General features: G+C 39.5%; 37 protein-coding genes and 5 long non-coding RNA genes across 75 annotated transcripts; 23 read left to right on the forward strand and 19 right to left on the reverse strand.

Moving 5' to 3' along the window:
- Positions 1 to 13,704: 13,704 nt before the first annotated feature.
- LOC115634493 (probable low affinity copper uptake protein 2) lies at positions 13,705 to 14,348 on the forward strand. The gene is made up of 2 exons (XM_030532249.1): positions 13,705 to 13,800; positions 13,918 to 14,348. Exons 1-2 carry the CDS (start codon positions 13,735 to 13,737, stop codon positions 14,338 to 14,340), a joined length of 489 nt encoding a protein of 162 aa, XP_030388109.1. The 5' UTR covers positions 13,705 to 13,734; the 3' UTR covers positions 14,341 to 14,348.
- A 10,906-nt stretch (positions 14,349 to 25,254) lies between these two features.
- LOC115634681 lies at positions 25,255 to 26,356 on the reverse strand. The gene is made up of 3 exons (XM_030532540.1): positions 26,302 to 26,356; positions 25,680 to 26,225; positions 25,255 to 25,529 (listed from the first exon to the last, which is right to left on the reverse strand). Exons 1-3 carry the CDS (start codon positions 26,354 to 26,356, stop codon positions 25,255 to 25,257), a joined length of 876 nt encoding a protein of 291 aa, XP_030388400.1.
- Positions 26,357 to 27,154: 798 nt separating this feature from the next.
- Positions 27,155 to 28,462, reverse strand: LOC115634682. Its single transcript, XM_030532541.1, has 2 exons — positions 28,384 to 28,462; positions 27,155 to 28,323 (listed from the first exon to the last, which is right to left on the reverse strand). The coding sequence occupies exons 1-2, from the start codon at positions 28,460 to 28,462 to the stop codon at positions 27,155 to 27,157; spliced, it is 1,248 nt and encodes a 415-aa protein (XP_030388401.1).
- Positions 28,463 to 28,783: 321 nt separating this feature from the next.
- On the reverse strand, positions 28,784 to 106,710 carry LOC115620013 (zwei Ig domain protein zig-8). Its single transcript, XM_030513114.1, has 8 exons — positions 105,954 to 106,710; positions 64,004 to 64,170; positions 49,580 to 49,657; positions 49,381 to 49,513; positions 34,389 to 34,508; positions 34,123 to 34,219; positions 33,064 to 33,161; positions 28,784 to 31,266 (listed from the first exon to the last, which is right to left on the reverse strand). The coding sequence occupies exons 1-8, from the start codon at positions 106,075 to 106,077 to the stop codon at positions 30,917 to 30,919; spliced, it is 1,167 nt and encodes a 388-aa protein (XP_030368974.1). The 5' UTR covers positions 106,078 to 106,710; the 3' UTR covers positions 28,784 to 30,916.
- LOC115620011 (uncharacterized protein K02A2.6-like) lies at positions 39,611 to 44,200 on the forward strand. Its single transcript, XM_030513112.1, has 2 exons — positions 39,611 to 40,863; positions 40,945 to 44,200. Exons 1-2 carry the CDS (start codon positions 39,852 to 39,854, stop codon positions 43,413 to 43,415), a joined length of 3,483 nt encoding a protein of 1,160 aa, XP_030368972.1. The 5' UTR covers positions 39,611 to 39,851; the 3' UTR covers positions 43,416 to 44,200.
- Positions 59,077 to 62,677, forward strand: LOC115620012. Its single transcript, XM_030513113.1, has 6 exons — positions 59,077 to 59,216; positions 59,279 to 59,837; positions 60,472 to 60,606; positions 61,170 to 61,389; positions 61,461 to 61,522; positions 61,921 to 62,677. Exons 1-6 carry the CDS (start codon positions 59,198 to 59,200, stop codon positions 62,474 to 62,476), a joined length of 1,551 nt encoding a protein of 516 aa, XP_030368973.1. The 5' UTR covers positions 59,077 to 59,197; the 3' UTR covers positions 62,477 to 62,677.
- Positions 106,711 to 126,683: 19,973 nt separating the features above from the next.
- On the forward strand, positions 126,684 to 128,081 carry LOC115634685 (putative gustatory receptor 57a). The gene is made up of 2 exons (XM_030532548.1): positions 126,684 to 127,799; positions 127,965 to 128,081. Exons 1-2 carry the CDS (start codon positions 126,684 to 126,686, stop codon positions 128,079 to 128,081), a joined length of 1,233 nt encoding a protein of 410 aa, XP_030388408.1.
- Positions 128,082 to 147,555: 19,474 nt separating this feature from the next.
- LOC115633950 (MIP18 family protein galla-1) lies at positions 147,556 to 148,695 on the reverse strand. Its single transcript, XM_030531468.1, has 4 exons — positions 148,217 to 148,695; positions 148,033 to 148,145; positions 147,808 to 147,958; positions 147,556 to 147,750 (listed from the first exon to the last, which is right to left on the reverse strand). Exons 1-4 carry the CDS (start codon positions 148,473 to 148,475, stop codon positions 147,653 to 147,655), a joined length of 621 nt encoding a protein of 206 aa, XP_030387328.1. The 5' UTR covers positions 148,476 to 148,695; the 3' UTR covers positions 147,556 to 147,652.
- A 739-nt stretch (positions 148,696 to 149,434) lies between these two features.
- Positions 149,435 to 153,166, forward strand: LOC115633819 (maternal protein exuperantia). Of its 2 annotated transcripts, none has more exons than XM_030531305.1 (5): positions 149,435 to 149,582; positions 150,037 to 150,187; positions 150,355 to 150,507; positions 150,569 to 151,793; positions 152,163 to 153,166. In XM_030531305.1, exons 2-4 carry the CDS (start codon positions 150,050 to 150,052, stop codon positions 151,760 to 151,762), a joined length of 1,485 nt encoding a protein of 494 aa, XP_030387165.1. In that variant the 5' UTR covers positions 149,435 to 149,582; positions 150,037 to 150,049; the 3' UTR covers positions 151,763 to 151,793; positions 152,163 to 153,166. The 2 variants fall into 2 exon arrangements, with proteins under 2 accessions (XP_030387165.1, XP_030387166.1); XM_030531306.1 differs by lacking the exon at positions 149,435 to 149,582 and adding an exon at positions 149,771 to 149,912.
- Positions 153,167 to 153,328: 162 nt separating this feature from the next.
- LOC115623750 (protein fem-1 homolog B) lies at positions 153,329 to 159,415 on the forward strand. Of its 2 annotated transcripts, XM_030518296.1 has the most exons (8): positions 155,481 to 155,500; positions 155,569 to 155,668; positions 156,477 to 156,759; positions 156,817 to 157,559; positions 157,818 to 158,000; positions 158,063 to 158,295; positions 158,380 to 158,606; positions 158,666 to 159,415. In XM_030518296.1, exons 1-8 carry the CDS (start codon positions 155,481 to 155,483, stop codon positions 158,830 to 158,832), a joined length of 1,956 nt encoding a protein of 651 aa, XP_030374156.1. In that variant the 3' UTR covers positions 158,833 to 159,415. The 2 variants fall into 2 exon arrangements, with proteins under 2 accessions (XP_030374148.1, XP_030374156.1); XM_030518288.1 differs by lacking the exons at positions 155,481 to 155,500; positions 155,569 to 155,668 and adding an exon at positions 153,329 to 153,759.
- Positions 159,416 to 159,659: 244 nt separating this feature from the next.
- LOC115634188 lies at positions 159,660 to 160,705 on the reverse strand. Its single transcript, XM_030531775.1, has 3 exons — positions 160,094 to 160,705; positions 159,819 to 160,037; positions 159,660 to 159,754 (listed from the first exon to the last, which is right to left on the reverse strand). The coding sequence occupies exons 1-3, from the start codon at positions 160,227 to 160,229 to the stop codon at positions 159,660 to 159,662; spliced, it is 450 nt and encodes a 149-aa protein (XP_030387635.1). The 5' UTR covers positions 160,230 to 160,705.
- A 1,198-nt stretch (positions 160,706 to 161,903) lies between these two features.
- Positions 161,904 to 181,373, reverse strand: LOC115620000 (slit homolog 3 protein). Its single transcript, XM_030513089.1, has 7 exons — positions 181,268 to 181,373; positions 164,974 to 165,403; positions 164,010 to 164,491; positions 163,238 to 163,949; positions 163,029 to 163,175; positions 162,882 to 162,967; positions 161,904 to 162,817 (listed from the first exon to the last, which is right to left on the reverse strand). Exons 1-7 carry the CDS (start codon positions 181,282 to 181,284, stop codon positions 162,241 to 162,243), a joined length of 2,451 nt encoding a protein of 816 aa, XP_030368949.1. The 5' UTR covers positions 181,285 to 181,373; the 3' UTR covers positions 161,904 to 162,240.
- Positions 166,840 to 167,894, forward strand: LOC115620005 (lysozyme). Its single transcript, XM_030513094.1, has 4 exons — positions 166,840 to 167,124; positions 167,199 to 167,287; positions 167,341 to 167,404; positions 167,499 to 167,894. Exons 1-4 carry the CDS (start codon positions 166,968 to 166,970, stop codon positions 167,630 to 167,632), a joined length of 444 nt encoding a protein of 147 aa, XP_030368954.1. The 5' UTR covers positions 166,840 to 166,967; the 3' UTR covers positions 167,633 to 167,894.
- LOC115620004 (lysozyme) lies at positions 168,536 to 170,342 on the forward strand. Of its 2 annotated transcripts, none has more exons than XM_030513093.1 (4): positions 168,536 to 168,848; positions 169,592 to 169,789; positions 169,850 to 169,999; positions 170,056 to 170,342. In XM_030513093.1, the coding sequence occupies exons 2-4, from the start codon at positions 169,636 to 169,638 to the stop codon at positions 170,250 to 170,252; spliced, it is 501 nt and encodes a 166-aa protein (XP_030368953.1). In that variant the 5' UTR covers positions 168,536 to 168,848; positions 169,592 to 169,635; the 3' UTR covers positions 170,253 to 170,342. The 2 variants fall into 2 exon arrangements, with proteins under 2 accessions (XP_030368953.1, XP_030368952.1); XM_030513092.1 differs by lacking the exon at positions 168,536 to 168,848 and adding an exon at positions 169,108 to 169,126.
- A 2,327-nt stretch (positions 181,374 to 183,700) lies between the features above and the next one.
- On the reverse strand, positions 183,701 to 185,540 carry LOC115620003 (DNA methyltransferase 1-associated protein 1). Its single transcript, XM_030513091.1, has 5 exons — positions 185,344 to 185,540; positions 184,899 to 185,288; positions 184,254 to 184,843; positions 184,042 to 184,196; positions 183,701 to 183,981 (listed from the first exon to the last, which is right to left on the reverse strand). The coding sequence occupies exons 1-5, from the start codon at positions 185,442 to 185,444 to the stop codon at positions 183,919 to 183,921; spliced, it is 1,299 nt and encodes a 432-aa protein (XP_030368951.1). The 5' UTR covers positions 185,445 to 185,540; the 3' UTR covers positions 183,701 to 183,918.
- Positions 185,541 to 185,785: 245 nt separating this feature from the next.
- LOC115619999 (midasin) lies at positions 185,786 to 209,483 on the forward strand. The gene is made up of 13 exons (XM_030513088.1): positions 185,786 to 186,008; positions 186,064 to 186,281; positions 186,335 to 187,310; positions 187,371 to 187,534; positions 187,626 to 192,852; positions 192,911 to 193,070; positions 193,125 to 194,944; positions 195,015 to 201,416; positions 201,476 to 201,602; positions 207,667 to 208,138; positions 208,210 to 208,312; positions 208,372 to 209,055; positions 209,112 to 209,483. The coding sequence occupies exons 1-13, from the start codon at positions 185,883 to 185,885 to the stop codon at positions 209,289 to 209,291; spliced, it is 16,659 nt and encodes a 5,552-aa protein (XP_030368948.1). The 5' UTR covers positions 185,786 to 185,882; the 3' UTR covers positions 209,292 to 209,483.
- On the reverse strand, positions 209,372 to 212,176 carry LOC115620001 (peptide-N(4)-(N-acetyl-beta-glucosaminyl)asparagine amidase). Of its 2 annotated transcripts, XM_030513090.1 has the most exons (7): positions 211,438 to 212,154; positions 211,275 to 211,381; positions 210,367 to 211,208; positions 210,208 to 210,292; positions 210,048 to 210,144; positions 209,859 to 209,978; positions 209,372 to 209,792 (listed from the first exon to the last, which is right to left on the reverse strand). In XM_030513090.1, the coding sequence occupies exons 1-7, from the start codon at positions 211,814 to 211,816 to the stop codon at positions 209,503 to 209,505; spliced, it is 1,920 nt and encodes a 639-aa protein (XP_030368950.1). In that variant the 5' UTR covers positions 211,817 to 212,154; the 3' UTR covers positions 209,372 to 209,502. The 2 variants fall into 2 exon arrangements, 1 of the variants encoding a protein (XP_030368950.1); XR_003995181.1 differs by lacking the exons at positions 209,372 to 209,792; positions 209,859 to 209,978 and having other exon boundaries at positions 210,123 to 210,144; positions 210,208 to 210,317; positions 211,438 to 212,176.
- A 460-nt stretch (positions 212,177 to 212,636) lies between these two features.
- LOC115634608 (actin-42A) lies at positions 212,637 to 214,521 on the forward strand. The gene is made up of 2 exons (XM_030532458.1): positions 212,637 to 212,761; positions 212,851 to 214,521. The coding sequence occupies exon 2, from the start codon at positions 212,876 to 212,878 to the stop codon at positions 214,004 to 214,006; it is 1,131 nt and encodes a 376-aa protein (XP_030388318.1). The 5' UTR covers positions 212,637 to 212,761; positions 212,851 to 212,875; the 3' UTR covers positions 214,007 to 214,521.
- Positions 214,522 to 218,473: 3,952 nt separating this feature from the next.
- Positions 218,474 to 219,733, forward strand: LOC115632134 (peroxiredoxin-6-like). Its single transcript, XM_030529150.1, has 4 exons — positions 218,474 to 218,636; positions 218,951 to 219,325; positions 219,393 to 219,468; positions 219,537 to 219,733. Exons 1-4 carry the CDS (start codon positions 218,554 to 218,556, stop codon positions 219,663 to 219,665), a joined length of 663 nt encoding a protein of 220 aa, XP_030385010.1. The 5' UTR covers positions 218,474 to 218,553; the 3' UTR covers positions 219,666 to 219,733.
- Positions 219,734 to 226,596: 6,863 nt separating this feature from the next.
- LOC115634121 (potassium channel subfamily T member 2) lies at positions 226,597 to 349,653 on the forward strand. Of its 9 annotated transcripts, none has more exons than XM_030531687.1 (28): positions 294,115 to 294,685; positions 303,588 to 303,781; positions 326,781 to 326,860; positions 327,561 to 327,660; positions 327,782 to 327,980; positions 328,038 to 328,112; positions 328,174 to 328,257; positions 328,323 to 328,417; positions 328,486 to 328,669; positions 329,687 to 329,950; positions 330,087 to 330,265; positions 330,464 to 330,604; positions 332,165 to 332,314; positions 332,575 to 332,834; positions 336,064 to 336,387; positions 336,642 to 336,792; positions 339,380 to 339,485; positions 339,566 to 339,781; positions 339,837 to 340,000; positions 340,058 to 340,169; positions 340,576 to 340,761; positions 340,837 to 340,968; positions 344,126 to 344,356; positions 344,816 to 345,021; positions 345,116 to 345,340; positions 345,410 to 345,455; positions 346,598 to 346,786; positions 346,884 to 349,653. In XM_030531687.1, the coding sequence occupies exons 1-28, from the start codon at positions 294,548 to 294,550 to the stop codon at positions 347,145 to 347,147; spliced, it is 4,695 nt and encodes a 1,564-aa protein (XP_030387547.1). In that variant the 5' UTR covers positions 294,115 to 294,547; the 3' UTR covers positions 347,148 to 349,653. The 9 variants fall into 9 exon arrangements, 7 of the variants coding, with proteins under 7 accessions (XP_030387544.1, XP_030387545.1, XP_030387549.1 ...); XM_030531691.1 differs by having other exon boundaries at positions 294,297 to 294,334; XM_030531684.1 differs by lacking the exons at positions 294,115 to 294,685; positions 303,588 to 303,781 and adding an exon at positions 226,597 to 226,996.
- Positions 299,328 to 299,815, reverse strand: LOC115634129. Its single transcript, XR_003996412.1, has 2 exons — positions 299,763 to 299,815; positions 299,328 to 299,700 (listed from the first exon to the last, which is right to left on the reverse strand). It is a non-coding gene; the product is annotated as an uncharacterized LOC115634129 (long non-coding RNA).
- LOC115634127 lies at positions 300,876 to 301,356 on the reverse strand. Its single transcript, XR_003996410.1, has 2 exons — positions 301,261 to 301,356; positions 300,876 to 301,200 (listed from the first exon to the last, which is right to left on the reverse strand). It is a non-coding gene; the product is annotated as an uncharacterized LOC115634127 (long non-coding RNA).
- On the forward strand, positions 307,119 to 307,539 carry LOC115634126. Its single transcript, XR_003996409.1, has 2 exons — positions 307,119 to 307,162; positions 307,229 to 307,539. It is a non-coding gene; the product is annotated as an uncharacterized LOC115634126 (long non-coding RNA).
- Positions 307,741 to 308,339, forward strand: LOC115634128. Its single transcript, XR_003996411.1, has 2 exons — positions 307,741 to 307,787; positions 307,963 to 308,339. It is a non-coding gene; the product is annotated as an uncharacterized LOC115634128 (long non-coding RNA).
- A 50-nt stretch (positions 349,654 to 349,703) lies between the features above and the next one.
- LOC115634122 (nidogen-1) lies at positions 349,704 to 358,016 on the reverse strand. The gene is made up of 11 exons (XM_030531692.1): positions 357,480 to 358,016; positions 354,480 to 354,959; positions 353,112 to 354,422; positions 352,588 to 352,858; positions 352,384 to 352,526; positions 351,916 to 352,325; positions 351,698 to 351,855; positions 350,850 to 351,104; positions 350,617 to 350,791; positions 350,268 to 350,552; positions 349,704 to 350,211 (listed from the first exon to the last, which is right to left on the reverse strand). Exons 1-11 carry the CDS (start codon positions 357,711 to 357,713, stop codon positions 349,932 to 349,934), a joined length of 4,002 nt encoding a protein of 1,333 aa, XP_030387552.1. The 5' UTR covers positions 357,714 to 358,016; the 3' UTR covers positions 349,704 to 349,931.
- On the forward strand, positions 351,207 to 351,734 carry LOC115634123. The gene has a single exon (XM_030531693.1). It carries the CDS (start codon positions 351,270 to 351,272, stop codon positions 351,600 to 351,602), a length of 333 nt encoding a protein of 110 aa, XP_030387553.1. The 5' UTR covers positions 351,207 to 351,269; the 3' UTR covers positions 351,603 to 351,734.
- Positions 352,179 to 352,959, forward strand: LOC115634124. 2 transcript variants are annotated; one of them, XR_003996407.1, is made up of 3 exons: positions 352,179 to 352,337; positions 352,389 to 352,649; positions 352,709 to 352,959. It is a non-coding gene; the product is annotated as an uncharacterized LOC115634124 (long non-coding RNA). The 2 variants fall into 2 exon arrangements; XR_003996408.1 differs by lacking the exon at positions 352,179 to 352,337 and having other exon boundaries at positions 352,514 to 352,649; positions 352,698 to 352,959.
- A 2,670-nt stretch (positions 358,017 to 360,686) lies between the features above and the next one.
- On the forward strand, positions 360,687 to 361,775 carry LOC115634686. Its single transcript, XM_030532549.1, has 4 exons — positions 360,687 to 360,806; positions 361,159 to 361,272; positions 361,346 to 361,502; positions 361,564 to 361,775. Exons 1-4 carry the CDS (start codon positions 360,687 to 360,689, stop codon positions 361,773 to 361,775), a joined length of 603 nt encoding a protein of 200 aa, XP_030388409.1.
- Positions 361,776 to 361,784: 9 nt separating this feature from the next.
- On the reverse strand, positions 361,785 to 363,235 carry LOC115633090 (uncharacterized protein C16C10.8). Its single transcript, XM_030530473.1, has one exon. The coding sequence runs from the start codon at positions 363,151 to 363,153 to the stop codon at positions 362,287 to 362,289; it is 867 nt and encodes a 288-aa protein (XP_030386333.1). The 5' UTR covers positions 363,154 to 363,235; the 3' UTR covers positions 361,785 to 362,286.
- Positions 363,236 to 363,799: 564 nt separating this feature from the next.
- On the forward strand, positions 363,800 to 366,486 carry LOC115620080 (ribonuclease Z, mitochondrial). The gene is made up of 2 exons (XM_030513262.1): positions 363,800 to 365,029; positions 365,094 to 366,486. Exons 1-2 carry the CDS (start codon positions 363,814 to 363,816, stop codon positions 366,167 to 366,169), a joined length of 2,292 nt encoding a protein of 763 aa, XP_030369122.1. The 5' UTR covers positions 363,800 to 363,813; the 3' UTR covers positions 366,170 to 366,486.
- Positions 366,487 to 366,580: 94 nt separating this feature from the next.
- LOC115620079 (sorbin and SH3 domain-containing protein 1) lies at positions 366,581 to 398,632 on the reverse strand. 15 transcript variants are annotated; one of them, XM_030513261.1, is made up of 18 exons: positions 388,443 to 388,594; positions 388,052 to 388,114; positions 381,846 to 382,289; positions 381,573 to 381,680; positions 381,225 to 381,364; positions 381,048 to 381,120; positions 380,793 to 380,825; positions 380,170 to 380,323; positions 379,987 to 380,107; positions 379,631 to 379,663; positions 379,108 to 379,160; positions 378,866 to 379,044; positions 373,774 to 373,857; positions 368,290 to 368,596; positions 368,106 to 368,220; positions 367,780 to 367,986; positions 367,483 to 367,715; positions 366,581 to 367,414 (listed from the first exon to the last, which is right to left on the reverse strand). In XM_030513261.1, the coding sequence occupies exons 1-18, from the start codon at positions 388,450 to 388,452 to the stop codon at positions 367,246 to 367,248; spliced, it is 2,526 nt and encodes an 841-aa protein (XP_030369121.1). In that variant the 5' UTR covers positions 388,453 to 388,594; the 3' UTR covers positions 366,581 to 367,245. The 15 variants fall into 15 exon arrangements, with proteins under 15 accessions (XP_030369121.1, XP_030369119.1, XP_030369107.1 ...); XM_030513259.1 differs by lacking the exons at positions 373,774 to 373,857; positions 379,631 to 379,663; positions 381,573 to 381,680; ... (1 more) ...; positions 388,052 to 388,114; positions 388,443 to 388,594 and adding exons at positions 374,160 to 375,248; positions 375,303 to 378,497; positions 389,541 to 389,867; positions 392,034 to 398,632 and having other exon boundaries at positions 368,290 to 368,623; XM_030513247.1 differs by lacking the exons at positions 381,573 to 381,680; positions 381,846 to 382,289; positions 388,052 to 388,114; positions 388,443 to 388,594 and adding exons at positions 389,541 to 389,867; positions 392,034 to 398,607.
- Positions 398,633 to 413,738: 15,106 nt separating this feature from the next.
- Positions 413,739 to 416,331, reverse strand: LOC115620081. Its single transcript, XM_030513263.1, has 4 exons — positions 416,147 to 416,331; positions 415,850 to 416,012; positions 414,703 to 415,009; positions 413,739 to 414,607 (listed from the first exon to the last, which is right to left on the reverse strand). Exons 1-4 carry the CDS (start codon positions 416,252 to 416,254, stop codon positions 413,782 to 413,784), a joined length of 1,404 nt encoding a protein of 467 aa, XP_030369123.1. The 5' UTR covers positions 416,255 to 416,331; the 3' UTR covers positions 413,739 to 413,781.
- Positions 416,332 to 422,460: 6,129 nt separating this feature from the next.
- On the reverse strand, positions 422,461 to 427,635 carry LOC115634688 (keratin, type I cytoskeletal 9). Its single transcript, XM_030532554.1, has 5 exons — positions 427,618 to 427,635; positions 423,829 to 424,333; positions 423,666 to 423,759; positions 422,865 to 423,290; positions 422,461 to 422,677 (listed from the first exon to the last, which is right to left on the reverse strand). The coding sequence occupies exons 1-5, from the start codon at positions 427,633 to 427,635 to the stop codon at positions 422,461 to 422,463; spliced, it is 1,260 nt and encodes a 419-aa protein (XP_030388414.1).
- A 1,183-nt stretch (positions 427,636 to 428,818) lies between these two features.
- On the reverse strand, positions 428,819 to 434,352 carry LOC115620060 (chondroitin sulfate N-acetylgalactosaminyltransferase 1). The gene is made up of 5 exons (XM_030513200.1): positions 434,234 to 434,352; positions 429,996 to 431,096; positions 429,772 to 429,941; positions 429,414 to 429,713; positions 428,819 to 429,354 (listed from the first exon to the last, which is right to left on the reverse strand). The coding sequence occupies exons 2-5, from the start codon at positions 431,047 to 431,049 to the stop codon at positions 429,142 to 429,144; spliced, it is 1,737 nt and encodes a 578-aa protein (XP_030369060.1). The 5' UTR covers positions 431,050 to 431,096; positions 434,234 to 434,352; the 3' UTR covers positions 428,819 to 429,141.
- LOC115620062 (synaptobrevin) lies at positions 431,664 to 433,924 on the forward strand. 5 transcript variants are annotated; one of them, XR_003995184.1, is made up of 5 exons: positions 431,664 to 431,795; positions 432,251 to 432,352; positions 432,601 to 432,950; positions 433,262 to 433,404; positions 433,645 to 433,924. XR_003995184.1 is itself a non-coding variant. In XM_030513202.1 (4 exons), the coding sequence occupies exons 2-4, from the start codon at positions 432,312 to 432,314 to the stop codon at positions 433,719 to 433,721; spliced, it is 468 nt and encodes a 155-aa protein (XP_030369062.1). In that variant the 5' UTR covers positions 431,664 to 431,795; positions 432,251 to 432,311; the 3' UTR covers positions 433,722 to 433,924. The 5 variants fall into 5 exon arrangements, 4 of the variants coding, with proteins under 4 accessions (XP_030369062.1, XP_030369064.1, XP_030369065.1 ...); XM_030513202.1 differs by lacking the exon at positions 433,262 to 433,404; XM_030513204.1 differs by lacking the exon at positions 433,262 to 433,404 and having other exon boundaries at positions 432,673 to 432,950.
- A 384-nt stretch (positions 434,353 to 434,736) lies between the features above and the next one.
- On the reverse strand, positions 434,737 to 436,395 carry LOC115620061. Its single transcript, XM_030513201.1, has 5 exons — positions 436,242 to 436,395; positions 436,012 to 436,162; positions 435,808 to 435,954; positions 435,014 to 435,151; positions 434,737 to 434,952 (listed from the first exon to the last, which is right to left on the reverse strand). The coding sequence occupies exons 1-5, from the start codon at positions 436,358 to 436,360 to the stop codon at positions 434,749 to 434,751; spliced, it is 759 nt and encodes a 252-aa protein (XP_030369061.1). The 5' UTR covers positions 436,361 to 436,395; the 3' UTR covers positions 434,737 to 434,748.
- A 425-nt stretch (positions 436,396 to 436,820) lies between these two features.
- On the forward strand, positions 436,821 to 438,465 carry LOC115634170. Its single transcript, XM_030531753.1, has 5 exons — positions 436,821 to 437,107; positions 437,181 to 437,325; positions 437,472 to 437,597; positions 437,737 to 437,886; positions 437,947 to 438,465. The coding sequence occupies exons 1-5, from the start codon at positions 436,980 to 436,982 to the stop codon at positions 438,400 to 438,402; spliced, it is 1,005 nt and encodes a 334-aa protein (XP_030387613.1). The 5' UTR covers positions 436,821 to 436,979; the 3' UTR covers positions 438,403 to 438,465.
- A 906-nt stretch (positions 438,466 to 439,371) lies between these two features.
- Positions 439,372 to 440,585, reverse strand: LOC115634733 (histidine decarboxylase-like). The gene is made up of 2 exons (XM_030532623.1): positions 440,580 to 440,585; positions 439,372 to 440,447 (listed from the first exon to the last, which is right to left on the reverse strand). The coding sequence occupies exon 2, from the start codon at positions 440,406 to 440,408 to the stop codon at positions 439,743 to 439,745; it is 666 nt and encodes a 221-aa protein (XP_030388483.1). The 5' UTR covers positions 440,409 to 440,447; positions 440,580 to 440,585; the 3' UTR covers positions 439,372 to 439,742.
- Positions 440,563 to 444,526, reverse strand: LOC115634724 (histidine decarboxylase). The gene is made up of 8 exons (XM_030532610.1): positions 444,289 to 444,526; positions 443,789 to 443,977; positions 442,763 to 443,152; positions 442,553 to 442,662; positions 442,286 to 442,339; positions 441,168 to 441,861; positions 440,878 to 441,023; positions 440,563 to 440,814 (listed from the first exon to the last, which is right to left on the reverse strand). Exons 1-8 carry the CDS (start codon positions 444,314 to 444,316, stop codon positions 440,563 to 440,565), a joined length of 1,863 nt encoding a protein of 620 aa, XP_030388470.1. The 5' UTR covers positions 444,317 to 444,526.
- An 11,718-nt stretch (positions 444,527 to 456,244) lies between these two features.
- LOC115627840 (probable nuclear hormone receptor HR3) lies at positions 456,245 to 495,518 on the forward strand. 3 transcript variants are annotated; one of them, XM_030523695.1, is made up of 9 exons: positions 456,245 to 457,968; positions 491,114 to 491,341; positions 491,783 to 491,951; positions 492,049 to 492,215; positions 492,282 to 492,385; positions 492,452 to 492,598; positions 492,663 to 492,906; positions 493,232 to 493,382; positions 493,445 to 495,517. In XM_030523695.1, exons 1-9 carry the CDS (start codon positions 457,038 to 457,040, stop codon positions 493,563 to 493,565), a joined length of 2,262 nt encoding a protein of 753 aa, XP_030379555.1. In that variant the 5' UTR covers positions 456,245 to 457,037; the 3' UTR covers positions 493,566 to 495,517. The 3 variants fall into 3 exon arrangements, with proteins under 3 accessions (XP_030379555.1, XP_030379564.1, XP_030379572.1); XM_030523712.1 differs by lacking the exon at positions 456,245 to 457,968 and adding an exon at positions 471,978 to 472,107 and having other exon boundaries at positions 493,445 to 495,516; XM_030523704.1 differs by lacking the exon at positions 456,245 to 457,968 and adding an exon at positions 471,826 to 472,107 and having other exon boundaries at positions 492,055 to 492,385; positions 493,445 to 495,518.
- On the forward strand, positions 470,376 to 470,837 carry LOC115627858 (probable basic-leucine zipper transcription factor R). Its single transcript, XM_030523724.1, has one exon. The coding sequence runs from the start codon at positions 470,376 to 470,378 to the stop codon at positions 470,799 to 470,801; it is 426 nt and encodes a 141-aa protein (XP_030379584.1). The 3' UTR covers positions 470,802 to 470,837.
- An 11,630-nt stretch (positions 495,519 to 507,148) lies between the features above and the next one.
- LOC115634607 (uncharacterized histidine-rich protein DDB_G0274557) lies at positions 507,149 to 509,939 on the forward strand. The gene is made up of 3 exons (XM_030532456.1): positions 507,149 to 507,166; positions 509,459 to 509,532; positions 509,705 to 509,939. The coding sequence occupies exons 1-3, from the start codon at positions 507,149 to 507,151 to the stop codon at positions 509,937 to 509,939; spliced, it is 327 nt and encodes a 108-aa protein (XP_030388316.1).
- Positions 509,940 to 550,969: the final 41,030 nt, after the last annotated feature.

Below are 550,969 nucleotides of genomic sequence, written 5' to 3' on the forward strand. Positions count from 1 at the left end.
AAGCGTGCTGTGGGGAAGCCAAAAAAAAACCGGTAAAGATATACATGAATATGACTAACAAAAGGATCGCGGGTTGGCAGACCACGTAACACAAGTGAACACACCTCTGGTATTCCCCTGATGGTGTTGAGGAAGTATTGGCCCACCCATCCTTGGTCATTTATATCCAAAAACAATTAGGCAAATGACCCCTTTGAACCTCTACATGCTGTGGCTAGCGGAAATCAATGTTAGGCGGAATTTAAGCGAACATTATAAACTTTTTATTAAAAACTAAAATCATAATTTTCAAGGAATTCCAAAAAAAAGTGACCGTACATTAACCGATAATAGAAATCTAAAGCTAATTATCACTGGATTCGTAGCCAGTAGCAGAATAGGTAAACATATGACTGCCTTAAAATACTAGTGTAAATATAAATTGAGCAAGGTGAGTAAAGCAACGGCTTGGCTGTAAGAGATGGTTAATAATTGAAATGGATCGTAATATAATAGGAAAAAAATTTGATGTAAGAGAAAGTGTTGATATTTAAAGTGTTATAAATTCTTGCATCGCTTTTTTTTTTTTTTGTAAAGATTGGCCATAAATTTAAGTAAGTAATGACCGCAATCAAGTATAACGTTATTACGGTGATTTAAAAAAAAATAATAATAATGCGGAAATTAGACTTTACATGGCCAGCAGGCAGACATATGACGCATATGAACAGGTGTTTTATTTATTTTTTTTTTTTGTTTTTGTACGCGTGCTCTTCTGCATGAAAGTAAATAAAATTCAAACGGTTCTACTTACAGTTGTCGTCCAACGTCGAAAGATCTTTCCGTTGAGGCGCTCTGCATAGGCTCGTTGCTGCTTACATGCACATTAATTATGATTTTTAATTTGTTTGTAAAATTTTATGTTGAAATTTTGGTTTTAAAAACATGCACTTTTCATACCTTCACTTGTCGCCATGCTTAATAAAATTTTATTTCGAAACGTATAGTCAAAGGGGTTTTTATTTGTTGTTTTGCCTTTTTTTTTTTGTTGCCTTCTCTTTTCTTTTTTTTCTCTTTGGTTTTCACTTATTTCTTTTTTTTCCCTCTCTACACACCCGGCCGTGCTGCTTTGCTCACATCGGATATAGATCAATTTAAGTATAAGGCCGTATACGACCCAAAAAAAAGAATATAAGACGAAAGAATAGAAAAAAAATAAATGCCTAGTTCTCTCGGTTGCACTTTTTTTGTTGTTTTTGCAGGGCCCACATTTGTGTATAGTTTTACATATATATAGTTTTTATAAATTTTTTTTTTTTTTTTTTTTTTACGCAGGCCCTCTTCACTAAAGCCACCTGGGGCTTCGCCACCTTTTCGGTGCACGGAAACGCAACAAAAAAAAACAGGTGCCCTAGCTTAAGCCGACGACCGTCATATCGGATATGATCCACGCAACTGAGGCGGTGATTCTTTTCGCCGTTCCAGTGGCCTGAGCGAAGCGCCGATCTCGTTTCTAGCACGCCTCCTTCTCCCGTGCACTTCCCTTTTCCTAGTCGTCGCTCTAGCAAGTGCCCATCAAAGCGATAAGCAAAGGTTAATGCCCTTTATGGGGATTGGACTTTTTATTAAGTGCCAATTCTGCACGAAAACAATGTACAATGAAGAAATAGCATTAGCTTTTGCATTTTATATGCGAATAAACGGAAAAAGTAAAATTTACCCGATATCCGGAAGTGGCACCAGGCAGAATTCCTTTTGCTAACACAATTGAAGTGAAAGATTACTGCAAATTCTCCAAATTTGTTGCAGCAGGCTTAACGCTTTGGCCCAGCCGAATTTGAAACGGACTATAGGTTATACTATATGTATGACCATATATTTGCCAGCCAGAGTATATTGGGCACAACCTGCTCCCATGCGATCTTCAAGCGAAAAGAAAGTATCCGGATGCCGAGGCTACGCAAGAAAACTTTTCTTTGCGGAAATTGCTTCACCCCCTCTTCTGACAATCTCCCTTTGACAGGTCAAGGTTGAAGAAAGGGCCACTGACAACTAGCAAATATTGCCACTGAGCAATACTGAAAATAACCCATAGGTGGCCGATAGCCGTGCGGCTGCAGAAAATAATTTTTTTTTTGTACATATATAAAAACAATTATGGAAAATTTGTTTGTTTCGTCTGCTAAGGCAAGAATAATAAAAAATGCGATCATAGGCAGTTGGCGCTAAGACGAATCGCCAATTCAAACCGTAACTAAACAAGCAGTGCGTAAACATAAATAGCCAATGAACTGCTTGACTAAGGGAATGCAATTTAATTTACGATATTCGCCGCCAGCGTCGTTACAAATTCCCCCCTGCTAAATTCAATCTTGGGTTTCAAAGCAAACGCAAGATTGAAAACACCAGACGCTGCAAGAAAACAAATTCTTACTGACGCAAGTCTTTCGCATGATAACGACCCAGTATTTTCCCTTGCAAATTTTCGACCTCGTAATAAGAATTTCCAAGTTTACGTCGAACTCTCGCTTTCACAAAAGCTGGTCCTAACTTTGCATTGTATCCGGCTGGAAAATTACTCTGTTTAAAATTTCTAAGGAAGATTTCTTGTCCAACTGAATAAGAAACCTCACGCGACCGCAAATTATAGATTTTTTCGTTCTTCTGCTGCTGTTTCTTCATTGTCTCAAGCGCCTTACTGCGCACAATATCGAGCGAATCCTCTCTTGAGAAAACAACCGCTCTATCCTCAATAAGGCGCAACGTTTTAAGCAACTTGTACGTTGAACCTGAAGTAATCATATGCTGACCAAAGACCATGTAATAAGGTGTTGTGCCGAGGCCAGAGTGGACAGCAGACCGTAAAGCGCAGCAGATACTGCTCAAACTTTCATCCCAGTCTTTTTGATCTGGACGAATATACGAACGGATGGCTGCTATAACTGAGCGATTCACGCGCTCAGAAGCATTTGCCTGAGGCGAATGCACCGCTGTAAGTGAATGGAAAATTTTGTTTTCCCGCAAGAATTTTTGAAATGCTTCAGATTTAAACTGGGAACCATTATCCGATACTATAGTTTCGGGCACCCCAAATGTATGAAACAATTCTTGCTGCATGTACTTAACAACCGTTTCTGCATTCAATTTCCTTACTGCCTTCAGAAAAACAAATTTAGAGTAATGATCTAAAACAATGAAGATGGCAATATTTCCGCTGCGTGACCGAGGATATGGACCTAAAAAGTCAACGTATAAACGTTGGAAAAATCTCTCAGACTCCGCAGGTTTGCCCAAAGGTGGTCGCATCGGAAAATTCGGTGCTTTTGTCATCTTGCAAGTTTCGCAAGCATTTACGTACGTCTTGACATCATCAACAAGACCAGGCCAAAAATAGTAACGCCGGACTCGTTCCAACGTTTTATGGATCCCGCCATGTGATGCTAACGGATTGTCATGGGCATTGCGGAGTACTTCCTCGACCAAGTTCTTAGGTATCCACAATTTCCAAGCATAATTGTCGTGTAGCTGATCACCCGTTGTATGCACGGTGCGCCTATACAGCATATTGTCAACCACCTTCAAGTCCGGAAACTGGTCATTGTTGGCTTTAACTGACTCGACCATATCCAGATAATCAGCTGACTTAAAATGTTCTGAGTCCAAATTTACAATTAGGCCCTTATTATAGTCAATTGCTGCTAATTCGTCCTCGTTTACGCGTGACAGCGCATCTGGCACAATATTTAATTTGCCTTTTCGATGCTCAATATTAAATCGAAAACCCTGCAGTTTTAACGACCAACGCGCTAAACGGGAATGTAAATCGGTTTGCGACATAAGCCATTTTAAAGAGGCATGATCGGTAATGACTGTAAATTCATGCCCTTCAACATACGGACGAAATCGTTTGATACATACGATGGCTGCCAAACATTCCTGCTCGGTGACAGAATAATTTCTTTGGGCCTTGTTTAATTTCTTAGATACGAATGCAATCGGCATTTCGTCTCCTGCTTCTGACTTTTGTACAAGAACCCCACCTACTCCTGTCTTGCTTGCATCGCAATGTAAGTAAAAAGGTTTGGAAAAATCGGGACTGATCAAAAGTGGAGCAGAACTAAGCATTGATTTTAAAGTTTCAAACGCTTTTTCTCCTTCGACAGACATAGTAAATTTACGCTTTTGCTTCAGCAAATCTGTTAGTGGAGCAGTGACTCCAGCAAAGTTGTTTATAAACTTTCTATACCATCCGGCCATACCAAGGAAACGCCTTAACGCCCTTAAATTCTGAGGTAAAGGAAAATCTACAATCGCTGACACTTTGCTAGGGTCTGTGCGTATTACTCCCTCTCCGATTATGTGGCCTAAGTATTTTACGCTACGCATACAGAAATTGCTTTTTTCGCAATTTATTGTCAAGCCGGCTGCCTGTATGCAAGAAGCTACTTTGCGCAAAACATGCATATGCGCCTGAAAACTATCTGAAACCACTAATAAATCATCCAGATATATAAACACCTCATTCCTCAGAGCCGCTGGTATTACCTTGTCCATCAAGCGGGACATGGTTTGAGGAGCATTGCAGAGCCCGAATGGCATGACCTTAAAATGATATAAAGGTCTACCTGGTATGGTAAAAGCGGTTTTGTCGCGAGATGCGGTATCGAGTGGGATTTGCCAAAAAGCATCTTTTAAATCCAAACTCGTTATGAACATTGCCTTTGGTAGCCTGCTTAGTATGCCATCAATTTGTGGTAAAGGATATGCATCCTTTTGCGTAACTGCATTCACCTTTCTACTGTCTAAGCAGAGCCGCACTTTGCCAGGCTTTTGGACCAACACCACAGGCGAGGACCAGGCACTGTCTGACTCCTCAATGACATTTAGCTTCAACAATCGATCGACCTCAGCATATAAAAGTTTTTCAACCGCTGGCGATACTGGAAAATGTCTTTGCTTTATTGCCTTGGCGTTGCCCACATCTATAGAGTGAGATACTAAATGTGTTTTACCTAAACCAGCTACGGCAAACGATGGAAACTGCGCTATAACATTCTGCAATTCCGATTGCTGAGCCAAAGTCAAATTGTGTGTACCCCTATCTACTTCTGCCAATTGCAAATTAGATGGAAGTAACCCAAAACTGTTCCAAAAGTCTATGCCCAAGTATAAGTCTTGACTAAGAGAAGGTATTATATGGAATACAATGTTCTTTTTCTTATCATTGTATTCAATTGGTAATGTCACTCGTCCCAAAATTGTTTGACTACTGCCGTCCGCAGTGCAAGCGTTGCCAAGAATCTTTTTGAGTCCTATCTTGCTACGTATAACTTCCTGGGCCAATTGTCCACTAATACAGCTCATTGATGCTCCTGTATCTAATAAGCCTGAAACAACTCGACCTAATATTTTAATATCTGCATACGGACGTTGGTCCTTAGCATTTTTGCCAATAGCCGAGATAACTTTCGCTGCATGCCAAAAAGATTTAAGTCTAGCTGTGTTGCGCGAACGTTTACCAGGATGAAGATACGTTGGAAAGTTGGCGGATTCTTTTAAAATCTGAATTCGGTGAGGCCAGCATGACGTAATGTCAGGCATAGTCTCAAAATGTGGTACGTCCGGTATATTTTCAACAATAGTTGAGTTTATTTTATTATGATACTGGTCTACAACTCCGTGTTTGTCGACCGAGAATGGTGAGCGATCTGAGGCGGTCGACTGCCTTGGGTGCTCGCTTTCGCGTTTTTTGAGCATCGCTGACATGATGGCTTGTAGGTATTTGCCACTCCACAACCATAACAAAACACTTTTCTTTTGGCAATACAGTCCTGATAGCGGTGACCCTCCTTCCTACAGTTCCAACAGACTAATGCTAACGCTTCTATATCTAAAGGAACTTCGTCTTCCCCAAACTCAGAAGCCTCTTCCCAATTACCTCCATTGACTACTTCAGCTACGTTAGTTCTGAACGGAAGTGCTTTACGATAAGTCTGCGTGCGATTAATGCTTTCCAAAAAGCATTCGCGCCTGCGACAAATTTCCCGCAACTGCTCAACAGAGTTGATCTGCAGATTCAAAATTTCATGCTGAATTTCTGGTTTCAAGTTGCGCCTCAAAACCTCAACTAACGTTTGCTCCGACAGTGGAGTTTGCAAACGGTCAGTCAGCAGCACAATCGCATCATAAAATGCATCAAAGCTTTCTTTCTCGCGCTGCTTCCTATCGCGTATTAATTCGCGGATATCCACGTCGGTGCGAGTGTCCCTAAATTGTTTGCGTAAGGCCGCGCATAACTCTGGCCAACGTATATGTCCACTGGACTTGTGAAAACGCCAGAAGAAATCGCTAGCTTTTCCCTCAAACAGCGTACTAGCATTTCCGCATAATAAATCGAAATTTCCTTCCAAAGTTTGATGAGTCAAAGCCTCAACCCGGTATAAGAAATTATCAATAGACAAACTACTGCGTTCACCAGAAAATCTAAGTTTCCAGCTAGTAATGATTTGGCCAACTTTATCGGGTCTACTCAACAAGCTAGAATTGATCGAACGAGGCGATGCATTAGGAGGTGCCGTTGATGGTATGTTAATGGCATTGTTAGAGCCAATGCCCAATAGTTGTTGCAAAGAAGCGGTCTGATCTGGTATTTCTAACGATATGTTTCTTGATTCTGCCGTTGCTGCAGGGGCCGCTGGTGTGGCTGCCGCTGGTGCAGCTGACAATTGAGCTGCAAGATTTTCTTGTAGTAATCTCCCTATCTGACCAGTTAACTCCAGCATTAATCCAGTCTGCATTGCTTTAACAGCTTCTGCAATCGCTGCTCCGACCTCAGGAGAAAGGCTTGAATTACCAACAGTACTGAGGTTGACGGTATTAGGTGGGCTTGGACTAACACTAGTTCGCCTTGCCTCACTGGACGTGCTAGCCGAACCTTGTTGTCGAGATTGTGCCCTTGTGTTGTAAGCCGAAGTTGTTGGCTTTGCCAAAGGCTTACTTATGCAAACCTCTCTGCAAACGGGACATAAATTTGAGGCATGGAAATGCGTTGTAATGCATGCCTTATGGAATATGTGTCCACAAGTCACCCTATGTGTTTCCAAATCCTGTAAGTTGCCCTTGCATAAAAAGCAAAGGTCAGTTGCCGATTCGGCACTGGTTTCTGTAGACCGATTTAGTGGCATCTCGAAGCTACTATTAATACTTCAATGCATATGCAAGCAAAACACTTGCAAGAATAAATGCAAAACAAAATCCCAAATCAAAACAGCGAAACTAAAATGTCAACAAAACCAAAAAAGAAATGTTGTTGTTGTCTGCACGTCAACAAAACTATTGCTGCAGCTTAAGATATAGGTACAACAAACCCAAAAGCGAAAAACTAAAAATTAAACCTAAAAAAATAAATATAGCGAAACGGTAACGATCAAAAACCAAAAGTCTATGATTTCACGCTTAACCAACAGCATATGTAGAGATTCTTATCAGTGTTTATCAGCCTGTGTACGTATGTGTCTGCTTCCCAAAGCGGGGTAAGAGGAAAGAACACTGGTGTTTGTCGTAAGAACAACAACGCCAAACTCAACGCAAGCCAACGCTTGGCCGGTATGACGGTGTTATTCTGATGCCAAACCTACGTGACCTTGTCTTCATTATGAGCCGTGGCCAGGCGGCAATTACAGAAAATTAACCCAGCCTGTATTCCTAAGCACCCCATAACGCAAACAAAAAGTCTTTAGAAACCAATGATATTGAACTTTTTTACTATTTGAATGCCTACATTATCCGTGGTCAGTAGTCAGCTCTTAAAGCCGATCGTACTGAATTCCTATGCGTCTAATTGCAGAAACTCATATAATAAAAATAGAAAAAGGAATTGGTATCGCTTTAATTCCTATCAGCCGTGGCCTGCTGACATTTCAAAGAAACTATTCACCAGTATTCCTATGCGTCTGACAGTCACCAAAGCGGTACACAAGAAAGGACAGAAGAAATGGTTATAGATATACAGTGTCATTGCAATTTAAACAGTAGCCGTGGTCAGGCGTACCCTCTGTAGAGAACCAATCCCCTGCAGTCCAATGCGTCTAACTGCTAAATATACCTAAATGACGTTAAAAGAGATTTATTTTTCCTTACGATAGTTGCAATTAAAAGAAAACATAGCGATAACGATAAACAAAAATGTAGCTAAACTACAAAAGGGAAAAAGAAATTTAATTGCGACTAACGTACGAGAAGCTATTGTTGGAAAAGACTAAAGATTTTACTGCAGAAAAGAATAAAAAGTGTATCAGTCATATTTATGTTCTTGTGAAGCCTAACATTTGAAAGCCAAAAATACGAAATAAAATTGACAACTAAAAGTTGGGCTCCACACGTTGGGCGCCAAAATAATAAATGAAATTATAACTGTAACGGGTATAGGACATATCCCAGTAGAGTAGGCGAGATGGTGTGTGTATGTTGGAGAGCGCACGCTATATGTTCCGGCTCGGGCTCGTCGGCTAGTGGGTGGTGTTCGAGGTCTCTCCAATCATACGGCCTTTCATTAAGCTTATTATTTAAAGTTAAAGCGTGCTGTGGGGAAGCCAAAAAAAAACCGGTAAAGATATACATGAATATGACTAACAAAAGGATCGCGGGTTGGCAGACCACGTAACACAAGTGAACACACCTCTGGTATTCCCCTGATGGTGTTGAGGAAGTATTGGCCCACCCATCCTTGGTCATTTATATCCAAAAACAATTAGGCAAATGACCCCTTTGAACCTCTACATGCTGTGGCTAGCGGAAATCAATGTTAGGCGGAATTTAAGCGAACATTATAAACTTTTTATTAAAAACTAAAATCATAATTTTCAAGGAATTCCAAAAAAAAGTGACCGTACATTAACCGATAATAGAAATCTAAAGCTAATTATCACTGGATTCGTAGCCAGTAGCAGAATAGGTAAACATATGACTGCCTTAAAATACTAGTGTAAATATAAATTGAGCAAGGTGAGTAAAGCAACGGCTTGGCTGTAAGAGATGGTTAATAATTGAAATGGATCGTAATATAATAGGAAAAAAATTTGATGTAAGAGAAAGTGTTGATATTTAAAGTGTTATAAATTCTTGCATCGCTTTTTTTTTTTTTTGTAAAGATTGGCCATAAATTTAAGTAAGTAATGACCGCAATCAAGTATAACGTTATTACGGTGATTTAAAAAAAAATAATAATAATGCGGAAATTAGACTTTACATGGCCAGCAGGCAGACATATGACGCATATGAACAGGTGTTTTATTTATTTTTTTTTTTTGTTTTTGTACGCGTGCTCTTCTGCATGAAAGTAAATAAAATTCAAACGGTTCTACTTACAGTTGTCGTCCAACGTCGAAAGATCTTTCCGTTGAGGCGCTCTGCATAGGCTCGTTGCTGCTTACATGCACATTAATTATGATTTTTAATTTGTTTGTAAAATTTTATGTTGAAATTTTGGTTTTAAAAACATGCACTTTTCATACCTTCACTTGTCGCCATGCTTAATAAAATTTTATTTCGAAACGTATAGTCAAAGGGGTTTTTATTTGTTGTTTTGCCTTTTTTTTTTTGTTGCCTTCTCTTTTCTTTTTTTTCTCTTTGGTTTTCACTTATTTCTTTTTTTTCCCTCTCTACACACCCGGCCGTGCTGCTTTGCTCACATCGGATATAGATCAATTTAAGTATAAGGCCGTATACGACCCAAAAAAAAAGAATATAAGACGAAAGAATAGAAAAAAAATAAATGCCTAGTTCTCTCGGTTGCACTTTTTTTGTTGTTTTTGCAGGGCCCACATTTGTGTATAGTTTTACATATATATAGTTTTTATAAATTTTTTTTTTTTTTTTTTTTTTTACGCAGGCCCTCTTCACTAAAGCCACCTGGGGCTTCGCCACCTTTTCGGTGCACGGAAACGCAACAAAAAAAAACAGGTGCCCTAGCTTAAGCCGACGACCGTCATATCGGATATGATCCACGCAACTGAGGCGGTGATTCTTTTCGCCGTTCCAGTGGCCTGAGCGAAGCGCCGATCTCGTTTCTAGCACGCCTCCTTCTCCCGTGCACTTCCCTTTTCCTAGTCGTCGCTCTAGCAAGTGCCCATCAAAGCGATAAGCAAAGGTTAATGCCCTTTATGGGGATTGGACTTTTTATTAAGTGCCAATTCTGCACGAAAACAATGTACAATGAAGAAATAGCATTAGCTTTTGCATTTTATATGCGAATAAACGGAAAAAGTAAAATTTACCCGATATCCGGAAGTGGCACCAGGCAGAATTCCTTTTGCTAACACAATTGAAGTGAAAGATTACTGCAAATTCTCCAAATTTGTTGCAGCAGGCTTAACGCTTTGGCCCAGCCGAATTTGAAACGGACTATAGGTTATACTATATGTATGACCATATATTTGCCAGCCAGAGTATATTGGGCACAACCTGCTCCCATGCGATCTTCAAGCGAAAAGAAAGTATCCGGATGCCGAGGCTACGCAAGAAAACTTTTCTTTGCGGAAATTGCTTCACCCCCTCTTCTGACAATCTCCCTTTGACAGGTCAAGGTTGAAGAAAGGGCCACTGACAACTAGCAAATATTGCCACTGAGCAATACTGAAAATAACCCATAGGTGGCCGATAGCCGTGCGGCTGCAGAAAATAATTTTTTTTTTGTACATATATAAAAACAATTATGGAAAATTTGTTTGTTTCGTCTGCTAAGGCAAGAATAATAAAAAATGCGATCATAGGCAGTTGGCGCTAAGACGAATCGCCAATTCAAACCGTAACTAAACAAGCAGTGCGTAAACATAAATAGCCAATGAACTGCTTGACTAAGGGAATGCAATTTAATTTACGATATTCGCCGCCAGCGTCGTTACACTATCTCTGACTTCAATGGAATGTAAATGCAAGGCATGGCTTGTATGTGTTATTTAATATTATTGCAAGTTTTCTTCTACACAGGGACACTGATTTTCTGATCAAATTTGGATTTGTTTCAATAATTTAACATCTTAAATAGCTCAGATTAATTCTGGGTAGCTCTGCAGTTTATGAACTATTCGTGCTCGTGCCAATAAGTGGCAAGCAATGGCTGCAAAGAAATAGTTTAATAGAGAAGTTTCACTGTACGTGGATACACATGGCCCACATGGCGGGCTATATTTTAAATGCTCATAATTGGATGCAGTCTGCAGTTGGCTAGGCAACGCCAGGGATAATACAATCTGGCTTAGCATGTGCGCCAACTTTCTGCGGCTTAGGTAATTTATTATGTAGCATGTTTTAATTAAACGGTAGGGTACTTACCTACTCCACCATTTTCCACTTTATTTGACTAAAGTTGCTTATCGATTATACTACTTATATTCACTTTAAGATGAGAGTGCATGAATAAATGTTAAATCATAGACCAACAACACTTACCTGGCCAAATGGATTGGGGGTAAAAAAAGGGCTTATGAACGTTGTAACTTATAATTTATTATCACATGCCGTGTCATAGAAAAAAAAAACACACACACACATGCGCACATATCAGAATAAATATTATTTATAATGCTTGTCCAACTATGGGCACAAAGGCAAAGGGCAAAGAGCCATTTCTGGCCCCAAATTCAGTCCCGCTTATCACCACAACCAACAACAAGAACAACAGCAACAACAGCAACAACAAATCTGCATATATTCCGGACCCTTTCACAAGCGGCTTGATTTGCACAAAGGCATATCATTAAAAAGCTAGGGCAAATAAAAAACAATTTTAAGTTTTTCGTTGGCATAGCACGCATTTATTTATTTAGGCATCAAGGTTAGCTCCAAGAAGGGGTAAGTACGGATGGGGTCTTAATATATGGCCATATAAAGCACCGGTAAACGATTAGAGCGCCAGGCTGTTGCTCCCGCAGCTTGCTGTCAAACTTGATGATGTGTTTTTGCAACTGTGCGCTATGTTTTCTCTTCTTTTTTTTTTTGTACTTTGGGGTCATTTACATAAACTCCCACGCACACACACGCACACACACGTAACCTAGACGAACTGAAATACATACACTGAGGATTATCCCTTTTTAATAGACTCATAAAACGGTTATTAACTTTGTTGCTTTGTGAGTGAAGAAAAAAGCAAACGGCACATAAAAAGTCTCTATGTATATTGCAGTCCTTTATTTCATTACCAGCTCAATTTATTACAGCTAGCATAGTTTTTGTTTGCGCCATGGACAAACAAGACGAGCAAAATATGCAAAGAAATTACATTTGACATTAATAAATGAGAAAGCTTGCACACGCCACCACTCTAGTCAAAGTCCTTGCCACATAATGCCGTCGCGTCGCGTCGAGTCGAGTAGTCCTTTCGCCCGCTTTCAAATTCATCCCACTGGTCCATCCCTGTCCCCGTTCACACAACAAAACAAGATAAATGAAATTCTGATGCAAATTTGATTTGTTTGTAAATGTTCGACGTTGCACTTGATGTGGGCGAACACTCAATCCCTAACTATGGCTGGGAAGCGGCAACTGGTAACTGGCAACCAGCAACTTGCAGCCGACAACCGACAACTGGCAACTGTTGCAGCTGCTGCCTTCATCAAATGCAAATGTGCGAGGTGGGCGGATGGACTTAGGGGGGCGTGGCGCAACATGTTGCCAAGAGCGCATCTCAGCGCATTCGAGCTGACGTTTTTATGCGTTTATGATTAATTATGCAATTTGGGGTTCGGGCTGGGATTGCATGTTCGACTGTCCCCCACAAGGGTATTATGCTGTGTTAAGGTCTCTAACGTATCAATCAGCTTGGCAGTTGCCGAAGCTGTGGCAGCAAGGAGACATTTTTATTAATTGCCTGCCAGTTCTTAGCTCTTTAATTTTACAATACAAAACATATTAGTACTTATAGTATTAACAAAATTTAAGTAATCCACATCTCAATAATTTTACACTAAGGTTCCAACAAAATTGTTCTGCAATGGTAGAGCTTTCATCCAATAACCCAACCACCCCTATTTTTTGCGCCCGTCACCAATCATCGAATTTTACTGTCGGCAAGTTTTTTCGAACCTCTGCACACGGCCGCAAGTTTTTGCACACGGCACGGATTGTGGCCGTATTTTCTGGCCAGGTAGACCTGGTAGCTCTATCAGGCATACACATACGTAAGTCGCCGGCCAACGTGCGATCAGTAAAAACGAAAGGCAGTTGCTACGGCCCCATCCACCCATATCAACATCGTACCATAAACCTAAACAAAAGCATTATGTTGATCCGAACGTACGTTTAACTATCAGTTAACAATATGTAATAAATAATAGCAGGGATAAGTGCAAGATTAACATTCGACCACTCACCAATTCGTAACGACATTATTAAATGATCGATATTAAAGTCTCAGACTATATTTTATCCATTTTAGCTTTAAGAAGAACAGCATCACTCTAGGCATGATTTTTATTGGATAATATGCGAGTATATAAGAGTTTTGACACTCTCTCACTCAGTCTCATTCTATATTTATTATCATTATTGTCACTATCGCTACAAATCGGACCCACTGATAACATAAGTCAAAGCAAATACGCTGGACTTTTCTTTAAAAACGAGTTGCAAAGGTGCGGTTCAAGCAGTCGTTGCTGCGCACTCACTAGCTGAGGAGTTCATATTAATTTCTCGCCTTATTCAAGTTATTGACTGGCTGGAGTGTTAGAAAAGTGTCACAAAGCTACGAAAATAGCTATGGAATCCGAAAATGACACTTCCTTAGTCATGGGTACCACCCGAGCCCATGGTATGCTCATGTATGTAAGTATCGAATAATTTCCATTTCTATGTTTCGTAGGTCGATAAAAGGAAAAGTTCCATTCTATATACACTCTGCACTTGATTGCAACAACTACACAATATTTCATGCCTTCTTAGTTTCACACAGGCATTGATGAAGTACTGCTGTGGAAGAATTGGGCGCCCACCAATGTTTGTCAGTTTGTGTTCTCCACCTTAGCCTTCTTCGTATTATCCGTTTTCTATGAATGGCTGAAGATGCTGCGTGTAAAGCTGGTGCTTCGGGATGAACGCAAAAAATCCGAGTACTTGGCCCAGGTCGGATCCGAAACGGCCTTGGTTGAGCTAAGAGAACAAACCTACTGGCAGCGTATTTGGAATTCGGCCCATTTTGTGCAAGCGCTTCTTAACATCCTGCAGATAGCCATCTCCTATGCAATAATGTTAGTTGTTATGCTCTACAACTATTGGCTGTGCTTAGGCACATGCTTGGGTGCTGCCACTGGATACTTCTTTTTCGGGATGACAAAGCTAAGCAAGTCTTTTGATGCTTTGCCGTAATCCAGTACATTGACAAATATCTAATAGATAAGCACAAATTGCAATTTAACGTGAAGATAATCATAGTCTTTTATTAGCTGATTAATTTGTTTAGTCTGTTTGTTTAGAAATAAGCTAATTAAAGGGAAGAAGCTCCGATAAGTCTCTAGTCAGCAGGCGTTGGGCATTATGCCATTCAGTATTATATTTTCATCACAAATGTGAGTATGTGGATGAGCTGGTTCACCGAAAAGTACAAAATATAACGTCTCATTTACTTATCTTATGACATATCTATTCACCAAGTGAACTAATTTTACCTTTATATTCCTGCTTATAGTATATAAACTATTAACAATCGCTATTGAATCGATTGTCATCAGAATGTAAATGTACATTTTTATCTATTTACCAATACTTCTATATACATCTGTCTTGGTATATACATTACTATCGATCTATCTGTCTATCTATCTATCTATCTATCTATCTATCTATCTATCTATCTATCTATCTATCTATCTATCTATCTATCTATCTATCTATCTATCTTCTATCTATCTATCTATCTATCTATCTATCTATCGATCTATCTATCTATCTATACTAGCTATCTATCTATCTATATATCTATCGATTATCTATCTAGCTATCTATCTATCTATCTATCTATCTATCTATCTATCTATCTATCTATCTATCTATCTATCTACTATCTAGCGATCTATCTACCTATTATCTATCTATCTATCTATCTATCTATCTATCTATCTATCTATCTATCTATCTATCGATCTAGCTACTATCATCTATCTCCTATCTCTTATCTATCTATCTATCTATCTATCTATCTATCTATCTATCTATCTATCTATCTATCTATCTATCTATCTATCTATCTATCAATCTATCTATATCATCTATCTACCTATCTCTTCATCTATCTATCTATCTATCTATCTATCTATCTATCTATCTATCTATCTATCTATCTATCTATCTATCTATCTATCTATCTATCTATCTATCTATCTATCTATCTATCTATCTATCTATCTATCTATCTATCTATCTATCTATCTATCTATCTATCTATCTATCTATCTATCTATCTATCTATCTATCTATCTATCTATGCATCCATCTATTTATCCATCCATCTATTTATCCATCCATCTATTTATCCATCCATCTATCTATCAATCTATCAATCCATCAATTTATCCACCTATCTATCCATCTATCCACCCGCCTATCTATGCATCTATCTATTTTTCTATCTATCTATCTATCTATTAATCATTATTTTTATACTGCATCTAACAAAATCTAAATGTATATATCTATTTGTGTAACTACCTGAAAGAAAAGTCCTGCTCGTCATTAGTTTTACAATGTATGGAAATCCATTAGAACGTGTAATTATGTGCCATCAAATTTGTGTTTAATAAAGATTGTTGTACTCACGCAAGCATATGCAATGCATTTAAATGCTTCGCTTTGGCATATTCATGACAATGTTAAGCATTTCATTTCAAAGCACTGCCAATTCATGATGGAACTGAAAAAACGACTTAATCACTGGGACTCATGCGAATCGGAAACTAAGCAGAATACGTGAGCATAACTCTAGACTTTGGACTAAGTATATACTTGTATGTGCAAGCGGTTCGTATACATATAGGAGTGTGTACATAAATTAATGTACACAAAAGTTGAATGGAATGGTTTCCAGCATGAAATCATGGTGCCCAGCAAGTGGCGGGCTTAATAGTGGACTTTTATTTGCATGCAATACGCCACAGAAATTTGTCCATACAGACACAATCGTGCCCGCATCCGGTTTCGTACCCAGACCATTGCAAATAGCAGTGCTGTGCAAATAGAGCGAGATCCAGCTTGTTAATGCCGAACGGCCCATTTGTGGCACGTTTCAGTTATTAATGGTGGGCCAAGCGTTCGTGAGTAAGATGAGATATAGACGGAGCAGGAGATGGAGCTGGAGCTGGAGATGGCCAATGAGCGTGGGTCAGCGGTAAATGTAAAGTGCACGCAAGTAGTCAACAGTGTGAGAGTTCATGTTGACGTGACCAATACGCTTGTCAGCTTTGTGTGCACCGCGAAGTGGCCATCGGTTGTCTGCCGTTGGATTCTTGCATGTGTAATAGTCTATGGGCCTTTCTGATGCAACCGCCAACCCTCTTCGTTTGCACGGCAGTCCGGCTTTGTGTTCATTTTACACAACCGGCTGGCAGAATAAACGGCCCTTTATTTGGTCATTTCCTACAAGCTAATAATGAAATTGAATAACTATATAGAACAAGCGATTTACAGACAATTTAGTGCTCCAATTAAAATACTATATTGATATTTACAGTCATTTACACTTAATTTAAAACGATTGAGAATTGATTGAATTGATTTTTCGACATTTTTTATTGACTCGTCGGAATCCACCAGTGATTCATGCAAAATATAATAATACTTGTTTTTATCAAGCATTGCGTCTTTATGGAAACCCATAATATTAATTTATTTTAAAAACAAAGTATATATGAATAGCTTTTAAATCACAAACGGCCTTTCATAAAAAACCCCAGTTGTATTACCACAGAGAATGGTTATTATAAATAAAATGTTGCGTATACGCAATGTGCTGCTTCATAACTCTTTCTACTATTTTAATTGTAGTTTTACCTAACTAGACCTTTTTCTAAAGATTAATTTTATTAAAATTATAATAAGTTGTAGTAATATTTGACTATGCTGGCTCGTTATGACATTTTAATATTAAGTCAATGGGGTGTGAAACTCAGAATCTTCCGTCAAATTAGAAATTTATTTTCAACATATACGTATCTCTATATGTATATTAATAACTTTTTCTTTGGTCTTTCATTACGGTTATATATTAATATTGTATATTGAATAACTCTTTTTTATTGCAATTTTAAAAGCCCTTTTGGTCTCTGTTATTGTCTATGTTAATTGTGCTGGCTGCTTTTGTTTTAGCTTATTACGCGGTATTTGTGTAAAATTAAATTAAATTAATACCCGTAGATAATGTCTAATTAAGTACATACAATAGGAATCTACCTTTAATGCCCTCTTTGGCCTGTTCTGCATTGCAGCTTTGTGTTTTGAATACACTTTTTGGCACCATAATTAGATTTCGTGATTTACGGCGTTTGATTTCCAGATGTGATTGCTTTAATTCCCGGCAACTTCCGCTGTTGTGGAGGCGGTGCTGCGAATTCTTGCTGTTGTTGCTGTCATCATTGTTGATGTTGTTACTTGTATTGTTGTTGTTGCTGCTGTTGTTGTTATTACTGCCGCCGCCAACACTTCTGCTACTTCTGCTGCTGCTGTTCTAATGAAGTTGTCTGTTGTAATTAGAAGTAATAATAATTTCCTAGCCGAGTCATTATGAATTTGGATTGCGGCCAAGGAAATGCCATTAATCAAATTAGCAAGCGCATAACTTTTTATGATTATGCGTAAGATAAGCGAACTGCGCCTTTCCTTCTCTCTCTCTGTGGCTGTCCTCGAAGTGGGGAAAGGGACAAGGGGGACATATGCAAAAACAAACTTCCGCCACTGGCGCAGAGCAAACTGACAAGTTCGCAGTTGTCAGCCAGTTGCCGGCCATTTGCTTGCGCTCCGTCATGTTTTTATTTTATTCTATTTATTTTTTAATCAACAATTTTCTTAATGAAAAGCCCAGCAGATCCCAGACAGCGAGAAATATGGGCGGAGTGGGGTTACAAAATTAATTATGATAAACCGCGCAAACAAGTAAAGCTCTTGCCATGTCCTCCGTTACCAACATGCTGGTATTCTAATCGCCGTAACGAGTATAACAAGTTAATAGTAATTGAAAAATTCCATAATAATGAAATGCAGCTGTGGCGTGTCCTTGCTATTAGCTTTCGCCGCCTATTGGCTGACAGGGTTTTGAGCACCCCTCCTGCCTCCTTTTTGGACGCATGCCTCTATGCATATGTGAGAGACAGTCGTCGTATGGCAGAGGCACCAATTCAAACGTATCGGGTCATTGATGCCTCGGCCTAATTAAGCTGAATTATCGCAATACTGTTAAGGCTGGCACGCATGCGTGGTGTGCGTGTGTTGGAGCGGCATTTGAATCATTGCCATTTACAAGTGCCAATTAATTTTCATGCCCATTGACACGGGCACAAGCCGCCCCACAGTGCAACCTTCTGTTTGGCTCATTGACATCTCTACCAGGCATTTTAGCGCTTCGCCTTTCTGGTCTTTGCTGTTGTTTTTGTTAATTGTGCTGGCTGCTGCTGCTGCTGCTGTCGCTTGTTAACTTGTTTATTTTGAAATTGCGTGCGGAATTTAACGCATTTTGACCTAATTTGCCAGATGGCAAAGGCAATGCAAAGTTCTCCCTGACTTTGCCCGTTCGCCAACCATGGCTCACTGCACATGGTACTGATTATGGCCAAACAACTATTGTCCATTTATGTGTCACATGTCTGTATACAACTTACGTGGCATGTCTCCTCCCACCTCCAGTTGCTGCCATACCCTGTAACCAATTTACTACAGAAGAGTCTATTCATTCAATGTTTTGGACCAGAATCACACTAGCATTACATTGATTTCCAAATCCGATTTTAAAAAATAGTTTAAGGAAATCTTGAAGATAGACTTTTTTATTTCTACTTTAATTTACGCCAGAGTGTTCATATCTTATCACGTTTGAATAAATAATCAAATCCGTTTAATTACATATGTAGTCCAGAATAACCAACTTAGCGGATACAATCTCTGTCACTCTCATAGTTTTCTACTCTATCTGATCTTATATTGATTTCCAGATCATAGATAATGCTCATTTCAATAACTGAATATAAGTAAAAAAAAATATTTTGAAAACGATTTTTGTAAGCTCCAATGTTCTCAAGTGAGACTGATTTAAAAGTAATTAACAAAATTGTGAACTTTTTTAAAAAAGGACATACTGTGTAATCGGCCATTATGATATCAGTGTATTGTAGTTTAATGTAATCCTTATTTAAACGTCGATGGACCCATACAGACGTTTCCTAAAGTAAGCTACAGGATATTTCAAAGTCTACCAAATGAATTAATTTTTGCTATTTATGCGTGTGCATATGTATGTGCTCATATACGAGTATGTGTGTGTATTTAATGATTTCATACAAACGAAGTTAACTGGATAGCTGGTGTTCAGCTTTCACAATTTGGCAATGCACTACGAGTATACCTTTCAGAAATCTTGTCTAGATAACTGCCCGAAATGTCTTTAAGTCAAAAACAAAAATGAATGTGTGTGTTGGACAGAGATTAACAGATGGCTGCCTGACTGGCAGCCAACATGAAGACATTTGCTGGTATAAGCAAATGTATAAACTAAGCTTAAGATATGCAAATGTGGTGCCCGCCCTCAGAGCATGCAGGCTGCTGCTATTGCTTTCGCTATTGATGTTGTTGTTGTTGTTTTTGTTGTCCTCCTTGTTAGGGGTGCCGTTACTGCGGCTCTGCACCTTTTGCTACCATTTCTGCTTGATGGTTTCTGCTTGCATCTGCCGCTTGTAAGTTTCAATCAAAATGCAAATATTGATGCAGTTGACATATGATGTTGTGCAGGAGAATTTGCGCACTGCTTGGCCAAGTGCTAGGAAAATCAAAATCAGTGCCTGCCAGAGTTGCCAGCAGATTTATGATAACAATAACAACAATGGCAACAAGGCAAGGAAACAGGAAGCGACAGCAACTTTCTGGCTACACACAAGCATACACACACACACACACACACATGTATGGAAAAACAAAGGCTAAACTAATAAGATTTACTCCACTCTCGTGCCCAAGATGAGCGTATATATGCATACATATCCGTATATACAAACATGTATATATATGTATGTGTGTGTCAGCGCGTTGTTGGCACGGTTTTATTAAAATTTAAATACAAACAATAACAGCACTGGCAGCGATAAGAACAATAACAGCTACTGATTGAACAATGTTGACAACAAAAATTACAAAAACAAGTGCCTGCCTGCAGGCAGTATGTTGATACATTACAAAAAACGCTTCTCGTATTAAATTAGAGCTCAGGCAGAGCGGCAACAACAACAACAACAGTATGTAGGAAAACCAATAATAACAGCAACAGCTGCCAAGGTAACTTTGGTTATTATTTTTCAATTTGTGACAAAGTTTCATATCATACTTCAAGTGTGTGGAAGTCCATGCATGTGCAACGCCTGGCTGTGTTCTTTGATTAAGTAAGTTTCTCAGGCAAGAAGTTTTGGATAAAGTCTTTCGTGAAATTACCCCCACTCCGAGTTGCTGATAAACTATGTTGATCCCAGGTGATCTACGGAAGTTACAAGTGGTTTATTAGGAATTTAATTTGTTTTTTTATACGCTGTATCCTAAGAGTAACATGGGTATATGAGGCTTACCCGGAGGTATTGCTAACAAAAAAGCATTATCTCCTTCTAAAAGTGTGTGTCTCTCTTCTTGAAATGAAGAAGCGAAGGGATGAGACGTTAGTGAAGCCTCTCAAAGTATGCAATTAATATTTAAAGCTATATGGGTCTACTTCAATGCAACTGTATACATATATGCGCATTTCTAGGTGCTTTCACATATTCGTACATACATATGTGCGTGTATATGTTTGTGTGCCTTTTGATTGGCGCATGTAGATTGGCACTTACGAGTAGAAACACAAAGTTATCTACAAATTTTAATTGAATGTATTCCATGCGAATTTATTGAAAAACTTTCATCAGCAATCAAATTGATTGAACACGCACTCTCGTTTGCGCACAAGTTACAACTTTTGCGAAAGCAACACAACAGAAAGCAACTAATACACACACAAACACACACACACACTACATTGATTGAGAAATTATTGAACCAAAACGCCAGACCGCCAGACCGCCACAACCGTGTCAAATGCATGCGTGAAGCCAGAGGCAATGGCATGAGGAAAATGGCATTGCAAGTGCCTGTCGCTTTCCCAACATGTTGCAATTTATTCTAATCGCATGTCAAACACAACAGCAACAACAGTTGCAACAATAACAGCAGCAACAACAACCACTCAGGCAACAGCAACTGCAAAGGCAACAAGAAAGCAGCACCGCCAACAGCAGTGAGGCCATTGGTGCGTATAACGATGCTGCCGATGAAGTCAATGGTGAGCCAACCCGAAAGGTTGCCAGCGTGCAAGGCAATTGAGTGGCGGCAATCAATCTGCCATCGCCATCATACATACCTGCCTGCCTGCCTGCCTTACAGCCTAGTACACTGGAAACATGATGAAGGATTAATTCTTGCTAACGACATTATAGTCCTATTCAACAAAACTGAACACTAGACTAGATACTAGACAACATAGGAAGTCAGTTGAACAGGAATTTCCCTTTTTTGCAAATTATTATTTAATATACCTCTACACCGTTTTTGTACTTGAAAACCTGTGCCACATTAAAAGTCTAATATTCCATGTATCATGTAAAACGAACGCAGAATATAAAGGTTTCACATATTTTTTGGAGAAGAAATGTATAAAGATTTTGCCATTTACGTCTTAACAAAGAAAAATATCGGGTTTTTTGATATTTTAATGCCAGATCGCATATTAATTGAAAAGAATAGTAGGAATTTTATGCAAAGAACAAATGCTTAAAGGAATTTAAATCTCACTAGTATATATTTGATAATGCATATCTTTCGTTATTCGCTTCTTTTTTTGAGTGTGGTATGGAAGAATGTGTGTCAAAAGTCTGCCTATGCGCTATAACACCTGCCAAATTGCAGTCAACCAAATAACTCACTTGCGCCATGGCTGACTACTTGACCGACTGACTGACTGACTGGCTGACTGCTTGTTGTGTCGCTTATGCCACTTAATTGACGCCAAACGCATATACACCGGCTTAGGCCCGGTGGTGCCAATACAGCCTAAGGGCGAGAAAAATCACAGCTCGTTAGTGAACTCAGCCTGATTTGTGGGCGAAATGCAAAAGATTGACTGCATTGACTGCAGTTCCGCTTGAGGTCTGGCTATTGAGTACGACACATTGCATTTTGCGTTGTACAGTCAAAATATACAATTGAAATAGTCTGTGCCCCAACAAAATGCATTTGCAAATTATTTAATGCCAGCATGCAGATGCTTAAAGGGGAACCTCCTAAATCAACAAACTAAAGGCACAAATACACAATCGTATAAACCTACATACTTGTACATACATACTACATATATCCAGCTGACTTTGCAAAAAGCAAAACCGCAAATCAGTTTTACCACCAAATCAACAGGAATGACAACTACATGACAGCTACAGCCATACGATGGGCCCTGCCCGGCCTCTTCTGCTTCTACACATTTGGTTTAAAATACGAAGCATGGCTCGGCCTGAGAAACAGTTAATGTGAGTGTGTGTGTGTGTGTGTGTGTTTGTGCGAGTGTGCGTACTCTTAATGATTATTTGACGCCATATTTGATTGACGTGCGTGATGGGCTCATTATTTTTTCCCCACACTCGCAAGCACCGCAGATGCATATACTATATAGTGTAGCACGTACATATACAAGTATGTATTTCCTATTGTGTGCGTATATTTCAATGGGCGCCTGCTTGGCTTGCGGGCTTATGCGTGGGCGTGTTAATGGCCGCCTGTCGACACACACATACACAGCCGCACATACATATGTACTATACAAATGTACCAGTATGGGGCAGATATCAATTTTATGTCTTACGCAAATGTCACTTAGGCTTGTTCGATTCAAATGATAGCACCTTCACATTTATGTTTACAAATACAAATAAATACGCTCGAGCACAATAATTTGTGCGTGTGCGTGTGCGTGTAAGCAAGCGACATTCAAAAACGCTTAAGATACTCGTATAATTTATCAAAATGAACTTAAGAATTGCATTGGGAGTGCAAATTACCCATGAATGTTGTGTGGGTTTCTTTTAAACAAAAATTCTGCTAAAGCAATTCATTACGACCATTTTCCATCCGAGTAAAACCGTAATAACAAATATCAAAGGTGCACTCTTCTTCGCCGGGAATGTTTCTTAGTATGTTAGTCGTAACTCTTTAATTTGATACTAAAACGCATTTTTTTTATCGAAAAATGCATTTCTTGAAAAACGGGATAATGTGCTTTTTCTGGTTTTTTTTCCAATAATTTAAATATCCTAGAGAGTTTTAAAACCATGCTCACCTATTATAAACTCTGCTGTAAACAAAGTCCGAAAGTTATGATTGGTAGTCAAAGAATCGATCCGACCACTAGTGCTGTCTCTGCCCACTTATATCAGCAATTTGGCTTCAATTTAAAATGGTAGCCATCTGCCAGTAGAGGAGCCTTTCGCCAAAGTGCTGCTCATGTGCAATTGGCGTGCGTTTTGTGTGGGAAAAACTATGTGGAGAGTCCTTGAAACACATGGAACACATGTAGCTATGCTAGCGGAAAGCCTACGGCTATAAAAAACCAGCAGTTGACATAGTTTAGAGTTGTTCGGACTGAGGAGGATGTGTGTGGAGGGATGCGTTGCGGAGGGGGGGAAGGTGAGGGTGAGGATGTAGGATGGATGCGGCCAGCAGCGGTAAGTTCAACAACACAAGCCGTTGAATGCGAAATGAATGAATGTCTTAATAGAAGCTTGCAACGTCAAGCAAGTTGCAGCTTGTTGTCATCGTCAGAGCCATCGTCGTCGTCGTCGTCGTCGTCGTCGTCGTCGTCGTCGTCGTCATTGTAGTTGTTGGAAGAAAATTGGTGCCAAACTAAATGAATTTAATTGCCGCTGGATATGAAAGTAATTATTTTGCTGAGCATAGACACATACGAGCATACATCGGAGGCGGCGACGAGGCCAAAGACAGTTGTTGCTCATGTGTGTCTGTGTGGGTTAGCATCGATGCACTTGCACTTAACTGCAAACAGACACACACAAACACACACACAAACACACACACACACATACAGACACACCCTCAAATGTATGTCGCACACTTTCACTGCGCGGCGAAATCGCCCGCGGATATTTTGAGTTGTTTTTTAATTTATGCTCTTTTACGCGTCGAGCACTCTGCTTGTTGTCGTTTCATTGCTGCAAATGCAACCAGTAACAAAGAGCAATTGGGTGGGTGGGTGTTTATATGTTAGTTGCTTGTTTACACGCCGTCGCTTTGTTGCCTATTTCAACATTTTTTTGTTCACCCCATGCTAGAGAGAACCTTGTAACACTTTCAATAACACCACCGCTTGTATAGTACACATTCCGACACATTCTCATACATTGGCGAACACGAGCCCACTGAAAATTAATGATGATAGCGCACTCAATTTAAAGACACGACAAAACACACACTGGCAGAGTAATTTTCGTCAGAATTGAGGGAATCAAAGACCAATTAGCTGGAAGTCTGAGCCGCAAGCAAAGCATTCTTCGAACTACGCGCACTCGTGGCATCGGCATTAGAATTCAGTTATTACCAAGCTTATTTTGGCCACAAGGGTATTGCAATAATTGAGCAACTAATTTGAATCTTTTGCATTTTAGAGCTTAACTGAAGCATTTGTAACCGTATCATAAAGTGTTTGGTTTGAGAAATTACATGGCACCCACCAGCTTACGTTTCAAATATAAATATATGTATATTTTCTTCTTTCTACTATGGGCTGTATGCAGTGCCACGTTGCATGTAAAAAAGCCTCTATACAAGTACCTGATTCATGTTTTCAACAAAATCCATTAAATGTTGTTGCCGAATTTGATTGTTAAGTCTAGTGAGAGGGATAGAAGCTAAGCTTTGATAGAGAGTGTATTCGAGAAACGTTGAGCCCAAATTGTTTGTAGGTACGAAAATTATTTATTTTCAATAACTTAAAAGTATAACTTAATTATCTTGGTCGTATAGCGGTGTCTTCACATATATCGGAGCTGGGTAGACCGAACCATAGTTGCGCGAAACTTTCGGATAATTTGAGGCATAATCCTCTTTTGGATATTTGACTGGCTGGTAGGTTGTTCCTTGATTAGCGCGTGAACGCTTTTGACTATTCCTGGTGCGGTGTCTTCTGGAGGGAGACAACCGACTGGTATAACTATTGTAAGCATCAATGATGCGGCTAAAAGGTTTCGGATTATCTGCGGTGCGTTGGCTGGGGGGCTCTTGGGGTCCGTACCATGGAAAATAGGGTGGGGCAAATGGTGGGGGAGGAGGAAGATAAAATGGATAGCCTGGGTATCCTGGATAGCCTGGATATCCTGGAAAGCCTGGATAGCCTGGAAAAACTGGAATATTAGGTAGACTGTCGTCACCTTGCGTCACTGTTGCTGTTGCTGTTGCTGGAGCCGGGTCCGCTCCAGTACTTTCGTCGTCCTTTCTTTTCACAACCAAAATGCAATTAACAACATTTGATTCAGTGCTAGTGCTAGAGTTGGTTCCGCTGCTAGATCCAGGCCAACCGCCGTATCCAGGCCAACCGCCGTATCCAGGCCATCCTCCCCATCCACTTGCAGGCTTATTGTCAGACCCACTGCTCGAATCACTACCAGAGGTATCAGAAGAGCTCCAGCTAATGACGCGTCCCGTTATCTGGCCAGTGGATTCATCCAAATCATTTGTGGAAATCACACACAAGGGAGCCCCCTTGTTGCCCACCTTAGAGGTCGAATTGGAGTCGAAATGTAAGAGCCCTGGCAACAACGTGCCTGCGGTTAGACCAGTGGCTAATCCCGCAATTCCAGATATAAGCCGTCCCTCAGACAAGTCTTGTTTGTCTTCGGCCTCGGTCAGGCGCAGCAGATCATCGTACTCTTGTCGTGACACCTGATGGATGCGCACAAGTTGCCCGCGATTGGTTGCTAAAAATACAGAATATACATACAATCTCCTTTAACCATGTCGCTACACATCCTGGATCGAAGAAGGTGGACTTACCAGCATTGGCTGCGACGCACAGAGCGACCACTGCCAGAAGTTGAGAAATTTTCATTATCATGTTGTCACCCGATGGCCGCGAGCGAATAACCACAGTATGCTATGCGATCTCATTTTTATAGATTTGCTTGATTAACTTTCTGTAGATAGAACGCATAAAAAGCATAAATAGAAGTGGCCACATAATAAGTTCATATATGGCGTTGTAATCGTATTGTAATGGTAATGAGCCCCAGCCTCTCCCAGCTGGCTGACTCAGTTATGCTCGTATTTGTATGCACATAAATTAATCGTTGGCCTCATTCTGTCTAATTTTATTCTTTGCTAATCATCTGGGTGCCACAAATAAAGCAAAGCTAAACCTACGCGTGTGATTCATTCATACGAGTTTTATTAAGTTTGGCCAACTTAATAACACACCAATTAAATAGCATACTGCAGACTGCTTAGACAATTTAATTAGCAGAATCATAATATATTTACACATTTTTTAGGTGCAACATTTTTTAAAGACCCCAATTACAAGATGTCATACACATATCTTCAAGTTTTTGTAAACTATTTGTTTTTTTTTTAAATTTTATTCTGATATTACTCCTTTTTTCAACACGCACAGTTGAAATAAAAAGGTATTGAAATAAGTAAGTAAGTATAAGAATAGCAGAAGAAACTCGGAGTAGGTATGAAAAATGTTTTTGATTAAAACTAACTTTGACTGAAACTAAGTCAAGCTAAAGCTAAGTCAGTATAAATAAACGATCGAGTTTTTTTCTTATTTTATTTGATTTTTTTTAGAAATATTATCTCTATAATAGATATATATATATATATATATATATATTTATATATATTATTAATAATCATAACCCCATCCATTTTGCACATGCACACTGTATGGGTCGTTACTGCGATTATAATTGTCGAGCTCCGAACTATCTTCATCCACATCTTCAGGAACTTCTTCGACTAAACCATAAATTTCTTCTTCCCCATTCCCGGGGATTGTCGGCTCCTCTGTCTGCTCGTAGAAAGAATTATAGCCATATGGATAGGGAGAGGTATTGGATGGACCATAACTTGGCTGACCGTAAAACGGCGCAGGGCCAAACTGTTGGCCATAGTAGGGGTCAGGAGTAAGTGCCGGGCTGAAGGACGCATATGGATATGGGTAGGAGTTTTGTTCAGGATATGAATAACTATTTTCGCTACCATATTGACTGTAAGGATTTTCATACTGGCGCGATGTGAACTTGTGGCCATTTATATTGGAAGTCTTATAGCTTGGCCTTCTGCGTACTGTCTGTTTCCTGCTTTTGGGTGCATTCGTGGCTCTTACTTTTGGCTTTGGTTTTGATTTTGGCCTCACTGCTTGATTTGGGTTTTCTGTGGTACTTATTGTGGTCTTAGACTCTACAATTGGAGTTAGTGTTGTACTTTCTGGCTCATCTTCAACAATAAAAGTGACCATTGGTTCCGCAACAACCATTTCTTCTGTGTCCTGAGTCTCCTTTCCTGGAGCTGGTGGCGCGGCAAGCGGAGAGGATATGTCATGTAATCGCACCAAGTTCGAAATATCTTCACTCGTGCTAGGTACGGGGTACTGTGCAGGGCTGCCATCATACGTTACTGTACCACCTAATACTTTATTTTCCAAGGTATTCTTATTCTCCAACACTACGATACAATTGATCACAGAATCATCTTCGAAATCTGCGTATATTTGATCGGCTACCACTCCTTCCCTTGTTTTCACCACGCACAGAGGCTGGCCATCGACCTTGACTTCATTCTGCTTACTCGTGGGCGTGAACCCCACAATGCGTAACAACGAATTCCATCCCGAGCTCAGGTCTTTGGTGAGCGAGTTGAAGCCATTGCTAACCGATGAAAAGCCGCCGCTTATCAGGCGAGCCTCTGATATGAAATTTTTGGCGTTCGTCAGATTAAGAACCTTCTCATATTGCTGTTGATCGATTCTGTAGACACGCACCAAATGGTCGGGCTCGCCCTCCGAAGCGGGCGCTGTAAGAAAACAAATGTACATAAAGAGGTACAGAGATCAACTATTTCTCAATTACACACCAGCCTCGTGGCCAGGCATAGTGCCCAGTAAGAGCAGTAGACCCAACACAAGCATAATATAATAACCTCCGCTGGCCATCGGTACAAACTTTTGCCAAAATACTAAGAGCGCGGCAGCTGTCGTTGGTGTTATTTATACGTTCGTGTGGCAAATAACAAGAAGGGGCGGCTACAAAAGGCAACGGTCATATCTACAAATTGTGCAATTAAGCATTTGTTTAAACACGCTGGTGAATCCATTTGAATAAATTTATCCATATTGGAACAGCAAGACAAGTCAACGAACGCATTAAAGAGCTCCGATCCAAGAACCGGTTCTGCAATCAACACTCCCAGCCAACTGAGCAAAAGATGATACTAATTCTGTTCATTGCTTGTAAATGTAAAACAAAATAAGGTCTGGCTGATGACATTTTTCTAAATCATAATCTTTATTTTTTCATCTTTATGATTAAACTCTTTTAGTGAGTGTGTTTGTGTGTGTGTGTGTGTGTCGGTGTGTGAGTATAAAGTTGTTTTCGTGGATTTTGCATTATGGTGACATATGTGTTTCTTACAGTTACTCGTACATATAGTTCATTTGGTTTGCTTAACTGCTCATTTACTCATATGCTCGATATATTTATGTATGTGGTAGTTAGTACTGACACCTATACGCTTATACGTATGCATATGTGTGTGTTAATATCGATGCTGTTACTGTTGTTTTCGCTTACATTATTACTTCTGCTTTATAATCGGGCATGTTTGTGTTTAATACTCGTACGTAGTAGATGCCGCCAGCCGCTTATGCAAAATGCATTAATTTATTTACAAATCCCTAATACATTATTAAGCCCATCTCCAGGCGCATTCGATGAATATGTGGCCTGTCTGTTGCTGTTTCCCGTCAAAGTGCTGGTCAGAGTGTGTGGCTGTTTACATTAAATTTATCTAATTTCGACTATTTTTTCATACGTGTATGCTTTTTGTTAAATACTGCGTTCTGTAATAAATGTTTACCTGTATTTTTTTATGATTACAACTGCTTCCAATTAGTGTTATAGTTGTTTTTTCTCTTGGTTTTATTGTGCCACATTACTAGTATATACTACGAGTATATGTTCGCGGCGAATGTACGGATGTATGATAACCCCAACGGCTTTGACATTTAAATTTTATTTATCTGTTGTTTCATAAAAGGGCTTATTAAAATTACAGTTGCTACTAATGAATGTATTTACAATGTTTTGCTCGTTTATAGTCATTTAACTGAGCACAATTACAAATTGAATCTACATATTTTTTTGGACATATTTCTGTCCTCTTGCCACATATTAATTATATACAAATAAAAACAACTATTGATATTGCAGACACAAGCACAAAATAAACATCAGGATCAAATACGTATACGTACCTGACATCCTTCGTTAACTCTTGCTGCCCACCATAACAAATATTGTTTTACATATTAAGCTACGGTTTCTCATTTGCAAATTGTGTTAATGAATAGAAGGACCCAAATGAAGGACAATTATTTGTGTATTTGATTTTTATACCATTAGACATTGTTGTCTGTTCGGCTTTGTCGTTTTGTCGTTTTGTCGTTGCTTACCTGCTACACATTTTACATGTTTAGGCTGCATATTGGGTTCTGACCCAATTGCAGTGTTTTTCTACTTCATGAACATAAACTTCGGCACACTTATTCTATACAAAAACCCAATATGTATGTACTTATTTGTTTATAATTCTGTGAATGTGAGCTAAGCAAACCAATTGCAACATCGGCTCTCTGCCATTTATTTACACCACTTTCAATTACCTACGCATACTTAAATATTTCCGAAAATTGATGCTACTCTAACGCTAAGGGATTAGCATAAACAAACTAAAACATGTACAGTTGACTCTTTTTAATTTATGTGTTTGAAGTTGAGATTGCATAAAGATTTCACATAGCTGCCGGAAATTTGTGTGGAGTGGATAGAAGGACAGAGCGTTATAAGCAAATTTATAGCTAGTAAGTCTTATTTGTAATGAAAAGGTTTTATTCTATGTGGTTTTTGCTTGCATAACTATATGCTTGAATTGCAAATCATAGCAGAACCTTTGAATATTCATCCCCACTGCAGTGTTCTAATATGAGTATGTCTTATGTGTTTTGCTTTCAGCTTAGCATAACGCTCAAATTATCTGCTCTAATATTGATACGCTTCTTTTTTGGCCTTCACTATGCTTTTTTCGGAATTTCCTTATTTATTTTATATTTTGCTGTTCTGTTACACAAACGTATATATTTTCTACACTTATACAAACGCTTAGAGCTAGTTAAATACTCGTAGTTATCCACTAAGTGCAGCAGCAGCTTAAAATTAAACACATACTCGTACGAATATTCGAATACGTTAAGGAGCCACGCCCACTGCGGCCACTCTCTGTGAGTCGTACAAAATAGAGAAAATACATAACACATTTAACTAAGCTGACATCACTTTCAGTGCCCAAGCCTCATTGCCAGACCCAATCAATCTCAATGCGGGCAATTCCTTCATCTCGCAATTTTTCCGTTGCCGTTGCAAGCTCTGAGTGCCGCTGCCGCTGCCATTGATGTTGTGGCTCTAGCTGTGGCTGTGAGTGTGGCTGTTGTTGCGAACAACGCGGCCATCATCAGGCTGGCCTTGTCATCAACAGTTGGCGTCGTCGTTGGCATCGCACACAATTGCCTGCGGCGCATCTGTGGCAACGGCATGGCGGCCATTGTCTTGGCCGTCGTCGCACTCACATACAAGTGTTGCAAGCAGCAGCTGAATATGCTCAAAAGCATGCAACAAATGCCGCAATAGAAACTGTTACTATTCATGCTGCTCGAATTATGCTGCATTGCCGCTGGGTGTTCGCCTAAATAGATGCAAAAGAAGCAAAACAACAATAGTACAGGGTTAATAGTGTATAATTAGCATCACTGTTGGTAAGATAACTCAAAGTTTACAATAATTATGCAATTTTCTTAGCCGGACGGAGTAACTCAACACGCATATTTAAAGCATTTTTTCACACTTGGAACACTTTTTGACAGATTTATTGCATATCCACCCTCAACTTCCAAATAAAAAGCAAGAATATATATATTGTTTGATCAGCTACCATGCTATCCTGCCATTCCAATACTTCACATTATATTAATAAATGTTATCACCAAATCAATTTTACAAATGTGTTCCACTGAAACAGTTTCTTGAAATAAAAAATTCTGCTTAGAAATAATATTGTTCTTTATCACAAAGTAAAAAAGCCCGGCACTTACGAAGTGTAAACCAAATGGCGATATATTTTCTCGCATGGGTCGATCATTGGGATATATTTTGTGCTTATAGAAATGGAGGTTGAGAACAAGACAGCGTAATCAAGGCTTATGAAAATTAATTGTTTATAAATTATTCTTCATCCAATTTCAATTCTTTTCCTTTCAACTTCTCTGATAATTACGTAAATTCAGTTAGATTTTTCGTTATCAGGCTTCTACAGCTTAAGCGCATTGCCATAGCTGGATACCCTATATTTATTGATCTAACAAAGAATAAGGATGTGTAGATAGGTAGGTTGTGTACCTTGCAAATATGAATAAACAAGGCAACATTGCGTATGCATAACTAACTAATCGGATGCAATCGCAGCTGCATCCTGTCGCTCATGCGCGAACCTTCGTCTGACATATTTTATTAGCATCAACTCTGATAGAAAGTTCAATCGCCTGGGGCGAATACCTTGCAAATCACTGGCTCACACACATGTATTTGCACTCCCGTGCGCCGTTGCATGATGTTGCGCTTGTTTGTACTACATGCTACATTTAGATAATATCGCGCAACAGCCATCCACAACCCCTCCCCTTTCCAGCCATCAGCCTGCTCTACTTTGGATGTGTGCATTTCCTGTTTGGCAAACAAGCGGCGTAGGCAGTGCCGAAGAAAAGAAAACCAACTTGTTATGTTGCAAGGATACTCGAGCGCTCAAGCTACCGACCTCTTTCCTCCCCGCCATGCCATAACCCGCCAACTACATGCCAGCATTCAATTTTAATGCGAACGTTCGCTTGCACTCCATAAAATCAGACTCGGTTTGAAATGTTCTTAAATATGCAAAATTTAAGCTGCTCAATCGGCCCCCTCCTACCCTCATCGGCGTATTTCCTTGTTGTTTATGGGCTTTCTACAAGTATTGAGAGCTTGCAAATTTGACTAGTTTATATGTGTACAGCTTCTTCTAGGCTCGCTGCACCAAATTGCCACTCGTACCCGTACCAGTCATAAACAAAGTAACTATTTTGCAAATGCTCTGAGCAAATTGTATTCCTGTTTTCACACAAGCCCCGCAGACCCAGCAATGCAATTACCGCCCTACCACGCCCAGCGCACAGCGCCCTGCCGTGCACTTGGCATTACTGAAATGCTAAAATGCTGAGCAGCTGAAATGTTGAAATGCTAAAATGCTAAAAATTAGACTGTGACCGTGCTAAGCGTAGCAGGCTTTTCGCGTAGCGCTAGCAGGCAACTCCCGTCATAAACATTCAAAACTGTCAGACACGGCAACTGGCTAAAGTATACATAAATGCGAGCGCGCACACACACACACACATGCTCGTACACTCACACTCAATAGTACACTCATATATAGTATAGGTGGACTCGTACTTACCAATAATTACGTGCACATAGACGCTCGAGGTTTTTGCTACAGTTGGCACACAGGTGTAGTTTCCGGTGTCGCTGGGCATGGCGCGCTTGATTTTTAATCTGTGGAAAGACGGCAAACAAGTACACATTACGTCCACATACATACACTGCCGAAAATGAGTGACAACATTTAAATCTTGAAACTGGAAACATTTTTTAAAATTTACTGAACCCTTTCAATAGAAACTTCGCTTGTATCTAATTAAATTTGTTTACTAAACAAAAGAGATATACCATATACATATAAGTATTCATTGCCACTTCAGTTTTCAAGAAAAATGCATGCCATTGAGTTGACATTTTCTGTCAGTGTATGCGGCAACACATGCAGTCAGGTGCAGCGCATGAAAGTGAATGGGAACAGCTCCACATGCCAAATGCTCTCTGCCCTTCCTGCACTTGCTCCCTGCCCTCAAAGAAAAACCTGGCAAACGAACATAAAATGTGTGTGCAGAAAAGAAAAAGCACATGGCAAAGGAAAACTGCTACTGTAATGCAGCGAAACATTAAAAACTTTGCTACTTTATGTGACAGCATAATGTGCGATTCTGCCTTTCCCCGATTCCCCGATTCCCCTTTCCCCCTGTTCCATTGTGGAGAAAGCAGCTCAGCCGTCTAGTCGTCAGGCTGGTGCCTCAGCTGTAGCACCTGCATTTTATGTTCACCTGTGTCGTTAGTTAACAACATAAACCGGCAATAATCACATGTACATGGCTAACTGGCTGGTTGGCTAACTACTGTGACTGCGACTGTGACTATAACTATGACTAGGGATGCTGCTGTTGTTGCTGCAAGACGCAAATTAAAAGTCACATACGGATAAACGCATTGCAGGATTTCGCATAAAGCTGTCAGCACAGCGCCCGAAGGTTGGTTTTAAATTTTGTACACTGTTTGCAAACGACAAGCTCTGGCTATGCTGAATACGGACAGATGCTGCTGCTGCTGACTGACGCATTAATTAAGTGCGCGACATTGTAATGCAAATAACTGAAATGCCCACAGCTGCCGTTCCACATACCTCGAAGTCAGACCATCCGACCAGTCGTCCTCGACGCTTATGCGTGCCATGGAGCTGTCGATTTCGTTCTCACTTTTTCCATCTAGCATTTCGCTGCCTAAAATGTAGAATGAAACCAAGTTATATTCATTGAATTATGGTTTATTTTGAATTATCTTTGATAGACTAATCTTTGATTAGACTTGAAACAAACTGAAGCATTGTCAGTTTCAAACAAAATTCAAAATATAAAAAAAATAAAAAATAAAATTGGTATCTAAACTCACCTTTATACCAGAATATGTTGCCCAGTTCATGGGGTCCCTGCATAATTTTGCAAGTCAAGTTAATATCACTGCCGGTCTTTACCATCAAATCGCTCGGGCCGTATATTTCCGCTTTGAGCTCTGTCCAAAAATGGATATAAAACGAAAGGAAAACAAAAAGGGGCAGAACAATGCCTCGCTTAAGTTACTGCGGTTAACTGCTGTATTCTGTGATAGACAAAAGTGCCAGAACACTTTTATAATGATAATAATACATAATAATGTTAATGATAACGCACAAGAGCGCGCTGCTTGCTGGCTTTTACTTTATTACACAGACGCGTGTCTCTATTATGTGGGTGATAAGCTTTTGTTATGCCTTATAAAAGCCTGCAGCAGAAGAAGCAAGAAGTACTTAAAGTACTCAAACGCACACTCACATGGTCTGCAATACAATGCTCACACATACACGTTAAGCAGCCAACGACCACCCCACCTCGCATACCTGCACTTCGAAAGCTTAGCGGTTTTGTTTTCTTTTTTCTGCTGACCAGCCTATTGTTTGTACATTTGTCTTAAATCCGACGCTTTTCATTTGCACAAAAGAGAGTGAACAAAAATTGGGGAAGAAATATAAAATGTCAATATACAGTATTTTGTTGCTTAGCCTGCAACTGGCATTAAATTCAATTGAAAATTGCTCTAGACAGCGCGCCAAATAAGATTTTTGTGTCAGCAGCCTTGATTGTATGTGACTCTTGACAGCTTGGTAATGGAAAAAATGCTTAAGCTGTCTGTGGTTTGATGAAATCTTTCAAACATCGATACTCGCAGTGTAGTGTAGTGTAGTTACCATAAATCTCTTCGCTGCTGCTAATGGCACTAATGCAAACTAAATACATGCGCTCGAAAGTAGCACACCTAGCAGCCATCTACAACATGCGCTCTACAATCCACAATATCGACAAAAACAACAAACTGTGCTCCACTTTCGCTAAACGCCAGCCCAACCCAAGCTATAGCTGCAGCTGTTGTTGTGCTAGTCCGCAACTTGGTTTTGCTTTACAACTTCCACCTCTGCACTAAATAACCGCAAAGCCATGGAAAATAAATTGCAGCAGCGACTACCGCGAATACGACCATGGGCCTGAGTCTCAACGCCTGCAAGCTGCATGCAAGACATATGATACTTTGGAAGTTTTTTCCCACGTCATGCACGCCTGGCACACTCGTCTGTCGATGTGGCTAAGCGTTCTATTCAATCGTGTGCGCACTAAAAGGAAAAAATCCGATGCACAAAAGGTATAGCATATTTTCGGGCGCTGATTCGCATGCGTTTAATACTTTTTCAGCCCCTCGCATCTATTTGCGAGCTTTTCTGTGTGTCTACGAGCTTTGTGTGTGTGTGTTGTGTGCGAGTATGAGTGGATTAGTCAGCGTTCGCATTTACCGTTCATAAATTGCATTATTTCGGGCGTCGACGCTGTCAAAGGAAAAAGCTTTTTACATACATCGATCCATGCTACAGCATGTGCTTTGATACGATTTAGTAAATTTTGCTATTGTGAAAGAAAAGTTAAAACTATTTTCATTGACATCATTAACATTTTCCCATTTTTGTAATTTTTAGAGCCAGCCATCACCATGACGTCCCGTCAAAATGTAGACGAAAAGCTGCGCTTGTTAAAAACTGATGTCTGAAATAATTTTGTGGTAGCCATCAATATGTATGAAAGGAATTAAGCTTAATACTTCATTGTATTATACCTTGATGGTGTATATATCACACAGAACAAAGGATTGCACCACTAATTATATATATGTATATTCTTGATTACTACGATAATATAAAAATATAGAATAAAAACGCTTTAAAGTATATTTTCCATATAAACTAGTGCATTTTAAAATAACAAAAATGGAGAATGTGACAGCCATTGATTACGGCGCCGAGTCGTTAAAGTAATTCCCGAATATATTTATACACTGCTGCGGCTTAAAATCACATGAAGAGCTAAACAATCCCCAAATAGAATTCGAGCTCGATGGCGATTATCTAGCTGTTGTATATTAGCTCCCAGCACACTCACGCGCTCACAAACACATGCGCAAAAGGCAAGCGAGAGGGAGAGGGAATAGGAGGGGAAGAGGGAGAGTTTGTTGTACCTGGGAAAACAATTGTGGCACCAAAAGCTAACCGTCTATGACTTTTGGCGCCTGCCGTTGGGTCGACTACTCGTACAAACAAAACGGCTGCGCTGTGCAAACAAAAAGAAAAATGGCTAAAATTATTGCCACACTTGCATTTGTGCGACTGACATTGTGAGCACCCGCTTACTATGTATACGTATAGTATATGAGCGTGTGTGTGTGTATTTTAGTCGCGTGTGTGTGTGTATATGGTGTTCGTGTTCGTGGTTGTGGTAAATTCATGTGGCACGTGGAGGTGTGTGGCTGTATGGGAGGTGCCCGCATTTGGCTTTTGTGCTTTGCTTTACAGTTTTTCTCCTATTTCCGCAACGCCTGCTGACAGCAAGAAAATATATATTTCACATGGCAATAACAGAAAATTTCCTTGGGGTGCTACAGCCTGCACGCACGGGACTCAGCGGGAAATTTCTTATTTAACAGTAATTAGATTAAGTGTTGGCGGCAATTGGCATGTGTTTTATGCCCCCTGCATTATAAATGAAAACGTTTACAGGTAAAAGAATGGGGATGCAAGTTTGGACGTACGTCCGAGTGTCGGCTTGACTGGGTATAAGCAAAGATCACAAACAATCTTTTCTTATTGCTCACACTGCTCGGCGACCGAACAGCCCATGGCTATTTGAGTTTTCATTTTGCCTGGCCAAGTTGACCCATCAAAAAGTTGCAAAGTCTACAGCCAACTTGCTTTGTTGGCCAATCGTTGGCCATGTGCCAAAGACCACTGACAGCTGCCAACAGCGGTACAAACACGTCACACACTCACACACACAAACATAGCTGCGGCTGTGGGCAAACAGAAGCAGCAGCCGCAATTTTACTAGCCGCTGAGCCGCCTTGTTTACAAAGTCCACATCCGTAGTCCCCATCTTTGCACTCACACTGAGAAAATTATGGTTCACATAAGAGAACAAAGGTGAGGAATTTTCAATTTTGAACTACGTAGTACGTACTATATGTTCGTTATTCTGCAGATAGTTTATGTTACGGATTATTGTTCCGTTAATTGCAATTGATGGCTAATCTTTAGTGAACAACATTTATTAGTGGACTCTTTTTATTTTTATTTATTTTTGTTTTTGTTCCATTCGAATCGGCCTACATAAAAGCACTGTTACAGAATTTTAAAACTGTTAGTAATTTTTTAAAGCATGCTTTATGCGATGATGGTAGCGCCGTGACTCGAACCGAGTCAAACTCAGGAACAAACTCAAATTGTGGACATTTTTGTTTATGTGTTCAAATTTGTAATTTATCAGGACAGTGAAATAGTTCAAATTGTAATCCAATTTCGGTTCAAAATATATTAATCATTTTTAACATTGTATAATCGACTGTTTCGATCATTTTAAATGTTATCAAATTTTAAATGAACTGGTAGCACCATATTTGTCATTAGTTTTAATAGTTTTAAGTAATTCCCTTTGTGAACAATTTTGTTACACATTTTTGAATTGGAATACTAATAACGTGGTTTTTTTAAGTGCATGTGCTCAGCTGCTTGGATAGCTTGCAAAATTTTGTGCAGCCACAGCAAACGTATACAGAGGAAAACATGAAAATGCATTTTCATTTTTCTTGATTTCGCGTACATAAAACGCGCATAAGCCTATGCCATAAAAATTTAGAGCAATGAACTTTGTGCATGGCATACTTTTGGGCGCACTCCCTTTCTCTCACACACAGACACACAAGCAGCCACAAACACACGCGGCATATACATATGTATTAACATTTTTTACTTTTGTAAGTAAAAGACTATATACGTATTTATACATATATACACTTATATACATACATATATACATACATATAAAGTTTTGTAACTTGTTTGCCGCTTTTTGCCAGCATAGCTGTAAAAATTTATTGCTCTGCATATGCTGATGTATGTGTATCTGTCTGCTTGTGTTTGTGTTTGTGTTTCTGTTTGCCCAAGCAGCATATTTATAGCCTCGTTTTCCCCTAAGTGCCGCATGATTTTACATTGCATCTCAAAAATATATAAATAAGTAAAAATTTAAGTGGCCGAAGAGCTCTTTAAAGTTCAATGGCTATTCCTTTTGACAAGTCTACGCCTCACATCCCAAGTTGAAGCGTAAATTGCGCGGAATTAATCGAGAAATCAAATTAATAAATTCAATTTGTAAAAGTCAGCAGCAAGCTACTCACAATTGATGAAGTATTTTGGGCTCGGGTCGCACTTGTCAAAAACTTGCGCCGCATTTTCCAATTGACAATGCAAAAATGAAATGCCAAAACATCATCATAAACATAAACCGCATTTGCTTCGTGAGCCAGTCCCACCATTCATTTATTTCGTTGTGATTATTATTATTATTATTAATAATTCCCCAGCGCTGTCTTGCCAAATTGAAAAACATTAATCATGGCAGGACCTAGGCCAACGCATTCATGATATTGGCATAATTTATTACGCACACGGACGAATTTCCACCGACATTCTAGTGAGAATATTTGCGAGCAAGAAATGGAAGGCTCTCTCTACCTTTTACTCGCCCTAGCTATCACAATATAAATGCCGCAAAATTATTGTAGTAGAGGACAAAAACTTTCCAAGTGCGCAAATAACCGTGCTCGAGTGTGTGTGAGAGATTTGTGGCATTGTTGCTACAGCAAAATTGTGTTACTAATGCGTGTACTTTCAATTTCATTTGGACTAAGTACCGCCATAGATTGTGTTTGCCCCATGCTGTAACATACCATATTTTTTCCATCTTCGTCTCTGCTGCTTCGGGCCATCTGAAAATTCATTTTCATTTTATTTTGTTTAGGTTTTTCACTCTCCGCATCGACGCCATTTGCCCAACATTGCATTCGTGCCCAAGCTCGCATAAATAAAACTTAATGCACTTTTTAATGCTACTCAATTTGTTGTATATCCTCATATACATAAAATAGCTTTTAACCATTCGCACTTGTTAACGTTGCTCCAGTACTCATTGTCAATGTACTCATTCACATATGCCACTAACAAAATACTCATACACAGTCAGTCTAGAATAAACGCTGATTCTTGCAAGTAGACTCAAACATCTCTCGCATCATTTATTGCTCGGCCACCCCAAACACAACAATTGGCGACGGGGATAAACTAATCATATCAATTCGTAGACTTATTAATAGTGACGAAGTTGATTAAAACAAAACATTGCCCAATTCATCAATTGGTAACGCGTATACATATTTCGCCGCAATTCTAGGAATTGTGTATTTCATCAGTCGTGTTGGTATACATACACACAAACGTATATCAAAATGCCAAACGAAGTGAATGAAAACAGTAATTTACAACAATTACTTCTGCAGCAGCAACAATTTGCAAAAACTATGTTAGAACAGCAACAACAATGGATGCAAGAGATTCTAAAAACCAATGCTAGTGTTTCAAGCCGCTCCGCGGGTGATTCGACTATTTGTCCGCCTTTCCACAATTTCAATAGGGATCAGCAAAACTGGGAGTCCTACCTCCAACAATTAAGCCAGCATTTTCAAGCATACTCAGTAAATGACGTTGAAAAACAAAAGGCATATTTTCTATCCTGGATTGGTGCCGACGTGTTCGAGTTATTAAAAAACTTATTTGGCAGCGAAGACCTGCTTACGTATACTTATACACAATTGATCGGTAAGTTAACGGAACATTTCCAGTTCAAGCGACATGTGGTTGCCGCACGCTATGAATTTTTCAAACGGGAGATGAAGCCCTCACAAACACACAAAGAATGGGTTGCCGATTTACGTGGAATAGCACGCCAGTGTAAATTTGTCTGTCTAGCACCAGGATGCTCAGCTAATTTTGTAGACGAAATGATTCGTGACCAAATTATAGTGCATACGCCATTCGATCCAATACGTTCAGCAGCTTTGCAAAAGTTACAACCGACATTGGAAGATGTGCTCATAATTGCCGAAAGTTATGAGACAACAACTAAAACCGTTGCTACACTTAAGAACGAGAGCGAAAAGCATATTCCAGTGAACGCAGTGCACACACGCACATACGCAAACAAGAAGAAAACAGTTAGAACTGGAAACACACAAAACGCATTACAATCGTGCTCTGGCTGTGGACACTCTCACGCAAGAGAGAACTGCAAATTTCGTCATGCCCAATGCAATCATTGCGGTAGAAAGGGACACATAGCTGTCGTTTGCAAGTCCAAGCAACAGAACAAAAATGATCATAAGATACGAAGGGATGATCAAAGTAAAACCGTCAACGACGCACAACGTTTTCGTCAGCCAGAAATTATACACAGTGTTACAGGTATAGTGAAATTTGATTCAAATAAACACACTATTGAAGTCGAAGTTTTGCATAAATTTATAACATTTCAAATGGATTCAGGTGCAACCGTTTCAGTTATAAATTTACAAACATATCAGCAAATCAACAGCCCGAAGCTGCAAAAGAGCAACAAAATATTGCACGCCTTCGGTAAGCAACCAATTCCAATATTAGGTGAGCTACACACTGTCGCAAGATGTGGTAATAAAGAAGACAAAATAACATTAATAGTCGCAAATGTCGAGAGCGCAAACAATCTTTTTGGCTTAGATTTATTTCAAACATTCGGTTTCGAAATTCAACAAGTGGCAAACTTGGTTGAACAATACGCGCCTCAAATATCTGTTCTGTGTACTAAATACAAGGAAGTATTTGAACCGGCTCTTGGAGTAATCAAAAACTTTAAGGCAACCGTCACATTGAAACAAAATGCAACACCAAAATTCTTCAAATCAAGACAAATACCTTTCGCTCAACTAGCAGATTTCAAAGCAGAATCTGAACGCCTTACAAACGCAGGTATTTGGAAACCAATCAAATTTAGCAACTGGGCATCACCTATTGTTTTAGCTCCGAAACCGGATGGAACAATACGAATTTGCGGTGATTTTAAACTAGCTGTCAACGCGCAAATTGACATCGAACAATACCCGTTGCCTACACGAGAGTCGTTGTTACACACCGTTCGTCGTGGTACACATTTTTCAAAAATTGATCTCAAAGACGCCTATCTACAAATGGAACTAGACGACTCATCTAAGCAATTTATGGTCGTGAGTACACCTTTGGGTCTTTTTCAATATCAACGATTACCTTACGGTATAGCTAGCGCTCCTGCTATTTTCCAACGTTACTTAGAACAACTTCTAAATGGCATAGAAGGTTGTGGTAACTATCTCGACGATATAATTATAACGGCCCCAACAGTAAAAGAACACATTAGTCGTGTGGAACAAGTCCTAAAAGTTCTACAAGATAATGGTGTTAGATGCAAAAAGCAAAAATGCTTTTTCCTAAAGCATGAAATTGAGTATTTAGGCCGACGTATTAGCGCACAGGGAATTCTTCCTGACCTATCGGGATTGCGTGCTGTAAAGGAATTAAAACCGTCGACTAATTTAAAGCAACTAGAAGCCTTCATGGGTAAGGTAAACTACTACTGCAATTTCATACCAAACTTCTCCGAGCTGTCCGCACCACTCAACCAGCTGCGTAGAAAAAATGTAGAGTTCACTTGGGGTCCAAAACAACAAAACGCCTTCGACGCACTTAAGTCTCACATCATCAACGCAACACAATTAGCTCATTTTCATGAGGAATTGCCGGTTATCTTAGCAACAGATGCATCAGAACATGGTATCGGTGCAGTCTTATCAAACATCCAGCCTGACGGAATGGAACGCCCCATCGCTTTCGCATCTAAAACACTTGATCAGCATCAGGTCAACTACAGTCAAATCGATAAAGAAGGTCTTGCTATAATCTTCGGCGTAAAATACTTCCATCAGTATCTTTATGGGAGAAAGTTTATTCTAATAACAGACCATAAACCGCTTGTAAATATTTTCAGCCCCAGTAAGCATTTACCTACGATTGCTTCACGTCGACTGCAACGCTGGGCGATCACATTGATGGCTTATTCCTTTGACATCAAGTATCGTGCTACATCCGCACATGGCAATGCTGACGCATTATCACGCCTTCCTGTTGGAAATGATGAACAATTTGATAGGGAAGAGGCATGCTACAATATCACCGATATTACACCTCCTATCAACGCCGATGTCATACGGAAACACTGCGAAAACGATCCAACGATTAAAAAAGTCCGCAACTATGTCATTAACGGTTGGCCGGAAAAGTTCTCTAAAAAAGACGACGATCTTAAGCCATATTTTAACAAGAAAATCAGTTTAGTCTTACTACAAGATAATCTGTATCTACAATCGGAAGCAAACCGCATCATAATTCCGAGTTCTTTAAGACCTGTCATCTTAAAGCTACTTCATGATGGTCATTGGGGAATCATAAGAATGAAGCAAGCAAGCAGACAACATGTTTGGTGGCCTGGTCTTGACGACGACATTTCAAAATTGGCTTCAACTTGCGATATTTGTAAACGCAACAATTCATCGCCAGTGAAACAGTACCAAAGTTGGCCAAAGGCTACTACGCCTTGGGAACGAATACACATTGATTTTGCGGGTCCAATTTTTAATTCAATGTGGCTGATTTGTGTCGATGCTTATTCACAGTTTCCTTTTGTTACAGAGCTATCTTCAACCACATCGCAAAGTACAATAGCAGCTCTTACAGATATTTTCGCCATTGAAGGATATCCAAAAACGTTAGTCAGTGATAACGGTCCTCAGCTTACATCCGAGACATTCAAGGATTTTTGTAACAAACATGGAATAACGCACATCACAACAGCTCCATTTCATCCAGCATCGAATGGGTTGGCCGAACGGTTCGTCCAAACATTTAAAACATCTGTAGCAAAAAAATCTCCAAGAGGGACATACAACTAAAATGGCAGTAATTAAGTATCTAGCTTCATATCGATTCACACCGAATGCAGACAACAAAACCCCAGCTGAGTTACTTCACGGAAGACCAGTTCGCACCTTGTTGAGTCAACTTTTTGAGCAATCACACGACAATCATCGTAGCCATCACTCCGAAAAGTACGCAATTGATCAACAAGTCTTTGCACGAAATTACGCCAAGGGAGAAAAATGGGTAGAAGGTACCATAGTCCGTTCCCTGGGTAAAATGCTGTACATCGTAAATACACACGTATTTGGTCATATCAGACGCCACATCAACCAACTCAAGCCGAGATTTGGTCCAGAAACCACTAAAACAGATACTTCTGAATTCTGGTGGCATCATCACTTGGAAAAGTCATCGACACCAACAGAGCAACGATCTACATCGCCATCGCTAGGTGCTTCCCAACCACTAGAAGCCCTACAGCCATCTTCAGCATCACGGTCAGCAGTCTTGCCTTCGCAACCGGAAGTCCGACAAGGTTCCAGCCACCGCCGCTCTGGCATTCCTGTTCGAAGAAGCACTCGGATTCGCCAGCTTCCCGACCGCTACAGCCCTACTAACATTAGAAATAATTAACAGCGAATGTGTTGTAATTTAAGGGAGGAGATGTTGTATATCCTCATATACATAAAATAGCTTTTAACCATTCGCACTTGTTAACGTTGCTCCAGTACTCATTGTCAATGTACTCATTCACATATGCCACTAACAAAATACTCATACACAGTCAGTCTAGAATAAACGCTGATTCTTGCAAGTAGACTCAAACATCTCTCGCATCATTTATTGCTCGGCCACCCCAAACACAACACAATTCATTTTGCCATTGTAGTTTTAAGTGTCCTCTTGCTTCTTCGTTCCTTCGCCTTCAAGTGTACGAGTACTGCGTATAATAAGTAAAATAAACTTTCGCGCACGAACAATTTGCATACGAATTGGGTCACTGGGCATCAAAACAGCGGCTAGGGGCACCAAAGTAAATAAACAACAAGTCGCGGAAAGTCGAAGGTTGAGAAAGTGTTTCTTAAGACAATGAATGCCCTTAACTTTTTAAGCAGGAGCAACGATGCAATTTAGCTTTTAATATGCACAACAATTGGTAGATGAGTTTATTGATTGCAATATTCCTGCATCAATTAATAGTTGCACTTGAATCAGTTGTAAACGATAAGAAAACAACGGTAGCGACCATGAATTCAAGTGGGTGGATTTATTATTTGGATTTCGAACACAACAAGATAACTTAAGAAGTCTTGACTTTTCTTTCTTTGCGTGCCATTCATAATCAGAAAGATGTAGATATTAGAAAAATATCTCTAAAGTGCATCGTAAATAAGGTGTAACTGCTAATTGCAGTTGAAATAATTTTGTTGAATACACAAGCACAAGCGCACAAATTGAATGTCTAACTTGGAGGCACAACGACCGTGGCTGCTCTGCTTATGCTCTGAAATTATTTGCGCTTGATTGCATTCAATTTGTAGCTGCTAATGTCAACAACAACAGCAACAATGACGCGAAGGACAAGGGCGGCAGGCGAAACAACAAAAGTGTTGGCTGGTTTATGGCGCCCGAAATGAGAAATCCACTTGCCAGCCAGTCTCTCAGTAAGATGCAGAGATAGACAGTCAGACTGTCAGACGCTTTCAAATTACCGTCGTAGCCATCAAGTCACTGTTCCTGCCGCTTTCCCTTTACCAACACATTACACCTGCTTTTTAGACCATCGTTCCCCAGCCACTTGTTCATTGCGTCAGCAATTTATTTTTAACCTTCTTTAGACATAGTCAGCTCGTCGTACTACACAGCCACGCTTGATTACATTCGTTCTTGTAAACAAATTTTTCAACAGCATCAGCAACACCTTGCCCGTGAGCCCATTAACCTTGTGCGTTGCAAATGTTCTCTCATTGCGTTGACAGACACATACTCCCGCACTCACACATACACATACAAACACACACAAATACACACTCAAAAAAACAAACCTACACAAACACGCACAAAATATAAAATTTCATTTTCAATTTGTTCACTTTATCAGCAGCACGTTGGCAATTTGCTAGACATTTTAAATTAAACCTGGCCGAGTTGCCAGAGAGTCGAGTTCAGTACAGTTATCTAGTTTGACACCTAGTCGCCACATAAACATTGCAATTTAAGAATCTATTTAAGTGCTTGCCACGTGCATTAACATTTCTAAAATATTATACAACTGGCGCCGACGGGCGTTGGCGACTCTTATGTTTATGCCTTTATCAGAGTCCTTTGGTCAATCTGCCGCTAAGTAGAGTTGTGCGCGTGACAAGAAATATTGTCAGGATCACGCACGTTCACGAAATCAAATATCAAATTTCAAACTTAATTTTTATTTGAAATTAAATATTAGTTGTTTTGAACTCTTGAGATAGCAGAGTACAATTTTTATGTAACGCATTATTCATAAAACATCCAACACGTAAATTGGAAAAGACCAAAATGATATTGGCGAGACAAAATACACAAACATAGTTTATATCAGTTTTCTGATATTTTAAAATAAAATACAATTTTCAGGATCACGCACATTCACGAAACCAATTGTCGTTCGGATACTTAATAATTATTTAAAATAAAATAAAACTTCTTTTAAACTTACAACAACAATTCAATTGTTATGCAATGCGAAATCTTTATAAATTTTCCACAATAGTTTCCTGCAATAAAATATGGATCATAACATTCTCTAAATTTATTGTAGTTGGGTTTCAAATATACTTTGTCTTGTTGCTTTTAATTAAGCAGCTTAATCGTTTTGTAAATGTTCGTACAGTACGGAATTTTTCGGTAAGAAATTCGAAACGTTTATAGCTCTGACAGCTCTATTTATACCTTTACCCAAGAACGAAGAAGGCGTGTTTAATAGAATTTTTGCAGAGCGAAAGCGTAAAAATTCTAAATTTATGGGGTTTTTAGTGCAGAATTTATTTGCATAAGCGCATAAAAATTCAAGCACAAACAACAGAGCAAGTTGCTTATGACTGAGAGTATAAGAGAATAAAAGCAGCACATTGAGGCAAACCAAAATTCAAATATTTTATATATTCATTGTATTTGAGATATTAAAATGATTCAAAGGTGATGAATTATCAACAACATTGTGTCCGACCAAACCGCACATTTTAAATACCGGATATTAAGGAAATTACTTCACATTCTATGTTGTACATACATATTTCACAGCAAATTGTTTTCGCACCACAATGCATACGACTATTTAAACGTTTACTTCAGCTTCTGTTGCCATGCCATGAGAATAGTAGTATGTCGAATATTTTTTATATGCACGTTTCTTTTTGGGCATTCACATGAGTACACATCTGCCTTTGTAAGTGTGTGTGTGTGTATGTGCGTGTGTGTGTGATGAAGGAGCGAGCTGGAACAGGACCAGTGCACCATGCAGTCGTTACGGCAGTCATTTGCATTTTCAGAAATGTAAAATTTATAGCCATGTGTCTACGCTGCTGTCTGACCTGACTAGTCCAAGTATATGCTCCCTCTGACTTTCTCTGTTACTTTTCCTAATATTGACTGTTTGTTGAACTGTGGTTGTTGTTGTTGCTGTTGTTGTGGTATTATTTCGTTGGCGTTAGTCTCATTTCATATTTTCAGTGCACTAAAATATTTATCATCAAATTCGTATGCATCGTGCAATCGTATATGTGTATATTTTGCGTTTAAATGTGAGGAGGACAAGGTGTCGGTGTGGGTCCCTGGCTTAGTTGTCCATCATAACCGAATAACAAACACACACATTAATATAAATTTAAAACAAATAGTTTCATTGAATTCACTGTTCCGCACCAAAGAGCTTAAATGAAATGCATCTCTAATTTGTGCAGATAAAAACTGCACCGAACATTCATAAATATGTATGAAACTCGGACCAATCCACAGACATATCTGAATAGTGGGTTAGCTCCTTCACATATACACATAATGCTTTTTCAACTCAACCAGTCGGACCCTGCTTTTGACTCAAATTGCTGACTGTTGTTGTCGAATTATGGATGTGTGGGAGTGCAAGTTATGGTTAATGAGTGGCTCACGGAAACATAGAAGGCGTTTAGTGCAAATTTGCTTCTAAACAACAACCTGAGGATGACACCCGATATGCAGTGAACGGCTAACAACTGGCAGCTAAACAGACACGAGTAAGTAATACTTGCTCCCAAAGGTACTGACATTTAACCGGCAATCTTCCGCCTAAGCTCCCCTTGACAAGCAAAGCAGACACATAAACACATATCCGCACATACGAGTACATGGTACAATAGGAGCTACTTAAGCAACCCAATTTTCACATAATCGAATTTGAAATTTTATAATCGCTTGAAACAAGGAGCAGTAAGCTCAGTGAGCGGCTAACTAGAATTGCGCCGAAAGGGCAGCAGACAGCAGACTGGCAGGAGTTGATGCCAACGACTCTGCCCAAAGGAGCATGAACGCATATACATACATACATATATGTATACATGTATGTAGGTGTATATATACATATGTACATGCATGTGCAGAAAACCGTGTAGTGTGCGCTCCTGCTCGCATTAAACCAAATGCCATACATATTGAATGGCTTCCTTAAGCTTATAAAGTCCGTTGTACTACTACATAGTTTGTAGCTCTTAGGTTGTACAGCTTCCACACTTAGTTGCCTTAAACAAATTTGAAGAGCACTACATGAGTACATAAAAGTAATCACTCGAGTGGTTTGTGGGCAATTTTCGCAATGCTATATACATATAGTATATACACTTCTATGTACATAACCGGATGACTGTTGTGCCCAAATTTTTGCAAACTTTCAAATTTTGGATTTAAACTATTTTGTGTGCGGTTTGGCCGAAAAGCTGCCCACAGCACGAAAATTACAGTTATTGTTGAAAGGAGATGGACAAAGCTTTTAACGATTGAGTCCCTTTTGCCACATACAATATCCATTCTTTGTAATTAGATATTCATAAACAAAAAGAAGTATCAGTAGAATTTGAAGAGATTAATTTAAATATTAAATGTTAGCATCCTTTTCATATGACACTATTTAGAATTGACAATAAACTGAGGAAAAAAGCTACAAAATAAAATAATAGAAATACAAGGACCAAGGACCGGTAACGTTTTTAATAAGTATTAATAATAAATTAAAAAAGATCAAAATAGAGATAAATTACCCGAACATATTCTGATATTTTATAAGAAAATATTTCCTTTTTCCTTGTCTAACTCACAAAGAACTTACAGATCACCAAAAACATTTTTTAATTATTTTTCCAGAGCGACCATCCAATACAATAAATGTAGCAGGTAAAGGAATCAAATTCCAAAGCCATCAAAATTCCCAGCCGTTTTCAAATCAGCTTCCGCTCGAGTTCGCTAATCATTAATTATTTGAAGTTGGTGAAAACATGCTTCATAACAATTAATATATAAATATAAGAACATTCCACAAACTATAATAAAACATCTTACCGATAAAACTGCATCAAGGAATGACAACTTCCTATTACATAAAGCAAACGATATGGAAGGACTGCCCAGTTTTCACATTTGCAAGACTTGTTTAAATCGTCACAGGTATGTCAATTCGAATTCAAGTCGTTATTAAATGTTTGTCCTTTTTACAGTAATTTTCGTAAACTTTGCTAAGCCTTCCGAAAGCATTATGTGAGTATGTAATACATACTTCGCATAGCTTGCAAAAATAGCGCCCAAAATGTTGCCCTTTAATGCCTGGCAGTGAAAATATGCAACAACAAACAGTTTGCCACAAAAATGGAACAAATATGGCAATAATTTGAGGCTCTCAGCGTGCCAAGACATGGCATCGCCCTCGGTGGCTACTTCGCAGTAGAGTTTTCATGATGACCATAAAAATGTTCAAGTGGTGGGCATCTTACTTACCTACAACGTTGAAGTTATATGACAAGGACATCTTTGGCTCAGTATTGATTTGGCACTCGTAGACGCCAGAGTCGCGTGGCTGCGGATATTTGATTTGCAAAGTCCAATTGGCTGAACCTTCGGGCCGTAGAACCTGCACAAAATACAATGTTATATTAATAACTGGCAAACACGTTCTTTTGAAGGCCGTGTCTCGCACCTGAAAACGCTGATCGGAGGTGTATGTAGTGGATCCAGCCGTGAGAATATGCAGATCACGTTTCCGTATCCAGGAAACCTAAAGTAAACAGAGGGAAAGGAAACGGTGAGATTATTGTATCCATGAACATTGCCTACTCTGTCTGAAAAGTTAAAAAATTACAAATTCCGCACTTAAAAGTTTTCCAGAAGTGCGTTTGCTAGCGCCTTCCATCTTGTATTTTTCCATTCACACTTGCAGCGTGCAAAGTTTACATTACATTTGTCGGTCGGGCGCCATTTCTTGGGTACGTTTTTCTTCTGTTGGCTGCGTGCGTTAATCTTTACAGTTTGCTTTTGTTTTCGCATTTAATCAACGACAGGAAAATAAACAACAGCGGCAGCAAAGTTGCCAAAGTTGCCAAAGCACATAATCCATGTACATTTAAGCGTGAAAAGGGTTGTGTATACGCCGCGTTGACACGCACAAGTTCGAAGCGAAAGTCCAAACTGTGTCGCATGGGAAAGGCAACAGCAGCACATTGTCTTTATCAGTGCTCAGGCCTACGTTTTTATTCGACATTTGACATAAATTACCAGACAATTTCAGAGTCTTTAAGCAAGGCACATTTCTACGGCTTGTCAGATTTTAAGCCGCCAACGACAACGGTGTCAACGTTGGGCAAAGCAAATGTAAATAGTTCCTTGCTATACAGCTAGGAACTATTCACTATCAGAGGCTACACTTTATCCCGTGTAGAGCGTCTCTGAGAGAACAAAAAAGGAAACAAACCAATGCTTAAATTTCCAATTTCATTCTGATTTTATTTCTGAAATTCCTTCAGTATTTATACAATTTTTGTCTTATTTACTACGTTTTTTCTTATGTACTTATAATTCAATATTTGACTCTTTCTTATTTTCTAAACATTGTACTTACTCTAATTTTACATTTTTCGTCTTATTCTATCCTAACGGTGTCAAGTGGATTTCCCCTCCATATGTATATTTCAAGCCTTTCTTAAACGCAGTGTGCACCCACCCTTAAACGCTGTCGCGGTCCTATTTGCCTATGCATTTTCTGTTATCTACTATGCGTTGGTCTGTACCACTGCTGCATGCGGCTATTTTTAGACCGAGATTTGTTGTTTAGCCTATCTACTGCTTGTGCTCCCTATGCTAACTTCTGAGCTCTTGTTCACTTTTGTGAACATCTTGCGCAGGGCAAACCTAACTGTCGCTGGCGACTAAACTATGTTCACTTTTGTGAACATCTTGCGACGGGCCATAATGCTTATTGACTTATGCTTCTAATTGCATCCAAGAATCAAGTTGTATTTCTCTTTCCACTTTGTCCAAAAACGGATTTTCTTGCTTGGTACCAATTTCCATCGGTCCAATACTGAAATCCCTTTGTTATATTTCCGATCTATGCCTTCGAAAAGCGGTTCGTGAATTCGAAATTGTGCTGGCTTTAAACTGTTCTCTAATTCAATGCTACTGTCTAACCTGTACAGTGGCCCGGAGTTCAGTATTGCCTTGATTTGCACTAGTGACGTACTTATTTTCTCGTACGTTAGAGTGCGTTCTTTTATTATTTTGTTTTGGTAATTTTTTACTGAATCTACTGAATCTACCCCCGTTCTTTGGATTCCTCCGAAGTGAGGACTTGCCAGAGGGATAAGGTGAAATTGTGGTCTTTCTAATTTTAAACCAACAGTATTTGGCTTAACTGCAGTTGTCTTTTTTACAGACACACTTTGTGCTGCTTGTACAGTGGAATTGGACATTTTCTCGATCTTTAAATTTGCCTGTTTGTATTGTGATTTTGAAATTACTTTTTCATTCGTTAATTGGACGAAGTCTGCACCTACGAGGTCAGGGGTTTTTATACATTGGACTGAGGATAATTTATCGTGACATTCTTTGGTGTCTGTTTCCTCAGAAATTCCTAATTGTGGTTGTATAGTAATAGAAGAAGAAGTAAATGTCTCAGCACCGACAAAATCGTATTTTTCTTCGAACTTTAAATCTTCTGATTTTGGGACCAATCTTTCTTCCGTTGATTGAACAAAATCTGCTACTATGGGCTCAGAGGACTTTTCCAATTCGAATGAGGCTAATTTTATGCCTATTTCCTCACAATGATTGAAGTTGCCTTCTTTCTCAGTCTTTTCTTCTGAGACTTCCCAAAAACACCTAAATTTAGGAAACTCTATCGTTTCCTCAAACGCCTTTTCTGAGACTTCATTTATAACATCAAACTTAGGAACATCTATCTCTTCAGTAGCTTTCACTGAGACTTCCCAAAAATCCCTAAATTTGGGAAAATCTAATTTTTTCTCACAGGCTTTCTCTGAGACGTCTCCCATAAAACTAATTTTAGAAAAATCTAAGTTTTTCTCAGCAGCTTTATCTGAGACTTCGCAAAAATCCCTAAATCTAGGAAAATCTAATTTTTTCTCAGAGGCATTCTCTAATATTTCCCAAAACTTTTCTAAGTTTACGGTAATTGCATCTACTCTATCTGCCTGTGGGGTCTTAATTTGCATTGTTTGTATTGCCTGGAGGTGTTGTTCGAGAAACTCCAAAACCTCTTCTAAGGTTTGGATTTCTTTTGTTCTCCTAGTGTACTGTTCATACTGTTGTAGTCCTGCCCTATCGAATTTTCTTAAAACTATCCTAGCCCATACTATATCTGCTTCTTTTATTCCTGTATCCATGCCGTTTATGGCATGAATACATTGCCTAGTAGTATCTAGCAGGCCCTGGACACTTTTTTCCGACTCACTATTCATTGTGGGCTGATCCAATAATTTGTCCATGTGGTAGGAGAATATTTGTCTCCTATTTTCGTATCTATCTTTCAAAATATGTAATGCCGTTTTATAATTTTCCCTTGAGATTGGCAAATGCTGTATTAGGGAACTCGCCTCCCCCCTAACTAGCTCTTTCAACCTTATAAATTTCTCAACTTCGTGCAAGTTTTTGTTCTTGTGCACCAAGTTTCCAAACATATCTGAAAAGGCTGTCCACTGTGCTATATTTCCAAAAAAGGGATGAATTTCAATTTCTTTTAATTTTAATGTGCTATTCGTGCTTTTGTCTTCATTAATTTCTTTCATTTTACGCAAAAACAGTCCTTCTACCTCTTCCAACATTTGCCCTATTTCGTTTTCAGTGCTAAAGGGGTCTTTTTCCAAGGTTTTTATACTCTCCTTTATTTCCTCAAACTTTCCATCTAAGAATTTCTTCGCTTCCGGCGCCTCTAGTCCTACGTGAAAATCTCCACTAATCTGCCTGCCAAATCTTTCGGCCTTGGCTATTACCGTATTTCTTTTCTTTTCCCACCTATGCCTGGCTTCGTCTTGAAATGGGGATGTGGCTGACATGCTTGTCTCCATTGGAGCTGATGGTACGTGTTTTTTAGGTTTGTACCTAGCTAGGCAAGTCATTATATCCCCTCTAACCTTCATCACGTTCGCCCACACGTTCTTTTGGAAATAGTCTACCTCGCCAAGACTTTTCTTGTTGTCCTCTAGGATCTCATGCCTTTTTTCGAATTTTTCCCAGAGCTTCTCTAGCTCTGCTAAGTGCTGTGAATTTTCACACAACGTTTTCTCTCCTAAATTTGTTATATTTTCAATCTCCCTATAAATCGTCTGCTGCTCTACTAAGAGATCTTTTAATTGATCCCTTGTCAACACCATCTTGTCACCTTTGGTATTATTATTTTCGACAACAAAAAATATTTTATGTTATTATTTATTTATTTCTTCTTATTTCTATTTTTCTTAATATTAATTTTGAAATGTTCTTAATTTTTTTTAATATTAGTTCTTTTTTGCTCCTTTTTCTTTTTACTCCTCTTATCTTTTAATTTTTTTTGCTTCTAACAGGTACTTCTTTTGTTCCTGTCCTATTGAAATTTGAGCTAATTTGTATAGCTTTCGCAACTGATTCCTATATTCTTCTATCGTAAGCTTTTGCGGTCCTGCATTGGGTTCCGCTGCAGCTTCTATATATGGCCTCGCGACCTTAATAATTCTATTGAATACTCGGTCAAATTCTTCCATAGAAGCAATTTGACGTTCGTCTGTGGCTTCCTGGGGATCTTTGGGGCCGCTTTTCTTCGTCTCTCTTGCTTCTTCGTCCTTCGGCGGCCCAAACCTTGTAAGGGATCTTTGGGACCGCTTTTCTTTGACCCTCTTGGTCCAAACCTGGTAGCGGTTTGCAGGGGTCTTCCTTCTGGTTTATCGGCCCAAACTTATCAGAAGTTTGGCAACCGATTTTAGTTTCGTCTTTACTAGACTCTGTATTCTTTCCCTTCCTACTTTAAAGGCTATGGCCTTAATGGTTCGGCTTTTGTTTTCGCCTTAAATTTTAATTTTTTGATTCTGACACCTTTCGGTATCTAGTTCGGATGGGCCCGCTATTGCCGACCTCGCCGTTTCCTTGCTCGAAGGACCAAAATGTAAATAGTTCCTTGCTATACAGCTAGGAACTATTCACTATCAGAGGCTACACTTTATCCCGTGTAGAGCGTCTCTGAGAGAACAAAAAAGGAAACAAACCAATGCTTAAATTTCCAATTTCATTCTGATTTTATTTCTGAAATTCCTTCAGTATTTATACAATTTTTGTCTTATTTACTACGTTTTTTCTTATGTACTTATAATTCAATATTTGACTCTTTCTTATTTTCTAAACATTGTACTTACTCTAATTTTACATTTTTCGTCTTATTCTATCCTAACGGTGTCAAGTGGATTTCCCCTCCATATGTATATTTCAAGCCTTTCTTAAACGCAGTGTGCACCCACCCTTAAACGCTGTCGCGGTCCTATTTGCCTATGCATTTTCTGTTATCTACTATGCGTTGGTCTGTACCACTGCTGCATGCGGCTATTTTTAGACCGAGATTTGTTGTTTAGCCTATCTACTGCTTGTGCTCCCTATGCTAACTTCTGAGCTCTTGTTCACTTTTGTGAACAGCAAAAAACAATGAGTATGGTCAAAAGTCAGTCAAACGATTGCCTAACCCAGCCCGCTTCCTTGGCACAGCTGAATTGTTTCAAATAACTCTCAATCCGTTCGAGGACGATGACGCCGCCGGGTCCCTAGGCCAACAAGCCATCGACCCATTGAGCCAGTCAGCCAGCCAGTCAGCTTTGTCGCAATTTTTAGCCTTTTCAGCTCATTTTTATTTTGTCCGATTTTTATTATTGTTTGAATTACATTTTCATTTGATTGCTTTGCCATGCCTTGTGTCTTGTGCTCTTTCTTGCTGTGTCTCAGTGCTGTGGCCGTGAATAACCATTAACCATGATTTCAGTTGCGACTTTTGCCATCTTATGCCCCGGACTGACTTTAATTTTGGCTTAAATTAGGCTGCTTTAGCGCCTCTCTCCTCCACTTGGCATTTGCCGACTTTTTTGCCCTTTTGGCACATTGTTTCAGATTTATTTAATGACTTTAGTTTCCCTGTTGTTGCTGACATTGTTGTTTTTGTTGTTGTTATTGTTATTGCCGTTATTGTGACACTCAATTTTAATTACGCTCAGGCAAACTTTGCCCTGCGTCGGTAGAAGACTATTCGCCATATACAAAGTATACAGGGATACAATTAAAGCCTAAATATTCTACTGTTAACATTAAACCGAAAAAAAGCTTCAAAGTTTTGCACTTTCATGTTGGTAATTAAAAAATGCTCAATGCAAGTTTCTATTGATTTTGACATCGAGGACACACCTATTTTATCTTGTGCAGATCAGCTGCGGGATGAATAAATGAAACGCAAATGCTAATAAACAATCCTTTCGGCATTAGCTCCAAATGTATTTTCGTAAAACCGTATTTATTTGATGGGCCCAAAATCAACAAACACATAACAGGACACACACCATAAAAATCATGATGGGAATACACATAGGCAGGGCGAAAAGTAGAATCGGTCACGTAATGCGTAAAAATAAAGTAACATTCAGTTGTAAAACTTTTATGTGCCAGTTTTATGCTTTTCAGCTTGGTCAGAATAGCTTTGCAATATCAATGGCTTTGCAGCCACTAGTGATCATTGCCGTTTGTATTTGTGTCTGCGGCGCCAATCAGGCTGCATGTTATAGCGAATTTAAATCATGGCCTTGCTACCGATACTAAATCAAGGGGTTGCACAGCAAAGCACAGCGGCTCATAAAAGGTCAAATATAGTATATAGGCCGGCCATTCGCATTTCGAAACATTCTCTCACGTCTCCATTTTTTTAAGTCGCAATTAGGCGTCAGCAAACAACGAACAAATTAGTATACATATTTAGTATACATATTTATCCATTTAGCAGAATGAGCCAAAAATGTTACTAGTTGATTTCCAATACATATGTCATCTCAAAATATAATGAAACGAAATATTTATCGTCCCCAAGAACATACTCGTAACAGCCTAATTCCGGCAAATAGTTCCATACGAGCCCAGAGGTCTTCTTCGATTGGCTTTATTCTTAAATATATTTGTCTTTATAGTCTCTATATGCAATATTGATTGCAACTATCAAATGGTGTCCAAAGATGGAAAAGCTTGTTATTACTATCCATCCGCTGCCTTTCCGTAACAAGTACCTCACTTGGTTTGAGACTCTATGTCTGCATATACCAGTATTTTAAAGTTGGCCCAGCAACAGCGAGGAGGCTGAGACTTGGGAATATTCCAAGAGCAGCATTTTAATATTTAATTTCCAAATATAATGCCTGCAGCAAAAGTGAAAAGTTTTACAACTTTGCACCAAACAATGTGAAGCAACTGTAGCCTTTTCACCCCTTGCCAACATTATTCATGCCTTCGGAACGCTTTCCATTTTTTTTTTTGTTTTTGCTCTCGCTACTCGCAGAACTCGCACGGATTTGCCACATTGGCCACAGGTTGCCTCCACACTACCTAGGTCGCCAGGCAGCTCGGGAGCCATTCAGCCAGGCATCCAGTCAGCCAGCCAGGCAGCGAGTGAGTTGGCCAGATAGCCGTCCCCAGTGAGACAGAGCAAACTTTGTGCTCTGGGTATAATTTTCGTAATGTCTTTAGGTTTAAATAAATACCGAAAGCATAGTTTTATATTATTTAACACTTTGTTGGTTGCTCGTGTAAAACTTTCGCCGGTTGCTTTACTTTTTCATCCCTGTGCCTTTTTCTGTCATTCCACAACACTGCCAAATGAAGGAAGTTTCCATTCTGTGTGTATGTGCATGTGGCGGCCTTTGTATTTGTATGTGTGTTCAACTTGGCGAAAATACATTAAAAACTTTGCTGACGCATTTTCTGCGTCTCCAACCATGGCCAAGTAAGCACTCAGACGACTCAGACAACTTGGTCGAGTTGGGCGACTTGGCCAAGAAAGCACGCTGAGCACAAATTAAAGCTAGTCTCTCGAATCTGTTGCCACAGTTGCAGTTTAGAGAGGGCCCCCAGTCTTTACTTAGTTTGTTGAACGTGCAAACACTTAACTAGCATTGTTGTTTTGGCTGCTGCTGCTGCTTCTGCTGCTTCTGCTACCACCGCCGGAAATGGTGTGAAAATTTCATTAAAATTCTAAAAGCCATGAAATTGTGCACATTACTTGTTTTCTTATTTACAAATTGCCAGTGCCAAGCTAATGAAGTTTGTTCACACTTGCTTTTAGCTTCCTCCATTTGGGACAACATTCGCTGCCGAATCTCGAGTGCATTTTGGCATGGCTCGTAAAGAAAAAGGCCAAGTCAATTAAACTGTAATTTCATCGGACATAAAATGATGTCGAACAGGCGCCCTTTACCTACTACGAGTACATACAACTACGTACGGGTATACGGGTATGCAAGCCATATTATAATTTATACGCCACTCGAGCGTTAAGTGCAATTATCAAACAATAAAGCTCAACAACAATGAAACCATTTAAAGAAGAGCACTTAAAAAATGTGCCCCAAATGAAGACTTCAAATGAAACGCGACTTGAAGCATTTTGTAAACAAAGTTGTAAACAGATTTTGGGAACGCGTCAGAAACAGCAATAATAACAATAGCAACAACAACCGTGCCGGCCATGCCAGCAACCTTTAAAAAAAGGGTTCCAAACTTTGTTTCATGTACTTCTTTTAGCTGGCCATGTTGTTGTTTTCGTGTTCGTTGTTGTTGCTGTTGCTGTTTTAGGTACATGACTAAATTGCCCGTGCTCATGTCATGAACGCCGGCACGCTTATGGAAATGTTGTCCGTTGGCGCCGTGCCGCGCTTCGCCGCTGTAATAAATCAACAGTGAACGGACAAGCACTTTGGCAATCCGGTGAAGTCAACTTGAACAAGCGGATTCGAGCATCCGGCAAGGCAAAACAAAAAAAACAAAAATTTAACAAAAGGGCAACATCACTGAGGAAGAGGCAACACGAACAAACCTAACGAACTAGCAGCATGAGCATAAATTACGCAGTCAACTCAAAGTCCAGTGAAGGCCATGGCAGGAGCAAGAGCACGGAGTCGAGCCTAAACCGAAGCTGAACCGAGCCTCATTTTCTGATAGGTACGAGTATGATGCGATGGCAAAGTTATCCCCCATAACTGTTCACTTTCTATTTGAGTTTACGACGAGTGTGGGCGCGCAAAAAGCGCAGCATAAAAGGCGAAAACCTATCTGCGGGTGTGGCTTGTTGCTTTTTGTGGCGATATGGAAATCTGGCAAGTGGGTAGCTGGCTGACTGACTGACTGGCTGCCTGTCTGGGCATTGACAGCGCATGTGGTTACATTCTGTCAATTACAATTAATGTATTAACTTTCTACAACCAAAGTTGATGCTCTTTTTGTTTGTGCCTTTTGTACTTACATTTATCTACACAGTGTGACTGATTGACTGTAAGAAAGAATTGGGGTCAATGGTAAGTAAATAAATAAATAAAAACCTTGTAAAGCCCAAATTCTAAATTGCGAATAACAAAAAAGAAATCCCATTAACAAGCAACAACGTTTTGGGAAAAATATGTTTGTTACTCTACTAGGTATCCTGTTTTCTTGATATACTCGTATAGTCAATTTTATAGCGATGTTCAATTGCTTCAAATACTAATCTCAGTAAAGATGTCACGCCTAAGCCTCTTTATTTATTGGTTTGTTACTTTGTAGATGTTACTATATCTCTCAAAATAAATATCTTTTGCTTATATCTCAAGCTGCATAGCTTAAGGACCCAATATCTGTATTCCCTTCCAACGACGCGCCAGTTTCTCATTAGTCACAAAATTATTTAGATAGTTCGAGCAAAGACAACATAACGACTTCCCAAAACTGTCACATTTGTTATTTATAATTACACAAATGCAACATTTCTTTACAGAAAAAGTGGTAAAGTTTTAAACAATTCTAGTTTAAAGAATACATGTAGAAATTTTTGTATGACATTTGCATTACTCTATTGAACTAGAGAAAAAATATTATCAAGCAGTCCTTGACATTTACACTAGCAAACATATAAAGTATTAATATTTGCCTTCACATATTTGAATAAATCAATAAAGCACAAGCCTACATTAAACATGCATTAAAATTTTGGTGGTACTCAAACGACTGACTTAAAAGCAAACGCTTCGAAAATATTTAATCTAATCTCTCTCAACTACAGACCATGGATTGCGAGAAAGGCGGTGAGTAAGCTTTAAGTTTTCAGATTAGATTTTTAAGATATGTAAATTAACTTGTTTGGTAGACGCTGTAGTCGGCCCACCTGGGCCGCCCACTCACAAGCCAGACACCACACTGAACATGGACATCGATGAGCTGATGTCGTCCAGCAGTGCTGATGAGACTCCACCTGGCATGATTGTGGTCGAGACATGTGTGAATGACAAGGACAAGAGCGTTTTGCCGCTTAAACAAAGCCACGGCCTTCAGCAGGGGAAACTCTTACCAAAGCCTGCAAATGTCGAATTGCATCAATTGAGCGACTCCGGCAGTTTGTTGACAGTCACAGAACAGGCCAGTTGCTCGACCAATTTGCACATGAAACCGAATGTTAAATTTCAGCCTTTGCCGACTAGTCTACACTGTGCACACGGCCGGAGGTCAGACGCAGAGGCGATGCTGGCGGCAGCTACCAGCTCAGCAGCATCACCTGATTATGGGATAAGTCATGCGACTCGCATTGACGGTGCCACACAATGCAATACAATGGAATATGACATGGCAGCTCCGACCGCCAGCGAATCGATGCCCTCAATTGGCTCTCTCGTCTGTCGCATTTGCCACAATGCCGATAATCCCGAGCAGTGAGTATACTAATTATAATAAAGTAATGTTTATTGGTTCACACACACACGCACACACACACAGTTTGAACTAGATCATACACAAAGTTACGGTCACGCTAATGTAAAGAAAATAAATTTACTTCGAAGCACTTATGTTTCCAATCATTCAAATTCCCGTCCATAATTATTTTTAATTCCTCCTTACATCAATTTGTAGTATTGCTTTTTAGCCAAGCCCTCAAAGCTTGTAAACGCCCAGACCTTGAAGAATATAAGTTTTTTTAAGCAGAACTAGTTCAGAAATTGCGTATAAGGTCCAAGAACTCAGTTGACCGTACAGATGTGCATGTATGTGTGTATTATTTGCAGTTGCAATTTTTTCGTTGCATGCAATTAGGAAGAGTTTAATTTCATTCGCAATTAATATAAAACGAATTGAAATTGCGCTTTTGCAGCCACAAATTGAATAAATTAATTGCGTGTCACTTAATGACATTACGGCAGTATCGCGTTCATTTAAATGCACATTTACTTATTTACTTAAATTATTAAAAAGAATATGAAACGCGTAATGCCGCGACTGCCTCACATTATCTGGTTCTGTTTGTTGTTGCGCTCAGCTCCGATTTAACCTTTGTTTATATGTTTGCAGACTCGTGTCGCCATGTTTGTGCAAAGGCTCCCTGGCATATGTGCACATACACTGCCTGGAGCGCTGGATTAGCACCTCACGCTGTACGACCTGCGAGCTCTGCCAATTCCAATACAATACGGAGCAAACACTGCGGTAAGTGCCGCGTTCAAACGACTTAGCCGCTTTGAAGTGTGATTGTTGGCTCCTTCCTATTGTGTGGTGGCTAATCAAAGAGGAAACAGAAGTGACACCACAGAATATCTGTATCCCGGCTAAGTAAAGGAAACAAGAAACTTCCAATGCTTTCAATGCTTTGAATCCCAAACAATCGCTTTGAGAGTAAACTACTACCGAGAATTATTAACACTAATAATATACGAGTGTTCAAACAGTCCAAGCTCCAATTAGAAATTTATAGTCAACTTGATTTCGCTCGAATAACGAGAATAATTTACATGTGAAAGTTGTTTTAAAATGTGACATGTAAAACTTCTTGATCTTGGAATATTCACATTTTTAGTACTGACTAGACCAGTAAGGGCATCTCTTAGTCCAGCACTAACAAGTATAGCCATCCAAACAGTATACTCTGCTGTGTTTCTGTTCCGCATCACCAACATTGTTGACAAGCACGGCGACAACTCATTTCTGTTTCTGTTGTCTCGTGGTCCTTTGAGTTTCCACTTTAAGCCTTTCGAATTCACCATCCTTTTCAGCTACACCTGCCTACAATCCCTGCGCCTTTGGTACTCGCGTGCTATGAGCCGACGCGCCCTGCAGGAGGATTGTCAAATGTTCTCGCTTCTCACACTGGTGGCCTTTGGCATAATTGGCACATTGTTGGTGGGCATTCAGTATTATGCAATGCACACACAGTCGTGGGGCTTAAGCAAACTGTGGACCAAGTCCTGGATGTTGTTCTTTCTCTTTATGACGGTGCGTACTAAAAAATTTGAAAATAGGCCACTGCACATTTGCATTTGGTAAACAAGACCCATCTTTCTTAGATTACTGTTTACTTCGCCAACGTGTACATGCTAATCAAGTCCCAGCTGACGCCATGGTACCGGTAAGTGTTTGAATGAATGGCAGCACATTGATAGATGCCTTTAAAAATGTCTGTTTAATTAAAAAATTAAATGGCCACTAGTCCACACATTTCTTAAAAAATAGTAACTAAAAGCTCTTCCAAGCAATTTAAATTTAAATTTAATTCGGCTAAATTGACAAATTTTGTAGCACAATAGTAACCTCGTATCCAAAATAAAAGGTACTTCTAATAGTTGTCCACTATGAGAAGTAATTGTAATCGTCCATTTTCTGCTCAATTGACAAAAAATATCCTGTTATTGAATTCTAATTGTATATATCTAAAATTGTTATGCAATTGGATAGTGTATCAATATTTTTGCAATGTGTTTTGTACTACATATATGTAACTATTACTCATAAGTTTGATTTTTGCAGCTGGTGGCAGTCAGCGCGAGACATCAAGCTGATCCTGGAAAATCGACGACCTTTTCGGAATCCTAGTCGCATGCGGGAGTGCCCAGTGGACACAGCCTCAACAACAGCGTCCATGTTCACGCATCATGATCAGTTGGACATATTGTTGCAACAAACCCCGCATCAGCCGGACCGTGTATTTTTTACACCCACAGCCAGTCAAACGATTGTTACAGCGCCCCAGGGCGCTTCTGAAGCGCGGACGGTGCCAAATAGCGCCACAGCAGCCATCGCGTTGGCCTTGCAGGGACCCATGTCCAGCCCTATCTGTGGCGATTGCAAGTCGCAGCGCACTCCCACGCCGATAACAGTATCGGATGAAGTGGCTGGTGCGGGTGCGGGCTTGGGCTCGGGCCCGGGTGCAGTCCCTACGTCGACGGGGAGCGATGCCTTATCGCGGGCACTTCACGTCGCTTTGCATAGCACCTCGAATACACAAGCCGATTGCAAGGCTGTTGTGAAGGACGACCATGACAAAAAGGATCAGGGCAAGCCGAATGCGAAGAGCGACAAGTAGTCTGTGTAAAGTGGATGCTCAAGGACAAACGCTGTTTGCACAGCATTTTGCTCGTCTATATGTTATGTGCTACTTGTGCTCTGCTTCGATACACCGCTTTCCCCGCGTTTTCAGTCTATATATATTCCATTTGTTGTAGTTTCAATGCTTTTAATGAACTTCCAAAAACAGCTTGAATTAAATGCGCCAACTTGAGCTTAAGTTGTGCCTCCTCTTTGCGTGCCTGTCACTTGACGCTTGTCACAGCGTGTGTGTGTTAAACAACTTCCGCTTCCGGTGGCAGCGGGGTACACGATAAGCTCTAGCAAATTAAAGCTGATAGCGGGCGCCTATTCAGGCTCAAGCTGTCTGCCTGACTGGTACATGCGTCAAGTGACTGATGGCTAGGCAGGCAGTCACGTGATTGATGGCTCATAAATTAGTCATTTCGCCTCAGCCTTAGATTGAACGTTGCAGTACTCGTTAACTCACACACACACACACACACACATATATAAGGGCACACACGCAGAACCCTCCCATTCACTCAATCTCATATAGTTGTCACTTTGCTCGCTATTGTTTTTGTTATTGTTATCATGACTGTCGTAGTGCCCATTTCTTCTTTTTTTTTTTGCCCCCTACTCCGAGAGCAGCCAAATGCCTTGGTAATTTGGCATAAGCCTCCCCAGGCAGTTGACATTTTGCAACAGCTCTGTGATCCTTTGCCATTAATGTAAGTTGTACAAGTAAAGTTAAGGAAGCACAAAAAATAAACATGAATTTTAATTTATGCTCGACATTTTTTAATTTTGGATAAACTTAATTCCACTGTCAGACTGGCAAATTATTTGCAGGTCACAACTGCAGCTAAAGTAGATGCCAAATAGATTCTCCGAAAACAAACCAACCGAAATACATATTTCTAGGTTCCATCTTCAAATATTCGCATTTAAAGACAAACAAAACAAAAAATTATGATGAACTATAAATATTAGGCCAATAACTTTAAAACTGTATGAAAATTAATGCTGAGTCTGTAAATACAAGTACTTACTTGTATATACTCATTTTTTATAAACACATAAAGTGTAATTATTTTCGAGTCCGATCAAATATTTAAGTAAGCCTCCTTTGAGCCCACATCTAACTTTCCTCGATGGCGGCCTCTGTGGGCGTGCTTGCCATTGTGCCTGCCTGCGGCTCATGCCTCCCTAATATGTTGCTGATGTTGACATATTACATCGAGCAGTGGTCCTGAGGACCGTCTGGTGTGCGGGCGCACGTGGGTTCTGCATATTTTTGGACGGGTTAACAACAGAGCGACCTTCAATCATGTTTGCCAATGGCTGAGCAATCACCGTAGAGCACCGAAAATGGCACAAAATAGCTCACAACGGCACAGAATGATTGAACGTTGTCGTAGGCAACGTACAACAACGAATTCGTGTAGGTGTGTGCAAATCCCTTCTCGCACATATTTTGACTTATCTGTTCACTAGGAGAGCGAGCCTGTGTCTAGATGTCTGGGACTCGCTTTATACTTACATCCTTATCGCCCAAGCGCTCGACGCGGCAGTGCAGGAAACCCGTTTGTCCCACAGTGACGGTCAAGTTGCGTGGCACATCAAAGTCGAAGTAGGGCAGGAGATTTGAAGGCGATGTTGTCGTTGTTGTTGTCGTTGGTGGCGTTGGCGCAATAGCAGCGCTATGCCCTGGAAGCAAACAGAAAGACAGAGTAATCATGAGAGAAATGGCTAGAACGAGATGGCTAGAATACAAAAAGGCTGCGCAAAATGGAAATTGGTTTCCATTCATCATCATGTATTGTTGTTTATATGGCTTTAGTAGATTTTAAAGAGAATCCAATGCCGACACTTGCTGCAAAAAGTGTGTTAGGGACGGGCGAGGCGGTGCCCAAAGCCAACCAAACTGAAAAGTAATAAAAATCGTATTAAAAAGCCAAAAAAAAAAGCTCAGCAAACAATTATATTCTCTTCTTTCGTGGCCTTTTGTATGCTTTTTATTTTTACATATTGCTTTGTTTTATATGTTTCTTCATGAGCTTTGCCACACATTTGGATTTTAAATACCTTCAATGTGTTTGTACAAACATATATATATTTATTTACATAAAGTGAGTGTGAGTGTGTTTGCTTTTTCGAAATTATTTTATGCTCGCTGCCCTTGCCTTTTTGCCTTCATTTTGCCCAAGGCTCGTATGTATAAAAGGATTTATGCCGTTTTAGCACTAAGCACAATAAACAAAGGTCTAAAAATAAAAATTTGTACTCAACACACCATATAATTGAAAAAAAGTTATCTCAGATGCTTGCTCGAGCAAAAAAATAAAAGTCAAACAGACATGCCTTTAAAATTTAAATCACATTCCTTAATAAATAAATTAAAATATTGTTGGATAGTAACGAGCAGCTATTTCTTTTTGTTGAAGACAGATATTTTTCAGAAGGCTACAAAATTATTCTCATTGTTATGCTCTTTTTTGTAGTTTATACGCAATTAAATCGGCGAAAACTCTTGCCCCAAGTCTTAGTGTTTCGTAAAAGAATAGCTTTGAAGGGGGTGTGTACAAACTTTTCTTTTTACCGCTTAACTACGTTTTTGCAGCAAGCAAAGTTTGTAGTTTGAAAGAAAAGTCACATAAAAGAAGAGCACGTCAGCTAAATAGACCAAAATGGTTGTAACCGGAAACTACTAAAATAAGTTCATCAATACGCGGACAGACAGCAAGCCCGAGGAATGGACACAATCAAGTTTTGGCATATCAAAGCGTTCTCTAAATCTCTGCTTTCAATGTGCATGAGCGTGTATATCAACGCATGCAGTCAAGTAGAACAGGAATAATTGAATGAGACGAACAAGAACGTCTAAAACGACAAGAACGACGACAGCGAAGGTCCAAGTTTGCTGAACTTTGCGCCGAAAACCCAAAACTTTGACGAATAGCATGAAAAGTCAAATTTAATGCTCTCGACTAGCAGCAGACAAATGTGTTGCGTATTTGTACGCACGAAGCTTCTATTGCACTTTTTCATTTCCGTTTCCGCACGCGCACAAAAGCATGCTACAAAAAAGTTACGCAAGCCAACAACAACAAGATAGCATAATGACCAAAAAAAAAAATGGATCCAAACTTTTGCCACACATTTGGGAGTGCGGGTGTAGGGACAAATTTTACGATTTGCTTCGAACACAAAGTTAAATTTAATGCCCGCAACATCGTTTGGTACGTGTGGGGAAAATATAGAAATGGAAATCCCTGCTGAGCGCAAATCTGCTGAATTAGAGCTCGTCTATTACGCAAATAATTTCAAAAGCATGCATCGCCCGCTAAATTAGCTTAGACATTTTGCACGTATGCGCATGGAAAGCGCGTGGAAACTCATGGAAACTGCCGTAAGCCGCAATCCGAACCCCAACTCAAACCACGTGCCATTCTCAGCTGAACTTAATTTATTGTTTATCAGCGAACACGAAATTTATGACCAAGCGAAACTGTCTCTGTCGAAGTTTGTGCTAATTTTGACTTTATGCTTCGAAAATTTGCTGCGTGGGGCGCCCATGTTCAGAAAATTAACGATGCGGCCGCCGGAAAATGCCTGCGCGACTTGTCGCTGTTGAAGCTGTCGCTTTTGCTGTTGTTTTCCACTTTGCTATCGATCAGCTTATAACAACACCAGTAACATCTGCTCTCATAGCCTGCCATTTTGCATAGTGAATCAGTTTTTTTTTTTTTCAGTGGGAGCTGGTTTGCCAATTCAGCTTTCGGCTTTTTAGGGAGGCCACTGCGTGTGTGTTGTGGCCTACTTGGGTCTACATCCCACGCACATACGTGTTGTGGCTTTTAAAACGTTTAATCAGAAATCTCCACATTTGTTTTTGCTCATGAGCCTGATGCCTACAAATTATGATGCACAGACACACGCGTCTCTGCGCCACACACAACATTTGTTGTTGTTAGCTTTCCACCAAAAATTAGCAAATGTGCTGGAAAATATTCAAAGTTTTATACAAGTCACAGACAACGAACGGTTGGTTGACGCCTGCTTCAGGCCAAATCGAAAATGGCGTCGATGTGCCGAAAAAAAGCTGCAAAGGAAATTATTTTTTTCACAACACAAACAAGCGCAAATCATTGCTCGCGTGTGTGTGTGTAGTGTATTAATTGAGCGGAAAATGCGTTCAGTTGCGTTCAGTTTCTTTACGTTATGCAAATCGAGCACACACATACTACATATACGTATACGCACATACACAAGCGAGACAAACAATGGTAATGATTAGCGAAACATGTGTAAGCAAAGCGTTGAGACGTGCGGCAAACAGACGCAGAGTATACGCGCAGTGGCGTGGCGTGACGTGCCGTCACCAAAAAGGGGCTCGTCAATGAAAATTCAATACAAATATTTGCAATTTTGTTTTTCAAATAACAAATTTTTTCTTTCAAAATACATTTAGCAATAACTTTTTTTCGTATGTTTACCTGGTTTATTTTCACATTTTATTTGAATTTTCGAAATATACCTTTACACCTGCAACTAAGTTTTCTGTATTCACTTTTTTGTAAATGCCACGCTAGCAGGATTCAGAGCTGGCTGCATTGTTTACTTGCTTCTGAGCTCGTTGGCGTACGAAGACTTGCGCCTTCGATTCATATTGATCCCTGCACTTACGGTTAAGTTGAGCTGACAACTTACTGACGCTTTGTCGCATTGAGTGGCAACATTGCAGTCAATACGTTGTCTGCGCCTTCATTGTCGCAATAGCCGGTTGACTTTGCACAATTTGCTGAGATGTTTATGGCACAGTATTCTGTTTCACGTTCCATGTGGCTGCACTCTCTTTAATTCAAGTATGTTGAACTATCGATTCCATGAACTCATACACATAAATAATGCTTCGTCAATATACAATAGCAACTCAATGAACTTACATAGGCTACATATTGTTATAATTTCGAGACAAAAGCATAGCAAGTCATATATTTTACTGAATGAATGTGACTTAATGACGCTATTAGTGACACACGTATAATTAACCAAAAATGAAAATATTTTCTGAGAATTTTCAATTATTCATTGATGAATTAATTAATTACGTTTAAGGTCTACATGTGAGCTTCAATAATGTTGGCTGCATGACCACAGATAACAATTACAATCAAGCAATTTCAAAACATAATTATATTTCAAATGAATCATTTATTTATTCGTGAGACAAATTTACATCCATTTTCTTTTAAAGTACTCTAAATACAAGAATTTATAATTACCTGAAAATATATTTTAATTATAGTATGTGTCTTTTTTGTTGATAGCACAATTATTTTTGGATGTCTGAAACATCTATTATTATTCAAAAAGGAACTGGACTATAAATATAAAAGTGTCAAAAACATATTATTTGTTTCGTTTCGTTTATACACGCATTTCTGCCTATTTGAATTTACTTATGACAGCCATGTTTGTTTTCATTTTTTTTAAATAATTTAACTTTATTCAATGCCACGAAAATGGCTTTTGTAATTGCTTAAATAAAATTTATTATTTTCAGAAGAATATCAAAGGAGATCTTATGAGTCCTTGACTAAAAATATGCATACAAATAAGCTCGCATAAAACTAGACGTAATCTGTCACACTGTCACGGATACGAGTACTCGTACAAACATACGCAAACAGCCACTTAGATAACAAAAAGTAATTTAGAATGTGTGCATCATACCCACATACATACTTTTTGAGTGTGTCTTTATGTGTGTAAGAATGGAAACAAGCATCTACGCATACAAATAAATAAAAATCAGTGCCTTTTGTTGCCATCACTTTGACGTTGTCATTCCACTAACACATTGAAGATCAAAAGTTTTTCCCCGATGTCAAACGAAATTCGTTTAAGCTGCTGATGCTCGCATTTGAATTACACATAGTATAGGAGTGTGCTCGTACGTACAAACAGCATCAAAGGCAAATGATGAAGAAGCCACACAAAAATCGGAGCTGCCAAACGATGACGCGACCTCGTCGCATTTCAATGAACATAAAAAGCTTCAGAGGCGACATGCGTGCGCTCTCATTTAAATCTCTGCATGTCTGTCCCTCTGTCTATTCCATGTAGTATGTGTGCGCATGTGAGTACATGTGTGCTTGTAATGTATGTGCCGCTTAAGCCTCCACATTTGCATGCGCATCACATGTCAACGGCAATGCCGAAATAAAAAAAATATATTTAAAAAAACGGAAACAAAATCAGATAAACGTTTGCTGAATGGCGCTCATGGCGACAACTGACGGATACGGTCGTAAATTCTTGTTGAGCGTCAAGATCGTTTCGCAATGGCGACGACAACAGTGGAAACCCAAAATGTGACGAGCCTGTTTTCAAGCTATGAAGGGTTTATTCACTTTAAATGTTGCCCACCAAGCCGCATGCAATTTGAGCTTAAACAAACACGTAAAAATGGGAATTTTATTTTGGCCAGACACACCCAATTTGGCTATTGATGGAGCACAAACACACACAAAGTTGATTACATTTACTCTGGTTATTAAGTATTGGAAGAAAAAAAAACTTTTTATATATTTAAGCAGATTACACGTCCGCCTGCCTCGGTTTGTCTCTACATACATTTTCAATAATAAATACCCCAAGGTGATATTTAACGAAAGTCTACATACTCAGAGTGTCCCCCACATATCCTTGCAGCCCACAATCTCAAACTGCTGGCATGTGCAGCTTCGCTTCAAGTCTCACAAGACATTTTGCTGACAAGGCGACGCACAGTGATTCAAAGTGTTTCAGAATTTAAAAATCATTATCAGCTTTGGCCAAGCTCTCATCTGTATTAAAGAAACTTGAATACAAATTCTGCACCTTTCGCTTCAACTCTTCTTCGAGAAAACTGTCGCCACAAAAGATCAACGAAATATGGTAAGGATAAATAATTTGACAGAATATTATTTTTTGCTGTGTTAACTGCAAATAGTATAACTATTGTTGTGATAACATTATAATTTGCATCAAATATAAGCTAAATGTAAAAAATATAATTCTCGTCCACTAACAGTTTCATAAATCATAAAATAATACTTCCAATAACAGTTTCAGAAATCATAACCGAAAACATATGGGGTTTATTGGTTGAAAATACAATTGCTCTTTCTTTTACAAAAAAGTATCATAGTTGAATGCAATCAAAGCTCGAAAAAGAACCAATAGAACTCAGGATAGTCACATGTCAATCAATATTCTATATGGAGTATGAAAATGTACAATTGCTGAACAAATAAATTTGAAGTTGAATAGACTTTTTTATGTACAGGCCTGAAGTTGGCTATGATTGCCGATTAGTATATATTCAAATTTTTAAGAATTTCATATGAAGTTGAAGACCACTGTGCAGCTGTCGAACTGGTTGGGAATCTAGCCAAGCCCATGTGCTTGGACCACCTACATATACATATAAATACATGTCTGTATAGGTATGAGTTTGTGTGTGTTGTTCTGCAGTCCCGACCTGCTGTTTTGCTACAGCTCACAAGTGCTTTGGAGAATGAGCCCGATTCCGATTCTCTTAAATATAGACATTAATCGAAGCACAAAATCTCATTGCTACACACACTGCTACACAAACACACTCAGGCTCTGCCGAGATAGCTGGGCACAGTCCACTTAATGCACACTCAACTCAATTCATACTTAGTATGTATAAAATGTTGTATATACATTTTTAAATTTTCGATAAACTCTTCTTACATCATTTAACTGTACCGTAATTGCATAACACGAGCAATTTGTCTCTATATATGAGTTCAAAACTTCACAGTCTGCTTGAAGTGCATTCATCTTTAAAAGCAAATTACCAATTTGCATTATACAAAATGTTCAACGTCTTGTGTTACATTTATTTAACATTTATGTGTATAAAATAATGTGCTCACATTTAACATTTGTTTGCTGTTTATTTATATTTATTAAAATAATAACAGTTAAGACAACAATTTAGCTATTAGCATACGAAAAGTCCATGGTAACAGAACGATTTAAAACAATTTAAGAGGCTTCTTCGATGCCCAATAACAATCTATAAGCCTTCCTTGAAACAGCGAAAACATAATGGCAACGTTATGGCAAACACAAGTAAAGTCACTGCCTCTTCAATTCATCTTTTCTGTTATACATCTGCCTGTGTAGGCAATTTTCTATTAAGCTTGAGCTCGCCTAATTTCATTTTGCCTTTTTGTCGTTGCTCTTTGCCGTTTCCCGTTTCTCGTTGCCATGAAGCACTTCAACGCACTTGGGCGCGACAATTAATTTATGGGATAGACGTTGCCAAACCATAAATTATGTCCGGAAAGAGCAGAGCGGACAACGACAATAATTGAACCACTCGGCGTATGCGTAACGAGTGGATGTTGGTATATTTGTAAATGTATTGGCGCGTGTGCGTAAGCACGCACGCGTGCTTGTTTGCTTGTGACAGCAACATTATGTCGATTTGCAATTGTAGTGTTGATTAATTGTCCGCCAATGTGTGCAACATACTACACTTTGTACAAATGGGCCCGTTGTGGTCGGCAGCAAACAATCAAGACGTAGTGGTCCTCGACGAATTCGGCTAATTGTGCACAGATTGAATTGAAGGCCTCGCTGAAAGGCGTACCTGGATGACCAGCTCAATACGAGGCGAAGAAAATCTAATTTATGTATGACTATCAGAAGGTGGGAATGACTTAAATGCATAATAAAATTACAGTGTGAAGCAGCCTAGACATTGTGTCAAATTTTCGTTGCATGTTCCATGGCAGTTAATCCGGAAATTATTTTTTTATTCTTATTCAATTTCCACCTCGTCAGTATCTACAGTCTACAAAGAAACATAAGTCAATGCATCATTATTTGTGTATTTTACTACCTTTAGTCAATTCTCTACAACAACAACAAGGAATCTTAAACACTTACAATTTGAATGCAAATATCACTCAAAACTGTAAAACAAAATGAACTGCAAGCCGTTTACTGTCTGCAGGAATTTATCAAAGCAATTTTTCTTTCCTCTTTCAATCTTGTTATTTGATTTCTGCTTCTCTCAAATATTTGCACTTGTTTTTCCAACTGCCCAATAGAGCTACCTTCAAAGCTCTAGTTTGCTTATGCACAAGTAAATCATGCAACCATCCATGGCACCACCACCAACAACAACAAAAGCATCATACAACGATATTTTCAAAGTTACTATAGTGACATTGCTTATCGGGCGTGTGTATGTGTATGTGCCTGCAAAACAATAACAATTTATGCTCAGGCAAGCAGCCACAATAACAAAAAGCATTGATTTTGACTTGAGTTTTCAAAATTGACTTTAACTGCGCCGCATTAAAGCAAGATGAATATTCTGCATTGCTTTTTTGAAGGCTTCCTATATGTAAAATACAAAGATTTCCGTTTCCATACTTGCTTCTAGATTGCTGTTTTTTTTTATTCAACTGCATGCTGCTACGGCATACAAGTAGAGAGTAAAAGCTTTTAAAAAACCCCGGGGTTCGATTGCTTGCTTTATAAGCAAACTGAAGAAGAGGGAAATATACTGAAAAAGCTGTGTCAACCTTTATTGTTACTAATCTTAGTTGTATAAAAACTAACTTAATTATACTAAATTAATATTTTTTTACAGGACAAATACGTAATTATCTACAATCGCCAAGCAACATATGGATTTAAAAGCTTTCAACTTTTGATTCGAAGCAATTTAAAAAAAATATTTTGAGAAGAAAGAAATCAAAACAAATTTTCAATCTTTTATTAAATTCCGTTAACAAATAACAAGGAACAAGTTTATGACTTGTTAAGAGCATACAATTTATGTTTCTTATTGATTCAAGTTTAATAAACGAATGCTATTTTGTACAAATACTACTCAATTTTTCAAATCCACATTCTTTTCATTAAATTTTTCTTAAAACATGTATATTTGCAGTTGTGTGCATGTAACAAAAATCCTTGAATTTTAACTTCAAAGCTTAGCGAGATTATAGTACATCATATCCAAAAAGAATCGACGAGCCATATGTATGCACAAAGCACAAGGCTGACATGCTTGTAGATAAAGGCAACTTGTACAAAATGTCAAAGGAAAACGTGTAGGCTTGCGACACTATATTGTATATACTTTGTTTTTCTCTTATAACTGAAAAATGTGCAAAATGTAGAGGCGTTGGCGACCGAACTATGGCATTGTTTCTTTTGTTGGCATCAAGCAGGGCGTAAAAAATTGCCAAAAAGACATTGAACTTTGGAATGTGAGCACAAAAACGAGGAAACAAAACAACTAGTGGCTTACAAGTCTACACACTCACACACACACACACACACACACACACCCATGCACTCATCCATGCCAGAATATACGTACGCCAAGCCAAAAGTTAAGGCATTTGACAATAACAAAGCAAAAACAAATAAACAGGACAAAAACTATTGCAGACTTTTGGGCGTCGTTTTTATAGCCTGCCTGCTTGCCTTCCCAGATGTCTTCTTGCCTTCTGCTCGATCAGCCACAGTCAAAGCTACAGCTACAGTAACGTACTAAGAATATTATGGCGCGCTTCTTGTTTCAATGATTACGACCATGTATGCCTCATTTCAACTTTTTCGCTTCATTTTGTATTCCTCCTGTCTGCCTATCTGCGCACAACACAGAGCTCTGATTTAATTTCGCAAAATGTTGAGAAAGCAGGCGAACGCGTTCAGCCATGGCCATTGCCGTTTGGTCAATACCAACTATCCAACTGTCTGCCTGTCATAATTTAGCACATTTTATTAGCCTTGCTTGGTCGATAAGCGCACCAAATGCCATTCATTGTCATAGATTGTTGAGCATTGTGGGCTCCAAATTAGCAGCACACTATGGAATGAAACACCGAACAAAAAAAAACCGAATGATATATTAACAATAAATTTTGATTTTGATAAATCTCAAGCAGACGATAAAAAAGTGTTTTCATGAATTTTGCAATTATCAGAAGGGTTATTTTTAAAAAGATTACTACACACCTCCTTGATTTGTATGTAAATTGTTAACTTTCTTGCCCATTGTGCGACTGGCTAGTGCCAAAACTTACTGCTGCCTGCCTCACTGCCAGTCGACTTGTCTGTCGATTGGGCCCTGTCTTCCCTTTTGTGTCCTCCTCGTCGGTCCGCTCGACCGCTTGTAACAAAACCAAGACGCGACGTAAAGGCGCAGCACAAATAAAATTAGGTTAGCCATAACGCCAATGCGCTGCCACAATAACAGTAACAGCAATGGCAAACAACAGTGCGTATGAGTGATTTTTATGGTATTTTTATTTGTGCAGGGATTTAACTTGCTGTATGTGAGTGAGTGAGTGTGTGTGTGTGTTTGTGTGTGTGTGTGTGTGTGTGTGTGTGTGTGTGTGTGTGTGTGTGTGTGTGTGTGTGTGTGTGTATGATTGTTAGTGTAGAAAAGAGAGCTTGACTTTCTTGGGTAACAAGTGCACTGCTTTTTAAATCCACGTCTAGACGGTAAGTCTGCCCATTTGTTGATGCATATTTATGGGGCGTATATGCGCTTACTCTTCGCTAATTGTGTCCGCAATTGGGTCAGTGGCAGGCGCACTTGTCGCTATAGTTAACATTTTGAGCGCATTAGCACTGTACTGACTGAAAAAAGAAAAATAAGAAATTGAAAGCGAAAACTTTTGAACAATCTTCAAGGGGACCAACAACAAAAATCCTTGCGCTGGTGCATCCAAAGTAAACAAGTTGCTGCGAATTGCAAGGCAAGCTGCTGCAATAAATGCAAATGCAATGCGCGCAAGCCAAACTTTCATTTCGTTTGCTTTAATCAGTGCGTAAAATATTACGCTGCAACTTGCAACAGAATTTGCGTACTTCTTGTCGCACTTCTTCTTGTTCTTATGTTGTTCTTCTGTTGCGAGAAAAAGAAATGTATTCTTTTGCCTCTTGGCTTTTATTTTGTTGCTGCTGACTTAATGTCAAGTTGAAAATACCACTGCATGCACTTTAAGCGGATTTTGTGGGCAAAAGTTTTGCAGCTTTCCTTGTTCCCGACATTGTCTCATATGCCACCAACATATGTAGGGAGCCACATTCAAATCGAAAGCACAGACGACTGAGCAGTGAGCAATAGGAGTAAGAAATGTGAGCACGTTCTGGTGCAGACTTTCCGTTTATTGCTCAGAAATGGTAGAGGATGAATTTGCTCTAACATGTGCGTGACTGCTGCCAGAACGTACGTGTGCATTGAAGTTGCTCTGAAGCCTGAGTGGAAGTGGCTGTGGGAGGCTGCTCAAATTGTGTTGAGTATGTTGTGTATGGCTGTTGCAAATAGACTTGACTGCAATTGGCAGTCAAATAATAACAAAATAAATCCTAAGCAGCAAACTAACAATTTTCATTTTGTGGCGTAACATTTTGTTATTCAACCATTACACATGTTCTTAATGCACCTTAAAGTGTTGCTTACTCTTTTTGCTTTAATTTATGATGTTTAATTTCGGAAAGCCCGCACTTCGAAGCTCGTCTCAAGCAGAAATCAAATACTTCTAACATAAAACGTGACACACCCATTTGCAACAACCGTGCGCCGCTGCCACTTGCTCAACACATTTGAAATTATGATGAATGGCGGCGGCATTTATTGAAATTTTTTGCTGCCCCTCTTGTATATATACTATATATACATTTTTCTTGTCTTTTGCGTACACTATGTCTTATATCTTATACATATACATGGGTGTGTATGTATTTTGCAATGTTTTCTTGCACGACTGCCGTTAAATGAAATAAATTGCAAGGAAAATGAGATTAACAAATTTGCTGCCTTTTTATGATTATGATTTTGATTGCTTGTTTGGAATGACGCATAAGCAAATTTGTTATGCTGATGCTTTGCCCACATTTTTTTACACTTAATGACTCTGGATATTACACCAGGAACTTGTACAAATATTTCGTCCTATTAACTTGTGAAAATGATATGCAATCCCCGCCTTTGGCAACATCTTTCAAAATCAACATTTAATACACAGGGTAGCATTATGGGGAAGGCGATATAATGGGCAACAGTAAATATATCTACTTACAAAACTCTTAAATAAATAGCCAAGCAGGCTACAAGTAGGCTTAAAAGTCAAGGGTGCGAGCCGCACGACAGACGTCCTCCCTTAGTTCAACATGGGTCGCCTGCCATCTACATGACTTTCATTCAATTTGCATTGAATATAGCTGTAGCTGTTTTAGATTTGGTTGTTACTTTGCCGCCTCCTGTTCGGCATACAACACAATGAACGCATAACGACTCAATGAAAGTGTGCAAATAAATATGTCGGCCGGGCAACGGAAGCATAAAAAGCCAAGCAAAAAATGTCAGCTTATTCATAGTCCGGTCACAAATTCAACACCTACGCAACTATTGCGCCAATTTGCGTAGCCCGGCCCCCGACTCATCTGACCTTTTGTTGTGAAAGTTGGGTACCCAACACACTCAGACACATACACACACACACACATCCACACAAACAAACAATGCTTCGTAAGGGAGCGACCTGGGCTCAAGTCTAAGCGTAAAGAAATGCCTGACAATGCATGCAAATGACGACATTTCAGACGTCGGAGCCTTCATTTGCTTTGCCAGCCGGCCACTCAGCTCTGGGCTTACACTCAGCGAAACTTACATTTTCTTTGAAAAATACCTATATAAGCGAAAATGTATAATAGAAAAACTAAAATTCAAATATACACACAACGGCAAAGTCAATTTTTGAACAAATAAACTTGCTTTTTAATTAATTAATTAATTTCATTTATAAATTATATTTTATGGCCGCCACATTGCATTATTTCGCTGACTCTCTAGATAAACTTTTTGTTTACATTTTAACATCGGACCTCTTATTGTTTATATAGACAACAAAAAAGTACATTCTGTTCTCTCTCGCTTTCTCTCTCTCTTCCTGATCTTATTCTTATATAATAAATTTAAAAAGAAAGAAATTATAATACGAACGTTTAAAAACATTTTGCAATGTTCATACACACTTCTTAACTGTAAGATTAATCCGAAAATAGATTTAAGTTCCCTCGCAATCCTTCGTGCAGTGTATGTATGGGTATGTGAGTATATAGCACTTTTGCTTTCATGCTGCCCGGCCAGAAATGGCCACATTTTTTGCCACTTTACTGTATTTTGGGTTCCTTTGCTCCCGTTCTAATGTCTTCACTTTGGCCTTCGAACTTTTCGTGCTACTTAAATACCTACCAATTTTTGTGCTTTTTTCTGTACTTTTGACGGGATGCCTGGCTTGTTAGCATACCGTCAGCGTCACTCATAAAATCGACTGGAAGTATGCCATTTGGTATGCTTTGTAATTTTAGGCCAAGCAACTTTAGATGCCAAGGCAAACACCTAACAACTTTAAGTCTTCAATGTAGACGTGTAGACGTGCTGCAAATAGGAATATGTTAATTTTTCTTGCTGCTGCTCAAAAACAAAAGACACAATGGGGCATACCCGTGCCCGTGACTTAGTTTTGGAGCGCTCAATGGGCACTTTGGTAGCCGCTTCGTTTAGCTTTAATGCGTCATAATCAACACAATCATAATTTGCATGCGCGAGCTCTGCATAATTTTCCACATCATTACCGGGCGTCGTCACTAATATGCTTTAAGAAGGTGGTGGCCCAACCACAACGCATTAGCAACCTTTGCTGTCAATGGTAGTCGTCACTCGGTAGTAAGCAAATAAAAAGCCTTAAATATGCCTTGTTGCCCCACCAAAACCACACGTTCAACAACAACAAAAATACAGCACATTTCCTGGCTTTTGTCTTTCTACTAATTTAAGAACAAGCCACACCTGAGTACCAACTTCAAGGCCTACCGCGCTCCAGGCATGCCTCGTTTGCCCAAAGGGGCGTGCTCATTTGATATTCATGCGTGTTGACACGTGAAAAACTAGCCGACATACAGACTAGTATTTTGACACACACACACACCATACAGAAACGATTGGCAAACGACGTCGCTGCCTGTCTACACTGTATATACTCATAAGCTCTTGTACATATGTACCTAGATATATATACTCGTTTGTAGGATATCTTTGTTTGTCCGTTTTCGGGTACAAAACCTTCAAGTAGCTGTCAGACGCGGGCTGCGTGACTTTCAGACTTCATATATTCGTACTTATGCTTATTTTCAGGGGCGTAGGTGTACGCGCGTGTGTATGTGTGAAAAGCAGACGACATCCTTCGAGTCCTGGTTGAATTCAATTGCGTCTTTTGACCGTCTTTAGACTTAACATAAATCTGAACACAAGTGGCTTACAAAACAATTAGTGTGCATTTACATATTTCTTTCACCTGCAGAGCCGATGAACACAGCACTTCGTTAATGATAATTTCTATAACAGAAACCGAGAAAGGTGTCTTTGAAATACTGTTACTAGCTATAGCTTTCATGTGAAAACATAATTAGCATAGCTAGACAAACAAATGAGGGCGTAGACAGTTTCTTTTGTTATAGATACACGGCAATTAAAGTATATTAGCAGTGAATCAAACTTGAATTAACTATGTCACTGATGTTAAATTGTTTGAATCAGAGCAGGTCCATTAAATACTAATTATTAGATAAAGTAACTTAAGTAACATTATTCTCAAACTTCAGCTATAAACCTAAAAAAAAGGAGACGATATTTCGATCATTTGAAGAATTATTCCAGGCTTCTATTCTTGCGAAATATAAAGTTGCACCAAAAAAATATCACATTGACATCGTGCTCCCTATATTAATTTTCATTCCAATCTGAGCATAAAGGGTGTTATCAATGGACTACCTCCTGAAAACGAAACGAAATAATTAGTCTAAATATACGCAAAGGTAAAAAGAAAGCAAACATCCAACATAATTTAATATATAAATGTTCTTCACAATAAGCTTTATAAAACCTTCAGGTAGCCCACTAATATAAAACGTTTAAGTGAAAAGAAATATAAAAACGTCTCAAGATTAGAGGCCTGTCAAGCGCATAAAATAAGAGTGTCATTACAAATTGTATTAAATTACTTGTGGCCGCAACCCAAAAACCTCAAAACTGAAGGCGCACAACGACAACAAACACATCAAAATGGTTTCTTGTGTGCGTCTTTGCCGAGCAATTACATTTGGTAAATATATAGGTATACCTCCAACCAACCAGTTCGTCCAACGAACTACCAGATACATCGCGCTTTGCTAGTAATTAGCGGTTAAGTCAAATGTGTATTAGCCGGCGAAATTGGTCGACATGATGATCAAAAGACCGCGGGTCAAGCTAGTTAACTGTGTTGAGTGATTAAAACCGCGATAAGTTGCTTAAGTCGCTGCAAGGCTGCTACACTCTTAGCTGTACCGTTATCATGAGTAATTGTTGAACTATAAAGTCGTTACGCATCGCAAATAAGTCGTGCGTTGAAAGAGTTAAATAAATCAAGTGTATATATAATATTTTTTATTATGCATTACGAATAGTTGACAAACAACTTAAATCATATGTGAATACGTGCCGTATGCACGTTGACTGATTTATGTGGCAATTGTTTGCGCCGCGTGTGTGATAAATAAGTACATACGAGTGTAAGTGCAGTTTATAAATAAATATTTTATGCACACTATGTGCATGCAATTATGTATTGACGCATGTGTCGCAGACTGTGTGTGCGCTAATTGATGTGCAACCACACGGCGTATGATCAACATTTGAATAGAGCTTTTAATTGCGTCAAAAATTGTGGTTCAGCTCGAAATGTAAGAGCTGTGCGAGTACACCGACATTAAATTGTTATGGTTGTTAAATATTTATAGCTGCAAATGGAGCTGGCCAAATGCAAGACGCTTTGATTACAACTATACCACATAAATAAATAAATAAATTACCACAATGCTCCACACTTTTGTTTTGCCAAACACGACGTCATCACGTCAACCTTCTTGTCTTTGTTTTCATCACAAATATGTATTAGACAAGAAACAAATTACTTTTGCGTCTTTTGTTTTGCATTTTGATGAGTTGCCCACAAACAACCACTCATATATGTAGATAGGCACAATTTATAGCGGAAAGGCTTCTGTCTAGGAAATATGATTGCGTTTATGGTCGATTGTGTACCCTGAATTCCGAAGTGTGGAAGGGTATTATGGAATGATGCTGTTCAATGACGCACTTAAAACCAGTCTCTATCTAGACCAGCCAGGAAAACCAAACTTGTTACGTCTGTATTGTCAAAAAGCCAGAGGGTATCAAAGAGTCGGGTGTGCGCGAATGTAGCATTCGGCATATTTGGATAAATATATTTATTATATATGTCATGACATGCGTCCGTCTTGACTTAATAACATTGGGCTTTGCCAGTCAAAATCGATTTTACGCTTTGCTTAACTTTCCCAAACTTATGCCAGTTGCTTTAATATGCGCAGCTTTAAGAGAAGCTCATCACTCAGATAGTGGTCTGCGACGCTATAGTCCCGCATGCAGACACTCAAATCCCACGTGCGCCTCAAAGTATGCTTCAATAAATATGCAGCATGCAGCTGAGCTTAATGGCGAACGCTTTTTGGCTATTATGACCGCAAACAGCTTAAGCAGCCCTGGTGCCATTAGATGTACTTAGCATCAATGTTTCATGAATTTAATATTTCATTTACGCCTCGCTCGCCCGTTGCCTCGTTGACGTTCGTGGCCGTTTCTCCCTTCTTCTTTTGCGCGTTTGCTGAATGTGTGGGCAGTTTTTGTTGTGAATGGCACATTTACACTCAACAGAAAAGTAGTCCAATTGCATTATTTATTATTCCTGAGGCGAATCCATTTAGATATCACCTCCTGTGTATTAACGAGATTATGCAATCTGCCTACAACAGCAGTATTTAACGGTTATACATTTAGTTGTGGACTTCTACATCCATTACACAAAATTATTGCTTTTTATAATTTCGAGACTACCACATAACTCCAAACTGATTTAATGGGATTTTTAAAGGAGGCCTTTCAACACTTGGTCTTTGGACCTAGCTCTATTATGCCTCAAGTAATCATTTTGCCAATAGAACGAGGACTGCTGCTTTGGCTGGTTTTTAAAAGTGTACATGTCAGTACAGTTATGCTCCAAAAAGCTAACTAGCGGAGTTTTAGCTGCCGCACATAAATTCCAAATGATTTGCGCTGATTGCCTGCGATAATTAAACTTTTATGACCTAATTAAGACGCGTCTAATGCTTCGCATGCGTTTGCTAACGGTCAGGCCAATTGAATGCCAATGCCGAGTCGGTCAAATCTGTCCGAGCTCTTGGACTTTTGTGTCAACGCCCAGTTCTGCCCGTTGATTGCCCAGGCTGACAGACAGACAGATAGACAGGCTGGCAAATCAGCTCATAGCAACGCTCTCACTTGCATAAATTTTGGTCTGCTACTGCCTGCGGCTTGTCAGAGTTTTGTCTGGCGTATTTGATGTGCCTGTCAATTAGGACGTAGCGACCGGCAACGCAGTGGCAAGCACATAAACATTTTAATATTCTTTCTATGCGACAATCAATGGCGGGTACCGCAGCCAAAGGCTGCAAACAACATCGCCAACAACAGCAATGACAAGGACAACTTATGCGATGCCATACGCATTGCCTAATGCCGTCCATAAAAATGCCATTAAATGCGACAGCGATGCTTTCATCGCTCCCTACAAAAACAATCACTAACAGAGCAGGCGTAGGCGAGTTGTCGCGTTTGTTGTTGTCATTGGCCGTTAATGGCTGTGTAAAATGTGACAACGCCCGCAACTCTGACTTCCGTTTTATCCATGCATGCCCATGCATACACATCCACGCAAAGGCAAAACCGTCTCATGTTGTTTGTGTAATCGCATCTACACATCTCTCCAATATTTTTGCATCCCCCAATGCCACGTCTGTCTGTTTTATTACTTTCCAATCAAATAACCACACGGTCTACTTGCATCTCTCCCATTTTGTTGTTCGCATTAAGAATGTCACCTTATCAAATTGCTCATTACCAGCGCAATGTAATACTTCCAATATCAACATTCAAAATTTATTCGCGTAAGCCATTTCTCTGACCAATTAATTTACGATCAAATTGAATATGATTATCATTAGTCACTAATTAGTTTCAGTTCAATCAGTCATCAATTCACATTTTCTATCATATTTTATTAAACGAAAATACTGACAAATCCAATCAAAAGAGTTCGCCGAATGAAAGTATTTTTTTATGAATTTCTGTGATGGTATATACGAAATGAAATATATTCAATACATACATATATTTGACTTCCATCAAATCACATTTTATCTTTCTTTTCACCACTTTTGTTGCCATCACAAGCAAAAAAAAAATTATTTTTTGGATTCAATTTGTTTTTCTTGTACGACAGTCACGACCATAATCATGAAAATGCAGTATCTTCTCAAATCAAATTAACCGCTCGATTTTCTTTCTCACAATATCTCTATTTCAGAACTATGCTCTTTTTAAATTCCGCCGTCCAAGCGGCCCGCATTCTATTCAACACACAACAACACGCCATTTGAAGCCGCAACAAAATGGGTTAAATACTTTCCTTTTGCTTGCATTTTTTCCCACGCTGCTTTTGTGTTGTGCAAAAGTATCGCACTTTGCATGCAAATAAACATTTAGTACACAGCCCAAAGCGCCTGCCAAGCTGCTGGCAAAAGCAGGCGAAGAAAAAATCATTAAAAAACCTTTTTGGAAGCCCTAAAAAATACTTTGCCATGTAAAATGTTGCACGATAAAATGAAACACAGCAACTTGCGTACTTGTGTGGCTTTCACTCAACAAACTGGAGTTGCCTTTCAGTGGTAGTAGTAGAGTAAAGAATCAGGCGCTGTGGCAGGGGCGGCACATCAAAACTAATTACTTTGTTTTTGCATAAACTACTTCGCTGCCAGCGAGAATGCATTTAAGCATTTTATGCTGTCTGTTTTCAACATTTCGGGCAGTTTGCTTCCGCTTGCTTTTTGCAAAGGCTGATTTGCATTTAAATGCCCGAAAAATGTTGCCTAGTTTCTTGCGCAAGCCGAACGCTTAAATGCAAGAGCATTAAACGAAGTGCATGCATATTGCATATTGTATGAAGTGGCGAGGCAAACGTCATTAGGAATGCTATGCTGTGGCCACAAAAGGTGCCCATTAAGTCTCTTTCAGTTTGCTCGTTTGCGTTGCTTTGTTGCTCTTGTTCTTGAAACCCATTTGCTTGTATTATTTATTAATAGCAAATGTGTTTATAATAGTATAAAAGCTCAACGTGCTTGTGTTGGACTGCTGGGACTTTCTTCTATTGATAGTAGGCCAGCTCGGGCAATTATACAAGGGCCTTTGTCAAATAATCTATTTCTGATTTTCCATGATTTTCTCTACGCAATAGTGAAAGCTAGAAACAAATACCTCGAACTTTACTTTTTTTACCACACTTTCTCTAAATAGAAAAATAAATGACTATTAAACAAGCTTATTGACTACTGCACTTCAAATAGTTCAGTGGTGAAGCATTTCAATTTATTATAGGAGAGCTATACCAAAGAAATCATTATTAAATTTCATATAAAAATATTTATATAAATATCAAACCAAAAACAGCAAAGAAATATACTTGCGCGGTTTACTCGTTCATAGTAGAGTCTTACTATCAGCCTTCCTGTGAAAATGCATTATTTAGTTACCTGGAACGAAGAGAAATCAGCATTTTAATTTCTATTTATATAACGCTGTTAGCCATGAAATGTTTTGAAACAGCACCATTGCGCTTCTTTTGTTAGTGCCCTTGCCAACGGCGTAGGCTTACTCAGTCATTCCCACACTCATTAATTCACTCACTCATTAATTTACACTGTTGTTTCCCACTTCCATTATGAATATATCTTCTTTTTTGCATCTGTTTCTGCTTACACAGGCAGTTCTTAATGATGAAAGCACATCAAATGCGACCGCCACCTTATGAAACGTATACAAGCTGAAACGGAAACCGCTCTAGCAAGAAAACAGAAGTACAGAAACAGACAATGGCAGCCAGTAGGGAAAAAAGAGCAGGGTGAACTGTACAAGCCAAGACAAGCAAGCAAAAGAGAGTAACACTGCGAAATCGTTAAACGTAACCCAAAACAAGGAAAACCGAAAAGGCAGTACAACAAGACGCACTGCAAATTACATACATATATATAATCAAGTAAAGAAATACGAGGGGCCATTAATAAACCGGATTCATTAACGAAACGCAAAGTAAACAGAAAAACGGACGAAGGACAAACAAGTGAACAGACAGGCAGCACGTCAATAAGAAAGAAACAAAGGAATAGCAACAACAATTGCAATACTCACGGTGAAAAAAATACTCCTTGGCACTTTCAGTTTGATGTGCACTTTCTGTTTATTCAAAAACCCTTTCAGACTGTGCACTTTATAAATATTTTTTCAACTTACGCATACTAAATGAGCAACCCACATAAATTCCCCAATTAATGGCAGAAAATGGCGCTGAGTAGTTTTCGGGATTCATATTGATGAGAACACAGGTGTCCATAAAAAATATAAACACCCATCATCTACGACTTTAAAACATACCTACCTATTAATAAATGATCGAGAAAATAAATTAAAACTATTTAATATTCAACCGAGTGCAAAAAACAAAAAAAAAAATATAGAAAAAACATAGTTAAAAATTATAAATGAATAAATTTCTTGTCATGTCTTCTAACACAGAGCTCATATTGAAAACATGAAAGCAACATATTTGCGCATTTAATTAGACTCACTTGCGGCAATGAATAAACGAGTGCAAATAAAGCCGAAATTAAATTATTTCGAATTTGTCACTGTCGCGGTTTTCGCAGAAAATGGCTCTGAAACGCATCTTGCCGTTGCGATAGCGAGGCTCCTTTCTCCTTCTATAACGCTCGCACATACCTACGACGTGAACAACGATGCTGTTGATGACTGCGACAAGCACTCGAAATAAATTGCCTCAAGTGTGCTGTCATGCACCTTGGCAACCGCAGCAATAACCTCGAGTACTATAAATCTTCATCAGTCAAAGGAAGCGACAACAACAGCGACAGTAATCACAATACACGCATCCAGCCAACTACGCAAATTGGAATAGACGGGCCAATGAACTTTCTACAATTCCACCTTGCTTACAAAACGACTTTCTCAGATGTATAATTCCATTAATTTCCATTTTCCACATACTGTTTGAAAAACAAAAATACACGACACACTCATAATACCACAGGATTGACAAGCTCATGACGCGGAAAGAAAGAGCTCAATCTCAAATTGGCTAAAAAAATATGTTTGAATCCTAAAGATGACAAATCTCTTTTAATTCTGGCGGCAAAATGAAATCGGAGCATGCTGGATGAGCTTACTTTAATGCAGATAATATGCACAAAAGATCATAAAGTAATAAAAGGATATGTTTTCCAGCTATGACTTGTTTTTGTGAAGCTTACATTATCGATTCAGCTGATCGATACAAAACACAATTTGTGCGTTTTAGAGGCATTTTTGACTTAAACAAATAAAATATATAATGTACGCACAGAAGAATCCATAAAGTTTTTTTTTCCAATTATTGTTTATAATGTGCCTGATATTAATAAATATTTTCAGTAAAATTGCACACTAGGAGCTGACTTTGGTAATTTTTGTGAAGCTATTTTCATTCCCGTAATGTTTTCCCTATTTGCTGTACATGTTGTAAGCATGCAAGCTTTAATTAAAATTTATTTTTATTTATTTTATGGGCAATCGTTATGACTGTCATGTTTATATGCGGCGCGTGTGCCAACACGAGCGTGATTTATAACAAAAAGTTCGCAGTGGCCGCACGAGCTAACGGAATGCAAACATGCATACTAATTACGTTTTAAACCGACAGCTAAACCAAGTTAAGCGCAAAAATAAATCCTTTTTCTTTGGCGCTTTGCACATCTGAGTTTCTGTGTGCATGCGTATTTGTGTCTCTATGTGTGTGTATGTGTGTGTGTGGGTGTATGCGCGTTGAAAGTTATTATAAGTATTAAGTGCACATGCGTACTTAGCGCGTTCCCAGTTTTTTGGCACGCCCCGTCAGCCTTCATTATTTGTTGCTCTTGTAAAATGCTTCTACTAAGGCTTTTCTTTAGCAGTTGCTTTTCCGCTTTTTATACCCTGTACCCAAAGGGTAAAAGGGTATACTAGTTTTGTGCGAATGTATGTGACACACAGGACGAGTGGATGACAAGACGAGTCGATATAGCTATTTCTGCCTGTACATCGGTATGAAGGAAAGGATCTTAGAACAAGAACTAGAATTACCAAACTTGGTATCCAGGTTCCCCCAAGACCTAGGCAGTTTAAGTTTGTTTATTTGTTCTGACAAACTCCCCCGCTATTAGCAATTTTTCGTAACTGAAGCAATGCTTGGAATTTTTGCTTAAGTTCGGAAATTACATCGAGTTAGTTATTATGTGTCCGTATATTAAGTTTAATCATGATAGGTTAATTATGAAGAAAGTTAGCTGTTGCTGCTTTGACTTAATTTTGTAGAAACGATTGTGATGTAAATTGTGCTGTTGAAACTGTACATAAAATAGGTATCCATTTATATATGAATGTATTGAATATTTTTCATTTCATTTAAATAATTATTTTTTTAATTTTTAATACATTTTTGAATATTTCTTTTTTTTAAGTTTTTCTTTTCTTGTGTAAGCTGCTATAGGGTATTTAAGAGTCAAATTTGCATGTCGGTTTTTCCACGTTGCCTAAGTCGGAACTTAAGCTTATTATTTATATATTATAAAGGATCAAGAGATAGAAAAATATGAAAAATACAAAACAAAACAATAAAATTGTGTGAAGCAAGGCCAAGTTGTATACTTTTTGAGGCAAAACTAAAAAATCATTTATAAAAGCTGTACTGAACAGTAAGCACCAGATGTTTTAAGAAATAAATAAATTTGCACCTGTGGACATCCGTCCTTTTAAAAACAGCAACTGAAAAATTGCGTTTGCATAACCTTTGCATAATAGCCTACACCAGAAATCTTTTTGTTTGTTTAATATGGCAGCCAGTCTTTTTCTTTTCAAAGGTTAATACATTTATATTTAATATATTATAATCAGTCTATGTATAAATTTGAATCGTTTTTTGCTGACTTATGGTCCACATCATTGAACATTCCAAGAGATGCTATTGCTAAAAGTATTCTTCAATGTAAATTTTGTTTAATGCCTGAAGATAATAGATTTAATGAAGAAACAATTTCTGTAAATCAACGACAAACTGTTAAAGGCTTAACGATTAATTACTTTTATTAAATTCACATTACTTTCAACCTTGAAATGAGGCCACGTCGCAATGCTTAATAACGCATCTTCGTATTCGTATATGCTAAATCTCTCACATACAAAATCTATGATTCCCCATTATGCTCTCGTTTACAAAGCAAAAACTCCTACGCATTTTTTATGCTGCCTGGCTGCTTCAGTTAATACTGTTGACAGCCGCTGCCGATGTCCGCTTCCGTCGCTTTCAAAAGCACCTCTCAGCTGCTTTATTCCAGCAACTCAGAGTGCTAATGAAATTATGAGAGACTGTGTCTGTGTGTGCTGGAGTGTGTGTTTGGGTGTGTTTAGATGTGCGTAATTCGACTGAAAGCGTTACTTAAATTTGGCTTGCGGCTTTCGCCCACGACACCCATGTTGATATGGTTTTTTTATGATAATGTATTTAATGAAATGCCATATGTTTATTAGCATATTAAATATTTACGCTTCTTTTGGCACATCACGTATGCGCCATGTTGTATTTGAACAGCAGCCGCAGCAGCAGCATCAGCCTTCATAAGATAAAATGCGTTGACACGTACTTTACTCGTATGCGAAGAACTCACATAGAAACACGTAATATCTTCTATTTGTTTTCTTGCAAAAATATTAATTGGACAGCTTGCGCATGCTTAATTTTTTCCTTTTTTCGAGGCTACATTGTATTTTTCGAATACACAATTTGCTTTCCAATATTTCCACAGCGCCAGACTCAAGATTTCATGTGTTCTCTCTAATATCATGTCGATGCTTCAATTTTCTGACTCAATGGTTTAATTAATAAGATATTTCTGAGCTCAGAATGAGTGTGTGTATCTCGGCATACTCGTATTTGCGCTCGATTGCTTAATGGCAGCTGTGAGCCAAAGTGAATGTGTATCTGAATGGCACTCGGATTTCAATGTGCATTACACACACTTAACCTACATGCACACAAGCATTCACATACAAGAGATAATTACGACTCGCAAACAAGTTAAAATTAAGCTTTTGACGCTTAATCGCATTTTCAATTATATAGATATATCAATACACCCATCATCGAATTGAATTGATGCACTCGCACCATTATTTCAAATGCTTTGAAATTCATTTCTGTAATCAATAAGATTTGAGAATGATATGATACATCGATATCCGGCCAGTTAATAGCACAAAGTACTGCAGTATGAGCTATATATTTTTAAGAGTTCCGTTCTTGCAAAAGAAAGTATTTACATGGTGCTATTCACTGAGTGTTAAATACAATATTTTGTTGTTGTCTTCTGCTATAAAAGTGTGCCGCATTCATACAAAATTTAACACAAAACAATTAATTTTAACATGACACACTTGCTGTGGTGTAAGCTGCACAATTGCGGCGAACGTAGCGACAAACATATAAGTACACAAACAGTGAAATTTGCATGAAGCGAACGCTCCTAGTTTGGTAAATAAAGCAAGCAAAAGCAGCAGCATCAGCATCAGCTTCAGCAACAAAACAACAAAATGTTGACACATTAAAATACAACGGAGCGGAGAGTGCCAGAGATTTAGGAAAGTGAACCCAAGGAGGGGAACCTAGGGACGAAGACATCTGATGAGAAAAAGAGGGAGCGAGATGTGCGGGTAAAGAAATTGTTCAACAGAGGCCTGAGCCTAAAAACGGGTTAATGAAAATGAATGCGACACTCGCAGCTGTGTGTTTGTTGCTTTTAGAGAATGCCACATACAATATACGACTACGATATGCACATGTGATGCTAAGGGTATGTGAGTGTGCGAGTGTGTGTGTGCATTTTTACACATCGCCTACTGCTTTGTTGGGTCGGCTTGCCCGGGGGATTTTAACATAATGAATGAATATGAATTTACTGTGACATTTTAACTGTGCACAATATTTCGTGTGCGACAGTTGCATGCTTTTAGGCGCGGCACAGTACGCCCGCTGTGACTTTTTGTCGCTCGTCAACTGAGTGCACATAATGTGCGAGAGCAAGCGCATATCAATCATTGTGGATTATAAAATGTGGCAGCGCTGCAGACCCAAAAACATAGGCAGTGGCACTGGCACTCACCTACACATGCAAACACACTCGCTCCACACTTAAACGAGCAACCGAGACTGACAAAACCCAGGCAGCTACCACACAGTTGGCGAATGTATCATTAATAAATAATGCGCAAAAAAGTATGCAAAACTTTTTCCCTGGCGTTTATTCATTCGGATCTCTTTTGTTTTGCTTTTTTCCCACTATTGCCTCCATCCCGTCTCCTCCTTCACCACCGTCCTGTCAACATACTCAGCCATTTTAAGTGAGCTTGGGGCAGCTAAAAGCCAGCATGGGATTTGTCTGCGGTTTGATATTGCGTTTTATTAATAAAGTGACTATCTAACTTTCAGATAAAATATAAATTACATTATGTCAGCGTATGATAAATTGTTTAAAATATCACGGCAAACTTAATCAAATTTTAAATGAACCTTGTTTTTAACATATGGGCGAAGAGTGCATTTTTAATAGCTTTTAAAAGCTTTAGTTTTTTGTTGTCAAAAGGGAATAATTCCGTCTGCCAACGATAACGTGAAAATGGAATTAAATTCTGGATTTATTTATTCTGATGAAGCAAAATCTGTTCAATCACGCGAACACTAATTGCTCTAAATGTAATGCCCCACTTAACCCCCATTTCAATTAGAAATGCAACGAATATTAACAGTCGAAGATATTAAAAAACTTCTTATTTCCAAATTGAACTTGCATCTTCACTTTTGTACTTGCTTACCTTAGCTTTTTTTATCATTAGAAATCTGCACTCTATACCCTCAGCTCGTCTCAACATTTCCATAATCTTTTCAGAATTTGTCTTTAAAAGTATCATAATGATTGTTCTCACATAATATCAAAACTCTCTCTGCTGTTTAAGGACGGCTTTCTTAACCATCTCCGGGGAAGTCTCCGACCACATATGGCTGTTATTCGGCGCATAGCTCGCCGGCAAATATAAAAAGAATAAATCGCATTCATTTGTAACTTTGAAGATAATAAAAAAATAATTATCTTACATCAAGTAATCACACTAAAATATTTGTAGTGCCCTCAATATGTCCTTGGAATATACACACAACTGCCAAAATCTCTTTGCCACCAAAACAAAGGAAAGTGTAAGCCGTAACCAACATACAAGGAAAACAATGTACATTTTATCATACAACGTGCAGTTAAGCTAACAAACTGTAAATTGCTTTTTTATGCACAGCTGAAGAGATTGAGGGTGTATGGCGAAAAATGAGAGAGAACAAAGGATGCTTATAAACAGCTTAACATTTTGCTGCGTATATCAAATGGCACCTGCAACCAACTTGTGGTTGCCAACAGAAATAATTAAAAATAATTACAAACTGCAACAGCAGCCACAACTACAGCACAGGCAACAGCAATAACAGCCACAACAACACAATCTCAATTGCAGTTAGTCTTATAAGCCAAATAAACCCAGTTGGCAAGGAGCTGTATGAGCCACAAAGTAGAGTGCGAGATGTTTGCTGGCAGGACATTTGACATTGCCCACGCCACTGGAGAAATAAAATTAAGAACATCTTAACATCCGTCAAGGAACATGTATAATAAATTAAAATACTTAACCATTGAAAGGACAATGAAAGGCAATTCCCTGAAGTCCATATAACCAAATCTTTTCAACGACAACGAACATTTATCAGTAAGTTTAAAAATAAAATAGCGACTTTTTAGTTCGTAACACAAAATTTCATAAATATACTTGAAATAATATCTAAAATAACTGTGACGGCAATATTGGAAAATACAATCTGAAAAACTATTCAACACTGTACCTACCAGTGGCTTTACAATTACCAGAACTTTTGTGGACTTATGTCTAATTGGCCTTCACAAAATCGCCTCTCAACTGCAGCTGCCGACATCGAATGCTCCAACAAATTTCTAGCCCAACAGCTCCATGGGAGTTGCACGAAAGCCAACTGATTACTTTCCTCCTGGCAAAGCTGTTTATGAATGTTTGTGTGTTTGTGTGCGGGTGTGTGTATAGCATGCGTATGTGTAACAAATGTGCGCATATTTCTACCACCAACTCACACACTTACACGCATTGTGCACGCAGCCATGTAATTACAGCAATTGTAGTATTTTATAGTCGAATTTGCCACAACTAAACATTGCTGACGTTACGTATACGCACCGCTGACGTTTTAACACACATACATACGCTTAACATTTTACTCTGCTTCTGAGCTTGGAGCCGCACATGCCCTATTAAATAGTATAGAATAAACTCTGTGTGTATATGTGTGTAAAAGGATGCTCATGTTAACGGTGTTGCATCAAGTTAAAATGGCTTGTTACTCCGGCATGCAACCAAAATGGGTCAGCCGAATGTAAGGAGCTGCCTGCAGGACAGAAAACTGCATATGTTGCACAAAAAGTATTTACACCAGAATAGAAAATTTGACTAAGCCAAGTGTAATGCTTTCGGCTGGCGCTTTTGAGGGGTCAATGTAGGTAACAACCAAATCTCTTCTTGACAACTTTCACACACAATATTACTTTTGCCCTGTGTAATGGAATGCTTTGTATCTTACGATATAGCTCGTGATCAAAACAAATGTATATTATTATTAGTTACTCTTAAAATCGAGAATAAATTACATACATGATACACAAATTTTTATTTTCAATAATAGACTAAAACGTATTAATAACCAAAAAATTGAAAAATTTTAAATTTCCCTTTAAAACACAATATTGAAAATGTTTTTTTCAATATGGATTATCTATACACCTAATTTTGTCTTTACATGGTAAATTGGTTCCAAAAACAAACGTGTAAAAAAAGACAATGATCATATGCAAAAATATGTGATTGGTTCCTTATCTCTAAAACCTATTAAAATCAGGGAAAAATATTTCATATTTCTAGCTGTTTGTCAACTGTGTGTGTTGTATTATTTTGAATCGTTCTAAATGTAACAAGTTGTGAAAAATATAAAAAAGTTATAATTTTCAAATCATGTTAAATCTGATTTAAAATGTAAAAAAAGACCGTGTAGAAACAGAATTAGGTGTATTATATATATTTAAGATGTAAGAAGTCTGCGAATCTCACCATCCTTCGCTTACTGCATTGCTTGTTTCTTGCTGTCAAGAACTAGCTAACAAACTTGTAATTGCATTGCTAATTTGGCATTTAATCCGTTTAAATGGATTTCAGCTTTTGTGCTCTTCTCTATTGTCGTGCTTAAGCTGCATTCATTTTTGGCTTGTTTTTTCGACATCAATAAGCTTCAGCTTGATAATGTACATTCCGTGTTATAGCATATGGGTTGAAAACTACATAATCTACTTTTGGGGTACTTGCTACTTGCAAAGCAGGCAATTAGCAAATGTGTACAGTCCAATTAATTTTTAAAGCAATGAACACCTTTTATATGTATTTTGACCAGCAGCTAATGCTGGTGGTGGCTCTGCATTTTTAATGATTGCCATGTAAATTGAGCTGGGCGCTTGAAGCGAAACCACAGCCGGTTAAAATTACATCAGGAATTTTTAATTACGAATACCAAATCAAATAAAATAATAATTGCAGCATGTGCCAGGCACACACACACATACTAACGCAGAAATAGAGAGGGGAAGGAACAACTATAACGGCATACGTGAGCTCGTCTAAACACTTTTGTGTGTTATTACGAAACCAAAAGCTAAGGCAGCTTATGAGAATTATCTATACGTGTGTGCACTGGAAAAAATAAAAGAGAACACAATCTTAAAATATTAAGTTTTAAAAAATTAAATGATCAAATATAGACTATTTCAAGCATTGCAATGCAAAAAGTTTTCCATATATGTATTGTACATAAAGAATGTAGAGTTATTGCTAATTAAATACGCTTGAGTGTAGTCAAAAAATTTCAATTAAGTTAGTCTGAAAAGTTTCACTCTGAATAGATAAGTTCGATAAACTCAATTTTTACAAGGAACACTAAACATTCGAAAATCAGGGGCAGAGACCAACTATTTTTCAGCCATATGTGGGATATCCCTGACCACACACGGCCTGATGGAGATTTTTTTTTAACTTTTTTGAATCGGGCAACAATAATAACTCCAATTATTGTTTCAATGGTTTATTATTAGGACTTATACTTCACACTTTTTATTTAATTAACTTTTTTCCGTTCGATGATTGTATCGTTTTGTCGATCCTATAATAAAATTCCAATTATAGAGGCACAAATAGAGGTGTTACTACCAATTATAAACTCTTTTAATTGCAGTGCAAGGATGTATGCGTGCGCCAGCACCAAAAGCGACAATCGACCTGGCACTTTGCGACCTCGCCCAATTCCTTTAGCATTACCCGAGTGCCATCCATGGGTATGAGCTCAGTTTTTATACATAGAGCTCATGAGATATACCGAGAGACACACGGAGGCATTTCGGAAATTATTTTAGGTTGTTGATCAAAGTTGTCTGCTCTGTGCTGGCTGCGAGCATTTAGCTTAAAAGTATGTCATGTTATATGTCAAAGGCGTGGACCTCCCGCATGGAAGGCAAAACACACAGGACACGCAATCACACAGTTTTGGCTTAGCTTTTATTATGACTGCGGGCTCTGGCTCTTTCTGTGTATGTATCTTTTTCTGTTTTTGTTTCTGTTTCTGCAGCTGTAGTTGTCGTTGCTCGGACCACGCACATGACACTTGTGACAGGGTCCGGCGCAAGGACACTGGTCCCAACTTACGCACGCACACATATCCAGCAGATTCGCTGCGAAATTTAACATATGTGTACAATTTGTACGCGTTAGTGCGTATGTGTGTATGTGTAGTTCGAAAATTGTGCGATTTTTCAGACGCGCACACGCCCCCTAGCGACAACCTAACTAGTGACGCCCAAGGGATAACAAGGGACGACACACACATACTCGTACAGGACGTCTGGAGCATTTTTCTATTTTTCAATTTAAATGACAAACTTTATTTAATGCTGCAATTTATATGGCAGCAGGGGGCCTAAGACCCATGCGTAATTCTATTTGACGTTCATGCAATGGGCGGCAATTTAAATTGAATTTTTTTTCATCTTCGTTTTCTTGTGCTATGCCGTCAGCTATAAATAACTTGGCTGGCAGCCTACTTGTGAACGCTTAAGTCAGCGCCATTGTAGGTGATGTTGCCTCATTAAAAAGGGACAACATCATTCATCAAACGCATTGTGTGTCGCTTACATTTGTTGCGTGTAAAGCAATTTGTGTGCCAATAAAATAAAATCAAAAATGTGCGCCAGCGGCAAATTGCCCGACACAGCTGACAAGTTAAGAGACTGAATTGCTGCCACCCTTCATCTGTCGATGCAAGGACTATAAAATTAGTGGAAAAGAACGCTCGCTTTAATATCACTTTCTCAAACAGCAATTAACATCAAAAGGCTTGCAAAACGTTGCGTACATTACAAGAGCCAATAAAACTTAAAGGGGCTCTACACCTGCTGGCCGCGCGGCGCAACATAAAACTTTTGTGAAACTCAAGGCCACAGATGTTGCCTCAAGCCGTTAAAACAAACTCATGGCTATGTTGTCCAAGCCCACGCATAAATGAGCGTAGGAGGAGCGACCAACGAAGCAAGACCGCAGACGCTTTCAATAACTTGGCCAATGATGAGTCCGTATGCTCACACTGCAAAAAATAAACCTATCCAATAATTGTTTAATATCAGTATGTTAAGCAGAATGATTGCGATCGCGATAAAATCATCTTTAATGATTAATTTATTTGCACATGCCATCACAGATTAAATAATAAACTGTCTTGGCATTTTGTGATAAAGATCATTCCATCGTGTATCAAATTTCTTTTCGTTTTCACTTTTTTTTTTATTAAATCAAATTTCTTCAAAGTAAATTAAATTCATGTCACTTTAAATCAGGACAATGTTTTCACTTGTGTATTTTATTAGATGCAAGAAGAGCCATCTCTCCCATATTGTTTCCATAATGAAAATCATATTTACGTAGCTTGATAAGTGGTTGCTGAGGCTACAACTGTGCCTAAGTAGCAGGCGCCGATTTTAATTACACGCCAAATATAGTCATAAAAGGCGACGCAGACATTTTGCGTTAATTAGCAAAGGCATGTCTCTATTCTGCTTTGATAATTCAAAGAATATTTAGAACAAAACCACATGCAGCTAAATACAAATTTGCCTTCAGGCACATGGGCTTTTATGAGTGTTGAGTGGGTGTGAACCCAAAAAATAAGTTCACGCTTAATATTCATAGACAAACTCGGCAAAAGTTTTCGCCCACATTAACATTTTCCACACAAAAATTGACAACAAGCACAAACACCCCATCACATGCCCAATAACTGCCACATACCTATATACTATAGTACATATGCAGACACAAAGTGTGCAAAATGTTTTCCAGCAGCAATGACGCCATTTTTTATCCACCATTGAGGCGGCTTAATTACTCCGACGAGCACCGTTATAACCAAAAATGGGCAATGCACAAAAACCGCAGCAACGACAACAACAACAGAAAGAAATGACAGCAGCCCGCCACACATAAAAGTGAATTTGTGAACGCATAAAAAGTTCAATAGATGGTGTTGCCGTCGGTTATAAATGTCAATGGACCGACAGAACGAAGGCATTGAGTACGCTGACCTGAGAAGCGTGCAGGCACAAAAGTGTTGGCCAAACAAAATATCACAATATAGAAAAATGGAAGTAGGACAATGCAATTGCATGACAATGCGGCCAATATGGGAACATTTGCTTTTAGAGCATAGCTCTAAGAGTAACAAAAGCAGTCTTTATTTACATTGAAAAGGTTTCATTTCCTCAAATAAATTTGAAGCCGCTCACTCAATAGTGAAAGGGTATTTTGTTTTTATAGTATATGTAAATTAATTATAGGCACATCTAAGTTCAACATAGTGGGGCGAATATAGTAGGTACCGGTAGAATAGAGGCAAATAGCTTATAGCTTAATTCCGTCAGAAGCTCTCTCATACTCGTATGTGTATGAAACGACACTTAGAATGTAAGTATCGAAGATTTCTTTTATATTTTTAAGGTAGTGCTATTAATGGTTAATATATACATATGGAAAGATTTTAATAAATAAATTGTAAGAAAATGTTGGCTTAAGACTAAAATAGAAAACTAATACAAGTAGAGCATTGGATTGTACGGTACTAATTCTAATTTTATTTAGACCGTTTTACAGATGCACTCTACGGACATACAACATTTGTGACACAAAATTATTATTCGGGTCAAACAGCTTCAGGTCTAGCAGTTGCTTAGGAATGTAAGGAAGCCTTAAAAATCAGTGCCTTCTTTTGGGCAGCAAATTACGCATACGCCTAGCAATGCCATCAACAACAAAGTTCGTTCCATGAAAACAAATGGCAAAGTTTAATTGGGTTTTTGTGTAGAGGAGCCGAGTTATCTTGGACCGTTGCCAAAAACAAGGCGCGTTGGGGGCAACAGCAGCCGCATAAGCCGCAGCATCTGTTGTTGCACTCGTGTTTGTTTTCTGGCCTGCAACGCAGGCGTGTAGTATGTGAGTGTTTTTTTTCTTTCAATATGAATGCGAACTGAAATAAGGGGCGTATGGCGTCCTGTGTAAAGTTCAGTGATCCCAAACGTGGGCAACCATTTGTGAAGCAACAACTGCACATAATTGTTCAGCAGAACCATAAAAATGTAGCTCGACAAGCGCCATAAATGTAAGTCATGTCAATTCGCGTTCACAGTTTGAAATATAGGAACGTTTTTTTTTTCCCCATTTGTCCTGTTATTTATATGCACAGCAGTTGGCGCAGATCAAATGTAACGCTACCAATTTGCCAATTAATCAATGCGCTTGTTTTTTTTCCACACAAGCACATGAAATCAAGCACATGAAACCACACAAAAATAATTGGCACATTCTCGTACCCGTATATGACGAAAACAGTAGCAATATTAAATAGAAAAATTACTTATATACGTGTATATACATACGTATCAGTCCCCATAATCGTACATTAATGAATTCATTTTAAAATTAGACTTAAATTTTAATCTTAAAAGTTTGACTGCCGTTAACAGACACAAATAATATATGTTATGAAAGCTGTTGGCGATGGTTTGACATTTCAATGCAACAACAAAGGAATATTGGCCGTAACATAAAATTGATTAATATCAGTCCACACTTTGGACAGTGTCAAATATTTGAACACTTCTTTCAGACTTAACTCAAGCTTCCAATATTGCTTTAATGAAAAAATGTGAATCATTTACATTACGCACCGTCTGGCGTCCAATATACACGTATTTATATGTGAGCGCAACAGGTTTAACTCAAGAATCATATGCATGATTTGTAAATAAGCCAACTGATATGAGTATGTCAGCAGATGAAGAATTTGCAATCAATGAAGCATTAATGCACAGCATGCCTTAAGCTGATTTACTTATGAGAAGCGCATGGAACTTGACAGATTTAGCATATCAAAGGACATAAGCAGGACATGCGCCACAACAGAATAAAGGGGCGACATGTATTCATTTGATGTGCCTGCCTATTTGTATACGTGTATGAGTGTGTGTGAGTATTGTGACTGAGTGTCGTCATGTGGCGACAAACTTTTGACAAAAGTAAAGGAAATGAAAAGCTTTTGCCCGCAAATACATACAAACAAATATATGTACGTAACAGAAGCGACGCAATAGGAAATGACACATCAACACAATTGGAAATTGTGCGCACGCACGTATTGAAACACACACACATACAAACTTGCAAACATACTTACATACATACATACGAGTACATACATACGTTCAGGCACTCACGTATGCTCAAGACGAACTAAATAAATATGACACGCGCGAGAGCATGAGAAATATGCCAGCCCTTTGGGCGCCGAGCAAAGTTGCCGACAGCAGAACTAGGAGAAGCCGAGGAAGAAACAGCAACAACAACATTTACATTTGGTATGTGCAAAATAAATAAATAAAAAGCAACGTCGACGGAGTCGGCGACAACGACAAAGGCGTCAAAGGCGTCGAAAGGATGAAAAACCAATGCCGCAGTAACGTTTCTGGAAATGGAAAGGATGACGCGAGAGGCTGCTTATTCTTAGATGACGCTGATGTGTCGCTGTGTGAAATATGTTGGAATGACAAAGCAATAAAACTTCCACAGCAACAACACTAAAAACCGACGACAATTGCTCTTGTTTTCGTTGTTGTTATTTTGTAGTTGCCTGCCTTCTAGTTTGAGGCAATAGAAGTGTCCGCCCCTAAACCTGCTTAAGCACATCTTCATTTACAGTAAAAATCACCTATGTTGACAATTATTAAATGAAGGTCGAATCCATGAATTGGATTGTGAATCCATATTTGAACTTAGTTTAGAGGTATATATCAATACTATTCGCATTACTATCAGCTATAAATAAAATGGTTTTAATTCAAAATTATGTAAAGCTTCTCTTTTTTCTTAGTAGAATTACAAGTATATATCATTTATATTTTAGAATTCGATTTCATTAATATTATCACAGCAGCAACACTATATAAAAAAAACCTCTGCATTAAATTTTTCATAGATCCTCCATAAAATTGGTGGAACTTGTGAGCACATTTTATTAATTATACCTAGATCAGTGAACACATAAAAAGGACAATACCGTTAAAACAGAACAAATTTATTTTATTTTAAGGTTGCACGTACATAGGCTTCACCGTGGATTTTGTTATTGTTTAGGCTGGTGTATGTGTGTTTTTGTGTGGAATTTTTAATAAAACGGCAAAAGCAAACACAGCCGTCTTTGGCGCATGCAAAGCAATGTCGTTCCATGTAGGTTAGTAGCGCGCCCTAAGGTATGCAACAATTCTAACACATCGCAGGCAATGTTACAATTCAATGACGTGCCTCTAACTGAACCGTGTGTGAATGGGTGTGAGGGTGTATGTACATGTGAGTGTATAAGTGTATTGGTGCTAAGATGTGTGCTAATAAAACGAAATGAGCTTGTATTGCAACAAAATCGTTGAGGCCTACAAGATTTTTTTTAGAGCCGAGCAACTGGTTTATGCTCCCAGCGAGTTATTTGCCCATATCGACGGAACATAAACTTCCAAAATACGGGTAGATGTGTTGGTATGTGTTTCTCTTTTATGACAAGCGTACAATACATCTAGCCGTGCATATATGTACATACAAGTATATACATACATATGAATGTAGGTAACGTCTTAGTGAAGGGCTTAAAAATTGAGCTGGGACGCAGAGCAGCTGTTAAAGTTTGATTTTGAGAGCTCTTTGTAATGGCAATGCCCACGTTTTCAAGGTTGCACTCCCCATAAATATAATACTTTATCAAGGCCAAAAAATAGACAATGTGAGCTTTAAAAAATAATATAATAACTCTGCGTAAAAATGTATTTGGCTGAAAGGTCTGATAGCATCATGCTACCATTTCTCTCTTTCTATTTTCCAAGTATGCGACGTGCGTAAATTTAATTCTGTATATTTGTTGGCTCTCGAAAATTAGCTGAAACGGAACACATTCAGCCATACATACATTTATTTTGTTTTTCTTGCATGAAACGCAAGTTACGTGACTAAAATGCTGAAAACAGGGAAATATGTCAAGTTCTTGGGAAGGAATTGTGTCTTTACCCTCACACGCCCAACAACTTTTTTTTTTGAAATAGTACTAAAAAATAAGAAACAATTTCAGTTTTTAGTCGCTGGTGAAAAATATTATGGGCACGCACGAGCCAATGCTTAGCAAAATACAAAACAACCGATCTATCGCAACTGGACAAAATATACGAGCAGCTATAAATATATACATACACACATGTATGATAAGTTACAAACTTTACTTTTACTTATTAAGTTGGACATGTCACAACTATATGGGGAAATGATTGGCTTTTCAAACTAAAGTCTGAAAGTAAAGAAGCTTTACACAAATGTCAGGTAAAAGCAAATGGAAAAGTGCTTAAGAACGTTTACAGATGAATGCAAATAGAATACATTTGTATATATATACATAAATAAATAAAACAGAAATAAAAGCATGCTCTGAAATTCAAGATATTCTACTTGATTGGAAATACAAATTGAAGAGTTGGAAACGTTTTTGTTATATAGCTTTAAACCGTTTATGTAATATTTTTGTTATGCATAGGCTGTGCGAAATGAATGACAAAAGGAAAAATAATTACAAGATATTTTCATATGGATAAGGAATAGTCAGAATTATATAGCTTCAGCGCAGACGAAACACTTATGCAAACCGATTTTTGGATTAAAAGAAGCTGTGCCTTATTATTATTAGTGCTTGCCTCGAGCAGTACTGAAAACATTTTCAGATTTTTATGTTGTGCGAATTTGATGAACAAAAGTCTAAAGCCACTCGCACTCACACTCCCAGTCGCAAACCCATTTCCATTCACTCACTCACCCAGCCTGGCTGGAAGGCATGTGCGTGTAGGTTGCATACTTTTCGGGACGCTGTCAACACCACCGACGATTTGACTCGCAATTGTGCGTGCCACAGCAACGGCAACACCCACAGTCACAGCCACATACTTGCTTTTTCGTGTGTGGACAACCCGCGCCCCCCCCCCCTGCTTTGTGGGCCCCTCATGCATCAGTCTGACACATACGCCTGTCATGCGGTCTGTCAAGCAACGCTCTCAGGCTTTTCGTGATTGTCACTGCCGCAGCTCATTAGTTTTCTTCTGCTTCAGTCGAGCAGCACGCATTGCCTCCCATCAAGTTGCTGTTGATGCTTTGACGGCTGAGGCGATGGTTTGTCGGCTCAACAGAAAGGCACGAACATAAGATTGAAAGCAATATGCCAAAAAGCACAACTTATCGCAATTTTACTTACCCTTTTCCCTCCCGCTACTCTTCAGACCGGTTTCCTACTATTTTCCATCGAGTTATTAGTTGTTTATTTATTTACATTTGTAATTTGTTGACATTATAGCTACAAATAAAAATCTATATGGTGATATTTTATTATTTTACAAATCAAATGTGAATCTCGTATATTGCAAATGTTTTAAACTGCATTTGTGCAAAATCCCGGCGCTTTTTCAGCTTCTGATAAAAAATCCTATAAGCATATAGTATTCGAAAACTTATAAATATGCGGGCAGACAAAAAATTCGCCAGCCGCGTATTTGTTTGCATTGAATGACGAACAGCTGAGTAAATAACTACAATTTGCATTTGTTGCTTTACAAATACACACAAAAATTTAAAAAAAGCATACACATTTACGCAATGTCGCTTAAAAATACATATGCATACATATACATAATATATACATACGCATATGCGTGTTTGTGCACAGAAGTCTGTGTTTTAATATAAATGTAACTTTTTATTATTGGTTTTTATAATATTTACCACTTTTGGGGCATTTAATTAATGTTTATAGAAATGTTTTTCCTAACTGCGTGCAACACAATTCATGCAAAATATTTTAACAATATAATTGCAATTGCATTTATTTAAGCGCCAACTCTTATCTACTGAAATCAATTTCGCATATCTGTGCACATCTAAAGGAAATAAATATTAAATACAAGCTAAAACTATTTAGTTAGCTAACCGAACACATCAGACTCTTTTAAATAACGATTTTTTCAGTCACTATGGCCAGTTTGGATATTAAATCGGTGCAATTTTTTAGCTGAAATTTAGGAATAGTCGGCTAACTTTTCTAAAACTGCATAACTGTATTTTCCGGGACAGTCCTGGGTTGACAATTGTAGTGCCGCACTAAAAACTTATTATAATAGTTCAGGAAAACATCAACTGCTCGCAGCAAGTCCGGCATTCAAAAAGCAACAGTTTTGTTACCAGTACTCGTAGCTACCAAGATTAACTCATTCAAATCTTTAAGAATGTTTCGGAGTAGTAAAAGTACAGTACCAATATGGGGCTGCAGTCACGAGGATCGTAAAAATGTATTCACTACCAAAATCACGTATTTTATTGTAAGATATATATTCTGTTTCACCCCCCATGAATGCTTGTAGCACAGGTTAAAAATTTGCATGAACAGGTCTCATTAATTAGTAACTACAAGTATGAACGTGATGGAAGGAGCCAAGGCGCGAAGTATTTTCACTATCATTTTCATATTCATGTGATCTAACATTCCTCCTGCTGGGTGTTACAAGTACAAGCTTATTCACCAAAAAAAAAATCTACCCCATAACAAGAGGGAAGTGTAGAAACCCCTTTTTTTCTGATAAACCAGGAAAAATCACATTCGCACCTCCAAATTAAAATCCTATGTGGAATATATACGATAATTGGCCACAGCCATTCTCATAAATAATTTTAATTGTATTTACACACAGACTGCCGAAAAAGAGGTAAAATATTATTTTGAAGACGACTAGCTGTACTTACGGCTCTCTACTATACGTATTTGCAAACTTTGCTCCGACAGCCATTTGAAAGCCAACATTTTTCATGTGTTGCCACTGCAATGCTAACATCAACACTCGTCCTGTTTTTCGCCCCATGTTTGCAACCAGCAGGAGTCGGATGTGGTAAACACATCAGATACAGTCGTTTAGAGTATACTTGTACTATGTTGGAGTTTTGAAAACGCTTGCAACGCACAAAATTTTGGACATGAAACGTTGAGCTACGACGAATAACATATTTGTTTGTCTCGGGGAGTAAGCTTTTGGTTTGTTTTGCAGACAAGTTACATGGAGTTCTTAGTTATGACTTATTTGGCGATCAAAACTGGCTTTTATAGCATAGACATACATACTTTTCATCTATTTGGATTTATAAATTGAGTAAACTTGGTGTTTAGTCCCCCTTCAACATTATGTAAAACTGTTGAGTATTTTGGTGACCTTCCTCATAGTTATTTTTATTGTTTGGCCGGCTCGAGGTCAGAGTAAGAAAAACCAATTTATTTAATTTTCTTTTCTTTTTCCGATATATTTCGGTGGCGTAACCGAAATATATCGGAAAAAGAAAAGAAAATTAAATAAATTGGTTTTTCTTACTCTGACCTCGAGCCGGCCAAACAATAAAAATAAAAAAAAAAAATCATTATGTAAAACTTATTTATATATTTACATTTTCAAACTCACATGAATTACTTCAGTTATTTACCTTTGCAGTGCATTGCAGAACAAATGTTTCAATTAAATTCAAGCAACCAAGTCTTTTGAATTCCGACAGTGCGTTTTCAGCTGGAAAATAGCTTTTAGCAAAATGAAGTGCCGTTGCAAGTAAATGGCAAACAATGCAACAAATTGTAGAAAATTGCATTTCAAAGCATTTCATTTGCAAAATTACAAAGCGCGGGGATGGCAAACAATATGTATGTCGACGACAGGCACAAAGACAAAATGATGATTGTGATGAAATGTGCTTTGTATGATGATGGGGGAGCAAATTAAATGAGCAGCAAAATATGAAACTACTCGTACTTGAGTGCGAAAAACGTACGTTGAAAGAATTGCATGTACTTCACCGATAAAGGGACAGGGGACAACTGACAAATATATAGAGAGAGAAACACACTCACACACACACACAAATATGTGTTTGTTTGCGGTTGTTGCATAAACAACAAGTGTAACAACAACAACTTCATATGCCAGCTGCAATGACTGACGACCCTGACCAAAGGCAGCAACACTGGCCTGAAGCAACAACACCAACAACTACAGCATCAGCAAACAGCAACTACAAATACTCGCACTTGCTCAGGCAACGGCAATGACAACGTCATGCATTTACAAGTGTCTGGCTCTCGTTAGTTGGTCTGTTACGCTATGTTACATGTGTGTGTGTGTGTGTGTTTAGTTTAGTTGTATTTTTTGTTTCTTTTCAGCTCTCTCTAACTCTTGTGCACTTTTCATTTTCCGGCTGTCCATTTTTCTCAGGCACCCAAGCACATGCCTGAATTGAAAATGAAATTTTGTGTCAGTGTTACGATGCATTATATGTAGATACTTTCATATATGTATAGAAATATATATATATATATATATATATATATATATATATATATATATATATATATATATATATATATATATATATATACTTGTATATGTTTTTGCATAAACACATGAAAGTGTTTGTGAGATGGCCCTGCGCTCGACATTTGTTCAGCTGCCGCCTGCCAGCGTCGCCTGCAGTTAGAAAAATTCATTTTACAAATTCTCAACATAAATATCTCGTTTTAAAATAGCTTAAAGCCGAACATAATTGGAGAAAGTTTATTGTTTATTTATATGCACTCTTGAATGCACAGCAGTCCAGTTAGCGCAGACTGCATCTGCAAAAGGTTTAATCCAATTACTTTTTTATCCTTTTACTTGATTGAATTGGTCAGCTTGATAAAATGTATTAAAATGCATATTCTTAGTATATAAGTTGAGTTTCGTTGACAGTATAATTGTGTTCATTACATTTTTAAGACGAGGGCTGTCTTTTTAGTTGATAGAAAGGAGATATGTTCCAAAAACCAATTATAAAGACTAGATAAAAAGCTCTTTTATTTCTCTGCCTTTTTCCTTGAAATTGTTACATCTGGTATTTCTCATTCATCTGGCTAAAAAATAACGTTTTGAAGTTAAATATTCAAAATTAAAGCAAAGAAAATTTAAATGGAGAAAACGTGAACCAACGGTCAAGAAACTTTGATGCACTGCTTCCATCCCCAAATACTTCACGAACAATTATAGGATTTCAAATGAATATGGTTTCATGGAATTTTGTCATTGCTAAATCCAGTCACCTACAATTTTCTCAGTGTCATGGCCGGGCTATGTCTATCGCCGGCGTTAGCCAGACTACAAGTGTTAAGCTGATGGGCGCCATTCAGAGTCAGTTCAGGGGCCCACGCCCACATGCCCGGTCCAGCAGCACTCAACACTCAAACTGATTGCTGGCACGACCTTCAAACCTACGCACACTTACATGCATTCACTCATACATATGTTAAAACTAATATAGTATATGTGTGTGTGCGCGTGTATGAATGAAGCAGGACGACAGAACGACACATTTGCCGCAAACAGTTTGCAATTGCATTTGGTTTTTGGTTTTGGGTTCTTCAAAAAAAAAATAGAAGGACAAGAAGAAATGGCATGTGCGATGTGTGCGTTTTGCATAAAAATCATTTATTGCTCCGTACAAAAAGCCCATTTGTACATATTTCTGGTGTTTGCTTTCAGGAGCGCACGCATTTAATTGCATGCGCACGGCATACAACTCGTATATATGAAATAATTATGCAAAACGGCAGTTTACATAATTTCCGAGAGCATTTTATTATACGAGTATCTACAATAACAACAAGGCCAACAAAAATAATGCGGCTAGTAGCTTTTAATCCAAGCGGCACGCCACATCGTGAAAAAGTCAAGCACAATTAACTCGCGAATGGATTGCGACGCATGCCATAACCATACCGTCAAAAAATGTTGTTGTTGTGCCATTAATCGGGAAGGAACACGAGGAAAAACCTTTAACAAACATGTGGCCGTTACGAACGGGTCCGGAAGGAGTAAGCAAGCAGTACACACAAATACATTGGCTCTAACAACTTTCCTGGCTTTTTTGGTGAGCAAAACTTTTGTGCACTGCGGCGCCGGGCAAATTGAAATTCCTCGCACAAAAATTAAAGAATTTCAATTGTGAAACATTCCCTCGTTCTTTCTCCCTCCCTTTTTTATTTTTTCTTGTTTTGTGTCGCGCTTACGTTTGACGCCCTTTTTCATACAAACGCCAAAGCGCGGAAATTGAACGGGAAATGCAAAACGACAGAAAGGAAAAGAAAATATCAGCCAGGGGCAGGACTCAAGGGCAGCAGCAATTAGGACTCTCGAGCATACACACACACAAATTAAATTTAATTAGAAATTAAATGGAAATAAATTGGATTATTTAATTAAAAAGCCCGGCACAAGATACCAAATGCGAATTGTAGAATGCCCGACCTTGCGAACACACTCACCTTTAATCTCGGCGCACAAAATCAGCCAGCTGAGCCATTGGTAGAGTAATCCAAAAGTGGCTGACTGCGGCTGCTGGTGGTGGTGCTGTTTGGATCGGGCTCTGAAATGTGCGTGGGCGTACATTTTGAATTTGGCGTCTTGTAGACGTTGTTGTTATCCGTACTTTATTATTATTGCGGAGACGCTTTGTCGTTTATGGTGTTGCTTGTTACTGTTCTTGGCTCTTACACTTGTTGTTGTGTTGCAGAAATTCACGCTTATTGCGCAGAAAAGCGTCAGCAATTCGCAGCTTTCGATGAGAGTTTGTGGTCAGCCTTGTGAAAGGGCCCACTAATGATTGCGACAAATTATATATAGAGAACACTGACCCACATAAATATATAACAAACGTAGATGCCGTGTTTTGTAATTCGGTAACGCCAGTTTCCGCTTTTTATCGCTCTTGCTATTGGCCCTAGTTGCTGTTGTTGTTGTTGTTGTTGTTGTTGCTGTGTTAAACGCTCACACGGGACCAATTGCAAAATGAACTGCCGCCTTATACAGGCAATTCTATCTTCTGTATTTTTGCTTATCTTGTTCGTTGCCTATGGTACGCGTTCTATTGCGTGTTTTTAGTGCTTTCCAAAGTGCTTGCTCAGCGTTGCGTGTTCCTTGCTGTTATTCCCATTGTTTTTTCTTTACATATTTTTTCCTTCTTCTTTCAACCAGAAGCTGATCATTTCTTCGCACTTTCCGCACTTTACGCGGGCGCACGTGGTAAACTTTATTCTCTTTTTTTTGTATCCTGAAACTGATAAACAAATTTTATTTGCTTGTTTATGCGCTGATGCGTCAAAATCTTATTTTGTGTTGTAATGTTATTTTGTGATTTAAATTCTTCTTTCTTTTTCTTTCTTTTAAATCGTGTTTTTCACACTTTTGTTTCAAAAGTTCTTGCTACTCATTTGGTGCTACACAATTGTTTTCACGCGCTCGCCGCACTCACGTACACACGCACATTTCAATCACAACACCATAAATCACGCAATGTGCTTTTAACGCGGCGGCCAAAAAGTATGCAATGCTTTCCTGCACACACGCGCGCACTAATTTACAAACACACGACTAGTAATTTATAACCCAGACAGAGTAATTACATACCTTCCAAGGATTATCGCCCAGATGAGCGCCTACAACAACAACAAAACTAACGCAATTTTGTTGTCATTTGGGTTATCATACTTTGAGTAATTTATCTTGTCGCCTGTAGTGACAACACTTTCGCTTTTCACACGCTATATAGCAAGCACGGAAATGTTTTCATTTCAGTAGACCGATACTGTTATTGTTGCTGTCAATTGATGCAAAAACTTGTAGCACACGCTGGCTGTCTATTCCGAAAATTTACAAAATGGGTTTCTGATGTTCCTTTGACTATTTATCTGTCACGGTCCCAATCATCAACAGTGATTGAACGACGAATGCTTCGTTGTGATGTCGTTGAAGCAGCGTTCCTTTCGAATTGATTCAATTTCTCTAGCGGTTTTTGTTGACATGCGAAGCAAATCGGCTTGTAACTGATTACTCAACTAATTGCATTGTACTCTGATTGCACTTTCGAAGCACAACAATCTGTGACACACGCACACTTGACAATCCACTTGATGTTGTTGTTTTTATCGTTGTTGTTACTGTTGTTATGGTAGAGGTTCAAACTCATTAAGCCCTTGCGCTACACACATTATTCAGATACACCGACACCGCACTATAAATCAAAAACGCGTGCTTCGCACTCGACTTTCAGGATAGAACTGAACGCTCGTGGCCAAGGCAGAACAAGAATTCGGCTAATGCCAATGTCTGCCAACAGCCGCACGAAGCTGTCTTCGTCCCACGCTTCGGCAGGCACCTCAACACCACAAACGCCACAAAAAAGAGCACGCTATTGTAAAAGATACTCTTCGAGGTAAAGAGCGCTATACGTATGTAAGTTTCTGAAAGAATTACTGGTGCACGAAATTGTTGCAGCATGTGTCTTATGTTTGTTTATATTTTTTAAGTAAGAAGCTGCTTGATTCTTTTTAAATCTATCTATAGTTTATAGTTTTTTTTTTAATTTTTTAATTCTTATCTTTGTGAATTATGAAAACTGAACAATTTAAAAACTTACTTAGATTTTTAATACTAAGAATTCGTAAGGACACTATATATCTATATATTAAGAACTATTAATAAAAATATAATCTGAAGCTCTATACAATTCTTACTTACATTAAAAAAAAAGTCCTCATAACATGATGCAAAATTATTTGCCTAAAATATACATGAACTTTATAACTATTGTAGAAGGATTTCATTAAATTGGTCTACAATAATGTTAATTGTATTAAAGGTGTTAAGCTTTATTCCCGTGCCACTCCAGTTTACCGACTTGATATGCACTAATCCAACTATATATAGTAAGCTTTGTAATGACCTAGGTCAGTGCAACATTGCGTGTCATACGTGAGTTGATATAAGAGTCTTCCAACTCGACTCTTATACTAGCAAGTAAATTCGCAAAAACATGAAAGAGAAAATTTCCCCTAAAATCAAAAAACACTTTTATACTCTGTTCGTCCGTTCGTAGATCTCAGAAACTATTACAGCTAGAGGCACGAAATTTTACACACAGTTTATTGTCTTGATGAACCAAGTTTTATCAAGTAGGTCCATTTGAAAGGAAGCCCTAATAGTTATCTCTGTCCAATTCTGTACTGCACACATACTCATGCACAGAAACACATAGGCAACATTTACACAATTCCGATGTAAATGTGAAGAACTCGAACCCGAACCCGACCTCAGCACTTCAACATTTTTTTGTATAATTATGTTTTTATTGTTTGTTTTTTATTTATATTTTATGGACTTATAATTAATTAATTATTCTACATAGTTGTCGGGTTACCCGACTCTAGTGTTTTCACTTGTTTATTAACATAATAGTATGTTATAAGCCGTACTTGCTCCGCATCCTTCCTTTTTCACTATTGGCAGCTATTGTTTGGAAAAAACTTGCGCATCACCATACACACACACACACACACACATTGATGCACTCTAGGGTTTCTTTCAAGCAACTACAAAAACTTTTTAATTACAAGTCAATTTTATTTGAACAAACAAACAGATAATGCACTCAATGCACATGTGGTTAGCAAAGGCGAAAATGCTTAAATCAATTAAATTAATTAGCGCCTCCAAATTGTTCGCCTTTACGCCACATTGACGATACGCTGGCGATAATGACAAGGTCAGATGTGCGCCAACTTTCTGTGTGATTATATTTAATTAATTGACTGGTTGGGTTCTGTGCTCTGCTCAGCTCTGCTCTGCCAGCCCAATTTTCAATTAGCCCCAACTTGTTATGCAATCAAATTAACGGTTGACTTATAAAAATGCTCGGCGAAGGCCAGATAAAATTCATGAAATTTTTAAAAATGAAAAAAAAAAGTAGAGAAGATTTAAGACGAGCAAGCCCGACTAATTCATACTCTGCACCCGCCCAACTCTCAGTCACAGTCCTTCAACTAAAATACAGTTCATTGCAAGAGTCGTTTATTTGACAGCCTGATGATACAGAGTGCACCGATAAAGATGAAGCTTCAGATGAAGGCAAGACACTATAAAAAACGAAGTATGTACAGTAGTAATGTGGTGTGAAATAAATTAAAAACAGTTATTATTACTAAAAGTGGTTTATGCACCTAACAGTTTATGATTAACTTCATTAACTTCATCTGCTTATAGATCAGCAGTGTGTCTCTAGCTGTTGTGTTTCTCTGTGTTCGTGGTGGAGGGTCTGTAGTATATAGCTTCGTCTCATCTGTCTGATAATATACGTGTACATGCTATATACATATAATATCAGATCTGCCACGTCTGCCTCTGTCTGTCACATTCAATACCTTTCTAGTATACCCTTTTGCCCTACAGGGTACTCGTGTAAAAAAAAAACAGAGTAATGCTTCGTTGTGGTTACCCCTGCGGCAGATGATGTTGTGGTTGTTAGTGTAGCTGCTTTCGATCTGCCAACATATAAACTGTCTGGGGCAATTAGTGACCATTTGAGCGTGCACGTGTCAATCGCACGCTGGCTTCATTTTCGTTCTCGAAAGCCGATTAGAAAGAAGAGTCCCAATGGCAAAGAAGCCGCCATCGCCATCCTCATGCCCACGTGCGCCAAATCAGTAAACTTTTTAATTGAAACAATTTGTAAAATGTTACCCCGAAAAGAAAGCACCGAAAGCAGCAAGACACAAACTTTCATTTGCTTTTAATCTTCTACCTAGAACCCCCCCGGACCGGCATTGCAAAACAAAAACAAGACAACACACTGACTGACCCTCAACAAAAATGTTCGCTGGCTGACTGGTTGGTTGGCTCACTGCCTGGCTGGCTGGATGGCTGGATGGCTGGAGCTGAAGCACAAAATGAAGCCGCAATGGATACGGACACGCTTTGTTTTCAAGTTTTCTTGATTTCTTTATTGAATTATTCTGCTAGGTTTGCGCTGCGTATTGATTTTCAATGCGTATTTGTACACATATACGAGTATACGTATACAGTATATACGATTATATGTATTTGAGGATGTGGCCACGCAGCTGCAATTTCCGCTGAGAGCTGAAGGCCAGGCCAAAACATAAATTTGAAGCATTCTGGCAAATCATTATTCCAATCAGAGCGCCATCGTCGCCACGTCGCACAATTGGATTTACCAACGTCACACAAACAAATCAAAAATCTATTAAGCATGGCAGACTCAGATTCTAAGCATGGACGACACTTTTGCTGCCCGATTTATATATTTTTTTATTTTTTCGCCTTTTGCGGTCACGTGTCGCACGATTTGCAATGCGATATCGCGCACGCCGGGCAAACAAAACGTCTGGAGTGGAGTGGAGTGGAGGGGTGTAGAGCACGCAAAATACTGACACCCCCAAGTGGTAAGTGCGCGCATGGAAGACTCCCAAGTGGGCTCCGGATTGAGGCTGCCTGGTGATGGCTTCATTAGAGTGCCAAATTGCGAATGCAGCAAATATTAACAAAGGCAATTGGCGGCAAAATTATAAGCAGTGTGGTCGAATTATAACTTGAAGGGGGAGAATGCCAGTTGTACGATAAATGTTGTGATGTGCCCTTCTCTTTGCTTGATGGAGGGTTGTTGTTGCTTTCGTGTTTGCTTCCCAAAAGAGCCGCCAAAAGTGCTGTTAAGACGCAGCGTAATTGAAATGCCAACCTAGTCGGCCCCAGCGTGGTTAGCAACAAGCCCCGGCATCCAGATGGCTTAGAAATGTTTGTTATAAAAACTTCCTGAAGCCAGACCTCGCACGTCTAGGCAACAACTTATGAAGGATTAGATGCGCAGGAGGAAGCTAAAAAAAAAAGCGCAAGCATTTTTCAATAGCAATGAAAATACAACTTTTCGTTTTAAGAGGTTATTACCCTTAACATACATATTAAAATGAATGTGTGAGAGCTGTGTTTTGAGGCCGATTATCACACCTCTTTTTACAACACATGAGATTCTTCAGATTATTCTACTTTGTAAAAAAATCATCAGAATAATGAAATCCTCCTTTATTAGTACATACATACCCCTTTAAGATATTAAAATTAACCCCAAAACGATACAAATATTTTCGCAAGCTAAATAAGCTATTCATATTTCAAACCATGTAACCTATATATTTTGAGTTCAAGGTGTATGTATTTATTAATTTATTTGATATAAGAAACGATACGAATAAGAACTTTAAGAAAATAAAAAGTAAAAAATTGGGGATTTTTTTTTTTTTTTGCCCAACTAGACCCTATACCTCGATTCACAGCACAGAAGACGTTATTAGACCAATAGAAAAAGAAATAGAAACAAAGCAAAAATACAATTAAAAACAACAGTAAAAGTGCTTTTAGAACTAGTAAAGTAAACTTAAATTAAAACACTTAAATAACAACAAATACAATTTATTATTTACAAAAAAAAAATTGAAAATTTAGTCTCTGATCCAAACGGCAAGCAATGGCCAACTCACAGTCATGGTGGTCAGTCATTCTCCCGGAGTTAGCGTTTGAGTTATCTAAGCTATTCTTGTTGTAACTAGTGCCCTAAAATATAACTTCTTTGAGGAAATTTGGTACTCAGAGTTAGGAATTTGCAGGGGAGGTTAGGCAACGAGGTATCCGATACTTGAGGCTAAACAAACGGATTCGTCTTTATCCTTGCAGTATAGTTTTGCTCGATCAACATCATCCCACTGACTTGTGGAAGAACGAGTGATTCCATATCCATTCCTTCGGGTGAGCGAACCCGTAAGAGTTTTCAATAATGAATACTGGGGTATAGGGCTAAAAGCAAGCGAGGACAAACATGCAAGAGGAGACAAAAACAAAAACAAAAACAGAGCACAATAAATGAGCGGCCTTGCAATAAAAACCAAACCCGCATAATTTAACACAAGTGCGCGCACTTTCCGTATAGAATTGTGTGTTTCTGCCTCTGTGTCTGTTTCTGTGTCTTTGTATGTGTGGGCATAGGTAAGGGTGATGCTACAAATATACATGTCACACACACACAGACCAGAATACATATGTGTGGGTGAATGTGAATGTTACAGATTTCACAACTGCGAGGGTGCAAAAATGTCTCAATTATTTGTGAGCTCAGGGATTTCCTCATGCCCAGTGTTCGAGGCCAAAAAGTGCGTGTAATATTTGTTGGCTGCTTGTTCCGGTTGTGGCTTCTGTCTCCGAAGCGATTGCTCGAAACGATGGACAGTGGAAGGGGGGAACGTGTAGTGGGAAGTTGTTACTCGCCAAGCACAAGAACATTAACATTTAAAACAATTTTCAATGTTGTAAAAACAACTGTAAAAATTTGCTCCAAATAAAAACAGACAACGAGGCAAAGGCAAAAAAAAACAGGCTCATTTACTTTCAACATGCATTCAGAAAAAAATATATACTATCAAAACTGATTTTATGGCAATATTTCTGAAATGAAATGTTATATTCAACAATAATATAAAAATCGTCACCTTCCAGAAACAACGTAGAGGATAATCTGAAGAAGTTTTTTCTGTATCTGTTTTGCAAATGTTTTCCATCATTAAAGGATCCATATTTTACATTTTTCTAGGCCTTACATTCTTCAACACAAAAGTGAAATAGCTTTATTTGTCACTAAAATCGAAATATAGTATTATAATTTTGAGGAGCGAGCAGAAACTAACTATTAGATACAACAATCCTCAAGCTTATATTTATTAAATATAATAGAAAGGCGCCTCATTAAAGCAAATTTATAATAGTTTCGTTAATTATTAATAGTTTCGTTAATGGAATTAATTATAAATGGATATTGATTATAAAATAAAATTCAACAAACTAAATATAATATTTTTCCAGTGCATGTACGGGTATGTACCGCATTGCTTCTGTTTGTTTATTTTGTTCGTGTATTTGTTTGTTTATTTGTGAGCCCCTTCACACGCCTGCATACTTAATAATACAGTCCACAAAAGCAAAAACAACAACAACAATAACAACGTACCCTTGGTAAGTGGGTTTGTGACTTCTCCGGGAACGGGACCGGGACCAGGACCGCGACCCCCTTGTAAGCTACACAACAGTTTTTCTTCTTATCGCTCAAATGTCATCGACTGTCGGCAGTTGCCAGTTGGCAGTTGTAGGTTGCTTGTTAGTTGTTGTTGTTGTTTTCGTTGTTGGTAGTGGACTCGTAGTTGGCTATGGCAATCCCCTCATCACTAACCACATTCGGGCCGTCAACATTCGTTGGCAATCGCATGGCAAAAGGCGTTCATTTGTGAAATTCAAGCCATGTCCATGGGCGGCACTTGCGGCATTTAGTTAGTAATTTAGCGGCATTTATGGCGCAATTTATGCCGTCGGGATATTACTGGACGCCTTTCAGACTTCCACTGAGTGTGTGGGCTGAGAAATTGAGCTAACTGGCGGGGTGCACCACTTGTTAGACATTTAGTGAGTGAGTAAGTGAACAATAATTGCAGTTTGTAAAGCAAAGTCAAAGCCAAATCGTTCCTGCGACTTTTTCTGTGTTACAAATATAGGGTGGTTTTTTAAAGATTTATTTAATGTGCCAACACTCACAAAGTTGATCAATCTTCTTAGAACTTAGAACTCAATCAGAATTGCGTTCATTTTGAGTATACCAATTGAAAAATGATCAAGAATATTGGAGCCCCATAACATCGACCCATACATGATAAGCTTTTGTAGTGAAAAGACACCTTTAAGTGAAACCTAAGCACAAAAGAATCCAATGTCTTGTTGAAAGAGCTTCACAGTATATCTAGATCATCGCCGTTTACAATTGTTTTTAAATCGATTAGGTAATTAATAATTATTAATTATTTATGAATTCCAGCTCTTAAGTTATCTTTTCCCCGAAAGAAAGTATTGTTCCAATGTCTCCATGTGGTCAACACTTATTATTAAAGGACCCAAAAAACTGAAGCAGTACCACACAAAGCTCAAACATGACTCAAGATATATTTTTCCTGACTTTTTCTGTACATATTCTGATTTATTTTTCTAATATAAGCTTTTATATACATATAGTTCTCGTTTTATATCTCAGTAGCAAAGAAAGCTTGAAGTACAATCTAATTAAACTTAAGATGTACATGTTTTCTATAAATTGCAATCTCAACTCTTCATTAAAGCATCTTCCATCGTTGCTAGCCACACTTAAGTAGAATAGTTCAAAGCTCAAACTAGACCCAAAACACATTTTGACTGACGTTTGTTAGACCAGACCTTTTAGCGTATCAACATGAATAATAAATAGCAACTAATGCGATACGCCAAGCTCACAAATCAGGCCATTAGATCAATACCCAAACACTCTCTGCCACAAAAACTAACATCAGACAGAATTTCTATGAAAACAGAAAGCAGGTAAGGTTAGATATCGCTTAGTGGCTGTTATAATCCCGCTACGTGGTCGCAGTTTGGGGTCCTTGAACCACATAAATTCCCCATCAAAATCAATAACAAATCAAATGAGCTGCCCTTGTCGACATCAGTGGGCAGCGGGGATGAGCGATGACATTGGCTATAGTAGTGTTAAAGTTAATAAATTGCTGACGGAAAATTTATGTGCTGGCCGCTGCCCTCGGCGGCAATGACATTTCAATGTTTACATAAGCCGTGTGATTATTTATACGCACACACACATACCTACACACATACTTGTGTATACCACACGTATTGGTGGTCTATATGTCCTGCCTATATATGTGTATCAGCATATGTTTATGCTGCCTGTTCGTATGCTTATGTGAGTTGCCAAACGACAGGGGCGCGGCATATGGAATGCGCAAACCATTTAGCGAGGACACTCCTTCTCTGGGTGTGAGTGTATCAGAGAATGTTCGTGTAGATTATCAGTCATGTGAGAAATTCAATCAGGACTTATGGCTTAATGTATGTGTGTATATAGTGTGCATGTGTTTGCTGTGCTGTGCTTATGTTTGCAGATGTGAAACTTTCCTTTCGAATTTCGAACATTTACTACAAATTTTTTCCAAAATTAATACTTCAGTGATATAAAAATGACTCTCACTTGCAATATCAAAATGGTCAATTGAATGATGAATGCTGCTTTTTAACTCATCTGCCATTTCGTATCAATTCGACCACTGACTATACCACTGACTATATACAGAACTAGCAGGTCTTGTCCGTCTTCGATGGTCTCAGTATTTCTGCTTACAATTATAAGTTTGTTTACAATATGCTATTTATCTTCCCACACTATCTAAAGTTTATAGCAAATCGAAAATTATACTATGAAATTTCTAAAAATTAAAAAAAATAAATTTGTGGATTTGAATTGTAAAATTGTTGATAAATAAAAATATTGTGGGCGCCCTGATAAATAGACGTCATTGTACAGCTTTGTGTTAGGCTTTCTTATCTTTTAAGTTTAGTTTAAATTGTTATATTACGTTTTATAATATAATCGACGTATTATTGTTGAATTCTGAATAAAAATAAAAATTAAAAAAAATAAAATAAAAAAATGCAGTTCTATTATAAAAACTATTTTATATACATACATATATACTTGTACATACATAATCAACCACGCACGAAATCGGAATATGAAACACGGCACTCGTGTGAACGCAGTGCAGCTAACAGAAAGCGCCGACTATGCCCATCTCTAATACTTGTGACTGTGGGTGAAAGAGTGTGTGTATGTGATGTCCCCATGTTGAAAAAAATAAATAAATATTAATACTCCAATAATTCAAGCTCCAAGAAAACGTTCAAAAAACTGAGTATGCAGTTGTTTTGTATTCTTTCTCTGGTTTATAAAAACGAAGTTGAAATTGGTGGCAAAATGCAGATTTTTCAAACAAATTTTCGAGCTTGTTTTCCCCCTTTTGGCGTTTGAATTTTCCAAAACCTATTAGTGCTCATCTATACTATAAAAGACAACTTTTGTTCAAATTTCAGCTTCCTAGCTCTTACCGTTTGGGTTGTGCGTTGATTGCACATAGCTTTTCATGTCTCAATTTTCCCAAGAAAAAATCCCTTTAACTCACGCCCCAGGTGTTCTAACTGAGAGTTTTCAAACTAAGTTTGAAGTTAATCGGATGAGAATTGTACATTTTTTAAACATTGGAGCCCGTTTTCCCCATTTTGGAGTTCGAAGTTTCCAAAACCGCTCACTTTCACTGTGAAAGGAAACTTGTGTCCAAATTTAAGCTTCCTAGCTTTTACCGTCAGGACAACTGTTTTATACACATATATAGAGATTATTTAATGATGGCAGATTGTGCAAAACGACAACATTTGAGATAGTCTCCTAAAATGTGGACACATTCTTAATGATAAAGGTAATGATATTATTATTATAGAAATAGCAGCACTTAATTAAGCTAATAATAAATATTTTAAAAATATCTTAAAAATTAAGCAGGCGAATTTTGTTAGCCACATCATTGGCGTTTGTGTAATTTGTGTAATTTTCGTGTCCTACGTCTATGCTGCAGCTTCTGGCGACGATGCCTCGGCGTGTCCAGCGAACGATGGCTGTCAAGGGATCGTCCTTTTTGCACAACAATACACGTAATTCCATCGCTCGGAGTTGTTGGTGTAGTTGGACTAGTTGGACTAGTTGGACTCGAGGGAGTACTCGGACTACTCGGACTAGTCGCCCTGCCTTGCAGTTCATCTTCTTCATCATCTTCGCCGAAATCTCTTCCCTGAATCACATCTCCATCCACGCTGCGACTTTTGAAGCAAATCTCTTGTGCAGTGGCACCACTACCGCTACTAGAGCTGCTTGAGGAGCCACCCAATGAGCTCAGATACGCCAGCGTGGCATTCGAAGTTGCGACATCGTAGAGCAGCGAGCCACCAATGCCCTTGGTTATGCCTAATGCAAAGCCTCCAATGGCTGCCAAGCCGGATGCAACAGATCGACCCACAGGTATAACATCCTCAAGTCCAACCTCACGCAACGCTATACGAACCTCTCGCGCGGAAAGTGGACGCAATGCAATACGCCCCGCTGAGAATTCCCAAAACTGGACTTAGAACCAGTGGCCTGAATGAGGTCAAGCTTATGCACTTACCCGAAACAGTTGTGCCCATTAAGCAAATGGCAAAAAGACAACATTTCCATAATCCTAAAGAGAACTTCATTGCGGTTTTCTGTTTTCTGTTCTGCACGACGCGCACGCAATCTCGCCCTTTGATAACTGAAAAAACTTCGAGGTTCTGCGCAACTTTTATGCGCAAAAAAGTGAGAAAAAAGAAACTCGACAGAAAGAAAGTTCATTAAACAAAAGGCGCTGCCATTTAGCATATGCTAATCTCAGCCACAAAAGCTTCAAAAATATTACAACTAAGCAATAATATGTTTGAGTCAGAAGTCAGCGATCATCAGCAGACATGACACGACCTTTGACAGCGTTCCCAGCTGGCCGAGCAAAACATAAACCGGTTTACAATCAATTTTAGTTAACTCAATCGTCTACAAGAACTTTGTGTTCGTGCCGCTTATAACATTTTAATTGGAAATTAAAACAAAACATGGAATGATCAACAAAGAACGTTAATTCTTTTTAAGTCTTTTTGTATTAATATTTTTATTTTTTTTTTAATTCAATTTTGTGAGTATTTGCCTGAGTATAGGAAGGTGAATAACAGAGAAATGACTTTACTCTACTTTCCTCTTTTGGGAAGTTCTTAGAATCATATTTTTTATATTTAAATTATTTGATAATTGATTGGATGGTTTTTTTATTTACATTTATTTAGTTAATGCTAGCCTGAATATAAAACTTGCAACTAACATGTATTTTAAAGGCTATAATTTACAGGATCTTAATAACTTGAAGATAAAGATTTAAATTGTATTATAAATATACAAGTATGCATTGTTGGGGAATTTCATTAATAGTTGTATATTCTCAATCGAAAGTGATGAGATAAATGTGGCTGGATCAGTATTGCCTAATAGAAGTGTTCTTAAACTAGAGTCAACGAAGAATGTAATAAGTACATAAGGGGCATTGATAATGATGCTACTCTACTGAGGTGTCTTTGAATATATTTCTGAATCATATCATATAACAAAATTGCATTTGGACTGATATCTTCATACCAACATTGCTTTTTAAAATCCTGTACGCGAAGTATGTAAACGGCAGAAGGAAGGTTGGAGATCAACTCCATAAAGTATAAATATTCTTAATCGGCATTACGAGACAAATCGATTTAGACATGCCCGTCTGTCAGGGATTGCTGAGCCCAGACTAACCAAACATGGTATTCGAGTACACTTGTGTTTGCTTGAGTATGTTTTGATATAGTTTTAATAATAATAAACAAATAGTAATTATGATTTTATTATATCTAATATTTATATTCTAAAACATCTCACATTTATCACCTTTGAATCATACTGATCCATTTGAAATATGTTTTTAGTTACACAACAAAATCTATTATTATTTATTGGTTTTTAAGCAAAACTATACAAGTCAGTGAATTCGTTTCTGCGCCGGAGGCTGTTGTTGTTGTACCTAAGCCTGTCCCGGTGCCAGTTACTGTGGATGTACCACCGGTTTGTCGACCCTTCTCGATCTCCTCGGCTCCATCATATCGAGTGCCACCAAACACGGAACTCACAGGATCGTTATAGCGTTGTCTTTCTTTACGTTTATTGCGACCTTTACCGACGTGAATTCGTCTCCGAGCTGACCGATGTCTACTCTGGAACTTGCTATTCAATATTTTGTGGTCATCTAAATTGCGTGCACCGCGTGTATTGAAGCAAATCTCCTGAGCTGTGCCTTCGCTGTTTTCTGATACGCTACTTTCTGTAATATTGGCCGTAATTACGTCATAGATAAGTACCCCAGTCAAAGCTTTTGTGAGGCCCAACGTAAAGCCCGAGAGTGCCGCAAAGCCACTTGAAATCGATCGTCCTTCCATCATATCGTGCTCAATATCATGCTGACGCAGGATACTTTCAATTCGCCGTGCATTCAAAGGGCGCAGCAGCAATTGTTTAGCTAAGGTGGGAATATTGAGTGGTTAAGTACTTGTAGTTAAATCGGAAATATTGTGCCAAATACCTTCAATGGGCAGTGTGAGCAGTTGCAGGCAGAACAATAGCCCTAAAATCAGCATTTGAACTATCAAACGATCTCTCATCTTGACACTATAGTGGTGTGTGCGTAGCGTGCCGACTAACTCTGTAATTTATATAAGAAGCGGCCTGCTTAGAACCAATTCACATTACCATAAAACAAATGCCGCAATTAGTCAGGTATTTATGGCGCAGTAAAAGGTTTTCGCCAATTAGAAAAATGATCTAGTCGTGCACATTTCGTTTTTTAAGATTTTAATCAGCTGCTTTCACTTTCGCATATGAGTTTTTTCATTGGCACTAAAACAAACCACAAAAAAGAAAACCGAAAACGGTGGCCAACTTTCATTCATTGCTTGGCTAAAAATTAATATTCTTAATGCTGGCAGACAAGCAAAATAAAAAACCAAGAGGCATGCCAAACGGTGCGGTTGGTTCAAAAGTCAACTAAGCAATAACAACAAAAAGCTTATGTAACTCAGATACAACAGCAACACATTTCTCCTAGCTAGCATGTTGGCCATGCATGGATTAGCATTTTGCTTGTCTATCTGTATTGAGCCATTAGCCATTTTTATGGTCATAAATGTGAGCAGATTTAAGGTCTTCTTCACTCTGCAATGCTGGTTCCAATCTAGCTTCAATCCCCCCAGCAACTGGACATTTTTATTGGGCTAGCAAAACTTTGCAATTGCTTCGAGAAAGTTTTGCTTGGCTTTGTCAAGATTTGTCTGCTTCGAAAATAGCTCTAAATAAGCGGCTTACGACTGACTAACTGACTGACGCTTCAATACAGGAGCCCCACTTGCAGTCGCAGTTTAAAGTTTTGAGCTCCGTCGCCACAAAACGGGGGAAGTTCAAGCGTGCCCCTTTGATTGCCTTCAGCAGATGCAGACAGATTTGTTATTTATATTCATATTTATATCTTTGGCAAAGGTAGGTATGAATGGATGGAATGACTACTGTTTTGAGTTACACTTCATAATATAGCTGGGCCTTAAGTTCAAAAAGCATAAAGGTGTCACTTCATCTTCCTGTTTTCAATTTTTCTGTTTTTCTTCTTGGTTCTAAAGCTGTTTTGTATTCTCAAAAACAGCGTTTATAAAATAAATCAATATTTCAGTGCAAAAATTGGATAAAAATACAACGATTGATAAGGAAGAATACATCAAAGTTCGCCAATATCGACAACTTTGAAAACGCTGCGAACTCTTGAATTTGGAAAAACTTTTCACACAAACAGTTCAGACTTAAATTTCGTATAATAATAAGCGAGGTATTGCAACTGTATTTCTAGTCTAGTTGCAACGTTAACACCACTTTTTCTTGCTCTTATTCGCGACTGTTGTAGCTGCAGCTGTTGCCTTCAGGATGCAACAAGTGAATTGCAACGCCGAATGCAAAGTGCGCTGAGCATCAACAGCATCATTAGCAACAATATCAACAAGAGCAAGCAATGTCGCTGCGCCCTCCGCCTCTTTCAGGTTGCATGTGACGCTGCAGGCGTAAAGGCACCCCCTTTATAGAACCGCCCTGTGATGCCTGCCTCATCACGCTACGCCCAATTGTTTGTGATTTACGACATGCAACGTGCAACGCTTGCAGCGGAGAGCGCATAACATCATTTGCAGCTCATTAATCAGCGAGGCTGCAGCCGCTGCCTGACTAGGGGCATCACCACAGCTGACGCATGTTGAGCGCCAATCTGAATCCCATTCCTTTCCATAGACTCTGGTATGCCATGGCCATGGCCAGTGCCAGTGCCAGTGCACCGCCCTTGCACGGTTGCCTGCACTTTCTGCGCCATGCAACATAATCGGATTGTCTCGCGCCGTACAATGAAAGCGCAAATATTTGCACGCACACCAGGGGCAGCAAGACCTGATTATGACACTTTCCAGCCCATTTTATTTTATGCCTAGCATAGCTGTCTGCTGTCCACAATGAACAACGGCACACACCAGAGACGCGGGTGGAACTTCATTTTGGAGCCCATCAGCTAACGAATTGTGTTGTTACGGGTTTATTCCTTTTGAAATTAAATTGCAAGCTATACAGTCAACTGATGTTGAGAGAAACAAAAGGGGGGGAGGCAATTCAGCTACTTTAAATATATAGAAAATGTAAACCCTGATTACGAAATGTGCTCAACAAGGATCCAACTAAATCGCACATCAACTGTATTTTAAAGAACTCGCTTAATACAAGAGTATAACAGCAATTGGCTTGGCAGTAGTGTATAGTACTATATATTATATAAATTAATTGAATTTATTTATTGTAGTCTTCGGATGCCATCGAATTAGCTTTTAGCCAAATTTGGACTATTTCAACTTATTTCGATATTTTGCATGGTGACAAAATTTTCTAACTTCAGAAATTGAATAAAATTTCAGAATACAAATTTGGAAACATTTGCTTGATTCAACTAAATAGAAATGGATTTACTTATGATTTAAATCATAGTACCACACAGAAAGCACAATAATTGCCCTCAAAGAAATCACAAAAATCCACTTAATTCTACTATTTTCTTTTGAAGTAAACACCGGTTAGGTTATTAGTGTGATATGCACAACGTGACTCTGATAATAGAGAAAACTGAGGTCACGTTCCCACCTCTAGACGATAACATATTTTTCGGCATTATGGCGCACGGTTGGTCGCCTTTTATGCTGCAGTCAGCGAATTAACATGCAACATGCTCCTTGTTGTCGACAAAGTGCGCGGAACATTTCAGCACGCAAGATAAAACAGCAGCTGGCTTGCGAGGCAAACAAGACTGATAAAAAGCACCTCAACTGGCTTTGGTTAAAACATAAAAAGCGTGGCAAGTGCAGTGCAGGCGCGTAAAGGCCAATATAGTAGCCAGTCACTGTTGGGACACTCCAGCAACTGGTTAGCACTAAGAGTTTTATGCATCCATTTCTCGTATTACGTGTATTATGACTGATAACTTTTCTTTATACCCTCAGCACTTTCGACGGCAATCAAACACATTGATTGGCACATTTGGCCTCTGGGAAATGACGCCTCGTATACTTCCAATCATTGCGGCCATTTGCACATTGATTGCAAAATTGTTATAAGTTGCATTACGATTAATGGCTTATTGATTTGCATGTGTGTGTGTGTGTGTATCCTGCACGTCATTATGTTTTAATTTATGAGCTATGGCTCTGCATAAATGTACAGAAACATGTCGCAACATTTAAATGCATAAATATGTGAGATTTGCAAAACACTCCACGCAGATGTTAAGCAGAGCCATAGCTTATATAGTATATACAAGTATGCCACTCAAAAGGACTGGGTCATCTATTAAAGTTTTAATTATTTATCATGCTCTTAGTTTCTCGAGAGCTCATTAATTATTGCAATAATAGTTTGCAGCCTAAGAGGCACTTCCCTCCCACTTGAGTATCTCCATCGCTAATGAGTTTAATTTAAAAATAATTCAGGATTATATTTTACTTGGAAGGTTTTAAATTCGGATTTGCTTGCGGCACGTGGTAAAGGCTGATATAAATAAATGTCTTTGTGCTTTGAGTTAACTTTATTTCCAAATAATGTCAACATGTCCGAGTGTTGTTAGATTTCGTAGAATAGAGGATAATAAACTCGTAAGCAGTGCTCTTAACCTCAGTTTGTTGTACAGCTTTTAGAATAAAATAAAATTATACTTACTTCTATTAAATTTAGGAAATACATAGTTTATGCTCAAAGGCTTTTCATTACTTCGTCTGCCCTTTGATCCCACTCAATTGCGAATTCTAAGTAGCAATAGCAAGTTCAAATGCTTTAACCTTAATCGCATTGTTTGGCGTTTTGTGTAAAAATGGGCATAGTTGTAGAAAACCACAAGCAAATATTACATGACCCCCCACCCCCTCCCCTCACAACCCTAGGCAACCACTGATGGCCACTCAGCTTGCACAAAACTTTAATTGTGAGAACGAACATGCGTGTGCGGCTTCATCATAAATCATTCTTTATTTCAAGCATCAGTAAACACACGAACAACACGCACACACACACACACACACATAACCACACACAGCTGAGCACATGCATACTTTAATAAGGAATCGCAGGCGACTGCGAAGGCTCCGACAAACATTAACACCTCACAGTCAGGCTGCTAACAAATCAAACCACCAAAGCGATGGCAGGAAAGTTGTAAGTAAATGTGTACATATGTCCGTACACTGAAAGAATAAAATTCTACAAATTATGCTCTAAGATACTAAAATATACAATCACGCATAATCTAAACTGATGATGCCCAATAAATCAACACAATAAATGTATAAATTGCACTTAAAAGAAATTCCATTCCGAATCTACACTTTTGAACGAACTTAAATTTGTTTAATCCTCTGGCGTAAATAAAAACTTTACTTGAGTTATAAATGGTTAAAGAAAAGTTCAAATCAATCCACAAACATTTTCGATATTGAATGATCTTAACAGTCATGTTTATTGTTAGAAAGAAAGCTGGCCGCAATCTTTCACTGTTTGGTATTTGTTTGTTTATAAGTATTACAGACATCTTGATATTTATTTTGCTATCTGTATGGATCCGTTGGTAGCTCTGGTTGAACAAGTTCCATGTAGCACTTTCGGCTGTTTGGTTGTTCAGCAGTAGGTTCGTATGTAGTAATTAATTATGGTGTTATTTAATTTAATTGTGTGCGGCATTAATTTGCAACCAGCCAGGCAGCAAGTGCTCAGCAAATGAGAAACTTGTGAACCTATTAACTTGGCCAAGCGCTCCCTTTAAAATATAAGCATGTACACTTATGTATCGTGCATACAAACAAACGTACAAATGTATAAAAAAAAGAACAACACTTGCATTTTGGGCATGAATAGTACATATGCACATACAGATATACACATACAGATACTCTTGATGTGCCTGCTTAGAGCCGCTCTCATGTAGACAAATGTGTTTTCGTGTTCGCAAGCAACTTGAACATTTGTCAGTGTGCACACGAACATACCAACATTTGTATATGCACACATACACGTATGAGTAGGCGCTTGTGGGTATGCTTATGACTCTAATGTATGCTCTGATCATGATGATGATGATGATGATGATGATTATATGCGCAATAAAAACGTCAAATGTGCCGTTGCCGCTTGCTTTTACTTCTGCTCGCTTGATGTACCTACGGGGCGTATACATATTGTCTGTGCATTGGAATTCTTTGCCTTCACATTTTAAACTCAATCAATTGATGATAAACTTTCTTTTTTAGCACATGCCGTACATCCTCTCATCAATTCTATTTAAAGTGATTTCTGTTTTCGTCTTCGAAAAATGTTAGAAAATTTGCCAATTAATGGTTTGTCATAAAGGCACAAATACGGACACCAATCAATTTCTGCTTTTCTTGTCATCTTGTACACACACACATACCCATCCGGCTTCAACGAGTCACTTTATTTTGTTGCTTTCGGTCAGCGATGCGGGGCATTAGGTACAAAGTAGGGAAAACTTTTATTTATATCAACTTCAAAAGCAACATCAACCCCAACCCAACCGCACTTCCAATTCAACACTCTGTTGGATGTGACAAACAAAGCAACTTGATGGGGGTCATGTGGAAAATTGGGGTTGTATTCTTTTCGGTCGCTACATTTTGATTTGCCGTGGCAGACATGTTGGCACTTTAAATTAGCGCTAATTGAATAAAGTCGAGAAGTACTTTTTGGACATAAACATGTCAGGGAAGCAGACAGAAAGTCACTCAGTTGGCCAACTGTCAGGCATACAAATTGTTAAATTTCCATTTTTTTGCGCATTCGAAATAGTCCATTTATTTGCAGTTCGTGAAATGTTTCCATGGTACATACCTACATAATAAATATAAACGAATAACATAAATTCTTCTTAAAATATACATACAAGTATGTATATATGAGCGCATTTTATTTAAAAATAATTACTTTGTGATTTTTATGAAACTACAATTTTTCAATTGATCGGTTTCTCTAGGATGCCTGTATTGGCTAAAACGGGTTTTCTTCACCTCATAAATATTTAATGCGAAATAATGGAGAGGACTTATCCTATTGACATTCTGCAAATCTATTGGACATGATTGATTGCCACACGCGCACATTGGACTTTTCCAAAAGGAGCGTTAATCAAGTTTAATTAATTAAAAATGACAAAATGTTGTAGTGGAAGGCAAGTTTTGTTGTTTCCGTTCTGTTGCCATTACGCCCACTGTTTTTGTCCTCGTAATGACGCCGCCATGCTGACGTTTCCATGTCAATTTTTCCATCATCGGGCATCCGTAAATTATGCAATGCTGTTTTCCACAGGCTTAATTTCATCATTAACCAAGCAAATGAAATTGATATGATGGCAACGAAAATGATGCCAACATCATTGCTACTGTTGTACTTTGATGCTAGAGTCCTCAATTTTTTCAGCTTCTTTCAAGTACAGCACCATTGAATGTATGTTTTTGTTATGTTGACGAACGTAATAAGAAACAAAAAAAAAAAACTGTTTTTACTTTCCAACATAGATAAAATTTTCCTTAGAATTTGCTAATTACAGTTTCATTCCCAGAATTGCTAGGCTAAAAATTAAATATGTGGTATGTGGAAATATCACTAGTCACTGCTTTTAGATGACTGCTGCATATTCATACAAGTATTATGTGGAAGCTACTTGTAATTGTGAGAGAGAAGTTTAGTCTTAATATAATTATGAAGAATAATATAATAACACTATACATGTGTATTGTTGATTAATTTTTTAAAAAACGGTGTTACACGAGTCAAGAAATTCAAGTACAAACACGTATTTATATAAAATTATTTATTTCCATTTGCTGACATCGCAACCAGATAGATAAAATATAAGGTCATTTAAATGTATTAATTGTAACTAAAAAGTAAGCACAGACGGGCAACACCAGCACCGATTTAATTATCTTAATAGCACTATCCATAATTGCGGTTAACAAAAATCAATGGCAGCACATCCGAGCTGTAGCAGTGCGGCAAAGGCAGCGATACTAGCAACATGGCGCTCCTTTATTTCTTCCGTGAACCGGAAACCTTGTGGGAGTGTGTCAACTTCGTCTGTGGGCTTCAGTTTGGCATGTGCTGTAATGGTTTCTTTCAACAAGGCAAATACTTCGTCGTCAATAAGTGGACCCGACTTTATTCGCTCGGCCTTTCCTGCGCCGTGCTCACAGGGATGTGTGGTTCCATCTATGGCTTGCTACGGGACAATGACTTGCGCGCATTCCTCTACAAAACAGACAAGCTGGTGCTGAGTATTGTTTTTCTGGAGCTAGTAATGTCAATATTTGTGTATGTTGTCACAGTTGCCTCAATGCAGAGCACAGCGCACCAACATCTACGGATTTACAATCGCCTGGCAGCGCTGGACGATCAACTCATGCAAGAGTTTGGAGCCAATTTGAACTATCGGAAGCTGAAGCGTAAAAACATAATGGTACTGGCTACAGTCACAGTATTGTACGTTAGTGCTGTCAATTCAGTGGTGGGGCGTATCGCAGGTGACGGCAATAAGGCCCTCGTTGCGTGTGGAGGCATTTGTTACATAATCATTACCGGAGGGCCACACTTTACCGGGTACATTCACATGAATATAGCTGAGATGTTGGGCATACGTTTTCGCCTTCTGCAGAAGATCATTAATCCACAATTTTTTCGCTGGCGCTTTGTCAAAGTGCAGTTGCGTGAGCAGCGCCTGCGTAGTGCTATGGAAATGGTTAAGGAGCTACACTACCTCATAACGGAAGTCAACAAGGTTTATAAGCTGAGTCTGTGGACCGCCATTGCCCATGACTTTACACTCACCACCAGCGAACTGTACATTATCTTCGGTCGGGCCGATATGGATGGAGGCATGAACTCTTTGTTAATCGCCTATGTGGCAACGAGCATGCTGCCACCCTTCTATAAAATGCTTGTGGCACCCGTTTACTGTGATCGCACGATACGTGATGGCCGCAAGTGTCTGCGATTACTGGAAATGCTCGACATTTGGTTCCCGGGAAGTCCGGTGGTAAAGCAAATGGTTACCGCGATGCTCCACTGGCGCTTAGAGTTCCAGATTGAGTTCTCAAGCGGATTGGGAGTTTCGTTGAACAAAAAGACAATTACATTGGTAAGGCCAGGAGAATACGAAAAAGAGACATATGCTTAATTAAATCTACAGAGTTGCATTTAATCCTATGCATGTTAAAATTTTCAAATATTTCCATGCTATTTATTATTTTTTGGATAAATTCCATTTGTATAAAAACAAACGTACTCATATTTTATTTTGCAGTTCACAACAATGGTCTTCAACTATTTGCTTATTCTTATTCAGTTCTCGATGACTCAAAAGTTAAGTCATGGAGTTGTGCAGCAGAGAGTTACTCAGCAGGATTGGACAGGCATTTAGTATGGTGGAAAAAGTTGGATGGTGGACTTGGACCAGCGTCGTATTGCATTTATCATTAGCTAAATTAATTTACTACCAGGCCAGCTACTCGTTAACATAGAAAATCCATAAATATGTCAGCATTTGGACCCCCTTTGCAATCAGAATAGCCGCCAGTTGCTCACCCGCTCGGTGGTGCTGAGGCGAGGCAAATGGCACTTGTTTGGCGTGCCTGGGCCGCAGGAGGCCTTCGACTGCACCCAGGAGGCAGACGCAAGCTAATGATTATAATGTTTGGCGCTTATTTTATATGAAATTTATGCAAATTAACCAGAACTGCCCAAGCGAACTGCAGCTTTATCAGCGCGGTCGCAATGGGCAGCCATACGCCTACAACTTTATGTATACTTGTCTCTATGTATATAAGTATGTATTTATATATATATGTATGTTTATGGTTGTACTGCAATAAAAATTAACTTAGTTCACTTTTTATTACGCTCCTCTTTTTAACACCACCTCTTCCCTATTGTGCTACGCTGCAGGGCGTCTTGTCCACATTGTGAGTCCACATTGTGAGTTCAGCTCTTACTTGTATATGCAATAAAAGGCAAACAATGATGGACATAGAAAATTATACTTACGTATAAGGAAGCACACATCCACACACATAATTATAAACGTTATATAAAACAAAGGCCTATTTTAATCAAATATTTAGCGCTTATATTTAGGTTAGGTTAGGTTAGCCAAGGTGTCTTCGCATGTGTTACATCCACCCAGATGCCTGGATGAGTTCGAAATTGTCGCTCGGTTTCTTTTCCGATAGTGCCGATAAATCAGGGAGGATGCTTGCTTATAAGTAAATGATATTACATTTATTAATCACTTTAAAAGCTTCAAATTTTTTTTAAACCAATAGTTACAAGAATCTTTTTCAAATTACAAAATTATTCTACCTTATTGCCTTACAACCAATAACAGGTAAGTCATTATACTCAAATGTTAATGTATATTCAAAAGATGAAATTTATACCATAGCTATATAAACGTTGTAAACGAAAACTCGTCCGCGAAAGGGGAAAAAACAAAAAACTATGTTTGTATGAAAAAAAAATAATAATATTTTTAATACTCTAGAATGTTTACTTTAAGAAAGTAACAAACTAAACTACAATTACGTTTCTCGGCTCCACGGTTAGCTTATTCAAGTGTAAGAGCATTTCTGTTTAATTTCTTGAAAATCATTATGCGGGCAAGCACCTATTGGAATTCTTTGAAGCTGACAAATTACAAACATACACATATATTGTGAACAGTGCCCGCATTAAGTATTAATATAGCAGTATGTAATTTGCCTTTATTTACGTGCAACGGAAAAACAAATAAAATTACAATATTTGCGACAATAATGTTTTCCCATAAATATTCATTTCATTTAATTCGTAAAACGGCTAATTGTGCAGGCTGAATGGCACACTTGCATTAAAAAGCCACATATAGCAACGTTCATACTTATATACACAGCTTTCCACATCTACAAGTATGCACACATACTATATAGACGCTGTGTATCGCAGGTCTTTTCAATATCCATTCAGACTCGATATTGGCGACCCACAAATTGTTGCATACTTTTGTGGGCTTGCGTATAACTTGCAAAATGGTTGCAATTACGTTGATTTATCTTCTTTCAACGCTGCCGCCTTAACGTTAACAATTGCCCATGCAAGTAAAATTATGGCGTCTTTCAGCTCTCCAATAAGATGTGTATGTAACTTGTATTTATTTGATGGGAAATCATACCAAATATGCGGCACATACAAGTATTGAATAGGACTTTCATGATTATTTTCGTAATTGTGTAATATTTTTTTCCGTTCGCGTACATTGTTGCCTATTTCTCCTTTTTGAGTCAGCCCTATAAGTGGAACTAGGCCAAGTTGGACAAAAACCAATACCATTAGCTATTTGCGCAATATGTTCGCTGTAATTTGCGATAATTACTACAAACATTGAAGCATTTTTATGCTCAGTAAAACAAGCATAAAGTTGTCAGCAAAAACTAATTACAAATCAATTGCATGGTAGTTACAATAATAATCTAAAGCAATTTCGACAATTTATTGTTTGATTTTCAGTAATATTATACAAAATTATATAAGAATAACATATTCTCTGAACTTTAATATTAAATTAAAATACAGACACTAACATTATAATTGGCTAAAAGGTATAATTAAAATATAATGAATGTGCCCCTGTACATATATTCTGACAACCAAAGAGACTAAATTAATACTTATGCATCAATTAGGAGTTTTAAAACTTGATGTGTGCGTTTGCTAATGCACACCAATTATATACAAAACACAAGTACATGCAAGCTCCATAGAAATCTCTGAATGCGACTTAAACATACTATGTTAAAAGTTGTCACACATGGCGTATGCTTAACCCAATTAAAATGTGGTCACTGCTGACACTACTCTCGAGCTGGCTGCACTCTACTTGGCAACTTTTGTGACCACTACTGCTGTGCAGCCCGCATCAGCAGCAACATCAGCAGCATATGTTCTCGCTCCAAGCACAAAAGTTATTCGAAACACAATGGGTAAGGTCTTTTGCCTCTACACTTCCAACATGCAGTTTCCACTCTTCGCTTTTCATGTAATGAGCAACTTAATTAGCAGAAGGCGCATTTTTTATGAGTTCTTGCAGTTCTGTCCAAATTGCAAACACACCTGCATGAAAAAGAGCACAATGCAATGCTTCTGCACTGAGCACACATGTGCAACAATGCGAAAGTGCATTTTAGTTGGTGGCACAAGAAAAACACACAAGGATGCTATCAGAAGGCAAAAATTAAGGTTGAGCTTACAGACAATGCGCTTCATTATAATTATGCGGCTCAGTGAATCGTATTCTCTTGTGATACGCGAAATTCTAGTTGAGTCAACCGAATAAAAGTATATTATGGCTTCACGCCTCAATTCAATTCATTGCTTCAAATATAAGGGCCCCCAACTTCTTACTATAGTTAGGGATCGTTTAATCCATTTAATCTACAAGTAGGTTGTTGATAAACAAAGTATGAAGCTGCATACTTTTTGAATTTTAGCGAAAAGAGACATTGTTTAAATTTCTTGTTTAGAGTTTCTCTTCATTTATTAAATAAACCTATTCAATTATAGTAGTATGTAATTAAAGTTTCTATTCTAATGCGTGTAAAATAACTGGCAGACCAACAAACAAACATCGCCAAGTCAAACAAATAACATTCATTCATTATGTCAATTAACACAACTCCAACCCAAAACAAACACAAATAATCGACAAATGCAACAACTTGCTACAATAATAGACCGAATGTATTTAAAATCTGGCGTTTAAGCACGTCCACACACTCCACTATCAACACATTTCAATTAATTGAATGCATACACAGCTCATTGTCGAGTCAATCAGGGCAAGCCCATGAGCATCTAAATGGCTTCACTTATTTATTTGCATGTCCGCTTAAAGTGTCAAATCAGCCAAGAGGCAAATACAAATAAGCACACAAACAGACATACGAGTACATGCTCGTCTGTATAGTATACTACATACATACTATATTTCCTTTTTCCAACTCCCGACTGATTGTGAATGACACTTGTAAATCACAGAGACTCCTGACTGTTTGCCTAGAATTTATCACAAACACACAAGCTCGTAGTACACATCCTTGTCAGCTGACTGTTCTATGCAGTTAGCAATGCCTTTTTGATTTTCGTTTATACTTTTATCATAACTCGCAAAATTCATGCACAAATATGTCATCTTGTTGCTCCGTTTACTCATTTACAAATATTCAAACATTTTCCTATGCAAATGGGCCAATCAAAACTATTTATTTTGTAAATACAATTTTCAAATTTTTAGAGTAAATAATTCACGGATATCCTTATATCCGTAAAATAATTGATTTAAAAAAAAAGGTAAAGTGATTGTATTGTAAATGATTAAAAGCCTTTGTAATTTTTGTGGATTTTGTTTGTTATAGAAATAGAAATACAAGCACACAAGCTTGTAGCTTTCAGTTCTCGATTCACACTTTGATTTGCTTTAGTTCATGTTTATGAACATCATTAGCTACACTTCACCGATATTCAGCTCTTCACATATAATAACTATTTATTTTTTATTTTTTTTAGCTAAGAAAGTTCTCTATATTGTTTAACATTATAAGATATACGAGTATAAAAACCAAGTACATATATACTTGTACTTGTACATTCTATATGGAAATAATAATCTTTATATTGGATTAAGCAGACCTAATTTAAAATTGCAATCCATTTACATTACTTTAAAATGTATGTATTAGCATATGTAACTAAATACTAACAAAAATTTAGAGTTAGAGTAACCAAAGTGCCAACCTCTGCCAGCGTCTTGTTCTATAACATCTTTCCCTATTTATGCTTTACCATATTATAACCACACGGTTATTGAATAGTGATTGAATCAGCTGTCAAGCCTCACCTTCGCAGTGCAACTGCGGGAATCAGCTTCTTTAAATTTCAAATGCATTTTCTGCAGATAATCAGTTACAAAACACATGCTCGAAATCCACTTACCTTTATAAAATAAATAATTAAATAACTATCAATTAAAGTTCACACCACATTTGAACACTTTGAAAGCATAATCCCTATACACATATATGTGTGTGTATAGGTTTGATCTCAATGTGGTATACTGCAATGTAACGCATAGTTGTTGTGCTATTTGCACTTGCCCTCGTTGTACCGGCTTTTGTTGTTGTCTTCTGGGAAATTTTGTGTCAATTTCGAATGCAAATCCACTTAATTAAAGCAATTTGAATGCAATTTTACGTCTTCAGCATGTGTTTCGTCTATTAAAAATGCATTAACGCACACAGGCACAAAGCACCCAGGCATACTCGTACACATGCACAATTATACACCAGCATTCATTTAAAGAGGTGCACCGCTGTATAGGTCCACTCTATATGAAGGCCTTCACTTTATAAAATCGACTCACTTTTAAGTAACACTAACTTATATTGTGCGATTAACGCTAAGTACATAACTGTGAAAAAGTACAATTATGCTATAGTACGATCAGACTGGCAAATATAATATAAGCTTACTTACAAAAAATATTCTCCACTTCAAATACAACTGGTTTCGTTGACAAATAGGGCCTGCCCTATTTAAGTGACTGTGAGTGTTGAAGAAGCACTGGTATTGTAGTTGAAACATTTGGTGTTTCCCAGCTGCAGTTAAATATATTTCAACTAACTAGCTAACTAACTAGTATGTTGCCAAGAAGCTGATGGAGCTCTGGAGAAAAAGTTTCGCTTCAGCAACACTTTACGACGCATTTGACAAATGTATATTGCATAGACACCACCTGACATGGCAGATGTAATAAACACAGGCCGCGATAATTTAATGCCGCTCTTACGGCAAGCGGATTAAATTTGTAATGAGAGAGTATTCAAAAGCGTTTGTGTCACTTAAAGGCTTGTAAACGCACACACTATGTGCACGCAACTGTTATGAAATATTTAGGAAGAAAAAATGTGCGCCTGTGTGTGCCTGTTTGTGAGTGTGTATGTGCATCTGTGTATTCATAAAAACAAACACACTAAAGGGGCGCATATGCACGCGTCTTGCGCGGTATGCAATAAACGTTTTACGTGCTCATAAAAATCAACTTGCGTGTTAGAAATAAAAGAGGAAAATATGTGGAAACGTTTGCCCTTTTATCCATATACATGTATGGCTAAGCCAAAAACAGACCTGAGCCTAATACGTTTTAAATAGCATGAAATACCATAGGTAGCCATTAGTCAATGTGAGTACAAACACTGATGTCCCACTGTCTGCCGTTGTCCAAATAGGAAAATAAGTACACATGTGTCTATGTCGGTTTGGCTGCTTAATGACACTCAAAGGCAGACAAATATACACATGTACTATATATACACGTATGTAGACATATTTGCACAAGAACAGCTTAAGAAATGTCATACAAGAAATGCAACGTTCTTCAGGAGATCCATGATGCTTTGATATAAATGAAGAGTTGCTAAACAGCACGTAGGGGGGATTTAATCGCAAAGGAAATAAACGCCCTGAAATACACTACAATTTTAAGTTTGGAAGAATCTCTAAGTTTCTAAAACTATAATTTGTTTTAATACATTCTTGCAACCTCCAATGGAAATTTTCGTCAATCTAGACGATGGGTTTGTTAACTCTAGAAAAGCAATTATGTAGAACGGAATATCCTATATAAGCATTTTACTCTGCACATCGTCCTCAAAAAGCATAAGCACTAAGTTGGCTTGCCTTTCTAAGCCCAGACGATAGTTGCAGGGCATAAGAAGAGCTGCTTGAGGACGCAATCAAAGCAATAGCAGCAACACTTCAGGTGCCGAGCTGAGCATAAACATTCGAGCGTCACTTAAGCCAAGCGCAATGTCAAGCCTGTAATACGTTCATACCTGCTTCACATATGCATGTCTGCAAATTTGCGAGCGCTTTGGCCTGTGTATGTTGGCCATTAATGCATTTAGTTGGTGCCGTCGTTGGCTTCGTCATCGGCATCATCATCATCGTCATCGTCACAGCCCCACGCTCATTTTGTTTGCATAGGGTCCAAGCAAACGAGTTTCCAAGAGCTGCGAACAGCGACAGCTGTGCACCCAACAACTGAAATGCTAAGAGCTGCAAGGACACGAAAGAGCAGAGCTCCAAATGCTTGCATGTGGATGTGTGATGGTACATGAGGGAGGGTTGTGTGCGCTCGGCTAATTCGAGTGCAAAGAAACAAGCAAAGTACAAGAATTTGTGCAAGCCGCTTAGCGAATATAAACAAACGCTTAAAAAGAGTACAAAGGTTAAGGTTATTTAGTCAAGGGCTCTAGCCATCATTTGAAAAAAACAAAAAAGAAAAAGGGCTTTTAAAAAGCAAGGGATTTTAAAATTGTTATTCATATTATATAATAATATTATTTTCTTTTTAATAATTTTAATGTACCACTCTAACATTTGAAATACTTTATGAGGAGAGCAAACAACGACACATGGAACTTTATTCAACAGCACATTTTTCCACTCACTCCCCTTTTAAGGTTGGCTTAAATATTGGATTCGATCCGCTCCCGAAAATAGTCTTGCCTTGTGCTTTTGCGAATTACGATTAGGCTTATTATTAAATAACAACTAATCCAACAGCATGCAGTTGAATTTTAAACCATTATAACGAACTGCTAGAACAAAAAATCATTGAAATGACAAAACACAGAAGCAGCAATGCCACTGCCAAAAACAGTGGCTACGGGAAACGCAGCTGGTGCAACCGTTGCTGGTAGTGGCGAGCTTACATCAGTACACGGACATAAATCCTGACATTAAACCACATATGCCGACAAATTGTAATGACAGTTTGTCATGCGTGCGGCGCCAAATGTGATAAAAGTCAGTAAGGCGACAAGTTGCCGACGCTAATTTGATTGTTGTGCCACTGGATTTTCAGTATTTTTCCACTCAGCCAGTGCCGCTGTATACGGAATTTGGCCGGCAGCGTTTTTCCGGCGAAATGAAAACCAAAAATGTGGCATACTTGCGGGCTGAACTTCATTTATTATTCCAGACACAAGCCAAACCAACCAAAAATATACACACACAACCTAAACATACATATTGTTGCTGTTGCTTGCACAATATTTCATTTTCAATTTTATGACCCAAAAATTTGACGAATCTGAGACAATACATCCGGCGGATGTCTACGGTGAAAATCAATGCATCTCTAATGAACATCTTCCTGAGGAGCTGCTCTGGGTGAGTGAGTGTGTGTGTGAAACTGTCCAACGCATGTGGCAACATTGTTGGGCAACTGAGTGTTACTTTCCAACAGAAATTGCTTTGTAATTTGAATTTGATTCTGGCAGACAATTTCGAATACGGAAATTGGAAGCTCACGATGCAAAACTTCAGTGTAAGCAAACGACTCTGCAAATAATTACAAACAACACACACATATTTGGCAGTTGCCTTGGTAACAACAACAATAGAAACGACAACAACAACGCAAATACAAATAAAGTTTTATGCACTGCAGTCTATAAAATAGAGCAACAAGCTACGCAAATTCGCGCTGCTGTTAAGAAACTTTCGTGGTTTCAGCATTTGCCAAATTGACTGACAATACAATTGCAGACACACACACACCTATACGTGTATATACAACACTAACACATATATAGGCGCAGACGCAGACGCAGACCGCCTGTCCAATGCACCTTGTGCTCACTTAAATATCCACTTTCGCAAAATTCACAATTCGAAAATAGGAGTGCGGCAGCCGCAAGTGCATCCTGGCTTGCGGCATGCAGCTCCACTGTGCACAGTGGGTAAAATTACTAATACATATTATACTGTGAAATGTAGGGACATATCGTGGACATAATTGATCCAAAAATAACATGATTAATATAAACATTTTACAAATAGCTTATAATTGAGATTGTAATTTAAAATTTTTTTAATTTTCATCAACTGAAGGAGAATTATGCAAATGGAACCCGCTGTTCATGTATATCTCATATATATACTTGTACATATATATACTTGTACATATATATACTTGTACATATATTTTTTTATAACCTAACATCTGATACGTATTCGTTAGGCTCGCAGCTTTCTCGCATCCAGACTATTTAGGTTTCATACTATAGCGTATCATAGCTTGCAGGCATTTACCACTGCACGCGCTCCCATTTAATTGGAGTGAAATAGCGTTGTGTATCGGCATCCAATTGCAAATACGAATGCGTTTTTGTTTTTGTTACTCATTGTTGTATGTTGTGCTGTTCACATACAGATCAGTGTATAGAGGAAAGTAGAAATGTGTTTGGAGTATTTACAAAATCTGTTGCTATGCAGTTGAAAAACAAAGGAATGAGTTTTTGCGGTAGGTATTTTAATTTATTAATCTAAAGATTTCTTATTCTTCGAAGGCTCAACATACAGTTGGAGCTATTGGTATTTTGAAAGATAATTATAAATATTCATGAACACTTCATAATTATAGTCCGACCAAATATGTATATTCCGCGATTTTTGACTCACTGGATTCGTATAAACCTGACTTCTTGTAGTGTTATATTACTGTCCAACTTTTTTTATCGACTCCCCGCTTACCTCACCTTATAATTAAATATATATAAGCTTTAATTTGTAGTATAAAAGTTGCATCGGTCAGCATTTAGGATTCACAAACATTGAAATAAATAAAAATAATATTTCGGCCATACAATAAGGGAACGCAAATTTATGCATGTGAAAATAAGCAACAATATGCCAAAAATAAATTTGCATATTCGCACAGCGTTTACAGCTCGACAACAAATTCACGTTGGCAATCGTTGCAAATAAGCGAAATGCACGCTGTTTGTCACAAAGTCGTAATCAGTTTTCCACCCAACCATGCTTTCTGCAGTTGGGAAACTGTGCTTCGGAGTGCAGTTGCGTGTGTGAGCATATCGTATGTAGTCTTGTCAGCACACAGAATGTCCTTGGGCCATTTTTCACACATTCGGATGCGCTGAGCAGCGAGTGTCCGCACATTTGGTCAAACAATGCACATGACTTGTGTGTGTTTTTGCGCCTCAATTGTCGGTTGGTTTTTATTCTGCACTTTTAATTTGTTTAAACTTAAAGCCTAGTCCCCCAAAGAGGCGTAAGTGCTGCTCGAGGCTGTCCACCCATTACACTAAGTGCTGCACGGACATGCGTGCTCGGACATTTGCGGGATGTTATGTATTTGTCATCGCCATAGTGTAGAATCTTGGCCAAGGGTTTAAAATTACATGACAAAGATAACTGAGTGTGAGTGTGAGTGTGGGAAGGAAAGTGTGGCGGTGTAAATGCTTTTCGCTTTGCTTTGCGCAGCCGAAATTAATATTTGCACTTAAAATGCAATTTTGCAGGCATTTCCTTTTGTGGCAGCAACACTCACGTACTTGCCACAAAAATGTTGCTTTCATTTTGCATTTTCCGTTTAGCAACGTGACAAATGCAGCAACGATTCCACCAGCAGCTGCTAAATGAATTTGCCATTTCTCATGCCCAGTGCCGAGCTCTGTATGTTTGTATACATTTTTGGCTACTGCTGCAGCACTTATCGCCTATTAGCGATGGTAGCGTGACACGCAAATCTTTAACTTTCGTTATAACTATTGGCGAATACGCTAAACTTTTCCAAAACAACAATTTTGAGCCGGAGCAAAAAAAAAATTGCGAGAAATACTATTATCTATAAAATTGACATTGTGTGTAAAGCCAAGGTCTCAGCAAAATAAATCACCATTCCATACAAAATTAAATTGTTTTTGTAAAGTTGGACAAATCTGCAAAAGTTGATTAGCCTAGCTGATCGCATTTCAAGCATATTTCTAAACTCCGATATGATTGCTAACATATATTTAATGAATAATAAAAATGATTATTTTTGGTACATTTTTCTGGCTTCCAATACTTTTCTAGTGCCTTGTATACCCATCTCTAGGGGGGACACGTGCATGAGTATGTACAATGCCACAAGTTCATATGAATTTCCTGGTACATTCGTATAGTCGTTGCCAACTAACAACGTGGTTTGCACTTGGCCACATGCTGGCCAAAACGCTCGCGGATTTTACGCTCACGTCACTTGCAATTTGAAGTTAGCCAACATTTCATCTCATTGCGATTTATGCTTGCACATTTCCCCAGGAGCAGATTCTGCGCCCAAGCTTATGATATAACGTATTGAGCTTTTAGTGCTTCTTACATATGTACTTGTACTATATGTTTTGTTATAAGGACTATCAAATTTAAAACACAAATGTGTATCAAAAACTGAGAGAGATGCTTTGAAATGCTAACTAAAATATACTTTAAATCAGTTAAATTTAATCGAAATATAAATAATTACTGTAAGTAATGATCAATTTTCAATTTATTTCATTGAACAAAAAGCGTTCAGTTGGCTTTGTTATTGATATTGCTGAATTTACATTATTGAATTTAATTTGTACATAAAACGCAATACAATTATTAAAACCACTCAGGAAGCTCAGTAAACTCAATTGTGCTATTTTGTCTACATACATATATATTTACATTAAGGAAGCAATCTAAACATGGCAGTAAAAACCGCAGGAAAATAAGACAATGCCAATAGTTATTCCCTGAGGATTTCAGTTACCCTATGAGTATTTTACTCTGCCTACTTTTGCGTTTCTCTTCATACAATATTGAAACAACATTTACTGTTTCCTCTTACCCCTCCTGCGTGCCTTGGCATGATGTTAATGCAGTTTTGTTTATTCTGCGCCATTTTCACAACTGTGCCCTCTAAAGTATGCAACGGTTTCTTCTCTGCCTGCAACTTTTCTGGCTGCTGGCGCTGACAAACAAATATGCGAATGAAATACTAATGAGACTTTGTGTAATTAATTTCACATTGCACTCAAACACACACACAGCCAAACTAGACTAACAAGGCAGCAAACTCCATGAAAAAGATGCATCAGTTCAAAACTTGTTGCTGCAAAAAATAACTAATTAAAATCATATTACTTACAAATACCATAAGCCCAAAACTATTTAATTTCCATAAACTGCAGATTTCGCACAAATGTGCAAATTGAAATGGGAAAATGGTATGCGGCACAAAATTAATCTCAGCTCGTACGAGTATTGCATATGCGAATTTAAAGGCTGGAATGAATGAACGCAAAAAGGAAAACAACAAACACTAAACAAATATGGATGATAAGTAAATCGTTTTCAAGGCAAACGTCGTGCATAAACTAAAATACACAAACCTCATTTGCATATGTATATGCTTATACTATAGTATTACGTAAATAAAAACTTGTAAATCATTTGACAATAATCCAGACCGACGCCATCAGCCAAACATTACAAGTAGGGGCACATATTAAAAGTAAAGGCAATAGCGACAGCTGTAGTGCCCTTTCCTTTACTGTACATACAAAATTTTAGTAATGATCGTTATGGAAAATTATTTGTAAGAAAATTACCAAAAATTAAAAAAAAAAATTATATTGTTTTACGCAGCAATAAAGCCAAAGATATAGGATTTTATATTGGGCCCGAACGGTTCTCTAATTTGAATTATTTATTTAAATTGGTATTTATCAGAGCGCCAAATTATTTGAACGTAAATTTATAAGTTATCTCTTAAGAAGTATGCCTCTTCTATTGAATATACGCCACAAATATTCTCTCAATTGACACCCTTTATGATCTTTGCTACTTCAATTTGAAGCACTCTTCATATTCAATTCATTATAATTGCAGTCCGCTGTGTAGAGTATAGACACAATTTCAGAGTACCACCCAGAAATACAGTGAAAGTCATGGGAAAGCTGTGTACACTCACATTGTAATAAAGTTGTTACTCGGCCTCAAAGAGTAGATAGAAATGTCGGAACGATACAAAAAACATAAAAAATAAGTCATACAAATACAAAGCTAGGCCGTAAAAACCAAGAGCAGAAAAAACACAATTTTGGTATAAAAACTTTCTAATGAGTTGGTCGGCATTACAATTTCAAATTTGCAGCGCAAATTATTATAAAACTTTCTGCTGAACAACATACTCAAACTTATGTAACGGCATACAAATACCACAATCATTTTTGCCACAGCCATATACTCGTACACACAGACAGGCACGCTGTCCCATAACATGTTACTAGCAAGCGTCACGTCCTTTTTTTTTGCCGTCGGAACAACTTTGTAGTTTATATACGCCTTCTAATGCTCGTAGTTTATTTATTATGGTTTTGCACAGTTTTGACAATTAATTATTAATTTTGAATTATTTTGCGATGTACGCAAAAACGCTTAAAACAAAAGTTAAGCCATGAACTGAAATGAACAGCAAACAGCATCAAACCAACTTTAAAAGTATGGCAACCGCAGGGTGTTTGAAATTATTCACCTATGCTTATTAAAAAATTTAAAATGGGTGCCACAATTAATAGTTTTTGGCAGCTTAAATTTAATCATTTCGCAAACGGACTTGCAAATTGTTTGATGCGAAAATTAGGTTAACAATGTCCAAAAAACACTCGCAACTAAATGAAACAACGCACAACAATTCGCACGTAATTCAGTTTATTATTTCATGATTTAATTTATTTTGGCCTGCGGTAAATGTCGAAAAAAAAGAATATAACAGCCAACACTCAACTGCCAAAGTAGATTAGAGCGTGTAACGGTTACAGAAGGAATTTGGGACTAGGTGGTCGACATGAGTAGGAGCGGCACGCTTAGAGTTCCGGCTCTGGCTCGTCGGCAATTGGGTGGTGTTCTTTACCTCCTACGTCATGTATGTCCCATGCTTATTATTTATTTTAAATAAGCGTGCATAAGACGAGAAAACAAAACCGGAAGAGAAACACTTCAACTGACTTCGGACGGACTTGCACCTACACTAAACTGCACACACATGATCAGAACTCAGATGTTGGCGAGTCTGAATACGCCCTCCCTACCTTGGTCATTACTAAAAGCCACATACAGATCAAAAAAAAGAATATTAACAATGACCCCTTTGCTGGAAACAAAAACTTACGAAGGCATTGGGTTTGGCGTGAAATCAAAAAAATGATAAATTAGTAACACATTATAATTTATTTAAATGGGAATAAAAATGAGAGTGTTAAAGGAAAACATAAAACAAATTGCTGAACATACTATTACTAACAAATTCAATAAATCGAAAAATAATAAAAGAGAAAAAAAATTACAATATCTAAAAATTTAACCTTTTAAAATATAAATAAATATTGCTCGAAGAAAAAAAAAATTCATTAAACAGCCGTTCAGTGGCGTAGAGAATAAAAATAAATATAAACTTTCTTTAGTGAGTATTGCGCTTCCAATGACCCATTTTTTGAAATCAAATGCAAATAAAAGAATAAATAAACAGCTGTCTACTTACGGCTGGGCTGCTGATCCCACGCAGAAAGCGCTTTCCGTCTGGAACGAGCGTAGCTGTAAAAAAAGACACCGCGCTGGAATAAGAGCGCGCAAACAAAAAAAACCGCGGGAAGCAAAGTAAAGCGCACAAGCGCGAGAGAGAACCAATAATCGCTCTCACGTTCTCACTAAAAAAAATTGGTGCCTTCCGAATTACGGAATAAGGCAACAAGAAAAAAAATGCAAAAATAAAACAGTGGCTTAACAATTAAAACCATACATATCACGAGCACTTCAAATAAAATTTTGCCACTGATTTGGACAAATTAACATATATAAAAAAAAACTAGCCTAACCTTATAAATACTAATACGCCGGCATACGGCTTCTTCGGCGCTTGCGCGCCACTGCAATCTTACCCGAATTTACTCGGGATTTTTACTTTTTTTCGGGCACTAAACCGACACCAACAATAAAAAAATTAAGAAAAAAAAATGGGTAACACCTCCGGGCGAGTTCCGATACTTATTTTAACGTTTGGTCGCCGATTTAAAAAGGGTCGCGCCCCCGCCGACGTTTGGTCGCTATAGCCGCCTTTTCTACACTCCCAAATTAAAGTAGAAGCTGCCGGGTGTTGAGTGGACGGGAAAGCTAGCCTGGAAGTTGCTCTCTTCTTTTTTTTCTGCCGTTTATTCTCCCTCTAGGCACTGCGGCCGACCGAGTGGAAGTCCCAGGCAAGGTTTGTTGTTGCAGACAGCTGATCAAGGCCCGTGGTCTGATACTTCTTCCGCAAATATTTTAGCGGCTTTAATGGTTGTACCCAAAGCGGTTAAAGAGAACAATTACACACTTTTGAATTCAATTTGGGAACTTTACTTTTTTTCCCACAAAAGGCACAAGCATTTGCTTTCTTGCCAGCGGAAGAAAATTTGACTTTTTTTTTTTTTTTTTTTTATTTCGACAAGTTGAACTTAACACTTCATACACTTCTGGCTTGATTGACGTTCGGAATAAAAAAGACCGAACGTACTACCGCTGGCGCGAACGAAAGCTTTTAACATAGCGTCAGTGAAAGGCGCCAATTTCTTCCTTTTGTTGACATTTGCTGCTGCTATTTCACTTTCACCTTGTACCTGTTAAAGGCTACTGTTTAACTTGACCAACAGATGGCGAGTCGTTAAATTTTAAAAATAATTAAATTTAACGTACAGGCTACAAGTCACGCTACAAGCGCTGCAGCATTTCGTGTGCTAATTTTGTTGGCCAACAACAATAACAATAAAAAAAACGTTATGACCAGCATGTCTGCTGTGTTTGTGTGTGTATTTTAAATGCATATTATACAATTTTTACATGAGTTATTTCACGCCTGAAATGTTCGTGTTTGAGTGTTGTTTTAAATTTTCAAAGCATTTTATTTGTGCCTCGCTTAGACAAACAGATATATAGACGGGCATAGCTTTGGCCGCAGTTTTGTGGCTTTCGTGCTAAATCAATTATTTAACAGCAACATGTGCAGCATTCAAATCTGTGCAATGCTAGCTCTATTTACACATTAATGTACGAGTATGTTTCGTAGTTTTAATGTTTTTACTGTTTCGTGAATTTAGTCTAAACAGCTCCACCACAGGCAAAGCAACCCAATTAAATATTTACAAACAATTTTGCTCCTACAATATTTTGTAGCTGCCAGTGCCGAAGTGTATTTACAAAAATCTAACCGGATAAGAAAGACAAGAGTAAATAAAATATAAATGTACAGCCAGTTAGAACTGACTTTAAGTTCAAGAAGGTCGAATTCTAAGCACCTACAGTTGACTTTAAAAGCGTAAGTTGGTTCTTTAATAAAAACTTAGGGCCTTTTCCTAGCAGATAACTTTAAAACTAAAGATTTTTTAACGATCCTGGGCGTATTAGCCAGTTGTCGCTTTACTAGGGCTGACGGCCTGCAATAAACCAGTTACTGGCAGTCAGTAATGAAAGAAAGCGTATTGTCAGCGAATATAAGTCAGGTTAAGTCTGCATAAGTGCATACACGAGATATTTATGTATGTATACATGTAGGTAAAGCGGCAGGAAAGCCGGGCATGAATTATAAAATTCCCATGTAGAATGCATTCACACAAAGAGAGAAAGCACACACTAACATATGAGTATACTTGTATGTAGTATATTTGAAGCGGCGACAGTAACAAAAGAGCTGCAAATTAAAAAGAGACAAGCAATTAAAATGGCTTACAACGCTGTGCGTCCTGACGACTTACAACGATGGTAACAGCTGTAAGTGTAATTGTTGCTCCTGCTCGGGCATAATTGCCAACAGGATGCGACGCACGCGACCACTTCCGCATGCCCTGCGGCTGTTGCCGGCTGATGCTTTCATAACGTTGGCGCATTATACGTTCAAAATAAATGGCAACCCCTTTCTTTGCCCAGAAATTAAGTGTAGTGCAAACAACAAAAGCCTCTGACCTGACCTGTCATGCCTTCACCCGCCTCAGCTCCTTCCTTCGCATCAGTTGGTGAGGCTGTTGATGCGTAAGTTGTCAACCACTGCTGCTGGCCATCGTTGATCCTGCTTAAAATTATTCGCATTGTGCTCGCCTTGCCGTGCCTTGACTTGCATCGCCTCGCCTCGCCTCGTCTCGCCTCACCAATAGGGAAGGGTAGACTTTGCATAATGCGCATACGCCGCGTAAGCAAGTCAGCAACATCAAGTGTGACTTCCGGCTGAAGCGCTGATGAGCACTGTGACAACAAGAACGGTAACAACAGCAACAGCAATTGTAACAATTGGATCTCTGAAAAGGGAGGGGGGGACAGGGACCACTAAAGTGATGGTGGACATAAAGGTCGGCAGAAAAAGGCGCCAGCCATAATAAAATACATGCAATATGATGTTGCCAACATGGAGGTGCAGGCGTAAAATACAATGTAAATTCCACAGTGTTTTCCTGCTGTGAATGCTGCAGTTGCAGCTGCTGCCGCTGGCACTTCTGCTGCTGGTACAACAATTTCATATGCACACAGAATCACAATAATGGCATACAATTTAACAGAATTGCATATCGGAAGGAAATCTCAGTGCCCGCAATCTGTGCGCCTTCCACTGAGCCCCCACGTAGCAAGTGCGGTGCATTCCCTTACATATAGATGGATGGATATTTATGTACGTACGTATATGGAGGTGCTTAAAATGGGTCACTTGGACCGCAACTTGTGCAGAGATGCAGGAAAATTGCTAACTAATTGCTTCGACTATTAAACGGCTTATTGGTCATCCGGTGCTTGCGTTCTCCTGCATATATTAGAGAAGCTATCAGCAATGTTTTCGTCTTCACAATATACTATAAATGCGAATGAGTGAGAAGCAATTGCGAGCTAAAGAAAACAAATTTGAAAAATAATTAAGGATGAAATTCTGGATACATTTTTTCGTTCGTCTTCGCACTTCTTTTAAAATTGACCATACTTCTTTACTGCCAGAACCAATCATCTGGTTAGTCAAGAGAAAATAAATAAGAAGACATTATAATTTAAAAATTGCAAATTCATCAACTGATGTTATGAAATCTGCTTTATTCCATTCAGAATATCATCAGGGTAACAGCATCTGGGCCAGCTTTCCATACCTTTGTATGCTCATTCTACAATTATTTCCTTTCTGCTACATTTGCGACAGCGTGCAGAAGGTGTGCACCCAACTAGGCGATGATATATGGATAATACTGATACTAAAAACTATAAAAAGTTCTGATTTTCTTGTTGTTCAACATATTTCCTACACAAATGTTGTAAGTAAATCTTAGTTGAAGGAAAATGTAAAGTCTTACGGCAAAATCATGCCTTACTTCCCTTTATTATTAATGGGCATATGCTACTGACTCTCTATGTTATACACTTTGGATCGAGAAGGATTGGAATAACCATCAGTAGTTCTTTATTTTACTGCGTCAATAACTAACCTACTTGTGTCCGGCATCCTATGCGGCGGGAATTCAATAACAAGTATGAGCATGAGCTCAAAAATCGTCTTATTCCTCTAATCATTAGTTGTGTGTTAGCATTAATGGACTGAAGACAGAAATGAAATGTAAAATTGTGTCAAATGTAATGAAATGAACGTAAAACACTCTAACGATGGTACCCAGTGGCCTAGACAAGCCCAACTTTGGCAGGAACAGCAAAACTATCTTTATGTCGAGCTGCACACTTGTCGTTAATGTGAGCCCAGACATGACAGCCTGCCAGTCGAAGGTCAGCCTTCGAAGCGTCCTACCAGAGAGTTTTTCCAGGCCTTGTCACGCCTCGTCACTCGTTTACTTAAGCGCCATTGACAGCGATTTCCACTCGCCTTTTCCTTGCAGCCTCCACCTCATTCTATCTCTTTTAGAAAATGTGCACCGTTACGTGTTAGACACTAGCATCTCTAATGGTCGCCACTTTGATTGCAGCGCGCCAATTAGCGTAATATTCGCAATATGCTTTTTTGTCAAACATCTGCTGCTTTGCTCTCCTCTATTATTCTTTTTAAATTTCGTTTTCACAGTTTTCGCACGCCGTTCATGGGGCGCATTATTATATCTCCTTCTCCAACTGTGCCCTATCTCGAGGATGTTGCCTCATTGGTTGTGTCGAGCCAAAGTGCCAGTTCCTAGCAGCAGCCTGTTTTAATTGCTCTTCGCTCTGCGCTTTGTCCTTAGTTGAAAACTTCCCATTTTGCTGGACACTTTCCTTTTATGTGGCCCGTATTGTGTGCAATACAATTAACTTTAAAGCCTCCTCCTCTTCTTTTGCTTTAAGATAGCGTCTTTCTGTTGAAGCATCTTTCACTTATTTCAATGAAAGTTAAGCCTTGTTATTCATATAAGTGCATACATACATATGTATGTACATGCTTTATATTTATGTATATTTGTCAGGCAACAATTTAACAGATGAGAATGGCATACATACAAACATACAAATGGAAATGCAAACTGGAGCACAAAATCCACTGCACTTCCATTTTGCCTCTTGTTGTAAGCATTATATAGCGAACTTGTGGCATCAAATAAATTACGTACATACGTGCTACTAGTACTTATTTTAATAGTGCACACACAACTGAACTAATTCCAAATGCCTTTGAAGTGGATGGCCTACCCGTGATAATTTTACGCACGGCTGCCGCCATGATAGCTATAAAAAAAAAAATATGGCCGCTATTCATTCACAAAACTCAGTTCAAGTGCTGCACACGGTTTTCTATTGATTTCTAGATATGAAAATATAAACAAATGGTGATTAGAAATATCCCACACGTATAGGCATAGGGCATTAATGGAAGCATTTGGTATATCACTTATCAGCCACAAGGTAGTTGCAACACCAGATAGGAAAACGAGACATTCGTGTTCAAAGTGAAAACAATGATAAGCCGCAATGGGTAAAATATTGAAATATAAGGCCGTTTAGTGAAACACACAGTCTTGCAGGCATATAACAATTTACCAGAAGTTATCAATACAAAAAAGTCGCTTATTTTAAATTTAAAGTCTAGTCTACACAAATCACATTCCATGCGCTCTACTCTTCATCCTTTATGCAGTTCTCTACTAGCTCTCTTAAGTTGGGATTTTCCATGGCAGCTGCAATCCGTTCTTTGTCATTGATTTGTTTGTTAACTGCAAAGTTTAGAAATTGTTTAAATAGATAATTGCATTTTAAATGCGCCCACTTACTCTCCTCCTCTGTTTGATGTGCACCTTTTTTTATGTAAATATCTAACTTGATATTGTGGGGCAGTCCACGCTCGACTTTGATACGTATACAAAGGCCAATTAATGTTGCCAACGAGCAATGTGGAACTGTTGGATTGAATTCAATGCGAACCTGCAATTGCAAATATAGAGGGAAAACATCGTTACATATGCAAATTGGCAAAAAAAAAATATTTTGTATCTTACCACAGACACATTTGATCGAGTTGGGGGCATCACAAAGATACCTTCCTCCCAAACTACATTCAAATCCTCCAGCGTACATGGCTTCTCCGGATCGCGTATGCTGCGCAAGAGATCTGAACAACGATTGATAACAATTGGGACTTAGCTAATTATATAATTTACAATGTAAGAACTCTAAAATCACCATAAATCGTCTCCTGCAGGTCTGTTGCGTTCCGATATCCCAGCTCGTGAAGAAGCGCATCCTCACCAACGGGAACAACTTCGTTATTGAGCGACATTTGACTTGTCTTGCGCAAAATATCTTCGGTGTTTACTTTGCTACTATTTTGGCCGCTAATGCACGCGCTTGCTTTCACGCTCGTACTGCCGTTGGCGCTCGCGTTAGCGTTCGCGCCACTGGCGTCCGATTCAGAGAGTTTTCGTTTGATATAAGACAGCATATTGAATGCTATGTACAATGTACGTGTATTGTCTGATTTACACTCTTATCTGTGCAAGTTTTTTATCAATAGTTGTTGTTATTGTGGCTGCAGCAAGCATATCTTGCAGACGTTCTGAGTGCGCTTCTGTTGCTGCAAAATATTTCCAACAATATCCACAGTTTCCTGTAATATGCGCTTACTTTTAAATTTAAAACTATTTCCAAATTTTTTACCAACTCAGAGGAACGAAGACAGCTGACTTTGTTTTGTTTTTTGCCAAAAGTGCTACCAATTTACTGCCACATAGATAAAATCTTCTTTTTTCGTACATCTGGCAGCACTACTAAGCTGACCAGAAAACGGTGGATATATAAATTACATACAATTACTTTTTAATATTTTTTGAAGATAATCTACTAATGTACTTCACGATAATAAGAATGTTTGTCCTTCATCTGTGAACACCAGAAAGTACTGTACAATATCGCAATATCATTGCTGCGTAGCTGGTAACCCTGCTAAGCCTTATCAGTGCTGTCTCTTATGCGTGCTGTGCAAATTTAGAAAAAAATATTGCAATTTTAGACCAGTCTAAACATATAGTGCCGGTTTCCATATCTCACCAATTGTATATAATTTATATGTGAATTTAAAAAAATATCTTCTAGTACAATATTAAGGAAACAAGAGTGATAAAGTGGCCGAAGAACAAGTGCTAAATATAATTAACCTAAATTATCGTACGCAACAGCAACAAAGACTGCAGACCGCAAGTGACAAGTGCAGCTCCACAAATATTGTGCGGGCGCGAAGAAGAATCATAAATTGTAAACAGCTTAGCAGCACAATTTGCAAAATAAATTTAGTTGTTGAGTCAGCTATTTGGCCCATTGTACTTAACAGAATATTTTCAAATTCAGAGCCTACTACAAATGAAATTTGACCAAATTTGACATACCCTGGTTTCAAATAATATTTTAGTCATTTCGTTTTGGTTAGTCGTACGAATTGTTTCTTATTTGTGAAAGCTCGTCGAACGGAAAACCGCTTTACCCTTTTGAAAAATAAAGGAAAAAGTTCGTAAAAAGCGAGAGAGCCTATCGAGTTAAAACACGAAGTGCAAAGGTAAGAGTACATTAGCGGTGATCCCTTAAAGTGTGTGTTATGTGTTGGTGTGGTAAAAGAAAAAGTTGAGAGGCCAAGTGAAAAAAATATGGCTGCAAAGTCCTGGAAAAGTGCCGTTTCATGTAATTACAGCTCAAGCTACCGCGTCATCTTTGAAAATTCCGCATCCCACATTCGGTTGCCAGTGTTCGTTTAGCGCGGATTGTAAAAAATTTTGCGCTCTAAATTCTCGTCATCGAGAAAAAATTTGACAGTTAGTCACAAAGAAAAAAAATCACTGCCATTTTGCAGAACTCGATTTTAAAATTTTCTTTTTATTTGTGTTGCAAAGTAAGGAGTGAGCAGAATTGCATTTTCAATTTTTTATTTATCACAAATCTAGAGATGTACATACATACATACATACATACATACATACATTGTCCTAACCCATTTTTGTACTTTCATCGAACAGTTCGTATACTAAAATGGTTGCCGATAATATTGCCATTGCGGCTGCTGATCAGTCCTCATCTGCTGTGGGTGTAAAGGAGCAGCTGCCAAATGGCAATTACATTTTGGTTGGTGTTGATATAGATACCACTGGACGCCGTCTTATTGATGAGGTACGTATGCACGCGTGTGTGTGTGTGTTTGTGTGGAATAACGGTACATATTCCACTGAGGTCAGCGACCTGTAGCGCTTGTTCTTGAGCATAGAGATAGATACTTGGCTCAATCCTAACCTAACTTTCTTTTTCGATATATGTATGTATTTTTTATACACTGACAGATTGTCCAGTTGGCCGCTTATACTCCAACTGACCATTTTGAGCAATACATTATGCCGTATATGAATCTCAACCCTGCCGCACGCCAGCGTCATCAGGTTCGTGTTATTTCGATTGGTTTTTATCGTATGCTGAAGTCGATGCAGACCTACAAGGTAAGCCCCACCGTCACACCCACTGAATGGATAACAGAACCGAATTTATTGATTTTTGCAGATCATTAAATCAAAATCGGAAATCGCTGCACTCAAAGACTTCCTTGACTGGCTTGAGCAGCTTAAATCGAAGAATGCCAACTCGGATGGCATTGTCTTGGTCTACCACGAGGAGCGCAAATTCATACCCTATATGATTTTGGAGTCGCTCAAGAAATATAGCCTGCTGGACAGGTTTACTAAGACCGTCAAATCGTTTGCAAATGGCCTCAACTTGGCCAAATCGTCTATAAGCGATACCAAACGCTACACTCTACGCAAGTTGTCCAAGATCTTGTCGAAGACCAACGATGATGACAACAAATCGGAAAATATCGCCGACAGCAACAACAATGCCGCTGTTAATGTAACCAATGAGAAGCGTTTGAAGAATGGCATCCAGTTTGAACGCGAGGAGTTCGATGGCAATGCCAGTGTGCGTGCCAAACTGGCCTTTAATGTGGCTCTGCAGCTGAGCAATGGAATGGAGCGTAAGGCTCAGCCGGAGTCTTCAGAGGTATTGGAGAATCTCTTCAATGCCCTGAAGCCGTTTGCCAAGCCGATTGGCTGTGATATTCGCGAATTGGATACACAGAACGAGAATTTGGAGCGTCAGAACTCCTTCCGTCCAGTGTTCTTGAACTATTTCAAGACCACCCTATACCACCGTGTGCGTGCTGTGAAATTCCGCATTGTGCTGGCTGAGCAAGGCTTCGATTTGACCACCTTGAGTGCCATCTGGTCCGAGAAACATAAGGAAGGAATAACAGAGGCTCTCCAGGCCATATCTAATCTAAAGAGTGAGGATAAAACCGAACTAATTGAACTTTTGGATAGCTACTTTGATCCAAACAAAACAACCATCAAACCTGTTGTTAAAACTAACAACAACCGCCGTCGCAATAGGCGCGGAAATTTATCCTCTCAGAAAAATGGAGCCGGTGCTAGCAGCTCCCGTTCCGCTAGTGCCGGTGCTGGTGGTGATAAATCGCAAAGTGTGCTGTCCGTGCCAGACTCCACTATTAAGACGCCATCGCCGTCGTCAAAAAGTGTTAACGGAAACTCTAGTCGTCCACAGCGTAAGCGTAACTCGCGCAACAGCTTGAATACCAACGGACTGAAGCCCGAGACTCCGCTGAACAAGTCAGCTCCACCGACCCCGTCCGTAGCACCGGCTACCGTCGTCACTAATATACCCATTGCAGCCTCCAACTAAAGTGCCTGGACGAAGCTGCGACCATAAACAAGTAAATTCTTTTGCACTACAGTTTACCCTAGTAGAGCTTTAGAGTTATTTATTGGCTTCTTGAACACGCTATTTTAATTTAATTTGTATTATAAATTAAATTGTAGCTTTTAGTTAATGTACTAGCTAAACTAGCTAGTAAGGCACATGTATGTAGTTGTTGTAGTTTATATTTATAAGTTCCATGCGCTTACAAATCTGGTGATAATAGATATTGAAGCTGAAATGAATTTTAAGGTTCGGAGGCGCATGGGCAATTGTTAATTATTTTTTTAAAAAAAAGCTTACTGTATTGTATTTCTTTGGAATTTTTAAAAACACATACATATAATTAACATGTTTATAATCTTTTAAAACGCTGCGGTTTTAGATTTTCAAGAAAATGAACATACTTCAAATATACACAAGTTATAATACACAAATCAAGAAATGAAAAATATCAAGTGCACTGCTGCTTTTCAATCAAGAAACTAAATATACGAACTTTTTCTGAAGAACTGCACAGATTAGAAACAAGATCCCAAATTCAAGTATTTACAAAATTTCCCGTCGTAATTTGCAACATGTCGTCGGTACCTATCTATCATATGTATGTACGGGCATGAATATGAACAAGTTAGTGAATGGATTAAATTGACATTCGTGATCGGCAACAATGTTTCATGTACACAGGATTACATATTTAAGCTCCAATTCAGTTGAAAACGGGAAAAATAATCGAGATGATATAAAGATATGATGGTAAAACGAAAAAACGCGCTTAGACTCATGCGGTTGAGCTGATTTTTAAGAACGGCAACCTAACTAAACTTTCATGGATCTAAATTGCACACGAATTGAATGCAATAGGAAATAAAAATATTGCACTCTTTACCATTATGTGAAAACCGACTAACATAGAAGAAAGCATAAAAAGCTTGAAAACTAAAAAGAAGTTTGAAGACATCATTATGTCACTAGATAGGTGACGTATATAAATAGCATTCGATAAATTCGTTGCGTTTAGGCATAGTTTTCCAAAAGAATGATGCAGTGCACGGTCGTCGTTTAAAATACAAAAACGAGTGGAAAAATATGACCCATACAAACGCCTCGATGAACTAGTACATTGGGTAGACGTAAGCAACACACATTCATTTAAAAACGAATTAGATATTAGATTGCCCAATGTGAACAAATTCACATTGAAGCTTAAACAGAATTATTTAAATAAATATACAAGCTCAAAACGTAATTTCGCACAAAAACACGCGAAGAGAGGAGAAACTACAACATTTCAAGCGATATTTCACTAAACATTACAATTGTTTCATGTTTGCACATAAGTTTTTATCAATTTATTCGATATTGTAATAAAAAATCGTAATAAATAAATATATGTATGTGAACAATAAAAATTAGTATTTGAATTCAAATTTGCGCGCAATTGCGGTGCCCATACGTAAAAGCTAAAACAAACAAAAAAAAAAAACAACTACGTGGCCACTCTTGCCCATGCACTATCGATTTTTGTCTAAAAGCAAACGATAGCGATAGCACAGCTGGGTTCATTTTGTCAGCCCCTCCAGAAAAAATAAAAAATAACACCCGATCTGCCCATTGCAGGGAACAAAACAATTTGCAAACATTAAGTTATAGACAGTGTCGTTTGATTTTCATGAAACGCGTGAACGACACATCTCCTGCTCTACATACCAGCTATGGATATCGATATGGATGTGGACGGCGAGCCGAATGCGCACACGGAACTTTACGACGATGGCCTTGACTTGGGGTTTAACATGGCGCATGCGATCCTTTTTGAGCTGGCCGAGGAGCTGCGCGAGAAGTTCGCTAGTGATGGGAACTTAAAGTTCTCGCAGCTAAATACAATTTATTTGTCTGCTCGTAATAGTCAAATGAAGCGCTTCGTCGCCGCCTTAAATGGCGTAAAAAGAAAGGAGATTCAGAATTATTTGGTCAACACGGTATGTACCAGCATGGAAAATTGTTAACACATACACCCACACATTTGTATATATGTATGTATGTTGTGTTTATGTATTTCGCATAATGAGCATGCGAGTCGGCGTGCGCAGCTTTTTCGCTCTTATTTACTACTGCGTCATTAAAGAAAAGTTTTGCTTATTCATCGCACATACATACATATGTATATGTATGTACATATGTATATGTATGTGTGCATATGTATGTTGTTTGGAAATTGTGCTCCCATTATACGGAGCGTATTTCACCATGATTTTTTATTGATATTCAATTGCGTATTTTCCGAGTTCTTTCTAAGATTCAACCGCTTTTCTTTGTTTATCGCCTGCATCTTGTGAGTCTCAAGCGAGGTGTCCCCACCTCGTATCAACAGAACAACAAATTTTATGTACATACTTATGCATATACACATACATATATATACATACATATGTACATATGCACATATGCAAGGGCGTACGCAGCTTTTACAAAAGGGGCCCCAAAAATTAATTTTATTTTTTGATTAAGTAATGCACGATGCATTTAAAAAATAATTTATGCATATGATCAATGAAAGAACTTCAACAAATCCAACTCAGTTAAATTTTAAGGCGAAATAGTGCGTCATAATAATGAACGTGTGGTCGACTTTTATGGCAACATTAATTGTAGTTGGGGTAACGGCCCCGCCCCCCTCTGCGTACGCCCTTGTACATATGCATTTGATTTGTTTATAAAACATGTGTCTACACATACAAATTTGCGAATGCTTGCCAAGTAATTGCTTGGCGAAGTAATTGTTAATTTGCGAAAAATGCCGTCAATTAATGGGCAAGTGATAGTGATACATAAATATGGATACAAACCTACACATGTACATACATATATACTTTTTCGTCTATGTATGGGCATTTAATGTTAATATACATACATACATATATGCATTTACAAATCTTTATTTAAAGCATGCGCGTCACTTTCACATTTAATTTGAAAATGTTGCGCGCAAATTAATTTACCTACTACATACATACTACCATACATATATGGAATATTCGCGGCCCATCTTTATCTAATTACTCATAGCACAGCTCTGGACAAGTTGACAACCCATTGGCGCCGTGCCAAAGCATTTACAGTTCCTGAATTGAGTTTTTACTATAATGTTTGTTTTCGGTAAAATACTAAATGATGTGTGAACATTGAACTAAAGCGCGCAACCTAAAAAAATATCCATTTGACTAAATTTAATTGCCGATTAAAGAAAGTGTTTTGAGTTTCTTGTTAGTCTCTGAAGATGTATATATGAAATGCATATGCGCCTATAGAAAAACCTGGATATGCAGGCACATGAAACCTGCACGATTCTTCAATGGAATGTAATATAAAACAATTAAAATGAACAGCTGCCAATTGTAAACAAACCCCAATTATGCGTCACTCTCTCTCGCATTCTCTCCATTCCGGCATCAGCTGGCCATCGAGCTACGCGTGCATTTGCGCACTCTCCCTTGTCCTTTTTCAACCCCCATGACTGGCCACCCCTATCATATGCAAACTTAAGGGTGTTATGCAGACTGGGCGAAGGATACCATGTTAGTCATGTTCGTTGTTGCCCTCATGAGACGAAGTTTTATTGAGTTTTTGAGCTCTTGCTTGTAGTCAGGACCTTTTGACAGCTGCGCCTTTCAGTGTAGTTTCAATTTTCCACGAGGATAACATGAACGCGGAATTGTATCGGTAAAGCACAGCTTAACGTAACCTTAAATCGTTGCTTCTGATTGTTTACTGACAATCCTTTTTTGTAGCACACGCAAACGCTGGTACGAGTCCGCATGGCCAGGCGCTAATTTCTGGCGTGGTGCTAAAGACACGCTGCCTATTGCAAGCTATATAACTTATCCGGCGGTGAGTCTGTTGCCATATGTTATGAACAGTTTACTACTCAGACAGCAGTTGCTTGACCTAGAGTCTATTTTGGTCAGAATCGCATTTCCCTCGTGCAAAACGCAATAACAGCTCAGTTCAGCAAAATTGTTTCCCATTGCGAATTCTGAATATGAATGTGCGCCTCTCGCCCCGGCAATGGTGCCTGGATCTAAATGATGTATATGAATATTCTATATCTACATATTTTAATGAATGTTTGTGTGTGTAAGCGTGGACAATTTGTAATATTTACATGTGCCGTGCCAAAAACCAAATCGCACATGGGACAACGTAGCACGAACAAAGAAATTCGCCCCCGCTGTTTCGCTTTTTATTAGTACCCTGGTAAAAATAAATGTATGTACATATGTATATATTTATACGTACATATATAAGTGAATAGTGCAAATCGTGTGAATATTACTCGGATTTGATAAATTATATATTTCTAAACGCCTCCTGTCGTGAAAATTATTGAACCAACTAACCAAGAAGACAATTAATAAATATGAATTGTTTAGTCGACATTAAAACCAGTTTGAAAGAATAAGACCCTTAAATGCCTTAAATGACGTTTTAAACAATTTCAACTGTATTTTTTAATTTGCGATCCAGCGCATGAATTTGATGTTTCCGAAGATTTATGCTGCAAATTCATTTTTGACCGCCAACATCTCTGTACATGTGAAACTTTTATTTTCGGCTACACGCGCCTTGACTTTGGCCTCATTTTTAATATAAATACACTGCCTCTAAAAGTGCGTGAAAACCTGTCATATCTTTGCAGAGATTCGATGAGCCCGATGGCCAATCACTCACGCCTCTTACGATGGCCGCCATGTCCGGTAATGTTACGTTTGTGAAGACGCTTCTGTCTCACTACGACATAGATCTCGAACGGGAATGTAATGTCATATTCGATGGTCTGGTGGTTTACGGTGCCACGCCCCTGTGGGTCGCAGCTGGCATGGGTCATCTACAAATTGTGAAGCTGCTGGTACAAGCCAAAGCCAACGTCAATCACAATACCAAGGCGCAAAGTTCTCCGCTGCGTGCGGCCTGCTATGAAGGTATACTATTCTTTGTTGGACACTTTCCTACATAACTTATTTTATTTTGATTCGTAGGTCGTCTGGATATTGTGCGTTACCTAATTGAGCACGGAGCTGAAGTGAATGCCACCAATGCTTTCAACAACACCTGTATAATGATTGCTGCTTATAAGGGACACGAGTTGGTCGTGGACACGCTTCTCAAGAACGGGGCGCGCACCAACGGTCAGGCGTTGTGTGGTGCCACTGCATTGCACTATGCTGCCGAAAGTGGACATCTAGATGTAGTACGTCTACTTTTAGATCATGGTGCAACATTGCACAAGAATGAGCTGGGCATAACGCCAGCGCTGCAGGCAGCCGAGCGTTTGCATGAGGAGGTTCTGGAGGAATTCCTTCAGCGTCCTGGACTAATGAGTCTCGAGGAGCAAATCACGGCAATGGAGCTGCTAGGTGCCACATATGCCAATGACAAGCTCAAGTACGATGTTAATCGGGCATACAGCTATCTAATGCGGGCCATGCAGCTGCGTTATGAGAATCCGCAAAATATTGTGCGCAAGCGAGTTTTGCAGCCCATACCCGCCTACGATAGTTGGTTTGAGACTGAAAATTTGCCAGAACTGAATGCTATCAAGTTGAATCACCACTCTATACACATGGAGTCGTTGACTATACGCGAACGCATACTGGGCAGACAAAATCCGGAACTGCCACAAGCGATTATTTATCGTGGTGCCGTCATGGCTGATCAGGGACGTTACGAACAGTGTCAAGTGCTATGGAACTATGCTATCGATTTGCGCATGCGCAATAATGTGAGTCTTATTCCATTCTAAGCCTTATACTTTTTATTGTATAGGACTTCTTGATTTCCCAAACGAAGAAACAGTAACGGGATCAGATTTCAGATTTCTTTTTTTTTAACTCTAATAATTCTAACTTACAAACCATAACAATTTAACTCTATTGTTGCATATCCACCTATGAACCTGCGCTAAAAAATATGCATTTAGGCGTGGAGTTTCCCCAATAAGCAAAAAAAATGCCTTCTATATTTTTATTTATTCTTGCAGCTGTCCGTTGAACGTGATTTATTAAGATTTGCTCAGCTCTTTGCGCAAATATTGCGTGTAGCCAATCACCGCTTGACCCTGGATCATGTTGTTCCAGTTCTCGCCAAGTGCCAACATGAGATCGAACTGAATAAATGTAAAATGTTGAATGCCAAACCAAACTCCTGTGCCAGCATGCTGCAGGTGAGTTGACCAAATGAAAGGACCTCCACTAATATTAATCATATACCCTTTTTGTGTTTCAGGACCAAAATAATCAGAACTGCATTACAGCATTGTATTTAATCAAAATTGTCACACAATTAGCTCGCCGCAGGAAAGATCAGGACATCAACGAGGAGCAAATTCAGCAGCTGTTCCTTGTAGTAAGAAAGTTTATCCAAAACGATACACGGTTGCAGGATGGCCAAACTTTGCTGCATCTAGCTGTAAATGGCGTGACCCCTGTGGATGAGTTCTACACCAATGAGATGTGCAGGTGCGTCACCGCCCTACTGCTACTACACTCAGAAATGAGGCAATATATCTAAATGTCAAGCTAACAATTAACGACCTGTATTAGATTCCCTTGCTATGCCACTGCTCTGGTGCTTGTGCACTGCGGCGCCTCTGTCCTTGCCGTCGATGCTTCGCGCAACACACCGCTACACATTTTAGTTACTAGGGTGAATGGCACACAGGAGCGGCACACGGAAATGGCACGTATTGTGCAACTATTTGTTGAGGCGGGCGCACATTTGGATGCCGTAAATGCTGCAGGTCAAACAGCAGCGGCAGCATGCAAGCAAAGTAAGTGGATGATATTATAAGTAATGATTGGCTTACTTACGTTATTAAATATATTTAAGGCACACTGGCTAATGTACTGCATGGATACCAGAATGCTCACTCCACGCTGAAATGTCTCGCGGCCCGCATTATAGCCACCCACAGGCTGAACTTTAAGGGAACAATACCAACCGCATTGGAGGGGTTCATTCAAATGCACAGCGTAGATAATTTATCAAAAATGTAAAAAACCTCAGAGCTTCGGCATGCCGACGTCTGCATACCCTTGCAAACCTCATTTACCGAACGGTTTGGTATATCAAATAGGGGAAAGATCTACATAACCAATATCCTTTCCAAAGCTTAGCAGCTATTTGATCTAGTCAACTACCTTGAATCGTCAACCCTGTACCGAAGGTGAAAAGGGTAATGCCCCAGATAGGTGTAACAGTTTACACTTGGATCTGGCAAAATAATATTTTTAGAAACCAGCCTTTATTTCACGTTCTTTGAATTTCGCAACACTTTAACAGACGTTGCCAAGAAAATGAACAAATGAAAATTGTAGAAAAATAAATTAATAAAAATGTTCGTTTGTGGAGAACTCTTTGCAAGGGTATAACATGCCAGAAACACTAAAACATATTTTTATATCGAATTTAGTGACTTAATTAGCAAATTGCCAACATTTTATTTTTCTATTACTTATTTATGTATGTATGTATTGTGTTATCGTTTTCAGTAAGCATAATTTATTTATATATACATTTTAAACACTTCTGACTGATGTTTATTGTAATCATATATAAAATCATTTTGTACATTTTCTATATGCGAGTGTGTGTAATTAATCGATCTTCAAAAAGTGAATAGTGTTTGATTAGAAAAAGAAATTAATCAAGAAATCATCAATATCAACATTTTTTTTTTTTTTTGTGTTATATTGTACGAAGAATTGTTGAAGTTATTTCCTTCTACATTAATTGAAAAAGTACGCGTTGTAAGAATCACAGTTCACAAATGAAACTATTTACAATTTAGTATTACTAATCTTAGAAGATACTTCTTCTTAGCTCAAATGTTCATATCGCTTATCTTACGATTGTTGGACCGCACCTGCGGATACACCTGAGGCTGTCGCATTACTTCCTCGTAGGAAGGTGGCGGCGCTGTAACACCAATTTCATTTTATTATCAACCTTCCAGTGTAAGAATTGCCACATTTGATCTTACCGTTTATCACATAGTCCTCGTCGTTGGTATATGCAGGATTAACTACCGCATCTGTAGGGTAGGTTGTCTCAATGGTGCGCTGGTCCAGGGTCGAGCGTTGTGATCGATGCGAATGGCGCTGCAAATTGGCAGTGTTCCGATGAAAACCATTAATAAAGCGCTCCTCCTGTTCAAGATCCTCGCTTGGCAATTGTATTACATGTACCGAGGGTCGACGATCTGCCCCACAAAGGATGTTTACATGACTACTCCTTAAAGTCTTCTACACAACTCACCAGTTTCGGCAATGGCGTCGGTATAATTGTCGCCGAAGGCAAATGGCGCCGCTAGAGATTTCTTGCATTTCAAAAACAGTACGATCAGTATCCAGCCCAGTATAAGAACCAGATAGACAAAGCCCAGCATGCTCATGTATAGGCCGTCGATGTCTCTTATCGCCGGTCGAGGGGCCTACATGTACATATGCGCTGCAGCTGCTGGGAGCCACATAAAAGTTGCTTCAAATACTCGATAATCGTATCCACTCGACACTTTTAGCAAATTCCAGCAACCAAAGCACACCCACACATACACCTTTATGTTTGCGGATATCAAAAATCGATAAATGTTAGCACGTCGCGTGGAATGGCGGCGGAACTGTGGTCATTGTTGTCGCATGGCTTAGCACTACATACGAACTAAACTGAACGCCTCCGGCATTCGCCTGGCTAGACCCAGTAAGGCTCTCGAGCACACTGAAAACTATTCAGAAATCTAAATGGATTTATAATTTTTATACCCGTATAGGGTAAAAGAGTATAATATATATATATTTTTTTAATATTTTATTATGAAATGTCTTGCAGATTTAGGCTATAACATGTCAAACTGAGAGTAAAACTCCTGATCGATATTATTAGGTAAATGGTTAAATTGTAAGATCTGCTATAAATGGATAGTCGTTCGATGTGCAGAAATACGAAATGCATTAAGATTTTTATCAAAAGTACAAAAATTTTTGTGTATATTTAAATTCAAGATTACAATTTGTATATGGGTATCAATAATTCCCATAACTAAATCTTAAGCGAAATCTAAATCTAAATCGTAGTATTTGTAAATAAAGTTCAGCTCGTTAAAAAATGACACTATAATTCCATGATTTTTAATAAAAGTTTACAAATACCATCTATTAATGGCCCTTTTCTCTAAGTGCATACTCAACCCTGTGCGCGTTGGCGTTTGTTAAATGCGAGGACATCGCAGTTGTTGTCGCTGCTGCTATGGCTATGGCCACATATCATCGATGACCACAACAGAACATAGTCCGCGGGCAGTGGGCACTGGACGTAACTAAGGGGAGTACGTACGTCCAATAATGTGCTGGCTGTTACTTTGATTTCATGATGGGCTGCGTAGTTTAGTTCAGCATTAAAAATTAAATGCAAGTCAATACGTTTTTTTATTGAAATAGAATTTCATATAAACATCTTAGGGGCTTGAAGACATGAGTGTTGGTGCTAACGTGCCTGTTACGCTAATTTAATGTCATAGGGGTAGTTGTGTGTGTGTGGGTGCGGGAATCCTTTGTGGGCTTATGAGCTCATTTCTCGTATAATTGACTAATTTGGCAGTAAGTCAACGCAACTTGCGTGAATTACCTGTGCGAGTGTGGACGTAAAAGCCATTCTAATGGATGTCAGCAACTTTGTGACGTCACTTACAGAAGGTTAGCGCCCATAAGTGTCCACTTATCATTACGGGCCCAGCACCAGTTAATATTCCGCTGCACATCAGTGGAGGGCACATGGATTCGCTTAAACTTAACCCTTTAGGGGCTACCCTAATTTTTAAAAGAATAAACAACTGTTTCTTTTATATGCCTTTTTATTTTGTTTGCCTTATAGTGATACTTTTGTGCTACGGAATTGGTTAATAATTTATTAAAGTCTTAAGCTAATTTCATGACTTAAAGCATTTATTCCTAAAACCTAATGTTAAGAGAAGTGAAAGGTCAAGGCAAGGGCCAAGTAACGTTCACAATTGCTGTGTCCATCGTACATCATTGATCTGTTTCGATAATAATTAACGACAATATAGGCCCTCTTCAAAATGGAAACACATTCCTTAGCAATCGCTATATCCTTACAATTTTACATTCGAAATATTGTTGATGAATTTTTTGGATTCTCTGACATTTTATGGCACAATTTTGTTTTTAATTCCATTGTGTGCAACGAGTTTTAGGGAATCGGGCGCTATATTTGACTTGACAATCGAATAATGTGAGGGAAATTCTTTTGGATTAGCTTAAAGACTTAGCTCTATAGTTGGATACATATTCATTAGAACTTAATTAGAAAGCGGTACAAATTCTTGTACTATCACAAGTGTTGCTTGGTTTGTTCAGATAACTTGACTTGGCTTAGGACTTGCAGGACTTTCACAAGCTCGTCGTTGCCTGCAGCTTGAGATATCGTGTTCCGTTCTCTGCGTCCGCCAGACGCGCTATATGATCAGAGGCGGCATAGCAGGTCGTAGCTGTAGGAGTGACTGGCCGACTATTGTTGTTGTTATTGTGCATGCTGCCACTGTTGCTGCTGCTGACGCTGGCGACACTGCTGTTGACGTTCTGCCGAATGCGTGTGGCTCCCCAAATCAACACCACAACGGAAGTGACTAAGATTCCCAAGCCGAGTCCGGGCAGAAAACTCTTGTTGAGCGAATCAATAAAACCGTAGTTATGCAGCATAGATGCCGGATGTGACTGCGATTGTTGACTACCCACGATGCTGTTGAATTGGCGTTTATTCAGTTGGTAGTCCTCACCCAACATGTTGGTGCCCACAGGATCCCCATCGAGATCATGTGTGGGCGTATAGTAAGGCCGTCTCTGATACTGACGTACTTCCGGCACTGAGTCCGGACTGCTCAGCTGCAGTCTGGTTATGTTTGAGCAGCCAATGTTCAAGTCGGACTTTGGATTCTTCTCCTGTACCATGACCAGACAGAATCGATAACTTTGCGAAAAGGAATTATTTATTAGCGAAAATGTAGTATGGAAAGAAAACCTCTTTTTATTACCTTTCGCCTATAACCAGGGACGAGCTGTCGGGCACGATTACGCTCACTGTGTTTTGGCCATTAACCATCTTGCTTTCGCAGTGAATCTGTGGGTTAAACGACAAAAAGTAAGACTTGGATTTTAATAATGGATAAACTAATCATTACCGGTGAATTATCAATGAGTATTTCATTGATGTTCTCCTCCTTGTAGACGAATATGGCATCGCACATGTAATCCTTTTTGCTGAGATTCAGTATCCAGGTCAGTATAAGGCCATAATCCGCTGAATAGTGGAGCTCATGGAGTATTATCTACGAGAAATGTTAAGCAAAATAATCAGTCATGTTCGGTTGATACCATTACACAGACTTACCTCTTCGGATAGATCTTTGAAGTGCGACGTTTCGTTCGGCTTGGCCAGAGTCTCCAAGTGTTCCAATATATTAGCATTATCCTTCTCCACATTGTCCATATCGCAGCTTAGCGATTCCGTGGGCACCTGTAGTAGTGGAGCGCCCTCAAGGCGCGGTGGCGTCGCACAGGTTGCACCCATTAGGTCCTGCGAATTCAACTTGGATACTTGTAGCCATTTAGCAAAGGGTCGAATACTGCAATCGCAGGACAATGGATTCTCCTGCATTGACAGGTTCTTAAGCTCGTGTGCGCCATCCAAAGCATTATGAGCAACTATGGAGATGTCATTGCCGGCAAGCCGCAGCTCACGAAGGGATGGGAGCGGCACAATGAGATCGGAGGTGAGGGCGCGCAAGAAATTGTGCGTCAAGTCAAGGGTTGTAAGGCGTGTCAGGTGCTGCAGGGAGGCACTCGATATCGCCACAATACCATTGTAACTCAGATCCAGAATATCCAATGCGGCCAGACCGTAAAAGGCATGATCCTGGAGTACATCAATCTGATTGTGACGCAACGAAAGACTGGCCAGACGTGAGAAGTTTTGCAACGCTTTGTTTTGAATGCTTTTAATCATATTACGATTGAGGTTTAAAGACTCTAGGGTGCGCAGTCCAGGCAGTGTTTGGGCGCTAAGCGGGCCATTCAAATTATTGGCCGTCAAATCAAGTTGTCTGTGAACAAATAAAAACATATGGTCATTCTGCTAAACTGAACTTATCGGCCTTACTCACCTTAAACTAAGACACTGACTCAGAGCTTTCAAGCTTTGCGCATAGTCGCCCAGCCGATTGCCTCCCAACTTAAGGACCTCCAGCTTGCGCAAATTTGCGAACGTGCGCTGCGATATGCTTGAGATCTGATTGTTACTGAGCTCCAAATAAACCAAATTACTCAGACCCATAAAATCGGCTGGGCCCAATGCTTTTATCTTGTTATTCGACAAGTCCAAACGCTCCAACGACGTGAGCGTTGACAATGAGTTCCAAGGCACACTAAGCAGTGCATTTCCGGGCAGTCCCAAGGCTTGCAAAGGTCCCTTGATCCCCAGAAAGGCAGACTTGTGCACTCGTTTAATCTCCCCCGATGAGATGACCAAGCCATGTAGCGAAATTCCATCGAATATCTTGGCATCACTCAGAAAGGTGACGTTCCGCAACGAGCAGTCGAGCAGAGAAATGGAGTATGGAGATGTTCGCAGACTGTCAGCAAGCACCTATAAATGGCACAAGTGTTCAATATACCTATGTATGTTTGGGTATTGCCTACTTAAAGTACAGTACGTCCAACTAGCAACTACAAACATTGCAGGACTATATTATATATATATTCGACACTGCTTGTATTCACAACTATAAGTCTTTTAATACTTCCTATGCAGTTTCCGAATTATGTATATATCTGTAGAAGGGAATCAAGTTACATTCCCAGATGTATCTGTTTTTTAAAAAAATGGCAATCTAAATGCTGGCTCTTTTAAACTATCTTACTTTTAAAAATGCAACCACTTTAATCATCAAGAACTGTGAACCATATTGCACTTCTTATGTGCTCCAGGTAGCCCAAATGTTCGCTGCAACTACTGCTCTTAATTTCTTGAATTATGAAATCAGTTCAGAAACTATAACTCTGATTTCTGCTTTTTTATATGGTGATATAGTATATTACGAGCTTTGTTTTAAATGAAGAGCTTCTTACCTCCAGGCCATGTAGATCGCCGTTGCATCGAAGAGTGTGGGGCAAATCACATCCGCACTCCAGACTCCTTGCGCCTGTGATATTCGGACACTTCCACTCGAGAAGCTCGTCATCGATAGGCAATGGTAGCGAGGATACTTCTTCAGCTTTTCGTTTTTTGGGGGAACTCTTGTTATAGTACTTCATTGTGGCTTTAGACTTATTGCCACCGCTCCCTGGAGCCGGATTTGCATTACTAGTAGGCCTGTAAGCCGGCACTGCGGCAGCAGATACTACATAGGCGGCACTAAGAGTGCTGCGCATAGAAAGCGTGGGGGTGGGCGCAGAGGGTGTGGATGTGGCTGCAGTGGTGCTATCCACCAGAACATCCTTTAGTTCATTACACGTCGCCACCGAAAAGAGAAGAATCAGATGGGGGCATAGCAAGCCGCTGTAATGGAAAAATTTATGTATATTTAATGCATGGAATTTTTATTTTCTGACTTAGGCATACATAGATTGCAGTGTTGCATTTGCATTTTCAGTAAATAAATAAATAACTGAGACATCTTTTTAGGTCAAGCTACATTGACACTTTGACATACATACTAAGCGACAGTCGAGCTTGCATTTAAATATACATTTCCAGATACAGATGCATAGATACATACAAGTATGTACATATGTGAGTGCGCTTCTAGTCGTCCAGGGTGCTGAATTGTGCTACTGACATGTGCTAGACAATTTGCCAATTTAACGCTTAACCTAATCAAATGCGTGTGAGATTGATTTACTTATATGTATGTACATATATACGTTTGTGTCTTTACGAGAACTGCCTAACTGGCCGACGTGCGATCTTCACCGAGCTAGGCAGACAATCCAACACTAGCTGAGAGCAGTAATTTGACAAGCCTCGGCTTCAAGACTTCTATCATCTAAAAGTATTTTAGCATTACCAAGGCGGGCCGTATGTTACAAACTCATATCCTGAAGAGAATAATTATTCCTGCAATCTGAATACAAATTATTCCCAATAGTAGACACTTAAACAATTTTTAAAAATAACTTTTACTAATCGAGCAACATAATTGAATTGAACGCAAGAGCCTGAACATGACATTAATTCACTTGTAATTCCCAAACAGAGATTATCTAAAAACCTGATCAGAAAAATTTTTAAATCTTACTTACCCTAATTATTCGAATACTAATTATTAATGGTATTATCTCAACATTTTTTATTATTTTTCATTTGTTAACTGCTCCTTTATGCTCCTTTTTTAAAACGATATACCAAAACTTATATGAGCAAGTGTAGGCATTTTTATCCAATGATAAGGTAGGGGTAAAGCAATATAGACTGTAGCTAAGTCATTGCCATGCGTTTTGAATGCAGGGAGATGGCAGACGATGTCTACTTTCGCTTTCATTTCACCTAACTACCCAGCCAGACGCAAATTGATTTAAGTACTGCATTTCCTTTAAGCACATAGTGAGAGAAGCCCATAAATTTTGAAAATGAAAGTGTCTCATGACTTGTTTTATTTTTCCATAAAACTGAGACTTTATGGACCCCCCATACATGAAGAGGTCCAGTGTGGGGAGAGGCATTATTGTTTTTATATATGACGTTGCCCCACTATGTTAATTTAGTGATGAATGGGTGTAGGAATATTTGTGTGACGTGATCTTATTGCATTGTTTACTTATGTCTTGTCCGTGTCTATTGTGCGAGCAGAAAATAAAATTGCGTACGTTGTCAATTTTCCAAACGCGCCGAGGCTTTAAAAACCCAGAATTCGGGCAATACGCAGCCAGACACGTTGAAATTGTGCAGCATAGAACTTAGTTATTAGTTCGGCTGTTGCTGGAAGCGCTTCTGCTCGCCTCTTTTGCGCAACAGGATTAAAGTGGTCCCGCCAGTCAGCCTTAGATGTGCCCAGAGTGTGTAGTGTAGCAAATACTTTTGTTAGTGTACTAAGAAAGAGCATCAAACACTAAATAGTGGAAAAATGGCCGAGCAGTTGAGGAAAATAACAAAGTGCTGCGCCATTATTCTAGTGCTCAATACCTTACTCATGTCGCAGACTCAGGCCAAGTTGCTTACGCGCTGTCAACTGGCCAAGGAATTGTTGCGTCACGACTTTCCACGCAGCTATCTATCGAATTGTAAGTAAAATGTCACATATATGTAGATGTACATAAATGTATATATTTTTCCGATTTTGTGGCACAACCCACAGGGGTTTGTCTGGTGGAATCGGAGAGTGGACGCAGCACATCGAAATCCATGCAGCTGCCAAATCAAAGCGTCAGTTACGGCCTCTTTCAGGTGGGTTAGAATAATCATTCTCCTGACTTACTCAATGCACAGCCAATCAACAGATCAACAGCAAAAACTGGTGTCGCAAGGGCCGTCGCGGTGGCATATGCAACATCAAGTGTGAAGGTAGGTACCCCATTGAGCTCTCCATATACTTGTACATACGTGTATGTGGGCAGAGCTTCAAGTTTAGTTGCTTAACATGACATTGCAAATGCAGATTTTCTGAACGATGAAATCTCCGACGACTCGCGCTGTGCCATGCAGATCTTCAATCGTCATGGTTTCCAGGCTTGGCCCGGTTGGATGAGCAAATGTCGTGGGCGTACGCTCCCCGATGTCTCGCGTTGTTAGACCAAACAACATTCGAGGACATACGATGGGAGAACCTGTTTTTCGTATGATGGCTTGGCAGCAAATCCAAATAATATTTCGATATTAGTTGCCATGTTGAAAACAATAGAATGGGAAGAGATAAGACAACTTGTTGTTGTTCTGTTTTAGTTAAGCTGCTTTGATTTAGTTTTAGATGTAAAAACATACTGTATAACTCATAACAACATACATATTTTGTAAGACTCGTCCATTGGCTTTTATGTTCAAAATTAAAATTATCTACTAGCTACCTATTTTACATGAATGTATTTATTATTATTATTTTATTGTAAACAATTAATTTTCAATTAAAAGTTTCCTGGACATGGCTTACAATCTGACTTTAAAGTCAGCTCCCAGTTTTTCCATCAGACATTAATAAGATTAACAGTCTAATTAATTTGTATTGGCATTTATGAGCAACGGACTAAGTTTTATGCTATCCAAATACATAGCACTTCCGTTTAGAAAGTGAATTGCGCTTTAGTTTATTACTTAATATTTTTTGCACCGTGCAATCTCAAGTATAATCACAACTGTTGACTTTTGGCTCAAAATAATCATCTTATCACTAAATCAGCCATATCAACAACAGAGCAAAAACCGTTTGAAGAGCGTCACATTTTGTTTTTAAGCTCTTACCTTGTGTGTCTCTAGTTGCTTCTGTCTCTGCGGGTGCTCGCTCAAATCAGAACGGGAACATATACATATGAGTACACCTGAATGTATGTATATATGCAGCTGTGGGAGCAGCAGAGCAGTGAGAGTTTTTCCATGAATTGGCTGTAGAACAGCGTCTGGAGCGCACAATTGTTTCGCATACACAGATACTACTTGTATATAAGTATGTATATTTAAATATTTGAATTTTCAGTACTTGAGCTCAGGTCAACAGTGGCGTACATGAGGAGCCTCATCGTCGCTTTAGCTGCTGTCTATGGAGTGCGGGGCATGGGAATAAAGCGCGCTATCAAAACAAAACAAAACGCAGAAAAGCTTACATACAAATAAAAAATAAAAAAAAAACAAGTGAACAAGAAGATATAAACTAGTTTTGCTTTTGAAAGCAAAACATTGTTTGCGATAATTAACAAAAGTAATTATTGTTCTTTTTTGTTTTTGTAATCAAGTAAATGCGATGTTGTACTATACTCGTATGTGTCTGTGCAGCTGAAATTCTGAACCTAGCAAAAAGGTAGGCTCTTTTCGATATTTTTGAAATATTCTGTACAGCATGAAGTCGCTGCGAGCGTGTTTTGTTAAAAGTGATACGTGTACGTGCGCACACTCCTAATTGAAATAGAAGTTACTCGTATTGGGAGATCCGTTTGGGTTTTTTGTTTGCTCTTCCTATTGAATGGACTTATATGCATGGCTGAGACTAAACACTGCAAAGTTTGTGGAATGTATTAGAATAGCAATCACGAATCGCTGATTACGAAATTTTAATTTGAAAAACAGCTACAATTATGGGTAAATACTTATTAAAAGATATTAATTGTAAGGAACACTTCTCAAAGGCTTATGAAGTGACCAGCTATCATTGTAGCATTTATTAAAAATGGGCTTTATATGGTCGAGGCAATATTATGGGCAGTCATTTTACAATAATACATTAAATAGTTAAATAATAGCAATTCGAAAACTAGTTCAACAAAACGTCGCTATTAAAAATAACAAAATAAAACAGCCTTAAAAATTCGTATATCTTCAAAACAAATCTTCTGACAGTTGAGAGGAAATTCAATAGCCTCTCGAAATCAAGTCTGATTTAATTTAATCAAACAATTTCGAAAGATGCTGATAATGCTGCACTGGTAATCGGGCAGCTAGCGATTAAGCCGAACCTATCAGCTGGAAATTCCCGGAATCCATAAATTTAATCTATATGTACAGATGTATATTATATAGTATCGTTAATATGCGTTTATTTAAAAGCTTTTATTTTAGCGTGCATTTCAAATAGTGTTGGGAAGTCAATCATGCCGCTAAGACGCAAAAACTATTTTCTGGGATTTGTGCTCCTTCTACTGCTCCTTATAATACAACAAGGGGAGCCCAAGAAATTTCAGCGCTGTGAACTGACAAGAGAACTTGTGGAGAAGTATAACTTCGACAAAACATTTCTGTCAAACTGTAAGTATTCACAAATTTGAAAAGGTATTTTGAGCTAACTTCATTAAATATTTTAAATAGGGATTTGTCTGGTGGAGCACGAAAGTAATCTAAATACGAGTGCAATAACTTATAGAAGTAGAAGCACAAATTATGGACTTTTTCAAATAGGCAGTCGGGACTATTGCTCAGAGACCCGTAAAGGCGGATTATGTAATCAAAAATGTGAAGGTACCCTAGAATTTTCCGCATTTTCAAAAGCACTATTAATATTTCTAATCGCACAGCTTTCTCCAACGATGATATTGCCGATGATATTGCCTGTGCCCGAATGATACAGGAACGCGAGGGATTCAAGTACTGGAGTGGTTGGGACCGCTACTGTCGCGACCAGCGTAACTTACCCAACTTGCGAGTAGTTTGTAATCTCAGGAGCCTCTCTCCCATACGCTCGCCTAGAAACTTTAACAATTTCTTTGGCTGACAAAAGGCCAAGGGCAAAACTTACCTCTCGCAGAAGAACCGAATGAAATTGTTTTTTATTTTGTATGAGTATATATTGTGTCTAAACATTCGCCGTTCTTTTATATTTTTATACCCTGTACCCGTAGGGTAAAAAGGGTATATTAGGTTTGTGCAAAGTATGTAACATACAGAAGGAAGCATCTCCGACCCCATAAAGTATATATATTCTTGATCAGCTTGACGAGAGAAATCGATCTAGACATGTCCGTCCGTCTGTCCGTCTGTCCATCCGTCTGGATGAACGCAAGGATCTCGGAAACTATAAAAGCTAGAATAACCAAAGTTGGCATCCAGATTCTCCTAGGTCCGAGTAAGGACGAGTTTATTTTTTTTTTTTTAATTTTCCCCCCCTTCCCCCGCTACAGAATTTCGTCAATAGTGTCCACATTTCAAAAGCTACCTAAACCAAACTTTGCACACATAATTTTTATACAATTATCTACTGTTGTTTAAAATTTTATCAAATTCGGTCAATTCTAAGAAAAGTTATTTGCAAAACAAATTCTCACCAGTACAACCCCCCCCAAACTGCAGCAACAAGTTCGCTCTTCTTCTTCCTCTTTTTGCTGCTGCTATGGGCGCATATAACTCAGTGACGGAAGTTTACCTGGGTACAGGGTATTAGACTGTCGGGCTTGCTCGACTGTAGCGTTCTCTCTTGTTTTTTATCTGCACTTTTTATCCCATGTCTTGCGCCCCACAGACGCAACATGCGCCCACACCCGACCACCGCGACAGAGGTTGGGCGACTGGCAGCCATCACTAATAGCCAATCAAGTGGGCGTTTTGTCTGCAATAGGGCTGTGATTAACTGTGTCGTGTATATATGAGTTTTTTATTTCATTTCCTAAATTGAAATTTGGAAACAGGTCCTGTTCTTTTCAGATCTGTTCATTTTTTAACACACATATATGGATAAGTAGTCATATATTTAGACTGCTTAGTCAAATGGGCTTAGAGGACGAACTAGCTCAATACAAGTATATTTCGTCGTGGTAAGTCAGTGAAGTGAACTAAGCCGCACAGCTCTAGTTTACAGACTGCATTTCCTATACGCCCAAGCAGCTCGAGTTTTATTTGCAAGGGCGTTGAAAATGTGACTGGATTTATCTTTTGACTGAAATTAATATACTGGGCTATAGGAAAGATTGGGACCTCATTGGCAAGTTTGCTTGGCAAGTTTGCTTGACAAGTCCATGGGCGAGTCTCACTTCGCAAACTTCGCTAACGAGTTGGCGAACTGAACTGACCAGCGCCAGCTCCAGCTCATCACAACAGGCTGCATTTGGCTCTGGCGTTGACTCTGTGGTATGGGTAATGCAAAACCTCATACAGTTCCCGCACAATATCATTTGCATTTCCGTTCCAGCTAAAACAGCAGCATTTCCGTTTTTCTGTGTGCAACGAAAAGGTAAAACAAAACAATGAACACTTTCTGTGTGTTCTGCATGTGGAAACTGGCGCACCGCAAGGCACGGAAGCGTGCAGATAATAGCAATAACAATAAAAGCAACAACAACAAATGCAACTTAAACAACAAAACTCAAAAATCAGAGCGTAACTACCGATGTATAACTACAAATTACAATGCGCACTAAGCCCAGACAAAGGTAAACGTAGAACTTGGCCTGGTGTTGTGTTCCATTAGAATGCGTTTTTCATATGTACGTGGTCAAAATAAATCAGTGACTATACAACAACAACAACAACAATTACAGTTGTTACCTTCAATACAGGTGTTGCTGTCTATTGTCCACAACATCCTCAAAACAAAAAACAAAATATAAAGAAGCATGTAGGCCTGTAGGCAGCAACAATCGGCGCAACGTTGGCGTCCATCTTCATGTCCATGCCCCACAGTGGCGACCAACGACGACGCTACATGCTGCCACTCACAAAATTTAAATGCAACCCAAGCGCTTCTTTACCTTTTGTCACGCTATTTGGTTCCACACACAAGCAGACATCGAATAAAACTTAATGCTGGAAACGTTTGAGTGCGTTTAATTTCCGCTGCCGTTTTGTCTTACACTTCGTCCATGATCCCCCAACTTTTCCCAAAATAAAGTGACAATTATCGAAGCAAAAGAACAGTCTGGCCCAAAGATATTGTCTGGGATTAGTTTTGAAGAAAGGCTTGAGGGCAATACGATTCACCATTCAATATTTTTGTTCATATTTTCAAGATTTAGTTTAAATTATTATTATTATTATTTTTGGCTTCGTTATAATTCATTAACCAGTTTACGCATGTCTACATAACGTATTTATTGGTGTGTGCCGATAAATGGAAAACTTTGTTTTTATGATCCTAATATTAATTTATTACTGCGTTAAGTCATAGTGAATAAATCAATGAATGCACCCATCGCTACAAATCTTGTTTTCCTACATAAATCTCAACAAAAGCTCCCGTGAGCAATGTTTTTATTTGCTAAGCATAGTCATAAATAGAGTGCTTCTACTCTACAGTTTCGCATTAGCTTTTGGATTCCAAACGTCACCAACAACATATTGGATTCTGTAAAAAAAAATGGAATGTTTCAAACTAACAATCGGAAAACTTGCATATAAATTTACACTTTTTAGTACATCAATGTATGTTTCACTTTCACTTTTATTTAAACAGTCCCGTCACAGTTCCAAAAAATTGCATTTATGCGTTATGTTCGAGCATTTAGGGATTACAAAGTACTTATAAAGTTGCCCTTGAAGTCGAAAATTAAGCATTCGAGTGCATGTAATTGAAATGAATGCACGCCTCCACTAATGTATGTATGTATGTGCTCGTATGTAATTGGAATGAAGCCTATCCTGCTGACTCAGCAAGCAGAATGTGCTAATCAAGAGCAAAACTATTATCCCGCCAAGGCAAGAAGCCTACACATCATCTCCGAGGCTTAAAGCTGTTTAGCAAAGCGCTTAGCGCACACTCGCTAATCGACCCACAACATAATTCAGGCAAGAGAGCGCCCAAGACAAAGGCTGCGCCGCCGCACCGTAGACAAAGATGATAATGATGACGATAATGATGGTGATGATGATGACGACGACGACGCCAGTTCAGCATTCTTTCGTGGAGTGTCAACGAGCAACGCGCGTCTCCCACACACGAAATGCAAAAAAATGTCGCTGTGTAGGCGCAGCCAAAGCGCCATCAAGGCGGTCAGAGGAGGGGGACTTCGTGAGCGAGAGGGAGAGAGAGAGAGAGAGGGGGAACTGTGGCCAAAACGCAACTGGCTAAAATTAAGGCACGTCAGCGGAAATAAAGTTTGCGTTGTTGGTGGAGTCTGCTGTTAACGGCATTGCAGCATTTTATTGTTGTTGTTGTTGCTGATGATGCTGAGCGCAGATATAGATATACAAGTACATGATAATGATGCCGACGTTGAATGGCAACTGGGAGTGTGGTCTGAAACGATAAATAGCATCTAGTCCATGCCGTCAGAGTTCATGAATTCCGATTGCTAGAAAAGCGAAGTCTTTTTCGCATAATAATGACAAAGTCGGCCCAGTTGAGTCTACATAAATATTACTTTTTACGCGATTTGTAAGTATATGGTCTGTTGAGCTTAAATACGCGTTCATGAGTTTCTAGTTCCGCATAAACTCACTTTATGGCCACACACCACTGGAGGCTGAAAGACGGCCGCTTCTTTCATGTTGTCTTAAACTTATCATTAGTTTAAATTTATTTTTGGAAATTTGCCGAGCTTGGGATGCTTAATGATCATCAGGCAGCATATTGGCCACAACTTCAAGGCTAGAACTGCCACCTGATCTTAATCGGGAGCGGTAAGAGATTCACATTAAAAAGTTAAGAACTTGTCATTCTTTTATTTTAAGACTTAAACAATATATCGAAACAAAACTGGTAGCTATGTATGCAAATCGTAAGCCAGATAAATGAGAAATTTATTCATTTATTATAAAACGTACTGTTCTGCTTGTGTTTATTAAATGTTGTTGCATTGTTTTGGCATATATGTTCAACGTTAATATATATTTTATCCCCCTCTTTGAGCAGTTTAATTAAGGCATGATATCGCTTGCGAAAATGCAAAATCATTTTTTAGAATTACCTCATAGCGCTTGACTGCAGTTTATTATAAAAAGTCAAATATACAATACGTATACTGCATGTACGCCAAGCTCAGATCTTACTATATTTTCCCATAATTAAATGCTAAGTTAACCAACCACATACACATGTGCGCACACACACACACACACACACACCCCAAATATTTTTTGTTGAAATTTTTGCTGTCCCAAAATGGCCACAAACATGCAAGATAAGCCATTGAACAATTAAAAACGCGTTTTTGTTCGCTTGCCTTCTTTGGCAAATAAAATAGAAATCTTAAATTAACAAGCCAGCAAGATTGCAAAACATTCGAGTAGTCGAATAATTCTCCCAAACTAACTCCAAGATACTTGTAGTTTTTAATTTTTTGCAAGATTGCAGGCTAATTTTAGCAACAACTTCCACGCTTATTGTTCCGTTTTTGTTTGACAAATGCAACTGAAAACACTGTTTGCTGCCCATTCGGACAAGTTTGAACAGAGTGTTGCCAAAAAGCCCGTAATGACAGCAATACTTTGTTGCCGCCTCACATAAACTGCAAAGGCCAAAGGGTGAGTTGGTCATTTTTTGTTGTTATTTTCGCTTTTTGCTTTTGGAAAAATGCAATAACAAATTTTTTGCGCGCCTGCTGCGTCTGTCGTTGGCCAAGAGCTGAGCTGAGAGCTCAGTGGCGAAATCTGTTGCGCGAATGTGAAATATATTCGAAAGCGCAGCGAAATCGCCATTACTGCATGAGCCCACACATGTGTGTGTGTGTGCGTGTGTATGCGGCTCAGCGTGGCAAATGAAATTTGTGCCTAGCATGAAAATAGACGAAGTCGCTGCCAAAGGTCAAAATGTCATGCAAACGTGCCACTTGCTGTTTGTTGTGATTCGCATGAATCGAGCACACTGGCAGAAAATTATAGCTCCACATTTTAGTACAAGCTTTCACTATCTTATGTCTTAAAGCAGAAATCACTTGTTTTTAAATCGAATGTTAGTCAAATATCTTAGGTAACTACTATTTTGTTCATTTATTAATCTTGACAAAGTACAGTACCTTATATTTCAAAAAGTAATCTCAGTTAATTTGTAATGAACTTTATTTAAAAATCTTTAAAATATAGATAGTGTTTCACACGTAAACATTATGTAGTCGAAAAAGTATTAATTAACAAAACGTTGGTAGAAAATGTCATAATTTGTGTATGTGGGAAGGAGTTTCTGCTACAGGATTAGCTGGATGATTTTTTTCGATCGAATAAAAAAAAAAAAATATTTCAGTTTATTTGAATTTTTTCAAGTGTGAAACTTTACGTGCATATGGCACAGGTAGGTGTGTGTGCAAACGCAACAGCAAACGGCAGCTCTGCAGCCACAAAATGCAACTGCCACTCGTGCAGACGTGCAACAAACAAAGCTAAATTCGAAGCCGCCGCCACCACAGCCGCAGAAGCAGCTGGTGCTTTGCCTTGTCCGATGTCCGGTGGCTTTCGTGGCACGGCCTTTGTCAGCAATGCGTTTAGTTTTGAAATTGAAGTAGCCACAGCAGCAGGAACAGCAACAGCAACAATTATGTGGTAAATAAATGCCGTGTATTTAGCATGCAAAAGTGGCACGAAAAGGAAGACAACCAGGCAGCAGGAAACACACTGAGAGCTGTGATGGATTTAATTGTGAGGCATGTCGGCCCTTTGCCACAGTCATGCATCTATCCATTCATTCATTCATTTCTTTATTCCTTCATTCATGCGTTTTACTCAGTCCTTCCACTCATTCCAGCCTTTCCTGTGAATGACTGGGCAAAAATAGGCTCCTTAGCCTGTATTGTATGCATTGTGTGCTGCAGATTAATACGGAAACGGATGTTGTCGTCCTTTGGCTCAACTAAACAAATACATGTTTCTCACGCTGCAAATGTATTCGAATACTCAACAATAAGTAAACTTATATTGCAGATATACCCGTATATCTGTTTGTATTTACATAGGCCAGTGCTTGGGGCCCGGTGGCAAGTGTCAAAATAACAATTATGTGCCTACTGGTATATAGAATTAGGCATAAGCCACATGCCGTACAAAATGGCAGTAACAGCAGCGAAAATCGCCAGCCAGCTGTCAAAGATGTGTCAAAAGTTAAGCTTATTAAAACATGAGTGGCAACATGAAAGCGCGCACAAATAAAAGTTATAATAATAGCAATAATAAAAATCTCTTAAAGCGAAACGTCAAGTTCAAGTTGTGCAAAGTGTCTGTTTGCCGAAGGCGAGAAAACAAAAGACTTGGCACACGAACTTAAATGGGCAGAGAAATAATTGTAGCATAGGCTTAAAGTACGTGGGCGATTCATTCAAATTGAAATTGCGTACATTGTTGTATTCTTTGCTTAGGCAAATGCTCAAGTTTTTTAATTATTGTCTGGCCCAGTGATGCCCACAAGGCAATTTGAATGGGCGAGAGCGGCCCCAGAGCTGAAGAGCTTCGCATGCGGCTGCGACTCCTGAAAGGCACATAAATTAAGCATCAAATTGCTTTTGGTTGTTGTTGATACTGAACCGTCGTTCTTGTTGCTGCTCTAGAGAATTCATATGCAAATGCCGTATAAAATCCACAATGAAATGTCCAAAATGCGAGCAAGAACACACGATGTAGGTACGAGTGTAAATAAAGGTATACAAGTGCAAAAGGAGCAGTTGAGAAGAGCCAGACAAGACAGACAAGCCAGACATGCCAGACCGAAAACCAATTTCATTTAAATTAAATGCAGACTGGCAGTAACCTTGCCGATACCTTTTCAGCTTGTTCCGTCAATTCACTGCTCTTCGTGCTGTTACTGTTGTTGTTGTGGCTTTTACGACCTCTTGTTTTGATTCTTCCTCTTGCACGTTCAAAGGAAACGAGCTCAATCTTCAAACCCAGACCTGCTGCACAAATCGCGGCTTAAAGTCATTTCGAATGGTTTGTTTACTTAAGACCTGCATTGGATTAAAAATTGTTGTTGTCCACTTGTTGTTGCTATCGTTGTTTTGTTGTATTCGTTCAACATACGCACCTTTAGGCCTATTATTTGCTTTTGTTATTATTTTATGTATGAGATCAGTGCGTATAAACGGTATTTATGGGAATGCTTTCGGGTCACTTTTTAGTCTTGAGCTGCGGAAACAAAAGACTTGGCTGACAAACTTGCACACAACATGAGATGACATTTTCCTCTCTGTTTGTTCAATTAAAATGTAATTTGCGTTTCAGCAACAGCAACAGCAACAACAACACAAGGCAAGTAACAACATTTCAAGACGACACCCACACATTTCCGTTTGTAAGCCCACTCGCAGACACATAACTAATTTTTGTTATTGCCGCTCTTAGTGTTGTTGTAGCTGTTTAAATTTTTGTTTATTATGCACACACATACACACACACACACTCGTAAATATGTATGTACACACAAGTATACTAGAAAAACTAGTTTCTAAATTTATTTGCAGTTGCTTGACAATATTGCCACAAATTTAAAGAAAAAGCAATTTTTTCTTCTTGTGAATGAATAAGTTTTGTACGTACACAATGTGACAAGCATACACACACACGTGCATATATACAGGTATACATATGTAGGTATGTATGTGCAGTGAGTTCACTGCCCACGCAGCAGAGGCAAAAGCAACAACAAGGGCGCTGCTATGCCCAAAGCGCCTGTTAATTGCAACATTTCGAAAACGGAAAGTCGGCAGACAGTCGCCGTTAAATGCCCCATTGTGGATTGTCAAAATTAATAAAATTTGAAAGAAAAGACGCACTCAGATGAAAGCAACTTAATATACTCTGCCCACTGTCCACTTTTGTTTGTTCGATTTACCAACATTTATATGCATACATACATCTCTGTGTGTCTGCTTAAATGTCATTTAAAATGCGACGATGTTTTTGTGGGCGTTTTATGTGTCTGTGAGTCGAGTCGAGTTGCAGTCCAGCCAAAGAAAATAGTTACGATTAAGACTAAACTTAAATTCTCGTTAGTCATTTAAGCAGGCTGCTAACATGCCACACACACACACACAAACATGCTGACACACTCACAGCATGAACGCGCCCGCAAATAGCCGACAGTCATTGGCAACCGTCGCCAGCAGCCGATTTAAAGCTGCCTTTGCCCACTTGACAGCCAAAGAGTTGGCAGAGCGAACGGCGCTGGCGGTCGGTCGGCCAAGTGAAAAGCCCCAAAAACCCACACACAAATGCCAGCCGCTCAACTTGTATGGCAAGAAATTGTTGTTCGTTTATTGGATGCTGCGGAGGAGTATGCTAAGTGATTGTCTGTGTGAGCAGCACTGAGAGAAATGTTCGTAATATCAACTATCTAAATCAGCTTATTTCGAAATTCGTATCCGAGTACAAAGATTTGGACTTGGCTTTTACTCTGCATTTTTTTAAATGAAAATACTACTCATTCACACTAAACTAAGTGGTGCACCCTTTTACCCTTTGAGTGCAGCTATAATGATTATAAACATATCCGCATTATTAGTTAGAGTATGTTATTAATGCCTTGAATTAAATGCAATAAATAAACAGCATTAGAACTAATAGTTATTTGTATATAATTTTTTAATTAAATTTAGACACTGCGTGCGAAAAAAATCAATTTTTTTCTTAGCATGCATATAAGTATTATAATATATCTATATGTAATCATAATCATAATCATTATGGTTCGCCCACCTTTAATGAAAGAAAGAATTTTTTTCCTGTGCATTAGATTGGCGTTAATATGGTAATTTCATTGCCATCCATTCATTTGGGTTTTCTTTCTTGAGCAATTGGCTGTCGACTGGGCTGATGCGGACTTACAAACAAATATACAGACATAAACTCTGAACGCATGTGGGCAGCGTATTGTCGTTTGTCGTTTTGTGCGGTCTTATTACCAAAATTGGCAACTCGTTATGGAGCAACAAAAACGACAACAACAACAGCTACAACAAGTAGCACACATAGACCACAATGTGCTGCTTTCGCAGACTTTCATGCAAGCTTTGCGCTCGGTGGGGGCACAAGACGACAACGAGTAATAAATGACGCCCACCCCACAATTGCGAAAACAAAAGACTCAGGCAACAAACTCTCTGTGACAAACAATAGAACGCTCTGCCAAAAACTACTAAGGTAAACTAAATAAATGTTAGCAGCAGCCAAGCGGCTAATGAGCACGTGTAATGTAGTAAACAAAATTATATAAACATTAATTATGAACGCAAAAACATGAAATCTCCAACGAAAAAAGGTTAGACCAGAAAACTGTGTAGGCGTCACGCCGAAGAGTCGACCAGCCATTCAAAAACTGAATAAAATAAAACTTTAATTGTTATAGTAGTTATTGCTGTTGTTGTAGCTACGCACCAAGACGCATGCTGAGAAAATGATGAGGTAAATAAAATTAGGCACACACACACAGAGCCACACACACACCCGTGTAGAAAACACAAATGCTAGCAACTAAGTAAGAAAATAAATGAAATGAAATAAAAATAGAAAGCAACGAAAAGCGCTAATTGCGTGTATGAACAAATATATATAAAAATACGCGTAGGTTCAACACAGTTTTTGCCGTTAAATTAAGTCAAAATGTACCTCTTTCCTGGCAAATGAAAACGCATTTTAATTTCGAGTGACAGCGGGGTCTCACAATTACATGACACCAGCAACGGAAGTGGTTTTCATGCCCATCCGACCTGCTCGTTTAATGGACATCTTACATTTTTTACTCCCATACCCAAGTCTATTACGGGTATATAAAAAAAAACACATGTCACAGGAAAACAGTTGTAAATGAATAACTTACATAAACAGACGGAATACTTTAATAAAATTGTAGTTAGAATTTAATATGATTCCAGCAGTGTCTTAAATTTTTGTCCAGAGAAACACACTGCAACTGAAAAGACTTTGCCTATCGTACTTTCCAAAGAAGACTATTAATTTCTGATTTCGTAAATCTAGTAAATTTAATAAAAATGAAAAAAAAATTGCTTTCAATTGCGACTTATTTCAAAATAAATTCAGATAACTATTTTTTATAAATACTGTTGTATTTATAAATTAAATTAGACTTATAGTTAAATACAAATACAACTAAACTAAATGTTTAGTCTCAATTAATCTTCAGATAACGATGCAATTTAATTCCTCAATAAAGAAGTTAATTTTTAAATAACAGCTTACAAAATAATTTCCTTTATTCATTTGATCACAATATTAGTATTAATTATAATCACTTTTAATAACTCAATGCCAAAATACCACATGTCTTTGTGAAGTAATGTGTTGATATTAAGAGGATACTATACAATACTACAAAGGGGCTTTTAATAGTCACACAAGTCAATCAGTTTAACAATATAGTAAGAACCGAAAGTAGCTCATAATACTTTAATCTAATAAATAATTTTATTAAGATAATAAAGGTTCGTTTTTCAAAAATATATAATTTTTACCTAACAAAGCATTAATAAAATAATATAATAATATTGTTCGTTGTTTATATTTATTACCATCGCCCCTGAAAATTCACTTGGTAATTCTAACTAACGTTTGCATACATTTTAATGTTAACAAGCTAAAATCAAGTAGAAAATGGGATAAATTCAAGTCTAATTGGCTAGAACTGTTCGTCTAATTTTTTCCCGAGTGTAAGAATTATTGTATCTATAATTTAGAAAAGGGCCTTGAACGTATTGATCTGCATATCAGGTGGGAGTTTGTAGATTGTCTCCTCAGCTATTCATGGCCGCTCATTTCGCATATGTATGCCAACCTAAGCCCCCGAATGGCCATTAAGTGCTCATAAATAAATTATACTGTGTGTTTCTATAAAATTAGTTGAGCGGCGCTAAAAATCCCACTCACCTTAGTTTGGGCCACATTTTGACGATGCGAAAAAAATAGCACAGATCCGATGTCGATGAGTGTGTGGTGTTTATTTATAATATTTGGCTTGTCTCTCCTGACTGAAGCTTTATCAGCGTGCGAAACTTAAACAGGCAATAAATCGCGGAACACTTTATCAACTGTCGGCTTCGCGAGAACGTTTCAAATGTGAACTAGAACAATGAATGGGCATTAACTGTCCGTCTACCTGTCCCGAGAGCGGCAGAGCGTCGCCTTTGCTGCGGACGAGACGTGTGCGTTTATGGCTCAGAGGGTATTTAAAATGCGATAAGAATCTTCACAATGCATGCCGTGGGGTAACAATGCGACAGTTGACACTGCTGGACGCACACACACACACTCACACACACACGTAGCGATACACTCACAGATCACTCGGCGCGACGAGACAAAATTTCATGAATGAAAACGTAGCATAAGTACTACGAATATAATCAAATAAAACAGCAGCGACATAAAAGAAAGAGCCGGAAACGGATGCAAGAAGTTGAACGAGCGTGACGTTATCGTTATCTCCTTTTGTTATTGTTGTTGCCTCGTTTTGTGCATGCAACAGCAGGATTCTTTAGGGATGACTAACAGGTAAGCACTCCCTTGCACTGGTGTTGTTATGCAGTTGTGAAGTTTCGAAATCGTTAAATTTGCATTCAAGGAGCGTTGCGTTCATTTAACGACATACAAGTATGTTTCGATATTTATTAATATTTGAATGGCATTTATTATTTGTACCTCACTCGCATGGTAATTAGAACGAATGATTTAGACGACGAACTCGCTCCATGGACAAGCTCAGAATTTCATGCACTTTGCACTGCACACTATAGTATTTGTGATCGCAATTAAAATACTCTACTCGCGGTGGCGTACTAGGCTCGTTTATTTGTTTACACAATTGCCTCACTTTGGCGGCGAGGCATTCCCATTCACATTCACGAACCAACCACCGACTTGTGCACTCTTCCGAACTGAACGCGCCGACAACAAAAACTCGACTGCGACTGCAAGCGGTGTGTACAGACAGAATCGGCCGACGAATCCAACACGACGGCTGACACTTGGGCAGCGTTTTTGTTGTTGCTGCTGTAGTCTCTACACAAACCTACGCGCAACAAACGATCAGGTAAAGCGGGCTCGAACTATACAGCCACAATGATTTCATGAGTTCATTCACAAATATCGCTTAGCCGGGTAGGCAGGCAGGCAGGCAGACAGGCAGGCAGACAGGCAGCCACAGAGCGCTCCACAGCGTCGACAAGTCACCGAGCCAAGAGCAGAAGCTGACTCAGACGTCCGCACAGTGGGCTTCCTATACTTGTATTGTCGTACAAATAATTACATTTTATATTACATAAACAAAGGCTATCTCAGACATCATTAATTAGACAGTGACTTCTTCAAATAAAATCTCAAGGCAGCTGCGGATGTCTAATTTATTTAATTCTCCCCTATGTATATACCCGAACCAAAAGAGTAATCATGAAGGAATTGATTATCATCGAATGGAACTACGTAATAAGCGATCAAAATAATTGGCTATATGACCGATTTCGTTCACAAGTCAGTAAAGAACCACTGAAATCATTCATTTATTATACATATTGAATTGAACAGTTCAACAGGATAACTAAAATGAGGCAAGAAATCATACTTAGGTATACCCTCCACTGAGAATAACAGCAAAATATTATTCTCATGGGTCATGGATCGTGAACTAAACTATACTTTACTGTTTCCGTACAATCTTATCTATATTTTATGAGTGATTTCAAACAAAATATCCTTGTCTATTTCGACAAGAAATCTATACAAATACAATTTTTATTATTTTAAACCATATCTATGAGCGCCATTGATAGAGTGATTTGATATGGTCGGTCTTGACATATTTTCTGTGAAATCGAACGAGTTTTTAAAAAATAATTAATTTTTTTAATTTCCATCCCATTGTATTCGGGCATTGTGAATGGTCAGCCGCCTCTGCATTTAGTTTGTCATTGGAATTGTGGCTATTGTGTGGGCAGCTATGAATTGAATACATTGTAAGAGTTTATCAGCCAATATATAGTATGTATATCTTTGTATGAGCCTGCAAAAAATGTTGCATATCGGCAAGATTGACCCCAAAGCGAAGCTGTCAAATCAGTGGCAGAAGTAGCAATGCCATGGCATTGAAAGATGTTTTCCAAACTTGGCCACACGCACGCGCACTCTTCGTAACCCAAATTCTAGATAAATAAGTTGGCAGAACATCCATGACACATAAATGCTGGAAAGAGAGCGGAGCAAGAAAATGGTAGAACCTAAATAAATCACAGCAATCGCGCATCGAAAAAGTTCTCACACTCGCGATGTATTTGATTTTCACATATGCTGAGCCGCAAAACAATTTTCTTGTTTTCCCGTTTATTCTTCGACAATGCATTGCTTAGCCTTGTTACTTATGGAATACTAAACTCGACTAGGAGTAGAGCAAATGGACAAATATGGAGAGCGGTCACAAGAGGGACACAGTTAACTATGAGAACAGGTTATAATGTGTGTGTTGGGGCAATGATTAGCAGCATGCGCTACTCTGGGAAATGCTTAAGCTTACAATAACTTAATTAATTTCAGCTCTGGTCTCTGTCTGCCTCCGTCTTTATGGGCACCAACGACGGAGGTATGTTGAGGGTCTGAAATAAATAAGACAGTAAATGGAACATCCATATACTATTATTAGGCGTATAGCTTACTTTTCCCGGACAGGCGGCCTCATACTGATGCTTGAGGCTCTCCATTTCATAAACGCATGTGGTCAAAGCAGTACGCAGCTCGCAAAGCAATACCATGTCCGAGCGCAACTCATTAAACGAATTGCAAATGTCCTCTGTTGGTGGTGGGGCGGGATCTGTTGGGCACACAGCAGTGAGTGAAAATAAAATTTATTATTAAACTAGACACCTACCAACTTTGAACTCCTGTATTGCCTGCTCCAACGCTTTGACCTTGCGCTGTCCAATATTGGCGGGTAATTTCATCTTTTGTGAACGCAACGACACGCCAGAGCCACGCAAATCGGCAAACTTGATGCCACTGCTGCCAATCTCAATGGCGTTGACCACTGAGTCCACCTTGGAAGGACGCGGCTGATGATGTACCTTTTTCTTGTGAAGCTTCTTTTCGTATTTTCGTGTGCTCGGCGTGTTGGCTGCGTGCTCATTTTGTTGATCCGCTTGTGAAATGAGTTTCTGTAAGTCTTGGGTCTTACGCTCGCGCTCTTTCTTGCGGGCCTCGATCTTTTTCATCTCGTTTATAAGCATTTGCTCCTCCTCCACCTGCTGCGTGGTGCGTTTAAAGAGTTTCTCCAGTTGCTCTTTGCGTCGACGCTCGTGATCTGCATCGAAAACGAATGTTTTCTTTTCGCTTGTCTGATTTTTGACTTTAGCCAGCAGTGCAACGACTTCATAGTACCGCTCTTTTAGATCCTCCACAGTCTTGGCTCCATGCTGCTGTCGGTTCCAGCGATCGGCCATAACGATGAAACGAAGATCAAAGCTGCAAACAGGGTAGGATTAATTTAACATATACTTTTTAAGATCGCTCATCATACCGCCTTGCCAGGTCGAAGAGATGATCTGTCTGGACTTTGCTCCAGTTCTGTATGTTGTTCCGCAAATGGGCATTATATTCGGTCATCGTATATGTCGGTATTTCAAGCTGTTTGTTAAACTTTGCGAAAGGATAGTCGGAAGAATCGTCGCTCACGCGCTTCCAATGGTGAAAAACAGCAGCGTCATTGCGAGCTGGATTTGAAAACGGAGCCCATTCCCATTTGCGCACCTTCTTCATGCCTAGCCGCGCCTTCGCCTGTTTGTATCCGGCGCCAATACCTAGAGCAGTGTCAGTTGGCAGGAGTGGAGGAGCATCCTTCTTGTCTGTGTAGAGTAGCGCGAAGACTTCGCGGTGCATGCCCTCGGGCCGCTTCGAGGCATGCTTAGTGCTGCAAATGCATTTTTCTCGGTTTCATTGTTTAAAAAAAGATTCATTTTGGTTACCGTTCAAAGTTGCGTTTTTTCGTGGCGAGAAATGAATCTCTTGTCACTTCCGGCGTATTGGCACGCTCCATGTCCAAAATATCACGCACGTCAGCCGACATGATGTTTCTGTTATACGTTTTTTTATTCTTCTTGATTTAATAATACAAAAAATGGTTTTTATTGGCAAATTTCAGTAAATTAGGGATGTGCGATGTATCGTCTACGAATTTGGTTCTATGTGGTAACATCGATAAAGTCAGCATCGTGTTGTTTTGGTATTTTTACTCTTACCGGCAACCCTTAGCCGGTTTTTAACATTGCCATACTGCAAAAAATGTTCCATATAAAACGTAAACAAAGTTGTAGTGCTACCAGATCGATAAAAACAGTTTAAGAGCCGCTAGAATTTTTATTAAGGTGGCAGGTATTTGTTCCACAGCACGTGCTTCGAACTGGTGTTTTTAAGCGTCCCGAGTTATATTGAAATTGAGTGAGAATTATATACTGATAATTGGCACTCTATATCAGTTCCAATGCGTCTTTGGCAAACCTAAGCCATGGAAGTACACATCAACAAATTGCGATGTTCAGTGCGTAGATTCTTGGACCACCTTCAAGCGGCATCGGCGGAGCCTCCAGAAAGCACGTTTATTTCTCACCTACAACAGTTTACTAAAAAACAAGTGAGATTCATCTAATTATATGAACATACAACAATTAAATTTTTTTTTTTTCAAGAAATACACAGAGAAGGACGTCGAACAGCTCTTCAGAAGTCTCGCCGAGCAATTGACAGCCCCTGCTTACACGTTGCTGTTGGCCGTTTGCTTTAACGAACAACTGTTGCTTCTGTTGACCACAGCTCTCAGCTGCGAAGGCAATGCTGGAACTCTGCAGTACCAACTGGAGTGTATCGCTCTTGCAAAGCTCCTGGACTTTTCCGGGGATGCCAGAAGGTGTGCTTAATTTAAATTTCTTTATTTGTAATGCTATTTCATGTTTCACACAGGTTTTCCAAGCGTTACTTTCGTAAAAAGTCGGCCCCATTCGAAGCAACATCAGTGAGTAATGGACACGCGCCGAGTAAAAAAGCAAAACATACAAATGCTTCCACAGAATTAAGTGAGTTGGAGCTAATCAAATGCTGCTTTCAACTTCTAAAAAGCGACGCTACTTACTTCCGGGAATTGTGGGACTGGTCGCTGTTCATTTCGCAATACGCCCAAAGAAGTTTCGAGTGTAAACTGACGGAGCTCTATTACAACCACACTATGGCGATTCTGACAAACATGTCAAGCGCACAACTTTATGCACTTAATGCATCTATACCTACAAAAGTGCAGCTGAAATTTGAAGAAGAGCAGTCAGTAGCTACGCAGCTGATACCACAATCAGAATTAAAATATTTGCCAGAGCTGGCTGATGAAAAAGTGATAAAGTTACAACTACCACCCAGTCAAAGAGTTACAAACATTGAGGGGGTGCTGCTGCCCATCTTTAACAAAGACAACCATGAATTTTATGCGGCCACTGACGGTTCCTACGATCGTATTGTGAAGGTAGACTCTACTGTCGTTAATTTGCGCAGCATTGCATTGGGAGTGTCTGCTGATAAGCCCATTTGTCTATCCGGACCCGTGGGCTGTGGCAAGACCACACTCATTGAGTATTTGGCTAGAAAAACTGGACGGATATGCCCAAAACCGAAGGAAATAAAAACACATGAGTCTGCCAAAAAAGAAGAAGAACTATTGATACCGAAGAGAAAGACACCGGCTGTGAAAAATGTAGGAGACAAACGAAAGATTAGAGAAGTGGAATTGGACTCACTGCTCGATCTTGACGGTGTAGACCCGCTGACGTTGCGAAATGGTTTTCTTCGCATACAATTGGGTGATCAGACCGATAGCAAAATGTTACTCGGACAATATCGCTGCACAGATGTGCCAGGCGAGTTCATTTGGCTGCCAGGTGTGCTGACGCAGGCAAGTATGAGAAGGGCATTTACTCTAAGCAACTAGCTCTCATTTTGTGTAATTTAACAGGCCGTCATGCATGGCTATTGGCTGTTATTGGAAGATTTGGATGCTGCCACCCAAGATACCTACACAATATTAAGCAGTCTACTAGAACGTAATTATCTGAGCGTTCCCGGTTTTCGTGACTGCGTAAAAATAGAACCAGGTTTTCAATTATTTGTCACAGTGCGGTAAGTTGTTCGAGTTCTCACCTATATATGTCTCACCTATATACATATGTCTTTAGCAAACATGGTCATAAAATAAATGCTTTATTTACAGAACTAACAAATCGGCCAGCACCTCGAGTCAAAAATCCTTGTTTACTCTACTGGAAAAGTATCTATATACCATTAACATTTTGCCGCTGTCACGCAATGAACTGTGCAAAGTGGTGAGCACCAATTATCCCAAACTATCCACTGTGGCCAATCGTGTAGTGGATGTATTCCTGACCTTCTCCAGCGGAGATCACACGAGTGTCGATAATTTACGTCAGCAAGAAACGGGTGACAAAGCGGACACAACCGAAAAGTATACGACGTTGCCCTTTGAGCAAGTCACCATTTCGAGCATGCCTAACTCGGGACGTCTGGTGTCTACACGTGATCTCATCAAATTGTGTCAGCGATCCAATCCGCAATTCTCAGTGACCAACGCTGAATGTGCGTATTTTGTCTTTCAAAATGCTGTCGATGTCTTCTGCTCATATCTCCCGCAAAGCAAGGAGAAAACTGCGCTTATCACCAGCATTGGTGCAAAACTGGGCATCATTCGTTCACGCTGCGACCACTTTGCCAACGAACATAAGCCGGAGGTGGAGTTTGCCAACAATCTTATTAAAATTGGTCGCACTACTCTGTGTGCAAAATCAATGGATGAAGTGGACGAGGACGAGCAGCTAGAACCGCAGGCACTGAAGCGTCAAAAGCTCACTCAAAAAACGGAAAGAACCCTGAACAGGGGCACCAAGCAACGCACAACCTTTTCGTTTACCCGTCTGGCATCCTGCCTCTTAGAACGCATCGCTGTCTGCGTTTCGCACGCAGAACCAGTACTTCTGGTAGGTGAAACGGGTGTGGGTAAAACGTCATCGGTGCAGTATTTGGCGGAGCGAACAGAACACAAACTGGTGGTTGTGAACATGAACAATCAGTCAGATGTCTCAGATCTTGTGGGCGGCTATAAGCCCGTGGAACTGAACTATGTTCTGGCGCCACTGCGCTACGAGTTTGAGTATCTGTTTGGCGAGACTTTCAATTTGGAGAAAAACCAGGACTTCTTGCGCATATTTGCCACACACTTTAACAGTGGCCGCCATACTGTTATCATCAAGTCTATGCTTAACATTTGCGCTAACGTAGGTAAGAAAACGGATGCGAAGCTCAAATTGTTGCTGCCGAAATGGGAGGAGCTTCAGACAAAGCTACAAAAGCTTCAAACACAGCTGGACAAATCTATTAATATATCGTTTGCCTTTATACCGGGCTCATTGGTAAATTGCATCAAGAATGGAGATTGGGTTCTACTTGATGAGATTAATTTGGCTTCGGCCGAGACTCTGGAGTGTCTCTCCACCATTCTGGAGCCAGAGGGTTCGGTTGTACTGTTGGAGCGCGGCGATTTCACGCCCGTGAAACGTCACGCAGACTTTAGGATTTTTGCCTGCATGAATCCTAATACGGATATTGGGAAGAAGGACTTACCCGTGGGCATACGCAATCGTTTTACCGAGTTCTTTGTGGATGAGTTGACTACCGATGCAGACCTCAGTCTGCTCGTCGGCGATTATCTGAGCAATACAGGAATTCAACGCAAGTCGGTACATGGAATTGTTCAGCTGTACAAATCGCTGAAACGTCTCTCGGAACTGCAGCTTAACGATGGCCTGGGAAATCGTCCTGTCTACTCTTTACGCACCTTGTGCCGCAGTCTACGCATATGCGCTAAGAACCTTTGCGGATCTATCGAACGGAATCTGTACGAAAGCTTCTGCCTGAGTTTCCTTACTCAATTAGATCCGGAATCACATGAGTTGGTGCTGCTTCTCATCAAAGATGCACTGTTGCGTAACGCAAAGGCTGTACTCATGCAAGAGCTACCGCGTTTGGGCGATAGCTATATGCAATTCGAGGGCTACTGGATTCAGCTGGGAACACATGAACCGCAGGAATGCGTCCACTACATCCTCACGGAGAGTGTGCGGAAGAATCTTAAGGATCTGGCGCGCATTATTTCGATTGGAAAGCTGCCCGTCCTCTTGCAGGGTCCCACCAGTGCGGGCAAGACAAGTCTTATCGAGTATGTGGCAAAACGAAGTGGTAATCACTGCCTTCGCATCAATAATCACGAACACACAGACCTCCAGGAGTACATTGGAACATATGCAGCGGATGTGACGGGTAAATTAACCTTCCAGGAAGGCGTGCTTGTGCAAGCCATGCGTCGTGGCTATTGGATTATTCTGGATGAGTTGAATTTAGCGTCCACGGACATTCTGGAGGCACTTAATCGCGTTCTAGACGACAATCGGGAGTTGTTTATTGCGGAAACCCAAACAGTTGTGAAGGCGCATCCAAACTTCATGTTGTTTGCCACACAAAATCCACCAGGACTCTACGGAGGGCGCAAGACACTCTCGAGAGCATTCAAGAATCGCTTCATTGAGCTGCACTTCGCGGACATTCCACGGGGTGAGTTGGAAATCATTTTAGAGAAGCGTTGTCTCATACCCGCTTCCTATGCCAAGAAGATGGTGCTCTGCATGTCCGACCTGCAGAAGAACCGCAAAACCACTTCCAAAAATGTGTTTACTCTGCGCGATCTTTTCCGCTGGGGTAACCGGTACACCTATGCAGATAAATCGCTACAAGCGAACAGCAGCTACGACTGGAATCAGCATCTAATTGAGGAGGGCTATCTCGTACTCTCGGCCAAGGTGCGCACACCCATTGAAATTGATATTATTGAGGACACTTTATATCGAAACTTTAGAAAGCGTGTTAATCTTGAACAGCTTTTCGATGTGAACACAAATCTGAGCAATTCCCCAGTTACAAACAAGATTCTCGATGCAATACGAAACTTTAAACAGCGCGCAGACATTGTCTGGACGCGCAACATGACCCGCATGGCGGTCCTTACAGCCAAAGCCTTGCAATTCGATGAGCCAGTCTTGCTTGTTGGTCCAACTGGCTGTGGAAAGACAACCGTCTGTCAATTGCTGGCCAGCATTGCAAACGTCCAGCTGCGTATTCTTAACTGCCACATGCACACCGAAGGCGCTGATTTTCTGGGTGGACTACGACCATGTCGTGAACGCAAGACTGATAATAATCAACAGAAATTATTCGAATGGGCCGATGGTCCACTCATTTATGCCATGCAGGAGGGCTCGTATTTCATGGCCGATGAAATATCACTTGCCGAAGACTCTGTTTTGGAGCGTTTGAATTGCATTCTAGAGCCGGAACGAACTGTATTGCTGGCGGAAAAGGGAGGTGTAGCCGAAACGGATCCCACTGGCGAGGATTTCGTTGTGAAAGCAAAGTCAGGATTCCAATTTTTGGCTACCATGAATCCAGGCGGTGACTTTGGTAAAAAAGAACTTTCGCCAGCTCTGCGCAACCGCTTCACCGAAATCTGGTGCTTGCCCTCCTCTAATAAGGAGGATCTGGTGGAAATAGCCTACAACTGCATGGGGCGCAATGAGCTGAGCAGTAACCACAGTATAGCAGAATATCTCGTGGAAATAGTGCTCTACATCCGCCAGTTAAATGAAAAGTTCAAGTTCTCAGTGCGAGACGTACTGGCTTGGTCGAATTACATGGTCAGCAATGCGGATCTTAGCTTTCCAGAGCAGGCAATTTTTGGACTGGAAACCATTTTCCTAGATGCTCTAGAAATGTTACCCTACGAATCGGATACACAAATCGAACGGCTCAAGGCCAATGTTATTGACCATGCCATTAAAAAAGCAGCCGTAATATTAAAAATTAACTTTAATATTGAAGATATATCTGCAAAACGTGGAAAGGAAGTTCAGCTGACCTCCGAAAAGTTTGGCATTCAACCCTTCTTTTTGTGCGTTAATCCCCAACGTGTTGTGGAGGCCAGCGCTAGTTTCCTTTTCGATGCGCCCACCACCAAGCGTAACCTATTCCGCCTGCTTTCGGCGCTGTCGTTGCGGAAACCTGTGCTGCTCGAGGGTCCGCCAGGAGTTGGCAAAACATCAATAGTGGAGAGCATTGCCCATGCTATCGGCTATCAGATTGTGCGCATAAATTTATGCGAACACACAGACCTTGCTGATCTTTTCGGCACGGATTTGCCTGCCGAAGACAATTTACTAAATATTTCGAGTGACGAACAGAATAAACTGGCTATGGGTTCCTTTGTATGGCGTGATGGACCGTTGCTAGCGGCTCTCAAGGCGCCCAACACTTGGATTCTCTTGGACGAATTAAATTTGGCCCCACAATCTGTGCTCGAGGGTCTCAATGCCGTGCTTGATCATCGTGGCGAAGTCTATATACCAGAGCTAAACAAAAGCTTTCTGCTGGGCAATGAAACGCGCATTTTTGCTTGCCAGAATCCTCTGAAACAAGGAGGCGGACGCAAAGGCCTGCCGCAATCCTTCCTCAATCGGTTCACAAAGGTCTATTTAAGAAAGCTTACTAAAGCGGATCTTCTACATGTGGTCAACGCCAAGTATGCCAAGTACTTTGAGGAATTAAGCCAACACTTCCAGCAATTACTCGATGTTCAGGATAATGTAACACAGATTAATCTCTTCGATATTTACAACTCAAACATCTCTCCGGCTAATGAAGAGGCTATCAGAAATAAGTTAAGCTTCGATCTGGCTGAACGTTTAGTCAAGTTTTCAGAAATTTTAGACTGTGGAGTAAGTAGCATGGAGTTTGGCTACAAGGGAGGGCCTTATGAGTTCAATTTGCGTGACATTTTACGCTGGTGTGATCTACTTCATAATTCAGAAACGGGCTACATAATACGTACATCGGAAAGACGATCCACATCAGAGTTTCAAATTCAGTTTCAAGAATTTTTGCTGACACTTTACGAGCGTATGAAACTTGTTTACTATCAACGAATGCGCTCGGAGCAGGACCACCTTTTTATTCGCAATGCCTTTGCACGCGTTTTTAATTGTGATGCCGAGCAGTTGAATGTCATCTCAGAGGACGTGGGATTATATTGGACTGCCGATAGTGTATATTTAAATGATGTGATCCTGCACCGGAAGCAGAAAAGTGATGATAATATGCTGGGCGTTAAGCAAAATCAGACAAAGGCGCCTTTGCTACTTTCTTCTCAGAGGCAGCTCCTTAAGCAAATTGTAGAGACCGTGCACATGGAAAAGCCTTTGCTGCTTTGTGGTGCTACAGATAGTGGGAAGACCAAGCTTATCGATGCTTATTGTGTTCTTTCGAACCAAATTTGCAATACAGACACTATCGACGATTCGGTTACGGGAAGTTTCCAGCAGGTGAGCATTATAATTACTCCATTAAAATGATGTATTTATTTATTGCTTTCCACTGTAGATTGATTTAAACCGCCATTTGGAGCAAATATCTAGGAGTATTGAGGCATTGGTTTTGAGCGTTGTTCAAAACACTTTTCTCAAAAAGATCGAGCAAGGTTTGGCCATTCAACTATTTAGCGCTTGGAGCAAATTCAATGTGATGGCAAAACAAACAACAGGTAACACATGTTGTAGAAATACGAATGCAGAAATAATTGAATTGTTTATTATAGAGTTCAATGAACAAAGTGTTTCAGAAGAGCTTCAGTTGTTCAATCGACATCTGTGTGCACTCAACAAAATAATTGATATATTGGAGAAAACGCCCAAAAGTTGTCGGAACGCAAACTTTCAACAGCTATCGCAGAACAAATCACAGCTGCTTCTACTTCAGAAATATATCAGCAACACCGATTCTTTGAACACAGGAGGGTCCTTTGAATGGGTCGATTCGAAAGTGGTTCAGTCGCTCAAGTTCGGTCAACACATATTGTTGGAGCATGTAAACCTCTGCTCTTCAGCTGTGCTGGATCGGCTAAATCCAGTGTTCGAGCCGCAAGGTAGTCTGCTTATTGCCGAGAAGGGCATTAGTACTAACGACAGTGCAGAAGTGGTACAGAAATCGCAGAACTTTCGTGCTTTTCTCACAATCGATCCCAAAAATGGCGAATTGTCACGTGCGATGCGCAATCGCTGTGTAGAATTGGCCGTGCACAAGAACTCCTATACGATCGATGATATGCGAGCCATTGTCCATAGCCAGGGAGTTCATCAGATAGCGGCCATTAACTGCATGCTGCGCATCCATAAAAACATTGTTGGACTCACTGAGTTGAATGGCTACAGCATTTCACATTTGACGCAACTGGGATTCCTAAGCTCCGCCTACAACCACATTGGATACGAACTGTCACGCGCTATTTATGTGTCAGCAATGGAGGTGTACGTCTATTCGGCAACCACGGATTTATTGGGCTATGGCCTGCCCTACTACCAAAATAAACTACGTGAACTAGTGCTTGAGCAAACGGAAACCTATGCCAAACAGCAAGCAATAAATCCTGAAGCTAAGCTAGCTATGGATCCCTTAAGCGATGTGATACTTAACTGTGGCCATCTAACTACGCTAACTCTTATTAAACTGCAAGCGGCGCCTCTCAAGGTGCTGCTGCAGGCACGGAATGAGGTGCCAAAAGAGCAACTGGCAATGCTCTTTCAAGAAATGGATGCCCTGCAGCTATCACAATTGAACGCCACACAGTTGGCACGCTTCTTTCTGTACTTAATGTACGAAGTATGCGCCCTTGACGAGCTTGAACTGCGACATATTTATCTTCAGTCATTACTAGGAGCAGGCACGGATTTGCAGCAGCTATCGGTACAACTTTACGAGTGGCTTAAGCGACAGGGAACGAAACGGTCATCTACGCTTCCTCAGCTACCGTGGAACAGAAAACTCTTGCCACGTTTGCGTGACTATGCTACGCAGGAACAGTCAAAGGATATTTCTCTTGCGCTTAGTGCATCTCTACTTTCCCGGTTACTGCTCTGCGAAATTCCCAAACTTCAGCTTGGCAAACTCCAACAATTGGATGCCCTGGAATATTCACAAGCTCTTCTAGCAGGAAATGTAACCAACAAGTTTACCAATGGGTTTCTCACGCATCTCAGCACCTTCCTTGTGAGACTGCAGCAGCTCCTCTTCACGCAGCTAACTGCCAATGATGTCGTTTTTGAACTTCATCAATATGCTAAACTCATAATCAATTACTTATGGTTCAATCGTCTATTAACGACGGCACAGCAAACACTTTTGTGCAACAATCAGGTGAATGTGTCGCTCATGCACAAATTGGTCCTGCATTTCAAGTGGTTGGAAAAGCATTTGCTTGGTGAGATGCGAAAGATTTGCGAAGAATGTGATTCAAAATTGGGTGAAAGTCTGCAGGGCATAAAAGCCTATGTGGAAGAGACAAGACGTCCCCTAAATGTGCTGTGCAAAATTTACTCAAAGCAATTCACTCATTTCCAACCTTATTATATGGAGAATCAAGTGAGTTTTCCAAGTCAATTAAGAAACTTAAATTCAATGAAGCTATTTCAAATGTTTAATCGTTTTTCAGATTGCCTTGCACACAAAGTTGGATCAACTACAGGAACAGCTCAATGTTGTGCCTAATTATGGCAAAATGGAAGTAAAAAACATTTTGATGAAATTCCTGGTACTCAAATCAGAAAAAGCACATAAATGGCGAGCCTACCTACGTGCCTATACACCTGCCTGCTCCTTTAAGCCTTTTGAGATGGGCACTCAAGAGTCAAGTACAAATTTCAAGTTGCAAGAGTTGCTGAAAAACCTTTGTGTGGAATTGAAAGCAAATCAAACCGAAGTAATTCCTATAACTGAGACAACAGACTTAGAGTTCGATATAGACTCACTTTTATCTGTGGAAAAGGGGAAAGAAGAAAAGGAGCAGGAGAGCGAGCAGACAACTCAGCTGAAACCATACGAACTGCTTCTGGATGCATTGCGTGAATATTTGATGTCACGTATTTTGACGAAATCGGCCAACAATGATTTCGATAATTTGCCAAATGGTTCATTTTGTGAGCAGCTCTTAACGCTAAATGGCGACTTCTGGCAATGTCTGAATACGCTTAACAGTGGTGTGCATGCCAGTATTAGCAGCGCGTGGCGTCAAGTGTGCCGCAAACTGGAAGGCCTTGAAAGTATTGATCAATATGAAACTCTCCTGCAGGAACTACAGGGTAGTCTGAAAGGATTAAGAACTTATCAGCGTCAATATCGCAATGCCATGCAATGTTACCAGCTAAACAATTTGGCCAGGCGCCTAAGCTGTGTTCAACCATGGGAATCAGTGGAAATGGAGCTAGACAGTCGCTATAGTTACGAGGGTCCTGCATTGGTGAATGTTCTGCTGGCGCTAGTTTTCAGGCACGATGGAAGTCTGAAGCCGGTACCTCTTAATGAGCTTGACAGTTGGCGTTCCTGTTTGCGACAAACCCGTCAATTGCTCTGGCACAATGCAAGTTTGCTAACAAGCAGCTATAATACGGACATGAACAATGTAGGACAGGTGCGTCAGAATATCCAGCATTTGCTACAGGAGCTGCAGTATGTCCTAAAAATAGGGAATGAAAAGAACTCCCAAATTGAACAAGCTATGCAAGAATTGCAGCTGTCTGAAAAGCACCTACAAAGCGATCTGAAGTCACCCTTGGATACTACATTTGAGGCTGCATTGAGTAATACATTAATTGGAGCTGTGGAGCTATGCCTGCTCACATATATGCCACTCATCGATCCGGTAGAGAAGAATCGCTGGAAGAATCTGTATGTAGAAGCCGACATTCAATGCCTAAGTAATCTGACAACTGTCTACGATTTCATGCGTATAATCATGAAGTACAAACACTTTGGTCATGAGATCTATGAGCAATTTATGCAACGTTTCCAAGTAGCACGCGAACAACAACGAAAACTATCTCAAAAATTGGCATTACGTCCAGAGCAATGCCTCTATGCAAATCTTGTGCAGGATGTTACACACTTCATGCAGTCCAACTGTGAGCTGCAGACACTCGTAAAGTTTGTCAATACTATCAGGCAGGAGTGGAGAAATTTCGAGCAGTTGGCCACTGACGACCAGCTTAAATCTGGGACAGAAACTCTCAATAAAATTGAACTGTGGCTAGCCAATGCACGGCGTTTTGTTCATCACACGCTTTCGCGTTACAATGCCTATTATCAGGACTTTGTGCAGCCCATCAAGTGTGCATTAAATCAGATGCGTTTTGGACTGGAACACCTAAAAGTTGTCTTCACTCAAGCCATGCTCGCCGGCAGTGTGAAGGAGGCACAACAACTGCAGAGTCTACTAAGCGACATGTTGGAGTTCCCAGCCGTTAAACCGCTAATGATCCAAAACAATGCAATTTATGGACTGCTGTCGAAATTGCAGCATTGCGAGCTCGAATATTTCTCTTTGCTGAAAGCTAAGCTAATTGAGCTGCGAAACTGCATCTCGGTGGCGTCCACAATTGATGAGCCCACTTTTGCAGCCTATGATTTCGCATTGCGGATATGCAATCAGACTTGGCAGAAGGAGGAGGAACGTCGAATTAAACAGCGCGAAGAAGCTGAATCGCTATATGTGACCAAAACATGCGGCGGGATCGAGGATGATGAACTGGTGGAGCTTAAAGAAATCGAATCCATATTTCCAACCAATGTAGACGAAGATTTTGGCGAATTCGTAACACAGCCAACCCTGGAAAATGTCTTAAAACTTAACAAAAAGCATAACCTAAAGGAAAAGATAGCCCAAATTGTTAATGAGGAGGATTACGCTTTTCTAGCACGCAATTTCATTGAAGTTATGACAGAGCATACGCAAGTAAGTTATCATCGAGGAAATCAGACCAATAGCTCCCTCCAGCTGCAACTGCTAGTTCCCTATCAGGCCAGGCTGCAGGTATGTGTAAAGCTCTATGCGCACTTTAAAAATGCTATGAACGAAAGACTGGATGAGCGGGCCTACAATAGTTTGGCCTTTGCGCTTGCGCTCCAACAGCGCTCACTAAATGATATAGTTCTGGAGGAAGCACAAAGTGGAAATACCTATGATTTTTATAAGGACTCCAATCTGACTGAAGTGGTAGGCTGTACGAATGTGCTCGATCGCATTGAAAAGCGCGTACTGGAGCAGTTAGAACTGTATCCAGAGCATGCTGGTCTGGCGGACATTAATCTGGTCATCTCACGCATACGTAATCTGCCCTCCACGGCTTCTGTAGTGCGCTTTAATACGGGCTTCCAGCTACTTCGCCAGAAATTGGCGCTTTGGAATGAGGTGGCGCATAGAAATAACAATCTGCAGCAGGAGGAGATCGAGGTCGCGGAGTACGTGCAACGATGGACAAAATTGGAGCTTCAGCACTGGCGCAATTGCTTGAGCCGGACTGCTGAGCAAGTAGAGCAGCAGGCATATCGTTATTGGTTCTTCATCTACAATTTACTACAACAGTTTATCGAGCAAAAGGAAATGGATCAATCATACAGGGATATCAAATACGCAGAAAAACGTTTCGTAGATGGGGAACATAATGAAACCGATACGGAATCACGAACCAAGGTTGAGACGCCCGAGTTAATTCGCATTCTGCGCCAATTTGTTGAAGCCTCCTGCTACGGGGATTTCCATGTGAGACTGCAGTTATTGCACGCTTTTGAAATGTATGTCCATAACGTGCTTAAATGTCGACTTGAAGTGGATCTGAAACCACTCATTGCTGGCCTGCACAATCTCCAGATTTACTTTGCGCAATTCGCCAGTGAAGTGCAGGAAACTAATAAAAGCAGGCGGGCGCCCATTGAGAAGAAAATGCGGGAGTTTGTAAAAATACAAAGTTACACTAAAGATTTGAGCTATTTCAGCATGCGCAACAATGTCGCCAGTGTGCATCGCAACCTAAACAAGTTCCTAAAGGAGTATCGATCATTGTTGCAAGAAAAGATTACGGGCATTTTTCAACCGAAAGATGCCACGGCCAAAGATTACAATTTTAACAGTGACAAAGGCAAGAATTTGCGGCATTACAACAAAATGAAGTACTTCATGATTGATCAGCACCATTTTCTGGCCTCAGAGAAATTGCGTTTGAAATATTCGGTAGATGATAAGCCTACTGGAGATAACGCAAACGCAATACTCCATCGTCTGGGCAAGCATTTTGGCACAGCCCGGAACATAGTAAAGGAAACACTGGGCAATATGCAATATGGAGAGCTGCTTAACTCCCTCGATGAGTTGCTGGAGGAGCAACTGGAACGCTGTGAATACTTGCGCAATTTAAATGTGGATCGAAGCAAGGAGCGCGCTCAACAGAAATTGGAAGCTAAACAAATATTGCAACAAAAACGCAAAGCACTCTCGGATTTGTTCAAGACCCTCACACAACTGGGAATTAGCTATAAGACGGGTCTCATGGAGCTCACGCTGCGTACTGAATTCGAAAATTTCCAAACGCCACCCTTCTGCATCAAGAGCATGTTGTGTATGTGCAAGGAGCAACGGCTGCATCCCAATGCCTTGCAGCTTAACGAGCACCTAAACTTATACTATATGAAATGTGTATTCAAACTGAAGCTATTGCAGAACATTATGCTGACGCCTCTATCCGAGTTGGGTCCACCAAATATTGAGCGCATCAAAGGTTTTTCTGTTGATTTGTTTCTTCTTGTCCAGCAGCAGCGCCACCAATTGGCCAATGCTACTGGACAGTTGCATGAACTGCGAAAATTTTTGCAAAATCTGCGGGACATTTTTAGCATTATCTCCGCCTCCAAGAACAATACTGACGAGATGAATTTTGCATACCATCAGGAAGAATGCTTGGCACTGAAAGAAAAAGTTTGCCGAATATACTTGGTGGTTAAGCAATTTAAACTGCTGTTGGCCGGTGCGCCTGTGCAGGAGGTAGCCACCAACATAGCCCTCGCTAACCAGAACCTGCTCTTGGTCCAAACTAGTCCACATTTCACTGCACTCTTGCAAGTCATCGAACAAGTGATCAACTCAAGTCAAAACATGCTTTCACAATTGGAAAAAGATAGTGTTGATTTTATAGCCAACTATAGGTTGAAACACTTGGAGACCTCCTATCAGCAAATTGTGGGAAACTTGGAAAAGGCGGTGAGTATGCTACACAGTTCTGAAGGCGAGCATTTTCCGCAGGCGCAACCACTTTATGAGCTACTTGCCCAAGTCAGTGTTGAAAAGGATGAGGAAAAGGGGAACAAAGCACAATCCTTGGATTTGGAAAATGTTGAAACAGAACTAGCCAATATAGCGCACAATGTGTTGCTGGCATTGCAAAAGATATTCAAAAAGCATCCCAAGCTGGAGAACATTTTAGAGGATGGTCAACGTCGCAGTAGCCCCACAAAAAAACAAAACGAAATTACTCAACTGCAGGAGCGGCATTTGAAGCAGCGTTTGAGTGAAGAGTTAGACAATGATTGGCAACTATTGGGCATCGATCGCATTCTGGGCAAGGTTTCCAATGTGTTGATGGTGTTAAAATATGCCTCTGCTACCAATGAAAAGCTGGCATGTCTGCAAAAGGCAACAGCGTTGCTGCCACTTTTGGAGCAGTACCAATTGCTGGCCGATTATTTCTTCTTGCAACAGCTGGGAACACACAAAATATCTGCCAAGATGCTGTCAATTATGCTTACTGTGTTTGTTGAGATCGGTATCAATGGCTTCTGCGTGCCCGCTGATCTTATGCAGGACGAGGAGGGTCAATCCAAACAAGACTCCAAGAAGGGCGAAGGCTTTGGTCTTGAGGATGGGTCGGGAGAGAATGATGCTTCAGATAAAATAGAAAACGAAGATCAACTTGACGATGCAAAGCGACCTGAAGATCGGAAGGATGATGGCGATAAACAGGAGCCCGACTGCAAGGAAGAGAAAGGTATTGATATGAGTGAAGATTTTGATGGAAAAATGCAAGACATTGAAAAACCGGAGAACGAAGAGGACGATAGTGGCGAATCCGAAGACGAGGAGGATCTTAATAAAGAAATGGGCGAAACCGAGGATGGTGCTGAAAAACTGGACGAACAGATTTGGGGTGACAATGAAGAAGAAGAAAAAAATGAGCAGGACGAAATGAATGATGAGGATCAAGGCAAGGGCACTAAAGACGAAAAGGATGCTCATAACGATTTGGACACAAAAAATGATGCGGCCAATGAAGATGGAAAGGATGAGCATGAAAAAGATGGGCTAGACGCCACCAACGAGCCAAACTCCGAGGATAAACGTAAGGAACAAGCTAAGGACATTGATGATATTAGGAGTCCCGACGTGGACGAAGAGCAAACAAATGTCTTTCACAATGAGCTTGAGGAGCCACCAGAACCAGAGGAAATGGACCTTGGCGATATGAATAATGTAGATGAGGGACGCGATGACGTTGAGGATCAGGGTGATGAAAATCCGTTTGATATTGATGTAATGAAGGAAAACAACCCGCCTGAAAATAAGGAGGACGAAGAAAAAGACAACAATAATGCTGAAGAATTAGATAACGACATGGCCGAGAGTGAGAATACCGATTCAGAGGCAGAAGAAACCGGCAAGGAAACTGAGCCAGCGCAGAATGGAAAAGATAATGAAAACGAAGAATCAGCTGACGAAGATCTCGACCAAACGGAATCGCAAAAACGTGGCGAATTGGAAATTGAACAGAATGAAGACGAGGTAACTGAACATGAGGAGCTAGAGAAGCGTGAAGAGAAGCCTGAAGAGCATTCACAATCCAAGGATAAGTCCAGCAAGGAGGAGAATGTGCAATCTGTGCCTGAATCAGATCAAAACAGCTCAGCCGATCAAGTACAAAGTGAGAAACAGGACCAGGATGTAATCCAGGATCAAAAGATGGACGAGCAAGATACGGGTGAAGAAAAGGACGGTGTTGGCCAAGCTGAAAACGATGTAAATTGAAAATGTTCTATGCTTTCGTATAATTCTCAGGAATATTTTTGGTTTTTCAGAGTAACGATGGTGGACACCAAGGCATAGCCGAGACTAAGGAGGCCGTTTCACAGGAAGATCGAAAAAACGAACGTCAAACTCAGGAAAAGCGCAAACAGGGACGAACTAACGAAGAGCGCACATTGGGTAAGTGCAGAAAATACCTCGTTTTCAAATAACTTAACCACAAAGCGTTATTTCATTATGAAATATTTACTAAATGCAGTTAAACGGTATTTCCCCATCTTGTTAGTTGGAAGGGATAAATAACTATGTATGTAAATCGGGCTTCTAACCGTTTTTTTTACAAATCTGATTTTGTTCATTCGATTACTATATCATGCACTATGGTCCCAAATCCACATTTCTAGGCATAAATTTGAAATATTAAAATAATTATCCCTACTGATTTTGATCAAATTTTGTGGCAAAATTCAAAATAGTCCTGTGATATAAATAATCCTGTGATGCTTTGTGGCAATTGTGCAAAGCGATCAACCATCGTTTTCTGGCTTATTATACTCTGTACATGAAATGTACAAGAGTATATTAGGTTTGCGCGAGCTGAAAAATGACAGACATAGATCGACTCGTCTTGTCATGCTGATCAATAATATATACTTGTATACTATTCTATACAATAATATATACTTTGTGAGTTCTGCCACGCCTCCTTCTGTGTGTTACATACATTCGCACAAAACTAATATAGCCTTTTACCCTTTGGGTACAGGCTATAAAAAGTGAGCGAAAAAAGCATCTGAAAATGCCGATAAACGTGAATCACGTTTGCAAACAAAAAGGAAGGGGAACAAGAAGGAGAGTCGCGAATTCGGCAAATGCGCGAAAGGGCATCCACATCTGATTCAAGAAACACAAACAGGAGGCACAGGCGAATAAATGTAGACGACGGCGGGTACTCAACTATAATCAAGGACCTAATCGAAGCCATACAAAGCGAAGCAGGTATTGGGAAAGAAAGCTTAAAGGGACTACAATTAAGTGGCGTAGCAACGCAAACCGGATATTGTATTTTGAATGCACATTATTAATATTTTATTGAGTTTAACAAAAACAACTTGTTTTGTTTTGGGCTACATTTATAATTAATTAAACATTAAACAATACATGTTTTAATGGCCACCGCCACCCCTGCGTCTTGCGTCATCTTCTATGCTGTGCTTCCTCCAATACCTCATTTACGTCCAAATAAACCAGGAGGTAAAAAGGCGTTAAATATTCCACCAAACCAAGGTATTGCTGGTGGAGGATTTGCAGTTGGTTTTTTCGTAGGTGCTTTTTTTGTAGTAGTTTTTCTTGTAGGTTTTTTTGTTGGTGTAGGTTTTTTTGTTGGTGTAGGTTTTCTTGGTGTAGTTTTACTTTGTGCAGGTTTTCTTGATGTAGCTGGTTTTGTTGGTGGTTTTACAGGCACTTCAGGTTCCTCTTCCTCAGGCTCCTCTTCTTCGGACACCTCTTCTTCAGGCTCTTCTTCCTCAGGTTCCTCTTCTTCAGCCACCTCTTCCTCAGGGTCTACAGGTTCCTCTTCTTCAGGCTCTTCTTCCTCAGGTTCCTCTTCCTCAGGCTTCTCTTCTTCAGGCTCCTCTTCTTCAGGCTCCTCTTGTTCAGGCTCCTCTTCGACAGGTTCCTCTTCTTCAGGGTCTTCCTCAGGTTCCTCTTCCTCAGGCTCCTGTTCCTCAGGTTTCTCTTCCGCAGGTTCCTCTTCTTCAGACTCCTCAGGTTCCTCTTCGACAGGTTCCTCTTCTTCAGGGTCTTCCCCAGGTTCCTCTTCCTCAGGCTCCTCTTCTTCTACAGGTTCCTCTTCCTCAGGCTCCTCTTCTTCTACAGGTTCCTCTTCCTCAGGTTCCTCTTCTTCAGACACCTCTTCCTCAGGCTCCTCTTCTTCAGACACCTCTTCCTCAGGGTCTACAGGTTCCTCTTTTTCAGGCTCTTCTTCTTCATGTTCCTCTTCTTCAGACTCCTCAGGTTCCTCTTCGACAGGTTCCTCTTCTTCAGGGTCTTCCCCAGGTTCCTCTTCCTCAGGCTCCTCTTCTTCAGCCACCTCTTCCTCAGGTTTTTCTTCCTCAGGGTCCTCTTCCTCAGGTTCCTCTTCCTTAGGTTCCTCTTCCTCAGGCTCCTCTTCTTCTACAGGTTCCTCTTCTTCAGGTTCCTCTTCTTCAGGTTCCTCTTCTTCAGACTCCTCAGGTTCCTCTTCGACAGGTTCCTCTTCTTCAGGGTCTTCCCCAGGTTCCTCTTCCTCAGGCTCCTCTTCTTCAGCCACCTCTTCCTCAGGTTTTTCTTCCTCAGGGTCCTCTTCCTCAGGTTCCTCTTCCTTAGGTTCCTCTTCCTCAGGTTCCTCTTCTTCAGGCTCCTCTTCCTCAGGTTCCTCTTCTTCAGGCTCCTCTTCCTCAGGTTCCTCTTCTTCAGACACCTCTTCCTCAGGGTCTACAGGTTCCTCTTTTTCAGGCTCCTCTTCTTCAGACTCCTCTTCCTTAGGCTCCTCTTCTTCTACAGGTTCCTCTTCTTCAGGTTCCTCTTCTTCAGGTTCCTCTTCTTCAGGCTCCTCTTGTTCAGGCTCCTCTTCGACAGGTTCCTCTTCTTCAGGGTCTTCCTCAGGTTTCTCTTCAGCAGGCTCCTCTTCTTCTACAGGTTCCTCTTCCTTAGGTTCCTCTTCGACAGGTTCCTCTTCCTCATGCTCCTCTTCTTCTACAGGTTCCTCTTCCTCAGGCTCCTCTTCTTCTACAGGTTCCTCTTCCTCAGGTTCCTCTTCGACAGGTTCCTCTTCTTCTGGGTCTTCCTCAGGTTTCTCTTCCGCGGGCTCCTCTTCTTCTACAGGTTCCTCTTCCTCAGGTTCCTCTTCGACAGGTTCCTCTTCTTCAGGGTCTTCCTCAGGTTTCTCTTCCTCCGGCTCCTCTTCTTCTACAGGTTCCTCTTCCTCAGGTTCCTCTTCGACAGGTTCCTCTTCTTCTGGGTCTTCCTCAGGTTTCTCTTCCGCGGGCTCCTCTTCTTCTACAGGTTCCTCTTCCTCAGGATCCTCTTCGACAGGTTCCTCTTCTTCAGGGTCTTCCTCAGGTTTCTCTTCCTCCGGCTCCTCTTCTTCTACAGGTTCCTCTTCCTCAGGATTCTCTTCCGCAGGCTCCTCTTCTACTACAGGTTCCTCTTCTTCAGGTTCCTCTTTTTCAGGTTCCTCTTCTTCAGACTCCTCAGGTTCCTCTTCGACAGGTTCCTCTTCGACAGGTTCCTCTTCTTCTGGGTCTTCCTCAGGTTTCTCTTCCGCGGGCTCCTCTTCTTCTACAGGTTCCTCTTCCTCAGGGTCTTCCTCAGGTTTCTCTTCCTCCGGCTCCTCTTCTTCTACAGGTTCCTCTTCCTCAGGTTCCTCTTCGACAGGTTCCTCTTCTTCTGGGTCTTCCTCAGGTTTCTCTTCCGCGGGCTCCTCTTCTTCTACAGGTTCCTCTTCCTCAGGTTCCTCTTCTTCAGGGTCTTCCTCAGGTTTCTCTTCCTCCGGCTCCTCTTCTTCTACAGGTTCCTCTTCCTCAGGATTCTCTTCCGCAGGCTCCTCTTCTTCTACAGGTTCCTCTTCTTCAGGTTCCTCTTTTTCAGGTTCCTCTTCTTCAGACTCCTCAGGTTCCTCTTCGACAGGTTCCTCTTCTTCAGGGTCTTCCTCAGGTTTCTCTTCCTCAGGCTCCTCTTCTTCTACAGGTTCCTCTTCCTCAGGATTCTCTTCCGCAGGCTCCTCTTCTTCAGCCACCTCTCCCTCAGGTTTCTCTTCCTCAAGCTCCTCTTCTTCAGACTCCTCTTCCTCAGGCTCCTCTTCTTCTACAGGCTCCTCTTCTTCAGACTCCTCTTCCTCAGGCTCCTCTTCTTCTACAGGTTCCTCTTCCTCAGGATTCTCTTCCGCAGGCTCCTCTTCTTCTACAGGTTCCTCTTCTTCAGGTTCCTCTTTTTCAGGTTCCTCTTCTTCAGACTCCTCAGGTTCCTCTTCGACAGGTTCCTCTTCTTCAGGGTCTTCCTCAGGTTTCTCTTCCTCCGGCTCCTCTTCTTCTACAGGTTCCTCTTCCTCAGGATTCTCTTCCGCAGGCTCCTCTTCTTCTACAGGTTCCTCTTCTTCTACAGGTTCCTCTTCCTCAGGTTCCTCTTCGACAGGCTCCTCTTCCTCAGGTTTGTCTTCCTCAGGCTCCTCTTCTTCAGACTTCTCTTCCTCAGGCTCCTCTTCCTCAGGTTCCTCTTCCTCAGGTTCCTCTTCGACAGGCTCCTCTTCCTCAGGTTTCTCTTCCGCGGGCTCCTCTTCTTCTACAGGTTCCTCTTCGACAGGTTCCTCTGCTTCAGGGTCTTCCTCAGGTTTCTCTTCCTCAGGCTCCTCTTCTTCTACAGGTTCCTCTTCCTCAGGATTCTCTTCCGCAGGCTCCTCTTCTTCTACAGGTTCCTCTTCTTCAGGGTCTTCCTTAGCTTCCTCTTCGACAGGCTCCTCTTCCTCAGGCTCCTCTTCTTCAGCCACCTCTTCCTCAGGCTCCTCTTCTTCAGCCACCTCTTCCTCAGGCTCCTCTTCTTCTACAGGTTCCTCTTCCTCAGGTTTTTCTTCCGCAGGCTCCTCTTCTTCTACAGGTTCCTCTTCCTCAGGTTCCTCTTCGACAGGTTCCTCTTCTTCAGGGTCTTCCTCAGCTTCCTCTTCGACAGGCTCCTCTTCCTCAGGTTTCTCTTCCTCAGGCTCCTCTTCTTCTACAGGTTCCTCTTCCTCAGGTTTCTCTTCCGCAGGCTCCTCTTCTTCTACAGGTTCCGCTTCCTCAGGTTCCTCTTCGACAGGTTCCTCTTCTTCAGGGTCTTCCTCAGCTTCCTCTTCTTCAGCCACCTCTTCCTCAGGTTTCTCTTCCTCAGGCTCCTCTTCTTCAGACTCCTCTTCCTCAGGCTCCTCTTCTTCTACAGGCTCCTCTTCAGACTCCTCTTCCTCAGGCTCCTCTTCTTCTACAGGTTCCTCTTCCTCAGGTTTCTCTTCCGCAGGCTCCTCTTCTTCTACAGGTTCCTCTTCCTCAGGTTTCTCTTCCGCAGGCTCCTCTTCTTCTACAGGTTCCTCTTCCTCAGGTTCCTCTTCGACAGGTTCCTCTTCTTCAGGGTCTTCCTCAGGTTCCTCTTCCTTAGGCTCCTCTTCTTCAGCCACCTCTTCCTCAGGTTTCTCTTCCGCAGGTTCCTCTTCTTCAGACTCCTCTTCCTCAGGTTTGTCTTCCTCAGGTTCCTCTTCCTCAGGTTCCTCTTCTTCAGGCTCCTCTTCTGCAGGTTCCTCTTCTTCAGGTTCTTCTTCTTCAGGCTCCTCTTTTTCAGACACCTCTTCCTCAGAGTCTACAGGTTCCTCTTCCTTAGGCTCCTCTTCTTCAGACACCTCTTCCTCAGGGTCTACTGGTTCTTCATCTTCAGGTTCCTCTTCCTCAGGTTCCTCTTCCTTAGGGTCCTCTTCTTCAGACTCCTCTTTCTCAGGCTCTGCAGGTTGCTCAGGTTCCACAGGTTCCTCTTTCTGTTGTTCCTGTTGTAGTTCCTCTTCTTCAGGTTGCGTTACATCTGCAGGAGCTGAACCAGACGGTCGCGCTTTAGTGCTGGGCAAAATGGCAACAATGCAAACGGCCAATAACACGCCAACAATGAGCGTCCTGGCACTTCCCATCGTAGAAGCACTTCATTCAAGTTCGATTAGATTGTTTAATGTAACTGATGTATACTAACTTCGGGCCTTTTTATACTTTATCAGGAGTGCCAACTTTATTAAAATTTTATTTTATTTTGCATTTTTGGACAAACAAACGAATTTCTTAAATTTATTTATTGTTTAACCACGAGTTGTGTTTGGAAATTTGTGCAGCTGTTAGCAAAATTATATTATGCATTTTCATTGTCTGGCTATTCAAACCTATTTAGCGTCGCAACATTAACCACATCTGACTTAGAAGAAAAACAATAATATATTTATTCTTTGCATACAAATATTTATTTCGCCTTATTAAAGTAAACGATATATTATATAGAGGAATTAATTCAATATTGACTATATCTTAGACAAACAACATGATATATATACATATATAAAGAATCAGACAACTCTGTCGAGTTATTAATCTTTCCGTACAAATTGATATCAGAAATTATTTGAACTTCTTTTCTCTATAGAACCTATTGTTATTAATATTATAAATTAAAATCGAATTAAATGCAATTCTAAAATTTGAACTAGGTGAAGCTGAGAAAAATAAATTGAAGCAACTAAAGACTATAGACAAACTTAAGGAGAATAATGAAGTTGACGCTGACCAGAATGAAAGTAAAGACATAAATGTCGAAACTGATGAATATCAGCATGTTAAGGAGCCGAAAAACAGTGACAAGACCACATTGGATAATGCCACTGAAGAGCAATCAAAACAAATAATGCACCAAGAAGACGAGCAGCAACAAGATGATAGTAATACAGAGAATGAAAATACAGACGAGCTTATGGATATCCAGGATCCTAAAGATATTCAGGAAGATGATGCACAGGTGGAGAAATTAGGCGCAGAAAAGACCGAGCAAAGGTCGGATAAACCCTCCAAGACCGATCATACAAAAGAACAACAAATGGAGAACGCTGAGGAAATGGAAGTAGAGGGAGAGGTGGTGCCGACAATGACAGTACCACGCAGCACAGAAACAACGGCACATACCAAGTAAGTAGAGTTTTTCACTATCAAGTCCTTCGGAAAATCCCAAAAATATCATTTCCATTCTCCTAATACAGCAATGAAATAATAGACAAAACCACAGCGGTAGACGAGTTGACCACAGCTGAGCAAATGGGATTGCATCAAATGTACCAGCAGCAAATCGCAACAGCCAATGTGGTAAGTTGTCTGCCAAATCCTTGAGTATTTTTTAAGTCTTCATCAAATTCTTTCTGCAGACGTTACCACATCAAGAAGATTATGAAGCATGGCAGTCAGTTTCCAATCGCATGGCTCAAAATGCACGAGAACTGTGTGAGCAATTGCGTCTAATTCTCGAGCCAACAAAATGCACGCGCCTTAAGGGCGATTATCGGACTGGTCGACGCATTAATATGAAGAAAATAATACCTTATATAGCTTCACAATTTCGCAAGGATAAAATCTGGTTAAGGCGTACAAAACCCGCTCAGCGTGACTATAAAATTACAATTGCCATTGACGATTCGAAGTCGATGCACCACAATAATTCAAAAACGCTAACACTTGAGGCCATATCGTTGGTTTCGCAGGCCTTGACTCTACTGGAAAGCGGTCGCCTGAGCATCGTATCATTCGGAGAGTCCCCAAAAATAATTTTAAATCACACGGAACAATTTGACGGGCCACGTTTGGTCAATGTCTTGAATTTTGCACAAGATAAGACCAAAATAGCGGGTATGCTGGATTTTATACGCACCGTTAACAGCGAAGAGGCATCTCTGGGTGGCGATAATGGCTTATTTGAGAATTTACTATTAATATTGAGTGATGGTCGCAACATATTTAGCGAGGGCAATCAAAAAGTAAAAAACTCTATTAAACTGGCGCGTTTGCAGCGTATTTTCCTCGTCTATATTATAATTGATAATCCGGATAATAAGGTCTAATATAGCACATATTTTAGTAGATTTCGTATTAATGTTATTATTATTTTCAGAATTCCATATTGGATATACAACATGTTGAGTTGAACACTGATGGCTCTGTCAACATCAACTCATATCTGGACAGTTTTCCGTTTCCATATTACGTGATCGTAAGAGACCTCAATCAATTGCCACTTGTTCTCAGCGAAGCCATGCGACAATGGTTCGAATTGGTCAATAGCGAACAGTAGAGTTAGGTTAATAAACATGCTATAAACATGCTATATGTACATATATGTATACAGATAGATACAGATAAAAAGAAAACCGCTTTCGAAAAAATTGTTTATTGTAGCATTTCTAAAAACATTACCTTTAAATACTTGACACAATTGTATATCATTTTGATTTATTTACAATATTAAATGGAATTTACGTTATAATTTTTACATGCTCTTTCGACTAGTACAGCTCCACTTGCAGCTCAAACGGGTATTCTTTCGAATTTAGGCTTTGTCTAAAGAGTTGTGTGTGCTGCCAGGCCACATCGCCTTTGCCTCCGCTCAGTTTGGCAACAATTTGGAATAGATTTGCATTTTCAATGCACGTTTTGTTATCGCAACTCTCTATGATTACGTCAATTTTGCCCTCTCCAAAGGTCTTCGATTGAAATTCAAGCCTATATGTTTTTACCTTTAAATTTGTTTTCGTAAAATCGAATTTCCAGATAATTTCAGCGTTTTCGGTATTCTCTGAAAATAAACGATGACAATATTGGTATTGCTAAATCTAATTAGTTGATTAGTTCTCGGACTTACCCACCCGGGCCAAATAAGCCATTTTCCAATCGCGTTCCACCTTTCGAAAAATGTTTTTCGAGGCAAATTGTACACTCTGCCATGTCTTATGTGTTTCTAAAATGGTTTCAAGTTCTCCATCTACATAGAAAGTATTGCAGTAACGTTAATTAAATGTTTAAAAGTATTGTAACTTTGATGCCAACGAACCTTTGGTGTAACGTTCGTACGTGTCAGTAGAACATCTATAACGTATATTAAATTGACGTTTCTCAAGTTCGATTTCGTTTAGCGTGAACACATAAATCTGCATTAAAATAAAATGGTGAAGACTTGATTATTGTATGCAGCATTTATGTAGTTTGCTTACATTAGTGAATGTGTGTTCTCCGCGCGATTGACGCCAGGCCAAGCTTCCCGAGCTTCTACCTTTGAGCTCGCTCTCAGTCGGGGTTCTGCGCAATTCAGAAAGTGTAAACACTGTGGGGTTGTGGAACGTTTTAAATGCTAGCGTTGTACTTATACATACCGCTCCAAGGTCATCTGGATGACTTCGCTCATGTATCGATTACTTAAAAACTGTTTACGCTCGGCGCTCGCATTCGAGAGCTGCACTCGCTTTGCGCGTATTGTGTTTAGCGCTTCAATGAGCTCTTTTTCAGAGCAAAGTTTACGAAGTTGCAAGATCTGTCGATGATTGTTCGTATATCGCCAGGTTACGTCCTGCGTATCATCACGTGAGTAGGCAAACACATAGTCAATAGGTCGCTTCCAACCATGCTGGTACATAAGCGGAGAATCAACCACATTATCAGAAGGATCCACGTGCAGCCAGCGCATCTGTGTCTCAGAATAAACCTCCGTCCAGACATGATCGAAGTGCGAGTGTACAATACGCGCGTCATAAGAGAGGCAACGGCAGAGGAAAGTGAAGCAGTTAGCGTATTCGCCACAGCGACCCTTGCGTGAGACCAACAACTGCGAAATGTCGTTGTAGCGATGGAATTTTGTCTCTTGGCCGCAGCAGACGGTCACCTCGACCCGAACACCGTCTTCGGTTAGTGTGCGACGCAACTTGCTCTCCTCACTGCCGCACACCTGACATGCAATGTTGTTGACCCACTCAAAGAACTCTGTATTAAACCAATTGACTAGCTCGACCAGCAACAAATCCCGTATGCAGGGCTCTGCTTCTTTGAACTCTCCCGAGGCAATAAGCTGTTGCAAGCTCATAAGTTTCTCGCTCGCCCGCGAAGTTAAGGCATCGATTGGAATTAAGTCGCGACCACTGGCCAGCAGCTGCTCATCCTCATACTGCATGACGGCATCGGAGTAGAGCTCCAGTGATTGTAGAAAACGATTAGGGGTGCGCTGTAATTGTAAGCACACTTGTTTGGTCGCATTCTTTATTGTAAATAGGTGCTTGTGTGTACAAACCAGTGCTCGAGGAAATGTGATGCGCTGATGGTAGGGCTTTGAAGTTCTTACAAAGAAGGGCTTGTTGCATTTGGCTGCCATTTCTTGGTTCTGTTCCTTTACGGGACCTTAAACGAGCAAAACGATTTAACTACCTAAACGCTAACAGATTTTAAAAACGCACTTTTTAGCATTGCGCCGTTAAGCCAAGCTTCCCGTCTCTCACGCAAGGCGTTGCGATACTGTTGAATCTTTTGAAGTGGCACTTCAACAGGCAATATATAAGCTGCATTAGCTTCTGGCACACGCTTGAAACCGATAGCTTTCAATAATTGTTCGCTGCCATTCAGCGACAATAGTTTCTTGATGGTTTTATTTTCAAGACGTATCTTGCGAAACTTAAGGTTATTCGGCTCACTGAGCACATTATCCAGCAGCAATAGCAAGATTCGCGCAGCCTCAAGGTACGCATTTTTGGAATCCTCCAGCTCGGTAGTGGAACGTCCGGTGCTTGCTATTTGTGGTTCTATAGAGTGCACAAATTCCATGTTAATATCCACCATTTTAATGAATGAGCAGCTATCTAATAAGTCACAATGCCGCTGTAGACGGTGGGTTTAGGTGGGAGGGTTGGGTGACCAGACACTGACACGGCGCAATTGAAAAAAAATGTTCAGCAACCTATGAGACGCGTTTCCAGAAGCACTTGAACTGCGCAATTAAAGCAATCAACTTAATTCTGTTTTGAACAAAGAGTAATGCAAAGGCGTTAATTAATTAGATCAAATTATATTGCACAAAGAAATATCACGGTCGCCTATCAGCCACAAGAACTGACAACAAACACAACCATAAAAGTGTAGCCGCAACAGCTGTTTCAGCAGCTGGTTTGAGCCGTTACTGTCCAAAATCAACTTGGGCTTTCTTCATGACCTAAGAGGGGACTTAATATTAAAAAGCAAATCTGTTATGTGTCATAATTTCATAAATTTCTTGCGATTTCCATTATATTTTATTATTAATTCTTTTGATGTCAATTTTAAACAGCTTCTGCTCTTGTTCCGACATAGTGATAGTGCTTAAAATGCAGCCGTGCCAGTTTTAGTGTTGTCCCATCAGTATTTTTAACGTGCCAGGTTCTTGGCACACTATAATTTAAATTTTGAACATATATTTACAAATTTCAATCATCACCTTAAGAACATTAAATTTGTCACATTTAAGAATGTTTCCTTTTTACTTACTATTTACGAAAGTGCATTAAATTTAATGAATCCAGCATATTTGATGTATCGGCGGGATTTTCGATATTCGACTACCTAAAGTAGTTACTCGTATCGTATCGATGCTTGAATGGCATCAACCGAACATTTTCAACCACCATATTCGAAAAAGTAGGCGTCGGTCAGATTTATTTGAGGAGCGTCAGTCATTGTGTCTGGTTTACGTAGCGGCTCAAATTGTGAAACTTGAAAAAGTTTTTCGTATCTAGACTATTTCCTTAAAAGGTAATAAAATTGTGACGGTGCGTGCGCGTTGAGCTCAAGTCTGTGTTACTAATTGGAGTATACATATTTGGTGACTTTTTCATTTGCAGAAAGCTAAACTAACTCATTAAGAACATGTGTGACGAAGAAGTTGCCGCTTTGGTTGTCGATAATGGTTCCGGTATGTGCAAAGCCGGCTTTGCCGGCGATGACGCACCACGCGCAGTCTTCCCATCAATTGTGGGCCGACCACGTCACCAAGGCGTAATGGTTGGTATGGGGCAGAAGGACTCGTATGTGGGCGACGAGGCTCAGAGCAAGCGTGGTATCCTTACACTAAAGTATCCCATTGAGCACGGAATTGTAACCAATTGGGACGATATGGAGAAAATTTGGCACCACACTTTTTATAACGAGCTGCGTGTCGCCCCAGAGGAGCATCCTGTCCTGCTCACCGAAGCTCCTTTAAATCCCAAGGCCAACCGCGAGAAAATGACTCAGATCATGTTCGAGACCTTCAACACCCCGGCCATGTATGTCGCCATCCAGGCCGTACTCTCGCTATATGCTTCTGGTCGTACCACTGGCATTGTCCTCGACTCTGGAGACGGTGTCTCGCACACCGTCCCCATATATGAGGGTTATGCATTGCCACATGCCATTTTACGTCTGGACCTGGCCGGTCGGGACTTGACCGACTACTTGATGAAGATCCTTACCGAACGTGGCTACTCGTTTACCACCACTGCCGAGCGTGAAATTGTGCGCGACATTAAGGAGAAATTGTGCTATGTCGCCCTGGACTTTGAGCAGGAAATGGCAACTGCAGCTTCCAGCTCCTCGCTCGAGAAGTCCTATGAGTTGCCCGATGGACAGGTCATCACCATTGGCAACGAGCGGTTCCGTTGTCCCGAGTCCCTGTTCCAGCCCTCGTTCTTGGGCATGGAGGCCTGCGGCATACATGAGACCACTTACAACTCGATTATGAAGTGCGATGTCGATATTCGCAAGGACTTGTATGCCAACACAGTGTTGTCGGGCGGTACCACCATGTATCCAGGCATTGCTGACCGCATGCAGAAAGAGATTACTGCCCTGGCTCCGTCCACCATGAAGATCAAGATTGTCGCTCCGCCCGAGCGCAAATACTCTGTCTGGATCGGTGGCTCTATTCTGGCCTCGTTGTCCACATTCCAGCAAATGTGGATCTCCAAGCAGGAGTACGATGAGTCTGGACCCTCAATTGTTCACCGCAAATGCTTCTAAACGGCTTCGGCTGGTTGTGGGCGTAGCCGCTTTGCGTCTCGCATCGATGTCATCAATAGTTTTGTTCGATTTTCATATAAGGATAGTGTATTGGTATAAACGTGTAGGACGAGCACCAAAAAAAAGAAGAAAAACTATTGCAGGCATAGATGTAATTGCGCGCAGGGACAACAGAGGGACTTCTTCGGCGGAAAACAACGCTCACGCTCCCCAAAAAAACAACAAAGATATTTTACACCCTATAAAGTACTTTTATAAACACTTATAATACATACATATACATGAATACATCATTCCATTTTCATACACTTAAGCAAACCAATTTTGTGTTCCTTCGAAATTCACGAGTTCTACGCACAATTTGGCGTTATTTAAAGTTCATCCATCTTTCGGTTTAAGCATAAACTTTAAAGCATTCCTACTACATACATATGTATTACACATACCATACATTAAAAAAAAATAATTTGTAAACGCTTATTAAACCAATAAACAAAGCGACGAACTGAAACATCTATGTGTGAGTTTTTCATTTCCCCAACCGCAAACTATTTAAAACTTGTTGAATGAGCTGTCCAATTATATGGAAATGGAAATATTGGTCATGCGTTTATTCGGCTGGCGTACGATAATGAAACGCTTACTAATAAGGCGATAGTGATTTAAGAGCGATTAACGCTAAAAATATTAAAAGCAGCGAAAAAACAATAAGAAAAGACTCGTCTCACAGGAAGTTTCTGATAAACAAATGAAAATATCTGCTTCTTTTTAAGTGCGGGTGTGATTTTGGATGCGTTGCTTATCAGTAGAGGGGAGCGAGGCCTTGCCCAGTAATGTTTTGTTGGAGTGGTTGTTGCAGTTGTTGTTGCTGTTGTTATTTGTGCCTAACGCTGGTCGATTACAAGTAGAGCTAATAACTGCTACTCAGCATTTTGTTTACCTTAAAAGGCAATCGCAGCGCAAAACGGCAGGCAATACAAAACAATTGTATAAATTGTGTACACATTCCTATATACATATCTACTATATACACATGCATATATATACATAGTACATACATATATGTTTCAGCTGTGCATTGGCCGAATTAATTCACAAAAAGTGGCTAGGGTAGGGAGGGATAGGAGAGGGTCAAATTCGATTCAAACAAACATTCAGCCGCAATGATTGAAATGGTAACAATAAGTGACATTGTTCATTTATTGAATCATTCATTTTAGATTTTGCTGCTACTTTTAAAGGCGCACCCATCCAATGTCATGAGGGAGTGAGGAATGAGAATCAAAACCCAATTCGAGTTTCTGAGCCGAAATGCATGAAAACAATGGGCATTGAAAAAACTCATCGAACTATTAAAATATTTCGATTTACTCTTGTTCTAAGTATTGGTAGCCATAAATATTTTATTATTACTATTCTTAAAGCTATGTATACCCAATCCCAGATCAGAGGTGCAGCTAATGGATCGATCTTTGACAGGCTTTTCTACCATATATAAATCTTAGGTTTGAATAACATTTAACATCAAATAAATAAATGACAAATTGCTGACTCAAGCAAATAGTTTGTAGATTGCACATACGTGTATTTATATTATGGTGTGTGGTTTTCCATGATAACATTAGTTTCTTTCCCTCCTAGAATTTCTTAGGTGCAGTAGGAGTAAATAGTATGTGCATATGGTTAGTCGGTAATCAAGTCTAATAGGAATATAAATTTTTAAAGAACTTTACATTTAATGAGCTTCAAACACAAACAGAAACCAGACTATAATTGAGAAGCACATGATATATATTTATTCCTAAAATGTTGAAAAGGTGAATCGTTTATCCAAAAAAAAACTACTTATGATCGTTTCTGCAGTTATTTACAATTCTTCAATTGTGACATATAAAATAGATTTTCCTTTAAGAAAGAATCTAATTCCGTCAATCAATCTGGTGATAGTAATATAAACTGACGGAGGCTTAACAACTTACTTAGGGGAATGAAATCCCCCCCCCCCCCCCCCCCCCCCTTTAAAAGTAATTGTTTTTTAGGCCAGTAGACAATTTTCTTCGCACATATTTAAATATAACGATGGAAGATGTTGTACGACAGAATATGGACAGGGTGGCAGCACCGATTGTAATGTAGCGAGTATCGCCAGTGCTGGAAAACCAGAAACCAGGTGGCAGTGCTGAAAAGCTTACTTTGGGCGGGTAAGTCTAATTTTGAATAAAAACACCATTTTCAAAAAATATAGAATAAGCGCCGGTGAACCGAAGAAATTCATGTCTATGACGAATCGACATATGCCTGAAACATCCTTTTCTTAAAACTGTGAAGATTTAATATCAACTAATAACCTATTCATCTTTGTCAAAAAGGTATTAGAAAGGTTATCATCGTGTAGAATAATTTAATATTTAGTGTCGCTTTTTTTTTAACAACTGTTAAAAATGTCCGCCAATATTTGAAGCCATAAGCGTACATGTCTAAAACCAAAAGCATGTATATATGTAGTATGTCAGTATGTAGCCTACCTCTTCTTGTCCCTCCTTTCTTATCACTACATACATACATCTGTACACGTACATACATATGTATGTATGTACGTTAGTATTTTCATATGTGCATACACAAATAATTGTTTTCTTGTTTTGTAGGGTAAAGTACAGGTTTTTGATAAGCGTGTCAGTGGAAAATTTTCTGTGATTTCAATAGACACGTTTGTTAATTTGAAAGGTTTATGCCCTTCTTTAATATTTGAAAATAAATGGTGAAGGAATTGATTTCCTAACATTGATTTTGAATATGATTTTATGATTAATTTCTTAGTTAGCCACATATTATACGTACAAATGTGCAGCAATTCTACATTCATATTAACGTAATTCCTGCATTTAATAAATTGGTACTGGCAAAGACTTTCTTGCGTTCTTCGCTCAGTGGTATCCATAGAAGGTATTCTAGGAGCATCAACATTCAACGTATTTTGCAAATCGTATGGGCGCACACACACAATCTAGTTTTGAGTTGCTCTCTCGGCTACTATTCTCTCGGATTTTTAAAAATTTCACGAAACACTAAACACGAGACACATTAAGTTACGTCCGAATGCTCATGGGAGCATAAATTTGTGTATTAGTATTGAAAAATCGTTGGTAGTCACCCATACAGTCACAGATTGAAGCGCGCTCTTGGCATTCGGGGCCTTAGTTAGCTCTCTGTTTACGAATAGAATGGATGGAGCAGTCGATAGCCGGTGGAAGACGGAGCTGTTTGGAAACTTATCCTGTGGGATTTATAATACCAATAATGGCTCATATTTAATCTAATTAAAAAGCAATAGAAAAATTTTAATAACCCTGAAGTTATTTCATCATAAAAGCTAGAATGGTTGTATGTATAGTATTTTTTGAAAAAGCAACGAAATACGCAAAAAAAAACACACTTGTTTGTCATGATTAAGTATATTTAATTATTCTCTACCCCTGCTGTTGTTGCTTGACAACTATTTTTTGCTTTGCAATAAACAGTATTTGTTTATAGTATTTCATTCCAGATAAGGCCTGGTATAGCGTGTACACATGTATTTACATACATACATGTGTAGCAAGTTTTTCAAGAGCGCCAATCTTTCAATGTATTGCGGTTTGTATGGATGACACTCACACAATCAAGCTTTCAGTTGCTCTCTCGGCTACTATTCTCTCGACTTTTGGTTATTTCACGACTGCCTACACAAGGCATACGTAAAGTAATGTTGAAGTACTCATGGGAGCGTAAAATGGTGTATAAGTATTGAAAATTGTATGGTAGTCACTAATACAGTCACAGATTGAAGTGCGCTCTTGGCATTCGGGGCCTTAACTAGCTCTCTGTTTACGAATTGAATAGAAGAAACGGTCGGTAGCCGGTGCGAGGCACACCTGTTTTACCAGCTGTTCAGGAACATTCTCCTTTAGGGCTTATGATTCCAAAAAATAAACCCTGTACATTCAAATTCTGCAAGGCGCAATAGAATCACGCCATGTGCCATTTTAAGTTGCTCAAAGCTATTTCATCAGAGGAACTGGAAATTTCTGGTTATAAAACGCGAGGCCACAGTGTAGCCTGAGCGAGTTAGTATATACATATGTAAATACATACATAGGTACTATTTATATAAATACATGCATATGTACTTAATGTTCCTACTCCTTGTTTCCCCCCGAAACTACTGCATTAAGAAACAAACATATGTATGTATGCACATGTACCAGATAAGGTCAGGCGTGCCGTATTAGCTCCCGTCGACGCTATCTACACACACATTCTTGCATACATACATAGATATGTACATGTGTGTATGTAAGACAGCGCCCACTTTGCCACAAACACAAGCGCACACGCACTAGTATTTGTTTGGACTCTCGGAGCCGGTATTGCAAGCGAGTATAAATATGGGAGGCATTTGAGCTGTAGATCAGTCAGTAAGCGATTGTGCTTCAAGCAGCTACATATAGCAAGTGTTGTAAAGAATTGTTTGATTAAAAACGAAAAACAAAAACCAATCCTTCAAGATGCGTTTGGGCCAGACTGTACCAAATTTCAAAGCCGACACCACCAAGGGTCCCATCAATTTCCACGAATGGCAGGGCAACTCGTAAGTCCTAATTAATGAATTATTTAACTATTAGTGTAAGTACGCCACTAAATGGCCACTTAAGCATATACTTAGTACCCCACACATGTTTGTATCCGATAAATGTAGTTGACATGCACAACTAAAATGGCAAGCTTTGTTTAGACTTGTCCCTGCATTTTGTGTGCTTTCCATATAAAAAAATGTGATATTCAGTTGGGTAACCACACAAGCCTCTGGTTGCTATAATTGAGTTACTCAATTTACAACATATATTTGTTGTAATAATTTATACACACTACATACATATGTATATATTTTTTATATACAAATAGGTGGGTGGTGCTCTTCTCGCATCCCTCCGATTTTACACCCGTTTGTACCACAGAGTTGGGTCGGATTGCCGTTCACCAGCCGGAGTTTGCCAAACGTAATACCAAGTGCTTGGCCCATTCGGTGGACCCACTGGAATCGCATGTTGACTGGGTCAACGACATCAAGAGCTATTGTCTGGATATTCCCGGCGAGTTTCCCTATCCCATTATTGCCGATCCCACTCGCGATTTGGCCGTAAGCTTGGGAATGTTGGATGAGGACCAGAAGAAGGATCCCGAAATTGGCAAAACGATTCGAGCTTTGTTTGTCATCAGTCCCGATCACAAGGTTCGTCTGTCCATGTTCTACCCGATGTCTACAGGTCGCAATGTTGAGTAAGTCTAATGGAGTCTTTATTTAAAGGCACAGTTGATGGTATTTGTTTTTTAACATTTTTTTTAGTGAAATATTGCGTGTAATTGACTCTCTACAATTGACGGATCGCTTGCAAGTAGTGGCCACCCCCGCCAACTGGACTGTAAGTGTTTCCTTAAAATTCCTTTCTTAGCCTTTAACCAATTGTGATTTTATTATTTTGTTGTCCAGCCTGGCACCAAGGTCATGATTTTACCAACTGTTACCGATGCGGAGGCTCATAAGCTCTTCCCGAAGGGCTTTGACAAGGTGGAAATGCCATCTGGCGTCAATTATGTGCGCACCACAGAGAATTATTAATTTTATTTTGTACATATGTTATATGGAAAGACTAAATATACCAATGATTTTTTTATAAACTCTGATAACTTTTTCGTATTTTAATAACCATTTATCGAAGTTTAACACATTTACATAAAAAATTAAGTAACCAAATTATGCTCCTAAAAAAACGATTAGACAAATGATATAAGGTTTTTAACCAATTATTCTATCGAGCGAATTCTGCCTGATTATTTATTTATTAATTATTCAGCGACAAACAATGCAGTCGATGTACATAAAAAAATCAATACAATAGACAACTTAAACTAAATAAAACTAATGAAATAAAAAAGCCTATAAAAATGACAAAAATATCTAATAACGAATCCGACACGGTGGGGGAATTTTATTAGCCAGTCCGGCAAGCTATGCTGTTGTTCTTGGTGAAAGTATATATTTTCTATTCTATTCTGTTTTATGTTTCTATTTTAAATGTATGTATTTTATTTATTTATTTAAGAACTATAAAAATAAGTAAAAATATTATATTAATGTATGGGAGGGTTGAAAAAAAGTTTTTAGACAGAAAGCAGTCCTACATCTTCTACAAGGTAGTTATGTTATGTTTTTATGCATAAGCATAAAAGCAAAAAAAGAAACATGAGACTATTAACATGACAGTCTTTGTTGGTCACACCATAATTTTTAAGAACTTTATTGTAAATTTGTTGAATGATTTAGAAACAAGAACCCTTTAAGAATTATGTATTTATAAGACTTGGAAAGATAATGCTTTTTAAATATTCCACCTGAGTCCAATATTTCACCGCAGAGTGTAAAGCTTTTGTTGAAGCTTTTTTGTATGCCAAAGTTTTGGCCACTGCGCTGCTTTGCTCTGGCACAGCTGTTTTTGATAAGCCCAACAACAACGACAACCACATGGCAATGCGACTGAGCCACTTGTTCTTTCGTTGTGCCGCTTCCTCCTCTTTCCTTGTGCCACTGTTCTTACTTTGGCGCCCATGTGAGTGCCAGCTGCTCAGTTCAGTTGGCCTCAGTTCAAATTTAGCCATGCGCGCGTGCGGTTGCCTCTAACGGTTTGACATAACGGCTTATGCCAATTCATTTTTGCCGTGTTTCGGGACTTGTCACAATCACGTCTCAAGTCGTCCTCTTTACGTAGCGAATCAAAAACGGTTTTTTCTGCAGCAAAAGTTTTCGTCATTGTCATTCCATTGTCAGTGGCGCCGGCGCCCACGCAACTTTCTTGATTGTTGTTTGTCTGTCTGTTCCGTGCTGTGTGTGTGAGTGTGTGCGTGTTCGCTTTTTGTATATTTACGAGCTCGTCTTACAGTAGTTTGCTATTTAGGTACCATATGTAAATACATACGAGTATGTAGAATATACATACATGTGTGTGCAAATATTTTAGTTGATGCCTCACGTTTCTTGTAATCATCTAATCCGAGGGCTTACTACAACTACAACAAAACAGCAAAGACACGCGGGAGCAACAAGAACAACAACAGCAATATGTTTTAAGACCAAGGCAAATTAGATAAAAATCCGCACTCTCCTCTCAGGAGCAACATTAAGTGCTAGAGATCGTTTCTGCGTGTCCTTTGGCATTTGTTTTCTGTCTTACTGCCGTGCTGCCAAAGGAATAAATATATATATGTGAACGAAAAGTTGTGTCCATCTATCTGCATTGCATAAAAGTGCCAAAAAAAAAGTTCAGTATGCAAAAAAGTTCCCACAACTACGTTCACACATGCCAGAAACATTGACATCTCCGGTAACAAAGTGTTAAAGAGTCGCCAAAGGTGAGCATACATATCTATATATGTACATATATCTCTGTGTGTATTTGGATGTGAATAATGCATTTCATTATACCACTAGTTCCGTATGTGATAGGAAAAAAGTTTTGGCAATTTTGTAGCTGTGGTGTTTGCAAAACACACCATGTAGTCATTACAAACAAGGACAGCAAAAGATAATAAAAAAGAATATAAACATAAAATAAATTGCAAAAGCACAATCAGCAATGCTTTCACAACAGAGACCGTAATGTCCGTATACCTCAATTATGCAAACGTAATCGCAAATAAATTACTAAAAGCAGTCTAAGTGATCTACTGATTATCAGATGAATTCAACATGATTAAAAACTAAAAACTAAAGTCAATTATAAATATTCTGATCGCCTTGTCACAATGGCCATAACAGTTATAAGTTGGAGCTATTTTTATTATTTTTACCCTTTAATAAAATATCAATCGGAACAATTTTTAATATGGTTAATATTTAAGATCCGGTTTCTGCAACGTCTTACAAGTATATGCCTAGTGTGTAAATTTGATTTGTGTGTTTTTATTTGATTTAATTATTAATTTAATTTAATCAGTTGTTTACCAATGTTCAATAAACAATAATTAAAACATTTCGTTCGTTTTTAAAAAAAAGGTAGATGGTTATTTAGCACACAATCAACTATTTTAAAGAAGATAATGCTACCTTTACAAAAAATTGCGCTAAAAGTTATCTTCTGCGGCGAAACTATGTATATATCTTCTCCGTCATGGGCTATGTACCTACTGTTTGCGCACTTACTTATTTTTTATCAGAAAGAATTTGTTACCCTTTCGCAATACAAACTGGTTCTCAGTCATCGTTTTGGTCTTCATGTCTTGAGAAATAAATCATTTTCTGACAAATCAACTTTTTATAAAAGATTTCGTATCGTGATAAATTTGCCTGAATAGGACGTTGTCTACATATACTGATTTTGTGTTCAACGGAAGAATAAGTGCGAAAGAAATCAATTGCCAGTTCAACGAATTAATTTACCAAAAAATAAAGGTTAAACTATTACCAAGCTTATTAAGCTCGTAAACCATATTGCCGAGCTTCTTTTTTGCGTTTTCCTATGTTTTTCTCAAACATATACAAACAACGCGTATTCGTGGAAACCTACAAGTATACATATACATATACCGACCACTGAGAGCTTTCAAACGAAATGAAAAACATAAAATAAATATTTAAATATAATTTTCAGCTTAACAGGGATAATTCGGACGCCGAAGAAGGGCAGCCGAAAAAGTTGAACTGAAAATTGAAAGTCAGACTGGCAGACTGACAGACAAACACACACACAGAGACAGGCAGACAGTTAGACAGACAGAGATACAGACATATGGACTCGCAGCTGAATTAACAGCATGAGCTTGAAATATATACAAACGTTTCAGAAAAGTTTTTTTAATCTTTCTCATTGAAATGGTCATTTCGACCTACACCCCCTGACACTTTATGAAATATTAATAATAATTAAGCTCGAAAAAAAAACAGAAAATAAATAAAAGGTGGCCAATTGGATGGAAAGAGAAGCAGAAATCGGCACGAATGTGCGAAAAGCGACAGACAGATACAATAATAAAACAATAAGTATTTGACGAGTAGGTTGGCGGTTTCTTTCGATTCTGGGGGGCATAGGAGGGGAGTGAGTAGGGATTTTTCGTTTGCCACTCGTTCATCTCTTGCCATTGTTCTTGCCGTTGTGGTACAGTAAAGCAGGTCAAGTTTTCTTATAAAATATTCCAAGTGCCTGAGCAGTTGCCCAAAAAATCAACAACAACAAAAACAATGGTGAAAAGTGCGGGCTTTAGCGAATGTGGGATGTGACCTGTGAGCTGAGCTGTGAGCTTGGGGCCTTTGGGTAATATATACGTATCTGTATGTACGTTCCAAGTACAACAATAAAAACCAAGTCACTCAAAGGCGCACAACTTACGGACTCGTTCTGGGACATTGTGACAAAGAATAATAAAGAAAGAGCCGGTACGCAAGAAAAACACGAACATTCAAGGGGTCGCAAGGGTCGGAAGGACAGGTTGAAGAAAGGGCTTATGAAAACAGTCGCTAGCAGCCACAACACAATAATAACAAGAACAACCACCACACTGACTAACCGTCTAGGCAATTATTGTTGATGAATATGTAAGCAAAAGTATGATGAACACCAGCGGCATGCCACTGTCCTGCCACATAGCGCACGCGAATCCTTTCTTCTATATTCTCAAAATGAAAGGTATTGGTATACAAATTTGTTGCCTTGGAATTTGGAATGCGCGCATGTAAAGCCATAATTTGTTATCAGCCCGCCTATCTGACTGGCTGCCAGGCCGGCTGAGTGGCTGACTGACTGACTGGTCAACTGTCTGACTGCTTCACTGGCTCTAGTCGAATCGGGCTAAGCTAGCGTGTAGGTGTCTGTCCAAGGTCGAGTGTTCATAGCGCACAGCCGGTGTCTATAAATCAAAATTTGTCGGCACTGCGTATGGTGCCGACCTATTTTGCTTGGCTCCAGAAACATAATTAAGGCATTATGGGCATCGGTAATGGCAGGATATATATTGAAAGCGTCCTTTTGTTGAGGCAAATGCGTGTATCATAAATAATGATTATAAATTAAATTTGTTGCTAAAGCTTTCGGGCACGATTCCATCATGTGGTCCTGACGTGCCGGTCCAATTGGATAATGTGCACAAAAGTGTTAGCTGATTGTTGGCCGGTTGTTGACCACAACCAATTTCAAATATATGTATGTACATATGTTACCCTCAAATTTGGCTAAAATTAGCACTACCCGTTGCATCGTTTGAATTTTTTCTTGTACATCGTTTAAATTGGGGTTTTTTTGATTTAATACAAGCATTTCAGAAAGTTTTTTTCTGCAGGCACCTTAAATCTGACCCGCGATAACAAACTCGTCATACTTGCTTCCATTTACTCATCTTATGTACATAATTAAATTGGAATATTTGGGGATTGTATTCGTTTTTGATGATTTAAGTCCACAGATGAATGCAAAGAACTTGTGCTAAGTAGTAAGATGACAGGCAGCAAGCTGTTCACAGTTCTAAAAAATATTATAGCTTTTAAAAGTAATTGAGTGTTTTTATTTGATATCATCCAAATCGGTTTATGTTAAGTAAATAATTTCTGCGCCCCAAAATTGCAAAAGCGGCCTTGCTTTTCTTCTTCTTTTTACTTCTCCTTTGTTTGAATTTTAAATAATTTGGAGCGGAAATGTGGCAAATATTATTGCATACTTTTAGGCAAGTACTTTAAAATGAATCAAATGAAGATTGGTTTACCTGAAATGAGCCACAATAGTTAATTGAAAAACTTATAAATAATTACACATCCTGCCGCATCTTTTGCTAATTAGAACTAGCCCCAAATTCACGATGACAAAGGCTCAGCTACAAATTTGTAAATTAGTTAGCGTAAATTTGCTGCAAGTAATTAAAAACAATTTAAGCGAAATATTTCAAGGAGGCGCAGATAAATATGCCAGTGCCAGGGAGCTGAGCACAAATCTAATTAATGCGCAACACAAACACACACCGACAGCTTATTCAGAAGCTTGGCGTTCAAAGCGTATTAAATGTAGGGACACAAACGCACCTGGCCCCCAGGACACTAGGCTATCAGCACAAGGCTCCACATCGCTGGCAATGACGCAATAATTGTGCAAATTTTTCACAAACTCCAAGAAGCACTTCCAACTGTTACAAACACTTGGGTTAAGAGTCTCTGAGAGGCATACTCGCCGCACAATGTAAAACTTTGGCAAATAAGCGACCAACAAATTTTAAAAGAAGGAAAGAATGCCAGAGCGGGCTCAACTTCACTACAGGGCATAAAAATGGAAATGAAAACAACAGATATATTTTACTTTAAAGCTCTCACAAATTTCTTTTTACTTTATATTAGTTCCATAGTTTGAGGGAATATTACATTCTTAGTGGAAATAAGCATTAAGTTTGACTGAATCAGGCTGAACCATAAAAAAACTGTACTATACACCCCCATTTTGAATTTAAATTTAATCCCAGCCAATAAATTCTGATAAAAATGGTACCTCGAGTTCGGAATAGCAATATTATATGAGTAATTGCTAAGTTATTGTTTTCGAGGATGTATTGACTGCTTAAATCCTTTTTGTATGTAATAGTATCGAGCTCTCCTTCCCGAAAAGTAAAACTAAATGAGCTCTTATGTATCCATTTATATCGGCAGGATACAGAAATTTAATCATGCTGACTGAAAAAAAGTCACACTGTGCGCAGGTATAGCGTGAGAAGTTCCCATCTTGATGAGGATGCATACGCATCGTTTGTCTTATGTCTAATGCTTGGGAAATGATTTGATTTCGCAGCCTGAAAAACAGTAAATAATAGCGGTTGTCTGGGCTCTCGCTGACTGGGCATGGAGAGCTGTGGGTCGCCAGAATACTACTTGATGAATTTCTCAGTGTGGTTGAAAAAGGAGCAGAGAGTGGAGGACCCGACGTCATTGCCTCGTTCTGTGGTTTGCTTTTTGTTTGTTCGGTTATTGTGCTTGACTTGTGGTTTTGATTGAAAAAACCTGATTTCTTACCTTTGACATTGATTTGCTACACACTGCGATTGCAATTGCGAAAACCTATAAGTACACGTAAGGGTTTGCTGGATTTTTGTTTGTTTTTTTGCTTTGTGCATAAGCCCGCTGGAAAGGATTGAATTTGAGACTTATAAACACACATTTGTTATATTTGAATGCGTTTTTAGCCAACTTGTTAACTAAATGTAAAATCTTGTATTTTTTGTTTTGCAGCGCAATGCACAACCTTAAAAAGACGCAATTGACGCGGCCTCAAACGCCATGACAACATGGTTTTAAACTTAAATTAATTTAATTACATTACCCGCTCAAGTGTAAGAGTGCACATACACACACCAAACACACCAAGCACACTGAACACACCGATAGGCCCTGCGAACCGTGTCACATTGCGTAGAGGTGTGTGGTCCGTGCAAGATACTCGCCAATCTGTGGACTCGCCTACGTTCGCCACGGCCCAATCGGGCCAGTGGCGGCTACTTATTGACGGGCACCAGTGCGACACGAGAGGATGAGTTGGGCGGCGTAGTGCAGAGAAAGCGGCGGCCGATGGCTGCCGCAGCAGCTGCCGATGAGTGTTTAATAAATGTAACGGACTTTAGTGACTTTCAAGCAGCTGCAGCGACCGAAGCTGGCGAAGTTGAGGCTGAGCCTGACACTGAAACTGAAGCGACAAGTGCAGCTGTGCCGGTTGGCCTTGCATTTAGGGTGCCGACGATAACGACCACAAAAGCGAAAAGTTGCCACGAAACTCAAAATATTGACACTCCCGCATTAACATCAACACCTCAATGTAACAATAATAACAACGACAACAACCACAACAATATCAACATGTCGCGCATTATACAGCCACGGTATCGCTTTCGAGATCTACTGCTCGGCGATTTCTCATTCAACGATGATGGTGAAAGGTAAGTTTTTGGCCAACTTCTTAATTGAGAAAGTTATGAAAAAACCGCGTCCCAAGCAGCTGGGAGCACTTTAGTTTAAATTAGGAATTTTCAGGGAAATTGTGTTAGAAATTAAAGCCAGTTCATAAGCCTAAGATAAGCCTAAGTACCCAAAGGGTACTAAACAAATTCAACAAAATTAAGTAAAATATGGAAATTATGTGTCTTATGCCCACTATTGATATATATTTGTAAACATGTACGACTATATACAAGTATGTAGTTGCGAGCGATTAGGGGCAGAATTGTGCTAAAAGTACGAGTAATTGCATTTGCAAGGAACTTGGTCACAACGCGATTGGCGTAGAGCTCGAACGTATATACAATGCGTGTACATGTGTATACTAACTATGCATAATTTATGGCACTTACTCAAATCGATTAATCGATTTTCACTCAACATTAGACACAGGGACAGGCTAAAAACGTTTAGCGTCACGCCTACGCTGATAGCACAAAGGACCTAAGTATTGTCATTGTATTCTTAGAAGAAAAAGAACAAAATATAGAAAAAAGGAAGTCGCACAAGTATCTCAACAAATAAATTTGCAGCGTGTTCTCTCTCCCCCTTGATAAATGTGCTAAATATTCAATTATTTATGTCAATTAAATTGCTGACATTTAATTTATCTCGGCGAGCATATTGTTGAAGATAATGTGTTGAAAATGGATGCATTTTTTATTTGCATGACTGAGAGTAGTAAAAAAATGTAACCAATTTGCGAATAATATGCACATACTTGTATATATACATTTGATTGAACGATTTCAGCATTTGTTAGTGAGTTAATATTAACCTTAATTAATAAAATTAGGGACATTTTAGTGACAAGCTTTAATTCGTAGAACACGGATTAATTACTGTCTGTGATTTATGATTAGGGATTCAAATTCAGTGCAGGGCAGTGGGACAGTTTGTCATCTAGTTGAATAAACTCCAAACATACATATATCAAATTGCATGGTGAGTGAAGCTAACATTCGTCAAATAATATAATCAATTCTTACACGTTTTCCACTTAAGTTTGGAGTTTGCACTAAATTAACTCAAAGTGCTGCGCAGGTCTGGTTCAATTTTTAAATGACATAAGCAAGTACGAAAACAAAAGGTTATTTTTATTGGCTGTTGCCGAATAAAATAGCTTTTGTTCGTTTGAAACTAAAAAGTAGATGTGAAAACATGTAAGTACAAATGTTTTTTGTTATAGACTTTAGACAAACTAAATTCGTCCATCATATATTGAATTGAGTTAGTTGTATGAGATATTAGAGTCATACAAAATCTAGTATTTATTTAATGGCATGGTTTACTTGAAATATTTTGAAAATTGTGTATTTAAATTTTAGAAGCCATGCTATATTAAATTTGATTTTGAAGTGACACATGTATATGTACATAGGTGAAAAACTATGGTTTTCTGCTACCAACAACCACAAATGAAGCAAATTTGAGTGTAAATTGCTTGCATGTCTGACCGCTGCTTTAAATTAAACTAACCTGCACAATCCCTGTAAGAGATTGGCAGTAAATAAACGCCACTGGCAATATACATATATATTGTATACCCGTTCTGAAGCGGTCCATCAAAACTAATCGATATTTTCGTGCAGTTCTTTATTTAAATTTTATTTGATTTTTTCGCACAAAGTGCAATCAATGTCATAAAAAGGACATATTGAAAAAGCAATAGAAAGCCGTGAATGCGATTTATTTGGATTTTTGCATGCTCTTGCCATTCTATACTAGCAGCTTTTGTTTGAACTGTGTTCCGCGCCAAAACAATGGTCAACAAATGATAATTTCTCACTTCTGAATTAGAAAAAAATCAATAGAGGGCTTAGTTACTCGAAGCCTGAGGTTGTTTAAATCCAATTTCCATGCTTAAAATTAAGACCTCAAAATCAAATGCTCAAAACTGTTTCGTTCAGTGTTTATAAATAAATGCCACAGCAGCTGCCAAAAGTGTCACAGCAAAAGTGAATTTAACCAGTAGCGGCTTTTTTAACGACAGCTGAATTAATGCTGACATGGATCGGCATAAGGGTACAGATATGGGGCTACAATCAATACATTTGTTTTTTAAACTAGTGGAGTATTGGAAGTTTATCCATCTATTTTAATTGCACAAAGAAAGAGACTTGGCCGCGCGCTTCACCGATTTAAATTTAATTGCTGTGAAAACGAATACTGTATGTTAAAGGCATTAATTTGAAAATATGCCTTCAACAATTTGTTCTTGACAGCCGTTGGCAATAGCAGCATCTACACGAATTGGCTATCATTAATTGGGCTGACCTTTTGAAACATGTACACTTTTGGCAACAATATGGAACGGCTTTCAGTGGCCTCTACTCGACTAAGTAATAATCTATTAATATTGACATAATAATTGATATTTAGACTCTGCACCATGAGTATCATAGTTGTTTTTTTTTAATGAGAGTTGCTGGAAAGGTATGTCACTACTATTATTAGAACATTACGTCTTGGTTTTAATAATTGCATGCACTGCCGGCACAAGTTTTTAAAATCTGAAACGAATATTCATTGTTGATTAGCCCTTGACAAGTTGTGAGCACGATTACGACAAATACTTTGAGCCAATATATCTGAAAGATGGCATCGACATTTGCGCATAACATTTGTGCCCCATCGCTGATAGATTGCTTATTTGAGGAATATCGAGTTGTCACTCTCCTAGCCACTATGAGATATCAATGCGTTTCACCTTTTACAATGGAAATACTTTGGAAATACTATACTATACCTTTACTAATACTATAGTATGGTGCCAATCAAATAAAATGAAATATGTTGCTGCGGTCTCGACGGTACCATAAGGATACGGCTTACCTGTGTGTGCTGTGTGCTTGAGTGTGTACGTGTGGCGGCTATAAAATGCCGAGGCGTACGATGAAAATCATATTTGCTGCCAGAATCTTGTATTTAATGTGGCGTAAGAATTTTAATTTTTTATAAGCCCAAATGCGAAATGCTCAGCTGAGTGCGACGTGCGTAAGTGGCCGTGAGAGTTGGCTTTATAATGCCACGTTCACGCAGATACACGGCCCAGGACAAAGACTACATATACAGGACGAAGCAAGGCCCATTGTCGTTGCCCACGTTTAAAGGCCTGGCTTAAAGGACTTTGCTCGATGGGGCCTCTAAATAAGCGCCTTTTGGGCAAACCCTTTTGCTGAAGCCTTTTATGTGAAATATTTAATACACAAAATGCCAGTTTTGTGTCGTCAATGTCGGCGGACGTTATTGAGATTTATGCGCCCGAAAATATAAATTTTTATTGCAATTGTGTGGCGCGACGAGTTGTAAACTATGCTGACACACACGCACACCCATCAACAAACCATTTAATTGCCTGTCCAAATGGCCGAGCAACTTGTTGTTAATAGCGGCACGTACGCATATAATCACATATAAATATGTATACAATACCCATACAGACATACATATGTATATAGGCATTGTTAACATATTCCAATGTTTCTGACAAACGTCATGAAGGGAAATAAAATTAAATTAAATTAGGCAGAACTGTTCGGGGGAAACTGACTTTGGGTCAACACAACCACACCTACACCCACACAGACAGGCAGTTGGTTAGGTAATTGGGGTGAGGCTCTTACAATTTGTGAAGTAAACCCCAAATGGGACTTTCACCTGGGGCTTCATTAGCAGCAAACTTTTATCCATTCTCGTGGTTGTGCGGACTTGAAATGATTTGGAAAGAAATTTGGTTAGCCGAGTAATTGTAGCTTGTAAAACGAGAAAAATTGTTCAATTAGGCTCTGGCCGTGAAAAGAAGCGAAATGCGAACCTGAAAAGGGATTCACAACAAATATTGCAATGTTCAGCGCCAACAGGAGAATAAATTGAAACTTGAAAAACCATATCCAAGCGCCCTCAATGTACAGTATACGTGTATAGTATGTGTATGTGTGCGAGTCTGTAGTGTGGTGTGCTTGTGTGCGAGAGTTGTTGAGTAATGGTAAATTACTTGTTTTTCGCACGTTTAGCACAATTTTGTGTAAACAAGACAGTGTGGCTGCAAGAACAGAGAGCGGAATATAAAAGAAAGCAAAAATATTGCGTCTGACGGGGAAATAAGTATAAAGGTGTGTAGGTGTATGCCAGCGGCAGTCTTTTGCACTTTCTTTGGCTCGAGGTATCTCAGAGCACAAGCTCGTAACAGCTCTAAGGTTCTTTACGGTCGGGCTTAAGATTTCCCATTAGTGTGCATTATGACGCTTAAAGTTTGCTTGTTAGCGTAGTTCAGTCTTTGTCAATAATTGAATGTAAATAATTATGTTTGCCGTTTTTTTTTTTAGCTATAAGCTCTACTTTTAATAGCTTGCCAATACTGTGCATATCCGGCTGGAACTTATTCGATTTGTCTGGCTAAAATATCTTTGATATTGGCAACAATTTGGCTTGCCTCGGCAAGCATGTACATGTTTATATTTAGTTCTAAAGGGTTTTTGTAATTATCATGTTGTCAGTGAAGAGGAAATCCTTCTCATTTCAATAGCATGCGGCACTTGCTACTCGTATTCGGAAGCATTAATGCCAATATTTTGAAATGTATAAGGCGTGGGTGTGGGTGTGTTTGCAACTGAATAGCCCCACACTTTATATACTCATTGCATAAATTAGTTACTACGTGTACTATTTTTAGAGACCGCTAGAGTGCTGCAGAAGTCCTTGAACCAGCAGTGAGGCAGTAGTGGCCTTTGTTTGTTGGCAGCGCACGGTGGGCCAAATGCTTCCTAAATAGTAACAAAATTCAATTTTTAAACGTCATAAATAGCCAATATTATCAAAGGGTACATGTGTAAGGTTGAAAGCCGTGAATTTGGCTACAGAAAAGCAGAATACCAACAATCGCAATGCATCGAGTCATACTTTCCTGCAGCCAAGGTAACAGCACCTAATGACGAGTTAGTCAATAGATTTAAATTGGTATTAGGTATAAAAACGAATGTAGCTATATTTGCCAGCGATGTACCATCTACAATCTTCCTACTATTCATCCTCTATATGTTTATAAGACCTTCGGCTTAGGTAAGAGCAATAATGTTTTTGTAAGGGTATCATATAAATACCGTTGGATTTCCCCCACTTTGTAGCACAAAGGACTGCCTGTTAAATAATTTTGTACCTAATATTGTGGCAGTTCATCCATTTCCCATTAGTTTGACAATCGTTACGGTTGGTTGCTTTAACTTAAAAATATTATGCGTCCTGTGGGGCTTATGAATTCATACATTTATACAACAGTGCCTCCGTGCGCCATTTACATATGCTAAGCATTTTATTGCAAGAAACTGTAACTGTAACACGCTGCGTATACGTAATTCCGCGGACTATTTTCAGTGTCGAAAGAAATTGTGGTGCCTAGTAACAATTACAGCTGTGGAGAGAAGCGACAAACATTTCCGGTGACCTGTAACCTTTCGCTTGACAGCAATAAAATGAACTTGCGAACGGCCGACTGTCGACTCGCGACTGGCCAGCGCAAGCACTTGGGCTCATCAATGAAATAGCATTTATAAATAAATAATTAGGCGATCGACCTCCAACCACGCACGTACAACCTCCACGGTGGGAACATACTAGTAAAGTGCAACCATTTTATGTCAACTTTTGTGGTTGCTTTGTTATTGAACTGCTTCAACAGTATGTGTGGACTGTAAAAGAAAAAAGTTCAAAAAATCAATCAATGTGCGAAAAAGGCAATTTGTGGTTTTTACTGAAGCAACGGCCCAAGGTACGGAGGAAGTAACAAAAAGTGCTTCGAAATTCTATTATGTATATATTATAAGCAAAGTTCCTGTGGCTACAACGTGAATCTATGTGCCTGAATGGGAGTGTGTGTGTGGGTGTGCGTAGTGCCGACTGCTTTTGTATGCCACCTTAGTAAGTTGACAACTTTTGCGGCACACGCCTCAAGTCCAATGGAGTGTGAAACATGAGCGAGCATCTTTTTCTTCTGGACTGGCTGGCCATCAAAATTGGCACTCAAATTGAAATGCGCCTTAAAGTTTTTATTCTCCAGCGTGCCATTGGTCAATGATGCATTTAATGGGTTTTCTTTTACTTCCACAGACTGCCTTTAAAATGATAATAAAAAGAATTTTTCAATTTCCTGACAAATTTTCATTGTATCGCTCTTTCTTGTTCTATAGGCAAGTGCGTGCGGGGCCTGCAAATGAGCTATTTGGGGGATTTCTTCTTTTATTTCGTACACATTTCGTTGCCACACTCCCTTACTTTCGTACTCATGTTTGTGGCAGATTTAATTAGCCAGTTCGTTTTAATTTAAGCAATTAGATTTAGGTATGCCTCTGTGTTGAATGTTGGTACGAATTCACATTCTAAGATACTTGTATGAATCCACATTTTACCCAAATAGACAAAAACAAAAATAAAGGAAATATAGTAGAATAGCGGTTGGCTGACAATCAAAGCGCATATCCCTTTAAATTCCGAATCGAAGGATATAAAGCTAAGCCAAGTGGAATTGAAGGATACCGTCTGACTGGTTCAGTGACTGACTGACTGGCAAAACGATAAACTCTACGCTGATATATTTGGCAGCATAAAAGGCACCACTGCTCAAACATTTTGTTAAAGTTTTTCCGCATTTATAGTCAGCAGCTGGGATAGTTATTTCTTTGGATATGATTTCAATTCATAACTGGCACCTAATGAGCATTTTATTAACAATTGACTGCAGCTCGATTGGTGTCTGGCTCTGCTCGAGCCACGATGGCCATGTTTACTAATTGCGTCAATGGCGTCAATGGCGACAAGGGCATCATTATCAACGCAAAAGTTCCACGTAATTAAAATCAAATTAAACGCATGAGAAGTACGGGGTGCCGTTAACCCAACAATACTTGACGAGTAACATTTATGTGAATGCCAAAAGCAGTTAACTAAAAGCTTCATAGCTGATTACTCAATAACGAGCAAAAAATCTAAATATAGCTATACTTGTAAGTGAAAAGCCGCGCACAAATATTTGCAGAGAAAACATTCAGTAAGTGAGGAGCAAAGCAACAACACAGAAGTATTTTCATCCTAACAATAGCAGAGCATTGTTAAATGCTGAGAAAGGCAGAAAATTCTTACTTTGTTACTCCAAATTCTATACACTCTATTACATGAAGAGTTCTGTTTAGCATATTTGTTAAATTGTCAAATATATGGAGATTAATGGATCACTTTCATATATTACCAAACTGGGTTCTGTTTATGAGCTGCAGTTTAAAATCATTCTAAAAAGAAAAATTGAAAAGTGTTACTCTTAGACTTAAAATCTTGTTGGATACGATAAATTATTTTAATTGTTACCCGCATATGTTAGTTTTCCCCAGCGCAAAAAGTAAAAAAGTAATAGCATGCAATTTCCCTATATTAAGCAAGTTATTTATTTATTGTTTCGATGAATTGTGTAATATTCAGCAAATTAAATCTTCTACCATTGATTGTATAAAATAATAATAATGCCTTTCACAAACCATTTCTTTCTGTCTACAACTGCTACATATTTAATATAGAACGGGCGACCATCAAACAGAAATGTAACAATTATCTAAAAAGTGCCATGCACACATGGAGTCCGGTCCGTGAGGTTAGATAAACAAAATCATTGAAGGGGATTTCATTAGTTGAAACCACAAGATGTTTTTTTTAGTGACTGCAGCTCGCTCTGCCATTTGTGGCTTTTTACTTGTATTTTTTTCTTGTGACTCCGACTTGGCAATTTTCTAATGCACTTTAAGGAGAGCAGAGAGGAAAGTGTTTGCTTAAAGCCAACACATGAGAACGTCACCAATGGTCATTTAAATGTATATTTACATATACATATACACATGTATATTATATAGAAGTACATATCTACTGACATTTGAACGCTCCCTGAGGCATGCAATGAAGCCGGAAAACAAACGCACAGCACAGCACTGCCCAGCACGCTGACTCATACATCAATTACTGTCCAAGAAAATGGCGTTCAATTAGCTCAAGCGGATATACTGTGCCGTCCCATTGTGGTTCGTTTAAAGTTTAACATGGCTAATATACAACAACAGAGACAAACAACCAAATAATACAGCAACAAAAACAAAAACACAAACAAAACGCAAACGTCCACACGGGCAGAAAAACCAGCAGACCCTTAGACCTTTAGAACAACAACAATCCCTGAAGCCCCCAGGCCCTCAAATATCCATACATACATTGAGAGAAATGTGAATATAAAACGGATATGTTGATAGAAGTTAGTCAAAGAAAATTCGCAGAAGCAGAAGCAAAGATGACACTTTGGGGTGAAATCCTGAAAACAAATATATGTATATATGTCTTTCAAAAAGCCATTTTAATATATTATTGTTATTATTGTTATCATAACGCATGCTAAGAGTGAGAAATGTATGTGATATTTATTATAAAAATGTTAGCCAAAATGTTTCAGACTAAAACTAAGTTATTCATATACTAATAAAGCTAATTTTTTTTGTTTCGACGATATGCAGAGATAACACTACATGGGGAAATATTTAAGAAATAAATATAATTTCTGTTTTCAATGTAGTGGAGGAGCGGTTTTCTTCGCTTCCAATAGATCAATGAATTATATTTGTACTATAATGGTTAAATTATTGGTTATTATTATTCCTTTGGTTATCATGAACAGCGTTTCAGTTAAGAAAGGTAATTTCTCCGGGTGTAAGCATGAATGCACCAGCACAATTAGTTGGGCGGCAAGGGCTGTAGCTCCATTTCTCCTTTTTGCCAGGCACGTTTTTCTTTTGCATAATTGAAGGGCGAACAGTTGTTTTGACTGTTGTGGGACTCTGACTGCCTCATCGGGCATTGGTAGCTGGATGCCTTTGTTCGTGCACAGATTTATGTGGCGCAACCTGACGCGGTGGCGGGGCCATAATTAATTGATTTAATACTAAATGTTTATACTAAGCTGTAAAAGCAAATGGCATTACGTATACGCCTTCGCAACGTGCATCAAAAGACGGGGTGTGTAGTGAAAATTCAAACGAAATTCAATGTGTCAATCAAAAAGTGCGGCAAACGCAACAAGAATACATACACACACACACACACACACACATACATACATACATACACATACACACAAGCAAGAACAAATATTGACAGGCACAAAAATGCTGACGTTGTCATTTCGACAATTGCCACGGGGCCTCGTGGGGGAGTCAGGAGAACCAACAAACAAAAAAAAAGAAAAATCAACTAAAGTCAAATATTACATAATTCACTCACGCTGGCGCGGCTGCCTCAGATTGATGCCATCATATATAAACAAACACATAAATATACATATGTATGTACGAGTAGATACATGCATCGCGAGAATATAGTAGTTGCCTACGTATTTTAATTTTTGAGAGCACAACGCAGCTGCTGGCCGTCATTCGCAGCTGACAATAATCAAAAGGAATAAAAAAAGAAATGTAAATTACTTGCCCAAAATTGAAAACACGCAAGATTCGTACTTTATTCGAGTATTCGTATTGATTTCAACGTGCTGCTCACTTTTGGCGCTCACACATTTTGTTCTGTGTTCCCCCTGATTTACAGAGGGTGTTGCGGAAGTTGACGCTCTATTTATAGCTGTCTTGCCGTTTTGCTTATCGGGTGGCATTAGAATGCTATATGGGCTTAGATTACAGCATGACCTCTTACGTGAATTAGGCCAGTTCGTCGAATCACGTTTTCATTAATATAATATCTAAGATATTGTTATCAGTTAATTAGAAGTCCTGTTGCGTTTCATGTTCTGCCACAAAATTTGAATTCAATGTAAGTATATTATTCTCCTAATGTCCACTAGAAATGGAATGCCTGCGAAACGAACAAGTTATTGAATAGCAGTTATTTAAAATGTGACCAAAAGTGTACGAGATATTTGTAACTTTATGGCTATAGAAAAATTTTAATTGTTCGCTGCAGTTATTGTTCGTAGAAAACAACAAGATTTTGGCAGCTCAGGCTGACTTTTAAAAACCCTACTTAGATTTTAAGGCACTCATTCAAGCCTATGAATCTGTTTTAATCCTTGCTGTATTTTATTATTAAGAACACACAACAATTCTTGTGAATAAAGAAACATTTGTTATTAGCCAAAGCTATAAGTAAATTTGTTTTACATATCATCAGAGAAATTTGAATAGGCCAGTTACTTTGAAATATTAGCTCTACTTTTTTGGGAAATTTTGAGTCATATTTTTGCAGATAAAAGTATTTAGAGTTACTGGTAAACTGAATTAGGTATTTATAAACATTTATAAATTCAAGGCTTAAATATGCACAACTTAATGAACTTAAAGTTAATTCATAAATGAATCCAGTTTCATTTGTAAAGTTTTCTTTTTTAATTTCTATCATTTCTATAGTGCATTCAAGCTTCATCGACTACTACACTTCTGTGTGTATTTCTTCCTTTATTCGCTTTTGAGAAAGTCGTATAACTAAGTGAAGAAGCGAGGCGTGAGCTGGAAACAAATGCATGGCTCACCCTTGCAAAGCTATCGTCCAATTTTATTTTTCGATGGAATGGAACCAAAAAACTGCGTGTGCGCGATTCCTGCCGAATATTAATGAAGGAGGTAGCGTGTTCTCCTATGATCAAAAGGCTGTATTTATTTAGATTTTTGTTAAAGTTGAAAAGCTCTTTAGCTTTAGCAGTTCCTTATAAATAAGACTTGTATCGAAATTTCACACTTGTTTTGCTTTAATGCCTTGTGACACTTTTCGTAACAACCCAAATGTGATTGATAGAGCGACAGTTTAAATTTTGGGTCAAGAAGGGCTTTTTATATTTTGCTGCAAAAGTCGGAAAGTCTGGTGGGCATGCATATTATATTTTCAGAGTTTTCAACTTATGCTTTTGCATTTGTTTCTGCTAACTTTGCTTTGCTGTTGGTCCCTGGGCAATCATAAAATATTCTTCGATAGTCTGTCCGGCTGTCCAACTTTGTAATAACTTTTATTTTGTTGCACAAATGTGGACCAAACTTAGACTTGTATTTACTTAATATACAAGTATGTTCTATATATATTTAATTTATTCTCCAAAGTTCTTGTTTTGTGTCATATACATATCAACACTTTAGCGTTAAAAGAATAAATCGTGTCCGTGCTGCCCAACTCCAAACGTTTTTGGGTGACATCTTTCATATCTTTCATATGTTCAGAGACATTTACTCAGTCCAAATATTTTGTGACTCTGCTCGTTGCTGTCGTTGTCTGCCCACGGGGGGCTGCTCTGTCCTATTTTAACACATTTAGCTTTGCAGTCAGTTTCCAAAAATGTTCCAAATATTTTCTCTAACATGAAGTGTCATGTTTGGTCAGTTATTTCATTTCGTTGCGTTTCATCTTTTTTTGCAGTTGAGGCTGTCGCTGTGAGATTTAACATGCACATATGTGTGTGTATATCTCGACATATGTGTATAGAGGACTGTTTGTGTGCGTTTGTGGTTGACAGTTATTTTTCGGTTTATGCCGAGCATTTGCCTATTTGAAGTAGGTTTTCATTTGATTTCATATTGCATTTGAGGCTTGCGCTCGACCAGAAGTTAAGCTGATAAGTCCAAAAAGGTTAAAGGGGCTGACTGCTTGTGGGATTTTTACCATTTTGACTGCAGCATCAAAAAATTCCAGTGTCTGTGACATGTGCAGCCTTTCAACTCTGCCCAAATGCCAACTGTCTGACATTTTAATTATACTCGGGCCGAGTGCGTGTCCATTAGGCTCTGATATGTTAAGTCTAGGCCTTCAACTGCTTCTAGCAATTTCATGCCAGAAGCGTTGGCTTAGGCCAACTGCACGCAGCATAATTGGAAGAATAGAGCGAGCAGGGCGGAGTAGAACATATAGAAGAAGAGTCGAGCGCAAAAGCACCTGTCAAACAGTCAATTTGGCAAACACTTGGCATACTTTTAGGCGCCAAACGTCACACTTATTAACGCACATTTGGGAGCAAGGCAAACAACGTGATGCCTGCCCGGCCCGGCCTGGTCTACATTGCATTCGCCAACAAATTGAGGCCCAAACTCATTTTGGCATATTTTCGCATTATAATTTATTTTTATACTATATGTTTATTGTGTATGTAATGTATATACTTATGTTTAGCTTTATATGTATGTCTCTGCATATATGTATGTTTGTATATGTAGTATATACATGTATTGTGGTGTTGATTGTGCGAAACGTATCATTACAGGAAACAGGCGACGTTGACTTCCCAAGCGCGCCTGCTGATTATCACAATTTGGTTGCTGCTGCTGCCGTTTTGATGATAAGGCTGTTGTTGGCTGCCTGCGACAAATTGCAGGAAATTGGCAACAAATTCACTTGACACACACACACACACACACACACACACACACACACACACACACACACACACACACACACACACACACACACACACACACACACACACCCACACACACCCACACACACACGGCTGAGCTCAGGCTACTGTGGGGGTCACAGGTGGCGGATAGTGAACGGCCTGTGCAAACAGGCCAGCTGCGAATAACCAATAAGCAGTCCCCGACCAAGAGCAGCAAGGATGGAAAGTGCGTCTAAACGTGGGAGTAGCAGTGGCAAGACTGCAGACCCTAAAGAAGAACCGGCATACCAAGCCGAAATACCCACGAGCACACCAAATGGAGAAGCGGAAAAGCGGGTCCGAGGACCCATCAGGATCGACCCCAGTAAGATCCTGATTATGGTATACTGGGCAAACATGCAACACCTTGAACAGACGATATTAGGCTGGTGGGTGAGGTATTCTGTTACCAATATGGGCTGGAGTGGAATCTGGTCCAGACGGCTTTCAGGCTAATGCGTCACCTGCCCCCGTCCCGTTAAAACCTGGCAAGCCTCGTAGAACGCTCTTGTAATCGTCCCGTTAAGTTGGGGTGTAGGGTCAGTTAAGGTTATCCTTCTGTCTAGCTCCCGGTCTGGCTCTGAACACATGCACTCATAAGGTCTTGTGTCAACCCTCGCATGGCCTCCCTGCATTGCAAAGATAACCATGGGACCAAATAAGGGTAACTACACAACGAATACAAGATAACGGCTACGAGTTGGGACCCAACAGCTCAAAAATGGAAAAAACAACAACAACAACACTGGCGGAAGTACAGATAGGCTCTAGCCCTCAGGCCGGCGCAAAGAGCGCAAAAGAGGCACTAACGGGAAGCCCGGGGCAAAACCCGTTCCAAAAAGCATCGAGGCTACCACGCTCCCCAGTACAAACCCTGCAGGTGCGGAGTATGGAAAGATCACGGTCATCTCCTCCTGAACTAGAGAGCGAACCAATGCTAGTCCAGGTTCCGAAACAAGGGAGAGACCCTCTCACGAAGTTGGGGGAGAAAATCGGCGAGCTCAACGAAATGTTTGGTGGTGGGAGAAGGTCTATCCACCAACCAATGCGCGACCTGGTGGCGGTGATAACATCACTATACCAACAAATAGCTAGGGCCAAGGAGCCGCAGGCAGAGAAATCCGTGCGTACAAATGATAGGGGCACGCAGACTGCCCGACAGCAAGAGGTACGCGGCACACCAAAAAGGCTAAGAGAAGAGGTAGAGAGACCTAGAAGAACACCTCCAAAAAAGACGAAAACTAACAGACAGGAGAACCAGGATAACACAGATGCAAGCATGCCGAAAAGAACACCGAAGCCAAAAACCGACAAAGCAAGCGGACCGAGTCAAGAGATGGAAAAGGCACCAACACAAGGAGGAAGCAGCCAGGCAACCAGCAAGTGGATACAAGTATCAAAAAAGCGAAGGAGACCGCCTAGGCCTGATGTCATGATTATCAAGCCGACGGAGAAACTGTCATTCGCAGATATTCTCAGGAAGGTAAAAAACGCCCCTGAATTGAAAACAGTCGGAGAAGAGGTCCATGCCGTACGGAAGACGCAAAAAGGAGAGCTGCTGCTCGAATTTAAGAGAGCAACCGATGTGACCACCGGACAACAACAGGAGCACATCAAAAGCATACTGCCCACTGAGGTCGAGGTCAGAATGCTTACACAAGAAGCCACGTTCGAGCTAAGGTACCTCGATGAAGTGACTACGGAGGACGAAATACTCACCGCATGGAGGAACCAGATAGGTGACATACATGGCGAGGCCATCAAAGTAATCAGGGATGCTCCTGGTGGCACTAGGACGGCCATAATCGTCATACCGGAGAAACAGGCAAAAGAGGCAGAAGAGTTAGGCAAACTGCGAGTTGGATGGACAGTCTGCAGACTACTCAAAAGGTCTACACCGACAAGATGCTACAAATGCCTTGACTTCGGGCATATGGCAAGAAACTGTAGAAGTCTCAAAGACTGGTCGAAGCACTGCTTCAAGTGCGGGGGACTTGACCACCTAGCCAAAGCGTGCCAAGGAGACCCACACTGCCTACTATGCAGAAACGACCCAAATGCCGACGCCAGGCATGTCACAGGAGGGCCTAAATGCCCCCACTATATATCAGCCCGCAGGAAGGTCCTGAATAAACACAAATGAGGGTCCTTCAATTGAACTTAAACCACTGCGAGGCTGCCCAGGAGCTTCTAAAACAGATAGTGCGCGAGCAAAAAATCGACCTAGCAATCCTCAGCGAACACTACAGAGCGGATGACTCACAACGATGGACCACTAGCGGATGCAATAAAGCATCAATATGGACATGCGGCAAGTATCCACTTGAGAAGACGCACAGCGGCGAGGAAGGATACGTAAAAAGCACAGTGAACGGAATAACATACTACAGCTGTTACTACCCCCCCAGCATGCCGCTAGAGACGTACAGACATGCACTTGATAAGCTCGTCAAAGACGCGGAAGAAGTAAAGCCCATAGTTATCGCAGGCGACTTCAATGCATGGGCAGTCGAGTGGGGCTCAAATCGCACGAACCTCAGGGGAGAATACCTTCTTGAAGCGTTTGCAACCCTGGATGTAGCACTGCTCAACTGCGGTGAAAAGGACACTTTCTCCAGAGGGGGGAGAAGCTCAAAGATCGACATAACTTTCATCAGTTCTGCCCTACTACCCTCAGCGGAATGGCACGTATCGGATGAATACACGCACAGTGACCACCAGGCAATAATATTTGAGATCCACAGACGACCCACGAGACGGAACCCAACAAATGGCATCCGACCCAATCCAGGATGGAGAGACACCACCTTCGACAAAGAGGCATTCAAACTGTCGATGGGTGAGTGTCACCTAATGGGTAGTGCGAGCAACAAAGCGACCATCCTGATGCGTTGCATTGCTGATGCCTGTAACGCGTCTATGGCCAAGAAAGGCCAACAGGCTAGAAGACAACCCGTCTACTGGTGGAACAGACAGATTGCCGACCTCCGCAAGAAATGCATACGCGCACGTCGAATATGCCAGAGAGCTAGAGGTCGCGAAAACTTTGTCGAACTTCAAGAAGAGTATAAGGCTGCGAGAGCCACCTTAAAAAAAGCTATCACCCAAAGCAAAAGGAACTGCTACAGAGAGATGTGCGATGACGTTGAGAATAACCCATGGGGCACAGGGTACAAGCTGGTAATGAAAAAGCTAAGCAGCTTCCGTCCACCAGTCACAACATGCGCTACGAAGCTCAAGGCAATTGTGGAGGGACTCTTCCCCCAGAGGGCAGAAATTACATACTCAGTGGCAAGCTGTGAGGCCACAGAAAACATCCCAGGTGTCACTCTTGAAGAATTAGAGGCGGCGAGCAGAGGACTAAAACTAAAGAAAGCACCTGGAGTGGATGGAGTCCCAAACATTGCCCTCAGGACGGCTATCGAACACGAAGCTGAACTATTCAGAGAGACCTTCGACGCATGCATTAAGGAGAGGAAATTCCCCCGGATCTGGAAGAAGCAAAGACTGGTGCTAATCCCAAAAGGAAATAGCGCCCAGGACGCTTCAGGCTACCGGCCGCTCTGCATGATTGACACTGCCGGCAAACTACTGGAAAAAATAATTAGCAGAAGACTGGACGAAGCACTGGAAGGAGATGGCCTCTCAGACCGACAATATGGCTTCCGCAAAGCCCGCTCCACAGTAGATGCGATAGCAGCAGTTATACACACAGCGAAAGACGCCATTAAAGGAGTGCGGTGGCTCGAGGGAGAAAAAGAGTACTGCGCCATTATCACGCTGGACGTGAAAAATGCCTTTAACTCAGCAGACTGGGATGTCATTCTTGCAGCACTTGATGGGAAAAATGTACCAAAGTACCTAGTAGAGATCATTAGGGACTACCTTAACGACAGAGTGCTCCTGTACGACACAGACGAAGGCAGAAAGCATTATGCCGTGACAGCGGGTGTACCACAGGGATCAGTGTTAGGCCCAATACTATGGAACATAATGTATGATGGCATACTTAGGCTGGAACTGCCCAAGAGGGCAGAAATCACTGGGTTCGCGGACGATATAGCAATAGTAGTGACGGGAAAACACCTTGACATACTGACAAGAATGTGTAACAAAACTGTAGCAATAGCTAGGAGCTGGATAGCAAGCATAGGACTCAAACTAGCTGACCACAAGACAGAGGTGCTACTTGTAAGCAGCAGGAAAAAAGTAGAGTTCATAACAATAGAAGTAGGGAATGAACAGATCACCTCAAAAGCAGCAATCAAGTACCTGGGAGTCATGATAGACAACAGACTCAACTACAAGGAGCACCTCAAATATGTTGGAGGACGGTGTGCTGGAGTAAGCAATGCCCTAGCACGAATAATGCCCAACCTTGGTGGACCGAGGCAAGACAGAAGGTTACTATTGATGAATGTAGTCACATCAGTAGCCCTATACGCAGCGCCCATCTGGTCTGAAGCAATGGCTAAAACTTCATATAAGAAGCACCTGCTCTCAGCCTACCGAAGGTGTGCCCTTAGGGTATCTTTCTCGTTCCGTACTGTATCAACGGAAGCAGCAATAGTAATCGCAGGAATGCCACCGCTAGAGCTGCTGGCAGAGGCAGAAAAGCAGAGGTACCTTGGCAGAAGAACCGGCGTAACATACTCCCGGAGGCTAAGTGATGAGGCGATGGCAACATGGCAACACCGCTGGGACACATCCACCAAAGGAAGATGGACACACAAGCTGTTAGGAAACATAAAGGAGTGGATCGAAAGGAGACATGGGCAGGTCAACTACTATTTGGCCCAGCTGCTAACAGGACATGGCTGTTTTCGCGCATACCTGCACAAATACAAGCATGACAACAACAACACTTGCCCGGAATGTGCAAGTTGCATAGAAGATGTAGAACACGTGTTCTTCCACTGTTCGCGATACGACCGCCAGCGGAACCACCTAGAAAGGGTAGTAGGGGCGCAGGTTACACATAGTACGGTAGTAAACCTGATGCTGGCATCCATCGAAAACTGGACCCATGTGTGCGACTTCGCCAGAGAAGTCATAAAGCTACAAAGGATGGCAGAAAAAGAAAGAGCTGCAACCCTAGAGATCAGCACTCGCTGAATCACCACCCCCTGAAGTCATGCTTGACGGCGGTACCGGGGGGAACACATGGTCTGGAGGATACGGATAAGGATGGGGGTTTAGTACGTAGGCGCGAGCAAGCCAAAGAGTAAGTCTTGTCTCACATGCGAATCGTGCATATTGGTAGCTCGGGCTACCAATATCTTTCGAAGATTACCCAGCCTTTAGCTCGTATAGCTATAAAAAAAAAAAAAAAAAAACACACACCCACACACACACGGAAACACATAGTCACACTCTCTCTCTGATCAAGTAGCAGGAGACCAGAGTACTGCCTTTATTTATGATTGCACAAGATGGCTTTCATGAATCGCCTTGCACTGTCAGATATGTCCCATAAAATTTTCATTGTGTGCTAGAAACTTACGAGTAGTATTCGTATTGTATTTAGCAGTACCAAGGTTTGCACTCATCCCATATACTTGATAGCACGCGTGTGACTACTTAACTTGCTCACGCTCTGTATGTGTGTACATGTCTGGATTTTTATGCATTTTGCATGTTTGCCATTCCCGTGTACAGCATATCAATATACACTGCGGTTGCGTAAACGAATTTCATTTGCATTTTAAACAGTTGGAGAAAAGCAACTTCTGGCTAAGCATTGCTGTCATCCCTAACAACAAGGATATGAAGAACACTTGGCTATTGTATCTGCCACAACCGAAGCAATCAATCATGCGTTGACGTTCCGTCAACACTGCCGGTTCAATACACCAGACAACAAAAATTATAAGTAAATTGAAGAACACCGTACGAATTGAGCACAATTGCAGCAATGGTCAACGAATCGCTAAAAAATTGATTGGAAAATTAACATATACTTGAAATTAAACATCACCTGAATACAACAACAATAGTTGGACACAGAAAACGTATATCTTGAACCACATTGTGTACTGTGTATGTAGGAATCTAGGAAGACTTTTGTTCGGTAATAGTTAGTTATTAAATTGATTAATATTTTATTGTAGTTTTGGGTTAAGTTAGTTGTAGAGCAGGCACATTAGTTTAGTAAATGGGTTCAAGTTCTTTAAAAGCTGTTTTAGCAGGGGCAAAACTTTGTTATATGTTAAAGGTGACGGCATGCAGAATATGTCTGATTATCGGTTTTTTTTTAATGTTTTGTATTAATCCGTTAGCATTTTCATTGTGACGTGATGGTTCCTCTCATCCGTGAGAATAGAAATAATAAACTGATGAGGTATAAGAGATAACAAGAAAACTTTAAGAAATCCGCCCTAGCATTCTTTTCTCATTTTCTGCGTAACTTAGTTCTGATTGACTTGAAACTGCATTTGTTTAAGTCCAAGCCAAAAATGTCAAACCCTGTTGTAAAGTGTGATTATAATGGAACTGTACTTGCCTGCTTGGGTAACTTAATGCCCGCCATTTGCATCGTGTTACACGCTTTTAAGTTAAGGCATAAAATTTCACATCGTTTTTGGTTTTATGGACTGAAATGCATTTCGTGTTTATGTAATTTGTAAAGAACTCAGAATTGCCGTTGTTGTTCTGGGGTTTTGCATGTTATCTGGCGTCCCTTTCGCCGTCTATTAGTCTGTCAGTTGCATTTCCCAGAGTATTGTGTTGTTGTTATTGTGGCTTGAAATGATGATGCTGATGTATTCCGTTTTATAGAAATTGGGGCTTTGGCACTCGCGTCTTATCGATTTGCTTTTCCATCAATCAAATTTCGTTCATCCAAATCAATACATTTTCATTTGTTTTATCAGTGCGGTGCGTGTTTTTACATACATATATGGGTTCCATTGTTGTTTTATTTTTGTTCGCCTTTGTATGCGTGTAGGCGTCAGTTCCTTAATCTACTGCTACCTTTTACATTTCACTAGGCAAATTAGTTGTTGTTGTTGCTATTGTTGTTGTAGTTGTGGGTAAGGCCTACGCTTGAAAAAGATGCGAGACCGTCGACAAAAGCAAATAAAAGCAACACAAATGTATATATTTGGATATACAAGTAGATAGTATGTATTTACATACTTAATTTGGGCTGCCTGTGCCCTTCATGCCTTTCCTACTTCTACTTTTTACTGCTTTTTAAATTTGCACAAGATGTGTGCATAAGTAATTCCTTGGATGCTATTTGCATTCAGCGCACATATGGACAGTGCATATTAAGTAGTATGCTACTCGCCTACCTTCATGCACGCAACCGTAAGCCGCATATGCTTATTTTAATAGCTTGATCTTATTATGAATTTAACTCGTATGCGCTCTAACATTTTTTTAACAGCTCACTGTAAGTAAAAATGTTCCCTTTTCACGTTAGATGGCGCTACCAAACATTAAAGATAGAGAGAAAAGAGAGGCGAGAAAGATTGGGAGAGAGAGATAGACAGAGGAATAACAGCGCATACTCGATGCTGATTAAGGTTCTTACTAGAGATTGTGCTCAGATGACGTCATAAGGTTAGATGTGACGTCATAGAAAAGCTTCTCTATTTATACAGACAAATGGCGACAAACGGAAATGAAACCGAATGCTGACAGCGCACGTGTCTCAATGGAATGCGCGCCAAAAATGTTAATCTGAACTTTTGGCATTTTGTTTTGTCCTCGTTTTCTGGGTTACGGGACCGCATATTCGCTCTCTTTACGGCTCCGCTAATACGTGAGAGTTCACACTTCTGTTGAATGTGTATTGCAGCATTGAATGTTGTGGTATTCGATTATATAAGAAGTGTTTGCAGCTTCACTGGGAAACAGTTGGGAGTCACTAGTCCGTAGTCTGAATAAAATCTACTAATGCTGCTACTTAGCACTTACTTTATTTTAATACAATGGCGTATTAAGTTTTCCTTCATAATTGGGATATCAGTGTTCATTATTAGTTTTTACATTTGTGCATAAATTTATGATCTCAATTAGATACTGAATAAAACTTTGGTAATAAGTTAAACATAAATGGAATACTTATAAATGCGAATTTACCAGTTATTTCCAAAATAATAATAATAGTATTTTTTTAATTTTTTTTTTTATTATTACTATTAACGATGTAGCAATGATTGCGAAACACTTCAAGTTTCCAAACATTTTGAAGTGCGCTTTTTTCTTTTTATTTTATTGATTACAATTAATTTACATCTTATTTAGTAGTGAAATATAGTCCTCCTGTTGACAACTCTAATGAGTCTGTATCGCAAGCCCGCACGCATTTTAAGAGAGAGCGAACGGACGTAAAGAGCATGAACCAGTACATGCAAAATCGAAACGTAGAGCACAAACTGAAAACAGCAGCTTACAATAGGAGTACAACGTGATACAAGGAATTTTATCGTATTTAGCACGCCAACCAATACACATGCAACATTTGGCAAGTCAGCGTCAAGTCGATGGCAGTGTGTGTGTGTGCGCGCATGTATGGCAAAAACAAAAGCTGGTGTTGCGTGCCTTGTTCCTTTTGCTGGTAGTCTTTGTGCACCGCTTTCCATTCAAGTAGTAAAGAAAGTCAGTGCTGTGGCAGCGCTGCTGCGTCTCCGCTCTGCTTAGTTAAGCAGCACCACCAGCAGAGGCGTCGCTGTTTCTTCTTCTGTGGCAGCGTGCCTTAGTTTAGTGCAGAGCTTCATCTCGTCGCTATTTGTAGCGAGCCAAAAAACGCGCATCGAGCGTTGGGACCTGATAAAATTCGAACGCGCTGTGTATGCGCGGAAAGTGTTGCCTACTTTTGTGCGCATCAATTAATCGAAATTATTAAACGGATTTAATAACTGTCGGGGCCGTCACTTCGACATGGGAAGTGACGGCAAAGCCACCACCAGTTCCTCTCAGATTACGTTTAAAAAGGCTGGTTTTGTTGTTGTTGTTGTTAGCACTATTGTTGCTGGTGGTTTGGCTGTATTGTTCTGTGCGCGGATTTGTTAATTAACGAAACGATGCGTTGCGGTGGCACTCCGATGAGAAGTGCGCTGCGAAAAAGTCAAGAAAAATGAGTTTGTGTTAGTGAAACGAGTTACAAACATACGCGGCCTTGAGCTAAAAAGAAGCAGTGTGCGCGTATTTGTGAGTGTGTGAAGAAAAGAAGGGAACAATTTAAATTCCGTGCTGGGATTGTCAATTTTAGCGTAGTGTAATTGCATCTGCATTTGTCGACAGCTAACAAGAATATCATGGTTGGTGACAGCATTTATTAACCCATTGACAGACACACTAAAAAAAATGTGAAATGGATCAATCCTGTTATAGTATGTGTAATGCCCTCATTGCATCAAATATCATCCAGCTGCAATGGCACAATAACAAAGAACAGTAAACTAAGCAGTGAGACGCAAAGTAAAGTGATGAAACTTAAGCGAGCATCTCATGTCTTTCCCATGGTTGGTATTGGCAGTAAAAGTTTACAGCGTTTTTTGTTGAGCAACAGACTTTGAAATAACCTCTGCGTTTGGTGCGTTTGGTAGCGCCTCTTTTTCGCATTCCATATCACTGTGTTACGAGGATGAGAGTGTTCGTGTTTCTTCATTTCATTTAATGTGTGTTTGTTTACAGACACCCGTGCACATATGTCGCAGTCCCAAACTTGCGGGTCTGTGCAAATTTTCTCTAAAATATGTAAAATACGAAAAAAATGAAAAGAAAATCGATTGCCATTGCTGTTTTAAAGTGAATTTTTAGTATAACTGTGTATACAAAAAGTAAAGAAGATGAAAAATAAACGCACGGCAAAGTTTGTTATGTTTGTTTAATGCCCTGCAGACATTATGCCCCTCATATCTGTGTTGTGCCCGTCCGTGTGATTCTGCATTGCCTTGACATATTTCGTCAGAGGTGGGCCATTCTCGTCAGTCATGGCATTTGCGGCATCCTCCTTCTGTTGTTGTTTCTGCTACTTTCATTTCATTTTTGCATAGTTTGTTTTTTTTTTTTTGGTTACAACTAGAGCAACGCCCACGTGTTACACACACACACACACACACACACATGTAACTTAATGTGGGTACACTGAACAAATTATGGTGGTCCTCCATTAAAGGACGTAGATGAATAATGGTATTTATGCCTACTAATAATAATGAGTATTACTTTTTTGTGTTTTTAATATTACTATCGGAAAATATTTACTAACAAGAAAGCAAACGTGTGCGGTTTTAAGCACACAATAATAAAAATAAAATTAATAAAAATAAAGGCAATGAAGAAAGGTCAATAGTATGGTAAAGATTCTGATTTTGGCATAATTGGAAAGTTAACCAAGCTTATTTGGTCAGTTGTAAGTAATGGCATTAACAAGTTTGATCATACGTAGTGGACGGCAAATTTCAAAAATAATTCGAGTTGTTTCACAGATGGAAAGTCCTTGTTATAGCCTGTACCCAAAGGGTAAAAGGCTATACTAGTTTTTTGCGAATGTATGTAACAGGCAGGAACCCATGTTCGTCTGTCCGTCCGTAAGGACGCAAGGATCTCAGGAAGTGCAAGAGCAAGAATAACCAAACTCGCTATAAAGTTATAGCCATAAACATAATCTCCGCCCAAGCTCTGTCGGCAGGGGTTGCTGCTTCGACTTATTTTAAACTGCATACAAGCACGCATAGACACGATTCTGATGTAAATCTATGCTGTTGAAATTGTGCATAAACACTTGTCTGTATGCATGTGTTAAATATTTTATACTTAATTAAATTAATTAATTAAATTTTTTTAATTTTTATTTTTTTTATTTTTTTTTATTTATGTGTTTTTTTGTGGGGTGGTACAGGGTATTTAAGAGTTGAGCCCGGTCGACTTTAGCATTCCTTTCTTGTTTTTTTCTCTAAAGTGTTCATTTCAGCAGTTATTTTTTTGAGTGCTTTTCTGTAGTTACACATGCATGTTTGTATGTATGAGTAGTGTACAAAAATCGCGTGCTTTCATTTCAATTGGGTTTTATGTCACATCTCAGTGGTGCTGTTTCATGTGCGCTTTTGCCTCCAACGAGCCATCAAAGCCTGTCATTTACCTCTGTTTGCCTCCAACATTTGTCAGGTTGGGCCTGTGTCGAGCTTAGTGAGGGCTGACTGTGCGTTCGAGTCGGGAAAATTGACCATTTAGTTGCTGTATACACGAATTTTACATACCAATTAAGATATACATTTAATGCAAACACATTTAGTTCCCACTAACTAGCTAGCGTTGAAATTATATACGTACTGGGGTTGACCTTTCTGACTCTTTGTATGTGTTTTTTGTTTTGTGTCGCTTTAGCTGATTAAATCTCAGCATTTTGTGTTTTCGCAAACGGCCACGATTTTGAGTCTTTTGTTTTGTGTTTCGTTTATTTGTCTACTTGCTTGTTGTTGTTATTTTTGAATTTGTTATTGTCCTGCGAGCACAGACGTGGGCTGTGCGAAAGAAAATTAAATGAGATTTGCATTTGTGGTGTGCCGCATTGAAAGATTTGCGTGGCCTACTTTGGAATTATGATGGAATTTTGTTTTATTTTCATTTCTCTGACGGCCTTCTTAAATATACTTAGGAAATAAAATAGCTGTGTAAGCTTGAATAGCCAAGTCTTTGCTGAAATATAACGACACTATGCTAATATTTAATTTTCGCTCAAAATATATATCGTTGCCCATATTAAAACAGTTGTATCTTTAAGGTACAATATAGTACAATACAAAATTAATTGAATACACATAGATTTAATACAAACGATATCCATTTATTTTAATTAAGTAAATGTGTAGTGTTTTTATCGATTTAGGAAATTACGGAATTCGAATGCTCGCAACTAACATGAACAATTAAAAGGGTGGGAATATAAGCTCGACCGACTGTGCTGGCTGAAATAAATGGTTTGAATAAAATGTACATAAAAGCCGAAGAATATTTATATATTTATGAAATTGAACAAAGGATATTGCAAAAATGTTTGCATAGGGCTATTTATGGCATGGTACATGGTACATAACAAAAAAAAAAAAATAATAAATAAATAAAGCATAATTTTTATTACGCTCAGTCTCTTTACGATACATTTGCGGTCAAAAAGCTGTCAGAATATCGGACAGACATACTGCTCGTAAAAAGTGAATGCCAACAATCATAAAAATGCGACAATGCACATTAAAGAGCCAAATATATGTCTATCTATTATGTATATACATACATATATGTACTTACATGTTGGCGTACAGAAACAACTATTAAATATAAATATAAAATTTTTATGTGACCATGAGTTGCTGGCATACACGTGTCAGCCAATATGTGAGTGACCCCACCCTGTTGGTCAATGGCCTGAGGCCATGTCCGAGCCCAAAAAGATCTAAGGAGCTTTCAAAGAAAAAATGAGACGAAAATGTTGCAAAGTTTTGTGGCTATGTGGTCTACTACTACGCTACCGTTTTCATTCAAATAAATCGTTTTTTCAAATGGCCAACACCATGCAACATGGCCAACTAATCCTGTTAAGACTACGGCAACTGTCACACCCGCCTGGAGGCTAGCAAAAAAAGGTTGGTCAAAAGGTCGACATAATCTATGTGGATCTGGCACTCGCCAAATTGCCCAAGCCCATAGATTCTGGCTGAAAAGTTAAATGGGAAACAACTTTTGGGATATATAAATGGGAGAGCGTTTTACGTTCAGTTTGACACAAAAGATCAATATTAGCCTTAGCTGGCAATTTTATTCTTGAAATATTTGCACATTTGATGAATTAGTAATGAAAAATTGTGCAGTGCCAGAATCAAGTCAGACATTTTTAATTAAATTCAAGCCAGCCCTCACATTCAAATTTCTTAATAAACCAAAAAGCCACACTGTCCATTTTCCTAATGTGTGTAATTTATAAGCCGCCTGGTCAGCTGTCTGTTGCTTGTCAGGCCTATTAGCAGCTAGATATCAGGGGATATCTTTCCCCCACCCGTCAGCTACCGCCACTTCACTAAGTGCGGGTGTGAAAGTTATGGGCAAGGTGTGTCCGTGCATTGCATTAATCAAAACGTTTGTATAGAGGACGGACCAAAAACAAATTGACAATTTCCATAGCAGAGCAAACATTGCAGATCGTGTGGTCTCGAACATTTGGAATGTGTTAATCAAACAAAACTTCTGACGCACATGTCGCACCGAATGCGATTTGTGGCATTTAGGTAATTATCAGCATTGTTGTTTCTGGCCTGCTCTGAATCTATTATTAGAAATTGGAGAATGTGTGTGTGTTATAATAATAGAGCCGATTGTTGTAGCTCTGTGCGTGCGTAAATATTGCGTATACGCAACGACATTGAAACGATTAACGTTTCTCGCAAATGACTAACGAGGCAATTTACAGAGAACGCACTGGACCAACGACTTCAATCACTTTTGACTTACACATTAAGTTGACGTTAGACGAAATACAATTTACTCGATTCGTTAGACGAAATGTGATTTAAGCAGCAATTTTTATAACATGAACCCATGCTGTGGGTCGCTCTTAAAGTTATGACGACACAAAAGAAAAGAATTATTAATTGGATATGTGTAATGGGTTATTGTAAAGATTGAGTGTTGAAAAGATGTAATTGAATAAAAATAATACTACTTGTAATGCATTAGCATCAAAAGGTGTTTAAGTAAAATACACATTTATAAATATTTTCTATTATAGTTTCATAAACAAACTGATACTAAAATAGTGGCATTGTACATAAAGGTTAGCTCGATAGATAGTTGTAGACTACTTAGAGTTGTACATATGTTAAGCTGATTAAGCTGATGTTAAGCATTGATGAAGAAATAATAAATAATAAATAATATTTAAATAATTGTAGTTGGGTCCCAATCTCGCATAGAGATGTCCATTATCAATCGATTTAAAAGTAATAAACACCTTATACACTCAGGTACATTTCTCAAAGTCGAGAGCTTAAATTGAGTTGTTGATAGCTCCAATTTTAGGATTTTTATTAACGTGCGAAAATGGGCTCGACATTCGCACTTAATAACGTCGAAAAGGTACACGGATGAACCCTTAATAAATCGTGCTAATGGATTTATTTATCAGGCTAGCTACTTTGGAAACTACCCTTGTTTCTGAACTTCACTAAGATGTTCGCTTATAATAAGCGCGATGGGAAGGATAAGACATTTGAACATAAGTTGATTTCACATTTAAGCTCGTGGCATTTGATGCTTAGTTATGACAAGGAATGGACGTATATATGTGTACTTGTGCAAGTTCTTTATGTTCCATCTCTGCTGTTTGTATGTACAAGTATTACACATGTAGTATTACACACTTAGAGACGTACGACTCATCATGTTGTCTTAACTCCTCTCTGTAATCTTATATCTTGCATGATTTTCCTTTTATTTTATTGCTCTTTTTTTCTTTGGTCAGCTTACACGTCGGGCATTTCTTGCTGTTATATAAATATGTATGTATTTATATATGTATGTATATTATTCCTGACAGTTATAGGTTGGTTGGTTTTTATATCGCCTTTTCGGGTATGTTTTCGCATGGGTCTGTCCGTGTGTTTATCAGTTGGCTGCACGCAAAAGCTAAGTGATTTTGGCTTGTCCATTTTCGCAATTCAAGCGCCACGTAAAGCTGCAAAAGTTTGGCCATTTTCAAGTATTTTCTTTTTCGTTTTCCACGTCATTTGGACAAATGCTTGAAATTTCATTTGCCAAGTGCATTAAAGCGCAAAACTTGCTCAACTCATTTGATAACCGAGCAAAAATATGTTTTGTTGCATTTTACTTGAGGTTTTTAGATTGTCTTGAGCAAAATAAATAAGCATAAGGCAATTGCATTACGTTGAGAAAACAAATTTTGGAACTTTTCACAAATAAGCTTCAACAATATTTATGTATCTCAAAGCCATATTATACGCATTTTCATAACAAAAATCTTTATTTCAGCTGCCCTATTTTGGCAACATACTTCTATGTTTGTAAGATGTATCACATACTATATACATAAGTGAATTCAATCGTAAAAGTTTGAATCGAACTTTTTGCATTCGGAAAGTTTGTCAATTCCAAGCAAAAAGTTGCATTTGGTTTGCACCGTAGGAGGCAACAAATGTTATTGTCGGCATCACAGAATATACTTTATTTCAATCGTATCTATTTGTATTGTACAACTTTATACATTTTCAAATACGGCAAATGCCAAGTTCGCGCCTATGCCCGACATTGTCATGTCATTATTTACAAACAAACGTGAACAGCTCCTTTATCCTTCTCCAGATTAAATAGGTTTCATTGTTATACTTGCTAATTTTTTCTGAAACGAGTAGGTGTGCCTAACACATTCAGCATTGCCTTAACAGAAACAAAATTCTGTAAATGGCTAAGCCACAATGGAAATTCAATTTCAGAAAAGTTGCGCTTTTCTTGTGCGCCACAAATCAATTTAGACTTGGCAGCGCGCATAATAAAATTGGCGAGAAAATTAGACCGAAAGAAAAACGCATTTAAACCTGCCAAAGGAAAATGTTGCGTCTCATGAAATTTAAATATGGCGGCTAGTAGGCGTCCATTGATTTATGAAAATGCGTTCTACAGAGCCAATCGGAGCCCTGGACGTGACCTTCTTTAAGTTTGCTTCTTATTTAAATGCTTTGGAGAAAAGGTTACACACAGCTTAAAATATCGCCGCTTATGGTGATGAGGGTTACATACACTGCTGACAACTCCTGTTGACGATGTTGTTCTTATTGTTATTGTAAATTAAAGCATTTGACCGAAGCTTGATAACTCATTTCACATGCAAATGATGTGCGCAGTTCACACGCTACGTTAAGGATAAAAGGATTGTGGCCTTAAGCTTTAAGGTTTTATGTGGACGATTAGAAAATTTGTAAGGAATGCTACTGATACTGATACTGAGCTCTATGTACACAAATTCTGATGTTGGTGTTTTATATCTTTTATTTCTTGTTGTTAAAAGTTTACAAATATCAATAGTTAGGAATGCAGATCGCGTAATTGCGCAAACGAATAAGTAATACAAATGTAATTGTTTTAATATTATTTTTAAAGATTGCAATAACTAATTATTTCAAGTCTTGTTTTAGAACATAAAAGCTTAAAGTCAACTAGCCTTACCATATTAATGGAACCGTGAACAGGTCTTGTTTAGTGTTATACAATGGTGTGTACTTGGAAAATTTCGTAGCTTCTGCTGAATAATAACGAAGCTCTGTTTCCCTGTCTGCGTTGGTTGGCATTAAGTCATTTTTCGGCGTGTCAGAGCTGTTTTATTTATGTGACTCGAACACGCATAGAAAATGTACATATATTCACACCACAAATTTAAACATAACTCGCAGGTTTGTTGACAAAGACTACGTTTTGTTTTAGTGCCACGGGCAAAGCAATGCTCACGCGTGTGCAGTTGAGCCCACAGCTTTTGTTTATTTTAAAACAAAGTGCTTAACTGTCGCGGAAATTGTGTCGGAAGGGTGAACCGGATATCCTCAAAGCATTTACATTGGCGACAAGTTCATTTATTGATAAGTAGAAAAAGAGCAGATGTAGTCGCATTCCTTTCTGTTGCAAAAAAAGTGGGTCAGAGTAGTCAGCGGCCGACAGGGGGAAGTGTTAGTTCAAAGTTGCCCATGTCACATGTGCTACTAAGTTCTACCTCTATGTGGGTAGATGTGAGAGCTTCACCAACCCTTTAGCGATTCAATGCAATATGCAATAAATTTTGCAGCATAAGCGCTCTCAAAACTTTACGCCATGTCAGATAGCAAGTGTCGATTTACATATCGAAAGCAGTCACATGTGCAAGGACACTCAGCGAACTGAGGGTTGTGCTGCTTATTTAAGGATTAATGCTAAGTTGTCAAACGCATACTTCCAGATATACATATACTATATGTCGCTCAATCATTACCACAACACTTACTTATGCACGCGACTTGTGCAAATGTAAGTGTGCTACAAAAATATTGAAGAAAACGTGTGTGTAACCTTCGCATCTATTTAAAGACAAACTTCATCCGCTTGTCGCCATATAATGTTTTATTTATACACTCCTGCCGAAAAGCTGCTTGCGTGCGTTACTTAAGTTCCATTATCAGAAGGCAACAGAACCAACAACAGCTATCGTAAATGCTAGGCGTTGCCTCCAAAAATACAATAATGCCGCCCATTCAATTGCATTTTTAGAATTGCAGAAATATAAGTCCAATACAAACAGAATAATCAGAAAAAAATCGATAAAAATATTTAATATTGGGCAATGTTTTTTCTTAAAAAATTAAGTATACCTTAATAAAAATTGTGAATTTTATTCATTAATAGGAAAAGAGTTCCTAAAATCTGTGAACAATTAACGATTGCTTTTAAAGAAGTGAGCCCAGTAATGATTAAATTGAGTTTAAAGTAAGTTTAATAAATTAGTATTTGGTTGACTTATATCAATGCAAGATAAATCATATAAATGAAGAATAATGTAGCGAATTATATGGGCGTTCTTTATTATACTCTCAGCCGCTGATACTAAGAATTTTAGTGAGTTAATTTATTACCAAAAAAGGTTAAGAAAATTTTTTAACGAGTAATTTAGTTAAGTAAATACGAAGCATAATATAATTGGGAATTAAAGAAGTTTGTGACAGTTTTCAATGCTGCGCTTTGTTTAATGATTAGAGTGGAATTCGAGTTGCTGAATACCCGTTTTATGGTTTCGACTTTTATCTCAGCATGTCTGGCAGGCTGTCAAAATAAAAGAAATAAAATTCAAGTTGAGTAGAAAAGTGTAATAAAATTTGTATTTTGTGTCTCATAAAATGCGAAAATAATATGAAAGCGAAATGTTGTAAGAGTCCCAAAAGCATGAAGGTTTTATAAAAACTCAGTGTCATCAACAGCAGCAGCAGACAGTGACAGGGACGACAACAATAACAACAACAAAAGTAACAATCATAACAAATGGCAGCCAAAAGGCAGACAACATTTTAATTTCGATTTTTTTTTTGCTAAATGGTTTGGTGGGTGGCCTACATATTTGTGTATACACATAGGTGTGTTAAATAAATGTATGTTTGGCTTTGTGTATCGTTTTTCATTATTTTGATGAGGAGCCTGCACACCCAAATATACACAGATACACACACACACACACACACACACACGAGTGGAGTAAATATCGCGACATTCATGGCTGCGACCGAAATTCATTAGAAATTCATGCTTTTGTGCAAAGTCCTTCATTTTTTTTTGCTTTCCTGTCTGCTCTTTTGGGTCTTGCGTCTTTTATATAAATTTTCCAAACATTTTGTCTTCTACCTGGGAGGCATTCCTTTGTGTATAAACAACGTTGGATACAAACAGCAACAACAACAATAATAATGACAGCAACAGCGATAACAGCGGCATTGCAAACTTTTCCCTTTAGTCCTGACAAATTACATCAAAATCTAATAAAAACTCAATTTAGTTTGGATTCGTGGACGCTCTTAAGCATTTGCAAGGGAAGCGGAAGTGCTTAACGCTTTGCAGAATTTCAGTTAACGGTTTTATCTTGGCTCTTTGGCTATGGGACGGCACTGAGATTGAAGGATTTGCTTGGTTGTTGCTTTAAATTCATTTAATTGAGCGCTCTTGGCAAATCATACCATTTGATTGATTGTTGCATTCTGACATTCGACTTTTGTGTTACTTACCACCCCCCTCCCCCACTCACCAACACTTTTCCTCTACACTGCACTCAATTAAACAGGCATGGAAAAGTGCAGGCGTGCATCAATTCATCATTGTCACGCTGAAGTCGTTGACTTAGACAGCCCAACAGTCAATTGTTTATTTTCATTAGCGAACCGTGTTGATTGTGCTTAATGAAGTGCCACGATATACATACTTGTATGTATGCAATACGAGTACAGTATATATATGGGCTTGCTGGATGCTTGTCGATTAAATTCAGCGCATGGGAAAAATAATTGAGATGGCATCACAAACGAGCTACATTCTCGGACATACATGGAAGTGCATTTTCATTTTTATTTAGGGCGAGTAATGAACACAAGACGCTGAGAAATGTACGGAAAATAATAATTCTTGCAGCAAATTGTGAAGGTGAAGCTTCGTACAAGTTGAAAAGAAAAAACAATGCTGCAGCCAAGTGTAAAGTGACAAAGAGAAACGAAACTCCATGTGACTCATGTCCAGTGGTTAACGTGCACTCTTGAGATGACACACAATCTTCAAGTAAGCTACACAGCATTGGGCATGTCGGACGATAATCATACGAACAGCTATTCGTTGCCCTCGGTGGCATCGTCCAGCCGCGGAGCGCGTAACGTCAATTTCCATGAAGAGCTTAACGATTTGGCGGGTTATCCGCCTCAACAGTTGCCGGCGGTACGCCGCTTCTCCAAGTCCCTATTCCAACGGCCGCGCTCGATGTCCGTATGGAGTGACATCAGTCGCAGCAGCATGCGTCTGGATGAAAGGTAAGTCTGGAAAAATAAAATAGAAATAACTTCTTCGGGTAAACTGAATTAGCAAATGGTACAAATGGTGTACAAATTTTTCAAATGTTTAAAATTTAACTAAAAATTTGACCTTTTTTTTGATAGTCACGATGTAGCGATCGAATGTTACAGCTGAGAAAAACCGGCAGTGTAATACCCTGTTTCAAAAAAAAAAAAACTCTACTTGTATTGCATAGGGAGTATTAGAGCCAACATATCAGTGTTGATCAATATAGAACTAGCCGTTTCTGAAATCAATGCGGACAGGCAGCCGGAAGGACGGGCAGGTCCTTATCGATATCTCTCGTCATGCTCAAATCTTACATACTATTTGTAAAGAGTGTTAAAATTAGCTGATGACGCTGCGCTATAACCTTTATTTGTAGACATGTGGGAAATATATTTCAGATTACATTTATTTTTGTGCACATCCAAACGATCTACTTTGCAGTAATCAATTGATCATGTCTACATTTTTTAACAAACCAAAAGCAAAATATTGTGCCTCTATCAATGTCCCAATATAGAATATTAATGTGTACCTGCTTTGAACTCAAATTAAAATTTTTAGAACATTTTTTAGAAAAAAAACATAAGAAAAAGTGATTATTGATCATTATTATTTGTATTTGACCTGCCTTCGGTAATTAATGTATTTGAAAATTTTTAAATTAAATTCATTACAAATATGTATTGATTAATTTTGTGTAAAAATCATTGAAAACGATATACAGGAATATGATATATTATGAACTAATTTCTGTTGAGCAGCGTCGAGGCTTCTAATGTTTATGGACTGTGCGCCCATGAGGACAGATATCGCGCTTAGCTTACGGGTAACGCACATGTGCCCGCAAATGTTGGCGGCTTTATTGCTCTTAGAGTGGCTTTCCTCTTGATTTGTGTAACTCGGACTGCCAGAATATGTATGTATGTGTGGATTATTTACGACCCATATTTGCTGATACATAAAATATTACCCATACGCACAGTTGCCGCATTGGAGGCCATAAGCCATGCATGAATGAGTAAATTTCTTAAATTTAAAGCAATATCGCGAGTTGGTTAATATTCTGTAGTTCATTTTATTTAAAAATAACGTTAAAGCTTATTAAATTGGTAATTGGTTTGAACAGACCGTTGCTACTTAATACTGTCTGAGCTGTACTTGAACTTTATTATCCCGTCAAATATGATTACTGTATTCACCAGCCGTTGCTTCTGCTGCTGCTGCTGTTGCCATAATAAGCTTTTCTTATAAAATCACGAGTATTGCTAAAAGTATTTACTGTTGTATTTGGCATCTACTTGTACTTGGCCTTGGCTTCCTTAAATTTCTAATTACAAAAACTTAGTGTTCATGATAAGAAAACAATTGGTGAAGTTATTACCATTATCCCATTAATATTTTTAAAGCTTGAAGGCATTAATTATCAAAGGCATCATGTTGGAAATCAAACAATTGCTGGGGTTGTCAAAAGTTTAATTTGCTTTCTTATAAAGTTACTGCAATCAAACATAAATATACAGGTATGTCCCGTATTTTATCAGTACGCAAGTATAAAAATGTTTTAGAATAAATAAATACTTACCATGGCCAAAAGCGTTTCTTTTTATTATACTTTTTGTTATTAAGTAGGGAAAGCTTTATGAATACATTTTAATTGCGATAATTTGGAATTAAAAATTAGCAATAAAATATTTTACTGTCTTAACTAATATCTTAAATAGTTTATTTGAGTGAAGCAGTGTGATTCAAATTATGTGTCACATTAAATTTGTTTTTCATCAAACAAACTTTATATACAAAAAATATGAAGTTTTGTATTTTGAAAAAGTATAGGGACTTAAAGAAATATTCAATTTAAAAAGTTACTTGAAGAGATTTTACATTGTTTTTACTCTGCAAATTCTTTCACATCGCCAAATTAATTTTTTAGATGCAACAAAGAATACTTGAAGTTTAAAGTAAATAGTTTTACAAACTTTGATTTAAAATTTATGCGCTCACGAATCCAATTTCCCATTACATGCAACAAGACTTTTGCTTGTGGAAAATTGATTTTCTTAAATGTACTTGGCAAGTTTTGTGGCTGAATGCAAACAGTCAATGGCATTCAAAAGCCACACCCTCACAGCAGCATATTTGTAAACGGAAGTGCACACGTACTGGTAACGGAAACAAGTAAGTTTGCATTTTGCACGAAACATTTGCATACATTAAAAAAGACGGCAGGCAAATGCAGTACTTGTACATAATACATAGAGCCGAAACGGGAGCAGGAGCAGTTCGGGGGTCAATTCTGATATTGTAAGGAACTAAGGCAGTAAGCTATATAGCCAGATGTGCGACACGTCAACCTTCGCACGTTGGCAGTGAAAAGTTTTTGGCTCGTATCGCCAATTTGTGTCAAACACACTGTGGGCAATGTGGCAACAGCTTGGGCGCCAATTAGCGTAAATAACTCAATTATGTGCCACGTTTTTTTTTTGTGGGACTTAATGTGCATAAGTCGTTGGACCATTGACACCTTCTGATTGCTGATTATATGCGCTCATAGTTAATTGGCATGCCAGCAAATTGGTCGTTGGTCCTCGGTCGTCTGTAGCTTAACGCGTCGGTAACAGTGCGTTAAAAATGTCCTTTGTGGGTACGATGGGTGTGTCAATGTGTGGGTGCCAGTGACATTGATCAGCCGTCACTGGCGGCAGCTGACAATGAAGCTGTGTCGCAGCATTGAGGCCAATTTAGGCATCTAAATAGAAAGCTGGCTATTACACGTATCAGTGCGCATATTGAACGGAAATTTTGTGAAGCGCAGCACTATGTGTTTTGAATACCAAAAGAGACAGTTAGCTAAGAGGGATCATAAACTGTTTTGAGGAAAAACGGAAAACGTTTTATGTTTGGTCTAGAATATTTGAGAGTTTATTGAAAACCTAATATATCGATTTTTAAATGCAAAGTTTGTTAAAATTTTTATTTTATGGGAAAAATATATTGTAGTCTAGTTTTTACTTACGAGACAGCTTGCCATACGAATTATATATCTACTACTATAATTTTAAATAAAATGAAATAACAACAGATGTAAATTAAACAGACTCGGCCACATCCACTGTAAATGTTTATTACGACCTTTCGAGTCTATGTGTCCACTCGGCTCTCATGTTCACCTAAGAAATATTCTGTATCCACTTACTTGTTTGCTTACCTTTTGAACATCTTAGGCTTAACTCAAAGGCCGTTTCATACAAAACAAACAACATAAATGTCTGCGCAGGAACCTGTATAGTATTTCAACATAAATAAGAATAGCATTTAAAAGACAAAAGCAGGTGGGCTAAGCTAATATTCGGCTATTCAACATATACTTATAAGCGACCTTGGCACGTGTGATGGTGTGTGCCTTGCCCGCTGGCAACTAAGGTGTCCAACACCTTCACGAATTAAGGAAACAAAGGGGAGAAAAGGAAATGTACAAGAAACAGTTTACTTATGCGTTTATTTTATTCTATGCTCTTTACAGGTGAGTGCCTTGGTCATAAGAAGCTATGTATACGAAGTGTTATTTATGTGCTGTACTGAAGGTTGCTGGCACAAGGTACGTATGAGTAATATACTCAATAATATGCTTCCAGCGTGTTAATATAAATGACAGCTATTTTGTGGCTAAAGTATATAGTAGCAAAATATTGTGTAGCATGGGGAATAAATTAAACTTTCCCCTAGCTTTTAAACTTATAGCTATTAATTATGGCATATCAACAGAACATTAGCAGGCTGAATTTGATTGTGGGGTGTTTACTTAGTAAAATTTGCATACGGCTCTGATACTAAGTTATAAAGTTACAAATGAGTTTGACATAAACGTTCATGTAGATGCTGATGCTGTCGGCGTTTCCGCTGTCATTGCCATTATAAAAGATGGGAACGTGTTTAATTTTGTCTCAAGTATTTAAAAAACAATAAAATGTGGCATACTTCTAGAACCGACTGGCCCATAAAGAGATGCTTCACAAACAACGCGAAATGAATCCAACAAATCAACATTTGTACACGCTACGCTTTATGGTGCATCGCGTGCTTTATGTTTTATGTTTATGGCACTCGCTTCCCACGTTCACCTGTTTTTCCTGCTTTTCCGGGCGTATCACTAAATGAGGAGCTGCCCGCGTGTGTGCCATGTGTTTTGTTTAATGTCAGCCAAATGGTTGTATTTGTATTTGCTAAGCAAAGTGTACACAAATAACCACATATATACTGCGTACGTATACTACTATATGTTATGGGCTGGCTTGTACTTCCGTCGCACGTGGCTGACAGCTGAAATAGCGAAATGTGTTTTGTTATGCGTGTTATGGCATTTAATTGAGTCTGCCGTGTGGTTGAAAATTTCCGACCCGACTTTGCGCGGACATAAGATGATGTGTGCGGGAATTTGGCTTATGGCTATGTGGAAAGACATCTGATACATTTTTTATACAATGAAGAAAATGTGGGTCTTCATACAAAATGTAAAAGGTTTGAATTACTTAACTTTCTACAATCTTAACTTATGTACATATTATAAATGTAAAGTGCCAACAATAGCCTAAGAAGTTTAATGAATACAAAATTATGGTTTGGGATTGGCAAAAGATTTAGCTTTAACGATATAAAGTTGCAACTTTTTGTTTCAAAATTACATTTTCGCCCTGGGCACATACTATTTTCTGTTTGAGGAGTTCTTCTAATATTTAAGAGAAAAGACTATACTAATGCGAGCAGGCATATATATCAGACTGGGGAAGCTGTCTGTTATATTTGGTTGTTTCTATGGGAATTATATTGTCTGCGCAATCTGAAACGAATTAAGCTAAATTTGAGGGTTGTCATGTCAACAAAGAAGTTTTTAAGAGGGGCGTATACGTAATGTATACAAAATCTGTAGCCTGCTTTTAGGAGGGGACTTCATCAAGAGTGCAGATTGTTGGAATTTCTTTGTGATTTCTTCAATTAAACAACTTAAGTTTTTAATGACACATTGTCAATTAAACAGTTAAAACATTTAGCTCCAGCGTTACCGGGCCTTCGGGAGCAACAAGTAGCGCACAAGTCTATTGCAAGAGTTGTCAAAGAAAAAGTTCCCTTTGAAATGAATTTAACCATTTTTGCTTTTACCGGCAAGTGCGTGTTCTAAATTAATTACCACACAAGCCAACACGAAGCAGGGGACGTGTACAGGAGCAGATCCTTGACGGTGGGTTTTACAGTTTATATTCCTTGCCGTACACGTCTCTCTAGTGTTCGCGAACATAACGACATCGTTTGGCTCGCCTTTTAATTAAAAAGCATTGCCAATTATGTGTTCGCGTGCACGATTTTGTACCCTGAAGTGAAGTAACCAAGCAATTCACACCCATACATGCATATTTGTGCATGTGTTGAGTTCCTTTGCATGCGGGTGAAGGTCATCGCCGACAGTTCAACAGACGCCACAATTTGTTCATTTCCAAGCAGTCGTCCACACACATGGACAGATAGATAATTGCGCTTTCAGCAGTTCGACCTTGTGTTGAGCGAATTTATCATGGTCAGCACGTACAGGACTTATGCAAATACACACGCTTAAACTGTGCCGGGAACTCCACAGGCGCACAATAAATTGCCAATGTTTGCTGTTGCCTTTAATTCAACTGCTTCGTCTCTGCGTGCTGCGAAAGTCCGTTTAGCTAATACTAATGCTTCTGCCAATACGAGCAGAGCAGTCACAGCGTCGTCGACTTCTGCCGCTGCCACCATCCCTTTTCAGTGCGTGTGGCTTACATTTCTCTCTTTGACTGTACGATTTACTCTTAACTGCTCGACCACGTGTTCGTGCTGCTTATGCTTTGCACCGCTGTTCGTAGAGAGGCGATAGTGAGAGCCGCAATCTTTCATCGGCATTTTCAATGCTGTAAGAGCCTTGCCAGGTTGTACAAATTTTAGGTTTCCGATTTGTCTTGCTATTATAAACTCCACAAAATACTTTGTAGCATCCTCTCGCGAGTTCTTTTTGTGCATTATTCCGAAGCTTTTGTCGACCTATTAGTGTCCAGCACAAGCAACAGATGGCGCTGCATGGAAATTATTTTTGGAAAAAATAGTAATAGATTGGATTTGAATTGAAAACAAATTACAGAACTAAGCTACTATAAAACTTATTGAGAAGGAAATGTTCAAAAATTATGTCTGTTGAAAGTATTTATTGGTGAAAATTTACATATGCTAGAATACATTTCAACTTAAATCTGTATATGCGCCAATAATGCTGAAATTGTATTTAACTATACTAGCAAAGTTACATATCTTTGCTATACTACAAACGTGTAAGAGTCCTTTTGTATTAAACTGATGAGCTTACGCGTGGTTACGCAATCGTTAATATTATTCATGTAGAAAATAAATATGTTCAATATCAGTGGATAAACATGTAGTAATAAGTAATAACTGTGTAATACTTTCACACAAGCGTAACGTCATAAATATATCAATAATAATGATGCTATGCACAACACCAACAGCAACAAAAGTTCCAAAAAGCAATCAAAATCGGCGCACTGTTCCCTAGAGCATGTGAAGTCATTCGAGACCTTCAAAGTCAGGCGCTATTGAACATACATACAACAACTCCCCCAGCAACATAACCATAAGTATCACTGCTAGCTACTGTACATCGGCATCATCATCATTATCAATATTGTCATTATCGTTGGCAATGCCAAACTCAGATTCCCGTCTTTGTTTTGGACAGGCATTCGATGCGGACAGCAGCAAATTGTCGGTACTATGTTAACAGCCTTAAACAGCAATACCGATTAAGATGCAAAGTGAATATTAGTATGTTAGCACTCAGTGCCTCAATGATAAAGCCTAGGCTGCCGTTGTCAACGTTGTCTTCATCATCGTTCCCGTCACTTCTCCCTTTTGGTTAACCTATTTCACTCTACTTGACAGAGCAGCTGCTGCTTGGCCTGTAGGCCAAAATGTAGTCGTGCCTAGTTGTCGGTCCTTTTTTACACTGACAAAAATATTGCTTTGAAAATACAGGATTGAATATTATACATATATTATATTAGTTAGTTAACTATGGAAAAGGACAATAAGTTCAACATAATAGAGCTGCAAAGCTATCCTGATGTGGTTTTCCAGTAACTATCGTTGGAATTATTTTAAATTTAGTAGACTTAAATTATAGTTGTAATAATTTTGTTTCAATTTTAGCAAAAGTATTTATTTACATTGTTCTCTATATATATGTTTAGATATATATTTAGTTTATACTTATAATTTAGAATCTATTCTATTTCTTTTCCTGAGTGTATGCCTGCTGCTTGCTGTTTATCATTTTGCTTGAGTGGCCATTCGACCGCCTGCATGTGATGGCTGCTGGTCTTGCTGTCTGTCTGGCTCTGGCCCTCCCGTTTCTAATGAAATTCATGAAATGTATACCAGCAGTTAGCCTATGGTTGTCTTGTTGCTTTCTGCCTTCTCCTCCGTAGCTATATATGTCCCTTTTCCTCCTTGCAAGGCAACGATTGGCATTGTTGTTGCCTATGAACTGGTCTGTTGAATTGATTTATTGGCTTGGTTATTTGTAGTTCACACTGTCCTAAGCCTAGATGTCTGTCTGTTTTCAGTAGCCACGTCGCACTGTTTCTTCTTCACCATTCTAGCTGTTATTTCGAATGGGGTTTCTTGCTTATTTATTTTTCCTACTAGGCGTTATGACATTTATCGATGTTTATATTTGTTCATTGAGTTCGTCTTAATGACACTTGTAAATAGAAAATGATAGGGTGCGTACTGCTCAACTTATCTCCATGTTGTGCTTTCGTTCAACATTGCGTATTAGTAATGCTATAACAAGCGTTTTATTCTGTGGGCAGTCGGCCTAATTAGTTAGCTTTGGAGGGGAATTTGCTAACACACAAACATACATACATTTACATACAACATAGTATGATTATTTCTTATGCTATATAAGGGGCCTTGCAGAATATTAGTTTAAATAATTAAACTAACAAACATAACAAACAAGCTACATTTGTCATTTAATAATTATACAAATTTGTGCACATTTTGTAGTGGCTTTGCTGTGGTTACTTTCCGCAGTGGGGTGCCACTTGTTGCGCGATATATTTGCATGATTGCAGGTCAGTTCAGATATTTTAGAAACTTAATTAGAGCTGTAAATAATTTTGTGGTTTTACGGGCCGAGCTGCAGCAGGTGCTGTTGCTCCCCCATCAACTGCATGCTGTGTGCGAGTACGTTTGACAATTTGTTTTGTTGTCTGTGAGTTGCTGCTGACGGTAATTGGACGCATGAAGTCATAAACATGTCGTCGACACCCGTTAATTGCTCGTTGAGGTTGCCAAGCTTGTTATTGTTATTGTTGCTACCGAGATGAGCGAATTTTGCTAAAGCGCTAAATTATGTGTGAAAAAATGGTAATAAAAGTGTCGGCAGCCAGACTTGTTTGACATACAGTGAATCATTGGTATATTGCTTAGAGGTTCAGTCAATTAAATCGGCCAACCGTTTGGCATAAACATGTCAAAGCTTTTGCATTTGAGGCTCTCCCATGCGCTGTTACAAAGCTTTGGTCGAGTCCAGGTCCTTGTATACCATTAAGACTTAACAGCATGCTAACAGCGCTTTCATTCTCACTGTTATCGCACTGTAACACACTGCAGCGGCAGCGACGCGCGCGCCCCTGAAGTTGTAGCTTCGGATTTAGTTTGTTTTTATACCTTGCACATGAAACAACATGTGATTTTCTTTGTACTCGCGGCGCTACAAAATTTCTTTAGAATTTTCCCAAAAACACATTGTCTCTGTGTTTCCGTGTGTGTGTCTGTTGTCAGCGTGTGCGTGTGTGTGTGTGCGCGCGCGCGTTTATTCGTTCGTCAGTTCGTCTCTGTCTGTGCCCGTGCTTGTGTTTGTGCGCGCGCGAACCTAATGGCGTAAAAATAGCGATATTCTGTGGCTCCGCGAACTCTACGCAGCGTCGGATGTGTTGAGGTGCTAAGTTTGGAGTACCAAAAAGTTTTGAAAGAGAAATTAAATCTATTTGCTTTCTCTATTGAAAATTAAAAAAAATTACCTATGAAAATTTTATATGATGGCGACAAAAGTTACTTGAAGTGCAATTGATTTGATTGTTAATTGGTATTTTGCACTTAAAAATATTTACATATATTAACCAATTAAAATACTTTTTAAGCAATTGTGACCAAAACTACAAACAACGACCAATAAAAATAAATACTTGTGTTTGCAACATTTAAACCAAATTTAAAGTGGAGCTGCTGTGTTATTACCTAGACATTTTTTAAGTCTTCGTTATCGTGCAAATAAGCCTGCTTTGAGAAAACCCATTAATTTTAAAATTAAATACATATGTCATTTATCAAAATAGAAATAAAACTAGTGCAAGCCAATATCCATTTAAAATATATGTATACAAAAAAAACTGACCAAATAAATTATTAGAAAATTTTAAATGCTATTGCGTTTCTCTAAGCTGCAATAGAAGCCTTTTTGTGACACAAATTGTATGCAAAAAGTAAGTGGGGCTGCCGTAGGTCCATAAATCAATAAGACCGAGTAAGCGTACACGGAGGCTTGCGGCTGTGTGGCATCCTTTTCACACTTGCTGCAGTGCAGCTGCTTAAATATTTAATTTAGTTAGCCGGGCGAAATGTTAAAAGTGGCAATAAAATTTGTGCGAATTCGTTGTGCGACCATTGCCAAAGGTGTCATTGTTACTGTCTTAGTTTTTGTGCATAAGTCTGTGGGTGTGCTTGTGTGAGTGTATGCTTATAAATAAATAGGCTTACCGTGTTGAACAGGCAGGTAGTTCATGCAATCGACCCGTGAACAAAAACGTTATTTACGGCCACACCGCACAAAACTTTTCGCAACAATTTCCGTAGCTGTGCATTGATGTGGGGAAAGAAAACGGCTTACCTGAGCTCAGTTTTGGGCAATCGAAGCGTCTGGGATATCTGAACTACGTTCGCGCTGGCGCACAAGTGAGGACAGAGCTCAGTTCACTAAGTTCAAAGTTCGTTTGCGCTGCAGCATCTTGAGAATTTATGGCATACTGGCATTTATAAAGGTAATGCCAAAGCTGTTCAACGGCGCGTAGCAGAGCGCGCTCGCGCACACGCTCGTTTCGGCATTCGCGACATGTCCTGTGGGCATCGTTTGCTCAAGTAATATCACGGCAACAAATAAAAACCAAGCATAAAATCATATAAACGGCAAACAAGAGCAGAACAAAAATAACCAGACACGGATACGACCAGGACACACACACACACACGCACGCACCCACACACACACACACGCAATAGATAACTGTGTACGGAACAAAGCCAAAGGTAAGTGTGGGGAGACAACAGGCAGCTATCGACTCAAGTGTGCAGCACTCCAAAATCCGACCCCAAAATCAAAACCAAAATATTGTATAACAAATATACAGTGAACCTTACAAGTAATACGATTTTCTGTACATAGTTTTGGTTTCTGGTTGAAATAACAACAATTGTGGCATGGTTTTTTTGGTTTAGCAAACCTTATCTGGAAAAAGATAATTATGTATTTGCCCAAAACAGCAAATTATCCAAAATTATAAAAAAATGGATATATATTTTTTTTCAATTTAATGCTGGTTCTAGACTCTTGAAAAATTGTGCTTGCTTCAAATTTAGGTATTCGGTCGTCAGATTATATGAAAACAAAGCAACCGTTATGCAAACCGGGACACAAAAGTGCGATGGTGTTGATGGTAGAGTAATTGTTGAATAATACAATTCCCAATCTATCTAATAAAGATAAAGCCTTACACTTGGAAAACACTCAGATACAATATCGATAACATTGTTAATTTGTTTTCCAAATCTATTGAACCAAGCAAGTTCCAGAACTTTTTCATTTTTAAATATTTTATAGTTACCTCTTTAGTAAAAACCAAAACGAAGGCCGTGTTTTAACAAAACTTTGCATAATACAATTTTTTTTACAAAGCATTCTTAGAAATGTGTGCTAAAACTCTATTTTTTTACAAAACAGTATTCTCAGAAATGTGTGTTAGGATGTTCATCTGTACGCAGAACAGCATATGTGCGCTTGTGAATAAAAATAGATGTACTACTTAGTTTGTGTGTATGTGTGAGCCATTTGATTTCATTTTTATTTAGGACAATAAGAGGGTTTTCGTGTGCAAATTGTTTGCTTACGTGCGTAAATTTTATATCAATATCGACAATAAGAACATGTGTAGTTTTGTCGAAACCTAAAGTATGTATATTGTGTGTGAACACTTGGATTAAGTTGCTTTGTGGTCAGACATCAATTGTGACATTCTATGTAGCTGTACGGCTGCATCAACATGCATCGGCATTGTGTTTGAATAATAAATGGACCCACACCTGACAAGTCCTTACCGAGTAGTTTCCACCACCTTGCAATTAAATTATATCATCAATCCCATCTTTTGTGTGACGTGCGTTTGACGTGTGATGCATTTTCGATTCAGGTGTGCTTTGTAGCTATTAGATGGGCGAGATTAAGCATGATATGTGAATCCAGTTAGAACCGAATAAAACCGGTTCAATAGATGATCGAAATTCAGTTTGAAAGGTACACTCAGCGCTTAAAGAAATGGCCGGAACTCGAGCAGTTATATTGTTGATAGCGCTTACCTATAGCCAGTGGGTGACTACTATGGCCTTGGACGGGCAGTCTTTTCTAAATTGGCTGCATAACTTCATTGAAAATGTATACAAAGAGCAACCGTTTTCAACATTGTTGGTCCTGCAACGTCAACATGACAGAGACTGTATGCTGCAACATTTTAATAGTCAAGGAAGAGCTATGTTGAGGTTTAATGAGCATGGCCGGATGCAGGCAATGGCGATTTTTGGCAGTAATATAGTTGCCCTAGCTTGTATGGGCAAACAAGTAGACTCCGTGCTCTTGACAGCTTTGGCCGGGACCTTTGGCGGAATGCAAGGGTCTCGCGTAATTTTGTGGTTTCAGAACAATCATATCGTGGAACATATAAACCTTGTTATACAAAAAGCAAAAGAATATAAGTTCCAGAATCTGGTGCTCTTAAGTTCACAACCCGACGGCAGTTTTTCTACTCGTCCATTAGTACTTTTCCCCGATGTGAGGCTCAAGCGCATTGCTAATATCAGCGGCTTACCATATGTTGCCAAGCCCCGAAATAGAATTAGAAGAAAGGCAGCATCGATCTCGCTCAATCGAATCGAATCACAGAGCCAGTTACTTACGGTTGTGCCTTTGAATGGAGAATCTTCGTTAGCCTGGTTGCACAATTTTATTCGAAATGTTGATACAGAAAATCCCTTTTCAACATTATTGCTGATGCAACGTCGACAGGACAGAGATTGTATTTTGCAGCAGTTCTACACTCCCCGGTGGCCCATGTTAAGGCTTAATGAATATGGACGGGTACATATGGAGACACTTTTTAGCAGGAAGGCGCTTGCCTTGGCATGCATAACCGATCCAGTGGACTATGAGCTTTTGACAGCCTTGGCCGAGAACTTGGACGGCATGCGGAGAACTCGTATTGTCTTGTGGTTTCAAACAAAGCATATTGAGGAACATATTAACGTTGTTACTCAGCAAGCGGAAGTACATAAGTTCCAGAATCTTCTCCTATTCCATGAACCATCAGAAGGAGTTTTGTCTGCCTATCGACTGATGCCGTTCCCTCATGTACGGATCGAACGCATTGCCAATATAAGCGCTAGGCCATATTTTCCCAAGCACTGGCTTAACTTTGGGGGAAAGACGGCCTTGGTACTCCTCAGACAAATCGAACCCCACAGCTTTATGGGAAGGGATCGAAGAACTGGTGGGTGATGTCGTCTCTGCTGAAGAGCTCTTAAATAAGACTATTGAAGGAATACTGGACTGGCCTATGTTTTCATGTGCGTACTGCAGTCAAAAAGTTCCTGGGATCGCAGGTACTTCTTCATTTGCAGTAGACGATTGGATTATTGTAGTTCCGTGTAATCAGAAACTGAATATTAGTGATGTCTACAAAATATTTGTTCATGAGAATTGGCTGCATCTAATTTTGGGTACATATCTTGCTTTCGCTGTGGTGGACACAACTATGTCTGCTCTTGTCCAACGAATATGGCCCCGAAGGTGTCGACAAATATTTCCTTATTGCAATGTATTTTCAAATTTACGTGTTTTTCATGGTATACTCGGAATAGCTATACCAACGGCTACTGTGCGAAGCACAGCTCTTCGTCAGATTATAATGACAATCAGTACTTTTGGACTGATTCTCGGCGTCTTTTTTAACGACAAGCTCAGCACCTTGTTAACAAAACAACCTGCACACAAAAATATTGAGTCATTTGGAGACTTAGAGGCTAGTGGTCTTCCGGTGTTGTTAAAAAAAAATTCCCAACGCAATTTTCTTACCATCTTCTCAAATAAATGATTTAATATATGACCTAAATACCTAAATTTTTTCTAAGATTGTGTCACATTAGCCTTTCTTAAAACGACAACGTCTCTGTAAGTCCCGTGATTTGGGCATTATAAAAGGGGTTACCACTCAACCTCATGTTGCAAAAAAATGCAATATATAAGGAACCGTTGGACGATTACATACAACGTTGATAGCTGCTGGATTTATGAATTATTGGTTCTCCCAAGCAATGCAGGAATTTTCTCGCTCCAGGCGTCTGCCTATCGCCATAGCGATTGTGGTATTCATAGGAGAACTATGTTTGAGAAGGTTGAAAAATTAAGAGCTACTATGTGAAAAATAGTTCAATAAAAAGTTAATTAGTGATTTAGCCATTAGGCATTGATTCAAATTCAAATCACATATCAAGTAAGTTACATATTTGTAGCAATAAAGAAAATAAAAATTAATTTTATTCATAATGTAAGCAAATACAGCACGATAAATATATTTTATTTTGTTTACTTTGAGGATTCAAAGCAATGAAGCTTCTGCACAGATACTTCATATCCTCGTAAGCGGTTATAAGTATGCCGGTTAAAATTAACTTGAACTGCTGCAATAAGCTGCTTATGGCCGTTTTTGTAGTTTATTTTAAAGACTCCGAAATGCTTTAGTTTGCCACTTTCTTTTTTTTTTACAAAAAAAGTGTGTCATTTTTTTTGATAATATTCAAAGATTGTGGATCTGTTTTAAGGCAATATTTACTCTTTAACACTGCGCATTTCTTTCCTATCTTGGAAGAAATCACTTAACAAGCAAGAGTATATAATCAAGTGTAGCGACACCATTAGTAAATTGTCGATAACAACTTGCACTTTCAGAGATTAGACCTTTACGTTACTACTAATGCAGTATTTAAATGACACTTGGCAGTTCCATTGCTTGCTTATGTGTATATCACTCGATCGACCTGCATTTCATTCTGGTTCCGCTTGGATGATGGATAATTGATTGGAGCACACGTTTGCTGCATTACGGAACTTATGCCAGAACTGTAGTATAGATATTAAGTGAGTGCAGCAGCTAGTCAGTGTTTTAAATTCAGGCTGTAATATTATGCGCTGGCTGATAGTATTCGTATTATTTTCAACTGCGATTTTTGGCCAATTGCTTATTGATGTGGACCCAGGTGAAGAGTCTTCAATGAATTGGCTGCACAATTTCCTTGAGGATGTACATGGCGAGCAGCCCATCTGGACTTTGCTGCTTATTCAAATGAAATGGGACAGAAACTGTCCGCTTCAGGACTTCAAAGCGCTAAAATGGCCTGCACTACGTCTCGATGAGACTATTCAGGTGCCGGTGAAGCCGCTGTTCAATAGCGAAGCCTTGGCTGTGGTTTGCCTAAGTGAATTGGAAGATTACGTGCTTCTGGGAGCTCTGGCCGAGAGCTTTGACCGCATGCGTGAGGCCCGTATAATTGTGTGGCTTAAAAGCTTAGATGCTGAACCATTTTTAAACGTTGTCAAAGATCAAGCGACTGGGCATAACTTCTTGAACATGCTGATTTTCCACTGGTCAGCAGGGAAGATGTTGGCTGCCTATAGGTTGCATCCATTTCCTAACGCCCACTTTATACGCATCGGAAATGTAAGTGTTCGGCCCTACTTTCCAAAATTATGGCACAACTTCAAGGGAAAGACTGCACTAACTTTAACCTTTGAATACGAGCCATACAGTTTCATAATAGTTGATCATCGTACTGGTACGCCACAATTTCGGGGATATTTTGGAACATTTTACACGGAGTTTGCAAAGAAAAGGAATATTCTCTTGCAAATGCAGCGGCATTTAGAAGTTGACGAAGTGGTAAACCCGGCAGAACTCATGAACAAAACGAATTCAGGCCAGCTCGACTTGCCAATTTTGGCTCGTAGCTATAGCAGATCACTTATACGTGGCGGTGAAAATACTTATCCGATCATCAGCATTGATTGGTTTATTGTTGTACCTTGCGGACAAAAATTGACAATTGCCGAGGTCTACAAAGCGATTTTAGGCAATTCCTCGCTGTACTTTATTATTGGCGCATATTTTGTCTTCGCCATAATAGAGACTTTGATTTCGGCAGCATCGTTATATATTAGGAGAAGGAGATGTCGATTTTCCTATTGGCCTCTCTTTATAAATTTACGAGCCTTGGGAGGCATCCTCGGGCTATCTATTCCCTTGAATGGGCTAAGAATTGCGGCGGAACGTCAGATTGTGATGGTAATGATGGTTTTTGGTTTGATATTCAGCAGCTTCTTCGGAGCCAAGCTTAGTACCCTTTTCACAGAACATCCTCACCACAAAAATATTGATTCCTTCGAAGAACTGAGGGCAAGTGGTCTCACTGTTGCGTTTCGCCACTTCAGTCGTATGAAGATTGAAAAGGATTATGATGCCGATTTTTTTTCAAATAAAATTTCCAATATAGTGATAATGACACCTTCACAAGTTATGGATCGCCTTTATGCTTTTAACACTACCTATGCCTATGAGATATACGAGACAATGTGGATTGGTGTAAACCTGCATCAACAGAACTATAAACACCGCCACCTATGCAATCCTCCTGGCTTAAAAATCGCTAAGAATTTGCAATTCAGCTTCGTTTTGCAGCTTAACTCTATATACAAACTGTCTATTGACGAGTACATACATAGCGCTCAAAGCATGGGAATCTTTCAACACTGGTATGCCGTGGCTATCCGAGAGCTGATGCACGCCAGAAGGTCGCCGTATCAAGCCAAGGAAAAAGTGGAACCTTTATGTTTTGCTGATATGGAATTTGTATTTATGCTGCTATTCAGTGGCTATATAGTATCGGTTCTTGCATTTGTAATCGAGCTTTGTGTATTTAACTCTCGAAGAGCTTAATTTAGGTGTAACTAGTAGATTAAACATTTAACATGCACATACATACAAATAAATAAACTTGAGTTTTGTCAACCAATTTTTATACCCTGTACCCGTAGGGTAAAAAGGGTATATTAGGTTTGTGCAAAGTATGTAACATACAGAAGGAAGCATCTCCGACCCCATAAAGTATATATATTCTTGATCAGCATGACGAGAGAAATCGATCTAGACATGTCCGTCCGTCTGTCCGTCTGTCCGTCCGTCTGGATGAACGCGAGGATCTCAGAAACTATAAAAGCTAGAATAACCAAAGTTGGCATCCAGCTTCTCCTAGGTCCGAGTAAGGACGAGTTTATGTTTTTTTTTTAATTTTCCCCCCCTTCCCCCGCTACAGAATTTCGTCAAAAGCGTCCACATTTCAAATGCTACCTAAACCAAATTTTGCACACATAATTAATATATAATTGTCTACTGTTGTGTGAAATTTTATTCAATTCGGTCAATTCTAAGAAAAGTTATTAGCAAAACAAATTCTCCCCAGTACAACCCCCCCAAACTGCAGCAACAAGTTCGCTCTTCTTCTTCCTCTTTTTGCTGGTACTATGGGCGCATATAACTCAGTGACGGAAGTTTACCTGGGTACAGGGTATTACACTGTCGGGCTTGCTCGACTGTAGCGTTCTCTCTTGTTATATATATATAAATACGAGTATATATAATTCATAATTTTTAAATTAATGCAATGCCACAAATTGGTTTTAATGACCAACGAAATAAAGTGTAATAATATTCTCATACATGAGAATATCAAATTGGCGGACCTTTTTAATAAATTCATTTAACAAGCGTTATTTTGATTGACATGCCTCACTCGTACTATTACGTATATACTTGTAATTTCAAACATTTCTATTCTATGAGTCACTAATAGGAGTATATACTCAAGAGCTTTCAGCACTGTTCTGCAATTTTGTTTTTGACATTTATGCTGTTTTAGTTACAAATTTATAATCCTGTATGTCTGGGGAAAATTATGATGGCTTTGTTAATCTTCTCAGCCTCGACATGCTTGGAAAACAGACGTGTATTGACAACAATATGAATTTGCTTAAATGTGGTAGTCTCATGAAATTCTTTCGGATATGTTTCATGCTCGGTGCTGGTATTACTCGACATATGCAAACTTGACCGTAAAATGTAAACATGTGCCAAGTTCAGCTAGAAAATGGTTGAACAGTCGTGTATCTGCTGGCTATGCTGCTCTTGTCGTTGGCTTAATGCGCATTAAATACGCTCGAAATACTGCACTTTCATATCAACAGAACTGACACCGACACTGACACTGACTGGCGATTAAGCCAACGGCAGTAGCAGCAGCACCAACCACGAACGGAAGTGGCCAGTAAGGACCTTAAACGGCCTTACAAAGTTCAACAACTGTTCAGACTGTTGAGAAAGACATGTAAAACATACATAAATGTGTTACAGCAAAAGATAAAAATAACGTTTACTAGTATAAATTATCATTCTACAGACCCACAATTTAAAATTTAATATATACATATTATGGATACATACATACAAGTACATACTTATAAATAATTCTTCACATAAATATTTGCTTTGAATTAACATATAAAATTTGCGTGCTTTTGAAATTCATGAGCATTTTAATAATTAAACGCGTTTGCAGCCGCAACATATTCTGTTAAAATGGTGACTTGAAAAGGGTACTTTACTCGTGTAGAAGCATTATTTTTTTAAAGCGCGAAAACGGTTATGATGTCGTGTAGTTTGCTTAAATGATCATGTATGCATTACATTTTTATTATTTACAACTTTACTTCTTATGTGTGGAAAGATGTCTAAAGGGTTTTGTGTGAGTGCAATCAGACAATTTGACATTTGGTAAAAATGATTTGCAAAAATTGGAAAAAGCTATATTACCAAGACTAGGGCTCCATAAAAGTTGTAAAAGAAATTAAATTACATGAGTTCACTTATCTAATTGATATTGCTTAAGCTACACAAATACTTGTGCATAGGTTTTGGCCCCAATTCGCATTGTTGTAAGTTTCGCATCGCTTGATGTGTCAATTAACAATGGCTCTCGATTTAATAACCATCATTTTTGATAAAATGTCATTTTCTTACCACTAGGTAGATTGTTCAGATATCTATGTACGCATTGCAAATTGCATGGGCTTCAATTTGAGTTCAGTTAGCAGTTTGGGCTCGTCGAATAACATTATGACCGGACTTCGAGCACTCTATGTGGTGCTGTTGTGCAGTATTTTGGACAGCGTTCCTATTGAAGAATTCTCACTAACGTGGCTGTCTAAATTCATTGAAAATGTAGACAGAGAACATCAGGTTTCGACCTTGTTAATATTCCAACGCCGACAGAACTGGGAGTGTGTGCTACAAGATTTTAATGCACCCAGTTGGCCAACATTGCGCCTGAATGAAAAGGGAAAAATTCCCGTAAATACTCTGTACAATAGTGAGGCTTTGGCTTTAATTTGTATGGCTGAACCTGTGGATTCTCTATTGTTAACATCATTGGCAGAAAACTTGAATGGCATGCGTGACGCTCGTATAATTGTTTTACTCCAAGTGGCGAAAACAGAGGAGCTCTTTGGGATTGTCAAGAGACAGGCGGTACACTATAAGTTCTTGAATGTTTTGCTCTTTCATATAATGATCAATGGAAGTTTGGCTGCCTATAGAATGAAACCGTTTCCCAGTGTTCGCCTTGAACCTGTAAAGCGAGTCCTTCATGGACCCTACTATCCGATCCGATGGCTAAATTTTGAAGGTCAAGTAGCACTCACTTTACCCACGCAAATCACACCTCTGAGCTTCTTTGTAACGGACCGTCGCACTGGAAGAAAGCACTTGGGAGGCTACATTAGCATGTTTTTGGTAGAATTTAGTAAAAAGCACAACATCAGCTTACAAATGAAAAGACCCCTGATAGAGGGAGAACTTATCAATCGCACAGACCTTATAAACATGACAGCTAAAGGCGAGCTCGATTTGCCAATCTGTATAAACATACAGTTAATGTCACCAACACAAGGGACTGAACATTCTACAACACATGGCGTTACCGACTGGTTTATTATGGTACCGTGCCAAGACGGATTGGCCATTGCCGATGTCTATAAAATGTTCGTCCATGCGAGCTGGGTCTTTTATGCATTAGGGGCATATCTGGCGTTTTCTATTCTGGAGACCCTGATCTCTGCGGCAAGTAACTATGTCTTTCACTACAATCGCAATGGCATTTGCATATGGAACTTCTTTATTAATTTACGCGCCTTGCGTGGTATTCTCGGACTGACTATGCCAATGAATTGCATTAGAAGTACAGCCATTCGTCAGTTTCTAATATCAATCAGTGTTTTTGGGCTTGTGATTAGTTGCTTTTTCAATGCTAAGCTCAGCACATTTTTAACCAAACATCCAAAGTCAAAAAACATAGATTCGTTTGAAGAACTACAGTCAAGTCACCTGTCCATTATATCTGATCGTCCTATAACGGAGAGCAATTCCGACTCGGAGCTATTCACAAAGAATGTGCCCAATGTACTTGTTTTGCCACCCGCTCAAAAATTAAAATTGATTCTAGCCTTGAATACGAGTAACGCATACGACATGTTTACACCAGCTTGGGCAGGCTTAGATGCATATCAACGGTCCTACGGGCAACAAGTGCTGTGCAAAGAGCCCGGGTTGCATATTGCCAAAGGCTTGCCCTACAGTTTCATCTTGCAGAAGAACTCAATATACAAGAAAGCCATCAACGATTACATTCATTGGAGCCGAAGCAGTGGTTTCGATTTGCACTGGTATATGAAGGCCGTGCTGGACATGACGCACAACTCAGAATCGGATGGAAAAAAACAAAGGACGCATGACAATTTTCAACCCCTGCGCTTCGAGGACCTGAAATGGCTGTGGATTGTACTTTGCGGAGGTTTTTCATTAGCGGCAGTGGCGTTTGTTGGAGAATTGTGTGTTAGCCGTTGGCAAAGACCTGGATTAGTGCGAAAAGAGAACAGCAGGCCGTAGGGTATATTTTATTTATATTTTCCTTTCCCTAATGCAATTTTTAGCACCTAACAAATTGCATTGTTAATTAGCAAGCAGTGTGCACTTAATGCTTAAGTGTTTTAATAAATGATTCACTAATGTGTGTGTAGCTCGTTTGTATTATAAATGTGTGAGACGAAGATTCATGGGTCCATAATTTGTCAGTTATAAATTATGTGTGGCAGTACAATGCTGGGTGTGTGCTGCTATTAAATTTGTTGCTGTCGGTGCGCATAATAAAACGCTATCACTGTCAATAAAAAGAGAAATGATATATGTGATGATATGGCTCGTATTTATGGCAGACACATACGTGTATTTGTATGCTTGTGCATGAGCTCTCAACAAAATTATAAAGGACCGCATATATGTATGTGTTCGTAAAATACGCATCAGACATGCATATAGTATGCACATATACATGCAAGTACAAATACCTATTATGTACATATATGGCATTAAACGGCAGCTGTGACATTGAAAAAGTTTCAGTTGGAAAGGGCCTTTAGTTCAAGACATCACAATAGAAATGTGTATTATAGAAAATTGTCGGCTGGGCCAAAAACGTGCCGTGCACGTTACAGTAACAGACAGCTAGCTAATATGTGGAATTGATATATAGCATTTAATTGTTGCATAATTAATGTCAAAGGAACTCAAACAACAATATTATTGATTAGACAGGTGTGGTGGTGGACATAAGAATTAAGGAAGGGCATTTTTTTCATTTCTTTTGGTATCAAGTCGATGGGGCAGATGGACACAGCAAAGACATATATAAAAATATATACATATACGCACATTAATACTAAATCCACAGCTGTACACATGTATATCGAACAAATATTGGGGTTGGCTGTTAAACAAAATCAATCGATTGACGTCAGGACATACAAGAAGTGGCGTCATGGGAGCAAACACAGAAAACATGACAAACTTACAAGCACACCCAAGCCAAACAACACATAGATGTGTGCCTTTATATTTTTCTAATATAGGCAAATATATACAAGCGTATTCACACATACGCATGACAGCCCAATGTACACAAAAAAAGAACCAGCGCATTACGTATACGTCCTGTGGGTTATGAAATTACCTACGCTGCAATTTGGTCCAAAAGTGAAATTTCTTTGCTAAGCAAACAATCACTGTGTCACAGGCAACAATTCTGTCAGCCTACCAACATTTTGCTGTTGATTGTATTCTCTAAATTTTTACAATTATTATTTAATTAAAATATAAGTGCCACTTAGCACAAATTGTTGCAGTACGTTTGTAGTGTTTGTGTATCTATGTACATAATTTATGCCACGTACATTTTTCATTGGAATTCAGGTTAGATTCTTGTCGTATTGGTGTTTAAATTTGCTGAGTTTTTGAATGCTTTTGCTGATTGTGTCGTTTTTTGACATGATTTTGATTGACCTCGGGCATTTATTTGTTCAATTGTGATGACAAAGTGGCATAAGTGTCAAAAATGAAATAAAGAAAAATTTATTTTGACTAGGCTGTATAAATTTATGTACAGGTACAGGTTACAGGTGAGTTTGTTTTGCAATACTCAGCGGGTGCTTAGTAAATTATTTAGAGCACAACTCTTTTGCAATTTCCCCAAAATTTGAGTTCAAGTATCTAAGGTCTCGATACTCGTGCATATCATTAATGAATAGGTCGGTTAATTTCTATAATCAAATTATTGAAATTAGTTGAGCAAGTCCAATAATACCCTGCACCCAAACAAACTCGCGGCACTCAGTTATATGCGCTCATAACAGAAGCAAAAAGAGGAAGAAGAGCTAACTTTATGCTGAAGTTTGTGGGAGTAATACTTGAATGAAATTGTTTCGACAATAACTGTTTTTAGAATTTACCGATTTGGATGAAATGTGGGTTCAGCCGAAATCCAGGCGCTCATTCAACCAGACGAACGGACTGACATAGCTATATCGATTCGTTTCATCGTGTTAATTAAGGATATATATACCTTCCATGCACAAACCTAATATACACTTTTTACGGGTTCAGGGTATACAGAGTCTGAGGGCTAGAATTGCAGCGAGCTAACGAATGCCTTGCAAAATACAAGAGAATATAGAATAAAATGCAGGCAATTTGAAAACAGACACACATACCTACACTGTTGCAGCTAAAATGTTGTTTTTAAGGATGAGAAAAGATGGCTGGCAAAGTTACAAAGTTAATACATTTTTCTCTCTTGTTAAGAGTTGCCCCACCGACGGCTATGCCGAGAGTGTGAAAAGTACATGGATTTGCATGTGTATTTGTGTTTACGTTTACTCGTATATATGTATAGTATACCAGTACGGGAACGTCGACCATCCGTGGTGATACGAATGTATATTGTAAGCTGCGAAAAGTTTAGCTCAGTTTGTTTGGTAGCACTGCAAATATTTGCCGGTAGCGCAAAAAGAACGCCGAGTAATATGCATATAAAGAACAAAACCCTTGATAAAGATAGTGTTAACGTGTCGAATAGGGCATACACTTTATGTGAATAGAACTAAATCAATTAGTTTACATTTAACAATTTGTTTTCTTAAGCAACAACAAATTTAAAGTTGTGTGAAACATACTGCTGCTTGAAAGTACTATGCTCCATTTTCGATTTAACTAAGCTGCATTGCATTAAAGACCATCGAAAAGGGGAACTTGGTGATTTGCTTTGTAGATAGCTGCAATAAAACCCTGCGAGTCAGTGGGATTTTCTGTAGAAATCAATATAAATTACGTGCAAAAGCGCAGCAAATTCGCATTGAATTGGTGAGAATAGAACAGCTATCGAGGGAAGAGTGACAGACATGCAAAGTCTGGTGTACTCCCTTTCTTAGACTTGCAGCTTTGCCTGGCAAGTTTCGCCTAAAAGGTTATGACATGGCCCTGTTGGGGCATAGATGTCGGAAAACTGAGCGGTTCTTCATAAACTTAAGAGTCGTTTGTAAGGCACTTGCTTAGCCCACTCGTTCGTTCAATGAAAGCTGTGCTGTTGAACTATTATGGCAAATTTTTTGTTGCTTCATTTTATGAGTTTTCAATTTTTTCGTGCCAGGGCAACTTTTATTTCACATTATTGCAATTTATCATCTTTCTGTTGGCTGCCAACTCTTATAATATTGCCGCAATTTCTGTAGCAAAAGCACTTCACACTCATATCGTATGCTGCTGGGCGTAAATTACACATTAATAGTTTGCTAAAACTTTTTGGCAACATTGATGTGCTCATGTCTGCAAAAAGTCAATTACCCCTACTCCAGTAAGTGTTTAATGATTGCGAAAGCCTTTGTAGAAGTCGGGCAATAATGAAACTAAATTTACAGGGTTACAAATTTAATAAGAATGCAATATTTTCACGAACACTTGTAGCACGGCAGGCACAATATCGAGCGGGTCTTATGCAACATGTGCCACATATTGCCTGTTTGCAGTGTATGGTCTACATATATGTAGCTAGTATGTATGGATAGTGGCAGTATATTCATAAGTATTTTACAGCTCAAAGCACTAGAAGCCGATATTGTGGCACTGGTTGCGGAATGTTGGCAGCTTATGTGCGCAATGTCAAAGCTGACAAACTTGGCTAAGTGCATGACAATCGCAGTGACAAGCGGCAGACAGACAGGCAGAAAGTCGGCTTGGGAGGCAAGTATATAGCCGAAGGCAGACAGATACTCGTTGATAGTTACTGCAAGCCATGCGTCAATGTAAGCTGCCTCTTTTCCTTACAAACGATACAAATAGGAGAACGAGAAATATATAGAATATCAGGAATAACAATGTGATTGACAAGCTGTCTTCACATCACTGCCATAGAATTTACGATTGTGATATTCGCACTTCAATGTTTAAGCATTCCCCGTCCATAGTGCATAATGTTCAACAGGGTGTGGATGCTGAACAATCCCACTGAGAAATGCAAGCGAACTATAAATTTGCATTATTGGCACTTGGCAAAACGCGAAATTGAGTTATTCTTTCTTTTTTTTTTGTGTTGTGTGGTTGTTTTTGTGTTGGAATTGTTAGCACTACCTGAGCCGTCAATTGTTCAATTATTGTGTAAATGAATGCTATCACTAACGAAGTGCAACACTTTGTGTCACTGACAGCGAGCACATAAATATGCAGTGTCGCGCTTCCCTATATTCAATTAAGTCAACATATTGATTTAATTATATTTCTCCTATCGTCGCTAAAGGGCCGTGAGTAAAGAAGGGAGGAAAGTGAGAGAGAGAGATAGAGAGTATTGCTGGATCACTGATGGATAGCACTTTGCATATTTTTCAATTATGATTCCATCTATATGCACTTAAAATATTGCGCTTATGCTGCGTATATTATGCATACTCAGCTTTAAACTAAAAACTCAATGCTTTAAGATACTCGTACATAGTGTAAATGCTAAAAATACAATTGTTCTTCGTGAAAAGAAATCGATACTAATGAATAGATTATGAGCAGAGATTAAAGCAGCTTTATATATATATCTTCAATGTTCAATATACTCGTAAGTATATAAGTGTGTAGGAAAGCGGCATTAAAGGAATAGAGTTAATTCATTTAGCATTTGTTTATTAAAAATGTATGAAGAAATTGCTGCGGAAATTGAAAAGCGCTGTACATTTTTGAATATTTAATTTATTTTTTGCATCAATACGAATCTAATCTAGATACTTAAAATTGAAATAACACAATTTTCAGCTCGCAATATGAGTTTTCCGAGATGGCTTAGGGGGAGGCAATAAATGTGATCTATTGTTAATAAGTGTTGCCTACTTTTGAGCGCAGAGGGTTTCACTTGAGAACTGAGTTGGAAATCATTGCATAAGCTGAAAGCTTATTGTTGTCTATGGAAATAAGAAGCTGGCACACACTCGCCCACTCAAGAGTGAACGTTTTAATTAACTTTCCATAAAAGTTTACAGTTTGCGGGCATCTTAGCTATACAATAAGTCGTGTTTCTGGCTCTGTGTTTCTCTTACACACAAACAATCGAGCGTCTCATAAGAAAGCTCAAATGTCTTTTGCGTGTAATTATAATTAATTTTGCCAATTTGCATTAAGCGCCCCCATAATCAAACCGACCATCGAAAATGTTATGGTGGTCGACTAGTGGGTGGCTGATAATGATGATGTCAGAGATGATGATTGTGTTGTGAGGTGGCGTTGATTAAAAACTTTTGTCGGTTATTTCCGAGCAACGACTAGAAATCGATGATAGAAGTAAGTAAACAATCCACCGACAACAGGCAAGGACAACAACTGCGACAACTTGATGGCGTCCTGTGTTTTGTGGCGTGGCATTTTCTGTGCAAGCCACGACAACAGCAGGAGCAGGCGTATGTCTACATCGATAAAGAAAACACCAGCTGTTAGTTCTATTGTCGCTTGCCACTAAATATGTTGAACGTGGATAATGAAAACCGTTGGCTGTCCCACTGTCTCGCCTTCCACTTTTGTTGGCTTATAAAGGGGAGCAACTACGCACGTGTTTTTCAGACCAAGTAAGGCCTACAAGCAAAATACATTTGCCTTGCTAGTGGTAGGTAATTCATTTTGGTTGTCCTGCTGTTAGGTTAATAAAACATGTCTTGACATTGGTCTTTTCGTATATTGGGCACGCTGGATGGAGAATAGTCGGAATGATGGGTGGCCCTTTCAATATACAGCCTGTTGCTTTCAGTGCACACAATAGAACGGCCAACTCATCACACTTAGCGTATAGAGAGCAATATACGAGCATTCGCCATTGTTTGATAGTCGAGTGCGATTATTGCCGACGACGCAGACCTTTCTTATTGACTAACTGGTCACACACTTGCGCTTGTTTCCTCTTTGGCTTCCTTCGGTCCGCCAGACAATTGCCAACTAATTGCATAACTTGAAACATTTTAATGAATTCCCGGGATAATTGTTTAAAGCTGTGATCAATTTACTTGTACCAGTTTAAGTCTTAAATTATTAAAAACTTCTTCACTTTAAACTACTTATTTACATTGTCTCTTTTTTTGTCTAATAGAAATATGAATCTATTATTAATTAACAAAAAGACAGAATAATAATCGATAAAACGCATGTTACGATGTTGTTCTTTAAACAATATGTAGCAATTCTGCTATTGACTTGGCTGTGAGAAGGGGCACAGCTAGCCGAAGGGCAAATAATATTTGATTAGATTTCTCCTTCTTAGGCTTTTCTAGCTTATAAGATGATTTTTATAATTTTTATATATGTCGACAGTCAATGTTTGTTGACATAAATAAATAAATAAAAGGGTTCATCTTATTATTTACGTTTAACGTATAATTTGTTAACTATTTTGATTCATTTAGAATAAAATACTTTAGAGAGGATTCTGAAATATTTTGTTTTAAGATTGCGCTACTAGCTGTAAGATTAAGTTTTAAATGCCCCTTAAAGCTGCAACAAATTCGCCGGCAGAAACGGCAAGATTTATCTCCTTGTCTGCATATTATGTAAATAAATATTAATATTAAATTTGCCACCAAGGAAGGCACAGGATTAAGTAAGCATGACTAAGCATACGGTATTGTGTGCGTTTGCATAATTCCGGCGCATAATTTTTTCAGCGCAAATTGGATTAGTTTTGTGTGCGAAAAATGTGCGTTAAGGTGGCCTCGGATTTTGTATTGCGCATAGGCCCCGTGGCTGAAAAGCGGAGAGTTTCTTACGCTCAATTTGCTGCTTAATAAACTGGGTGGAGCATGGCGTAGGGGCAAAAGGGCGTAGTGTCATGCTCTGTAGGTCGCAGCCAGCAAAACAATTATAATTTGCTTTGGGCAACTAAGTTTCGTGTGAAAAGTGACAAGTTGAGGCGATAATTACTCATGCATAAATTCAACAAATTAAATGTGTCATATTCTGAGTGAAAGTTTCGAGTACTTGCCACGAGTGGCATCAATGCAGGATTGTGGGGTGTGGTGGTGCGGATGTGCCAGGCTGTTGGGGGCTTGAGGCTGTTAGCTTTTGGTCTTTAGTCTTTGGCATGTGTACTCGTTTGCGTTGTGTCAACATGTTGCGCATTTAAGCATTTAAGCCAACCTGAACCTAGACTCGCATTCCAGCGCAAATTGACTGTTGTTTTTTGGCTGAAAAGCGTTGTAACTGCTGTTACTGCTGCTGCGTTTGCTGTTGCCAATAAGCTCCTAATGCGTGCTTGGGGGAATTTCTAATATCGTGTGTTCGTGTAAATAAATTAAGCGGCTTATGTGTCTCACTTACTTGAGCGTTTGCCTTACTTCAGTGTCGACTTGTCTATGATATAATCCTATTGTTAAGCGTATACTCTATAATTAAAAAGGGTAATGGGCATTAGGTTGTGCTGCATACGCTCAAGTGTGTGTAATTGTGAAAGCTAAACCCTCACTTCAAGGCAACGAAAACCATTCAATGAGCATTCAATACTTGGTTACCTCATGCTTTGTTTTAAATTTGGGTTTCATAAATGCGGCTTAACTTAAACTGACAGCTGGTAATTGAATGAAAATGAAACGAGAAACAAAAATTAAAATAGTCGGCAAGCATGTGAATGCTTTTAAGTGACAATTAAGTAGGATGTGTATCCTGCCAGCTGAATCGGGCCACTCTCACAGACAACATAAATTATTATTAATCGTTTATGATATTTTCTAGGACATTTGTACAATTAGTGGCAAGTTTTTATGTATGTGTCTGTGCGTGAGCATATCACATTTGTGTGAATTGACGTACCAGAAAACAAAGAGAAAAGTAAGTTGGCTTTAATAAATTGAATTTATTACAAACGATATGCGGCTGACATTTCAAGCTCTAGGGACTTAATTCACTTGCCAGGATGCCTGTTGAAACTTTGATTGATTTTACGCATACAGTATATGAATAAATTTGGACTTTTCTCAAGAAAAACTGACAGACAGCGCTGTATTGTGTGGTGAGAACTTTGGGGCTGCTTTTCTATATGTTTTTTTTTTTTTTACTTTTTTATTAATAAACCCTTTACTTTCTTGCATATTTACTCTATTTATGAATGGTTGCAATCATATGCAAATTTATACAATTTGTGTTAAAGATTTGACGTGCGTGGAAGCTTCCTTTACCCCTCTATTGCGCTTCAAATCTCATGGGATTGTGGGTACCAATTTAAATAGTAGCAGCAATGCTGAGCCACATGTGAAAATCGGTTTGTGTACTTTTATTTTCTCATAAATATTTAAATATTTAATGAGCTCGTATTGTTGTTCCTGCCTGCAATTCATCTACCCATCGCCTGCAGGGGAATTGCGTTTTCATTAAAATGTATGTGGGTCCACAGCTTAAAATCACACCTGAAATGGTTAGGGATTCTGTAAAACCATAAGAGGTACTTTATTAGGACAGCTATTGCAAAGAGGAACATATTTCACTTTTGAGAAAAAAGTTGCGTTGAAAACAGGCAATATTAATAACAATCATAGACTTTTTATATAATCTCTTCAGTCACCTATGTATAATAATATACAAATCATTGATCTTCTCCGATTTTCTTAGTGTATATTCAAATTGTTTTAGAACAAATTCGGTCGTTCATAGAACTTAAATTATTGTGCAAACATGTACAACTGCAGCACATTAGTCGCCTGATTGGTCTACATGCTTCATGGGTGGCAATTGAAGCAACACCAACAACAACAGCAAAAACTGCCGTAAGCTGTTAGAGCTGCAGTTTGGCCTGCAACGGGAGTTCTGCACTCTACTGCCGAGAACGTGACGCTGAAGTGCGAACAACTTAAACTTTTGCCGCTTAAGTGTTTGCATATGGAAGTGGCTATAAGAGTATGTGTGTGTGTGTGTGTGCGCACGTTCTTTTAATTTGTTAAAGTACATATAGCATGGTGACATGGCAAAGTCGAGCTGCCTACCTTAGGGCGCGAGTGCACTTATTCGCACGTCAACCGTGTCTGCCTGCATAAGTATACTCGTATGTATGCTTGTAGGTGTGCTCAGCCTTTGAGTAAACGCAGAGTCAGCACTTAATTGGCAGTTGTTGTGTTTGCGCACAGTTGTCAACGGAGTCTGCAAACTTAAGGCGTGATACTCACTAGCCTAATATCAATTCTCCATCTGTGGCTCCCCTTAATTTTTCACCCAATAATATCGACCGAAGATAATTAAAAACTGTAGTATTTTTGGTGATATTTTAGTTATTATTTTGCTAAATAATGTTTGTACTTACATTGATAGTTAGAAGTACTCCATTTTAGTAGAAGTATATGGAGAAGCTATCATTTGAAAATGAATCTTTTCATTTTTTTAGCAAAGTTTTATGCACTTAATTCACTTTAATAGTTTACAGCAAAACCCAATAAAAATAAATCAATGAAAATGCTGCATAACTTCATTACATCAGGGTCGCTACATATACACAAACACAAACACACACACACACACGCACACATACACACACGAACACTCATGCACAACCTCACCTCGTTCGATGTGCAATGTGCGACTGATGGCGTGTCGAATGGGAACTCAGTTGCAGCATGCACAGATAGCAAAGGACATTCAAGAGACAGCAAAAAAGAGGAAAAAAATTGAACGGAAGGAAGCATCAACGAACACTGCACGTAATGCGAATGCAACGAACGCGCTGAACGATTTTCTATTTAAAGTCATTTTGTATTACCGCCACTTTGGATTCTCTTTTGCCTGCTGCACGTCGTACCCGTAGCACTCTCTTCTTTTTTCCCCAACTGTTTGTCCTGGTTTCTTGTTGGCCACAGTCGGATAAGGTTAAGCTGAACTCGTAGCTGTGACATGAGACCGAACGGGGTGGTTGCCTTCTCTGCTATTTGCTAATCGTAAGATTGTTTGTAGGGCTTGCTATTCCGCTCATGTTTCAATCGAGCGACACGTTACCGGAACTTGACATACGCAAACAAACAGTTCGGAATTGATTTGTTTTGCAAAACACAAGAATGTGTGCTCTTGTTGGCCATTTGTCTTCCTTTTTTTCACATGTGACTCAATCTCAATGTCAGATCCAAGTGTTAGAAAAGGTGTGGTTTTCACATCAACCGCTTCGTTGAAAAAACTGTTTTATGATTCCAGAATAAACGTACTTTTAAAACTGTAGATATTAAATTATCATCTTCGTTGATTAGCATCCGTCCATTAATAATAATATAAAAACTGTGTAGCGTAACAGGCAATTTTCAACTACTGTAAACTATTCTCTAAGTAAATTCATTTGTAACTGCCTTTGGGATGGCGCTAACTACACTCAGATTGCACGTCCAGGTATTTGAGTTACAAAACACAAAATGCTTATGCAATTTATTTTGTACACATCACGTTGTCACACCAATGTACACTTGTTGGTATAACACTCCACTGTTTATTTAACAGGAAGTTAAAGCAGTTATATTTGCAATCGATGGCTTCCAGAACGATGAATTAAAATTTCATTGAATTTACATGGTGAGCGGAATGTGAAAGCACAAAGTAAGGGGTTCATCGTATATTTTCCGGTGCTAGGGAAATATTGAAAAGTTTTCGCATTGAAGAGTTATTGAAACATTTATACTTTGCGTTTCTGTGTATGTGTGTGTGTGCTACAGGTCCCAGAGGGGGAAAACACGCATAAAACGAACTAATGGAAATGCGCAGAGCTGTGAGCGGTAAGCTGTAAGCTGGCCAATTAAATTTCGAGCTTGCAACTTTAAAGCTGCAGCTGAGGCACGTTCTCGCTCGAAGATTTTGTGCACAAAACCTTAAGTGGGCGCTAGTGCGTTTATCAATAAAGTGTAGCGGGTGTAGCTTGTGTGAGTTTGTTCGCCCAATTAAGTGCCAAATACACAAGTGCTTTCATAATTTGCCAACCGAAAGCGCTCATTGACTTGGCCACAGTTGGGTTTCAGGTTTCGGGAGCATATTTTACTGCCACTCATCACATACCACTATTCAGTTGCCATTCGTCAGTGTAACATCGTGCTGCGCATTGTGTTTCTGCAAACAATGCAAACTGTGCGAGCAGTTGCCACACTTAACACCCTGATGGAGTGGGGCCGGCGCACGGTTCTTGGGTATTGTTGCTCGAATGCCGTGTGCCGTTGCATACAAAGAGGCGCTTTAATTACATGAGGCAACGTCGTTGTCGCCTCCGTGTTGTTGCCAAGAAACTGGCCAGTGCTACACTGAGAAAAAGTCGAGACTAATGGGCTACCAATTCAATATTCATAAATAGAAGTGCTCGGGATTGGTAGAGGGTGAAGAAAGGGGGGGTGTCATTATTAGTAAATACTCACATTTCGCAAAAGATGCACATTTAAATTTATTTGTAATATTGAAAATATTTGGTCATGCGTATATATTTCTTGAAACGATTTTTGCTCTGTGTAGATGCTGAGGGAGCTGGTTAGTGCTCGAGTTGCCGGTTGTTATTGTTGGCCTGGCCATAACGGCTCAGCAATTAAAGTAAGTGGTACAATTTTCGTTTTGCTTCGGCCACTTGCCGTTTCAGTTGTCCCTTTTAATGCTTTGGAAGGGGAGAGGGAGATAGGGGGGAAGACTGTGTCACTCTTTTTGTGGCCCATAAATCCAGGCATTGCATTTAGTTTGCAGACAGCTGCGACTGACAGCGAGGGACGACTGCCGTTTTCGAGATTTAGCTCTGTTTACTTGTATTTTTTCATAATTTTATCGCTTACTTTTCAAGTGTCGCTGCGTTTCTGAAAGGGTCAGTGGCAAGTGCTCTTCTCGCTGCACTCATGATTAATGAGTTAGTCTTTGGGCTGCTGCCTTTTACGCTGACTGCGTGCCATCTGCCCTGAATATTTATGGCAAGTGAGCAATTAATTAAATTAGGTAATCGAATGTTCGTTCGTTCCGCTATTCGTTGCCCACACAACAGATAAATTTAGCATCAGTTTCCGTATTCGAACATGTGCGAGTCTGCCACTCGATGCCGGTATTCCTTTGTGAGGCAAATTGGTGTTTGCTTCAATTTGCAAAACATGTAGAGAAAAATATATTTATGTAAGTAAATCAATATCCATATGCTTGTTATAGCTTGCGCTGTTGCCATTGCCGTCGCTTTGATCAAATGTGCCTGTCAGTTTTCTAGGAATCCACAGCTACTAATCCAATTAGCATAGATTCGTTCGAAAATTAGAGCCTCTGTGCTCAGTAATAACACCACTTAGAGTATGTTCACTAGGTAGGACCTTAATTTGGTAACAATTTTCGGCAAATATACATATAAATAAATATGTATCTTCGGCGCATATATGAAGTCTTGCTAAAAAATATATGGTTACTTGCGCATATAAGGCGTATGAGTAATGAGGTAGAGCAGTACATATATTTTAATTTCGAAAGAACATTCTGTGCGTCATTTTTACTGTCGACGATGTGGTTGGTCAGCTGCCATAAACACACAGCAATGTACCCGCACAGCTTGCTGTCAATGAAAATTATTTTGTGGCAACAACAACAACAACATCAAATCCCTAACTACACATATAAATTGAAGTGATTTTTTCTTCTCCCTTGTGGTTTGTCTGCATCTCTTTCACACTCTCGATTCCTTTTGCCATTTTGATCTTTTAAAATTGCTTTGAACTTTGGCGTACGTAAGCAGGAAAAGTGGACAGTGTGAGTATGTAGGTACGCATAAAAAATGTATCTATCTATGCAGTCTGGCGAAACAGAACAAAAATTCCAAACTCACACGCAGCTTGACGTTTTTAAACAAAAAGTTCAAGTGTTGCTGCTATCCATTGGGAGATGAACGGCTACCAATGCGAAGCTGGAAAAACTTTCAAATAAAGCGAAACTGTCAAAGCTTTGCGGGGTACTGTGCTGGCCATAAATTCAATTTTCTAAATGGACAGACAGCTTGCTAGTCAGCCAGTCAACTAGTCAGCTAGTCAACTAGTCCACTAGCCGAATAGTCTCGCAGTCAACCTGCTGCCAGTCAACCAGTCTGATGAACGATCCTGCTTCCTTTTAGTCATATAGTCAGAGCACAATTGCCAAATGCAGCACAAAATGGACAAAATGGCTGACTACGTAAACGTTGTTACCATCAGTTAGCTGCCAACACGAGAAACATGCACATATTGTGCCATGACATGCAACTACACACCATCCTTGTAATAAGTTTTCTAGCTTAGCTTACTTTAACTATGTTTTGTTATTTTTCTCTTTTTGTCTTTGCCACTTTCTGTACATTATGTAAACGTCAAATTGAAAAAACTTGGTCATTGCAGTTTCGCAAGGGCAGTAACTTGAACCGCGACAACATGAACCAGCAAGCCAGATTCACATTTTGTCGTTCTCCAGGCAAGCTTGTCACATGTGGCGTATGCGTTATGAGCATGTGGGGGAGATTTATTGATTTTGGTTCCAGCCAAAATCTATCTATAGAACTGCCACTTAAGTAAATGTACACATAAATGAAATGAATTATTAATACCCAAATAAATAAGCATCGAAACATTAATGATGATTATGAATTTCTAAGAATAATGCGCTGAACATGATCGAAAATATAGTTACTTAAATGCAAAATATACACTTTGGTTTTGAATCACAATTCACATTTAAATTATGAAATGAAGAACAAAAATTCTTTAAATATCTGATATGAAGCCGCTTTAAAATGTAAGTAGAAGAATGCCGTCACCCTGGTTGCTTGATATTTTTTAAAGCCATATGGTCACTTCATTTTAATAAATTTATTCACTCGAATGACTAATGAAATGGCTTAAGGAAATCTGCTTCAATATCTTGCAGTCTAAATGAAATAACAGCTGCCAAGCGAAATGGCTGCTCTTGGACTGTTATTGTATTTAAGAACAAACTGGGGCTTTATGTGCACTACAAGTATAGTACATAAATGTCGGTGGTTAAGTCGGGGAGTAAACTATTGTAATTGAGGGCCGGATGGTGCTGTGGGTACTTATTATGCATTTTTCTTTTATCACCTACAAAGTGGATTGTTGGAGTTGCACTAAACTTGAGTCGATGCGCTGCCTCAAAGAGGGGAGCAGTGCTTCAAATTATTATTGAATTTAACTCTTTTGCAGGACCATCGAAACACATTTTAGGAGTCCAATTGCAGCTTTAATGTGAAAGTCAAACTGAATTACTATTTACTAAAAAGTATAAATGAAAACTACAAGCCATAGGCGCTGTGTATATAATTATAAAATAAATATATAACATGTAAGCTCGATGTGTTTAACTGTGGACCAAAAGCAAATTATGACTTTAAAAATCGTCTAAGTGCAACATTAATGTGAGACTATTTGTTATAAACGCTGTGTATAGCCAAAAAACACAATTGTTAATTAAAATTTAAGTGTACATATTGACCACAATGGAAACAGAATGTTTGGTAAAAGCTTTAATTAACGACTAAGTAAAGAGAATATTTAATGTAAATACATACACACATATATAGTGCCCACAAATAACTTTTCGCAGCTGTCAATTGTATAAATATACAACAACAGTCGTGTATTAGTCGCGAAAAACAAAATACTTAAAAATAACTACAAATCCTTCCTGATGCAAAATACTTAAATGCAGAGCCAACTGAACGTGCAACTGTAGACTGTGCTTATATATTATAAATGTTTAATATTTAACAACTGACTTTTGAGAGTCTAATTTATATACATACATAACGACCTAACATAAAAACCGCGATCAAAGCAAAATACATATTTACAAAAACGATAACTAATTGATAGCATTTAAAAGTAAAACTCCGTCAGGTAAACAAATCGCGATTGTGTTAACTAAACAAAACTATTTCTTTGGTTGCTATTCATTTTTTGGGAGCCCCCTCAGACTAAGTCGTAAATGTTGTGGTAACTGTTGTGCTGTAACTTCTTACATCTGTGTATTCGTAATTCTGCGTGCGTTGGCACCTCTTTCCCCCCTCTGTCTCTCTTTGCCCTGCCGCGCCTTCCAAACTCCTCAAGGTGATGCCATTTTGCATCATGAGCAGCAGCAGCTTAGCAGCTAAGCGTTTAAGCGGCATCGCTAGTGGCAGTGGCAGTGGCAAGAACGATAGCCTTAAGAGCCACAGTAGAGTCTGTAAGATAGCTGATTGGTTTCCACAAGTAAGTTTTATTTACTTTCTTATCATTTTAAATTGTTTTCGTTCGTGCTCACATTTCATTCTGCTGTTCACCTCGAACTCATTTTTCATTTTTGTTTGCACACAATTTTCACGCATTAAAGCGCAAAGTCCCTATCAATGTGGAATCAAATTATAATGTCAATCCTTTGGGCACACACACACACACATATATATATATCTATATACATATATATACCAGCAAATCAGACGTGTGCACAGCAAATTGAAGAGTAACAGTAGCCAAGCCATTGTTGTCCCTCTTTGTTGTTGTTATTATTACTTTTTCTATACGTGGCTTCGCTTTTCACAGGCACTCAACTGTTGCGCATTGTGCCTTTTTTTCATTTTATTTTTACTTTTTTTGTCCAGCACCATGGGTTATTTATTTGTATGATGATGGGTATAAAATGACCCCAAATTGTGCACCTCAAACAAAATTTGGCTTTTTTACAACATATTCGCGTATACTTTATACACAGTACGGCTTCTCCTTTTGTTTGCTTATCAGCAGTCTATTTTCTTTTCTGAATGTATAGTAGTATTTGTATAGACCTTAGTAATTGTGTTTTGTTCATTGATGAAAGCTATATCTTGACAATTTGTTTCATGAATGTGTACAAATTGTTGACAACACTTTTGAAGTTATAACTGCGTTTATTCATTGTTATTTTGTAATCGCTTTTAATGCCATGACAACGACTAAATATTCGTAGCCATTAAATGTATAAGTTTATTAATAATCAGATCATTAAAAACTTTTCACGGGCATCTAATATAAAGAAGCTTAAAGCTTAAAAACAATATATATTTCCAAGTTATATTGCATAATTCTTAATGGCTCCTCTAAGATATTCGTAAAAAGTTTTTGGCAATAATACTGCTTTATTGAATCAGAAAAAAAAGTACTTACTTTAACCATAAAAAGCCTTTAAGCATTATAATTATGTTGCCAGTTTTAGATAATTAGATAATGCTACTTCAAACACATTTGATTCAGTTACGTGTTAAAAGCAAGTGTAGGCAAGCACAATCATATACATTTATACCTTTCGATTTTAATAGAATGTCTCGCAATCTTAATGGCCAGATTCATATTCAGAAAATAATATTTAAATATACGCCGAAATACAATAAATTACAATGGTTTATTAGTAAAATAAGTAATTTAAGCAATTTTTTTTATTTTCATTGACAAATACCTTTATAAGCAAAGAATGTGCTATTTGTAATCGTTTTTACTTCGCTCTACTTTGTTATGAAAAATGTTGAAACTGATATTTTTCAGATCCTGACATAACTTATTTCCGCAACTCTAAATAGTCACCTTGCAGCCAGCAAATAGTATAAAGAAGAGTCTTGGCCAGCAATTTAAATGTCAACTGTCGATTGATAGTAAACACATTGAGTATAGAAGCACACTTTTGCCGCCAAGCCAATTCCAGAGCAAAGGCCGTGATCTGTAAATAAAAAACACCTACATATAGTTGATGGCATCTGGTACTAAGACTTACTTACCAGTCTTTTGAAGGCACTCGACTCGCGCGGGGGTGTGCGTAATATAAAAGCCGTTTTTCTTATCATTATTTCCAAATTTTCTGCCAAATTACTGGTATAATATAAATTGAGCGCGTCGATTAGGTAACTGACTATGACAAATGACCGCATTTTGATTGGAATTGAAGAATGCTGGGGTGCTGCAATAATCACAAATATTTCATATCCATAGGTTATTAAATACCAGCCCTTGCTGGCCAGTAGACACAGCAAGATGTACTGAAAGGATTCACCCATCAAGCTATGCAATGCCAGTATCTTAAAGAATTGACGTTTCAGCAATAGAAATTTGGCAGATTTTTCTGATTTCCAAGACTCTCGAATGCTGCGCGGGCACAAGAGTTGCGATAGCTGGTCATTGAGCAGGCTGCAGCTACGACAAATCTGCCATAAAATGCAGTAGTATTCGAACATAATAGCTACAGAAACATTGACTAGCAGCATGGTGGACGTAATGTCTAACATATAATTCTTGGGCCGAAAACGTTTCAGATACAAGGGGTAGAAAAGCCAAGTCCGTATCAGAGTAAGCAGAAAAAGACCAAGCTTGATGTAATACAGGTTGTTCAATTTCATTAATTTCCGCTTCCTTTTGCCAGTCATAGATTGTTCCCAGGCACTCAAATATCTATTTTCCAAGTGCAGCAGCTCTCTTAATATCCTGAGCACATGGCGTTTTCGTTGCCAACAATTGAAAATGCACAGCAGCAACACAATACTTAGCATGGTAATATGAACAAATAATTTCTCATCACTATGGTAGCTACAAATCAAATAGAGAGCTCCGACACAGGCAAGGCAATGATGCATTACGCAATACCACTTCCAAAAATTCAAACGAATGAGCTTTTTGTCTGCTGACCCGTAGTTGAAGGCGTTGAGTCCATTGAGCGCTAGGTAGTAGCCAATCAATGCGTATAGACTGCCTCTTGAAAGTCCCATGATGTTAGCGTGCGCAAAGGCCTAAAATCGAAATAAAACTGGCATTGTGCTTCGCAGCCAATCGAAGTTTATATAATTAGCAGAAACCAGGCACTTCATATCCTTTGCACACGCAATGCATGCCTACATTGAGTTTGATTAGTTTTCATTGTGCTTTGGAACACATGGAAGAGCTTGTTGTTAACTGGCGAATTATTTGTATCTTTTTTTATTTTTCTGAGATAATAAGCATCGTCTTGATGAGAAACATTATAATTTGTATTTTTTGGGCTCATTACTTGCATTTTCGAAGATAATGATTATCAATGTACAATGTACAGTGACCTTTTTAGGTTTTCAAAAAATTTTCCGTATTTTGAAAGTCTTTTAAATACTCTACACCTTAGATAAAATTTAGGAGCTCATAATTACTTGAAAGTCTTTGCTGCCGGATTATGATCAAGAGCCACTCTCTTTCTTTTAGGTATTAAGGATAGATGATTACGAATATATTGAGTGAGCTTTTTATTGTTTCACTTTTGATGTCAGCATTTGTTAAACTTTCTCCAGTGAAGCGAACTTTCTCGTTCGCTAAAGCATAACAATTGTATTGAAGCAAATTTAATACCCTTTTGGGAATAAATATTTAGATAAAATCAGCAAATTATGTGTGATTGGCATTCGCCATTAATTCGCACTATTTTTTACGTGATAAATTATTTGTACAAGAGCACTTTGGGGAATATAAAAAAAAATTAAATGCAGATGCATATAAGCAGTTGAAAAGTACAAACAAAAAATTGGCCCCACAAACATTTGCATAATAATTATGGTGTGACAATATAAACAAAAAATATTCAAATCCTGCGGGTAACATGGCAATGGAAATAAAATTGAAGACACTTTGAACCGGTTGCGTCAATGCCCAAGGCCACAAGCATATTAAAATTTCAAACACAAACATATCAAGGCATCGGGAACAAAACAAACAGAAAGTAAAACCATAGTAATGACAACCGTATTGGCAAAAACATAAAATAATTCTATGCAAGGCCATTCAATTTGATTTTAATCAAATAAACTCACACGCATATGGGGCCATATTTAAACGCTATCAATGCTATTGGTAACTGAGGATTCTTTCGAAAAAAAGTTTTCCATATAGCGCCTACTGCTGTTTATTTGCTCGTCTCCAGCATGTCAAATAAATCAAACTATGGCCTTTTGCCGGTCATTCAATACATTTATACCAATAATAATATCGTGGCATGAAGCCGGCCAATCAAAGAGCCCCCAGGGGCATGGCAATCAATACTGATTTTTAATGAAGAAATAAAGTGGCCATTTTTGTGTTGTGCTGTGTCGTAAAAATTGTCTACATTTTTATTACACGCTGTTTGTGGCACTTGCGATGGGCTTGGAGAGGGAGTGCGCCTTTGTTGCCACACGGCTGATGGCGTGCCTGATGCCACAAGACAATGGAAAGATTCTACAATACACCCACTACAGAGAAACAGAGACCCCTACACATCCATGGGCTGCTCTAATGGGCATGTCAGCACGCACCAACGCCTAAACGCGTGCTGAGCTGGAAATTTTTTCGCTCTTGTGGTTTACCATTTTATTGGCCGGCTGCGTGCCGAGGGGTCGACAAGTGTTTATTTCGGCATTTTGCTTTATTTTCTTGTTGTTGTTGTTGTTGTTGTTTTTGGCATCTCTGTTCCGAACTGTTGTTCTCTACCCCACCACCTTTTTCCCTTTACTTTTTGGCGGGGCACACCTAGCGCTGAGTGGACCGATAAGCGTTTTTCCAGGCAGGCAGTATATACTCAACCGGAGCTTTCAATGGCCACGTTTGTCTACATTTAGTTTTTGTGGGCCAAATGATTATTGGGCTGCTCTTTGCTCGGCTCGGTGTAGTCGGAGCTTCACCGTTGCCAGGGCTGTTAATACGCATGGCGAGTCCTGGTGGCATTGTTTGCTTATTTGTCGAAATGGTTTCACGCTTTTTCAGTAGGAGGAGGCGAGCGGCGTCGATGCTAGCAGAGTGCTTGATAAGTTCCATTTAAAGTGAGGCAGTTAGGGCTGTATAACTAAATTAACAAATACATAGGTGATGCTGGCGTGGATGCCTAAATAAAAACTTATTTATATGACAAATTTGTAATTTAATTGTTTAATGAAATTATAAACTGGACAACTCTTTCAGGTCTTCAATATTTTTTTTTTTTTTTAATTGCTTTCTTAATCTATGGCATTTGTTTGCATTAAATAAGTATTTTATTGAAGGGCACGGTGTAGGAAGCATTTTGGGTCTTTTAGAGATGGGTTCCTTTTCGAGTTTCTCCCCTTTCTCAGTTTTCGACTGTAAGCAATTTCTTATGCACTCAGCTTTCGTATACCCTACGACGCATTGAAATGCCCTAACACATTTACCTTTTCTCTCCACCCAAAGTTTTCGCAATGGATGGCACATGCGGTAGTACGGAATGAGTATTACCGGGATATGACAATAATCGACTAAAAAAAAACCAATTGTAAAATCGAAATTATATGCATAGTATGTACATAATCCTGTTTACCTCCTCTTTGTAGTCTTTGACTATATGTGCATCCACTTGTTAAAATTAGAAGTATTAACATTCCCCAGTGCGCCCTCATTGTATCAGGGAATTAACTAAACGGGCTTTCGTATTTAAATTATTTAGGTATTCGCGTCATGCTTAAACCGTGTTTGGTTCGCTATTTTAATGCGTGTTTTCAAGGTTAGATACAAAAGATTTTGAGGCGAATGATACCCGATGGCGCTAATATCAACGCATTTAATACAGCGTTGGAAATTTGTTTGTGTACATTGCTCGGTACATATATGAATAGTAGGACAGATAATATCAAATATAGCTTTAGCATATTTGGATGTTATACCATCAACAACATACAAATATATTGATATTTGACATCTTTCTTCGTTCTTGAACTATGAATACACATTTCGATTTCTAACGGAAGCGTTTATTGATTTGTTGAAATGACTTAACACTTTTTCCCTAAGAAGGGGCAGAGAAGCAGAGTGCTGGAAAAGTTGCTATTGAAATAAGGCAGTTAACTTATTTAAATAAATGTTAAGTCTTGATCCTTGGATTGATGCGTAAATAAAAAGTATTATGGTAATTATAAACTGGACTGTTTCTGTTCTTTAGTACTTTTGTGGTTTGCTTTCCTCCATCTATAGTATTTGCTTGCATTAAATAAATAACATCTATCTAATGGAGCTTTACTGATTTTGTATGATGGGTTTTTTACTGGTTCGTGGTTTCTCAGTCGGCTTTAAACAATTTTGTTCGCATTCTTCTCTTGAATACCCTTCGACGCATAGAAATATTAGAACACAATAACCTCTTCTCTCTATCCAAGAGGGTATCAATGGATTGCACATGAGGTTGCTGTACGGAGTAAATATTACCGGCTGTGCTTTTACATGACACTTGTCGACTAAAAGACAAACATTTCAGCAACCGAAATATGATAATTATATGGAATTCTACTTACCTGATTTACGTTCATGTTGACTATATATAGATCGAATGGTGAAAACAAGAAGTATTAACATTCCCCATTGGACTTTCATTGCAACAGGGAATTAACTAAATTGACTTTCGTTGTTCAGCTAATTAAGTATTCGTGCTATGGATTAATTGTGTTTGATTCGCTATTTTAATGCATATTTTTAAGAGTTAGATACGGAAACCTACAGGCAAATAATGACATACATTTCTTTAATAAATATAAATATAAGTATTAAGAAACCTTATTTTTATATTTTTATACAAGTATATGTCTGATTATGCTTTTATGTGTTTGATTTCTCCAAGCACTGTTTCTTACATTCGGCTTCCGTAAGGCCCGTAATGCATTGGAAAGCCATTATACATTTATTTTTTCGCAATACCCAAACTTTCCTTAACGGTTGGCATATGGTGCGCCTTGGGACGAGAACTACCGGAATAGTGCATAAGTTCACTTGGAAAACAAGATTCTTTTAGACTTTAAAAATAAAATCAATCATCTTTACAAGTTTACCATTATATGGTGGTTTTTGACTCGTGGCTATGACCAACAGCTGAAGGCAAAATGCCAGAATAAAAAGTTTTACAGTATCGTGCTCCCTCATTGTGTCTCAAGGCGAACTAATATTTTTTAAAAGTTAAATGCTTGCTACTTGTATAATTATATAAATATTAGTTTTGCCAATTTCACGTTATAAGCGCAATGTATTTCATTTTAGAGTTTGGCTTATGTATTCCCTAATGTACCTAAATCAGCAATTGTATTTAGTTTGTGTGTCAGAGCCGGTTGAAAAGGAAACTTGTACGTATACTAGAGTTGGGAGCTTCTACCCCAGTTCTTGTATTTTTAATGATAATAAAGTCTGTCCTTTTAACTTTGACAACTTTCAATAAAATTGAGATTTTCTGCACTTGCTCTTCTTACAAGAGCAGCGAAAACATTTTTCTAGACTGTTTTATAAAGAAATTTAACGCCAATTGTGAAAATAACTGTTCCCCTTAGGAGCTAGAGCGCCACATTCTTCTTCTTCTTCATCACATCCATTTCGAGCTTCATGTACGGCCATTGGATGTGTGTGTTTCTTGGTACGAATAAAAGAGAAATACTGAATTCTAGAATTACCACACACTCTCATCAATAAGTGCCAGCTGACCAATGATGTGTGTCTGTGATTGCGCCACTCGTTCAGTAAACGTAACTAAATTGCTTGCTATGCACTCGTCTATAATTATAAGTATTACTTTTACACTTGATGGTGCAGCAAATTGTTTTGGAATGTGCACACATATACAATACGCAAGTATGTGTGACAATTTGCTTTCCCCCACAAACAGATGCTTTAAAATGTAGATGTTTTGCAAAGACAGCTTTGTATTTACTGATTGAGTGGCGGGTATTGTGCAGTGTTTTTGGTTTGCTATTTTAAATTGGGTTCTGTCAATAATAAACTTTAGTCAAGCTTGATGAAGCCAATACTTACGTAAGGACAGCATCTGAGTGTAATTAACACAGTCCATTGTGCACAGTATTCGCATTGAAATGACTAAATGCACAGCTTGTCTGTGTTCACACACACATACAAAAACACAGTCTTTGTCTCAGACACTCGTAATTAAGTTAAAGCAATCAGCGAGAGTGATGCTAGTATAACGTCTTTGAGGGCGTAGCACGGCTTATTGTTGCCAGAAAATTTATGCAAATTTCGATTAATTTACTTTTGACGCAGGCACAAATGCCGCAGCTTTGGTGGGTCGCCCGCTCATTAAGTGCAGCTCAAAAATAAAATGAAAACAAAACAATATAAAAAATTGTTCATTAAGAGCAGCCACAGCAAGTGGTGTCCCATCCTAATTGAACGGAAACCGTGACGCACTCAACGCTGATGACAAGGGAATCATTTGATTTCGTTTCACAGCTGATTACAGCTGATCAGGCAGGCGCGCAAACAATCAATTTCCATTTCGCTTACATTTTTCTTCTCTCGTTAATTTTTTGTTCCTTTACATTTATTCGCATTCCATTTTGTCTATGTCTAATGCTTTGTTTTAGCCAAAATATTTCTACCGTCTGGCTGAGGTTGCCCTTACACGTTATTTATTAAAATATTTATACGCGTTGCATTCTTCTATGCTTGGATTTTGGCTGAAATTTGTTGATTGCCTTGAGTTATAAAAACTATAATAAAACTTCCGTCATTTCCGCTTGGCAAAGACATCGATTTCAAAAGCAGAACTTGCCCAAATGATGTTCATATTTCAATTTCCGGCTATCGAGTGGCACTGAGCTTCCAGCATTTATTGCAATCAGTGTGGCTGGCATTTAGCTTGACAGTTGACCAGATATTGCTGCAGCTGATGTTGTAAAGTTTTTGAAATTGTATTGCGCTTGGACTTGATTGATGCGGCGGAAGTTGGTTTTGTTTGTTTGTCGTCCCCTATGGCATGCAGCTTACTCATTTTACTTGATTTTTGCTATTTTTGATGATTTCGATTTGCATTTTGCTTGCGCACATATGAGCTCCCAAAAAAAAGGCAACATTAGGAATGCATTTGCACACACACACACACACACACACACACACAATTAATACTGATTGCATATTTCATATAAATGACTTAAACGACTAAAAATCTGCTAACAAATGCTTTCAAAAATTCGATTCAAATTCATAATAATAAAAAAATACAAATATACGCACAATAACAAAAACAAATTTGTTCTAAATACAACGCGAATTGAATTTGAAAAAATAATAACAACCCGTCGTCATAATCATGCCACAATCATTCCAACGCTCAACCAGAATGTCAATGTTCTTCTTTCGATTGCACAATCTTCAGCGCGCCGAGGAGAATAAGCGCAAGAAGCGCGTCGAGCAGCAGCGGCAACAGCAGCGGCAGAGACGCGGTGCCAAGGTCTTTAAATGTGTTAGTGACTCCACTGGTCATCTGACACTGGCACCCTCTAGACTCTTCGAGCGCACCCCCATGAGCCCGTCCGATAGCCTGGATGAGATTGCGCTGCAGATACCAAGGTGAGTTCCCATACTGTAATGCCAAGAGTCTTTCGCAAAAAGGCCAAAACTGGAGGTATCACAAACACAAAGAAATAATTGCGAAACTATAAATTGGATTTAATGATGCTAGTATTAATAGTCGAATACTTTGGACTTCGATGCTTACAATGGATTTAATTGAGAAGCATTTAAATACAATAAACTAAGTATCGCCATCATAAGTAGAACAGGCAAAATTTGCCATCAACCGAAATAACAATTAATAATATGAAAGGTCTGATGAACTTAAAGAATGCGAGGAAATTAAATAAATATTTACATACGCCATACTGTTGACTATATAATTCATCCATTGTTCAATTATTTTTCCATTCAATTGTTCTCTACCTTCAGTCTACAAGTACAAGCATCACGATTGTGTAAGAGTATATGTTTTGAAAGTCATTACATTTAAGGACAGCAAAAAGTTATGACACAATTTAAGGCTGTCCTTTACAAGGCACCCAAAATCCACATGTTTTAATAATAAAAACTAAAGGCTGCACTCTGCTTGTAGCTTGTATATACTATACCCTGCCCAACTAATTCACAGTCTTCTAAGTATTTCTATATTGTTAGCATAATTCAAGCCGTATAAGTGGTTATCCGATACTTCTTCCCACTTATGAAACTTACAGCTCTCTATTATATAACAAAATCATTCAAGAATAAATCAGCAGGATATGAAAATTTAATTAGGAATAAAAATGTAACTTTTTTGAACATTTTCTTTCAGATCAACTTAATACTTTTTCTGATTATTATGGGAAGGGTTAGTGTATTTTCGATTCATCAAAATTAAATATATCTTATATTGTTGAGAGACATTTTCAGTCTGCGTAACTGCATTTCTGAAGTTCGTGTTTCTTTCGTAGAATTTCACGAGTGCCTTTTCAAATCATGCCCTTTTAACGTGGCACTCCTTTGTGTGTGTACTTTGACAAAAACATACTATATTACATAGTATATACAAGTACTTCCATTTTCATACAAAAGCAGTCTGCCTTTTGAAATTATGTGGTTTGCCAAATGCAGAGTCAAAAACTTTGTCAAGTGAAAAAATAATTTGGTCCAAAATGCGATACATGCGGCAGCTACAGACTTAAGCAAAAATGTGAAATTTATTATTAAAACGGATTGTCAAAGCCGCTGGCTTAAGGCAGTTAATTCTTTTGTATAAAGGACCTAGAACCACAAGTCGCATAACTAGATGGTCAGTAAGATAACTAATAACTTTTAATTAACTGAAGTGGAGCTCGGGTTGTGTGCCACTTTTAGATCCCTTTTGGCGCAGCAAGCTTTGCTTTCTATTATTAGAAAGTACAAAATTTCAAAAGTATTATTTAGTATCATCCACAACAGTAACACGTTCGGTCCTTGAAAACGCTCGGCAAAATTACCAGGATTTGTTGCAAGTATTGCAGGCAGCTTGGCCGTAAAACAAACGGACTTTTGCAACCGTCAACATGAATATGATGTGTGAGCGAGTGTCGGCAGTTTTCGCTGGTATGGTTGTTGGTCTTTGGTATGCAAAGACATTTCCTGCAGACGATGCAAACAAGGATAAGGATAAAGGCGGCAAAGATAAGAATAACAAAGACAAGAAGAAGTAACTTTGAGGTGCAGTTAGATAATTAGCATTGGTTTATATAATTCCTTTACGGGGGTCGATCAATAAGTACCCGTGCAAGCAATACGCATGGAAGTTTTTCAAATTTCCCAATACTTCTGCCATATTTTGGACGCCCTGAAAAGGGATGATTTGTCCAATGCAATTTAACGAAATTGTTCTCATATCCAACCTCTGCCATTCGGCAGTTTAGTGTGGCTTACAGATTAAAACCACCTCCCCTTTTGGCACTTATGGATAGGCTTATAAGTAATATCCACAATCGCTTTAAATCATTTGGTTGCTTTTCCAGAGGCAACTTTAAAGAAAATTGCGGATTGATTATGTTCTTTTATTTTTTGAGGAACATAAAAGCTAAAAAGTCGGGCAAACAATTTCGTTTTTGGAACATGCTTACTTATTGACCGACCCTAGAATGTTTGTGAGGCTTCCTGAACTCTATTTTCCAAATATTTCGCACAGATACAAGCTGATGCTAAATACCTATGCGAAGTTGGCCGAGCGTTAAGTTTCCAGTAACATTGTCGTCTAAAATCATTCGAGCTCCAATATTCCAACCAAAATTACCTAGTGAAAAACAAAAATAGAAAAAAAATTAAAAGCGTAAGATGGCGTGCTGCAAGAGGCAGGAAGTGCGCAGGGTGTGCAGACCGCAGCCGTCGCTTTTCTCGCGCTTGAATTGCTTACCATGCAACCGAATGTTTTTCTTCATGGTCGGTGTTGGCATTGGTGTTTACTGGACCCGGATTAAGGAAAGAATCGCCGAGGAAACCAAAGAAGCTTCTAAGGCCGCCGAGAAGAACAAAAAGAAATAGGACTATTATGGACCCCCATATAGAACTGGCACAATCTAGCGTGAGGAGTGTATGAAGTCGGTGTTACGAAAAAATGAAGATGTTTGCTCTCAATGCTTCGTTTCGTATCGCCGTCTTGGATGCGCTGTTCGAGACACTGGCGTGTGCCAGACCCCGGCACTAAAGACTTCCAAACTTTACTTAATGCAGTGGTGCAACGATTTGCCCGAAACTCTGGCCTACTTCGGACAAATCTTGGCACTTTTGTTCACATCCTGACACAACGCAAATAAAGTAATCGATTGAATCTTCCAAAGAATATGTTTAATTTATTGCAACTGATGATGGTTTTATGAGCTAGGTTTTTCGTTAAACATTGGTGGATAGGACTTCTCAACTTTATTTCTTTTTGTCCTTGTTCTTGTTCTTATTCTTGCGCTTGCCTTTTTTGCCAGCTTCCTGTTTGGCTTCTTCAGCCAACTTCTCGGCTTCTCGTTGTACCTTGTCATAGTAAATGGCTATGCCGGCACCAACCAAAAAGAAAAAGAGTCGATTGCAGGGCACGCAGTTGACCCTAGAGAAGAGAGAGGGCTTGCAGACACAAAGCTGCGGCTTAGGCTCTGGCTCACATCCGCAACGGGAAGGTCCTTCATCGCACATGATGTCCACCTTGTTTCCCGAATGGCAAAGCTGTGGCGGAAAATTTTGTGAAAAACCGAGTTCAATTTAATTTTCTATTGTGTGGCCAAAGTATGAATACATAATAAAATGACTCTAAGGCCATTGCAAACCTGATAAAACAGAGTTCGAATGTACCGATTGAAAAATGTCTTTTCTCAGTTAACTAGCAGTAGGCCATCAGTCAGTCATTTCACATTTGTCTATTTTCATTTTGGAAAGAACTCTTACATGTACCGAAACTCTCTAAATTGAAGCGTAAGTGCAATAGAAAGCTTCCCACCCATACAATATTATGTTTACATAACTCTACATCAATTTTAGAAATCCATTTTTGCAATGCAGCGTCTTCTTACATTGGTAGTTGGCGGTATTATTGGGTACCTTATCGCCAAGAACGTACGTTAAGGAAATCACTATTTTTTCAGCGGTTTCACAAACGAAGCACGAAGCATGACTCACGTCATTTCATTTGCTTTAGGCGTTATTATCGGAATGTTAATGTGCCGTCGTTGCGGTGGGCCCTAAGAAGCAACTGGTAACTGAATCATGCTGAAAAACAACTCAAACTTTACCGCTATGGTCTACCTATATAGCTAATAAATCTGAATGCATTCAATCTAAAATTCAATCAACCACGTTTTTTGAATATCGATTAATAACGCAGTTGTGGAAACGCTTTCATCGCAAAATTTAAATTGATTGATTGGCTTGCCAACACATAATACTATTTCATTTCTGTCACACAGTTGACCCCTTAAGGGTGAAAATAAAACATTGATCTCAGTTAGCTATCATTTTGCCATCAGGCAACACAGATTTTGGAAATTTTTTAAAAATAACCCAGCACATGGCTTTTTTAAATCATCAGAAAATTTGAGTGGTAAGCGTAATTACAAATACATACATACATAATAAGAGCCAAATCCAACTGTCCATCGCCACTTTGTTCGTTCCACATGAGTTCGTTGGCGGAGTATACAAAACAACAATGATTACAATGAACTCTTGAAATATTACTCTTATTACTTAATTAATTGTTTGTACGTACATTTCAGGAAATCAAATTTAAAACAAATATGCAGCGTGTTCTCACCTTTTTGGTTGGCGGCATTATTGGTTTCCTTATCGCCAAAAATACCAGATAGAGTGAGAATCATTCATCTATTGGTTTCAATAATCTGGCACGCCACAAGAGGCACTATTCACGGAGTTACTTTCAAATAAATTTGGAAAGCAAATATGACTCATGTCATATCATTTGCCTTGGGCATTCTGATCGGAATGTTAATGTGTCGGCGGTGCAATCCTTAGCTCTGGCTGGCATTTGACAAAATAGATTCAATAATAGCGCCCTCAAAATCAATTGTATTATAATAAACTTAACAGAAAATATACATATATGCATATAACAAAAATATTAGTTGAACATAAATTTTGTCTTTGTTTTGCAATATTTACAACATCATAATATCTGTCCCTACATTATTTCTATTTGTATTTAACATATATATTTGTGTGTGAATAAATATATCTGAACACTCGCCATGTGGGAGATAAAATAGGGAAAAATAAAACGACAGACAAAATCTAAAAAGATCTTTCCATTTATCTTTACAGGTAAATATCCCTATTCGAAGTTAATATACACAGCGTTCTAAGCAATCACTCAGTCTTAGATTGAAAGAAGTATTTCTAAAATATTCCAAATGGTATGGTATGCATAATAAATATTTCCGATTTATAACATAATTCCGATGCGTTTTCTTAGAAAGTAAGAATTCTTTTGTGCAGTAATTTAAATTGATTTTTATCATCGAATGTTATACTTATGTGCAATGTGCACCCAATTCAATTCAATTTTTTTTTTTTTTTTTTGTTGCTAATTTTTAAGTTTTAACTTAACTGTCCAGGTGGTGTCTATATTGCTGCCAACCGAAGTTTATGTGCACAAAAGTTTCAAAGTTAGTATTGTTTGCACAAGCCGCTGCTCCATCTCCATATTTATGATGCGGGTCGTGTGCGGTGATAGACCGGAATGTCGGTTGGGGTTTGAATCGATGTAGAGCACTTAAAGTGTTCAGCCAAAAACAGAATGTGTATCAACTTTTAAGGATACGTTTCGGCGATTGTGCCTAATGTGATTGTGTGAAATTGGAGGCTGACTAAAACAGTTTGCCCTTTTCCCAAACCTCAAGCATAATTACTGCTCAAGTTGGCATATTCGCCAAAGGCACATGCCTTCGTACTTATGAAGTAGTTTGGCAGGATGTTTTATGTAAATGAAATTATTGTAAACCCGATTTGTTTTGCACAGAAACTTTCGAAATATGTGTTGTAGTCCCTTACATACATACATATATGTATGTGCAGTACAAATAAACCTAACTTATCTGTCTGAAAGTAAACCTTTCATTATGATTGATTATCGATGAAATATGTAGAAACTGATAAGAAACCACACCCGCTTAACAAATGAGCAGAACAAAAGAAATGAAGTCGGTTTTTGTTTCCGTGTTCAAAGAACTTTTTGGCATTTCAGTCAGTCAAGGCTAGCTAGATAGATAGCTAAACACACGCTCACACATACACACACACACACACACACACATAGGTATAGCATTGGGTCAGGATTTGTTGCCCACACTAGCATTAATATTTCATGAATTCAACTGGATCTTGGATGCGACTATGCATATCTAAAAAGCCCATGGCATTAGTGCAGGGTCTGTGTTTATTCTAAGCGCATACAAACAAAGAAAAACAAACCGAACCAAACCAAAACCAAACCGAACCGTGCCACAGTTTTCAAGCGAAAGGTTAAATGTTCATCAGATTGACTGCGCCATGAATTGATAAGCGCTGTGCCGCCTGATGAGAAGGGCAGGCAGCCATCGTTGCCTGCCATCCTAAATGATAGATGGCCACATCATCAGTGGGAAAGGTTAAATGTTTGGTCCTTCATTTTAGCGCCAATACAAGTTTATAGACTCAGCTCCTTCTGCAGCAGCTTCTGCTTACGGGTCAACAGGTATACGGCCTTGAAATGCGCCGGCCACAGAATGAGTTCATCATGATTTAATCCGCTGACTGCCACTTGACCCAAGCCTGATATAAAATATTACGGGCTGACACCGAAATTGATGGCGCGTCCTTCATCAACATCGATTGCCGCGACGCAGAGGCACAGGTGACAAGCTTTGACAACGGTGTGTCTACGGATTGAACACATTCAGTTCAGCAGCGAATTGTGAGAATCAATAAAAGTTTTAATTAAATTTAGCGGCATGTTCTTCATAACAAAAGTGTCGAACTAATTTGCTTATTGTCAAATGAAATGGTTTTAATTTGACTTTTTGCGTCAACGCGTAGCTTAGCTTAGCTGACATGCAAAATTAGGATCTTATCCATTCAAATTCCGGTTGGTAAAGGAGCGTAAAACGGAAAGCGCACAATACACAAGCTTTTTAACAGACATTCTTCTCTTCCTCTGTTAGGTGTTTCTCTTAAGAGCCAAGCTTTTGCGAAGCTCTCTCTTGGCAAAAATGTAAACAAGGTTGCATCCTTGTATAACAGTCACTGTTTCGGCCGGCAAGTGCAGCTGACAGCTGTTTGCTCACCAAAAAACTCACCACACTATGTTGGGTTGCAGTGCCCGCCATGGTGCGTTCCGAGCCTGCGCCGCATACTGGTTCAGTCGTTATCCTAGTGCCGACGCGAGTGAAAGCAATCGCAAGCCTTACACGGCAATCGGCAGCAAGCGCGTGAACAATTTATTTAACAGTTCCAGCACCTGTGCATAATTAAAGATAGAAACATTTTCCCTAACCATAATTTTTAATTTTTGGTTGTGCATATGCGAGTACTATCTGGTTGTGTGGAAATCTTCGCGTGATTTTAAAGTTCAACTCCAAACTTAAGAGTAGTTTTCAGAAAAAAGCCAAACCTCTTTTTTGAAATTTATGTTGTCTAAATCAGTTATTTAGGTAAACGATTTGAATATAAAGATTATATTTGAGTGTCATGGAAAGCGTGCAGTGGTAATCGGTGAAATGCATTAAAATACTATTTGTAAAAAAAATAGTACTAAAATATATACTACTTGTATATTTATAAAGACATACTTATAAAAGAAATTAAATATTAGCCATTTAATTGACTATTTTTTACGAAAAAATAATAATAATGATACAAGTATATTCATATAAAATGTAACCAGCACTTGCAATAGAGAAATATTTGAACGCTGTTGGCGATCGACTAAAATAAGTCCATATACTGCATATAATCATATTTTTATGAAGCAGATAAAAAAGATTTTTTGTTTTTGTTAATTTTGCAGACAAATGACATCAATTTTTGGATAACACAATAGTTTTTCCTCTAAGCCCAGAAAATAAGGCGGAGGTACTGTAAATAATTTCTGAGGAATTGTTCTATGTATGTTTTTTGAATAATGTCTGCTGACAGAAAGTTTGCAACTTGTCTTCATCATTTAACTTAAATATGTAGCGAGGACTTAAAATACGTGCCCGCAAGTGCCACTAAGCCAAGTGATGTGTCTGTTAGTAATTGGCTTTAATGTTAAAGCCTCAAAAAGTTAAAGATAAACTTGTTTTATTCAGTCGTCTGCAGATCATTGATTAGCTTGAAATGAAATTGATTTAAGGACGAAAGCTCGCTGAACAATTAAGCCGCATCATAATTGAATTCGATTGCAGTAAATATGAGACGTGGAATAAAACGACAAAGTGAAAAGATTGGCGCCCATTTTGGCCATCTTTCTGTTTTTGGTCGCAAGCAAAGACAGCTAGCTCAGTGTGCCTTGTAATTGAGTTATTTCTTTTAGATTGCGCCATTTTATTATTATTAAATGGCTGCTGCGAGAACAAGCTGTTAATGGCTCGCCATTAAAATGGCGTTGGTGACATGAAAAAATATAGAGAGTATTTCTTTTTGTGAGTGTGTATTTGTGCGGCTTGTGTGTGTGTGTGTGTGTGTGTGTGTGGTTGTGTCTGTGTGTCTAACCGCCGCAATGATTGTTTTAATGGCTACTTGAACGGAAATTAACTGACAAGGGCAGATAAATAAATACAAGAGGCCGTGGGTGGCACTTTGGCAGCGATTTTTGTTTTTGACTTGACAGCTTGCCATTTCTGGCACTTGTGCGAACGTCAAGGACATGAATACACACACTCTCACACACTTAGACAATTCACATCCGTGCCTGCATTGTGAAGCTTGTCCTACAGTAAGGAAAACAGAGATACTCATACGTACTTACTTATATACACATGTACATGTACGTGTATATAGAGAACATACCATTCCATCTTTAAATGCAAGCAGTCGAGCACAAAATCCGCTGACAATGTGAGCAATATTCAGTGTCTAGCATTGCCCCCAATCCGCCTTATTTGTATTTACACATTGAAATGTCGAAATAAGCTAATTTGGCGCATAATTTAAAATGCACACACACACAGACACATGAATGAGTGTACAAGTGTGTGTATGAAAATTTGTCAGCAGAGAAATAAAGTTAAATTTTGCATTTGTTCATTTGGGAAAGCTTCAGGACTTATTTTCGCAGCACATGCAAATTGCTTTTTGGTTTACGAACCTAACGACTACACATACATAAAATTATGATGAGTACCACACACTAAGTATACTATACATATGTGCATGTGTTATTTATTTATTTGCGCATAAACTTTATGGCACTTGAAGCGTAAACAAGAGTTATTGCATTGAACGGGGATTTATTTTGATCGGTATATCCGAGAAATGTTTTGAAGCGATTTGAAAGGGAAAAGCACAAATTGTCAATTGCAATGTTAATCTGAGGGGGCCAACTGTATTCACATACTCGTATTTAACATTCGGTGCAAAAATCATTCTATTTTGTTAATTATTATATTAGAAACCCTTTTTGGTATTTACTAGTTATACTCTGTACATAAAATGTACAAGAGTATATTACGTTTGCGGGAGCTGAAAATGTAACAGGCAGAAGGAGGCGTGGCAGACCCCACAAAGTATAAATATTCTTGATCAGAATGACGAGACGAGTCGATCTAGCCCTGTCTGTCTGTCTGTCTGTCTGTCTCTCCGTCCGTCCGTATGAACACCTGGATCTCCGAGACTATAAGAGCTAGAGACACCAAACTTTGCACAAAGATGCGTTATATGTGTATGCTGTGCAAGTTTGTTTTATTTTTTTGATTCCCCCCCCCCCCCCCCCCCCCACCTTCCCCCTTATGGGGGTTTTCCCGATTTTCCATTCGTTTAATCGCCTATATCTCGGAGACTATAAAACCTCCGGACACCAAATTTTAGTCTCAGATGCCTTATGTGAATACGCAGAAAATGTGCATTTTGGAATTTCCCTCCCACCCCCCTCTCCCATGCAAATCGCGATTTTCTCTAACTCCCGCAAAATGCAAATACCTTCAGTTAGTTATTATGTGCCCGTATGCCAAGTTTCACTATGATAGACCGATTTAACAAGAAGTTACAGCTATTTATGGCTTTGCTGCTGCAGCGCTGCTCAAGCGCTGCCCGCGGCTGTTGTTGATGTTGCTTTTTGGTTGACTGCTAACATATTTACACAGACACGAATATACGAGCATATACATACATACACTCGCACACACGCAATTGTTATGTAAATGTGCAATTATACACCCTTTACGTGAGCTCAAATACCAAAAGAGGTAAAATCGATACAATTTTTTTTTTTTTAATTATCTTACTTTTTTAATTTCTATAATTATTGTAAAAATATGTACAGAGTATAGTATTTCAAAGTTGATGCTTTTAAAGTTGTATGAAACCATTAACATATAGCCATTATAAAGTTGCTGGTAAAACTTGCCTATATTAAATATATATATAAAATTGTACATTTTTAATGACATCGCGTGACCCACAAGTGATGCAAAACCATCAGGCAGTATTCAAAATACAATCCAAACAGTATTTGCAATTTAAAGCGCTTACATCCAGCACTTGTATGATATGGTGTTCTGCCATGGGGCAAAGCTTCATTATAATGGGTCTTATAATGTGGATATATGTACTTACTAGTACGTATAATTGAGGGACAGGAATCCCGATATCGATGTGTCTCATGAAGCTGATCATATTTGTGGTCTACCATTCTTCTAACTGGGTTTTACAAGCTCACACATATTGACAAGAATGGAATAACTATCCTTTCTGAGATGCACAGACGGACGGACAAACCGGCGGACAGAAGGTATTCAAATAATACATATATACATAAATATTTTCCAGTGAAGAGTTGTAGAGAAAGAGAGAGTGGGTATAGAGGACCAAAATTGAAAGCACTCGACTTTAACATTCTAAATGTTTCTTTTATGTTTTTTCGCGCTCTCACCTTTCAGAAATAGGGGTTTCTCAGTTGCGTTTATATGCTTGTCTAAGCCCCGTGCAGGTTTTTTTTGTTGTTGTCGTATGCTTAGCGTGCGCTTTTCTGCAACTCACCTAGCATTGTCCATTTTATGTTTTATGTTATTCATCAACACACATCCACAATAAACACGCCAATCGCTTTTTATAAGACGCTTTTGTTGTGCTTGTTCGCCAAGTGCCATTAGGCGGCTCAAGTGATAAATTTGCGGGCTGCTCAACTTTTTATTTTGCCACTTTTTCTGCTGTCAGTTTTTTGTATTCAACAAAATTGTTGTTGCAGAAGGTCGCGTGCGGCTTTCGCCAAGTTTAGAGAGCATTGATTTATGTATAATACTGAAGCGTCTGCTGTGTCTCTGGTGCCTTCACTGGCTGCTGGAGCATTAGCCTGCTTCACAGCTTGGCAAGAACTCGGTGTTGTTGTTTGCCATAATGACGTCATTACGGAAAATTGCCCATTTAACGGCAATCGATTGCTTCCGCACGATTAAATATGCTAAGCAAGGACACGCTCGAAGCAACAGTTGCCTCCTATCTGACTCCCTGCCCCTCTGCCCATCTGTCTGTCTGTCTGTCTGTCTGTCTATTTGAGTGTTTGCTTTGGCAAATACTTGTGGGCTTTTTTTTAGTAAAAAGTCGCATGCTGCCACATGTTGCGAGGCCGACGCGCCCAAGTTGACGCCTTCTTTAAACTGTTGCGCATTTGGCTGACAGCCAAGGCGTGCCACACGGATGTTTGTGTGGGTCCTGGCAGCGTGCCAACTGCGCTCGGAACTTTCACTTAATAGCAAACACAAACGACGGCACGCGCACGAGCCACCTCTATAAAATAAATACTCCGCCGTATGCCTTTAACTTTTTTTAATTCAACCGACCAACTGCGGCAACTACGGCTATTCATAATCTATGTGTGGCGGCGCCTTTTTTAGTAGTTATTTGGAATATTTTAATGGCTTGCTCGCGTGGGAAATGCCAATGTGTCAGTCTACAAGAGTGCTCCCTTTCCAGCCCCTCATCCTTTACTTTCTCTGTGTGGATAGCTAGCAGCCAAGATGCCTTCGCATATATGTATACGTAGCATATCTTCATAAGGCATATGCAGGTATATAGGTCTGTATTAGTAATGCTAATTTGAGCATTTATAATTCAGTAATTTCCTTCTGCCCAACTGAGCAGCCACTCGCACACATCAAAGTGAATTTTGCAAGCCATTGGAATGCGCAGCCAAGGGTCGAGTATCATGGCGCATAGATCTCGGTAATCTTAAAGTGGAGGCACTAAAATGGCAAGCAAGACAAAACGACCTTCGGGCCATTTAAAAACAAAGGTCATGTCGAAAGACTGGAAATACTTATGTATAAGTGCGGTCAGACCCGCTCGTAAAATGCAGGAGCATATAAATCATAAAGAAATTCATCTCCACAAAAACAACACATTTTTTATTGCACTTAATAAAAAAAAAAACAGCAACAGCAACAATAGAAATTTATGAACAAGTTCATGAACTGTGACGTCTGTGCAATGCCAACCGCTTCCTAGGAGCTACTGACAGCTCAGCCAGGTCATTGCCTGGTGACGATGCTGGAAAGTTCAGCAGCAGCTTAGCAACTTGGATGCGAGGGAGGGGGGTTGGTATGGCAGTCTCGAAAATATTTTACTTGAGTCGGGAAAGTTAGAGCCAATTATTGAATGTCAGAATCAACTAAAAGCTAGCATTAATTATTCCAGAAATAAACATGTAAGTCAATACAGCCGATAATATTCTAGCCCTCAATTTCAAAAGAAATTTCAAAAGAAATTTCAAAAGAAATTTCAATTATTTTGCCAAAAAGGAATCGAACTAATTACACAAAAAACTTTAAAGTAATTAACAAGTATGCTTTAAGCGAAGAGAATATGATATTTACTGCCAGATTATTTAAACTTAACTTCAGTACGGAAATATTTGATGAAGTTAGTTCAATTGAGTTTTCCACGAATTTTTGATAGACTCTTTTATGGCTTTAGCTGTTTGCTTAAAAGAATGCCTTCTAAATAAATATTATTCATTAGCCTTTTAATTACTATGCTGATGGGCACTCTGAGCCAACTAGATGTTTTTGTTGAAGGAAATCATTATCATTATCATTGCAATGTAATCGAATTCAGCAAACTTGTGTACAAATTTCTTGCCTATCCGACCAACGACTTAGTTGAGAGTTTAAATATTGTTGTTGTTTCTACACGCTTTCTACTTTTCATACAATCCTCGTTGACGCATTTCTACACTTCAAATGAATTAAGATATAAAAACATTGTTTGTAGTGCAAGCAGAACAAAGGCATTCATTGTCTGGCTGAGCACATTATTTAAATTTTATGCGCTGGGTGGCCAACATTAGAAATTGAGCAATCCCAAGCTAGCCACGCTGATTCGATTGTTTGGAAATGTGAAAACCCTGGATTATCCACGCTCAGATCTTCTGGCCATTGGCTGCCAGTTGCCAACAACTAGCTTCAGAGACAAAGCCCTGTCTAGTTGAATGTTCTGAAGACATGCCGAGCATTGTTTTCTCGTTTGTTATATTCTTTGCTCGACCGTGTGAAGTATTGAAATTTCAATTTCGAGCTCAGACACATGTGACGCACTTGTGTCAAGTATTTGCATACATTTGGGAGTTGCACATCGGACTTGGGGAGGCCCCAAAAGCCAGCTAGGTTTTTTTTTTAAATTTTGTTTTTATTGTTTTTCTGTCTATACATTCGATGTGCGTGTGTGTGTGTGTGTGTGTATGAGTGGGTGGTCTGTCTAGGTGTCTTCCAAATGGCTATGCCCTCCACCTGCCCTCAGACGGCACACTGACACAGTTAGCCAATCGATAAGCCTAATGAGCCGTGAGCGCGCGCCAGAAAAGCACGAACTGGGTACGAGTATGTCTGTTGTCTGTTGTCTGTTTTAAAATAAACTGTCGTGAAGTGTGAGCTAAAAATAGCTCTTGCGTTCTATGTTGCTTCCTCAATATAACAAGCGGAGCCTTCGAATCTCTCGATTGCTTTCAATCACAGTGCCGGTGTGCAGGTGTCTCTTATTCCTGCAATCTACTAAGTACCTGTATGTTTATGATTGATTTCTTTAACACATTAGCTGGTATGATGATCTATCAGACAAAAGCCAAAAACTACTAATTGCAATTAAACTATTGAATTTGCAAAAGGCAATTGAACTTACAAAGGGTATTAAATGTAGCTTTTATTTATCATTATTATCATTATGTAAATAATGATAATCATTTCAAAAGGTTAAAAACTCATTTTAAAATTAATGCTTTCATGCTTTGTGCTTTAATTAGTAGCTGTACAGAAACATAAATTTTATATATAGTATATCGTGTGCGTAGCTTGTTCTATTCGCTTTTATTGGTGCCATATTTCAATAGGATTTGGCTATCGTTGTTCCATCTGCGTCCTGCTGGCACTATATATGTATGTTTTTACAGCAGTCATGTCTATTTGTGAACAATAATTTACCGCCGGATCAAGTGCAATTCATCATGATTTCAGATTATACCTACTTAATCATTTGAATTGTGTCTATTTAGGTCACTTCACGGTACACAATGCGCTAAGAGTAGTTCAACACGACGGTACTGCCAATTACTTTACTTGTACGAGCTTGCGCAACACTTTACGTGTGATTAACTTTAAGCTCGTTTAACGACACATTGCTTCCAGTCATAATAAAGTTGTATAAATAGCTATGTTGGTTGACAATTAAGGTAATTGCCACACAATTTTGTTGCCACATACGTGTAAGGAACACCAACAACGACAGCAATAAGGCCCAATGGCGGCACAACACGAAAACATTGACAAAAAAAAAAAAAATTGCGATATCATAACAAACATGGCCAACCACAAACATATAACACGAACTTTGACGAAGCGTAAAACAAAAACATTCACCGGAAATGTATGTAAAAGGCGGTGTTAGTTGCCGAGCATGACAAGGCGGCGTATACTTGATATGGGTCGGGCGGGACGTGCGTGCCAGCAAGGTGCAAAAACTCGCTTTACGACCCTAAATTGTAATGCGAGTTGACGCCGAGTGGTCGTTTGGCAGCGTAATGGCGGGCTGTCTGGTCAAAAGAGGAATTTATGTTAGACAGATTTCCACAGATATTGAAAGCAACTACACTGCAATATTCAAGGATAGCCACGGGTCATGGAATATAAATTGGGGAATTGCAATGCAAGTCAAGTGTGGCCATCGAATGCACTTGGCCAATTGACAAAAGTTCAAAAGTCAAGGCGAAACAAAAATCGTGTGACGCAGATTACATTTTTAATTGAAAGGACAAACAGCTATCTGAACATAACAAATGTCAGCCATAGTAGAGCCAAGAGCTGGAGCAAGAGTAAAAAGCGAAATGTAAATGCCAATAAACTGCAGCTGTTAGGAATAGAAATTTACATGTAAAAAGGAATCACGCACTCTGGCTTGGAAATAAAGCTGCGGTCTTAAAGTTCGTTCCAAATGCGATTCTAAATTTAAAGCTGTCGGAATATTTCGCCAGGTCCTGTAACTTGCAATGCCATTGACTGTCATTTCGTCAGTCTTTCTGTCTGTCTCTACTATTGTGCTTGTCTGCATCAACTTCATTGTGTGTGCTTCTTTTTTATTTTACATTTTACGTTCTTTTTTTTTTAGCTTTTTCATCAAGTTCAGCGCTCAGGGAGAAAGGTTTAAGTTAAATAGCATAAACAGACAAAACCATGATAGGATAACAACCGCAAATCGTCTTTTTTTCCTCTAGCATGTAAATGCGCTTAACAACTTGCCATTCAGAAGAACAAAATGTTTTCCTTTTTTCTCCACTGATGGACTTGTGGCACCCAACTCCAACCAGTTGAATTGCTTACTCGCTTTGGCATCAAATGGCCGCAAAGTCATTTGTCAAAATGTCACTTAGCGCCTTTTTTCGTTTCAAGCTAAACCGCTGGTCACGTTTACTACTTAGCTTTTGCATACTCAGGGATCTGTTCAGTTTATTTTATGTAAGCGAACGACTTATGATTCTAAGTACTCGAACATGAACGCCATTAGCCAATACAAAAAAAAAAAAAAAACATAATCATTGCTTGTTTTTCCTGCTTTAGGGCCTAAGCTTTTGGGGAGACAGATATAATTTTATTCCTTAGAATTGTTGGTGACAAATCGTAATGATTTACTTTGCTGAAGAGGAAAGCCTTTGCTTTCATGCTTTAACGATTTTAAATACAAAAGAGTGCTGCAAATGATGAAATAATTCATCTTTAATAAGCTCTTAGCCGAACAATAAAGTCTCAAATGGTAAAATATCTAAATGAATTGCGATATTTTTAGACGAAGGGCGTTGAGTTTTATATTTAACCATTGCGGTACAATGGCACAGTAAGTCCTTTGTTTCAAGGTTCTGCCTTGGAGCTAATAAATTTATTAAATGGCCACTGTACAAATAAAAAGGAATATACACACACAAACCCACCCACTTACATAGGGACACTTGGTGGCAAACGAACTGCCCAACTAGAGCAATTACATATAAAAGCGTGTTCTTGTATGTTTGTGTAGTGAGAGTGAGTCTATAGGTTCGTCCCGGTCTATGCTATTTTGCGTGCTCCGAACGCACAACAATTTAATTGACAAAGGCAATCAATTTTGATTAAAGTTGAACGCTTGCCTCAACTTCGTAACTGTCAGTTAAGTCTTAAAGTGAGTTTTATTTAAGGCACTTTTTCTGTTACGGGCTTATTCAGAGGACTTTTCTTCTGTTTAGCTATTAAGAAGGACGGTAAATATGAAAACACACTCGCCATTTAGCTATCATTAATGATTTATTAATTAGGAGTAAGATGCGAATGGACGAACATGTCGATAAAAATCAATTAGATAAATACTCCTCAATTATGTGTGGGTTCCTCTTAATTAATATTTTGGCCTGTTCTATACACCGGCAGACAAAACGAGTACATTTTTACAAAGTTAAAAAAGAAATGCGTTATGCCATTTTGCCAAAGAGTTTATATATTACATTTTATTTGAGGTTTAGTGTTTACTAGAGAACTGTTGATCCGAAAATGTGTTTTTTGTTTTTTTTTTTAAGTTAATTAATGTTCGTTTAAAAACTGCGAGCTTTGTTTATTGAAAAGGAAACCTTTTATGTTTCATTGAAATCGACAAGGCTTCCAGACCTCAACTGCTTAACAGCTTTACAACTGCGCAATTATTTACAGCCATAAACCGAAATTGCATTAAAAGCCGCATACTGAATGCAATGAAACAATAATGCCGAAACCCATCAGCTGCGTGCTGTCCATGGCACCCATTTGTGCATGTCATGCAAATTGTTTACCAACTGAACAAGCAGTACAATAGACGTCGTTAACTCTGAACAATACATACCTACATATAGCTTTTTCCAATAGTTAGTGGTTAGTTGTAGAGATAGGGAGAGAACGAGGGAGAACGACGGAGGGCGGTGGCTGTTTATAAAACGCAATGCAACGCTCCGCTCGTGTGTAAGGAAATTCAATTCGGCAACAAAACAAATCAAATGGATCATTTACTATGCAACATGGCGAGCAATAGTCGCAACTCATCCTACAATTGCCTATCGTCATGGGACTCGTACGATCGCTTACCCAGGTATGTATGACATTGAGAAATTGTTGCAAAGTGCACGTTACTGAATAAATTAAATTGCGCATACGCCTCTTTGGCGGTAATTTTATTTTCCTTTATTGATTGGAAGGAACATTTCATCGCTTCAGGCGCTGCTAAATGCCGCCTGAAGAATATCGTTTAAGTAGCTACAATAACTTGATTGTTATTAGTTGACGAAGTGACGCGGCTCCCCTGCCTTTGCCATTGCCTTCGCCTTTTGCTTCCCTCTCTGGCCAAGTCTGGAGACTCCCAACACATAATCGAATAAAGTCGCAACTAAAAGGGCAGCCTCACATTCACACTCACAATCAATAGTGAAAGTCTGTACGCTATTTTTGGCCCAAGGCAACTTATTAGCTTGTTTTGAGCTTCAAATAGAAACACAAAATCAAATTGGTGTTGATTTTATTAAGTTAACAATTTTTGATAATAGCTGAAAAAATTGCAGTAAACTCTTTCGCATTTAAAACAAACAAAGGCCAATAAATTTTTCCTTTGATATAATATAGCCTAAGTCTGAAAATTTGAGACAATTCTCAATTAGAACAGTAGTGAATGCTACAGTCGAGCTAGCCCGAAGTGAAATATCCTGTACCCAGGTAAACTCCCGACACTGGGGGGTTGTACTGGAGGGAATTTGTTTCGCTTATAACTTTTAGAATTTAATTAGAATTATATATAAATTATGTGTTCAAAGTTTGGTTTAGGTAGCATTTGAAATGTGGACGCTATTGACGAAATTCTGTAGCGGGGGAAGGGGGGGAAAATTCAAAAAAATAAAGTAAACTCATCCTTTCTCGGACCTAGCAGAATCTGGATACCAACTTGGGTTATTCTAGCTTTTATAGTTTCTGAGATCCGTGCATTCACCCAGACAAACGGACAGACGGACAGACAGACAGACGGACGGACATGTCTAGATCGATTGCTCTCGTCATGCTGATTCAGAATATATGTACTTTATGGGGTCGGAGATGCTTCCTTCTGCATGTTACATACTTTGCACAAACCTAATATACCCTTTTTACCCTACGGGTACAGGGTATAAGCATGTGTTTGTTCATTTAGTGCTTCACGTTATTATAAATCGGAAGATGCCTTTAAAAAAAACCATATTGAATTTCTGATTAGATTTTTCAAACATGATTGATTGGCCAAACATCATTCAAATTGTTGTAATTCATTCCTAAAACCAATGCTTTAATGGAAATTTAGCGCTTTGGCTTTTTTTTTTTTGATTCGCACATTGAATATAAATTTAAAGCTACAGAGCATTTGAAAAAATTACCTCTTTTAATTGGAAAAAAATGTAAGAGTCTGTTGTATAGCATGCTTCATCTTAGAAGTAAATACAGCTTCATTATGGTAACTGCTATCGATTGCTTTAATGGATAACAGCGCTCCTGTAATTGAATATTTTGCTAATCGATATTTGATATTTTAATAACTAAAATCGAAAACATTATTAGTTGAAAACAAACAAGAGATGGGATTTTAGTCTAGCAATACATTTAACAGTGAAACGTAAATAATAAATAATTAAGTAGCACCTATCGAAAACTGCAACTACACCATCAAGCTCAACTATTACATCAATCAGTAAAATGTTACAAATTTAATCTTTTAAAACTGAGTGCATACTGTGTGAGTGAGTTTTTAACATTTTACTTTCGCATTTACGTCAGTTGCTTAACATTTAATGAGCTGTCCGCGTCAAAGGCTTTATGTCTTTCGGTCGTAGTTACGCCCACTTACGGGTTGGAGGCAATGCATTAAGTTAAACCCCTGCCCGACATCGACTGAGCTGTAATTATGTGGGCACTCGAGCGTCTTTATTTTAAGCGCTCTTACATTTTATGACCCTCAATCATTGCATTTGCCTTGGAGTATGGTGCGCTATTTACCGTTTATCCGAAACTGGCCAGTAACTGCTCAGAGGAAATTCCTGCGAAAGGAGCACGCATTTTACGCCCGTTACGGCCCGCTCTGGCATAATATTGCCGGCAATTTCGATATACTTCATCGCTTTTAATGGCCACAATGTATCAGTTAATGATGAAAATGCAGCGGCATTGCACAATCACACAAATATACGCATTATAGTATACTATCCTATGTGACATCCTTTTGCAAATAAAGCTCCATATCAACAGAAGCATTTCGCTCATCAAGTCTTTTTCTTTTGCTGTTGTATCGCATTCGTACTCGTAAAGTTTTAAAGGCCCCAATAAACATGTCGAGGTAGTCAGGCAGTCAGGCTGCCAGCTATTCAAACAGCCACTTGTGCAACGCCTGCACATTTTCATTTTCATTTGAAATTTCCTCGACTTTTGGTGGGCGCCTTTGCCCGATGACCGCCTACGTGCAGAGGCACTCGTTCAAGCAAAGGCAATTCTCACTCTTCATATTGCCATTTTCGCATGACGTGCGTCTTGTCTCGTTGGGTTCGTGTTGAGCATAGCTGGATGGAGGATGCAATTTGTAAACGTTTCCTTAAAGGGCTCACACACTAGGCGGAGCTCTTGGCCATTGTTGTGGGTCGGGCATATTAAGCGATTGTTCATTGCCATTGTATTGGTGGTTTCGAAATAACAATGCCTGCTTGCTTTTTCTTTGTGGCATTTGCAATTTCATAATCTGGTATTGTTGGCCATACCCTGTCTAGCTGCGTGCCCACCAGCTCTTTAAATTGTGTTTTAAATCAAATCAACGGGCTATGTAATCCAATCTCGACCGGCGCAAACAACGCGCTTTTATTAAAAATACGAGCTTGCTTTGCGGCAAAGAGAAAATCAAATTTTAAAAATCAATAAAGGTAAAACAATGTTCGCAGCTAGCAAGGTATCTACAACCCACGGTTGTTCCCCATACTTAGGCTTCCAAGGTATACAAGTATAGCCAGTGGGCCACGACACTGTCAACAAATGTTGCCGTTGGTTGGCTTTTCCGCTTTGCTAAAAGGTTTCAGCTTTAAATTCAATATCGGCGCATTTGCCGTCGACTCTTGGGTTGCCGTACTCGTATCTGTTTATAATCAAATAATGAAACAACAGAAACACATTAGCGCCCAATTTGTCTTGTGCCAAGGCAAGCAAACAAAATTAAAAGCGTAAGCATAAACAAATTGTTTCGCAAGCTTCCTTTTAAATCTCTTAACGTGAGTGTTTTGTGCACCGTTCACCAGCTTTGTGTATTACAATCATCTATGAACTTTGTATGAATTTTGTTTAATGTTTGCAGCACAAAGAGGGAACCAATACAGAGCCCAGCCCTGTCAGACCAATATTTCTCCGTACTTATCCTCAATTATCAATAGGCGGTATTTAAATTATTTCAGGCGCAATTTGCTATTAAAATATTATTAAAACAAATGAATTTAGTTTACAACAGAGCAGCACTTGGCTTTGTATCAAAACAGTTAAGCCAATTTACATAAATTTCCTAATAAGAATTAATATTGAAATACATAGTAATGGAATACTAATTGTTAAATTTTGCTATTTGTTTCATCAAGTCTATTTAAATGTAAACAAAAAGCCGAATTGCTTAAAGTCCTTCTGCTACACTTCTAAATTTGTATGTGCCAGTTGAATTGTCAGGAGGAAGTAAGTCCCACAGAGAGCTGTAGAAATTAAAAGCGCAGTTCAATGTACATACCTAGGCCCGATCTTCCTCAACTTCGAGCAACCTACAGTTGATGGCCTCTGACTCGTAGAACAGTTCGAGAAAGTTCAACATGATGCCGTGAACCTTGCGCCATGACAACATTCACTTGCACCCACTTACATGCCCAAAGCATCCAAAAACCGAGCACAACATCTATGTACATACGAGTAGGTGTGTGTCTGTGTGAACATCGATATGTCGGCTTCTATGTGTTGGCTTTGATTGGTGCTGTAAATGTGCTTCAACAACATGGCAAAAATTTATTACATGCTGCAAATTATTTTGCCGCGTTCAACAGCCGAAGAGGAATGAACTTGTGCTGAGGCAAGTGTCAGAGGCACAGCCAACAAACCGCAGTGTTGGGAGTCATTGTAAAAATTTCCGTCGGGAGCCGGGGTCAGAGTTGATTGTATGCAGCGTGTGGCAAGCACGTAGAGGGCAAAAGCTAAAAGTATGCAACATCAAATGAATTGCTTGCCTGTCTGTTTCCTATCACTAGCCCATAACTGATTGGTCACTTGTGACCCTGTTCGGTTTGGTTCAGTACAGTTTGGTTCGCTGTGTTAATTTCGGTCACACCCATTGCAGTCAATGGCATCTGTGGCTCGTGCGGGGCCCTCAGGGGCCTTTGTGCACACACTTTAATAATGAGTAGTGGAGCGGCAGCTTAACAGTGTCTAGGTACATTAACCTTGACATGAATATGCGTGGCTAAAATGAGTTTGGCCTTAGTGTCGGTTTTATTGTTGCCTCTATTCTGCCCAGTATCCAAAGTAAGCCAAACAAAGCCAATGCAAAGTCAATGCTGCAATGAAATTGAATGTTGCTGCCCTCTAGCTTTTGTGTTTGTTTTCGAAAGCATGAAAATGCTTGTAAAGACGACTTATTTAATTAAAATTTCTGCAGCAAGAGTCAGCAAGGGTCAGAGCATGTCTTGAACTGTATACTAAGCTTAAAATATTTGAATATAGTGGATTGTAAGCTGTTTCAATTCGCCAATTTTGTGCTGTTCATTGATTTTCGAACTGTCAACTGCAGAGAGGATTTTCAAGATAAACATCCATTTTTGCATTAAACACACTTGTACGAGTTACCCCGTCGCTTCGGCATACATATTGCTTCAGTTGTTGATATGCAACAGATGTGTCAATAAAGAACAAAAATTGAAAATTGAAAATTGAAAACAATAATACAACTCAACAGAAAGCGAAAAGCGAAAAGTAAAACCACTTACGTGTCTTTCTCCCATTGAGTGCCAATAATATAGCACACTTTTCTGCGCAAGCACTGACGCTGTTGCTGCCACTTCTGCCACTACTGCCACTGCTGCTTCTGTTGCCGCTGCCATGAGTCTCTGCAGCTGCTACACAAGCGTGCTCAAACCCTCCACTGACACTTTAATGTCTTGTATTACACATGACGCACGCGACTCCTAATAGAATTTCACTCAACATTTAGCAGCGAGCTGGAACAGAAGAAAAAGCAGTTGTTGCATCGCAAAGGCCATCATCTACGTTACCATTAGAAACGTAGCTTCTCCTGTTGCCATAAACGGTCATATAAGTGCCATATAATGATGCAATTGTGCGCTAACATCATGTGATGTAAGCGCATCAATTGAGTGTTGCAGCGACAACTCAATTGCCTTTAATCATTTTTTCGTACCGTTGTATAATATGTTCAGCAGGCAGAGCTATTGAAGAACTTGCTTACAAAAGAACTTACTGTACTTACAGCATAAGAACTAACAATTTTACTCTGAAATACGTTAATACTCGTTAGGAGGGTGTCCAATTACTTTCAATTCAATTACAATTATTATTTCTATAAGCTGCTTTCAACCTCGCAAATGTAACATTAAGCTGGCAGAAATCGTTTATGAGCTGCAATTGTATCTTCTGTTGTAATTTAAAATTTAGTCGTAACTAACAAACTTGGACTGTTTTGTACTTTTTTCAATCTTATGATAACTTAATTACATTATTACAAAGTGGTTATAATACAAAAAATGTGGGCAATGTATTTTACGAAGCATTAAATCAGCATTCTTCAACATTCAACATTCTTTGATGTTTCTTTTATTTCTTTTCAGAGTTCGTGTGGAATACTACGTTAATGAAAACACATTTAAAGAAAGACTGCAACTCTATTTCATTAAGAATCAGCGATCAAGTGAGTTAAAAAGCTTAAAGTATTAAAGGTATTTCAATTCAATACACAAGCTTCATCATCTTTGGCATTTAAAGCTACATCGCTTGAGCAAAATTGACATTTGAAGTTACTTGGAAGAATTTGCTTTATTTATCAATTGTGTGTCTAGCAAATGGGCACCTTGGCCGAAATAAAATCAAAATATTGAACTTAATTGCAATAAGCAACAGACGTATTTAATCGAACTCCAAAGAGAACGAGGCAAGTGGTTAAATGCCATTCGGAAAATTGCTGGAGGCCAGACATACTCGTACTCGCTTGTACGTTTAGATTATTTGAAGTTTGGTAGGCCCGCACTAACAATTGATTAAAGAACTTGACCATAGCAAACAAAAACATCCACACGTACATACTATACGTCTACACACTTGTATAGATGCAAAGAAAACCAAACAAACAAAACGGACGCACAGAATGAACCGCAACCTGACCATAGAATGACATTACAAAGCGGACTCAATAATCTTAAGTAAATATTGATTTGCCAACGAAATAATTGTGCAGGTAAACAACTGATGGGTGGTGGGCTGTAGTTTGACGAAGGACGAGCTTGGAGTTGGGTCGTGAAAGAGCGCACGCCCACTCACACACACACACACATATGTAATAGATGTACAAATAAACTGACCCAATTTTCTTGTGTCACATTTTTCTTTACAAGGCTTACGCATACGAATTGCCGATTTATTCCTTAAGTTACTGTCGTGTGTTCTCTACATAATACGTGTGATATTGGATAAAAATCCAACATTTATAACATGGTAAGCGAGTCACAAGCTAAATACTTGTACTATGATTTATTGCTACGCCACTTTCACTTTCATGTCCATTACCAATACCCCATCCATTTCCAATCCCATTCAATCTTCATTTACGTACTAGCTACGGCTGCGAAGTGGCCAATAAAACAGAGTTTATACTCTCCGCCAAACTGACCGAGGAGGAGTTCCAGGAGAATCCAATTATCAACTGGGATGGCATTCTCTGGGTGAATCGACCCACAGTTCTGTGGGTTCTACAACTACTATTGGCCATGGTGTCGCTAACGCAATCTTTGGTTTTAACATATCTAGGCTATAAGGTGAGTTACGCCAATTAACATGATCAATGCATTTAATATCCAATTAATGATTTGTAGGGCAACATATGGCAGCAAATACTTTCATTTCACTTTATACTAGAATTAGTGACGACAATACCCTTTGCATTAACGGTGGGTATTATTTGAAAAAATATATCTGAGAACTCGCCATAACCATTCAAGTTATTTTTAGATTGTCCATCCTCCTCTGCGCAATCTCTTCATTCCTATATTTCTCAACTGCTGGCTGGCTAAGCGTTCGCTGGAGAACATGTTTGTAAGTTTCTTTGTTTTGATTCCCTTTAATGCTTTAAAAAATTAAATATTAAACTTGCTTGATAGAACGACCTGCATCGGGCTATGCAAAAATCGCAGTCGGCCTTGTCACAGCAGCTTACCATCCTGTCGGCCACTCTGCTGTGTCTGGTCTTCACCAGGTAGGAATCGGAAAGCGCTAATGTGCACTTGATGAAGCTAAAGTGGTTTTAATACGATATGCTTTCAGTGTTTGTGGCATTCAGCATTTTCAGCGTGCCGGCCATCGTCATTTGAATCTGTTCCAGAGCACCTACTATGTAGTCGTGACGTTCTCAACTGTCGGCTATGGCGATTTTGTACCAGACATTTGGCCATCACAGCTATATATGGTCATTATGATTTGTGTGGCGTTGATTGTGCTGCCCACTCAGGTGAGTAAACTGCATTTAATGGCTCTGGCCAGTTCGACATGTGTGCGGTTCGCATTAGCTGGAGAGAAAAATAGGCAATTATACAGAATAGTCCTTATCGCACAAACTTGCGATGGCAGTCACTAGCTCGGCAGCTTCAAACGCGTCTTACATATTTATATGTACTTGTATAAGTCAAAGGTAGACTTCAGCGAGCTGTTAAGTTGCTAACTTATGACTGGCATGTCAGTGAATGACCATCAATCAACATGGATCGGTCATTCATTCATTCATTGCAGCCTGCAGCAGCAATTGGCGGCCGAACAATCGGGATACCCCAATCCATATGAAATATGAAGAATAGCTGTCAGTCGCAATGTGTACTTTGTGTCAAGCAGCTATACTTGTATGTTTGCTCGCCTGCTTCTTTGTTTGCCTATTGTTGTTGTTGTTTTGTGCTTCTTGATTTTCATGCTCTACAAATGCGAATGGTTGTTTTTTGCTTTTTTTTTTATGAAAGAATTTGCCAAATGGCTAACAGTTAAAGTCCGGAGCCAATACAAATATTGCCAAAACAAGAGCATCAATCAGGCCTTTTTTTTGCCATGCTGCTGTTTGCCTTTTTGTACCATTTCTGAGCTCATAAAAAACCTCTTACATGTACATACATATGTACTTGTACGTACAATGGATGATTCATAGTTGCCAGCCAACGTTGAGCGGAAGTGAAGCACTTAAAATTTAATTGAATTATTAATGCAACAAATTGAAATTTCAATTAAATTAGTCAAACTGTCATACCGAAAGTGATATAAAAAGAGCGCACTTTAACAAAGGCAAAGTTTTTGTTTTTCGCATGCAATTTGATTAATATTTGACATTTTGCCGACACGCCCGCAGAGGCAAGTGTTGCAGTACTTTTTTGTAAAATCTGAAATGCCAGCAATCATAACTCTATTTCACGATTTGTTCATACTCTCTGACATTTCCGCAATTCAATTAACAATCACCACATTCGCATCCGCATCGGCGATGTAGTTTGAGCAATTGGCTTTTACTTGGATGGAGCGGCAGAAGCTAGGCGGCAGCTACTCTTCGCATCGGGCCCAGAGTGAGAAGCATGTGGTAGTTTGCTCCACAACATTGCATGCAGACACCATCATGGACTTCCTTAACGAGTTTTATGCGCATCCGCTGCTGCAAGACTTCTATGTGGTGCTGCTCAGTCCCATGGAGTTGGACACGACCATGCGCATGATACTTCAGGTCCCGATATGGGCGCAGCGAGTCATCTACATACAGGTAAGTGAGGCAGCAATTTTGACTTAAATCATTGGGAATTATTGGGCCATTAAAGTGGCCCAGCCTGCTGATTCAATCCAATTTGATTTCGTTTTGTACGCAAATCCATTGTCTCATTGGCATATACGCTTTGTAGGGCTCCTGTCTAAAGGATGGAGACTTGGCCCGTGCCCGCATGAACGAGGCCGAGGCCTGTTTTATTTTGGCCGCTCGAAATTATGCGGATAAAACGGCGGCCGACGAGCACACGATACTGCGCTCCTGGGCAGTCAAGGACTTTGCCCCCAACGTGCCTCAGTATGTCCAGATATTCAGGTGAGTTGGGCGCCAAGCGGTGCCGGGAATACGAAACTTGTCACGCTTCAATTAATGACATTTCGTTGCATTTTTTTTCACATCTCCTCCTCACTCTTTTTCCCGCACTTGCTCGGCGTGTGCAATCAACTATGCGTGCATCCCACCGTATATCCGCATATCCGCTCGACCAAACGGAAATCGCTGCAATCTCGCCAGGCCGGAACACAAGCTGCATGTGAAGTTCGCCGAGCATGTGGTCTGTGAGGATGAGTTCAAGTACGCCCTTCTGGCCAACAATTGCACCTGTCCCGGAGCCAGCACGCTGGTCACGCTCCTCCTCCATACCTCACGCGGCCAGTAAGTTAAAGCAGTCAGCCTTAAAGGCTAACAGTCATCATCACCCTCTCCTATAGCATATAAATAGGTATAACTATAAGTCTGAACACTACATAAAATGACGCGTTGTCACTTAACACGCCCACGCACACATACACACACACACACACACACACACACACCACACCACACAAACTATTGCTGCGCACAGCTAATTTATTTTATTTGCCGTGCAAATAATGCCACAAGGACACATTTGTCTAATGTTGCTGTCTGACAGGCGTAAATTAAAACGGCGCGCATTTCACTGCAAGAACAAGAGGGAGAGAGAGCTAGGGTGTAGAGATGGTACTGATACGAAGAAATTTAATATTTAAAATGATGTTCTTAAAGCAGAACTATGGAAGTATTTTTGAATTAAAGACCTTCGCCATGAAATCAGTGTTTTCCCAAAGGGCTATTTTTAAAGGAAAGAATCCTTTGTGTATATAACTTATTGCTCTTAATTGAAAATAAATCCATATATGCAACATTTTAAGTAAAGTTACAGAAATTCATAAAAATATGTAAGACTAACTAATTAGATTATCGAATTGAAGAAATTTATTCTTTTTCAAATACAACTTTATGAAGTAGTATCTATTTCGCAACCCACAATATTTGATAAACAAAATAAATCAAAATTAGTCGCTTACTTGTCAGGACGTAGCCTGGTCTTATCAGTCTTCTGATTAGAGTAGAACTAGCCAGACGTCTTTCTAATCAATTTTTACTATACAATCAAATGATCATTTTAGCTGCTAGCAATCAAAATTAAAATAAAAATATACAATTCCACTAACGATGCATACAGTATCAACTAAGAAGTGAAGACAATTTTCAGCTCAGTACTATGATTATCACGCGCTCATCTCTACCCCTGTATGCATGCATATATATTTTTCTGAGCTGCCACACCAATTTTCAATGAGAGTTTTAATTAAATTTACTGTACAAAAGTGCTGCAGAACTACGCAAAAGTGTCAAAAAAAACAACAAACCTACACATACAGAGAGACCATTCAACATAAAACTATTCACGCTTTATGTAAATAGACGTTGAACCGTCGTAAATATTACTCATCGCCGGGGCGTCTTTTCAAACCAATTAAATGCGGCATGAACTCCCTGCCGGTACAGTATTATAAAATTCTAATTAGAGTTTGCTCTGAACTTCATTATTCCTCGTATGTGTGTGTGTGTGTGAGTGCGTGTATGTGTTGGTGAATTAGCTCGTGCGAAACCACAAAACCAAACATTAATCATACACCATGTCTGAGGTGGGACGCAATAAATATTTTATTATGTGGTAAGCTGAAAATCTTCACAATTAAACATGTTGATGCACAGATGAAAGAGCGCTCAGTCATTTAAAAAAAAAAAAAAATGCTCACCCTTTCCGACATTATTTTTTAAACAGTACCCTTAGGCTCTTATTCTTAAATGCAACACTGAAAGTCAGTCGAGTAATGGCTGCCATTTACGCAGTTCTTGAATCTTTACACATTTTTAACCGTCTGCTCGAATGGTGACCGTTTGCAGGGAAGGCCAACAGTCCCCGGAGGAATGGCACCGTCTCTATGGCAAGTGCTCGGGCAATGAAATTTATCACATTGTGCTCGGCGACAGTCGTTTCTTTGGGGAGTACGAAGGAAAAAGTTTTACCTACGCCAGTTTTCATTCGCATCGCAAGTAAGTACGATAACTGAATAAAAACATTCTCTTTGGTTAACAAATTAATTTGAATACGAGCAAGCACGAACCTTAATATCTGAATGGCCAGAGCGTTTTTAAATGAATTCGCGGTGGGCAAGTAGATGTGAATACAGCTATTATTTATACACTCGCCTGGATCGGCCATTCAAATACAAATTTATGTAAAAAAGACAAACTAAAGTTTGTATTTTATCCGTGTGCATTTTTGGTGTGTTTTTCTTTTTTTTTTGAAAAAGGTACGGCGTGGCGTTGGTTGGCGTGCGACCGGCAGAGTTGCCCGAGTTTTATGAAGACACCATTTTGCTGAATCCAGGACCTCGACATATTATGAAGAAGGATGACACGTGCTATTACATGAGCATCACTAAGGAGGAGAACTCGGCGTTTGTTGTTAATCAAAACCAAGCTACAGACACGACGGCAGCCAGCAAGGATGGCGTCGGTGGCGGCATGGGCGGGGCCCTCGCAGGCGCCCCAAACAGTGGCACAGCAGCTGGTGGGTAGACCACTTCAAAACGTAGTCGTATCCTTGTGTGTATGTGTATAAGTGGATGAATGTGTGTTTGTGTGTGTGTGTGTGTGGGCACCGTTAGTTTTGGCTGCCAACCTGTCAAAAGAATTCACGAATTGCAAACACACGTATGAATGGTTTTGAATGCCCCTAAAATATATAACATAAAGCCATATCTCTAAGCGCAATATATTTACTCATATACTCTGTTTAGCAAGTTTGTTGCTCTTCATTTTGAGGCTGCTCTGACTTGTGTTCGTTTGATTCGATGATGAGAGAGAAAACAGTTTTTATTTGTAATCGTATTTTATTCTGATACAATTTTTGTTGCATTGCGTTTGTCAACTTGTCTGAATGAACACAAAATGCTTTCAATGTGTGTGCGCGTGTCCGTCTCTAAGTTTTGCGTTTCTGTTGCCTTACAAGTTTCATTAACGATTTTAATTTGGTCGACCACTTCAGTGTCAATGGCTTTTACTTTCCGTTATTCAATTTCAATTAATTTTGTGCTGAAATTTGATTACGTGCAAAAACCAAAGCTTCATTACGTTTGTAATCTTCCAAGCTCTCTTGCTCTCTTGCGCTTTGCCTCTAGACTTCTATCTATTTTATCTGAGCTCTTAAAAATTTAAGTTAACTTTAATAGCGTTAACAGCATTTATCTTTTTTATATTGTCTCTTAATATATTTATTAAAATGAACCAAACATAAACTTACCTTTTGGCTGAGTCTGAGTCTTATACAAGTACATTAATAGCATAAAGTTACTCATAGTTGGCACATATAGTATACCAGAAAAAGAAAACAGAAGACTTTTCTAATCATATTTTTAAACTATTATCTAGTAAAGTTAAGCGAACAATTTGAAAAATAACCAAACGCAAAAGCCCGGGTCTAACATGTATTTATACAGTGTTGCCAATTTCTAAGTGACACAATAAGCTGATTATAGATTAATAGGTGTACAATTTCAGTGAAAATGTACTTCAATAATTTTAATAATCCATCTAATCTTTCAAAAAATGCAGAACTTGCGTAAAATGGCGCCAAATTGGCAACACTGTCTAACAACCATAATGATTAGAATGAAATTTATGGCTCTCATCATAAAATAATAGCGGCTTTTAACAGCCGAAACAAATTAGAAAAACACAAATACAACTAGTTTAGTAAGGGAAGTACGACTTAGAGGGGTGATAGTGTCAGGCTTAGATTTAAGTGTAGATGTCACACTGTCTTTTGTCTACCTTCATACGTATATCAACCACCTACATACATACCTACATGAAAACTGCAAACTTACATATGGAAACACACTATCCTTATCCTTTTACATGCCCATGTGCTCGTACAATATATGCAATATATAACCGTGTATATGTATGTATGTGTAAATGTAGCCGATACAACATCAACAAGAACAACAATACAAGCAACTACAACAACAACAACTACTACTACAACAATAAGCACGACTTTCACATCATCAACATTATTATCAGCATCAACAACAACAACCGCCCTGAACATCGCGGCTATTGCACCAGTGCCGTCTGTTTGTGTACGTGTGCCCCACAGTCCCAGTTATGAGTCTGGCGCCGGCACGCCCTTGCCCTTTGCCGAGCGGGAGCGGCATCTCTTGCAACCGTATCCGCATATGCAAACATCTGACAGTGAACTAGCAACACTATTTGTGCGTGAGTGTGACACAAAATAACAAGAAAAGATCTAAACCCAAAGAAGACAAAAAAAAAAAACAAAAAAAAATCAAAGACTAAAAAAGAAATCAATACTCTTCTTTATCTTATGTTGGAAAATGAAGCAAAACAAAAATATGTCTTTTTACACACGTTTCGTTTAATTTTTGTGTACTCTTCTACTACTCCCTGAACCTATTTTTGCCTTTGCCTTGCATTCGCCTTTGCTCTTCCCCTTTGTACTTGTATTTATCACACATGCATATACATATTCCAGTTTATGCTTCATGCAGATTTGTTCCCTCAAAGCGATCGAGCTCAGCTTCAGCTCTCTTGCCTCACTCCTTGACACTCCTTACACATCTAGAACACACGCTCACACCTTCACAATGGGTGAACACACGCCTACACCCCATCCACCGCTGCGTCACCTCTTCCGTATTTTTTTTTTCACTAAACACACTATTGCTACAATTGCTATTTTTGCATTTGCTTCATTTTAAGTTGGCATCACATATACATACCCATATAGTACTGGTATGTGCACATATATGTATATACTTAGCTTATATATTGCTAGCTTTCTCCGCATGTTTCAAATTGCTGCTGTTCATTTTTTCGCAGATTGTGGTGCATGTGCATGTGCATGTGTGTATAGTGTATAGTGTCTGTTTTTTTCTCTTCGACAAACCATTACAAATAATGTACTTTAGGCCATCTGCTAGTTGCCCCCGGGGGTATGCAACAATTTATTGCGGCCAAGGATACGCACATATGCGTCGGTTAACTTTTCAAAGGTAGTGCCAAAAATTAGGCCAGACTTAACGCCAAAGTGTCATTAAGCAACAAATCATGGGCAAAGCCGCCTTGTCGGCAATACTTCATCGTGTAATGAGCAAGCGTAATTAAGCCCCAAAGCCTCGGCAAAACCAGAACTGTGTCTATTGCGTGTATGGCGAAAACAAATTCTCGCGATGTGGTACGGCGTAATCCAAGCTCATCTCAACATTTGCTACAATGTTTTTACACTTGGGCTTTAGCTACAGGAAAGTTAAACGATAAGCGAATGTTGCCAACCACTTTGCAACTTTTGCGATTGCATTCTGAAAGTCAGCAGACTTTTAATGAGTTTTGCAGGTTTGGCAGGTTTTGGCATTATCCGAATTACCCCTTCAGCTGCACGGCTGCAGTGCAGTCATTTAACTTCGACTTTGCTTACATGTACTCCCCCCGCCCCCCCTTTGTTATTTCTCTCTCTCACTCTGTATCTATTTATCAATGTCTCTATGTATATATGTCTTCCTGTGTTTGTGTCGCTGCTTCTGTCACATCTGTTGTTTATCTCAAATTAGTGTTTGTATAGCAAACGAAAACTTTATTTAAGTAGCGCCCAATAGAAAGTTGTAAGAAATCCGTATGCAATCCAAATGAAATGAAATGCTTTCAACTCACTATGCATAAATACATAAAATATGTATTTGTATTTATTGTTTGCTGTCAATTCCATAACTGTGCAGCCAGCGATAACCCAACAGCTGTGATAATATCGGACTCAAAGCAAAATCTAAAGGATACGACTGTTAGCACAACGCACTTGACGACGGGCGCTGCCGCAACAGCAGCAACAACAACGACCACAATTACAACAACAGCCCTGCCGACCACATTGGGAGTAGGTGGTGGCAGTGGCACCACCGGAGGCGGACTTGGTGCCGGCCTCAACATCGGCACAAGCCTGAGCGTGACACCTGCGACACTAACAACAACCGGCAATCACTTGGATGTACCATTTGGCAACAATCCCAACCTCCTCAGTCCTGATGTGCACAATCAGCGTAGAGGTAGGCAATTTTAATATAATATATCACTAGACTATATCTGTCTTCATTTGGGATTGTCTTTATTTTAAACAAAATCGACAACCCACAACTTTCTGAAATATTTATATTTATTATTTATTTATATTTATATTTAGTTTTATACAAATGATATGAAATTGTTTAAGAATTGAGAGCAACCTAATGGTTTGCTGGCATTTCATTTCTAGTACATCTGCTGATCTCTTATCGAAAACAACAATTTTGTGCAATTTCAGGTAGTCGTAGGCCTTCGATACTGCCGGTCCCCGATATGTTTACCTCCTCATCGTTCAGCATATCGGGCAATGACGATGGCGAGGAAGGCGATGAAAGTGACGACGAAATTGATGATGAAATGCCTTGGCGATCACCTTCGGAGAAAATTGCGTAAGTTTAAATCTATTTTATCAAAAGGTTTGATTACGAGTATAAGTTACATCAAATGTTGAGGACAAGGCACAATTTCGTTTTAAAATATTCACAAATCTATAACTGTATTGTGTATACCCACCACAACTCCCTCAGTGTTCTCCACATATTTTTTACTGCTGTCCCCTAGTTGAATTCTAGATTATGTGTGTGTGTCTAAATGTACATAACTATGCTAGATAGCTGTCCAATTTGATATTCTTCAACATGTACGTGTATATAGCTTGCTCCCCAGCTAGTCTGTATAATATTTATAAATGTTGCGTCAGCCCAAATGTGTTACACCCCCACTGGAACATACAAGTATGGTCGATTGCCCTTGATAGATAGCACTCTTTTAGCATAAATTGAAGAAAGAAAAACTGACTCTCGAACTATGTGCAGTTGCTTGGGCGGGCATTTTCCCCAATCGCGCACCTATTCGCTCATCATGAGCTCTTCGGAGGACTCCTCGAACCAACGCGGGTGCGCCTACTGCAGCGCTCCGCCGCCAGCTCGCCAGGGTCGCATCATGAAGAAGAGCTACAGTTGTGACAGCGAGTGTGCCCCAAACCCGGCAGGCCAGCGCATGTCTAGCTGCGCATTGCTTGCGCGCCGGCGTCAGGAGCTGCAGCGCTGCTGCTCCTGTTCCTGCTCCGCCAGCACAACAACCACAACGACCACACACGTGACGGCTGCTGCCTCCGTGGCCGCTGCTGCGGCGGCATTCACTTCGAGCAGTTCCGTGGAGACACGTCGCTTGGCTCGCCCCGTTTGGGCCTCCGACTACTCTGGGTAAGTTTCAAAGCGCGTCCTCAGCTGCGAATACTCATATTGTGCAAACATAAATAAAGTGGGCCATAGCTTCGACTGTTATTTGGAACGTTCTATTGTTGAACTATGGCCCTTGTTGTTACGACTGCTGTTGCTGCTACATTTTGCTGCTTATGTATTCCGCTTGCTTTTGACAATGACAATGGACACACGTTTGCCAAACAGAAAGCAGCCAGAGTGCACAGGACGAACTAAAAAAAAACTGCCGTGGGGCGTCTTATAATGACTCGGATGCGGTATGCATTCCAGCAAACGGTAAACGGTGTAAGGATAACTTGACTGATGAGCGGCGAGACGCAGCTTGACGGAGGACTGTGGCAGCTACTTGAGATTTGCTGATGTTGTTGTTATTGTTGTCTTTACTTGGTTGGTGTTCTTCTTCTACATCTTCTTTGCCTTGAATTCCTTTTTGTTTTTTGCTTGCTGAGTTCACATAAGTTATTCTGCCCTTCCAACTATAATGGGGCTTTAAACTTTAACATGAAATATATTTATGTAAATGTCTGTCCGACCGTCTATTTCCGTGTAGGAAATAAACACTCAAAGAAACAAAAATTACCAACAAGGTGTTTCTTTTATTTTATAACTTATTCTATAATAATAATTTGTCACTTAAATCAAAATAAAGGTGTATCAATTAGGTAGGTTATAATAAAATTATCATTTTATATGTAATTACTTGATATTAAAACCTTGTAGTTAATCAAAACAGTGTATAAACATAAAGAGCTATGACGATTGAATTGGTTTATTAGTTAAGCAGCGTTTCATTTCAAAAATCTTGAAGAAACTATCATACTAGTATATTTCTATGACAAAGGGTGAAAAATTTAGTTTTTGGTCGAAACAAGCTTGTGAACATAATTCAAATGCAGTAAATATATTTTTAAATATTTAACTCTGCTCTCAGCAGAGACATTATTTAAACAGTGTTCGGTTCAGCAATACTGCGAGCTGAAAAGCACAAATTAATTGCAAGGGAAATAAAAAAAATGTATTGTTGCTTCTTCTATATAACTGCTATAAGTATTTAAAATACCTTGGAAATATTGTTGCATTTTAATGTCGCTGATGTTTAAAGCTGGCCAAGAGGTAACTTGGCCCTTAATTACAATCAATTGTGTAGTTAGTGCGGTTCTTGAAAAATCAAACTATTTTCCTGTGACTGAATGCTGGGCAATACGTTTATTTTTTGAAATCTGACTGTATGTTGTAAATTTATTGAATGCATGAAATTTCGAGAATTTATTACTTGTAGTTTGATATTTCATATGTTAATTGATTGCTTGGTTTAAACTAACTGTGTCCATTTTAATTGTACATATTTAAAAGTTGGTACAATCGAGATCATTATTACATAAGTAATGTTCAACTTACTAAACTCATACTATAATCGCCTTATTAAGACGTCCAAATGAAAGGACTGCACTCTACGTTATCACATTAATTACATTTTGCATGGGCAATTAATATTCGGTGAGCCGAAGATAACGTGTTATGTTGTTCTAAAAATAAGTCTGTTTGTCGAAACTGCATAGTCGTACGTCCTCCCTACCATTCCCAATTCCTGGCTTGCTCGTAGACATAGCTAAGTAATATCTCTTAAACTCTTTGTTTTGCATTAAGCTTACCCCACACTGCTTTGACCCGCTTTTCACTAATTGACCAGCTCACAACTCAAAACAGACAGCTGAACCCAAAGGGTGCTCATGTAACAAATTTTACTTTGCAGCATCGTCAAGGGTTTCCCCCCGGTTTCACCATTCATTGGCGTTAGTCCGACGCTCTGCTTTTTGCTCAAAGAGAAAAAGCCCCTGTGCTGTCTTCAGTTGGCTCAGGTAAGTGTAAAGTGATATGGCATCAGTTGGCCTATCGACTAAGACACATAATAACATAAAATAATGGTTGCTCCTTGCAGGTGTGCGAGCACTGCAGCTATCGCAATGCCAAGGAGTATCAGTGGCAGAACAAGACCATCATTCTCGCCGCCGACTATGCATCGAATGGCATATACAACTTTATCATACCGCTGCGTGCACATTTCCGATCGAAGACATCGCTCAATCCTATCATATTGCTGCTAGAGCGTCGGCCAGACGTGGCCTTTCTGGATGCACTATCCTACTTCCCATTGGTAAGTCTATCAACGGTTGCAGGAGATGTCAGTTCACATAAACATTTGCTTGTAGGTCTACTGGATGCTTGGATCCATCGATTGCCTCGACGATCTCTTGCGAGCGGGAATAACTCTGGCCGAAAGCGTTGTGGTGGTCAACAAAGAGCTCTCCAATTCGGCAGAAGAGGATTCGCTGTCCGACTGTAATACTATAGTGGCAGTCCAAAACATGTTCAAGTAAGTTGAACTGCATATCCAGATAATATTGCTCTCTTACGCCCCGAGGTCCTACAGATTCTTTCCGAGCATCAAGAGCATTACGGAGTTATCGCAGAGCTCCAACATGCGGTTCATGCAGTTCCGAGCCCATGACAAATACGCATTACACCTCAGCAAAATGGAGAAGGTGAGTCCGGTAATTTCCCATTATACCTTTTTAAAATTTTCATTTGCTTTTTGTTCCACGAGTATTTAAATCGTCATATATATCTAATATCTAATAGCAATTATTTTGCGGAATTGTAATATGGTCTGCAATATGTTCAAAAATAAAATATTATACATATGTAAGATAATAAAAATAACAGTGTTGATTGCTCCAACGTTGTACTATTTAGTGTAATGCCAGAGTTAATTTGATATCACAAGACTCAGTATTCAGTTTAGTATCCCCATTGCGTAGGATACTGGATAGGATATATGATCACCAAGTGAACCAATATTTATGTTTTTAAGTATTGCCTATTAAATTTCTGTTTCCGTTGGGGAGTTTATGAACTAATGGATTGCTTAAATTTGTTTGCCGATTTCAGCGTGAGAAAGAGCGAGGATCGCATATCTCGTACATGTTTCGACTGCCATTTGCTGCCGGAGCTGTCTTCAGTGCCTCCATGCTGGACACGCTGCTGTATCAGGCTTTTGTGAAGGACTATGTCATAACCTTTGTGCGACTGCTATTGGGTATAGATCAGGCTCCCGGCAGTGGCTTTTTGACATCGGTAAGTGGCGTTGTTGATGTAACAGAGTTCCCATCCAATAACGCTTCCTGCTGCCTGTTTGAAATGTTTCAACAGATGCGCATTACAAAGGACGACATGTGGATACGCACGTACGGCCGGCTGTACCAGAAACTTTGTTCGACCACTTGCGAAATACCAATTGGCATTTATCGCACACAGGATACCTCGAATGCGGACACATCACATGTGAGTAGCTCGCCAGTTGAGAGATGGGGACCATTCTCGGCATTCAGCAGGCATTGTGTGCGATTGCGTCCATCGGTGAGTCCAAAGCAAATGCATCTGAGTTTACTTTCTACGCAACGTTAGGCTCTGTGCTCAAGCTAAGACTTTGCATTCAGATCAAGCATTTGATACTTTCGTGAGGAATGTGCAAGTGAAGAGCTACATTACTCCTACACTACATAGTTTTGTTCCGTCAAGCGTCAAACTACTAATACAACACAATTTTTAAGTCTCTAACACAAACACACACTCATAAATCCACTCTAACATTTATATACAATAGTACTTAAATAAGTTCTCCTACTCTTGTCTCTTGCTCACAAAATGCAGTAATGAAAACATACTATAATCAATATCTTACAAACGCTCACACTTTATTTACGACGCGTTACAATTAGGTACAACACTTATCGAAACTTCTTTCTTCACTCCTGAGTTGCGAGTTTATTTTATGGTTTTTTTAAGTTTTAACAAAAAACGTCTTCGCCATGGGGAGGAAGGGGGTCACGAAGAGCGCGAGAAATTAAAACACCTGTTTAAACTTTATTATTGTGTTTGTTTGTTTCCTATTTGGATTTTTAGTTAAGTTTATTTGAAAATCACACGCTTTCGCTTTGATACTAACCGCATTTGAAAAGGTCTCTCTTTGAATTGCAAGAAAACAAAAACTAATAAAATTATATAAAAAGAGGCTGTGCAATATTTTTACTTAATTTGCATATTGTAATAATTATAATAATAATAAAGTAAGATATGTATACCATCAATATATCTAAATACTCTTTTTCAACTACTTGAAAGGTTTCCATTTAACGTAAATCTTAAAGGCTTCTTTTAATAACCACAAATATAGATTTTCTCCAACTTCTATACATACATATTCTTATTATGCTTAGTCGAATTATATGCATATATACATCTAAATATATATAAACAATACGTTTCCCAAAAGCCTAGCGTGCTGATTAAACATCGAGAATTGCCAAATTGATTTTGTACATACTGGAAAGTAGTGATTTTTTCCTTTATCGATGGCCACTCTGAACTTGCAATTTGTCCCCGTCAACATTTGCATTAGCTCTGTACTTTTGCATAATTACTTTTTTCGTACATATTCACGTCATGAGCACTCATTCAAAACTGTGGCCACAATAAACGCAAAAGAACATAACAAATCAAGAAAACAAAAACAACAGTACAGTAATGTTATTAGTCAGACGATGAACTTGTGTGAGCCTAAGCAGATAATATGTGTAGATATTACTCAGACGACGCGTTTGACACAATGTGGATCAGACTAAGAAAGTAGAGAAAAGAATTTAAACTAATTAATTTGCGTTTGTATTGGACTTGACCAGCAATTGAAAACGCACACGCACGCAGTGAGTCCCAACATATTCATCTATATATTTGTTTAAACTTTGAAAGTTCAACTGTGAAACAAAAACAAACTTAAAATAATGCCAAAATCAACTAGTACATGTTTTAAAATCCAAACGTTATTAAACGAAAACAATACTCTTACTCGTACTCATACAATCTCATGTGCTTGCTCATTAGTCTTAGCCCCATTCTTCTTCTGTTAACTGCGTCTGTTTCGTATTGTCGTTTTTAAAGTACTTGTAGTTTGTGCCAACACACTGATTCATGCTCACATATAAGTGATTTTAAATAAATGCATGTCTCCCTGCTTATTTGTTTGTTTGTGTTGGTGTGTCCTTAGGGCCAGAGGCGCGCTACGCTTTTGGAACACCAAACACCAAACTCGCATGCGCGTGCAAGTGTCGGCATGCCATCACTTTTTGTTTTTTTGCATGCAAGTTTAATTAGTTGATTGCATTTACTTGTTCTGTTTCCGGGAAAAGGATATTATTAACAGGCCAATGCAGATGACCAGGCCAGCATTTTTTTTCTCCACTTCGGCTAAGTTGTCTCTCACATCCTAGACATATAAATATCTACTGCTTTGCCTTAAAACTTTTTGTGCCGCACTGTTTTTTTGCATTTTCTTTGCAACGCCTTTGCCACTGAATGCTAATTAAATAGCCTGCTGTGAAGATTCTCAGAAATAGTGATTGAATGACAAGGGATAAGAAAAAAGGGTCAGGAGGAATTAAATGCTGCTACTTAAAGACAGACTACAGTTGTACCCAGAAAATGCTTTTATAAATCGGTGTGCCTCATTAACACATAGAGCTGAAGGTCCATACTACAAGTATATAGATTTTCTCTATTGCACGAACAATTCCTCCTAGGAATTATAATGCGCCCTCTGGGACTCACTAATGTTCATAATAATACTGTTCATAATAGTACTGAGCTGGGTATAGTTTGGGGCTCTTTAAAAGCATTGACTTCTTTTTTTTATTTTTTTGTAATTTTTAGTTTTTTATATTTTATGTATTGCATTGTGAAATTATAATTTTGTTTATTAAATTTGCAAATCCCGTTTTTTTATAATTTCAAAATGCATATATCAGTTTTGTGGATTGTGTCTAATACTTTAAACACTGGTAAAAAGGATTACATTTCTCTCATATGGAAAAGTAAAAGTAGACCAAACAATTGAATGTCATTGGTGTTAGTAACAGTTTTGTAGTTGATTGTGTATACGATTAAGTTTGCCTCGGTAGATAAAATCTTTTGTGGATGGGAAGACGTAATGCACGGATTGAAGTTTCTTGCAATGTTCTAAATGCTTAAGCCCGCCTGCAATGCACCTGCCAAAGTACATATATTATTTTCCTTTTGAGTTGAGCTAATTCAAACAATTATGGCTATATGTATTTATCATTGTTTACCAAAAGAGCGATCTACACATACTATACTACAGTAATCGACCATTATATGTTTCGGCTTTTAGTTTGGTGTTCAACGCATGTCTACACATTTCTAAATGTTACATTGTTAATTGGCCACACAAATATTGTGAAGCAAAACAAAATCGCAAACATACATAAGTTCTTAAATAAACATCCACAAGAGCAATTAGACATTTCAATTAAAAATCAATTAAAAATGGAAATCATTTTGTGTTTAATCGAAATTCACCCAAATTTGCATACAACCACGAATACAACAAACCAAAAACCAACCAACCAACCACAACCACACACAGTACGACGAGGAAACTGGCACGCCCGACTCGGCAAAGGACAGCACGGAAATGCTGCGAGGTGTTACCTATCGGCCGCCCTCAGCAGGTGGCGTCATGAGCCCTGATGGCGGTAGTGGTATTGGTGGCGGTGCTGGTGGTGGTGGTGGTGGTGGTGGCGTGGGCAGCAGTCGCCGGCAACGCCGAAAGTCCGTCAACTGTTTGGGTGGTTGCTCGGAGCGCAAGGGATCATCAGTAAGTAACAAGTCAAATTCATTTCATTATCTCATATGCTGTGACTAATCGAATCTAAATCGAATCTGTATGAGCCTAATTACAAAGTTTCCACTCGATGGCCAAACTTGGCAGCTAAGTTTGTTCTAAGCCATCGTTGGCCCATCACAGGAACGTGAATCCAAGCCCCACTCTAATGTGTGTGTGTGTGTAAGTCTGTGAGTGCGCTCAGGTAGGTAGGCTCGGCCATTTCCTTTTGTGTTAAACGCTTTGCAGCATGCTCTTGAGGAACGTAGCATGCTGTCTGCCGTAGCGAACAGATAAATTAAAAAAGGCCTTGAGCTCGTCTCATGTAACCTCACACATACACATGTACATCTCAACATGCTAGCACACACGTACACAGCAGCAAAAAAAAGGCGAATTATTTTGTCAATTTAGCCAAATTTAGTGCTAACAATGTGCCCATTGCATTTGCAGTACTCAATCAATTTGGCGGACGAGGCGCGCGACAATCACGCTCAGCAAATCGAAAGGGCCGAAATTGCCAATCTGGTGCGCAGTCGGATGGAGTCGTTGAATTTGCCAACCGTGGATTATGACGATGTCAGCGAGAAACGCAATCACCTCTCCTATGTGATAATTAATCCGAGCTGTGATCTCAAGCTGGAGGAGGGTGATCTGATGTAAGTACGAATATAGGCGAGGAAACCAGCAGACGCATAATGTTCAACCACTGCTCTGTATTTTCTATTCTCTCCCTCTCTGCTCAATCCACAGCTATCTGGTTCGTCCGTCGCCGTTTTCGGCACAGAAAACCTTCGAGCGTCACAATTCGCGTCGCAAATCGAACATCTCGTTTTGCTCAAATATCAATTTGGGTGCCACATGCGGCCCCCAAATGCCAACAATGCCAAACGCCGCCGTCGGTGCGGGTTCGCGTCGGGGTTCCGGCATTGCCGGCTTGAACCCCATGCAAATGCAGAGCGTTCAGACGTTGGCCGGGTATGGATCGCAGCGCTGTACCCCGCCGATACAGCAAATTAAATCGAATTCTCTTTCTCTACCCGACAGCCCGACGGTGGTTGGCTCACAGCGCGGCAGGAGTAACTCATTGCGGGTTGGCTATTATTCTCTATCACACACACCTGTTCCCCTTTCATTTTTCTTTACATTCTCTTTCGCTCTCTGTGCTTGTTCGATTTCATTTTCAATTCGTTGCGTTTCTTTTTCACACTCACACCAAATTACTATAAACAAGTTCGGTTTGCCTGTGTTTGCATTGATTTTGGGCACAACTGTACCATTCTACCATTTTTTAAACTTGCAAACATACACACATACTAAGTACAAGTATGTATGTACATGTATGTTACCATGGACCGTCGTCTGTGGGTTTGATGTATTCCCGAATATGGCGCAGAATTGCCACGATACTATAATCTCGCATGCTAAACGGCAACTCTGCGCTCAGATTCGCTGTGCATCACAGCGCACCGGACAGTTCCATTCCTATCCCACCTACAATTATTTGTAATTGTAATTGGCTGACAAATTCAGATCCTACAGTCAAACTAATTATGATTCTATATATTCGACAAGAACGACTGTGCATTTCCGCCATAGATCTTATAATTGTTTTAGAATAGTTTGACTGTAGACTTAACACTTCGCCAGCAGCACACACACAATTATACGTAGGCACTATCACACAAAGACACACACACACATGCATATACACATATAGTATATAGACAAGCATCAAAATTGTTGTTCAGTTTAAATTCTTCAAATGCTTGAAAATCCATTCACGAAATCGCATTCGAAGCCGCAGCTACAACAATCAGAGTCAAACCAACTACAACAGTAGCTACAATAACAACAACAAGCACAGGCATTGCAACAGGCACAGGCACAGGCACAGGCACAAGTTCAACGATTACAACAACTTCAAGCAACTTGAATCAATACCCAACACCCATAACCAAAGCACGTGCGAAGCGGATAAATCACGTCCCGTTTCCGTGAGCGCTGCACTCGCACCGATTCGCCATTCGTACGGACCGAAGGCGCTAACACTGTGCATCTTCAAGTCTTAATGTGTTACTTTTAAATATTATATAGTGTATATTGATTGCATATCGTAAAATTTTTTATAACGCTTTTTGATTTATTTTTTGTTGGCACGCCAAAAAAAATCAGTTCTAGTAACAAACTAATTGCCACCATTTGTGTGCGCCCGACTTTTGTAAATGTTTTCAGATCGATAACGACATTTTGCTGCGTCGTTCCTCCTCGTTGCGGCAGGGCCTGCCCAACGTCGGTGTCAGCCACGGGCGGCGCAAATCCTCGCTCGAGGAGATCGGCATTAGTCACTTTACAACGTTAATGCAGGCAACGAATCACAGCAATCCCATCAAGATATCGCTTAACGGCAGCATTGGTCTTGAGGTACGTCCTGCTAGTTGTTGATCCATACGCCCTAATAATCACAGCTATAAACACACGCATACACATACACAAACACATTCAATTTGGCACGAAATAGAATCAAATTTCATTGCAGGTCACGCCCCCGGAGGAGCCAACCCCTATGCTGGGGGTGCCATGCATGTTGGGGAGCGGCGCTGGCGGTGGCATCAATCCCTCGACGTTGGGCAGCTCCGGCGGCATGCTAGGCTCTTCACTGGCCATCAACACTGCTGATTTGGGCGGACCGAGCACTTCGTCAGCCTCACTACAGGCTCAGGACTCGCTGCCCCAGTCCTCCCAGGTGCAGTCCCCGCAGCATTTGCAGGGCACGATTGTATGATACAACCTCATGTGGGGTCGCCGACTCCGCTCATCGATGTCGAAAAACAAATGGATATAGAATACGGCCAGCACCCACAGACGCAAGGATAAGTTTTAAAGTCCCCAAATCATACACAAACCCACCCTCCATAAAGCTATCCGCAGAATTGTCTGTGTGGTGTGGGCCTCGGCTAACATTGAAGAGCAAAAAGTGTTGCCTACTCGCAGGCGCTCACTTGTAAATAATTACTACATAGGCTACTCAAGCAAATATTTTGATTGATAAATGAATAAATGTTCACACGAATTGGCAACTAGGAGAAGAAACCTAAGTTAAGCATTCAATATAATTATAGTGATTAATAAAAGAAAGATTATGCTTTTTGCAGTATTTAATTGAGATGTGCTTATCGTTTGAATTCAAAATGCCTATTAGAGCAATAAATTTTATGCAAAATTCTGTCTGCTTTATTCAAATGAGGCAAATGTGTTTTGGGAACAACAATGTAGTTAAACTATGGAATGAATGCGGCGTATACCCAAAAATGTGTAGTGGGGAATAACCATAAGTTAGCTGTATATATGGGGCATGATGAGAGATATTGGTCATAGTGCATACAAACTAGTACTCATGGTTAAAAAGTGCGTTAGATGCTATGTGTATGTGTCCTAGACTTAAGCGAATTATTTATACCATACCATGTAGCATAGTTTTTGCGAATTCATAGTAGAATAAAGCTCTTGTGTCGGACCTTTGCACAATTCCACAATTTGTTGTGGCTTAAACAAAATTGATAGGGAGGGATTGCACATTTCACATTGGTTTTCTAAAGTCTCTTAAAACGACGTACACTTAAGTCTTCATTCTAATCATGCCATCAGCATTTCAGTTTATGGTTATTAAACTAATTTTATAATGAACCCAACATATTTCATTGAAGGTGCTATTAATGTTTTGTACTATACACCAAAAACCACAACACAAGTTGAATTTATCAAAGAATAAAATTACATAAACATATTTTTATGATAATCTATGAAACATTTTGAATGAGCGTATAAAAAAACGAATACATTTTCATAGATTGCGAAGGGCTTTGGTATACTCTAATGCTTTACAAGACAAACTAATTTAGATAATTGTACTAGTATATAACTATGTGTATGTAAATACATTTGATGTATGTATGTATATGGGAATGTATATGTTTCAGAGATAAGTATTCAATGAACTGTTTAAAACTATGAAAACGCAAAACAACAGAATTTTATATTAGAAATGACACTAACAATTACTAGCTCCATATATAGTATATACTCGTAAGTCGATGGAGTGAGCGAAATAGTTTAGCTGCTCAAAGCATGCGAACTGCTGCTAATTAATTGTATTATAATATATGTACTTATTTATAAGCCCTACATCTAATGAATATCATACGTCTATCTATGCTGTATCGACTAACTGTCGGCCAACTGTACCAAATTCAATGAGCTATACCCGTAAAAAGTACATAAAAATAATCAGCATCAAATTGCTAGAACATAGTAATAAAACTAAGAAAGATATACATATATATTTCATCAGTCATGGATTGCAGGAAAACCAATGCTTTGCAGCTGAATTCAATTTGATAAACTTAAAGGCCTAAAACTGAAACTGCAATCCGCGGCAGGTGGAAGTGGGCGTGAAATTGTATATATAATTAGAAACAGATAAATTGCATTTGAAAAAGTTACTAACTTAGGCCGGGCTGTTCTGTCAATAAGCATTAGAAATTTAGCAAGTCTAGTCTCTAAATATAGAGAGCCACATAGAAAATAGTCTGTAAGCATTTGCACCTTCATTAGTTAGCACCAGACACGACTCAAAATCAATGAAGTTTATTTAAACACGTACATACCTGTGTCTACCGATAGAAAATATTGTAGCTAAAGCATATGACGTACCTACCATAAAACACATACATATTCACACAACAACAAACAAAAAGTGCACACAGATCTATAAGCGAATTTTACTCAACGATGAAGATGAAATATGAAATGCATTCCAGTGTCTCAAAACCTTATATTGGGCATGCAAGCTTAAGGACACACACAATTGGATGTGTGCCGTTTTGTATGCCCAATTAGATAAGATTAAATATGTACTCGTATACTCGTATGCATAACATACTCGTACATACAAGTATATGTAACTAAATATATGAAAGTATAGCTGTAGCTACAGTCGGCACATCAATAGTAATAGCAAATAGTATACACCTGTGAATCTGGTCTCAATGTACAAAACAAAAACCCAAACTTGTCAGGCCGCAAAAGCCAATTGTATACGGGATGTATAATACGAGAGAAGGACACATGTGCTGGCAAGTCCTTAGGAGGCATCCCAGTATTTAACTAAATAATAAACAAAACTATTGTGTATGTATATGGTTAGCTCATAGACTTGCTGTAATACCTATCTATGCTATTTAAAGCATAGCTGAAATTCACACAATAAATTCAAATATAGCAAGACAGCATACGTGTCTGTATATACTTAGTATTTTTTGATTTAAAGCCATATTGATGATACTCATTTACTTTTAGTTAGCTTTAGTTGAGAACTTTTACAAAAATGGCACAGACATTAGTTTAATTCAAAATTTGGTTTCGATTCCCATGATGAGTATTAGCAGAAGGGCAGCGCCTTTAGAGAGGGCCATGTGTTGTATGCGTATCCAAAAATAATTTATAATTTAGCTTTAGTTAATTAATTAGTTTTTCAATTTTGCACAGAAGCTCTTTTGCTTTGTGCGCTTCACATTCGTGGACCCGCATTGGCAAAGGCATAGGGCGTGGGCACATTACAGGATGTGGAGGCGCTGGTGCACTTGCAGCTCTTGCCTGATGGGGCCTTACGATTGACCAGGCACAGGCGAGCATCCGTGCAGCCGCCATTGTTGATTTGGCAAGGACTCTCGAATTGCGGACAGTTCTGCTCCACGGAGGTCATGCCGTACATTTTGTGACTGCCGAAGAAGGGCGTCTGAATGGATTTCTGGCGCTCGCCCTGATTGTTCACGCTCTCGAGCTTCTTGCTGTGGCATTAAAGCACAATTAAAATATGGATATAAATTATCTTACGTTTACTTACGTTGTCCAGTCGGTCCAATAAAATTGATCGTGTGTAAAGGTCAGACCAAACGGATAGGACAGATCATTGGAAATAGTGCGTATTTGATGGCTGTGCGCATCAATGCATTCGACCTTTTTGGTGCCAGCATCGGCAAAGCACAGCTCGCCGCTCGACTCCAGTACAACCAGCGAGTTTGGCAGATTGACGGCGTCCTTGCCCAAAAGTATCTCACGGCCCGTGCCATCGAGATCTGAAAATTCAATCTTTGGTCCGGCGCGATCCCAGTCGGACCAATAGATTTTTCTAGACAAATGAAGAGGATATTTTGTTATTAAATAAAGTGCAGATAAAAGAATTTGTAACGCACTCTCTAATGGGATCCACAGCAATGCCGCGAGGATTTACCAGCTGCTTATTAATAATGACAGCACGCAGTGTGGGGTCGTCTAGACTAGCTACTTCAATGGTATCCTTAACCGAATCCGTCCAGTATAAGCGACGTGATACAACATCAATGGCAATACCCTCTGGCGACTCAATGTCTTCAAGGGAAAAAAACGTAAACTTTGGATACAATAATTTTTTTTAATTTAATCTTACCGGTGGTTATGAAGGGACGGGCATCGGTGCCGTCGTACTTGGAGCTCATAATTTTCTTGGTTGAAATGTCACCCCAGTAAATGCGACCTTCCACACAATCCTTATCTAAGCCAATGGCCATGGATGTGACCGAAATTGGAAGTACATTGCGTCCATTAAGAGGCACACGAACGATCATCACGCCTTGACTGACAATCAAGAAGTCTGATTCGTGCTGCTGTCGTTCAAAGCACACTGACCCATTGCCGTAGAAACCTTAAGTGGAAGAATTGAAAATTTCCGATTAGCATAGTAAGCGCTGAGGTAAAATTCCATTGTCCCACAAGGGCATTCGTCATATTCGGTTCTACCAATACACAAATATTTCGTTTCGGTTTTGATAAATGCAAAATTGTTAGTACTGCCTGGAAGCTTAGTAAGATGTTGCCGTTTCATAAGCTGTTCTCGAAGACCTTGAGCTTGGGCAACATGCGTTCCTTTTCTAATGGCATTCTGATTCTTCGTGCGGCTCAATTACCGGGCGCAATGGCTTTGGCGAAACGATCCTACACTCAGAAGGCAACCGAGACTGTGAGCAGGCGCATCTCACCTATGCAGTCCATGCGTGAGTTCTTCTCACACCCCATGACCTGGGATCGGAATAACGGCTACCTGAACGTTCTGCTCTGCTTGGCCATTTTCGGATTTTGCTTTTTCACCTCGTGCCCGCCGACCGAGCAGAAACGATCCCTGGACATACCCAGCAAGAAGTGAGGGATCACCGGCGAACTGAATTCCATTCTTTTGGAGAATCCCTTGCCAGTATAAATAAAAAGTCGAACATCTGGATTGACCCGATTCGAACTCACCCTGATTGCAGACGCACACAAGTCCGGTATTAGTGGAATGGCACTTGGCGTTCATGTCACAGAGAGTGGGCTTATTCAGGCAGTTCAGTTCCTCGATACAAACGTAGCCATCGCCATGGTAACCAGCGTTGCACTGACACTCATAGTGGGCAGGATCTCTGGAGGATTAAATAGAGTGAGCTTTAAGAATATCAACGAATCAAAATCAGTTCACTTACTCAGTAGGTTCACAGGTGGCGTGAATGCCACAGGTATTGCGTACGTTGCAGGGTTCCGGTTTGCTGGTGCAACCTTCAAGAGCATCACCTTCGTAGCCATCGAGGCAAGCACAATATTGAACGCCCTGGCTAGCATCCCACTTGCAAATGGCATTGGAGCCGCAGAAGACGGCGCCACAGCGACCGGACTGGACGCACAGATCATTGGCGTCCCGTTCTAAGCCCTCATTGCATTGGCATACACCGTTGTCACAGAAGGCACTATCACCACAGTCGGCACTCCATTGGCACTCGGGCTCCAACTGGCAGTGGAAGCCATCGCCTCTGTAGCCTCGCTCGCATACACACTCAGATTTGTCCAACTGCTCCTGATACTGGCAACTAGCGTGCGGATCGCAGATGTCAGGCCGCTAAGAAATTAGGTACATTTAATATAGAATTCACTCGCAGCTTGCTTATTACACTTACCATAGCACAGGAATCGTCGATGGGGTCGCAGTTGTAGCCGTCGCCACTCAGACCAGGATTGCAGGTGCAAATATGACGCAGCTCTTGTTCGTACCAAGCGCAGGTGGCATTGATGTGACAATTGGCGTCAACGTCGCAGGGAACTGTAGAAACGAATTTTACAAAAAATGATTTCTTGGTTTAGCCCAAACGCTGGAGACTCACCCAAATCCTCGGACGGCTCGACTGGATAGTGCAGTATGTAACGGCATGTCCTGGAATCTTCGGTGAGTTCATAGCCTTCCGGGCAGTTGCAATCACCCTCCTCATTGCAGTTTGCCTCCAGCTCGTGCTCATCTAGAAGCAGGGGCACGCAGCGGCCGTGTTCCCATACCTCGTCATGGCCACAGATATTGACGCAACTGTAGCCGTTGCCCGAGAATCCACTGCGGCATATACAACGACCTTCATAGCAATCGGCATCAGGGGCACAACGCTGGAAAGACAAAAATAGGCGCCGTTATTGAAATCTTTAAATACAGTTACCTATAGGTAATCTCAATAACAACAACAGTTTGAGTTTAAAAATAACAGAAATCAGAAAGTTCATGTGAAGTTTGGTCACATCTAGAGTCCTAAAGATATACCTAAACTATTCCACAACATTAAGATTGGATGAAAAAACAAAAAAAAAAATGTATCCCAAGCTAGGCTGCTTAGCAGAACTCCCAGGTTATGGAGTAACTCACATGACATTCATACTGTTGCTGGGGCGGGTAGTCCACGTTTCCATTGGGAACTTCGGCACTGTCGCCTTCGTAGGTTGGGGGCAGAGGCGCAGGTGTGGAGTACTCAATATTGTCAGCAGTGTTGTTACGCAGGCAACGGTAGCCGTTGCCCTCGTAGCCATCGTAGCAGATGCAGGTGAAGCCGCCCTCGTTGTTGGTACACAAGGCATTATCGTCACAAACGTGCGTTCCCGAGGCACACTCGTCAATGTCCAGGCAAATTTCTGCGCCGCGCTCGTCCAGCTGCGGTCCAAAGCCATGGCGGCAGTCACATCGATAGGTGTCATCGTAAGGTACACAGACTGCGTTTTCCCCGCACTGGGCACTACCATCGGTACAAGCATTGGATTCGGCATCCACGCCAATCTTGTTTACCGCGCTCGTGCGCAGCGCTTGATCGCGCTCGGAGTAGTCCAGCACTATTTTTGATACCTTCTGAAGCACGGAAGTGTCCGTTGGATCTGCATCATCGTCACGCAAGCAGCTTTGGTAGATAATGGTTTGCTCCACCTGGCAGCCAATGACGCGCTGCTCTTGGGAGAGTTCCAGCTGGTGCGAGTACTCGGAGTGCAGCTCTCCAGGACGCACAAAACGATACTCATCAGTATAATCAGCCAGGTGCAATGGTTCCGAATGCGACACTTGTGGCACTGAGCCATGCAGTGTAATTTTTACGTCCAGTTGATCCCAATAGTTAAGTCCCTCGAATGTCTGATTGACCAGTAGTACCTCTCCAGAGTCATACTGAATGCGCGATGTGTGCACGTAATGTCCTCCTGTCAGCTGGTAGCCGTTAACGGCGCCACCCACTGGCTTGGCGAACAGCCAGCCAATGGTGGTCAGTAGAGGCAAAACCAGACGTAGCTGGGCACCCAGCTCTGTGCTAACCGGGTTTACGGCCGTGTAGCTGCGCGCATCGGAGGTGACTACGTAGGACTGCAGCTTGGCACGCTCATCGACTGGAACTCCATTCAGGTCACCCTCCAAAGAACCAGTGACGCGAATCGGCACATCGTTGGCAATGCAGGCGCGTCCGTTGCCATAGTAGCCGGGCTGGCAGACGCAACAATAGCCCTCGGCTTTGTCGTGGCACTGCGCATGCGTGTCGCACTGATGGCTATTGGCGTTGCATGTCTGGGCCAGAGCGGGCGATTCCGTGCGTGTCTCCGCGTTATCTGGGATGCGCACATTCTCACCCTCAGCCAAAGGACCCGCTGCATAGAGCCAAACGCCAGGGACACCCAGATTGGTGCTCTCGCTTAGAAACCGTGCCTGCATAGCAGCGTTAAAGAATTAAAAACTGAAAATTATAAATTTGTCGGTACTTACATTCTCCGAGCCAGACCCATTCAGATTGAAATAACGTCCATCCTCGGCTACAAAACCAGCTTGGGCTCGTATGTCGGGTAGACCTAAAGAACCAGCCTCCCCCTGCAGCCAATTCAGACCACCCTCGGGATAGATGAACTGCACAAAGGTCTGCTCTTCATTTACAATCAGCGCCACTTGAAAAGTGTTTACTCTGTCCGTTTTTGAGTCGAAGTACCCCACATTACGCCAGGTGGCCACAATCAGTTGCCTGGCTTCAAAATCCTGCTCCTCACTGAAGGCGTAGCGTATCAGTTGCTGTGCCTTATAGAGAGCGCCCGAATCGTTTGTCTCGAAAAGGGTAATGGAGCTGTTTTCATCGCTATCAGAGGTATCCACGTTCGAATAGAACGGGGCAATAGACGGGTACTCCAGGGGGAACGGTTGATTTAGGTATTCAGCGAATTCCACATTGAATGTCAATATGCCATTCGTGTTGATCTGTAGAGGGACAAGAATAAAGAGCACCCAAGTGAGATAAATGCGATTAGGATTAAGATATACTAAGTGGTAAGTATCAATTAGACACTCCTGATTATCTCTTGAAAAGGCGTGAAAAGAGAGGGATTTTAATGGTGTGTGAAGGATGTTTAGCTCTCTAAGTAAGAGGAAGTTCTTCTTCACGCTCGACTGACACGGCTTGGATTTCAAAAAGAAGTGCGATCACTTCACACAAACACACACACACACACAAGCGCACGTATTGCCCATCAATTAGACAGGCATATGCTTGTGGATGAATGCCAAGTGCTCATTAATGTGCCTGTTGTTGGCCACTTAAGGGCCGACTATAACACCCTCATAGGGCGTCTGTGCATTCCCAAAGTGGCGGAAACAAAATAAAAACAAATCATTAACTCAAATAGAAACAACTACAAAAACAATAGTGCGGAGCCGATTTTAAGCCAACGAGTCATGGCTGCCGCCTCTAATGACTTTCTTAATTGACTTCCTTGTCGGCACTTTGCGCCCCCTACCTCGGCCTTTCCACACTTTAGCAACCACTCCTACGAGTATCTGGCCAGAATGAGTTCAAATTCCTTCGCACCGTTCCGCCGACATTGTACATCTGTTATATCTGTCCTCAGAGATCTGCCTTGATGCACTCTGCACCCGAACTCTCTGGCACCGTTTCGCTACAACACCAAATCTTTATAAAGCATTTGAAATGCTGCTTCTTTTCATTCGACTAGATAAACAAATTCTCCTGCGGAATTGGAACACAGGTGTTCTAAATATGTTGCTGTGGCATGCCTTTGCTGCCGGCGCAGCTTTTTAAATCAGTTTTATCTGCACGGCGTCTACGCCACGGGGCACAGGCGTCCATTGAGTGCGATGTGGAAATATTCGCTAATGGCGGACAGGCGCGTTTGCGTGGAATTCCGGCAGATTAGCGGGTGATTTGTTTAACTCACACTCAAGTTGGGGAACGCGTGCCAATGGAAAACATTTGCCGTAATTGAAATAGAACGTGATAATGTGCATGCATACTACAAGTATATCTAAAGGGTTAAGGGAAATAATAGATTGCTGCGAATTTAAGGAAAATACACGAAATACCCAGCAAGAGGCCTAGCAAATCATATAAAGTACTTAAAGGCTAAGTTAGTATAGTGAGATGGGTCGCTTTACAAATTTAGAATTATTGTAGAGCCGCAAACTAAAAACAAAATATTTAACTTTTTTTTAACCTATTCGATTTAAAGACTTTAATTTGAATTGTTGACGGAAAGTATGAAAACATTATAAGATTAGAATTATATTTTTGGTTGTATTCTATTAATTGAAGTTGTTTGATTTACGAATAGAACATTTCTACCCGATAGTACATTTTAAAAGACTACTGCAAATTCTATTTTAACGCTCTATTAAAATTGTGAAAAAAGAGGCTTTTTTACTTAATTTCCAGCTGGAACGTATTACTTCGGAGTAATGAATATTTTTTTATGAGTATGCCTTTCTATGAACATTTTAGACCGCGTGCTATTTTCCATTTCAGACACATAAATTCAGTTAATTAAACAACAAAAATAGGCGACACTTCTGTTCTGGCCTGGCGTCGTTCTTGTGAGCTAAAAGAGCTCATCATTTTTAATATACTCGTAAATACGCACACAAAACGCTAAAACGTTGGCATCTAGCCAGAGTGGCGTAGCGACATCAATGGGTTGGTTGCTTGACTGGCTATTTATTGTAGTGCCTAAAAAATGGGGCTCCTCAGACCATAGACAGCACATGGGCATGGACATGGGCATGGACCAACCCACAAGTGGACAAGCGAATTGATTTCACGCGCCTCTCTGACGCCTGCAATTATCGCGCTCGGCATTTTGGTCAAGCGGCAGTATTCTTTTGTATATGTGTACAAGTATGTGTGTATTATGTATAACATATACATATGTATAGTAAATAATTACAATGCTGTTGTTGTACACAGTTTGTGTTTCGAAATCACTAGCTGGGCTGTCATGTTTGCTGAAAATTAATGTCGATTTCTGTCGAATGTTGTTGTGCTATAAATAAACGACACTTGGCGGCATGCGCGTCAACAAAGATGCCACACTTAATACCTCCTTTCCTCTGCCTGTGCATGTGCGTGTTTGTTTGTTTGTTTGCAATGGACTAGTAAGCGTTACATACTCAAATATAAGTATAAATAGGGATTATCAATGCTCTACAGTGTCTCAAAGACCGCTCATTTTGCATTACGTGCTGCTGCAGCGGGGGTTATCAGTGCTGGTGTGAAAAATGAGAAATCAGAAATCAGAAAAAATAAACCCGAAGAGTGCAATCTGGGGATTCATTCATTCACAGTAACTCAACATCAAAGTTGCAATATAGAACTTATCTGTGAATCGACAACAAATTGCAAGCAATTCAGAGATACTCGTCTATCTACACGTACAAGTATATAAGTATGTACATACTTGTATATGCACATGGGTCTTGGGTCTTACTCACATAAAGCTGATCATATTTTTCGCCATAGAAATTAATCGGTGATTGGAGTTGGAGCAGCGACTGCTCGCTGTCGCCCTTGGGCAGATATTGAATATGGCCTGTGCCCTCGTTGAACTCGTATAGCTCATTGGCGCGTAGACTGTCCAGGTAATGTTCGAACTGAGCACTGACCGCAGTGCTCAGGAGAAGGGCCAGCGCCAGAATACGGCACAAGTGCTGGCCAAAACCCGCCATTGTCACTCGATTTGAAATTGTTAGCTTATCACACTTTTCTGAAAACTGAAGCGATTTCACAATTTCGCCAGCACCATTTTCACAAGTAAAAGACGAGACACCAGCGTTTTATTGAATGTTTGGAGGAGCAACACTTGGGCACTACAACTTTGCTTTCCGTTTGATCCAAAAATATCAAATTTATAAATAAATTGCTACCACCGAACTGGCAGCCTGCTACAACATATATATATATATAAACTGGTATATATATTTGTATTGTAGTTTGTCTTTGGAATTGTGATTGTGTCTTGGAGCGGCGACACAAGCGCCTTTGACTTTGACTAAATGCCGAACAAAGCCGAACCGAACCACACGCGCTGACAACACTTTCTCGACTGAGACCATTCGCTGCCGTGTGGAAACTCTTAAGATCGTGCCGAGCAGTGGGCCCTGAGGCAGCTGTTGCCTCCGCCTCAACCTCAGCCACCGCCTCAGTCTCAGTCTCTGCCCCCGCTATTGCTGCCGAACGGAAAATGTTTTTGTTCGTATCGCCAGGCAGGAGTGTGAGAGTGCCTTCTTGCTGGATAATGCACATGCAATTCTACAGATATACCAACACATCTAAATAATTATATTCATATGCATATTTACTCACAGCCCGAGACAGCATCCACAAGTTGCACTGAGACAGTCTACAGCAAATACTCTCCACACATACACTGGAGATAGAGAAAGAGATAGCGAAACCACAGATGCTATGCAGACTCTCAGAGAAAGTTCTTACGAGTTCGCATATTTATTGTTTATGATAATTTATTGCTCTTCCTGACATTTACGATCCACAAGCATTTCTAATTCGCACATGCTGCGATATTAATACTTGTATCCAAGTTAGCTAGTTAAGTAAAAAGTTTGTATAAATAAATCCATAAACCTATGTTCAGCACGATACTACAAATCGATTTGGCCAAGCTTGTGTCCTTACGAAAACGGAGAACTCTTTAACCATAAGAGTGGGGTGAATGAAGACTTATCTAATCCATTTATTACATTTATATTGATTATTTTATGTAATTGCAGCTTTAAAGACCCGTCCTAGTTGCAAACAAATATTTTATTCCGTTTGTTAATCTTTGTTGATATCCCTTTTCGTAAAAAAGTTTATTTATTGCTTATTTAATGACCGTAAGTGGAAGTCAAGAACATATAGACTTCGGAAAAAGCACACCCTCAGAAAGGAAAAAATACGTTGTAGGTATAAGATATCGGAAAATATTAAAAACGAAAAGACCTATACCTATACCGTTCATCTTTAATTCGAATCCATTTTCACGCATTTTGAATTTTTTTAGTCCATTGCCACGTGCATGTTAATTGATTTAATAATATCTTTCAACGACTGCTTTCTGATAATATCATATACTATACCCGTACATACTATTTGAACTTAAAATATCAGGCAAACTTATACACCATATACAATATTCCCCGTTCTTTTTGGAGTGAAAATTATGAAAAGAATTGAACAAATTTATTTTCGTATGAAGATTTGTAGATATACTACAAGTATTTTAAGATGATTGAAAATAATATAAATATGATCTTTCTATTTTTATTTATTTATTTATAAAATTTTAAAGAGCATGTAGATTTTGAAAATGTTCTCCAATTAATCAGTCTTTCCCTTGCCTGTTAAAAGGCTTCTCCATTCCACATATCAAAATTAGTTAGTAGAAATTAATCGAAAAAATTATTCCAAGCGTTGAATGCAAATAGATGGAGTTATCTCTCTGGACCTCATATATGTAGCAGCAGACGTTCAGGCTCTACTTCTTTAAAATATGTACATAGTTGTACTTATAACTAAACAATTCGGTATAATTTTCGAGTAACTAATGGTACAGATACACGTATAACATCAAAAATTGACTTCAGTGTGCAGTCATGCTCGGAAATAACTTCTCAAATGGATAGGCTTGCTATGCTTGCCCAATACCTATTTTCTAGGTGGGCTAGAGGGCGGACCACAAAAAGAGAAGAGAATCGGATAAATAAATAATGCAGACAGACTTGCGCAATGTTGGAGCAGCGCCCAGTTAGCCACGTTCTATTTCCGCCGAAATGAACTTCAGACGGGCACGTGCCGCTTGATTGCTTGTCTCGCATGCCACCATGAAGCGATTCCGGGCCCATGCTCCTCTGTACCAGAAGCAGTACCTACCAGACAAACACACATCACTACTCGTATAGTTGCATATCCAAAATAAGCAACTGGGAACTTCTGAGGCAGCGACGCTTCGTCTGCGCCTTAACTGATGACGACGATGGTGGCACACTATGGGTGTGCTGGGGTGTGCTGGGGTGTGAGGGTGTGGCGGCATGGCGGCATGTGTGTGCACTATTTATGATGTATTTCTCGGTTAATTAGTTGCAGCTGAAGCTGAAGCCGGCGCTGCGCTTCCGCATGCATTTGTAGAGCAGTGGCAGCATGTCCCAAGCAGCTATATTTGGAAGAGAAGACAGGGAGCATCTGATACTTCACAGCTCTTGCCGCTTGATCAGTGATAGATGCCCTCGCCTTGCGTCATTAATCTTCGAGAGCGCAGCCAATGTGTGAGTGCACGTGAAAGTGCATCAGTTCCAGGAATTTCATCCGAATGCCGCACAATATGTGCACGCATCGAATGCTATACTTAACTCCTTTCCTTTCCTCCTGATGCAACGCAATGGATGCCCTCCCAGTCATGTTGTTTGTGTTATGAACCGAAATTTGCGTGTGTGTGTGTATGGATGAGTGTGAGTTTGCGGAGCGGCAATTTAATTATCTACTATGGCTACAGATAAAAGCATTTAAAGCTTAAATTAGCCACGTAATTAAAACCTATAAAACGTTACGGAAAATTAGGCGCCGGCCACATACGAGAGCGTTGGCTATGGGGCTAATATAAATGCGATTGCTGGCGTTGCGATACAAAGAGAACTTTTCCAAAAATGTTGTGGCTCCAACTGCTGTGCGGACTGCTTTTGCTAAACGGAGTGTGGAACAAACCTGCGGCCCAGAAGGAGGATGATGATGAGGAAGACTGCGAAATTAATGCGCCGGACACCATGGTAAGCTAAAAAACTATGAAGTTGAATGGGGTCTGTTTGAATAGATCGAAAGAAGTCTTATCAGGTTTGTTCCCATTTCCGAATCCATAGGCATATTAAAATGGGAAAGCTACTTGATTTTGTCAAATTAAAAGCAAATATGCTTAAGAATTAAACTAACGGAGAGACATACAATAATTTATTTAAATAATTTGTTCTATTTTAAAAATAAAGTTTAAAAAGTAAGTCTCAAAGAATGTTTTGCTTCTGAAAACTATATTTTGTTATAACATTTTTATTGGTTTCCATTGAAATAACTTTTTAGTTATTTTACGAGATATACTTGTATACTAGCTAGACTGATTCTTTCCAGCACGACTTCTGCTGCGATTTACATGACGAGCTCAGCCAGTTTGTGGAGTGCCAAATAGAGTGGCACGAAAAGATACATTACACCACGGATAAAGAGGAGCAAACCTACATGTTTGTAAGTAATTGAGAAGTAGTAGTGTCTGTCAAACGTCCTGCGAATTCCCACTAATTTCTGCCGCTCCTCTCAGTGCACTGCCGAATGCACCTTCAATGGCACGGAATTGCTGAAACCAAATCGCAAGTCGCTCAATCTGAAGCGGGTGCAGGCACATCTGGAGAGCGAGCTTGCGGACGATGCGGATGAGGCACTGCTCTATGAAACCTACGTGAAGTGCGACAAGCATGGTCTGTGGATGAGGACTGCAATACCCTCTAAGGACTAATAACTTTACAAAATCCTTCACAGCCACGTCGTTGCTCTCGCACAAGAGTGTGAAGTCACTGTCGAAGCGTTTGGATGCCTATGGCTGCCATCCGTATCCAGGTCTGGTTATGGAGTGCGTCTCAAACGACATGATCTTGAACTGTCCACCTAAGCGGTTCCACGACACAGCCCAGTGTCGAGTGGCCCGTGACTATCTACGCAATTGCATGACGCATGTCAAGTACAAGCCATAGAAATACAAGAATGCTTTAAAAGATTTGCTTTATTGTGTAATTTTCCGCGAAATAAACGCAACTGTGCAAACTGTGTGGTGACTGGATCAAAACAATTGGTTCTGCGGGCGTCGGGTGGTCTGTGGACGTCCCTTGGGCTCAGGTGCAGGCCCTGCAGCCACAGGCTGATGCAATCCGGCAAAGAGCGCCATCAAAGTAAAGAGCAGCAACAAGTTAAGGCACTTCATCTCGGTTAGAGTACACGTTCTAGACTGTTCCAAGTAGCTAGGAAATCGACTGACTTTTATAGCTCCCACCCACATATTTGGACCTTAACTGGCGAACATAAATCGCGAAATAGATAGGGATCAACCATAAACAATCAAATGTCAACTGCAATTTGTCGATCGCCCGACGATTGCTATGAATTCCATCGCCGGAAGCATTTAGATGTGCGCCCATAAATTGCAAACAACAAGTTGTGTGCTTGCTTACGATTTATTTGCGTCTAAAATTACACTAAGGCTTAATTTTACGTTTTTATGTGGCGCTGCTTCACCAGATCGCCGTCTATCTGCAGCCCCTCGCATCTTTTCAAGTGCTTATCGAATTTCTTGGTGAATTTGTTCATCTGCTTTTCGTTGAGCTCGTCGATTGCCAAGTGTTTTTGGTACTTCTTCAGCAGTTTCTTTTTCAGCTTCTCCACAAATATGCCATCGTCCTGCTTCCCGATTAGTTTGGTCAATTGTGCTTGCCAATCGAACTGGGCAGGGGCTTCATCTACCGCCGCTGGCGTCGACTCTACCGCCACACCATTCTCTTTTTTTGCCTTCTTTTTTGCTGGTTCATGTTCATCCGCAACCTCGGTTTTGGTCTCTTCCGTATGCCCGTTTTGTGTTTTGTTTTGTTTTTTAGCTGCCGCTATTTCCTCCTCCTTTGCCCGCTTCATCTTGTCCAGCTCCTTCTCCAATATGTCCCAAACTTGCGTGGCCTGATGTCGCGGCATGCGCATACAGTTTGCCACGTAGTTCTCGAACTTGGCTTTTTTACGCGGCACATTGTCCACGCTCTGGAGCCGTTTGAACGCGTCCCGCACTGGCGGACTCATGTCATACTCTTGGCTATCGAGGATTGCGTGTATGATGTCCATCCAACTCTCCTGCTTCTTGGCGTTCTTATTTTTGGGGCCCTTGGCTACAAAGCCCTGGCTTACGCTTGCGTACTTTTCCGCTTCCGAAATGCATTTTATGTGAGCAACATACTCCTCACCGTAAAAATCTTTTAGGCAGTCCATGCACGACACATTTTTGTTATTTCCGCGGCATCGTTGTTGATAGTGCTTTTCAACGGCAGGCTTTTTGACGGATTCGCCGCAAATGTTGCAAGTGAAGAATACCATAGTTTAAAAAAGGAGTCGGAAAACGCGGCTTCCTGCGCTAAAAAAACCAAACAAACGCACGTGGTAGTCGATACCTTTCCACTGCTACTCAGTATTTTTGCTGCCCTGGTAGCAGCTGCTAAGTCCCTACAGTATGTAGTACTGAGGCTGTGTGCGTCAATTCATATTTTGAAATAGTGGAATTTGAACACAAAACTATTAATGTTTGACAGTTTTTAAATAAATTATGATGCAGCTCTGTCAAGAAACGATTAAAATAAATTAAATATTTAATAAATTAAAAGATTAATAAAGCATTACAAATATTTTAGCTAAAGCTAAAATATATATGCATTCAAAATTAGTTTTTCAAAATATTACCCGAAAATACATATGAACAATATTAATCAATGCGTAAATTTAAAAATTTAAATTTTACTAGCAAAACTGCGTACGCAGTTGGAAATAAATTGTTGATGGAATAAGAATTTTTCTTTTCTTGTTTTTGTTCTGTGTCTACTCAGTAGACTCTACTGGCTTGAAATCGTTGGTAGCTATCTGCCATTCAAGCTCATTGATGCCGGGAACTACCAGTTATATAGCAGCCAGCTTTATTTTTCAATCATCTGTAACAGCTGGTTTTTCTTCAGAACCGCCGTGGCACATGTGCGGCAATTCCGAATGTCTTTGTTGAAATTCTGTCGCCTGACTCTTTATGGAACAATTCGTGCATTTGGAAAACGTCGACGCACCACCGACATGAGCAAAGCGGCGACGGATTTCGCAGCCACTCCAACCTATGAACGACAGCCAAATGTCCTGCGAAAGAAGTTGGCTTCTGTTGTGCCGGGCTCCGTTAATGTCCAAGTGCTGGGCGCGGGGGCCAATGGTACTCCTTGCGCCGTGTACCTCTTCACAGACCAATCCCGATATCTCTTCAACTGCGGCGAAGGCACACAGCGACTGGCCCACGAGCACAAGACGCGCCTCTCTAGACTGGAACGCATTTTTGTGACACGCAACACTTGGACAGCAGTGGGTGGATTGCCCGGCCTAGCGCTGACCATACAGGACGCGGGCGTGCGCAGTGTTGGACTTCATGGACCTCCACATCTGGACACGATGCTGCAGAGCATGCGAAGATTTGTCGTACTCAAAACAATGGAATTGGACACGATTGACGGCACACTTTTTGATTACTTTGAGGATTCTATATTAAGCGTAAAGTCGGTACCCTTGCACAGCAAGCTAGAGGAGGGGAAGGTAGTCCTTAGTTATATATGCAAACTGAAACCACGAGCAGGCGCCCTCATTCTGGAAAAATGTGTGGAGAGAGGAGTGCAGCCAGGTCCGCTGTTGGGGCAGCTTAAAAATGGTCAAGACATAACATTGCCGTCTGGTGAGGTCGTGCGTTCCGTAGATGTCACTGAACCTGGAGAGACGGCCTTGTCATTCGTATTCATAGATGTGCCCAGTGAGGAATATTTTTCGGCATTGCAGGAACAGGCAGCACACTTTAAGGAGCTGTCTGCAACCGAGGTGACAGAAGTGGCGCTGGTGGTGCACTTCAGTCCACCCGATATGACGGCGCGTGCGGACTATCAGAACTTCATGGACTCGAACTTTTCGCAGTGCACGCAGCACATTTATCTCAATTCACCCCTGAACCATTTCTCCGGATATGCAGCCGCCCATCGCATACAATATCAGCTTCATCAGCTGGCGCCTCATATCTTTCCGCTTTTAGCCGAAGCTAATGAGCTGCAGTTGAGCAATGGCTTGAAGAAAACTCGGCTGGAGGAGAGCCCAGAAGCTGCAGATGCGAAAGAGAAACCGACGAAGGCACCGTCTCAAGGTGTGGTTCCGATGACCAGTTTCCACTTGCGGCCCAAAAAAGGTAAGTGAAAACTATTGCCATAGCATGCGATGATAATATAATGATAACGTTGAGTTGCTTTCAGGTCTGGATCGTATGCTGGAAATTAAATTGACACCGGATGAGTATGTCAGCGAAACGCACGCCTTACCTGGATTCAGCGATCTGCTTACACAGCTAAAGAGCGAGCAAAATCGCATCGATAGCAGCAGTTCCAGCACGTACCCTCGTATAATTTTCCTCGGCACCGGCTCCTCCATACCCAACAAAACACGCAACGTCAGTGGTATCTTGCTGCAAACCGCAGCAGACGCCTTTGTGATACTCGATTGCGGAGAGGGAACCTATGGCCAAATAGTCCGCTTGTATGGACGCAAGCAAGCGTTCCATGTCATGCGTCACCTGCAAGCGGTGTATATTTCGCATCTGCATGCCGATCACCATATTGGGCTGATTTCACTGCTGCTGGAACGCGAGAATCTTAAGCCGAAGGCTCCCCTTCTGCTGATTGCTCCGCGCCAAATAGAGCCTTGGCTTCAGTTCTACAATAACAAAATTGAACACATCAAGAGCGCATACACGTTGGTGGGAAACGGCGAACTCATGGAGCAGCCGCTCAGCGACGAAAGATTAGTCGCAATGGGAATACAATCAATAGCCACCTGTCTGGTGCGCCACTGTCCACATGCCTTTGGCGTGAGCCTCACGTTGCAGTCACAGCACGAAGGTGCACCCGTGAAGCTCACCTACAGTGGCGACACCATGCCCTGTGCCGATCTTATAGACTTAGGCCGCAATTCCACAGTGCTAATACATGAGGCCACCATGGAGGACGATCTGCAGGAGGAGGCGCGAGTCAAAGCGCACAGCACCGTCTCGCAGGCCATACAGCAGGGCCGCGACATGCAAGCCAAGCACATTATACTCACTCACTTCTCACAACGCTATGCGAAGTGCCCGAGACTGCCCTCTCCGGAGGCTATGCATGATGTGGCCATTGCCTTCGACAACATGCAGGTGACTGTGCCGGACTTGCAGAACTACCACAAGTTGTACCCCGCCCTCTTAGCCATGTACGCAGAGTACACCGAGGAACTGGAGCAGCGAGCCGCCAAACGGGAACTTAAGCAGGAGCGCAAACGAAAGTTGGCCCCGACGTGATGATAATTTAATTCGCTTGTTCTACCTAAGTTATTAAGCCCAATGTTTAAAGTATTTGATATTGTTCAGTGTTAAATCGGATACGGCAAATTCATGCTTCACATGAGTCCCCAGCATGTTAAAGAAAAGTCAATTTTGCAGCAACAAATACTGTGTGTGTGTATATCAGATCAGATGGATGCGAATATTGCCTCAAGAAAGTACTCCCACATTACAACGAATTAATAAAAACGTTAAAATTGTGACATTGTTAAGGATTAAGACAACCGAAAAAATCACCAAATGTAACATCAAATAAACAGAAATTTCTGTGGTGTTTATTTTATTAAATTTTATTTCTCTAAATACTCTTGCAACAGTGTCCGTGTAATAAACGCTCTATTTTTGGTTTTATATAATTGTTTTGCTTAATTTCTTGTTTAGATTTCTTCGTTATTATTACATAGTAATTCATTTTAAAAATTATTAATGATTAGTTTGTCGACACAACAAAGGGCACTTCGATTTAGTCAATAGAATTTCAATTTTAAGGCACTCGTGTTCAACTCAACAGTTACAGCAACTTTGCGAAATGGCGCGTCATTTGACTTATCTACGCCCAAATTCTTAATAAGATTAACTCGCTATATGCATTTTAAGGTGTTTCTGTTTTTGGAAAGTAGCTGTGACTAGTTAAAATTAGTAAACGAAAAAATATACCAAGCACGCACTTAATTTAGTTATGGGTTTGTTTTTGATATTGTTTTTTCTCTTTTGTTTTTTTTTTTTTTTTTGGTTCGAGGCTGTGTGTGATTGTGGGGGAAACTATTTGTTAATATTCTTTTTTTTTGTATAAATAACACAATTTCAACATTTATAGAAGTAATGCTCTTTTAAAAATAAATAAATAGTATTACATTTAAATTAAGAAAAACGCTCATTGGCAATTCAAGAAGCAACAACATAAATTAAAAATCAAATAAATAATTACTTTCTTTTCGGCGACTGCTGTTAAAAACATATTAGACTACGAAATCTGTAATATTAGAAATGAACAATAATAGTTTTTGCTTTCTTGCATTAAATATCGTAACGGTTCAGGCACGTTCCACGTAGTTGCCGGGGAATGTGCCGAAGCAGCCGGTGCGCTGTGAAGTTCCCACAAACCAGCCATCGTCACATTTCTCCAGCACATGGACCAAGTCGCCCTCGAGCAGCTCCAGTTCGTCGGAGTTCTGTGGCCGGTACTTGTACAGGGCCCGATAGCTGAAAGCGGGGACGAATAACAGGCTTGGGTGAAGGGTGAAGGTAAGCTAAAGGGGATCGAGACTTACGCCAATGGCTCGGTGCTGGTGTCCACATGCAGGGCATCGGTCTTATGGAGGTGTTTCGTCTCCTTAAGTATGCCATTCGGCGGCTGTGCACCATTTTGCGTCAAGGTGTTGAACTCGTTATTGATATTTGTGCGTAGCACGTCCAGCGTGGGACGTAGGTTTGTCGTACTGTGGCTGCTGATGACAGTGGTGGTCTTTGCCGCGATATCCTCGGCACCAATGTCAGTGAGAATCTGTAAATATATTAAGGAATAAATATATTGTTGCTGGCATGTCTAAAGTAAAGCGGCCAATTACCTCCACATACGACACTGGAAATATGCCCTTGCGGTTGGCTATCTTTCCCTCGAACCAATTGCCGTCGACGCGGCGTGTCAGCGTGACCAGCTCGCCTTTGTTTAGCGAAAGTTCAATACCGGATTGGGCTTGGAAATTATATTTGGCACGTGCCTGACCCTCTGATGGCCGCTTGGCAGGGGTCCGGGCCCCATCACGGCTGACTATCTGTGGAGCACAGGTAGATTAATTAGTGCCTTTGGCAAATGAAAACTCTCTCAAAAATAGCTGGATAGACACATTATAGATAAGGTATTCCTAACTAGAAGTCGGTTATTAGAACTTACTTCTACGTAGCTAACCGGCAGCAGACCAATCATCGCATTGTGCTCACCCTCATACCAGTTGGCATCAATCTGTCGTCTTATATAGATGGTGTCGCCCTTGCGGAATGACAGCTCCCTGAAACATGTTTAAATTCGTAAGATTACAGCTCTTGAGCGGACCAGAAAAAACAGCATTTGCACTCACTTTGAGCTTTGACCCTGGAAATTGTAGAGCGCCCGCGCCACCGTCTTGGGTCCCACCAGGGACTTGAGTGTCACATCTGTGGGGAAATCATCATAGCGGTTCAATGCTATTGGCGATTTCTGCGATGGCGTAAAGTTGTCCGTATGGCGTCTCGAATTCATGTCCTGCAGCTCCTGTAAGTACTTGCGTCGTCGCTCCTCCTGATAAAGTTTCTGCATGTGCTCCGCTTGATTCCTGGCTAATTCCTCCTCCGACAGCGACTGCTTGTACTCATGCCTTATGGGTGTCTTGAAGTGTATGTTCACGTCTGTGTCATAATATCGATTTGGAGATTCTGTGCATCAGTCAACAATGAAGGGGCGAGCAATAAGCAGAAGCGTCTTGTTAGATAAAGCTGCCACAGTTTGCGAGCTGTTCTCCCCCTTCCCCCTTCTCTTCCCCACCCAATGCTGTCAGAGTGTGTTTGTTGGTTCTGCTCATGCAAATATTAATAACTAATAAGCGCACTAGCTAGCCATTTAGACTTTGGCATTGTTTACGCCGAGAATAACAACTGAAACAACTGTTGGCGACGATGTCTCTCTGTCTCGCTGTCTTTGCTGTAAGACGACCCAACCACAACGTCGTCGTCGTCATCATCATCATCATCATCATCATCATCATTTTTATCATCATTGCTGCTGTTATGAAACCAAACGGGGCTTCATCCAGTGGCAACTGCTTCTGCTACTCTTATCTGTCAACTACCTACTGTATCTCTAATAAGTATGATCATTAGGCTGCGGCAATTGCTGAGCACGCAGCGTTAGAAAACGAAGATAATCTAACCAGGCAGACAGTCAGTCAGTCAGTGAGTGAGTTAGTTAGTTGGTTGGTTGGTTGGTTGGTTGGGTAAGTGGAAAAATATGTCTGATAAATGCCAGAGTCACGCCCCAGGGTGTCGGTTACGGTTTCAAATGCTCAAATTGAATTAAATTTGATTGTATTGAAAATAAGCTTGAATTGAAGTTGGCTTGGCTTGGCTTGGCTGGGCTGGTTGGTCGGTTGTTGAAAGCAACAATAAGTGGTCAAGCACCCCAAAGTCGTAGAATGAACTCTCCAAGTAATGTACCTTAAATGAATCATGCTATTTTATTGTTATCTCGGCAATTGAGTGAATAAAAACCGACTCTGAAAGACTTTTCACGGCTCTTGATCATTTGTCATGCCTTAATGATTCCCTGGAAAAAGACTGTTTAGTCATTCTCTAGCAACCAGTTCAGAGTAGCTCTAAGCTCCACTCTTGTTTGCTTTAACACATTTCTACTTTGCATAAAGAGGCGATAACTTAGGTAAATATATAGTACATAATCGTATACTCGTAAAAGCTGACACTGATATGAGCACGAGCTAAGAAATTCAGTTAGAAAAGCGCGCAATTGAATTGAACAAGAATTTGATTTCAAATGCTGTTGTTGGGTGCGGGAGAATACGGGAGGAATAGCGTCACAGCATTTGCATAACATAGTTTTCTGTGGCTGTTCACAGTTGTTGATAAACAAAAAATGTCGGGCTACTGAATAAATTTACATTGCCACAATTAGCTGCGTATAAAATTGTGTGGTGACAAATAATTTGAAAGAGACAAACGCAATATTAGGCCCAAAAACTAGCTGAACAATTGCACAAATATTTGTAGGAAAACAAACTCATAACGTATAAGTGGTGTACGAGATGTATGCATGCATTGTTGTTGTAAGAGAGACAACAACAATTAACAGCAGCAACTTTGTACGACAACGTACAACAAGCTTAATTGACGACACTTGGGAAATTTTCACTTTCACTGATTTGTTATGGCGCGCCTTGTAAGTTGTTGCATGTTGAAAGCGTTGCCGATTTTCATCTTTCACTAGACACACACACACACACACACATATATACATACAAACACACACACACACATGCCTGCCGTGTCATATTGGCGGCCAAAGACTGCATAAACAGACGGACACTTTTTGTTGTTGTTACAATTTGCTGTCACTTTTCACAAGCTTGGGACTCCACACCATTCCATTCGTATACACATTTCTATCAATTAGTGCAGCGCACTCTTGTTGCCACCGTTAGTCACACGATCGCACAATCAATCAGAATCAGTTCATCATCAACAACACATCACAACCACAACCACAACAACAACATCAACAAATAGATTTGAAGGCTACGCAGTCGCACAACCTCAAATACCGCTGATAAACCACGGAAAACAATTCTCTCAGTTCTCACAAAAGTCGTTCCACGTTCCACGACGACCGCGACTCACCTCTCTGCTCTCGACTACTGCATCGTCGAACGCGTGGCGCCCAACTGAATCGTCGAATTGTGGAAACTGAATGAAACCAGTGGACGAGCGAACGTGCGCGAATGAGAGTGGCTTGTGTGACGCCAAAGGCTTTGGGGCTGGCTCTGAGCAAAAGATACAAAAACAACGTACTGTAGTAGATATTGTAAGTACTACGAGTACGACGGGTGCCTTATCGCTGGCGTCACAGTGCTTGCTGATCGTGGCTGTTTGAGTGGGGAATAGCATGTTGCACAGTGGAGCCAGAGCATTCGACAATTAGCTAAAAGGGAATTCACGAAAAAGATGTCTGTTGGCAGGAAATATTCGTTCATAGGGGAATGAATGACAACAGGTCGTCTCCGATTGCGATTGAATTGGGTGTAGTCGAACAAAACTGATTGAGTTCAGAAATGGGAATTAAAAATTAAAAATATAGGAGTGTAAGTACATACATATATGATATATATGTACATATGTATATCAAAAAGTAAGGATTAACGAGCTTCTTGAATTTAATCCGATTTTAGCTTTAAAAAATAGGGGGAAATATAATTTGCTTGAACTTTAAATAAAATATTTTTTTTTATGGAATGTGCTGCACTCAAAATCCATTTGGTGGGCTTGATAAGGCAATGTAATGGCTATACGAGTGTGTATGGTATGTAAACAGATCTGATTAAAAAAGTTCGTTTAACTTGTAGGTATTATCATATGTACTTGTATTGCAGATATTGCTCTCACTCTCTCGAACAAATGTGTGTACCGGGTATATACATAGGTATACGAGTATTCAGCTTTTGAATGAGCGGTGCTAGAGCACGTTTTGAAATCTGAGAAGAGCCGAGAAAGGTTACCAAGATAGTGGCAAGTACGAGCGCACTCAATTCCTCGGTCTCTCCCGCTCTCTCGCTCTCTCTCTCTCTCTATCTTGGTGTACGAGTGATAACGGGTTTTTATTTTGGCAAAATAAAACCGTGAGAAAGTGCAAAACAGGAAGGTCGTTTAATCAAGTGAGAAAGTGAGAAAGCAGCTGGTCAGTGGCTGCTGAGCGGGCGGGCGGCCTATCAAACACAACAACAACAACAACAATTTGCGATACGAGGCGCGGAAACGTGCAGAATCGCTGGCTTGCTTCGAGCACGAGACCACGGAGGGCAGTTCAGTTTAATACTAACTAGCATGATGCTGTGGTTGTTGCCACGTGCGGCACACGCACGGATGTTGCTGCTGCTGCTGCTGCTGTTGCTGATGGAGACGTCGCTGCTCGTGCTGCATTACCAGTGGAATGGAGGCGCCAATAGCATGCTGATTGGCCAGGTAGGCCTGCCTCTGCATTGGCGACGGCGTGTAAGGCAACCCCAGCGTGTTCGTTCGTATGGTGTAGCTAAGAGCTGTAGGCGATGGCGGCAGAGCCGGAACTGGCGGCACTAGGGGCGCTGCGCCACCGCGATACCCATTGGGCACTTGCGACACAATGCCCTGCGCCTCGCGGCGTATCCACAATATTTTGCCACAATTGGCAATGTCGCAAACGCTACGGTGATGTGACAGGTGTGCTGTATTGTTGCCGTTGCTCTGGAAGTTGTTGTTGCTGGGATGTTGGTAGGAACGATGGCGTCCCAGCTGAGAGACTGGTGGGCCATCGCTGCTCTGGGGTCGCTGTGGTTGCTTCCAAGCTCTGTTTCCCTCATTCCAGCGTTGCTCATACGCCTCGTTGTGGGGCCACCAGTTCTGTTGTTGCTGTTGCTGTTGTTGTTGCTGCTGCAGCCTGTCATCTGTCAGGTCTAAATCATCGCAACTGCGATGCAACTTTTGCGTTGTTGGCCAATTTGTGGCCTGTCGCCAATGCACGCGCTGGCGACTCGCCTGGCTGTTGTTGTTCTTGGATTTGTTGTTGTGGTTGCTGTTCTCGTTGCCATGGCCATTATTGTTGGTGTAGGTGGTCCGCGGCGCCAGAGTTTGGTGTATCATGCTAATTAGGTTGTCCGAAATTGGTTCGTAGAGTTTTGAGATTTTGCAATTCAGTTCTCAGAACTGTGTTATGTAACTCATTGCTGGTGGAAATGAACGCGCGGCGTTCGTTCTAGATTAGTCGTTCTTAATTAGGAAACGCACTCTGGCATTTTGGCACGGAAAAGTGAAACTAACTAACGACATGGCGACAGGTACGCGAGTGCCCCGGCTTTTGGCTTGAGTTTAGTTTGAGTTTGTTTTGCCGACGCCGCTTGCCCTCGGCTTATTGATGTTGCTTTTGTTGTTATTGCTGCTTGTTGTGCCCCTTGTCGCTGACCATGGCAACGTTGACGTGCGTCTCGAAGGTGAGCGTGCGCAGTTTGGGGGTGGCGCATGGGTGGTGCACGGTTGCTTCTATTGCCGCCACTATCAAGTGGTAAACAGGTCAGCATTGTCAGCGTTGTCAGCAGTGCCAGCTAGCCGGCTATTGCTATGGCTATTGCTATGGCTATTGGTGGTATCGATTATTTGACCATGGCATGTGCCAAAGCGTAAAGGAAGCTCATTAATGCCGCCGCGCCTTCAAACGAGAATTGCAGCAATTGCGGAAATTTCGCCACACAGAAGTGAGAATGGCTTTGGGAAAGGTCATTGAATGAGAGAGTGTGAGACAATGGGGCCAGTGACGTAGTATAAGAATTGTTTAAGGGTGTCATAATTACTTAAGTACTTCAGAATGATGATTTTTTTTATTGAATTATGGGTTCTGACTAATCAAATAAAAATATTTTTTTTGCGGCGAAAAGATGATACAATTATAGAGAGCCCGACTAACCAACTAAAATGGTTTAAGCTATTATTACGGAATTATATTGAAGATGGGATGATAATGACGTTTCTAACATTCAAAAATGAACAGTTTATTACCAAAGGTTGTACTTTTTGGTTAAGAAACCTGATCCTATTTCGGATTTGTTACAGTTCTACGTTTTCGTTCCCAGCAAATATCATCTGCCATGAAATATAACATATAAGTATAATAAAAGGAACACTCTATTGGCCAGTTCTGTCCATATAAATCAATTTCGTTTTCAAGGAAATATGGCAATGCGCAGAAGCTTGATAATAAATGCTTTGGCGTCAAGGAAGCTTGGCTCTTTTTTAGCGCAACTCTTTTATTTATTTCTGGTGTAAAATAAACTCACCTGAACCATTGCTGTACTGATCGTATGAGATGAGGCCCTTTGCAGGCGGTTGTGGAGGGATGGGTGGTGCGCTCGAGTCAAAGTCTGCGCCAGCAATGTAAACATACAATAGATAATTTCGAAAGACAAGAAACCAATTTTTGTATTCATCAAATTGATAGAGAGGAAAAATAAAAAACTAAGCCGATGTTCGAGATATATGTCAAGCCTTAGTGCCAAATAGCAGACCCTGCTCTGTGGTATTAGATGTTATTTTAGAAGTTATAGAGGGGCAACCACAACCAGGCACAGTTTGGTGGATAAGAGGCCCACGCAAAAGGTCAACAACACACGTGACTGCTGCTCAATAGAAGTGATAAAATAAGTTTTAAGAAAGTTGTAAGCACCTTTAAATGTTACCGCCATGGTCTTCTTGTAACGCTCAAAAGTTCCACCACCACCAGAACCACCATTCACGATATTTGTTGGCGGCCGTTTCCACACCTTGTTGCTGCTGCTGTGGTAGTTGGTTTTGGCTGTCGTTTGTTCGGCGCCATCGGGCACGTAGCGTGCCTTCGGCTGATGCATTTTCGGATCGAATTTTTGATTAGCGAAAATGTCGTCATAGTGTGGGCGCAACGAGCTGGTTAGACTCGAGCTGGTTTGATGTCTCTGCGATTTGGGAGGACGGGGCGGCGATGTGGAACTGGCCCTTTGTTGGCGAAGGGGCTTGCGTGGCACCTTGTCTACAGGATGTGGTCTTGGGTGTTTATGTGCCACCCAATCGGCACTGAGGTGCGCCTGTACGTCCCGCAAATCCGGATGGGAAGTGGATAAATAGCGTATGGCCTGCGGTTCGGGCGATTCATAGCGACTGCGAATGCGTTCTACAATGCCGGCCCTCCCGCCCTCTGGCTGTCCAACTCCACTGTTGCTGCTGTGGCTGCGTGTCGGACTGTGCCTGCGCTTTAGCTCCCGTTTGAGTGCTGCGGTCTTGCTTATTATATCAATGTGTGGCATAAGTCGATTTCGCAAAGCGCTGGGTGAAATGGCGCCCCTTTGCCGCCGACGGCTACGAGTCGGTGAGGATGCGCCGCTGCATAATTCAAATTTGTGCGTCAGCCACGAAACCGGGGCGTCCTCAGTGCCCGGCCTGGACATTTTCTCCTCCAGCACCGCTTCCGTTGCAGTGCGCAAGGCGTCTTTTGATTCCGTTTCCAAGCTCACGTTGAATTCGGGATCGCTGCGCGCCTTCCTCAGCGAACTAAGCCCAAAAAAATCACGCCGTTCATTGGACTGTTGTTGTTGGCTTATGCTCTCGAATTTCTGCTTCATCTTTTGCACTTCCCCGGTGTAGACACGCTGTAGATAAGAGGAAGAACCGGAAGCCTGCGATTGGGGCGAGAGACTGCGTGATCGGTAGTATGAATCGTAAAACTCAATGCTACCATCGGGTGTGACTGTTTGATCTAGATCGAAGCTAATTAGCGTTTGTTCTAAGTGATCAGAGCCCGTATCAAAATGATTCCCTCCGTCGACGTCATCAGTACCGTCGGGTGGTCGCAGAGGGGGCGTATGCAAATGAAAATTTACTCGTGTGTTGGCGGCTGCTGCACGCTCGCCAAAGACCCCACTCAGATCGGTCAACGAATTGCTTAATTCTGTGTGTCTATGCTGAACGACATTTTGGCGTGCCCGCTTTTCCATATTTTCATCTATAAGACGCATAACCTCGGCCTCGTCTGGCGAAGAGTCTTCTCGGGCATGATAAATTGTCTTGGGAGGCTCCTCAAATTGCCGATCCTCAAAATACTGAATCTTTTGGGTAATATTTTCCTTTGGTTCCCGAGACAGGGAGATCTCTGGTTTTATGTTCGAGGCCTTAGCTAATGCTGCCGGCTTCACTGCCTCCGGTTTTGGTCGAGGTGGAACGTCCGGGGGCTTGGCTAGTGTAAGCTCGGCGTTTTTGGCTGCAATGGCGCCACGTGTCTCGCGTGCTACCATCACTGGCGAGCTGCTTCGAGTGGCTCGTGGAAGAGTTTGATTGTCCTGGCTGAGCCCGGCAGCCTCGCGTCTTCGTAACACTGGTCCTAAGAGTTCCTCCTTCGAGATGCTGGAATTGCAGCGAACCTTGAGAGTGTTGGCATGGCTGCTGGGCCTCGAATTGTGCTCTACGGTAACCACATACTGCTCGGGAACTTCGGAATGCTTGCCGGGCTTGCGATTGCCGGCATAGATCTCATTCAACTGTTGAGTGATTTTCTTAATCTGATCTTTGGATAGAGTGCTGACCAATTCACTACCCAAGTGGTGATCTGTGTCAGTGGTTGAGGCATTACACTCGATTTTCTGTTCCATACTGGTGGTCAAATCGGCGACGGTATTACGTCTCCAGTAGGGACGGGATTGCTGGCGCTGAATCATACTTTCGTGATCCTTCAGCAGTTGCATCTGCTCAAAGTTTTCACGCAAGTCCTCCACGGACTTCTCCTTGGCATGCAGAGCAAAGTCGGCCTCTTGGCGCCACTTAATGTCCGCCACATCCTTGGAACGAAAGTGCAAGTCCTTTTCCTGTTGATCGTGTTTCAGCTTGCCCACCAGATAGTGCAGCTCCTTCTCCGCCCTCTCATGCAGACGCACCTTGCGCCATTCATCAAAGTCCAGCAGCTCGGCATCCTTGCGTATTGGATGAAAGTTGGTTACCGAGGTTGCCCGTTCTAGTTGGCCAACTCGCTCCAGCGTACTGTAGAATCGATTGAGATCGGTGAATCGCTCAGAGTTGTGGCGATAACGACAAGTGGGACTATGCCGTTCCAGATAGGTCAATGAAGTGGCACTATGCGCCAAGTCGCCGCATAAATAGAGTCCGCGTTTCGACCGATCGTCAGCACTGCTAAGGCTGCTGGCGCGAATTATTTTGTTGGCTTGATCTTGCTTCACACTCGAGCGCAGACTGTCAATGCGACGACGTGAAGGCGAGCGCACATTTCGAGATCCAGGTGGAACACGCACCTCCCGGGTGGGAGAGAACTTACGACTTCCACCCGATCTGGACGCCTCATAGTCTGGCTGTGGTGATTGCGGGCGTGCTATGTCCGTAACGGTTGAATGTTTTGTGCCATCGGACTTGCTCTGGCCATCGGGCTTGCTCTGGCTCTCATATTTCCACACCAGATCCTCAATACAACTAGGCTCCGGCTCACCTTCGTATTCATCATATAGTGAATCAGTGTATTGAACTGCAATCTCATGACGCACCGGACTTAGACTGCGTGGATTATGTAATGAACAGTACTTGTACTCGAATGACTCTTCCGGCACATGCCGCTTCTGGAGGTGTTGGGGCTGACCATGCTGGGTGATCGTCAGCGATTGCGACTGTTTGGCGTTGTAATCGTTCCAGAAATTTGTTTTCTCGCGCACTGACTCGCTGTACGATTCCTGTTGTGGCAGCGAGTTATAAGCAGCCTTTGTAGGCGACTTCTGCATCGGTTGGGGTTTCTTGGGTCTGATATTGGTATTTGCTTTGAGAGCTGCGCGCTTGCGAGCAATATGTGTGTCACTCTTACTGCACTGCAATGGTGTAGAAGTGGCAGCCCTAATTGGCTTTCCACTCGTCTTGGACTTGCTCACATAGGTCTTGGGTGGTGCAATTGGTACTATTTCGTGCTTGACTACAGAGTCGATCGAAAAGGTAGAATTGCTGCGCGGCAAACTGTCATTGGAGGCCGACTTTTGGACGGTTGTCTTCACAGTCGTGCTGTTTCTGACGCAATTCGTTTTGGGCAGTGCCTTTTTTAGTGAACGGGTGCAGTCCAGCAAGGTCTGTGGACGAATTTGTGGGAAGCACATAGTATGGCGAGTGGTGGTGCTCACCGTGGTATTGCCAACGGATCGCGAGCTCTGACGCAATCGTGGTAACGATTTACTACGCGCATGCGCATTGCACGTGGCATAAGAACGCACTGCCGCTTTGACATCCTGCGGAGATTTTAGCGAGGGATCGCGCAAAATGTTCGTGCTCGCCTCAAAGTTGGTGCGACTTGGTGGCAATGTATTTTCCAACCGTTTCTTTTCCTCGGCAAAGGTGCGTTCCTTGGAGATGCTGCGGCCAAAAGCCACCGGACTGCGACTACTCTGCCGGAGAGCCATTAGTCGTGCCTGTCGACGTGTAGGACTCACGGAGCGCAGCCGTGCATGATGCTGCTGCTGAACACGTGTCAAATAGCCATCTTTATTGCGCGTCTCATTCGTGGCAGTGAGAGTGGTCAGAAGCGTAGACACGGCACCCGCAGACTTGGATCGGCAGATGGGCTCTCGACGCGAGGATCCGGAGCCATGCTTGCGTAATGTTATGGTGCCATATTTGTTGGCGCCCAACGGCAAACTATCCGGCGGTTGGAAGCATTGCTCGTGCCGACTCCCGAGGGAGCTCGGCGGAACCTTGGTCACTTTTTCGACTCGCACAGTTGTCTTGTTACATGACGACTTTCGATTTGGCGGCAACGGCGGCGGCAATGTTTCCTGTTGCTGCTGCTTTTTATTACTCAACGGAATGAAAGAGGGTAAATTTTTCGAGAAATTCGAGAACATGTTGGTTGTGGTTGAGGGCGGCGGCGGTGGAGTCGGTGGCTTGGGCGCAATCACAGCTTCTTGCTCCGTGTCCGATTCAATCTCTTTGGTGCTGACGCGTATTTTCGTTAGCGTCGGCGTAATCTGTATGAATTCAAATTCTTCCACAAATTCTTTGGGAAAAATATGGGAAAGAGCATTCGATTAGGTATAATTTGCAGGAGTTCTTTTAAGGGTGCTCGTTGCAAATAGTGCTGCTGTAGTTTATAGAGGTTCTGGTGTAAGTGGTACTTTGTGCGTCCAAGTTTCTGCTGTTTCTGGTGACTTTGTGGAGCGAAAAATTGCTGATAACAACATCTAGTGAGCGCAGTACGCGTGATTCTAATTAATAATAGTAGAGCTTATAGACTGACCCTGGCAGAACCAACACCATTGCGGAGATATTAGTCACATTAGAGGAGGAAGATCGCATTAAGACTTATTAGCTCTAACTGTTAGTAAATAAACAATGTGTATTTACGATTATCTATTTTTTTCGTACCTTTGGGTTTCTCGGGCGCTGGCTTACGGAAGCCAAGTAAAGGTGGTTCCCCACCAGCCTGCAGGCTCTTGTAGGCCTGCTTTTGCTCTACTGGACTGAGCGGGCTGCTCTGTGGAAGCTCCTTCTTGCGAAAGACTAGATTGGAATCGCTAGTATAGCCAGATTCTTTGGCCAGCGCTCTGAAATTGCAACATTAATTAGAACAATGGTAACACATTTACTAAAAATCGAGCAACGCATACCTGGAGAGGTTTCCTTCAGTGTACAGTGGCGACAGCTTTGATTGCTCCAAATTCTAATTCAAATAGAAGACAATATTAGTTAAGTGGTGGGAACTTAGTTCTACATTGTAGTATATATAAACTTTGGCTTTTGTTTTTCTTGTTGCATACATTAGTAATTTAGGTGCCTTTTTGTGAACGAGATGATATCTGCTGCTAACTGAATCCATAATTGGGAAAACTTACTGCATATATATCAAAATCCTCGACGAATTCTATTATAATACGCGGTATGCGTGTATGTTCCCTAAGCCACTTTTCATTCAAAAGTTTTTAGGGAGGGAATTGAAAATAGCATGGGAAGAGTTTTAAAAAATATTATTTAACAATTGTTGAACAACGGAAAACATTTTGAGAAACTCAAAGAAGTAGTAGGAGCAGAAACTGAAAAGTGGTCTCATAAATTTAAACTATATCTTGGATAAATAAACTCTAGAATTAAATTAGTTGTCTAGAACAGAACAGAAAAAAATAGAGTTCATACCCCGTTAAAGATGTCCATCACTTCGTCCCACCACTAGAAATGTGAATAAAATATTTGCTGTGTTAGAATATATTTATGTGAACGCAATGAGTGTATAAATGAACGGGCATTATGTACGACTTGGAATTGAGGTGATTTTGAGGAGAAATAGGCTTAAAGCAATTATGAAAAAAAGTTGAAACTCTTAACCACAATAGGTGCCGAGTTCAAATGGATTAGATATTGCTATGGGGCGTGAAAATTGTGAGAGCGAATGGGTAAGCGGTCAAAATTATTTGCTGTGCTGCAAATATACCAAAAGTGCCGGGGCTAGTGCGTGATTGTGGGTTGAATGTAATGCCAAGAGCAGCACTTACTTCCTTCTTTTCCTTCTCGGACACAGATGAGTGACCTGTGGTGTAGTTCTCTATGCGACCTGGTTGATTTTTATATGAGTTCTGCGTAGATTTAATTGGATTGGGCATAGTACCATACAAACTGCAAAAGAGATAGTTAATCGAATATGCAAAATAATTTCTAATCTGTAATAGTCGACTCACTTCTCGTCCTGATGGAGATTGCGCACGTTGACGGCCGAGGATACGGATTGCATGCGATGCGGATTATATGTGCGGTACCTCACTGTTGAGTAGTCGGAGTCGTAATTGGGTTCCGGCTCTGACACATAACCACTGGCCTTGTACGTGGGACGCGCTGCGTGTGAGGATTAATCGGTAAGATAAATAAAGTCTAAGCTAAGGGACGTGCGAGTAGTACTACTGTTGATATTGTCGAGAGTACGAGTATGTTCAGCAGGCATGGTGTTAGCGATTTCCACTGGCTCTAAGCTTACGAGTAGTAGGTGAATAGTGAGGCCTTACTTTAAGTGTTAGTGTTGGATTTAGTAAAAGCGTTTCATACGAGCATTGCTGCTGTGCCGCGTCCAATTTGTCGATGAGCTGAACTGCACAATAAATGTAAATAATATATGGAAACCATAATTGAACATGCAAATAAAATGATAACTACAACTACTAAATAAAATCACACCATTCGGAAGCGCGTCTTCTAACGGCACCGCTGACTACATACGAGTATATACAAGCCAAATCAAAGCATTATGTAAGTACGTACATCTATAGGACTATAAGTATATCAGTATAATAGTATATGAAAGAATCACCTCTTGGACACTTGTAGCGTATCACGAAATCATCTGATTGCGTTAAGAGGATAGAATATTTGCGAACCAAGACAAATCAATCAGAGTGGAAGTTGGAAATTTGAAGCAGATAATCAGAAGTAATACTTGTATTAACATTTTATTGGATAGCTGAAATATTATACAATTTTCAAGGGGAAAGGGGTTGGGATTGTGATGGGGAGAAACAAGGCTTGGTAATTGTATAACATTTCAGTTTCTTTTCCAAACATTTACCGCCATTTTTCTGCTTATGTATGGTCTGGTATAGTCGCTTGTACCATTCATGCTGATGCGGTTCCTGCACCTCCTGAGGCATATGCCGCGATTACGTTTTGAAAAACAGAGAATAGTCAGATATCAAATAGGGCTGCTGCTTGCTTTTTATCAGTCTCTAAGGATTCGAAATGTTACCGATCTGAGTATTATGGGCATTCCATCGTTGGTCACCGGACCGATGCCCTCGTATTGCCGACGACCTAACTGTGCCATTTTGCGCGGACGATCGCTGTCCGTCTCGGGCTCGCTCATATACTCGTGCTTGACTTTGTAGACTGGAAACCGTAAATTGCAATTTTAGTGTTTTAGCTCAAATCGTGATACGAATACAGTGGATTGGTGTTAACATTTAGACTGGTATTGTCTGTGTAGCCCTGTGCCTAATTGTGTAACGACGTGAGCTCGATCATGGATCTTTCATTGGCCATACAGTGGGGCTGTGGCTTAACTCCTCTAAGGGTACTACTAATTCGGCATACTTACTGACTTCATTAGGCCGATAGGCTGGACGGCTTGTGTCTGATAGCTGGCGACGCACGAACGGTCTGCGAAGCTCCGCGTTTGAAGCCGAGCGCTCGAATGCCTCGAGTTCTAAGCATCAGCGTGAGTGGAGAGGAGATTTGAAGGATTTGTAAAATTAAAAAGATTCATTAGCGGGCTGGCTAATCAAGAGAGACAGACTAATTAGAAAGGCAAGGTATTTAAGCAAAACACGAGTGGAGAAAAGGGCAGCAATACGAATATCAACTACAGTACTTTTAATCTTATCCGAAACGCTTGCACTGGCGGGCAGGGGCACGAATTGGGAGGAGCAATCAGTCTCCGCGTAATCAGAGTTGAGAGTCGTGGGCGTGCTCAAGTTTGTGCAGCTATTTGCGGAGCGCGGTGCTGGCAGTGGAGGTGGGGGCAGGTTGGTGTAGGACCACGGCGGTTGTTGTTGCTGTGGTTGCTGCTGATGCTGCTGCTGCTGCTGATGCTGCTGCTGCTGAAGGGCTGTGTAGCGACGAGGCAATGTGGGCGATTCAAAGCGCACCGGACGAAATTCTTTGCGTCCGCTCGATGGCGACGGCTGTGGCGTCCAGATGGGCTGTGTGGGCGGCGGAGGAGGCGTCGGGGCTGCCGATGAGATGGATCCTGCGCGGGTGCTGTCTAACTCATTTGTCGAGCCATATGGTGTTTGACTTTTCGGTGTCCACACGCCTGTTGAAAGTTTGAACGGTTTTATGAGCATGGGAGTGGGAGTGCGTGTGGATGTGGATGTGGGCGTGGCCGTGGCCGTAGGCATCCCAATAAAAGGTGTCAAACATGACGTTCTCAGGGACATACATACTACACACACACACACACACGTGTGCATGTGTATACATTGGAGATAGACATGGAGAGTTGATTGAGTTAAGTTTCGCTTTGTCGCCTGACACTTACACTTGTCAACAGATATATGCATTGTATGCTGCGGTCGATTTCATGATTTCAACGCGCCTTGTTCTTTTTCTTTTCGTTTTTTAAACAAAAATAAATGTTGCAGTCAACAAACTGACCGAAGACAAATTGACAAACAAACATAGCGACGTAGAACAGCAATAATTAATACGACCAAGGAAGCCGCATTTGGCAGACATTCAAATTTTTCGGTCACACGAAAAGGCAACGCACACATACACACACACATTCACATTTGCATACATACTCGTACGTGTGACTATAAAAACGTTTGGGGATGAGTCACCACACTTGGCGCATGTTTAAAATTTACAAACACACACAGACACACACACAAACACACTGTCTGATATAAAATTATATTTGCCCGCAGAACGAGAGGTGTTTTAAATTTTTGACACAGTGAGGATTGCTTCAGCGAAACAATAAGTTCAGAACAAATAATAAAATTTGAGCGTTTAACTCTTTGGGTAAAGGATGTACAAGTATTTAGAAATGTGTTTTCCTTTTTTCAAACTTTATGCATAATCGTTAGTTTTTGGAATGTATCCGAAAAGGGAGATGCTAAGTGATACGATTTTATACCCCGTTATGGGTTAACAAAATAAAATTCTACATAGTTTAAGAAATGATTCTTAGAATTTATCAGAAAAATAAGATTTTAGTCAGCTAGCTCTTGATTCCTTTTCTTACGTAAGATTAAAAGAATGAGTCCAAAAATATGTAATTTCGAGCTAGTTTTGAATTTATATTATATATTTAAATAGCTTCAATGTGAATAAATAAAAATCACTTTAAAGTAGTAATCTGTAATGACCGTAGCACACTAAAAGGTTCCAGGTCTATCGAATGATAGATTAAATTAACAAACGTACATCCTTAAATACATATTTCTTTTATAGTCTGTCTCTATTCGTATTCTCTTTGAAAATCCAGAATACTTGCAAGCCCTGCAAGCTGCTATGATTCTTAGGCTTGATTTATTAGAATACTATACATAGGTTAAGGATCGGCAATTGAAATGATTGAATAGCCCTCGTAAACATTGCAACTCCGACTAGAAAATCTTTTATTATGCAATATAGTTTTATTCGCCACCTGTATAAGCTGCGAAAACCACACATTCACAATCACGGATGCTACTCGTCCTAAGACATTGACACGTATGTCTCACACACACAAACACACACGTACACATTCGCACATTTGATTTTGTTTCGTTTTTAGCTTTCTGTTGGTTTCATTGAGCATATGCCTTTCGTGGGCGCGCTGACGTCTTTATTCAATCAGCACTTAATTGAATTTGGCATATCGAGGGGAAGACAAACAAGGCAAAGAATCATCCTGTCGATCAAACTCCACTCGCATTCGCTAACATTGACTTTTCCATTACCTATCCGTTGCGGCAGGAGACAAGCACAGGTGTTGGTATGCAAAGTTTATAATCGATATAAATAAAATGCACAAACAAACGAAAAGTCCATTAATATTTGCACGGTTCGTAGGGTTCGTAGGGCTCGTAGGATGTTAGGCTTTGGCGTTTGTAAAATCGACTGCTCTATTTTTTATCTGAGTTGCTGACTCCGCGCGCGGCTCGAAGCGACTGAATTTTGCGTGACCCAGCGTCGAGCAGACCAACTCAGTATTATTTCTGTTTTCAGCTTGGAAAGCGCGACTAAATGAAAACCAAAAATAAAAAACAAAAGGCAGCAGCAAAGGCATAAGAGGCGCGCACCAAAACGCAAGCAAATCACAAGCGACTGCTAAATGACTAAACACACCCAGTCAGGGGCAGTCAACAGACAATCACACACATATAGACATATAGACATATAGAGAGACCCACTGCCGGGCCGGGCCGAGCCGAGCCGTTAGCTCCCCAGAGTTCGCCAGTGGCTGAGTGGTTGGGCGTTCCGTGTGTCGAGGCAGCGATTTAAATAGAAGATCAATTACGCTACAATAAACCGCCATCGCTTGCAGTGCCTCAAAAGCTGGGAAAACGGGCCGTGACGGGACGGGATAGGGTGGAGGGGGTGGCAGTGCGGCTTCGCTGCGCAGTGCTCGATCAAGCGCGCACTGTTCAGAGTTCAGAGGCAGCAGCAGTAGCAGCAGTAGCAGCAGGGCTGAAATTAAAAGGCGAATCCATCACAAAAACCAAATAAAACAAAAACCCATTCGAAACAAAAGCAAAGCGCAGCACAGAGCATGTCATGGCAGAGAGTTTTGGAACGCCAATTATGCGTGCGATGCCAATTGGAACGGGTGTGTGCTTACTGGGACTATTTACGTCCATATAACATATAAACACTATACTCGTACAGTATGTACTGACACATGCGACAAAGAGTTCTAGAGTCAATCAAAATGATTTCATTACTTTAAACTTTTGGGGCCGAGCATGCGAGTAATGCGAAAAGTACGCATTTGGTTTGGTCACATACTATACTTGTACAATAGACAATTGTTGTTATGAGTCTAGTCTTTTTGTGGACGCTTGGCACTTCCGCTTGCTGCTGCCTGCTAACAAAATCCACTTTAGAATAAATCAATCGGAAATTTTTGCCATTAAGAACAATGCTTTGAACATGCTAATAAAAGCAACCAAAGCAGCTAAAACTTGGGTGTGTGCCCGCTGCCGCCATCTGAAGGAGCGCCCGCGCTCGTTCGTGAAGAAGAGCAATCGGTGTAGCCAGGCCAGGTCTGGGTCTGGAAATTTGAAATTGGGTTGCCATCAACAGCACAGAATGAGAAAATAGACGACCACATTGAGTCACACTCACTTGGCATTTATTTCAAATTCAAATAATCGATTTGCAAAATGGAAAATCGAAATGCCATTTCGAGAAACGACAACAATGCAGGATGGAGGGAATTTCTTCAACCTACCTGCAATGAGCGCACATTTAATTTTAGCATATTTTCGAAAATTTCCAATAGCGAAACGACAACAGCGCAAGTCATTAATGCCTACTATGGCCTTGTAGAACCTACACACACACACACACACACACACACCTCAAGCACAGATACCTAGAGGTTGAAAGGCTGCGCCCGTTGAACAAACAACCTGTGCCATAAAGTAGGGAGCAACTTGGGAGCTCTCTAAACCATTGAACCGTTGTGACAGAGGCCGAAGGGTGCGCCGCCAACGCATTGTGTTTTTGTGTGAGTCTGTCTGTCTGCCTGTGTGTGTGTGTGCGTGTGTGTGTGCTATCAAATTAAAAGCCATTTTCAAATTGATTTATTTGGTATGCCATTATTCAGTGGACATATTTATGGAGTGCGCTATTCGGAGCATGCAGTGGCTGTGCATCATCAGCCGCCCTTTGAAAGAGGCATACTGTTTTGAAGAATATTCGGAAAATAGGGTGACAGGTTGCAGGGAGATGGTGTGAGGAGAGATAAAATCTTCTTTTTATATTGATGTAAACATATTAGATTGAGAGCGAAATGGATAAAAATGGATTAGATTGCCCTAAAACTTGATAATAAAACCACAACCTGATTTAAGGCTGCAGTAAAATTTTATGGGTTTTGATTAACACAAAGCAAGTGTTTGCCACTTTAATTTAGGAAGACATTAATGTGATTAATCAGGCGCTAAAAATATTTCAAGATACAATTCGCCCATCATAAATGTACATAGTTTTGTTTGCAAACGCTCAAAACAGCTTTTTAGTGAGTAAAATATTGAACATGAATTACAGATTCAGAGAAAGGCAAAAAATATAAAGTTATAAATCGTACAGGAGTCGTACCATAATATTGTTTATAAAAATGCTGCTCACTTAAAGCAACTCCATCGTCGCATTGCACAGTTCATTCACACAATGAATGTATGCATTTCGTGAGAATGTTACATCATAGTTTCTTAAATTTGCTAGTCCCTATAAAGAACCAGAAATCATTCTACTTAGTGAAATTGTTTGTTATACTTTCACTCGAGCCTATAAAACTAGATGTATGTATATTGTTTGATGAAAAATGTTCTTTAGAAATGTTCAGATTTCGGCCTTTTAGCCCTTAGCATATAGTAATATATATGTTCAAGTTCAACGCAATTTATAACAACAATAAATTTTCTTTAGTCACTAAAAGTCGCCACATTTATATTTGTTTTTGTTTTTGCACGCAGTAAAAAAGAAAAACACATAGCCAAGTTTTAAAAATAACAACGTACAAATTAATGCTTTAAATAAATATAAACGCCCATATAGACATTTAAACCCCAACAGAATGAAGAGAAGAAAAAAAACTGCGAAAAATAAAGAAATTTCATAAATACATAGATATACTGAATAATGCTGTTAAGACTAAACATTAAGGCTGGCACAAATGAGATCAATACACAACTGAATGAGCAGCCGATGAAAACACTAACGCCTTTGACGTTATATCAGAAAGCCATCGCATAATGACGCCAATCAAAAGCATACAAAATCAACATAATCGCCAACGCGTATACGTATTTTGATGGATTATCTGTGCGCGACCATAAGGTGTAGAAAACTCATCCACAGACACATACACACACACACACACACACTCATACACATCATCAGCATCTTTAGTGCGAGCGTCAGAGCGTTAGAAGCGATATGGAAACACTACTATTATGGACGGAAACTATTTTCCATCCATCTGGCCAAGACTTTCAGTTTATTCCCCAGTTTTATGGACATTGTAAATAGCAGCTGTGGGCGGCTAACAACATCGCAGAGCTTCGATCACGGCGATGAGCACATTGCAAATATATTGTAATAAATATCGCCTAAACATTTTTCTATTGTACGTCATTTTATAAATATAGAACACATTTGATAAACGCGCACCTCCAGTTCCAGCTGGACGATGCTTGCTATATGGCTGAGAAGTTTGTGAAAATTTGCCAGGAAAATTAACTAATGTGAAATATTTTGAGGAAAGATATGAATAGAATTATATTGTGAAATCAGAAATCAAGTTCAACGGTTTGAAATAAATAAACTATACAAAATCTTAATAAAACATGTGCAAGAAATGCCGAAAACAGCCGACAGTAAGCGAAACAAAATGAAACTGCTATATAAATACAAGGCAATAAATTTAAACAAATACCAAAACGCTTCTGAAATTTTTCAAAATGCCATCGGGGATAGTTGATTAAGGCTGAGCACAATAAATTCGAGTACATTCCAGACTGAAAGACTACATGAAGCACGATTTCTGTCTGCGTACAATCAGTTTTTAGCCAAAAGTTATATAGTGTTTATCAATCAACTTAAAGGGGTAGAAAAAAGATGAAAAATACATTTAATGCTGAATTTAGGCATTCATTCATTAATGACAACCACCCAGACATTTGAAATATCGAAACTACTGACCCATTGAAAACGTCATGTTCGCCATTTATGATTGTCACGATTTGAGTCAACGCACACATCACGCTCTTATCCAAGACTTTAGTTTGTATGTGCGAGTAGGAATATTCGGATATAGCAAAAAGCTATATGCATTAATATTTATCTGGCGACTTTTACCTGTGCCCGCTGGCGCTCGTGCTTTAAATTTAGGTGCGAACATTGTCGTGTTTTGCGTGTGTTCTACAAAATATTTCGTTTTGATAGTTAACAAAAAATTACAAATCAATTAAGTAATATCAATTTATGGTTTAAGTAACACAAAATGCATTTAAAGGTCACTTTTAAATATGAGTGCTTAACAACTCATTTCACTTCATTGCTTGTGTATGCCATTTTTCAATTTTCCACATTTTTCTTCAGCCCGTAACGGAAGAGACGCTACAAGTGCGCCACTTTGCATTTGGAAAACTACAAAGGAACTACGAGTCTATGAAGGCCCACAAACAAATTATGGGAGAGACCATTCAAAAAACTTTCTGTAAGAACACACAGCGAACGCTCGACTAACCCTGCCCCATTTTCCCGTGCTGTTGCTGCTAATGTAGTTGTTGCTGTTGTTGGTCGTAGTGGAAATACGCTTTGATTCTTTTATTTTTCACTTCGACTCAATTTTTCACACCACTGCCTGCATGCGTCTTCGCGTTGCGCACACGACTTTAACACGACGACGACTACGAAGGCGTTCGAAGAACACTTTTTCGGCACGAAAATTTGTACAAGTTGCTTGAATTTGAATTTTCTTAAATTTGTTCATTTTCATTTTTTCTTAGCCGCGCGCAACGAAAATCTCAATTTGTGTGAGCGTAAAACAACAAATTTGTTAAACATTTGTTGGTGGTTTTTGTTGTTGCTGAGAAAACGACTAAAGAAACATCGTTTTATTTTAATTTTTTTCCATTTCTCTAATATAAACAAAAAAAACTTTCGTAAACAGACAGGAAGAGGAAAAGTGGAAAATAAAAAACCGTTCAAATTGTTCACACATCTTGAGTTTTGGGCCAGTTGTTTATTGAGCATGCGAGACCAATTCACTGCTGAGCGAAATGAGCAATTGAGTGGCACGGAGATTGTTCAATCAGATACCAAAAGACAATGAGGCAGAAGGAGAAGCGGAGGCAGAGCTCTAAAGTGGGCCATAAATTTACTCAAGTGTAGGCGGAGAGAAATGAATTTGATTTGACCAAAAAGCCAAATTGATCTTGTTGCTCACGTCGTATACACAATTTTTCTTTAGCACCAAACGCTGTGTTGTTGAATTTGCGTCGCCAAAAAGTATTGCATACTTTTGGGCAGAAAATAAACGCAAATGTAGAGAGAGCTGCACAAATATAAATTAAATTAAACATATATTGGAACGTGGATAAACAATAAATGTGATACGAGCGCAGCTTGAACTTGTCTGCAAATTTGTTCGAATAATTTGGCCAATTAGCATGCTGTACAGAGCGTCGCTCGCATCCGCTGGACAATAATAGGTGAGGGGGTAGCATATATGAGTATATAAGTACACATGACACAGGTTAGAACAAAAAGCGCACTAGAGAGGGGTAGCAGGATCGACGGAGGCTAGATCGAAGGGTTGTCTGGGTTGTCTCTCACCACCCACCATTGGCAAAGAGGAAGCCCTTGGCCAGCTGCAGTTCATTGTCGATCTCCTTGAGCAGATCGCTTTCGGACCAACTGCGACGCTGGCGCTGCTTCTGTAGTTGCTGAGCGTTGAGCAGGAAGCGTGTCTGCTTGCGTGATGATAGAGTGTTATTGGAGCGCAGCTTCACAGTCGGCGGCAGATGAGCCGTCTGCTGTGGCTGTTGCTGTTGTTGTTGTTGGGGCTGCTTGTGGCGCGGCAGTTTGACGCTTGCGGTGCTCCTGCGCTGCGACTCCTTTGTTCCCTCTTCTAGTGGCTGCTGCTCTTGCTTGCTAATTGTTGTTAATGCTATCAAAATGGTGGCAATATTAGTTCTTAGCCCATAGCGGCATGCAATTCTAAATCTAATCTAAAAATCTTGATCGGACTCTGTGAAATCTGCACATCTGCTGCCCTCAATTTTCGTTATGTGCATTTCGCTTATTTTCTATTTCTATTCATTTTCTCATGCGAATGTGTCAGACATTGCTGCGCCCCTTAAATGGGTCATTTATGTAGTTGATGCTGCTGTTGTTGTTGCGCACAACGTGCTTTTAAGCATTACAAGCAAATTGCTTGTTTGTCTGGGGCCGCCCAGACTCTACTTGTATACTCGTACGACCATGCGCCAACGAATCATGTAACAGAATGCACTTTGTTTTATGGAATTGAACGGAATTAATTAAAATTTCCGCTTAATCGCGCTTTTTCACTGTTGTTCTCTTTTCCGTTTTTGCCCGTTCGCCGCTCTTCACTTTACTTTGAAGAAGATAAGCGGTTACAATTGCCTTAAGTAGCGCAATGGGCGCGGTCATTACAAATGGCTTAAGTTTAAGTGCGGCAATTAAGTTCAAGAGTTTTACGTTTTAGAGGCGAAGTTTAGGCATATAAGTGTACGCGTATGTATATATATATAAAATTATCAATGGATGAGGCGCAAGAGCTAAGCTACATACTAATTATATTTTACAAATTGATAATGCAGCTTTAAAATTATTTCTAAAAAATGGTATGGGACACATATACACACACACACACAGAATGTTAAAAAGCAATGCATAATTACAAATGCAAAATGTCTGCCCTGCACACGAAGGGGAAAATAGTTTGCTGGCGTATAAATATTATTGCATGCACTTAATTCAAAGAACTCAAGTAAAAAATAAATAACATCGTTTTGTTAATCATTTTTATTTATTAAACAAAATTACGATTAATATTAACAACAATTCTTGCACAAGGCCAACTCTATAAATGTTTATTATTTCTGTATTAATAAATCATTGTCAAACAATTAAAAAACATTTTGACAAAAAAATTTCTGAAGTGATCTTTTTTATTTCTTTTAATTTTCCTAAGACGGCAGCATGCCAAGTGGAAGGAATAGCAATTAGAAGCATTTACAATTCCATTAGGAAGATTGTTTGATTCTGGTTCTGGTTCTGATTCTTTGTCCGGGGTTCAGGAGCTGGGACTTAAAAACTGTTTGCCGAATGTTCAAAATTGCGCCAGTACTTGTCAAATTCTTCGAAGATTTTCGACCGAAATGGCGAACCGGCAAAGAAACCGTCGTCAAAACTATCTGGATATTTGAAGCCATTGAAGTTGGAACTCGGTCTGAAGGTGGTGTTCATACTGGGTGGATGAATGGCATGCCGTGGATCATGCATGCGTGTTCTCTGTGCTGTTGTAGCTGTAGACGAGGCTGCTGTTCCTGTTGTTTGTTCTGTTGCTGTTGTGTTGGACTCAGTGTCTGTTTCTTGATCAGTTTTAGTTTCAGTTTTTATTTGGGTTTCGTTTTTGACTGTTTCGACTTTGGCTGTGCAGGGAGGCGACTTGAAAGACTCGTCGTCTGTGCTCAAAATGGGCGCGCACACGCAATAAAAGAAGTTAAAATAAAAAACAGACACGTAGAGAAATCCAAGGAAAAGAGAGAGAGAAAGGAAAAGAACTAGATATTGTAGATACAAATTGGTGCACAACAATTAATGAGAATGAGTGTGTGATATACAGTGGAAATGTAGGGATGACTGTTCACCAATTTGCGACACATAGAGATGATACACAAGGAGACACAGAGGATGCGAAGAATGCAGGTGAAATCTTAACTGAATTTATTCCAGGCCGTCAAAATGGACAAGCCCACTAGCAGGGCAGTGCCCAATATATTACCAGCACCCAGGGAGGATTTGGAGTTGGAGTTGGAGTTATTATCAATTGTGTTGCTTTGGGATTGATTGGAGGAGGCGGAGGAACCTTTGGAAGCAGAACCACTACCAGTTTCAGTTGCGGGCGAGGAGCGACAGGAACTAGTTACAGAAGCTGTAGCATGTTGTACATTATTACTATTATCGAGTTTTATAGTATTCGAGCGATAACGATAACGATTAATTGACTGATTATTATAGGTATTACTACTAGGACCAGTGCAGCTCATTGCCCCGCATTTGGCACTGCCATTGGACGAACACTCACCCACGGATGGCGGCAGTCGGGACACCTTGTACGTCTTGACAACGGATGACTTCTTAGTGGCACTGCTTAATGAGTTATCGGTGGCCTCTTCTCGGCGTTCTTCCTCCTCGTGCAGCTCACGCTGTCCACCCTCGATTTGCTGCGTCTCATGGTTCGAGAATTTGGCAAACTCGCGCAGATGACGCGGCAGCTGGCGCAGATTTGCCTCCGACTTGCCCTCGATAATGCGCACTGGTGGCACCTCGACGTCTGATTCGCTGGCCTGCGCCTGCGCATACGGCTGCGATTCCGCGCCACTCTCCCAGTCACTGTCCGCCGGCATCGACAACTTGGTCCTACGCTGCTTGACACGATCAAGGAACTCATCGCTGATTGCATTGGCACCCGCGGTGTGTTCTTGCTCATTATCGTGTATTTTCGATATCTTGATGATTTTGTGCAGTCGTCGCTCCTCACGCTCGGCTACCTTGTTCAGCCATTCTTCGGCCATTTGCTGACGGAACACCTCATCTTCGGTGAGTGTGGGTAGCTTGGGCGCTGGCCGGTAGCTTTCGCGACGCTGTGGAGGTGGTATTTGAGGCGCCCTTTGTATTTCTTCCAGCAGCCTACGACGTTCGTTCTCCAATCGCTCAAACTCCATTTTCAGTTCTTGCTCCTTGGATTGTATGTACTTCAACTGCTGTTCATGAAGCTCCCGGGGCAGAGAGGAACGACGTTGGCGATCATATTCAGGTGGCGCCACCATCGGCCGCGGTGGTGGCTGCGGATGGGGCGCCGGCGAGACACCACGGCGCGATGTGGTACTTATGTACGTAGGATTAGGGTTGCGCTCGATCATGGAGTAGCAGCTGGCATAGTGCGGCCGTTGCTGTTGCGGAGCCTGGCTAAGCATCGGAGCATGCGTGCGCCGACCTCCATAGGCATTAAATGTGTCATAGCTTTGATGACTGGATGTTGACAAATCATTCGTGGAGACCGAAAGACGAGGAGCACGAATGCTGTGCGTCCCTCTTGGGTTCTGCCGTTGATAACAGATCTCCACTTCCCGGGCAAACGGTCGGGCAATGTTCTCCGAGTAGCCCAAGTCATTAGCATAGCGGCCCCAATCATCCTGTTGTGGTTGCGCATAGTTATAACCATAGTGGCCCACTGAGCTATGTGGACGTGCGTCGGTAAGATTGCACATGGACTCGGCACGCCTATATCGCGGGCCGTTCTCATTGAGAGAAGATTGGGGCGGAGGCGGTGGTGGTGGCGGGGACTTTACATCATAGTTCGCCTCCACTTGCACAGGAATTTCGTATGTGCGTGGTCCAGGGGACTCAAAGTTGCGAGGCACGGACATGCGCTCCTGACGGGCCCGTGCCGAACGCTCTATTTCGCGCTCCAGTTCCATCATGTGTTCATGACGCCTCTGCTTGAGCTGTTCTAGTTGTTGCTTCCCACTGCATGTCAACCGGCTGAGATCGTACAGGGAGCTGGATTTATCACGTTGCTCCCGCTTGGCACGCCCTGTTTCTAGCTCGGTGTGCAGCTGTTGAGAGAGCGCATCGAAATCCTTGAAGAGGTTTTCATGATCGAAGTAATTACCTTGACTGTTGGGCTTAGCGTTCGTTGTTGATGTTGCAGATTTAGATGTTGTAGCATTTTCTGTTGCTGGCGCTGTTGTTGTTGTGTCCTCTGCTGGCATGCCCAACGCCTCGGCGGCCGCCTTGGCACGTTGCCTAAATTCCTCATAAGTGTTGTTAATGTCTTTTTTGAATGTGGATGACAGTCGGACGCTTTCGCTCTCGTTGCGGCTCTCATGGTTTCTATTTTCGTCGACGCTCTTTGTGGTTGCTGGCTGATCAATGAAAGTGCTTCTTGGTGTGTTCGTTCCATTTAATTTTAATGCTGACATAATTTGCTCTTGGCCACCGTTGCTTACCATGGATGGCGGTGGCGGCACGGGCGGTGCGCAGTCCACCTCATCCACATCTCTAGTCACGGGTATATGCACCTCCTTTGGATGTTCGCTGTTAACGGCAGCAGTAGAAGTTGTTATTGGCGGTTTTTCGCCCTCCTCCTTTTTTTCATGGCTGGAGTTGCTGTAATCGTAAACCACTTGTCCATTTTCAGTGCGCTTCTTGGATTCGTAGGAACTTGTCTCGATATTGGAGTATCGCTTGGGCTGTGAGCTCCAAGGCTGTTGATTACTTGGCTCAATATTGGAGAAGCGCTTACGTTCGCCAGCAAAAATGTCTCCCTGTTGGGCGATGCTGGGAAACAGGCGCGCAAGTTCGCTCTCCATACTCTGCATCTGGGCACTGGGCTGAGAGCTGGATGGGAACTTGGCATCGCCGCTACTGTTCTTGCTGCTGGACATGTAGCTATGACTTTTGGTGCTCGACGTGGATGTCTGGCTGTGACTCTGACTGTGGCTCTGCTGTTGCGTGGCGGTGGACGTTCGCAAGGGCAGTGCTGGTGGCTCTCGTTGACCGGCAGCAGCGGCTGTGGCATCGTGTTTGTCAGCTGGTCGCCTTGAGTTATTTTCATGTGATGATGGCGACGATGTTGTCATCCCATTTGCATTGCCATTCGAATGTGTTGGTTGCTGTAGAATTTCGTCCAAACGCTTTTGTAGTTGCTGCTGTGAATTTGCGAAAGGTGTTACGCTCACGCCATCTCTTGCGTCATCAACTTGGACGGATCTGCTGCCGGTATCTGCTGAGCTCTTTGGCTTTGCCTTTGCTGCCGTCTCGGAGCTTTTCACGGGCACTGGTGGGGGTGGAACGGGCGGCGGCGTTGGTGTGAGACTCTTACGTAATTGCTTCATGATAGCCGCAGTCTTGAGTATTTGCTGTTCTTGTTCCAGCTTCTCACTATTGATGGCACGCACTTGTTCGGCGCTCAGTTCGTGATAGCCGCGGCGTTCGACAAACTTTTGATGAGCATCCAGCAGCTGATCAGCTGCAGGAGTCGATTGCTCATTGATTAGCGCTCGCTGACCGGGAGAGAGACAAACGAGCAACTTGGGATCAGCATCGGTAGGTAGACCCAGCCAGGCATCGTAGTTATTAGGTGGTGCTGGAATAGGTGGAGGCGGTGGCGTGGAGGAACGCGGCTGCGCAATGGCAACCGTATGGGCGGGTTGTGCCTTCGATGCGCCTGAACCAATGGCACCACTGGACAGCGATAGCTGCAGTTCCCCGATGTGGGGCAAGTCGGGCAGTGGGTAAGGCATGCCGGAGGTTTCACTTTGCTGCTGCTGCTGCTGCTCGGCTCTTACCTCGCCAATATTCTGCGCGACGTTTGCCAATTCCTCAAGAACCTGTTCGCCGTAGGGCATGGAAGCCACCGTCTCGGTGCATAGCAAGCGCAGTTTCTTGATGGCACTAGAATCGTCTCCGCTGGCATCTGAAAAGGTGTCAGGCTGCTCTAGTTGTTGTTGCTGCTCCTTCGCCAAAAAGTCATAGCAATGTGAGGAGGTTGGTTGTGCAGGTTGTGGGGATAAAGAGGTTGCGGTTGGCGTTGCAGGTGAGACAGGTGTGGGCGAGGCAAATGTGGGTGGTGGCGAGGCAACATGTATGGCCGTGCATTGACTGTGTTGTGTGCTGTCGGAGCAATGAGAATCACATGACTCCTGACGCTTGAGCAAAAATTGTGTGGGTGTAGTGTGGCTGTCAATACTATCTGTCGGTGGTGCATTTGTGTATTGTGTGGGTGGTGGAGGTACGGGGGGTGCTAGCATACCCACGCCCGCGGCCTCTTCACTCTGCCGCAGCGAGTCGACCAATTCGCGCATCTTGTCCATATCCGCGTTAGTTTCGAATGTTGTGGACGTAGTTTCCGTAGTTTGTATTTCCGAGCGACGCACGTATTTTTCGCGCGAACCCGTTGAACCGGATTCACATTCACCGTCCGTGGCCGCACTTGAAGCAAAACTAGCGGACGCATTGCGATTTTTGCCAACAGCATCCAAAACAGCAAAAGCAGAGAGCGTTTGCTCATTATCAATTTGTTCAGATTCTCTTGGCACTTCCAACTTTGACACCTCATTGGCAGTGGGCTGCGGCGCAGGCAGCGTGGGCGTAGGTGATGTTGTGGGTGTGGGTGTCGTTCGCTCCGACTGCGCCGTCGCATAAAGTGAGGAACGCGAGCTGGCAACTGATGGCAGCTGGTTAACAGGTGTGCTCTCACGACTCTCTGTCTCCACTTCCGTCTCTACCTCGGTCTCAGTGTCGTTTGATGACGTAGCCGGCTCGGTTGTTGTGCTGTCATCGTCGCCAATAGATGCTCCCGGTCTTTCGATCAGCGCACTGGCATCAGTATCCAAATCGACAAGCGTCCGCTCAGCCAAAGCTGCAGCCTGCTCCAGCTCCAGTTCCATTAAATCGGAGATGCTGCTCGAGCCGGAGCTGCTCAGATATACTAGTTCGGCATCCTCGGATTGCGGCGAGAGCGTGCTTTCAAGACGACTGCAGGCTTCTTCAGCTCCCGGCTGTTCCAGCAGTTTTGTTTCCAACTTTAGGGCTACAGGTTCCTCACGACCCGCTCCGCGTTTGTGTCGCCGACTAAAGTCCAGCTGACTTCGAGGAAATGTTTCCATGGCCTTGGCCAGCTTAGCCAGCGCTTCGTGGGCACGTTCTTCGTTGCTTGTGTTGTTGCTGGCAGAACGACTCAACGCATACTCGCTGCCCGCATCGCTGTTCTCCTCCAGTATGCTGTCCAAGTAGCGTGGACTGAGCAATTGTGGCAGAAAGTGCGATTCAAGTGCATTGCGCTTTTGAGCACGCTTGAGACGCTGTTCCTCCCGACTGCTCGGCAACTGTTGCAGCTCGGGCGAAGTAGTTGGCACATTGGTAGGTGATGTGGTGGTTGTAGGGGTGGTGCTTGTCTCTGTTTCCGACTCTACTTCACTGACCAATGGCGACTGCTGTTCCACATTGAATTCGCCGGAACTAAGGTCACCATTCAGTTCCTGGATTTGAAGGTCACGCGCAAATCGAGAGAACTGCGAGCTGCTGGCCACGTTCTTGGGCGATTCGACGAGGTAACGGGGAGTGGGCGATAGTGTGCCTGCCTCGCTGTGTGCAGGTGCAGTGTGTATCTCTTCAATGTGCGGCTTCTCGTGCTGCTGCTGCTGCTGCTGCAGCTTACCTTTACGTTTGCGCTCCTCCTCATCCGTTTCGAGACGTATTTGATGTATGATCACCTTTGTGCTGCGCTGCTGGGAGGGTGAAGAGGCGGGCGCTGCCGCGGCAGAGGCGGCATCTTCCTGTTCGCGCACAATGCGATGCACTATGACCTTGGCTTGTTTAGGACTTCCACCAGCTTGCAGTGATTGCCGCTCCGGTGACTGTGGCTGTTCCTGCTCCTTCGCTGTTGGTGGTTGTTGCTCGTCCTGCTGTTTCTTCGAACTCTTGGCACCCATTACGCTGCCGGTGTTCACTGCACTATTCAAAGACTCGGCAGTGACTGCAATTGTGGCAGCAACGGTTGCACTTGCCGAGCCCTCTTCAGACCTCTCTAAAGGGGCACTGCTGTCGTGATTGTTGCTGCTGTCTTCTTGATTATTATTGCTAGTGTTGTGGTCGCTGTTTTGATTTTCTCTGGGGTTGTTGATGTTGATGTTTTCGTGGGTGTCTGCTGCGTCTGCTATGCCTGCCACAGCCTGCTCAGCATCAATACGATCATCATCTTTGTCGCTTGTTGTTGCCGGCACATTTGAAATGTTGCCAGAATTTGCATTATGAGCCTCGTCGCTCGCCGCTTCCTGTTTAAATTCCTTTAACTGTGCTGCCTCTGTCTCTACCTCAACCTCTTCTGCTGCTACTTCTTCCGGCTGCTGTTTGTTTTTGCCGCTAGTGCTGTTGTTGCCGTTGTTGTTGTTGTTTTGATTTTGATTTTTATTGCGCTTGTTACGATTTCGGTTTCGATTGCGATTGCGGTTATTTGGCATCGTCTACGTCACACGCACAAAGGGCTAACTACAGAACACTTTGAAACCTAAATGGCAAGATGGGATATGTTTATGTAAGTGTGCCCGTGCGTGCTATTTTTTCTGTACGTGTGTATACTATGTATAATTTTATCTTTTTTCTTTGTGTGTATGTGGTTTGCGCGCTTTGCTGTCTGCTCGATTTCTTCTTCAATAATAATTCTTCTTAAAATGTTTCATTTCGTATTTTTTCCTGTTCGTTTTTCTACGTTGTCGTTTTATTGTTGTCGTTGTCTTGGCTTCTCTGAGCTTCTGTGTCACTCGTCGCTTTGGCTGCCAGAAACACACTAGACGAGTATTTGACGCCAACCGGCACGCGACGCTCGTATTTAAATCCGCTGCGACGCGACCGTTTTTCAATTAAACGTCCGCCTCTCACTGGCCCGGTAAATTGACACGCACTCGCTTTTTAGCCACTGTATTCAACCGTAGTCGTATACACCGATTTGTATGCGCTTTCTTTCAATGTGCCTTCATTTCATATTTAATTGTTGGCCAAAATACTTTTTGCGTGTTAATTTCTAATGCGATTCTCTATTCAATTTCGCTCTCGTTCGTCGCTCAACGATTCGCGCATTCTCGCATTCTCGCTTGCGTTCGCTTTCGCGTTCCCGTTTCTCGCACTGTCGGCAGTGGAATGGACCACAGGCTAGTTTGTTTAGCAGCTGGGAGCAACACTCGGTCGATGCAAATGAGCTAAGCAGGCACAGGCCAACAACAACAACAACAACAAGAACGAAATCAACAACCAATTGGGAATAATAATAATAAAGTTGCTGCCGCTGCCATTGCTGCTTCCCGCTGCCAAATGAAGATCATTTTAAAAATACATGCGCGTAGCTGTGAAAGAGCGGCATGGGAGCGGAAGCAGAGAGCGGGCAGTCGCGGCTGTCCCCATCGAGTAGGTGGAGAAAGAAATCTAAGTACAACACAGCCAAGAAGAGGCGAGTGCAGGGTATTCGGTATTGTCATTTGTACGCTACACTCGCCACAAATTGTGGAAACGAAAACAGAGCAACAAACCATTAAACTAAACTAAACTACTTTCTTAAGAAACAAATGCAATTTTTAAAATTGATCCTAGAGAGGCATTTGCGAATTCTGGGGGGAGCATATACTCGCATTTGCTTTTGCAATAAAGTTACTTGTCAAGCAACTAAAAATTCCACACGTGCTGGAGCAGCCTAGTAGTTATTAAGGAATTATTCAATTATGTACATATAAGGGTTGGGTCGAAACAATTTTGAATGAAAGCGCACTGAATTCAGCATTATTGTATTGTCAGCATTATTGTATGCTGAATTTTAGAATTAATTATGCATATCGGCTACCTTCTTTTTTATGCTGTCTCTATCCAAATTGTTTGAATATGTAGAACGTTCATTGAAACCTGACTGATCGCTTCTTTTAAAAATAAGGGATCTGCATATAAAATATGATGTATATTAAAACGGAAGTTTGCTAGTTTAAAAATTAAAATAAATAGTATTGTCACCAAGAAGAGTCATTTTAAAAGTTGGCTGTCCTGTTGGCAAGGCAGACAAATTCGGAACCGATTATAAGATTCCGCAATTGGGTTTATATAGAAAATTATTTTGTCAGATTTTAAGTATAGAAGATTCTGTAAGCTAGTACTATTTAATAATATCATAATTGTAAAACTATAAGCATTTGAAACTAGCTGTAGCTACCATTACAGATTGCAGATAACACCGTGCATCTAATGTTTTTCCAATTTGCAGCTAGAATATCTATTCTCAAGAACCCATACTTGAGCGATAAGTTCTATACCACGGGTATACATATATTGTATTGTATTCAAATACCCACAAAAGACTCGTGAAGCGCATGCAGCAAAAACACGGAAATAGTCTCTGGCGCAGTATGTCTGTCCAACATCCAACTCGAATCCAAACTAACGTGCTAGTTTTGAGTGTGAGAGTGTGTGTGTGTGTGTGTATATGCTCGAAACTTATGGCATTTTCAAGATGTTTTTCGTGCGTAATTTCTTTTGATTTTTTCTATGCTGCTATTTCTCCTCAATTTTTTGTTGCTGCTGCCGCTGGCTGGGTGTACTCTTGAATAATTTTTACGAGTTAAAATTGAATCAGTTTTCGTTTGACCGCATGTTTTGGTGACTGTATATCTGTGTGTATGTGTGTTTGTGTCTGGCATTAGCACACATATATGAGTGTGTATGTGTGTGTGTGTGTGCTTGTATGTGCATCTGCACTCGTCTACTGGGCCATGCGGTTAGTAGTAGTCGCGTTATTTTTAAAGGTACTTAATGGATTTCAATTTCTCCTTTTGCTTTCATTCGGCGTCTCTGGCTCTGTGTGTTGTATAATTTAGTGGGTCTTTCCTTTCGGTTTTTCTCCGGCATCGTGTTGTTTGTTTAAAACGCAAATAGATTTGTGAGCTGGCGCTGTGTGGTGAGTAGTGAGTAGTGAGTGGAGTTTGGCAGGTGCCAGACGACAAGTGCGAAGCGCACGTGTGGCAAACAGACTGCTCGCGATTATGCAACTGTGGCAGAGGCTATACTTTGTCTGCCCATTAGTATTAGACAGCTAAACTGCAACCTCAGCGTATGTAAGAACCGCAATCCGAGCTTTGAGAATCAACCACTGCAACAACTGGCTAAGTGAGCTGCTAATTGAGCAATATGCAAACCACAAAAAACACCTAACTATGGCAATTACTGAATGATATTCTTACTTTAAAATCCATTTTAATGTCACTTCCGCTGTACACTTCGTGTAGAAAAAAATGGCAAAATGATCAATCATTTAAATTATAAGTGTCTAGAATGGGATTTAATTATGTTTCTGTACATATCTTTACTTCATTTTATCTGTGTGAACAGAAAGACATGGCATTATTGTACATTTGTGATGACGTAAAGGGCTGGCGGTCTTTTTAGATATTTTTGCCACGGCATATCGAGCAATTCGACAGAAATATTTGAAATGGTGCTGCAAATAGCAACAATGTATTGAACATAAATATTTTTAGGAAATGTATGTTATCTGTGTGCTCGATAACAAACAACATTTATTGATAAAGATAGCTCGTTGAAATGTTTCCATTCGTTCTTTGAATAAAGGATCTGGGAAATATTTTACGTAAAATATGCTAAAAAAATATTATTTGATATTTTAAATTTCGTTTTAAATGAAATCAATTTAAAGTCTCAGGCTGTGCCACACTCTGGGCGGGGGCATAGAAAATCGTGGCCAGCTAATGCTAAACCTAATTACACATTTCAAAACAGCGGTGGACTTTCCGTTCTCGTTGCCGTTGCTGTTGCTGTTGGGGTTGTTGTTGTTGTTGCAGCTAATTAGCATAGATTTTCAAACGTTTCTATGGCCACTGCTGGTTGTGTTGTTGCCGATTCTCTATTTGGTGCTATTTGTCTACACTTTTGGTTCGACTATGGTTTGTTTTGTTGTTGTTGTTGTTGTTGGTTGCCATAAACTTTGACTGGATGTTGCTGTTGTTATTCCGTTCGCATTGTTTACGTATACGTTATGTATTTGGGCAACGTGAAGCGGCAGCCCAGGCCGCATCGTCCCCATCATCCAACACACAATACTTACAAGCAGGCGCATGTGCTTACAATTTGTTTGCTTTTAACACACAAATGTATAGTCCAACTCAAAATAAGAATCAAACTCAAACACAAAGCACACAGCACATACGAGTACAAACACAAACAAAAACAATATTTACTAAATTAATTCATGTTCCGTACATAATACCGCTCGTCCGCCACCCACCAAAAATAAAATGTTGACGTCTTCGTTTATAGTATGTCTGCGACGTCACAATGACGCGCGACCACCCATGCCACGAATTGGATGGACAGTGTTGTGTAAAAAACTTCCAATAACTTCACCAGAATACGACAAAATCGAAAAGTTCAAACTTAAACGCAAAGGTCAGCGTCAGTGGTAATGCGGCAAGTTAAATAAAAAAGCGAAACAATCTGAGCTGCGCATTTAATTTCAATTAATTACAAATCGCAAAGACGCTTCAAAGGCGAATTTGCCGCGTTGTTCAGTACACGGCGTACTTGCGTCAACTGCGGCGCAAATAGAAAAGGCCAAAAGACTCGCGTGCCCATTGGGCCGACAGCACAGGCGGCACTGACGCCAGCGCCAACAACAACGTCGCTGCCGACGTCAGCAGCGTGGCAAGAGCGCACAAAGACGTTGATTGTCTGCCAGCATGGGGCATGCACGAGTACGAGTATGTGAGTGTGTGCGCAATTCATTTGAACGACCCGAAGGGCTGCACAGAATTGCATAAGGTTTTTGGCGCATACTCCTGCCAAACCAAAAATCGCAAAAACTAGCATTAGAAGATTTTTCAGGCAGTCCGGCAAGCTATGCCCCGATCTAAAGCCATAGCGGCCAGTGTTTCTCTCGGACGTCGCTGAGAAGAGATTTTTGCATAAGAAGGAGAAAAAACAGAGAGAGAAATCTCTTAATAGGTGAAGAAATTCGTTGTAGCTTGAATTGATCCAATAGGAACTACAAATTAGAATAGTATGACCTAAAGGGGGTATGAATCAAAACAATACCTACGGATGGTTAATAAGCACAAGTCTGTGAGGGCAGAGTGAAAACATAAAATTGGAATCCCAGCTTGAACTACAAAGACATAAAAAGAAGACAGAATCCTGCCTGATTCTTTCCATCTCAAAGCCAACCGATGGCATTTTCAGTCACTTGAACTGTGAAAGCTATCAACAATAAGCTGCCATGTGAAAAACCAAAGACATTTAATCTCAAATATATGCCTCATTGATGAATAACTGAAAAACTTAATACATTCTACTTTTACAAAACAAAGTTTTACCAGCATTTATAGTTCATTAGCTCAGTAAAAAAGTATTTAGCTAGTAAATAAAATTGTTAACTACTTACATATACAAAATCTGTTTGTACTTTTATGGTTCATTAAAGTTGTTAAACTGATATCTGCTATCTATTTCAGTGTAAAAAAATAATGCAACTACAGTTAAGCTGGACACTGACTTTGACTCTGATTTAATGACTCAGCTGTGAATAAGGGGGACTCTTAACCTTAAATGCTGTCAGTTAAATCGGATTCCTACTTTTTGGAAAATTTAGCAGATTTTATCTTCGTTTTCTACGAATACTCTTTATGATAAACATAGCATATTTATTATCGTGACTACTCTGTAAATATTATACTCTTTATTTTTGTATTAAAATAAATCCTAGACCAACTTAGGGATCAGCGTTTTATTATGATAATTTAACTGCAAATACAATTTGATTGATCTGAGTGGTAAGAACAGCCTATGGACATTAGGGTCTTTTGAAATACAGTTTTTCAAGCCTTTCGAGTCCAACGGCTAATATTCCCATCAATATATTATTTTGTGAACTATCTGATTATACCGTTCATATCAAGAACATTCGTTCACTGCTATGTTATCTGTAATGTGTGATTTGAATTGGCGAAAAAACAAAAAATCGTAGAATGCGAAAGCGTCTATAAACTGTGAATGATCTCAGCGTTTATTTTTTTCACAGATGTGCCTTGATACACAATATTAGTTTGAGGTTCTCCACAGTTGCACTTGCCAAAAGCAAATAGCGGGTATGAATATGCATCTGTGAAGTTGTGCGTGAGTTCTCATCTACTCGTTCGTATGTAGCAAGTTCGAAATTGCAAGTAAGTGCTAAACTTTGCGCGTAATTGGGAAAGTTTTAGCGCTGCTTGTCTGACGACTTTGGGAACTTGTGCTACCTGCTACCAGCTAGCTGCTGCCAGCTACCTGCTCGACTTCTCGCCACTGCTGGCGCATAAACAAACTAATTAACTTTGGCCTATTGCGTCAGCATTGCCCGACCGCAAACAGCATTTACTGTTAAGTAAAAAGCGCGCAAACAAACACACACACAAACATTGTTAATACACATGTGTAAGCACGTCAATCAATCGTCGCACAAACGAAATCAAAAACATCAATCGTGCAGTCCAGTGTAGTGTATACTTTCTTTACTTATTTGGGAACACGAACACGCTCGCGATCGCTCACACCGGCCACCAGCTACGAAGTTCTAACGCCAACTGAAGCTTCGAAGCTTCGAGCCGTTCGCGAGCGAATGCTGACGTGTGTCACCATTACCTGCCAGGCTACGCCAACAACACAAGCACTCGAATCGACTAATAACAACAACAGCAACAACAACAGCAACAACAATAGCAAGAACAGCGACGACAATCAAAACGACTGCGATGATAAGTTTGCCCATCGTTGCTCAATGTTGTTGTTATTGTTATCGCGCGCTTACTTTTTGCGGTTTGCAAAAGCTAATTGCTCTCTCCACTCACCCTCTCTTCGCGTTGCTCTCTTGCGTCGATTTCCTGTTGCTCGAATCGATCTTGCACTTGTGTATGTGAGGCAACAGTAAGCTCGCCTTTTCGTCGCCATCCGCTCGGTTTTTCTGAGCACTTGGTATAAACAAACAAGCGCTTTACCATTTCGCTAATTCAAAAATCGATGGCAATCGAAAGCTTTCATTTTCTGTCAAGAAGGGGAAGATCTGAAGAACCTTCTAATCTAGAGATTGGCGAGTTTCCAATTCAAATGTTCGGGCTTCACTCTTGCTTTCACAAACATCAGTTTACGGTACACTCACAAGTGTAATCAATTTTAAATAAAAGCATGAACTCATATTCGTACATAAAAATAAAACCACAGAGCCAGAATAAACATTTGATAAATTTGACAGCCGCACTACAGGGTATCAGCCAGATTCATGCACATGCTAGATATACAAGACGCTAACAATTTGTATATTCATTAGACTGGTCGCGTTTGTTGAAGGCCAACAAGCTTCGTTTTTGAGTTAGTCAGATTTCTCAAAGTAAACCCGTTAGTTCTCAAAGTATTAAATATTTTATAAACATCTTCAATTTCTTGCTATATTCATTAAATACATTATATTTAATTTTTTTTAAAGTTTCGCTTTACCCAAATTAGCTATCAATATTTTGATTATCTTTTTGATTCCTCGAAAGAAAATTATTAAGCTTGCTAAGAACTTGTAGCTATTTCCACTAAAGTTTTGGCAACCGACAATGTAACAATGTTTCAATAGAATTTACAAATAATTTAGGTAAGATATACATAGGTAAACAATGAATACATTTTTAAAGGAAAATGTTGGATTCTCTTTCACATTAATTATTCAGTTCATCACCCATCCTCATTAATTATTTTCAAGTGTATACAATTATTCGCCATTTTCTAATTACTTCATACTTCACATATCAAGCAAGAAAACCCACAATTCCCTTAAAACAACCCAAGGGATATACACATAAACATATTTGCCAATCTTTTTGAAATTTGCAAAGAACATTTGTGCGGCGTTATCAGTGTTTAATCAAGCATTTGTTATATGTTATACAAATTTATTTACCGCGGTCTACAAAAATTTCATAAGCACGAAAGTGGGGCGTATACTTAATAATCAGAATTTGACATTTGTTTTCACATACACACATATGTATGTACATATGCCTGTTGTACACCAAAGAAATACACATTTCTAAATAAATGGCCCATGCTTGAATAAGCAGATAACAAATTTATGCTAATTGCTGAAAATATATTAAGTAATATTTTCGTTAATGCTAAAGAGCTGGCAAACTTTTGCGTCGTTCCCTTGCTAAACTGGATTGAATTTGTGAGTAAATTAAATCGGATGTTCTATATAAGAGAATATAACACCTACTACATATCTACAACATTTATGTGCGTCGTGAATGTTTGTTTGGCAGTGGCCGCACAGTCAAAAATCGAGAATTTTCACAACGGCCAAAATATAAATGGAAATAAAAAATGTTAAAGTGACAAAAAGGCAGCAAGAGACGCAGTACATTTAGGCAGCTGTCAGCTGAGCGGCGCCAATAAAAGCGGCCATGCCACATGAGTAATACCTCGGTATATTCAAATTATCATAATGAAACAATAGGTGTCAAAATGGTCGATAATTTATCTATGGGCTATGCCGCTTGTTGTGGGCGCTACACTACAGTAAGCTTTTCAAAAGTAGAGTCTCAAGACTGGCGAGCAGCTTAAAATATTTAACATATTCAATTACACGAGCAATTTAATTGTTCATTCATTCCGAATGAATTAAACGACACCTTGAAACAAACCGCTTGGGGCCAACAACATGGACTCCAAGCTGCTGAACTGATAGTCCACTAGTCTGATGGTGTGCTCGGCATGGTTGCCACGGTAGCCGGCAATCAAAACCGCAGCTATGTCAACATGAGCTTAACATCCATCAATTACTTTGAACTCTACCTCAGCCATTGACCGCATATTGTGATAACCAACTACAACAACAAGGTAACAAGCGTTTGTTTGGCTAGCAAAGCAAAATGGTAAGGAACGTGCACATCAACAAATTGAGTCACTTGGGGGCTTAAAGACTCTGCTCTCCTTGTAATTTGTGTATACATTATATATAGATGGAATTGATTTCTCCCGTAACGCCTTCGTGTTGGCATACGTGGGAAAAAGCACAGCTGAAAGCAGAGAAATAGAAAGCACGACCATCGAAAAACTTTAAATTATCGGTGATGAAGAACAAACAAAGCCATTCACTTATCAATTATTGATTGTTCTTATCGAACAAATTTTCTATAGAAATATCAGCAACATTAAATTGTTGAATCAAACTTGTTGAAATTTAACGACTCTGCTCATATGAAACCAAGGACAAGTTCAAGACCAAAGAAAGATATCATTATTGATTGAGAGTCACATTTGAAATGGCAGCTATTTTCTGCTTAGGCAGCACTCAATTTAAGCATTATTTAAATTAAGTTAAAAATAATTAATGTTTACCTCGGAGTTCAATAAGTTCCAATCAAAATTTACATCAACTTTCTTAAGTTGACCTCAAAGTATTTGCTAAGCAAAAACACATATAGTACATACATACTCTTATATTAATATATTGTGTTGCCAACATGCAACATTTCACACATTTTATGGAGTTCACGTAAGTTAGTTAACGCAAATCAAATACTAATTGCCATAAATTAATTGCACTTGGCTTCCTGTTTTCTCATTTTTGCAACTCAGTCTGCAACTATCGTGTCCACCTGCCAATTCTTAAACACTACCACTTTTTCAATAACTCACCAGACGATGAAAAAACTATAGCAAATCTAGCTGCCAAGAAAATTTGGAAGCGCATGGCTTATAAGTTTAAAGGATTTTCTTATGTATGTCTGGGCACATTCTATTCGTCGCTTATCCACAAGATGATAAAACAGTGCTATTAAATGTAAGACTCGATTCAATTGTCAAAGTATTTGAGAACAGTTCATTTATTTTATTTTGTATATCGCTAAAACCATAAATAATAATTTAGAATTTCCAAAAGTCATTGAGTTTTTTCATTTTTTAATTTTATGGCCATTACAAATTTGTTGCAATTTCTGCTACAATTGGAGTAGCTACAATTAGTTACCACATTTTAAAAGAATTTCAACACTACCTTTTTACAACCTCTTCATTCTCGTCTATCCGGCCAAATGTTCATATATATTCGTGTTAAAAAAATGAATCTTTATCTGAAGGAACACTTCTTTTGTTTCTTTAAACAACAAATTTGCCCATTTGGCTCTGTGTCGTGCAGTTCATAATTTTTTTTTCTATATCTACACACATACATATGTTTACACATGCATATGTACATACCTATATGTATGTATGTCTAAATGTATATGACAGTACGCTTATCAAAATTAGTTTTGTGTCGCCGTGCCTTTTGCTATTGTTGTAGTTGCTTTTGTTGCTGCTAACGTAAACAAAAGAGGAATAATAAATAATTGTGTGTACACCGAGGAATACACTTTCTTTTTCGCTAATAATTTTTATGCACATCAATTGACAACTTAATATAATATGTAATATTTTACATACTCGTACATATAGTAAGTATTTTCAATATGAAAAGTTTCCAATCAAATTCAAATCACATTTTATGGGCGCAGTGGAATTTATAAAATAAAAGTAATAATAATAATAATAAACCTATAAATAATAGCACTGGTGAGGTGGGGAACAAAACATTTTGATTAATTTTACAATTTTGCGTTTGAGTCTGCGACTTCGTTAGCGAGCATTGTGACCGAAATATATACACATTTTATAGCCTTTGATAATCTAAACAAAAATCGTGCCATGTGCAGAGATAAGAACGCCGAAACTTCATTTGCATGCACTCCGCACATCCGCCTATTAACGAGCTAATTGAACTATGAACGAGAATGTGAGTCGGACAGGTTGCACTGTATAATTTAAAACAAATTAAAACGCAAAGCAACACACACTAACACACGCGATCTAGATTTGGAGTGTGTGAGTGTGCATTCATTTAAATACAATATACAATTTGTGCCATTTTTGGGCAGTCTCAGTCATAATGCCGGCAGTATCCAACGCCATAATTAGTCCAATTTGGTCTATACATGACTATCTATTCGTTTATATTTTTTTCCATTTACATACATACATATTTTTTTCAATTTGTTTATCGCATTTAGATTTAAATATTTAATGAAGCGAAGGTCGCTGTACGCAGCGGCATTAAATAAAGTTGCCCATAACCGTATAACACTTTTGTTAAACCACCTATTGGGCGGCCGCTGGCAAAAGTAAGGAAAAGTTTGTTTGTGTGGGAGTGTGTACGGTGGGTCATGCCACTAAGGTAAACACGGCTTAACACACTGACACAAATGGGCGACAAATCTGAACAAAAGAGAAGAAAAATGGCGCAAAAACTCAACTTAACTCAAAAAACGCTTGAACTGTGAACTTTGCGTACATAATTTACGCGTAATTTGATAAGGTTAATTAAAGCTACAGGCAATAAAAATTAATAACTTACGTTGTGTGAGATTGCGATTGCGCGTTTGGTTTAATTGCACCTCTTATGGATAGACGCACATATATAAACGTATGCATGTATGTATCTACATACATAGATAGATGCTATTATACATATAGTAAATAAGCCACTGACACAAGTCACTATAACTTAGCCTGATTTATCTCCAGAGATTTCGGCAAATGCAAAATTCCCCACCGCTCACTCGCGCACACTTTCTTGATTCAAATTGTTCCCGAATCGTGCGAATACTCGTCACACACACACACCCACACGACACACTCAACTTGACTTGGCAAAACTTCTGTAGTAACTAAATAGCAACGGCATACGGTATCGTATAACACAAAACAACGGCGCATTGGTGACAGCGACGTCGACAACGACGCGAACGCAGACGCTGCCGTCGACGCCGCGCACTGTGTGCTCAGTACGCAAAAAGCCCATTGGCATTGGCTTTGCAGAGAGTAGCGTGGAGAGAGGGTCTTGCTGGGTCTCTTGCTGATTAGTTCGACGTTGACTTGTTGCTCCTGCTCTTGCTGTTGTTCGCAGAGGCTGCGACTGCGACTACGACTGTGACTATGAATGCGCGGGTGGGTGTTGGGGGTGGGTGTCTAGCCGGCTTTGCCGTGACTTGTTGACGATTTGTTTGTTTGGTTCATTTTGACTGCGCTGCGCTCTGGAGGCACGAACCACAGATCCGATATTTAACAATTTGTATGCATAACTGCACACACAAACACACACACACACAGAAACATAAATATACCACTACATGCAAATGTACGTATATATGTACACATGCTTGTATGTACAAACATTCTTACACATGGGGACGCTATGCTCATATGAATGCGCATGTGCGCATGTATCTCGTGTATCTGGCTGAGTGCGGTTTTTTACCCTTTACCGAAAGAGTACATAAGCTGCTAACTTAGTGCGATTGTATGTATAATTATAATAATTATAATAAAAGAGGCGTGGCATACTCCACGCACATTCATACATGTATCTTAAGCATATAGGTATATACTATAAATGATCCGTATTATCGATAGATAAATTGTATTATGTCTGCCTGTAAAATAATCCAGAACTGTTGGCATTTACATTAAAGTACATATATAATCTTACGTAGCTGTCGCAGAATAGACTAGTAGCTGTTACAATGCCTCTTGCAGTTCAAGGACTGCGGCAGAGTGAATGGTATAGTGTATACAAGAGTCGAACTGAAACGACTTTACACATTCTACTCGTTTGTTGTTGTTTGTTTTTGGTTGTAGCAGTTGCGGGTGGAGCACATACATGTGTACATACATACATAAATAGACATACACGATTACTCAGAATCAGGCAACGGGTTACGAGGAACAGCGGAGCACAACAAAAGAACGCAATCATACAGAACTACATACATTTGTATGTTCGAGTATGTTGCATGTCTACATGTATGTATGTATGTATGTGTACATGTTCATGTGCGCATCTGGTTTAGGGCAGCCACCAATACACTGTCATTAAAGAACATTTCTCTGCAGTCTACCGACCGGTCGACAGAACGATGACGGCATTATGGGTGGTGCTTTAACTGCCAGGGTTGCTTTAAAAATAGTTCAAGCCTTGCTTACATTCTGGGAAAACGTAAATACATAATAAATACAAGTAATATTGTGTGTGTATGATCGATTTATTTTAAAATAAATTCTCAATGATACACTACCTTATGAACATTGTTATGTAGACTGATTATATAGTATTTTCTATCAGAGTACGTAACATTTCTTGCAATTCTCATTTGAATAATTATCAAAAAGGAATTAAAGAAGTTTCCATGGCGGCCAAATAAAATGATTGTTATTATCAACTTTGAATCAAATGTTTTGACAATTTTCAAAAAATGAAAATAGCACCTGGGTTTCTTCATACTTTCATAACTTTTGGAGATACTCTCAAAATATTCCGAATCCTTTAAAATTAAAAATTAGCCTTATATTGCCATTAATATCTTTTGAAAAGTAAAAAATCGTATTTATCTACTAGGAACTAATATGTATTTTTATACGATTTTTAATAGCTTAAAGAAGAACTCTTTTCTCTATGATTATATGTAGGCCTTTTAATATCTAAAATAATTCGATTAAACCTCGCAAACACAATAACAAAACTTTTGCCTGTTGCCGGCTTTAGGCTATGTCCACTCATCCATATGCCACAACATCACCCTCACCCTCACACTTGCACTTACCCAATCCGACCCGACTAAGCGACATACACATGCATATACAAGATACACATACACATACACATACCCGTTGACTTTGTCGGCATGTCTGTGAGGCAGCTTCATTGTCGTTGAGCTCCACCAGACTTAGAGCAAAAAGCAACAGGCAGCAGGCAGCAGGGCGTGCTATGCGCAGAATGGGGGTTTAGGTTCATAATCAAATGCTGCTCAAAGCAACGGCACGGTTCGACGCTTTTCCCCTCCCTCTCCACGGTCTAACTGGGACCGACCGACGACATTTTTTATTATTGCCAGCTCTGTGAGTGTTTTTGTTATAATTTTTATAGTTTGTTTTCGTTTATGCCCTGAAATGTTCCATGAACATTGGCTGATGCTAAGTGCGACGGCTTATAACATTATGGATAGGAACAATGGAAGTGGTGCAGGGGTAAGGCGTTAAAGCGGTACGTAGTTGGAATAGTTGGGTGTGTGAGAGTGTCCCGGCGGTACTGAGAAGCACTCTGGCTCTGGCATTCCTACGCCTGCACCCACAACACAACAATTCCCACACAACTAAAAGCCTAGGCCGATAGACAGACAGAGAGACGGACAAATAGACAGACTGGCAGGCAACAAGCGATGGACAACAGGCTGCAGACTGACAGCAAACTTGCCCACAAGTGGAGCACTCTCAATAACGTCAATGATTGATAGTGTGGAGAAGGACAGTTAAGGAACTGGGTAGAAGCCGAAGGCAGGAATTCATTAAATACAGCAGCTACATCAAGCAGTCGTTCAAATTGCAAGGACAATAGGTGCATTTGCATAATGTTCGAGGACATGTGACAGGGACAGCGAATGAAACTCGAATGCGATCTTAATTAATAGAGTGCAGACAAAGCGCAGACTAATTAGAGCTCTAACTAAAGCAACAGGCACACAAGTATCAAAGTACACCTTGTATTCGAGTTTTGATTCGATAGCCAGGAAATCCAAAATCATCAAGAGAGTTTATTCCTCTGTTATTTTGAGCATATTTTTCATAGACAGGAATAGTTTCTGGTCAATAGACGTTTGATACACTGCAAAATTTTCTCATTTCTGAAAATGTTATCATGTTATCATCAATTAAACGCAACAATGACCTATTTAGAATGTACAAATATAACATTTAAAAAAACGTATGCAATATTGCCATATTTTTTTGGAAAGCTTACAGCTGCTATGTTCGAAAAGCATACTTTTAAATAGTTAGTTTCTAATTAGGTTTCTTTAAGTAAAATCTTCACCAAAAATTTCTGCAATTTGAAAACATTCTGCCAGGTCCCTTTTTGTTTTAAATATAAAGAGGACCTCTAATTAATAGAGTTCGCATTTTTAAGTATTTTAGATAACATTTTTGGTTGATAATAAAAAAAGAATTTCAAAAATTAATTGAATAACTGCAGAGTTTTCCCCTCATTACAAATAATTTGTGGCATATCATTGGTAACCAAACCCTGTGCCAGTTTTCAAAATGCTCTGGAGGGACTTTAAAGCACAGAGCTCTTAAATTGTGTTAGAATGGCATTCTAGGCGGTGCAAACAATTTTAATAGGCAGTGCGTGTTTTGTTTTTGGCTCTGCAAGCTATAGTTATATTGAGTCGCCATTTAAACGAAGATATTGGGGCGTCTTTATAAGTGTGCGTTAGTAGAATAAAATGCAAGTTAGAAATTTACGATATGAAAGCTACAGCATTTTCGAAATTGACGAGAATGAAATGCATATTATCTAACGAAACTTATTATTTCCGCACTTAAACTTAGACCATTCCTTTTAACACCAGCTTTTCTCAGTGCATTGCCGGCGAATACAAGTACAGCTCATGCTCTTTTCTCATATTGTGTTACAAAAAGTTGCTGCATTAGAGAGGAAGAAGAAGTGGAAACTTGCTTGCTTACCCACAATGCCCTCAGATGGCTGTTTTTCCGAATTCCGACGACTCATGTACGGGGTGCCACAATGAGCACAAATTTCGGGCTGTTGTTCTTGTTCGGTTGTAGCTGAAGGACTGTAATCCAGCCGTAGTGGCATTAGTCGTATTGTTGTTATTGTTATGCAGGTTTGCTTGTCTGCTGCTTACCTGCTGCTCAAAGCTAAAATCAGTGGGCCACGCGTTCGATGCTCCTGAAGCAATTTCAGGAGTTGCCCATCACTGAGAGCTACATCCTGAAGTCTGAGCGAGCTCTGAAACACACGTGTCGTTCCACTTAGTACGTATTTTATTAATTACAGCTCACATTTACACACAGAAGGTGGAGATTAAAGATAATTACAGCAAGTAGCAACAACTGAATTACTTATTACTAGAGTGGAACTTCCCTATAATAACGCTTTCGTCTATTATAGGGAAGTTCCACAGTACTGCGCCTACACTTTTGGACACACGTTGAGGCTTCTTATTCGGCTTCTCTGCGCGGCGTAGCGAACAAAATTTCAACATTTTCAACGATCGCCCTGAACAGACTAGATCTCCAGGCTTAGATCTGCCCTCAAAACACTGAATCGTTTACCGATTTTGTGGGCGTTGCGGTGCGATAAGAGACGACTGCTACGCCAGCTCGCAAATGCCGCGACGCTCCATGAAGACCTCCAGACAAGTGTCGTCGACGCGATCGAACAGCAGCGATCCGAAGCGCCTGGCCGTATAGTCCACAATCAAAACCATCTTGCAGTTGATGCATTTGTCCCGGTAATGAAAGAGCAGACCCACTGTTTGATGAACTACGTGATCCACAAAGCCCGGCGCCGAGCGGTACACCTGGTGGTTGCCCATCTCGACTATAGAGCGGGTGTTTACCACCAGCTTGCTTCGAACGTAGGCGGGCATGACCTCCAGAGTGCGACGCACCTTCGTTTGGGTGTAGAGCAGTCGATTGCGTGCATGTGCCGGTGCATTGAAGGTGTCGTTGCTGTCCCGCCGATAGAAGAATACGTTGCGAAAGACGAAGGCCGTAGTACGTCCTTCGTCGCACTGTCGCAAATACTCTGCCAGGGAATTGTGCTTCAGCGGCATAAGCACCTCGTCCAGATCCACAATGGCCGCATATCGCGAGTTGTCGACCACATTGGCGCGATAAACGCAATCGTTGAACTGTGCCACAATTCCCGCATAGTGCAGGTCCTGCAAATGTCCTCCCACATTCCACTCGAATACATCGGCCAGTCCGAGGTGCTTATAGTGCGCCAACACCCGAAGCACTTCTTCGCTGGCCTCCACGTGGTAGAAATAAAAGTGTGTAGCGCCCTGCAGGCGGTACATCTCGACGAACTCCACCAGTCGCATCACATTCGAGTAGTTGTCCTGCAGAGGACCAACGCAGACGCCGATGGCGGGACGGGACTTGACAAACATGTCGCTCATGTTGCGAGGATAACTGCAAAACAAAAGGCTTTAGTTAATACAGAGAGTTCCTTCAGCGAAAATTAACTCATAAACATGAGAAACGAGGCGAAAGAATGTTTATCTCACCTGACTTGTATATAGGTGGGACTCAAATGACTCAGTCTATTGGAGGAGTAGCCGAGCGCCACGGCCTGTGGCAGCTGAGCTGCCTGATTTCTGGGCACGTGCACCGGACACATAATGGTCCAAGCGGCAAAGCTATTATTGTGCACCTCCTGCATGGCACGCGCTTCCTCGGCCACAATTTCCTTGGTGCTGAAATCTGCATATCGCACAATACAGCTCAGTGTAGAGTCCCTTAGCCGTTCGGGCAGTATGGCAAATATTCGCAACGATCCAATCGTCATTTGGTGCTCATCCAGCCGCACATTGCCTACAAAATTGAGAAATTATGAACTTAATGCGTTTGTGGTTGCTAAACAAGAATTGCTAAGCAATAATATAAGAGTCAAACATACACCCTGAAAAGACTTGTATTAGGCTTAAAGGTCAACAAATGTTGTAAAGCCTCAGCAAGCTACTCAGTTACATATGTACATGAATGTACTTGTATTATGTATTCCCGCCACCTATGTATCGTATGTATGTAATAACTAATGTTATTCCACTTCATATACATACAACTAGTAGTAGAAAAAAGGAAAACTATTGTCATGAAGCATTTTAATATTTAAGTTGGCCAAAACGTTTAAGTGTAAAGTTTGTATTCAATTATTTATTCATTAATTATATTGGTGACGGAATATGTAATTCGTTAGTAAAACTATTTATAATTCAATTGCTTGTTTAGCCCCAATTTATCTTCATTTGAAATACTTGATGGCAATATTTGCCGCGAAATTTAAGCAATTATTGATACTTTTTTTACACGGATACTTAGACTAGAAAATAAATGCTATTTGAATAATATATTATCTATTTGAAATAGGAATACCATTCGGTCTCTCGGATATTGAACAAATATTTGTATTTTTTAAGTTAAAAACGTAAAAAACAATTTTAAATAATTGGAATAAGTTGAGCAATTAGTCTGAGCTCTGTAAAGCCGACTATGCTTTTGTGCTATGGTCCAGTCCTAGGCAAGTGCTCCTTAGCCATAAGACTGGCTAACTTTAGCTTCATTTGGTTCTTCATTGAATGTGTAAGGTATAACTTTTGAATACAAATGTAATGAGTTTTACAAATATTTTAATAATAACCTAAGCCCACTTACCAATAATTTCCGTACGCGTATCGAAGTACGCTGAATAGATTTCATGGCGCAAGGTCGCGTTTCCAATGCGTCGCCAACTATTTAAATAATTCCAGTGGGGATTCGGTTTCTCATAGATGAGCTGGCGTTGGGCTGCTTTGAGATCATCGCGCAGGCGTTCATTCTGTAAGAGAAGGAGTAGGACAGACAGACGCAAATGTTAAACACTCAATTGACCAGTTGAGGCACAAAGCGAGGCCTAGATTTTGGGCGTCATTTACCCATTGGAATTGGAATTGAACTTGGACTTGGACTCACAATGGTGGTGCGCATGGAGATATAGACCAAAATTAACATTGTGCACGCGACGAGGCCGGAGAGCGAGAAGTAAACATATTGAAAGCGGTTCTCTTGGGTTGCCAGCATGTTAACAATTTAATTAAATTATTTTGTTAAATGTATTTTTGCTTCTTCGACGACGACAACGGCAACGACAACGACAACGACGACGATGAGGACTGGGGCCACTGCCACTTAACCTTGAGTGGCTCACGCAGCTGGAGAAGCTGTCACACGCACTATACACGTACATATATGTGTCAACGCGTCCTCTTGGCCAAAGGGCCTGGCCTCCAGGTGTGAACTACACGAGCTGTGTGCGCAACGCGCAGGCACTTGGCTGCGACTAAGTGTCAAGCTGTTCTGGAATCGCCGCTACGACCAACTAACGCGGTTTATTTATTTTCATTCACTTTGGGGCTTGTCAGCCAGTGCTGGCAGTTTGCGTTGGCGCCGACAGTGGCAGTGGCAGTGGCAGCGGCAGCGGTGTTAGCGTCGCGTGAACGATGGCGCCAAGCCCACAAGCTCCTGTTGCTTATTTGTTTAGTGTTGTTGCTGGATGGCCATCGATTAACGATAACATGCGTTATTGTTGTCTATTGCTGGGGGCTGGGGGCCGTCGGCGGCAAAAGCGTTTCGAAGGGTGGCGTCTTTCACAGACTTTCAGTGTCATCATCGAACCTGATGACCTGTCCTCAGCATTCCTTCAAGTTCGCCATTCGATTCACATCCACAACCCCACAATGCACTCTGCTTGACCTGTTGTTTCCGGTTCCTCTCAAGAATTACTCTTATTACACACACACACACACACAAATTATGTTGCCTTTCAGACCACAACAAATAGCAGGACTGTGGCGCCGCACGTCTGCCGCAAAGCGTATGCAACAAGTTAATCAACGTACGTTTCGAATGAAACTGGCGCTGCGTTGTGGCCTGCTTGGGGGGCGATGCCAATGGCGATGTCAACGCCGGCGTCAACGTCAACGTAAACGCAAACGTCGGCATCGGCATCGGCTAGGACGATGGAGAACGAAGTGCGCGCGCCAAATGCGACGCAACGACAACAATAACAGCAGCAGCAGCAGCAGCAGAGCTTTATAGACTGCCTCGGCCATGCATCGGTACTGGAGGCACTGAAATTGTCGAGACTCTATAAATGTGTGTTTTTGTTTGCCAATAAGGAGTGTGTCTCGTCTCGGCCTCCATCTCCGTCTCCGCCCCCGCCTCTTCGACAATACTATATGTGTGTTGTGTGTGACTCAGCGGCTCTTTGTGTTATTATGATTTGGAGCTATTTTTAAATGGAATCACACACACACACGCACACACACCCAACAACAAAATCCTAATTACATTATTGAAAATGATGAAAACATTCTAAAACACATATGCGTATAGTATATAGTATATTCCACAATATACATTTTATACGGCCACATCCAGTATATATTTGCATATATGTCAGTATAATAATAAATTCGGACTACGACCACTTCAATAAAAAAATACGCCACACGCTCACAAGCTGTGCATACATACACACATGCTTGCATTTATAGAGTATATATATATATATTTTTTTTTTATCAAATTAACTTGATACATATTGAGAGCATGCCTTACAGTGGAATGAGCTGGCCAGAAAATAAGTTCAAAACAAATATTTTTGATTAGCGAACTTTATGTTATGGAGAAGCCAGCTTGTACGATATACTAAGTATATACCAAGATATGAACAAATTTTTATAAGTTTCATATACTTATCTTCTGGCGTTTAAATGCTATATTGATTATATTTGTCCTACTTTAGTCGAGGATTTCAATATGTATTTTATAGCTTCAAGTCGTATTAACATTATTTCGAGTTGGCCTTTTGGCATGATTTAAATTTCACACATTTTTTCCAACCACGCGCTCCACTGTACAAAATTATAGACATAATAAATTCGCTCATCACGATGCAAAATTTCTTCCGTTATTTATGGAAGCATTTTTGAAAAGAAATTCGGTTACTTGGCTAAGACATTGTGAATATATTTTCCCATCTTACTGCTAGTAATAAAACTAAACAAACTCAGTTACAACACTACATTGATATTAGACATTTTTTCATACATTTGCGAATAAGTTACTGATTTCCCTTCTTAAAGTTAATTGTCATCCTCAATGTGTATGTTTCAGAAGAGATAAAAGTTATTTTTCTTTAATTTATAATGATTTGCATATACCATTACTGTGAAGATCCAATAATGTGCCACGTGTAAGCTTTATCTGAGTGTGCAGGTAATATAAAATTAAAATAATATATAATTTAATAACTTAAGCAGGCATTAATAGCTTCAGTTTTATTTTTTATTTCCACTATGCAGAGCACTCTGCTCGCCTAAGCACATGTTCTTATGCGTTGCTTTAGTTCGTTAGTCAGGTGGAAAATGAGAAAGAAAAGCGAGATCGAGATTGGAAGGGCGTCATATCCTCGTTTCATTTAATTTGCTTTAATTTTCCATGTCATTTAGAATGTAAACTTTTTAACACTCGTAAACAGAATGTGTCTCTTCTTTGCCATTCATTAGCAAGAGCTGATTTATCTTATTTCTCATTAATTAATTTTTGCACACACTCACACTTAGATAGATATTCTCGTACAAAAGAAATGTATAAATCAGTGCTGACAGATAGAAAATGTGCGCGAGTCGAATTCGGAATGGCCGTTTAAATCGAAACATCTTTTCACTGGCCACCAACTATTACATAAATGGCTCGTAGTGGAACGCGGCATGTCTGGGCCCGCTCCGCAGTTATGAACTTACTATTTTGGATTTCGATTCTTGCTTGCTTGCATGATTAGGGAATCGGACAGCAACTGATAAGAGTGTTTATCTGCTCATATTGAGTCGGGGGGGCCGACGACCACAAAATACTGTGATATTTTTACCAACTCGGAAAGGCTAGTGAAAGACATTCAAGTAATAAATAAATAGATGAAATGTGTTATCTTATTTACTTCCTTAGGTGAGAAGAATAATCTAAAAGAAATACTTGTAATGTTACCAAATGCATTTTGCTTGCCCGTCTAAGCTATGCCGCGATGTGGTCTGACACTTAAATGGAAATAACAGACAAATATTATGAATCAAATGTAACTTTTTAAAAATGTATATAAGAATGAATTTGTATAAGAATAAATTAGTAATAATTGGTAATTAAATAATGCGGGATAACTTACTATAATGTGATTTGACTTGTCGCAACTCATAGTCATCATTAAGTATAGGCTTTTCATATTTGCAATTTAAGCATTAAACTCGAAAATTATGGTGCTCCATGAATTACTCCATAATGGAACAGAGAAATCTTCATACCCAAGAAACAACTTGTGCAGAAAAAAGTGACAAGGGCTGTATGTATTGCGGTTACCCAAGAAGATTGAAGGATCGTCTTTCGGCCCCATTTAATGAGATTAATTTTCAATTTACAATTGCAAAGTAATCCAGGGTCTAAGAGTTCCATTCAAAATCAAAATTGAAAAGTTTTACATATAATAAAGTAGATTTTTAATTTGGCTGTAAATATTTATTACAGACAATAATGCCTTTATTGCTTCAAAAACGGCAGCTGCAGGCCTGACGATCGAAAGCGTGACCCGCATTCGCACAAACATTTGCAGTAGTCCAACTATAGTGTCTGTTCTAATCCGAAATTGAAATTAAATGCAACCAGCATATTCCACGTCTCCTGCACGCCATAAAGTAGTAAAGCAACCCTAAAGGAACCCGGCGACCAACAAACGAGCTATTGCTACCAGAACCCCCACTCCCTATCACTGCTTACGAGTCGTGTGTGAGAAGCTGAGAGACACCTTTAAGCTGTGGCCAACTGAATGTCAAGCGTGAGAAAGTGCAAAAAACAGAGAAAGTGAAATCTTGACTAATTATTATGCACTCAACTGGTAGCAGTTCCCATAAACACGACCAGTCTCTGCTCGAATTTCCCCTTAAGGACGCCGGTGGTGGCCATCGCCCCGCGTTAGACACATACTCGTACGAATACCAGCATATCGGCACAACATTTCCATTCGAATTCACATCTTGAACCCTCAATTGTTATGACCCAAGGGCACGCAAACGGGCACGCCTGCGTTCTGGGTGCCGGGTATTGTCATGCGAAAGTATTTTTCAATTGTTGAGCGGAACGTGGGGCGCGTATTTATGGTGGTGGTGGTTGTGGTGGTGCTACTGCTGGCGGTGCTACTGGTGGTGGTGGTTTTCTTACAACCTATAAATACAGAGCCCGATCGACATAACATCACAGTCTTCAATTGCATTTGTCAGAGTAGAGACGAAGTTAAGCACCAGCAAGACGAAGAGGCTCTTGGGCGACAGCCAACATGTTTGGCGGCTTGCAATCCTCAAAAAGTGCAAGTGAACCAAATCATTTGGAAATACATATATCAGAAAGAAGAAGCGGATTTTGTAAGTATGCGAAGCACTAACATCACAATTTGGAAAATATATATAACTTGAATTCGGTGTTTACAGCAAGCGTGGACCCCGTTAACCACCGATAACGACTTCGGCTTACAGCTTCCGTAAGCGGATCACCATCGATGGCATCAGCTTTATAGAAACCTTTTTACACTTTCAATTATTAAGGAGCTATATCCACACAAAAAAACTGCTTCGCGCCTGCGTCGGCTCAAAAAAAAAAATGATCAAATGTGATTTATAGTGGGAGATCGACTTGGCGCGTGCAAACCGAATGCTGTTGATGACGTCATCCTTAGGCAACATTTCTCACTTCCAACAATTTCAAGAGCTGCTTTACCACCTTCGCTAGCTCAAAGGAAAGTAATTAAATGTGAATTATCCACTATATTAACATTATCCTCCGACTTCCACGTTACATGCAGACAGAGTTTCGTTTTCCGTGCCTTTTCGTTTAATTGCAAATATTTTTGTTGTTGTCTTTTGAAGCTAAAAATTTGTTGGTCTAACAATATTCTTGTTGAAAGTTTCCACTACAAGTAAAAAATCTATGAATTGTGAAATTTTCATCGATGTATATTGCCAATAGCGGGCGTGTTTTTGTTATAACTATGTTTGTGCTTTCCGTTTAGGTTTTCATTTAACATTTTTTTTGCATTTATTTATTTTTTATTTGTGTCGCTTACAAATTTTATTTTGGTAAGTTTCAAGCCTCTTTTTCACGTTTTTAAAAATCTTTTCTTTCGTTTAATTTGGATTACAATTTTCATTTTTAAATTTGTTTTTAATAGTATTTAAAATTATTTCAAATTATATTTTAATTTTAAAGTTTTTATTAGTTTTTACAAATTTTATGTATAATATTCTTTTTAGCTCAATTTTTTTTAATCATTACTTTTATATTTCTTTTTTCTGTTTTTTTATTTTATAGGAAATATCATTTATGATCAACATTTTCTTCATTTTTAATTTTTCAAAGATTTTTCAGTTAAGAAAGGATTCTTTAATTTCTTTCCATTTTTTTCTGAAGCGGTAAGTTCATATATTTATTTAATTGACTTTGATTTTGTTATAAAATTATTAATTTGTCATTTAGTTAATATACCTTCAGTTTGTATATTTTGTATATTTAGTTTATTATTTTGAAATTAATATTATTTTATTTCCATAAATATTCAGTTGAAGTCCTTTTATCTTTTAGTTTAATTAAGCTTTTTCTAATTTCGTTTCTGCAATTATTTTTGTTTTTCCCAGTTTATTTTTTTCGATTTTTTTTTTTTAATTTGTCTTCCATTTAATTTTATTGTTTTTTCATTATTATCATTATCATTCATTATTTCATTATTACTTTTTTGGGTTTAAATATTATTTTTATTATTTTTATTTTGCTTATGTATTGCTATTATTATTTTCTTTACTTTCCTTTATGAGACACCAGACTTTAGTTTTTCATTTATTATTATATATTAAGTTTTTGCAATTTTTGTTTTGTTTCGCTTTCAAAAAAGGAGAAATATATTCCCGTATGTTATAAGATAAATTGAATAAAAACTGTACTTGCAATATAAAACAATGCCTTTTTCCAATACATAGGAGGGAGGGGAGAGGTTTGAGGATCCTTTGAATTGTTTATTGAGCAAAATGATGGCTGAACCAAAATTTCGGCTTGCCACTCACACATAAATAATTATGTTGCATTATCTTAGCAATTACACATAAATACAATACAGTTATGTAGGTATGTACTTTACTTTACACCTAGAGTCAAAAGCGTGCTACCACACTCGGCCAGCTGCCACATCCGCGTCACTGCATCGCGTTTTGTGGCTCCTTGGCGTTGCTCTCGCCACTAGCAGCAGGCGCCGTTTGGGCCGCAGCCGCGGGCATGGCGGCACCACCAACACCACCACCTCCACCACCAGCCACATTAGCGGCTTCGTTCTGACCCTCTGGGACGGCGTTGCTGTCCCGGTCGAAGAGATAGCTGCCGCCTATAGGACGGGGTCGGCCACCGTAGGAAGAGCTAAAAGGGCCGAGAAGAGAGCAAGCCTTTTCTTAATGAGTTTATCAATTCCATGTGGCATCGGGTGCTGGGGATAACTAAGGTGTTCGATTATTCAAAACAAGTGCAGCAATGCTTGATTCAAAAACTACATAGTTGGAGTGGCATGGCGTGTCCTTCGGCGGCCGCAACACACACTGCAACTTACCTCTGCTGATTACGCTCTCTGTCCCTGCCATCATCCCTAATGCCCCCACTGCCGCTTCCGCTGCCGCCACCGTTACCACCGCGCGAGTTCTGTTTGTCCTGGTCGTTGAGGTAGGTCCAGGTACCTTGCCCATTGGGCTGCTTGCCATCAGCGGTCTGGCCCATGACACTGGTGTGGCCTCCGCCACGGGAGCTATCATTTCCTATGGCGGCTGAAGAGACTTTTGTGCCACGATCCCCCTGACCGGAGCCGAAGCTCGAGCCGCCGGCATAGGGACAATTTCTGACTAGGTGACCGCAGGGCGAGGGAGATGCGGACGCAGATGACTGAGCGCGTTCCCGATCGTAGGGCGGGGCGTAGCCGCGATTATCGTCATCGCTGGCAAAGTAATAGCCACGCCCAGAGTTGTCAAAGCCGGATTGTCCTCTAACGGGATGTCGTAGAGGACACGTGGGTGCGAAAATTGTGCATGAGTGCAGTCGCAGAAACGGGTTTTTGCAGAAGTGAAGAAAAGAGTTCGGTAAGTGGGTGAGTTGGTGGGTGCATTAAGTTCCAATTAGTTTCGTAGAGAATCCGGAGTAGTAGTTGTTTTTGTTGTTGTATTTGTTGTTGTTGTTGTTGTTGTGGCAGTGTTCAATGTATTTACAGTGGCGTATTGTAGGCGTTGTTTTTGTAGTTGTAGTTGTTTTTATTGTAGATTGTGTTGTATTGGTGTTGTTGTATGTAAGTAGAGAGAAGGCGAGAAGTATTTTACAAACACATAGAAAACTGTACAAAATCGAGAAGACATGGTAGCGATACCTGTAGGTCTCATCCCATGGACGATAGTTGCGAAAATCATACCTTGAATAGTAGCGATCGTGCCCACTGTAGCGAGGCCGATCGTAATAGCGATCTGAAACAAAGCCAAGAAGAAGAAATTAAGCAAGCCATCTCTCAAAAGCCCCACGCAAGCTCTACACACCCCCGCCACGACTATCACTATACCGATCGGTGTAATAGCGATCTCTATTATCGTAGCCATAGCCGCGATCCCGATCGTAGCTGCCTCCCCGTTCATAGCTGCCTCCACGTCTGTAGTCATCGTATCCACGTCCCTCGTAGCGATCGTAGCTGCGTGAGCCATAACGATCCTCAGGATAGAAATAGCTATCCCGGTAGTAGTCCCGATCTCTGCTGCTGCCCCGATCCTCGTATCTGTCGTAGCTCGCGCTGGGATAATACCAAGATCCACGTCCCTCGTCGCCCGACCGACTCGAGTAGCCGCCATAACGATCCCCTCCACTACTACTGCCATAGTAGCGATCCTCGTAGCAGCGCACACAGCGCGACTGCCGACTCTTGCCTCCCCTCAAAACAGTGTCCAGCATTCCAACGCTCGTCGGCGCTTTGCTCGCCCCCGCACTTGCTGACGATCCCGTGACCGCATCCACATGCCCATGATGCCAAGCAAAGGCCAGGCAGAGCAGCTGAAATGAAATTAGTCGACAGTGTGAGCGTTTCGCCATTAAATTAAGACTATTATTTTCCAGAATCGTGGCAGCATTTTTATTACTACAAGTATATAAGCACTTCATGAACCCATATACTATAAGTAGTTGTCTGTCTGTTTGAATATATTTTGCAAGAAAACCCACAATAAGATTTTAATATTGTTTACTTAGAATAACTGTCTGACTAGATCTAGAAAGTATCTCAGATACTGAAAAGAAGAAGCTTTGCGAAGAGAAAACTTTATAAGTTCCATTAAAAAAGGATTATGGATTTGAAATGGAGATTCTTGCTCCATTCCTGTGCTGTTCGAGAAATAACTTTACAGATTAAACTCTCAAGACCTTAGAAAAGCATAGCAATACTAACTGCGGCGTTTTTGTTGAATATGTAAATTGTATTGTCGTTAATACTTGTAGATTGGAGCAGTCTCATATTGCTTTTGGCAATCTAGAATGGTGCCCTGCAAGTGCTAGAAAGTCGAAAATCCCCCATATGTCTCACTTAGTTTGGGCTACAAAATTACGCCTAAAGTTGGATTAACTGCTCTGCTGAAAATCGAAATGGCCATCCCGCCACAAATTGCGACCAATACCTACATATTTTACAGTCGAGCGATCAACTGGGCCACTCACACACACACAAACACACAGACACAGATACAAACACACACACACACATTGTACAGCCTCCAATCATAATTGACGAAAGTACAAAAGGCAAATGCATGCTTTCTGTGCAAATCATCAGCCTCGTATCTATCATCAGCATCGTAAACATCATCATCATCATCATTACCATCATCATCATCATCATTAAATGGCGCACTGCTGGACAGGCCCTGACGACACGATGGCCAAATCAGCGAGCGTGAAATATGATCAACGTTGCCGCATAATTGTTCTGCCTTTCGATTATGTAATAATGGAGCATACATAGATTGGGTCTCAAATGGCGACAACACCTCGGCTCCAGTCCATTGAGGTGGGTTTTTGTCATATATAGTACTGTATGTACTCGTTATAATAAGTATATACTTGTAGATATTTATGCATAAAGTAGCATTGACATCATTTTTTGTCGCGGCAGCACCCGCCAGCCGGACACGAATTCGTTTGTTTGTTTGTTTGTTTTGGTTTTCATTGATGGGGCTTTGGCCAAATTGGCCAGCACTAACCACTTGACTGTGGTCTGGCTTCGAATCATAACGCGCGCACTATGGAACGCAGCCACGTTTCAAAAATAGAGTCCAAAGAGTTAATCATGAAAAATTTGTGAGCTCGCCACGCTTTGTTAGTCAAGCATCAGGAACAACTTCCGCTCGCTCGCTCGCTCGCTCGCCGGCTGGCTGCCTGGCTGGCTGGCTGGCTCGATCTGTTGCTCGAACACGGACGATTCTATTTGCATGTGTGTGGGTGTGAGTGTGAGTGTGTGTGTTGTCGCTTTCAGTACTACAAGTATGTATGTGCATACATATGTGTGGTCACTTACTTCATTAGAATAATTATTTTCCGAAAATTGTTTTATATGGCAGCAAATGTATCGTATGCTTGGGACAAGGGTCGTTGCCATTGAACACGCTTCGAAATTATCATTTATCATTTTTCTTTCCTGGTTGTAATCATGGGGGTTTTTTTAAGCAATTATCCAAACACAAATCAAAAAGAGTTTCAATTTAGTTACAATAAAATACAAGAATCAAAAGGCATCTACTTGTACTACTACTGAGAGTGATTTTTCCAACGTTCGTTTTTATATGATATATAGTAGAGCATCGATTTTAATTAAACTTTGCACTGCCATAGACCATTATATAAAATTAAGAATTATCAGAATTGAATCAGAAGGTAGATCGGTTCTGCCGATCACTGCTATGGCGGTTATATGATTTTGCCCACTGATTTCAATAATCATTTGAATTGTAATGAGGCATGAACTGAGAAACAAACAAGATGCTGTACCAAGATTTCTTTTAGCATTGAACGTTCCTATGGCAACTATGTGATAAGTAAACCAATTGGAATAAACTTCAGAAAGTGAGTAAACCAATTTGGATCAAACTTCAGAGCATTATCAGGCAATATAAATTTTGTTCAAACAAGAAGTTGTCGTACTAAGATTGATTTTTAAGCCGATCGGTCCATTGTTGTCTATTTAAAATAATTACTATTACTTGTAATAGACCTGCTTATGGATAACAAAAGTCTGTCTCTACAAGTAAATCATTCATAGGGAAGTACAGTCGGTCAGGGGTTTTATCTACTAGTTTCCTTCAGCTAATCATAAGTGTACCTATAAAATAGGTCTTGTTACGCCATCTTCGGGTATATTATCCAAAAAATATTGTTAAAGCCTCCAAGGATGATAACCTAAATTTTATTACTATTTGTATCGGATCGGAAGAGTTTTAATGAAGGATATTTTAAACAGGAACATTGGTTCCGCATCCTCAACGTAACGTTCGTATTCCACGCTTTTCGAGAAAATAATAATTAAAGGCTATGGAAAATGTAAAATTTTATAATGGAATGTTTTCGTTTTTTTAAATTTAAGATGGCAAGGTCGGGCAAACATTGCGTGTCGGTTTTATTTTAAATTAAAGGTAAAAAAAATTCAAATTTCAAACCAAATCTATAGAATTTGTTGGTTGACGTCTTGCTTTAATACTAAATAATACCGGATTAAGATAGCCAAAATGGAAAATAATTTGAAATATTAACTGCAATACTTCACTTTTATAGAGCCGAAACCCAAATATTTTATCAACACATTGTAAATATATTAATGTTTAAGTCTCTGGACAACTTCTCAATTACACAAAGACTAAAGTAGTTTAACTTTGTAGGATTATTATTGTTGCCATATTCTATATTTAAAATGGATTTTAGGTTCAAGGAAATGAGGACAAATAACTGGTAGTAGTAGTCTAAAGTAGTAGTCTAAGGTAGAATGGAAGTTGAAGAAGTATGAAACTACAAGTATATTGTTTAAGTGTTGCTGTCCATTGGGAATAAATGAGAAGTTAAAACTCAGAACTTAAAACCATGTCGATTCAATTATGGTCCTATGTTCTTCTATGCGTTGCTTACAACTGATCGGTATTTATTTATTTTAGATTCACAATTCTTTAATCAACGTCTATCGGCAAAATAGGAGTTGTTTTTTAAATTTAATCGAGTAAGGGTTTTCACAAATGTTGCTTTAGCACTGAACTATCCTTATGTTACATCTAGTACTTATTTATTTTGTAAGCCTCACTCACCAGCTGCAGTTTGTACATTTCTCAATAGTCTTTCTTCCACGTATGCCAAGTAATTGTTTTGGGCACGCGCCGTGTGCCTCCGAAATTCCACCAAATCCAATAAAATGGAATCACAGTCCGCACAATCCACACAATCCTGTCGAACTTCTACTTGTACACCGATAAACGAGATTACTTTTCTATTGTAGCGATTGCTTTGGAATCCGAGTAACGAATGCGCAGCTCGGCCCGTCAGCACAGATATTTATTTCAAAAACAATAACAAAGAAGCGCCAAGCTCGTTGGAGCTATTTCGCGCTCACGTTTTCAGAACTCCAACCCAAAACCCAAAGCCCAAAGCCCAGAGCCCAAACCCACATACCGCAGAGAGAGGCACTGAAGCGCGAGATTGTGGCGGCGGAGTCTAAGGCTGACCGTCGCGTCGGGGTACTCTAGCATGGCCTAATAATATACAAAAATTCGGGCTTGATGCTCAAAATAATTTGGTATGCGTGGGTGGGGTGTTGGTGTTGGTGTCGGTGTCGGTGTTGTTGTTGGTGTTGGTGTTGGAAGGCGTCGATTTGTCACTTCACCTGCAACACCTGGGCTGTCCAACCCGTCTGTCTACCTGTCTAACTGCTGAAGCTTTCATGGTCAGTTTCGCAGAACGACGGGAGGATGTGCCCGAAAACCTGTCATTATTCGGGGGCTGAGTTCCATTTACTTTATTTTCAGACAATCGAGCTAATCCAACGCCCAGATTTTTGATTGCGTAATAATCCGCAGCACTCCTTTAAGACTGCGGATATCTGTAGAAGTGTTGGCAAGATTTTGCACAATTAGCAAATGACTCAAGCAGAGGCCCGCCGCCATATCCATCTGTCTTGGTGGCATTCGAAGGCGTGAAATTATCTTTTGTAATTGTGCTGAAACGAAGCATATGAAAACCGATGACAACGACGATATGGAATATATACTATATAGCATATGCTATATGCGATATGCGGCGCTTACCCAATCCACGACCGTGACCATGAAAAGGGTTTAAAGTGTAGCACAAGCTTTACGCTAGACTGCCAAGCTCCTGACCTGTCAAGCACGCAGGTGTTGGCTGCCAGCATCTTTGCATTTGGCTTGCGGCTTGGGCAGCTTGTTCGCTGAACCTCAATGGCGGAGGTCGTTGGCATCGTGTAATGGCGACAGGTTTAATTAAACAATTTAATTTTGTTTTTACAATTTTTTAATGTTGTTGTATTTTTATTACTATGTCGTACAATATACTATATTTGCAAAATTTCTGGCTAAGTGTAGTGGAGATTGCATCTATTACGCTTCATGGAAGAACGATTTGTCATACAAGTATCTACGTATGCTCAAGACTCAAGTACGGCGAAACGAATACGAATACGACTACGATAAGTACACTACTTGGTTAGTTTAAACTCTTCAACGATTGGCTAAGTACAGATTATTGTCAGTGTGTTAGTATAGTTGCAGTTCATTGGAGCTTTGCCTTGGGGAGCAAGCAGAGGCCGATGGCAAGTATCACGAGCCCACAGAAGTGGGAGGAGTGCCTCCAGCGATGCTCAAATTGCTGCTGATATTGGCAGTGCCTGCTGCCGCAATCTCGTCCCGAAAGGCCAGGAAGCCGAGCTGCGCATGCGAGGCCTCGTTGAGGGCCCGGGAACGTATACACGCCCGATACTGATCCGTGCTGAGCACACCATCGCCTTGGCCGGCACTGGAACTGGTACATATCTGCCGCATAGACTGCATTAATAGACTTCTCCTTTGATCCATCTCTGACTCCGACTTACCTTTGGATGCCAGCGATGGAAGATGCCCGGATCGGTAGCGCGTATGATTTTGATTTTGGAACGCACATATTTCCGATACAGCATTACATCCTCGCCTCCCCAGCCCACCAGCTCCTCGTCGAAACCGCGTATCTGCAGAAAATCAGAGCGATACTGGCAGGTCATGCCGTAGCCAAAGTCCCGCCAGAAGCCCGTGTCTCGAGATATCACCAGCTGGTCGTCCTCACTGGGCAGGGACTTTCCCTGCAGCGTATAAACCACGTGCGGATTGTACAGGCTGAAGACGACGGGATAGTAGACCTGCAAGCGAATTAAGATTAGCCGATCTCTTGGCCTACACAATTTTGTATCAACATACCTTCTTTCCCGGATCGGCATTCCAGCGACAACGTTCGAGAAACTTTGGCGTGAAAACGATGTCCACATCGCACATGAAGAGCAACGCATCATTGGGAATTTGGCTAGTTGGTCCGGCAGTGGCTGCGACTGGGGGCTTTATGTGCTCGGCACCTACGCGCAGGGCTTTAGCTGCAAAGGAACACAAATGAGTGGGGGGATGGATAGATGGATGGATGGTCGCACCTCTGCTGAAGGTCTCGTTTAAGGCCACGAGTCGTCCATGCTTGGCATGCAGCTTGGCCTTGTCGAGCGTGCGCGTCAGTATGTGGCGTGCTTCCAGCAGACCACTCTCTCCGAAGTAGACGACGGCCAGGCGGATACGACGATCCCTTTTCGCCACCTGCACAAACATCTGCATAAAGCTATGGAAGGTGCTTAGCCGTCCGGCCAGTGGCAGTATCACATTTATGGTGCTGGCGGTAGCGGTGGAGTCGCTACCGATCTCCGACAGCTTCACCGTCTGCAGTGGCGCAAAGGGACGCATTATGAGTGCTTTGCGCACCACACTGTTGGCCTGCTTCGCACTTTGGAAGTACAACTCGTATTGGGTGCCTGTTGTGGGCTCGGTTCGGTAGATGCCCTCGATGAAGTCGTCCAGCGCGAATTTGCCGCTGACCTCCGACGCTGTGGCTGCTGCCTTTCCACGCATGCGAGCCGTGTGATTGCGATTAAGGCTTTCGAGCGCTTTGTTTACCGCCCCAAGCAAGTCCCGTCGTCGGTAGCCAATGGGCTTCTCCACCACCCGCTTGCCCAGACCCAGATCAAAGGGGTAGACGCGTGTGAAGGTAAAGTGATTGTAGGGTATTAGCTCATACTCGTTGTTCAATGGCAGGCCGTGCAGAATCTCCGCTGCGCCCACTTGCTTCCGTATATAGCTGCTGCAGTCGTAGTGATGGGAAAGCGGCGGACTGGCACTCGGCGACTCCACTGGCCCGCTATTGTTGTTGTGTAGGGTTGGAAGCTTGCTGTTGTTCTTCTGCAGCAGGACTATCTGAGCGCGCAATGTAAGCACTTCATGCTTGAGGCGTTCGATTTCCGCATCGCGTTCGCTAAGCAGGTAAACATAGCCGACACTGGCGTCCCCCTCACCGATGGAGGCGCCCGTTTGTTTATCGTAGATCTGGGCATTCAACTCCTGAAAGCCACATTTCGTCAACAGGAATATGGAGGCCACAGTGACCAAAGCAAAGAGCACCAAAAGCCGCACCAGCAACTTGGACACTAGAGAATTATGCATTTTCCATGCTTCCTTGGACAGCTAATTTTTTACAGTTCCTATTTATCCTAATTTCAGTAACAAATGTAATAGAATTTAAAAAAGTTTGATAAATGTAATTCATTCAGAAATATTAAAAATACGCTAAGATAAAAAAAAAACAGTCTTAACAAATACCCTTAAATAATAAATTATTCATGCATACTATACGTAAAAATATGCTTTTTAAGGGCGTGTGAATTTGTTTTATTTGAGAAATAAGCAATATGTGAATTATCAGAGGATTATATACAAAAGGAATACTAGACTCACAATTTTGTACAAACTTATTCCCTAATTATTCACGATATATTTTTCAACTTCCACAACGGCATATAATGTCTCATTCAATTCTTTTTTTAATATAATTATCAGCGGCAATTATTAAACAGTAATTGGACCGTTACTTAATATTTGAAAGCAGGGTTTCGTTGCGAGCAGCTTTTGTTAAGCAACCGGACGTTCACAGAAAAATACCAGACTGTTAGAAATAAAATACTCACGATGTAAACAAAGCTACAGCGTTACCATACCGTTATCGTATAAGTCTGATTGGCAGCATTAAATGCAGTTCGAATATTAAGTACACACTGGCACACGCACACAAAAGAGTATTTCTCATCGTAATTTTCACTCGATCGTCGGCATACTTTTCATTTCCAATCAAATATTTACACATTTTATAATATTGCAGTATTAACGCACAATCGAAACCATACGCGATAGAGGTAAGTGCAATACGATAACAAAAATAAGGCAAAATGCAAGCAAGGTGCTCGGCAAGCTGTTGCTTGCGCATGCAACAAGTTTTTTTGCGTTAAAGAAGATTCCCCTTCAACCCGCTTGTTCACATGCATATGTTCATATTTGTGCGTGTGTGCGTGTTTTTGCCTATTCTATAGAGAGAGCAAACAACTAAATAGCTTGGTTGTCAGTGAAATGATTCATGCCGATGCCGAGGCCGATGGTGTTTATGGCAAAGATAGCATGTTGTACTTGTACTTTTGGTCGGCTTTCGTGAAATTTAGGCGTAGTTGGCCCTTGTATCTGTGTGTGCGTGTGCTTTAAATACGATTGAGAATAAAGCAGATCCAAACAATGCGATTTACTACATAGATTTTATAAATGTACATATACATACATATATAAAAAACAAAGCATTTTCTTCATTCTTTTCTTCCAGAGCCTCTTCGAAAGACTAGAACGCAAAAACTTTCCAGGTTTCAAAGTCTACAAAGATAAAGATGGAGAACAACGAGGTACCTGCCCCATCCGGATCAAATGAGTAAGTTGGAATGCGTTTAAACTGCATCTGTAATTCAGACGCGTCATAATCGCAACACAAGCCACAAAGCAACTGCAGGACGTGACGACAGCAATTACAATTAATTCAAGTGAACCGTTGAACATTCATACCATATACGATTAACCAATCACAAAGCTGCATTTGTATTTGTGTGCGTATGTGTGTGCGTGCGTGTGTACGCGTGCTTTTGCCGATGATTAGCCACCCACACATATAATATTGTACAGTTTTCCCATACTCCCGCCACCGCCCAACTCCAACACGAACTCCAACAATCCCTACTCCTACTCCAACTCCAGCAACAATAACCAGCAGAACAATGCCGCCCAGAAGCGTCTGCAACAAACGCAAGCCAAGGTGGACGAAGTGGTTGGTATAATGCGTGTCAATGTCGAGAAGGTGCTGGAACGGGACCAGAAACTGTCAGAGCTGGGCGAACGGGCCGATCAATTGGAGCAGGGCGCCTCACAGTTCGAACAGCAGGCGGGCAAGCTGAAACGCAAGCAATGGTGGGCCAACATGAAAATGATGATTATTCTGGGAGTGATTGCCGTCGTATTGCTCATTATCATAATATGTAAGTCTGACAACGATTCTAATTTAAGGTTTTGGTGTGTGAATATCATAGACTTAGTCGTGGATGTGGGCTCTAGCGTTATAATTACGTACACATACTATATATGCATTTATTCCTATCGCCATAGCGGTCAGTCGCAGAAAAGCGATAAGAATCAAAACGCACCTAACGCCCTTTTATTTTCTAACTTTTGTGGTTTGGTTTGGTTTTGGCAACTAACATACTATATGCATGTTATAAGGCATTAGGCACTACTTTTTGCCATTTTGCCGGCCAGCCCCCACTGATGCGAACTTTTATTTTACTTGCAGTGTCGTTTTTCTATTGAAACAATTCGAACGCTAAATATGCTTGCCGTACTCAAAACAGCCCTAATGAGTCGCAATGCTTAAATCTACATATCATATCGTCTTGTATGATATCTTATAGTCTAAGAAACGCCAATATTCTAAAGGTAAACGCAACGTCTTAATTAGCATAGCAATCTAGCCGAATAGTGTAGAATCATCACATTTTGGAATTAGCGCAAAAGAAAAGAGATCAATGAAGTGATTAGGGAATATGTATCGCGCCTGATCTGTTTGACTTCGTTATTGCGAAATTATTTCAGCATTTGAAACATCAGAAAAAAAAACTGTGTGTCTTATTTTTCTAATAACTTGCACTTCTAATTGATTATTTGTTTGCATTTCAGTTTCCTTTTTGCCAGCGGGCAGCACCAGCAGCAGTGACGGTTCCCGCGCTATTACCGAGGCGCCGAAAGGAAACTAAAGTAAACTAAATGGACCACCTTCTTTCTAAATAATGTTGCCTTCCGTATTTGGCCTATGCGCAGAAAATGTTTCTACAATTACTTTACATACAACAAAGCATAACAAGAAATGTATAATTATAAAAAGCCCTCTAATGTTAATCAAACTTTTTCACGTATTGTATAAAATTAAATCACACATTCTAATTGTTATGAAACGGCAGTATGTTGTATGTATGTATGTACAGAACTCTATTTACATGGTGTATTTGAAATGTAGAGGTATAACGCACAAACACACACACACGCACACATATTGTAAAGAGAATGCATAAAGAAATGTAATTTCAATTCTTAACTCTTGTAGTTTGTTGGCTGCTGTCTACTGCATTCAAAATTCAAATGAAAACGATAGTATATACTACATATACATACATACAAACATATACATATATTCTATATATAGAAATAATCGTGCAAATGTATTTTATACATTATAAATATGTAAATGGCTTGTAATTGTAATACATACAGCTATTATAGAACATACGTTTGTCAAACGCAGTCCCACACATTTTTTTATACAACTTTTCACTGTTTTTGCCATTTATTTACATGCACAATTTGCCAAAAAGCAAGAAAATTTTTATTGATTTTCAGCGAGCAGTCCACGACACAATTCCGACTCCGTAAATGTTGCCGTTCCGCTTTCGTCGCGTGTAGAGCGTGGCACGCTTACGAACCAACTGTTTGAAAACTGCTGCGACTGCGGCTGCTGCTTCTGTCTTTGTGGCTGTAGTTGGAGACTACCACTACGAGTGGGAGTGGGTTGGGTGTGTGACGTAACGAAGCCTGCAGGACGTATCTGTACTTGTGCTTGTGCTTGTATGACATGTAAATAGATGGCCCAGTGGAGATGTAAACAGTGTCGTCTTGTTGTGGTTGTTGGGTGTCAATTCCTTGGCAGCTGAGCTGGGCTCGCACAGCTGATTCGGTTCCGGCGCCTGCGCCCTACAAACAGACGAAGATGATGACAACACTGTACGGCTATTCCTCCTCGGTCACCGCCGGCTCCTTCGGCCTTTTCAAGTCCTGATACCAGTCCAGTCCGGCAGCCATTGTCCACACATAGCCCATGTATAACGCATAGAAGTTCAAATAATACAGCTGTCCAATCAATATGAAATCGCCCGGCGACTCGTCATGATAGAAGTCGGGCTTCCGCATCGACGCAGCAAATATCACCACAAACTGAAAATTATTACTATCATGGAGTGAACACGACTTCACATTCTTAGCTCTTCTCACTTACCACATTCGACACCATCGTGTAGATGAAAAGCGTGGGAAACTCAATGCTGGCGCGTTTCATTTCGGAGCAGACAATAATGCCGAAGCTCGTCAGCACAAATATCCTTTCGCTCCAGCGTATAACATTGTGGCGGGTTAGCTGCAAAACAAAAATCTTACTCTTTTGCCGCTAAACACTAAACAAAATTCCACAAATCTAAATCCAAGCAGTCATTGCTCACTTTGAATTCAATTAATGTTCTACTATAGTGCAGTAGCTTTTTAATTAAAATATATTAATAATAATGAATTATTCCTGCAACCAGGGAATATATCGGAACCAGCCGAATCGGTGCACTCTATCGTTTATCTGATCCCACTATAATAGCTGTCAAAATATAGATCTGGGAACAGATCAGACTACTATATCACATAGGTGACATAAAAAACGTCTGGGAATTGCAGGAAAAAACTTTTGGTTTTTGGAAGATATAAGATCTTATTTGGATACGTGAGGAGAGTTTATTGCTATACCTAAAGATGTTGAAAAGTTTGACTGAGATTGGACCATTCTTATATAGTTTTTATAGAACGAAACTTTTTTAAGAGTCTTTGCATAACAAACATTTACCATTTAAAAGATATTCTATCAACATATTATAATGGGAGGATGGATTTTTGATATACTCAATGACGTTGTAAGGTTACATTCGGATTTGTGAAACATTTCATTCTATAAAAAAATTATTCTATTCAAAAGGGGTGGGAAGTAATGCCCAATTAGTCACGTGTGATGTGGGAGGGAAGTAAACTTACGAATAGACCACGCTTATGAGGCACAGCCAGATTTCCATAGCAAATACTGAGGCCCATGATGACGAAAGTCATAATCCAAGACAACCCCAAGCACTCGTTTGGGGCCTTCTTAGCGGGTTTCATAATTGAGATGGTATTGGACTCGAACTGAAGGTATTTAGAGTGATTAGGCATTAGATCTTGAATAGTAGCTCCTTCACTTACCGTCCACAAGCCACACACAATTCGTACCCAAAGCGCCTTCTGCTCCAGTATGTGATAAAAAAAAACGTATAGCTGTATCGAAATGAAGCTTATGAAAAATTGCATAAGGCTGACATAGTAATAGTCCCTGAGAAACTTCTTGAGAGCTTCGCTGTGTTTGTGGTGGATGGGGGGAATTGGAACCATTTAGTAGGCGTAGGGCGGGAATTGGTGAGGAGTCAGAAGCTTACAATTGCATCGCAAGAATCACTTGAGCCTGGCCTACCAGCAACATGAGGACCGTCACAAAATATGTCTTACAGAGGAATCTGTGCTTTGTACTGCCCTCATTTTCGGTCTCACGTGGCATCTTATCGCACCTTTGGGTTTACTCAAGTAATTTAAATCAAATAGTATATGTAAAAATGTTGTTTTACAAAAAAACGAATGTTCACTGGGATCCTTAAAATTTGTTAAAGGTCTATCTAGACTTTCCAATATAATGAAGCCGATTTATACTGAGCCCTTAAAAATTCCCAAACCCCATGGATTTATTCGCTTAATGAATCGAAAAGAGGCATCAAACATTTAATTCGTTGAAAGTATCTGACCCATATTATGCAGCAGCGATTGTTTCGCATCATTGCACATATATTTGCATTTTGGAAAATAGATGTTTGAGATATTGTCCTGTTGAAGAAGAATACAAAAGAAATAAACCAGCAGGTTCCACTTAGTCTCCCAAATACACCTCCATCCTATGATGATAATGATGATAAGCTTGTCACGTCAAGCTTGCTTTGAACAATTTTTGTTCATGTTTTTTTAACAACACGAAATAATTTTTTAAGTCGCATTTATACGTTCTGGTGGTGTCCACTTAGTAAGGACACCGCAATCAAATTTCTAGTGTACTCGTATGCATCGGCAAACCCGGAAACACTCACTCACAGCAAAAGAGCAGGGCGCCCGACACTCGGTGGAGGTCCATGGAGGAGCGGAGACGCCGGCTGAGGGCGTACAGGCGAGCGCGTCGAAAGTTTGCCTGCATAGTCTACCTGCTAACCCTTGTGTGGATGCTATTGGCGCTAATCCAATTCCTGCTGGTATCGCTCGTGTAAGTGCCGGGTCTATACGGCCTTATGCTAGAATGTGCTTGCTAACGCCCGATCTCTAACTCTAACACCCAGTGAGCCGGTCAAATCGTTATTTGTAAAACACTATTGGATCAGCATTATATTTTTTGTCCTTGCCATAATATTGGTCACCATTTTCATATTCTTTGAGAGGGTGCGTTTTATGACGGGTCTCAATTGGTTTATGACCATACTCATAGTGAGTGACTTATACCTAACTATATATTAATAATATCTTCAATACGACCCCGACCCATCGGCCAGCTTCAAAGCCGCCACAAAGTCACATACATGGGTCGGGGAACGTAATCGTCAAAATTGATTTATTTTCCACTCTCCGCACAGGTCGAATTCATAATAATTGGCGTGTTTGCCTTGGTGGCCCTCACTCTGTGGCCGGACATGCTGCTCTTTTTTGCCATTTGCGTCCTGCTCATATTTCTATTCATACTTCTCGGCTCCATAATACCGGTAAGTCAGTTCGGCTGGACTATGAAATATAGTTTCACACAATTCGACAATGCGGTCAATTCGTGTCAATGAATTTGCACGAGACTCGTTCAAACGGTTCCTAGACATTGGAGACTATATAGCTATATATATTCCACAGCATGATCTTACTCTGGACGTGGTTATACTCTTTGTGCTGGCCTTCATATTCCTCATAGTGACGGTCTTCTTCATCATGCTGTACGTGGTGGCCTCTGTACCATATTCGTTTATTGTCTACCATATATTCATCTCCATTATTGTTCTGCTGGTATGTTGCTTCCACTTCCCCGAATATTCCCTCTTACTACAAAAAATATTCTGATTTCAGTTTGTAATGTACCATGCACAGACAATCAATGGGGGGCGGTTTGCAGAAATGCGACTCAATGACTTTCTATTGGCATCGCTAATTCTTTTTCACGACTTCATAATCATATATCTTCTGACATTTTATGTACAAATCATATACAAGATTGCCTCGCCGGAATGGTTGATAAATGAAAGCAAATCAACAACCAAAGGTCCACAAAAAACTACCGCCGACGATGACTCTGACGACCTTCCTACTGAACCTTCTGAAGAGGGAAGTGGTGAAGGCGAACCACCAGGCGAAGATGGAGAGGGTAGTGGTGGTCCTGAGGCACCGCCTGAAGGAGAAGGGCCTGAGGAGACAGCTACTACTGAGGAAGGCAATGAGAATACTCCAGAAGAACCGACCGGAGATGGTGAAGAGACTCCAGAAACATCAACCGATGCTCCCGATCGTGCGAAAATTTTTTTTTAATTCAAATAAAAAACTATCAAAATTATATAAGGTGGAGAATAAACGCCTTTGGTAAAATCAAAATGTTTCTGATTATTGCGTGGGATACGGCTGCTAGTTAACCCAGTCTTCTATTTCAAGTCAAGTCGTTCCGTCGTACCTCCACCAACTAAATGCTTGTAGGTATTTTTCTAATGTGGACGGTACAATTTTGTTGATTGGTTAAAGCTCGTAGTTGTTTATTTTTGAATCATCTCCGCACAAAGTCCCAGTTTCATTTCGCCTCAATGATCAACTGTATATTGCAAGTAGAATAGAGCTTTGGACAGATGTTTGCTTTATCGAACGAGCTAAGCTCAGTCCTTATCTGTATTATCCTCTTCACGTCTTTGTCCTGAAACGACTCACTAAGAGGAAGGCTCAACCGACTGCGATGCCATACATATTATCCGTGTTGTTGTGTGGGTGGTAGTTGAATCCTTTCTAGAACCGTGATTATTCAAATGGATATAGAAAAAATTGTTTAAGAACTCACTGAATTTTAACCATCTACCATGTCTTTAAATAGAGTTATATTGTTCTGACAGTTCTTGGTGTTTTTCAATAAACGTTTTAGTTGAACATTAGCAAATCTTAATTAAAAAGTAATCAAGCGAAGTGTTACATATCTGCCCCAATTTTCGATAGGGTCGGTCTTTTTACAATTTGTCTTAATCCAGCTACATTAGAGGTCATTTGACAGTCGACAGAGCCAGCATTTTTGGTATCAGTATTTCATTTGCTTAACAGCAATTAGCTGCCTGGTTATGTCAGCGATCGTTGATAGTCAGATGCGACATGCCGTGACCCATTTGTGGATCGTGTAGCTCGACGATAAGATTTAAAGCTGAAACACAGCCATGACCAGAGAGACAGTTCGGAGCACAGCTCGGCGGCTGACCTTGGAGGGATCACCCATGATTCGGATCGAGAGAAAGACAGACGCATTGCTTAACTTTAAACAGCAAAACTTTAATCACACCGAGAATAAACGTGATAGACACTGGAGCCCTGGAGGCATTAGTAACTGCTAGATATTGATACATTAATCTATATAAATATATATAGGTTATATCGGATATATAGTATGCAACTGCTTGAAGATCAACGAGTATTGCTCTGCATGTATATAGTATGTACATGGGGTATTTGTATTTGTAATGATTAGGTACACGAGAGTAAGGTGCGTAGAACTACATAATTACATACAAGTAGATTATTGATTGCACAGCAGTGAATTCTTTCCCTTCAAATATTACATAGGATTACGTAAGTACGTACAGGAATCTGCATAAATCTAGACTAAGAGCTAGTGGTAGTCATCAGAGGGACTCCATCGAAGAAGCAGCTGAGCAAATGGTAGCATCCGAATCACTCCCCACACTCACTGATCCCGCCGCTCTCCCCAATCTGTCCACCTGCGATGGCTGGGATGCAAAGGAGCCCAATAGCGGCGAAGCCATATCATCAGAGGATTGCTCGTTGAAGCTACTGCGACTTGGCGTGGAAAAGCTGAGTTTGCTGCTGGCCGTGGAAGAGGCTGCCGACTGGGAGGATAAATGCTGTAGCAGCAAGCGCTGCTGCTTGGCCTCAAAGTTTCGCAACACCGCTGCCCAATCCACGCTAAGCGGCAAGCGTAAGTCCTCAGAAGCTCCTAGAGGAGGACGGGCTTCATCTGTGGGTGTTGTGAGAGGCGTGGGCATGTGGAATATGCTGTTGGTGAAGGAGCAATTGTCGATGAGGCTGCTGACGGGCTCTAGGAAGCGTTTGCCATGATACATGTCCGTCGTGCTGCAGCTGTGAGTTACGGGTGTTTGAAGACTATCCACGGACAAGGTGACTTCGCGGCTTAGGTTGAAGCTGAGATTGTTCGCTAATGGGGCTGGGTAGAGAGTTATGGGGCGAAAGTGATTGGCGGGCGTCGATACAGAGCTTTGACTGGGACTGGAGTAGAAGTCGGAGACGCGTTGACGGTGACAGAGCTTCATGAGCTCAACGTCTAAATGGAAGACTCGTGGGTTAGCACACTTTAAGCATAGTTGGAGAGAAGCGGGAAAGAGAGAGAGAGAGAGAGAGAGAGCAAATGGTTTTGTGGGGATTGTGTATTTAGCGTCTGGCAATAAAACTAAAAGAGCGACTACGCTACCTGGGCCGCATACCTTCCGCAGATTCCTCCTCCTTGTCCTCGCGTATGCAAGCTTCTTGGGTGTCGTTTCGTCTGACGGCACGCAGCAAGGTGCGTCCATAAGAGTCCACCTGAGTGTCGCTTGTCTCGTTGCTGCTACAGTCGAGGGTAGTCTGCACCACAACATCCATGTGCGAGTCCAGCGAGAACTGCTTTCCGGACATGAGAATGCCGCGCACGCGTCGTCGCATGGACGGCGACTCCTGGTGCTAAACAGAAGATCAAAAGCTGAGCAGTTGACCGCGACCAAGTTGGATGATGGATTAACTTACTGCTATGCGTATGCCCGCATATGTCTTAGCCAGAAACTCATCGGCATCGAACAGGGCCGCAAAGGAACCATTAACGACCTTCGGTGAGAGCGGCGAGTTCGAAAGCAACAGACTGGAACCGAAGGCCTCATTTTTCTCTTTAGTATCTGTACGAGTGTTTGTATAAAAAAAGAGAGAACACATATTTTGGGTGGATTGGAGTGCATTAAACAATCATATATAGTAAGAACAAAGATTTATACAAAAAAAGCTCAACTTCTACTTATTAAGTCAAAAGGCCTTGCGTTTACCCTTCAAGTAGACGCGGTTTGAAATTGTTATGTTCATCTCCTCGAGCACCAGCGTAGCCACCTGTCGTATCTCCATCCAGTCCTTCACCACATCATCAAGCGTTGTGTGCGTCGACGTGATGGTAAACCGTATGACATACTGTCCCTTCAGGGAGGACGGGATGCAGTGCAGATTGCCGCGATGGTTGAGGCGCTTCAGGAGTCTCTCGGTGATCTCATTATCGCCACGTATGCGAAACACCACAAGACCCAAATGTCGCTTCGCTGGCAGCTCAAAACGATGGTCGGCCAGCACAAGAGCCTCGAACTTCTGCGCTAAACGTACGCTCTCTCGAATGTGGCGCTGCAACCCCTTAATTCCAAAGGAGCGCAGCACGAACCAGACCTTAAGCGCCCGAAACCGACGGCTTAGTGGTATCTGCCAGTGCATAAAGTCCACAGCTACACCCGAGTTCTCGTGCTGCAGATACAGCGGCTCCACATTGAAGGTCCGATGCACGGCCGCGCTATCGCGCACCCACAGGGCCGTTGCGTCGAAGTGTACCATCAGCCATTTGGACGGATTGAAGGCTATGGAATCGGCACGTTCGATGCCTCGCAACCAGGTCCTGAACTCTGGACAAATAAAGGCGCTGCCAGCATAAGCGGCGTCCACATGCAGCCATAGATTATGCTCCCGACACACAACGCCAACCTGTGGAGGTGAAATGAAAGTGCCGAGTAGAAATAAGCTTCCCTGTTGTTACGTTTATGTCCGAATGTTGAAATAAGAATATTCGCAACCATGAGAGAGTTTTTCACATCTTTGTTGGCCAAGAATTGGGTCTCTTTCTTCATACACATGGGATATACCTTTGTACATATCTCTTTGGCTTGCAACACTATTTAATCTAACAATTAACATAACAACTTGGGGGAGATACATTTTTTTTTTAACCACTGAACAGTTAAGCACTGCATTGAATCTAATCTAATCTATTCGAAAGTTATACTTGTAGGAAAAACTCATAATTTCTATCATGGCAAAATTTCCAGGTATAAGAAGCTTTTGCTTCTGGAGCCTTTCTGTTTAATGTGATCCTAGCCGTATGCCTATTTAATTGCTTACTGCTACCCACCTCTTCCAGATTGTCGAAGGAGCAGGAGCCGGTGGTGCCCAGCGTGGCGCAAACCTGAAAGGAGTAGCAAATAAATAAACGAGCAGACGCTTATTAATTGATTCCTTCGGGAATCGCAGGCTGCGGCAGCTGCCAGCCAAAGGCAAATCCACTCTCGAATAATTGCGCGCAAGCAGAGACAACTGCGCGTTGACATGAGGCCAATTAGTTTTGACAGTCGCCAGCCGCCAACTGCCAGCCACCAACTCCGTGACGTCAGCAACTTACCCAGAACGGTACCAGACCCTTCTTAATGTCATCCTCGATGGCCTCGCGCAACAGTTTGCCGCGCATCGCCAGCTGCTCGTCCGCCTCAATGTAACGCATACGCACGAGTCCTGTTCGATGGTAAAAATTAGGGAAAAAAAAGGAAAGGGGGAGGGAGAGGGTGGCTTGAAACAAATAGCTCTTAAGCGGATTACAAACTGGGTCACGCACCAATCAGAGCAGCCTTCTCCACACTCGAGTGTGCCTGATCAGAGCAATAGGCGACAAGCCGAGCATTTATCTCCGCATCTTGGTACCCAGGATGGCGTTCATGGAAACGCTGAATGGCGCGAGTCCGTCCCGCCAACAGGCACACCAACGTTGCCTCGCTGGCCGTCGTCTGCAGCACTCCGCCCCCCTTGCTGCTGTTGCTTAAGTGGAGAAATTCATCCGGCAGTCCAATCATTTTCCCCAGCCAATTCATCACTATGATCTCCAGCTCTGTACATGCCGGCGAACTGGCCCAGGTGAAGCCCAGACAGTTGATGGCATCGGCCAGCATGTCACCCAGCAGGGACGGCATCGAGTTCAGAGCCGGAAAGTAGGCGTGCATGTGCGGACCTTCAAGGTTCACAAGCGAACAAGGATGAGAAACTAGTTATTTTTATCTTGATTCCAGCTAAAGAGTGCCGCATAATTGATTATTATTTCTATAGATTGCTATCCAATCGATTGGTCAGAAATTATTTAAAGAGTAGGAAATGGATGTATCAAACGATTTAAATGAAACATCAGATAAAATACTCGTTTAGTGGAGTTATTCTGATCATATATACATATATATTTATGTACCACGCCTTCTTTCCTCACCGTTTGGGTCAACTTATATAAGTTATTAGTATATTTCTGCTGATCACGCGATTTGCCAATCTTTCCTGACTCTGGGAAAAAGCTGCTGCCATTAGTTATTTAAATAAGTCCTGTTATTGATTATATGTCTGGCTGGCAGTAATTTTTTTTAGTATAGTATATAGTACTATGGTTAGTAGTTTGACTTAGTGATTTCATATATGCTTGCCTAATCCACCCCTTACTTTTGTTATTTAGCTCAAATGAAGAAATGCGATTTCTTTCTTAGTGAAGTCGGTTATATAATTTGAATAAGGAGAATGATTTGTCCAGCCCTAAAAACACCCGTATTCATGGTCTCGTAAATATATCTTGATATGAAAGAGGAATAGCTTGTGTGAGACTTACTCTGCCAATGGGTTATGCCCGGCATAATGACGCGCTCCACATCCCCGAATATCTTTGGCCAGGGTTCGCCCTCGATGGGCGCCGATTCGGGCAACAGTTGACGCATATAGCCGGGGCTGACGTCGGGAAAAACGCGGCGGTCGCGTATATTCTCCAGATAGTCGGCTATGTAGTCAACCATTTCCTTGCCTGCAACAACGAGAGGTCGAGCGAGGGAGGAGGAATTGGGAAGGGGAAATGCAAATGGAAATAGGGAGGGGGAGAATCATTAAATAAAGATATATATTTCATGGCTGTGTTGCTGTTGCTGTCAGAATGAGTTTGCGACAAATCTCTTTAGTGTGGACGGCATGCCTTAAATTGAGATGGCCATGCAAATCAAATTAGGCAGCACGCATATGTGTAAGTCTGTGCGTGTGTGTGTATGTGTGTGTAGATTTATATGCCATACTATCCACAAATACTATGCTGATGCTGTGCGTTTTATGGCTGCGACTTACCCCGCTGGCGATATTCCTTAAAGTCCATTTCAGTGCGTGCGAATCGTAATTCCAATTCCGACTGTGACTTGAACTTTGACTTTAGCTTCGACTGGACTACGTCTGCGACTGGGACTGGGACTGGACTGGAGCTTAACCCCTGACTGACGCAAATTGTGTGTGTCTTTACTTGAATGTCTGTGCTAATCCTTTTGATTGTTGGTGTTGTGGGGTTGCTCCGATTTGCTCGATTACAGAGCGCATGCCATTATCTGTCGAAACAAATTTTGTGTAACCAACTTATGTGTAACTTTTTTGAATGGTATAGCCGAATTGGAGCGTCGACCATTCACGTTCTCGTTCTGTTTACGGAAAAGCTAAGCAAAAAACTTGTGGGTTGCGTTGTTGTGGGGCTTCCGTGTAATTGGAAATGAAAAGCGTGCATGGAATGGTGGAATGAGAGAGTGGTGATGGTCGTGTTTGGGAAACGACATCAGCTGTAAAAACAGACCAACTAATATTCCATGGACTAGAGGGCGTGGGGCGTGACTGTCTACAATCGCGTTTTAGCACTGTATTAACCTCACTCAGCCACAGGTCGTTGAAAATACTATCGGGATAGACAATATACTTGTAGTATAGTAGTAGAGCTAAAAAAAAGGGTTGCTTCTAATGACGACTACACAAATATTTTGGTTACCATTTATTCTGTCAGTTCAGTCGATAGCTGAACTGTTCTTTATATAGCCTTGGCTTGGGCCAATTTAATGACACAATTAAAAGGGTTGAGGTGAATGCGATTTGTCAGAGAAAGGCATTTTTGTGTGTTAACAGATTGTCCGGCAATTACACGGCGACAATTTTCATACAAACATGCAACTAATTGCTAAGCTCGAGATGCTAGCTAACGGATAATTCGCAAAATGCGATCCCCGAACAAAATTCTATTCGATTGTGCGCGCTCTCTAATTGTTTATGCTGGTTGTTGCAATGCTGTCACCTAATCTATCCAACGATCTATCAAATACATTTGTATATAGTCGTAGACTGTGGTATGTGAATATGACTGCAACATCGCGTTTATTGAAATTTAAATGCTCGTAATTGGAGCTCTTTTATTTTAGATGGCTGTCCGTTTTTTCGTTCTTCCGTTTGCTTTCGCGAATCAGCAGAATTCTGCCAGGATAAATGGCTGATAATGATTGGGAAATTGTTCAATATTTTTGTTGTTATTAATATAGCGTAAACCAAAGCAACTTTAAGGCTTACTTAAGTATTTATCTAACCCACTTAGTTGTGCCAGTTAAACATCATAATTTTAACGTATTATCTTCACACATCTCTTGTTTTCCTAAGATAACAAAATTGGACTGCCACAAAAATAAAAGAAAGTTCTTTGAGATAATCAGAGTCAGCTTTTGACTGGCATACAACGTTTCTTCATAAACAACACAAAAACCTGTCAATAATACAAAATTATTAAAATATTTAGCACAGTAAAAGGACTTGTCCGTCCGGAGATACAATAATCATAAATAATCGATTCTTTTTTAATCTTTATTTTCTTAATTTTCAGCACTTTTCTTAGAAATATGTCAAAACTGTGAGTAAAATTTTTTGTTCGATTAAAGTGGAGCATTTAGTGTAATAAAAAAAGACATTTGGAATACAATATATGCACTTTTAAGTTTAATGTAAATAATAATTCGAACACAATTTTGTTTTGAAAATTACCTTTAAGCGATTTATTTTAATCTGTTGCTTCAAAACGAATATAATGAGCAAATAAAAAACCTTTTTTTCTATTTGAACCTAAATTTTATTTTCTTTTGTTTCTCACAGATAATCACAATTTAGGAAGCCTTGAGGCCAACAACAGAAACGAACTGCAGAAATTGCCTGCAGGATGTCGCTATTTATACCCGAAAGCTGGCAGCTGGCAAACAGCTTCTGAAAGGACATAAAACAGCAGGATTTGTTGTCTAATAAGAAAGACAATGGCATCAACAATTGAATGGAATGAAACGGAACGAAACGAAAAGGATGCGCTGCGAACAAAAGTGAAGTGCGTGTCTGAGTAGCCAGCCAATGGAAAGCGACGCGTAGGAAAACAAATACGTGCGCGTTGACCAATCCGCGCGAGGCCCAGGCGCACACACACATGAACATCTGCTGGACATTATGTGACGGTCCTTAGGGAAAGGTGGTGCAAGCCCTTTGGTTATTTTGTCTTCTTTAACATAGGGCCAGACCTAAAAAACTTGTTTATTTCAACTCACATACATAAATCCAGAGTGAGAAGCGCGCTGTCTGCTGAAAAGAATAATTGTTTGCTGGCTTATCATTACGAGCTGATTATGAAACGCTTACCATTCTGACTGTTAAGTTTGCGTAATCCCGTACTCAACAATCAGCGCATCGACAGAGGCCAGATGCTCCACACAGGAAGACATAAAGTTTGGTAAATTAGTCGGCAATAAAAGTTGAAAAAAATTGAAAAGAATTGGGGGGCAAAAAACAGTAAGCTAGCGAGCAACAATGAAATCAAACGGAAAAGAACTTCTAGGCCAAAAGCCGTCTCGCCGTCTTCAAACATTTTTGGCCCAAAGCACCCGTCTATTAGCCCTCCATCAGACCCGTCCCGCATTACCGCATTACACAGTTACAACAGCGTCAGCAGCTGATGTTGATGTTATTGTTGTTGTAGCTTCTCTGCCGCTGGAGGTCAATGCGCTTTGCGCGAGTACTTCGTCGTCTCAGATATTTCGACAGAATACCGCTACATTCAATGGCTTTGTTGCATATATGTATACAAAAATTATCTGCGACTGTGTCTGAGCTGTGTTTGTATGTGTTTGTGCGTATTACCAAATATTGAGCAATAGCAAGAATTTCGGTTTCTTTTGGCTCAGTTCGGTTACATTGCGACTTTGCGACTTTTTATCATACTCATACAAAACAGAGATTTCATTATTTAAACTGTGCGCGTGTGTCTGTGGGTGTGTGTGTGTTTGTGTGTGTGCATTCTTGTAATTGTGCTGCGAAAGAAAGCTGATGATAAAAATAGAATTTACTTAAATTGTTTTCACAAAAATACAATTCTTCAAAATGCATGCATTTTTCTTTGTGGATTGCTCTCTCTATCTTTGATCGCGCACTCTGGCCATTTCATTGAGGAATGTTCTCTTCGCTCTGCTTCTCTTAATCATGCTCACCTGCTTTCTCTGCTGGCTTTCTTCTCGCTCTTAGTAACACTCTCTGGAAGTTGCTCTTACCTACACTTACTCACACACACACTTGCATGGCACTTTTTCGTGTTTTTGTGTTTTGATTCCCCATTCTTCTTGGCCGCTCAGCGTTAAGAACGTTCGTTGACCTTTTTGCTTCTACATGTTCTTTAGCTGCTTCGAATGGGGCTTGTTGTTGGCACTGCTTCTTCTTCTACCCGATTAGCGGTACTTCTCAACCTGTTTTATTTCAGTTTTTTCTCCTGCTGACTGGCGTGATAACTTTTGCCGCGTTCACCCATACACACACACATACACATACTCATACTACACTCAAAGCTTACGTGTACTTGTTGCTCATACGTGTATGTGAGTGTGTGTGTGTGTGTTTGCTGTAGAAGTCTTCCTGTTTATTCAGCGAATAAAGGTGCGCTTGTCGATGACGCGTCGGCAGCGCTGCTGCGACTGCGACTGCGGTTGCTGCTGCCGCTTTGGTCGTGCTCATCATTGTGGGCCGAAGCGTTTACAACGTCACGGGTTGCGGTTGGTTGCTGAGTGGCTTGGGATGGCTCTGACCGCCTCTGATGAAATGCGCGCCATACACGCATCACTTTTCAAGCCCCCCTTCGCGATCAGGTAAACAAGAATTTAAAGTGGAAAGGGTATATTCATTTTGCACACTCTTTGTAATTCACAAAAAATGCTAGACGGCAGACACGATTGTCCGGCAGCCTTATTGTATGAAGTAATCGATCGGGGAGCCGATCAGTCTATCAGCAGTCTAAGCCTTGGAATGGTTATCTAACAAATAACTCAAAACAATAATCCTTTTTGAAGAATTGGTTCTTCGGCTCCGATTTTGTTACCGACTCTTGCCGGTACAAGATTTATCATAAAGCAGATATAAAAATAAAATATTCTCTGTTTTCAACAGGGAAGTTTAGCAATACTATAATCAAAACGAAGAAGTCTATAAAGTAAACAAGATATGGAATCGTTCGTTTTACAATAAATAATAAATTGGTTTATTTATATAAGTGTAATAGCGGCTCTTATTGTGGATCCACATCTCAATCGATTAGTTTCTTTTATGTAATGTTTAAAGTTCTGGTGCCGCTTGGAACTCTTCGTATAGGGTATCTTATAGTCATGGTGGCTTAATTTGTTCGCTCTGGTATGTATTTTTGAGAGATGATCACGCATTTAATTAGCAAGAATTTCTTTCTTGCGATTAGCGCTCGGCTGAATTTCTGGCCAGTGGGGCCAAAGTTCTGTCTGTCTTCCTTTCTCCTTTCTGCGAAATCCGCCAACTGCGCAGGCGCAACTGCAGTTGCTGCTGTTGGCTGGCTACTGCAGGGGTTTTGTTGCCACCTCCGCCACCACCAGCACCACCGCCACCGTCACCACCGCCTCTGCCACCTTAATCACAAGCACGCATACACAGACACAGCATCCCAGGCTCGGTGCAGGTTTTGGCCGGCAGATGACTCCGGCAACAACTGAAACTGCAACTGGATGGACTAAACGGGCAACGTTCTCGCATTTTAGTGTGCAAACGTTTGTCCACACGTCCAGTGGTGTTGCTTGTTGGTGTTCGGTATTCGGTATTCGTCCGCCGACTGTGGCTCGTTTATTAGACTTCTTTTTTTCCTAGTGGGCGCTGTCGCCACGCCGGCTAATTTACCGTTTGAAGAACTGTTTGTCTGTTTGCCCGAACTGAACCAACTGGCTGCCTCTGTCGCCTCGATCTTTCGCCCAACCCGGCTCGTCTCGGCCTGAACTAAAAATGTGCCGTGATACACAAACATAGACATTGCATCGCAACAATACCGCTGCAATTTGCATTTGACATGTGCCCGTACCCATACCCGTGCCCATGAGTGTCGTGTGCCTGCCTTGAGGCCAAATGTGGGCCAATCAGTGAGCCGTAACTCTCCTCGTTGTAAAACCTAGCAGATGTCTATTTATCCTATAAATGAGCTCAGACAACAACGCATGTAACATGCCAAGCACTATCAGAGGTGAGCATCATTCATTCAAACTTATCAATAAAAATAATTGCCAATATTTTTAAAACATTCGAGGAAGAATTTGTGGAATACTGCACGTGGCTTGCCAAGAAATAAACAAATATTTGCAAAATTCAATTCATATGTTAACTGCGACTAGCATTGCCAAATTAAGTGCTGCAGATGGGTCTTCATGTCATCCATTTATTTGAATATAGTATCTAAGCCAATCGCATGCACATTTTGGTGCTTTTTATACCCTGTACCCAAAGGGTACAAGAGTATATTAGTTTTGTGGGAGTGTACATGGAACACACAGAAGGAGGCGTGGCAGACCCCACAAAGTGTATATATTCTTGATCAGCAAGCCAAGTCGATATAGCCATGTCTGTCCGTCTGTCTGTCTGTATGAACGCAAGGATCTCAGAAAGTATAAGAGCTAGAATAACCAAACTTGGCATACAGATTCTCCTGAGCCCGAGAAAGGACTAGTTTGTTCATTTTTCCCGATGCACCCCCCCCCACTCCCCCCCTATTCAAGATTTTCTATAACTCCCGTAATTCTAGGAATTTTGGTAGTTCTTGGAATTTGGTAGACACATCCAGTTAGTGATTATATATCCGTATACCGAGTTTCATTATGATAGGGTGATTAGAAAGAAAGTTATAGCCATATAACCAGGCCCAATGCACACATACATACATACATACATACATATGTACAAGTTTGAGTTTGGCTGTTTATAGATTTTCTTAGTTTATTAATTATTACAGAAACCGATTTTCGAATAAATTTTGAAAACCTGTTATCTGTAATCTTGTTGTATAAGAACAATTCAAAAAATTCAGAATATACTTAAGACTCTCTAATATTACTATTATTCGTAGCTTCATTTTTCAACATTGCGGTTTACTACACTCAGAAAAATGCAATTATTTCGTTCGAATAATCGATTCGAATAATCTCCTTTTCCCTTGCTCTAATTTGACTTTATTTATTACATTTTGAAATTTAATAATTTAATTTAATTTACTTGTATTTTATTCATCAGTAAAATCATTTCCCAGCTCTTTTTTATTTAAAGATATTGCACAATACTGATAAAGCAGATACTTAAGAAGTCTAGTAAATTTATCCGTTGATTCAAAATTTCAATATTTTCAATATTTTATATACCAAGAATATCATAAATGATTCCTCCTACAATAAATTCTGTATCTTGCAAACTCGTTTGTACATTCTAAAGATCGGTTATAAAACGCTTACTACGAGTACTCGTATGTGTATCGAACACATAATTCTGAACATATTTCCAGTGATATTCGCTATTAGTTGTAATTGCCTTGGTAATGTGTTGTTCCGATACATTTTCGAAACTAAAACAAATTAAATATTGAGCACATAAGCTCGCCATTAAAATGAAACGGCATTCAATTTAACGGATGCAATGCATTCAAGCCTTAACGCACGCAACGCGACGAGGGAAAAAACCGCCTATACTACTTACGAGTATTATATGCCCTCAAAACATTCTATTTCCGATTCTACAGCTACAGCTACAGCCACAACTACTACTAAAGTTGTTGCAGCTTTTGCAACATCTCCAGTCGAGTACAAAAAGAAAAAACAAAACAAAACTTTATATTTTAAAAAAAGAAAAGAGAAGATAAACGGCGCTGCGCATGCGCCAACTACCGACAATCAAGAAGTTGGCCAGTTGTTGTATTTGTTGTTGTTGGCGTAGTTGATGTTGTTTATATTGCCTCATCGTTGTAGCGACGAGGTTGCAATAAACCAGTCGTAGTCACAGTCACAGCTAATCTTGCAACACAGTTGCGCAACAAAGAATCCGAAACAACGGTACTAACGTGTTCCATTGTTGTTGTTGCTGTTGCTGTTGTCGTTGTTGGAAGTTGGAAGTTGCTGTTGCTGGCTTTTCATTTGTTCTTCTGGCCGGCCGTTGGCTGTGGCCCGTTGTTACTGCAAGAAGCGGCCAAAAGCAGCACAGAGCCACTTGCGTGTAACAGGTTTTTCCTCTTGAATAACTGGGACTTTCTTACGGGACTTTTGCGATGCCAATGTGTGTCTGCCTCTGTGTATTTGTGTGTGTGTATCTATGTGCGCGTGTGTGTGCACACACAAAACAGGTTAGAACAAGAAAGACTGCAATAGAAATATTGTATCAACAGCAGCATTTACTAAAAACAGAACTGCACAGAAGAGACGAAGGCGTAGACGATGAAGAAAATGATGGAAAAGAAATAAGAAGAGGAAAACAAAAAGTCGGTAAAACGGTGAGGCACACATTTTCACGTTAGAACGGCGCTTTCAGGCAATAGAACCCGATCCCAAGCCCAGCCAGCCAGCCCCAGCCAGCCATCGACTCGAACCAGTTAGCTCTTGATGGCTCTTGCGTAAGAATAGCACGCTCCGAAACCAACACAAATATATTTAACATGATTTCAGCAACGGCAGCTTTGAAACATGATTTATGTCGGCGCTAGCCATCCGTCTCCAGACTTTGGCCCACTGGCTGATAACGTTATTGGTCGAATTAAGGTTTGTTCGCTGAATAATGCCGTTGCAATCGATTTGGCGAAGGGCTCAATACGCTGCTTCACTTCACTTCAGTTCCGATTCTGAAGAGTACTGTAACTATTTGCAGTTGTGTAACGGCTATTTGAGTCGCTTTCGGGTATATTGGGCACATTTTTCTCAAACAGTTAAGATCTCACACTCTTAGGTCCACATCTAAGCTTCTGGCAGAACTTGAAGAAGAACTTGGCTTTGTAGCAATTCTTTTTGCATTATTATCTTTAGACACGTATTTATAGCGGTGTGTCACAGAAACTGTTAACAACGTGAAGCTAAATGTCGTTGCCAATTTGGCAAAAGAGAAAATGTTGACAACAGTTGGTTAGTCAGACATATACTTGTATGTACTCTAATTTGGGTATTGCAATTCCTATTTAAATCCATTTTACATACAATTTATTACAAACTAAACATAGTTCGCACATGTTGGCAGCTCCACAAAAGATTTAGGCTATTGAAGCTATTAGCAATATACATCTTACGAATTGCGAATTGAAAACAAAAAAGCAACAGAAGATTACAGTGTTGAACCAAAAAATGTTTGAGTTTGTTAATACTTTGTTATTGCCAGAGGTTATGGTCAATATTCGGGAGATAAAAGCCATTTACTAAGTATGTATGTATGTTTATGGATAATTGATTTTAACAATATTAAACAAAAAGTTATTACTGTAACACCTTAGGCTTATCACAAACCATACATACCTTCATTATTTCATATGTGCAGTGGCCATAACAATAATCGGTCCAAAAGCTAATCTCAGTAGAATAACTTTTCAATTTATTAAGTTATCTCTTTTACTACCTCACCATTTTCTGAAATGGAATCTGCACATTATAGGAACTACGCTTATTTACAACGATTTCGTAACCACAATTGGTATTTGCGAATATTTTTTCCACCTCATTTTCTGCATTCCTACATTTTCTACAGAGTATACAAGAGTCGGGGTAATGCTAGTTAAACAGCTTACTCGTTTTCATTTTGGAAGGTCGGCTCGAGTGAGCAAACATGTTTTTGTTTTTACAAAACAATTCAATACATAAACGGAAAATAAAATAAAAACTTAACTCTAATAAAATGTATATCAAGTAAAATATTTCTAAAATAAAACTGAATTTGCTTGGGGAATTTTTTGAAAAAAGAAGAATTTAATGTATTTAGAAACACTGATGAAAAATGTTTGAACTTAATTTTTCTTAACTTGAAAAATAGTTTGATTTTTTGACATTTTTTACCAGCAAAACAGTATTAATAAATAAATTATTAAGCTAAATACATTTAATTGTAAATAACGAAGAGAGCTCTAGTTGATAATTCAAAAGCCTATCTAATTACAATTAAATTTTAAAAAAGAATATTCCCATTCATTCATCAATTTCATTTCATTTGTTATTTTCTTGCCAAATGTTAATTACATTTTGAATTAAAACGTTGGCTAAACATGTTTAATTTTCATTTGTATGGGATTTCTTTCTCAACTGAATTAAAGAAAAACCCAACACTTTTCACCACTCGAGAAAATGTCCCACCAGCACAGACACAGACACACACACACACACACACAGCATGCCGCTCACATGTTCAAAAGAAAGAAAGAAAAGCGCCACTGGGCTTAAGGGTGGGAAAACTGCGCAACAATGCGGCTTCCAGTTTTCCTGGCTATGCACTTGGCATTATGCCTACTAACCCTATTTTGATGCGCGCAAGTCCTATTTAGCTTGCATGTGGCACACAAACACAGGCACGCTTGTAGACATGTGTGCAATTTTCCAGCAGCGAACAGGCAGAGTCTACGCAAGTCCTTTTTCTAGCGACATCGACTGAGACGGCGACGACGACGACGGCAGCGATGCCATGAAAAGCAGCTGAGCGGAGCAAACAAGCACACAGACATACACACACACAGACACACACACAGACACACACACAGACACACACACACACACAGGGAGAAGCACAAATACAAGTGCGAGTACGTGGAAACTGAGGGCAGGAAAGCCGAAAGGCGAAACAGAAAGTTTTTCGCTGCCCGCACGGTATCACGAAATGTGTTTCTAGCACTCGAATTGGGGACACATTCCTGCAAAGGACGCGTTTGGGGAATACCGTCGTGAAAAGGAAGCGCGCGCGCATGCAAAGTGCATTACAAAACAAGAAAAAAGAAAATGGAAATGCAAGTGCAAGTGCAGTGAAAATAAAAGACCCAACGAATAAGCCAAATCACAACAATCCCAGCAATAATGTGAAGTGTGAAAATCGAATGTGTGCTGTGCGGCCAACAAATAAGGCGACTTTTCCAACTGACAATCGACACTCAGGCACACTCAGTGCAGTTCCAATAGTGCAATAAGTGGGCGGCAAGTGGAAAATGCGTTTGTGGCAAAGAAATACAAACTATTGAGTCTGTCAATGGCTATTAATTGCCAGAACTAAAAGGGTTCGGTGCTGTTCAAACTTTGTGCCACACATACTGCTAAAGCAGTCCAACCTAAATCAAAACGAAATGGAAAGCGTTGCACTACATCGGTGTGTGCGGGCGTGTGTGTAGTCGTGTGTGTGTGTGTATGTGTGCGCGTATCGTGTGTGTGTGTGTGTGTGAGTATCGATTTGCATGTGTGCGCGCGAAAAATCGATTCAGAAAGCCACTGGCAGTGACTGCTTTCTGGCCAGCTGGTGGTAGTTATTATTATTGTTGTTGCCATCGCACGGTGGTGGCAGAGGTGGTGGCAGAGGTGGTGGTGGTGGTGATTTACTGTGCAGTTGCAACGGCAAGGGCTGCTGCTAGGGTTGCGTGCCACAATGTGGGAAAACGGCGACACACTTCCAACTATTTTGACGTACAACGGCAGCCAAATTCCAATGGCTGTGCCAGCCCCTTGCAGCCATCCAGCAGTAGCAGAGGCAGTAGCAGCAGCAGCAGCAGCAGCAGCAGCAGCAACAAAAACAGCAGCAGCAACAACAACACGGACGCTGCAAAATGTCAGTGCATGTGCAGCGCCAGGATACGACTGTGAATACACACACACTCGGCCAGGAAAAAGTAACAAAGCCAGTGCCAGCGCCAGTGCCTGATTCAATGCAGCAGCCAACACACAGAAAGAAAAATGCGAGCGCACAAATTGCAACTTCAGCATATTGTTGCACCTCAATCAAATCAGTGAAAACATGCTCGGCAATCGTGAATTAAATGAAGCAAGTCACACGAATCTATTGTGCGACTGATTGTGTGCAACGATAATACAACATTTAACAAATAATTGTGGCCAACAAACTCTAGGCTCAGTCAGCCACGTAACGTATACGTACTCGTATTTTTCCTGACAGGCTCGCATGTTGAGTATCCGACGCATATTCCAGCTGCCATGCAGCAGCAGCAGCAACAACAACAACAACAAGAACAAGAACAACACAACGACAGCAACCTGCGCACACACACAGGTGTACTCCGGATCTGTATCCAACAAAAGATAAAAAAAAAAAACGTAAACTAAAACTCGACAAATTAAAAGCAATTCGATTATGTGTAATATTTTATAATTCGTACACGATTTTAAGTGCACTTTTGTAAGGCTGATTTATCCATTTATTTAATGTTGTGCTTCTACACTAAAGAAAAAAAAACCCAAAACAAATAACAAAATATCAACAACAACAACAACAAGTGTGTAATTTACAATGAAATGCATTTTCGGCTTGGTTTAATTGGCAAACGAGAGGGCGATACGATATACTCTAATATTAACGATAATTTCAATAATTTTTAACGGCAAGTGTAAAGCTATACATAAATATAAAGTATACTTAATTAAGACAAACAATATATACATACATATATACTTCAATATTATACATATTTAGTGATGTAAATATGGAGCGCAACAGGAAGTAGAATGTCAGCTGAAAAGCAAATTTAATAACAATTTCAAATGGCAATTTGACAATGCAAGACGCACAAATTATGAATAATACTTTACACCACAAAGCGAACAAACCATTGAAGACTGTTTAAAACACCAAGCGACAACGGAAGCAACCAAACAAACCAACCAACAAACAAACAAATTGTATTACCAATCACGAGTTACCAACGCACAAGCGCAGTTTGAACTTAACCCGAAGCGTTAGCAACAACCGTCACAACGGATAGGCCAAGAGATCTCCTGCTGATACAGCAGGCAGTGCCCGTTGGCAGAGCGACTGTGACGCAGGCAGCGGGCGCGCCAACAACAACAACAGCAGCAGCAGCAGCAGCAACAGTTGTTGCTTGTACAGCGACAGCAACAGCAACGACAACAGCAACAGCCACAGCAACATTCATAGATGCAGATGCTGCAACAGCAGCAGCAGTTGCAAACCTGCGCAGTAAGGTGCCTTCGATATCTATAATACCGCTGCCAGCGTCAACGACCATTGTGGCCAAGGCATCAACAACGCCCACGCAAGTATCGCTGGCTCCCAGCTGCCTGATAGCAGGAGCATCCGGCAGCATAACCAGGCCCCACCAGCAACAGCAGCAACAGCAACAACAACAGCAGCAGCTACTGCAACAACAACAATCGCAGTCGCAGTCACAGTTACAGCCACAGCTCACAGCTGTGCGAAGCACCTCAAACAAGGCCACATCCCCACCATTTGCTTTCCTCACAGATATTGCCAGCAGTGGCGGGAACAGCACGCTGACGTTGGTGCGCAGCAACAACAGCAACGGCAGCAGCAACACCCTCGCCTTTGTCCGCCCCCCACAACAACATCAATACCAACAGACCGACAAGTGCACCGTTCTGAAGTTGGCAGCGGGGTCTGCCCTGCCCCCAGTGACCACCTTACGGAGTTTGGCTCAGGCAAGCGATGGGGACGGATCGAGTGCCACCACCACGTACCTGCAGATCGAACAGCAGCTCAGCGAGCTGGAGGCTGTCGATGAGGACGAGCATATGGCCACGCTGCTGGGCAGTGCGCCACCTGCACAAATACTGGCCAACCAGCCCATTATTGTCAAGCTCGAGCCCACGCAGTCGTTTCACATTGTCGATGAGCACGACACTCGCGTCCTCAGTCTGCCGCTGAGCGATGGCGACAAGTTGGGCGCCAGCTGGATCGATCTGAAGGATATTGCCGGTCTGCAAACGGGCAGCGGAGCAACACTGCTTGACGTCTGTTTCGAAGCCGCTGAGGGGGACGGCGAAGGCGAGGAGCTCAACAGCAGCAACATGGCCACCATCATTGCTATGGCACCAGCGGCGACAGCATCAGCAATGGCTAACATGGACTCGCCAGAGCAGGTCGAGTTTGTGGAACAGCTGGCTGAGCCACCACCCAAGCGTCTGGCATTGTCCCAGCCACATCAGCAGCCCAAGTTCATGTCCGAGCCGCCAGCGCTGGCCCTCTCGAGCAGCTTCAGTAGCCTCAGCAACTTCAGCAGCATCAGCAACATCAGCAGCGTCTGCAAGCACATTGGCAGCAGCAACGAAAGCTCCGGTAGTGGTAGTGGTGCCACCATAACCGGCAGCACAACCGGCAGCAACAGCAGCAGCAAAACCTCCACAGCAACAACAACAAGCCCAGCCAGCGCCACAAGTGAGTCTGCCTCAAAAGCAGCAACAGCTTCCAGCCGAGCTGGAAGCGAGCGTGCCACGACGCCAGTGTCTTTGCCAGCATTGCTGCCCACACAGAAAATATCCGCAACAACCACAACGGCAAGTACGTCTGCAACTGCAACTGCAACCACAGCAACAGCAACAGCGACGCGGGAGTCTTCTTCCTTCAGCAGCAGTACAAGCAGCGGAAGTGGTAGTGGCAGTGGTAGTGGCAGTGGGAGCGCCAGTGGCAGTGGCAGCAGCAACAGCAGCATGGGTGCCATGACAGGTCAGTATTTTATAGATTGGTACTTCAGTGTTTAAGGAAATATAAGAAAACTGATCAAAAGATCGGTTTTTTCACCACAGTTTTCTTTTAAATTCCTAACAAGTGGGGTGAAGTTTTGTAAATACAACAACAACAAAAACTGCAACTACAGATGGTTGGTTTAGAGAAACTGGCATCCAGAATAATACCCTTCTTGACGACTATTTTTTTGAAGAAAATCCATCCTAAATAAGTTTCTGACAAATATAAATTGTTTACGAAAATCAACAAGAGCTGAACTTTTCCCAAAATAGGGATAGAATTTCATTTGTTTTTTATGTCTTTAGTATTTATTTAAGATTTTTCCATTGCTGGTTTAGAGAAACCACCATTAAAAATCAAGAATCATATCGTTCTTGAAGAGAAATAGCAGTAGAAGTCTCGACTAGACACTGCTTTTTTGGAAGAAAATATATTTTACATAAGTTTCTGACAAATATAGATTGTTTACAAAAATCAATAATTTTATTTCATTGCTATTTAAGAAGAAGAACTTAACTTTCCCAAAATGAGGGTGGAATTTTATTTTTTTAAACTCTATAAAATTATTAAATTTTATAAATACTTGAAACTTTGATCATTTCAAAAATTAAAATTCAAATATGAAAGCTTTAATATTTTTTAATTTAACGATTTAAGATAAACAGATCCTTTTATCAGTATGTTTAGTGAATATTTTATTGCCGATAACCCTATTATTTTTTATAATTACTTCATTAAGATACTATGTTGTATCTACAAGATGAACTGCGATTGACTCTTTCAACATTTCGCTTCAAAGATAACAATTCATATTCACGAGTACATTTAACTCAGAATCGCAATCAGTAATGTTTTTAAGTTACACAAATTCAGTTTGGAAATACATAATTCCATTCCTTGGCAATACGTGTGCTCATACAAGCAATGATGTATGCAGAGGAGTGAGAAGCGACGCTGAGGAGTCTAAAATATATATATATAAAATATCTGATTGCTGGCATTCTCAATCAGGCAAACGATTGGGTGTCGGGCCAAAGTAGCGCCGCGACGCACCGGGTCAGGCAGTCGGCCACAATTAACGACATGACACATTGTTGTTGTTGTTGTTGTTGCTGTTGGTGATACTTTGAGAATCATGGTGTAAACAGGTGTAGTGTACATATGTATGTACATGTATGTATGTATGTGTGTGTGTCGTACATCGAACATGGAACACACCCCATGCTGAAGAATTTCAATTTACAAGCGTCGATTTATTGGCTATTCACCTTTCCGACTGCTTGCTAACTCATTCTGCACGCCGTCTGTGGCTCTGTTCTGTTCTCTGGTGTTGTTGTTGTGGCTCTGGTGTTGTTGTCTGTGGCATTGTGTCCCACTTTCCATAGACGATGCGGTGTTGCAGCGCCAACGACGATAACCACTTCTATGATACAGCAACAACAACAGCCTGAAGAAGAAGTAGATGAATACATACGAAGTAGAGGAGTACGAAAGAGAGAAAAAACATGTTTTGACATACTAAATAAGCCGCTTGAGGTGTTCTTTATCATTAGGTTCTGTTAGTTTTGCGATTCTTGCTGCCTCAACATATTCGCTTTACTGCTGTTTGACTCACTTGCGGCACAAATGAGCCGAGCCGAGTCGAGCCGAGTCGAGTCGAGCCACTGCCACTGCCAGAGCTGCGATCCCCCGCCCCTCATCTCCCAATCATACTACCTAGTGGTTGCTCAGCCAGTCGAAGCAACAACCACACCAATAACAACAACTTACCCGTTGCTTTAGCTTTCTGGCACTTGTTCGTGCGTTGTGTATAAAGAAAAAAAAAAATTCTTTTTCTGCCAGAGCGTTCATATTTTTACCGTAGCACGAACCTTAGCGGTAAAAACGTCAACTACAAACTATACAGTTAGCTGAATGAAGAAGTCAACACACGCACACACACACGAACACACACACACATACTAGGTATGTCACACAGACGCGCCGAGTCGCATTAAAGTCAACTTAGAATAGACATTTGGCTCGATTACAATAGAATTAAGCACAGACAACCACAACCACAACAACAACAACAAAAACAGTGCCAACGGCAATGACAGCAGCTAAGAAGCTAAACACCCAGCAGCTACCGTTCTTATTATTGTTGTTGCTGTTGTTGTCTTGGCAGCAACATTGTCTCGAGGGCTGTTGAAATGAGAAGCGAGCTTAAAACTGATTTACTTATACATACGTGTACGTACAAGTGTGTACATACATACATATATACGCTCGGGGCTGGTCTAGACTCCAGAGGAGTAATCAGGGACGAGTGTGTGGACATGTAAATTAACTTCCAATGAGCTGACCAATGAAGCCAAATATACTCCTCTGCTGAGAGCAATTAACCCTCCCATGGCCATGTTGATAGATTTCGCCAGCAGCAGAAAGTAAATGAATCATGCCGGCCACATGCAGACCTACAAGTATATATGTACATATGTATGTATATACATTTATGTTTTGAAATGTGAGCACTTTAGAAGCGAGCTGAAAAGTTTACTCAATTTAATACGAACTACTGCTGATCGACTCTTTATAAGAAACAATCATTTTTCATCCTTTATTGCTTAACATATAAGGAAGATATTTTATTAATTAAAGATATAATATTAATCCCTACAGAATCAATATTATTGTCATTTATGTATAACAGCTGAAGACTCTAAACATATGTAGTCGATCCATATATAGCCACATACAATGGGCTTCTTCAGGCCAAATTTTAAGTGAGCTCGTATTACAATCAGTTGTACAATTTTTCTAATAATCAAGAAGAGCTAAAATAAATTGGGAAAATGAAAACTCGTTTGCCAATTATATAAGACAACATGTGATTATCTACAACGATATTTTTATATAATTAATTAGCTAGTTCGTTTATTAAGCATTTAACACAATTTATGGTGAACAGCGCGATGTACTTGACTTATTTACCTTGAATTCGTAATATCAGCAATAGTCAAATGCTGATCATGTGGCATGCCTCGCACAGAGCTTGTCCACAACAACAACAATCTGTGCTCAGATCCGCCACAACAGCAGTAGTCCGCGCTGGTTTGCTAAGTAAGCCAAAATTAGCCCATTACACATAAATATTTATAATAGTTTGCGAAAAATAATGTATGAGGAGGGGACTAATAGAAAAGGTTTAAATATAGCGCCCTGGTCGTCGTCATCAACACTATATGCATAAGTATATGGGATGTCCGTCTTAATAATTATAATCACACGTGCATACATAAGCATATGTTTGTATGTCTTTAGATATGTAAGTCTGCGAGTGTGTTGTGGCTTAGCCGCATTCGTTGCGCCGTCGAGATCTGACCCTGAACATGGTCGTTGGACTTGGTGGACCGATCATTTTAATTTTCGACAAGCAGCGCCGACGTTTCGTAACTCCTCAGCCGACTATATTACGAGAGTTGTCCACTGTCTGTGGCGCACTATCACTTTTAGTTTAAAACATTTGTCCAGACATTGCCTTCCGATTTCAAATATAGTATGTATATACAGGGTGCGCCATCTTTTATGTCGCTATGTAAATATTGAATAACTTTGTCATTAGTGAACCGATTGACTTGAGTAGACCAGTGTTGAAAAATTAGTCTGAAGAAATTGTACAGAACCAAATTAAATAAAAATATCTCATGCTTGAAAATCGGTTGTTTATTTTCAAAGATATTCAATGTTTACATACCGACATAAAAGATGACGCACCCTGTATGTAATGTATGTCCGTAAGTATGTATTTGTGGGCTTCATTATAATTTTAGTTCGCCGCATTTCATGCATGAATCTGCTGCTGCTGCTGCTGCTGCTGTTGGCTTTAAAAACTTGTAACTTCGTTCGCTATCATCACATGGGTGATGGGTTTCTTTTTCCAATCGATGGCCATAGTGTTTCATTATCATATTTTTTGCGCATCTATCGCCGCGATTGTTTTCGTTTTGTTCGCGGTTTCATAATGTTCGATTTCAATGCTCATCAGTTTGTATCGTTTATGCAAAATTTATGCTGCCATCTCGGAGTTGCAAGTTCGGCCAGCTCGACAAACAACGACATCCACACATTTCTGGGCTCGCTGCAGAGTTAATTATATGCGTTACACAAAAAGCTTTAGTGACTGGCGTTAAATAAAATAACAAAAATCCATAAATTAGCCAAATATTAATTTATAACACTGCAGCCGAGTGCGCTGCGAATTTAAGCGCGTTTTTTTCACTTTTTTTCTGATTTGGTAAACTGAAAACTGATTGCGAAATACTTAAAGTCGAGTTGATTTTATTATTTTTTTTTTTAAATTGCTCTCTCTTTTTTGTATTAATATTATTATTTTTCTTGTGCTCAGCATTTTGTCTGCAGTAAACTAAATTTAACATTTTTAATTATCGTTTTGCTTTTGTGTGTTTCTGACTCGAGCTTACCTTGACTGTTGGTCAGGGGGATTTTCGTTTTCGCAACACATTTTTAAAACATATACACCGAGATACAAATTTTTACAATAAACTTAACATAAATAGGTGAACAACAAATTGGTTTAATGCATACACAAAAAATTTTTGCAACCATTTCGCCAATGCGCGAAACTGAGGATTTTTTAAACTACTAATGAATTATTGGTTGGCTCTATTTCTCTCATATGCAATCAGCAGGAAATGCTTGCCTACTGAGTAAATGACTGCAAATTGTATTAATTTTGACATTGTCTTTTTCAAATTATTACTACAATCTAATTCTCAAAACATATTTGGACTATTTATTTACATATGTATAAACCAGTTGTAGAATTATGGACAAAAGGGTGTGTAAGTTTTCCTTCTTGTATTGAATTCAAATCAATTTAGAATGTTGAATGCAGTATATGTCAGTTTGTATTTATTTAGATAATCATTTTTTAACTAGGCGTATATTTTTATTTATCTCGACATACTAAGCTATCGTTTAAAAAACATGATTAAGACAAGAATTACAAAAATTAAATCCAATCCAATAATATATACAAACAATTACAAATACAGTCAGACATATGAATGCAAGTAGCAATTATGTATTTGTAGAATCACAATGTTTTCATTATCTGTATGTAATTTATAAAAAGTGTGCCAAAAATTACTTGGCCAGCTCATCTGAGAAATACATTAAGAAGCGTTGAAACACGGGCTGCACATGTTGGACGGAGGCGCATAAAATATGCATTTATGCGCAATTCGCAAGCTATTAAAAACAATTTTCGCAAATGTGAGCCAAAAAGAGTCATTAAAGGCGCCCAGGATGATAGCATCAACAAAAATGAGCAGACAGACACAGCCATACACACGCAGCCACACACAGAAAGAGAGAAAAGCGAATGTTAAAGCAAGTCACAATTAGGCTAAAGCAAATAAGTCAACTGCAGTGCACACATTTTGGCCTAAAAAGCAATTGACCTGCTAATTGAAATTTGTAAAAGGAAGCGGCAGCAAACGGGCAAAAAGGAAATGCAGACGAAAACACAAACGTCGATGATGGGGCAGCTTTTTGGTGTTGCAGTAAAGCTCATCAAAGAGAGTGGCGCTCTTAAATACTTGCGCACAAAAGAGCGCAACAACAACAGCTGATTGCGAGAGAGCCATTATGAAAAAGCGCGCGCTGGCCGCTCCCACACCAGCTCCACTGCACTCACACACACACACACACACACACCCAGTGCCACAGCCATACTCACACACATACACACACACAAACACACAGAAAGGCAGACGTTGCTATAGCGAATGAACAGCACAAAGCGCAATGCTGACAAAAATGAAGAAGTCATCGGCACAGAGACACATATACCCACTCAGTTGGCCGCGCTGTCGGCGTCGCGGCCAACGCCATTGCCCACCTTCTTGGCTTCTATTTTTGTGTTGTTGTTGTTGTTTGTAGTTACTTGTTGTGGAGGGGGGAAAGGGGCGCCACACATTGCTGCGCTCTGCTCTCAGCACTGTGTGCTCGGTGTGTGCTCTTTGGGCGCACACTCTTCGACGTTGCTTTTGTGGCACAATGAGCCGCATTGCGGCTGACGTGTACGTCGACGTTGACTGCGCTGCCACCGGCGCGGTTGGGGCGCCGTCGACAACGACGACAACGAACTCGATAACATTTTGAGGCAGTCTTCAGCTACACTTCGTATTGAGCGTATCGCGGCGGCGGTTACGATGCGTTGCGCGTTGTATCTTTATTATTAATTATTTGTTGTTGTTGTTATTTGTGTATTATTTCGTGTATATGTATATGTGTGTTAATGCGTGCGTGCGTGCATTTTGCGTTGCGTCTTTGAACGTCTGCCTCTACGTCTACGTCTACGTCGTTTGTCCGGTTGTCCGGTTGGCCCACAGTAAGGCTCAGTGCAACGCGTCGCCAACATCGTCAGCATCAGCAACACCAAGACCATCGAGTGCGCGGCAACTCAAAAGAGAAACTAAACGCAAACATACAAATATATAATATTAAATTATAATAATAGTTGCAAGATAGCAAGCAAATTTGTAATTCTAAAGGATTATTGCTTGCAGCTGCAGCTGCATCTGAATCTGAATCTGTGAAGTTGTCGAATTTCGGTTTCAGCTTTAAAATATATAAACATACATACATACATACATACATATGTACATACGTATATAATACACACGCACACAGCAAATTCAAATAAAATACAAACATACTCGTTGATACATATTAACAAACGCAATGAAATGCACAAATTAAATAAAATACAAGTCGTGCCTGCAACTGTAACTGCAACAGCAACGGCAACGCTCGTCTCTTTGCCGCGGTGATGAGCTCGATGCGCCATCGGAATAAAACTAAACGAAACGGAAGTGGAAGTGACGTAATTTCGTACAGACTCCAAAGTTTGGAGCAGCAGCTGAGAATGCAAGCGGAATTGTTGCCGTCCACGTAAATTGGATTGTGTAATACAAATTGTGCGTGTCTGTGCATCTGCCTGTGTGCAATATATACATATCTACATACATACATACCCATATAACTGCATACATGCATGCAAGGTGCATCTGCGTCTGTGTATGTGTATGTAGCGTGCATTTATGCAAATGTGTGTGCGCGTGTTTTGCCAAAAAGGATAACTGGCCGAAACGTGTGGCAATTAACTAACAACATGTGTTGCCCCCAGAGGGCTCGTACAAATACATACATATTTAAGCAAATTAAAATTTCATATCGGAATTAAATATCCGGCGCTGCTGCAATCTGCAATTTATTCAAACACTCATGCATAACAAATCGGATCTCAAAATCGGATACGTTGAAATCAATAGCATCCTTATGTTTCTCAAACGCAAATGGATTATACGCTTTATATTTGTTTAATACTATGTCTTAAATATTTGATACTTCAAACTAGAGCAGGACATAGGATCTACTATATATTTACTAAAACTCGTTCGTATTACGAAATAATTAGACGACGAAATGTGACAGATCCTTGTTTGAAAACTAAACCAATGACATTTTATTAAGGAAAGAGACAGTCTTCAGTTTGAATGTATTATCCTTTTTTTGGATATCTATGTATATAAAATATTTTTTGTTGCAAATTTTGCTTTAATTTGAAGGCTCGTTATTATTTATGTATTTCCATATGTATGTATTAAAAGGCAAAGAAGAAAACTGCATCAGCATATCTTTTCGATGAAAACTCCATTACTACCAAGCCCACAATCCTCAACAACACCCACAAGCATTTGTAGCCAACGGATTTATATTTTAAATAAGGACTCTCATCTCGCATGATAAAACAAAATACTCGTAGCAAAAAATGAGTTCTCAGCTGACAGTTAAAGGTTTGGAATAATCTCTCATAATGTGGCAAGCGCATTGTTTCCAACATGATGCCCATTGTGGTTAGCTATGATTATCAGCTATTGTTGTTGTTGTAGTTGCTGTGGCTGTTGCCATTATTGCTAAGCAGTTATTTCTTTTTTCAAAGCAACTGCACGCCAAGAAGAATTCTTATGCTTTCAGGCCTCAGCTCGTTGAGTTGCTGTCAGAGCGTGGCGCTCCCACACAAACGCACACACGGATACAAAGTACACAGCCACCCCCAACCCTATAGCAGTGACTGTCAGACAGTCAGTTAGTCATTCAGTCAGTCAAGCAGACCGTCAATCGGACAAACCGCCAGTTCAGCTCAGTTCGGTTCGGTTCATCTCAGTTCAGTGGAGTTCAGTATGTCGGTCGCTTGGTCGCACAGTAAAAGCCCCTGGCAACAATAATAACATTAACAACACAGCAACAACAATTTAAGCAGAACAGTCATTGGGAATCAGTGATTATCTAAATGTTGTACAAGTTTTTAAATTCGACTTTAAATTAAAACTAACATATTCATTTGAATTAATGTTGGTTCTAATTACAGTAGACACTTGTTAATATACATAATGCACAGTTGTCATTAAAATATTTTTAACTTTGTTTGCTTTAGTCCTAATTCAGCAAATATATTAAGAATAGGGTATTCAGTCTTTAATTAACAACCCTTTTATTATATTTACTTTGAATAGAAACGCGCCCACTGAGTTACTTTTAAAACAATAAAAAAAAGGTATTTCTATGAATCGCCTATCGCCTAAACTTCATCTTTTTTGAAACGAATCTGCACTGTACCCGTAATTACAACAATAACAACATCAACAACAACAATAAACGAACGAAAGAAACGCTCAGAATGGAAGCGCGTAGCGCACATTTGTAACTTTTCTTGCCTCGCACGCTTTTATTTTCCCAAACTGTTTGCATTACCGTTAGTAGAACAACATTGCTAAGTACACTCTCAGTATGTCTGCGCCCCTCCGCAGCCCCCCTCTCGGCCCTATAGCCCTTCAACAAACACGACAGCGGAAAAAAGCCTAGCTAGGCAGCTCTAGCATAGGTCATTGGTCTTTTTCGGCGTCAACGTACGACGACGATATGTTCGTATGTGTTTTTTGTGTTTGTGTGTGTGTGTGTGTGTCGGTGTGTTTGTAACTTTGTCGTCAGCGTCTGCGTCAGCGCCTTTGTTGTTGTTGCTGTTGGTGTAACTGTAATGCCACTCCCCCTTTGGCTTGACCGGCGCTCGTTAGCTTTAGTACCGTTAGTAAGTTCGTTGGCGCTCGGGCTGCGTCATCTGCAGCAGCGACAGCGACGTCGCCAGCGACGGCAGCAGCGATGTTAGCGTCTGCGTCGCGCACAATGAGAGAATTTTTCATTTCAGTTGGGTTATTCATTTTCATTTTCTTTTCACTATATTTTACTTTATTTGTGCCCCTTGTCGCCCTTCGCCCACCCCTCCCCCCAGGCACTCACACCATGATTACCTGCCCGCCTGCCTGCCAGCCCTATCACTCGCTTATAGCTGCTGTTCACTCGCTCTCTTTTACTCATTCGTTCGCACATACATAGGTTCGTTTGGTCGGCTCTGGCTGCTTTCCCCAATGTTCCGTTATGTTCTGCGCTAGCATTTCGTGCCTGTCTTTATGTAAATTTCCACACTAACAAAATGCCGTTGTTGCCTAGTTGTTTGTTGCTGTTGCTGCTGTTATTGTTGTTGTTGCTTTTGTTGCTGGCACAATTTTTGTTGTTGTTGTTGTCGCTTTGGTGACGACAACAGCAATAACAACAGCAACAACAACAGCAACTTTGTTTGGTGACGTATTCGTGTGTCTGAACTCTGTTTAGTTTCGTTGGCTTCCGCATGCCTAAAAGCCATAACCCACCCCCAGGCTTGCTTCCAGTCCGCGGTGCCCGGCCCCCGGTCCCCAGACTTCAGACTCTTAGACCCCCAGACATATCCAACAACCCCTCCCCCCACCAATACACTCTGCTTGTAGTTACGAGTAAGCTTTAGCTGCATGCTAGTTCTTGTTGTTGTTGTTAGTTGGGCTTGGGCAAAAGTAAAAATGTTTTATATTCATTGGTTGCCGGCATGCGTTCTCTGCTTCCTTCGCACACGCATAGAAAACAATACACAGAGAAATGTTATTCCCAAGTGTTACACATTTTGAACCCTTTACGACCCCACAGCAAGCCATTCAAACTGAGTCAAAAAAGAAAAGAAGAAAACTCATTTGAAAACAGTTAACTTATCTAATTGGAATTATTATCAGAGAGATTATACCATCTTTATTGCTCAGCAGAGCTCTCAATTTTCAAGAATTTATTTATTATATATATTATATTATATATATATTATTTTTTTTTAAGTTAATAGAAAATAAACGAGTGTTACAGATTATTTAACCCTTTACGACCCCACTGAAAGTCATTTAAATTGCATGGAAGAAATGAAAACTCGTTTGAAAACAGTTAACTAATTTATTTGGAATTATTATTATTATTATCAGAGAGTTAAAACCAACTGCATTGCTTAGCAAGCTCTTAATTTTTAAGAATTCCTTTCTTAATTTTTTTCTTTAAGCCCATCTTTAGTTAAAAATCAGCTTTAGCTCAAGTGGAGGACAGATTTCTTTGCCTGCGACTTTCAGTAAATTTTTATTGAATTGTAGCTAATTTGTAGAGCTAAATATCTTCTTTTTTTCGAGTGTAACTAAACAACAAAGTGTTTGAGCTTTGGGTCATAGAACTTTCTTCTGTGTTTAACATGCGCACTAACACACACATACACACACACGCACAGCGGTCGGCCACCCACCCACATGCCGCTATCAATGACTTCCCCCCCCCCCCCCCCCCATCAGTACATACACACACACACACACACATACGCACACACATAGACGTCGCTTTGAGATTTATGCGGTGTCGTGCCGTTTCGTGAACTGCATTTTCATGTTGGCAGCTCCATGCCGCTTTTCTTTTAAACTTGCAGGCGCGCCTTTCAACGGTGGTGGTGGCGGGGGGCGGGCATGCAACGACAGACAGTTGCCGTTGCTTTGGCCCATTATGACACCCAGTCTAGTAAATGTATGTTGTTTGTGATGGTGTGTGTGTGTGTGTGTGTGTGTCTGTGCCTGCAGCACCCTTAAATCCCATTTCTCTATCGATTTTTCATGTTCATGCTACAGTCTCATGCCATAATCGCATGGGCATACTTTTGATTGTGAGTGTGTGTGTGTGTGTGTGTGTGTGTGTGTGTGTGTGGAGCCTGTCTACATGCTCCACTATGTGTGTGTGTGTGTGTGTGTTTGGGGTAAGCGGCCGGCACAGTTTCATGTGGCGTGTGGCATGTTGCCGCTATTTTTTTTCGTTTTGCTTTTATTTCCCTCGTGCTTTCATTGCCCTCCGCCCCAGGTTCCCACACACTGTTGAAGGGGGTGTTGCCGTTTGTGGGTTTGCCGTTGTCGAACGCCAGTTTATGCCTTTGAAGTTTTGGTACGGCTTGAAAAATTAAAGGCATAATTGAATTATTGAAAAATCGTTTAGCCCCACTGCCTGCCTTCAATATTCCAATCCATTCACTTCTCTTTCAAAATCCACAAGTATTTAGAAGTCCTTTTAACAGAGGCCTTTAGATTTGTAAATATTAGCAATTCTATGTATTGGAATATACTTGTAAAGTGCCTCAACTATGTATCTTACTTAATAATTATGCATTATTTTCAAAAAGACAATTCTTCGTTAAATTAAAATTTTGTCGTTATACCCTAACTATATTATTTAGTTTTTGTTCCAAATAATTCATTTCATTGTAATTTTCAATTGGTAGTTTACTAGAAATTATAGAAATATCATCAGAAGTTTTTAGTTTTTAATGTTAAATACAAAGGTGCGGGTCTTTTTTTTTGAAAAATAAATATAAATCGATTAATGCAATTAACTCGATCAGTAGATCATTTCAGTAGCTATTCTGGCAAACTGTATGATCTGTTTTAAAGTTGCCGTTTCATATACAGTCCAGTAAATAAACCTTTCACTTAATATACCAATCTTATAAAAACGCTTGCGTTTAAAGCTGAATTTTCTTGAAATTTCCACTTGTTTCGCATAGAGTTTGCAATACGATTTTGAGTGTCGCACAAGCAGCAGCGCTTGGATATGAGTTCCCATATATATGTGTAACTATGCACAATCAATATACATCATATATAGAAAAACACACACATACACACACACACACACACGTGCATACATGCTTGTTCTATAATCTGAAAAAAAACAGCAGAAACTATATCGCGAGGATAACCAATATGTTGAGTGGCAAGCATTGTCGATGGCCGAGTTCGTGTTGCAGCAGCATTTATATCGAAGGACAAACGATATTGTACATTAAAGTGCTGCATAGTGGCATAGAGAGTGAGTGCTAGGATATGTGAATATTGCAAAAGGATCTTTTGCCAAATGTTCAATTCAATAAAACATTGCGCCAAATGTCTTCCGGAATTAATTGTCGTGAAATTTTCGTGTTTTTGGAAATTTTGATTTGGAATCAAAAAACTCAGAGAAATCGACAAAACAATGCAAATAACAACAGTAACGACGCCGAGAGAGACAACAACGTCAGCAACAGTAACAGCAACAACAATAACAGCGTCAAACAACAGTATAATAAAAATCACAGCAACCGAAATAGTAACAGCAACAGCAGCAGCAACAATAACAACAACAACAGCAGCAGTGTTGTCGAATTGCAGTCAGCAGTGAAAGTGATAAAAAGTCAACAACAACAACAACACCAACAGCAGCAGCAGCAGCAACAACATACAAAAACAACAAGCAAAAATCGTAATAAATTAAATAACCTGAAGGCGCACACATACACACGCAAATCTCTGCACATATTGCAGAAGGGCTGAGCGAATGAAGAAAGCAACAAACATTATAAACAATTATGTAAGAGGAGAAGAAAACGACGTTTCTACAAATTCAAATCAAATGCTAAATACGAAGGAAGCGCTTTAAACAATTAAATAGAAGTAAAAACAAATAAATTCGAGTCGGGAAATTCATGAATACGTGTATATGCGCGATCAAGTGTCTTATTAAATACATAGTAAAGAAATGTAATAAATATATACAAATATATATACAACAAAGCAAATTTATATAAAATTCAATAAATAAATCCAACAACAACAACAATTTAGTACCTACAGGCCTGACAACGTTAGATCGGTTACACATATATACAGCATATATATATATGTATAAATCTCTATATTAGGATACATATATACACCCGTACATACATATATATCTATCTATATATTGGCTAATTGGCATATACAACAACAACAACAACAAGTAAATAAATAATTAATTAATTAAATCACAACAACAAATATATAAAGCTGCAGGCGTAGCCCAAAAAATACGCCCCACTGTGATATTAGTAATTCACACTCACATACACACACGCACTCACTCACACACGCCGATATATAGTATAGCGACCGACAACAATAACAACAACATTCAAAACCAAAATCATCTATCGAAGAACTCGACGCCAGTGTAAGACACCCAAAAAGAAAGGGCGCCAGAGATCAACGGAGAGAGAGAGAGAGAGAGAGAGAGTGCGTGTGCGAGAGAATAGAGAAAAGAGAGAGAATCAAGTGCAATGCCTGCTCACTGGCGCAAATAGTTGGGAAATCGCTGCAAGCTTATATAAGAGAATCGATTCATTATAAAACTTCGATTGAAACCCTCAACTCCCCAAAACCCAAACCAATTGTGCAAAAAGTGTTACTGTTACAGTGTCCTTTATATATTGTACACAAATATATATATATATATATATCTATTATATCCAGTTATAATAATATTGGCTAGTTTCATGAATCAGTCACACGCATGGATCGTGTGAGTCTTATATACGCTTCGTGAGTGGCACGTGCCTCGTGACACGTGGCCAGGGCAGACAGAGCCCTAAAAGAGCCAAACCCGAACCCAAACCCAAATCCAAGCCCGAATCTAAACGTTAACGCGTGTGTATTAGTGTTTCATTTACCAAATCGAGCAACCCTATAATTATGTATACGCAACGTATGTTTGACATGTGGAGCAGCGTCACTTCAAAATTGGAAGCACACGCAAATAATTTGGGACAAAGTAACGTGCAATCGCCAGCGGGACAAAACAATTCAAGCGGTTCAATAAAAGGTAATAGTAAAAAGAAAAAACATTATACAATAATGCCTCTGAAGCTAAACTAAGTGCGAGGGAACTTAAGATTTACAAAAAAAAAAAAATTATTCTTTCAGTGGACTTCAATTATTAAGCTTAATTTAAGATGAACATTTTCGAACAGTTCCTGAAATGCTCACCTTAAGGTACAATCGCGTATTTAAAAATACAAGTCACACTCACTATGTATCTGTATTTGTATTAAATGTTATATTAAACAACATAAAACGACAATAAAAGTTATAGATGAAGCAATCCGATTTAGTTGTATGCTGTAGAAAGTTATTGAAAAAAAAGATGAAAAGTTATCTTCGTCTTAGAAGAAAACATTATTCCTCCATGGTCATGGGCCGCGAACTATGTACATTTACTTTTCCTCACGAACTTATCATTCATTAAAAAGCATATTCATCATATTTGTCATTTGGTAATCCATATCGTTTTATGAAAACATCGGTCTGACATGGTCAGTTACGGCGGCTCTAGCACTGTGGGATACATCGATTTCGTCATATCTATTATATATCTAATCTACATATATAACATTTGGTCTACTCTTCTTAATTTTCGGTGTTACAAGCTAACACACCTCAAACTATTTACCTTTACACTGTTCAGTGATGATATAACAGCAGCTTTGTTTTCCCAAAAATATATACATATTAGTAATTAATTGGATTTGGATGCAAATTCTTCGTAATGTTGGACAGACAGATTGGACAGATTGTTTTGCACATATGTACATATATTCAAAGCATAAAACCATTCATCAACAGGTATCTATTAGTGTTATCGAAGGTTTATCCTAACCGCATTTATTGTTAGACTTTTCTACAAGCACACCTCTTCCATTTGTGTGGCAGTTGCTGTGTGAATCTCAATATGTAACTATTTTTATATATTCACGGATTAAACTGTACGTAGATACATATGCAGACACTGTATAATGTAAAATATGTAATAGTTAGTCAGTTCGTTGTTGCAGTTGTTGTTGTTCGAAATAAAATGAATTGAATTGAAATGAGCTGCTGCGGCTGCGGCTGCGACGATGACGACGATGATGACGTAGACGACGATGGCGATGCCGGCGACGACGCTGGCGTTGGCAGTGAAAGTCACTTAAGTTTCTCAACGTCCAGCTATGGATATAATAGCAACAACAACAGCTAGCATAATAACAATAACAACAGCAACAACACACATATTATTTAAGGGAAATCCATGAAATTCGTATATGAAGAAAGACACCAAAAATAACATTACGAAACATTATTGCAGGCATATATATACAAACAAAAACCCACACATGCTCACTCACGCATGTGTGTGTATGCGTTTGTAAGTATGTATGTATGTATACAGTGTATGTGCTTGTGTGTCTGTATTTGCATTTGTGTTGGCCTCTCTGTGTGTTGGCAATTAAAGTAATTCGACAAGGCAATCAGTGCGCGTATCTATGAGATATCGAAAGACCTGCTGCATTTTAGCTGACAAACAAACAAACATACACACACATACGCGTACTTCATGTATGCATGTATGTGTGTACTCGTATGCCTACTTCAAAGGCAGCAAAAGCGCGGCATGGTTGTAATAAAGAAATTTGTAAATTAAATTTTTGCGCAGCAGCTATAAAATAAAATAACATAAAAAGCGTGATATTGTAATGCCAAAAAAGCACACACACACACAACTGTGTATGCGTAATTGTGTGTGTGTGTGTGTCGCACATTGTGTGTAAAAGCTTTTGCAGTTTCTTTTTTTCACATTATTTTGTTGCGTTGGCAAATTGAGTTATTTTTGGAACAATGTTGTCTATACATATATATATGTATACATATATACCTATAAGTATTTATATAAATACATAGATATAAACATATATATATACATGCATGCCTATTGAGATTCACATTTCGATTTTGCACATCTGTATACGTGTATATTATATACAGCCTGAGAAGATTTCATATTTCATGTTTGTTTTCATTGAACACTTTACAAGGCGAAATGAAGTGTCCTTTATGTCACACTGTTGTCATATTAACTGCATAGTTCTTGCTGTTAATACATCGTTGGACACTTCAAGATTCTAGGGATATACATTTATTTAGGCTATTCAAGTATATGCACTATTATAATAAATGTAGTTAAATCTGAACAAATCTTCATATTTGTTAAAAAAAAAGCATTCTCTTCACATATTTACTGTAATGAGAAAAGTTTTAGGAAACAGACTGTTTAGACAATACGAGCAAGAAATGTCTATGATATCTGAATAATATCGATGTATTCGTTATAAAGATTCTTGCAATTGGTGAGACTACAAAATATATCCACTTAAAAAAAGAAGAAAGGATAGCCAGTGTACCTATTTTTTTAAAATTCCTTGCGCTTAATGGACGCAAGTCCTTATATTTCCAGCTGTAAGCTTCGGTTTAAAAATCTGATAGAATAGTAAGGCATAGTCGAGCACAAAATCCGATTTAAAATATCTACACTATTATTATTTTTTATTTATTGCAAACATTCTGAAGTTCTAAAGTAGTGGAGAATCGACTCTGCTACAAAAGAGAAGGGACTTCAAAGCATATTTCAGACGATTGCACTCTTCTATTTATATATGTTGACAATGATGTTTGTCAACCAGGGACGGCCAAACTGAATCAGAGATAATATTAAGGTCTTACAAAGAAAAAATATAAATAAAACAGAATAATAAAGGCACCTGAGTGCAGAAAATCTTTATCTATGCACGGTACGGAATGGAGAGCTATAAGTCTAAAGAGTTATAGTTTATACTTGTATGCGAGTAGATTCTCTATATTTGTACGCTGAGTTGAGCTATCAACTTGAATTTCACAAATCAACATCGACGTGCCTAGTTCATCGTCTTCGGTGTGTATGTAAAACAAATCCATTAGCTTATCGGCCGATGTGCGAGCCGATGTAACGACCATTGAGTGCTATGGGCCAATTCGTTTCGGTCGTTGACCTCTGACCCGCTGAGCTCTAGCCGCTGGCCACTGGGCGGTAAATAAATAATGAGTATTCGTCATCTACTGACCAGCAAAGTACATTGGCAATAGTTGTTGTTGTAAGCGCTGTTCTCAGAACATTTAGCTAGTTTAGCCGGCAGCCCATAAATCCCAATCACGTGTACTCTGAGAGGGTGTGTATATGTATATTTATACGTATATGGCTGTGTGTGCGTCGACAAAGGGCTGCACTTGTCGTGTTCGCTCAAAGCTCTGACCAAATCTCATTACTTTCGCCTTCTCAGTGCAATATGTCGCGTGTGTTGGCCATAAAAGTAATATTAAAATATAGAGAGAAAGAAGTACGTACAATTTTTGGCACAATTTTCACTTTTTGCCGCCGCAAGCACAGCAATTAAAAGTAACTGAAACAACAACAACAACCACTACATTTCCTGCATGCATTGCATACAGAAGAAAAACAACAAAAATGTAATAAAAGTAATAAGAAATAACATGTATGTACGAGGGCGACATTCGTCCCGAGAAAAGGCACTTTCCTATTCCTTTCTAAAAAGAAAAAGACTCATAATAATAATTTGTACGCATGCAATTTGCTTTTACGACTTCCGTAAGTCGCCAAAAAGTTTCGCACTTTTTTTTGTTGTATTATTGAAAATTTTCACTCCGTCTCTCTGACAATTTGCCAAAAAGGCAAAAGTACAAAAATGTGAAACAGATAGTAAAGTGAAAGAAATGCGTCGTAAACAGAAAGCGGCTAAACGTGAAAGAGTTGTCGCCGCTTTTGTTGTAGTTGTAGTTGTCGCTGACGCTGAAAGAAAGCAGCAGGCGGGCCAGTACGACTGGCCCTTAGGGGGGTCTAGTGCAGTGGCAGCAGCAGCAGCAGCAGCGAAAAGTACAAAATGTAATACAAATTAACCGAAATATAAGCAAGAGAGAGACTGAAAAAGTCGCAGTCGTCTGTTGTTGTTATTGTTGCTGTGGTCGCTGGGTGAAATGCTTACTTTGCTGATTGTGTAGTCTAGGCACTCACACACACACACACACATACACACACTTACTCACACAAACATATATGTATGTACATACACAGAGACGAGAGCAACTTGCAAGCCACGTCTAACAGCCAACCACCCCCTCCCGAAAGAGCCCTGCGCCAACATGCAGCCCCACAGGCACATAAAAGCGCGCGATAGTGCCGTCCGCTTTTTCGTCGCTTGTTAACATGCGTATGCATAGATATGTGAACACTAGCTATAGTATGTATGTGGACAAATCACTAAGTTGGTCGAAATAAAATCACTTTTTCACAATTCTAGGGAAATGAATTATTAGTACCTAAATGTCAATTTGTTCGTTATATATTTTTTACTTTCGCATTGAATGAAGAAATAAAATAATCTATTTCTAAATTTCTTTTTAATAAATGTATGTATGTATTTACATTCAACGATGCATTTGTAGCTATCGCCGCGGACGCCAGGGTGAAGCATTGCTCCACTGCATGGCTCCGCCCGAGCGCGGACCCGTCTCCATCGTCTTTCCATAAATTCTTTCCTTAGCTTCTCTTTTTCTCATGTACTCTCCGTTTTTTCTCCTATCCAATAAACGAATTAAAAAAAACTTTAAAAATTTATGTATTATGTATTATATACTATACATACAAACGAAATAATTTATAATAAAAATAAGTAATACGCCAGCACTTGAAGAAAATGTCACTTAGTCCCATTACTATATATAAGAAATAGAAGCACCTGCATTCTTAAATCATTGGTTAGAATACATTTATCGGGCAGTGTGCATACACAACTATAAAGTCACTATACGTGCGGGTATCTGCCAACTAGTCCCAACAACGAAAGCAATACCAACAGCACTGCCTGAAAGCGCACAAGCGAGCGAACGAGTGAGCGAGCGCGTCAAAAGCAAGCAAAGCACAATCATCAACAGCGGCAGCAGCAGCGGCGGCGGCGACAGCGTCAACATATAGTAAAAGTCTAAAATCGACAAAAAATTTAATTTCGGCGGTCATTCACCCGCAGTCGCACACACACGCACACACATACATACACGCACGCACACTGAGGCACACAGAAAGAAAGAAGCTGACGATGGCAGCCACATGTCAGCTGGTCGCCGCCTTCATGAGAGAGTGCGTGAGTGCGTGTGTGAGAGTGAACGCCAAAGCCGAAGCTCTTTTATGCGGGAGCAAGCGTCGACGTCACGCACGCGACGACGTTGCCAGCCATAAAGCAAGAGGGGGGCGGCCATTACAACATAATTCTTTCGCTTTCACACAAACACACATACACAAACCAACATTCACAAACCAGCACTCACACAAAAATTTATATACTTTCTTTGACTGAAATTATTATTTACATTTACGCACAAATGCGAGTATAGGCAGAGAAGCGGCAGCATTGACAACGCCAAGTGGCTGCGTCTCTGCCAACGTCGCCGTCGCCGTCACCGTCACCGTTCCCGTCTGAGTCTGCGCCTGCGCCAACGTTTCACATGCCTTCTCGTTGTTGTTGTTTTTAGTGCAGATTAGAAACTGCGTGGGCAGCGCTGCCTGGAGTGGAGCAGTAAGTTGGGGTCGATTTGCCTTAGCTTTTAAGCGGCATTGTTGTTATTGCTGTTGTTGCCTTTGTTCTTATTGTTGCTAGATTACTTCTACATGTTTAAGTGGTTGTTGTAGTTGACTATTTGCCAGCACACGCTCCCTCACCGACATCCCCAAAACAATACGAGTATGCGGGCATTGTTTTGGGTTTGTCATTTGGCAGCCAGACCTAGCCGTTGACAATTATTGCGTGAATTTCTTTGTTATACTCATTGTTGTGTGCGTGTATACATCATACACTTGTACATACATACATATACTATACCTACACACATACATATGTAGCTGTAAATGTGTTAGTTTGTGTGCGTTTGTTTTAATTGCTCAACAAAAAGCTATCGAAGCAAAAGTAGAAACGGCATTTTGTGGGCCGTTAGACGCCTAATTTGATATTTATTCACACGCCCAGCGCATGCAAAAGAAACGGTAAACTGCTGGACTCCCACACTCACTTGAACTGCCATTATTCACTGAAAATGTTGTTGTTGCTGCCCCTGTTATTATTGTCGCTGTTGTTGTAGTTCTCTTGATGCCGTTAGTCCATTTACATTTCACTCTTGATAGTTGACACATGTTTGTAAGTGGTTCAATATGTACATAAATTTATGTACATATGGATGTACATACATACATACATACATACATACTTATATGCGTACAAGTATATGCACACATGTTCAAATATGTATGTATGTATATAATGTGCACATTGAGGGCACGCCAACAACCCTTTCGGCATATTCATTTATACATAATTTGCAACAAATTCAAATATTTCAGAACACACAAAATTCCCATTTCGAAAATTTGTTTTGCATTAAATAAATCAAAAATTTCGTTACTCTGGTGCTATTCGAGTTCATTCGCATTTGTCCTGAAAACAAAACACACGCAAAGTGTTCTGTTCTTTTTATTATTATTGCGGTTTTATGAAGTTTTTTTTTTGGGGTTTCTTTCGATATAACAACCACAGGCCTAAAAGAATATACTACATAGCACTTGGTTAAGTATGTATGTAAGTAGTTCAATGAACTTCAGTCTTTGGTTAGCATTTTTAGCGCTTAAAGCACAATCAATATTTATAATCGCAAGTGTTCAGGATTTTGTAAAAGATTTTCTTCTGAATATCTTTTATACATTTATATGAATATTCTCTTATCTTTATATTTGATCAAAAAATCAAGTGATAGTTTTAAGCTTCAAAAAAATAACATTGATACAGCATGTCAGTAAATCAAAATAAATCAAAAGCTTATAATGTTATTTATAAAATGAAATATTTGTTTAAACCCTAATTCTGAAATAATTTCGCCAATTCTTAGACATAGTATTTTTGAAGATGTATTTGGAGAATTGAATTGTTTTTATAATTTATTTAGCCTTTGCACCCTATTTGTTAGATTGTCTGCTCAATTCAAATGATCATATCACACACATATATGTATGGGTATGTGTATATGTACAATAAATAGATGTTGTGAAAATATCGCAGCACTGCCTTAGAGTTTTCGATCCAATCAGTGGAAGTTGCTGTTACAGTCGCAATCAAGCGAGCTCGAATAGTTTTTCATTACTTAAACCTTTGTACAACATATGTATATACATATGTGCATCAATATGTATGTTTGTATAAATTATAAAAATAAACTCGAATGGCAGATAAGCAAGCCAGAAATGTGTGTCATAAGGCCACAACTTCAATGCTACTTATTAGACAAGAGAAGAGTAGCGAAGAAACGATTGCGCCATAGGAGACTTGAGACTTGTGTCTGATTACTGACTAATACTAATATGCACATAAGTACAGTTTTTATGGCCAAATGTACCTCCTGGACTCGTTTAGCTAATTATATGTTTAGTGTCTACGCTGCGTATACGCATCGCGCAGACCTCTCAATATCGGCAAATTTATGCAACGAGACAGACATTAGAGCACAAAAACAAAAACTCAAAAAATACATGTTTTGCTTGATAATTATAAAGTAGCAAAAAAAAAACAAATATTAAAAAAAATATAAAATAAAATGCAATGCATCAATGCTTCAGAATCGACGACGACGGCGGACGGCGACTGCTACGTCGACTCCGGCTGCAACTGAGTATCTTATCTAGGCAACTGCTCTCGCATATTTAGTTTCGTGCCTGCCTGCCTGCCTGCCTGCATGTGCGTGAGTTTGTCTCTCGCATACCTACATATATATGTATATATGTACATACATACATATATGCACCAACATAGAGGCAAATAAAAGATTGCATGCGCCGTGTATGTGTGCCCCACAATGCAGCGACAGCTGCTGGCCCCACAACCACAAACAACACCAGCAGCAGCAACAAAAACGAAACAAAAATACCAACACATAAAACAAAAAAAAAAAAAAAACACAAAAAAAAGAAACGACGTAGCGCGCGCCAAATGAATAGACGAATATATTTGTGCTGCTTCTATGTATGTATGTGTGTGTGTGTGCGCGCTGCACACACAAAAATGCAACGCCGCTAACGTTGTGGCCATCGCCTGCATCTGCGTCTGCGTCCGCGTCTGCGTCGCCGTCACCACCAACAGCGCCGTCGCCGCCCCCTCCCTGGCCGCTCGTCAACAAACGGCAAGTTAGAGGCGAGCGCGCCAACAAATGCGAAAAACTGGGACAAAGTTGAACAGACGAGCCAAGGACGGATATTAGTGCGCGCACAGTTGCATGATGAAGCGACGTTGGCGCTGGCGAAGTCAGCAACAACAGCAGCAACAGCAACAACAACGACAACAACAGTAACAGAGCAGCAACAAATACAGCTTTGACGGCGACAACTGCAAACTGTTGTTGTTTTGTTTTCTTGTTAGATGCATGCATTTTATTGTTGTAGCTGTTGTCGCCGTTGCTGTTGTTGTTGCTGCTGCTAGTGGCGCGACGGCTTCTCTGTGTGTACATACACATATATGTGTGTATGTGTGTATGCGTGTGTAAATATATGTATACTTGTGATTTTATGCGAACTACACTAAAAAAATTGCATTTGGGACTGACATCTAATTCTAACTGAAATAAAAAAGTTTTCTTAAAATAGAATACAAGTAGAACTTAGTACTAAGAAGTTAAATTTCATTTAACAGTAATAACGGGCACCAAATGCATATTTAAATTCATTATGTTATACAAATTATAATAATAATGCAAATGTGGCATACAAATAATGAAAATATTTATTGTTTAACGGAACAAATGCAGGACAAAAATGACGGAAATTAAGAAACAGTCGTTTCCGAGAGGATTTAAGCTTTGATTGCTCTGAATTGGCTCTCAATTGTAAATAAGTCAGAAAATGTGAATCATAAACATTTTTAATAAGATTTTGATATTTCGCTAATTGCTAAGCCAGAAAAATTAAGAAATGGGATCACAATTATGTGGCATCCTCCAACTCAGTTAGGCCGCAAAAACAATGGCTAAGAAACAATTTCTAAACCATTTCGGAACTTCAGCAGAATTTTTTTTTAATTTATTATTTTTATTTATTTAATAAATGTTAACTCAAGTTTTAGGAAACTTTAAATATAGGCATTTCATTTTTTACAATGTATGTGTATATGCATGTCTGTTTGTATATCGGGTCGAGTCTGCTCGAAATGACTTGAAATTTGTGATTAGAATTTACTGTGGCGGAGTGGCTTGCAATTCTTGTTTTTGCTTTTTTTTGGTGAAGGCTGGAGGGCGTCGGGTATTTTGCATTTGACGAATGTTTTATTCCTATTGCTGTTGTTATTGTTGCTATGTATCTACATACATAAGTAAAGCAGTAGCCACCAACTGTACGTGGTACTCACGCACTTTGTTGTTGGCTACGCACTCGGTATCGCGTATACGCAACCTCGAACATAAGTTTCTGTATTTCTTATTTTATTTCATATTATTTTTATTTTTTGGCTGAAGAGACAGAAAACGTTAATTAGCATGCCGGAAAACCTGTTTTTCCAGTTAAAGTTTTCACACACAGACACTGACGGAGACACATTCAGAGGCTGAGGCCAAACGGCAATGAATGGATTTTCTTTAAGAATTTTTGCGCATTTGAGTCTAAGCCAAAAGAAAAACAATAACTACAACAACAAGCAGTCTCACACACACACACATACAGAAATACACTTATCGTCGCCATTTTCTGTTTTTGCAGTTGCTGCTCAACTTGAAAAAATCTCGTTTAGGAAATTGTTTACTGCAGTTTGGGGTTCTTTTCGCTGTCTGACTATCTGTCTGTCTTTCTGTCAGGCTTGTGTCAGCTCCGCTGCAGCTTTTTTGGCTTTTGGCAAATTTAGTTAAAGCACTTAAATACCATAAATAAGTGGCTATTTAATTGCAGCAGCTGTTGTTGTTTTTGTAGTTGCTATTCGATGCAGCGCTTTATGCACAAAATTGCGCAAAAATAAAAGAGTCAACAACACATACAAATGCACTTTGGTCTATCTACGTGTTTCTGTGTGTGTGTGCGTATATGTGTGTGGCTTTTGAGGTTTTCAAGGTATTTTTTTGCGTTAAATCGTTATTGTTGTTGCAGTCGTTGTCGCTGCATTTGAAGCGTGCATAAATAATGCAAAAGGCCTACTTTTTATGGGAATTATGTTTTTGTGCGCATGCATATATGTATGTATGTACATAAATAAGCTTGTTTGTATGTACATACATATGTCTGTAACTATTTATGTATGCACCGCCTGCCATTGTTATGGAAATTCAAGCGACTGTGCATTAGAATAGAAATATTTTCCAGCAATTGACTTTTTGGGCAATTTTCTATTGGGCTGTAAGCATACAAGAACACAAAAGAGGCCACATATAACTTTAAAAGGCAAGGCAATGGCATAAAAAAGGGAATTATTCCAATATACTTACATAGGTATTTTAAGAATAGAGCCGACCGTTTTCTGTCCAGTGCTTGCAATGTAAAGCATATAGAAGTTCTTGTCTTTGATGACAAATGTGTTGGTAATGAAATTATATTCCTTATTTCTTCCTTTCTTAAGATAATATAGAAAGTGTAAAAAATACTTATTCATAGCTTGGATTTTTTAGCTCTCCGCTCACAAGACTGAGGTTTAAACTCTATAAATTAGTTTATAAATGTTATATGTACATTGGAAATTTTTAGTTCACGCATACGCATTTCTGCAAAAACATTATTAAATTTATCATAAGCGCGATTCATTTTTGTATTAGTTAGAACCTTGAAGGCGGCCAATCGCTGCAACTTCACAGCTTGTTAGTGAACTTAATTGTAGGCAAGTATCGTTACTTTTTGTGTATTATTTTTTCTTTTTAATTCGTTAACAAGTTATTTAAAATTGTTTTAGGAAAGGTATATACGTGAACGAGATTTAATCAACCAAAATACTTTTGCTCACCCTTTTATAAGAGGCTAGAATTTTATTCATAGCAGGATGGGCATACTCAATAATAGTCATAATTGTGGTAAAACATATTTGGAAAGTAATTAAACTAAGAAATATATCCATATTCCCCACACAAATGAAAATATTGTAAGTTTCCAATAAACTAAAAATTCTTCAGCTTTACATTTGGCAGTTTTCATCCCCAATGTTCTTATTTGTAGGCACAGTTTCATGTAGAAACTCATATATTTTTACAGAAATTGCTGGCACATGAATCATTAAGTCAAATTTGTTGCCATATTGGCAAGACTCGGACACATTCGACGTAAATTTTAACGAACAAATTGCTCACTTTTCATCACGTGAAACGTATACGTGATGTTTAAGTAAAAATCATTTTAAATATAATAAATAACGTGTATGTATTGTTTATATATGTATGTGCACGTCAAGGGATTGGCCAAAAATACAACCACACACACACGCACACACATACACAAAGCTCGCAACGTGAACAACAAATCAACAGTTATAATGGCATTTTAAAATGTGAAAAGCTGACAAACGTGCGCAGACCTTTTGGCAGAGTCGAAACTTTCTTTCACACACACACATGCACACACGACACTAACACACTCATAAAAATGCATTCTAAGAGGCAGTTTAAGCAGACATCCGTCGGAGAGCTTATCTGATTTGCAATATTTTATTTGTATTTAACAAATTGTAATAATCGAATTAACCTACTTGGCAACTTCTCTGATGGACTTTATCGCTGGCTTTCTTAGAGTGTAAATATTTGTTATGCTCTTATACATACGTGTATGTAAGAAATGATATTCTTTGGCACACTCACACAAACCAGCTAGCTGCTTACAAATTACATCATTTTGGTAAAATATTTTGTCTTTTCATTAATCGACAAAAATGGCAAGTTCTTTTCTTCGCTTATTTATTTTTTACGTTTTTGTTGTTGTTGTTGTTTGAATCGTGGGTCAGTAAACTCTCGCCCGAAAATTTGTGTATGAGATCTTTGTTGGCAACAAAAGAACGCGGCAATGGCACGTCTCGCATACACACACACACACACACACACACACACACACACGTACACGCACACATCTGTATGCGAAATGTAAACATTACAGAAATGCCTGTCAAAGTGACGCCAAAAGGCGCAGCGGTACCCAAAAAAGCCAACCACGATGGTCACCCAGTCACGAGGGACGTATGTGTGTGTGTGTGTGTGTGTGTGAGTTGAACTGACTTTGAGCTTTGGTGGACGCACAGCTATGCGCGTAATTTAAAATTATATTATGATTATTAAGTATGCGCAGTGTTGGCCACAATTACACCAACAACAGTTCTGCAAACGGCATGTGAAGAATGAATGAAATGCACAACGGGCATTTACAAATTCTAACGGCGTCTCGATATGTAAATCATGAGCAACAACAACGGCGAATATGCAAAAAGAAAGCGCCGCAAACACATAGTATAAGCATGAGTAGCAACAAAAAGTTACGTAGCCAAACATGTTAATGTGCGGTCTAACGGAATTTCGCAAAAAGCGAACCGGCTAGAGCCTTCTCACCTCTTCCTCAGCCCCAACTGCCCTTTTCACTTGTGAAAGCTGTACGAATGAAACGAGTTTGAGTCAAAGAACCAAAACACACACAGCACACACACACACGCAGATACGCTGAGCTGAGAGCAGCAAGCAAATAAGAGAAAGAGAGAGCACATTTTAATTAATCACGCTAGTGATGGACTTGGCTTTTGCGACACGGCACGACGACGAAATGGCGCAGTGAGCCCATATATGACACTATCCGTTTTTTTTGTTTGTTATAAATTCAATCATTAACATAAAAGTAGAATTTATTTTCATTATGCAAAAATAAAAATATTATTGTCCAAATTCAATAAACAGTATCAATTATACTGATTATATTTTTACTAATAATAGTATCCATAAAATAAAAAACAACATAAATAGATACAATTTTCAGGAATAATAATACCAAGTTCCAGCATCGCTTCAAGATATGATCGGATATATTATTTAATAGGTTCAAAAAAGTAACATTATTTGCTTAATTTAAATTTAATGAATCAAAATTTGCAATGCACTAATTACAACTAACATGGCTTTTTCGACCAAAATTTCAAGGCTTTTCAATCAATCAAAAAATTGGGATATTTTTACATTTAGATTGGGAGTTATCTCAATCAAAACTTTTTGTTTTATATCCTATTAATTTGGGCGTGTTTTATTTTTTTTCTTTATTCAACACAAATACACATGGTATGTTAGAAAATCAGAATATGCAACTTAAACACGCGTGTACACGCAAACTCACACCCACAATATGCATTTTCCATTTAGCTGCCTCTTCGCTGCTCTAAGAGCGTGCCGAAGAATAAACAGTTATTTGTTAAATAAGAGACAAATGTTGTGACAGAGCGACTATTAACAACACAGTGCTCGCGTTGACTACGAAGTTGCTGCGACTGCTTTGGCTCCACAACTTGTGCTCACTTTTTGCCACGCAATTCAGTCGCATTCTCCCGCTCACTGACGCTCTCAATGGGTTGGCAGGCAACTGGTGCATTGACCCCACAACGAACTGACCCACTTACGAAGCTGCTTTTGCGAATATGGCCGAATGGCGAAGGCGCGCGCGCTCGTGTCGCCCGTATTCGCCACTTCGGCAGCAACAATAACAACAACAACAACAACAAGAAGAAGAACAACAACCGCAGAAGCAACTTGTGCAATAGGCAGCCACAGTCTGGCATTCAGTCAGACGGTAAGACAGTAAGTTAGTTGGCTAGTCAGTCGGCCAACTCGTTCGGCACTCGCTCCGATGCTTGGCCCGCAGTTGGCTTTGGCTGCTTCGACTGGCTGCTGGTAACGATTTCTCGTTTTGTTGGCGCTGCGGCAACTGCTGCAACAATCTGAGGTATTATGTATTTTTGCACAAATGTTGTTGTTGCTGTTGTTATTGTTATTGTTGTTGTTATTATTTTATTTGACTTGGCCATTCGCTTGGATTCCCATTGTACAGCAGCTACTCTGCTTGCCTTCAGTTTTCGTCCGTTGTTGCTGTTGCATTTGCCAAAAACTGCAAATCAGATGCGACTTTTTGCATGTGTGTGTGTGTGCGTATGTGTGTGTGTGCGTATGTGTTTTCGCACATGTCGGTGCATATTAATTTTGTGCATACTTTATTTTCCTTTTTTCGCACATTTTACTGCACTCTGTTTCTCTTTTTGTTTCTGTTTTTATTTTCTGCAAACATTTGCAATAAAGAAGAACATATTAATTTCGACTTCTGGTTATTAAGCTGCACCCGGGCCAGGCAAGATTAAAACAAAAAGAACGCAAATAGGCAAAGGCATGCAAATAAATTGCATATAAAAAAAACTTTCGTGATTTCTTATTTGCTTTTGTTGCAGTTTTTTGTTTTTGTGGCCTGCAGCCCCATTCAGAATTTATTGCAATATTTTCGCGAAATTTGCTGGCAATTGCCAGAATGCATGCTTTTTAGCAGCCTCAGCGTGTTTTCTTTTCGCACGTTCAACTGAGCGTATGCGTAATGTGCTTTAACAGTCTGCCAATCCTGTGCCCATTCCTTGCATAAACATATCGTTAATAACCTCCATATTAACATACTTTCTTCAGCGTTCTCGGAAACGTTTCATTCAAATTAAACCCAATTTATGATCGGCCGCTGCTTTACAAAGTTTATTTTGCTATTGCGTAAATATTAATAATATTTAATGTAAGTTTACTTTTACGAAACTCGTAAATGAGTAGTATATAAAAGCTCTAAACAGTTAATATTATTTATATGTAAATTAAAGTTAATGCCACTAAAGTAACATAGTTGTTTCTGCCGGAATCTTAAGCTACCACACCTTGAACATTGGTAGCTAAAATTATTTTGTATAAATTTGCTTTTCTTGGGAAGTGTACAAATAATTATGTGCTTTCTAAAGTAGGATCTGAAGTAAGGAAGCTTTGAATTGGCTAGGATATTGAATTTGAGGTTGGAAACGAATGAGTCGTACGTTGATGAGTTTTTTGTAGAGCATAAGCATAATCTTAAAATTATTATTATGGTTATACAGAAGTAATTGTAAAAATATTATCCTTATACTTAATTTAGTTATATGTTTAAAAAATATTATCACTACTAATACGCTTTGTATTTTTTTTAGTTTGAACAGAATCGATGTTTTAGCATCAATGGTATACCAATTTGGCATTGAAAAACAGCACCAAAATAATGCCAAGTTTTATAGTTTCTTAAACAAAAGTATTTAATTTAAACTTCATTTCAAATTGACGTCAAATAAATGTTGTCCACAAAAGTGTAGCTTCAATCATTTCATTTCGTTTTGATTTAATGATTATTTCTTGTATGGAATAATTAGTTTGTGAAAATCTCCCGGTATCATTCCGAGACATTGAAAATTCAACCAGTTTTGCGCAACAGAAATATACATATGTATGTACATATGTACAGGGTGCGCCATCTTTTATGTCGCTTTGTCATTAGTGAACCGATTGACTTGAGTAGACCAGTGTTGAATACGTCAGTTCAAGAAATTGTACAGAACCAAATTAAATAAAAATATCTCGTACATGAAAATCGGTTGTTTATTTTCAAAGATATTCAATGTTTACATACCGACATAAAAGATGGCGCACCCTGTACTTATATACATATATATGTACATATGTACTTATATACATATGTACTTATATACATATGTATGTACATATGTATGTACTTATATACATATGTACACGTACATATATCTCAGTGTAACGTGCTTCAACATATGAAAGCGTGCCGTGCGGCTGATAGCGATAAATGATAGTAACTTTTCTCTTCTTAGAACTGAAATACACACTTTAAACAATTATCCCGTAACTGGGAGTACGTTTCAAAAGCGTAAAGCACTGCTTAGACTCGGCCGAAAAAAATGAAAAAAAAAAAAACTACGCGAGTGAAACATTTTTAAGTCATCTTCGTCTTATGGAATGCGATGCAGTCGAACTGTGTTGCAGTCACTATGCAGAGCTATTGCTGTTGCTGCCACCGCCCAACCCCCAAGCGCAAAGCCAGACTGTCAGTCCATCATTCTGTCAGTTTGTCAGCCTGTTTTGTGACTACGACGTCAACAGCGACGGCGATGGCGACGGCGACGTCGACACACATTCGGAAAAGCGGTTGTTGTTCTTGCGATTGTTGCAGTTGCACTCAGCTCTCTCTTAATCGCAGCCGCAATGCTCGCAAAGAGAGCAATGGCCGTTTAAGAGCGGCACAAGAATGAAGAGTATATTTCGTTTGAAGTTAAGAGCAGAACTTTCTTTTCAATATGTTTTGGTTTTCATTAATATTACTCATTTCATTCGCAAGCACACACACACACACACACATATACCAACACATACGCTTTGTGAGGCTCACGTAATGTGAGAACATGAATATGAGTGTATGTTTTTAGTGGGTCTGTGTGTGTTGTATGATTTGTATATGGCTGGCGTATAATACTGCCGTGTTGGGGAAAAGTTCATTGACACTTGAAAAGCATTTCAGTCAGTCAGTCACTCGCATACACACACACACACACTCACTCACTCAACTCTTACTCACTCACTTGCTTGTGCTGTGCGCTCATCAACTGTCACACATTTCTCCAATAGTGGCACTGCCAGCAGCAGCAGCAGCAGCAACAACAACAAAGCAACGTCAACAGCTTGGCACATTTTTGAGCTAGATGTTGTGTTGTGTTTTGATTACGCGGCTGCTGCGTTGCTGCTGCGACGCTGGCGTCGTCATTGCCGGCGCTGCTGTTCACGACGTCCGCGCTTATGTCTGTGTTTGTTGTCTGCGTTCGGTTCAGCGCGCGCACCTCTTTCATCCTCGTGGGTAAATACGCAAAGCGGTATATTACACAATAGTCAACAACAACAATAAAAACAACAGTCGCTCAATCGTACGTAGCAGCCAAGTGGATTCTTTTTTAATGTTTACGGAGCATTTTGCATGGCCCAGTGCAACAGTGGCTCCACAACACCCAAGAACCAGTTCTATTCAGCACGTGTATATGTGTATGTGTGTAGAAGAGAGTGCATTTACTGTCAGAGCTACACTTAGATAAAAAGTGTCAGATGTCGCTTTATAATGTAGAAATCCCTCTTTAAAAACATCTGACTGCAGCCAGCACTACTTTGTTAAAAGCTTTCTTTTAAATACAATTGTTTTCTATTTGAGCTTTGTCTTCTACATAAGAACATTATTTTTCTGGAAATGTATTTCTTTGTTAGTTTCTGCGGTTTTACTTGTAAAATTACGTTTCTACATCAAACGGACGATCTCGCCTCGAAAGCTATAAAAAAAGGATATGCTAGAGATTTATAATTGTAATTAATTGTGAAATCCCCTAACTTTGGAGAACATTTTTCTTTCATTTCAAGCATTTTAAGTTTTACAGCGATTTTTTAAATTCAAGAAATTGATTTTTTCTGAGTGTACAACGCATGTAACTGATCAGTCTGTTGTTCTCTTTGTTACGAAGAACTCTTGTATTACATCATCGTAGTTGTCGTAAGAACCGCGTTTGTTTATTTGTGTGTGTGTGTGTGTGCGTCAGCTTCTCCGCGGCTTCTTCTGTCGTGTTGTCAAAGGATTGTTAGAGGCAGCGACAGAGGCAGTGTCAGAGGCATGGGCAAGGGCAGCGAGGGAATCCCAACCCCAACACAGCTGTCTGCCACACAATTCACTTGAGTTGCGTTTCGCATTATTCTCTAAGCAGACAACAATAACAAGTACAACATGCAGCTCTAGGTATTGTGCGGTTATTGCGCAATAGAGTTCTTTGAATGCTTTGTTCTATTTCTTCGCGAAGGATTACGGGTTACTCGCGTACGCTAAGAGTGCACGAATTGCAGTTCAATTGAAGTTTCTTATGCCATATGGTTGTAATTGACAGAGCAGGATATAATAATTAGTCGAACTAGAGTTACTTACATATGTCTACAAAGGAGAAATTTGCCTCCGCAAAACAAGAAGTCTCGTCAAAAAAACCAAATATTATCGAATAACCTGAAAACATCAAACTTAAATCGACTTAATTTACACATACAAATGTTTTCTACTATTTTGAGAAAAAAAAAGATTATTTTGAGAAAATTTCTCAAATACCAATAGATATCCTACCAAGATTACTTTTTCCACCGATCATTTTCATGTCAGCTATATGGTATAATGTACCGATTTTTATGAAACTGGAGGTTAGGGTAAAGTACAGTATGAACTCGGTAATGGCAACTAAAGACAACCAGGGTATTTGCACTTTTGGAAATTTTTGCACCTATAGATAAACATTTTATAACTTGAAAAATGCTAAATAAAAGGGTTTTTATGACGCTATAAACTTAATTTTTATTTGAAAGCCTATTTTGAACATATTTGTTTGTTTTTTTGCCTGAATTATTTGCTTATTTTTGCTTATTATTATTATTTTGTTATTAAGGATAACAACAGTCCTACGAAGCTCCGAAAGAAATATTTTTTATTGGAATATCATATCCCTTAACATACATTTTTTATAAAATTTACAAGATCTAGGAATTATAAGTACAAGTATTTCCTTAAGATTTCCCTGCTGAACTCTACATACACTATTAATAAATATCAAATCATAAATACGTAAAGAATTCAAAATGTAACTAGTCTACAGTAACTAAAATTAGAATTTGAAGAAACCAGCACTAGTTGAAATTACACAGTACAATCTATTTGTTAGAGTGGTGGTAGAATGTGGAATTGGACTTACAATGCCTAAAATTCAATGTTGAACTTAGTCGTATAATAAAATGTTAAAGACTCTATAGTACTTTTATCCTTAAACATCCATGCTAATTAGTTCTTTCATTTAATCTGCTTTCAGCTCAAATTGAGATAATTCCATGCAAAGTTTGTGGCGACAAATCGTCCGGCGTTCACTACGGCGTTATCACCTGTGAGGGCTGCAAGGGATTTTTTCGTCGTTCACAGAGCTCCGTGGTCAACTATCAGTGTCCGCGCAACAAGCAATGTGTTGTGGATCGGGTTAATCGAAATCGCTGTCAATACTGTAGACTGCAAAAGTGCCTAAAACTGGGAATGAGTCGTGATGGTAAGTAAATGCGATGTCACCCGAAATGTTAGACAAGTTTATAGGCCTGCTTGTTCGTTGAATGCATAATTGATATTAGAAGCTATATCCAGATAAGTCATTTAAAACTGCACTAAAGAAACAATCGAATAAAAAAGAAAAGTTTTTTTTTCATTTGTAAACATTTAAATGTAATATGAGATTTGATTTAACTGGCTGGTGATTCTTGAAATAATATTTATACGCAAATAGTGTCGAACTATCTTCTTTTAATTCAATAAGAGATTGATTTTGCTTATCTTCGATCACCCAGAAGTGAGGGCATATTTTTTTAGAAATAACATATATTCGATTTCAAGATATGTTTTTGTAATGCAGTTCAATTCTGCACTCCATCGTTGTTTGATTGTTAGTTATAGATAATATATTAATAATATTAACACTTTGTGGCATTTCGTGCAGCTGTAAAATTCGGCAGAATGTCCAAGAAGCAACGTGAGAAGGTCGAGGATGAGGTGCGTTTCCATCGTGCCCAGATGCGTGCGCAAAGCGACGCGGCACCGGACAGCTCAGTGTTCGATACACAGACGCCCTCGAGCAGCGATCAGCTGCACCACAACAACTACAATAGGTGGAGTATTGCTATAGCGTGCTAAGATTCCGCAAGTTGCTATATATTTATGAACTGTGTGCGTGTCTTTTCTTTTTTTCTGTTTGATTGCCCACAGCTACAGCGGCTACTCGAACAACGAGGTCGGATACGCCAGTCCCTACGGCTACTCGGCATCGGTGACGCCGCAACAGACAATGCAATATGATATATCGGCCGATTATGTTGACAGCACCACATACGAGCCGCGCAGTACAATGATGGATCCCGAATTTATTAGTCATGGTGCGTATTGCAGCAATTTTAAAACCAGAAGAGCTAATATCTATCTATCGTACGTAACTCTTTCAGCTGATGGCGATATTAATGATGTGCTCATCAAAACGCTGGCCGAAGCACATGCAAACACAAATACCAAGCTGGAGGTTGTGCATGACATGTTTCGAAAGTCGCAGGTAAGTATCTAATAACCGTGTCACCAATAAGTACGAATATAATATGATATTTGGGGACTATTCCAGGATCTGTCGCGCATCATCTATTACAAGAATCTGGGCCAGGAGGAGCTATGGTTAGACTGTGCAGAGAAGCTTACACAAATGATACAAAATATTATCGAATTTGCTAAGCTGATACCGGGCTTTATGCGCCTGAGTCAGGATGATCAGGTATATTGGAAGAGAAGCCCTCCAATTGATATCATTAACTTGTATTTGATTCCACCATTGACAGATACTGCTGCTGAAAACGGGCTCCTTTGAGCTGGCGATTGTTCGCATGTCCAGATTACTAGATCTCTCACAGAACGCTGTCCTCTATGGCGATGTGATGCTGCCGCAGGAGGCGTTCTACACATCGGACTCGGATGAGATGCGCCTGGTGTCGCGCATTTTCCAAACGGCTAAGTCCATAGCCGAACTAAAACTGACTGAAACCGAACTGGCACTCTACCAGAGCTTAGTGCTGCTCTGGCCAGGTATGTAATTGTCAAGTCTAACAGAGCTAAATCATCTGAACTGTTTCATCTCTGAATCAAACTTTAAACCCCAACTGTCGTTCATTATTTAAGGGCCTTCAGCAGTCCAATATTAATTCATATTTTTAAAAGTCAGTTACAAAAAAAATTTGTTATCACCCCAATATTTTCAATTGCAAATTGAAGTTTCATCTTCTTAGCTACATTGCATTTGTATTGTGTAACATCAGCTAAATTAGAAGATATTATAAGCTCACCAAGCAACAATCAAACATCTTTCTATTCTATTACTAAACGCACTTCTATTGACTTCCTATTTTTGCAGAACGAAATGGTGTGCGTGGCAATACGGAAATACAGAGGCTTTTTAATCTGAGCATGAATGCAATACGGCAAGAGCTTGAAACGAATCACGCGCCGCTCAAGGGCGATGTTACCGTGCTGGACACGCTCTTAAATAACATACCCAACTTCCGGTGAGTAGCTTTCGATTCTGGATGAACGATAATCCTAAACAAACCATGGCTTTAATTTACAGCGACATTTCGATCATGCATATGGAAGCGTTGAGCAAGTTCAAGCAACAGCATCCAAATGTTGTATTCCCAGCGCTGTATAAGGAGCTCTTCTCAATAGATTCGCCCCAAGATCTGACATAACAAGAGCAGCTGTTCATGGAGACTTCAATTGACGATGTTGCCGCCGGCTGTCCGCTGGAAATTTTGGCAACGGCAACGGCATCGCCAACGTCGCCGCCATCTCAGCAGCAACAGTTGCTGGAATAGCTGCAACAGCAATGGCGGAGCAACAACAACAAGCAACAACAACAACAACAGACAACAAACCAAGCAACAACTTTATCATCATTTAAGCTAGCATACAACCAAGGATGTGATCCTGGCCGAGGACTCACTTAAAATATATTTAACAAAACGAAAACAAAAAAATGGGAAAAACAAAAATGCTAAACATTACAAAATATATGATATACTTTTTTCTATCAACCAACAAAAAACAAACAAACAAACAAACAAAAGCAAAAGAAAACTCAGTTAATATTTCGCTTTATATACAACAACAGAAAAAAGTGAAAAGGAATGCAAGAGGCATGTCTTTTGCAGTGCATTTGTCTATAAAAAATGCCTTAAACAGTTTCAACTTATTTCTTAAGTTACATTTAGCAGCAGCATTCTTAACCACAATATATGCGTAAATACATACAAACAAGCACACACACACACTCTCTCATAGACACAAGTGTATGTTTTAGCAGCAGCAACAAAAGCAACATTATCATAAATTAGCTCAAATGACAAAATTTTTTGTTAACCCTTCCCCACAACCACCATCAGGTGTCTCGACGCTCAACGTTGTGCGGCATTGCTTATATCGACTAAGTACTTAAATACAAATGCAGTCTAGTTTAAATGCCAAAGCACATTTCGGCGAGCTTAGGCAATGCTGTGTTTGTTGCTTGTTGTTTTCAGTTCGAACCCATTTCTCTCCGCAGCTTCCGCTTCCATTTCAACTTCAGACCAGAAGATTCAATCCAGATTACTAAGCTGAGCTGGACTTTTGCATCCTTTTAGGTTGTCTTTGCCTTTGTTGTTAACTAAACATGTGTATCATATATACCATAAATATAAATATATACATATACTATATATTATAATTTCTTATATACATACGTATGTATACACATATACACGTACACATATGCATTAATTTCTTTGTAAACAAATCGAATATCTCGGAAAATGTGTTCTTACGGTTATTATTATTAATTTTTACATTTAATTTGTGTTACTGAGCAAGCAAAGCAAACACACACACACACATGCAACACACACAAACACATACATACATACAGCAAGTACATTTAAGCGAGCACATAAAAGTATGCAATATTTTTTTCCGACAAATGTATTTTATGTTCTTTTTTAATAGCAATCCGGTTCCAAGGTTTTTTAGAAGAGAAGAGAAAACAAAACAACAATTTATAAATATTAGAAATTTACTTATAATTATGTACAATTTACGCATAATGGCAAGTGACAGGTTTATGTTTATTGTTTTAAGTAACTTGTAACAGAAACCAAACAGACTGACGGACCGCCCGACAGCAAGCAGCACACACACACACACACATACTATATACAAAGAAAATTTGAAGAGCAACTTAAGAGAAACGGCTCCAAAAAGACAAGCAACTGCAACATTTTTTGGGTTGATCTGAACCGATATTTGAACGACTGACCATACAAAGACGTACATACATTACATACATATACATAAATTACACACACAAACACACACCCACACACCCACACACACAATACACATACGCAGAACGCACTTATACATAGAAACACCCATGCGTACATCGGATAAATTAGATTCTTCTAGGATAACAAACAACACATTGGATAGTAGGTGATAATTGGTGTGTCTTAAATGCCCCGCTACCCCGTAACTTTTTTACTAAATTAGCAAACGTTTTTGGTAGAAATAACTTTGCAGTTCTAAACCAACAAATACTAAATTTAACGCAGGCGCATACTATTAATTAAACTAATTTTATACATATACATACACGCATATATATATATATAAATACAAAAATATATATATACATATAATTAAATGTATGACTTAAACTAAATAAATTACAAACCTTGCAATTCCACTGAAAAGTAATATTTTGTACATCTTTAAACAGCAGTTCTAGAATTCGCTCCAAATACCTACGTTTGGCCTCTTCTCTGCAAAAATACATACATATTTTGTTTGTTGTTTAAGCTCCAATTGAATGAACCCAGGCAATAGGCAACAACCAGAAATAACAAATGCTGCAGCAACAACAAAAATTAAAGAAAGAAAGAGAGAGAGAAAATAAATTAAAACACTTTACAAAATTTACGTTTAGATTTTTGGCCTTAAAACAAAACAAAACAAAAATACTTTATATATATACACACAACAAATATATATATACATATATACATATAGAAATAAATTAGTTTTAGTTTATACAAAGCAAGAGGGAGAGCCTTTCGTATGGCAAAGGAAATGGCAAATTCAAAGTGAAAGCGAACGCCGCCAAAAATTTAATTTCATGTAAATGTAAATTTAAATGTAATGCCGGCGCCCAACTTTGTTATAAATCAATGCATTGCAAAATAAACAAAGCAAAGAAAACAAAACAAAGAAAAACACAAAAAACAAATTGAATACATAATATGCATACATACAGTGCAGTTGAGTTGAGCTAAAGTATATATGTATAAATATATATACAAACACACACACACATAAGAAACAAATATATATATAAATATATATTATTGTTAAATTTGTATGCTAAGTTTTTAGTGAAAATGTTTAAATTTTTAATAATACAAAACGGAACGAGTAATTAAATAACAAAAAGTGAGGTAAACGAGTACATTTAAATTTAGCATGTAATGGCATATTATTATGTTACAATATTTACATTATAAATCAACAAAAATAACATCAAAAACAACCACAACCACAACCATTAAATGAAAATGACTTTAAATAAAAAAAAATCAACTGAATGAGAATGGTCGAAACAAGATTTCATTAAACACACAGACACTCACAACACACACACAGACCCAATTAATGATTATGCATAATTAAGTAGTTGTAGGCGGCAGTCTGTTGCACATTGCATATAACAAGAAAGACAAACACACACACAAACAGTCACAGAAATACAAACATTCAAAAACACACCCACATATGCAAATGCGAGCAACAAAAGAGGAGTCAAACCGCAGGAGGCAGCAAACAAATTTCTGCGCACGACAGTTATAAATGATAAGCTGACAACAAACTTTTAGTTTGTTATAAAGAGCGTACAAAAAGCAATATACAGAACCCATATAACGAAGCAAAACAAGAACATTTCGTTTTTGTTGACTGACAAACAAATATCGTAATATCTAAATAGCATGTACACTGAATAGGGCCCAGCTTGGACATCATTTGCCATCTGGACTTGCATCCAAAAGCGAATCATAGAGATCAAGGAAACTTTAGTCGTATCTCCAGAATGTCATCCCTTAATTGTGTACATCCTTAGTCCCTCAAGAGAGCTTTAAATATCACTTTTTGACTCGATAATAGCACACATAACACACTTGAATACTCATAGTTTCGGTTCAGCTGCAGAATTTCAAAGGTTCACTTAAAGCTGTGTTTACTGTATCGTAAAGAGACCGGGCGCATGTTTAGTTTCAGCATTCAAAGAAACACATTAAAACACACACACATACTCATACACATACACACACAAACACACAATTGTGTGTGTATTCATATGATGATAATGATGAGCTCCTCACAACATGGCGTATGTGCAATTTTTCTCATACAAACACACACAAGAGGTGTGCGAATATTTTGTTTGGCTATTTATTGTTAGAGGGTATTTTCTTAAATTCCATTTTATTTTGCCTGCAAATAAATGCCCTGTTAAATTGTTGCTACTATTCGGTTTTATGTTTTTTTAAATGCTTTCTCACTTGAACATAAATAAAATGAAGGTATGGCTGCAGAAAAAGCGAAGAAAATGCGAATAAAAATAAATATTTATGCCTCAAGTGTAAACAGATTGTTTATTTTGTCTAAAATATCCAAAGCAAATACTAGACACACTCTCCCACACTCATACCCAGACAATGAAACAGACAAAGCAAGTTAAAACAATACACAGACATCTTTCAATAAACACAGAATTTCAAAATGCAAAATATAACTGAAAATAATACTGCAAACACACAAAACAGGCATAGCAAGGAGCAAAGAAATGAGCAATCAAGCTCAGAACAATGTAAGGAAGGATATATATAGTATATATATATATATTCATATATATGAAATCGTTTTTTATATGCTTATTTAGTTTTACTAGATGAATTCATTTTTATATATTTGTAAATTGTTTTCTAGGTAAATCGAATTATTACTGTGTCTCTATACATACATACATATACATATATATAAAGAGAAACCAACATATATGCATTATGATTATTATTAACATAATTATGATTAAAAAGCATTAAAACAAAATGGCGAACATCAAACAAACAAACAAAACGAAAACAAATACAAAAAACACAACAAAAAGGCAGGAGGAGAGTTGAAAAAACAAACATAAATTACATAAACAGTTGGAAAAAAAAACAAACAAATAAAACGTAAATAAAGAAAATAAAATGAAACTAAAGAAAGAAACAAATAATTCAATTCATTCTTAATAATAAACTGTAATCTGAATTATAAGTGCGATGCATTTGCTTTCGAATTTGTCTCATTTCCTTTCGTGCTTATCGAATTAGGGTCCTTTAGGTCATTCTGAATGGAGCAGCAATCAAATATAAGAGCAAGGAGTGCTAGAATTATTATCAAGTTAAGTTATTAGTCGGAAGCACGTGCAGGATTTTCACAGGCCCCATTTTTCGTCGTTCCTGACTAGACAGGCTATACATACAAGTCCACTTTACAAACTTTTAATGGAATCCAGTCAAGGTAAAACAAAGCATCTATTTTCACACTGCTTTAACATTTAATGTGTAGAAAAATCGAGAGTATGGGTTCTGAAATTTTTGTTTAAATAAAAACCGATGAAACTATGTATTTAAATTTATATATGAACTAGCGTCCTGCCCCTGCTTCGCACGGGCATTTTTATTTTTAAAATTGTGTTATAAGAGGTATAATTTTAAAATAATTTTATTTTTAAAATTATACCTTTTTTAACACACACACACATACTTAACACACGTACACCCTTCTTTTTGCTATGAGTTACTAAGAAGGAGTGAAATTTGTTTTGGATATTATTATTTTTATGATTTTTTGTTCGTTTTCCGATTTTTTTGGTATTCTTTATTAGGTCAGAGGTTCTCTGTAAAGATATTAGATGTTTTATTTTGTGGTAGCAAAATAAATTGATTTTCAGAACCCGTGATAGGTCAACATGCCTTCGAATTAGTAGGGATATAGAATTTAAGTTTTCCAGAAGCATGAGTATCGGGTGGAAAATTCCCTTTTTTTTTTTGGTGAGCTGCAAAGTTATGCTGTTGGATATATTGGATAATGCCCCAAATTATGCCCAAATGCTGCCTCAAACACTTCCTCAAATGATGCCCAAATGATTCTCCAAATGATGCCTCTGATGATCGTTATTCTAATATTTTGAAAAATAAAGCAAAAAAGTAGTTGCTTTTAGATTAATTCAAGCGGCACGAATATACGTAATTTAGAGGAAATAACAAAATAGAAACGTATTATCGTATGATTAAAAAGAGTCGCATTACTATATAGTCGATTTTTAGAGTTTTAAGACTTGTTATTGTTGTTTGTTCAATACAAGGCTGTAGCAACCTAAAAAAAATGTGTTCTTTAATTCAATTACTCGTAGTTTGATCAAAGGGCTGTCATTAAGCCATTAGCGCATTCAACAATAATTCCAGTAATTGTTGTGGATTGGCAAATAATTGCCATAATTAATCATTTATATTTGCATAATAATTAAGTAAACCCGACTCGGTTATTTTTAAATTTTGTATAGGCTTGAGATCAGGAAAACAGGCTGCCCAGCCCCTTTTTTGCGCCAAAATGTTTCCCTCAACAAATTTAAGGAGACCATTCTCAAATACTTGAATATATTTCCAGCTTTTCGTTCGAACTAAAATTAAGCTTTTCAGACATATGAATTAAACGGGTTGTATCTTACTGTTTTCTAATCAGCGAGTAGAATATATTGAAGGCCGCTCACACTGTGCCGTTCCAGGAGATGTGCTTTCAACACTTGGGTTAGGTAAGTTCAGCAACAATCACTAATAGATCGGTTAGTTTTGAAGAGTTAGAGCTTGAATGCATTAATCATATTACTTTTAGTTCAGCAAAAGCCAATTTGTGAACCTTCCGGTGAACGATCTCTTTAATTTGGCTGTCAACTGATGGCCCAAATAAGTTTGTTTTAACCTTCATTTAATATAAGTGTGATGCTGATTTCAAGTGCTGACTGAGCCTTCGGCAAAAGGCAGGCCGTTTTTGCAAAGAGACAAAAAGTTTTGCTTTTGCTTTCAGCCTCAGCAGGTTTTGACATCATGTTGTGGCATGGTTGCTGACTTCATCCAAACGATGGCCTTGCCACAAAGTCACCCACAAATGTGCACAGCATCAGACCATAAATCCGCAAGCGTACAAGTCTGTCCTGTCTGTCTGTGTGTGTGTGTGTGTGAAATTGTTTGTGTATGTGTGTGACTGACTTGCTCGAAGTGCGTCTCACATGGAGGGGCTGTTGTGGCAAAAAGTTTACTAACATCGATTTGCCTTTAGTTGTGAACGCAGGTGTTGTTGCTATTGCTATTGTTTTGGTTGTTGATAATGCACAAGGTCGTGTGCTATATGCAGCAAATTTTATGGCCACACACACACACATGCTCTCAGAGCTTTGGCAGTGCTAATTTATGGCCATCATGGCAAGTGTTTTCTTAACTCTGTACACTTATGCTGGCGTCGTTGTTTTTATTGTTGTTATTTCTATTGCCATTGCTGTCATTCTACTTTGCTCTAAAGCGGCATAAAGTTTGCTGCACTTGGCCAAACATCTAATTCAGCAAAAACCAGTTGCTTGCACAGAAAACTTGTCTGCGTTGCAATCTGACGGCGACACCGAAATAAAAATGTGAACAAACGTCCCACAACAATTAGTTCTTTTCAAACGAAAACTTCGAAAACGAACATCTAGACCGATTCTTCATCCTCAGATGCTGAATATTTATGAATTTAAATGAGTTCTATTTTGAAACTCTTTTACCTCTCTTCCATTATATTTATTAAAAACGTTTCTTTTCAAAAATGGTGGGTATAATTTTTTAATGGTCACCTCCTTTTCGATCTTAAGTAAATTCATCTTGCATCGATTCTTCTTTCTAAATCTTTATCTTAACCCATTCCAATGCTTATGGTGACTTTATTATTAGCAGCAATTTTTGAATCAGCACAGTCCTTTTCTCTTTTTAAAAGGCTGTATCTATTTTATCTTAATGCTGTTTAATATTCATAATATTCTAAACCCATGGAGCATTCATTTTCTGATATAATATTATAAATATTTACTTGAATCCAATCTGAAACGATTCAAATTCAAATCTGGACAGGAATTAAAATACTGTGAATGGAATAATTAAGTCATTAAGAAAAAAACAACAGCAAAACTTAATTAATACCACAGCCCATCTAAAATGTGTCTGTTCAGCATTAATCTGGAGTAGGAGGAGAGTATTGCTCCCCTTCATAAAGGAGGTGAAGCTACTCTTGTCTCTGTAGGGAGCATATTTGTTGTGGTACAAAGACCACATGAGGTAGAAGTGCCTTTTTAAGTAGAAATCGATACATTCGTCTGTCCGTCCCTATGAACACAGAGAACTTTTAAATCAAAACAACTGGGAACAGCAAACTTAGTAGAGGAAGCTGATTAAGTTTGTAACAAAAATCAGTCTAAATAGAATATCTTGTGAGTTAGATTAGATCGTATATCGTATATATTGCTATCGTGCGTCACTACTTGTATATACTAGTAGTCTGTTTAACAAAATCGCTTCACAACATCATAGAGCTGTTTATTTAAGATGAATGGCTGCAGCGGGACGACATGGGTACAGAGTGTTCAATAGGCGGGCTGGCCACAGCTCTTCCTCTTATTTACACCCCCAACTACAATTCCTCCGACATAGCCTTAGCTCTAAAAAATGATTTTACTCTAAAACAAGCGTCTCGATTCAACCAAACATCCTATTGGTACCAGCAAAGCAACGCCGACAATTTATCTCTCCTTGACCTGTACAATAACAATCCGCAAAACCTCCTATCAAGAACAGAACAAATAAAACTTAATAGAATTCGCCTTGGACATACCGCATTAACACACACACATAGATTATCTATTTTCCCAAACATTAACCCCATCACCTTAATTGCAAGCCCATCAATACATAACTCCAAACTCATATTTAAATATTTGAAAGCCTCAAACTTTTACCACAAAATCTAAACCCAATCCCCATACATATGTATTCCTACTTTTTTCTTGAACACTGTAAAATGTACATACAAAGTTAGCTGAAGGCCCTAGTAGCCATTGCTAACATAATTCTCTTCTGTTAGTTTAGAAGATTTTAATCTAAAGCTAGCATTATATAAATAAATAAAAAATCAATTTGGGCCAGCCAGCTAAATTTGAAACAAGTGCCATTGTTGTGGATACTTGTGGACTGTTTTGATTGATAATATAATTATAAATAATATATCAGCGAACCTCTCGCACAAAAGAAAAGAGTATTTCTAAGATGAAAGGGGAGGTTTAGTTCTCTAACTCACAGTCATAGGATATTTTGAAATCTGGCTGTATATTATGTTAGAATTTGGGCCTCGCAGGCCCTATCTCAACAAAATTATTTTAATAATAAAGCGTATAAAATTTAAAATAGCGCCATTGATATTAAAGATGAAAGTAAATTTATAGAAATTAAATATAAACAGCCTTTGGAAATGTTAAATGTCTCTGGAAATGAAGTGGTAAGTGCTTTTGTATTTCAGATCTACATCCATTATAATCGATCAAATGGGGCTGGACTTCAAAGCCATATCGAATTATTTACTTTGCGGTCGATTAAATCGTTTTTCTTTTGCCGCAGTGCATTATGAAGTCATGAATTGGTCGTTGCAATGGCCATAACTGTTTTGCAAAATGCCGTACATCTTGCCCCATGAAGTCGAGCAATTTTTGCGGCATTCATCCTTGGGTCATAAATTATGGCATTCGACATGCAAATGAAATGAATCGAGTGTCGTTTGCCTCACTGAAGCGGCTGAATGCTTGATTGGCCGCTCATAATACATGAAAATCGACACGAATACACGGCTATGCAAACATATGCATATAAGTACCCGTATGTATGTGTGTGTGTGTATGTGTGTGTGTATGTATGTATGAATGTTGTGTAAATATTTGCAGCTGCAGTTGGAAACGCTCTTCCGTCAATTAAATTTATTGCGCGCTTTTTGGTCAAGTTGTCGCTCCTGTTGTTGCTGTTCGTGTCGTTGTTGTTGTTGTTGTAGTTGTTGTTGTCATATAAAAAGCCACACAATACAACTGGAAAATTGTGTCACAGCGGCCAAAATCAACAAGCAGATGTTAACAATTGGCTGTGTGGCTGGCGGGCTGTTTGTCGTCGCCCCGTCCAGTCGACCGACATAGTTAAGTGGAAATATATTGTTAAAGGAAATGCCTGCATGGCTGATGTATGGGTTTCCGGCTCGCAGTTGGATAATCCTTTAGCGCCCGCAAGCAAGAAAAAGTGAAAGGCTCTTACTGTCAGCCAAAAGCGGTATATTGCCAAACTAGCCTGGCGTCTAATGTATCATTCAACAGTTAGGCGAGCGAGCCACTATTCGTGTCCCTTGGCCTTGTGCCACTTTTTTCCTGCTGCTGTTTTAGTTGTTGTTGTTTTAGTTGTTGTATCATTTTATTCATTCATTTCTTTTATTTTGTGCACAAATATTTGCGCTGTGCGCGCTTTCATTGAAAGGCTTTCAGTTTTGTTTTTGGGGAGGGGCTGGAGCAAATATTTTACTTCCGCTTTGATTTGATTTGATTTCGCTTCATTTCGCTGTCACATTTACTTCATTTGCTGCTAATTATCTGATCCCAGTTGCAACTCCTTTGGCGTACTTTGACATTCGCCCGATGGTGGCGTGGCCTCTGTGTACTGCTCTAAACCGGTCCCTCATTTGACACTATATTTGGACGGGCTAGTTGTGATTATATCATCAAAATTAATTGCCAGCATGTTGGGGCGGCAAACCTGCCAAAATAAAATACAAAAAAAAAAAAAAAAATGTGCGCGCGAAAAATGTTTTCCGCACAACTGGCATAACAGTCAACCAATTAAAATGCCATAAACATAAAAATGTACCATTGTTATACTGATACAAATATATACATACTATATATGTTCAGTTGTACACACAATATATGTGCATATAGCATTTACAGCCCGACTTATGCTGCTCACTCGATTCAACTGGAAAATTCGTTGAGCGACTTAAGCAATCGTGATGCGAACAGCAAGGCTTGACGAGGCAATGAAGTGTCATGTCTACAAATATGCTGTTGTTGTTATTGCTATTGTTTACTCTTTTGCTGCCGTTGTTGTTGTTGTTTTTGTTGTTTCTGTTTCAGTCTTGCTTTGACTTTTCTATTAGCCAGCAATTGTTATGAGCCATGGCACTTTGTTGGCATTGTTGGGATTATGCAACCGCACATTCAATGTGCGTGCGCCTGCAAACGAGTTCCATTAGTCTCCGAAATAGACCGCTTCCGGAGTTTCAGCCAACCGGGCATTCGAGCTATGAGTCCGTTAAGTTCAGTGGCTCAATGGTTCAACTGGTTTATCAAACACACAGGCGCCGTTTCACTTTCGATTCGATTTCAAATATCCAAATGAACAGTCATAGATGATTATTTCCTTTTTTGTTAAACATATATTTTTTGGATTAGCCTCTATGCTTATTTTAAGCTATCTTCTCAACTCAATGTTATCAGTTTATGATAACACCGGCTATCATTTTATATAAATTTTTCATTGTAATTATTCAAGCATTTCCACCTTTTTTTTATTGCAAAGAAATATTGTAGAAATATCATTTAAAAGTTAAGTTTCATATTATAGTTGTATTTATTTTACTACAAATCTTCCTTACCAACTTTATATTAAAATATCGTAGACTCTTGCACTGGTGCCGCACCACAAGGGACGATAATGAAGGCAGTGGTGTTCCGCCTGCTTGCAGCGGCCAATTGTTTGGTGTCGCCTCTTGTCTGTTGCCAGTGGCTAGAATGGCAATCGAGTGAATGCAAATTGCAGGGAAACTGCAGGCGGGTGGCACGACTGACAACCAATTGCATTCAAATGGCGACGACATTTTTCAGCGTACCTGCAACAACTCAATTTGACGACAGCTTCATTTCCATTCGTTAGAGCCGGCCATTCGAAATGTTTTGGGCAGCGCCCAACCAGGAAGCGCGCCCAAACGCACATACCAGACACTGCATAATCCTTGCTGAACCTGCACCATGGAGCGCGGCTGGTTGTTGCTGGTTGTGCTTTTTGGTGGCGATGATGCTGCCGCATGGCGGTGATTGTGTTGTCGCTTGTCTGCCGGCTCTGGCAGCCGCAGCTGAAGCCGTCGCAGCCGCAGTCGCGCCATGAAATCCAACCGACATAATCGCTGCGTTTAACTGAGGCATAAGCTTCAATTACGTTTTTGACTTTGCCGCTTTTCAGTGCTTGTTTGGTTCGCTTTGCTCGCAGTTGTTAATGTAGATGTGCTTTGTATCTGTGTGTGTGTCTATGTATGTTTGTCATTGCTGTTGTTGTTTAGGATGGTGTTATTGTTGTTGCCATTATTGTTGTATTTTCACTGTCACCCATGACTTAAAGATTGTCGCACACTACACAAAATGCACCGGGAACGGCATATTAATTATGGGATTGGCTCAAAAAGTTAAGTAAAGCGATATTTCTTTGAACAAATTAAACCCCAAATTGCTCCACAATTTTTAAACCAGCTATTTATAGAAATTCTTAAAGTCAATGTAAATGAAAAGCGCCTTCATTTTTTTTTGTTCCTCACTAACTTTTAATTAGATTTGAAAATGATTCAATGAAAAAAGTAGCCCCATTTTAAAAGAGTGTTTGTTTATTTTAGTTTATCATCGTGTCCCAGTTCTTAAAAATGTCGTTTTTTATTTTAAAAGAAGCCTGGCCGGTTGTTAGAAATACAAGTATGTTCATTTAAACACACTAGTCAACATTTCAGAAGAGAAAGAAAACTAAGTTTCCACTTTGTTTGTTTTTGTTTTTAAATAGCATACATTTTTGCAAACTTAAGCTAATTGGCAATGTATTTGGTTTTAATTTAAAATATTTACCATTTGGCATCGTTTTGCCTGAGGTGCGAAATACATTGAAGGATGATGGTGGTAAAGGCAACAATAAAGTTCAACTATTTTACACAAACAAAATAAAGATGAGCAGCCATTCATTTAAAATTATTTTAGACTCTTTATTGCCTGCATCCTTAATATTCCTGATTACATTTGGCTGAAAATTAGGAATATCCTATTGTTGAAGTAATTGTCGAAAAAAATCAAACATTTTTTCCAAAAACGACATATATTTCTGCTTTAGAATTTTCATATTGACTGATAAAAGTTCTCAAATTTTACACTTAGCTGTAGGCGGTATCTTTGATGTTCTAATTGGTAAAATACAATATTTTTAGATACCTACGAGTATATAATCATGGCCTTCATGTCACTGTGAAGCATTAACTTTTGTTTTTATGAATAAACTAATTGCTTTCCTTAAAAGTGTAAGCTATTTTGCTGTTTCCTATTAAATTACACGCCCACAAGCTTAACTTTTTCATCTGTAGGGCATGTTGTAACCAATGTGGAGGCAAACGCAGATTCATATTTGTGGCGCTGCTGCCCACATCGTTGCCATTGCCACGAAGCCTTGCCTTGTTGTCGCACTCTGCAAATGAAACTAACAAGTTGACTCACCTACCCCTCCCCTGCGCCAGCCCCCCGCCCACCCATTTCCCACTTGTTCACTTGTTAGGTTATAAACTCGTTGTCGGCCGCTTGATTGTGTTTTTCGTTGTTGTTTTGTTTCATTTGTTTCTAGCTGAACAACTTCAATGCGATTATTACAGTTGATGTTGTTGCTGTAGTTGTTGTTGTTGGTGTTGTTGGTGTTAGTGGTGATGATGGTGATGGTGGTAGTCGCTGTGCTTTTCTTCGCTCTCTTTCTCTCGCAGCTTGAAGTTTTCATTTCTAGTTGGTGCCACACAACTGGCACGTTTCACTGTAGCAGCGGCAATTTTTTTGTTGTTGTCTAGCTGTTTTTTATATTTAAGCGAATGTACGCGCATTGCCCAAACGCAATTTCATTTTTACATTTGTGAAAAACGGTCGCTCGCTACGCAAACTCCGTCGAGATAAGCCCACGCGATATAATTAAAAAGAAAAAAACAAAACAAATTACACACACACACTCACATTCACATTCACATTGAGAATCAAAAAACTAATTAAAGCATCGGACAACGTGTTAAACAAGGCGTGAAAATGTGTTTGCCCAGAGGAGTAAGTGCCTTAATGCGATGATTATGTTGGACAAAAAGGGGGAGGTATTTAAAAGGGCAAATATTCAGTCTCTGTTGAATGACAATTGAAAACATTAACGAGTAAAGCAATGCAAACAAGCCGCTTTTAAATGCACATTTTAATAATAAATAAAACTGGTCCAGGGCGACGATGTACAATTCAGCAATAAACCAAAGACTTCACTTCCAATTCGCCGAAAGCAGCGAGCAAACAAATTATGTAAATAAAGCTGCTTAGAAAGTACAAAATTACGTAATTAAGTGAGAAGAAAAAAGTGTGGAAACAATACGAAAAGTGAACATTTCGCAAAGACAATTACAAAAACATTCATTGACTGCAATGGCGCGTGAAATTAAGAAATAAATGACAAGACAATTGCAAATTAAATACAAAACAAAAACTGAACTAATAATCGCTATGCAATATGCAAATTCCATTTTTGCTTTCAAATTGAATTAAAGTAAGAGTGCGCGCCCATGTATTAAATTTTTAATTCGCATACCAACAGTGCGTATACATTATATTTCCAATATATGCATTTACTATTAAGGCAACACTTCAGTCTGAATTCAAAATTTATAAACATCCTCTTCACATCTCCTGTGCCGGCTAAGAGTGCGCGTCCATGTATTAAATTTTTAATTCACATACCAACAGTGCGTATACATTATATTCCCAATATATAAATTTACTATTAAGGCAACACTTCAGTCTGAATTCAGAATTTAGAAACTTCCTCTTCACATCTCCTGTGCTGGCTGAGGTGGCACACGCCACGCCATGGCAAATCAAATGTGTAATGATCCGGAAATTGATGTTGAATTACTCTCAGCTTTGTATGTACATAGGTGTATGTACTCGTTTGTGAAATTGAAATTTTCAATTTATAGAAATTGGCGCAGTGGCAAGCAATTATGTTGCGTAGGCACAAAAACCACATCAATGTTGATTGAAATCGCTCCGGGTAATCCTGCTAGATTACCACAATGCGACAGTGGAGCAGGACTATGCCGTTAAGTGGGAACACAAATATATGGAACCCGAAAATTGATTAACAAAACAAAATTTAAAACGATAACAAAGTATTCCTATCCACACGCCTAATGATAATAAAGTTGAGGAATAGCAAACAAATTGATTTTGGCCAAAGGCTGAGCCACAGTCTCTCTATTTCGTAAGCTTCTTAACACTTTGTTGCACGCGCGGGTTGTAAGGCACACACACTGTGGTATTCAAAAGATTGCCTTAAGCGTCAGCAAGATTTTCAAGTGATTGTTTAGCTCAAAAGCCTAAAGAAAGTTTGATATAACTAACATACATACACACATACGTATACATTAGCGGCTTCTAATTTTTTTACTCTTTTTAATTATCAATTTATTTGCTTTTTAAAAGGAAATTCATTTATTTTATTAAAACTGTATTTTCTGATTTTTGATAAATGATTAGTATGTTATAAACAGCAAAAATAACAGCAAATATAAAAAGTGTATCAGTATGTATTAGAAATGATGTCTTTAAACTACGGAGGACTGTCCATATAATATGAAGAATGTTTAAACAGTTTTAATTTCCTTTAATTTCAAGTTAACAAAAACTTTGAAAATAGTTTAAAAACAAGTAAAATATGAGGAAAATTATATATATTTTTATTCACATTTTTATGCCGTTAATGGTATTGTGTGATGCCATTAATTCCGTTTTGAATTATACTATATGGTGCAAATCTGTATCACAGTAAAAGGCAGTTCAACTATCTTCAAATGGACAAATAACAGAGATGCCGTTCCATTCATATTTTAATATTTAAGCACTCTTAGTCCTTACTTAGCTTTTCAATTTCATGAAATCATGATAACATTTTATTTCCTTTGATATTTTATCCGATTATTTTGAAATTTATTTGTTTTATTATGGACTGCAGTGTTAAGTCTTAGCTAAAAACCCCAAAGTTCTTGTACGTTTTGTAACTGCAGCCACATTTGTCCTTTAGACCAGTAACTAATATAAAAGGTTCATTGGTACTTTGCTGTGGAGCCTATCAAAAAGTTATTGACGTTAACAAGCAGCAATCAAAATCGGATTTGGCGCTAATAATAGGCCTGTATATCTGTATATAAAAGGCCAAAGTGCACATTATGCTAATTTCATTGTCTGTTTATGTGCGAGACGTACCTTTTATCACGCATACGCACAGTAAAGCGAACAACAGCAAAATGTTCTATTCTGTTCCTATTCTGTTTTCTTATTCTCTCTTTTGTTTGTTTGCAGGCATTAAGCTTTGTGTTTATCACTTGCATGGTGTTTGCATTGACAAGCGGCTATCCATCAGGCGAGAAGCTAAAGTAAGTGATATGCCGGCGTGAGTCACGCCTCTTTGATACGCCCACTCACAAGCACACACACACACACACACACACACACACACACACATACATGCATACAAACAATCATTCAACAACATTCGACTATGGTGGGCATGACTTCATCTGCGTCATCTGGCCTCTGCATTTTCAGAATTCGAATACACGTGCCCGTCAAACATCACACACATGTGCACACCAAGACGGTCATAAAGAAAGTGCCTCTGCCCATTCCCGTGCCGGTCAAGGAACATCATGATCACAAAAAGCATCATCACAGCCATCATCATCACCACCAACAGCCCGAGCACGACGACATCGACGATGACTTTGAGGGTTATGACTATCCGAAAAAGGCGAAAAGACGCACAAGGCATCCTTTTGTGTGAATGGCTCGGCTCGGCGGTGGGTCGACGTCATGACGAGCGCTGCGTGAGATTAAGAGACGACATGGGCGACATCGAAGAAATGTACGACAGCGCTAATGGGACTGACAGGGCTGACTGGCGAAGGGAAGGGAAGTGACGAAATCAAATGAAATGAAATACAATTTTCGCATATTAAGCAAATATAAACCAAAATAATGTTAAGCTATAATGAATACAACCAGCTATGCACATAAGGGACCACACATATATATATATACACACACACACACATACTAGCACGTGCCTTGTGTATGCGTGTGTGCTTTAGCAACAAACTGGGTGTGATTTGTCAGTGTTTTTAGCGTGTAAGTGAAACTTTTCTGTGCAATAAAAATAAACAAACATTAAATTTAAGCACAAATTAAACGCACCAGAAGAATACAATGAGAAAAAAACAATAACACCAACAGCAATAACAAAAGAAGAAAAAGAAGTAGTAGCATCTTGTTTTATTTATACTTTTTTTTATATACACACAACCAAACACACACACACATGCCTGCCTGCCTATATTTGTGAAAGTTATACCCAGTGGCTTCAGGCAGCAACCAAAACACAAAGGCCTAAGCACTGGGCAGCTTATATAGTATGTATGTATGTATAAAATATGAATTTGTCTTCATCAGAGTGCTGGCAAGCCGAGCTAGATCAAAGAAATGGTTTCTAGTAACTCGCTGAGTGAAGCATATGGAAAGAAAGAGACATTTGATTTACATTTTCCTCTTCAATAACTACAAACAAGATATTAAGTACTCTTAATACACATCTTCTACGACCCTTCCAATTTCTTAGAGCTTTAAGACAAGAAATAACACAAATTAATATTTCAAGGAAATTGTAAATATTTGTAAGATTAAACAAGAGAGAACGCTACAGTCGATCAAGCCCGACAGTGTAATACCCTGTACCCAGGTAAACTTCCGTCACTGAGTTATATGCGCCCAAAGCAGCAGCAAAAAGAGGAAAAAGAAGAGCGAACTTGTTGCTGCAGTTTGTGGGGGTTGTACTGGCGAGAATTTGTTTCGCTAATAACTTTTCTTAGAATCGACAGAATTGAATAAAACAACAGTAGATATTTATTTATAAATTATGTGTGCAAAGTTTGGTTTAGGTAGCATTTGAAATGTGGACGCAATTGACGAAATTCTGCAGCGGGGGAAGGGGGGGAAAATTCCAAAAAATAAAATAAACTCGTCCTTACTCGGACCTAGGAGAATCTGGCCAACTTTGGTTATTCTAGCTTTTATAGTTTCTGAGATCCTCGCGTTCATCCAGACGGACGGACAGACGGACGGACGGACATGTCTAGATCGATTTCTCTCGTCATGCTGATCAAGAATATATATACTTTATGGGGTCGGAGATGCTTCCTTCTGTATGTTACTTACTTTGCACAAACCTAATATACCCTTTTTACCCTACGGGTACAGGGTATACAAATTAGTTCATTTTTTCAATTATCAATCCCACAAGTATTTTTTGAATCTCTAATTTGCCAGACCAAAGGGATTAGGAAATTTCTATGAGGTAAGAAATCAATAGAGGGCCAAGAGGAATATTTGTTTTCTTATTTGATTAAATGGTTATTTGGTTATTTGTGTGTAGTTTTCCAGTCAATCAATTGCAAAAAGACCCATCATCAGGAGTTAATTCCTTATAGATTGTATAGTTTCAGCAAACTAAAGATATCAAAATTGTAGCTGAAATTAAATATAGAATTTAACAGTTTAATACCGAAGAAGTACATTTCAACTCCATTAAAAGCGTTGAAGGAATAAAGGAATTGCAGTGCTGTGAAAATGATAGCGTGCAAATTTCTCAGAGAGCTGCCAATTAAAAATACAATTAAAATACAATGAAGAATAGGAATTAAGAAGACACATAATTTTGAAGTAAAAACTTTTCCTCCATATACTTGTAAGTACTATATCCAAATGAGCTAGTTCACAGTACTCACTAATTCAGATCGCAGCACTGATTTGCGTTTTCTGCGTATTCCAAAGTTTTTCGCTGTGCTTGTTTGTTGTGGGAATGCTGTAGCTTCTGTCCATAAGCAGCATTTGGCACACATTTTCGGGAATGGGGAGCATGGCGGATGGGAGGATGGGAATTGGGAACTGAAAGTGGTGCTCGAAGGCAGCATAGTTGAGAAAGTGTGGTTGAAACAGACTTCTGGAACAACGGCACGGCCAACATTAATGCGACGGTCAAAGTAAACGGCAGCGCGGTGTCTGACTTGTTGATTATGCGAGTACGAGTATGTAAGCAAGTTTTTATGTTTTTGTGCTAACAGCAACGAAATTGAAAATTTAGCGCCCATCACAGAAGAAAATTTGCCAAGACAGCAGCAGCCGTCGCAGCAGCGGCAACGGCAGCAAATACAAGTATTATACTTATGTAGAAATGAAAGTGCCCGCCCAACTGTGCTCATTGGAAGCCTGTGCATGAATAAAAGAGGAGCAGCAGGCTAGTGGGGCAGGCAACGCGAGTATGGCCAGAAAGGAACAACTTACCAACGACACACACGACCACAAAAGTGAACACAAGACAGCAGCATCCACAGCAACAGCAACAGCAACAACAATGAGACTGAAATAATGAAGTGTGCATGTTTTGCCATTTACCAGCAACGAAAACAGAAACATCGAGTACAACAACAACGGTTAGCATGACAACAATCGCGATTAGTGGCCCAAGACACAAAGCACAAGGCAACAAGCATAAACAGCTCACCGAGCCGTATTGCATGAAATATGCATGAAAAATGAGCGTAGGCTCTCGCTCTCAGCGCTGTCTGTTGCTCAATACACACAATGAGATAGGCAGACAGGCAGACTGGCAGACAGTCAAACAGACAGGCTGTCAGCACGTGCTGCTTGCTAGTAAACAAAAATGTTAAAAAATGTAAACAACTTGGCAAGCACGTTGCTTGATAAACAGCTCAGGGCTGTGGGCTGGGAAGCACACAATACAGAATATAGGAATACAGAACACCGTCCACAGAGTCGCAGAGTAGCAGCGCAACAACGCAGCGCCGCAGAGCCAATGAAAGTAATCAGAAGAACCAAGCTAAACAACAGCGCCCTAGCAACGCTGTTAGCTGATGGCTCATTTTGTCCGCTATTCAAGGGCCAACTGAGTGTCAGCTCAAGAGGCAGTCAACACTTCAGAGACTCACTCCAAAAACCACTCAAGCAAACACTCAATTCTGTGCGAACTTGTGTATATGTGTATGTATGTATGTGTGTGTGTGTGTGTGTGTGTGTGTGTTGGTGTATGGCACACCCACGTCAAAAGCTTATGAATCAGACATTGTTTAATCACCTCACCTCTCACCTCTCCTCTCGCCCCACCCGCTCACAGCTGCCACGTTCGATTCAAGCTTCACCCGAAAACCAATCAAGTGCGCCCGCTTGCTCAAATCTGTTTAGTGTGTGTTCTGGCACAACATGGCGTATAATTAATATGGCGGCAACTACATAAACTTATTAAAACATTGATGAGCTCAGTCCTAGCAAGTCACTGGCGATGGCTTAGACCGACATCTCTATGTTTGCTCAGATTACTTTACAATAACAAAAAAAAACCCAAGACTCTATAATTGCAAGCCAAACAGCTACTTTTATACACTTTTTATACAGTACAAGAAGTCATAAATGAGGCCCATAAAATTATTTACCGAGCCCAGTACATTATAAAAAATCTTTTAATAAGGATGTGTTAGATTGAAAAAAGGTTTTATTTCCTTAAAGGCACTTTAATTTCTACTTCTGAAAGGCTATAGTATACTGGCTTTTACGTCTGCTTTAGTCGACAACACAAAATCATGAAACAGAAACATTTCACATTCTCAAAAAATAAAACTTATTGGCAATTTAAAACCAATTGTTGATTGAGTAAGCAAAAAACCTCAAAAAAAAATTTACGAAAAATTTAATCATAACAGGACTGACGTGAGTGTGATTCATGTGAAAGATGTTATTATTTTAAAATATTATTCCTACTTTTTTTTACCAATATTGATTCTCCATATTGATTTTATTCAATGGACAATTATGTCGCAGATCTTAAATTGTTTACTAGAAAACCATTAGCCATTTTATATTTATTTTAATTACAGATATTTTCCACTATTGGTGATATTTCAGCTCAATGTCCACATTAGTTGAGTGAAAGTTCTCCTATGTTTCCAGTCAATCACAAATGCTCTAAATAATTAAAACACAAGCATCTATTTTCTTTTCCATTTGATACAATTTAATAATAAATATCTCTATAGATAATAATGTTCCTCTTTGTTTATCCTGTGTTAAGCATTAAGGAAGGGAACAGATATTTAGTCGTTCCTAACCCACATTTAACAAGTATAAATATATGGGAAGCCCATCAAATATTGAAAATATGCACTCTTCTCATTTATTTCTTTTCCTTTAACATAGCTGCTGGTTAATAAACTGATAGGCTCTATTGGGAAGTGTATTCAAAAATATAGCATACTGTTATGCGCGAACGCTTTCGATTTAGATGGCGCTGCCGCTATCGCTGTCGTGGTTTTTTTTTTTTTTTTTTTTTTTTGTCTGCAATGGCAGCTGTAAGCGAGGTGTTAAGCTCATCTATTTGCACAGCTTGGCCGTTGTTGTTGTCGCTTCTGTTGTGTTTTGTTGTTGTTGCTTCTCATGTTTAATTTGGTGCGTTTATTTGATTAGGCTGGCTAAGTGAGCTACGTGCCTGGCTTAATTTGCGGCCAAATGTGCGAGGGAGTGGGTGTATGTATGAACGTGTGTATATATATATTTACATATGTATGTGTGCACGCATGAGTGTCTCTGTGTACAGATGGCAAATAAATCGCAAGCATGTTCTGCACAAAATTGTGCAACGTAGGCATAACAATGAACCTTGATTGTTGTTGCTGCTGTTATTGTGTCCTGTCTACAAATTTGCCAAACAGAATCCAGCGTATAGGCGTGCAGGCAAAAGCTACTTAGTTATAAATACTTTGCCCTCAGAAAACAAAACAGGGAGTAGTGTAAGCAACAACAATAACAACAACGAGGGGCAAAGGCAAACAAAAAATTATATTTTTCTTGATTTACGAATAGGCAAATAAATGGGGGGCTCATCATAAACTAAAGTGTTGTCATAGGCGGCTTCAAAATGTCATAAATATACACACATGTGGGTGTTTGTTTGTGTGGACCATTTAAAAAACAAGCACGGACATGTGATGTGGGAAGGTCCTCCCATTGTATATAATTGCATCCCATAGATTGCTGACTATGGAGCGTAAAATTAAACAAACAAATAAACAAGCAAGTAGGTTCGGTCAACCAGGCCTATATGAATGAATAGTACAATACACAAGATCGAGCATAAGTATGTATATATATATATATATATTTGTGTAGGAATGTGTAGCGTTTTGATATACTTATGCTGGGCCAGGCTTCACTTCAGTACGGTTGGGCTGAGTCGAGTTGACCCAACAACAAAACATTTTTAAGCAGCATAAATATTTTTACGACCCGTGACCCAAACAAAAGTCGCTTGTGCCACGCACGCCCCCCCCCCTCCCCTCCCCCTACACACACACAACTGAATCAATAACAACTTTTGGCAGTTTGGCTTATTTCTATTTACTTGCCTTTACGACTACTCGACAGTTACACACACACACACACTCCTTTTATGACTGCAAGCATTTCCAGCGCCTTGGGTTTTTATTTTTCTATTTCATTTTCTATGCCAATGCCAGCAATGCTGCTTTTAATACACTGTGAGAACCATTATATTTTGAGTTTAATTCTCAATTAATTTGGGATTTCTGTTAATTAAAGTGCGCAAGTTATATATATATATATATATATATATATATGTATGTAGTGTATGTGAGTGCCTAATGTGCGTGCGGGCAATTAAAAAGCGCACTTAATTAGCGCTACGACGCAACGGGATCACTGCTTGCTCATAGATATAATTTTGTCTGTACTTACATACTGTATACAGTCGACAGACAGCAGTTACAGCAATGGTTACTGCCACAGCAACCGCAGCTGCCAGCGTTTGTGCAACGTATAGTATTCGTAATATAATGCACAGCTAGCAAGCCGCAATTATTTATATTGCCCATCGGCCGATGCAAATGCAATAAATAGCGACACTTTTGTCACTCTTCCAAACAACATTTTAAATGGCATAACAATTAGATGAGCGGCGCACACATTATAGAAATTGCACTGGCCAATGAGTTCTGTCAACTGATGCAGTCAAATGTTCTGTTTGTACTTTGAAGGATGCGCTTAGAGCTCAGAAAAGTTCTGATTATTGGCTTCCACATATTTTGTCAAAACAATTAATATAAATGGAATACCAATCTTGCGACTACTTATATGTATATGCAAAATAATCAACTCGAAGGACTGCCTCAGTTTGAAAGACAATACCAACTACACATTCTTTACTTGTGTTCAAAAATGAGCAAGCAGGCTTATGTAGGAAACTACAAAATACATGCATACATAGGCCCCCATTCACCGATATGAATTTGGCTCTTTTAGCCTAAGGCAAACGGCCAACAAAATTGCCCAAAATTTGTGTATCTCTTACAACTAACTAACTGGCATTAATATCCTTCAGCTTAACTGCGAAGAACTGTTGCGCAAAGCAACCCAAAAGCACTGCCAGCTACAGTTAATGAACTAATGCCTAATCACACCCAAACATAGGCACACACACTCACACACACACACTCACACACAAAGGCAGGGTTGCCGACACTAGTGACCTAGCAACCTGCTTCTATGGCTGAGTAGTTTATGATGCCTGGCACGCATACACTTAAGCATTTACTCGCATTCTAGCAACTATCGTTGTCCAGAAGACATGGCGTATACACAATGGCAACAGTTTGTGTTTGAGCGCTTTTCTCAATTCGAACTCAAACTCCAAAACGAACACGAACACAAATGCGGACGCGAACTCGAACATGTTGTGGTTCGCAATGGGGGGTGCTCGCAAATCGGTGACGTATGTATTTACTTAGAAATTGTGCGGTCTGCTTTCGCTATCAATTGCGATGTTGCGGTGGCGATGGCGATGACGATGACGATGACATTGCCAATGCCAGACCACTGCGCGGGTGTTGCACCTTCGGCCCACACACGTTCGATCGTCGTTCACTCATTTGTCGCGACGGCATTTGGATTTGAGTGTGTTTGAGCGGCGACGTCAAGTATTGGCGTCGGGCATCTTTTGTAGCCAATTCTGAAAGTAACGTTCCGTGCTGCTCACTTGCTCGGCAACGCTGCTGCTGCTCTGTGTGCTGTGTGCGCAAACAGAAAACAACAAAAATAATAAAAAATTACGTTCGGTTCTGGTTTCTAAACACACAGCGGCGCATTCTCAACGCTTTGACAACCGGCGGCGTCAGTTGCGAATTAAAAACCGGCGCTGTATGTTCGCATTTTCTCATTTATTTGCGTTCGCGAGACGTGAAAATTCTACCCGATTTCCATTCGCGTGTTTTTTTGCAATGCACAATCTTGTATTGTCTCGCCTTCTTAATAAAATTTAAAATTGATGATAAACAATTGCGAGTCGTAAATGCGAAATTCATGCACGCACACATACCTATACATACACCAACACAAATGAAAGTTAAACGCGCGTGTGGCAGTGTGTGTCTGTGTGAGTGTGTGTGTGCAACAGTGAGTGTTGATTAAAGGCTTATATTGGCTTCTACTGCCAACACCTAAGCAGCAGCGGCAACAAAACAACAACAACAACAATAACCAAAGAAGCAAGAGTTCAAATAAAATAAGAAGGCGCAAAGACGCTCAACAACAACAAAATCAAATAATCATAAAATCCACACATACACCAGGCTAGCAAAATAAAAAGCCAGCAGCAGCAACAACAACAATCAGCTACACACAACAATAAGCAAAAGAAAAAAATGTTTTGCTGATTAAAAAAGCAGCTCAGCAAAAAGGTGCGTGTTTTTTGTTTTTGTTCTTATAGTATATAGGTATAGGAATACAATTTATTAAACAACTCTCGAAATTGAATGCAAAAATTATTCAATAAAGTGAAAAATGAAATAAATTGCAGGCATTGCACAAACTTGTTTCAGCAACGCTTCCAAATTGGCCATTAGCAACGAAATGAAAATTGCTCGCGTAGTTAGAATCAGAATCAGAAAATATTGGAAAAGATTTTCGGGCTGTTTGCTTTGCGGTGCTTAACATCGGAAGTCTCTGTGTCTGGCACATTGTATACACACAGTGTATATAGAAAATCGAATATCGAAATCTATATGCATATAATAATAAGAACATATAGAAATTCCGCATATAGCGAATGTCTGTATGTATTTATTAGCGTAATTTAAATATCTACTTGTTAACGGCTCGTTAGGGAAATGTGCATGTGGGGCTTGTGGGGAAATGCAAACATATGTTTTGCCACTATCTGTTCTGTTTGTTATAAACGAAAATACCATGACTGACATATAATAAAAAAGTCTGCAGACAGACGACTATATCTCTACATAAGTATGGCCAAAAACAAAGCACCCCCAAAATGAAAGACAACATGAAAAAACAAACACGAAAAAATGTGGAAAAAATGTGAATTTGCGAGTAATCATCGAGAGAGTGCGACACACAAACACAAAAATACTCGTACACGGCGTTTTGGCAAGCAAATCAAGCAAGCCAGAAGATGGACAAGTTTTATAGACAGACGCAATGGCCAAGGCACGCACACTCACACACACACAAACACACATCGTCACACAGAAACAGTTGCTCTGAAAATTCCCAAGCGCAGCAAAGCAAACAGAAATATCGAGCAGCCTCTCAAACTGCGGTCCAGCATAAAATTTAAACGCTACTGCCGATGCATTAGCAATGTATAGGAGGGGGTGTGTGTGGGTGTGTGTGTGTGTGAGTATTTTCATGCTAAGTACGTGCTTGGTTCCCCAAAACGTCTCCAACCCCCGCCTTGCACAAGCAAGAGCCAAAACCCGGGTCCTTATCCCTGGCCAGCAATTGCTGGCAATGCCTTGCCACTTTGTATTTGGCGCAACCAATTTCCGGTGCTAGCCCAGAACTACAACTGCAAAAAACGACAATTACAACGGTAACGGTTGAACAACAATAACAACGGCAGCAGCATCAAAAAATAACAACAAAATTTCAAACACATGCCACATCTTTTTCGGACCTTGTTCGCTTTGCCCACAGCGCATAAATACCTTACAAAAGGCAGCTTGTTATGGTTATAGTGTGTCCTTCTATATCATTGAATATTTTAATTCAAACTCCACAATATTTTTAGAGTAAACGATTTTCAATGACTACTATTTAAAATAATGTAGCTATCTTTATACGTTTGTAAAAAGTTCAAAAAGTCTACGTTTATAAAAATTTAAAAATTTCTCAATTCTAATACGGACCATGAGACAGACGGACGTGAGACGCACATGGTTGCCGATTCCTCGTAACTGATCACTTATTTGTACATACAATAATGAGATGTTATATACTAACAAGAATTAAAAGTTAAAGTTGTTATGAAACAATTAGAAAATATTTATTTTAATTGAAAGTCCTACATTAGATTAATCATATTTGGTTATTAGTTTTATAATTATTTTCATAAATCAACGAAGTGCAAAATTAAATAGTAAGCACTACTAACAGCTTGAAATGAAGAGAAATTTCGTTTTGCAACAAAAATGTTTCAAATTATTTCAATTAGACGCGATCGAGTGCAGGAGATACAAATCGGATATAGGGGACGGACTTAAATGTATTCAAAAAATGTGTACAGCACATAAAAAGGAGCAGATTGCAAAGCTTTGATTGAAACAGACCATGAGACGGACATTCCCATACGATGCTGCCAAGCCTAATGCTCGACACCTTCTCGTTGAAGGGTGTAGAAAGGGCATACCCGATAAGCGTCAAAACCGGACGTGCCTGAAATTGTATAGCCAACTTTTCATTTGATTGTTGGGCCGCAAATTGAGTTCAGAGCAAACAAAGTGTAGGCCACAAGCCTACACGAATATACATACATGAGTGAATACGAATACAAACAGATGCAAACATTTGAGGATTTGCAATTGTTCATCAATTACAGAGCATGCATGGGTCTGACACGCCAATAGATTTTCAGTATCCATTTACAGCCTTGTGGTCATTTGCAGACAAAGATATACTCGTAGGCAGTGCATTTCACAAATTCACAACAATGGAATTTAGATGGATTTGATTGCCAATGCAGTAGAACAACGACAACAACAATAACAACTCACAAAACTACTTTTTCGAGCACGAGTAAGCCAACGTGCTTGTACTCGTATTTGTAACCCACAGATTGCACTTCCCACTCCTCAGCACTGCCGTCTCACTTGACAAATGTCAACGCCAGTCAGGCCTGTGCCGTTATCTCGGAATGGCGCGAAATCTAAACTGACATTTGACATTACTTGACACTCGAGTCTTGCATAAATTGAATGCAGCAAGCGGTTGACACCACAGCTCTAATCTAATTTCGTCAAATTCTTCATCTCCCCGCACCCAGGTGCGAATTGAATTTTGATTCAATGTGACTAAAAACAAAATCACGGGTTACAAATAAATAATATTTTCTAAAAATAGATTCCGCTTCTCTTTTATGTAACATATTGTGACAAATTTAAATTTGACTCACTTATTGTTCGCTTCTCAGAGTCGCAAAAATAACTTGCAAAAATAGCTGCCTTTTTCAATTGGCATACTTATAACAAAATACGCTTCACATAACCTTGGAAAACAAGAAGTTCGTATTTGTTGGGGATTATGTTCTGAGCTACTTAGCGTACCCTACACTCAGAGAGTTATAGCCAATATGTTGGTCTATGTTTCTCATCCAAATGGAAGCAACTGAAATTTTTTATTTTATGTCACTTGTGTTGACCTACATTTAATAATATTTTTTTCATCATCATTATAACTTGAATATAAAGGTTTTTTCAATAAATATTTAACAAGATGCACATTAATATTCAATATTAACATCCAATTAGGTGCTGAAGAGTGTTGTCCTTGCGAATGATGTCTGTACAAGTTTGGAGAAACAAATGCAAACTAATTCAAAAAAAAAAACCTAGTCAAGGGAGGACTTTGATTAATTCACATACCATTAGAAAAATACAATTTTTGACCGTCAACATCAGTGTATTGCAGATACGCAAGAATTATAGAATACGATTTCAATATAAACCTTTGCATTGCCTTTGAGGTGCATTTTAACGGCGATTTATGGGCCTTTTCTTTCTTGCTTACACAAAAATTAAAGCAACGAACGAGCCAAAACTTTAAATTATAAAAAACCTTTTGGCAGATATTGGATGCCTAGTTTAAGTCGTTTAAATAAAGATTTTAAATGCGTTTCAAAACGGACAGAAAATTAATTTTTGTTTTTTCTACTAATAAATTTCTCCTAAATATTTTGCCCAAATATAATTTGTTTTTTTTTTACTTAATATTTCTTTTGCTTGTTTTAGCCTCACTTTAAAACGTCTTTACTTTCTAAATAAAATATGCTTTAATTGCTTGTCCTATTTACTATTTTTGCACACCTTAATTTAAAAATAGAAGCAACATTTTTAGGTCTGCCTTTTTCTCCTTAAAATTGTCTGTCTAATTGCGCATTTATTTGCATTCTTAGCCTTGATTTGTTTCAATTAGGTAATGAGATGCATGCCTAGATTAGCATAACCTAAATATAGTCCGAGTGCTTTTCCTCAACAATCAAATATCTGGCTGTGCTCTGCACTTGATTTGTGTGGGAGAGGAAAAAATCAAATCAAATTATTCATTTCGTAGAATCAAAATTCAATTAACGATGGGCCGCAATGTGCAGGAGAGTGGAAAAATAGAAAAGCTTTAAATTGAATACGGCATGGACTTAAACAGTTGCATTTATTTATTTTCAAATGCTTTATTTTAGTTTATTCCATTGCTAGTATTTCACAACGTTTCAATTCTTGTATCGTGCAATAAATGCAGAGAACAGCTGCCACTTATACATGATTTATGATATATTTCTATTAATATTTCATAAGGTTTCATTTCATTGTCCCGAATTCATCAAAGCATTGTCCACATATTTATGTGCGAGTATATGTGCTGTTTTATTTACATACTGACTAGAAATGTTCGATGGCCCTTTAAAGAGCGTTCGCGTAACAATGCCTATGGATGAACAATGCATTCTGAGGCTCTGCGATGATTCTTAAATTGAAATATGTACATAAATTTGACATTAATAAACCACAAGCACATCAACATACAGCCGCCAACAAATACAAATTGAGTGTGAAATTTTACGCTCCATTTAACAGGCTCGGCACTAAACAAACTTTTCAATCTTTAAAGTGAACCGTTCCTACACGCAGGAATTATTCCACAACTTCAGACTAACAACCAACGAAACTTTGAGGCACATTCACCCGACAACGATGCCTAGAAGTATTAGCATACCCTGCCACACTGGATGGTAGTCCTTCGCCCATTACTACCCAGCCATTCCAACCAGTGCCGCACTCTAACTGAGTGTTCCCCATGTTGCAAATAATTTCAATAGGAGCCCTTTTTGGGCTAACTACTAGTGATGGGGGAGTGCAGTATTTTCAGTACTACAGGGTTGAGCACATAGTACTTATACATATAATTATGTACGACATATTCGTATACACAAATGCCTGTATTATAATGATATTTTTGTGCAATCCGCTTAACAACACTGCAGACTGGATTTTAGCGGAGCGCCATTCCAGAAAAGTCAAGACGTACAATGCCTCTAAGAGCCTTGTAATGAAGAACATGTGAACATGTGTATGTGTGTAGTATGTATAGGTATGGTGTGAAAGTGTATGTGTGTGTGTGTGCTGCTTCACACGCCTTGCGCTTAATTGTTGTAGGTGCTGCCTTTTTGCCTGCAGGATGTGCGTGGCAGGCGAAGCAGCACAAAACTCAGCCAAGCGCACAAAATGGCAGCGGCAGCGACAATGGTAGCAACAAACAGCAGCACAACAACAACAACAACTGTAGCAACAACAACAACAACAACAACAAGAAAAAAGTATTGTACTAAATGTTACAACTTGAAATTTGCAAAATTGTGCGCGATATGACGACAGACTCTTTGCTTGAGAAAAAAACAAACCTTGATACTTACTCCCACATATGTGCATACTCGAATATAGTACACTTACAAAAATAACACCTATACTTGGCATATAAGCAGCATAAATGTATGCTAGTAAATTTTTGCGTAATTAATTTCAAGTGTTTTTATAAAAGTTTATAAGTCAGAGACAAGTCGAGCTTCGACTATATGTAAGTCCAAGAGGCTTGGGCCTTTGAAGCTATTAAAAACCAATTGATGTTTAAAGATTTGTGATACTAGCGTTGCAAATTTGTATATTCGGATGATCTCTTCTGAAGAGCTTGCTGTGATTAATAGCGATATCCTGCCAATACTAATATAATGGCGAGACCCTAAAACAATATGGGGTGCAAATAAAAGACATTAAAGACAAAAGTTTTCATCAATGACAACGACGAAGTAAATATAAAATAAATAACTTTTCCATTACTTCAGCTTGCTGACTTAAATGGTATTCATTTAATGGAAAAATTGTCTGCAAAGTTCTGAGATTTATTACATGTGTGTATGTGTATCTCGCGACATCTGTATCTTCCTAAATGTGACAATCCGCAGCTGTCTTAAGCTAATCGTGTTTGAATTTTTAAAGCTACTCTTGCATTAATTTTCAGTTTTCAAGCATTTCGTTTTCATTAACTAGTATTCCAAGTCGATAAAATGCAAATGTTCTTGTCGTGCAACATCATTATTTGTGTTCATAATAAAACCACAACCACTACAGTAAATGTTAATTGTTGTTTATTAAGTCGATAAATAAGCATGTCGATTAAAGAAACGTGCTTAGCATATAAACCAAACAAATCTGCGTGGTTTTTTGTTACAATAATATCTAATTAGGTCTTAAAATCAGTTAATTTATTTAATCATTTTTTATGAATAATTAAACGATTCAATATTTAAATTATATTTCGGATAAAGAATAAGAATAATACTTGTCGTTAAAAAAACACTAATTGTTTTTGCACATTTATATTCAATATTAACATTCAATTAGGTGCTGAAGAGTGTTGTTCTTGCGAATAATGTCTGTAAGAGTTTGAAGAAACAAATGCAAACTTATTGAAAAAAAAAAACGTAGTCAAAGGTCTTAAAATCAGTTAATGTATGTCATCATTTTTTTATGAATAATTAAACGATTCAAAATTTAAGTTATATTTGAAATAACGAATAAGAATAATTCTTGTCGACCTCGACATTGGATTAAGGTTTAATTTTGGATCAGTCGCTCAAATTTACAACCAAATTTTAGTTAGATTTTTAAACTTGCATGATCTCAGTTCCGGCGAAGGCCAACGAGGTTGCTAGCAACCTTTCAAGCATAAGACTATGGACTATTTCCGGAACAAACGAACATTTTTTTTAGTAAAAACTTACAACTTTTAAATAATATTTTTAGTGTTCTAAACATTCAATTTGTTGTAGATATTAAAATATATAAATAGTTCTGTAAATCTCTAATAACAGAAGAGGTACCCCTTAAAGCTCCTTCAATATTTGGTGAAGCCCACTTTTTCCCGGATCTCTTAGTTCTTAGTTCTAAAGATTGCTTTTTTTTTGTTCAGAATCACTTGTCTAAAACACTTGACTTATGACTTATGGAAAATGTACATTGCTGTTTACTTTTATTCAGCAACATAAAATTGAAATTATTTTTTCAGTGTAAAAATAACTGTACATATATTCCATATGTACATACTAAGTATATGTATGTAATTACGTGGCACATATGGCTGAATGTGTAAATAAGCACGTTATACTTTAAAAATCGCTGCCAGCCCTAACTGCCAGACTCCCTGCTGGGGTTGAAGCGACCCTCCCGAATAAGCGCGGACCCTTGCCTCGTGTTTCGTGCTCCTTGCTCCCTGTCTTGCGCCATTTGCCTGTCATGGAAACCTAAAGTGTGGGACTGCGGTTGCTGCTTATTTCTACAACTTTTGCTTCAGCTTTTTGCAAATGAATAGAAAGAAAACCAAGGCAGCACACACACGCACACACACAAACATAGACACAACGACACGGCACAGAAAACACACAACACTTTATGTTTGTTTACTTTTTCGCTCGTCTTTTGCCATTCGCGTGTGTGTTTATATAGCTTTTTACCCACACACATACACACACACAAACAAACACATGTGTGTATGTAGGAGCGAGTTTGCTGGCGCGTTTATTTGTTATTGTTACCTTACCTCAAACAAATTTTTATGACATTCTCTACTACGAAATAATGGCAAGAGCTGAAAAAACACGCACACACACATGCACGCCCACAAGCTCACACAATTTGCATGCGGCGCAAAAAAAATTAGCAAAGTCTAGGGCAAGTTACAGTTCTACTGCGCTTTTTACGATTTGTGGCAGGTGGTAAGTATATACAACTTACCAGAGTTGCCACTCACATTATCAAAAACTTTGATATTGTCAAGATTCCGATAAGAAGTTAGGTGCAATTTTTACTGCTAAACTGGAAATTTAATGGCATTTAATAAATGCTCGAAGTATAGAAAGTTTCAACGAATCACAAGAGGCGACAATTTTATAATTTAAACAAATGTTTTAACAGTGAAAGCAATAAGCCGTCATATCACAAAAATACATTAATTGATGGTAAATGGTAAATGCGGTAGCCGTTACTTAAACCAGTTGTACCTTCAAGACCCACATGTGTTCGCACATTCCAATAACTTAAGTCCAGTAGTTCGCAAGCCTTTCACCGTTGCAAGAATACCCTACAACTCATTACATCTAGTTTTTTGTTAAAAGTGTTAAGGGGTATTGTAGTTTATTATTGTTGCTCAGCTTTAATTCCAAAGATTTCCACATCCTTTTACTTTCTGTTAGTCAAAAATGAAATCTAGGTTTCCCATGGCAGTTTTATATTTAATTGCAATTCTATTCCGATAAAACTTGCCACAAAGACACCGTTACATGCTCGTATAAGAATATAATAATAATCTATACGGTAGCATAGGAATCCGCTGATAATACTTGTGATACATACGAGAACTTTGATTGGAAAAATTGGTTGCCAAAAAGGAACTGTGATTGAAAAAGTTCTGCTAGCAATGGCGCATAGGCAAGCAAAATCAGTGGAACTATTAATTTACAACTTATTTACATTACAAATAAATTATACCTTTTGTTTAGTTTCCATTAAAAGTATAAATATCTTACTACAATCCTTTTAAAGCACATTTGCATCTGAATATCCTTAATGTCCACAAAAATACGTTTTGTTTCATTAGTTATGGTGTAAGGTATACATTAATTCACAATATAGGTTGAGGTTTTTTTAATTTTTGGTTGTATCAAGCAAATAAACATACGATATTTTATTCCATAGACGCCTTTATGGCAATGGTGACAACCCTATGTCTACTATAAGCACATGCAATGCCAGCAGCAAACATTTTATAGTAGATCTAAAACTGGGACGCCAGTAATAGAATGTGTGTTCACTGTTGGGTGTACGTGGCGTATGGGTAATAAATCTATGACGTCACTTCAACACTCGCCGTGATAAGCCACTTGGGCATTCAGCAATTTGCATAGCGGCTGATATATACACGCACACACACATACAAAACAATCCCTCAGTAAATCAACTGTCTCAGCGCCGCCATCGAATTTTGTCTGAGTGCGCCAATTCCCATGCTTGACTGTATGTTTACAAACAGACACGCGAACGTTTGTGTGTTTCTGTGAGCGATTACTTCCGCTAATTTTTCTCGGTTATTAGTTTGGCTCAACTCTTCCAAAACTTCAAAGGCATTTCGAGTCAAGTATTTTCCCTGATGGGCCTGCCTGTAGGCCAAACCCTTTTATTTCCTGCTATCTGTCCGAGCTCTTGTTTGTACCAGTTCTGTTGTGCTTGAATGTAGGCTTGTTTGTAAATGTAAATGCAAATGTGCTTGAGAACTGCTCGCGCCTTTGCCGGCGCAACAATATTTCTTTCCAGACCTCACCCCACGCCAATGGCCTGTGAAGTTGTGCTTTTCAATATAATTTTTCTTCCTTTTGCCGCAGCAGCTAACGAAAATTGAAAAATATGCGCGGCTTTTTATTTTTAATTTACGCGTAAATTTTCTGGCAGCAACTTCGTTTTTTCGCATTTTATTTTCTCTTGCTTTCCTGCCAGCGCGCCCATAATGGCCTGGGCATGAAGTATGTGTAACAGTTTCATTCTGTTTGGTTCGTCTCTTCATAAAATGCACACAACCGCACATACAAATATGTACATATGTATACACAGGAAAAAAAATGTATATGAAGGATATCTCTGTTAGTATATAGAGATTTAAATAGCTGCAAATAGATTTTCATTGTAAATAGCAAAAAAGAAATCAGTATAAGTAGTATAGAAAGTAATACAACAATGTATGACCCGATTTTGTTGTTTAGGAAAATATTTGCTTCTGTTTATTTGAATAAGTTATTTGCTTGATTTGTAACATGTTTAGAAGTAGGAAATCTGCAAAAATGCATGAAAAAATTCATGTAACAATATCCTGCAACCTAACATGATATTTCGAAGCTGAAATAACGTGGTTATACTTATTAATGCTCCATGGATTGCTTTTAAATTGCGTGTTTTCTTTGGAAACCTATTTATAAGAAACATACAACATTGCTGCATGTATCATCACTAAAACAAAACTCATGCGAATATGTATACAAGACAATTAAAACAGGTGGTTTTCCACAATGAACTTTAAGACGGTTTCAAACAACCGTGTACAGAGCTGATTACGGTAAATTTTTTCTAACAGTGTACACACATTTGCAACTTAGTTATGTGCGTGTGTTGGCCTGTATGTAGTCTTTAATCAGATTGACGCGAAATTGCGAGCATTTTGCATTTTAACACACACGTACGACTACCGCAGGCATCAGACCAGACTCTGATAAGCATCGTTGTCTGGAGGCCCGCGGACGGACTGAGCAATCCAAGTAACTGGCTGCGCACACAATTTGTATAATTGATTAAATATGCGTGCCAAGGCACGGAAATCAAGTGTAATTTGCTACTAATAGCTGCTCATATTTCCAGAGCGGGGCGAGCGAGCACAAAGGGCGCCCACAACACCAACGCGTACACCAACACTCTGACCAGTACAATTTATGTCACCAAGGCGCAAATACAATTAATATGCGAGCATGGGAGACATGTGCGGGTTCCCTGCGAACTTTGTGCGCTATTTCCGTTTTTGCCAACGCTGCGATATCATTATTAAATTGCTATAATTATTATGTTGTAAGTCGTGCCTGTCGACGAGCCTGTTTGCATCGTTGCTCACGAATGCAATGCCTATGTATATGTATGTGTGTGTGTTCTGGCATACTGGTATGTATATTTATATAAATACGTGTGTGTGTGTGTATAGTATATTGTCAAAGGTCTGGCGATAAGGCACGTCTGGAATTGGGTCGCCACTGCAAAATCGCATTTACAACTTCATTCCGTTGACAGACAGAGAGACCCCACAACGACTCCACACAGTTTGCCATTTTTATGGGCACGAAGCACGAAAAAAGGGTCGCGCAAATGGAGGCCACCTTGTCCCACATTTTGTTAGTTTCATGACCAAAGCACACTAGCCGAAATAGCGACACTCAAATTACCTGCTCCGACTGCTGACTGCTGACTGCTGGCTGTTGACTGCCGACTGCCACTGTACTCTACCAGCATTGGCATTGTTGTAGGTCGTACATGTGTTTTTGACAAATGACTTAATAGTCAGTTGCCTGTGAGAATTTACTTAGTGTGTGGCTTGTGTGCTAATGAGCTGGAGATTTTCGGTCGAGCTTGGGGAACAGGCAAATTAATAAGTTCAGGCGACTGAGCTTGCATGTTGCCTATATTAGATACTGGCTCTCAACAAAAGAAGGTGGGATTAGCAATGACGTCTTTTCGCAGCTAACAAATTTTGAAGGGTGGAATGGAAGCTACAATTATAATAACATTCAAAAGAAATTTATTATTTTCGTAATGCCATAATCAACGTTTTATCATATCTTTAAGGACGATTAATTTCCGGCTCATGGCAAACTGTCATCCACATACGAGTATGTAACTCAAAATTGCCAAATAAGCAAATCATTTGAAAAGTCTGCTTTCTAATATTTATTAACGCGAGACTTCCTTAATTATAGGAGCTATCGGTTTATTTACAATAGTTATCAACTTAAATTCCAATTACTAGGAATTTTAATTTTAAATTTATACCTTCCTTATACATTTAGGATTTCACATAGGTATGAAGATGAATTGAAATATATTACAAATATAAGGATTTTCTTATGTCGCCTTGAAATTGAAACATATTGAACTATTTTTTTGTTTAATATTCGTTTAGGCATGGTCAAGACTTTATAATTTAATGAAATTTCTAATGAGCCCTTTCACTTTTAATAATCACTTACAAATAGTACGCATAAATCGATATGTGCATTTGATTTGTTTAAAAACCTGTCGAGTTCATGCAAGTTTCAATTAAAAAGTATTAATATTTAAATTTCCTTTGCCAAGTTTGAGCTTCAATTGTACGACTATACAGACAATCTAGTCTATTATGTTGCACAGAGTACACAATAGGCAATAGTGGACAGTGGTCCACTATATATTCAAATAATGGTATGTGTGGGAATAATGTACCATAAAGATTCTATTTGTGTAATGTCTGTAATATCCTCTCCTTTGGATCTAATTATTCGTGGTGCTATATGTTTTTTTTTATTTAGTTGTGTAATACTCCTTTATGTTTTTCACATTTTTTGATCGAGTTAGCTAACACTCAGTTTTTTCTTGTGATCCGATAAGAATGAGTTGAAATTAATAGCTAGATTACCGGAATTTAAAATCAAAAAGTTGTCTTCTTGATCTTGCGTGCCATTTCACTATATAAACGCAAAGAAACCGATGCGAATGTTGCATACCTAGAATATTGATTTGATGACTCAGCTAGCTTGCAATCCTTGAGGTACAAGACCAGGAAATACTGGTACAAACTGAACATATTATACACCTTCTTCATGTTCTCGTTAAAAATGTATTAATTCGGCTTGATAATCTCAATCACCATTTAATTCTCGAAATACAGGAATGGCTAAAGGCTTACCGATAACGTTTGCAAGCAGGGACAACTTTTTGGTTATGGCATTTCCCAGCTCAATTGTGCAACATGGCCAAAAAGGATTCCATCCCGCGCCTTAAATATCAGAGTACATCTTAGTTTGCGACTGTGCAGAGCAAAATTCCATCACAAAATTAAAAAAGTTTAGGCCACAACCCATGCACAAAAACCATCCGATCAATATTTGCTAGCAATTGTTTCGTCAAGTTCCGGACTAAAAGCGTGCCACCTAAATAGAATGTAATTAAAATTCGTTGAGACTAAAACTCCCTCAGGTATTTCATGCTCACGTCATAGACACTGTGTACACATAGTCGTTGCCAGCGCAAAAATGTCGATTAAACGCGCCACTAAAATCACACCATAGCCACATATAGTACATAGCAAGCGCTTCATCAACAAACTCCCAAAAATAGCTTTGCAGCAGTGAAGATTGCACTTGACGCTTTATGCGGCAATATATCAAAATATGTCCAAAGTCCACGCCAACATGACCAACTGACCTCGAGCTACAAATTGCGCGGTCGAAGGTGAGCCTCGGAACTGGCACTAGTCCGAGCTCCGCCTCCGCCTCCCCCTCCCCCACCCTTTCAGCTTTTCGCAATGTGCTTAGCTTCAGTTCACCATAAGCCATTTGCATAAAACTTTTACAGCTTATAACGCGACGTTCGGTGCATTGGGAGTTGGCAGTTTAGCACGATGCATCAGGTTTCCATTTTCCATACTCGTATGCGTGTATGTATGTGTTTGTGTGTGTGATGGTGATGGTGATGGTGTTGATGCCCATGTTTTCCTGTGCTTTTCAATTTTTATAAATTTCATAAAGCGAACATGCATTTCAAAGCAGAATTGAGCCACAATTTACACGGTCATGGTAACAACTTCATGAGTACCGTAGAGGTTCCTCACAAACTTCCGATTTTGTTACACTTGCAGAAAAAACTAAGGTACAATTATGTAAAAGTTTTACATAAATTAGCCACCTCATGACAAGCTACTACAAGTTCCCTTGTAATCTTTTTTTTAATTTAAAAATTACAAGTTTTGTGGGGGATATTAGATAGTTTTTATAGCCTGTACCCAAAGGGTGAAAGGCTTTACTAGTTTTGTGTCCATGTGTGTACCACACAGAAGGAGGCGTGGCAGACCCCCAAAAGTATATATATTATTGATCAGGATGACAAGACAAGTCGATATAGCCATGTCCGTCTGTCCGTCCGTCTGTCTGTATGAGCGCAAGGATCTCAGGAAGTACAAGAGCTAGAATAACCAGACTTGATATCGAGGATCCCCTAAGTCCTAGGCAGGTCAAGTTTATTTTATTATTCTGATACACCCCCGCACTCCCCCGCAATTCGTGTTTTTTTTTTATAACTTCCGTAATTCTTGGAATTTTGGAATAAATATTGGTAGTTACATCCAGTTAGTGCTTATGTGCCGTGTCAAGTTTCATCATAATGGGTCAATTCTGAAGAAAGTTATAGCCATAAATAAAATCGCTGCCCATGCGCTGCCTGCAGCGCTGCCCGCAGCTGTTGTTTCTGCTTTGGTTCAACTTGCTGCTGCATACATACACGCATATAAACACGCATAGACACGATGATGTAAATGTATGCTGTTAAAACTGTACATAAACATGTCTTCTATGTATGTATTAAATAAATTGTCTTCATTCATTTAATTAATTAATTCAATTTTTTTTTAATAATTTAATTTTTTTTGCTACACAAATGTGTAAGTAAGTATGCATAAGCAGCCATTCACTTAAATAATAATAACAGAGATAATGTTCTTTGGGAAAGAACAATACCAACAACAACGAAGGCGGAATATTGATAAATACAATCCTAGATGATAATGACAGACAACTATTGGTACTGAAAACGCTCACACAAGTATTGGATTGGATACCTCGAATTTTGAACTCAAGCACTAGTTCAGTACACATCTCTTAACTCATAAATAATTCTGTGGTAAGGGAAACTTAAAGTTTTATTGTTAAATGGTGGCATTATAGAATCCATTAAACATCATCCACACCGAAATTAAGAAACATTTGTAAATAGGATACAAAATAGAGCACCTTCAGGTATTTAGTTGCTCTTTTTAGCAAAGAGTTTAAAATTGCAAATATATATTCCATTCCTGACACCAAAAGATCGCAGTCGTTTGTTGATAAGTGTTCTTTATTCAACACAAAAGTTCTTTAAGTTTGAAGTAAAGATTAAACCCTAATCTATTTATACACACACTTTTCGAAGAGCAGTTATGAAATAAAGTCTAAATCAATCAAATGTGTTTGAAAATTCAATAACAACAAATGCTAATTAGGCATTATAAGCATATAATGAAGAACCCGAAAACTGCTGTTAAAAGGCTCTGATTTACTTTTTAAGTGTATTTCTCTATTCAACAGGCAGATGCTCTTGTCTACTTTATTTTTTAATTTTTTTTTTTTGCATGTACATGTATGTGTTATAAAGGTAGCAACCTTTGTCTGCATATTTCTAACTTCTAGTTTTGGCTTTGCTTCAAACGAGCATTTTGGCCCTCGAGCTAAAACCCACTTCATAAATTGCATGTTGGCTTTTGTGCCGTGTGCTGGCCTGTATATGTATGTGTGGGTGTATAGGTGTGTACTCCATTTTGTTTTTTAATAGACCCTCTTCGCATTTAAACTGTTATGCTTGGCCTGGCGCACAAAAGCGTTTTATCGTTTAAGCCAAATCAGTGTCGAGCTTTGGCACATATTTTCCCTTTTTGGCTGATTTCACAGCGACACAGTTGCAACAATAAAGATATTGCACTCATTGTGCCCCCTGTATGTGCGTGTGTATGTGAGTGTGCGGGTGGATGTCTATTTGTATGTGTGTGTTGGTGGGTCTGCCTGTGCGTGGCACTCGTGGGAATCGATAGTTCGAGTAGCCGCATAAAAAGCACAACCAACTGCCTGTAAAATGGCTACAAAATGGCGCCATGACGCTAACTAAAATTTATGTTGGCATCGTAGCCTTCAACTACCTGGGCCCGTAACAGTAACTAACTGGAGCAGCCAGTCTTAGCCAGGCAGCATGATGGCGCAGCCCGGTCACATGATCCAATTGTGTGAAATCCCGCTGGCGCTTCTGTGGCCGGAGGAATGAACGTGGGAGTGGATTTGTATATATGTATATAAAGATATATGTAGATGTAGTAGGTGTGGGTTTCAGCCGACTTTTATTAACTTTAATAAATGACTATGATGTTGCAGTGTCTGCATATATTTTTTTTGCTTTTATTATGTCTTATGAAGGCAAATTAGCGCCATCTAGCGTGAGTTCATTAATCAAAATTTGTATGACGAAATTAATTAAAATTCAGTCTCTATGTGTGTGTGTGTGTGTGTGTGTGTGTATGTGTATGTGAGCAATTCATTTAGTTAGAATGCGAACACTTCAACACACAACGTTAATGTATGTTTTGTAAATAAAAAACGCTATTGGTTATGGCTGCGTGGGTGTTGTGAACTATTAGCTGGGGCTTGCTTTTTAATGACCACTAAAGTACTTAATAGGGGCGTTTTTATACTCTGTACATGAAATGTACTGAAGTATATTAGGTTTGCTGGAGCTGAAAAATGTAACAGGCAGAAGGAGGCGTGGCAGACCCCACAAAGTATATATATTCTTGATCAGCGTGACAAGACGAGTCGATCTAGCCCTGTCTGTCTGTCCGTCTGTCCGTCCGTGTGAACACCTGGATCTCAGAGACTATAAGAGACAGAGACACAAAATTGTCCACAAAGATGCCTTATGTGTGTATTCTATACGAGTTTGTTTTATTTTTTTGATTTTCCCCCCACTTCCCCCCTATGGGGGTTTTCCCGATTTTCCATTCGTATAATCGCCTATATCTCGGAGACTATAAGACCTAGGAACACCAAATTTTAGTCCCAGATGCCTTATGTGAATACGCAGAAAATGTATATGTTGGAATTTCTCTCCCTCCCCCCTCTCCCCCGCAAATCGTAACTCCCGTAATTCTTGGAATTTCGAACTAAAATTTTGCAAATACCCCCAGTTGGTTATTATGTGTGCCAAGTTTCACTATGATAGACCGATTTAACAAGAAGTTATAGCCATAAATATATTTCCTGCTGCAGCGCTGCTCAAGCGCTTCCCGCAGCTGTTGTTGATGCTGGTGCTTTGGTTGACTGCACACATGTTTACACAGACACAAATAGATGCGAATAGGCATACATACACTCACACAGACGCAATTGCTATGTAAATGTGCAATTATACACCCTTTACGTGAGTTCGAATACCGAGAAAGGTAAATTCGATCAAAAAAATTTTTTTTTAATTTTCTTAATTTTTATTTGTATTTCAAAGTCGAGACACCCGACTTTAGCTTTTTTACTTGTTTAATTATTGCTCTAGTACTAAATGATTTTTAATGCTGGCGATTTGTTATGCGCCCAATTTTATAACCGATTAGATGAATACACTGATAGGAGAGATATCGCAGACTATTACCAACTTGTATAATTTATATCTTCCCATCCATTCTGTCTACATTTTATATTTCCAGTATTTATTATCAGACAACTAACCAAACCTGATCAAAAAATGATACGTATATAATATGATCTGAGGTAGCTTGGCAGTACGCTGTCTTACCAATAGCATTTCAAAGACACATTTATATATGTATTTTGTTTTGCTATTAAAATTTGTTATTAAAATTGTGTATTCTTAAATGTCGTTACTGCAGACTACTACTACTGTTTGGAGTATTTCCCACAAATTTTCGATCTAGTTGAACGAGGAACAGCAGAAATACCACACAATGTGTCAGACATTGCACGACTTTTTGGACATGGCATACATATTTAGATATTTAGATAATCCCGAGTTGTGATTGCGTTTGCTAGAATTTCGTTCATACCGCATAGGGTGTTGTTTTCTAGACACAATTACGGCAACAGCATGAGGGCATTTAATTAAGTGCTGAATGCTGTTCACTATATATTCAAGAAATATTTTCTTTTAATATTATGAAGCTATGAAAATTATAGACTGAAATGATAATGTTCATTGCTATTGTTCGTTAAGACCTTTTTAATATCTCTTAAATTTATATAATTTAAAAATGATGTTCATCTCTATGAGCTACTGAATGAAAATTGTTGAATGGAAAAATAAAATAAACAGTTGAAGAGAAACGGAAATAATTTTGTTTTTCATACCTCATTAAATTAAAGCATCATCATGGTTTGAACATCAAATTAATTATCTTAATTGCATATTTGATATTCTGTATTTGAACCATCTTGATATTTTAACTTACTTATATGCCATAAGTGAAATATTGAAATATTGCACTAATATTGGAAAACATTGTTTTCATCAAAAGCGAATATGTCAGAATAAATTGTAAATATTGGGTACAAGATATTGTTTCGTGAAATTTGTATTTTCCTTGCAGTTACAGCACTTGTCAACGAACAGAACTTCTGAATGTTTTACATAGTTTAACAGACTTACTCCTTAACAGCGTCTCAACTTAACAGCTGAATTTTGTGCGGTTACCAGAGAGAAAGTAAAGATATTTATAATTAAAGTTAAATAAGTACTTCCAAAATGGTCTTTCTTTTAACCAAATTACAGCTAATTGCCTAAGAGCCTAAATAAACAGTATAACTGATACACTCTATTTGAATTATTTCAAAGAGCACTTTAACTTCAAAAAATTAAAGTAAAATTAGGTTTCGTAATTAAAACCACAGACCACAAACGCTAATAATGTGTGCCATATACCCAAATGCATTCATAAATAATTAGTTGCATAGCACAACAACAGTTGAATGCATGCGAGTGCAAAGATAATTGCAAATTAACATTTTTTCTGATAACTGTGTGATGCAATTTAAATACGCTAGGTATTATTTCATTTAAAGCTAACATGAACTGCATAGGCAATAAATTAAAGTGATGTCCAAATGAAATATGAGAAATTCATAATTTGTGACAGCAACAACAGCAGTAATAGTAATAATTAAAAGAAAATGAGACGACTAGCCGCACAAACTACCTCCGCACATAGAATCGACTCGCCTGCCCGAGCGCCCTTTGTGTGGCATGTTTCCTTTGTCAGCGTGTTTCGTTAGTTAGCAGCAATTAAAATAAATTTGCACAGGAAATTAAAAAGTTCACTCTACTTGGCATTCAAAGAGAAGGAATGGCGGTGGCTGCTTGATGGCGCTTGTGGCTGCTCCTGCATACTGTGTGCCACATGTCGTATGCGCAACGTGCGCTAACAGTTATTGGTGTTCAGTTACATTCTTGTTGTAGTTGTTGTTTGCTGGTGTTGTTTTTGTAGCAAAGGCAACAATGAAAGGCACTTTTTGCCATTATTTGAGTGTTTGTTATATTTGCAGCAACGTCGCCACTTTCTGTTAGTTATTATTGCGGCAACAGAAACAGCGACAACGGCGGCTGCGGTGGCATCATTGTTATTGCGACTGTGCGGCAGTGAGTGTGTCAAGTGACGCCTCTAAGAGCGGCAATCGCAACAGCAACAACCACATGCTCACACTTGACAACTCGAGTGTTGTTTGTTCCACTTGTTCACGTAACGATAAAAACAACAAAAGCAACAATCGCAATCGCATTCGCTTTCATTGCATGCCTCTTCTACACTAATCGAAATAAATAAAATATATCTAAATTTCGGAAATCTCTCTTAGCTGGTTGCATTGAAAAGAAATGTATTTAATTTTATGTACAAGTCGGCTCAGAGTTTAGAATACTATTGTATTCTTGAAAAAATATTAAATGTAGTTAGCGATCACGGTAAATGCATTGATTAATATTTAATACAAACGTTTAAGCATTAAACCGAAAGAGAAGCTATTTATTAAATTCTTGTCCCTATGAAGTTTTACTTCAGCTTATGGAGTTGATTTACACATTTTGAATTGACATTTCTTACATAAACTTTTGAAAAATAAATTGCATGCAAACATTTAAATTTAAAAACGTATCATTTTTAAATATATTTTTAAACTATTTTTAAAGCTACAAATATATTTGTAACGATGAATTCCATGAAGAATTCGCAGAAAGTACTTTTATTTTGTAAGTGTATTTTGATGGTACTGCCAAAAAAAAAAAAAAAAAAAATCCGACCAACACTTGTGCCGCAACTAAAATCCGCACACCGCCTGTACTTCACAATGCATACTAAAATAGTTCAAAGAAATTCTTTCGTTTGCTTTTCCATTCCCCCCTTTCTCGGGCACTATGACGTTGCAGTGTTGACCCTAGGCAGCATTTGGCTTGCTTTCATTAATTTACATATTTAGTAAGTTGTTGAGAACTGCAGCACTGCACTGCGCTGCCCTCGAACCCCTCCCCACAATTCAGCTCCAATTTTTGCTGTGCAATTCCTCGTGGCGCATTTCAATTTATGCCGTATCACGGCAAAAGGAAAAAGTTATTTTCAATGCTATTTTTAGTAAATGGCTGTGAGAATGTAACGGACAAACTATCGCAGACCGCACTGAACACATTAAAATTCATTGGCGGAAGTGCCAATGCTCGCAGTACAAGCGAGTAAACGAATCTATGCATGAATACTTGCATCCGCACTTGATTTGGTTTGCTTACTTGGCCCTAAAATGGTTATTAGCATTAAAACTATATATATTTGCTTGGCCATTTAACAGCTCGCTGTTGCAATGCGGCAATTCTTGGTCTGCTCCACTGCAGTGTCTTATGCAAATCACTTACACCAACTATTATAAATCCGCAGATTATGGTAATGTAGTGAGTTAAATCGTGCGATGTTTGCCCGCAACCTGAATGCAAACACATGCAAATTTAGAAAATACATGAAAAGGGGTGGCTTTAATTGTTTCTGCGACTGCAGCATCGGAATCATTTTAATTGGCACTTGCAGAAAGTTTTCAGCTACCGAGCCTGCAGACTAATATTATGATATGCAAAGTTATACCACAATTTCCAAGCTCAACATTTAATAAAAACAATTTTGATTAAATTAGAGCACACACACACACACACACACTTTGGGTGCTGAAAAGTATGCTACAATTTTGAACTAAATATTTGCCAACCCAGCTTTTCTTGCATATTTGTGTGTAAGTAATTGCGAAATTGTACGCAATGAGCTGCAAATTTTTAATTACAAGTATTTTAAGCTTTGAAAATAATTCTAAAATATCACTAATTCATGAACATTTTCGCATCGTTATGTTAAGCATTTCCCAAATTATAAATAAATTAAAACAAATGTCGTTCCGTCAAATGCGATATTGTCTTGACATTGGAAATTATACACAATTGAATTTAAAAATAGCATACTACGTTATAATAAATGAACCCAGGAAAAGCTAGATATATTTAATTGAGCAGAAATCTTTATTAATTCAAAACGTGATGTCTTTCAGAAACACAAAGTGCTTCACATTTACTTGTTACTATAGAAAAACAGACAGGATGCATTCCCATTTCCAAACATTTTTCAAAAATAAATGAAAAGCTGTAAATATAATAGAACCATTTAAACTTAAATTTCGAAATGATTCTATCATAAATTAAGCACAGCCTACTTGTAGGAATCCCGTCACTTTTAATGTCTGTGCCAATTTATCAAATTTAATTGAAAAGCAGGCAAAAGACAAACCAATCAAAAATTAAAGCCAAAGCGTAAACGTAAACAGTACCTAAGATCGATTTTTTGGAGCGGATTACATGATTTGCAACCATTTTTTAGCCATTTGTTGCAGTATTATACGAGTAGGAGCAAGGTCTGAGCCAAGTGTGCCATGGGAAGGCATGGTTAGGTTAGGGAAGGCATACTCGTATACAAAAAAGTTCATGCCGAGGGAACAGAAAAACGAGAAACCAACTGCTTTTAACCAGGACAAAACTTCCCTAATCAGCTTAACAGAAGTTTTTATGCAAGTTAAGGCAAATAAATGATCGGAGCTAGCCGCATAACAACAAACGGCATGCTATTTAAAATTTAATAGCGGCTCAGGCTTAAGTTTGTCAACAAACTTTTTACCAGCATACTTAGTATGTGTGTATATAGTATTTGTGTGTATTTGTATATATTTTAGCAGATAACACATGCGCATAGCAAATGAATGCGACTTGATAATCGAATTTCACAACTGAATGCCGACCATAAAATCCTTTCATCTGCACGAACCCAAAACCATTGGTTGAATTTTTGATCTACAACTGGCATGCGGCCATACTGTAGTCATAGCTCAACTAATGCCACAACAATACACAGCCACACTCAAATATATGGCATTGCCGGCTCATAACGAGCATTTCCACTGACGGTGCACTCAAGCGTGCTATCGCTTAATTTTGAAATCTGTCAAAAAGCATTCAACATATTAAACTCAATTGGCACATTGGCCCAGCACTCAGGAGCCGAAGAAGCGGAGCCGAAGCGCCACCAGAGAGCCGCAGGCAAATAAACAGGCAGCTGGCACATGGTACAGCGCTACATTTCACATTTCATTTGAGTCGTCAGAGCAGCAAACAGACAGGAAAACAAACAGGCAACCTAGTAGCTCTCTGAAGTCAAGTCATTACGATATCGTCCTTGATGAACAGACGGAGGCAACCACAAGCACCAACTGCAGCGTTACTTAATTTTTCAAGTGCAGCGTACTTTTAGGCTCAGCGAAATTGAACATGGCTAAATGAGTGGCATAAAAAGTGGCCATCATGTTGCAAGTAGCAGCTGCCGCAATTTCCCAGCGCGCAAGTTTCTGCCCCACACCCTACCCTCTTCCACTCTCGGCTCCACCGTACACAGACAATGGAATAGCTGGTTGAATTATCCGGTATAAAATCACATAAGAAACAACATAATTGCTATAAATATTTCAACAACAACAATCAATTCATTCATTTTCTTTCATTTAGTAGATTAATTTATTGTTTCTTGCTTACATTTCACACATGTTTTTGCTTTTGCAACAAGGATTATATGATTTAATAAATCAGTTTTTCAGTGATTTGCAATTAAAATGTAAATAAATCAAATTTATGTGTTTAATGGCATCATTAATGGACATGAGCCAAGCTCAAAGGTAAATTAATAAATAAATAAAAGCAAATGTCATGGCAAAATATGCAATTAATAGAAAACGCAATATGGATGACACCAGATGAGCTTAAGCTCTAAAAAGTATTTATTTGATGGTGAAGCTGATTAAAGGCCTTTTTCATATAATTTATTTTTACTATTATTTGTACTTAATATTCCTTTTATAACAGTTACATTTTATTCGATCTTTAGAATAAAATATGGTTTTTTTTTAGTTGAAGTAAACCATTTCATGTTTAACCAGAAGATTTTTACAAATATTTTCATTTAAAATTGAAATTAAGACCTGATTCCCTATATTATAATATAATTATAGTTGCAATGTTTGTTTTTTTTTTTTACATTTTTGAAATGATTGCCACTGTAGCTGCCTCATTGTGACAAAGAGAACCCCCTAAGTGGGCCGTAGCCGCAATCGTAGTCGGCTCTAAGTGCTAGTGCGGCAGGCAGGCAGGCGACTGTCCAAGTGTCAAAGCGCCGTGGCACACTTTCGGGGGTCCAGCTCCACTGGGGGAATTGTTTCGTAGCGAAATAAAAGAAAATGCTATTTAATGTGCTTTTTATTATTTACATCCGTCGACAGCCTCCCACAAACTCATCAAGTTTCTCTCTTTTTTCATTGTGTTGTTGTTGTTTTGTCTTGTTCTTGGTACAGTTCCGTTCGCGGCGCTTTCATTTCTATGCAAATTTTTAATGCCTGCAGAAAATGTTTTATTGTATTTAGTTGAATTATTTACGCCAACTGACTTTCTGACCGACCCAACCGAACTCAAATGCCTTCGAAAGTTTTTGCAAAGTTTGTATACAATATTCGCACGATTATTGCTTTCATTCCGAGGCATATACAAAATGAAATTCCGACTTTAATGACACACAACAGCGGCCTTTGCAACAATTCAATCAAAGGAATCTGCCGAACAAGGATAAATCATACTCATTAACGAGCAGAGCAGGGAGAGTCCAAATGTACACACATATATACTTATTTCGTCTACAATAATGACCAAATTTGCAAACCCAGAACAAGAAAATCGCATCCGTATTGCACACACACACACAGACCCCCCGAAGAATCGATATTATCGATTCCATTCGCCAAATGCAACACTAATGTAATAATTGTTGCGTTTTCTGCATGCGCTGAAATCATAACGAGCACACGCCAAGTTCTTTTGCAAATACTATACCCTTAGCTATAGCCTATCCACGGGCGAATAAACACGACCTGCTCAGAAGTGAAAACAGAAAACAGACGTCGTCCACACTGAGGGTGACCAGTTTGTGGGTCAAATGGGCACTGACGACTTTTGAATGCAACTTGGCCGGTGGTGGTCTTTGGACAAAAATCTTGGGAGCGGTCAGCAAACCACATGTTGACAAAGTTCGCACAACAGCTGTTACTTGGCAGGACGGCTGTGCTGCATGTTGATTTCACAAGGATAAGCAAAATAGGGTCATTTAGTGCGACCCCAGCTAGCCAAAAAAAAAAAAAAAAACATTTACAAAAGATAAGCGAATTCCCTTATTAAAGCAACAAATTTACATTTACATTTTATCTTAATACTTAAATGGTTATTAAAATTGTGTTTCTACACAAATTAAAAGTCTGGAATGAACAAGCCAATTATTTTAGAAGGAAAGACAAGATATTTGTGAAGTGAAGAGATAAAATCTATTATTGAAGTAGATCTAAACATTAACAAAAACCTCAGGGAGATTTCTTCAAATTACCTTTCTTATACGAAACGTAATTTTCGAACTATGCAGATTGGGGCGAGTTTATGATTCGACTGAGCTACAGGCAGAGCGGTTATAATACAGAGAGAAAGGACATTTTAAGCAGGGTATACGAATCTATAAGATTTACATAATGTGATTTAAACAAAGTGAATTAAATAATAGTATGTACATACTTGTATGTATAAATAACTGCGTATTGAAAATACTACCAGGAACCGAACAGTTGTTTAGAAACTACTTGTAGAAGAAACACGAACAATGATCTGTGGTGGCTGGGAATTCTGTAACTGCCGATCATATCCTATTTTCTTATTAGCATTGTGTAACATTCTTTTTAGCAATTAATATCTATAGATCTATATATTTAATTGCTCAATCAGTTAATTTATGTAAGCGGCTCCGCTTTAGATAAAGAACTACAAATATATAATCTAATACACTCTGCGGCTATAGTGGATTTCTCGGTGCATACGATCTCTCAACGGTATGTCAAACAATTTAATGAAATGTCACAATCTCAATTGAACGATAAATGCAGAGATCTATTGCAATGTCAGCGTCAATGTTGTGCCAACAATATCTCAATTGCCTGCCAATTAAAAGTTATTCTAAATTTATAATATTGTAATATGCAGTAAGAGTGCCAGGTCGGCTGTCAAACGATACTTGGCTAGTCAGTCAGAAAAAGTCAAAGTCAGGTGGCGTGCACGTTAATGGCATCAAATAATGATTGCTTAGGCGAAGGCAGACATGGAAAAGTATAAAGAAAAACCGACAAGCGGAAAGCAAACAGCGATATCGACATACATGTAGGTATACTATATAGTTAGACATATATGCATGTATGTATGTGGGCCACATGTTGCCTGCCACTTAAGCACAGACATCTACATCTACATCTTGTAAGACGCATCGTCAAGGAGCATGTACGCGAAATATATACTCGTATATAGGTATGTGTTCCTTAAATCTGCGTTGAAGGCATAGGGTTTAAGAAGGCTCTAGTGCCATTTAACTTATAATACTTATACGTGTGTCTAGAGAGCGTATGAGCAACTTTGAATAATTAACTCACACTTCAATGACGTTTGCCATATTTTTTCGCTATGTGCACAAAATAGTGTGCCATTACCACCGTCGATACGATGGTCTCTTTTCCTCCATCGTGCTTGCCACTTGGTGTGGAACGAATGAGGAGCATGCAATAAAGTAAAAGTGCGCCGCAAGAGCATTTGATATGCATAAATTAAAATGCAACCACAACCCAGCACAAGCTGACGCCCACCCCCAAAAAACTTGGGCCGACACTTTGTCGCGCTGTTAATGGTTCGGGCGTGGGTGCGGCATTAAAAAAAAAACAGCAAACAACTGGCTGAATTTTCAATGAATTTTCTTTCCCCTGTTGCAGGTTGGCGTTGTCACTTTTTTCAATAACTTGCAATTTTGCGCGAAATTGTCGCACCAACCGGGGTCTTCTTTTTTTAAATGTATTTAAAAGCAATTTCCAATCAATTTGCTTGGCTGACCTTCTTGCAAGCTCGCTATCATGTTACGACAACTTTTAATTAACAAAATATGCCTATAAACATATATAAAAGAGCAATGTAATTGTGACCTTTTTTCTATGGTGTTGCCATTGCGAATTGGATTTATTTAGCATAAATGGAGAAACTGAACATCACAATGCACTAATTGATGTCTGAGTGGTCTGTATTTAAAATCTAACCCCACTCGGCCCTGATTACAGACTAACTTCGATTAAAAACCCACACAGCACACAAAGTAATTAAAATAGGTAAGCATATTGGGTCTGTCGAAGTGTTAATCAACATGTTGCAAAAAATCGATCGAAATTTCCGTCTGTATATCTGAACAAACCTGGTATATAGCTGCTCCTGCTCCCGAGACAAAAAGATTTTATATTTCCTCTCACCCTTCCGCTTTCCAAAATTTCGTCAATGCTGTGCGAAAATCCCGAGCTACATAAACTTAACTATGAAGACGTAATACTTGTATATATCTTTTTTATTTCTTCCCCATTTTTTGCTTTAAAGGGTGAATATATTTTTAATAGAAGGACGCACTCGACCCAGACAGTTCTTAAATAGCATTTGCGCTGAAATTGTTACCAACATCGCCATCCACATCTGTACTTGCGGCAATTATTCGTCAAAATCCAATTCAATGGTCTCTGTCGTTGCAATATTCAAAATAATTGGCGTCGCGTTTCGGGGCTCATATTGCATTACAATCTTTTTAATTGTACTGCCAAACAAACTGAGGCCAAGAAACGAAGCATTTGGTTAATTTTAGTCAAGTCTCATTTGCCTTATTTTCGGTCTAGAATTAATTGAAGAACCAAATTAACAATTGATAAATAAAATAGACAAACTGTATCATTGTGAATAGAAATGAATTAAACATCTGCGGGTAAATAATTGCACTGTATATTAATAACTACAGATTTTCTAAAGTTCCTATATTTTAATTGGCCTTGATCGTCAGCTGCTGCACATTTTATTATACTACTATACAAGTATACACGTACGATGCCTCGTTCGCCATTTTAATAAGTGAGCTAATTGAAAATGTACCCCTTAAGGACAAGTTAAACGCAATGTCTGTAACTTTTGCAAACTTGGCATTGCTTGGCTAAAGTTTCGTGAAAGTTTTTCACTGGCCGCTTGGCATTTTTACCCAACATTCTGTTGTTTGGTTGTTGGGCTGTGGCTGGACCTGATGGACAAAGCCAAAAATTGCAGCCACATATTATGTTCGCAACGTAATCTTTTTTAAAAGTGCTTTTGGTCTAGACGCGGCTTATGTGTATGTATGTTATAATGTAAATACATACATATGTATATAGTACTTTTACATAGGTTTTAACAATTTTTGTCTTTGGCAGCATAAATTTATTCATTTCGAAGAACTGCATAAACGTTACTTAATACGAAATTCAATTAAAATGTTGATGTTTGCGCAATTGCTCGCTATATAGTATATGTGTAGACATTGATATTTAATGCCACGACGACTCGACGCTCTTGTAAGTCAAATGCACGTTCACGCACGAGACAACAACAAAAACAAAATACAATATTACGCGTATACGAATATTATGCATACGCCATGTTGTTGTTCCCACTGCTGACAGCGTAACTTAAGTTAATGACAATTATAATTATAGTTGCCATTGCCGCCGCTGCTTTATGGGCGTGCATGTGTGAGTAACGTTGTGTGTTTGTTTGTTTGTGTGTGTGTGTATGTGTGTGTGTGTGCACCTTCCTGACAAGCCTGTTGATGTCGTGCGAAAAGCGTTAAATGCGGATTATAACGCGCTGCATGCGGGCCACAACTACTACAGTCCAGGCAACAGCAAACAAACACATTACTTTCTCAGCTCAGCTCAGCTCTGCTCTGCTCATACAGTGAACAATTGCCGCCCCCCGTTGGGCGCCTCATAATAATCATTAGCTGACAGTGACAATTAAGCGCACTTTTGCGTGCCTGCTCGTCTGCTCTTTAAAGTTCAACGTCAACTAATCTGTCGACTTTTGCGCAGCGCCTGGCTAGCAGACAAGTCAAAACCCATGCCTTTGCCCCTCTACCCTGCCCCTAGCCACAACCACCAACGACCGTTTTGTACAGTAACTTGTATTTGTCTTATGTATTCTACTTTCACAAACAGCTGTTCAAACAAATTAAAATGAATTTGCAATTGTTTTTACCTAACAACGAAGACGATGCCAAGAACGGCAATGACGATGACGACGGCACAGTCACAGAAACAGAAGCAGACACAGACAGAGACATTTGATTGATGAAAAGCATCGCAACAACAATACGCACAATCTAACAGTTTAAGTAAGCAAATTGTCACTTTTTCATGCCGACATTCCTTAGAAATATGCAAATATTGAAATTTACTTGCATTAAAATGAAATATAACAGAGCTTCACAAACTTAAAGTTGTGCCAACCGGGGCGCTATTTAAATCATTTCATTACATTTTACGTGATTTACAAGTAGACAAAAATATTTCAAATTCAATTATGAAATCATTGGCGGCGTCACACAAAATTTAGAATATTGTGATGAGAAAAAAGGAAACTTATTACTAACAATTATTTCATTATTTCATGCAAGTTAACAAAAGCGTCCTTGAAACTTGACAAACTTTTCTCCACACTTATACATTAAAGGATTAAGACACACAATAGCGGGCAGTAATCGAATAAAATTTTCGTGCACATTATGGACTAAGTCTTAGCAACGCTAATCTCTAGAATGAATTCACTGAAGAGGGTTTATATTTGTGTAGAAACTATTTTTATTAAATTTTTCATCGCGAATTTCTAAAAAGACTGTTGAATACAGAATTACTATTGGGGTGTGAAAAACATAAACTTATTACCGCTCAGAACAAAATCTTAACAGCATTCAAACTTAATGAAAATTCTTTCATTTCTCGTTGTAAGTTAGCTGAAGCTGAAAGATTAAATTGTCTAGTCCTTGACTCTTGACTGACTCTTCTCTTTTTAGAAAACAGATTTCTTTATTATTACTCACAACAACATTTTTGGCTGTATACAATATAATGAAAGTTCCCCCATTACTCTTTGTAAGTTAACAAAAGCTTCAAGATTAAATTGTCTAGTCCTTGGAAAATGACAGACTCTTCTCATGCCACTTAAGGCTGAAAATAATTAATAGCCGACAGTAGCCGACTGATAACACTATACGATTATATTTTCGCTCCAATTTTAGACTAAGTTTCAACAAAGCTAATCTCTTCTTACAGTTTTATTTTTGTTCATAGTTAAAGCACCGATTCGCAATTAAGATCGGAATGTTCGAACACGAACATGAGAAAAAATTGTTTATAAAACATAACATTCTCTTACAAAGCATTTTACATGGCTGAACGAATTTTTATTAGTTTGTGGTTTTTCTCGGATATTTGAAGGCAAAGCTGCTGCGAACAATTGAAAGTGAAATGAATACTCACTTTTGGGGTCCTAACAACAATTATTTGTGAAAACTTTTAAATCGTAAATTTCTGTAGAATATTACGCGTCGCCTTGCTTTCAATTTATTTTATTTTCTCATATTTATTTCGTATGTTACCCAATCAACAGACTTATCATGAATCTTTACATTTTCTGCTCTAACGATTTATTTTATTCATAACAGTTGCATTGCTAAAGGTATCTATGCAATCAATTGTAGTCCACAGACTTGAACTCCAAAACCAATATGAAATGAAAAAGAAAATTCAATTCGAGCACGTTATATGCTTAGTAGTTGTATGCAAGGAAACCTCGAGTGTGTTTGACAATTTACTTGCGATTTATGTGCACATAGTATGTCCGAAGACAAATATAAGTAGTACAAGTATGTAGATAAATGTGTGGATGATGTTGTGGGGACTTAATGAAAAAGCCGTTTTGCGTTTCCAGGGATTTTAGTTTGATTAAAACATGCCTAAGAGCAAATACACATAAAAATGTACATAATGGAATGCACAGGTGTTGTGTTGAGTATTTTTTGCAATCGAAGCTTAAAGCCCTGGCAACGCGTCGCACACTTAAGGGTTGGCAGAGGCATATGGCCATATTGCATGTTTCTATACAGGCATATAGGTAAATAAAATGTATATTTACTTACATGCCTATATGGGCCATGGCAGTCGTCAAATTAATTTATTTACAATTTACTTTCCTGCAGACACACACACAAACACACACACATTTGCACATATGTACATCCAAGAAATGATTTCATTTCATTGCGCTTCTCGCACTTTTCTTTCCGCCTAGTTGTACGAGTAGTTGTGAGCTGTGGAAAAGACAAGGTGTGCTCGACAGCACCAACCTATTTCCTATTCAAGCAGAATCACATACGAGTATATGTATAATGCATGCACTCTGAAAAATGCTTGCTCAAATAGCAGAACTAAAAGGCCATAAACGTCCCGAAATAATTATGCTTAAGGTGATTTTAATTCCACCGCCACATTTATTAAATTTTTAAATAAAACCTCAAAACCGATTTACGGATTTTTCATAAATTAAAATACATATATTTAGTGGAATTTCATTCCTATTCGAAATCATCCACTTTTGGCACTTCAAGGCAGAAGCATATTAAGTTCTTAGCATTGCTAGAAAATAGTTTGACTATCAGCGATTACTTTTGCCATTGTTTATTTTACATTTCCATATAGATGCCGGCAAATTAATTATCAGCCAAGTTAAAAGCCTTCTATCAATCAACACTTGCTGACACAGAAGTTTTGCTCAGTGTTGGCAATGAATAATTTAGTTTTGCAAATGACTTGACCAGAATATACTATAATACACTCATACTTGTATGTATGTATACAGCTCTCCACAAAAGCAAATGCAAAAGGAAACCACTAATTGCATTTAACCATTTGAAAAGCAGGTCAATTGCTCAGCTATGCCCCAGCCAATTTTAAATGTTTTGTTTTATTGTTATGCTATATTAAATTTAAAAATAAAAACACACACTTTACGAGTGTTTGATCAATATGACGAGACGAATCGATACAGCTGACAAAGGAACGATCCGTGCAAAACTGGTTCCCAAATTTAGTTATCCCATATTAGTTTTCTATGCTAAGTACCCCACAAATATTTGAAGTTTAATTTAAAACCGGTACAATAAAACAATTTTCTTGCTTAAAAAGATATATTAAAAGTTTTCTATAGTGCCTCATGGTATTCTAAAGTTTAATCGAAATCGGTGAACTTCATCATATAGCTCTGATAGAAGTTATTGTTACAACAATGTTTATATTAAATTAATATATAATGTACACATTAATAATACTTGCTACCATTTAAGTTAAGCATCATCTAGGACAGTTACACAAAAGTGGGCTTATAAAAAATACAATTAGCTAAAGCAAGATGTAGCTGGTACTCCTAAAACTGCTTGCTTAGTCAAAGCGTAATTACTTCAACTTATACCTGCTGCTTTCTGCTTGGTTATTAACATCTGAAAGGTTATTGGGAAATGTTTGTACCACAACTACATCACTATTTTCTTAGCAATTTAATTTAGAATTTCTGTTTAGTGCAAAACTGAACCGTTGTTTCTGCCTTGTTCGGTTTAATGAAAGGAATTCTTGTGCTGAAAATAACAATAAGTAAATAAAGCTTGTCAAGGCCTTTTGCGTCATCCTATCCAGTCTATTCACTCATATTTTGAGCACAATTAATTTTTCTATGTATAATTGTTATCTCGCAGCTCAAGTTTTAAGAGTTTATGTGAACGTCATAAAGCTTATCAAGCATTTCGACTGACTAAGTCGCAGGTGGAACAGTCTGGTAACAGTTGCTAAAATGTCAGACAATCTTGAAATTTTATAGGTTTATGTACATACACACATACATACATACATACTTATATATCGACAGGCAATTAAAATATGTCACCAATTGCCAGCATTAAACCAGGAATGCAAATTACTTCGCCGCCATAAAAAAGATATAGCAATTTGTATTTTTACGATCCCAGCCACAGAATGCATTGAGTTAATTGAACTTTGACTGAACGAAAATCCGATGCAGTTCAAGGATGCTGCGCACTGAGAGTGCCAGACTCAGGCAACCATCAAATAATGGTTGGCTGCTCGAAAAGTGCAAAAGTCAGGCATTAAATTAACGCCAATGGAATTGACAGCGCCTTGGGCCAGCGAAAAATATTATAGTTGAAGCTTATCAGCAGCCCAGTCCCAACTCTAGTGGAGGACTGTGGTCATATAAATATTGTGACAATCATGTCTGTCGCCACTATCAACAAGTCGGAGAACCATAGTTGACAAGTCATGTACTAAATTATTCCATTTGTCAGTTTGTCAGTTTATCACAAACTGCATTTGGTGGCGGGCACTTGCTTGGTCTTAAAATATTATTTTGTTATTTGCTGAACATTTTTTATTAACTTGAATTTATGACGACATACTCGTATATTTCTTATGCGAGGAATGGCTGCTATTTGTATCTCTCATTGTTGTTGCTATTAAACGTTCCCAATGGAGGGGACGGGACATCGGCAAGTGGGTTAGACAAGCGCGTCAGACATCTCATTCTCTCTCTAAATATAAATATCGTTTGCACATTCTTCTATTTTTTTTTTTTATAAAAAACTTGGTGTCTCTGGCGCCTAAACTCATTTAAAATGCAGCTAAAGCAGAGCAACAAATAATGATAATATAATAACATTACTCATACGCAAGGTTAACCACTTGTTTGTGATAGACGAAGTAGACGCAGCTGCGACCGCTCCTGGTCGACGCACTGCAGCTTCTCCCAATTTATTACACCGGCGCTGTGACCTCAAAGTGCCAGCAATTGTTGTGCGAAAAAATATGTATTCGCAAGCATATGAGCGCTTGTTGTCGACATTAAAAAACATGTAATAATTCAAAGACTGTCTAGACTCTAGACTTTTACACAAAGTCGAAGAAAATTAGAGGAACGTTGCATTGTTTACTTTGGGCCGCCATTCCTTTTTGAATCGTTAAATGGCACAAATTTTCGATTTTACACAATTTCTGCTAGAGAAAAGAGAACTTTACGATCGTAAACAGCAGCATTTATTGACGCAATCGATTTATTTTTGTTTCTTCTTCTTCTTGTTCTTCTCAAAATTCTCACAAATTTACTATAGCATGGGTTAATGCGCCTTTTGCTTTGATACGCATTTAGAACAACACAATCATATATACAT

Source organism: Scaptodrosophila lebanonensis, unplaced genomic scaffold (assembly GCF_003285725.1).
Source record: "Scaptodrosophila lebanonensis strain 11010-0011.00,11010-0021.00 unplaced genomic scaffold, SlebRS2 tig00000001-arrow-pilon, whole genome shotgun sequence".
Lineage (NCBI taxonomy): Eukaryota > Metazoa > Arthropoda > Insecta > Diptera > Drosophilidae > Scaptodrosophila > Scaptodrosophila lebanonensis.

Bases quoted from the DNA above. Each gene is read 5' to 3' on its own strand.
- LOC115620013 (XM_030513114.1), bottom strand. From the start codon at position 106,077: ATGTACGCCCACGCACATTTCAGAGCCCGATCCAAACAGCACCACCAC. The intron at 34,220-34,388 runs GTGAGTTTAGAT...TCTACATTTTAG, and splicing joins CAACATATTCTGGTATAAAG to GCAGCGAAATGCTAGATGGA. The intron at 31,267-33,063 runs GTAAGTACGAGT...GCATCTATTTAG, and splicing joins CTATGTGCACGTAATTATTG to GCGAACACCCAGCGGCAATG.
- LOC115633819 (XM_030531305.1), top strand. From the start codon at position 150,050: ATGGTTGCCGATAATATTGCCATTGCGGCTGCTGATCAGTCCTCATCT. The intron at 150,188-150,354 runs GTACGTATGCAC...ATACACTGACAG, and splicing joins GACGCCGTCTTATTGATGAG to ATTGTCCAGTTGGCCGCTTA. The intron at 150,508-150,568 runs GTAAGCCCCACC...TGATTTTTGCAG, and splicing joins AGTCGATGCAGACCTACAAG to ATCATTAAATCAAAATCGGA.
- LOC115623750 (XM_030518288.1), top strand. From the start codon at position 153,493: ATGGATATCGATATGGATGTGGACGGCGAGCCGAATGCGCACACGGAA. The intron at 158,296-158,379 runs GTGCGTCACCGC...GACCTGTATTAG, and splicing joins TACACCAATGAGATGTGCAG to ATTCCCTTGCTATGCCACTG. The intron at 158,607-158,665 runs GTAAGTGGATGA...AATATATTTAAG, and splicing joins AGCGGCAGCATGCAAGCAAA to GCACACTGGCTAATGTACTG.
- LOC115620012 (XM_030513113.1), top strand. The intron at 59,838-60,471 runs GTGAGTATACTA...ATATGTTTGCAG, and splicing joins AATGCCGATAATCCCGAGCA to ACTCGTGTCGCCATGTTTGT. The intron at 61,390-61,460 runs GTGCGTACTAAA...CATCTTTCTTAG, and splicing joins TGTTCTTTCTCTTTATGACG to ATTACTGTTTACTTCGCCAA.
- LOC115620081 (XM_030513263.1), bottom strand. From the start codon at position 416,254: ATGCTGGCAACCCAAGAGAACCGCTTTCAATATGTTTACTTCTCGCTC. The intron at 415,010-415,849 runs GTAAGTGGGCTT...TCAATTTTGTAG, and splicing joins TACGCGTACGGAAATTATTG to GCAATGTGCGGCTGGATGAG. The intron at 414,608-414,702 runs GTGAGATAAACA...TTTGTTTTGCAG, and splicing joins CCCACCTATATACAAGTCAG to TTATCCTCGCAACATGAGCG.
- LOC115634686 (XM_030532549.1), top strand. From the start codon at position 360,687: ATGTTGTGGCTCCAACTGCTGTGCGGACTGCTTTTGCTAAACGGAGTG. The intron at 360,807-361,158 runs GTAAGCTAAAAA...GATTCTTTCCAG, and splicing joins TTAATGCGCCGGACACCATG to CACGACTTCTGCTGCGATTT. The intron at 361,273-361,345 runs GTAAGTAATTGA...CGCTCCTCTCAG, and splicing joins AGGAGCAAACCTACATGTTT to TGCACTGCCGAATGCACCTT.
- LOC115634170 (XM_030531753.1), top strand. From the start codon at position 436,980: ATGGAGGAGCGGAGACGCCGGCTGAGGGCGTACAGGCGAGCGCGTCGA. The intron at 437,326-437,471 runs GTGAGTGACTTA...CTCTCCGCACAG, and splicing joins GGTTTATGACCATACTCATA to GTCGAATTCATAATAATTGG. The intron at 437,598-437,736 runs GTAAGTCAGTTC...TATATTCCACAG, and splicing joins TTCTCGGCTCCATAATACCG to CATGATCTTACTCTGGACGT.
- LOC115634681 (XM_030532540.1), bottom strand. From the start codon at position 26,356: ATGAAAATTTCTCAACTTCTGGCAGTGGTCGCTCTGTGCGTCGCAGCC. The intron at 26,226-26,301 runs GTAAGTCCACCT...CTGTATTTTTAG, and splicing joins GTGCGTCGCAGCCAATGCTG to CAACCAATCGCGGGCAACTT. The intron at 25,530-25,679 runs GTGACGACAGTC...ACGGACCCCAAG, and splicing joins AACAGCAACAGTGACGCAAG to AGCCCCCCAGCCAACGCACC.
- LOC115627840 (XM_030523695.1), top strand. From the start codon at position 457,038: ATGGCCACGCTGCTGGGCAGTGCGCCACCTGCACAAATACTGGCCAAC. The intron at 491,952-492,048 runs GTGGAGTATTGC...GATTGCCCACAG, and splicing joins CACCACAACAACTACAATAG to CTACAGCGGCTACTCGAACA. The intron at 492,386-492,451 runs GTAAGTATCTAA...GGACTATTCCAG, and splicing joins ACATGTTTCGAAAGTCGCAG to GATCTGTCGCGCATCATCTA.
- LOC115620011 (XM_030513112.1), top strand. From the start codon at position 39,852: ATGCCAAACGAAGTGAATGAAAACAGTAATTTACAACAATTACTTCTG. The intron at 40,864-40,944 runs GTATAGTGAAAT...AAATGGATTCAG, and splicing joins AATTATACACAGTGTTACAG to GTGCAACCGTTTCAGTTATA.
- LOC115620060 (XM_030513200.1), bottom strand. From the start codon at position 431,049: ATGCATAATTCTCTAGTGTCCAAGTTGCTGGTGCGGCTTTTGGTGCTC. The intron at 429,942-429,995 runs GTGCGACCATCC...GTTCCTTTGCAG, and splicing joins AAACGAGACCTTCAGCAGAG to CTAAAGCCCTGCGCGTAGGT. The intron at 429,714-429,771 runs GTATGTTGATAC...ATTCGCTTGCAG, and splicing joins ATGCCGATCCGGGAAAGAAG to GTCTACTATCCCGTCGTCTT.
- LOC115620005 (XM_030513094.1), top strand. From the start codon at position 166,968: ATGGCCGAGCAGTTGAGGAAAATAACAAAGTGCTGCGCCATTATTCTA. The intron at 167,125-167,198 runs GTAAGTAAAATG...CACAACCCACAG, and splicing joins ACGCAGCTATCTATCGAATT to GGGTTTGTCTGGTGGAATCG. The intron at 167,405-167,498 runs GTAGGTACCCCA...TTGCAAATGCAG, and splicing joins ATGCAACATCAAGTGTGAAG to ATTTTCTGAACGATGAAATC.
- LOC115634733 (XM_030532623.1), bottom strand. From the start codon at position 440,408: ATGAAGCTCTGTCACCGTCAACGCGTCTCCGACTTCTACTCCAGTCCC.
- LOC115633950 (XM_030531468.1), bottom strand. From the start codon at position 148,475: ATGCTGTCTTATATCAAACGAAAACTCTCTGAATCGGACGCCAGTGGC. The intron at 148,146-148,216 runs GTGATTTTAGAG...ATCGTTGTTCAG, and splicing joins CCTGCAGGAGACGATTTATG to ATCTCTTGCGCAGCATACGC. The intron at 147,751-147,807 runs GTAAGTGGGCGC...TAAACTTTGCAG, and splicing joins ACATCAAACAGAGGAGGAGA to TTAACAAACAAATCAATGAC.
- LOC115634724 (XM_030532610.1), bottom strand. From the start codon at position 444,316: ATGGACTTTAAGGAATATCGCCAGCGGG. The intron at 442,663-442,762 runs GTGCGTGACCCA...ACCATCGAACAG, and splicing joins GGAGAAGGCTGCTCTGATTG to GACTCGTGCGTATGCGTTAC. The intron at 441,024-441,167 runs GTAAACGCAAGG...ACACTCGTACAG, and splicing joins AAACCGCGTCTACTTGAAGG to ATACTAAAGAGAAAAATGAG.
- LOC115620004 (XM_030513092.1), top strand. The intron at 169,790-169,849 runs GTAAGTATTCAC...TATTTTAAATAG, and splicing joins CAAAACATTTCTGTCAAACT to GGATTTGTCTGGTGGAGCAC. The intron at 170,000-170,055 runs GTACCCTAGAAT...CTAATCGCACAG, and splicing joins ATGTAATCAAAAATGTGAAG to CTTTCTCCAACGATGATATT.
- LOC115620003 (XM_030513091.1), bottom strand. From the start codon at position 185,444: ATGTCGGCTGACGTGCGTGATATTTTGGACATGGAGCGTGCCAATACG. The intron at 184,844-184,898 runs GTATGATGAGCG...CCCTGTTTGCAG, and splicing joins CTCTTCGACCTGGCAAGGCG to CTTTGATCTTCGTTTCATCG. The intron at 184,197-184,253 runs GTAGGTGTCTAG...TGTGCCCAACAG, and splicing joins AATACAGGAGTTCAAAGTTG to ATCCCGCCCCACCACCAACA.
- LOC115620079 (XM_030513259.1), bottom strand. From the start codon at position 397,974: ATGCCAAATAACCGCAATCGCAATCGAAACCGAAATCGTAACAAGCGC. The intron at 367,716-367,779 runs GTAATTGGCCGC...ATATATTTACAG, and splicing joins TTCCAGTGTCGTATGTGGAG to ATTCTCACTGACATTGGTGC. The intron at 367,415-367,482 runs GTAAGTCTCGAT...CCCCGCTTTCAG, and splicing joins ACCAGCACCGAGCCATTGGC to CTATCGGGCCCTGTACAAGT.
- LOC115620001 (XM_030513090.1), bottom strand. From the start codon at position 211,816: ATGGTGGATATTAACATGGAATTTGTGCACTCTATAGAACCACAAATA. The intron at 211,209-211,274 runs GTTTGTACACAC...TTACAATTACAG, and splicing joins TCACATTTCCTCGAGCACTG to CGCACCCCTAATCGTTTTCT. The intron at 210,145-210,207 runs GTAAGCAAACTA...ATTTTAATGCAG, and splicing joins GAGAACACACATTCACTAAT to ATTTATGTGTTCACGCTAAA.
- LOC115634688 (XM_030532554.1), bottom strand. The intron at 423,291-423,665 runs GTATCGCTACCA...ACATCCCGTTAG, and splicing joins CCATGGGATGAGACCTACAG to AGGACAATCCGGCTTTGACA. The intron at 422,678-422,864 runs GTAAGTTGCAGT...CGGCCCTTTTAG, and splicing joins AGAGAGCGTAATCAGCAGAG to CTCTTCCTACGGTGGCCGAC.
- LOC115634685 (XM_030532548.1), top strand. From the start codon at position 126,684: ATGGCGCTCCTTTATTTCTTCCGTGAACCGGAAACCTTGTGGGAGTGT. The intron at 127,800-127,964 runs GTAAGGCCAGGA...TTTATTTTGCAG, and splicing joins ACAAAAAGACAATTACATTG to TTCACAACAATGGTCTTCAA.
- LOC115632134 (XM_030529150.1), top strand. From the start codon at position 218,554: ATGCGTTTGGGCCAGACTGTACCAAATTTCAAAGCCGACACCACCAAG. The intron at 218,637-218,950 runs GTAAGTCCTAAT...ATATACAAATAG, and splicing joins CACGAATGGCAGGGCAACTC to GTGGGTGGTGCTCTTCTCGC. The intron at 219,469-219,536 runs GTAAGTGTTTCC...TTTGTTGTCCAG, and splicing joins CCACCCCCGCCAACTGGACT to CCTGGCACCAAGGTCATGAT.
- LOC115619999 (XM_030513088.1), top strand. From the start codon at position 185,883: ATGGAAGTACACATCAACAAATTGCGATGTTCAGTGCGTAGATTCTTG. The intron at 186,009-186,063 runs GTGAGATTCATC...TTTTTTTTCAAG, and splicing joins AACAGTTTACTAAAAAACAA to AAATACACAGAGAAGGACGT. The intron at 186,282-186,334 runs GTGTGCTTAATT...TGTTTCACACAG, and splicing joins TTTTCCGGGGATGCCAGAAG to GTTTTCCAAGCGTTACTTTC.
- LOC115620000 (XM_030513089.1), bottom strand. The intron at 164,492-164,973 runs GTAAGAAGCTCT...TGCCATTTATAG, and splicing joins GCGATCTACATGGCCTGGAG to GTGCTTGCTGACAGTCTGCG. The intron at 163,176-163,237 runs GTAAGTCTGTGT...CATTTCTCGTAG, and splicing joins TCAAAGATCTATCCGAAGAG to ATAATACTCCATGAGCTCCA.
- LOC115634607 (XM_030532456.1), top strand. The intron at 509,533-509,704 runs GTAAGTGATATG...CTGCATTTTCAG, and splicing joins CCATCAGGCGAGAAGCTAAA to AATTCGAATACACGTGCCCG.
- LOC115633090 (XM_030530473.1), bottom strand. From the start codon at position 363,153: ATGGTATTCTTCACTTGCAACATTTGCGGCGAATCCGTCAAAAAGCCT.
- LOC115634682 (XM_030532541.1), bottom strand. From the start codon at position 28,462: ATGGCCAGCGGAGGTTATTATATTATGCTTGTGTTGGGTCTACTGCTC. The intron at 28,324-28,383 runs GTGTGTAATTGA...GTTTTCTTACAG, and splicing joins TATGCCTGGCCACGAGGCTG to CGCCCGCTTCGGAGGGCGAG.
- LOC115620062 (XM_030513202.1), top strand. From the start codon at position 432,312: ATGGAGAACAACGAGGTACCTGCCCCATCCGGATCAAATGA. The intron at 432,353-432,600 runs GTAAGTTGGAAT...AATATTGTACAG, and splicing joins GCCCCATCCGGATCAAATGA to TTTTCCCATACTCCCGCCAC. The intron at 432,951-433,644 runs GTAAGTCTGACA...TTTGCATTTCAG, and splicing joins ATTGCTCATTATCATAATAT to TTTCCTTTTTGCCAGCGGGC.
- LOC115634608 (XM_030532458.1), top strand. From the start codon at position 212,876: ATGTGTGACGAAGAAGTTGCCGCTTTGGTTGTCGATAATGGTTCCGGT.
- LOC115634121 (XM_030531684.1), top strand. From the start codon at position 226,632: ATGGCTGCCGCAGCAGCTGCCGATGAGTGTTTAATAAATGTAACGGAC. The intron at 326,861-327,560 runs GTGAGTTAAAAA...TTTCTTTACAAG, and splicing joins CATTAAGAATCAGCGATCAA to GCTTACGCATACGAATTGCC. The intron at 330,266-330,463 runs GTGAGTTGGGCG...CAATCTCGCCAG, and splicing joins CAGTATGTCCAGATATTCAG to GCCGGAACACAAGCTGCATG.
- LOC115634122 (XM_030531692.1), bottom strand. From the start codon at position 357,713: ATGGCGGGTTTTGGCCAGCACTTGTGCCGTATTCTGGCGCTGGCCCTT. The intron at 354,960-357,479 runs GTGAGTAAGACC...GTCCCTCTACAG, and splicing joins AAAAATATGATCAGCTTTAT to ATCAACACGAATGGCATATT. The intron at 350,792-350,849 runs GTAAGATTAAAT...TTTCCCTTGAAG, and splicing joins CCGTCCCTTCATAACCACCG to ACATTGAGTCGCCAGAGGGT.
- LOC115620061 (XM_030513201.1), bottom strand. From the start codon at position 436,360: ATGCCACGTGAGACCGAAAATGAGGGCAGTACAAAGCACAGATTCCTC. The intron at 435,152-435,807 runs GTAAGTTTACTT...TTTGTTTTGCAG, and splicing joins CTCATAAGCGTGGTCTATTC to CTAACCCGCCACAATGTTAT. The intron at 434,953-435,013 runs GTAAGTGAGAAG...AATAATTTTCAG, and splicing joins ACACGATGGTGTCGAATGTG to TTTGTGGTGATATTTGCTGC.
- LOC115627858 (XM_030523724.1), top strand. From the start codon at position 470,376: ATGTCTTCCGGAATTAATTGTCGTGAAATTTTCGTGTTTTTGGAAATT.
- LOC115620080 (XM_030513262.1), top strand. From the start codon at position 363,814: ATGTCTTTGTTGAAATTCTGTCGCCTGACTCTTTATGGAACAATTCGT. The intron at 365,030-365,093 runs GTAAGTGAAAAC...AGTTGCTTTCAG, and splicing joins CCACTTGCGGCCCAAAAAAG to GTCTGGATCGTATGCTGGAA.
- LOC115634188 (XM_030531775.1), bottom strand. From the start codon at position 160,229: ATGAGCATGCTGGGCTTTGTCTATCTGGTTCTTATACTGGGCTGGATA. The intron at 160,038-160,093 runs GTGAGTTGTGTA...TTTGTGGGGCAG, and splicing joins CGACGCCATTGCCGAAACTG to ATCGTCGACCCTCGGTACAT. The intron at 159,755-159,818 runs GTAAGATCAAAT...TTGGTGTTACAG, and splicing joins CGAGGACTATGTGATAAACG to CGCCGCCACCTTCCTACGAG.
- LOC115634123 (XM_030531693.1), top strand. From the start codon at position 351,270: ATGTTGCCGTTTCATAAGCTGTTCTCGAAGACCTTGAGCTTGGGCAAC.
- LOC115634493 (XM_030532249.1), top strand. From the start codon at position 13,735: ATGGAATCCGAAAATGACACTTCCTTAGTCATGGGTACCACCCGAGCC. The intron at 13,801-13,917 runs GTAAGTATCGAA...ATGCCTTCTTAG, and splicing joins CCCATGGTATGCTCATGTAT to TTTCACACAGGCATTGATGA.